This window comes from Myotis daubentonii, chromosome 11 (assembly GCF_963259705.1).
Source record: "Myotis daubentonii chromosome 11, mMyoDau2.1, whole genome shotgun sequence".
Lineage (NCBI taxonomy): Eukaryota > Metazoa > Chordata > Mammalia > Chiroptera > Vespertilionidae > Myotis > Myotis daubentonii.
This window is the reverse complement of record NC_081850.1, coordinates 33,609,831-34,186,546: the sequence shown is the minus strand read 5'-3', so window position 1 is coordinate 34,186,546 and position 576,716 is coordinate 33,609,831. Positions and strand designations below refer to the sequence as shown.

The 576,716-nt window shown below is 40.4% G+C and overlaps 1 protein-coding gene across 2 annotated transcripts; it reads right to left on the bottom strand.

The window, feature by feature from the left end:
• Positions 1-102,801: 102,801 nt before the first annotated feature.
• GLIS3 (GLIS family zinc finger 3) lies at positions 102,802-554,859 on the bottom strand. 2 transcript variants are annotated; one of them, XM_059656775.1, is made up of 11 exons: positions 554,571-554,710; positions 541,350-541,836; positions 405,232-405,439; positions 394,743-395,844; positions 205,885-206,046; positions 202,751-202,861; positions 168,881-169,025; positions 148,182-148,350; positions 131,455-131,630; positions 106,895-107,077; positions 102,802-105,774 (listed from the first exon to the last, which is right to left on the bottom strand). In XM_059656775.1, the coding sequence occupies exons 2-11, from the start codon at positions 541,735-541,737 to the stop codon at positions 105,638-105,640; spliced, it is 2,781 nt and encodes a 926-aa protein (XP_059512758.1). In that variant the 5' UTR covers positions 541,738-541,836; positions 554,571-554,710; the 3' UTR covers positions 102,802-105,637. The 2 variants fall into 2 exon arrangements, with proteins under 2 accessions (XP_059512758.1, XP_059512759.1); XM_059656776.1 differs by lacking the exon at positions 541,350-541,836 and having other exon boundaries at positions 554,571-554,859.
• Positions 554,860-576,716: the final 21,857 nt, after the last annotated feature.

The following is a 576,716-nucleotide window of genomic DNA, read 5'->3' as shown; positions in this document are numbered from 1 at the left end:
AATAAAAAGATTAGAAATGGAGGATGAGGAATGAAGAATAAAAAAATAAAAAGAGAAAATTACATGGATCAACCATGATCATATGGCACAAACTGGAAAATCTGATCATTGTGAAGCATTTGGTCATATTTCAATTTTTAAAACCCAGCTACACAGAAATATCCTCTCAAGGTCATGATGAAGCCATAATATACCTCAAACTTAATTTTTATATCTGTAAAATGGGAATAATTAGAGCCTACTTTATGAAGTGGCTGAAAGAATTTTGTGAGAGTTTTATAAGTTGCAAAGAGCTATATAATGGTAAAGTATTATGAGTTAGTATCCATTTAAAAATAATTCTCATGAAGTGAAAGCTGCAAGGCATGTAGTTAAAAGGCAGTTTTCCTTGCAATATCACAATCAAGAGACGACACAAAAATAAACCTTGCTCCTAATTGAAAAAACACTTCCCTAAGTTAACATATGTCAATAATCAGGTCAGTAGCACACTAAGGCAGCGGCTGCCAACCAGTGGTCCACTGGTTGTCAGTGAGGTCTAAAAGGCTGGCGACTGCTGGTTTAAGGAAACCTTTGGAGCAGTGGTCGCCAACCGGTGGTCCATGGACCACGAGTGGTTCGTGAGTCTGAAAGGTTGGCGACCGCTGCACTAAGGCACTATGGTGGAATCTTTGCATACCAATTTTGCCCTTTTCAAGCACCTGTATTTTTTGTGATAAGGTTATTGATACCTAGAGGCCCAGTGCATGAAATTCATGTACAGGTAGGGTCCCTAGATCTGATCAGCAATCAGGGGATATCTGTGGGGTGATTGGCGGGGTGATCGGGGCCCCTGCTTGCACCCACTTTGGCCTGGTGCCGCCGGCCAGCCCCACTCTCCACTGCCAGTCGCCTCCCTCTGTGGGGCGACCAGCGGGGTGATCAGGGGGCCCCCGCTTGCACCTGGCCCCCACTCGCACCTGCCTTGGCTGGACTGGTGCTGCCCGCTCATGGACCCGGGCCAGAGGTCTGGGGGAAGAACCTGCATTGAGTGTTTGCCCCCTGGTGGTCAGTGTGTGTCATAGTGACTGATCGACTGGTCGTTCGGTTGTAACAGTCGCTTAGGCTTTTAGATAGATGTTATATTAGCTTATACATATTTATATTGCCTGGCCCTATGTTCTGCTTTTCCCACATTCAACAACGTTTGGCTCTCAAAATTGCATGACTGGTGAGGAAGAAAGATACTCTAAAAGTCTCAAGTATTATTAGGCATAAAATCAAGCCTAACTAAAAATCAGCAGTCATAAATTTTCAGTCTTCATTACTCTCCTCCTCTACACTTTTTTTTTTTTTTTGGTGGTGGTGGTAGGGGGGTAACTTAAATTATTTGCATGGTGTCAACCACCACCTCTATGCTGATGATCCACAAATTCACATCTCTTGTCCACGCCTCTTTTCAGATCTTAAATCTACATGTCTAACAGGTTTGTAAACATCTTTGAGTCTCAGGGTTCGATCAAACTCAATATATCTAATACATACCCATTCACCTGCCTTCCACACCCCTGTTACCCCAGTTTTATTGTTTTTATAACATTACTTTTCTCCCAAATGGCAATGCCAAAAGCTTCTGACTCCTCTAGACTCACCAGTTGTGATATTATTTCCATTCTATCTTTAAAATGTTATTTGAATATAATCCCTCTTAATGCCTATAGTCTCTTTTTAATTAGGACTTTATTATATTTTTCTAGACAATTGCTACAGCTTACTTTTTTACTTGACTTCAATATCTTCCTACCTTATTTATTCTGCCAGAAAATCTCTATAATAAGTAACATTCTTTGAGTATTTGCTACTTACCAATTACTGCTCTGAGCACTTTCCATGCATTTCTCTAATCCTCATACAATACATATATTAATATATCATTTCCTTCCTTTACTCTAAAACCTTCAGCATCTCCCCATTACATCTCCCAAAAAATCCAAGGTTTTCATATTGTTCCCAATATAGGTCTTCAGAAAACTCTCCTACCATTCATTCTCATATTCACTATTACAACCAGACTGCTATTCATTTCCCTAACACATCATGTTTTCATGGCTCTGATTGTACAAATGCTACTGTTCAGCCTTTCCAATCATTACAAATTGAAGGCAAGAACTGCTCACCTTTTAAACTCCAGCTTAAATACTACCTCCTCCACCAAACTATTTCTGTGTTTTAAAATAACTCTGTCATCATCATTCTTTTTATCCCTTTGTTATTCATTCAATAAATAGTTATTCCCTTAATCATTCTCTTAACAATAACTATACTGTTAGGCACACATGCTCCTATGGTACTTCTATCTCTAGTACATTCCTTAGAAATCTCATATAGTAGAGGTAAGATTAGAATGTCTATTTCTTCCCTATGATTATAATCCCCTTGAGAATAAACACCATTTCTTCATTTTGTAGCTCAATCAACCACTCCTTTAACACAGCATTGGAATGTATACATGCATGTGTTCATTCATTTTTTTAAAAATTCCTTAAAAACTAATGATAGTCTAGGAACTAGCAATGAATGATTAATAACACAGTATTGCCCTTTGGAGTTTATAGTCTGAATAGTTTTAAAAACCTGTTCACCAATAATTTGAATGCAATGTGGCATATGCAGGAAAAAGTTATTAATTAAGCCTCAGGGCAAAGACAGGTGACAAAGGGCATTTGAACTGGGTCTTTAAGAATGAGTAGGAGTTCACTAGGGGAGGAAGACAATCCAGAATAAACAGTATGTCAAAAGAACAGAAGTATGAAACAGAATGTTGTGTTGAAGTAAAGGTAAATAATTCTGAAATAGGAGAACTCAAGTGGCCAGTGGAAGGCAATACAGCAGACAGGTAGATGTCAGATTATGGAAGGCCTTTAATAGCAGGACAAGTGAACACCACTGTAGGAAACTTAAGGTAACATTGAATAAATATTTGTTGAACACTTGAAGAATCTTTCCTCCCCATTTGTGTGGTTCTGTAATCTTATACCACATCATAAATTAATTCCTTTTATCTATCTGAAGCCAAGATTAGCAAAACCTGGCATGACAGTAAGACGTCATTCTAAGAGAGGAAAGGGATATGAGATATATATGCTTGGAATAGGAAAAAGCAGCCTCCTCCCAGCCCAGGAGAGTCTGACACAGTGTAACTCATGTCACCTTTCTATGTGTTTGGGTGTTTGATTTAGTGTGGGAAGTGTTTGTTTTCAAAATTGGTTGAATTTTCAGTACACATATTAATTTTCCTTAGCAGTACAATTACGCAAGAAATCTAAGCTTCAGGTTAAACTTCTCGGGCCAGTGTTATTTTTCAAATCAACTGTTTGACCCCCCCAAACCTGCCCTATAAGGAAGAAAATCTAGGATCAATCACTTGACGCACACTCACTTCCATTCCCCCACCACACACCCATAAAGTGTCCAAGGCATCTCGAAGATTTATTTAAACAAAGAGGAGGCTTGAAAGTTCTTCAGACTATAGGCATCACCTTTAGCCAGTGCTACACAGTGTGACCAGTGAACCTTGACCTACACAGTTCAGGGATGCCTGGTCACTCCTGTGGAGATGCTCTTGCCTGGACCTACAGTGGACTCCACAATTAGGTCTAGGCCACACTCTTGAGCTGTTGCTCTCTAAATCATTACTCTAAATCTTTACCCTATAGCCAGTCAGGAGAATTTCAGGTTGTAGCCACATATTACGACAGAACCAATCTTCCCTATGTTGAGCTGATTGGACTGAAAAAAATCTGTCCATGGTTACACAGCTGAAGAGAACACAATTTGGATGCAAAGTTAAGTCTTCAGGTTCCCAGTGCTTTCCTTATTAAGTTCTGCTACCTCCAACAAGAAACTTGTCTTAGAGGGAGAACCAAGATGGTGGCATAGGTAAACACCTATACTTGCTGCCTCTCACAACCACATCAAAACTACAACTAAAAGACAAAACAACTACCACCCAGAGCCAAGGGAAAGCTGGCTGAGTGGAAGTTCTACAACTAGAAGGAAAGAAAAAAGTGCATTGAGACTGGTAGGAGGTGCAGAGGTATGGAGCTGCAGAGGCTCGTGCGAAACGGGCTGGCAACTGGGTGCACTGCTGTTGTTTTTTTCAATCGGGAGGGAGATACCAAGCTCCCGCTTGCTCTGAACTCCAGTTCCGGGAGAGACTATGGGGAGAAACTGGACTGTCTGGAATTGGGACAGGAATACAACGGCGGCTTTCTCTCAGAGGTGCTCACAGTGATCATTGTTCCTGCATGGGGGTGTGGGATGTGGAGATACAGGGACCTCCCCAGTGCAAGGCTGATTGGCAGCCATTGCTGTTTGCTCCGCCCTGGTGATTCCCTGAGATGCCGCCCCACCCAATTTACAACCCCACCCAAACTGTGCGGAGTGGCTTTTGCATATGAATGGCCTGTCCTTTTGCAGCTTAAAACCTAACAAACTACAGCTGGGTCAGAGAGTTCCAAAGCTTCCAAAAGAAGGCCCAAGGCCCGGCAGCAGCCTTCCTTCACAGCTGGGCCTCATCAGGGCACTTCTAAACCCCAAATAAAGAGGAGGAATCTGCAGATCTCTCTGTAGCTCCTGCTGGGTGGCCTCAGGCAATGGCTGACATTGCATCTCCTTGGAGATTCAAGAGCCAGTGTACCCAGTGGTCAGAGTGAGACCATACCAGATTACAACTCTTCACATCCATAAGTGACACACTCAAGGGGCAGACTCAGTGAGCACCAAAGCCCCACTGAAGCAAGTCCTGCCCCATAAGGGTGTCTCCAGCACAGCAGTTCTTCCACTGTAGACACAGCTGGTCCTCACAGCCAATTGGCCTGGAGGTCAATTCCTCCCAGTGATACCAACAGCAATCAAGGCTCAACTACAAGACTGTGCACACAGCCCACAACTGAGTGCACCAAGAGTGTCCACCTCAGGTGATTGGGGAGGCTGAGCCACTGGGCCCTATAGAACACTTACCACACAAGACCACTCTATCAAAACTGGGAAACAGCCAAAATGTGGAGACAAAGAAACATATCACAAATGAAAGAAATGGAGGAGACCACACTTTCCCTTTCCACCAAAGACCATTGACGGTCTCCTTGCTGGAGCTGAAGCAGAAACACTAAAGATGAAACACCACCAGACGTGTCCCAGGTCGTGTCCTGGAGCAAATGGAGCGAGCAGCTGAAGCTAGTAACACTCACACCGAATTGGCGAAATTGCTCAGCTGGTGAGAGGGTTTGCAGCCGGGAAGAGCAGAACTCCCCTGGAAAGGTAAAAAAAAAACCAGGGATTTGGGCAGGAAAGTTTGCCAGACCTCTGAGCCCAGAGAGTCAGAGGGAGACCGCGTGGCAGACAGCCGCGTCCCTTGGGACAGGCACAGCCCCTGACGGGGGGAAAGGAGAACCGCGGGATTCCTGGCGCCGCCAGGGAAATTGAGAGCTGGGTTCTGTGACCGCGGAGGACTGAGCCTAAAGGGGGCAGCCTGAAGAGCTGACCTGACCATGCAGTCCCAGTAAGAGAAGAAGCTTACAGAAACCAAGCCTTCCCCTTTTCCGCGGCCGGCATTTGTTTGTTTGTTTTCACTGAATCCTGTTCATGGGACATTTTGGATACAGACACTCACCTGTGCTGAAGAGAGGGAGAGTGTGCTGAGGAGTGGAATCTGGGGAGAGACTGGGGAAAGAGGGGGAGCCGGGAGAGGTGGTAGTGAATTGAGTGCTGAGACACCCCTGAGCCCAGGACTGGGGCGGCCACCCGCTCCTGAGAGTGAGTCTCCTCCTCCCAGCCCCCAGGCAAGGAGCACAGCCACACCCAGATTCCACCCTGTACGAGATCAAGGATTAAGATAACCTGATCAGTCCCTGGGAGTTAACAGGGTCTGGCCTATAGGGGGATTTTCAATACCAGCAACAACATAGCACCAGTAACTAACTATTACGCAGTCAGCTCTGGGCAGTGAACTTCCACTGGACAGAGAGGCCCTATAGCCTCAGAGGCCAACCCCAGAACACTGCCACCCAGAGGCTGACCCACAAACTGACTCTTTGCTAAACACAAAATAAGGCAGTCTGGGAAATAAATGCGGCATGCTTTAAAATAAGGACTGTGGTTTACAACACAGAGGAACAGTATATCGCAGGGAAACTCAACACTCTCCTGAATACCTGGAAGGTCTAAGGCGAGCCACACTGAAGAATAGAAGAAACGAAGGACCTCCACTACTGCAATTTTTTTTCTTTTTTCACTTTTCAACTAAGAAACCAATTTTTTTTCATTCTTTTTTTTCTGTTCTTTTTTTTTTTCTTCTTTTTTTTTCTTTTTTTTTTCTTCTTTCTTTTCTTCTTTTTCCATCACCTGATTTTACCCTTTTAATTACTACCTTCTTATTTTTAACCAGTATTATTACTGCTACCATTTTACCATTTTTTAAAGTGCCATTTTATTTTTTCTTTATTTTATTTTGGGATTAGTGTTCACCATTCTATTTTCATCGTTATATTATTGGTTGTTTCTAGTTTGCATTCATATCCAGGGAGCTGTTGCTGGAATTTGTTGGGATTAATGGCTGTTCTGTAGGAGTATTCTCCTCATATAATAAGTCTCTCCCCTCTTCCACTTCATTCTCTCTTTTTGCTCTTTTTTTTTTTCTTTTCTTTTCTCGCTTTTATTTTCCCCCTTCCTTTTTCCCAATTTCATTTTTGCACTCCCTTTTTTTGGTCCCTACTTTTCTTTTCCTTTTTCTCTTTGATCTTTTTCTCTTCCTTCTTCCTTATCCCCTAATTTTCTTAATTCAGGTGGTCACCTTTAATTGGGATTATTAATATCGTGAATATATCTGTGTATAGTGCCTGGTACGTGGTGCCTTGTTGTGTTGTATTTTGTGCCTTTAAATCAACGCAGCAGATCCAAGCAACACCAACCTCCTGAGCACCTCATCCTCTGCTGAGAAACAGCAGCTGTATGTGAAATCTCGCCCCACCAGCCGGAAGAGCCACCACAGCTGTGAACAGCACCCACCAGAGGAGCTGCTGACAACTGAAGAGCAGCTGCTACCGCAACCGCCCGAAGAGCAACCACAGACCAAGGAGTCACTGCCACCAAGGGAGCAACCACTGAACAACTCAACGTCTAGATATGTCTGTGAGATCAAACATGGGTAGACAAAGAAACCCCCAAAGGAAAGAGAAGGAGGACTCTCCAGAAAAGCAGCTAAGTAATACAGAGGCATGCAACATGACAGATAAAGAATTCAGAATAAGGATCCTAGAGTGCATAAACCGGATGGAGGAAAAAATTGACAACCTCTGCAAGAAGCAAGAAGAAACAGATGAAAAAATCGATAACATATGGAAGAAGCTAGAAGAAACAGATGAAAAAATCGATAACATATGGAAGAAGCTAGAAGAACCAGATGAAAAAATCAACAACCTAAGTAAGACCCAAGAAGAAATGAAGAGTGATATAGCTGCAATGAAAAACTCCATTGAAAGTATCAACAGTAGACTAGGAGAAGCGGAGGACCGAATAAGTGAATTAGAAGACAAGGAAGCAAAACACACCCAAAATGTACTGCAATTGGAGAAAAAAATTAAAAGACAGGAGGAGAGCCTAAGGGAGCTTTGGGACAACATGAAACGAAACAACATACGAATAATAGGAGTACCAGAACAACAGAAGGATGAACAAGGATTAGAAAACCTACTCGAAGAAATAATATCAGAAAACTTTCCTGAGGTGGGGAAGAAAAAAGTCACACAAGCCCAGAGAGTCCCAAACAAGGTGAACCCGAAAAGACCCACACCAAGACACATCATAATCACCATGGCAAATGTTCAGAACAAAGAGAGAATCTTACAGGCTGCAAGAGAGAGACGGAAAGTTACATACAAGGGATCTCCCATTAGATCGTCAAATGACTTCTCAACAGAAACACATCAGGCCAGAAAAGAATGGACTGAAATTTACAAAGTGATGCAAAGCAAAGGACTGAATCCAAGAATACTCTATCCAGCAAGGCTATCATTCAAACTTGAAGGGGAAATAAGAAGCTTCACAGACAAAAAAAGACTAAGGGAGTTTGTCACCACCAAGCCAGCAATGCAAGGAATGTTAAAGGGACTGGTATAAAAATAAGAAATAAAAAGCTCAGAAAGAAAACAGCCACACAAAAAAAGAAATGGCTACAAACAAGTACCTTTCAATAATAACTTTAAACGTAAACGGACTAAATGCTCCAACCAAAAGACATCGAGTGGCTGAATGGATAAAAAAAACATGACCCATACATCTGCTGTCTACAAGAAACCCACCTCATTAGAAGGGACTCACACAGACTGAAAGTGAAAGGATGGAAAAATATCTTTCAGGCAAATGGAAAGGAAAAGAAAGCTGGGGTAGCAATACTTATATCGGACAAAATAGACCTCAAAGTGAAGGCCTTAACAAGAGATAAGGAAGGCCACTTCATAATACTAAAGGGATCAATACAACAAGAAGATATAACCCTGGTAAACATATATGCACCCAATGTAGGAGCACCCAAATTCATAAAAAAACTCCTGGAAAATATCAAAGGAGAGATCGACAACAATACAATCATAGTAGGGGACTTTAATACACCATTGACAGCACTGGATAAGTCCTATAGACAAACAACCAGCAAAGATACAGCAATCCTAAATGACTCACTAGATCAGATGGACTTAATAGACATCTTCAGAACACTTCACCCCAAAGCCAGAGAATATACGTTCTTCTCAGGTGCTCATGGGACATATTCAAAAATAGACCACATATTGGGTCACAAGCAAAGTATCCCCAAATTCAAGAAGATTGAAATCATAAAAAGCGTCTTCGCAGACCACGATGGCATAATATTAGAAATAAACTACAATAAAAACAACCCAAAATACTCAAACACCTGGAAGCTGAATAGCATGCTACTAAATATTGATTGGGTTACCAATGAGATCAAAGAAGAAATGAAAAACATCCTGGAAACTAATGACAATGAAAACACAACAATCCAAAACCTATGGGACACATTGAAAGCAGTCCTGAGAGGGAAGTTTATAGCTCTACAGGCCTATCTCAAAAAACAAGAAAAAATGGTAGTAAATCATCTAACGCTACAACTCAAAGAATTAGAAAGAGAGCAACAAGAAAACCCCAGAGTGAGCAGAAGGAAGGAGATAATAAAGATTAGAGCAGAAATAAATGACATAGAGACCAAAAAAACAATACAGAAAATCAATGAAACCAAGAGCTGGTTCTTTGAAAGGATAAACAAGATTGATAAACCTCTAGCCAGACTCACCAAGAAGCAGAGAGAGAGGACCCAAATAAATAAAATCAGAAACGATAGAGGCGAAATAACAACAGACCCCACAGAAATACAAATGATTGTTAAAAAATACTATGGACAGCTTTACTCCAACAAACTAGACAACCTGGAGGAAATGGACAAATTCCTAGAAAAATACAGCATTCCAAAACTCAATCAGGAAGAATCTAAAAATCTCAACAGGCCAATAACTATGGAAGAAATTGAAGCAGTCATCAAAAAGCTTCCATCAAACAAAAGCCCAGGACCAGACGGCTTCACAGGGGAGTTTTACCAAACATTCAAGGAAGAACTAAAACCTATCCTCCTCAGACTACTACAAAAAATTCAAGAGGAAGGAACACTTCCAAGCTCATTCTATGAAGCCAGCATCACCCTAATACCAAAACCAGGTAAAGACAACACAATGAAAGAGAATTACAGGCCAATATCCCTCATGAACATAGATGCCAAAATCCTCAACAAAATCTTAGCAAATCGGATCCAGCAGTACATCAGAAAGATCATACACCATGACCAAGTAGGATTTATCCCAGGGATGCAAGGATGGTACAATATCCGCAAATCAATAAACGTGATACATCACATAAACAAATTGAAAGAAAAAAACCACATGGTCATATCAATTAATGCAGAAAAAGCATTTGACAAAATTCAACACCCATTTTTGATAAAAACTCTCAGCAAGGTGGGAGTAGAAGGATCATACCTCAACATAATAAAAGCCATATATGACAGGCCCACAGCCAACATCATACTCAACGGACAAAAACTAACACCATTTCCCCTAAGAACAGGAACAAGACAGGGATGCCCCCTCTCACCACTCCTGTTCAACATAGTACTGGAAGTGTTAGCCATTGCAATTCGGCAAGAAGAAGAAATAAAAGGCATCCAAATTGGAAAAGAGGAAGTAAAACTGTCCTTATTTGCAGACGACATATTATACATACAAAACCCTAGAGATTCCATCAAAAAGCTACTAGACTTAATACATGAATTTGGCAATGTAGCAGGATACAAAATTAACCCCAAGAAATCTGAGGCATTTCTATACACCAATAGTGAACTTTCAGAAAGAGAGATTATAAAAACAATCCCGTTTACCATTGCACCGAAAAAACTAAGCTACCTAGGAATAAACTTAACTAAAGAGGTAAAAGACCTCTACTCAGAAAACTACAGGACGTTGAAAAAAGACATAGAGGAAGACATAAACAGATGGAAGAACATACCGTGTTCATGGATTGGTAGAATCAACATCATTAAAATGTCCATACTACCCAAAGCAATCTATAAATTCAACGCACTCCCCATTAAAGTATCAACAGCATACTTCAGAGATCTAGAACGAACTTTCCAAAAATTCATCTGGAATAAAAAAAGACCCCGAATAGCTGCAGCAATCCTGAAAAAGAACAAAGTAGGTGGGATCTCAATACCAGATATCAAGTTGTATTACAAAGCCACTGTTCTCAAAACTGCCTGGTACTGGCACAAGAATAGGCATATAGATCAATGGAATAGAATAGAGAGCCCAGAAATCGGCCCGAACCAATATGCTCAATTAATATTTGACAAAGGAGGCAAGAACATACAATGGAGCCAAGATAGTCTCTTCAATAAATGGTGTTGGGAAAATTGGACAGATATATGCAAGAAAATGAAACTAGACCACCAACTTACACCATACACAAAAATAAACTCAAAATGGATAAAGGACTTAAATGTACGACAGGAAACCATAAAAATTCTAGAAGAAATCCAAAGGCAACAAAATCTCAGACATATGCCGAAGCAATTTCTTCACTGATACAGCTCCTAGGGCACTTGAAACTAAAGAAAAAATGAACAAATGGGACTACATCAAAATAAAAAGCTTCTGCACAGCAAAAGAAACCATCAACAAAACAATGAGAAAACCCACTGTGTGGGAAAACATATTTGCCAATGACATATCTGATAAGGGCCTAATCTCCAAAATTTATAGGGAACTCATACAACTTAACAAAAGGAAGATAAACAATCCAATCAAAAAATGGGCAAAGGACCTAAATAGACACCTTTCAAAAGAGGACATCCAGAAAGCCAAGAGACATATGAAAACATGCTCAAAGTCACTAATCATCCGAGAGATGCAAATCAAAACAGCAATGAGGTACCATCTCACACCTGTCAGACTGGCTATCATCAATAAATCAACAAACGACAAGTGCTGGAGAGGATGTGGAGAAAAAGGAACACTTGTGCACTGCTGGTGGGAATGCAGACTGGTGCAGCCACTATGGAAGACAGTATGGAGTTTCCTTAAAAAACTGAAAATGGAACTCCCATTTGACCCTGTGATCCCACTTCTAGGAATATATCCCAAGAAACCAGAAACACCAATCAGAAAGGATATATGCACCCCTACGTTCATAGCAGCACAATTCACCATAGCTAAGATCTGGAAACAGCCTAAGTGCCCATCAGTAGATGAATGGATTAGAAAACTGTGGTACATCTACACGATGGAATACTATGCTGCTGTAAAAAGGAAGGAACTCTTACCATTTGCAACGTCATGGATGGAACTGGAGAGCATTATGCTAAGTGAAATAAGCCAGTCAATAAAGGAAAAATACCACATGATCTCACTCATTCATGGATAATAGAGACCATTATAAACTTTTGAACAATAATAGATACAGAGGCAGAGCTGCCTCAAACAGATTGTCAAACTGCAGTGGGAAGGCCGGGGAGGGTTGGGGGGCAGGAGGTAGGGGGGTAAGAGATCAACTAAAGGACTTGTATGCATGCATATAAGCATAACCAATGGACATAAGACACTGGGTGATAGGGGAGGCTAGGGGACTGTCTAGGGCGGGGGGATAAAATGGATACATATGTAATACCCTTTGTAATACTTTAAGCAATAAAAAAAAAAGAAAGAAATGGAGGAAAGCGAACTTCTGGATACAGAGTTCAAAACCACAGTTATAAGGTTATTCAAAAATCTTCTAGAAACCTCCGAGGAACTTAGTGAGACCTTCAAGGATCTTAGTGAGAATGCCAAAAAAATGGAAAAGGACCAGTCAGAAATTAAGCATACACTGACTGAAATAAAGAATAATATACAGAAATTCAACAGCAGACTAGAGGATCGCAAGAATCAAGTCAAAGATTTGAAATACGAGAAAGCAAAAAGCACCCAACTAGAAGAGCAAAAAGAAAAAAGAATAAAAAAATATGAAGATAATGTAAGGAGCCTCTGGGACAACTTCAAGCGTACCAACATCTGAATTATGGGGGTGCCAGAAGAAGAGAGAGAGCAAGATATTGAAAACCTATTTGAAGAAATAATGACAGAAAACTTCCTCTACCTGGTGAAAGAAATAGACTTACAAGACCAGGAAGCGCAGAAAACCCCAAACAAGAGGAATCCAAAGAGGATCACACCAAGACACATCACAACTGAAGTGCCAAGGGCAAAAAGACAAAGAGAGAATCTTAAAAGCAGCAAGAGAAAAACAGTTAGTTACCTACAAGGGAGTACCCATAACAATGGTCAGCTGATTTCTCAACAGAAACTATGCAGGCCAGAAGGGAGTGGCAAGAAATGTTCAAGGTGATGAATACCAAGAACCTACAACCAAGATTGCCCAGCAAAGCTATCATTTAGAACTGAAGGTCAGATAAAGGGCTTCACAGATAAGAAAAAGCTAAAGGAGTTCATCACCACCAAACCAGTATTATATGAAATGATGAAGGGTATTCTTTAAGAAGAGGAAGAAGAAGAAAAAAGTAAAGATAAAAATTATGAACAAAGGGACAACAAATATGTATCTATCAACAAGTGAATTTAAAAATCAAGTGAATAAAGGTCTGATGAACAGAATAAACTGGTGAATAGAATAGAATCAGGGGCATAGAAAGAGAGTGGACTGACAATTCTCAGGGGGAAGGGGGTGAGGGGGGTGCAGGAAGAGATTGGAAAAAAATCTTATACCTATGGACTAGGACAGTGGGGGGTGTAAGGGCATGGGGTGGGGTGGGAACTGGGTAGAGGGGAGGTATGGGGGGGGGAAAAGAGAAACATCTGTAATCATCTGAACAATAAAGATTTATTAAATCCCCCCCCCAAAAAAATAAACCAAAACTTGTCTTAGTCCTAGAGACTAAGAACTAGGAAACAAGCTTTGACAGCTACTAGTACAGGCATACCTATAAGATATTCTAAGTTCAGTTACTGACCACCCTGATGGAAGTTCTTGCCTTCAGTTTGTAAAAGATGCAATGTGATGTGCAATGAAACGAAGCACAATAAAAGAAGGTCTGCCTGTATAGGGGTTTTATGAGATGCCTGAGCCTCAGGATTATTAACATCTGGATTATAACACCTGGATCAAGTTACTAAAATCTTACCAAGCTGATCTTCTTTTGAAAGGAAGGATTCCTTGAGTGTAAGGTGGATAGGCTCATGCTGTATTTGGTGGCTTAGAGCACATGACCTTTAGTTTAAAGGCATTTTGGACATGTCTTCCAACACTTTATGCAAAGCTACATTTCTGTGGGCTGTTGGCATTATACTAGGAGAATCTTTTTAATGTTATGTTTGCTCAACTGAAATAGGTACTTCACATAGACATGAGGGGTAAGCAAACGTCAAGCATGATGTAAAGATTTCCGAATGCATCACATTTGGGTAAAAAGTCTCAGAAAATGCTTTCAACAATTGAGACTACAGTATATAAAACCTTAGCAATTCATTTGTCTTTTAGCCACCCAGTAGAACATACATGCCCAACCACAGCCATAATAGTATGATGACAAATTTTTATACAACAAACCAAATTATAATGTTCTACATACAGTATAATTCTTTATTAAAACATATAATGAAATAATAAACATAGATGGATTCTCTGGTTAGAATCAAAACAAACTTTCTCTTAATTTGCAAAAAAAAAAATAAAATTTAAAAATGATAAAATAAATGTACTTCCAAACTGAGCTATTTCTCAAATTCTTGTCAGTGTTTTATTGTATCTCCTCTCCTACCTTGCTTTTCCTTCAGTAGTTTACCTGGTATTCCCAAGAGAAATGTGGTCCCTTCCACAAAAATGGGGCATATTCAAATGCCACAGGAAGGCAAGGGGACGCAAAGGATAGAAAACCAGGAGGCAGCAGATCCTGCTTTAGATACACCACCCCATTCTAGGTTTCAGTGGACTCATTTGCAATTGGAGCAGGTGGATGAACTGTATTAGACATTCTAAAATTTTTTCGACATTTGAAATTTTAGATGGCTAGAAACATGGTATCTAGTTCATTTTGATTAAATTATCTGAATGCCAGCCTCCTCATCCAGAAGGTGAGGACTACGTCACAGGGCTGTACTGATGATCCCATAATGTTCTTATGTGACTGTTCATGTCTATATGAGCCTGGCGATCCCAGTGAAGAGACCACAAAGCTGAAACAAACATTTGGAACATATAATGTAACTCATGAAAACATTTTAATTCAGTTGATTTTTTAGAAATAAAAACATTCCTTAGTTTGTGGTGATTAAAACTGGGGAGGGGAAAGGGAATATTTCCAATTCAGGCAACAAAGACTTAAAAGCTAGTGCCACGGTATACAAATAACTGATAGGTTAACTTGTATTAATAGTATAAACTTTAACATCTCACCCTACGATAATACTACCAGTAGGTTCCCTTCTGGGTAATTACAAATAGGCACTTGGAATTATCACCTTTATAATAGGATCCTGGGTGTACACCAAAAATGCCTATATTCCCCTTCCCACCCCCATCTGTTACACAGTAACGAGTTTCTTTCTTCTCCTGCAGACTACAATACAGCCTGCTTTATGGCTCACATGTACCACATGCTGGTCATACACAGCTGTTTACAAAAATCCAGACTTTTGCTGCGTAAAAAGTTGTTTCAGCTGGTATTTAGGAGTTACAGATAAGTGATTACTTTTAAATTCTGATTTTAAATTTGGATTACATAAGAAGGTTGACTTATTCCTCACAACTCTTCCATAACACAATACTAAATATATACCTAATCTGCAAGAAAGTTACAGACCTTACTTTATGAATTTTAAGTGTTCCACAAACAACACTGTTTGTGTCTAAGGGGTCATAGCACAGATAGAAAACAGTGTATGCACACCCACTGTTTATTCTACCGAAAGAGATCGCTCAAATCAGATTTGTTTAGAGGGACACAGATGCCTCAAGTCTGTAATGCATGTCTCTCATGCAAATGAACCAGGCACTTGGGGGGGAGTGGGGCTTTGCCTTACTTGAGAGAGAGGAGAGAAACGGATTGCCTGCAAGGGCTGTCTGAGGCTCCAGCTGCATTTCAATGCAGTGCTTAGTTTATTCACCAGGGGTCATCAAAGGTCTGGATTTTCTTTGTCTACTTGTTGACTCATATGTAGTGTACACTCAGGAACCACTGAATTCTTTAAAATTGTGCATCAAAAAATGTGGCTTGCTGTTCATTTTCTCCACCACCCCAGGCCTACCCCCACTACTTCGCATTGAACTATTACCCTTGATAGAACTCTACCAACACACTGCAGCATGAAAATTGGTTAGATGCATGACAAAAGGTCTTTTCTAATTAAACCAACTTAATAAAGATGAGAAAGAGAAAACAGGGTATCTAGTTAGTTGTGTGTTTTTTTTTAAATAATCATGCTTATTTTTTCAAAGTTGGAAAATGGAAGGCTTATCAAACTATTGTTTTCTATAGCCATGAACTGAATTGCATTATGGGAAAGCAATGAGTCACAACGACTTCTCATCAGATTTCAGTCAGTAACTGGGTCCCTAGAGGCCAGAACAAGTCAACAAAAGAAGTGAACATTATTCCACCAGACTTTTTCGGCCCCATTGAACAAAACAGCAAGGGAAGTTATTGTGGTGGTGGTGTTTTTTTGTTGTTGTTGTTTTCTTAAGTAATGGAAGTTTTAAAAGAAGATTTTGGCACTAGCATGAAGAACAAGGATCTCATAACTCTTGGTGATCTTGATAATGTCTTGATTGAATATCTCATTTTGAGCAGCTCAAAGTACTTTTTTCAGTCTTTATATGACAACACTCTGAAATGTCTTTAGCGTGAACCTATTGGAGCCAATTAGATACTTTTTTTAACTGTACCCTCTCAATAAACCAAATTGCATCATTTAAAAGCTCAGAAGTGAGACATGCTTCAGTCACAATGAGGAGTGGATTCAGCCTATAGAATTCTTTCCTGGGCTGCAGAGCTCCTATTTAAGAATCAGAGGTGGTTTCGTACACCCTTCCTCCTGCCCCCAAATAAGGAGGAAAACCACATTGTTATTCAAGTGGAAGTGTTTCAGCTTTATTTCTTTTATGTTCTATTTTGAAATGGGATATTAGAGTCAAAAGTCACCTGATTGTAGAATGTGCGAGTTGGAATTGACCTCAAAATCTAATTCAAACATCCTCTCTCAGATGTTTGCAAACTGAGCCTCAGAGAAGGTAAGTACTACTTCAAGCCATTTGGTGACAAAAATGGACTTACTCACTTTATCCTATTTCAGCCTGCCTCTTTCCAAATAAAATGTGGAGAAGACATACAATACAAAAGATATAAAGTAACGGTGTGAAAAAGGTAATGAAGGCCATGGGGGGAAGAAGGGAGTCAGTTATGACTGATGAACAGTTGACAGTGTAGCTCTGAGCACTCTGACAGAACCCAGGACACAATGTCTCACTCAGGACTCCCAGCCCCCAGGACTGCTGGTCATTTTCTTATGGGCCTGTCAGTGATGAAATAAAAATACTATAGGACACACGGGAAACAGAACTGTGTCAACAAAACAAGATGGTTTGTTTATTAGAAATCTCCACTCCACTCCAGTCTGGAACAAACATTTGGCAAAATGTACAACAGTGAAGTACCTGATTTTTAAGTTAAGAAAACACTGACTATAATCTATTAACTATGACTATTAACCTTCTGATAGAACATGGATTTAGAATCATGAAAAAAGAGTGGGTGTGCAAGGCAAGGTCAGTTGCTTTTCATTTTCTCTTGGTACAAACTTTCTCAAAAGATGAACTAAAAAAACCAAAAAAAAACACAAACAAAGAACAAACCCTAGAAGCAGGACTTGTCCACTGACCTTATGCTGTTTTATGTGAAATCATATAATACAACACTGACTCCTGTCAAAGTACTACTTTTCAAGCATCCTCAAACTAAATAGCAGGCACAGTTATTTCAAATGACTTTACACTGTCAAAGGGGAACTGAACGGCTGAAGGGTAAGACAGTGATCAAGAGAAGATTTAATCCCAGGACTAAGAGAAGGCAGATATCTGTGAAAACAGTAAGAGACCCTGGAGCTGCAATTGCTGTGTTTCCCAATTGTTTAAATTGGGTTGCCAAAGGTCGTGTGTGTGTGTGTGTGTGTGTGTGTGTGTGTGTGTGTTCAGAAGGAAAAAGAAACTATTGACTTGGTCCAATATTTGTGTTTCCTCATTATTGCCTCTGATGATGGCTGATTTTCTTATCCTCAGATGCATCAGTTTTTGCCCCCTTCTCCCCACACCCACATTATGTCAGTAAATGAGTATTTCATTGAGCCCACTATGGATAATGTGATCTATTTTTAAAACCCATATGTCTTATCTCATTTTAGTTTTGGGGATTTAAACACTTGGGAATATATTTGAAAAGTCTGCCTTCTTTCTTCTATTGTTTACTTGCTTGTTTGTTTTTGTTGGGAGGGTGTTTCCATTACTCCTATTTCAGAGGTTCTCAACCTGTGGGTCGCGACCCCTTTGGCGGTTGAACAACCCTTTCACAGGGGTCACCTAAGACCATCCTGCATATCAGATATTTACATTCTGATTCATAACAGTAGCAACATTACAGTTATGAAGTAGCAACGAAAATAATTTTATGGTTGGGTCACAACATGAGGAACTGTATTTAAAGGGCCAGAAGGTTGAGAACCACTGTCCTATTTGATAGAGAGTAAACATTTTTAAGGGGCTTTAAGGAAAGATGAGGAAAAAATGGTAAGCTTCTGTTTTGTGAAGAGAAGGCTGCAGAGTGCACTCACTGTAACCATCAACTATAAAAAGTATAATTACAGCAGATGATGACCTCTGTTTCCAGTAAGGCACAGCATGATAAATGGGGTTTTGCAAAGAAGACTGCTGACAAGTCAGAATGCATCAATGAGCAATCAGGAGGCTGAGAGGACCAGGAACTACCTCAAAAGAGAAATAATTTGAAAGAACTTGGGGCATTTGGCCTAAAACTGAGATGATGCTAAGGCAACATATTAACTTTCTTTAATAACCAAAAGAGGAAATGCACCTCTATAGAACCATAACCAAATAGGTAGAAGTTTTGAATAGGCAGGTTCAAAATTAACACAGGTAAGTTCTTCCCATTAACTGAACAGGCTGCCTTATACCTTCAGTACTTTCTACCAGAGTTTTTGCAGAGGCTGTATGATCATCTTACAGGGGATGTTGGACAGCAGATTCCTGAAATGGACAGATGTTGCATTAGATCGTCCGTCACAAAGGCCTTCCTGCCCAAACACATACAGACTCAACATAACATCAGATAATGTAACAACAAAACTCTTCATAAGAACCTACTGAGAACATTAATACTCACAGTTAAAACAGATATGAAAAAACTAAACATGACTATTTTGCTTCTTGTAATATTACTTGATATTAAAACTTTTTCTCGCTGCCCTACTCCCATATTGCTGATCCACTTCCCATATTGTCATAGTCCAAAGCAATGAGTAAAAATGCATTTCAAGCAAGAATCAGTAATAGATTTTCAGCAAATATTAGACAGTATAGTAGACAGAATTATGCTGTACATACCAGGAAATACCCAAATAAAATAGTTTTAATTGGATAATTATTTGTCTGTCACATAAGAAAATTTAAAAGTAGACATTTTGAAACTGGAATGAGAGCTCCCTGGTCATATCAAGGACCATGTCTAGGGTTCTTTTCCACTCATCCTCAGTAGTATGTGATTTTCACCTCATGGTCCAAAATGGCTGCAGGAGCTCCTGCCCACTCCTGGACAACAGGACAGAGGAAGAAGAGAAAGAGGCATACTTCCCTCCCTTTTAAGCAGCTGCATATACAGATTCAAAGAAGGCTAGAAAACAGCACTAGTCCAGCTAAAACCAGGCTTCTGTTACTATGGGAGAAGAATAGATATTGGGAGGCAGCTGGCAGTTTCTCCTGAAGAGAGTTTAGATATTGTATAAAACAATGTAATACTTTTATCTTGATTTCTGTTTTCCTCAATGTTTTAAAGTGAATCCTCTTCAAGAAGAGACTAAATTTTTATGGGACCAGTATACAGTGGGGGAAAAGTTTCAAGTGCAATTTTACCTTGAAAAGTGATACTAAAATTCTGAAAATATATTTTTTATTTAACAAGATTCAGGTTATAATATTAATTTTTAAAGAGTAGGTTAAGTGTTGATTCTTTAATTTGATGTCATTTTAATGAAAACATAATTTGATCTAACGGTAGAGTATTCTTTGTCTTTTGCTACATGATCATGGAGATAATCTCTATGTGAAAATATACGTCACTTTTAGCAAGAGGGTCTTTTAGGCCTTTGATGGTCAAATCATTCTCTTAAAGAGTCTATTCTACTATTAAAATTCCATATGTTTTACTTCAAAATTTTCACCATGCTTCTGCCAGACCCTTATTTGTCAGGAACTTTGAGTGTGATATGAATTTATCAACATCACTATAATTCACTTCATAAAATCTTGTATCAGTTGCAAGATTTCCACCCTCAATTTACAATTGATTTTTTTTTTACCAGATGTTCATACTTTATAATCTGGTAGAGGTTCATATATGAATATTAACATGAATAGGTGAAAATATACACTACTCTTCATAGGAGGAATGTCTAAATGACTGCTATTATTATAAGTGGACAGTTCATTGGTAAATATTTTTGTATTATGAAAACTTGTTTTTATAGACAATCTTATAAATAAGGATTTTAGATAACAAAGTTTCAGATGAGGACTTTCTAATATATATAGACATATCTATGTGTAGATATATAGATATATAAAGAGAGAGAGGAGTCTACATTATATCAGGTGCCAAGCTAAAAGCATTTTGCATGCTATTTCATGTAATCCTCACAACAAGCCTATAAAGTCTTAATTTCCATTTTTAAATCAGAAAACTTAGAAAATCTAATCTAAAAATGCAGACAATATTGTGGAGCTTTAATTTAAGCCAAGAACTGTCTGCTTCCAAGGCCTGTGCTCTTTACTCCAGAAATAGGTTATGTTTTAAGATTTTGATCAACTTGTTTTTATTGATTATCACTGTTAATAGAAAGGATGAGCAGGATAGAATCTTTCTCTCTGGTTAGTTTAACATAAATCAGGCTTGAAAAGTCTTGGAGTTTCAATTACTTGCAGCTGAAAGCATTTTAATTCCTATGGGCATATGCTGAGAAACACATTAAGACTTAAAGGCCTTCTTTTCTCAAAAGCCAGTGCAATAATAGTACTGGCTCCTATGTGCATCAGGCAACGAGTCCTTGATTGGTAATAATTTTGAGGAATGCTAAACCTTGAGAACTAGCCTATGTAATAAAACCCTAATATGCAAATCGACCTAACAGCAGAACGACCAGCAGAACTACTGGTCACTATGGTGTGCACTGACCACCAGGGGGCAAGCGCTCAACACAGGAGCTGCCCCCTGGTGGTCAGTGTGCTCCCACAGGGGGAGTACGGCTCAGCCAGAAACCGGGCTCATGGCTGGCGAGTGCAGCGGCAGTGGCAGGAGCCTCTCCTGCCTCCGCTAGAGGCAGGCAGTTGGAGTAAGGGGTCCCAGACTGCAAGAGCCCCAGACTGCAAGAGAGATGTCTGATTGCCAGCAGATGGACATCCCCTGAGGGGTCCCGGTCTGTGAGGGGGCACAGGCCAGGCTGAGGGACCCTACAGCTGCCCCCCCCCCCCAGTGCACGAATTTCATGCACCGGGCCTCTAGTTGTTTTAGAAGTTCATAAAGAAGTTCATTTTTCCAGGTATCTCTGGGTGCAGAGGATCAGGGCCAGGTTCTACTTCTCTATGATTCCCTTCTGTCCTCCTCAGGTAAACTCCACATAGCCACAGCCACAACACCCAGAGGCACACAACCAGTCATCTCTTCCTTTGTATTTTTTAATACCTTATCCAAAAGTCCTTCTAATAGGCTTACCCTCATGTTTCTAAGGCCAGAACTCTGTCAACTGACCATGTTTTCAGCCAATTATTAGCAAGTTGAATAGGATCAACATAACTGGCTAAAATCAATCAAGACCCACCATCTGCCATATAGCTATACTAAGGCAGAAGCATACATGAATAAAAATGAGATTTTTGTTGGAAGAGGAAAGCAGGCTAAGGATGTAGTATATGGGAACTGGTGCCCCATAGGCTACCAAGAGTGCTACCTACAGTCATTAACATGATTGATTCACAGGACAGCAAAGCAACCTGGAATCTATAAATTTGTTTCAATGATCTGATTACTCTAATTTGTTAGCCTTTAAAATTTTTAGGTCAAAAGCAGCAATCTAGAAATTATATTTTTTTATTTTAGTAATTATAGTCTTAGAATCAGGCATCCTATCTAATAAAGACAGAATATGCAAATTGACCATCACTTCCCAACAAAGATGGCGGCAGCCAGGCCAGGAGGCATGGCAACTATGCAGGTGTTTCACCCCGCCCTGGCCGCTCCAGGGCTCTGGGCAGCATGCGCGCATGCAGGCGCGGAGCAGCCGGGGTGGGGTGGGATGCTTGCTGTGAGGGGGGGAACAGGAGGTGGAGGGAGCTATAGGAGGGTGGCAGGGCCGGAGCGAAGGCAGAAGGCGGCGGCCAGAGCGAAGGCCTGGGTCCCGGAGGGACGCCAGTGCCGGCAGCCAGGGGAAGGAAGGCCTATTCTTGCACAAATCTTTGTGTATCGGGCCTCTAGTACTAATATATTAAATTAGAGTCCTTTAGTAGCATCATTTAGCGATGTTTCATCTATTTTAGCTAAATGTTCTATATTTTTATACCAGAGCTCTGAGATAATTATAATTAGAATGACACAAAATTGTAATTACAATATGTATTTTCCTTCTACAGTCTGAGCTTCTTTCAAATGACAGGTGTTTCTTAGGAAAGGAAATTCTACTCATGCTATTTTTTCTGTAAATGAATTTTAAATAATGACTTTTGAAAAGATAAAATCTGAAATGATGAGCAGATTGCTCTGATCACCACTTTGCTGAACAACAGAGAGAGGTATATGGAGCCAGGTAGGAATACAACAAACATTTACTTTTACTTGATTCACACATGAAACTATTAGTTGGGAAGATTAGTAATTACCAAATCCTCAACTCAATCAAACATGAATGCCGCATAGCTCTGGGATTAGTTAGCTGTTATATGGAACTGATCTCAGCAGATATAATAAGCTAGTTCATAGCCATAACAACTTTAAAATTTCACATACCCTGCATTTTCATTGTTGCTGTGGACAACAGCCCTACCATTTCTTGAGATTTTCAATTAGGTGCTTTACTCATTTATATTCTACATCTGATCAAATATCAAAAAACGTGGATTAGTTACATTCCTACATAAATTTGAACATTATGTAACAAGTGTCCTTGCAATTGGAGAAGGAACCTCAAGGTGGCATATTAGAAAGAACCCCAGCCTGGAGATCTCCGGCTTCCAACCCCAACCATGTTACCAACCTGTTGTGTGACTTAGGATCATTCAGTAATACTGCTGAGCCTAGATTTCAGCAGACAAGTAGATTAGCACTCATCCTTAGAAATTTCCTGCCAGTCCTACTGTCTTTGATGGGAGAAACATCAGAGGAGAGGTAAACTGGGCATAATGTAAAAAATCCTAGGTTCAAATCTCAGCTCAGCTACTTATTAACTATGTGACCTTGGGCAATTTATTTAAAGTCTTTAACAGTGTTTTTCTCTTGGATAGAATAGAGATAATATCAACCTACCTCTCAGGTTGCTATAAGACTTTAAGAAAAATACACTAGAAATGGCTGGCATTGTTGATGTCCTCATCATTATTATAATTTAAATGAAGAGGCAGAATTCCACCTTATTTTTTACCCCTATTCTTCACTACTAAAATTCTTGGGGCAAACAAAAACCGGGTGGAGCCAATATGTTCTGTCTCCACTTTCTTGCCACCCATTCATTCATTAACCCTTTACTGTCAAGAAATTGACACCTTGGATTAATACAATGTTATCTGTCAGTTATACCTCAATAACACTGAGGACAAAAAGAAAAGTCGGGTTATTTCAGAGCATACCTCAACATGCTCTATATGACTAATGACCTCCTGCCCTGACATTGACCCAGCTGTGGAGACCACAGCCCTACAAGAGCACGCCTAGAAAATTGATGAATATTCTGCTGAAACTCTTCCATGAGAACGCCCCTAAGATTCCTGCCTGGGAGAAAGAGATAAGGCTTCAAAACAAAGGACCCAGTGCATGCTCTCCTCTGGGGAACAGCCCACACCATTCCTTTTCCCCTCTCCTCCCCTCATTTCTTCCCCCATAGCCATGAATCTCCTAAGCCCTAAAGGACTCCAGAAGGCTTGCATCTGGGGGAGCAATGGGCAGCGGCAGCTTGTCCCAGGCTTATCCACTGAACCTGATCTCCAAGGCTCTCTTTTCTCTGACTTCTCAGTGAGCCAAAGCAGCCCAGCTTAGGCTCTCCTGTTGCTTCTTATATACTAAGCCCTTTCTTGGTTTCCTGTCCCCAGTTTTAATAAACATTCCCTCATAGTCACCTGAACTCCTGTTGGGAAAATTTTCCTGCACAAAGTCAAGAACCCACACACTACCTGCTGGCCCTAGGCAGACCCACCAAGGGCCAGGTCCCCTTTCTAGTAACAAGATCTGAGAGTCTGGATTTCTTATAGTCATCTGTGCTGATGGTCTGAAGACAATGCTCTGAGAACCTCTGAACTGGTCCACATGAGCCAGATCATCAGATTTTCTTGGAGAAGTTTACAAAACAATACATTTCCACACCCTCCCTTGGAGGTTCAGATTCAGTGAGGCTGGGTTGGGTCCTAGGAATCTATTTGTTAAAGCTCCCAGATGATTCTCACATGTAGTCAGTTCTAGCTCTTGCAAGTGTTTCCCAAAGCCACCTGGTGGTTTTGTTGATACTGCATTTTCCTCTTATGACTTGTCTTAATTCCTCTGGCCTCACCTCCAATTTTAATGCCAACTATTATTATTCAGAGCCACCACAACTTTTCTTGGTTTCCAGCTGCAGGTGATGTCTCCGTATTTTGATCCTGGCTATTACCGGAAGCTCTAATGCCTTATTATATTGTGTTCTGCCTCTGGAGACATTTACCTTTCTACATCTTTTATTTGTGTTGTTAATTCGTCCTCACCCCCTCCCTTCTCCCCAACAGGACTAATATAATCCTTCAGGGAAAGGACTGCATCCTACTCAAAGAATGCCTTAGTATAAAGCCTTGTAAGTAGTAGGTGCTCAAAACAAAGACTTTGAAATAAAATGCAAGAAAGCCACTCACTACCACCTCCATTATTATTATCATAAACCCATGTTTTCCCCCAGATGTTTCAGTAGTTGTAGCTAACATTTATTGAATTAACTTTATGGACTATCTGAGTGTGAGGCACTCTTCCAAGTGCTTAGTCTATAACAGTGATGGCGAACCTTTTGAGCTCGGCGTGTCAGCATTTTGAAAAACCCTAACTTAACTCTGGTGCCGTGTCACATATAGAAATTTTTTGATATTTGCAACCAGAGCAAAACAAAGACTTATATTTTTGATATTTATTTTATATATTTAAGTGCCATTTAACAAAGAAAAATCAACCAAAAAAATGAGTTCGCGTGTCACCTCTGACACGCGTGTCATAGGTTCACCATCACTGGTCTATATCAATTCATGTAATTAATTTAGTTAACCCAATGCATCCTGCAGTCATCAAGTCATTTTCTCCCCTTAAGCTACCCTTATAAAGTCAAGAGCCGCTGTTACCCTCTTTAGCAGGTAAGCAAAAAGAAGGGACTAGATGAAAGAAAATGGGGAAGAGTCAGGAGTCATAACTGGATAAAGAAGCTACATCTCTACTCTGTGAGTCAACAAATCCTCATTCTGCAATGCTGACTCAGCAGCCTTAATACAGTCTGACTGCCACACTGTTGGAAACAAATCTTCATTTTTGTATAAAGTATGCGGGCAAATACTAAACCAAATACAAGACATGGGTCAACACCACTAATTATGATATATGTGAGTCAGTTAACCTCTATGAGCCTTACTGGTAAAAAATGAAAAGAATAGTATCTGTCATTGTGATGACCCAATGAGACAAGATCACTGGAAAGAGCCATTTCGAGAACTTACTGCACAAAAATGGTGGTATTCAACAGTTGCAGCACTGCTATGGGTGGTTTTGGAAGTAGGTGGTGGCCTATTGATTTTGGAAGGCCTATGAATGAGGAGCATTTGGTTGGTGGGGATCAGAGAGGTGATATTCCCTGAAATGTTTAAATACTCCTGTACGATGAAGCACTTACTTCCTCCAGTGAATTTTCTAAAGTCACATGTTTTTTTGAGAAGCCATACATCTGTGTAAGCGAAACACTCGTTATAATAATTGGAGTATAGACACTTACTTGGATTAATATATAAACACTGAGTAGTTTTGCATGATTGTGATATGCACTGAATTTTCCAGATGAAAATTGCCATATAAATTATGAAAATACTGAATTTAGTTTTGTTCAGAACTTTTCCAAGTGTTGCTTGCCATTTTGAAATTCATATCACTGAAGTTGCTTGTTATACATGTGTTTCAGTTTGTGTAACTGTAGTATTCAGTGATTTATATATGCATACAAAAATATACACACATATGTGCATATACAGACATGTATTTATATACATACACATATGGATTACATAACCTTTAGTTTTTAAATGTGAAGAAAAGTTTAAACAGGAAGAGATTAGTTTAATATTATCTTAATGTCTAATGTATAAAATTTAAGTATGTCCAAGCATTTGACAACTTCATGATTCTCTTAAGTATAGTTGTATCTAAGTACTTACATATTGAAACATGTTACTTAATTATGAATTACTTTTCTCATCACTTCCCTTTTATATTACAAATAGAGCATTATGCTGATGTTTTTGAAATGATGCTTGTAGATAAGCTCTTTTACCTACAATTTAATTTCAGAATAGTAAAAGGGCAACATAAACTATATGCTGCATAAAAGAAGAGCTAGGGCTGAGAAGCCTGCAGACTACTACACTGAAAAAGTGTGAAGGATTGCTATGTGTCCTTGGTTTTACAGTAGAGATTGATGAATTAGAATTAGCTAGGGATAGATGGTTCTCTGTTCTTTATCATGTCAAGGCCATTATATTAAACATCTCCCTACTTGCTTCCTTTGTTTTCTGGTGTGTGTCCATTAGCTATGCTTTGCTAGGATAATCTCTGGACAGGTCATAGAAAGTTTTGTGAAGAAAAAAAAAAAGCCAGCTATGGGTGTGAGAGATAACCCTAAGGAACAATGGCTGCTGGCACAGCTGGACCCTGAATTTGATACCCACATGTGCACTTGTGCCTCAGGGCTTAATGAGAATGCGATAGTTTCTTTTGTCAGCACCTCTGCTAAGTGCCAATTACAGCATTTCTTCTCATGCAGTTATATCCTGGGCTGTGTTTAAAATATTATTCGACTTCTAACCACTTACTGATAAACCTTTTCCCCCTCAAATGTGTTAATATGTTAAAATGTGTCTGAACATTAGAGAGAGGAAAAGAGATGTAAACCAAAGGTCAAAAATGAGACACAGTTCCTAACCTTAGCCCAGGTGCTAGACACTTCCATAGACAATAACTTGTTCCCTTTATGGGCTGTGCATTATCACCACAATTATACTTGAGGAAACAGAAACAAAGAATGATGGGTACATTTAGAGCTCATAGATAAGTGCAAAATTTGGAAATCAAAGGCATGTCATCTGATTCCAAAGCCAGCAACCTCTCCAAGATATTTCCCTACTTTCTGTCTTCAGCCTACACAAATCTATCTGTTTATCCAAAGAGTCCAACTGTGGGAAGGACAATGTAATGGACATGAGCTTGGCTTTGCCTTTTGAGAAGCTCACAAAATCATATGGTAGGCAAATAATAAGAGATATTAGAACTAAGGGTATTACACAGCTACAAAAGACTATCTGTAAAGATGGCCCATCATCAATTCCTTCTCTTCTGTCTGAGCATGACAGTCCTTCCCTCAAGAAGTGAAAGTCCATCTCCTCTCTTCCAGAAACTAGACTGCCTTGTGTTATTTTTTTGGCCTATAGAATGGACCAGAAGTACCTCTATGTCAGTTCAATACCTAAGCCTTAAGGGACTAGAGCAGGGGTGGGCAACCTTTTTCTGAGTGCGTGCCAAAATCAGCAAAATCTCTGACTCAAAATTCTTCTGCGTGCCAACCCTAATCTTTTGAGAACATGTTATGCCTACTTGATATCTCTTAAGGTGTACATATGCAAAGAACCTTGAAGAAATAATAAAATTCATTTGAGCGACAAAAACACAGTATATGATGATGAAAAATACATTTATTTTTTAATGTATACATGTACACTGATAGTCCGACAAAAAACTTTATGACTCCGTTTGATATTATCAGTGGGACTTTTGCTGCTGCATCACTGATGACAGAGATTTTACATCAGGTTTATATTTCGTGACCTTCAGAGATATGCACGAGCTACTACTTTCATCCATCAGGCTACTCCTATTATGAGACTTAACAAAATTCATCACTGAGAACAAAGATTCACAAGCGTATGTGGATGAAACCAAAACACTGGTCGGATCTAGGAAGGCAGGGAGAGTTAAGGCAGAGGCATAGAAATTGCTCTTCCCCTCGCTCGTCAATCCATGTCTATGATCTTTAAGATAACTTGTCATGTAAAATTATTTATTTATCTAAGATGCACCTACACTGAACTTACCTGAAAAATAAAAAAGTCGATATTAAGGAAAAAATTGTAAATGGAAGATTATAAGAGAGGGTTTCGCGTGCCAGCAAAAGTTACTGGTGTGCCATGTTTGGCACGCGTGCCAGGGGTTGCCCACCCCTGGACTAGAGAGATCCCATTTTCATGTTGCTGAAGACAAGCCTCTCTAAAAAATAGTTCAACTATCCTTCTGGAAAGTGATACTTGACCATCCACCAGATATCCCAGCCACTCCAGCTGAGGTGCCCTGTATGGGATGAAGCCTTCTGGGATCCTCCCGCTCCAGTGGATCTGCCCCATCTAATACCACACAGAGCAGAGATGAACCATCCCTGGTGAGCCCTGCTAAAATTCCTCACACAAAAAATAATGAGCAATGACATGGTTACTTTAAATGATCAATTTTGAGATGGCCTATTACATGGCAACAGACATCAGAGATAGAACCACCATGGAACACCTTGATGTGTGTGTGTGTGTGTGTGTGTGTGTGTGTGTGTGTGTGAGAGAGAGAGAGAGAGAGAGAGAGAGAGAGAGAGAGAGAGAGAGAGAGAGAGAGAGAGAGACACTATTGGGGGACTCAGAGCGATTCACAGGAAAAGCAGAATTTGAGCTGCACCTTACAGGGCACAGATCCCATCTTAGTAGCAAAACACAAAAAATGACAATTTATTGAAAATACAAGAAAAAATCCAAATGACCAGAATTTTTGCATTTGAGATGAGGAAGAACGCTTCCCTCTGCATCAATCTGAAAGACAGCCCGGAGGAGTAAACAACCTTATTTCATAGATGGGTTGAAAGGAATCCTGCTGGTCTGCCCTCCAGCTCCAGTTGCATTTTCACACTTTCTCTACATTAAGGTCCATCCCACTTTGAAGAGTCCCCCTCACTCTTACCAAGTCACTTTATTTGCAGCCATCAAAACATTCTAAGAGGATTTCCCCCCTAGTGAGTTTCTTAATTTTTATGACTTACAAAGCAAGGGCTTCCCAGTGCTTCTTTCCTGGTAGGCACTCTTGAAATGGGTGTGGAATTACATGGTACCCAGTGTGCAATTAATTTGTCATGAAGAAAAGAAATTTTTTTGCAAAGGAAGCAGTAAAAGCCAATGACTTTTGCTAAATTTCTTCTCACAATTTCTAATGAGTCAACATGTGTAGAGAAGAAGAAATTAGTCAGAGAAGAATGTATCCTATTATACAGCTTCACTTTTGCAAGGGTGAGTCAGAGATTCCCCTGTTGTGGTGTTCTGGGCACCTGGCTGGAATGAGGGGGGCAGGGGGTGGTGAAAGAGAAACTCTTAAGAAACTTAAAAGGGAAACTGTAGTAGAGAATCTTTCAGAGTCTAATTGAGAAAAAGCTCACTGTAGCTAGACTTGGGTTCTAGGACTATGGAAAAATGTTTACCATTGTTTTCCCTATCCAGTAAATCATCTCCGTTTCTAATTGGTTTGGCAACCCACTGCCCTACTACACAAGACAAACTGAGGTAAGACTGGTATTCAGTGTGGTGACCCCTCAGAGACCTGACCAGATAAACAAGTGTTTTTCTGGCATGTTCCACAGGAGCTTGGTAAAACACTCAGCTAACAAAGCTCAGCCAGGCTCCTGAGGGGGTGATACTTCAATACAAGAGATAAACACACAGAAAATACAATAATGGGAGTGAGGGGGGACAGGGGCAGGAATTTGTGAAACGCAGTCTGAGAATGGAATTGCCAGCCTCTACTACTTCCAGACTGAAATGAAGAATTTTTGCTGCTGCTGTTGTTGTTGGAGACGCATTTCAAACTGACCTTAGGAATGTGACTTGAAGGCAGGAAAAATTAATGCAGGCTACCCTCTTACTAGTATACATGAACAAACACATCTATACTAACCATATTTCCAAAACTGGAACCTATTATCTAATACTAGAGGCCTGGTGCATAAATTTGTATACCAGTGGGGTCCCTCGGCCTGGCCTGCAGGATCGGGCTAAAACAGGCTCTCTGACATCCCCAGAGGGGTCCTGCATTGGGAGAGGGCTCAGGGCAGGCTGAGGAACCCCACTGGTGCACAATTGGGGCCGGGGAAGGATGCCGGAGGTTGACCAGCCAGGAAAGGACTGCGGGAGGGCTCCAGGGCATGTCCGGCCCATCTTACTCAGTCCTGATCAGCTGGACCCCAGCAGCAAGCTAACCTACCGGTTGGAATGTCTGCCCCCTGGTGGTTAGTGCACGTCATAGTGACTGTTTGTTCAACTGTCTGCCCCCTGGTGGTCAGTGCATGTCATAGTGAGCGGTTGAGCGGCCTTAGTGTACCATTAGCATATTATGCTTTGATTGGTTGAATGGCCAACGGGATGACGAGACACTTAGCATATTAGGCTTTTATTATATAGGATATTCTGAAAACAAAATAAAAATCTTTGAAGTATGTATTATGGACTGAATGTTTCTATTCCCCCAAAATTCATATTGAAATCCTAATCCTAATGGTGGTATTAGGAGGTGGGACCTCTGGGAGGTAACTGGATCATGAGGTGGAGCCCCCATGAATGGGCTTAGTGCCCTTAAGAGAAGAGCCAGAAAGCTCCCTGCTGTTAGGTCCCTGAAGGAGGAATGCACAAGGCCAGAATGATGAAGGATTATGAATTTATTCGATCATCCACACACCAGGTGGCTGAGCCTGGATGGCTCCAGCACCTAGTGATGGAGTCAGCGGCTTTTAAAGGACTTTTGGCAGGCTTTTTTCTAGGCAGAGACTTCTTTATGTATATGCAAGGGTAGATAATGGAATGTGGTCCACACAAGTGAAATGTGGTCTCAGCAAAGAGAATGTCCATAGTGAAATGACCTGAAAAGCCAGTTCCCAGGGGAGGGGTATCAATTCAATTACTCAGTCAAACCTAACACCTGCCATATGAGGATACAATGAGAAGACACAAGTCTGTCACTCAGAAGAGGGCTTTCACCAAAGCCCAACCATGCTGGCACCCAGATCTTGAACTTCTAAGCATCTACACTGTAAGAAACAAATTTCTGTTGTTTGTAGGCTACTCAACCTATAGCAATTTATTTTAATAGTCCGAGCTCACTAACAGTATGAGACCTAGGGTTATAGTAACCACAGCACAATGAAACAGGGTAAGGTGCTCACTTCAAGGCCAAGTTCAGGACCTATGTTGAAAATGCTTTTTATAAGTCCTCTCCTCCAGTAATTAAAAATGTTAGGGCAAGGATGACAGTGTGAATGGTGCTTTTTTATTTTCACAATCTTAATTTTTTAAAAAAGACACTTGTACTAATAACTGGAAGGAGAAGCATACGGGAGGTCACAGAAGTGGTAAGCAATTATTTTTAAGTTGGATGTATTCAAGCTTCACTTTGGCAAGGACCCAACCAGTAAATATCACTGTGGGAATGCTAACATGGAAACTGGTCTCATCTTTGTTTATTTTGTATTTAATAAACATTTACGGGGAAGCTGCGTGCAGGGTATTGTGCCTCTTACAGACCCGCTCTTCCATCTGCCTGGTCAACCTTTTCACAGAGATAGATTGCCAGGACTTCAAGCTCAGCAGATCCAAAACAAAACTTATCTGTCCCCCAAAACCTGTTCTTCCACCTGTGTTTCTTTATCTCATTAAATGACATCACCATCCTCCCAAATGTTCAGGCCCCCACCTTTGGAATCATCTTAGCCTTTTCCTCCCTCACTACTCCCCACATATCAAATTCGATCATATTTCCTATTCATCCCCTTCTTTTCATTTAATTGTTCTAGCAACTTCTTGTCTAATCTGTTCAGGCACCTCCTAAATGATTTCCCCATTACAAATGGACAACTCTTAGTTTTTTCCTCCCATCCTCTCCTCACTTTTCTGATAAACCAGCAGCAGTTGAGCTATGGAAGAGAGAGAAACTCTGTTCCTGTGGATCTCAGGAGAGCATGTAAGATCTAGAGCTGCTGCAATGGTCTTATGGCCTCAATGGAAGCCTTGTCTGAAAACGGAGGGAGCACAGAAGAGGTACACTTGGTCCTAATCCTCTGGTGAAGACTAAGATACAGCTTTATACCTACTTTGTTTCTCTTCTCTTTCCAATATGACCCATATATCACAGCTCATTATTCTATCATAAAGTTCTACTCACTCCTCTGATTAAAATCTGTAGTGACTCTCTATCAGATTATAAAATTCTAAATGTTTTAGCATTACCTAAATGTCCTTTTACTTTTACAATCTGACTTTAATCTAATTTTCTGCCACCCAACTCAAGTCCTCCAAATAGTCTCTTTACGCTCATGCTTCTGTAATTTTTCTCCTCAGACTTTCACCTCTATTTGGAACGTCCTATTTCCTATTCCCATATTTGTTTGCTGAACTCCTACTCAAACTATGAAGCCCCTCTCAACTGCTATTACTAATAGGAAGCCTTCTTTGCCCCAACTCCCCATTCTCAAGCCAAATTAATGGTTTCCTCCTCTGTGTACATTGACCATTATAAGATTTACCATGTTGTGCTTAGTATTGCTTGTTTGGGTACCCACTTTTCCCCTTAAAGACTCATTAGATTAAAATGTACAAGATTGTTTATACCAGCATTATTTGGAATAGGCCAAACATCACAGATAGCCTTTAGCAGTAGAATGAATGAATATATTGTATTTTATTCATACAATGGAATGCTAATAGCAATGTAATGAAATGAACTACAATTTCGCTCAACCTCACGGATAAAATGCTGAGCGAGAGAAGTCAGTTACAAATGAACACATACTATAGGATTTCATTTAGATAAAATTCACAAATTGGCAAAACAAAACTATACTGTTTATAAATTCATCTTTGAGTGATAAAATTAGCAAAACAGTAATTACTAAAGGCTAATAGTTATCCTTACTGAAGAGAGAGCTGCAATAAAGAAGGGATATAACAGGAACTTCTGGGTGTTGGCAAAGGAGTATTTCTTGACTGGGATGGTGGCTACTTTTAATTAACATTAAACTTTAAATATAGCACTTCTATGCATATCAATGAAATGTCACTATAAATAATGATTTTTCTTAAAAAAGAAGATACACAAAAGAGGACACACACATAGAGAGAGGATAAGAGCAGAGGAACTGGGATTGGGGACATTAGATAAATCTTGCGCCCTTGTGTTTGGGTCATATTCAAGATACAAAGTCCCAGGAGAGAGCACCTATTGGGTCAGCCTAGCTATGTCTGAAGCTGCCAAAGCAGGAACAGAAGGAATTTGGCCTATAGTGTGGGACCCCCACCTCCCAGAAGACATACTAGGTATTGAAGAGAAGGGGCACTTGAATTCCAGAAGGTCTCCAAACCAATTAATTATACCCTGTACAAGTTCTAGAGTCTTCAGAATTTTATTTTATTTTTTTCATATCCTCATCTCATCTTAGTGAGCTAGAATTCCACCTAAAATTACTCAGATAATCCCAAAGCTGTGTTATATTTTTATGGTAAACCCTTGAGAGGGCTAACCCACTTCTAGGAACAAGGGTAGGTTGTGGCCAAGTCGGATGAATACCCTGACTAGAAAACAGCTGTGAAAACAAGCAAAGAAATTAAAAACAAAACAAACAAACAAACAACCCCCCCAACCCCCCACCCGCCAATTTTATTCTTTCTGTTTCTCTTTAGCAAAGAACAATGAAGCCACAGGCTGGTGAGTTTTGGCAACTTTGCCACAGAACAAACCACAGGAGCATACTGCCTTATAACACATGTTTATGGTGGCAGTTGTTTGGAAAGTTGGAACCTGCTGTAACATTCATTTTGAAAAGCTCTGAGGGCTTTTGCTTGTTTTGTTCTCCCTTTCAACAACAAAATCAAGGAACAACAAAATTCCACAAATTCTTTCATATAAATTATTGACTAGCTTTTAGGGTAACCTTTGCTACCCTGGAATTACCTGGTACAAATGCACTTCCTGGAAGCCAAACAGAAAGAAATGTACTCACAGCTCTAGTATAGGCATAGTCCACAGTCCTCTGAGGGTGGTGGGGGGTGAGAGATGGGAAGCTTCTCCTTCCACACATTCTATTAAAAGGAAAATATCATTGACTAATTGCCCTCAAGTGCGATTAAGATTTGTTTGTGATCTTTTAAACGTTTTTTAATTGTTTCACGTTTTCTTCATTGCCTCTACTCATTTGTTTCTCCTGTCTTGAGCAAATCCAGCAACCTGACAGTATGAAAGAATTCACACCAAGGCAAAAAGGTCATTACCCTATTTAGAAGGAATGCAACGAGGGACAACGTATAAGGTTGGGAGTTCAGGAGGCTTATGTTTTTCAGATTGTATCCCAGAATAGACACAACAACTTTCCAATAATTCATACCCATCACTGAACAAATCAGGACAATGTAACAGTCTTTAAATGACAAATATTATTATGGGAAAATATAGATGCATTTCAGTGCTGTGGATTAGTTAGCATTTAAAATGTTTTTTACTTGCTTTTATTATCCTACTAGAGGCCCGGTGCACAAAAATTTGTGCACTCGGGGGTAGGGGGTCCCTCAGCCCGGCCTGTGCCCTTTCACAGTCTGGGACCCCTCAGGGGATGACCACTTGCTGGCTTAGGCCTGCTACCTGGGGGGTGGGCCTAAGATGGCAATCAGACATCCCTCTGGCAGCCCAGCAGCCCTCGGGGAATGTTCACTTGCCAGCGGGGAGCAGACCTAAGCTGTAGTCAGACATCCTTAGCGCTGCTGAGAAGGCAGGAGAGGCTCCCACCACCACTGCTGTACTGGCAGCCGTCAGCCTGGCTTGTGGCTGAGCAGAGCTCCCCCGTGAGAGCGCACTGACCACCAGAGGGCAGCCTCTGCATTGAGCATCTGCCCCCTGGTGGTCAGTGTTTGTCATAGTGACCAGTCATTCCCAGTCTTTCTGCTGTTAGGGTCAGTTTGCATATTACCCTTTTACTATAAGGATAGAGGCCTGGTGCATGGGAGGGGGCCAGCTGGTTTACTCTGAAGGGTGTCCCGGATCAGGGTGGGGGTCCCGCTTGGGTGCCTGGCCAGCCTGGGTATGGGGCTGATGGCTGTTTGCAGCTGGTCACACCCCCTTAGGGCGGGGGTCCCCACTGGGGTGCCTGGCCAGCCTGGATGAGGGGCTGAGGGCTGTTTTCAGGCTGGTCAAGCCCCCCAGTGGGGACCCTCACCCCATGGGAGTGTGGCCAGCCTGGAAGAGGGGCTGAGGTCCGTTTTCAGGCTTCCCACAGCCCCTTCAGGGTGCGGAGGGTGGGGGGGTCCCGCTGGGGTGCCTGGCCAGCCTGGGTGAGGAGCTGATGGCTGTTTTCAGGCTGGCCATGCCCCCCGACAACCTAAGCTCCCAACCTCTCTTTTTTTTTTTTTCAGCACCTCCTTGAGCAGAGGCCAGGGCAGGCTGGAAGCAGGTATCTGGGATTTAATTATCTTCTCTAATTGAAACTTTGTAGCCTTGAACGAAGCCCAGGGCCTGCCAGGGCAGGAGCAAAACTTGGCTTCCTCCATCGCCAGGGGCAATCCAAGCCTCCTGCTTGCTCCAGCTCCGTGGTCACTGCCATCTTAGTTGGGTTAATTTGCATACTCGCTCCTGATTGGCTGGTGGGCGTGGCTTGTGGGTGTAGCGGAGTGGCAGTTAATTTGCATCTTTCTTTTATTAGCGTAGATATGCACATTGAGGAATTTGAAAAATGTTTTTAAAAAGCACCTATAATAAAAAATCACTCATAACCCTACTATCCAGATAACTACATATCCTATATAATTAAAGTCTAATATGCAAATCAAGTGAGCGGTGGAACAACTGGTTGGCAAGGGGCGGGGCCAGCAAGCAGGTGGCACCAGACCAGCCAAGGCGGGTGCCAGCGGGCAGAGGGAGGAAACAGAGATTGGGAACAGGGACCAGCGGCAGCAAAGGGGTGATTAGGGGGCGGGACTAGCCACTCGCCATTCCCCGAATGGCCCACCAGTTGCCTCCCACAGAGGGTGGCCTGACTGTGGCTTAGGCACACTCCCTGTGGATTGTGAGAGGGCACAGACTGGGCTGAGGGACCTTTCCCCACAACCCGAGTGCACAAATTTTTGTGCACTGGGCCTCTAGTTATAATATACTTCTCTTTGATAGTATTTATTCTTTTCTATTTTATTTTTTAAATATATTTTATTGATCTTTTTTACAGAGAGGAAGGGAGAAGGATAGAGTTAGAAATATCGATGAGAGAAAATCATTGATCAGATGCTTCCTATACACCCCCAACTGGGGATGTGCCTCCAACCAAGGTACATACATGCCTTTGACCAAAATCGAACCTGGGACCCTTCAGTCTGCAGGCCGACGCTCTATCCAGTGAACCAAATCGGTTAGGGCTTCTTTTCTATTTTAAAATTATATTTACTTACCTTGTCCAACATCTCTCATTGGAAATTTCAAAATATGCCTAAGTGAAAATTGAAGAAGTCCCAAAATGTGAACACATTAACTCATCCCATTATAAAATTCAGTTTCAAAAATGATGTCTACAACTTAGTTTGTATGAATAACAAATCAACTAAACTACAATATTCCTCTCCTCCATTTCTCATTCTGCTCTGTCTCAGCTAGTGAGTTCTCATTGAGGGTCCAGGAGATTAGAACTCCATCAGCCTATATCCTGATTTGTCTTCCACTGAAAGGGCGAAACCTCCATCAGTATCTCCTAATTTTCAAAGCCCTGGATGCATGTATTCATAAAATTCAGCTTAATCCTCAATTATTCCAGCAATTAGCCTAAATAAAATGACCACCAGCATCACTGTGGTCAGTCTAGATTGTAGCGGACACTACTACTGGTTTGGAGAGGAGGGAGGTAGAGTTGTTCCAAATATTTCTTCTATTATATTGTTTACTTTTTAATCTGGCGTATTCTGTTCTATTCTTGAAACAGAATCTGGGTGGTTTGTTTTTTTAGATATATACAATTAAATCTATAGATATTTTGTTCTGTGATTTTATTCCATTGCTTAAGGTTTTTCTTCTTTAACTGGAGGCCTGGTGCAAGAAATTTGTGCACTGGTAGGATCAGGGCCTTCCGGATGCTGGCTGGGGCCTTCTTTCCCCAATTGCCAGCCAGGGCCTTCCTTTGTTCCATGCCGGCCCCTTATGGTCAGCAGATGTCTCAGCAAATGATAGAACTCCCAGTCTCTCAATCGAACTCCCGGGGGACACTTTGCATATTAGCCTTTTATATATATGCTAGAGGCCCGGTGCACAAAAATTTGTGCACTGGGGGGGGGGGAGGGGGGTCCCTCAGCCCGGCCTGTGCTCTCTCACAGTCTGGGACCCCTCAGGAGATAATGACCTGCTGGCTTAGGCCTACTCCCGGGTGGCAGAGGGCAGGCCCAATCCCTAGGTGCAGCCCCTTGTTGGGCTCAGAGCAGGGCCAATTGGGGAGTTGGGGCGCCGCCCCCTGTCATGCACAGAGCAGGGCAGATCAGAAGGTTGCGATGCCACCCTCAGTCACGCTCAGGGTAGGGCCAATTAGGGGGTTGGGGCACCACCCCCTGTCACACTCAAGGCAGGGTCGATGGGGAGGTTGCGGCGCCAACCCCTGTCACGTACAAAGCAGGGCCCAACAGGGGGTTAGGGAGCTCCCCCCTGTCACACACAGTTCAGGGCCCATCAGGGGGGTTGGGGCTCCGTACCCTGTCACACACAGAGCAGGGCCCATCAGGGGGGTTGGGGCTCCGTACCCTGTCACGCACAGAGCAGGGTCAATCAGGGGGTTGGAGAGCTCCCCCCGTCATGCACAGAGCAGGGCCCATCAGGAGGTTGGGGAGCTCCCCCGTCACACACAGAGAAGGGCCCATCAGGGGGGTTGGGGCTCCATACCCTGTCAGGCACAGAGCAGGGCCCATCAGGGGGGTTGGGGCGCTGCCCCCTGTCACGCACAGAGCAGGGCCCATCAGGGGGTTGAGGAGCTCCCTCCTGTCAATCACAGAGTAGGGCTGATAGGGGAGTTGGGGCACCGCCCCGTCACACACAGAGCAGGGCGGATCAGGGGGTTGGGTCGCCGCCCTCTATCACCCACAGAGCAGGGCCGATCAGGGGGTTGGGGCGCCGCCACTGTCACACTCAGGGCAGGGCCGATGGAGAGGTTATGGCTCTACCCCATCACACAGAGCAGGGCCCGTGGGGCGGGGGGGGAGGGGTTGGGTCACTGCACCCTGTCACACACAGAGCTGCAGGGCGATCAGGGGGTTGGGGAGCTCCCCCCTATCAGGCACAGAGCAGGGCTGATCAGGGGGTTGGAGCGCCTTCCCCTGTTATGAACAGAGCAGAGCGGATAGGGAGGCTGTGGCCCCGCCCCCTGTCACACACAGAGCCGCAGGGCGATCAGGGGGTTTGGGCGCTGCCCCCGTCACACTGATCCCGGTGCCGGGAGGCCTCGTGGCTCCGCTGATCCCGGTGCTGGGAGGCATATTACCCTTTTACTATATAGGATAGAGGCCTGGTACATGGGTGGGGGTCGGCTGGTTTGCCTTGAAGGGTGTCCCCACTGGGGTGCCTGGCCAGCCTGGGTGAGGGGATGATGGCTGTTTGCAGCTGGTCACACACCCTTCAGGGTGGGGGTCCCCACTGGGGTGCCTGGCCAGTATGGGTGAGGGGCTGACAGCTGTTTTCAGACTGGCAGGTGACTGTAGCTCCCAACTGCTCCTCTTTTTCTTTTTTTTTTATTCTGGGCCAGCTTTAGCTCTGGCTCCAGCTCTGAGGCCTCTGCTGCTGAAAGCAGGTATCTAGTTTGTTTGGGTTCTACAATCAAAACACTGTATCAACTCCAGCTCTGAGATCCTGGCTGGCTGAAAGCAGGTTTCTGGGGTTTTGTTTAGCTTCTATATTTGTAACAATGTTTCAAACTGCAGGCTCAGAGGCCGGCAGCAGCAGGCGGGGAACGTTGGAGTCTTCCGCCACTGAAGCAAGCAAGCCTCATGTTCGCTTCCAGCTGCCTGGCTGCCGGCCGCCATCTTGGCTGGCGGTTAATTTGCATATCGCCCTGATTAGCCAATGGGAAGGGTAGTGGACGTACGGCTAATTACCATGTTTCTCTTTTATTAGATAGGACTAAAGACCTGGTGCATGAATTCGTGCACAAGTGGGGTCCCTCGGCCTGGCCGGCGATCAGGCTGATCGAGGCCATCTCGCCCAGTCCCGATAGAGGACTGCCAACCAAGGGGAGTGTCCGTGGGAGGTTGTCCTGCCACAGGAGGTTGGCTGTGGGAGCACACTGACCACCAGGGGGCAGCTCCTATATTGAGCATCTGCCCCCTGGTGGTCAGTGTGCATCATAGCGACCAGTCATTCGGTTGACTGGTTGAAATGATCACTAAGGCTTTTATATATAGAGAGAGGCTCAGTGCACAGCATTCATGCACTGGGGAGTGTGGGGGTCCCTCAGCCCAACATGCACCCTCTCCAATCTGGCAGCCCTCAGGGGAACCCTCTCCAATCTGGGACTTTCTGTCTGTCTTTGCAATCATATGAGCGAATTGTCTGAGACCCCCCTGACTCAGTTTGGTTTGCTGCTCACAGAATAATAGAGGCATATTTTTTTCTTTGCTTCATTGGTGGAGATTTCCTGGATGTTTTAGGATATCTTCTCTTTAATTTTTCCTAGACACTCTGATTTTATGTCTCTCATCTTTGCTTTCCCTCCATCCCCCACTGGAACAGTAACTTGCTCCAGGCTCACTTTGCTCTAGTGTCTAGGACAGTGATGGTGAACCTATGACACACGTCAGAGGTGACACGCGAACTCATTTTTTTGGTTGATTTTTCTTTGTTAAATGGCATTTAAATGTATAAAATAAATATCAAAAATATAAGTCTTTGTTTTACTATGGTTGCAAATATCAAAAAATTTCTACATGTGACATGGCACCAAAGTTGGGGTTTTTCAAAATGTTGACATGCTGAGCTCAAAAGGTTCACCATCACTGGTCTAGGAGATCTGTCTGCCAACAGAACTACAATTCCCAGCATTCCTGGTGCTCCCCGCACTCTGGGCTTCTGCTTCTGGTCCTGGGGCTGCCACCAGAACGACTATTCTCAGAATTCCTGGAGCTCCCTGTGCTCTTGGTTTTCCCTTCCTGCTTTGTCTCCATCCCACGGCTTCCCACTCTGCCAAGTCCTCCAAGCGCCAGCTCTCCCTCTCTGCTCTCTGTCTGGTGGCTTGGGGAGCCAAGTTCCCCAAGCTTCTCCACTCTCCACTGGCTCTCCCACTCTGCTCTCCGCCTGGTGCCTGTGTATGCAAATTAACCCACCATCTTTGTTGGGTTAATTTGCATACTCTTCTGATTGGCTGGTGGGCATAGCGAAGGTACGATCAATTAGCATCTTTGTCTTTTATTAGTGTATTCTTTCTCCACTATTTGAAATGGCCCTTATATTATAGAATATTCTATTCTTAGAGTTTTATGACATTCCACATATCTATTTGTATACCAGATCACACTGTTTTAATTATCAGCACTTTATAATACACTAGAGGCCTGGTGCATGAAATTTGTGCATGGGTAGGGTCCCTAGACCTGGCAGGTGATCAGGGCTGATTGGGCAGCTGGGGCCTTCCTTACCCCAGCTGCTGGCTGCCAGCTGGAGCCTTCCTTTGTTTTGTGCTGCCCCCTAGTGGTCAGCGCACATCATAGTGAGCAGGCGAACTCCTGGTAGGTGGAACTCCTGAGAAGACAATTTGCATATTAGCCTTTTATTATATAGGATTATATTATCTAGAAAGTATATTATTTTTCCTGTAAAAATATTTGCTTTCCTAGGTTGTAAGCTTCTTTTTCTTTTTTATTGATTAAGTTATTACGTAAGTGTCCTTATCCCCACGTTACCCCCTATCCCCCCACTCAATGCCCTCACCCCCCTGTTGTCTGTGTCCATTGGTTAGGCCTATATGCTTGCATATAAGTCCTTTGGTTAATCTCTCCCCCTTACCCCCACCATCCCCTACCTTCCCTCTGAGGTTTGACGGTCTTAAAAACAAGGACTACATCATTTCAATACTATGATTATGGAGCCTTTACATGGGCCCAACACTGTTAGGCAATAAAAATACCTTTTATATGTAGATTATTTTGGTTTTCAAAGCTTTCTTTATATAATTTTCATATGAGTTCTTTCACATCCTCATTTTCTTACCAGTATGACAAAGGTTAGACCAAATTGTCAAAAGTTCCTTATGCCTCAAATATGGGAAAATAGTAGGTACTCAGAGAATTCTTATTGGTTGGTCGGCATTGGCTCTTCTCCTACTCAAGAAGGACAAGCTGAAAAAATGGGAACCACAATTTAGAGCCAGAGACTTGACATTTTCATGGAGTGAAGTATAAAAAAAAATCAGTCCTTAACAAAATTAAATTAGAAACCTCCTAAGACCCTGCTAGATTGCTGTCTTAAACTGCAGCTGCCCTGAACAGAGGACACTGTAAGTATGATGTCTATGAAGAAAATCACAAAGACACCATGCAAGTATATTAGTTTCCTATGGTTACTATAACAAATTACCCCCACATTGGCGGCTTAAAAGAACACACATTTATCCTCTCTAGTTCTGGACATCATCAGAAGTCTGAAGTCAGTGTCACTGGGCTGAAATCAAGGGCCATGCCCACTCCTGAAACTCTAGGAAAAAATCAATTTCCTTGCTTTCTTCCTTTCTCTAGAGCTGCATTCTTTGCATTTCTTAGCACCTGGCCTCTTCCTCCACCTTCAAAGCCAGCTGAGCAGCATCTTGCTTCCATGATCATATTGGCTTCCTCTGCCATTAAATCTCCCTCTACTCCCTCTTTTAAGGACACCTGATATTATATTCAGGGGTATATCAGATAATCCGAACTACTCTCATTTTTTTTAAAATATATTTTTATTGATTTTTTACAGAGAGGAAGGGAGAAGGATAGAGAGTTAGAAACATCGATCAGAGAGAAACATCGATCAGCTGTCTCCTGCACACCCCCTACTGAGTAGAGATGTGCCCACAACCAAGGTACATGCCCTTGACCGGAATTGAACCTGGGACCCTCAGTCCATAGGCCGATGCTCTGTCCACTGAGCCAAACCAGTTAGGGCAACTACTCTCATTTTTTAAAATCCTTAATTTACATCTGCAAAGGCTCTTTTGCCATGTAAGGTACTCTACAGACATTTCAGAGATTAGGACCTTTATATCATGTAGGACAGTTATAACCTACCACAGTGAGTGATCCAAACCTTTGTGACCAAGAGGATGTATTTTTAATTATAGGCCAAGAGGATATATTATTAATGGGCCAAGCGGATGTATTATTCTTCCAAGGTGGTAACTCCACCCAGAGAGATTCTTCTTTATTCACTCATAGAATAAGATATGAGCAGATACGGAGGTCATAAAAAATTGACATAGTCCCTGCTTTAAAGGGATCCACAGTTGTTCTTGATTTATTTTTGTTGTTGTTTTTAAATACAGAACCTATATCCTTGGCAGTGGAATCCATTGGTGGTTATTATTTATGCTGCAGGGGAGGGAAAACAACTTTCCTTCTACCCTTTTAGGTTCAGGTGCTAGGGTATATAAATTAAATTGATGAAAGACAGATTAACAAGAGAAAATATTTATTTCATATGCCAGCCATTTTCAACCATTTTCATCTCACGGTATACATAAACTAATTACTAAAATTCTGCAGAACACCAAAAATGTAATTTTTGCCAATCAACCCCCTCCCCGCAAAGAGATATAATTTTGATTCATTCACATCAGAGGGCTATTGCTGTGTTGGCTGTTGTCATTTTTTATTAGACAATGCAGCGGTTCTCAACCTGTGGGTCACAAACAATGAAAATACATCCTGCATATCAGATATTTACATTACGATTCATAACAATTACAGTTATGAAGTAGCAACGAAAATGATTTTATGGTTGGGGGTCACCACAACATGAGGAACTGTATTAAAGGGGCGTGGCATCAGGAAGGTTGAGAACCACTGAAGGGAAAGAGGTCAGTGACCCAGACTAGTCAGATGTTGCATGTTTTAAAAATTCTTGCAGCACAACAGTGTGCTTACCATGGCACACTGATTGAAATCATTGTCATATGCAATGAGGGGGCCTCACAGTAAGAAGTAAAAACCCCCAAAAGCAGTTATAACAGCTTGGGAGCTTATATACAATTTTAACAAAAGGTGATGAATTTTGGGTAGCAATTTGGGGAAGGTAAATAAATATATGGGGAAAACCAATGGAAGACCAGGGTTATTTTAGTAAGGTTTGCTTTTTCAGATCCATTTGGTGCTGACGTTCTGTGTCCAGTGATAAGGGTTGCTCTCCTTGTAGTATGGGGGAGTAGAGGAAGAAACTCCTTCACAAAGAGAAATTTATGTCCTGCTTTTCAGCAGATAGGAGGAAGGCAAAGAGCTCTTAATGCATTTGCTGCTTCTTAATTGCCTTAGTTCAAAACAATACTTATGCCAAAGCAGCATATTTTGGGTGGCATATTTTGATCTTCTTCAATTCAGATGTCCCCAAGTCTTCTAACCATTACAAATTTTGCCTATTATTCTGGTCTATTGGAGTCCTGTTTTCCTATAACCTCCATTTTAGTTGCCAGAGAATAACACACACACACACTCTCTCTCAGCTAAATAAATATGCATATAAAATAATAATTAATAACAGTTATTTTTTAAATTAAAGTAAGGGAGATAGAAAGTGACAGGGAAGTGTTGGTGACACTACATTATGTAGGTAGTCAGAAAAGATCTCTCTGATGTGATTTCATTTGGCAAAGGCCAAAAGGAAATATAAAGAATAAAGTCAGATAATCGCTAAGGGGAAAGAAACTACAGTCCAAAGAACTAGCTCACTATGTTCCTGTATTTTAGATATAGTAAAGAGGCCACTGCAATATCAGCCCCATCCCAATATCTCACAACTTCTCTCTCTTCCAACCTCTCTACCTTTCTCTTCTTATTCCAGCCAACTCAGCCCTTTCCATGCCACTATTCCTGTTTTTCTGAGTTAATTTCTACTGATTGTCTATTGTGTGTTAAGTAACATTCTAACCACAATAACAAATTTAATTTCCTTTAACAAATGGGAGAACTGAAGCAGAAAGAGGTTAAACAAGTTGCCCAAAGCCATACAGCCAGTATCTGGCTAAGCTGGAATTTGAACCCAGGCCATTGTTTTGGGAGTCTGACCATCTACATCATTATCATTTTCAGACACCAAAGCTTTTGTCTTTCCCTAGTATGCTCTCCTCCAACCATGGGACTATCCTTAACACTCAGTTTTTATTGTTCCTCTAAATCACTCCCATGAGATTTTCTTCCACCACTCCCATCATGGTATTTAGCCCTGTCCATTGTGTTTAGGTGGCTGTATGTCCTTTAGTTCTATGTGTGATAGTCCCACTTACTCCCAAGGGACCACAGGTTCCCCTGATCCAGAACCATGTCCCACCCTTCAGCCATAGCATCTGAAGGTGTGGGCATATGGAGTGCTCAGGGAAGAATTGTGGACTAATGACTACATTTTATCAACTTGAAGACGCATGCTTTTGTTACATTTAACATCTCTGAAATCAGTCATCCAATTGATGGTGTGTCAGTGTTAATCGCCAGGTTTCTTTCTTAGCAGCCTTGTAGATGTGATAAAATGCAGTCATTAAAAATCTTGACCTTCACCTTCATTAGGTGACAGTATTATGAGAATTTACTCTGCATGGTGGAATGAAGAGGAAGTAACCTTGCTCTTTTCTAACCACACCAGAGAAAAGCTCTTTGATACCATTCAACATACATCAGTAAAATTCCATTAATTAGGTTATTTATGTGACTTCTGAAGTGAAGGAAAAAAATCACATGTAGAAAACGGTAGTGAAAGGCTCGGGACTTTTGTTAAATATTCAAGGCCCCCGTGACAGACATTACAAAAAGAAGCCTACCACCCAACAGAGAAAGTTTTTGAAGTACACACGTAACGTCTTCTACAATTTATTTTCTCTGCTGAAAAAAGAAACTCATGCAGGAAACATTTTAAAACCAAGTAAATAAAAGAGATGCCCACAATTTCCTGTGAGTCTGATTAAAAATAGGAACTCTGCAATCATGAAAGTCGCTCATCTGGCAGCTGCAAGGCCATACCTTGGGAAGCTGCAATCGCTGGCAGCTGCAGAAAGCAGAGCGTGGCAGGTGTTCACATATGCCCTTTGGGGGTGGGGAGGAGAGAAGGCTACATTTCAGAGGCTTATATGGAAAAATATATAAATGGCTTCTTAAGAATAAAAGACAGGTGTCAAAACATTATTTGCTTTACCTCTTTCTTATTTCCATTTCCACCCTAGTCCTCTAATTTTGCCCCATTCATGTTCTCCAAAGTGAATTCTAATTAGTTGCACCTAATGGATAGACTGAAATTCCCCCTAAAGGAGGGGCTGCTCTCCCCTCCTTTACCATACCAAAAATATTGCAAAGCAATGCAGACCTTAGCTCCGTTACAAATATTTACGGCTGCCTTTTTTCTGTTTTGCTCCTGAATTACAGGCACATGGATTGGATCTTCAAAGCAATATACAAGCTTTAAGCTAAGAGATTCTCATCAAGTCTGTGGGAGGCACACAGCAAGAATCCTGTAATATCTCAGAGGATTTATTCCTTTTAAAGTTCTTTTATAAGAAGCTTTTGCTAAGGGATTTACAAGAACTAAAGATTATTTAGTGATAATGGATGAGAAATGTTGCTGGAAGTATAAAAGGCAGCCACATTCCCACCAAAAGAATTCCTTATAAATAATGTCATTATGGAACAAAGAATACCAAATGAATTTAATCATTAGCTTCTAATGGAAGGGCTCTGCCAAATTTGCTTCTCCTCGCTAAGTTAGCTATTCTCTGTTCAGTGGGGCTCTGTTAGATATAAACAAAGAGTAGGTGAAGGAGCATGATTATCACAAAGCTGGTGAGACAAGCCTGGGCCAATGGATTGGTGGTGGGAATTGGATATTGCATCTTTTCTTTCTCTCATGACCTTACACTTCCCCATTAATTCCCAGATGAGCCTTCTAATCGATGGATTTTGGCCAGTGGAAATCAAATAGTGGCTTATTAAAGGATGCCAGGGCAAGAGTCTCTTAAACAAAACAAGGGCCAAATAATGCTTCCAGACTGAAACAGAACACTGTCTTAAAATGAGTGTTTTCACTGAAAGAAAGAATAAAAGTAACTTGGTTACATGCCACATTTTTAAGTAAAGGACTTTACAGTTAAATAAACATTTCTAGGAATTCTTAAGGAGGGAATGTATATACACAGCTTTATAGATGAATCCTCATAAAGTCTCAATTGAGAAAGTTGCTTTCCCAAATTAATTGAATTGTGTAATTAATTAAACAACCAAAATATTTCTCAATGAAAATTTTGAAAAAAGTCACTAATAAGGTTTTACAAATGCATTAATCCTCTTCTATGTTTTACTTTGTATAGTGGTAGAGAGACCACGCTTGAACCTTGCTTTTGAAAACTGGGCTTTTCTAGTTACTTTGGGTCATCATTTTTACTATCAGTTCTATTTCTACAGATACAAAATCTAGAAGGCAAAGTAATCCCAAGAAATGTTCTGGAGATTGTTTTAAGATCCTTGATATGAGTTCTTAAAATTTCATCCTCTCTCCTGAAAGAGGGAAATTACTTCAGGATATTCAAGTAGACTGCATTCCCTTAACCACAAAAGGGTTCCTTGATAACTAAATCACTTAAAAATTTTTTTAATTAAATCTTTATTGTTCAGATTATTACATTTGTTCCTCTTTTTTCCCCACATAACTCCCCTCCACCCAGTTCCCACCCCACCCTCCGCCCCCACTCCCCACCCACTGTCCTCATCCATAGGTGCACTATTTTTGTCCAGTCTCTTCCTGAATCATCCACACCCCTTTCCACCCCAAGAATAGTCCGTCCATTCCCTTTCTATGTCCCTGATTCTATTATAATCACCAGTTCATTCTGTTCATCAGATTATTTATTCACTTGATTTTTAGATTCACTTGATAGATGCGTATTTGTTGTTCATAATTTGTATCTTTACCTTTTTCTTATTCTTCCTGTTCTTAAAGGATACCTTTCAGCATTTCATATAATACTGGTTTGGTGGTGATGAACTCCTTTAGCTTTTCCTTATCTGTGAAGCTCTTTATCTGACCTTCAATTCTGAATGATAGCTTTGCTGGATAAAGTAATCTTGGTTGTAGGTTCTTGGCATTCATCACTTTGAATATTTCTTGCCACTCCCTCTGGCCTGCAAAGTTTCTGTTGAGAAATCAGCTGACAGCCGTATGGGTACTCCCTTGTAGGTAACTGAGTTTCTTTCTCTTGCTGCTTTTAAGATTCTCTCTTTGTCTTTTGCTCTTGGCATTTTAATTATGATGTGTCTTGGTGTGGTCCTCTTTGGATTCCTTTTGTTTGGGGTTCTCTGTGCTTCCTGGACTTGTAAGTCTATTTCTTTCATCAGGTAGGGGAAGTTTTCTGTCATTATTTCTTCAAATAGGTTTTCAATATCTTGCTCTCTCTCTTTTTCTGGCACCCCTATAATTCAGATGTTGGTACGCTTGAAGCTCTCCCAGATGCTCCTTACACTATCTTCGTATTTTCGGATTCTTTTTTCATTTTGCTTTTCCGGTTGGGTGTTTTTTGCTTCTTCGCATTTCAAATCTTTGACTTGATTCTTGTGCTCCTCTTGTCTGCTGTTGGGAGTCTGTATAATATTCTTTATTTCAGTCAGTGTATGCTTAATTTCTAGTTGGTCCTTTATCACAACATCGAGGGTCTCATTAGATTTCTTGAGGATCTCAATATATTTATCGGCGGTCTCACCAGTCTTTTCGAGGGTCTTACTAAATTTATCGGCGGCTTCTAGACAGTTCTTGAAAGACCTTAAAAGTGTGGTTTTGAACTCTATATCCCGCAGTTTGCTTTCCTCCATTTCTGTCATTTGTGTCCTGTTTCTTTGTCTCAGCATTTTTTATACTTTCTTGGTGCACCCCCTAGTGGTCTTTGTGGGAAGTCTTGTTGTAGTTAAGCCTTGATTGTTGTAGGTAACACTGGGGGGAATTTGACCTCCAGGCTAACTGGCTGTGAGAATCAGCTGTGTCTGCAGTGGGAGAACTTCTGTCCTGGGTCTCTAAGGAGGTGCTAATCTAGCCTCTGCCTGAGGCTATCCAGCAAATGCCTCCCTGCAAGGCTTGGGCAGGGTGGGTCCCAGGGGATCAACAGAGCGGGTGGAGCGGAGTGAGCAGTTATGGATGCTCTCAGTCCTGTCCTCAAAGGCTCTGCTTCTCAGTGTCCCAGCAACCGGTGGAAGTACCTCAGAGAGAAAGCTGCCCTCAAGTTCCGACCGATGCCAGATAGTCCCGCTTCTCCTGTTTGAGTCTGGGTCCCCAGAGACTCGCCCGGAACTGGAGCTCAGAGCTTGAGGCTCCCTCCCGATTGAAAAAGACAAACGCGCCCTCAGCCGCCAGCTCGCTCCGCATCTTTGTATTTTACTTCTGCACTGCACCTCCTCTGAGTCTCGGTATGCATTTCTCTTTCCTTCTAGTTATAGAATTTCCACTCGGCCAGCCTTCCTGTGGTTCTGGATGATGTCCGTTCTGTCTCTTAGTTGTATTTTTGAAGTGGTTGTGCGAGCAGAAATCTCCAGTGTTTACCTATGACGCCATCTTGGTTTCTCCCACTTAAATTTTTGATCTATCTTTTTAGAGAGAGTTGAAGGGAGGGAGGGAGGAGAGGGAGAGAGAGAAACATCAATGTGAGAGAGGCCCATTGACTGGTTGCCTCCAGCATATGCCCTGACCAGGGCAGGGGATTGAACCTGCAACCCAGATATGTGCCCTTGACCAGGAATCAAATCCAAGATCCCTCTGTGCTCAGGCACACACTCTAACCATTGAGCACACTGTACAGAATATCAATTTTGTTTAAGATAAAATTGACATAAAATTTACCATTTTAAAGTATATAATTCTGTGATTTTTTTTCAGTGTATCATTTGTTTCATAGTATTTCTGTCACCCCAAAAAGAAATTCTGTAACTTAGCAATACTGACTCTCTCATTCCCTGACAACCACTAATCTACTTTCTTTCTCTACAGATTTATTTGCCCATTCACGTCACTTTCCTTGTGTCTGACTTCTTTTATTTAACATAATGTTTTCAAGTGTCATCTATGCTATAACATGTATCAGTACTCCATCCCTCTTTTTTAAAAATATATTTTATTGATTTTCCACAGAGAAGAAGGGAGAGGGATAGAGAGTTAGAAACATCAATGAGAGAGATCGATCAGCTGCCTCCTGCTCACCCCCCACTGGGGATGAACCTGCAACCAGGGTACATGCCCTTGACCGGAATCGAACCGGGACCCTTCAGTCCGCAGAACGATGCGGTTCGGCGCGTCCCTCTGAGCCAAACTGGTTCGGTGCCATCCCTCTTTTTGACTGAATAATATTTCATTTTATGGATATACCACTTTTTATTTACCCACATTTTCATTTATTCAGTTGATGAACATTTGGGATGTTTCCACTTTTTGGCTATTATAAATGTTGCTGGTGTGAACACTTCATGTACAGATTTTTCTGACAGCATTTGTTTTCAATTCTCTTGGATATATATGTTGAAGTCTGGGCAGTCAATAATGTTTCCCCATTAAAGAGAGTACTAGCTTTAGGTGTACATATTTTACTATGTTGAGAAGATGCCCCTCAATTACTAGTTCCTTGAGTATTTTTATGAAGAATGGGTGATGAATTTGGTCAAAGGCTGTCCCAGCATCTATAGAAATTGTGTACATTCTTTGAATATATTTTACTTCATATTATATTATTATATTTAATGTGGTGTTGGATTATATTTGCTAAAATGGTGTTTGTTGGTTGTCTTAACTGTTCCCATCCTATCTAATAATAGGCAAACATGGTAATTAACCGTACCTCCGACACGCTTCCCATTGGCTAATCAGGGCGATATGAAATTAACTGCAAACCAAGATGGTGGCCGGCAGCCAGGCAGCTGAAGTGAACAGGAGGCTTGCTTGCTCCAGCAATGGAGGAAGCCAAGATTCCCCACCTGCTGCGCCGGGCTCTGAGCTGTACTCTAAGCAACTATGTTGCAATTATAGAACCTAAACAAACCCCAGATACCTGCTTTCAGCCAGCCAGACCTCAGAGCTGGAGCTGCAACAGTATTTCAATTATAGAAGCTAAACAAACCTCAGGTACCTGCTTTCAGCAGCCGAGGCCTCAAGCTGGAGCCAGCTCTCAGCTCCAGTGACAGCCATAGAAGGTAAATAAATCCCAGAATAAAAAAAAGAAAAAGAAAAAAAGGAGAGGTTGGGAGCTTCAGTCACCCACCAGCCTGAAAACGGCCCTCAGCCCCTCACCCAGACTGGCCAGGCACCCCAGTGGGTACCCCCACCCTGAAGGGGGTGCGACCAGCTGCAAACAGCCATCATCCCCTCATCCAGGCTGGCTGGGCACCCAAGCGGGACCCCCACCCTGATCTGGGACACCCTTCAGGGCAAACCAGCCGGCCCCCATCCCTGCACCAGGCCTCTATCCTATATAGTAAAAGGGTAATATGCAAAATGACCCTAACAGCAGAAAGACTGGGAATGACTGGTCACTATGACACACACTGACCACCAGGGGGCAGACGCTTAATGCAGGAGCTGCCCTCTGATGGTCAGGGCACTCTCACATGGGGAGCTCTGCTCAGCCATAAGCCAGGCTGATGGCTACCAGTATAGCAGTGGTGATGGGAGCCTCTCCTGCCTCCTCAGCAGCACTAAGGATGTCAGACTGCTGCTTAGGCCTGCTCCCCACTGGCAAGTGGACATCCCCCGAGTGCTGCCGGGCTGCCAGAGGGATGTCTGATTGCCATCTTAGGGCCCAATCCCCTGGGGAGCAGACCTAAGCCAGCAAGTGGTCATCCCCTGAGGGGTCCTAGACTGCGAGAGGGCACAGGCCAGGCTGAGGGACCTCCCCCACCCCGCCCCCCCGTGCACAAATTTTTGTGCACCGGGCCTCTAGTACCTTTATAAAGACTCATTCAATACATTTTCTTCAATCCCAGGCTGGGTTGAAAATTTTTTCTTTAGAATTTTTGCATTAATATTGGTTAGTGCTATTGGTTTGTAGGTTTCTTTCTTTGTATAGTCTATCTAGTTCATGTATAGTGTTATAATTGCTTTACAAAAGGAATTGGACATTGTTTCTTTCTTTTCAATGTTCTAGAATAACTTACAGAACATTGAAATAATTTGGTTTGGACGATTTGGTATAAATCACTTATGAACTCAACTGGACATGGTAAATTTTTGGTGTGGGTTAGTTTCTTATTCATGCACTCTGTCTCTTTTGTATAAAGTTATCTGTTTAAACTTTTAAATTTACTGGTATAAAATTTGGTAATCTAAATTTCCCTAAGAAATTACCCATTTCATCTATGTTTTCAGATTTATTTGCAAAAAGTTTCTTATAATTATTTTCAATTTATTTTGCTTCATTCCCCTTGTTATTTTAATTTGTATGTTTGTTCTTATTCTTTCTTTTCTCGATGAAGCTAACTCGGGGTTTGTCTATTTTGTTAAATTTTTATTATAATTTTGATTTGTTAATTAGATCTGCATTTTTCTCTTCCTTGAGTATTCCATCTCAGACCCAGGGTCTGTGGCTATTCCTATATTCTTTAGAGGTCTTGCTTCTTACTAAGTAATAATTTTTTATATTAAACTTTTTCCATTCAAATTACTCTGTTGTTTCTGTCTTCTGATTAGACCTTGACTGAGGCATTTGCCAATCTTGGATTTGTTCTCTTTTTCTACTCACTCAGCTACCAGCTTCCTCCAGCCTTATCATGTCTAGATAAATGAAATATTCTTACAATATATGCTGATCTTCAAGTCTTTAGACAGGGCCCCCTATAATCTATCTTTCATGATGACATCAGATTAATATCCCTGAAATGCTATTAATCTAATCATGCCAGTGCTCAATTTAAAAGTTCTCAATGGAGAAACTACCTTAAATATGAAGTCTAAACTCCTAAGCATTGACCACCAGCCTTCTATGTTCTCACCCCTTCTGAAATCTTGTTAACAAAATCTCATCTCCTTTCTCTCTCCTTTTCATTTGCACTTCAAGCACAATGAAAAATTTGAAGTGCCTTGAATAACTGGATTATTTCTGTCTCCTTTTTCAATCAGTTACATTGGTCCCTGTTCATATAATTCTTTCTCTGATTCCTGCCTATTTGGTGAATATGTACTAATCACTCAAGACCCAATTCAAGGATCCAACCTCATCTGTTTAGGTATACCTTTATCTGTTAGAATGAAAAATTTTCTCAAAGAAGGAAGCATGTCTTACTTGTCTTGAATTTCCAAATTCTTTCCCAAAGTTGGCACTAAATACGTGTATGTTGAATGTTAAGTAAATGGATGGATTTTTATAAATGTAATTAGTCTTGGTATATGCTATGAGGTTGAGTTACTTTCAGATATCTAAAAAACAGCTAAGGATACAAGAGAGCATTATTATTCTAATACATTTTCAATTCTCCATGAGATGACATGAGGAGGGTATAGGGTTAAGTCTTGAGGTCATTTCCTGACTCCTCTACATTTTAAGTCGGGTGTTCCTATATAATCCATTCTGAACATGATACTTTAATATCAAAATTAGAATCCCAAAGAGAAACAGAAAGTATCCTAGGCTTGGATTATTAATTAAAAATTAATTAATAGAATCGTTATACAGATATGGGAAGGATTAAGGAAACCAACAGGGGGGGTGGGGGCATTTGCCACCTAGTCCTGAAAGGGCAAGTGGAAAAAACCGTGTTCTTGAGTCTGATGTGAACTAGAGCTATAAAGAGAGGCTTCCTGAGAGCAGCTGTAGACTTAGAGGAACAGTTACTGCCAGAACAGAGCAGCAAGGTAGCAGGGGAAGAAGTACCTGGCTTCTCTCTCTTTCTGCCCTCCAAGCTCTTGTGGGCACTTTCCTTGGCTCAGCCCATCTAGGAGCTAGAGCCAAGGTCCCCTGAGTTATTCAGTCTGGACAGTCAGCCCCATCCTCCTCCAAGCACAGAGCTGGGTGGGTTAAAGCAGATAACAGACGAGAGAGTGCAAGTGAACAATGAGCAAACCTTGTGTTTTATGGGGGGTAAAATACATATGAAAGTGATAGATAAGTTATAACCTTTATGCCAGAGAGAGTATTTCCCAAAGTCAGCATCATCAGAAAATACCAAATAATGAACAGTTTATTTTCTTCAAGAAGGGGTTCTGGGAACAAACATGGGAACTGATTATGTATCTTCAGTCTCTCCCTTGGTTATAGCATGCTGTGGAAGAGGCCAAATTAAGAGATTAAGTAATGTGAGCACCAGTGTTATATGGTCATGGGCTACAGTCCAAGCTTTGGCCTGGTGTCCTGCCACTATCACAAGGAGCCCTGCGCACATCCATCCATCATTACTATTCCTCACATAATTTGTAGTGGTATGAGTCCAACTGTAGGTATATGTTAGCTATGAGATACTCCGGCATTAGAAACAAGCTTTATGCAATGTTTTAAAAAGCTCATTTACCAGTCCTAGTAATTACCCAAAACCGTCCAACCACCCATTTATTATACTTCCTATAATAAAGGCAAAGAACAATTGCTGACACAGAATGTCAAAGTGTAATTCCAGGTTGTGATTTAAGGAACACACAAAGAAACCTTTCCTAAAAGGATTTACCCTATTCCTTGTCCCCACATTCTAATGTGAGAACCTCCACAATTATCAATCCTCCTTTGGGTTATTTGCAATTGCTTCAGAAGTCCCATCTAATACATTCATAAAGGTATTTAGGATTGGTGAAAAATTTGCATGACGTCTACGGTTTCATGCTAGATCACTTGTTCACTCATTCAAGAAGTATTTGCTGAGAGCTTACGCTGTGCCGGTCCCTGTACTAGGTCGTTTACATAAACCAAGAACAGCACAATGGCAGAGGTTATTTGGGGGCAGGAAAACGGTGGAAAGAGATCACAAAATGTCTAGAACTAGGGGCCTTATCAGAGAGAAGACATGTGTTCCTGGTTAGCCTAATTAGGGACCAAAGGGAGAAAGCTATGGGATTGGACTAGAGATAAATAATGTGAGCTCAGTGTGGCAAAGAGACATGTCTGAGGATATTGCGTAAATTATGACACAATTATGTGAGCACTTACTGCGTTCCCAACAGAATGTTATTGTGTTAGATACTTCTTCAATCCTTCTCTTAGATTGTGGGTATTGTGATGCCCATTTTTTTTTTAATGAGAATTAAGATTCAGAAAGGATGTGATTCACCATATCCAAGCAGCTAGCTGTAAGATGGTCAAGTGAGGAATCCAATCTAATTCTGTCTTCAGAGTCTGCACTCTTTCCACTCTGTAACCTCCGCATCCTGTGGGTTTGAATTAGTAAAACATCTTCACCTCATATTTGGACATTTTTTAAAACTGCGTGGACTTCAGTGGTCTTTTGGAAAGAACAAATACTAAAGGGATCTCTCATTCTTACATAAGGCTTGTCATTGTTTTGCCCTCTTCAGTTTTGTTTCTCGGGAAAAACTAAGAAGACACTAACAGATTACTCAACAAATGTTTGGTGAGTGAACAGCACTATAATTAAGCAGTTAGAAGTCACGCAACATTTTATAATGTGCAAAACACAAGAAGATGTCTCAATTCCTCCCTCTAAGACTCATTTCCCATTAAATTCCAATTTTCCACTTGATGAACTGCAGACCCTCCCTGTATCAACAAACATTAGGCAGTATTTCCTTGCTAGACCAATGTTGTTAAGAAGCAAACTGTAACAAATTAGGGCTGGACCAAATAAAGGACCAATGAATGAGTAACTTTTCTCAATGCCCTAGCTTTGATTCCTGTGGATGGCGGGTCTCTCTCTCAATCACACATTGGCTGGCTCAGAGCCATGAGGTTCCATGGGATGAGCGGGCCTACTGACAAATGTTTGTCCCTTCAACTGGCTAAATGAAAATCACCAGGACCATCTCTACCCACACCACAACAGGAGAACAACAAAAACCTGTGTCAGTTGCTTCTGGAGATGTGGCTGCTCCTAACACCCACTGTTTGTTTCTAGGGTATTGCTGATGTAACTCAGTAGCAAGTGTCCACACAGTGTAAAAGTGATAGAAAGAGATTAATTTTCCCAAACAAAAAATAGCAACGCCTGAAGAAGTCTGCAAATCCTGGAGAAGAACCTTGTACTTCTCTGGCCTGGCTGCAAACCAATTTGTATTTCAACCCCATAAAGAGCAGCAAACAGATCTAGGCCTTCATAATATCCCCACCTGTGTATTCCTACCTATGATACATCTTCGTGAACATAGTTTGGGTCTTGCTGGATTGAAGATGGGAAAAAGAGAGAAGCCAGGGTTTTCCCACTTCCCTGACTTGTCTTCATGATTCCAGGGTAGCTGAGTCTCCTCCTTGTCTCTAATTCCCACCAGACAGACCTACTGTATTTCTAGCTTCCACCAGGTAACTTAGTTGATGGACTCCTGTATTATCACCTCCTGTTTTTGTCCTTCCAGACTTAGGGATGGCCATTGCTTCCTGCTGTTGCTAATCTCTGGTTTTTGCTGCCATCACATTTGTCTTCTCAGCTCCTCCATCACCTGGGTGACCAGTTCCCTGAATAAGTCCACTCTGTTGGCAACCCTTGCAGTGGTTGCCTGATTAGACCTTGCTGTTTTCCTGATTAGAACTTGGCTGATACATCTGTATTCTTCCCACTGCTGTGATGGCAAGACGTCAAACACAGTCTCAACTTGTTGACCTCCAAAGCAGGAAACCTACTCTCTACTTTCCTTTCCTGATATGGGTTCCTATCAAGGGTGTAAGAAGTAATTTCCCTTAGAGGCTTCTCAAAGAATATCTGCTGAGCAAATAAGTCTCTCTGGTATGTGGTGACACCCGGGGTTTCTTGCATCCTTGTGGCCAGCTTTTGGCCAGGAGGGAGGTGATGCCATTCTGGGATTAGGGAATATGGCTCCATTCACCTCTGTGATCTGGGGTAATGGAAAGGTATTGGTATACTAAAAAAAATTCTCTGTAAATAAAAGTTACTTGAGAACATGTGTTAGGAGGTTGCACAAGCTTTATACATGGCTGGTCCCAGGATCAAACAATGTTTGGAGGAATATGCTTCATCTCTCTCCATTGCTGACTTTGTGTGTGTGTGTGTGTGTGTGTGTGTGTTTCATTTTCAGACAAACTCTTGATTGCAACAGGGCCTCCTATAACTCCAAGTTACAAGGAATTTTAATGCCCTCAGTCTCAGGACAGACATTTTCTCTTGCTCTCCGTGTTGCTACCATTCTTAAGAAAGGACTGATAGGCCTGCTTGGATTTTGTACCCAGCTCTGGAACTATCACTCTTTCCTCAAGGATCAGAGGCCCCAGGAGTACCCCACCCCTCAGACACCTGTAACAGGGGAGGCAGAGTTGCTTGACCAAAGAAATAAGGAAAAGAATACCAGGCAAGTGACCAATGAATGAGTAACTTTGCTCAATGACCTTCTGGCTTTCTTGGTTCCCATGGGTGGCTGCTCTCTCTCTTAATTACACATTGGCTGTGTGATACTGTGAGGCAGCCAGGTACTGAGGGAAAAGTATCAAAAGTATTAGACTTGAAACTGAGTTCTGACTCCATCATCAATTTGCTCTGGGAGCCCCTGTGAGTGTTACCCCTCTCTCATCCATGATTCCTAATTTGTAGTACACGTGGACTGGGCTTGGAATAGCCCTTGTAAGTACTTTTAATCACAAAACTCTCTAAGTAAACTGCTATGCAAAAGGTAGAGAACTTCAGCGAAGCTGGTTGGAGCAGTGATGGGGGCCTGGACTTCTCCTTATGCCCCCTTGACAGGGTGCTGGAAATTCCCAGGGCTCCTCAGAACAGTTTGCAAAACTCTGAGGTAGCTGATCTCCAGGGCCTTGTCCAGCTTGAACTTTGTGGAATTCTATGTAAATTGTCCAACCCTCTTTAATCTAATTTTTCTCTTTCCCTCTATTATTTTTTGGCTAAAATTATGGATATTGGCTATGTTTGAGAGGCCACTTAGGAAAAATAATCATTTATTCGAATGCTCAGCCAATTTACTTTGGCCTATTTGGAGCTTGTTTTTCCTGATGAGGAGGGAATAAATTTTTAAAACCCACTTTCAAGTTTGGGCTAGAAAAGGTGAGTGTACGAGTGAGGAAAAGTGGGCAACAGAAGTTGCCAAAACTGAGTTGAGCTGGAAGCAGTAAATTCAAACAACCTCCATCTGCCCCATACATGTGTCCCACTGGGCATCCGACGCCAAATGTACTCTCTGGAACAGATGGCAGAGGAGGATGTTGTGGGTTTTGGCTTTGCCATTTGTGAAAACTTGCTTTGGGGGAGACACCTTCAGCTCCAATGAGTGTTTCTGATTGAAATAGAACATCAGGCAAGAGGAAGGAGAGAGACCAGGAAGTTGGCCTTCCTAGAGCCAGAGGCAAGGTGGGAGGAGGGGTTCTTTGATCCAGGAATGAAATCACTGAGGCAATTTCAAAGGAAGCAAGGGCATTTGCTTCTCTTTTTCATGTGGGTGTTTATTCAGAAAATATCTAAAGAGAGATTAGTAGATGTCAGACACTCTTTGGAGTATGGAGATAAATAAGTGGTGGTGTCTGCCTGTGGGACTTTAGAATCAAGAGAGGAGGCCTGCCCGGCCAGTGTAGCTCAGTGGTTGAGCATCAACCTATGAACCAGGTCACGGTTCAATTCTCAGTGAGAGCACTTACAAGTTGTGGGGTACTTCAGTGTGAATGATTTGGGCTAGTCCTCCCACTTCCTATTCCTGCAGCTTCATTAAAGGCCTATTGAATCTTTGCAAACCCTGCCCTGATCATGTCACTGAGCTGCTCATATTCAGTGGCTCCCAACTGCTGAGACGATCAAGGCCAGTCTTGTAAGCAGAGTTTACAGGTCCATCAACGTCCCCAGTGTGGGGTGTGCAGGAGGCAACTGATCAATGATTCCCTCTCATTGGTGATGTTTCTATCTCTCTCTCCCTTCCTCTCTGAAATCAATAAAAATATTTCAAAGAGCGAGAGGGAGGGAGGGAGGAAGCTGTCATTGCATGACATGTATGGGAAGGCTGATATTCAACTGTCACCCACAGGCTGGTGTCTAATCTGATAGGTCGATGTCCAGGCTATACTAACTATTAAATATTTAATATCATTTCTGCTCTGTGATGTGCAAGAAGTACTACCAAATACATGTGTACACTCCACAGGAGGAGCTCAGAAGGAAAATGACTCTGGTTGAGTTGAAGCAAGTTTGACAGAGATGGTGGCATTTGCTCTGTGTCCTACAGGAGAGTAGGTCATCCCTGAGAGGTGGGAGAGGACAGAGGGAGTGGGACCGTGTTCTGTGGCCTGAACATGCATACAGAGGTTGGGCAGAAAAACATGTGCTCTGATATGAATTGAGCATAAGTTAATGAGGCTGGAGTGGACAATGATGGGCCTGTAAACTCTGCTTACAAGACTGGCCTTGATCGTGTCAGTGGTTGGAAGTCAGTGAATATGAGCAGCTGAGTGACGTGATCAGGCCAGTGTTTTCGAAGATTCATTAGGCCTTTAATGAAGCTGCAGGAATAGGAAGTGGGAGGGCCAGCCAAAATCACTCACACTGAAGCACCCCACAACTTGCTAAGTGTTTCCTTCTGTTTAATGAAAGCTGACATTTGTTCAGCATTTACTCTGCTCCATGCCCTTGTAAAATGCTTCCTTCCTCTCCTGTAATCCTCAGCTCATTCCTGGCTCTACTGGCCCCAAGTTAAAGATGTGGAGACTAAAGCTGAAAAAAGCCATGTTGGCCCACTGGGAAGCAATGGGAGGAAGGAGGAACAGAGTGACTCAGAGGTTGTTAGAAAGAAAAGGAATATTTAGTGAGTGCCTACTGTGTGTCAGGCTCCTGGGATGTGTTTTCCATTTAACTCTCACAAAACAGTGGCACCTCAGTTGCATTCTTCCAACTGCTCAGGTCAAAAGTTTTGAAGTCATCCTCTTTCACATCCACATCCTATCCATCAAGAAAGCATGTTAGTGCCCCACCTTCAAAATATATCCGTATCCAACTACTTCTCTCCTTTCACCCTGCCAACCTGGCCCAGCCCATCCTCCTCTCGCTCCTGGATTCTGGCTGCTGCCAACTGTTCTCCTTACAGCAGCCTGGGTGATTCATCTAGAAGCCAGGTCAAATCACCTAAAGCCTCTGCCTAAAATCCTAAAACAGCTCCCATATAACTAAAGTAAAACCAGTGTCCTCACATTTGTTTCTAGTGACCAAGCTAATCCCACCCTTCTGTTACCTCTTCTCTCTCCATTGTTTATTCCACCCTACCACTCCAGCTTCCTTCCTCTTCCTCAAACTCACTAGGCATACTTCAGCCTCAAGACTTCTGTGTTAGCCATGCTCTATGCCTGGAAGACTCTGCCTCCAGGTACCCCCCCTCGGCTAAGCCTTTTATAACCAGATCATTGCTCTTAAAGGTAGTGCTAACTACCCTACTGACTTCTGTAACCTGATCCCCCATCATATTTGAATCTACCCTCTTTGACTTGATCTATGGCTTTTTAAAATATATATAGCAATTACCACTTTCTAACAGAGTATGCATTTTCTCATTCATTATGTTTATTGTTTATCTTTTCTTGCTAGAATGTAAGCTCCATGAGGACAGATAACCTTGTCTGTTTCACTGACAAATTACAAGTGATGAGATCAGGGCCAGCATTTAGTAGGTGCTCAATAAATACTTGTCAAATGGTAGGGCCAGCAGATTATTCAAATAAGTGGTAAAGCCAACATTTGGACTCAGGTCTGCCCCAAGGGCAATACTCTGGGCTCTCGCTGCCACACCTGCGTGGGAATGGAAAGCCAGCTGAAGTCTTGATGGACAATAGTGTTGGAAGGCAGCTTGATTTTACTGTAGACATGCTGACATGAGACAATGCTGCGCAAAGAAGGAAGCTTCTCTTAACTCAATTTTGTTGCTGTAGGTATTTAAAAAAAATAAAACTCATGGCTGAGAAAACATCGTGTGTGTGTGTGTGTGTGTGTGTGTGTGTGTGTGTGTAAAGGCATTGGCTTTCATCCTAGAGTCTTACTTCATTCACCAAGCATTTAACAAAGGCAACATTATTGAATACCAACTAATGATCTGGCAACGGAGGGAGAGATGGATGGATGGGGACAGAACGCACCTGACAGGATGAAATGTTCAGTCATTCACAGATGTCTTTCAGAAGGAGGACTAGCTAGTTTGGGAGAGAATGCTCCCCACAGCAACCCTATCTAGAAAGAGGGCTGGATTGGGAGGAGGTAGGGCAGCCCTGGCCAAGGGAGTTATATTCCTCGTTCGACTTCATGCTCCCTCTAAATATTAAGGCTGGGATGATTTATGCTAGGGGAGGAGTGTTTTGCTAAAATACATGGGCTCTCTTGAATGTTTGCTCAGAAATTTGAGCACGGCTAGATCCTTCCACTGTGGTGATACATGACGCGACAAAGGCCATCAAGCATGCCTGATCAAAAGAGATAAGGCGTTTCTTCCTGGTTTCTCAGAAGTCATAGGCAGCAGTGTGAGATAGGATGCTGTTGGGTACATTACTGCTACAATACAAACTAAATTTGTTTTGCCCAGCAATCAAATGATTACTCTCCAAACTGTCAAAATTACTGGACTGAAACCACCAAAGCTGGTGTCAAATAAAATATGATTGTCTGGGAAATTTATTTTCTTATGAAATAGATGCTTTACAACTGTTTTTTTCCACAGGGAAAAAAAATCTAAATCTCCCCTTCTTCCTTACTTTCTCCCTGCAGCTTACTTGTATTGATGTGTAGAAAAAAATACAAGGTTCCATTAAGTCCTAACCCTGTTTTGGTCTTTGTGTTCTAATACATTCCTGATAATATACCATCCTGGTTTTACTATTGCCTTTTCAAACTCCCTCATAATAAATGTTTATTGTGTCTGCTCCATAGTCTACAATGACTGTGCACAGCCTCAAGCTTCAGCTTGTATCTGAATCTTCTGGAGACCTGGCTAGAAACCATATCTCTGGGGCCCACCCCAAGAGTTTCTGACTCAAGAGGGTGAGGGGGGAGGCTTGAAAGTTTACATTTCTGACAAGTTCTCATACAATGCTGATGCTGCTGGCTCTGGATCACACACTTTAAGAGCCTCTATTCTATGCTTTCTACTTTAATTACTCCTTGAAGAAAATGGAGCAAACAGTTGTTTAAGAACAAACCCAAGGAGAAACCAAGATGGTGGCATAGGTAAACACGGGAGATTGCTGCCTCGCACAACCACTTCAAAAATACAACTAAAAGATGGAACAGACATCACCCAGAACCACAGGAAGGCTGGCTGAGTGGAAATTCTACAACTAGAAGGAAAGAGAAAAGCATACCGAGACTCAGAGGAGGTACAGTGCGGAAGTAAAATACAAAGGTGTGGAGGTGCATGCAGGGCGGGCTGGCGGCTGAGGGCGAGGTTGTCTTTTTCAATAGGGAGGAAGTCTCAGGCTCTGAGCTCCAGTTCTGGGCAAGACTCTGGGGACCCAGACTCATACGGGAGAAACGGGACTGTCTGGCATCAGTCGGAACTCGAGGGCAGCTTTCTCTCAGACACTCGCAGCAACTGCCGGTGCCTCTGAGGGCAGGACTGAGAGCAGCCATACTGTTCGCTCTGCCCGCCCTGTTGATCCCCTGGGACCCAGCCCCGCCCAAGCTGTGCATGGAGGCTTTTGCATATGAAAGGCCCGGCCCTTTGTAATCTGAAAATTACTTAACAAACTGCAGCTGCCCCAAGGCCCCAGGCAACTTGCATTGCTTTACAGCAGGCTTCTGCTGGGTAGCCTTAGGCAGAGGCTAGATTAGCACCTCCTTACATCCAAGAGCCAGTGTACCCAGTGGTCAGAGTGGGACCATCCAATTACAACTCCTCAGATCCATAAGGGACACACTCAGGGGGCAGACTCAGTGAGCACCAAAGCACCACTGAAGCAAGTCTTTCCCCATAAGGGGTGTCTTCAGCACAGAAGTTCTCCCACCGTAGCTACAGCTGATTCTCACAGCCAATTGGCCTGGAGGTCAAATCCTCCCAGTGTTACCTACAACAATCAAGGCTTAACTACAACAAGACTGTGCACAAAGCCCACAAGGGGGTGCACCAAGAGTGTCTACCTCAGGTAATTGGGGAGGCTAAGCCACCAGGCCCTATAGGACACATAGCACAGAAAGCCACTCTATCGACACAGCAAAGCATAAAAAATGCCGAGACAAAGAAACAGGACACAAATGACAGAAATGGAGGAAAGCAAACTACTGGATATAGAGTTAAAAACCACACTTTTAAGGTTTTTCAAGAATTTTCTAGAAACCGCCAATAAACTTAATGAGACCCTCAAGAAATCTAGTGAGACCCTCGATGTTGTGATAAAGGACCAACTAGAAATTAAGCATACACTGACTGAAATAAAGAATATTATACAGACTTCCAACAGCAGACTAGAGGATCGCAAGAATCAAGTCAAAGATTTGAAATATGAAGAAGCAAAAAACACCCAACCGGAAAAGCAAAATGAAAAAAGAATCCAAAAATACGAAGATAGTCTAAGGAGCCTCTGGGAGAGCTTCAAGCGTACCAACATCCGAATTATAGGGGTACCAGAAGAAGAGAGAGAGCAAGGTATTAAAAACCTATTTGAAGAAATAATGACAGAAAACTTCCCCCACCTGGTGAAAGAAATAGACTTACAAGTCCAGGAAGCACGGAGAACCCCAAACAAAAGGAATCCAAAGAGGACCACACCAAGACACATCATAATTAAAATGCCAAGAGCAAAAGACAAAGAGAGAATCTTAAAAGCAGCAAGAGAAAGAAACTCAGTTACCTACAAGGGAGTACCCATACGACTGTCAGCTGATTTCTCAACAGAAACTCTGCCGGCCAGAAGGGAGTGGCAAGAAATATTCAAAGTGATGAATAGCAAGAACCTACAACCAAGATTACTTTACCCAGCAAAGCTATCATTCAGAACTGAAGGCCAGATAAAGAGCTTCACAGATAAGAAAAAGCTAAAGGAGTTCATCACCACCAAAACAGTATTATATGAAATGCTGAAAGGTATCCTTTAAGAGGAAGAAGAAGAAAAAGGTAAAGATACAAATTATGAACAACAAATATGCATCTATCAACAAGTGAATCTAAGAATCAAGTGAATAAATAATCTGATGAACAGAATGAACTGTTGATTATAATAGAATCAGGGACATAGAAAGGGAATGGACTGACTATTCTTGGGGGGGAAAGGGGTGTGGAAGATGTGGGAAGAGACTGGACAAAAATCGTGCACCTATGGATGAGGACAGTGGGTGGGGAGTGAGGGCGGAGGGTGGGGCGGGAACTGGGAGGAGGGGAGTTATGGGGGGGAAAAAAAAAGGAACAAATGTAATAATCTGAACAATAAAGATTTAATTAAAAAAAAAAAGAAAAAAAAGAGAAAAAAATAAATAAATAAAAGAAAGGAAGATAAACAATCCAAAAAAAAAAAAAAAAAAGAACAAACTCAAGTGGATTTAGCACAGTTAGCACAGATGTGAGGCCAACAACAGTAGAAGCAGGAGCTAGGAAATGAGAGGTCTGGGCATGGAGGTGAAGGTGGATGTAGTTTATGTTCCTCAAGGTTTTTTGAAAGACCCTTTTTAATAGAGGAAGAACACAAACAGTGACACGATCAGCATCAATTTGGATTCTTTCAGTTGCAAGTGACACATACAAAAATAGAGGCCATTTATTGGTTCATATAAAGGAAAAGCCAAGCTGTTTGGGCATGATTAGATCCAGAACTCAATGAGTTTTTCCCTATACCTCTGTTCTCTGCTTCCTCTCTGTCTGGTCCATTCTCTAATGGACTCTTAGATCCTGGTAACAATATGAACAAGAACCAGTCCCTTCCAACAGCCAAACTCTTTAGGAAGCCTACTGTCAGCACAGTTGCTCATGAAACAACTGTCAGCGATCACATCCTCACTGTTTTCCAGAATAAAGAAGGGCTAAGAGTGGATCAATCCACCGTACAAGGTGGGGCAAAAGTCGGTTTACAGTTGTTCAGATGGAGAGTATAATAATTAATACATAATACAAGAATAAATTGTGTTTCGCATACTTACAACTGTAAACCTACTTTTGCCCCACCCTGAATATTAACCATAATGGCCATTATTTCTTGAACTCTGAGAAAAGTTTGTGACAATATAAAAATACCACAGTACTATCATCAAACCCAACTCCATTCAACTAAGAACATCATCTTTACTGTGCTTTTATCTCCTTTGCCACCATCAAGTAGGAAGTGTTTTACCAGTAGGCTTCATGATGGAAACCTGTCATTTTAATGAGAAAATTTGCCAGAGGGCGTGAAATTGTAGCCATCATTTCCCCCAGAGCCATGATAACTTTTTTTTTTTAATCTTCCCTTCTGCTGAAAAACACCTGCCTAACTACAGAATCAAATAGGAGACTCTGAGGGGATGTAATGCTATTTTAAGTGCTATTTTCAGTACTGTAGAGTTTTCATTTAGTTATTCATGTAATAGGCACATGTACAAAAGCAATTAAACTGGAACAAAGCAGAAAATAACAGCAGGCAACTTTCTGCCTTCAGTTACAGTGTTCCAATTGGGAACACTGTCAGTCATTGGTGGGGCCTGCAGAATCAAATTAGTTTGGGGGGGGGGTAGATTTTCTTTTGGCTGAGTCAGCATCCAAATATAGGAATCCTTCTGAAGGATTGCAGGTTTCTCAGAGGGCTATGCTGAAGGCAAGGAGTAGACTGATTTTTTAAAATCTATCTAAGAACAAAGAATGATTGCAAAATGTGCTAGTTTCCTCAGCTGTGGTCTGGAAAACATTTCTGGGCCCTGGAATCTTGCCACCCTGTTTAAGATCCTGGACTTTGTCTTAATTTCATTATGCTAAGCCATTATTATAATCATGTTCCTAGGATGATATGAGATAAAGGATGGGTTGGAGTTCTGTTTTAATATAGTGAGGCTGCAATTAATTGGAATTTCAACAACTTACTATGAATGAGGTATGTTAGAAAGACACAGAGTTAAAGAATCCAAGGGAATGTAATTGCTGGACTTGAGGACTTGCTACTGTCAAGGTCCTCTCATGGGTCTGCTCTCTCTCACCTTCTCTCTCCACTCCATGTGCCTCTGTGCCTGGCTTCATTCTCTCTTGCTGAAAACACATTTCCACAGATGATGGAAGACAGCCACCACAGGCTTCTGATTCATCTCCTCCAATTTCCACAACCCAACAGGCAAGGCACTCTCTCCCTCTCTACTTGAGGACAAATCCCAGAGGGGGAAAAAGCTCACAAAAGGAGATGAGAAAGGGGTGACCTGAGAGTGGCGGATGACCCAGCTCAAAGCTCTATCACAGAAACTGGAGCAAGATGGAGTTTCGAGGAGGAGGCAATGGTCAAAAATTCAACCTCAGGGGGATCAAGTAGAATGCTATGGACTAGTTCCTGACAAGGTTTGTAACACAAAAATGTCAGTCACATATATCTATGCACATATACCAGTATGTGGATGTATAAGCATGAGTATCACCATCCTTTTCTTGAATGTTCATACTCTAGTGCTATCACTGGACACATTCACATGGGGGACTGCCCATAAATGTTTGGCTCCATGTAACAGTGTTTTTACATGGTTTAAATCAGTGGTCGCAAACCTTTCAGACCTCATGGACCACCAGTGGTCCGTGGACTACCGGTTGGCGACCGCTGGTTTAAATGATTAATTATTATAAAAAACAAATTTTGATAAAGAACTCATGAACAATAGAGAAGAACCATAATGAGCCTAACTTGTGTCACATGCCCCCCTCCCCTATCTTAGCATGGGGAATGGAGGATAATAAAACCTTCAGTCAGCCAGGCTGAGTCACATCACAGCTACTCCTTCTGGGAAGGGGCCGAGTACTATCACTGGCATTCCCATCAGGATTACATAATTGGAGTTGGGGAGAAGCTGTTTCCCAAGGAAGAAAAGGAAGAAAGATGTGGATGACCAACAAAAATGGATACAGGAGCACAGCTAAGTGTAAACATATCCCCCAGTCAACCAACAACAATTAGTAGTCATCCATATCAACAATTATGTTGCACCTATATTAGTCGGTCATACCTGTATTTGGTCATGCATATACAAAGATAGTGAGACAAGATGCCACGGTTTCAAAGTTTAAGTTGTTGCTGGTAGACATATGTGAAAATAAGTTGGTGCTATAAGATGAGTATTCTAGTAGAATAATTTGAAAAGTAAGTGTAGAAGAGAAAGGGATGAATTCTCTTGGAGAGGATGGATCAGGACGAGCTTCATAGGGAATCAGCATTTAGAGGAGGGCTTTGAAGGAGGCATAGGAGATTTCCAGGTGGACAAGCTGGATTCCTAAAAAAGTTGCTCAACTTAATAGATCACTGATCCCAATGTTATTTGTAGGTTTGCATTGCATTGAACAACAATTGGGAAATACAGATCTAGTCCCAATTTCAAATACAGGAACTAAAGTTTTTCGAAATGAAGTGGTTTGATTATAATAACACAGGTCAGATGTGGCAGGACTAGGACCAGAACACAGGCTCATGACACCTGAAGAATGCTTTTTCCCTTCCTCCCCATAAGATTCTGAGTATTGAGGATCAAGGGGAAGGCTGCACCTTGTCCTGGCTTTTGCTAAATACAGTCTAACTCTAGAGGGCCGGATCCAACTGCAATTATGGTATAAGCCCAGCACATTAGCAACTCATTAGCCTTGAAGAATTCTAAGTAGCAAATGCGCACAGTTATTTGTAAATTCACAAACAAGTTTTTGGAACAAATCTATTTCAGTAAAACACAACTATCACAGACCTGTAAATGACCCCATATGTTACATACATAAAGCACATTGAATTGCTTTTTAATTAACTTGATGAGAGCTGACTTTTAAGACAGGCTATATCCTTACTGGAGCTGTGACTCATGCTGAGGGTGGGGCCTCATGGTTTCCAATGAAAAATGAAAACATTAGGCTGAAATGTTCTCTTTTACTCACATGAACTGGTAGGGCAGGCTGGCAGAACTCACAGATAACCGGCACTGGAGAGATGACTGCTTGGAAGTCACTGAGCTGAGTCAGCTGTGGCAGCTTTAGCATTTTCCTATGGAAGGCTGAGCTAAAGACTCTTTCAATTTCCTGAGCAGAAGTACAGAAACCTGTGCTGAGCCAGCACAGAACTGAGCGGGGCTGGGCTGTTGGTCCAGATGAGTAAGACCTGCAATCTGGAAGGCAGTAACTAAAGAGGCTGCTGCACAAGCCAGGCCAGGTAGAGCAGGCGTGGGTATCACTGCCCCTTTCTAAGCTGCCTGCTTACAACAAGCAGCTCCAACTCCACAAACATAATTCATAACCAGAAACTAACAGAGGGCAGCAGGCGGGCCCTATTTTTTAGTTAGGCAAAGGTCTGGTCTCATCTCCAGGGTATATGGGCTGAGAAAAAGCATAAGGAATTGAATAGGCATCATCTTTCAAAAGGAAGAGGCTCTTAGATTAGTGAGAGAGTAACCCAGACAAAGCATTGTGCATTTGTGGAGGGTTGGTGAGAGGGAACATAAGCCTCCCCAAAGTCTCAGTGTACTAGTCTGTCATTCTAAAGGAAAGAGCAATACTTACAATTGTCAAGAATGGGGTGGAGGGAACTGTCAAAAGCACAATAAATCAGCCATAGGAAACATGAAATGAACCACCACTCCCAGAAGCGGGGTAAAAACTCCAAATTGTGATCACAATGGAAAATGAAAACAAAGCCTGTGAGTGCCACCTCATGGAGAGACCTGATCCACTCAAGCCCAAGGTTTCTGCCCACCTCTGCTACTCACCCATTTGACAACATATACATTTTTCATGCTACAATTATGTTATTAGTCTGTCTGCAACAGGTTGGAGAACTTGGAGTCATTCCCTGCAAGGGACTGGGCTACCTAGTAATATTTATTGGGTTATTTTTTGTGGTTTGATAGACTCTCCAGGGTATGAATCCTGGCTTTGTCACTTGCTGGTTGAGTGACCTTTGGCAAGTTACTTAACCTTTATGAAGCACAGCTCAAGAGTTTTGGAAAATAATGATTACATGAGATAATATCGACAAAGTGCTGAACACAGTGCTGGAACATAGCAGGTGCTTAAAATGGTAGCTGTTAATGTAGTCTTTATTATTAAAACGTAGTCCTTACCTTTGAACAGCTCACAGTCTAATGGGAAAGGCAGACCTGGTGTGACTCATGCATGCTATAACAGAACAGCTTTGTAAGTGTAGGTTGTGGTTATTTCTAGGTTTAAGATCACTTTTGTATAATCGGTTCCCTCTGGAGGTTTCCGTTCTGATTGTAGTGACAGCTCTTACAAAAACTCCAGCGAATAATCACAAAGATTATCATCAGGCTAGGAAAATGTTCTGGATTTTGGAACAAAGCTGGATCAGAGCTTTGTCTAAAGGCAGAATGGAAGCGCAAAAGAAACCAGGGGAACTTTCAAAATTCCAGTATCCATTCAACAAAGCTGTTAAGACAATTCAATGAAAAAAGGATATTCTCTTCAACAAACGGTGTTCAAACAATTAGATATCCATATGCAAAACCTCACAACATACCAAAAAAACAACTCAAAATTGATCATAGACCTGAATGTAAGAGCTATGCTATAATAATTCTAGAAGAAAACATAGGAGAAAGCTTTCATGACTTTAGGTTGAGCTAAGAGTTTTTAGATATGATTCAAAAGTACAATCCATAAGATGAAAAATTATTACTTTGTACAAAAAATTTGTAATTCTTTTTACATTTTATTTTTTTCTAAATTAAATTTATTGGGGTGATATTGGTTAATAAGGTCATATAGGTTTCAAGTATACATTTCTATGACATATGATCTGTGTACTGCATTGTGTGCCCACCACCCAAAGTTAAAAGGGGTCACCATATATTTGATCCCCTTTATCCTTTACTATCCCCACCATTCCCTCTGCTAACCACCATACTATTGTCTGTATCTGAGTTTCAATTTTATATCCCACATATGAGTGAAATCATATGGTTCTTAGCTTTCGCTGGCTTTCACTTAGCATAATATTCTCAAGGTCTATCCATGTGTCGCAAATGGCAGTATTTCATCCTTTCTTACGGCTGAGTAGTATTCCACTGTTTATTTGTGCAGTGCTTATGCAATCTTCTATTGAAAGACACTTGGGTTGTCTCCATGTCTTGACCACTGCAAATAATGCTACAATAAACATAGGGGTGTATATATTTTTGCAAATAAATGTTTTCAAGTGTTTTTTGGTAGATAGCCAGAGAGGGATTGTAGGGTTATATGGTAACTCTAATCTTAATAATTCTGAGAAACTGCCATACTCTTTCCCATAGTGGCTGTATTAGCTTATATTCACACCAGCAATTAATGAGGGTTCCTTTTTCTCCACAATCTCTCCAACACTTGTTATTACCTGTCTTGTTGATAACAGCCATTTCTAACAGGTGTGAAGTGGTATCATTTTAGTTTTGATTTGCATTTTCTAATGTTGAGTATTTTTTCATATATCTGTTGGCCATTTGTACTAGGTATACCGGTTAATAGCAGATTTTGTAATCAAAGGAAACATAATTTCAAGAGAAACATCAAAAGTGCTTTATTAAAAGTAATGTCCATTGCTAGCTACACATTTCCCCATCTTTTAGATAATTTGTGGATACCATCCCAATAGAATTTTTCCTGTCTTGAGGCAAACCATGCAGAGACCAAATTTTCCACTTCTTTGTACATTTTGAAGTGCTGCTCAGAAAGTACGTGTGCCATCAATCAGAACAAGTGGTAATCTGAAGGAGCAAAGTCTGGTGAATATGGCAAATGGGTTAATACTTCCCAGGCAATATCTTTTAACATGTCTTTAATTGGTTTTGAAGTGTGCAATGGTGCGTCATCATGAAGAAAAATTACTTTGCTGTGTCTTTTGGAACATTCTGGTCGTTTAACCATCAAAGCATGGTTCAAATTGATTATTTGTTGTCAGTAGTGATCAGTATTAACGGTTTCACCTGGTTTTAGAAGTTCATAATACACCACACCTTCGTGATCCCACCAAACACAGAGCATTGTCTTCTTTCCAAAGCAATTTGGCCTTACAAGTCGATGTTGATGGTTGACCTGGATCAACCCATGATTTTGTGCATTTGGGATTCTCAAAATAAAACCACTTTTCATTGCCAGTCACAATTCAATGCAAAAATGACTTTTGTGCCGTTGAAGCAACATTTTACTGATGACTTTTTGGTTTTCCATTGTCTTTCATTCAGTTGATGTGGTACCCATTTTCCTTCCTTTAAAATCTTTCCCATTACTTGCAAATGATTGGAAATTGTTTGCTGAACAACGTTTAATCTTTCTGCAAGTGTTTTTGAGTTTGACACACATCTTCATCCAATAATGCTTGTAATTGTTGGTCTTCAAACTTTTTCAGTTGACCTGGATGTCTTTGTCTTTCACATCGAAATCATCACTTTTAAAGCGTTTAAACCAGCGTTCACAAGTATCTTGAGATGGAGCATGTTCACCATAAACTTCTCGAAGTATTCAGCAGCACTTTTCTTCAAAATAAAGTAATGAATTAAAAGTTCCCGCAAATGCTCTGTCAAATTTGGCACAAAATTCGACATTTTTAAGTGTAAAAATAACTATGTTAACACCTTCAGCAAATTTGACAGAGTTTTGAAGCTTGCTGTCAATACAACAAAACAGCATACATATCAAATCACATATATATCAACATATGTGTAACTCCATCTATTGAAAAAATCCACATTATTAAGCAGTACACCTAATATGTCTTCTTGGGAGAAGTATCTGTTCAGGTCCTCTGCCCATGTTTTAATTGGACTGTTTGTGTGCTTAGTGTTAAGCTGTATGAGTTCTTCATATATTTTGGATTTTAACCCCTTGTCAGAACTGTTGTTTGCAAATATCATCTCACATTTGGTTGGTTGCCTTTTTGTTTTGTTGTTAGTTTCTTTTGCTGTGCAGAAGCTTTTGGTTTGATAGAGTCCCATGCATTTATTTTTGCCTTTACTTCCCTTACCTTTGGGGTCAAATTCATAAAATGTTCTCTACAACCAAGGTACATAAGTTTACCAGTAGAATCTGTGATTTCTTCTATGTAGTTAATTGTTTCAGATCTCTTATATTTAGGTCTTTGAACTTATTAATTTATTCTATTTTGAATTAATTTTTAGACATAGGGACAAACTGTAATCTAGTTTCCTTTTGCATGGGGCTTTGCAATTTTCCTAGCACCATTTATTGATGGGGCTTTCTTTTCTCCATTGCGTGGTTTTGGCTCCTTTGTCAAAAATTATTTGCCCATATACACGTGGTTTTATTTATGGGCTCTCAATTCTGTTCCATTGGTCTATGTGTCTGTTTTTCTGCCAATACTATGCTGTTTTGTAAAAAAACACTAAGTAAATGAAAAGGAAAGTCAAAACTAGGAGAAAATATTTGCAAATCATATATCTGATATAAAACTTGTTTCTAGAATATATAAAGAACTCTTACAAATCCTTAATAAGATAATCCAAGGAAAAAGTGGGCAAAAAATTGAGTAGATATTTCAACAAAGAAGATATACAAACAGTTGATAAGCACTTGAAAAGATATTAAATATCATTAGTCACTAGGTAAATACAAATTAATAATTTAAAACACTGACAATACTGTTGGCAAAGTTACAGAAAAAATGGAGTCCTCAATCATTGCTGTCAGGAATGTGAAATAGAACACATTGGAATACAGTTTGGCAGCTTCTTAAAATGTTAAATATAAACTTACCATATAACCCAGCAATTCTGCTCCTAGAAATAGACCTAATATGAATGTAGACATATTTCTATATAATAGTATGTATGCAAATGTTCCTGCAGCATTATTCATAATAGCCTCAAACTGGAAACAACCCAAATGCTCATCAAATGCTGAAGAGATAAATATGTTATATTCATACATGGGAGTATTGTTCATTAATAAAAAAATGCTATAAAATGGATAACCCTCTACAATATTATGTGAAGTGAGAGAAACCAGATGCAAAAGACTACACATGGTTTGAATCTGTTTATATGGATTTCCATGAAGAAAAAATTGATAGCGATATAAAACAGGTAGGTAACTCAGTTGGTTGGAGCATCATCCTATACACCCAAAATGTTATGAGTTTGATTTCCAGTCAGGGCATAAACTTAGGTTGTGGGTTTGATCCTCTATTGGGGTGCCCCATACTGGAGGCAACCAGTTGATGTTTCTTTCTCACATAGATGTTTCTCTCTCTCTCCCTCCCTTCATCTCTCTCTAAAATCAATAAACATAGCCTCTGGCAAGGATTTAAAAAAAATTAGTGGCTCTTTGGGGCCAGAGGTAGGAGCAAGGATTTGACAGCAAACTGGTAAGAGGGAACTTTTGAAGATGACAAATATTCTAAAACTAGACTGTGGTGATGGCTGCACAATACTATAAGTATATTTTTAAATAATTAAATTTACAATTATAATGGGTAAATTTATGTTATGTAAATTAGACTTCAAAAGAACTATTTTAAAAATCCCAGTGTCCAAGCTTCCCTTCAGATCCATTACATCAGAATCTTTCTGGATGGGATCCAGGCATCAGAATTTTTTAAAGCTCCCTGGGATATTCTGATGGGCAGCTATGATAATCACTGAGGTAGAGGAAAAAGCATTGATTTAAATCGCTTTTCCACAACTCACCATCTGTGCCTTTGAGCATATTATTTAATCTCTTTGAACATTATTTTCCTTGTTTGTAAAATGAAGAAATAATACCTACCTCATCAAGCTTTTTGAGACTAAAATGAGACAATGAATGCAAAATAATGCAGAATAATTTCAAGTGGCACAATTGTTACATCTTGTATATTCCCTGGGATCAGCAGAGTCTAGAGTAGAGATGACAGACATATGATGTGAGCACAAGATCTGGAAGTCAGCCATGGGTTTGTTAAGAGACCCTGAGTACCAGAAATTCTGAGTACCGAGGAGTTCTATTTGGCTAACACTTCAGCGTTTGTTTATAGGGTTACTTTGATCTATGCCTATTGGGATGATTTAATCTTCTCCCAAAGAGTACTTCAATGGGACCAGGCTTCTCACACTAGCAAACTGAACTATCCATAAGTTTTCTATGGATAAAAAATATCTAGATGTCATTAACACTTTGGGAGAGTTTTACAACTGGAGATAGGATCTGATAGTTGAGTTCCTGAAACATCAAAATCCTCAGCCTAGCCTCTCAAAGCTGCTATACTGATAAAGATACCAAAATATCTTGAATTATGGTGTATTCAGCTGCAAGTAGTGGAATACCTGATTTTTAATGTCTTAAATCATTATTATTTTTTATCTATCAGATAGTCTGGAAGTAGGCAACTCAAGTCCATTTTGGAAATTCAGTGGTGTCATCAAGGACCAAGGCTCTTTACATTCTTGAGCTTTGTAATTAATCCCCAATGGGTGGGCAACATCTCCCATAGCTGAAAAAATGGCTGCCAGATCTCCAAGCACCTCATTTTCACATGACAGCATCCCAAGGAAAAAGCTGGGGAACACTGACCAAAAACTATTGTCTTCCCATACCTCTCTCTTATTAGGTAGGAATGAAAACTCTTTCCCAGAAGCCCCAAGAACATATCCTTTATATCACCTTAGCTGAAACTGGGTTATGTCCATGCTGTTAGCAAGGAAAAGCAATGATCTGCTCTATCACTTACTTCACATTTTACAGCTATGCATTTGTAGTAGACACTTCCTAATTATGAGCAACACAAAATGTTCCTGCCTAATTTAACCAGGAAGTGACTTTATTCATAGGATTTTGCATAATTCTGAATTGTCGAGATATCTAAAGAATGAAGTTTGAGGTTAAAAGTTGCCAGAAACAATGTCTAAAACCATGCTGGAGAGCTATTCTACTGAAGAAGCCTCATATGCACTCAATCTATAGTTTGCAACCTAGCTGATTCTCTGATGAGAACTTGCTTTTACTGTAACCACCAGGGCTAGTAAAAGAGAGAGTGTGCTCCATGACCTGGGCTGTTTTTGCAGTAGCTCCCAAGTGAAAGTTTACTGTGAATGTATCTGATTGGTGGAATCTAGTTCATATGATTTTGCCTGGCTGCAAAGAAGTCTGGGAAGGTGAGTGCCTGGCATTTGGGGTACTTCTAATGGAAGGAAGTCTTTGTGCTCAACCAAGATTTATAGACCAAGAGTCATAAAATGAAGAATCCTCAATGTAGATACTAGAGCAATGATGGCGAACCTATGACACACGTGTCAGAGGTGACACACGAACTCATTTTTTTTGGTTGATTTTTCTTTGTTAAATGGCATTTAAATATATAAAATAAATATCAAAAATATAACTCTTTGTTTTACTATGGTTGCAAATATCAATGAAGTTCTATTTGTGACACGGCACCAGAGTTAAGTTAGGGTTTTTCAAAATGCTGACACACCGGGCTCAAAAGGTTTGCCATCACTGTACTAGAGAGCTAGAATGATACATGCACCACATAATTTAGCTCATCTAATTCTCACAATCTTCTAGTTATGCTCATTTTATAGAATAGAAATTGAGGCGCCTCACTATGTCCAAAAATCTAAGCTCTAAAGAAATACTCACACAAGTAAGCAATGCTTAATGCCCAAGAGTTTTCACTGTCCATTGTTATAACAAATTAACTGCAAACAAACGTTTGTCATTAGAAATTTGTTAATTGTACATTTATACAAGAAAACACTTTGTAACACTTTTTAAAATGAGGTAGATTCCTATGTGCCAATAGGAAAAGATGTTTAGGATGTGTTATTAAGTGGGAAAAAAAGGTTCTAAAATGATATGTACACTATAACTCCACTAGTTTCAAGAAACAAATTATGTATATAAAAAATGTTATATATAGGGATATATACACATATACCAAATTATTAATAGTGGTTGTCTCATGGGGATATGAATAAGAACATCCTCATATATTTTTTCAAATTTTACAGTAAGTATGTATTATTTTTAGGCACCAAAATGTTCAATAAATGCATTTTTTAAATAAATCTTTATTGTTCAGATTATTACAGTTGTTCCTCTTTTTCCTCCCCATAGCTCCCCTCCACCTGGTTCCCACCCCACCCCATGCCCTTACCCCCCTCACTGTCCTTGTCCATAGGTGTAAGATTTTTGTTCAATCTCTTCCCGTACCCCCCTCACCCCCTTCCTCCCGAAAATTGTCAGTCCACTCCCTTTCTATGCCCCTGATTCTATTATATTCACCAGTTTATTCTGTTCATCAGATTTTTTATTCACTTTATTTTTAGATTCACTTGTTGATATGTATTTGTTGTCCCTTTGTTGTTCATAATTTTTATCTTTACCTTTTCCTTCTTCCTCTTCTTAAAGAATATCCTTAAGCATTTCATATAATACTGGTTCAGTGGTGATGAACTCCTTTAGCTTTTTCTTATCTGTGAAGCTCTTTGTCTGACCTTCAATTCTAAATGATAGCTTGGCTGGGTAAAGTAATCTTGGTTGTAGGTTCTTGCTATTCATCACTTTGAATATTTCTTGCCACTCCCTTCTGGCCTGCATAGTTTCTGTTGAGAAATCAGCTGACCGTTGTTATGGGTACTCCCTTGTAGATAACTGTTTTTCTCTTGCTTTTAATATTCTCTTTGTCTTTTGCCCTTGGCATTTTAATTATGATGTGTCTTGGTGTGGTCCTCTTTGGATTCCTCTTGTTTGGGGTTCCCTGTGCTTCCTGGACTTGTAAGTCTATTTCTTTCACCAGGTAGGGGAAGTTTTCTGTCATTATTCTTCAAATAGGTTTTCAATATCTTGCTCTCTCTCTCTTCTTCTGGCACCCCCATAATTCAGATGTTGGTATGCTTGAGGTTGTCCCAGAGGCTGCTTAGACTATGTTCATATTTTTGGATTCTTTTTTCTTTTCCAGTGGATGTTTTTTGCTTCTTTGTATTTCATATCTTTGACTTGATTCTTGGGATCCTCTAGTTTGCTGTTGGATCTCTGCACATTATTCTTTATTTCAGTCAGTGTATGCTTAATTTCTGATTAGTCCTTTTCATATCCTTGAGGGTGTCAATAAATCTCTCAGAGGTTTCTAGAAGATTCTTGAGTAACCTTATAGCCGTGGTGTTGAACTCTATATTCAGTATTTTGCTTTCATCCATGTCTTTCATTTATGACGTGTTTCTTTGTCTCTGCATTTTGGCTGCTTCCCTGTATTTGTTTCTATGTACTGGGTAGCTGCTAAGTCTCCTTGAGTTGATAGAGTGGCTTTGTGTGGCTGGTGTCCTATAGGGCTCAGTGGCTCAGCCTCCCTGGTCACCTGAGGTAGACACTTTTGGTGCACTCCTTTGTGGGCTGTTTGCACAGTCCTGTTGTAGGTAACCCTTTTCTGCTGTTGGTATCACTGGGAGGAATTAACCTCTAGGTCAATTGGCTGTGATGACCAGCTGTGTCTATACTGGAAGATCTGTTGCGCAGGAGACACCCTTATGGGGCAGAACTTGCTTTAGTAGGGCTTTGGTGTTCATTGAGTCTGCCCCTTGAGTGTGTTGCTTATGGATGTGAGGAGCTGTAATCTGGTATGGTCTCACACTAACCACTGGGTATACTGGCTCTTGGGTCTCCAGGGAGGTGCAAGGTCAGCCACTGTCTGGAGCCGCCCAGCAGGAGCTACAGAGACATCTGCAGATTCCTCCTCTTTATATGGGGTTTCGAAGTACCCAGATGAGACCCAGCTGAAGCAAGGCTGGCAGGGCTTTGGGCTTTTCTTTTGGAAGCTCTGGGGCTTTCTGACCCAGCTGCAGTTTGACAGGTTTTAGGAGAAAGGACAGGCCATTCATATGCAAAAGCAGATGCTCATAGCTTGGGTGGGGATGTAAATTGGGTGGGGTGGGGTCTCTGGGTATCACCAGAGTGGAGCAAACAGCAATAGCTGCTAGTCAGCACTGAACCGGAGGAGAAGTCCCTGCTTCTCCGAGTTCTGCACCCCACCCCCACCCCCTCCCCCCCTGCAAAACAATGATCGCTGTGAGCCCCTCTAAGAGAAAGCTGACATCGCATTCCTGTCCCAATGCCAGACAGTCCAGTTTCTCCCTGTATGTGCCTGGGTCCCCCAGAGTCTCGCCCGGAACTGGAGTTCAGAGCAAGTGGAAGCTTGTATCTCCCTCCTGATGAAAAGAGGAGCACATCCAGGTGCCAGCACTTTCCGTGCCTCCACACGCCCTACCAGTCTCATTGCACCTTCTTCACGTCTAGTTGTGGAAGTTCCACTCAGCCAGCCTTCCTGCGGTTCTGGGTGGTAGTTGTTCTGCCATTCAGTTGTGGTATTGATGTGGTTGTGAGAGGCAGCAAGTAAAGGTGCTTACCTATGCCACCATCTTGGCTCTCCTCTCAATGAATGCATTTTTGAGCCCCACAGATTAGCTGCTAAATCAGCCATAGAGGTAAGGGTCCCAGCTGTTTAGAGGAGGGGGAAGGGCTTGTCCCTGTTACTTAAGGGAGTTTTTAAAAAATATATATTTGTTACTGATTCCAAAGAGGAAAAGAGAGGGAAAGAGATAGAAACATCAATGATGAGAGAGCATCATTGATTGGCTGCCTCCTGCACGCCCCCCACTGGGGACCAAGTCTGCAACCTGGGCATGTGCCCTTGACTGGAATCAAACCTGGGACCCTTCAGTCCGCAGGCTGACACTCTATCCATTGAGCCAAACCAGCCAGGGCTTAAGTGAGTTTTTGCCTCTAGTACTGAGAGGTTGAAGTGAAAATTAATGAGTCACTCCAAAAGTGTAGTCAATGGGAGAAAAAAAAGGCAGAGAGCCTCACATTTCCCAAGAGTCTGGGTCAGCAGCAGCTAGAGGTGGAAGGATCACTGGCAGCTAAAGTGGAGGGAGGTCACCAAATAACAAGATTCCGGGCAGCCACAGAGTCAGGAACAAGGGTTTGGTCACAGATTAGGAAGATCCAGCAGGCTGAGGTGTGGTCAGGCAGAGGGATCAAGACCAGCTCAATGTGTCAAAGAGGCTGGACTCTAACTAGAGATCAGGGTGAGAGAGGCCTGTGAAGCAGAAACTGGGGCCAAGCTCCAGGCAGTGCCAGGCTTTATTCTCAGGTGCAGCTGCTCAGAAAGGAAGTAAGTTACCTTGTGGAATGTCTTCTTTCTAGTTCACTATTTATTATTTATGAAAGCAGATTCTAGTTATAGAAATCCTACGTTCCAATACCACAAAGGGTACGATTAAATGTACAGACACTAAAAGAGAGACATAGTGGAAAAGAGTGTGCACTGGGATTTGGTGATGTCTCAGGCAGTATTAGACAAAATCTTGACCCTGGGTGACTCTAGTAGAGAGTCTCTAATTGATTGGTTTGGTTTTTGTCAAGTTCCCTTCAGAGAAATGACTTTAGTGTTGAAGGGGATATCCCAACTCAGGCTCACCATGATTTGCGTACGGTCTGGGCTTCAGTTATGAGAGCTGTGTTGGTGGGAATCCATCATGCTCTAACTCTAAATTCATAGATGCTCCTGCTTTAGCTATAGAAAATCAAAAAAAGAATGGGCACAAACAACTAGACTTCAGTTTGTGCTATAAATCCTGTTGATATGCCTGAATGGAGAAAGAGTAAAAAGCATTGCCTACTAGCAAGTTAGGTTGCCTGACATACAGTGAACACAGGACAGCTGAGGAAGGACATCCTGGCTGAAGGGTCCACCATGATGTCCTCTTTCCTTTTGTTTGTGGCTTGACATGCAGTCCTCACAACGTGTGCTATCCATCAATGAAAGTATCATAAAGAGTTGGTGAGGAGTTCTGAGTGCTGAGGCAGAAGTCTAGAAAGATAAACTGATTAAAGAGGAGCGTTTGCCCTAGAATAATCCTTTAACATCCATGTGGATTTCTGGCTCAGTCTCCTTGGTCAGTTCCCACGCTGTAGACATGACTTTGGGACAGTTTGCAGAACCACCTGGCATGTACCACATGTGTTGGGTGTTTTTTTTTCCTTTCCCGTCTGTTTTGCTTTGTTTTCAAATCAAAGCAACACTAAGCCACTAGACATATGACTTCAGATGAACAATTTCCAGATGTGTTTTTATAGTCTTTCCAAAATATAACAGTTGTAGGCAAAGATGTAAATGTCATCAAACCCTGGAGGCACTGTAGCATAACACTTTAGAGGGCAAGCTCGGGAGTCAGACGGCCTGGGATTGAATCCTGCCTCTATCACTTGGGCAAGCGTTTTAACTTCTTTGTGCCTCAGTTTTCACATCTGTTAAATGGTGTTATAGTATGTACCTCTTAGGAATGTTGTGAGGATTAAATTCATTAATTTTCCCTTTTACAAAAGGTTATGTAGAATAGTGCCTGTCATATAGGAAGTACTCACTAAATGGTATTGTAATTAGTCAAGAATCCTGTCAGCTACTTCCACAGGACCTCCTGGGGCAGGGAGGAGAGTGAGTGGATGAATGGGCTCTGAGCCTCATGGTTGGATGCCCAGCATTACAGATTTGGAAATGTGATCGCCTCAGTGCAATCATAGCGAAGTGGGCCCAGATCAAAGGGTTATTGCCCTTAGACCAATCAATAGGTTTTTTATAACATAATTTAGAACCGGGAAGGGGTTACCCAGACATTCATGTCAGCATGTCTGTGTATCCTTCCCTAGAATGTACATCTGGGTGGAAAATCAAGATTTAATTTGAAGGTTACTTGGTGAGCAAGGAAGTGTAAGTGGTAATGTCAAGCTGTGCAGATTTAATGTGGCTATCCCCACTCTGCAAAGAGAATATTCTGTGTTCACCTCCAAAAGGGAATGAATCTTCCATCCTCTGGTCAGGAAACTCCCGCTTGTGAACAAGGCTGACACATTTTGACTTATTTTCTTTTCCTCTGGTGTCACATAGAAACTCCCATTGTGAGAACATACTTTCTTTGGGTTGTGGAGAAAATCAAGAAGCCTGGTCAGAAGCTTTAGATATGCTAATATAGCACTTCTGGAACTATATCTGAGTCAGACCATGGATATATCTGAAACTTTTTAGACATTTTGGCTCCAGATGAGTTTCCTTCAACTAAACCAGGGCAGAGTGAAATTTCCAGCCCACTGAATGAGGAGCTGAAGCTTTTGATGTATAGTAGGATGGAGAAATTTGTATTTACTAGAACTCTTCTAAAGGACAGCTCTTCATAGAGTTGAAGACTTTTTCAAAGGCACCTGATATCTGTGTGTGGAGGGGTGTATACTCAGGCAGCAATAGATGATCTGTAAACTGCATTCTATGGCGTATGGTTCTATTCACCATGGGGCTTTCGTTTTACAAAGCTGGAAGCAAAATTTACCCAAGTGAGCTCTGTGTGAGGGTCAGAAAAAGGAGGAGCTCATACTGGAGAGAGAGCCAGGAAAAGAGGACTTGTCAGGTGTTTGAGGTGGTTTCCCCAATGCGGGGTGGGGACCTAAAGTGAAAACGTTCTCATCTGTTTCACATGTGCAATCTTCCATGAAGCCTGACCTTCAGAAAATCAAAAGTGGGTGTGATTTCGGAAAGGGACAAAGAGTTTGAGGTTTGCCAAGCCATGCCAGAGCCCACACAGATCAGAGGACTGCCATGTAGCTGGTCTTCTTATGGAAGAAGCACTGGAGTTGAAAGTGCTCTCTTCCTTGTAGCTTCCACAGAACTCTTGCTCTCTTTTGGACTGGTTCTTCTCTTTTGCTTCCCCTCCCTTCCTTTATTATCCCCTTCCTTTCCTTATCTTTCCTTTCCTTTCCCTTCTTCTCCTCTCCCTCCCTCCAGGAGTATCTTACTCCACTACTGTTCCTGGGCATGGGCCTGCCCGTAGTGCCCATAGCCCAGCATCTCTGGGTTACTGAATGCCAAACTTCCCAATAATTTTGTGTGATAATAGCCTTCCCCACGAATTCTGTTTTAAATTAATTTATGGTAAAACTAATTAGAGGTGCTTTCTATTATTTGCAACCAAAAGTCTTGAATGATACTTTCTTGTTTTAAAATCTCGCTCTCATTCTGGCCTGTGTGGCTCAGTTGGTTGGAGAATCATTCCACACCAAAAGGTGGTAGGTTTGATTCCTGATCAGGGCACATACCTAGGTTTAGGGTCTGATTCTAAGTCGGGGTGCATGGAGTAGCCAACTGATGTTTTTCTCTCACATGGATGTTTTTCTCTCTCTGGCTCTGGCTATCTCTTTCTCCCTTCCTCTCTATAAAACCAATTAAAAGATAAAAATTTTAAAAAGTATTTCTCTGATTTACACAAACACACAATGGCAAGGAGGGAAAAGTGAGAATATCATGGAAAAGAGGAAATTATGGTAGGAAGCATAGGACAAAGTCAGAGGAGAGTTTAATACACAAAATTCAGGTTTTATATTTCCAGGCCTTTTGTTATAGATGAGAAACAAATTTGAATCTAAGCTTCCTGTTAGTCAAAGCAATGATAGGAACACAACTTACACCATACACAAAAATAAACTCAAAATGGATAAAGGACTTAAATGTAAGTTGGAAAATCATAAAAATCTTAGAAGAGTCCATAGGCAGCAAAATATCAGACATATGTCATAGCAATATCTTTACCGATACAACTCCTAGGGCAGCGGTTCTCAACCTGTGGGTCACGACCTCTTTGGGGGTCAAACAACCCTTTCACAGGGGTCGCACGACCCTTTCACAGGGGTGGCCTAAGACCATCAGAAAACACGTATATAATTACATATTGTTTTTGTGATTAATAACTATGCTTTAATTATGTTCAATTTGTAACAATAAAATAGGGGGTCACCACAACATGAGGAACTGTATTAAAGGGTTGCGGCATTAAGAAGGTTGAGAACCACTGTCCTAGGGCAATGGAAACTTAGGAGAAAATAAACAAATGAGACATCAAAATAAAAAGCTTCTGCACAGCAAAAGAAACCATCAACAAAACAAGAAAGCCATGCATGGGAGAACATATTTTCCAATATTATTTCCGACTAAAGGCCTGGTGCACAAAATTCGTGCACAGGTCAGGCGGTCCTCTTAGCCCAGCCTGCACCCGATCCAATCCAGGATCCGTTGGGGGATGTCCCACTGCCGGTTTAGGCCTGATCCCAGAGATCGGGCCTTAAACGGACAGTTGGACATCCCTTTCACGATCCTGGACTGCTGGTTCCTAATCGCTCACCTGCCTGCCTGCCTGTTCACCCGTCACCCCCACCCTCCCGCTGGCCTGATCACCCCTAACTGCTCCCCTGCCAGCCTGGTCGCCCCTCACTGCCCCCCGCTGCTGGCCAGGTCACCCACAACTGCCCCCTTCCTGCAGGCATGGTTGCTCCTAACTGCTCCTTCCCCTGATGGCCTGATCACCCCTTACTGCTCCCCTTGCCAACCTGGTCACCCCTAACTGCCCCCCCTTGCCGGCCAGGTTTCCCCCACTGCCCTCCCTGCCAGCCTAGTCACCCCTCACTGCCCCCCTGCCAGCCTAATCACCCCCAACTGCTCCGCTGCCAACCTGGTCACCCCCAATTGTACCTCCACCCCGCCTGCCTGGTCGCCTCTTACTGCTCCCCCCTGCCAGCCTGGTTGCTCCCAATTGCCCCCCTCTACTGGCTTGGCCGATGCAAATCAATACGACAATGAGATAGCATCTCACACCTCTCAGAATGGCTATCATCAACAAATTAACAAATGACAAGTGCTGGTGAGGATGTAGAGAAAAAGGAACCCTCGTTCACTGCTGGCAGGAAGGAAGAATGGTGCAGACACTGTGGAAAACAGTATGGAGTTTCCTCAAAAAATTAAAAATGGAATTCCCATTTTACCCAGTAATCCCACTTCTAGGAATATACCCCAAGAAACCAGAAATACCAATCAGAAAGGACATATGCACCCTTATGTTCATAGCAGCACAATTTACAATAGCTAAGATTTGAAAACAACCTAAGTGCCCATCAGTAGATGAGTGGATTAGAAAACTGTGGTACATCTACACGATGAAATACTATGCTGCTATAAAAAAGAAAGAACTCTTACCATTCTCAATAGCATGGATGGACCTGGAGAGCATTATGCTAAGCAAAATAAGCCAGTCAGAGAAAGATAAATATCACATGATCTCACTCATTTGTGGAATATAATGAACAACATAAACTGATGAACAAAAATAGATCCAGAGACAGAGAAACATTGAAGAGACTGTCAAACTTCAGTGGGAAGGCCGGGGGTGGGAGGAAGAGGGGTAAGAGATCAACCAAAGGACTTAGATGCATGCATATAGGCATATCCAATGGACACAGACATTAGAAGGGTGAGGGCATGTGCCAGGGGGTGTGGGTGGCAGGGGGAGTTCAATGGGGGAAAAAGGAAACATGTAATACTATATGTAATACTTTAAACAATTAAAAAAAAAAAAGAAAGTAGAATGATATTGGCAGGGGCTGAGGAGGGGGGAATGAGAGCTATTGTTTAAATGTCACAGTGGTTCAGTTGGGGAGATGAAAAGTTCAGGTGATGGATAGTGGTGATGGTTGCACAACAATGTGCATGTGCTTAATGCCACAGAACTACACACTTCGAAATGGTTAAAATGGTAACTTTTATAATACAGTATGTGTATTTTACTACAATTAAGAAAAAATGGGAAAGATCTAAATTAGGAATATTCCAAAATATGGGTGCATAGCCTCAAAGTTTGACACCACAGAGCAGGGGTCCTCAAACTTTTTAAACAGGGGGTCAGTTCACTGTCCCTCACACTGTTGGAGGGCCAGACTATAGTTTTAAAAAAAACTATGAACAAATTCCTATGCACACAGCGGGGGCAAAAACATCCGGCGGGCCAGATAAATGTTTTTGGTGGGCCACATGTGAGGACCCCTGCCACAGAGCCTAGCCACAATAATCTTAACTCAAAAATCTTTAAAACTGGGCATTGCCAAATGCCCACCTTGGCTGTAAAAAAAAAATCCCAATAAATCTTCCAGGTTTAGGATGTCTAATTTTGAGCACTAAAGTGTTCTGGTAGTCTTCCCAGGTTAAATGATTCCAAAACACACATTTGGGTAAATTAATGTATTAGCGGGCTGCTTCAGATTTTTCACTATAGCCTATTGGGGATACACTCTTATTAATTCCTACAACAACCTGTATTAAGTCAGGCTTTATAGATCAAATAGCTTTGTTAAGGTTACACAGCTAGGAAGTAGTGAATCTTGGATTTGAACTAACCCTCTCCAATACAAATCTTGCCCACATCGGCTATGGAGGTCTGAGACCTATATAGCTCCATTATCTTTTCCTCAAGCAATGGAAATACCTTGGTTTCCCTTTGCTGGGTTTAATGGGTTCTTTGGGGCTAGTGCAAGACAACAAAAGGGCCTTATCTGTAAAGGTAGCCTGATCTACTTCTGCCAATACCCTTACAGCTCATATGTATAGGTGATGAAGACTGACAAGAAATACATAAATTTCCTTCACCATTTCATTTTACTTTATTTCCTTATTAGTAAACATTATTGAAAAAAAATGTACTATGTATCAGGCCGGCTTAAAAACCAAAGCTTTGAAACAGTTTACAGGGAAAAGATTTGGTACATTTTACTAAGAAAACCCCTTTTAATTTTCCAATCTCTGTCCTCAAGTGTTTGAGCAGAAGCCATGGTAAAATCAGTTGAGAACAGCCCTCAGCAGCCACCTCCCACAATTCTCTAGGGAAGTATCACCCAATCAAACCTGGTCCCTGTTCTATCAGACTCCCCTCTAGCCCTTGCTAATTGCTCCTAATTATGTATCTCAGGAATTCTTCTCTCCCTGGGGTGTGTCCGGAAGACATTGTGCTCTGTCTTCTAGTGGCTAATTAGAATTTGCTGAAGGCTTCCTTTGGAGAGCTTGGAGTTCTCTGATCTTACAGAAAGGCCCCACCCTCATTTGTCTTCCTCACTGAATTTCCTCCACTCTGTCTTTCTCTTATTTAGATACTTCAGCTTCACCAGGAGCTAGGGATGGCCATCCTGCACTAGGATGAAAAGGGTCTTCTGTATTTGTTCAGGTAACTTGTACCTTGGTAACGTAAAGAGTGTTTGCTGAGGGTGCTAGAGGCTCAGTTTATGTCGCTTTTCCCTTTTTACCTTGCTTCAGTACATTAAGTTTCAGTGGCATTTTTCAGAGTGGAAAGTTAGAGGTCTCTCTCTATATATTCTTTATATGTGTAATCTGAGCACCTCTTAATTTTTCACAATGTCTTCTGTCACACTGGAACATCCATTAATATCCTTAGAAAGTTGTTTTCCTTCCCTGCACTTCAGGTGTGCCACCTCTAAAATGAACATATTTTACCAGATGACATCCAGTTACTCTGTTTTCCTTTTATTTAATCCACTGTTTGTTCATGTTGAGTTAGAGTTTTTGATGAGTTTTCTTGACATAAAAATTGAAGAAAGCAAGTGTTTATCTTTATTTAGTCTTATTCTCCACAACAACCCCCAACCCCCAACAAATTTTGGCCTGGAAGACCCTACTTCTACTCAGCCAATTTGTTTTTATTGACCACGAATGAAAAGTCCTTTCTGCTCCACCTGAATTTGTGACTTCCCTTCTCCATCCTCCACCTCAGAGACTCTCCTGGCTCTGGATCACTGCCCTCTCTCGGAAGACATGTTCTCTGCTCTTTCTCTGATGGCAATTCATCTATTCCTTCTTCAAGGTTAATTTTACCCAACAGCAAAAAACAAACAAAAAAACCCCCTCATATTTCGCTGAAAGATCTTTAAAAGTCAGGGAGCAGTATATGAAAAAGTAAAATTCTTATGAGCATGTGTTATTAATTTGATATTAATCACACAAACCCTGAAATAGACTCTCTTTTTAGAAAAGAAGTACCTGCCTTGGCTTGGAGGTTGCCATTTTGGACAGCAATGTGAGTTTCCTTACTTCGTTTTTTCCAGCTTTGGTGAATAAGGAAATGCCAGAGACCTTCCCACCCCCTCAGCCAACCCAGAACTCTCTGTTCAGGTGCTTCTGCCAACTAATTAACACCTCCTTCACAAGCTGTGAATTGGACAGCAGATGCACATGAATGCAGAACCCAGTGGGGAGTCTCATACTTTCTCTATACATATATTTCATGAAAGGCAGGAAGTGAAATCAAACAGGCTGATGGGGAATTCACCTTGCCAAAATGACCACCCCCAAAATCTTAAATAAACTTACGGGCTTTTAATGCAAAACAAATTTCTCATATCTTTGGAGGAGAGACCCATTTTTATTGTTTTTCAAATATAATCCAATGTGTTCTCAAATTCCAGAAAAATTACTGAACATCTTTGGACAGCCTTCAGATGGTACCAGAAACTCAGGTACATTTGCCCACCTGCCCTGAGTCCAACAACCCTTCAAGGACTACTAAATTCCTGCCTGTTTCAATCTAATCTACCCTTTATTTTGCTGCCAATGTTCTGTCTATAACCCAAACAGGATCATATTTTTATGCATCTCCAGATCTCATAGGATGTATTAGAAACTATTTAGTCTGAGGTTAGGGGGAGTTCCATAGGCCCTGAGGATCTGTCTCCTGGCTTTCCTGATACCCACTCACATTGTACACACCAGTCCCCTGTATAAGTGACCTTCTCTCACAGCTCTGTATTCAAGAACTGTCCCTGCCCCATCCTTACTCTAGAAGCCATGATTCCCACTTTCTCCAAAGAGTTTGGAAATATTTTTTTTCATTAACTTGAAATTTAATTCAACAAAGTCTACTGAGTACCTATTCTGTATCAAATACTCTGACATACTCAGAAGATATAGCAATAAGTCATAAACTCTCTCTGAGGAGCTTATAAGATAGTGGAGACATCATTAGATAACTATAATAAGCGTTGATGTGTCCTCCTCAAGGAACTGCCCCTAGGCCTGTGGCAGCTTAATCTATTGTTTGGAAATAGTAGCCAGATTTAGGAAGGCAAATGTGTTGGGGCAAACTTCAGAGAAAGACAAACACTGGAATGGGTCTCTTGTACCTCACTTATCTCTTTGCTTTGGTTTCATGCTTTGGTGAAGGGCACCTCTTTGTATAAACCAAAAAGAAAACAATACAGACATGGATAAACTAAGTCAATGGAATGGGTGCAGACTGCTAAGGATATTGAGTATCGTGGATATTGGAAGATGTTAAGAAATAAACTCTGCAATATGTCAGAAACTGGCTAACTTCCCATTAAGTAGAATTTATAGTCCCTTCTGAGGGGGGAAATGTCCATCTATTTTCACATCTATAGCAAATTGCTAAACAAATTTTGTTGTGTATGCAAGCAAAAATGAAGAGATTTGTAATCTACTGCTAAAACAGTTTCAACCAAAATTTCAGAAAATTTTGAATTTCTAGGTAGTATGTGCAATAATGAAATAGGCAGGTGGCAAGAAATATAAAGGGGGTGAATTGAAGCCTCCATTTGCCTCTTCTAAGAAGCGAGTGATGACCTTTACCAGGGTGTGCAAGGGAACAGCCTGCATGTGGGTTTGGTCAGTGTCTTTACAACTAATCAGGTTGGTCTGTATGGCAATGTCCACTTCTTGATTCAGGTGCGTTTGCTTCTCAAAGTGTGGTCCCACAGCAGCAGCATCACATCACTGGGAGTTTGTTAGAAATGCAGAATCTCAGGCCCTTCTTCAGACCTACTGGATCAGAATGTGTGTTTTATCAAGATCCTTCCATAATTCAAATGCACATTCACACTTGACAACATCTCATTCCAACTTTAGGACATCCCTCCGGGGTTCTGACTACTTGGAACTGCTTGATCAAAACCCTTGTAGTATGTGCCTGCATTTGTGTAAAGTATAATGGTTCATAGAAATACCCCAGATTGTATTTACTTGTATTTCCTCCCCCATCACATATGTGCACCACACACATTTTGAGAAGTAAATCAATAAGAAACGTTTTCCCCATTAAAACCTCTCCCCTGAGTCCCCACCAACACACACACACACACACACATAACTTGTTACCAACTTTTAAATAGCAATTATAAAGCTAGTGAATGGAGAGGAGAACATTTGTCAAAGGGTTACCTGATTTGTATTGGAGGAATAAAGAAAAACTTAAATTACTCTGTACAAATTACAGTGAGAAGGGAAGCCTAGTGAGCCCCCACTCTATTGTTTGTGTTTTTTTCTTTTGAATGTTACCCAATCAGTGGAATGGAATTGCCACACCATCTCTAATCCCACTGAGGGAAAGGGAACACCAGCAAAACCTAATACTTCATCCTTAAGTCCAATGATACAACCATTCTAAACTATATTTTGACAGAAAACATAATAGAGAATGTAAACAGGCCAATCAACCAGCACCAAATTTCACTTCTTCTCTTTCTCAAAACCTGTCTCCCTAATCTTTTTTCTTAAAGCAGTTCTATTTATTTTTGAGGGGGAGAACTAAGTACTGAGGAACCATTGGGAGAAGCAGGTCTGCCTGGCAGAACTCAGTCAAGTCCAGTTTTGATAAGCATACTCTTGGCTCTGGTTGAAGATAGAGGTGGAGTACTGAGGTATGAAGAACACTGAGGTTTGCTACTATCCCTTTGCTACTGGTCGATGGTAATCCTAGAACTATTGAGCTCTTCTTGGTGCTAAGATCCTGGCTTTCAGAGTCACCCAACTTGTTAGGCTGCCATGCACACCTTTTCGAGTATATGCCAGGATCATAGAAATTCCCCTTTAACCCTGTGCCCTCATGTAGGACTGTCCCAGTTAAATAATGTACAAAGTGACAGGAGTAATTGATAAGACCAGGGATGGGTAACTTAGGTACCATGGGTACCTCAGAATCTCTTGAGAATCTGAAATCTAGATTGATAAGACAGAATTACCTATGTCTGCATCTAGATCTATGTATACATTTCTATCCATCTATTTATCTATGTGCAGAGAGAGAAAGGCTGTTTTCTCTATGCTGGTAAATCATGTGGGATGGGCATCATTTGCCAGTTTTATGAATCAGAGACAGTAGGTGTGCAGAGATGGAAGAATAGAACAGCCAGGCCAAAATGAGCAGAAATGAAAGAGTGAGAGCTGGGTTAGCATTTCAGTTCCATTCCTGATATATCCTTACATTTGTCCCAGGTCTTTTCAATAACTTTCTCTTCACTATTTTAGCACACCCAGGTTGGCTTTTGTTGCTTACAAACAAGGGAGTTGCTGCTTTCCAGCTGGCTATGCAGAACTGTCCTTTCACCATATGACAGGTTGACTTCACCCCCAGTCCTCTCCTCTCTGTACCAGTCCTGACCTTGCAGCCCAGGGGTAGTAAAGCAGAGAAAGGTGCCTAGTGAAGGCTCCCCTGCCTGTGTGATCTCTGTTGTCCCACTGGCTTCAGAGCTTTCCTGGAAGCTCTCTCAGGCAGCAGAGAAGGTGATCTTGTAATGGGTCTCTTCCAAGATCCATCTTCTCAGTGAATCATTAAGAGCACCAATGGCCAAGTGGGCTGACTCTGGCTGCAAATCCCTTCCTAGCTGGGAAGGTGAGGGACAACAGTTTCATAGCAAACTTTACAGAGAACACAGCGGGGCTGAGGAGGGAATGACCCAAGAGGGGTATCATTTATGGCTCCTGGAGAAAATGTTGGGGTAGGAAGCCAAATGACGGCACAAAAGCATGTCAGAGCTGCACAGATCATCTGCTTCAACAACTTGATTTGATAGGTGGGGAAGGGAAACAGACATTTATTATGGGCCAGCCATGTGACAAACGAATCCCCAAGAACACTGTCATTTAGTATGATCCTCATTGAATAGATGGAAGAAACTGAGTGGTCAACTAATTTGATTAAGTGGTGAAGACAGGGTGGATTATGAGGCCATCTTACTTTGGAGGGCAAGGCCATAGTCACCCAGCTGGAAGAGACTGAGGACTGTTTCAAAATTCTCAGACCAGTGCTCTTCAAACCTCAGTACTCCACCTCCATCATATGTGTTTTTACACAGCTGGAATAGTATTGATTTCAGGTAAGGTAGGTAAGAGCCCAGCAAGGCAGCCTGAAATCTACTGCAGACAGGAAAACAAAGCAAGAGCCTAGGATTTCCATGGCAACTTTGGCTCCAGCATGGGCTGTGAGCAAGTCGACCTACTAATAACTCAGCACAGTCCAACTTAGGTTTTGATAGGGATTAAGACCCTAGAAGATGTGGGGATAAAGAAAAAGAAGTAATTGAAGAGGAAATAGAAGTTCCCAGACTTCTTGTTCTGGTTGTCTCACTTCCTAGCTGTTACCTTGGAGAAGGCAGTGATTCTGCATCTTCAGTTCCTCTGTAGTATCAAGGCAGGCACCCAGATGGGATAGTGGTCAGTGATGAGAGTCCTCAGGCAGCCATAGGGGCTAGATCACAAATGGGCCTCTTCCATCATGGGCCCTTGGCCTCAGGCAGTAATGCTTTCTGGGGAGAGGATAATGGACTTTTGAAAGTCTAAGCATAAGTGAGCACAGGGTACATGCCAGGGAGAAGAAAGAAGATGATTTGGGGTTGATGACAGGAGACCCAGCTGTGTGGTTCAGCTACACAGATGTGCCCACAGTTCCCTGGGGAGACTGTTAGCTTAATGTGCCATGCAGATGTAAGGGGCATTCCATAAAGCAGTTCTGTAGTAAATGGGTCACGCTATACACTCATGCAACACAAAAGACCTGAGTTGTACAGATGTTCCCTGTACCGAGGACATGGTCTACAGATGTTCACTGTGGACTGAAGAGCACAGACAAATCAGGAAGCTCTTAAGATTAGAAATAACAATGCATTATTTTGTTTTGAAAAGTATCAGAGTACAACAAATGTTTGCATTGTACACCATTTGCTGTCTGGCAACTGTCAAGGTGTTTGTTGAGTCCTGATGTTGTAACACACCTGCAAGAGCTTTCATGGACTTTAGGATCTCCCCTGCACACCTCTCTGGTACTTTGGGGGTCTACCGATTCCAGGCTCTAAGAATCCACTGGGGACTGCCTGTAACAGAGCCTGGGGCAAGATTACACAAGATGGTCCACAAACTCAGAGATCTAAATATTTAAATATTCCAAAGGAAGCTGAGAAAACTGTTACATAAGCTATTTTCTCTCCCCTTTTCTTAACAAATATACTTTCATAACAGCCTGGGAGGCCACTGTTGATTTAGGATGATCAGAGGTTCCTTGGATTTCTTGGCCAGAACATGGTGACAACAGGAGAGCCAGTCCCTGGTCTCTGCCTATGACCCACTCCCATTCCCTTCAAGTCCCTGGTTCCATCTTCAGCCATGTAGAGGCTTCATGTTCACATGTGAGGAGCTCAGTCTCTATCCACAATCCCACAAATAGCCACTGCTTGGCCACCCTCAGGCCCAGGAGGAGACCTGACCCACTATTGGAAGAATGGGCTTGAGGGGCCTGTGCTGGCCCTGGAAGCAGCATAGGGCCCTTTGGACACGAAGCTGAGGTTCCAGATACCTGGACTGTGTCTGCAAATAGGAGCACAGGTTTTGGGTAAAGACATGTCTTTGGTCACATGAGCTCCTTGCTCTGTGGGGAGAGACATGACTGGAAGGTAGTCAGAGTAGATGCTGGTCAGAGTGGAGCCTTTGCAGCAGAGGGCCCAGCAAGGAGGTAGGTCCTCTCATTTGCCTCTAAAGGTGATTTTACCTTTTCTGACAGTTCCAAGCAGATGCCAAAGAGGCATACAGGTTGCTCTGAGCTTAAGATAAAGACAGGCCTTTGCAGGCACCATCCTATAGAAGATTTTGCGACTTTCTTGCATTCCAGGATATCTCATTTTCTTCCTGCTTCCATGTGATTTCAGAACCATGATTCTTGCTGTGGTCACCTCACAAATGATCATGCCACTCTGGTGCAGGATCAGTCACTTTAAAAATATGATAGCTGCCCTAGCCGGTTTGGCTCAGTGGATAGAGCATCGGCCTGTGGACTGAAGGGTCCCAGGTTTGATTCCAGCCAAGGACACATGCCTGGGTTGCGGGCTCAATCACCAGAATGGGACGTGCAGGAGGCAGCCAATCAATTAATCTCTCTCATCATTGATGTTTCACTCTCTCTCTCTATCCCTCTCCCTTCCTCTCTAAAATCAATAAAAATATTTTTTAAAAATATGAAAGCTACTCATTAACAAGTACTTTACACATGCCAAGGACTGTGCCAGATAATCTATGTACTTATCTTCCCGCTGGAAGAAGAAATGGGCTCAGAGCAGCATTGTTTAGGAACTTACTTCTGATGCCAAAGTGTGTAAGTGGCAAAGAACAAGGTTTACCTGACCCTAAAGCCTGTGACCTTCCTCCATGTCTCCCAGGATGAGAGGAACCACAACAGGTCCTTTGTCAAAAGTGTGAGTGTATGTGCCCAGTATACTCTTTATTGCATCCCAGGAAACATAACAATGGGGGCCCTAGGCCGTTCCCAATACCCAATGTAGCAGGTAGGTGGAGATGCACTGTTCAGATTCCCAGGTACACTGTGTGGGCTTTAGCTGATAGCATTAACTTCTCCAGAGTCCTCCAAAGCATAAGCTCTTTCCAGCTCCCTGGAAGAACCTCAACCAATGAATGACCACAAACAACAGTGATAGCTAAGACACATCCTTCTTAGGGTGGGCTTCAGCAAAAGATGGTATAATGGAACTCTTTTGCTGGGTAACAGCAATCTTTGATCCAGAACACAGAACTTCCATCCTGTTGGCATCACAGTCTAATGGCAACCCCTGCCCCATCCTGCTTCTGTCTCTTTCCTATCACATGTCACTCTCCAATATTCTTTTTGTACTCCCAACTGTCTCAGCATCTGCTTCCTGGAAAACCCAACCCTCAATGTCCTCCTGGAGCTCAAAGTTTCCAGACAACCAAAGCAAACAATTTACAATGCCAGTCAGCTGGAACAGAATGTCCCAAGGACAGGGGTAATAGTGTGCTTTTCTTTTTTGCATTAGCCCTCGCACCCAAAAGAGTAAAGGCACACAGTGTTGGGTATAGAGTTCAGCAAATAATTGTTGAAAAAATGAATGGAATCCAAATCTCTGCATTTGTTTCCACTGGGATTGGCTGGGCCTACACTAATGCTTCTTGTATTTCCTTCATTACCTTTTCCTTCCCCCAAACCAACATCCTTTCCCTCTCTTTCTCTCCCTTCCTCAATTACTGAGAATTCATGCCAGGCACAATGCTCCATGCTCAGAGCCACCTTCTGCAGTGGCTCCAAACCACCTTGCCATCTCCCTTTAGCTCCTCTTCCTCCTCAGCTTTCTCAACAAGCCAGGCTCCATTTTCAGCACCATTTCCACTTGTCAGGGGTAAATACTGATGCCCTTGGGGATCTACTTCTCATCTGTCCCCAGAGCAGGGATTTCCAAAGAGTGGCCTAAGGAACACTTGCCTAACGAGGTGTGTGTTTGTTTGTTTGTTTTGTCTTCTAGGTGGCAGATACCCTATTTGGTGCTCTGTTTATATTATCTTTACTTTTTTAAACCCTCTCCCAAGGATATTTTTTAATTGATTTTAGAGAGAGAGGGAGAGAGGGAGGGAGAGATAAACATAGATGTGAGAAAGAAACATTAATTGGTTGCCTCCTGTATATGCATCAATCTTGGATCAAACCTGCAACCTAGGTATGTGCTCTGGCTGGGTGTACGGGATGATGTTCCCATACAGGATTACACTCAAACTAACTGAGCATCTGTCTAGGGCTATATTATCCTTATTTTTTTGAGGTAAAATGTACATAACAAAAAACTTACTATTTTAACCATTTTAAAAAAATATATTTTTATTGATTCCATAGAGGAAGGAAGAGGGAGAGATAGAAACTTCAATGATGAGAAAGAATCACTGACTGGATACTTCCTGCATGCCCCCTACTAGGGATCAAGTCCACAAGCTGGACATGTGACCTGACTGGGAACTGAGCCATGACCTCCTGATTCATAGGTCAACGCTCAACCACTGAGCAACACCAGCCAGGCTATTTTAACCATTTTTTAAAAAAATCTTTATTGTTCAAATTATTATAGTTGTTCCTCTTTGTACCCCCCATAGCTCCCCTCCACCCGGTTCCCACCCCACCCTCTGCCCTAAACCTCCTACCACTGTCTTCATCCTTAGGTGTATGATTTTTGTCCAGTCTCTTCCTGCACCCCCCACACGCCTTTCCCCCCAGAGAATAGTCATTCAACTCCCTTTCTATGCCCCTGATTCTATTATATTCACCAGTTTATTCTGTTCATCAGATATTTTATTCATTTGATTTTTAGATTCACTTGTTGATAGATGTGTATTTGTTGATCATAATTTGTATCTTTACCTTTTTCTTATTCTTCCTGTTCTTAAAGGATACCTTTCAGCATTTCATATAATACTGATTTGGTGGTGATGAACTCCTTTAGCTTTTTCTTATCTGTGAAGCTCTTTATCTGACCTTCTATTCTGAATGATAGCTTTGCTGGATAAAGTAATCTTGGTTGCAGGTTCTTGCTATTCATCACTTTGAATATTTCTTGCCACTCTCTTCTGGCCTGCATGGTTTCTGTTGAGAAATCAGCTGACAGTCGTATGGGTACTCCCTTGTAGGTAACTGACTGTCTTTCTCTTGCCGCTTTTAAGATCCTCTCTTTGTCTTTTGCTCTTGGCATTTTAATTATGATGTGTCTTGGTGTGGTCCTCTTTATATTCCTTTTGTTTGGGGTTCTCTGTGCTTCCTGGACTTGTAAGTCTATTTCATTCACCAGTGGGGGAAGTTTTCTGTCATTATTTCTTCAAATAGGTTTTCAATATCTTGCTCTCTCTCTCTCTCTTCTTCTGGCACCCCCATAATTTGGATGTTGGTACGCTTGCAGTTGTCCCAGAGGCTCCTTACATTATCTTCATATTTTTGGATTCTTTCTGCTTTTCCGGTTGGGTGTTTTTTGCTTCTTCATATTTCAAATCTTTGACTTGATTCTTGTGATCCTCTAGTCTGCTGTTGGAAGTCTGTATAATATTCTTTATTTCAGTCAGTGTATGCTTAATTTCTAGTTGGTCCTTTTTCATAACCTCGAGGGTCTCACTAGATTTCTTGAAGGTCTCACAAAATTTATCGGCGGTTTCTAGAAAATTCTTGAAAAACCTTATAACTGTGGTTTTGAACTCTATATCCAGTAGTTTGCTTTCCTCCATTTCTGTCATTTGTGACCTGTTTCTTTGTCTCCACATTTTTTATGCTTCCCTGTGTTGATAGAGTGGCTTTCTGTGCTAGGTGTCCTATAGGGCCCAGTGGCTCAGCCTTCCCAGTTACCTGAGGTGAACACTCTTGGTGCACCGTTTTGTGGGCTTTGTGCACAGTCTTGTTGTAGTTAAGCATTGATTGTTGTAGGTATCACTGGGAGGAACTGACCTCCAGGCCAATTGGCTGTGAGAATCAGCTGTGTCTGCAGTAGGAGAACTTCTGTGCTGGAGACACCCTTCTGGGGCAAAACTTGCTTCAGTGGTGCTTTGGTGCTCACTGAGTCTGCCCCCTGAGTGTGTGTCCCTTATGGATCGGAGGAGTTGTAATCTGGAAGGTCCCACTCTGACCACTTGGTACAATGGCTCTTGGATCTCTAAGGAGGTGCTAATTTAGCCTCTTCCTGAGGCTACCCAGCAGGAGCTATGGAGAGATCTGCAGATTCCTCTTCTTTGTTTGGGGTGGAGGTGCCCAGATGAGGCCCAGCTATGAAGCAATGCAAGCTGCTGTGGGGCCTTGGGCCTTCTTTTGGAAGTTCTGGGTCTCTCTGACCCAGCTGCAGTTTGTTAGGTAATTTTCAGATTGCAAAGGGCCAGGCCTTTCATATGCAAAAGCCTCTGCACACAGCTTGGGTGGGGCGGGGTCTCAGGGAATCAACAGGGCGGAGCAAGCAGCTATGGCTGCTCCTCAGTCCTACCCTAAGAGGCCCCGAGTCTCAGTGTCCGGGTAATCGTTGCAATCACATCTAAAAGAAAGCTGCCCTTGAGTTCCGGCCAATGCCAGACAGTCCAGTTTCTCCCCATATGAATCTGGGTCCCCAGAGACTCGCCCAGAATTGGAGTTCAGAGCAGTCGGGAGCTTGAGACTCCCTCCCAATTGAAAAAGACCACTTTGTCCTCAGTTGCCAGCCCTTTCCACGTGCGCCTCCATACCTCTGCACTTTACTTCCACACCTCCTCTGAGTCTCAGTGTGCTTTTCTCTTTCCTTCTAGTTGTAGAATTTCCACTCAGCCAGCCTTCCTGTGGTTCTGGATGATGTCCTTTTTGTTGTATTTTTGAAGTGGCTGTGTGAGGCAGCAATTTCCGGTGTTTACCTATGCCGCCATCTTGGTTTCCCTATTTTAACCATTTTTAATTGTATAGTTTAGTGACATTACTTAAGTACATTCACAATGTTATACAACCATTACTAGTATCCATCCACAGAATTAGCTCATCATCCCAAAAAGAAACTCTGTATCCATTAATCAATAACTTCCCATTCCCTCCTCCCTCAGGCCTTGGTAGCCTCTATTTTACTTTCTGTCTCCATGACTTGGCCTATTTTAGGTAGCATGTGGAAGTGGAATCATACAATATTTGTCTTTTTGTGTCTGGCTTATTTCACTTAATATTTTAAAGATCCATCCATGTTGCTGCATGTGTCAGAATTTCCTTCCTAAGGCTGAATAATATCCAATGTATGTGTAAACCATACTTTGTTTATCCATTCATTAGTTGATGAATATTTGGGTTGTTTTATAGTTTGGCTATTGTGGATAATGCTGTTAGGAATACTGTTGTACATCTTTTTTTAGTCCTTGTTTCCATTCTTTTGAGTAATATACCTAAGAGAGGATATGCTGGATCACATGATAATTATATTTTTAATTTTTTGTGGACATGCCAAATTCTCTTCTGCAGAGCTAACATAGCATTTTTTGGAAAAAGGGTTCCATAGTCAAGAGACTTCATCTTGGAACTCCTTCTCAGAGAGTCTTAATATACCTTAGAAAACATAGTAAAGGCTTTGACAAGTCCTGAAGTAAAGAATCTATGTAACTTTGACCCATCATTCTCTAATTAATTTGACAGTGGAACCCTGTATTTACAGAGTAACTGGTAACATGACATCCGTTGCTGGACTGGGAAACAATGTCCTCAGCTCTCAGGCAGATGCAGGAAGGACTGGGGATTAGGAGAGAGAACCACTATTCAGGGCCCAGAGACAGGACCACGTCTAACTCTCCAACCAGTCTATTGCGCTTTCTCCTGATGGCCCATCCTTTCTGTACTTCTTTGCTTCTTAAAGATTATTTTAACTGTCAGGACTAGCTCAGGCATCCAACCTACCCTCAAGAAACTCTGACGCTGCGCTTGTCTCCCCAGGCAGGGAGTGAGTGGAAACACCTCTTCCGCTTAGGCTTAGCTTTTATTATACTGCGTTGCCCTATTAAATGGTTGGCCTCCTCCACTATATAGGTGCTGGGGGGAGGAATACTGGTGGTGTCAAGTTTAGTTTGTATAAACAACCATCTGGAGAGCTTATTAAAAATGCAGATGCCTCTGTGTTACTCCTAAAAATTCCAGCTTAGTTGCTCTGAGGTGTACATTCAATAGCTCTAGAATGTGCATTTTTAAGAAGTACCTGAGGCAATATTCTCAGGCACTTGATATTCGCAATCTCCCAGTTGTTAGCTCTGTGAGGATAAGAATGACTTCTACCTGTCTATTTTACACAGTAAATGTTGAAGGAGTAAATGAATGAACAAATGAATGAATGAAATTATGCCAGTTTCCTCCTCTGTAAAATGATGAGATTGGATATTCTCTAAGCTTTCTGTTGGTGAAACTGCTCTTTATAAAGTTCAGGTTATTTGACCCAAGCCACTGTGTTCCCAGCCACTTTAAGATTAGAACCATACACAATACACAAACAGATGCACATGAAACCACAAGGGAGACCACGGAAGAGGATTTAGTCCATGCTATGACTTAGCAAGTCTCTCAGAGCTTGTGAATAACCATATTTTGAAACTGTCACTGTTATCACAAGGCAGGCATACAAAGAGAGGCATACACTTGTGCCCCATGTGAATTCAGTCTCATTCTCTGAGTAGCTGAAAGGCAGCACTGTCAGGGCTGACAAACCAAGTTAGGGAATTGGGAACTAGGCATTATGGGAAGGAAACCAGGGTCCAGAGAAGATGCGGGAGTGTGAAGCAGCTCTCCTGCTGGGTGGAAGGGGTACAAACTCGGTCCACGTCCCTTGACTCTGCTCCATTTCTCAGTGGAGTCTTTGAACATAAAACCCTGAATCTCGGTGCCCTGAGAACACTGCAGGTTTTGAGGGGAAGCTCTGGCTTTTCACAAGAGCTATGGCCTGAGAAAAATGAAGTCTCCCACTACTTACAACCCCTCAGGATTTCAGAAGCAAAGGTTGGCTATGGCTGCCAAGATCTAGCAAATATTTGGTTAGCTTGGAAAGAATGGGCGCTCATTTTCCAATTCTCACAGATTTTCTCTAAGCCCAGCTCCTTTTATTAAAAACCTCAAATCCAGAGATACAATCGAATGGCACTTGAGGCTCTGAGCGTTCATCTGTATCCCGGGAAGCAGAACCCAGCATCTACACAAAGAAAAGCTTAATCAACAGAACTCACGCATTCCCTCTAGGAGCAGGGCCCAGCGGAGCAGAAGAATCATCAGAGGAGCTCCTGACTGCATTTTCCTTGGGTGGATGTTTATGGGAAAGACCTGGGGTTGCTCCTTCCCTTGACTAGGCTCAGCCCACTGCGGCCCATGGGATAAATCCCACCCGCTGCCTTTTTGGTTTGTTCCTGCCCAGAATGTGAATTAAGGTTTTTTTTGTGTGTGTGTTTTTAAATAGAAAAATAGCGAAATAAGAAAAATATTTCAAGAAATCTGAAAATTATGGTTAATTCACATGTGTGTCCATAAAGGAAGTTTGGACAGAAGATGAAGTAAGGTGTTTGTGCAGTGGTTCTCAACCTTGGCCGCACATTAGAATCACCTGGGAATCTTTCTAAAATCCTGATTTCTGGGCCTCATCCTCCAGAAATTCTGTTTCTTTGTTACTAATGTTGTGGCCCCACCCCATAACAAAGAAACAGAATTTCCGGAGGATGAGGCCCAGATATCAGGATTTTAGAAAGATTCCCAGGTGATTCTAATGTGCAGCCAAGGTTGAGAACCACTGTGTGTGTGTGTTTCCGCTGTGAGCCGCGATGGCCGAGCTGAGCAGCTGAGACAGACCACGTGGCCCTCCAGGCCTGGCATCTGTCCTCCCTGGCCCTCAGCAGGGAAAGTCTGTAGCCCCTGGAGTAGGGGATGTAAGATTTATTCGTCACCGATATTTGCACAAAAAAGTATCAAACACATACACAGTCACAGTTAAATCGTTATAAAGCAAACACCAGTATAACGCATCGTGGGGGTCAAGAAATGAGAGACTGCTGGCCATCACCCCGAGTCCTCCACGTGTCCTTCCTTCCTGAACACAGTTCCTCAGTGTCCCCACCCCCACCCCCCGCCCCCGGACCTTTTGATAATGTCTTCCCTGTGGTTCTTTATACTTTCCCACCTAAACACCATGCAGCAAGGCCGCTTTACCCACAGGAAACAGGTTGCAAGACCCCCAGACCATGCCTGAAACCACGGCTCAGACCACATACGCTGCTTTTTCCTACACATCCGTGCCTGTGATCGAGTTTCATTTGTAAATTAAGCACAGTAAGGTAGTAGCTACTACCAATAAAATGGGACAGTCGTAACGAAATCCTGCAGGAAGAGCTCTGTGATGTGCTCGCTCTCCCTAAACGTCGTGTTTAGACTCACCTTCCCATGATGATCTGAGATCATACGCCGGGGGTTCAAGACCTGAGGACGCCCATCCCTCACCGCGCGCTTCTCTGCCGCACATCCCGCCACCAGCATCGCGACCCACGGGCTTTGGCGCCATTTCTGAGTAAAGTGCCGGTTACCTGAACGCCAACACGGCGGTGCCTGGAGTGTCTGGTCAGTAAGAGGGAGACTCTTGCCTGCCGTGAGGCGTGAGGGCGCGTAAGGGACGTAATCACGTCAGAGCGAGACATCGCGAGATTTCCGCACGCTGCTCAGAACAGCGTGCAACTTAAACCGCGAACCGTCCCCCCTCCACCACCCCGCCTCCCCCCCCCCCCCCCCCCCCCCCGCCGCCCACATCCCAGGGATGGGAGCTGAGGGAGGAAGGTCATCACAGCAGGTGGGGCAGGTGGCCTTCCAAAGCTTGCAAAGTGAACAGGGAAATGGTCATTGCCCCTTTCTCTTTCAGAAAAACCAGGGGACTTCAAAGGTCAGTTGAAGCTGATGCCTGTGTCTTTCTCTACAGGGCTTTAGAAAAACTGGACAGAAAACGCCCACCCCACCAATGGCCAGCACGCTGAAACCCCATCACCTGGAGGTCCACGCACTTGAGGCATTTCTGAAGCATGATGTAGCACTACACCGAAAAGACACAAATAAACCCCAAACCCTGGCGCACATTTATCCAGTTTGTGAAGTGGATTAATAGAATAACCAATAAAACATGTATAAAAGCTTTAATTAAATCTGATGAAATAAAACTTCATGTTTTATTTATGGACACTCCCAACATGTAAAGGATTCAGGGACACATTCATTTTTACTGCCATTCCGTCCTCATATCTATAATTAAATCCAGGCTGCAGCTCTGGCCCAGAGCAATGCAGCATTTTAAAGCTGGCCTTGGACACGCCCTCTCTCACCAGCTGCTTTTAATTATAATTACCATCTCAATATAAAGGAGGCTGATGGTAAAACAAAACAAAATAATAAAACAAACAAACAAAAAGCAGTTGTTGCCATTGTTTTTGGAATGACATGCTGAGGGAGGGTTTCAAGCGGTGGGCATAGCCTCCATTTCCAGTTTTATTCGGTACCAAGTGCACAAAACCTTCATTTTACTTTTGACATAAAAAAGGACTTCATGAAACAAGACAAAATAACTTATGATTATATGAAACATAACTGTGACAAATCACAAAACTATACATATTAATAGAAAAAAAGTGTACCTAATTCTTTAAAAGATTTATGACAATAAGCACCAGATGTGCCCTTAGAGTAAGATCGGCCCCATATCCAGTATGATATATGCAGTTCATTTCTCTATGTGAGTGTATATAACTATATACAAGAGTCTGTGTGATTTATGGAAAACAGATTTCCACTTTTTCCCCCCAAAGTGCTGTATGTCAGCAACATTACACAGGATGCTCTGCTGTCCGTACAAAATAAATCTCTTCTTTTTTACACTCACTATTTCTCCAATGAGTGGTGTGACGTTTTTGCTTTATCTGTTGCAAAAAAAAAAAAAGTAACCGCAGAAATTCCACACCACCAACAAAAAGTGCCATTAAAAAACGCTGCTATAAAATGACATGGTCAAACAGTCCAATAAAACACCAAATAATTAAATTGTTTACAATCACTATTCCCAATACTTTGAGGCAACTGAACAGTCGAGGTTCCTGGATAGGGAGATGAACATTTACCTCCATTCTGGTGCATGAATGTGCTTAACAGCTGGAAATGTGAAAGCTCCAGAACAAACCAACACTCAGTTCCACCAGTGGACACTGCTGAGAGCCACTGAAGACCTACTATCCGTTTTAAAATAGCCTGTGTAATTTGGGGGAGACATGGGAAAAGGACCCCACCGGATAGTAAATATTTAAATAATACTTAACAGCTGATCCGAGGCTGAATTACAACTGACACTTTGATGCAGTCCCTTTAGGGAATGAAGACAATGCAGCAAATTAAATGACTCTAGGCATACTGATTTCTTTTTATGTAAGAGGGTAATTAGCTTTGGGCTGCATGTATTTTCCTAGGCACCGGTTTTTACTTAAAAAAAAAAAAAAAGGGTAATGACAATCTCTGTTTGGATGTTAATGAAAATGGTTACATGTCAAGACTAAAAAGGTCAAGAAGTGGAAGGTAATAAATTTTTGAACATTCCATTTTTACTGCTACGAACATTATAATGAAAGCATATATAAATCCTGTGCAATGTGAAAGCAAGCAAGAAACACATTTTAAGGTCAGATGTGATTCTGGGATCTAAGGACAGAATGCGGAGTCTAGCCAGAACCTGAGTGTCCTATCCTGAGGCCATAAGCTCAGACCTGCACCATCAGGAAACACAGAGGGTCCTGGAAGGGTTCTCAGCACTGCAGGCAGCCTGGGCCTGCTTACTGCATGCCCTCTGCTAACAGGAATGCCTCCCGAAGGGCCGGCCCAATTTCTACTGAGGAAGGAGGCCCTACAGGTGCTACTGCGGCCTGGCTCGCCCTGGCTCCATCCAGCCACAGTGAAGCATGAGAGGGGCAGGACCACCCTGAAGCCACAGTGAGACAGGCTGGCATAGGGGCATCCCCTCCAGCCAAAGAAGATGGCATCCATGGTTTCTGAGGCTCAGCTTCCGGCTTTGTCTTCCTTCCCCCTTTCAACTTTAACTTATATAAAGCCACAGGCAGGGGTGACATCATCAGCTGCAATAAACACCTTGCCTTTCAATCTTTTTCCTCCTCATCACAAAAATAATATGTATTTTGAGTTCCTCATAAAGGCTTCAATATTAAGAATGAATAGACTGTCTCTCTAAGAAACTTCCCTTTCTTTCCAGAGTGTGACAAAGGACACAGGAGGGATGCCAGTGTTAGGATGCGAGTGTCCTTGCTTCGGCCAAGGGACACAACCCACCAAGTCTGCAAGGAGGAGGATACTTGCCCTGCAGTCTGAGGGCTCACCTGGAAAGGGAGCCAACAGGCATTCTCTCATAAAGTAGAACAGGCATTTCTCAAGTGAATAACCCGTTTGCAGAGTTAGGCATCTGCACGATGGCTTTTCTCAGATCAGAGCTCATTGGTCAGAGAACTAGACTGACCAGGTGCACTGTGAAAACAGACCCGTGCTTGGTGCTGTACTCAGCTCATCCTACCACATGTTTGAATGAAGTCCAACAGCAGGCCAAATACTATTGACTGCGCAGCTGCACTGGGAGGACCCACCTGTCAGGATACACCTGTCCCCAGGTCCCAAGTCTGACACCACACTGTGTACTTATCTCACTGAAGATTGTAATTATTTCTGTTTGACAAACAGCATTGTTTCTTTGTTGTTCAGAAAACATTTTTTTAAAAGAGAAAAAAGAAAGCATGAAATGTGACAGTACTGGAATGTCCAAATTTACTGGGTATCTGGGGCTGGACTCATGATTATAGCCTAGGCCATCAGACTCAGGATCTTTGTAAAGCTTTGTAAAGGTGCCACAGGAAATGGCTTCCTCTTCAGGCTTGATATCAAATGGCCAAGTGCCCTCAAACCAGAGTTTCAGAAAAAAAGGTTGCCTTCTTCTGCCCACCTTTCCAGAACTGTCTCCTTAACCTTCCTGTGGCCAGACCTTGCTAACAGTTGATGGTCAGATAATGATGGTGGTGGGCATGTCTGAACCACAGTCAGGGAGAGGGTGAGAACAATGCAAATAGAGAGAGAGAAGCACAGGGGAGAGACAGACAGATGGCAGATATCCTGAGGGAGGTGAGCCAAGGCTGTACCAAATAACGACATAGGGCATCTCTAGTTTGGTTTTCTGAGAAAACCTAGGAACATAACTCAGTGAGTCCCTGTGCTCACATCTAGCATGTCTCTGGGCAGAGCACCAGAGTAGAAGCAATGGGTGAACCAGTCGTGTGACCTTTTACTTTGAACAAGGTCTCTGAGGTGGAGCTGGGTTGCCGAACAGCTAACCTGCTAGGGTTCCTGCTACAGCACTGGGAAGAGGGTGTGCTCACCCTGTTTCCCTCAGGTAGCCTTTGCTATATACAAAACTAACATTCCAGGAGTGCTCACAGGTGCTGTGAGGTGTGGTCAGGCAGAGCCACATAGCTGTGGCAAAATGTATGTAGTTGGGGTGATTAAAATAGTTTGCATCCAAAGAACAGACTTCTAAATATCTATTTTCCTTTTAAAGTAGATGTAAATTACAAGTCTTTAAAATGAAGGAACTAAGGTTTTTGGAATATAAAACAAGTTGTAGTGCCTTTCAAGGGCCTTTACTTAACAGAACCTCCACACTTTGCTTTTGAAGAAACACTGAAAAGCAATTGGTTAGCATGGGGATATCAAAGAGGAGAGGAAGAGAGGCAGCCAGCTCACTGGAAGGCTGGCTGATGCTGAACCCTGGGGATCCCCCTGTGCTGCAAGTCTGGGGTTCCTGTGTGCCTGGCTAAGCGTTGGCCAGCAGTGAGTAAGAGGAGCACGGGGGTGGTGGGCACTTCTCTGTGCTTCTGGCAATTTGCATTGTCCTTCTCTATTTAGGGTTTTCAGAGAGGGCAGTCCCCAAACTACATTTTCACATGCACATCACTTCATCTGTGTCCTCTGGGGGTTGACAGCCAGGAGAAAACAGGTATCTGGGAGAGAAAGAGTCTAAATTCCCTTTGAAAAGACAATCCTGCTGGTCACCAGCAAACCCAGAGAGAACAAGGAGCAAATAAAAACATTTCCATAAAGCCCAGCTCTGACCATCAGCCCTGCCTTCCAGGACACATCTGTGGCTTCGCAGACACCACTGACTCGGTCGCCACCCTTTCCATGCAGTCTGTGAGGGTATGAACACAATAGGTGGCAAGCAACAAAAGGTTCCGGATGCCAGTGGTAGTGGAGGCCAGTGGAGCGGTAGCTGTTACCCTTCAGTGTAGACAGAGGAGAGCTGGCTAGGACAGCGGTCCACAGCACTGATCTGCAAGAACGTGGTGTCTTCAGGCCCACTGCGAAGAGATTCTCCGAAGAGGCTTGAGGAACCCGAAGGCAAATCGTACACTGGAAGATAAGAAACGCAAGAGTCAACACCTGCCTCACCTCGCCACGCCCACCGGGGTCCAATGAGCGACCGTGCTGACCTAGCCCCATTAGCAGGTCTCTGTCCTCAGGCACCTAGGTGGAAGAGAAGTCTGGGGTGCAGACAGATGGCCAATATAAGTCTTGGCACAAAGTATGAGCTGAGTATTAGTAAAAGTGAAGTGTTCTGGGGAAGGGTGAGGATGGTCTCAAAAAAAGGTAATCTTAAAGTTGAATCAAGGATGGGATTCTTACAGGAGGGGAGGTTTTAAAAAAATAACATTCCAGAAGGAGGAAACAGGAAGCAAAGAGAGAGAGGGAGGGAAATGTGGGGCCAAGTGTGGTGGCAAAGCTGAGGTGCAGAACATGTCAGGAGACATATGTGAGGGAGTTCTGGAGAGTCTAATCAGGCCTAACTCATGGGCACTTTGAATGGCATGCTGAGAGATCTCACTCATATGAGGAATCTAATGAACAAAATAAACTGATGAACGAAATAGACCCAGAGACACAGAAACATGGAACAGACTGATAAATCTCAGAGGGAAGGCAGGGAGTGGGGAGGTGGGGGTAGGGTGAAATTAACCAAAGAACTTGTATGCATATATGCATAACCCATGGACATACAATAGTGTGGTGAAGGCCTGGGAAGGGGGCAGGGCTTGGCTGGAGGAGATCAAGGGGGGGGAAAGGGGGACATCAGTAATACTTTCAACAATAAAGATAAATTTTTAAAAAAAGAGTGGACATTATTCTCTAGGCAACTGGGAATGAATGCATTTGAGCAGAAAAACTATATATTTTATCCTTCATTTTGGGAAGTATATGGAAGCATGAAGGCAGAATGGTAAAGACAGGAGTTGATGCAGGGAGATTCATTGGAAGGCTGTCTGCGTTGTCTTGGAGAGACACAAAGTACCTGGACTAGAGTAGTGGAAGTGGGGCCAGAGAGGATGGTGAAGAGGAGAGACATTTCAGAGGTGGATTCAACAGGATTTGATGCAGCCATGTGCAGTGTAAAGTCTAGCCCAGCCAGTCACAGGAAACCCAACTGGTCTCTCCTGCCAGTCTGCCCAAGTTCTGAAGTCAGACTCCAACACACCTGTAATGCCCGAGTGAGTTGAGAAGGCTCTGTGGAAAACATCAAAACCAGCCTGGCCCATGGACGTAGGGACCAAGTAGTCCTCGAAGGAAGGCACCACACTGCAGGAGCTGCTGGGTGGCATGGTCCTCTGGGAGTCAGGGTAGTGTGGGGGGCAGAATGTCTGCAGCTGCCCATAAAATCCTGAAATACAAGCACAGCATTGAGCTACTGTCAGGCACAACTTCCAAAGATCATTCCAACCCAGCTAGACCCTCACTCAGCCTAGATTCATATGACAAAATGCTTTGAACTTTTAAGCTCACCTGTAAAACTTTCTAAGTAAGCATCTGGAATGTACCATTTGGACAGAAGCTCTTCCACCTTCAAGGGCTTTCAAAGTTTGTTGGCTTATGAACTTTTTATTGCTGCTCTGGTACCTGAAACTAGAAGGCATCTTACTTTCTCTAGACTATCCAAAGAGTCCTGGACTCTGAAGGCCTGACCTTCAGAAGACATTCCTTCCCAGGCTAGAGTTTGAGCGCATCTTCCTAACCTTCCTTTATCCTACACTCTGATTTTCACACTTAGTAAAAATCTGAAGAATGTTTTTTTAAAGGCAACAGAGATCTAGTTATTCACTTGTCCTTGTAACAGATAAATTCATACATGTTTATATCTTCCTCATTATTTTGAATAGGTACATGGCATTCCACAGTTAGATTACTGCAATTTACTCAGCTATTATTGTTGTTGATCTTTGCAACAAATGGGAAAACTGAACAAATAGTATAATGAAGAAATGTGTGGAAATATTTCTTAATATTTTAAAATAATCATCAACATTTTGCTAATCACGTTTCACTTCTCTTAATTTTTTTGGTCACTTAATGGAGTTTTCCTTGGGATCCTATGTGGTCCTTTTCTATAATCTTCCACACCTTCCTTTTCCTTTTTCCTCTTTGCTTCCTTTTAGGCTAATGGATTACTTTCTTGGATTACAGTATGCTTTAAAAAATAAGTAATGAAATCATCATTCGATACTTTACTGAAGGGAGAGTTGCAGTTCTGTTATAAACTCCATGTCATTGTCTCCTTAAAAATAAAACATGAATGTCACTGTCTATGTCAGTGGGCTATTGTGAAAATTAAGCAAGTCATTAGATAAGGAAGCCCATCTATAACATTTAACAGTGCTTTATAGATGTCAGTTATTATTAATACCATTACTCTGTTTTTGGTGGGAAAAAATGAGGGATTAGTAGAGGAAGTGCCTCAGGGTCCCTACCACAAACATTAAATGTTAGAGAACACAGAACTAACCCTTACCCTAACCCTAACCCTAACCCTAACCCATGAACTTTGGGCCCAAGCCCTGTGTGCCTTCCTTTATTAGAACTGCCTCTTCTTAGGATGGAAAGACTTTATGTTTGGTTAAAGAAAACTTTGATGAGCTCCTATCATCAAGTAGGGGAGGTGCTATTTGGGTTCTTTTTGGCTCTCTTTAAATACAACCAGGGTGCACTGACATATCCAGCCTATTATGCTCACAACTCTTCTCATTTCTGATTGTTCATACTACCCTTGGCTGGGAGGTCTGTTCTATGGTTACTAGGAGCATTACCAAAGAATATGAGCAGAACTGCTCGTAAGACATAGGCTGGCCCTCTAGGAGCTTATGATCCAAGACACAAGGATAGAGCAGTTTTATGCACAGGGTACACTCATAGAAGAAAACAAAATACTAGTAATAATATCCTTTATAAGCAGACAATTGTATACTTTATATAGAATCAAGAAAAAATCCACGTAAGGTTTGGGGTAACATTAAATGTATGTTAGCAGTATAGACTAGGAAAATACCTAAAGAAATTCCATGTCAGGACAGGAGAAGAATGGAAAATTATTGGCTCTTCTCTTTATTTATTTTTTCTTTATTGATTAAGTTATTACATATATGTTCTTATCCCCACATTGCCCCCCCCCTGCACTCCCATGATCAGATAGTCAAACCTCAGAGGGACAGTAGAGGAGGGTAGGGGTAAGGGGGAGAGATCAACCAAAGGACTTGTATGCATGCATATAAGCCTAACCAATGGACACAGACAACAGGGGTGGGAGTGAGGGCATGAGGCTCTTCTCTTTTTGATATTCAAAGGTTCCATTTGCTTTCAACAGACAGACACAGGCAAACCACCTGAACAGACCTCTCAAATACCCACATAATTGGATCAGCCAACATGGACAAACTGTCAGTCCTCTAGCCATCAAAGAAATAAAAATCAAGGCAATGATAAAATACTATATTCCACCTATCACATTAGTAAAGATTCCTAAATATTCTTGGTGCCAGAGTGAGACTGGTGAAGAAGTCACTTCTGCATAGTGTTGCAGACATGGCAAAAGAGTATAAACCTTTTGGAAAGCAATTTGACAACCTGTATCAAGAACCTGAAAAGTGTTCATACTCTTGGATATGACAATTTTACTTCTGAGAATGTATCCTAAAAGTATAGTCCAAAGGAGAAAAGAAATTCTGCACAGATGGTCATCACAGTGCTAGTTGTCATTTTAGAAAGTAAGATAATGTTTAAGCAAATAGTGGTACATCTACATGATGGGCATATTAAGTAGCCATTAAAATAATAGTTATAAGGAAATTTTAATAATGTGAAAAGACTATTATAAGGTTCAGCTCGAAAAAAATCCAAGATACAAAGTTGAATAGAGAGACTAGGCTCCATGATGTGGAAGTCTATGTATAGGAAAGACTACAAGGCAGCATATGTATAGTTGTCCTTTTATTTTCTTTATATTTTTTCTGAATTTTAATAGTGATGAAAAGCAAGTACTTTGGAGCCAGATTTCCTGGGTTCAAATCCTAGCTCAATTGCTTACTAATTGTATAGGCCTGGTGAAGTAGCCTGTCAGTGTTTTAGTTTTCCAATTTGTAAAATGGAAATAAACATAGTATCTACACCTCACTGAATGATTATGAAAATTAAATGAATATTTACATATTATATAACAACCTAATATTATAATTACATGATTGATATTTATATAATATATATTTAATAACAATTTATGCAATGTATGTTTACTAAATAAGGAAAATAAAAATGTAAAATTATTCCACAATAATATAGTTCTTAAAAATAAAAAAAAAAGTGTTGAGAAATAAAGTTTTAAAAAGGCAATAAGGCCTCCAGCAATAACAAAATGTAAGAATGAGCACAGAAGTGAGCATTCAGCTCATGTACAGTTCCCAGGCAGACTTCTCCGGACCATTCTTAGCCCTCTGAGGACTTGAGCCGTATACCTCATCCTGAAGTTGGTTCCCAGATCCTGCACTAGTTGACACACATCCTGATTTCTTCACTTACCAAGTGTGGGCTCAAAATAGCAACAAGTCTGAATGGTCTGAAAAACCTGGGATGTGCAGCTTTGTGGTATGGGAGTTCCTTAAACTGACCATGACTTTGGGTGCCTGGTGGCCAAGCACATGCAATCATGGCATGCCCATCAGGAGGAAAACATGACCAGGAACCACCATGGTTGGTTTCTTAGAATGTCATAACTCCTCATTGAGCAAAATAGATAGTATTTGCTATTTATCCCTATGCTTGCTCTGCTTAAATTCGTCACCCATAAATTCCCTGATAGCATTCCTCAGTGTAATATTACTCTTCCAAGAAGAGATGACATTTTTTCACTGAACTCCCTCATTTCCCCAAATTGGGAAATAATTCATTCAGGTGTGTCAGGTCATGATAGAGACTTTCACCTGTCTTTTGTGAAAACCAATTCATCCTCTCTTGCCAGTCTTCTCTCATGCCTCTATGAAACAGCAGAAATGGCATATGGCTTCAATCTAATTGGAGGGTTCTGATGTGTAAGAGTATAAAAGGTTTGGGATACAGTGAAATATACCCGACAAAGTTAAATAGTAAGCCCAACATTCTGGGCTCCGCTTCCTAGTTTCCCCTGTCCATCTGGACCTGAGTGAGAGGGCAGAGTGGACTGTAATTCCTGCATGTGGGTGTCTTGGCTGACACAAGAAATATTCAAAACCAGAATGGCCCCACAAGCATGTTTTATCACTCTCACAGCCAACTCAGGGAAAGAAAATCCTCTTTTATTAAATCCCTCCCTCCAAGAAGCCAGTTACTAGGGATGCCAAAAACACTGGTGTGGATGACTGTGGTCACTCAAATCAAAGAGCTTTAACATATCCTCTCCCCAGTGCTATTTCCATAAAACTAATGAAATTTTAAAAAATTCTATTAGGGTCTTGCCACACACACAAACTGAGAAAAATCCTAACTCTTTTTTTTTTTTTTTTTTTTTATGAATGGCTCCTGTATTCCAGCTGCTGGATTTCACATAGTACACTTGGAAGAAACACTGCCTCTCGGACCCAAAGCAAAATGAGGAAAGATGTTAACACATTCTCTGAGCATAAAACCTAAGAGCAGTGGCAAGGTCAGCCAATCTGTCAGTCAGTAGGTCAATTGTAGTTATCAAATGCTGATCAAGGTACTGTTGGACAGACCAATGAAACGTAAGAAAATACCTTGTCTTTGTGGATGGGTAATGCAGTTGGAGTGAGAAAACACACATTTATGATAGCGTTAAGAATGCGCCTATGCATCTATGTTGGTAATAAATGTTAGGTGTCCTATTTAGTTATAAAAACCACCCCTCCCCCATTTCAGAGGTATGTTACCTCCAAGAATGGAGGGGATGGGACGGCGTGGGGGTGAGGAGGAATGTGCACATAAACTGATTTTACCCAAGCTGCAGCTCCTAAGGGTCAAGGGGAATCATTCCTCCTCTTGTAAATTTTGGGAAGTGTGTTTTTCCTTCTAAAAACTAACCTGTTTCTCTAACAATAAAAATATTTGGAATTAATTGTACCAACTAGAAAATGTAGAATAGTATAAACAAATATAGGAAAAATTATCTTTATTTTTACAATTCAGATATAGCCAGATATATACACACAAAACTGGAATATTATACATATTGTTTTGTATACTGTTTTGTCCCCTAACATTATCTATGAGCTTCACATATTATTAAATTTCATTCTTAAAATCCCTTCCTCTTTGTCACTGGTCATTGATGATAGATTAGATCAGGAGTTCATGGTCATTCCTTCTGCTAATGATGATAGAGCAGCCCCATGAATCTGGGTGTGGATTTCCTTCGCAAAGTGGAAGTGGGAAAATTACAGGAGAAATGAGTGTGTTACTAACTATGATAACAGAAGGGAATTCTCCAGGTAGCATTGTCCAATAGAACTTTCTGTGATGATGAAAATGATCTATCTATCTCATTGTCCAATACAGTAGCTGCATGTGGTTACCCAGCACTGGAGACATGGCTAGCGGGACTGAGGAACTGACATTTACATTTTATTTAATTTTAATTAATTCAAATTTAAATAGCCACATGTGGTTCTTGGCTACTGTACTGGACAGCACAGCAAAGATTTAGGGCAATCTTTATTCCCAGGGTTAGCAGACTTTGTTTTAGGAATGTTTCTGATTAAATTCCTGAAGGAAGAATGCATGACCCACCAAGTGTTAAAATGAAAACCATATAATGATTCTTAGACTCCTGGCCTTAAAGAGAGGAAGTATATTAGACTCTTTATTATATTGGTCTTTTCCTTACAAGTTTAGCACTCCAATCTTTGGTAAGTACTACAGTAAAGATATATCAATAAGTAAATAATGGTCACCCAACTCTCAACCCCTCAAGAGGGCTGATGAACATTGTTTAAGCTAAACTCCCAGGGCATTTCAGCTCTCCTGGAGAAACCACTTTTGCTTCTGTAAATAGGAGAAGCAAAAGGGAACGTGTCACCCACATCCCTGCAGATTGGGAGCTAGGTCACCACACCCACTGCTATGAGGAGTGCATGAGCTGTGATGTTCAAAACAGAGGTTCTACCCAACTGCATACTCACATGGATGGAGTGAAATACCGTCAGCCTGGACCTTGTCAAGTGCTATGTTAGGAGCTGTGTTTTCAGTGGGTTTGTTTATGTAGCAGATGGCTTTGCAAAACAAAAAAAAATTTTCCTTTATGGTGAGGCTGGGAAACACCACCAAATTCTGAGTACCAGAACAGTGCTGGATGGACAACATCCAGAACCAAGGCTGATCCTTTCTTGAGGTAGACATTGCCTGGACCGTAATGACCACATATAGATGCAGAAAGCCCATGTGTGGAACATCAGGAAGGTTGCCCCTAGCTACTTCCACAACTAGACCATAGCCCAATCAGGCTGACAAGATCCTTTGTGAAGGTTCTCAGAAACAACGCTAAGAGCACTCGCTTCCCAAGACGCCTTGATATCTTCGGATGGAAAATCCCTCAATCCCTGTGGGATCAGAGTGCATTGTTTCTGGGTTCTGGCCAAGCACTGTAATGTTCAGCCCAAATCTCAGGAGTCACCATTCCCTTGATCTTTCAGAAGAAACACTGACTAAGGTGTGTTACCTGACTTTGCTGTTGTATTTTTAGAACATGGGGTATTCACAGTATCTACTTCACGGTGTAACTGTGAAGATTAAAGAGGATTATAAGAGACTAGAGGCCAGGCACACAAAATTCGTGCACAAGTAGGGCCTCTAGGCCTGGCCAGCGATCAGGGCCAATCAGGGCCTTTTGGCGGCTGGCCAGGGCCTCCCTTTCCTGGTTGCTGGCCAGGGCCTCCCTTCATTCTGCACTACCCCCTGGAGGTCAGTGCACATCATAGCAAGCTATCAAACTCCCAGTCTCCCAGTCGAACTCCCGAGAGGACACTTTGCACATTAGCCTTTTATATATAGAGACTAGGGGCCCAGTGCAGGAAATTCGTGCACTGGGTGTGTGTGGGGAGGGGAGTGTCCCTCAGCCCAGCCTGCCCCCTCTCACATACTGGGAGCCCTCAGGCGTTGACCCCCATCACCCTCCAATCGCAGGATCGGCCCCTTGCCCAGGCCTGACGCCTCCGCCAGAGGCATAGACCCCCATCACCCTCCGATCGCCTGATCGGCCCCTTGCCCAGGCCTGACGCCTCCGCCAGAGGTGTCAGGCTTGGACAGGGGACCCCCATCTCCCCCTGATCACTGGCTCTGGCCCCCGCCCAGGCCTGAGGCCTCTGGCCCAGGAATCATGCCTGGGCAGGGGACCCCCATCTCCCTCTGATAGCTTGCTCCACCCCCCGCCCAAGCCTGACGCCTCTGACCCAGGCTTCAGGCCTGGGCAAGGGGACCATCATATCCCCCCAATCCCCGGCTCAGCCCCCCACCCAGGCCTGATGCCTCGGCCAGAGGAGTTGACCCTCATCACCCTCCGATCACCAATCACCGGATCGGCCCCTTGACCAGGCCTGAGGCCTCTGGCTGAGGCGTCCGACCCGGGCAGCGGGGACCCGCAGCTGCAGCGGCCCTGCGATCATGGGCTCCGCTTTAGGCCCAGGCAAGGGACCCCTAGCTCCCGGGACTGCCAGCTTCGACCGTGCCCAGCTCCCATCGCTGGCTCCACCCCTACTTCCTGCTATCACTGGCCAGGGTGGCAAAGGCACCTGATTCTCCGATCATGGCTGGGGGGCAGGGCAAAGGCGGCCCCAGGGCCGCCTTTGCCCTGCCCCCCAGATCTTAGCTCCCCCCTGGGTTTCCGATCACTGTCAGTGGCAGGGGGCTTCTTCCTGCTTTCCCTTTCGCCTCCCTGCATTGTGCCTACATATGCAAATTAACCGCCATCTTGTTGGCAGTTAACTGCCAATCATAGTTGGCAGTTAATTTGCATATAGCCCTGATTAGCCAATGAAAAGGGTATCGTCGTACGCCAATTACCATTTTTCTCTTTTATTAGATAGGATGATGCATGTAAATGCCCAGCATGAGCCTGGCACAGAGTTAGCACTTTGTAAATGATACTCTTCACTTTTCTTTTCCCCTATTCTTCTAATCACACAAGCATTCCAATGTTTATGCTTTCATTCACTCAACAACAGTTTACTAAGGATTTACTCAAGTGCTGGAGACACAATGATGAATAAAACATGATACATGTCTTGTTGGAGTGTATGTTTTAGGTGAGAAAGAAAGATAAGCATATAAATGAGAAACCAAATAACAATTTCATACTGTATATGACAATAAAAAGGAAATTTTCTTTAAGGAATCTATAGAGATGCAACTTTTTTCTTTCCAGAATATATTCAAGGTAGGAAGAGGGGGGAAAAAAAACAATGAAACAGAAACAAGTTTGGGTGTTCTGAAAACTTTTTAAGAAGTGTTGGCCATGGCTCCTTTTGTTTGGCCCTGCCTCATGATAGCAGGGATAATTAGGAGGCCACCTCACAGCTCTGCTGAGGACCAGCCTTGGCTGAGGGGTGCACACCTAGTTTGTGCCTGGGTAGCAGAGACCAGTGGCAGAGGCAGAGCTGACAGAGCCTAAGCTTCTTGGTAGTACACTTGTTTTCTAGCCAAGTGGAAGGAAGAATGTATATTTACAAGCTTCATGACTATTTTTCAGCAGAGACTATAATTTTGTCGGTTACTTTGGAAAGTGTAGAGTTTTTGGCCTCAGCCACATGACGGCTGCATGTGCAGGGGCATGGATAAGCCCAAGGGATGAGCAGAAGGACTCAAATCAGAGAGCTCCGGGGATTGGGATTTATAGAAAAAGACATGTGAACCTACTTCCCTTGACTCACAAATTTCTTCTTCTCCTACCCTCTGGCTCTTTGTGACTCCCCGTACTCTCTTTGAGCCAACCCCTCTGAATACCTTCTGAAAGCCACGACATAAACCAATGAGATGAAAGAGAACAACACAGGTAAATCTGTTGGTAAACCTCCTAAAGGCCCTAAGAATAGGGTCTCTGGGGTTACATCTTTTTAGCCTTATTAACTGCATTCAAATATACTCAGAGAAAGTCCCTGGAATCACACACCTCGTACTCACATGGTACCTTAGTATTAGAAAACACTTAAGATTCCTTCTTAGGTAGCCATCTGACATTCCTGTCTTTTATGTAGGTGACTAACATAAATGTTTTCTTTTTATAGACAAAGAGATGGAAGCAGAGGGAACTTTTGAATCCCTTGCCATTATAGCCAATACTTTGTTTATATAATACCATGCAAATAAGAGAAAAGTGGAAAATTCATACAACCATTTTAATACTTACAAACATCTAGAATTTGAAATGACTCATGGATCTAGTGTTTATCTTAAAACAAATGGCAGAACTAGAACAGTCATCATTTACCATCCAACTGAGTTCAGACCTCTCTCAGTTGCAGTCCCCTTGCTCTAGCATTTTAAAAGAATGTTTTCATTAGTGTTATTATACCAATCATTAAGAAAATTCTATCAGAAGGAAAAAAACTAATACTAATTTGCTCTGAGAAGGGACTGTATTTTACATAGAAAATCATCCTTACACCAGTTTTTGAGATAAGTAGTATTGTCCCCAATTTATATACAAAGAAACAAAAAGTTAAAATAACTTCCCCAAATCCTCACAGCTACCAAGTTTCAGAACTAGGAGCCAAACCCTGGTCTGTTTAGTGACATAGTTCACATAGATGATTAGGGCTTAATAAGCTCATGGACCAAATCAACATAAACAAAATCTTGCCATTTTTGTTGAGGTCCCTCACTGCCAAATCACAGGCCAGATTCATAAAGGACAAACATTTTCCTTAGGGAAGAAAGCACTGAATTAATTAGTACAATTGATGAAATCACCTAATCACTGAAAAATTCTAAAAACCCTCAAGAATAGAAACAGGGACATTTCAGAATTTTTTATGTGTGCCAATTTTCTGATTTCATTACTATTTTATTTCTATCCATTGCATGAATAACTTGAATCTAGGTTTGAATCCTGGGTGATTCACTGACCAACTGTGTGTTCCTTCTTGAGCCTCATTTTCTTTTAAAATATCTATTTCATAGCGTGTGAAAAACATCATGAGAGTGTTTATAAAAGCATCTAGTGCATTCCCTGGTATGTAGTAGGTCCTCAATAAATGGCAACAATCATTATTACCATGAAAAGCTTGGAAGTATTTATAGATTCTGTATAGTGCACAAGCCATTTTTTATTTTTATTTTACTTTAGTGAGAGAGGGAGAGTGAGAGAAACATTGATGTGAGAGAGAAACATCAATCAATCTGTTACCTCTTGTATGCTCCTGACCAGGACTGAACTACAATCTAGGTATGTGCCTGGACCAGGAATCAAACCCACAACCTTCAGTGCACAGGACCATGCTCCAACCAACTGAGACACACTGGCCAGGGCATAAGCCATTCTTAAGCAATTTCTCTCTCATAATACACCGCCCTTAAATATAAAATGATGTGTGAAATTGCCACAATTTGTCTTGGTTCCTGGTCTTGGCCATAAACATCATCCAGGTCTTATCTAGCTAGAACTCCTCTCTGCTTCCTCCCTATTAGCAGTGGAGAAACTGTCTCCTCATTTTAATACAGAGTCTATAAATGGGGAAGCTGCAGGAACAGCTCACAGACTGTGTAAAGAAGACAGATTTTTCTTTGGGCTCAGAACTGAACCAGCTTGCAAAGCACTAGAGCTATTTACAACTGACATTTAAGCAGCTACTGTACTGAGGAAGAGGAAAATAATGGAAATAATAACCCTTAAAATTCCACTTGGGCGCATTCCTACTGAAGGCACCTCATGATAGTGGCTCAGAAGCTGACCCCTGGAACAAGTGCCTGGTCCCCTTGCCCTCAGATGGGCTGCAGCATGAGGACTTCCAGTTAGAAAAGTCCACTTGCTTCCAAGAAGCAAGGCCATTTTCACCTAGAGCTTCTGCTGCCAGCCCACAGGCCACACAGAGATGCATTCTGAATACCCTGGGTGCTCTCCTTCTCTTGTGCCCCCACATGTACCACTGTGAGCCACATTCTCACCCTGGGAGCTATACACTCATTTCCAGGGTGTGGGGTACTGAAAGGGGGAGACGGTCTGCTATGGATGTCTGTACAGGTTTGAGTAAAGAGATGGGAGTGGGCAGAGCGTGTGCAGAAATGGAGCATAAGGAAATGGGAAAAGGCCGCATGAGAAGAAAGGCATGTGAAAAATACTTTTGGTTAAGAGATGTAATTGATTTTCATTTAAATATCTCCAACCCACAGAAAACTCTAATGCGTGGTGGCCTATGGCTTCCAAATTCTCAAAATGATAAGCTGCCAAAGTAAACTAATTGCAATGTGTCTCAGTAATTGTCATGTGTGGGTACATACAGTTATAGTAAAATGGTTCAGTGAATCCTGAGAGCGATAATGCACATTTTGAGATTACATAAAATAGAGATTCTCAAAACCAAGAGATGCATGTTTAACAAGGTATTCCTTATATGAAAGATTGAAAGGCTCTAAGGACACCTTCAGATGATTTTTAATCATCTAAAAGTTTTCTAAATAAAATCCTGATAGAAAAAAAAAACAGAAAAACTTTTATTTCATTTGAAATGGGGGAGAAGAGGTCTTCCGATGGGCATCTCTTCCCCATGGGCTGGTCCACAGCCCTTTCTGGGTCTCTTGGAGATAAAGTTTTAATAAAGTGATCATAAATTATACTCTCAACAGGTATGGATCAAGATGATTTCCCTTCCTAACACAGTGCCTTTCTCTTACAAGTTAAGTTCTAGGTCAAGGTGAAATTATGGGGCCTTACTGGAGTGACTTAGAAGTATTGGTCTTACTTTGACCCCATGCTGATCTTGTGGCCTAGACTTCTGTTGTCTAGCTGTAACCAAACTCTCACATTATATCCACTGCACGGTGACTTCTTGCTTCTCTGAATCCAAGTCTATGGTTATACAATCTTCGTACTCGAATCTCTCAAAGAGTGGGCCCCAATAGCTTGATTACTTCTCCCACTGAACCTCTGCCTCATAGTTAAGTCCCTGTTACATACTGTCATGCCTTTTTAAAATCCACAGTCTGGAATATTATACTGAGATAAAACTGGGTTTGAAGTAAAAGAGTACAGAAATCTATATAAGTGGATTTGAGGTACCAGAGTGGACATTGCATTGGTGTAACCTAAAGAATGTCACTGGATCCCAGGATCCCTGTCACCTCCTTTCATCTGGCTTCCAGGAAACTTGACAACTTTTTTTAAATCTTGTTAGGCCTTGTGAACACTGACCACTAATCTGGACAATCCAATTTATGACCTTCTGTTTCTGCTCCACCCTTCCAGCTAGGCGGACTTCTTCCCACTGCCACTGGAGGGTCATGTTCTGGTGGTTGTGATTGGACTACAGGGTCTTTCCTTTCCTTTCTTGCTTACTCTTATTCCATTGCACACCAAACTCTTGATTTTTTAAGTTTATATTATGCATCTCAAAAATGTGGTAATGTGCTGCAGGAAATAAACAGATCAAATGATTCCCTGCCCACATATGGAACAAGAGGAATACTCTCTCACTGTTCAGTTCAAAGGCTTGGCTTGGCAAGAATTATCCCTTATATATAAGCTCAGAACAGGCAGGGACTTTTATCTGTACTCTCTACTGGTGTAGAGTTAGCATCCAATTGGAGCTGAACATGGAGTATGAAAAAATGAATGACAAGCACAGCTAGATGCTTTGGTGACAACAGTGATGGTGAGGGAGCCACAGCTGAGCTCAGAGATTCTGATCTATGAACCTTATACACAACAGTCCATCAGAGTTTCAGAAAAGTAAAGTGACTTCCCTTTCTATCACTGACTTTATTTTAATGGAAGAAGAATCAAAGACGATGAAAACATGATTGGGCCCGTCCAGTTGACCTGGAGGGTTTTGCTGCTCCAAGTCACCCTTTTCTGCTCAATGCTAGTGAGGCCACTGAGGAAAAAGAGTGGGCAGGAGAATTAAGCAACTCATCTCATCCACAGAACACCTTGTGTTCTTTCAGGAAACCATCCCAAGGTCAGGGAACTTAATCAACTACTCTGAGTCTCATCTCTAAATAGGGGCAGAAATATATTTCCTTCTTTCTTCACAAAGTTATAATAAGGATTCAGGTATTTATCCAACAAATATTTTACTATGAAGTTTTTTTTTATAGTTAACCAAGAACTGATGAAAATTTTGTCCTTAAGAGTAAATGATAAAACATATCTCATAATAAAAATGTAGGTATTATTAGTGGTTTTGATAAAAACACTGCATTAACATATATCCACAATGCAAAAGACCTTGGGTAACTGCTTGACTAATTCAGGTCCTATGAATCATTATTCAGATCCCATTATTTTGTCATAATGATGAGGAAATTTAAGAACTTGAAGGAAAGGTTTTTACTTTGGGATGTGATATGAGATAGGTTTTGGTGGTGAAATGAGGGAAGGGAGGGGTTGGTTGTTACACTCAAATGATCTAGAAAAATGCCTGAAGTTTTCACCTCAATAGACTTGCGTCTTATAAGGTCTGGGTCTCAAAGACCTGGGAGAAGAATGAAATGGAAAGCTTAGTCAGAACAATCTGGTTAGAGAAGGAAAACTCCTGTCATCAGAGAGAGCACTTACAATTGTAAGTAAACCAACTAGAAATTCTAAGAAACTGGGATTGTTTAGCAACATAGTCTAAGCCCAGATGATCTGAATGGGCACAGATCAAACCAGGTCTAGTGTTTACTGTTGTTCTGTTTTGTTAACACAGTGGCCTTGTAACCAGTAACCCAGATGTTCCTGATGTGTGGGGTATTTTTCCCTTTATTTTAGGAAACTCCACCCACAGCTATTCACATTTTTTTCTTCTAAACCATCAATTGCTTATTGTATTTATAAGGAAAGTTCCAGCTAAAACTACAATAATTACAAGACACAGACTGCCATTAATATGTTCATCCTTGAAGAGTACAATGGGACAGTCACTAAAATAAAATTTTAAGAAATATTTAACTTGATTTTAAGAGCTGCATTCACTAGAGGCTAAACTTTATAAGTTTCAGATATCACAGAGAACATTTGCTTCTGGCAGAAACATCATTACTTCCCCCAAAAGAATGAAAAAGCACTAAATCCGTAATAATGTTCATTAAACATTCTGTTTTTAAGTAAACTGACAGAGAAGTCACAATAGTCAATGAAAGAGAAATTTTCTGGATATCTTCCTTCTCTTCAATAAGTTTTTTATTTCCAATTAAGAAAACATTCACAAGTCGCACATGACACAACTTGACTGGCAGGGTGAAAGAACAGGTAAACTACTTAATCAATAATATAAATACCCAAGTAATAGTTCCTGTTACTTAATCCCTTTTATGACTAAACTACCTTTAGTGCTCTTAATAAAAATATGAAAAGATGCTCAATCATGTTATTAACCAAAGGAAAAATAAAAACAACTCTGCTGTACAAATTGGCAGGAATTAAAATGATGACAATATCCAATGTGGGGAAATGGGAACTCCAATGCTCTGTTGGTAAGAGTCTGAACTGGTATTGCCTTTGGGAAAGAATATATGCCAGTACCTATCCAACTTTAAAATGTGCATACCTATTGCCTGGCTGGTGTGGCTCAGTGGTTGAGCGTTGACCTATGTCCCAGGAGGTCACGGTTCAATTCCTGGTCAGGGCACATGCCCGGATTGCGGGCTTGATCCCCAGTGTGGGGTGTGCAGGAGGCAGCTGATCAATGATTCTCTCTCATCATTGATGTTTCTACCTCTCCCCCCTCTCCCTTACTCTCTGAAACCAATAAAAACATATTTTTAAAATGTGCATACCTATTAATTGAGCAGTATCTCTTTCAGAAATATTTCCTAGAGAAAGTAGGCAAAGCACATATATGTGTGAGAGTATTTGTGTAAAAACACATACACACATACATCCTATATAATGAAAGCCTAATACTCTAAGTGTCCAACCATACCACTGTTTGACCAGTCGCTATGATGTGTACTGACCACCATAGGGCAGACACTCAGACTGGTAGAGTAGCTTGCTGCTAGGGTCTGGACTGGGCGAGACAGGCCGGACATATTCTGGAGCCCTCCTATGGTCCCTCCCCACCCGGCAAACCTCCCCGGGCCGCTCCCTGGTTGGCCTGATCGGGACTGGGTGAGATGGGCCGGACACACCCTGGATAAATCTGTGCACCAGGCTGATTTGGGCTGGAACCCAAGAGGCCAGGCCGAGGGACGCCACCAGTGCATGAATCCATGCACCAGGCCTCTAGTACATACATAAGGACATTTAACATAGCATTGTTAGTAAAAGCAAAAAATAAAGATATACATGTCTATCAATGTGGAAATGATTACGTTCCTATAAGTACTATACAATTTTTTTAAAAAGGAGTTGATCTATATACATTGACCTATAAAACAAAAGCATGCATCTTATTAAGTTAAAAAAATATAAGTCATAAAATACAGAACGTGAGGCCATTTTTATAACAGGGCATGTAGGTATGTACATATATACATACAAGTATATGTAAGGACATACACACACACATTTCATTTCTGTAAGCATTTGAAGAGATCTGCAAAAGTACTCACTATCTTAATAACCATTACCTTTGGGCAGTGATATTGAGGTTAGCATAAGGCTGGGAGGTAACCTAAACTCTTTGTATTCAAGTACCCTAAGCACTTAAAAACAAACAGAAAAAATATTTAATTTAAAAAGTAAAAAATAAATTTTAAACTATACATAAGTGTGGTGCTGAGAGCATGGTAACCCTGGCCAGCTCCCCCCACGCTTGTGCTTCAGTAAACATAGCACATGAGAGGATGAACACACAGACACACACCCACTGGGGACTCCCACTGGGGACTCCCACAGGGGACAGTTAGAGAGTGGTCACTGCCTCCCCTAAAGAGACAGTGGCAGCACAGCCACTGGCGAAGAGCACAGATTCTGTTGCCAGGTGGCCTGGGTACAGTTTCCAGCTCCATCATTTGAAGATGAAGAAATTTGGGGCACGTTGCTTAATGTTCTAGTGTTTCAGATTCCTCATCTGTAAAATGGGAGTAAATAATGCCTTCTTTATAATGCTGTTGTGAGGATTAATGAGAAATCCCATGATAAGCATTCACCACACTTGCTGACACAGACAAAAAAACAACAACACAAAGACTTTCAGCAATTTGTGTGCCAAGACACGAGATCAAGCAGTTGGTGGGAAATTGTGAATCATAGTACTTGTATTGCTAGCAACATTTAGTCCTGTAAGAAACCCCATCTTTAATGGTTCCACACTTAACCTCAAAAATAATTCCCAAGTAACAAAAAAAACTTCCACAGGACTGTGTCTACAGGCACAATCATGGAGGAGAATGAGTATGGGCTTTGGGGTCAGCCGGTGCTCATAAAGCCAGTTCTGATACTTTTATTAATGGTTTTGCAAGGGTTAAACAACGTAAGTGGTTGTAGGCAGAACATACAGTATCTAGTACACAGTAGAAAAATAACAACACTAAATAGCTGTAGTGAACTTAGCATCTACGTGGACCAGGCACTTTTCCTCATTCTCATACCAACTCTGAAGGAGAAGCACTACTACCCCTATTAGATTCAGGAAACTCAGGACATTGCATGACTTGCTCATGGGACTCCAGGCATATGTGCCTGACCCCAAAGTCTTCTTTATTTTGTACAGCTCGCTGTTTGTCTTCCTGCATCACCTTGGGCAAGTCACAATTTCCTCTTCTGGGAACAGCCTCTTCTGAGATAATATGACCAATGTGAGAGTACATCAGCTAGTGGCTGGGAAAGCTCTGAAAACTTCAAAGTGCTTTTGGGAACAGGGGAATGCCTTAAAAATGCCTCTTGCGCAGAGCTGCTACTGCACAGAGCTTCACTACCAGACATTCAACACTAGGTGTATTTCATGTATCCCCTTAAAATGCAAATACGCATCAGAAGGTATCCTACAGAATCATTAGATCATCCTATTTCTTCTAGAGAGAAGTCTCAAGTAGTTTTTAAGAACTGGACATCTAAAGCGAAGGGTTAGAAATTGGAGGAAGTGCCCAGAAAAGAGGGGGCATGGAAATCTGGTTCTAGGTCATAGCTTTGCAGAGGGCTGGCTCCACCAGTCCGACTAAGAAGCCATGAGGGAAAATGTCTCTTTTTCTCCTCCCCTTCTTTCTATTCATTCATGTGTATTCAATAAACATTTATTAAGCACTTACTATGTGCAAAGCATTAAAGGAGGATCCAGTCCCTGCCCTGAGGAAATGTATAATTTAGTTATGGTCAGTTGAGTCAGTCATCTTTAATATCCTTACTGATACATGGGTTTGATCTCTGTGTGTGCGCGCTTGCGTGTGCAAATGCTTAACTACATATGTAGATTATTCATAGTTCAGTCATTCCAAAATCAATCACTGAATCAGCCTTTCTGGTTATGACCATCTTATACCTCTCCCACAACACCCAGCTTGTTGAGATGCTGACTGGAACCAGCACACATACCTAAACTTAACTTTTGCTTTGATATAAGTAGCAAACTGTCAGAATTTTTTAAGTACTAGTTCTATAAAACTGTTCTTGGGGTAATTTTTTAGTAATTAAGTGTACAAGAGTAATTAAGAATTTCTCTGGATTTAATCATCAATCCTTACTACTATATAAGCATTAATAACACCGTGGCTGATACCAAAAATCATTCCTGACTGTGACTGCTGATGATAACATCGGAATCACATGAAGCACATTCATTGGCTCATTCCTCTTATGAATATGTCACAAATTTCTCAGTGGAGAATATTACACTGTGGATTTACAATCAATCTCATTTGTTTTCCTGAGTTTCGAGGGGAAATTGTGGCACATGCTTCAGTTTTAAGCAATGCCATTTCTAGGCTTACTGCTTCACCATTTCTCAACCTCACATATGCAGATATGACTAAGTTTCCTGTGAAGGGAGAGTATGTTTATTGTCTCTACAATTTGCCTTTTAAAAAATAACCTTTCCACAGTTAACACTATAAACTCCCAGAAATGAGATCAGCTGTGGCTATGACCCATAGGACTCTTTCTGGAAAGTACCATTGCACAATCACTGTAAGCAAACAGCACACAACCCAGGAAGAAGTTACACTTGTACCTGCCACCCCCTTCCACTTAAGTATCAATGCTCAGAGATTTCTTCAGCCTGAAAGGTGGTTTGGCTGGTGGGTAGGACAAACCATTTACATGGTTTGTTCTTAGAGGCCTGTTGGTGGCTGGAAACCTTTTGTTTCCAGATGCAGTTAATTTGAACTTGGCTGACAGGCTTACTGAGCTCCACACTGAAGTGGGAAAATGCCACCATTGTCTGGGAGTGAACTGGCCTGCTTCTTTGGGGCCTGCAGGCAGGGCATGCTTTAAATCATGAGACAGACAGCTCATGAACCACAGGAGCCAGGACCAACAGAGAAGGCTCCCGCTTCCCACTGCTGCTGCCTTGATATCAAATGGCCCGGGCTGGGGAGGCAGCCTCATGGTGTTTTCCTAATGAAATCTAATGACTGGACCATGGATGATGGAAATCTTTATGTTGGCAGCCTGCAAGTCCAGAGGGGTGAAAACAAGAGTAGGCAATGGAAAGTATAAAAACCTAAGAGAATGGGGTCTAAGGATATAAAATGGGGCAGAACCCTCAGAAAGATACCTCTAAGCTTTACCACTGATTTCTAAGAGGTAATCAGTGTGAATGGATGCATGAGATGGTTCCATTTTACAGATTAGAAAACCATCCCAGAGAACATCTGGCAGACCCTGCAGTGTGCCTATCCAGTAAACATTATGAACAGAACTTCAATTTTGTTAAGCATGGCAAATGCACTAAAACATCTCTCTTCTCAGATTCCCTTGCCTATGAGGGCAGCCATGGGACCGAGCTCAGAGTACACCTGTCCTTCCCTCTTCTCCCCCATTTCTGCCTGAAACTGGGACAAGATATGTAGAGTATCAGCATCCCTACTGTGAAAGGGAGATGGAAGCCACTCTTAGGGATGGCAGAGCAGAAAGTTGGGAGGAGGCTGGCACACTGCTGGCTTTGTGGGCCTGCTTCTCCACCCTGCACTGTTTACTGTTAGATATCTTCCATGCTGCTATACCGGGGTAAACAAATCCCGAAGTCTTGTGCTCTGTACAAATGCATATCCTATATGATAAAAGGCTAATATCCTATATAATAAACGGCTAATATGCAAATTGTTCCCTCGACCAGGAGTTCAGCCAGAGGGCGGGGCCGGCCAGCCAACTTCCCATGGCCCCTCCCCCTTAATCTGTCCCACCCCCAGTCGCCCCCCTCATCAGGGGAGGGGCCAGCCAGCCAACTGCCCAAATCCCCTCCCCACGGCCAGCTGCAGCCCCTCCCCCTGGCCGGTCCACCCGATAGCCCTGATTGGGGCAAGCCAGCCGACCACCTGTGCATGAATTCATGCACTGGGCCTCTAGTTACAAATAACAGGCTCTTTTGGAAAACTAGGATTGGGTCAGACCACTCAAAATCTTTAAAATCTTCTAACTTACAACAGTGACAAAATAATCAAGAGAGAATTTGGGCAGCCAATTCTGTGGGGCTAGAAGCAACTCAGTGGTTATTAAAAATGCACAGAAATGCCAACTGGAAATGCTGGCAGTGACTAAGACAACAGGTGAGAGACCAGCACTTAGGAAGGACTGTGATCTGCCACTGGCTGAGGACTGTGCAAGGCCAGGTGTGCAACTCTCTGAGGAGAGAGCCCCTGGGGTCATGCCCTTCAAATTTTATTAAAAGAGAGCTGACAGGGCTCCTTTCTATGCAGCAGCTAGGCTGAGGGCTTTTCATTTTCTTCTCTTGCTATTCCGGCTTGTCTTGCGTAGGAAAGAATGCGTGCACAAACATAATTCTACATCATTCTGACATCATTTATTTCTCTATTTACCAGTTGTGTCTGAGTGAGCTGAACTATTGTTTGGGTGTTCTATACATGCAGTCCAATAAAATCTCAACAGTCAGGATGTAATGTTCCCACCTCTTCCATTCTATTCCCTACACAATACCCTCGCTGACTCTCCTAAAATACCAGGCTAGCTTCTTCACTCAGTAGCATTACACTTAGCATGGCCCCAAATCCCTCTGTGAGCTGGCATTGCTGGTTCCCCAGCCTCCTGCCCCTCTGCTCCACAGCTTAACCTGTGCATTCCAGGCAGACACAAACTTCCCTTGGCTCTTCTCTTTACGCATGCACAATGCTGTCGTTTGTGTCCTTGCCTGTGCACTTTGCTACCCCCTGCCTGGAATGCCTCTCTACACTTGGCCTACCCAATGAACTATTTATCTTTGGAACCCTATTCAAGAGAACCCTTCTCTGGTACCTTCCTCTGATACCTTCTGTTAGTGCATGTATCACAGTGCACTGATTAAATTACATTCATGTTTGCTTGGCATAAAGTGGGTGACCAATACACACTTGCTGAATTGAACTTGGCCTCTCCTTGATGAGTCCAGAAGCAGGAAGGTTGTGAAAATGCTGCTCTAGACATCCCCATGGCATTCTCACAGCCTGGAGTGAATAGGGCACTTACAAAGAAATTATCCATTAGCACCACAACAAAATGTACAAATATCAACTCTCAGGCAACTAATCCCAGCAAGATTCTAAAGCTTGCCCAGACAAGAGAACAGTCCTAAAGAGAAAGAAAAGGCTGAAGAACAAGCTTACATGATTGGAAAGAGTTGTTCTTGTGTTTACATCTAAAATAAAAGACTAAGATGTACCAAGAAGTTGCCTTGGAGATACTACCCAAACAGAGACCCATGGATGCTATCAAAGGGCAAACATTAAAAACAGTGACACCTCATCCACCTTGCTAATGAAAGCAATATGTATGAATAAAGTGGATGCACAACCAACAAAACGGTGCCCTGGTCCTGGGTCACTCACAAGGTGAGGAAACTTGAAAAAGCGGTGCTATTAATATTTTCAAATTATGCCTTTTACAAAACATGTCTCAATAAAAATATACATTGAACACACAACATCTAAGCTCTGTATAAATTAGTCTGGCATGAAGAAAACTCAATGGACCTCATTCTCTTATCTGTAAGAACAAAGGCCCTCTGAGTTCTCACCTTTCATGGATCTATGTAATGCAACAGCATCTACATACGGGGATATTTCCCCATGGAAAGATATAAATATATATGTATTTTTTTTCTTTTGACTTAGAAACACATAGATTAAGAACATGGCTTGAAAATGTGGACCTCTTATTAAAGATGCCTGTGTTTTGCCCAGGCAGCAGTGCCTAGACATTTCATATTTTTATGTATCAGTTCCCATCTCTAAAAATACAGTGATGACATTTTTCTCTTACCTCTACCTACTGCATTTTTCTCTGAGTACAGAGAGGATGGAGGTGATGATTCTCATTAAAGCCATAAACTTCATAAAAGAGACAATAAAAACTCACTATAGCTATCATGTTACCAACCCTGGCACTGCTCGGGGCTTTAAAAATCTAGTTATATTAGGGGCTGAAGTTCCTTGTTACTAAGATTCTGTATAATGCTAGCCAGCCCACTAGTCCAACCAAAGCTGAAAGGCATGGCCAACAAAGGCAACTCATTTAGAAGTCTCTCTTCTCCTCTTATCCCTAGCACTGATTCACCCACTTGAAAACTATTTGATCAATTTGGTCTTTACCCTGAGGAGGAGTTGATAGGAAATACCTGTGCCTAGGAAGTTCCAGAAAAACACTTCCAGAAAAATACTTTAAGGAGGAAGTACATGTGCATCTGGATCCTTATCCCTTAAATTCCTAGCAGTGGCCCAGGAGATAATGGATACTCGCTTTGCAAACTCAGCCACTTGCTGGTTTCCTGAGAGGAAGTCAAGATTTCCCAATTTGCATAACTATATTCTGATCTTTTCTATAAAGGCTTGTCATATGTGTTTCTTTTTAGGGCTTCTGTGAGCAGTTTCTCATTGGCCATGGGAATTTAACAATGAAAAAGTTAAAGTTAAAAAACATTCAAGTTGACAACTAAATAGAGAAATGTGGGGGAAGAGCCTTTTGCCAAGCTGCAGGGCAAAATAATAAGTTAGATCCATTCTCTATGTCCCCTTGTTTCATTATTCATTTGTGTCATTCACTTATTTGGTAAATATTTACTAAATGCCTACTTTGCACCAAGCATTATGCCTGCCCCATGGCTACAAAATTATCCCTATGCTCAAAGAGTCTAATAAAGAAAATAAGAGATTAAAGGAAGAAGATTAAATTTCTTTTCTTGTGTAATCCTCATAACAACTGATAAGAGAAGGTAGATAAGGCTCTTCTCATCTAATGAATGTAAACTGAGGCTCAATAATTTGTCCAGAGTCACACAGTTGAGTAGACTGGTATTTGCATTCAAACTGGTTTAATCCCCAAATCCCTTTTAAAATTTCTGTAGAAAGCAATAATAATAATAATAATAATAATAATAGTACAAAAAAATACAACAACAACAACAACAAAAAAACAGAGAGGGAAAAAATCACCTATTATCCTACCATTGTGATAAAAAGAACTGTTAATGTTTTGGAGAATTTCCTTCCAATTTTTCTTCTACACATAGGTTAAATTTTGAATTTTTAAAATGTGCTTCACAGTTGTAATCAAAGTGTGTTTTGCTGCACGTCACTGGAACCCTGACACCACTGACTGTGAAAGGCTCCATAATTCTACATAGCACAAGAAAGAAAAATCATTGCCTACTATATTATGCCACATGATTGAAACCTGTTCAGGTTTCATTGATGTTAAAGTGAAGGTAAAAATTGTCTTAGGAAAAATGACCTATTCTGTATCCCACAAAGCCCATATTCATGCTATCCACCTCCAGCCTGCAGGTGAGGTTGGCTTCACAGCACAGGGGACCTGGATCTCCCCTATTAGACAAGCTCCTCATCTGGGCTGGGAGGCCACTCCAAAAAGGAAGGAGAGTGCTCCGTATTTCTCACACACATTGCTTTGCACCTAGTAGGCACTCAAGGAATATTTCTTGCCTGGACGGTGTGGCTCAATCTCCAGTAGGGGGTGTGCAGGAGGCAGTGATCAATGATTCTCTCTCATCATTAATGTTTCTATCTCATCTCTCCCTCTCCCTTCCTCTCTGAAATCAATAAAAAATGTATTTTTTAAAAAAGAAATATTTCTTGTTGAATAAATACATAACTAAAGTTTCGGAAGAACTTTACCAACAGAAGAAGGAAAAAATTACCACAGGCCCAAAGAATGATGGAAGCCCAAGTTTTGTTGGTGAATAGTGGATTTGTGTGACTATATTCGGAGAGAGGGGAGAAGAAATGGATGGAGTGCTGAGCCAGAGGCAGTGACCCTGGGCTTTTCAAGCTCATTCCCTCCATACAGCCTGCCACTGTCTCTACACTGACTCCTCTTCAGCTGTCCCTTCCCTTACATAGAAGTTCTTGCCCAAACCTAGCTCCTTAGTGCTGCTTTATTCTGCTATCTTGGGAAATCACTAACAATCACACTCAATTTGAACATTGCTTTAGGTTTGCTTAGGGACACCACCCATTAATTTCAAATAATAATTCATATGAAACAAATTCAGAAATCAGCAAGAGATAGATGAAGAAGACCTTATTTTTTAGAAGCTAAAACACTCAGTCTAAATGGACAGTATCTCTTTTGCTTATATAAGAAGGTCCGAATGTCCACAGGAAGTAAAAAACTATGTATAGTGCGAGTTTATATGATTTAGTAATTCACATTTCTATGGATATTCATTTAAGATATCTGCTTGAGTCAGCAAAATGGGTTTAAACAGAGAAAAGAAATTCAGGGAGACTTAGTTCTCATGTATGTTTTGAGTTAAACATAAGACCTGCCCATTTTGTAAACCATTGTGATTTCTCTTGCCTTCCTTCCCTCCTCTTCTTCCTTCATCCACTTATCCAGTATCTGTGTGTGTTTATGACATGTACTAAGTTCTCTAAGAGAAATAACAATTGGCCAGAAAATTCTGACCTCAGAAGGAAGTTTCCACAGTAATAGTGAAGACATCTTTTACTCACAGAGAAGTAAATCACAAGGGAGAGAGAGACTAAGTACTGTTCGAGATACAGGTGATATGTAAACAGGGTTTAGAACCAGGAGACATGAAGTTCAGCTAGGAGATCAGGGAAGGCTTCAGAGAGGAGGTGTCATTTCACCTGGGTCCTGCAGGATGGAGAGGATCTAGGCATATGGGAATGGGGCAAAGACTTGTGCATGGGCAAAAAGACTCCATTTTAAATGACTGTTTATTGTTTAGAAAAAAAGATGTCATTGTTAAGGCCTATCCATGAGGTGTTAAAGTGCTGGGTCCATAAATGGACCATCACCTTGGGCTGACCACTCTGGGGTGTCGTAAGTCATACCTTCTTAGGGCCAAAGCCAAGAAAATCCTATAAGATTTCAAGCTGATTAAGTGTGAAATTTTAGAGGGCATTCCTAAAAGCCAAAGCCTGGTGTAGGACAGAACATTTAAAACCCACAACTGGTAACCAAGACACCTGATTAAAAGCAACATCACTTTTCAAAACTCAAGGGACTGACTGTTCCTCACTTACCATGGACGTGGATTCCATTTGGTTGAAAAGAAGAGTTTGTTTCCGGCTGGTAAGACTTCAGGTGTGATCCTGAGGACTGCTGGGTATGGGGAGGCTGTGTCCTCTGCATAATGGAAGAAGGAGCTGGAACTCGCCGGGGACTGATGTGGTGAGGAGATGGAGCAGACGGTGCGAACCTGAGAAAACAATTATAAAGGGAAGCATGAGAGACGTAAAATCACAGGGGCAGAGGCACTCTTCGAAGCCACATTCTAATTCCCCATTCTGGTTACAGAACAGCATGACACAAAGCACTTTTAAAAAATAAACCTTAAGACTTCTGTCTTCCATTTTTAACCACTGACCTCTCAATTGAGATGTTGAGGAATAAAAGAGACCAGCAAAAGGGAAATCTAGTCACGGTTTGGGTTTGTCAAGTTTCTTAAAATGCATTTCAAAAAATCTGGGTTCAGTGAAATTCAAAGCACACCTTTTGTCAGACCACTTTTCTGCTAATTTTCAGTCCTTTTGCATTTTAAGGGAAATTTGATCCATATGTTTCTGATTCATTTACACATAGCTCATAAACATTTTGTTCTATAAGACATATCTGAGGTCCAAGAAGTGTTACAAGTCTTTATTATAAGCCTCTCTAATCCTATTCTCTTTAACAATACATTTCATTTTCTTTTGCCAATAATACATTAACTTAGATCTCAAAGGTCAAATGTAGTTTGAAATCCAGAACCCAAGAGACTGGTGTGGGTTCTGTGCATGACAAAGAACACCGCCGAGGGTGTGATAGAAACACGATGTGGGACGCCTGTTGCAGTCATATCTACCAATCACAATAAAACTATTGGTAGTTTCTGAGGAGAAAATTACAGGTGTTTAAATATAGTAACATCAACAACTAACCTGAGTTAAAACAGATAACTGACCGTAGATTTTCTAATGGTAAGGAAGAATTGGCAGGATCTAATTCACTAGGAGTAAAATGACAGTGTATACTTCCCAACACTGAAGGGAGGGTGTACTTGTTAAACAATGTTAAAGTTCAATAATGTCCATGAAAATGGTACTGGATTTCCCAGTTCAGCAGGGGCTGGCACAGTCTGGTACATAAGGAATCTGTCAGTCAGTGAAAGGAAGCAGCAACATCTTGGGAAAACTATGTTAGCAATGAATTGTTTAGTTTCCCTCCCAAAGATCCAGGAAGTTAAAAACTTTCAATTGGCTGTTTCTTACATTGTGTAGAAAGATAGGCTTTGTTTTATACTAACGTGTAAGCTTGTCATGTGTGCACACCCTTTGTTTCACAGAAACAAACCACTTCACTCTGCTGGGCTTTTTGTGTAAGGCCATAGATGATAAAAAAGGGATGAACCAGTCCTGTTTGTAAAGTAATTTCCAATGTTCTGAACAAGAATATGTAATAAGGCAGAGCTTCTACATTTGTGTTATAGCTGTAAGAAACCATGAGATGAAACCCCATGCTCTTTTTGGCATTCTCCTTGTGGAGGTATGAAGGGCTATGTAAGAACGTGATGTAGAAACCCAGACCGGGTAGCTCAGTTGGTTAGAGCATCATCCCAATACGCCAAGATTGTGGGTAAGGCCCCGGTCAGGGCATAGACAAGAATCAATCAATGAATGCATAGATAAGTGGAACAACAAATTAATGTTTTTTTTCTCTTTCTCAGAATCAATAAAAATTAAATTATTTAAAAAAGAAGGCGATGTAGAAACCAAGTAGGGAGAATCTGGACCAGTTACCCCGTGGACAAGAGAAGTCAGAGAACACTTAGGCAAACAGCTGGGTTAGGATAAGAGAACGGACACTGAGTGTCTTGTGCAGTAAATGTGTATTTCCCAAGCACATCATCTTACTGGGAACTAGCCTAAGATGTCTGAGTGGCCTTCACAGACAAGAAGCAGAAGAACTCTGGCACTGACCCAAGAACAACTAATGAAAACACAGAGCCAGGACTTCTCAAGCGGAGGTTATTTCCTTGGAGAACATGTCCTAAATGTGTCTTGAAAGCTACCGTGAGGTTGTGGGATGGGGATGAAATTATGGGATCATGGCCTTTAGGGATAGGAGTTCTATGGACGGGAGGTCCCCCAAGACAGAGAGCATGCCTGGGGCGCATGTGAATCAGAAGGCAACCTATGTCACTGCAAAAACAGCCGTCACTGGGCATCTCAATTTTGGTTTTTGGGGGCAAAATGGCAAGATCCTTTGACCGGTTTCTTAATTATATTTCTTCAATTGGGGATGCGATATGTTCTAGAAGATTTTCCAATTTTTCTTCTGGTACTTCTGCCACCTTTCCTTTATTTTGAGGACTGATGCAAAAGAAATGTATGTTTGGGGTGAGTTCCCATATTTAGAAGTATGACCCTAATGTCATGGGCTTGATGGAGGAGGCCCATTCTGTTTCAGAGCTCCCCAGCCTCACAGCAAAGTAAGTCCGACTCATAAACAAGGGTTTGATTAATAAAGAATAGAAAAGGTGGATGGGGAAGGGGAAAGAAGCAAAGATTGTCAGCAATAAAAAGTTTATATTTTTATAATTTGGGATGATGTGGCCATAGGGTGAATTATGATTAACTATGAAAAAGGGGGAGTATTCAACCAACTAAAAGAATAGAATTTAGTTGAGCATTTCATGAGTCATCGAGAAGGTAATTCTATATAATAGACTCTATACTATATACAGAGTGCATATCTACATAAAGTTATATATTTATCTATCTATAGCATATATGATTATATGCTAATTATAAATCATTCTTATCTTATTCATTCACACAAGCTCCAAAACCAGACTATGCTGTCTTTGCTATCACATATTACTTAATGTAATAATACTGATGAGGGGAAAAAATGTGGTAGTAAAAACACCAAGGTTTTAGCATTGCTTATCTCAGAGACCCAAGGGGAATAAAATATCTACCTACTCTTTACTCTTCAAATGATTCTATATTTTGCTTTTTGCTAATTCAGATTGGATTTTTCTCCATGTTATTCAAATAAGTAAGATTATATGGCATAACGTTAATATAATTTTAAAATTATCATTCCATATAAATTATTAAAAAATTAAATATAAACCACCTTAAGTAAATAAATGTATGCCTAAGTAGTATTTGATTTAAAAAGAAAGGAATTGGTATAAAAATTTTAACTTTTATATGTACAAAGAAAAAATGAAAAGCGATAAGATGTGATCTCAATTATCCGGGCAATTGCCAGGAACAAGGAAATAAATAAGAATTTAGCACTAGAAAACCCAGCATAAGAAGTGAGTGTGTAAATGTGACTAACTTTCAAGTACGATACATAGAATCAATTTTGTTACTGTTTTAAAACACTACACAGTACTTTATTGAAAAAATCTTTTTAAAATCTAATTAATCCCTCTATTAATTAATTTAATGTTTATAAATGTAGTTACTTGTTAACCAGCTCATAGTAGGTAGAAATAGCTAATTAAAGTCAGGGTGCAGGGCAGAAGAGGAGTAAATACTGTGGAAGAGAAGCCTACTATTAGAGTCAAGGCTCAGCAGCATCCAAAAACAACCGCTGACAACTCATAGCAAGAGAGATGCCAGAAACATTATTTCAAAAGCCAAAAGGACGCAAGAAACTTGACTAGTTTGAGGCCATCTAACCCCAGAAGCAAGCAAACAAAAAACGTACACACTTAAACAAACGCTTACTGAGGGACACATAAAATGTTCCTATTGTTACTGCTGGAAGGATGAATCCTGTTTTCTTAGTGTCCTCGACTATTTTCCAAAATTGTTAACACACACATGCACCTATCAAAATGAAAATGGTCAATATTCTGCCCCAAACAGATTTTTTTTTAATTCAAAGAAGGTAATTTTTAAAAAATAATGCTAAAACAAACAAACAAACAAACATATTGATGCTGAATACAAATTGTAAGGATTTACATCTTTTCTTCTATGGACTATCTCATTCCCCCTATTGCATCAGGAGAGATGACGTCACTCCCATTCATCCTCAATGACAGCAGTGTCTGAAATGTTTCTGGGTCCAACCCTGCCCCCCAGCTGCTGATGTGTACTTGACATTTCACAGGTTGTATTCCTCATGGCTTTCCAGTCTCTTCTCTGGCCTTTTGTACTTTTATAAAACAACAGAAGACTGTTATGTAAATATGCACACAACAGACTAGAATTAAAAGAAAAAAAATCACTGCTTACCAGAAACAGATCACACAAAAGCAAATCACAGAATTGAGTCAACCACTTCCACTCATTTAGTGGAGGAGTTTATACAACCTTAACATGAGCCACGGTTCACTGGCTTGCCAAAAAAAAAAAAAAAAAGGACGAGAGGAAACAGGTTTTAAAGGGCTCATAAAAAAATTTTCTGAAAAAAACAACAACAACCAACACTGAATATTTATCTATACACACCTTCACAAAAGTCTGATACTTGGGGTATTCACTTGGTTATGGTGGCCTGCTCCCAACCTTGCAGAGAGGTGGGCCAGAAACACAGAGGTCATTTCCCCTGCAGAGGTAGTATTCAATCTGTGTCATAGAACAATAGGTCCCGTTCAAGACACACAGAACTGATGAGGATCACATGCAGAAACACTGCTAACGGCAGGAGAAGCAGATGGATGCCATGGAAGACAGATGTACTGGAAGCCCTGGGCTTGAATCCTGCCGCTGTCCCTTACTAGCTGGGCAATCTTGAATAAATTACATGATTTCTCCCAGCCTCAGTTTCAAGTATAAAATAAAGATAATCTCAACTCTCACTGGGGAATGTGAAATCTGAGATAACATTTTTATTTGTTTATTCAAGAGATGGTTACTGAGCACTGACCAAGTGTGTGAAACTGTTTTAAGCACCAGGAATAAAGCAACACATGACACACATCTTTGTCGTTGTGAAACTTACATTTAGGTGAGGGGAGGCAGGAAATGAACTATGTACTGAGCTAAAGGAACTGATTACTGTGAAGAAAGTGAGGGATGGGGTGGATTATGAACAAATTTAAATTGGGAAGTACTTTAGTCAAAGTACTTTAGGCAATGAGATCCTGACACCTTTCAGATGATCAATGCATGGCTGCTCTGAACAGAATATAAATTGAAGGAATTCAGACATAAACATGTACCCAGTGCTTGAGAGCTATATTAGACTGAGGTTCAAGCACTGTATTTGAATATCTATGGAGTTCTTAAAATAAGAAATATTAGAACTCTTTTCTCCGTAACTATTCAGATATGGAATCTAAGGCTCAAAGAAAGTGAGGTATTTACTTGTCTGGCTAATTTTCAGGTTCTAGGAGCAGTTAGTTGTGGACTTATGTAAGAGTCTCATTTCATGGTACAGGATTTTCCAAAGGAGTGTCCTGAGTTCACAAATCCATAGGATCATAGAGTGTTCTAGCTGAAGGCACTAGAGCACCACCTTATTTGAATGAGATAAAGTAGGCCCAGAGCCATGAAAGATTCTGGCAGTCCCACCCTAGTTCTCAGATACCACTTGACTACAATAAAGCAAGATACTCTCAAGTGGGAACGGGAAGCAAGGCCAAGGAGTGGTGTGAGGGAGGCCGGAGAGGACTCCTGTGGGCATTGGAGATTTCAATCCTGATCACCAGTTGATGGGGATGTATCAGCAACCTCCTCCCTATAAGAAATGTGACAATGGAGGGAGGTTTCTCAGTTCGCTTTGGGGAACCTGCTCAATGTTGAACTGGGGTCCTTCATGCCCAAGCTGGACTTATACCTTTAGCTTTCCAAATGGATAACTCCTTTCCGGCAGCACTCTTTCCCTGTCTTTAAGTCCAAAGTATTCCTATGTCAACTAAGGATTGTATTTCTTCAAACATAACTCACTAAAAACGGTGTTACAAGTCAAGCACATGCCATAGCTAACTATGCCTTACTTTCTTTATTTATGCTGCATAAGTGAGCAGTTCTGGCAAGCCATGTGGGACTGTGTGCTTTAGCACTGCTTCGAGGGATAACACTTTGAAAAAAAGGTACTTACATGATCCACTGGATTAAATGCTGGTTGATATGTACTTTATAGTCTCCCCCCGCCCCCCACCGCACCTCCCTTCCATAGGGGTTACAGACCTCCCAGAAAAGAGAGAATGCATCAGAACAGCTTATTTCATTGTATTCGCATGAAAAATATTATTGATTTGCTGCCAGGGAGTAGAAATAATGGATACAAACTGGTCTATGGTGGATTTGGGGAGGTATTTTTTTATTCCCCCAAAGAATTGTGGGGCATCATCTGTGGTGGTTTTAAAGTTCATCTGTGAAAACTAATCAATGAAAAATGGCTTTAGCAGTTGGCCCAACTGCAGAGGGGAAAAAAGGAATCCTTTTCAAACCTAAAAAGAAAAGCACAGTTTTAAGAATTTCACATCTGATTTAACATCTAAAAAAAAACCCCAATGATAATACCCCACTTTGTATGGCCAGACAGCACTTCGTTTTAGTAGATTTTAGTGGTCTTTATAACGATTTATGAATCACTTCATGAATTCCTGGCTGACTCATCTGGGTGACTATAGTATCTACTTATACTTCCCTTCTGTCTCACAAAAGAGACAGTTGGACTCAGTTCAATCCAGATTTGTCCCCGAATGAATCACAGCACGTTACTGGGGGAACTGCAAATTGAATTCTGCTTCTGAGACAATCAAGACCAGCTTTCAGAAATGAAGAAATGGCCACTGGGAAGTGTGGGTAATTGCAACACTGTCCATCTGGGCAGAACTAAAGCAGGCCAGAAGCTGTATACATCCGTCCGAGGACTCTAGTCAAAGAGCAGAATCTGTCCACTGGAAGGGCTCAGTGTTTCCTTCTTACAAGAGGCTGGGTCAATATTAACTGCAAATAATTTATCACATCGGACCAGACCATGACTCAAAAATAACTGCTGGAACCTCTGCAGAGCATGACAAATTGAGGGCTGTGAAGCTGGCGGTGGGTAAAAGGATCACCAAGGCTTTTAAAAGAAGACTCACGTATATACTATAGTGAATGTTTGTGAGAAATAGAAAGGATAGAGTGTTCTGGATAAATTTTTCTCCATGTGGGCACAGAGTCAGCTGTAAGTAAAAAAAAACAAAACAAAAAACAACCCAAAAACAAATTTACAATGCCCAAGGCAGAGAAGTGTACTTTTGTTCTGATAAATACCAAAATAGGGCATCACAATATCCCCCGCCCCCGTGGAAATAAAAAGGGAAGAGGAGAGGACATCCAGGATATGTTAGAGGATCGAACTATGCAGGACACACTGAACCAGCACCTGCGGTATTTTTGGAATATATTGCCTGCAGAATTGGCCATAACTTAGTTGTTTGTCTATTTCAGAATCTATGTGATAAAGAGGGAGGGAGGAAAAGTCAGGTTCTGCCAAATTCTCTCTACAGAAAAGCACCAGCCAGAGGAAAATTTACCAGAGTGGACTGAGACATTTGATGTCAAAAATAATGCTATGAAAAAAATTCTGCAACGATAGCATCCCTTCAGCAGTTCTAAGTAGGTCAAAGCAAGGGGGATTGACTATGGCCCACCAGGTGGCAAAGGGAAGAATCTCTTGTCCAGCATGGTGTGAGGCGTAAAGTTTAGTTGGACTTGCAGTGGAATACATTAGATTAAAAACAAAATCATTCAGAGGGGAGTGTGAGAATGCCACATGAGAAATGGGGGGAAAGAACTGTTATTTTCAACTAAACACAAGAAAGGGAGGAGTAGGTAGATTTAAAAAATGGCCTCTTCCATGCCTTTTTCATAATCTCAAACTCTATAGACCAGTTTCTTGACAATTTCCAAAGAACTTTTAGAACTAACATCAAAATGCAGGACTCCTGCCCAGTATGGCCAGGGGCCTTTGAAAGCCACTGCAACGTGAGACCTCAAAAGTCAATATAATCCATAAATTTGAAAAGAAACTAGTGGGTGGTGGTCTGGTCAGTACTAACATGTGCTGCTATTTGGCTAGAGAAATGCATTAGAGGAAAGCATATACTAACAAATTCACAATTAGAGACGGGCTCTTGGCTGCTATAGAAGAAAAGAGCATCAGATCCTCAGATGTTTACTGCCATCCTGTCTCTCCAGGCCCTCATCCAGGATTATGCAAAGGTAAGTATTTGAGAAATGTTGCTTGTTGCCGGTGAAGAACTACTATGTTGAACAGACCACTGGTTCCACAGACTTGGCTCCCGACTCGGTGCCAGTTCCTGTGTCCAGGTAGATGGTACCTTGCCCAAGTGGTCCAAACATCCAGCTGAATATTGTTTTTCCCAAACACCACCATTTCTGTTTCTAAGGGGGAACATCTTATTCAAGAGAATAACCTCCTTTACTCTGAAAAGATGATTAAAACAGAGAAAAGTTTTTATCCTTGCAATTAAACAATAACAACAACAAAACAACAACCAAAGACAATTTCTCAGAAAATTAAGCAAAAAGACTAATCCAAAGAACTTTGTCTTTTGATTTCTGCTTACCTCAATAGTCTTCCTCATCATAACTAAACACACAGTCCTTTACTTGCAAAAAGATACATAGCCTTTTAGCAGCCAAGTCCCCCACTGTCCCCACTCAAGAGGAGAAAAGACAAAGTTAATTTCCAGATCACACTATAAAAACATTAAGCAGAGGCTTTCCTTTGAACAGCCATTTCTACGTCAGAGACGAGAGGCGCTTGGTAATGTGTGGAAGCCTTGACTCAGGTTAGAATAACTTGTGGGCTTTCGCTTGGGGAAATCTGGCTGCATAGGACTTGCTATTTCAGAGAAAGCATATGAACAGAACACCCTGACACATTTGAATAATATAATGGCTTAGTTTGAACTGTATGTTGCTTCATGCTAATGCCCTAAAGTAGAGGTTGCAAGAAAAGGAATTCTATTTTACCTCAAGCCTCCCTTGTTACTGTCATGACTCACTTTCCTGACTGAAAATCCAAGGGGACTAAACAAACATCATCATGGGCTTCACATGACGTAGATTTGTTTGGAATGTGGGAACAAAATAAAGATGGCTGATTTGGCATTCAGAGGTGAAACAACTTTCTTGGCACTTAAAAAATATGGTTCCTATTACAGACATTCTAATGGTTGCTTTGTGATGTGTGCTTGTAATTAATTTAAAATGAAGAATCAGTGTACTTTGCAATTAAAAATACATGGAAAACAGCCCGATGTGAATGAATGTTTGGGCCACGTTTGTCTGGTAGACTGCCACACGTATGCACACATCAGAGTCTCTTCCATTGCCATGAAGTGGCCCAGAGGAGAGTGTGGAGATGGAAAAACAGCAATCATCTGCTCAGGGTGACTATACCTTTCCCAGAAATAATGAAGGGATCACTGTCATCGTTTTGCCTTCCATCAACAGTCATTCATTCCACACAATTTTTAGATGCTACCCTCTAAGCCTTAAGGGGAAGGATTGTGAACAAGGTTCTTATAAGTACAACACAGTCCAGTTCTCAGAGAACAACCATTCCAGTGGAACACAAGCAGATCATTAAACAGTGTCATTTCAGGGAATGTTAAATCTATGAAGAAAAATAGAGCAGAGTTAAGGAGTAGAGTGAGATTGGAGGGGGAGTAGATGGTGTGGTCAAGAAAGTACTCCTTTCTGAAGGAGTAACATTTGAGCAGCCACCAGAAATGAAGACACAGTCATGTGATGTTCTGGTGAAGGTCATGACTTTCAGGTTTCAGGAACAGCAAGTATGAGGGCCCTGAGGTTAGATGAGCTGTGTTCCAGGAGCAGGAAGGACAGTGTGGCTGGAGCATACTGGGCGAGACGGGCAGTGGTAAATGACTGTGATGAAAAACAGACCATAGAGGGCCATGCAGACTTCAAAAGGACCTGGACTTTATTCCAAGTATGGCTGGGGGTAGGGGTGTGAGCAGGAAATCCTCAATGGCCCCATTTACATTTTAAAGGGTATGTCTTGCAGTGGAGCAAAGGCCTGTGTGCCCTGATGGGTTGAGAGTGGAAGGCTGTGGGTAGGCAAGATTAGATGTGGGAGACCATTTAAGGGGATGTTGTAGTGAAATGGGAGGGGATGGTGGTGAACTACCCTTGAAGCAGTGAGGTTGAATGGGCTTAAAAGTATTTGAGCTAATAGGACACATACATTAATCAGATGTGAGAGTATTGGGGAAAAAAGAGCAATCAAAGTTGACTTCTAGGCTTTTTGGGTTTTAATTTATGTGTGTGTGTGTGTGTGTGTGTGTGTGTGTGTGTGTGTTTTTCCCCACTGGAGCCACTCACAATCACTAGAAAGATAAGAAGAAAGTAACAGCATCACCATTTCCCCATATGTGTGACTACTAGGAGTAAATCAGCGTGACATATTTAAGAAGCTATTGGTAAGGTGAATATTTCTCTGAGGAGAAAGTTCATTCCAAAGGCAAATACCCCAACTATTGTTTTCCATAGAGAATGAAGCATGGCTGTGTTCATGGATCAAAATTTAAGAAGTTAATGACTGGTGGGCTATTCTGCCCTGGAATAAACATGGAAAAGTACCAGGAACTTCTGATAGATTTAAAGAAAATAAAATAGGAAAAGAACACTAAGAGTTTCTAATCTAAAACCCAAAGATCTAATCTCCATTTTCAAGGCTAGGGTATTGGAATTTTCTGCCTTTCCACTGCTCTCAGCATTGACATCAGAAGCAACATTCAGTGATTCTCAAGTAGAATGTGTGTGTGTGTGTGTGTTTTGTTTGGGAGGTTGGATTGTGAACCCCACCTCTCTTAATCTTGAATATATATGGAGCTGACTCCCTTATGGGATACCCAATGAGGATAACTGTTTTCAGAATAGAAGGTACTGTGACCCAAAGAAAGGATGGTGTTCATGCTCACCTGGTATTAGGTGACCACCACCATATCCACAGACTTTTAATAGGGGATGAAGTAGATGCCAACATGCAGGCTGATAAAAATGGCTATTGGAGGCTTATGTTTGTGTTTCAGCTATGGCTTTTTTCAATGATTTCAACAATTAAGGCGGACAAGCTTTATTTTTAAGATTGATAAGCAGTGTTTTGTTGTTTGTTTGTTTGTCACCCTATGAGTTTGATATCTTACTACACATGTGGGAATGTGTCTGTCACACATGTTAGGGAGCCTCTCAGAGCAGCGCTCACTGTGTAAATGGCAACTGAAGTATGACACCAGCAACATGGAGACCTCTTAACAATATCCAAGTCTTCTCTGACACAGTGAGACAAGTGAGGCCAAGTTATTGCTGGCATTAGAGCTCTAACATTCACATGTTCTCTAACATAAAGGGTTGTGTGTGCTTTTTGACACTCAGTGACTCTTCAAAACACCGATATGTCATGAATATGTAAAATACAAACTTTAAATTGCAAAAGACAAAACTGTCTTTTCAAATTATATTAAAAAGGAAAATAACATCAGCCCCACTGTGCTGCCTCATCAGTCTAGGATATACAAAGAACAGCCTGTCTGCTTGAGCACTAGAACCATTTGTCCATTCTTCTTCATTTCTTCTTCTGTTGGGCAGAGATTATCTTCTGAACTCTTGGTAGTAGGATAACATGACAGGGAGGTTTTCTGAATATGTGCCAGAGTCACCAGGGCACCCTATTGGCCAAATACACAAATCCTTGTCCTCAAAAGAAAGCTAAGACTCCTTAATGCAGTGAATGAGGCTCATCCCAAGTTATACCTGAAGCCCCATCCCTGCTCTCTCCCTCCTCTGAGTTTCTGTATACACCCAGGTTGCCTGGCCAGGTCCTATAGATGGTCAGCTATCAGGAAGACATTGCTTCCTCTATTCCTCCCTCCTTAATTCTGGGTTAGGTGATCTTCCTGTGCGTCTCCACAATCTCCTGCAGCACCCTTTCATAACATCCTACATTATAGTTGCCTGTTTATCTGGTTGTCCCTCATTAGACTGGACACTTTTTGAGGACAGAGTCCTCTCAGCCTTATGACCACTGTGTCCTCAGTGTCCAGCATACTGCCTAGTACACAAACACCAGCTGAGTGAATGACTCAATAAATCAATGAAGCCAATGCTGAGATAGACTTTAATAAGCTTTAATATTTTATATGATGCTTATAATTTTTAGTCATTTTTTGCATAAGAAGAGAAAGATTATGTGGAATATGTGTTTGTGTGTGTAAGGCTATGAACAAGCTGAGTGTGTGAAGACACCAATGTCCCTGTTTTCTCAGAAAGTCCAAGGAAAGGGAAGGACAGCAAAGCAGCTGTTCAAATGCTACATGTGCAAATAAGAGAGAATGATGCCTGTAATGCTTCTAATCTTGAAGACCACAGGAGAGTAATGTAGAGAACCCCAGCAGTGGATGATGGCAAGGGACTCTAGGCAATGTGTATGTGTGCATGAATGTATGTATTTTATTAGAGCAACTACTTATTATGTCAATATATGCAGATTACACGAGATGGTGGGAACTTTGAGAATTAGGATCACCACATCTAGACCAATGAATAAAGGGAAACAATCTTGGGAACCTCCACCTGCACAGTGGGAATTGACAATAACCTCCTGTTTCCTAGGCATTCCCCCCACTGAGCTGTTTCCCTTGTGAAACCCTCCTTAGCACCTACCACTGGTGCAGTCCATGGAACTTTAGAGGGTATAAGGACACTTAAGGTCCTGCCCTCAAATAACTAATAATCCAGCTAGCAAAGTGACATCTGGGAAATGGTAAACAAATTAAAAAGATAAAAAGATCCCAGGAAGATAACAGGGTGACTTGTCTCTGTGGCCTGCAAGAGACAAGAAGCCTTTTTGGGGTGAGAACTATCCCAAGTTCCAAAGGATAAGTAACATTTAGTCAAAATTATGATAATAAGGGAAGTCTTAAGTAAAGAAAGACTCCGAATTAAGATGCAGAAACAGTCAGTTTCTTCTGACTAGAGCAGAAGAACTTGCTAGAACTGCAAAGATGTTAGATAGAAAACAATTGCTATCCTTGACCCCTTAGCATCCAGGAAAGCTGCACTATGTTCTCAAAGCTGTATCAGAACATACCATTTCTGAAGACCAGCCCTTATTCAAAGGCACAGAAAGAGCATACATACATCAAAGTACCAAGAATTCTAGCAACTTCACATCTGATATGAATGAGAAACAGTAAGGCTTTCCAAGACTCAATTCAGACTCAATAAATAGGCATGCCTTATTTGGTTAAGGTGTTTTGAATACTTTCTCAAAAACACCCATTCCTAACGTTCTCTGCTGTTGATTCCTGTACTGGATTGTATACTCCTCGAGGAGACCACAGCTTTGCTTTCAGTCCTCTCTGGCTCAGAGGTGGAGCTCATAGGAAGCCCTCCACTGGGTCAATCCGCCAAGCCTCTTAAGCCCTGCTGCTTGTACTGCAGAGCTCACCATGTCTGTGGCCTTCAGAATGCAGAGATGCAGCTGGCACGCAGAAAAGATGAATGACACAAATCCAGCCAACTCATGATTGGGACTGCAAGGTTTCTCCATCTCAAGAAGGGGCTCCCATCAGTGTGTGTGTGTGTGTGTGTGTGTGTGTGTGTTTTCTGGTCTAGAAGATATACTATGAAATCCAAAGAGTTAACATTACCTACGACACTGGGTTCCTCTTATGGGAAGTCCCTGTTATAAAGTGCCATTGGCCTATTCAGGATGACGTAGTAAAACGCCACTTCCCATAATAAGTTTAAACCAACATTAGGTGGTGTGGTGTGATTCTGCTTCAATCACTGAAATGATGTGATTCAGGTAATATTTCAAAATAAAAATGAAACTTGGCCAAACTGGCAGAACTTGCTTTTATTTTATTTTATGATGGTTGAAGAATCAAAGAACCTGACGCTAACTGGCTGGATGTGGTGGACCTTTCCTGACTTCTGACAGTGAGTCAGCTCATTTTATTAACAAGTAAAAGCTAAGTAAATCATGAATCAATGCCCACAAAGCAGGAAAAAATGCCCGTTTCCCACTAAAAATCGCAAAGTGTGATAAACCTATTTCCGTTCAGCAAACTTCTGGAGTTTTTACTGGGGGATTTCCCAGGCAAACAGAGGCAAAGATACATAAACCAAAAGCGGAAGGTAAGCACATTTCCTCTTAGTGTTTTTAGGCTGGACACTAATGCAAACACAGTGAATGATTCAGGGCTGTTTCATGTCATCCTCCTCTCCGGACCTGATCCGGAGAGATAACCTTCCTTCCACACACTTGCCCATTCCAGGCGGGCTGGCACAGGGATGGGGCATACATCCTGTGGGAAGAGCAGAGCAGGAAGGCAAAGCCACAAAATGAAACGTCCACTTCGTTCACCCAGTCATATATATAAAGAACCATCGCCTTCCCCTTCCTCTCAATTTTTCCTTCCCAGATTAGTTACATTATCAACCACTGTAACTGGTTCATATCCTCCGGCTTCTAAATCTGAATCTCTCAGCCAGGTCAAGGTTGCTGTTCTCTGTTAGCAGCAAGAGCTACTCGTGTCTGCTTCATGCCATGTCATATGCTACGTGCTTTACTTGCTTTGGTTCATTTATTCCTAATCCCTATGAGGTGCAAACTGAGGTTCAGAGGAGCCAAGGGACACTACAACACCTATGTATGTTCCTGCCAAAAATGTGTACATCTGTTAAGTAAGAAACAATCATACAAATCCAGACTGTAAAACATCCTGCAAAAGAAATGTTCCAAGTTCTTAAAAACCTGTAAATATTATGAAATATAATAATAATAATTTTTAAAAGCTAGGGAACTTCATTAGATTCAAGAAGACCAAGAAGAAATGAGAATTGTGATCCTTGTTAGATCCTGGATCATAAAAAGGAGGAAAAAAAACCCCTGCCTGTATAAAACATTATTTCCATAATTGAGGAAATTTAAATATTGATTGTATATTAGATAATAATACTATATCAATGCTAAGTTTCCTGAGTGTGATAATTATATTGTGATTATGTGGGAGAATGTCCTTCTTGGGAGATCTCTTCTGAAGTAATTAGGGTTAAATTAGCACAATGATGTTTGCAACAACCTCACAGATCATGCAGAAATAACAGGCAAACAAACTAACAAACAAAGGATCTGCCAAGTTAGAAAAACAAAGACAAAAAGAGAAAGAGAGAAGGTAGCAAAATATTAACAGTGGGTGAATATGGGTATAGAGTGTATGGGTGTTCATTATACTATTCTTGCAGTTTTTTTAATATGTTATAAATTTTCAAAATGGGAAAAAAACAATATAAAATAAAATGTTTTTTTAAAAAACCAACCCAAGCATCTGGAGCATCTAAGGAACACATTCAAACCATAGGTAACTGTGGAAGCTGCATTCAGATATCAGGTTTTTGACTTGTTACTGTTGCTCTTGCTTCCATCAATAGCTAAAATCTTTTTCTACATTTATTCTTTTAATGGCTGTGTACAGAAAGAAGATACGTGGATTTTTTTCTCACATTCATGTAAAGAGTTGTTGTGACTACTAATAAGATGAGATGAAAAAGAGAAGATCTCACTGGATAGTTTCTTAGTTTTACCACTGTGAAAAATTAATAAACAGAAACCTCATTTAAAATGGAGTCAGGAGACTAGAAGAGAGAACTCGCATGCACATGTCACTTAACCCACACTACTGACCCCAAAGAAGAGATGTACTTTGCATCTCCAGCAGGAAGTAATATTACTTTACTACCTTAGCTGGAAGAAGAAAAGATCCCTTCTTGCCCAGTAACAAGTCAGCCAATGGGGAGACTGCGATAACTCAACCAATGAAAAGTCGCTATACTCTGAACTATCCCTTTCCTCCAATGGACTCTTCTTTACAAGAGCCCCTCCCAAGTCCATTAAGAGTACTCCTCTCCTTTATTTCTTTGGACTTGCACATGGTTTGCCATTAGCCTGAATGTCCTGAATTACAATTATTTCTTCTTCTGGAATAAACCTATTTTGCTGCAGACATAGTGGCTATTTGTTTCAAGTCAACACTACCTGTAGAGCATGATTTTCAGCCAGGCAGAATGCAATGAGATGATGGAGAGCCCATGACTAGTATCATTCAAAACCCTACCTTCTCCACCCTGTGGATGTCTGAGAGGAACATCTAGGTAACTCAAATCAAGGCAGATGATAAGTGGAGAGGAGACAAGAAGGGTGGCACGCTGTCCGCATCATTGGAGGGCCAGGCAGTCCAAAGTGTCAAGGTTTCAAAATTTTCTCCCAGAAACTCTTTATGAGGGTGTTATCAACATAAAGTATTCCGCAAATAACGCCTTCCTTGTCACCCATATAGAATCCTGTGCCCTTTTATGCTATACTCTCAACCTAATACTGCTGACCTATGTGCTGAAAGGCACCACCTTACATTTGAAAAGCATTTCCACTGGTAGGGACATTACCTTAAAATTGAGTCCCTGAAACAAGCTAAGGAAAGGTGGGAAAGACAGAAACATTTTGATGTGTTTTCCCAGCATCAGACACTTCAGTTGGCAGCCAATATCTTTTCATTTTTTCCCATGGAAAATAAAACAGACGAGATATTTGATCCACATGTTTTGTGTATGTACTTTTTAAAATGTCACCTTTGGGTAACTCAACCCACCAATGGATTATTAATAAAATTCAGCAACTGTCAGAGCCCTTCTCCATGTGGAAGGAGGTCTGGCCGCAACACCTATTAGAAGAGAGAGACAGATGGCCTTACCTCTCAGCTCCCGCGTCCACAGCTGTGAGTGGAGGTAACTGGGAGGAGGGGTTGTGGGGGCTCCCCTGTACGTTATGTCCCGGAGAAGGGTGACTGACAGGATGTGGGGGTGGCACAGCCCCAGCAGCTGTTCCGCTTCGGCTTGAATGATTGCTGGAGAAAATGGAAGCTGAAATCAAGGGAGAACAAGCATCAGACTGTGCCCCAAGTGAAGCCCACATTTTTTAAACGCCAAAGACGGACAGCAAGCATATTTTAGGGGCTTGTTTTCCTCTTGGTGGTTTTCAGGGAACACTTCTCCTCTTATTGGAGATACACAGCAATGTTTTCACGGTGAAACAGGTTTCCCAGCTGATGCACCTGTAGGGCTGCCTGAGGAGCTCATGCGAGGCTGACTCCAGGCTGATGGTCACGGTTTCCCATAGCAGCGCCTTGCCCCACCAGCCTCCTGTCTGACACAGTATAATTAGTCAATCTTCTAATGTCTGCATCTGGGCGAAGGTCTCTACATTAACACACTTCCATCAGGAGGGACGGGAGTCAGGTAGCAGAAGATCCACTCTGCTGACCTATAAGGTTACAACAGGGGCCTTAGTCCACTCCTCATCACTGATGCCAGCACTGTGGGTCAGGCTGGGGTCTCTCTCTGTCATTGTTAAATCAATGTAATGAGAAGGGAGCTTCCCCTGATCCTAGCACACATGCAGTGCCCTGCACTCTTTTAACTTCAGAGCCTAACTGACCCCAGGCATTTCCCCGACCGTGTGATGGATGCATGTACTTGGTCTTCATGGAGGATGAGTCTCCTCCTAACACTGCAGAGTATGAAAAGGTGGTCTCACAGGCATCTCTGGGATCATCCCCCTTGTTGTCTATGATGACACAGAGAGTGAGTTACAGCCTCATTCGTAGGGGCAGCCCAGCCTCTGAGAATGGTACATGACCTCTAATTTAAATGTGTGCCCATTTAGATGGGCTAATTGGTAGGATGTCACAAGAGAAGCTGGGCTTGTCACTTGCAGAGTCTGTCACTAGCAGAGAGGCTCTGGCAGTGTCTGGGACATACTCAGCAGACATCTCATTAGAGTGCCATCACACCAGCATCCCTACACGGACTCTCTTTAACTTCCTTCTCTGTACAGAGCTATGCTGAGCTTTATGCCCGACCCTGCTCTTTTTGAACGTACTCTACTGATATCAAAGAATAAATGGATTAAAAAAATAAATCAGGCTAAGGATCAAGACAAAGAAGCCACATAATCAAAGAGATTGGAAGGTTTAAAAGTTCAGGGAGCTGTATTTTTAGACCAGCACCACATTTCTCCAACCCCTTCTGGATAGAATTAATACCTCAGATGACCCAGCCCCCAAAAGCTTAATCCAATGGGATAAGAGTTCAAGGACTTAAAGGAACATGTGAAAAGGCAGAATTACCATCTTCCCGCTTAAAAAGCGACTGACAGGGGTGTGATCTGATTTGAAGGGTTTATTTCTGGTAAGTCAGCATTGTGTCAGGTTAACTCTTGTCCTCAGAAGCCTGCATCCTGCACATCTTCAAGAGGTAGTGTAACCAGAAAATGCTTACTGGCTCAAAAAGGCCATGTGGAGTGTCTGCAGTGCATCCGCCTCCAAAAAAGTTGCACATTTGCAAACACGCTGCAGTCACCTCATGAATCACTGCCCTCATTCATGCTCATCTCGCACAGGCGACCACAGTTCTGCTTGTATTCCAAATAATAATTTTACCCAAGAGAGAAGGCTGTTGTTTGGATTCACTGTGGCAATAGTTTTAGGACTGGTGTTTGTCGGCATAGAGTGCAGTGTTTTATATACTATTCCAAAAACTAATGGAATAATAAGAGATCGCAGAGACACTGTGGAAACACAGCTAATTTTTTTCCTGCCTTCGTGTAGTAATGTGAGCACTCTTACTTGTTTTGTTGCAATTGCTGAATGCATCCATCACTTACTATCCTCTGGAGGTGGTGTTGTGTGTGTGTGTGTGTGTGTGTGTGTGTGTGTGTGTGTGTATGTGTGTTTGTCACAAGGGAAGCACTGCCTCTGCTGCTTGTAACTCGATGGGCAACAGGGAAGCTTGGTGTGCACACTGTATGCTCTACTCCATGGTTCGATAGAAAATGGGCTGCTTCCCAGAGGTCTACTTTAGTACATTAGCGATGTTTTTGCTTTAGCTGCAATGAAATAGGCTGGGGAATTTTGTGGGTTTTTTGTGTTTTTTTTGCACCTTGTTGTACACTATAAGCTAGGCCTGGTTAAGTACCTTTCCTTCATCCCACTTAATAGCTAGCACCAACCGTCCATTATCCATCTATCCATCATCCATTCATCCATCTATCCACCAAACATTATGTTTACAATTTATTTATTTTAATCCTCACTAAGGATATGTTGTTATTTATTTTTGGATTGAGAGAGGAAGGGTGAGAAAGATGGGGGAGAAAGAGAGAGAAGGAGAGAGAAAGAGAGAGAGAGAGAGAGAGAGAGAGAGAGAGAGAGAGAGAGAGAGAGAGATCAGTTGCTTCGTGTATGCAGCCTGACTGGTGATCAAACATGCAATCTAGATATGTGCCCTGACCTGGAATCAAACCTGCAACCTTTTGGTGCATGGAATGATGCTCCAAACAGCTGGCCAGGGCCCAAACATTATTTTAAACTCAGTATGTATTAAGTGCTACATGCTACCTAATTTTCTAGATGTGGGTCCTTATCCTTGCAGAGGTTGCAGTTTAGTGAGGGAAAGAGACTTCTGTACATCAATTCTACCAAAATACAAGACTTACTAGTGTACAGCATCAAACAGTGTTCAAAGCACTTACCACATTACCTTATTTGTGGCCCCATAATGTGCCCCAAGCTCTGGTCAAAGAAGAAAACTGACCACACCTCAAATATGTCATGACAATTTATGCTACTTGCGTTTGCCTAGAATGTTCTCTAACTTTGTCCACTTGTTTTAATACTTTTGTTCTGTGTGCAGAGTTACTTGTGTTCTTTTCATTCCTCTCTCAACAGCCGATTTATGAAGTAACTACTGTATGGCAGACGCTGAGCTAGGTCCTGGAACAAGGAATCCTTGGTGTCTAGTATCTCTAACAGCATCATTCATGTTTGTTTGTTGAACAAGCAAAAATGAGCACCATCTTAATACCAGACAATGCAGTCCATCTTGGGATTCAGCGAGTAGGACAAGGTCAGAAAGAAACAGTTACCTATTCCCCACTAGTCAAGGGATGCCCCCAGGGTGCACTTCTCTCACACTTCCAAGTAGGCACATGAACCAGAGTGGCTAAACCTTCTCAGAGATACTCAATACCTGGGCATCAGAGAAGCTAGAGGGCAGAAAGCCAGAGGAACATGGTGTAGTTGAGGAGAGGAGCTACCAAGTAATACTGGTAGAGATGGCTTCCATAGCAACAAAATAGGTAGAATGGTGGAGAGGATACAAGGGTGGACATAAGAGGTATCTGGAACAGGGTCAAAGACTTCGAAACATGCTCTCCAGTTCTGCTGAGGTCAAGTGTTGACTGAGCAACAAACACACAATGACAGCTCTTCCATCCCCTGCTACAGCCAAGGAGTGGTACTGGGGCAGGCAGTGGCCTTTTGAATGCAGAAGAAAGAGAAAGGGGAGGCTTTAGGGTGCAATTTAAAGTCTGTATTTGGCAAGTATGCCAGGAAGTTTCTTACATAGGGCGTAAGTAATGATCTCTTGGTAAAATGAGGCCCATGACATGCTTCTATTTTCTACCAGATAGGATGAGAAGTCTAGGACAAACTCTCTTCTGGTGAGATGACTTAGCAGAAGCTTATAATTCAGTGTCTGCACAGAATAGTTTGCATGCAGGGCCCAGGGCAAGACTGATGGTTGTGGATGTTGCCTATGACTGACATAATGACCAGAGAAGTAATAGGAGACACAGCATGTCTTCCCAATGTATACTCCACCTCCATTTCATGTACCTTTTCAATAAGATGGACAAAACTCTGGAGTCAGAGAGCTGTAGCGTCGGGAGGATTGCCCTGGGCCTCTACCGAAGACCCATATTTCTCAGAGATTTCCACTAGGGCACACACAGAAAACACCTCTCCTACTAATACCGACTTCTAGGAATTTCCAACCATATCACAGTCATACATCCAGGATTCCAACATACTTGATCCAGTCCAAGAATATTCATTCATTCATTCATTCAAACACAATCTTCCAGCCCCTACTCTGTACCAGGCAGGTGCTAGTCTCTCTTAACGTCCAGAGTCTGAATACCTGCCAACTCTACCTAGACCTGCCCACCACAACACACACTTCCAGACAAATGCTCTGGCTTTTTTAAGTGATTTTTTTAACTCCAGGGAGCAAACCTCCATGTTAGAGTGTTCTAAGGTCATTCACAAAAGGAAAAATTTCCTTCCTTACACACTCAAAATGATTTCCAACCTCAACAATGGGGCATCTGAGGCCTCCTGATCCAAGCATAAAGAAGAAAACAGATTCCTCCAGAATCCAGGGCAATATTAACAAAACTCCTGTGATCAAATCAACCGGCACACACAGGCTGCCCACAGGGCGGCCTTCATTGTCTGAGTCACCTCAGGGGTCAGCGCTGCATTCAGGGGTGGAAGAGGGCGTTTAGGTGACCCTCCAGACGGGGCTGGTGACTGGCAGCCGGAACAACGGATTAGGCATGGCAGAGGAACATACTGGAAAGTCTCATTGCTTTTGTGATTAAGAGATGGTGAACTCCCCAAGGAAATAAAAGCCTGGTCTTGAGATGAATGCATAGGCTAGCAGAGGATGGGGAGCTGGCCTCCCTGCTGTTTGGGGCTTTCTCTCTCTCTAGGGCTTGGCTTACTGCCCTCCCCAGCCCCACACTGTCTCCTGCAGAGGTAGGTGGAGGGGACCCAGTGGGGCTTTATAACGTTGACAAAGCAGCATCTGTTGATCTATGGGGTACCCAGATTCCATGTGGCTGGTGATGGGGTCCAGGGTATTCTGGCGCTTTAACTGGCTCAGGATAATTTGAGTTAACAGGCAGCTCTCTCTCTATCCAAATGAAAACAATTAATCTCTATTTCTGATGAGTACAGACAGGGTGCCCTTGGGGACACTTTAGCTGTCACGTATTCACTGTGTGAATGAAGGGAGAAAAGGTGTGTTATTTGCTACTCAAAATGAAGCCTACTTCTCTCGGGCCTAACCCCAGAGCCAGGGAAGGCCACCACAGACACTGCCTCATTTAGAGGCAGGGAAGACCTCCCTGGCCAGGCTGAGGTATATTAAAGAACAGCCAATTGGAGGGCATATTGCTGTGGAAAACTGTATGGATAGCTACAGTCCTGCTTCTCAAGCTTTAATGTGCCAACAAATCACCAGAGTAAAATGCTGACTGTGGTTCACTGGGTCTTAGAGGCAGGGATGCTGAGATCCTGAGTTTGTATCAAACTCCCCAAGTTCCTGGCAATGTTGAGACTGCCAGTCCAGGGACTGCACTTTGAACAGTGAGTGCTGGACCACATCTGAGCTGGGTTTCACCTTACTGTTCCACACCTCAGAGTCAACAGTGAACATTTATTGAGCACTTTGCAAACCTTTCCCCAGTTTACTGACAAGGAACGTGAGACCTGACTGGGTTACTGAGTAGGTCACCTGATTAGGTTACCTCAGTTAGTGGGCTAGAATTTAAACCCAGGAAGCCTGATTTCAGATCACAGGCCCCTCACTGCCATACCATAATGCCTCTCAAACTCAGGATGAATTCAAGAAAAGGCATAAGAGCATTGCTATTGTATCAGAACCCCTAGGTGCTCCATTTGCCAAGGCTGCTTGGAGTCACTTGGCACTCTTCCCCCACCATGGATAGCTTTCTCCACCAAAGTGCTGGTTCGGATACAAGAAGTATGTTCCCATTTCTGTTTTACCCATTCTCAAGCACCTCAGTGACCTCAGCATGGATGAGAGATTTGCCAGTGTTGCAAATGCATTCAGGCAAGAAATTAAATGAATTATTTGGTTTGGAAAACAAACAGCTGGTAGGAAATGCGTATTTTTTCCCAAATAAAGATTTCAGATGCTTGTCAGAGGTCTATCGATCCACTGGTAGGAAAGATGGCAGGCAAAGAGGGGTAATTTGTGAGCAATCAGATATACGTCCTTGTTACCACAAGCGAGTACAATGTTGTTGCCTGCAAGGCCACCACCTCTGTCAATAATGCATGAAGAGGAGATTTGCTGGGCAGGTCTGCTGCTACTGAGCTGCTACAGTAAATATGCATTTGGAGTCATTTGTAATTACGTAAAAGCCATAGTGCTGCTCTAACGCTGGGACCTTGAGAAATGACATTTAATGCTTGATGGCTAGTACACAGGGAGAGGTATGGGCTCACCGTTCATTTCCTGGGCAATATTTTCAGGGTCAGGGCACAAAGGATAAGCTAATCCATGACACCAGGCTAGTTGACTTTCACAGATATATTAAAAAGAATTACAGGCCCCATTCAAATGATGAGTTCAATCTTGTCTGTCTCTTCCCTGCATTCTCCCAGGAGAAATGTGAACCCGGGACGGATTCAGGAAGCAGATGAACTTTGATGAAAACTTTGGCTCCTTTGGCCTCACCAGAAATTGGGTACTAGAAGAAAATCATGTGTCAGGGTGGTTATTAAGAGAACAAAACACACCCATTGGCAGTCAAATGGACTTGGGTTTGAATCTGAGCTTTACCAGTTACTAGCAATGTGTCTCAGGCAAGTCACATAATCAAAGCTCAGTTTCTGCATCTTAAATAAGGACAATGCCTCACAGGATGGTGAGGAGGATTATATAATGTATACAAAATACTTCACACAATGCCTGGGCCATGGTTAAGTGCTCACTAAACCACTGTTGCTATTCTTTGGTCATATGGGTTATGATAATGATTACTATTACTAATAGGATAGGGAAGAGAAAAACATAGTGGCTCCAAAATGGTTAATTTAGTGTATGGCAGTGATTTTCAACCAGTGTGCCACAAGAATTTTTAAAACATGCAATACCTGATTATTTAGTCAGGGGCACTGACATCTTTTTCCTTAGGTTGTCAAATAAAAATATGATGATAGCTAACACCCAAATAGCTGTATGGTGTGAATGCCCTGTCTGAAACCATAAATATATAGGTCATATAATAAAGTTGCATCTTATTGGTCACATGACATAAGAAGGTTGTGTCTGATTGGTTAATTCTTGGTACTAGAAACCCTTATATACAAGCATAGGCACCTGATTTTTTAAATGGTCACTTTGGAGCAAAAAAGGTACGTAATTAGTATTTTTTCAATCAAAATGATACCTATTTTTTTTGTCAGATTGGCAAAAATATATACTTTTTGGTGTGCCACAGAATTTTAGTAATTAGTATATATGTGCCATGAGATGAAAAAGGTTGAAAATCGCTGGGGTATGGTCTCTTGAAGATGCATCTACATATAAACTGTGGATGAGGGTCATTTTAAAATGCAAACCAGTATATAACATATCCTTGAATAGTAAGAATTTTTTGTTCAAATTTTCTAATGCAAGTTGCTATAAAGAGTTCAGAGCCTGAGAAAGAATCCTCACAGGGTTAAAATGTTGTACTTCATTTTACATGAGTAATACACACCTTGAGTTACAATCCATAATGCGCTTCAGTTTAAAAGATAGCAAGTCATTTTCATGCATGACTGCACTTCGTTAAGGAGTGAAAATGGGCTGTTACTAAAATGTCAACACAATTGTCCCTCTTGAAGCTTAGTTTATCTTGGAGTAGTTTTACATTTTCAGCACTTCTTTTTGTTTGTTTCTCCAAGAGCATGAAAGTCCAGCCACGGTTAATTTTCTGAATTCAAAAGCGACATCCCTTCAGTCATTCTGAAGAAAATGACAAGTATTGGGGGTGACTGGAGTTTTGCTCCCCAAGAGTGAAAATTTGGGCCCCAATGCCTTCTGCAGTTCTTTGCATTTCACCCTGGAGCACTTTAATTGCACTGCCTTTCAGTGGAAAATGCTCTCACGACCTAAATTCACAAACCAGAGAGAGTTTTCTAACAAGGAAAGGGCCTCAGAGTCACTGGGAAGGCTGCGTTTGATATTGAGGTTAATTGGAGAATGGAGGGATGCCACTGCTAATCCTTGCCTTGTTGCCTATCAGCAAAAGGGGCTAGTTTTCCTCTTTCTTTCTTCCTTATGCCTGGGCATTTCCCCTTCCCCCATCCCCATCTGGAAGGGCATCATTCCACATTCCACCTGTATTAGGAAAAAGTAGCTTCTTAAGGGTTTGCACAGTCATTTCTCTAATCTTTCCCTTCTCCTTGAGGCATGAATAATTTTAATACTGCCAATCCCTAAAAATCTATTCTTTCTGCCTGTCTTTTCCCTCCTCCTACTATGCAGTGTAGAGTATCATTATCCAGCAGCCCTGATAAGAGGATAATGAAACAATCCCTTCTCAACCAGATCGTGTGGCTGTCAGACTAAAATGACACCACCCATACATCCTTGACATGCTACCCCAAGCTAATTGATGGCAAACAATGGCAACTGTCACCACTGCCCTAAGACAAAGAAAACATACTTGTGTCACCTGATGGGAGAGCTACCTAGCAACTGATAAACAAATCTGTTAGGGAGATGTTCTATTAAGGTAAGAGAGCGTACATCTCTGAAGAACATGCCTATTAACTTTGAGCTTAAGAGCAGTGCTGTTCACTGGGGAACAGAAATAAGTAAGGTAAAATGAGAATGTATTGATGTCTGCACAGTTACATGAATATTCAGGTTCTCTTACAAATAGATATTCCCACATGAGCTCCAAACTCCTCTGTAGTCTGTCCAATTACATTTCCACATCGGGCACCTGGATTTATAGCCAGGGAGGAAGTTATTAGTGTTTGAGGGGGGATACAGGCTTATATGCCTTTCTGGAATACACCTCCATATAACTAGAAGATAATGGCTGACGATATTCACATAGATGCCAAAGGTTACCATCAAACATTCTGAAATACCAGGTGTAATTAACTTGTGTTAGGAAAAGCTCCTGAAACATCTGCATTTCAGAACAAAGACATTTTGTTACAATTCGAATGGCTTCCTCTGGCAGCTCTTTCAACTTCTCTGGGACCAACATTTCATGCAACCCTCATGGGTCTTTTTCCAGACAATGCATGCCAATCTAACCTCAAATCTCACACCTATTTTTCTTCCCTTTGCCTCTCAACCTAATCACTCCCAGAGAGTTATTAACACAGAATGTTAATGAAATAATTTGAACAGGCAAACAACTCAGACTACCCTGTGAGAAAGTCAGTACTGCCTCTGTCTGTTACTTTATCTTCCATATGGGGCAGAGTAGGAGAACATAATGAAGAAGATGAAGCAGGCAGGGCCAACAACTCCTGGAAGCTCTTATAGGAATCAGTCTCATCTCCTTCTTTAGAAATAAAGTCCAATTTGGTAACAAAACCAAAAATTTTAGTAAAAAGTATTCAGTTCTCTAGCTCCTTATTATTCACCCCTTTGCTATCTCCCACCTGTGCCATGTTGACTGAAAAAGTTGTTTCCTCCCTTGCAGATACTATGGAGGTAACCCCAACCACACCACTTCCACGTGACTTCTGAAAACATTCCACAGGGAAGGCTTCTTGGAAACAGATTTTTAGCACAGCTAGTCACTCCAATGTTCATTGCAATATTCTCGTAGCCAACTCAAAGGCTCATGTACCAACACCGAACTCTGCTGAGGAATCTCTGCCTTTCCTAGCTCTGTAGAATCAGCTAGCAACAGCCCTTCTGGGGAACCAAAGTCTGGAATGACCACCAGCCCTGGGCAAAATTGGATAGCTGATGAAGTTGGTTTTGTGAATCCAGAGAACCCCCTTTTCTCTTTTTTCACACTTTGCCCACAAAGTGGACACTCTTTCCATTTTGCCTTTAGGTGCTCTGTGTTAGTTACCTCCTAGTTTATTCTCAAGGTTAACTCTAATAAATCATTCATGTGTTATCAAGAATTCATGCCCCTACATAGCCTTTCTCAAGGAATTCTTATTTGAAAACTTTCTTTACCTTGGAATGGAAGGTTCAGCCTTCAGTTATGTAAATTTCAAGCATCCTTGTTGCTGGCAGAACATGTATTTTGAGGAAGTAAGCATCTTTCCTGCTGGAATGTGACCAGATGGGTTCCTAAAGTTTGATATTTCAACTTTTTGCATTTCTCCTGGGCATCAATTTATGTCAACAAGAGGCCTGGCTTTTAGAAAACATATTCATTGATATTTAAGGCTTTGAATATCAAAGCTCTTTTTAGGAAAAATAGACCTGGGTAAAATAAAACAAGGCCTGTTCCCTCTGATATCTCTGCAAGCCCTGGCTTCATCATAACTGAACCAAGTCATGCCAGCCTCCGGGCAGCTTCTTCCTACGGGGGAATCACATTATCAGGACATACACCCATCCTACCATGGGCCTGGGCTGCTTCTGTAGATAACTGTTTGCAGTGTGACAATTCTACCCATAATTCCATTTCAGAGCCACTACATTTGGGGTTCCATAGAAGGCCCCAGAGAGGAGTAGGAGTGCTAGATAATGGTCATGATTCACCTGCTTTAAATATTGGGCCTTAGAGAAAAATCTCCAAAAACCCCAGGACTAGTAGACTACTACAGTATCTGATAAATCTGAATTATTAAGGGACTAAACAAACCTATATGTATTGATAGACTTTTAAAACAAAATTTGATCAAACACATGGGAGCCACAAGCTTCCTTGATTTCACTTAGTCACTGACAAATGTCCCAGATGTAATTATAAAACAGTGCTGAGGAAACAAATATTTTAGGCTTTGCAGGCAAGAGGCAATGTTCTCAATTCTTTGACCAACTGTTCTCACCTAAAGGCTAGTAGTCTTTTTTACATTAAAAAATCTTAAAACCATCCTCTCAGGCCATGCAAAAACAAAGGCAGGCAGGCTCGAGGGGCAATACATTGTCTGCTGTGTATTAACTACTAAGAACCATCATGAAAAGACTAGGGGGCCGTTTCTAAAATTTGGCAACTAAATTTGAAGTAAGTAAAAAGTCAAGAATAGTTTCTTGACACCTTAGCATGTACTTTGAGGTAAACAACATGACCTGGAAGAGTCAATGACATCAGGAGGGACACTAAGGCCTCAGCAAGGCCAGGACAATGACTGGACAACTAACCATATTGGTCAAGGCCATTCACCCTATTTTTTCATTCCTCCATCTACCTCACGCTCATGGATTCATCACTGTTGAATAAGTTCAGCCTGGCATGCTGGTACTCTGTTTGACCAGCCTGAGTATACTTCAACTCTTCCTGACAACAGAAAAACTGTCGAATTTATAGATCTGAAGATAGGTCTTGAATATGGCAGCTCTGAGTCCTCATCTTGACTTGAATTCTCATGGAAAGGAATGCTGTATCTCAGGACAGCTACTTCTGAACTCCAAGTACTGGCACTCAGTGCTGAGAGGAAGGAGTAGAAGGGGCTCTAGTCCCTGTCTTAGGCATCCACTTGGTTCATGAGTAATTCTCTAAGCTTTTAAGCAGAGAGGAAGGAAAAAAAGAAAAGAGCATTGATTGAGCATCTCCCAGCTTGCAGGGGTGTACAGGATTCTTATATGTGATGCCACTTAATCCTTACAGCAGTGCAAAGGAATCAATATTCTTACCACTGTTTAATAGATGAGGAAAAGTAACCTCCCTACACTAAACATCTAGTGAGTGAAAAGGATTGGAGCTAATGACTGTATGCTGTCTCTATAAAATAAAACCATAGAAACCATACCAATCTTTAAATATGGAAAACCTAGCCCTGGCCGGTTTGGCTCAGTGTAGAGAGCATCAGCCTGTGAACTGAAGGGTCCTAGGTTTGATTCCAGTCAAGGGCATGTACCTTGGTTGTGGGCACATCCCCAGTAGGGAGTGTGCAGGAGTGAGCTGATCGATGTTTCTAACTCTCTAGTCCTCTCCCTTCTGCTCTGTAAAAAATCAATAAAATATATTTAAAAAGTAATAATAAATAAATATGGAAACCCTAATATCTATCTAAAGCTAATACATACTTTGTGAATTTGGAGGCATTGCCACCAAGTGATGTTGTGGTTGTTTTTCTTTAGAGACCTACATATTTCCTTAATTTAAAATTGCTAAATGAACTACTGGGTAAATTACTGAAATAAAAAACACGAAGAACTATATTTTAGTTCTAATTTATTCACTCAATGATGTCAATTAAATTCCCAATTTCTTCATGCTTCCATTTTCCTCCCATTTTTTTTTTAAATGGTAGTAGTGGGTAGGGTACTATTATCTAACCCCTCTTATCCATGGGTGATATGCTCCAAAAACCCCAAATGGATTCCTGAGACCACTTAGAGTAGCGGTTCTCAACCTGTGGGTTGCGACCCCTTTGGGGGTCAAACGACCCTTTCACAGGGGTCACCTAAGACTATCGGAAAACACATATATAATTACATATTGTTTTTGTGATTAATCAGTATGCTTTAATTATGTTCAATTTGTCACAATGAAATTGGGAGTCACCACAACATGAGGAACTGTATTAAAGGGTCCGCGGCATTAGGAAGGTTGAGAACCACTGACTTAGAGTATCAAACCCTATGCATACTATGTTTTATCATACGCATACATATCTATTAAAAATTTTAATTTATAAATTACATAAAGTAAGAGGTTAACAGTAACTAATAGAACAATTACAACAATATAGTGTAATAAAAATTACATTAATGTCTCTCTCAAAATATCTTATTGTGCTGTATTCAGCTTTTCATTTAAAGGAAGCACTTTGAGGCTTCTGTTGGCAAATCTGAATTGCAAACATCACTAGTCTTTGCTTTGGGGCATTATGTAAAATAAAGGTAACTTGAACACAAACACTGGAATACATGGCTACTAAGTGACGAGTGGGTGGGGAGTGTATACAGTGTGGATATCCTGGGAAAAGGGATGATTCACGTCCTGAGTGGGAGCCAGACAGCGTGAGATTTCATCACTCTACTCGGAATGGCATGCCCTTTAAAACTTACGAATTGTTTCTGAAATTTTTCATTTAATATTTTCGGACTGCCATTGAACACAGGTAACTGAAATGGCGGAAAACAAAACTGCAGATAATGTAACTTGTGGTACCTGTTCCCTATCTGCTTTACAGAGCTATAATATGTATTTTTCTAGAGTTTGGATAAAAGCAACAATGATAATAGCTAACAAGTACTGGACAGTTACTATGTTCTAAGCAGTGTTCTAAGCATTCTGTGTGTCATTCAATCAGACAAGCAATCTTATTGAGAGGAAAATAAATTTGAGTGAAAGAAGTACCATTTCTATTTGTAAATATTCCATTTAAATACAGGTTGGATATGCAGATAGTCAGAGGGATGGCATAAAGCATGGCCAATATATGACTTAAGAACAGAGACATTAAATGCTGCCCACCCTTACTTTTTTATATACTGTAGTACCTTAGTACACTTCACAACTATGGACCCTAGATCACTCCTTTGCCAATGGCAGGGGCAGGTGTTGCACTGCATTGTTCCTGAAGTGCATCCACCTCTCACAAAACTTGCAAAGCACACGGTGCCTTTTCCTATGCATGCTGATAAGCATTTATCCCCCTTTCTTTTCAATAGTGAATAGGTTCCCTTTCTGCCATCTCTCCTACAAGACACAGATAGGACTTTTACTAAATCCCCAGGGAAAGGTTCCAAGGGAGATGATAAATCCCTGACTTAGGACATAGTTACGTGTCAACAGACCTCTAGGGTGAGCTGGTGGGTAGTCAGAGCAGAGGCCAGACCTGAGCAGTTACCTTCCCTGGGAGAACAGGACCGGAGCCCAGAAGCAAAGCCCAGGTGGCAACTAGAAATGGTGGCACGAAAGTGATGCCAGAGCAGCCTTGAAATTCAGGCAGGAAAACTCAGATAAGACACCAAGGAGGCAGTTATAACTGCTGATGAATCAGTGTCTGCTGTCCAAGCAGCCTTAATTGTTCCAGGCACTCAGGGCACCGGAACAGGCCAGTCATTCTTTGACAATATGAGGAAGACACTGTAAGAGCCAGTGATCAGAAACAGTGCTCTGGTCCCCTGGAATGAGTCAATCCCACAATAACCCTCTCTTCAGCGCCTGCAATGTGCTCTCTTATTACCATTAATAGTAAAACATAAAAAATCTAATTCAGTAACGTCCTTCATTTTAACGTTTTATACTCTCCTTCTCATTTATTTTCAGCACTCACACATGTGTAAAAAATAAATTTTGCTATGATTAAAAACACCCTGAAAATACCTACTTTCTATGTTCTTTACTCTTCACCTGAAAGAGACATAATTACTTATCTCTCTTTCCTTGGAAGGTAATTCAGTTGAAGCAGAAAGTCAGAACTTTGGGCCCAGAAGTTTGGTCCATGACTTCCTAATCACAGAAGGTTTTAGTTCCTCATTTGAGAAATTCTGTCCTGATTCTCTGTCTTGCCACCCATCTTTTTCCTAAAACCTGCTTGGGGTCCATACACAACAAAGTAGATCCAACCTTTCCTTTTCACACCCCATTTTAGTGCCTGCAGAATAACATAAAATGAGGGAAAGGAGAAATAATAGTAAAAAGACAACCCTAACTTTGCCCTAAGGAAATAAAACTACAGTTGCCCAGTGTCACTATTTTCCTCTCCTCCTCAAAAGTTGTGGAATTGGTTTTACTCACCCACAAAAATATTTTTACAGCAAAAACTTGTACATATTGTAAAACTGAATAACTCAGCTTAATCTTGTATGAAAACTAACATGAATATAAAGGAATATGTAGAAAATTGAAGCACCAAATTAAGCAGCTTTCAAACATAAAAAGTCATTAACATTAGCAGCATACATACAAAAGTGCCCCGTGCTGGCTGGGAATAGGAATTTTAATTTTCTTCAGTTGGGTGGTTATAAGATTTCACTCTTAATCAAAATATGTGCAGTGCCACTAGAGTACTGGTGGGAAGACATGCTTAATATCCATCTATAGGTTTTCTATAGTGAGGAATAGAAATATATCTTATAGGGAAACTCTTCTTTGCTTTTTCACTACTTGATTTAGTTTTATTATCTTTGTAATTATTTATTTTAAGTACCAGAATGGTGTTATTCCATTTATCATTGTATATACATACAGCAGATCAACCACAGCCTTAAATTGTCTTGTGGACAGATTTCCATCACATTGTTTTTAGATAAAAATTTTGCTCCAATTTGTAAATTCTTTTAAATTTTAATTTTATTGAAGTATGAAAGACATTTGAAGTATAAAATTGTGAGACATTTAAAATGTACATCATGGTGATGTGACATACATATCCACTGTGAAAGGACTCCCCCCTCCCAAAATCTGGTTAATTAGGGGTAATTCTTATTGTAACTCCTATCAGTCAAAATTAAGATCATGTTTTGCTAGAAGTCACATTCCTACATTTTATGATCCGGAGCAATGGTTTTCAAAGTGTGGTCCATTGATTGGCAGCACCCCGTGACATCTGAGAACTTGCTAGAAACATGTAGCAGTAATGCAAATTCTTCGGACTCACTCAGACCTACTGACTCAGAAACTCTGGGGGTGAGGAACAGCAATCTGTATTTTCACGGGTTTGCCAGGTGAGTTAATACACACTAAAGGACTGGCTCAGGATCAGGGAGGGCCGAATCTGTAGATTTAACTATCAGTTTCTACAAAAGTGAAAAATGAGGCTTGTTCCTATGCTCACTGATTCTGCAATCCAACTACAGTAGGTGGATAAACCACAGATGCAAGAGATGTTACATGAACAATACAGGATTCTGACAGCAGTTCAAGGCAACATCAGAAAGATGTTGTTGCCAAACGTTTCCCTATAAATCGCTTCTATTGCCCCATTCTACCACCTTCTGTCCACCACCAATTTCAAGCTGTTCTGTCCCTTTTTCACCCCTGGTAAATTTCAAACAAAGCCAAAATTTTGAAGTAATAACTATTGCATGTTTTATAATGCTCTATGACCATTTATATAGATTATGGACATTTATATAGATTATGTTATTTGATCTTCAACAATTCTCCTATAAAGCTTAACCAATTGGGAAATTTGTGTGCCAATTAAGAACATTCTAATGAAGCCCCTAAATTAATAACCACTTTTTGAGAGTAGATTATATGAGGCAGTTTTATAGAAAATTATTTCTAACCCCTACAACTCTGCAAGTTGTCCCAAGATAGCAAATATATTAACTTAAGAATGTAGAAAATGTTTTAAAACATATCCCATAAAATTACATTAAAATGAAACATTAACTATTTCAAAAAGTACGTTAAATCCTGTATAAATTTAATATGGTAATATTTATGACAAAAAGTGATGCTATTGTAATAGAGAAGCCTTCATTTCTCAGTAATGAGGGGGAGGGAAGGGAATGACAATATATGACTTCAAAAGTTCCTGCTCTAAAAATGTATTTATTTTCATTCTACAATTCCCTATAATATATGAATATAACACTTTTCCCCCCTGATAGATCTAAAGTTACATTCAGAATTGGGATAATTCAATAGCTCTAAAAACATGGTAATTATTTAAAAACCCAATAGAAGTGGTACCAATAAAATTCCCTCATTCTTGCAGGTCTCCTTGTTCCAGCTGCATTAGCTCCTCACTTGATGATGGTGTTCTGTGAATCTCAAACATCTCAACCACACTGGTCTCTACGATGTCTTCATGGCTAAGACCATTTGCAAAGCTTATGTTGTACTGAGCCTCTAGCACAGTTTTGATCTGGAGGGAACCGTAACTTTTGTGATCACTCACCAGACAGGTCTTCCATACAGTGTTCTTTGATAGTGATCGGACTCTCTGTCAGGACCAGGCACTGGCCCAGGCTGTCCATGATATTACAGACTAACTGTAGGCTCATCTGCTTCATCCCTTCATCCAGGGAGCTGATGAGAATATCTACACAGGCATAAACCTTAAAAGTGGTATTCACACCTCGATCTACTGGCTATGATATTTCTCCCTTGGATGATCAGACAATCACCTGAATTTACAGGCTGGCCAAGACAGTACTATCTGAGGTACAGCACTTTTGAACAAAAGGACAGACAATATAAGTGAGTCCTCATTGAGAACTGTCCAGACTTCCTGTCAGATCACTAAATTGCTCTCGGGTTAGCCGAGGAGCCGGCCTGGGGAGCCCCGGGATTTCCAAGTAGAGAAATAAACACCTCGCTTTTAAAATCACCTTCAGTAGGGCCTCAAGTGATATTTGGCTGCTTTAGCCTAGGGTACTATTTTCTCCCACAGAAATAAAAGTCTTTTCAGGCATTCCTTTCCAGTCAAACTCCAACTTATCAACTGAAAGGTTTGTTTCAATAAGGGAAGCCAACATGTTAGGAGACTTGCAAGAGCTGTACGTGTCAGAACTGCCATCTTCCCTGTTCATCTTCATGCTCTGCCAACTATCCCTCTCCCAGAGTCTCACAAATCCTTTTCTGCTACACACTAAAAGTTTCCATTTCAAAATCATGACTTCTACAAAACATGAGTCCTCAATGGTAGTTTCTAAAAAATCATGGTGCTCCTTGCTAAACTACTTCTGATCCTATGCCCATATATACTGAACAGGTGTCCATCAAAATATTTTTATTGTAAATCAATTTGCTAGCACTTAAAAGTCTAAGAGCTTGACAATCATTAAACAAATATTTTCTCAATTTTGTATAACAGAATGTAAAGGGAATGACTCCAAGTACTTTTGCCACTAAGCCAAGTCTTAATCTTTGTCAAATTGCCCTAACACTTCAGATTTTACATGTAACTAATTGATAAACAGTTTCCTTTTCCTTTGGCATCTCTCACTGTTTGGCTTCTTTCCACAGATCTTTAGCACAGGTTTGAAACTGGTGTGAACACGTGCTCCTGGCAAGTGGATTTTTAGAACTTTAAAAGGAAGAAGAAAGGCTTAAAATTATTGTGTTGTTTTTTTTTTAGTTTTTCTTCCTGCCTTGTTTTGTTCTGTTTGTTGCCTACATAGGAAAACAGAAGGCATAACCAGTTTTTTAAAAGAAAAGGCAAGAAAGAAAGAAAGTAAAATAGAACCTGAGGGAAGCAGGAATAAAAAAAGAAGTAGGGAAGATAAACTTTCACAGCTATAAGCTTACTCAAGGAGTACAATTCCAGGATAAAGGAAGATGGCCACATGCCTGTTTCAAATGTCCCCATAGTTGCAGAAAATTCAAATCAATCTGAAGATACTCTGTTGATACTGTGGTAACTAAGACTCTTTGCCCATTATGGCACCTCGCCCACATGAGCTGGAGGCTCAAAATTAAGAGCTCAAAATCTTTTTTGAGGCCCAAAGGAGAAACAGACTCATGTACACAGAGGAGACTGGTGGTTGCTGGGGAGGCGGGTAGGGAGGGGGGACTGGGAGTAAGAGGTGAAGGGACTAAGAAGTACAAATTGGCAGTTACAAAACAGTCACAGGGATGTAAAGTACAGCAGAGGGAGTATAGTCAATAGTATTGTGATAACTATGCTTGGTGCAGGTTGAGTACTGGAAATATCAGGGGACCGTTTTTGCAAAGTATATGATTGTCTAACTACTATGCTATATACCTGAAATCAATACAAAATAATATTGAAAGTAAACTGCAATTGTAAAATAACTATAATAATTTTTTAAATGTATCATGTGCAAAGAGAGGAATTATTTGGAATGACAAAGCCATTTCAAACTAAATCTCTTAAAAATTTTAAAAACACTACCAGAAATATAAAAATACACACCAAGACAAAGGTGACTCCCAAGTTTTGAAAATGAGCCACACAGATGTATGCTACACACAGCAAAGACAGAGATCTCATTGCTTTCCAAATCCATTTCCAAGAGATTTAAATGAACAAGACTATCCCATCACCAGAAAATATATTAGATGTTGGGCCATTTTGCAATTGGTTTGGGTTAGATTTGACTCTTAACTGTTGTGTTCCAGGTCTTTAGTAAAATCATGAATTTACAGACTATAGAATTAGAGGGCCCTGGCCAATAGCTCAGTTGGTTGGAATCCCGTACACCAAAAGGTTGCAGGTTTGATTCCCGGTCTTGGCTCATATGGGAGGCAACTGATAGATGATTCTCTCTCTCTTTTCCCCTCTCTCTAAAAAAAAAATCAATAAAAACATATCTTTGGGTGAGGATTAAAAAAAAGGAGTGCTATATTGGCTGTTTTAAACTGATTGTTAACTTAATGTACTAAAATAAATGTTCATATATCAAATATGTGGTAAATCAAACAGACATATGTACAAACAAAAGCTAGTCAAGCTAGTCACGCTTTTTTCATGTATATATCTAATAAAAAATATTTATGTGTGCTGAAAACATTGTACATTGACATATTTCATGTGTATATATGTACCTGTACCACAAACCTCTGTAAGATTTGTTCAGCCCTTCAGATAAGGTTTAATCCCATGTCCCAGGTTCTCAAAACGCAGCTGTGTTGGTCTCCAAGAGTAAGTAGCCAAAATAACTGATAAAGGGCCACTGATTCTTGGTGTCTTGATGACTGACCTTCTTGAAACACTGTATTTGCTTAATGCCCTTTCCCCTGCCTTTGGACCAACTGAGAACTGTAGAGTTTATCAAGTTACACAAGCATGTCTTTCTCTTATTCCACTGTTATGCATCAGTAAATTCTTAATTCTTTATGGCTTATTAGAACATTTAAAAAGAAAAAAAAGTCTGCTGCCAAAACCTGGCCCTGGAATCAGATGGGGGTGGGAGTGGGATTTGTAATCCACAGACAATAGAAAATTCTCATTGCCTGAAATGTGGAGCTGGTGGGACATTTACTATCAGAGTCACAGCATGACAATAAGGGCTTTCCAAACATGAGGATGCTAATCAGTTATGTTTGCAGGGGTACATCATCACTATGAGAGTGAAAGATGCATAAAAATCCAAGTAAGAAAGTAAATGGGGGAAAAAAAGCTTTCTTATTGCAAATTAATCCTTTCTTATTTTTCACTACACACATGACATTTTCCAAATATGGAGTCATCTATTATTCAAACCCAGGCAGAAGGATATGGGTCTGGGGGTCTGGGAATGCCATTCTATCTCCCCCTACCCCTGCAATGGTTAACAAACAATAATGGACATTCTTATAAGTTGGTATACTGGTATGCTATTTTTCTTAGAAACCTGGGGCTTCCCTTTAAAATGCAAAGAAGACAATGACTGTTCCATTAAGAAATCTGTTATCTGCTTAAGGGGGAAGCATTTCCTTTGAGTCTATATCAGTTAATACATTTGAGATACTTGGGAAGGTTGGGTGCATTGAACTTTTGGCAGAAACCCAGAACTAAAAGAGTTAATGCATTATTTTACTTTGTTTATTAATGAGAAAAAAGTCTGCTGCCAAACTGTGCTCAGAATTCAGACGGGACAGTATGGAGGGTGATAATTTGTAGTCCACTGATAAAGCAAAATACTGATGATATTAGAAGAATTTCTTTCATGTGAGCATTCCCTTTAACCAGAGTGAAGGTGCCTAGAGAAAATCAGTTGATGTGGATGGGTCTGCCTTTGCTGTCATTACCTGGATAGAGTTCGGGCCCAGGCCCCGGGGAGCATCCCACTGCCCCATCAGTGGCAGCATCTTGTGGGGATGTGGCTGACTGCAGGGGTTGCACGGTGAGGCAATCCGTGAGCAAGTCAGGATGGAGCTCTGCACTGGACCGCAACTAAGAAAAGAAGAAAACAGAAGACAGATGGAAAGGAAAGCTGTTACTTGGGATACTGTCCTGGAATGGCATCATGCCCTAAGGTTCAATGCAATTCAATCCACAAATATTTATCAAGCAACAACTATGGGCTTAAGAGAGTCAATAAAAGGGTCAGTTTTCTAATCCTCATAACACCTGGCAGGTGCTTCAGGAAAAATAGTGTGGCTAGAAGCAGATTTGACTTTAGTCCTGATATTTTGACTTCTGAGAACTCAACTGCCTATTATATTTCCTTGTATTTGCTCTGTATCTTATCAGAACTTGTAGCGATAACAGAACAAACTCAAGTATATTTAGTCCAGATTGGAAAGTGCTTTTAAAATACAGAGATATCACTATGAAAATATCTTGGAGATAATTCAGAAATGTCCATTGAGATTTGGTGCCTATAGATATTACATGACAGGAAAATACACAAGTTAAATTTTAAAATATTATGGAGCATGGTTACAAGAAAACCAATGTCATTAACAGAAACAGAATCCCAACAGTAAGTTACATAACAAAACACATTTAGATGGTAATTTTATCACAATAACAAAATAAAGTCTTTATTTATTAGAGTACAAAAAAAATCAAATCATAAGAATGTTAGAATAAAATCTAGGTGAAAAGTTACCTGATCTCTTTATGAAAAAGAATTCTGTAAATATAATTTGAATAGGAAAAAATCACAACGTGAGATTGTTACATAAAAATCTATCTTCTGCTTATATAAAAATACAATATCTTAAAAATCTAGCAATGTATTTGTTACAGATATTGTGAGCAATATAGTTACCATCTCCAGTGTTGAAAGGAAATACATAAGTTAATATTGTCTTTATCAAGACAAAACTAAACCTTCAGACCCAGGCTGGAGTATACTTATTCATCCAACAAATATTGTCAGACACACCTCTAGACTCTAGGAATCCCATGTAAGGGAAAGTATACTCCAGAGCGGAAAAATAGTGCAGATAAGAAAGACAGTGAGGATGGAGGAGGGATGGCAATTTTAGAAAGGAAATCAGGGAAAACCTCTTGGACATGACACTTGCAAAAAGCTTTGAAAGAAGCGAGGGAGTGAGCCATACAGACATAAAAGGAGGAAGAACCTGTCTGCCTTGTGGTGTGCCTGGATTATCTGAGGAACAGTAAGGCTGGAGTGGTGTGAGCCTGGGGCCTAGAGAAGAGAAACAGAAGATGAACCAGAGATGTAGTGGGGAGAGGGAGTATGTTTAGTGTCCCTCTCATCCTCCTTCCCAGATTAGACAACCAGGAAAGGTCCTTCCAGATCAGTTAAAGCTCTTAAGTCATCTCTGGTCTAGGAATTATCTAATGATTAAGGTGGGAGGCACACAGCAGAATCTCCTGGGTGGGGACTGCCTCACCACGCAGCCTTGGCATAAACATAAGACTTTAAAAAGGCAAAACAGAATGACAATAAACATTAAAAAAACATACAGCACACTTAAAAGAAATGCAATATTAAAGTTTTTTAACTTATTAAGTTAATAAAACCTTTAAAAAAGTAGTGGTAGCTAAGGTACAGTGAGAGAGGCATTCTTTTTTAAAATTTGTTTATTATTAAAAGTATTTCAGATGTCCCTTCTTCCCCTCTCCCCCCCACTGACCTTCTCCATCTTAAACAATGTAGAAGTGTACATTGGTACAAACTTTCTAGATGGTATCTCACAATATTTTTCCCAAACCCATAATTTAAACCATTTGATCATAAAATTTGACTTAAGGATATACCGAGAAGAAAGGTGAAGGAAGATTTATACCCAATATTCCAATGATATAGAGTGTTATTTATAGCAATAAAAAATTTAGATAATGTTACTTAAATGTCCACAATTAGGGCCAATAAATGAACTTATTATCAATTTGATGGGATATTATGTAACCACTAAAATAATGCTCATGATGATAAAAGCAAAATACAAAATTATATAGACAAAATAACAATGACATAAAAACACATAGACAAAAAAACACTGTAAGAAAATGTAATCCAATATTAAAACTGATGTTTGCTCCTACTGTCATTATCATGAATTTATTTCCTCTGTTTTGTTTTGTTTTTAAAAACTTTCCTCTGCTTCCAAATTCTCTGCATTCCAACGACTTGTTGGAGGCTGGTTTTAAACCAATTCAGGAGTGTCAATCGGGTGTATCTTTTCCAAACTTTCCATGTAATGATGTCAGATTGATAGCTTGAAATTGATCATGGTAAGAATATATACACCGTAGAAACTGGCAAATGCTAGAAACTGTGGCTTTTTTTATATAGAGAGCTGGTTAAACATTTCCATCATGCCAGCAACAATGACTCTGATCAGAAAAAAACACACACACACAGAACATCAGCAAAGTTACTATTTAGAGAGCAATATTTCTTGGATCTCAAAAGCTTCATAAAGAGACAAACATATGCCCAGGTCTTAGTCCAAGAATATGACCCTAAGTATAGGGGAGAAGCATTTAACACACGGAGTGAATGAGACATAATTCTATTATCATTTCCTCAGCTTTGCCTCACTGGAATCTCTGACCAAGACTGTCTGAGTTTATGCCTAGCCCTCTCAGGGCCTTTGGAAAGTATGTTTGTTATTTTGGTACTAACCTAACACATGCTGTGTAAGGAACACTGGAAAAAAATCAAGGCTAAGAATGAGTTCTGGTGATCACTTTTAATTTATCTTCCTTTGTTAACATGTGATCTGGGGCCCACATGTTCTGCTAAGCACATACGTGATGTCTCTCTGCTTTCTATTACCAGCTACTCTAGGGTTTTGTAGTTATCAGTATGGATGAGGTCTTTCCAAGGAATTTCTTGGCCAGGGTTCCTCCTGGAGTCAAAGGCAGGCACTTCTTCCTCAGTTTCAACAAGTATTCTTGTTTTCCAAGAGTGTGATTCCATTTGACTCTGTGGTGAGAGTTAATTTGGTTTTCTCTGGGATTAGGCATGGTTCTAGAAACTGCTTCTTAAATTGAACAAGCCGTGAGGACCTTGTGCAAAATTGCCAAGGGAGAGCACTATGCATAGAAATGCAGTAATGAAATGATACGTAAGTCTACGGTCCTTCTTGCCCTCCCTCCCAGATTAGAAGACCAGCAAAGGCCCTTCCAGATCATTTCGGGCTCTTAAACATTCCAGGAATGCCTCATGGGTGAGGCAGGAGGCACACAGCAGAATCTTCTGGGAGGGATGTCTTTCAATAAAATATGGTTTCATCTTTGGAGTAAGAAACTCAACTATGGATATGAAACAAATTATAAACACATCTCCTTAGCTGCTAGGAATATTAAAAAAAGACAAAGGAAAATTTTTCAATGGGAGATGGTCTCTCACTGCCGTTCTCAGACCTGGGCATGCACCTGCAGGCCCCGTGGAGTTGCTGACTCAGGGGGCCTGGGGTGGACTTCAAACAAGTTCTCAGGCCACGATGAGGCTGCTTGTCGAGGGACTGCACTTACAGAAACATTAGGCTCTAAGAATCCTGAGGAGAGCTAAATTTTTTTTTTTTGTTATAAAGAGAGAAAACAAATTATGAAAATAGGAAATTATAAAAAACCAACTGTCTTTAACACATGAACTTTATGTAACCGTTTCTTATTACGTCTCTCTTCAGACTTCAAAATAATAAATGGTTCCATGAGATGCATGTCTTAAAATCAATTTGGATATTTTCTTTCACAGGGATAAGAAGGGTTAAAAAATTCAATCCAGTTTAATACATGATCTTGGAGAGACACTTTTTTTTATGGAACCTTTACTGCTCTTTATGGAAAGAAGTGAAAGTGGAGCCCACTGATTATCTAGTTTAAAGGGCTGCTGTGTTGGACAACACCAGGGACCTTTATTTGCGTTGTAATCCATGTGAATGGTGCCCCTGGAGTTCCAACTCGGCTGCCCTAACCATACCCAATTCATTCCAGAGTAGCACTGTCCTTCCTTATCTTTCTCATTCATTCATCAAAAAAATCTTTCTTGTGCCTCAACCATATGCCTGGCATATGCCGGGCACTGTTCCAGAAGGTTCAAATATATCAGCAATCAAAACAAAGATACTGAGTATATGTTCTGAAGGACGGAGTAAACAGTAACAAATTAACTAAACAAGTAAATTGTATAGAAGTTGGTAAGTGCTATGGGGAAAAAAAAAGAAAAAATAGAGAAGAACTAGGTGGGATTGGAAATGTTGGGGAGAGTGGAGGCCTAGCTAAGAAAATATATTCAAGCAAAGACTTGAAGGAGTTGAGGAAATTAAGTGCATATCAAGGAGGAACTGCAAGGAGGCCCGGGTGGCTGAAGTGGGGTGTGAGAAAGAGAAACACAGGAAATGAGGTCTGAAAGGTGGGGTGGGGGTCATGCAGGACCCCACAGCCTTCAATTAGCACTTTGACTTTAGTGTTAGTGCAGCAGGGAACTCTTTCTTGTAAGGTCTCCACCATTTGCTTCTTGGGAGACTCATCTCATCCCCTGTTACTATCCACAGCCATAGAGGCACTTTGCCTCCCCTTCTCTGAGAGCCCACAATGAGCTGTGAGGTATGGACACACTGAGGTTAGTCCTGTGTCAACTTGGCTGGACTGCAGTACCCGGTGTTTGATTGGGTAATTGGGTAGTTACTGTGAAGAAATTCTGTAGATGGAGTTGACATCCAGAGCCAGTTGACTTTAAGTAAAGGAGATTATCTTCTAGAATCTGGGAGGGACTCATCCAACCTGTGAAAGGCCTCAAGAGCAAAAAACCTGCAGTTTCCCTCAAAATGAAATTCCTCCTCTGGACTGCAGCATCAGCTCCTGCCAGAGTTCCCTCCCTACAGATTTCTTACTGTCCCCCACAGTCACATAAGCCAATTTCTTCCTTTGAAATCAATTAATTTATCTCTCTTTCCCTCTCCCCCAAGCTGGTTCTCTGGAAAATCCTGATACAGGATGCACTTTGAAAGGCAATATCATAGGATGAGTATTTCAGGTCAGGAAAAAAAGACCATCATGCACATAAATCCCACAGCAAAGGGCTGGATGTGCACAGTCACCACGACACACACTTAAAGACTGCATTTCAATTCAGTAACCATGTACAAAATCCCTACCGTGTGCTCAATACCAGGTGTCTCATAACAGCAACCCTAGGAGGTGCATACTGTTGTGGTTTCCAACGTAGAGATGAAAAGCTAGAATGACGCAGCCAGCAAAGGTCAGGCTTGGATTTGGGTGTGTCAACCCAAAGTCACACTCCCTGAGTGTGTTATACTGGCTAAAGAAAGAACCCATCCCAATATTCTCCTTTCCCAACACACACACACACACACACACACACACACACACACACACACACACACACACATCCTTTCCTCTTAGGACTTTTTTGTATTTTAGCCGTAAACCCATCGGTTGATCTTGGTCTAATTGGAAAAAGAGCAAAGGCCCCCCACATCCTCTGGAAATGTTCCCAGTATATCTCATTACCACTGTGCAGGCCCTGACACCATGTCCTTTAGGGGAAGGGGTATCTGTAGGAGCAAAGAGGGAGAAACAGAATGGACCACTGCTGTTTGGTGGCCACTGTTCCTCCTCTCCCCACTCCCAGGGCTTTGTCAGCTGGTTTGGTCCTGGGCCAATAACATGAATACCAGCAGTTGAGAAAAATAAAGCATGGCACACATTGTTCCTTAACATCTACATATAACCACAAACACAGGTGGCCCCAGGACACCTGACATGATATGATCTTGACTCAGAGGCATCTCTGACTGCAGCATCCCTCCCCAAGAGGGGATACGTCACTTTATCTCTTCTGATTCTCTAATTCTCTGCTCTTCCCTTGGATCTTCCTCCTCCTCCCACCCCCATCTCTGGAAGCTGAGCCAGACCGAGTGGGATGGCACACTTCTCTGTGCTCCCCCATGGGTTTGATGTGGGGTCAGCAAGGGCCTCTGTGAGGAGAGGATATGATGGGCTGAGACCTGAATGAAGAGAGAGAACAAGCCATGCAGCCAGAGCATTTTATGCAGATGGAGCACAAAAGGGGAACTCTAAGGCAGGAACAAGCTGGTGGCTTCTAAGAACAGTTACCTGAGAGGGTGAGCAAGGCAGCAAAGAGAAGGGTGTGAGGATGGGATCAGAGCAATAGCCAGAAGGCAGGCCGTGTCCAGCCTCCAGCACAGGAAGATTTAGTATTTGATTTCATTGCAGCAGCAAGCGAATGGGAGGGTGTGAGCAGAAAGTTACTGTTTTGTCTTATATTTTAAATAAAAATAAAATAGCTCTGTTTATTGTGTGGGGAACAGGTGGGAGGAGGTCAGGAAGGCCCAGTAGAGAGTTACTTCAATAATCTAGATGATACATGCCAACGGCTTGAAGTCAGAGGTGGTGAGAGGCCGTCAGTCTGCGTTTTGAAGGTGGAGCTGAATGAGATGTGGAATCTGAGAGAAACTGGGGAATCAAGGATGGCCCCAGCTTTGGGCAAGAGGAACAGCAAAGGAGAAGAGAGGAGTAGGTTGGAGGTATATTAGCAGGTTAGTCCGGGGTGTGTTAAGTTTCGGATGATCCAAAGACATCCAGGTGGCAGCTGGAGATCAGAGGGCAGGGTCAGGGACAAGGATGGGGCTGGACCACTAATAGTAACCTGTCTACTATAAAGGCTATCTACCCTTACCAATCCATCTTGGGATTTCAGAAAGTCTCTCCTAAAATGGAGTTTATTATGCCATCCTCAAGAAAGAAATATTCTCTCCTTCTGTTTGGCATACCAGTCCCAAAAGACTAGGACAAGAGCCTCTGTGTTGTGATTTCCCCACATACCAGGGACAGACATTTCCTCCAGGCCTCCACAAAGGCCCCTGCTCCTTTCAAGAGCACTGCTCTGCTTTTTGCAAGCATTGCTTTATTTTGTGGTTCACCCCTCCTGCCTGGAGTGGCTGCCTCCTCTCAGTGGACCTCCTGTTCACCCCCTGAATGGAACCCCTTCTGACCAGGCCAGTCCACATGGGGTACAGGGAGAGCTGCAGTCTATATTCAACAATCCTGCATCTGGACACATGCATTGGTTTTATTTCCTGTTAGGATTTTCTTCTGTACAGCAGTGTTGTAAAGTCCACAGGACCTGGCTGGCTGACTGCCTTTTACGTCCACAGCACCTGGCAGGATGGGATGAATGTCTGGGCAAACTGTTCGGTGCCAATTGGATTTGTAAGAATGAGACACATGTCTTCATCTGAAGGAGGTGACAATCGCTAGTGGTATGCAGATGTGTCTAAGAAATACAATGAGGTCCTGACTGAATTACCCTCCGAATGGAGAATTTTTAAAGATAACAGTAACTACAGCAGAGAGGCTGCTGATGCTCCGCCCAGATCCGCTCTGGCCACTTAGCATAGCTCTGTGCTGGCCCCTCCCCAGCTTTGGTGTGCCCATCCCCAGTTCTGTGCACTTAGCCACAGCTAGCACTTCCTACACACACACACACACACACACACACACAGTGACTACCCGGTGCTCCTTTGCCTTGAAGTACAATAAACTCGGAGCTTTAAGTTATGCTCCAGGGCTCCCACTCCCACCTAATGTCCTCCCTTACCCTCATTCCTTATCAGATTCTCCAGGGAGCACTTCTTTAATAACTCACGCACACCTGAATCTTTTGTTCACAGTCTGCTCCAGGAGTACCTGACTTGGTGAGCCAATCAGCATCTCTTCCAGGATGCTCAGATGCACACTCCCCCTGCTTTTCAGTCCCTGATGTGCCCACATTCAAGGGGTACATTAATCAGGTGTTTGATGGAAGTGGGGTGTTCTGACATATTATGCATAACACTAAAAGCATAATTGTGGAAGATACATAAAAAACAAAACCATCATTTACAAGAATAGTCAGCATTCAAAGGGGCTTCAGATATCACCAGAACTAAACCTTTAACTTATGTAAGACTTTCCAACAGGAACCCCAGTCAGTAGCTCTCAGACTTTGCTTGATTCCCTGCAGTCATGGACCACTTCTTCATCTTGGCAGTTAACTTTAATTTTATACAGTTCTAGTTGTCGGGAAGTTTTTATGCATGCGGAGTCTTGATCTAGCTCTCAGCAACTATGAGAACTGTATGCATCTGTCTAAGCATAAACCTGCATTAAGGCTCATGGACATACCGGGAAGAAATGGGACAGCTCTGAGTCTCAGAAACCAAGCTATGAGTCTTTGAGTGTTAATGATCCTGATCTTCAATGACCCATTATAGGGCTTAATTTTTATCCAGGTACAAGAGGACAAATTGGCTCCTTAGCTTCTGTACAATCTCCCATTATGAAATATTTGTTCCAAATGATAGTTTTTCAACGTTGATAATGAAATCACCCATCAGGGCTTGACAAGACTCCTTCATTTGGAAATTTGAGCTGTTCCCCTAACAATGGAGGAATTTTTCCTAATATATAAAAACAAGGCACCGTCAATTGTGATTTTTATTTGTTGTTTTGTTCAAGACTATTCTGTTAATGTTTATAAGCTCTTGAAACAAGAGACGGAAATTCTACTCCCATCATTTTCTCATTTCAGATATGACTGAATAATCGTCCAAGATTAAATGAGTCAAGTGGAAATAATTAGGAGAGGGAAAGGGGCCCAGATTCTTCCATGTTCAGTGCTATTACATTCTATTCCAAGAGCAAAGGCACTCTGTGAGCCTGCAGTGAGACACACTTCCAAAGAAAATGAGGCACAAAGGCCTTTTGTTTTCCCTTTCTCCAATGAGTATAGTCTATCTGGACATAAACATTTATGCATCACCTTGCAGCGATTTTCCTTTGTTCTCCAGAAATCAAATGCCACCAAAATATATTTCTGGAGAAACTCAGCCAGAAGGAGAGACTAGTAGGCTTTCTCCCCAGAGGGTTAGGTTTAGCACCAGAACATTCTCATCAAGCGTTCTCTATGACACATGGAGCAATGTGGCTCTCAGAGAATTAACTCATTGCCCAAAGGCTTAAAAATAATTACAATGAGTTAACCTATTATATTAATTGCAATTAATTTCCAGTTGAATTTTAAATTTCTCCCTGTAGGAGATTCTTTAGCACTGACATTTATGAACTGGCATTGGCCTATCATAGGTAATTAATTTCCCACAATCTGCTATCAAATTCATTTCCTTTGTGAATAACCAATTGGCAAAGAGGAAAAAATACAAGGGTGAAAAACAGCATTAGGAGAAACCTTTTTGGGAACTGGAGATACTGTCCAATCAGGCACCCTGAACTTCTATCTAGGGGATACCTATATGGTTAGCAGGGACTCCATAGGCCAAAATTTTTATCCAGAGCTGATTAATGAACTTACCAAAATAATTGCATTGGTATATATACTGGGGTACATCTCAATAAGAGACATGAAATATCAGTACTAGTGTAGAGACTACAAAACTAGTGTTTATTTATGGGAAATGTTTACAGAAACAATTTCAAAGTAGAAAGGAACTAGAATCTAATAATCTCATGTGCCAACTCTATAGCAGTGCTATCCAACAGAGCCTCCTTCAATGATGGAAAAGGGCAGTGATGTACTATTGGTAGCCACTAATAAATGCTTGAAATGTGGGTAGTGCAATTAGATAAAATTAAAAATTACTTTATCGAATTTCAATTAATTTAAACTTAAATGTATGGTATTGAACTGTGCCACATTAACCACGTAACATGGTGGCAACTTAGCCTTTGTCCAAATCCCTTGATGGCAAGGAATTCACTCCCTTACAACTCATTTCCCTCCATTGCTAAATAGGTCTAATCATTAGACAGTTTGCTTCAAGTTGAATTGCAATCTGCTGACCCATCATTTCCACCCACTAGGGTGTATTCCGCCCCTCTTCTATTAGACCACATGGAATAACTTTGCTCACACTGTACTTTATAGTGTTTTTAAATATTTGAGAAGCCTCAAAATACTATAGAATTTCAGCCCTGAAAGGGTACATGAATTAGTTTCTTTGTCAGCCCTCCTTCAGTAGTTTTTTCTCTCTAGGTTGAACACCTTTAGTTTTTTTATATCTAAGAGGTACTTTAGTAGAAGGAGCTTGAGACTTTTAGTTTGACAAACTCTGATTCAACTACTGTGCGATCCTGGAGATACAGTCACCTGCTTGAATCTAGTTTCCCTTCTGTAAAATGAGGATAACACAATTGCGCTATTTTGGTCACTTTCAGAACTAAATGAGGTAGGATTCACAAAGCAGTTGGCACACAGAGGACACTCACTAATGTGTCAGTCCCTTCTCTCCCATGTAGCTTATTATTCCATTCACCACCCCAGTTTCTCTCAGCACTGGACCTCAATGGCCAATGATCAAATGATATCTCAATCCTAATGCAGTGAACCAGCTGTCTGACCAGGACAAAGTATAACAGAGCAAACACATCCCTTGTTCCAGACTTTCTACCTCTACTGATGCAGCCTAAAGAGTCTATCAGAACCCTCTGGGTTCTTATGGATAGCTTCACAAACAGAGTCTGGGGCCAAAACAGTATCCTAATCAAGATATTAGCAGAGTTTTGGAAGATAAATATTACCTTAAAAAAGACTATAGCTAGCTTTGGACTTTTGGAAAAGTCCAAAATATATTGGATATCAATACCAACAACAAAACATTTTCAGAACACTTTGGGGATATCTCTAGATGGCCTACTTACCAAAATCTGTACTACTATCTAGCTATCCTGGACAGAGTTGGGGAGCTGAGATTCACAAGTATGTTGAAATCGGAGAGGCATTCAGCATGGACTCTTTGTATTGTTATGTTTGTGAAAACATGGTTTCCTCCTAAGTCAATATTACTCTAAAACTGACACTAAAAAATATTTACTTATTTTTTTTCTCCTGACTGGAATATGATACATAAATGAACATAGTCAGAGGTAGATTCAAACTTCATCTGGAGGAACATCTCAAAAGCAGAATATTAAATTAAAGGATGATGTTTTTAGACAAGTAGAGAATTATTAATATGGAATTTCACAGGGCTATGAGAAACATCCTCACTTCACCCTTTGGGGCCTGGTGAAGGGGTTGTGAGTTCCCAAAGCAAGAAGAGGGTTTACCTCTATCGTAACTTCATAAATCCCTCCTAACACTGGCTCACTGCACTAATGTGACCACACACAGTCCATCCCACCCAGTCAAGTGTGCATTTCCTTTCTATTCAAGTATCTCAAGGATTAATTAGAGCAGCCAGCTGTCTAGTAATTACTCCCCCTGTATCTTACCAGCTCCTTATTGTTTGCCTTTGAATTGATTTCTGACTGCAGCCCCGCCTGTGCTATAGTTTAGGAAGAGTGGGAAGAGACTAACTGCAGAAGTCATTTTTTCCTTCCTTTCATTTAATTAAAATGAATTGTCTGCAAAAAGGTTTAAGGCTGATTTTAGTGTGCCTGAGTGCTTGGACAATTTTTTAAATGCCTACTTCTAAAAGTTGAAGGCTGTCATTTCAATGAAGAGCACTGCTCTCAGCTCTCCCATCCATCCTACACCCAACAATCAGTTTAATTTTCCTCAAGTACATAGATGGCAACATCACTCCCCCTTTAGTGACTCTCTCTACCAAGCATTACCAACAGCCCAAACTCACAGGCTTTAACAGGTTGGCTCTCACCTAGCTGTGTGACTTCATGTCCCATGTCATTCACGTCTCACGCCATCCTTCTGGCCACAAGCCTCCCTCATCTGGAGTCCCCTTTGCTCCAGCCTGCATGTCTGCCACACATTCTGCACCTTCTCCAGGCTCCAATTCAATGTCACCTCTTCATTGAAGTTTTCCCAGGTCCTTCCATTCCAAAGTCATTTCTTGCTTTTTGAACATTCCAAGAGCAACTTCTTTGTATCATTCTGATGCTACTTCTGGTTTTCTACATTGTATTATACTTATTTATAAATTATGTGTGTGTGTGTGTGTGTGTGTGTGTGTGTGATAGAAGATAAAAAAAGCTCCTTATAAATAGAAACCATGTCTATTTGATCGTGCAAGCTAAAACAACACTTCTTTCCCCACCAAAGGTACTCTATAAATGTTTGGGGAAATGTGTGAACAAATACATGAATAACAAATGACTCAATAGCTGCTAAGAATTCATTAATCCATGCTTATTCTCTAGGGTAGCCCCTAAATGCAGATAATACCCTGGGGAAAAAAGAGTGAGGTAATTTAAGCATGCCAAAATTATCAACTAAGAATAAAATTGGAATTAGCCAAGTGAAACCTTAACAGAAGTTTTGTGTTTTGTTTTTTTTAAAAAAGAAGACATTTGGGAAGTTTATTTCCTTATAATATTCAGTCCCCACTGATGCCAAGTTTTACTAGATAATACTATTCACAATTATATATCGCCGTTTGGAATGTGCAAATGAGCAATCCTTCCAATAGGAAATGCTAATTCATTACATTTATACTTCGTATCTCTCATTCATCTGGAAGGGCTGGGAACAAATCCAATTTTCTACCATGCTTTTAAAGATTCAATGTCTAGCATATATTTTTGATAAGCAGAGCACAGAAATATCAGACTGAGTGGGCCCGGAATGACATACTCAGGCCCTCCTTTTGACAATCTACCTACCTAAGATGAGAACCTCCATCCTCTGAGTAAATGAGCAGCTGTGGCCCCGGTCTCCCTGGTCGCTACCTCACATACAGCCTTCAATACCATGCCAGAGCCATTTCCCAAGTCCTCAGGTAATGCCACTAATGCAAGAGCTAGCCTGTGGTGTTATTTTTGTCAATGCACAGAAGCATTTTACTGAAGGTATGTCCACTCTCTCATCTGAGAACAGTACATCTTAGTGATGCATGAACCACATGTGCTCTCAATGCTTTGGTGCAATGGAGCTCTTCTCTTAGGACTCTGGCAAGAAGACCTGGTTCAGAGAAGCTCTGCGGGGTGAAGCCCAAGACAGGACCTGGACTCCTCCCATCTATGGATTCCTGCAGTCTATGCAGCCTCTGCCAAAGCCATTTTCATGTTTAGAATCTGCTGTTCCTCCTCTGGACACTGACTTTATTTTGTCTTCCTTATTACCATCCACCCCCTGCAATGAGCAAAATCCAATCTCAATAATAATAATAATAAACCCTGCCCCAAAAATCTAGACTAGAACACCAGAAACCCAAGGGCAGTGTGGAAGGATGATGAGGACTGCTGGCAGCCACTCTTGATACCAGGATTGTATCTCAGAAGCTCTGTCCTAGACTACACGGGTCTTGCTGGCTCTGACAGAATGAGGAGAAAGGAGACCAGGCCAAGATGTGGAAGCAGAAACAGGTGCTGTCTGCGCAGCACAATGTCCTCTATGCTAGAGAACATGGTGCTATTTTTCTTCCCTGTGTCCTGCCACAAATGCTTTTATTCTCAAGTCCACAAGGAACTCCAAACACATCGTTCTGCTGTGTCTGACTCCACTCTCAAATGCTCTAGGCTAGGGCCTCATGTTGTTTTCTCTGTCATTATTATTAGCTCCCTTGGGAAGATGTTATTATTGGAAGTAGTTTCACATTCTGACACTAGAGGAAACCAGTACCAGTTGTAGCTACTCCAGATCTTTACAAAGAGCCCTGTCCACTAGAAATACACTTATCAAAGAAATACTCTCTCTATATATGTACACACTGAGGGAAAGTACCATAAAATGATATGTCTCCCTTTCATCCCCAATAATTCTCCAAAATAGAACTAGAGAAAATAGATGTGTATAATCAAACAACCAACATTTTAAGGCAGTGTGTGTGTGTGTGTGTGTGTGTGTGTGTGTGTGTGTGTGTAGGGGGGGCATATTTTTGACATGACTTTAAAGAAAGAAAATTAGATATTTTTAATTTGAAATTAACAAGTCAGCACTATTTCACGTAAAAGAAAATCTTAGAAACAAAAAGTAGAGACACTAAGGAATAATAATAATCTATCCTTCTGAAAATTCTGCTTTATTATCCAGACACTGAAGCCTGTGCTTCTTAGCAGAAACCCAAGATCTGTTGAAGTGGAAAGCACACGTCTGTGTGAGACTCCCATAGTAATCAAACATCAAGGAAAGGTAGCATGTGAAACACAGGTGACTTGATTTTTCCCTCGTATTTTGAAGATCAAAGGAATATCTCTATTCTACCAACCAGACACCCCCACCCCCTAGTCTCCTACCTCCCTACTGGGGAATGAAGCAAATTCCTTGGTTTCTCATGTCATTACCACAGGCTGAAATGATGTAACAATAACAGCAAAGAGGGGTGTCCCCCTGCGCCAACTCTCTAATCAGTTTCAAAGTATGTTTTGTTGGTTCTCATTGACGCCACTCAAAGGAACTGGTCACTCATGGTCTCAAAAGTTTTACAACAAATTGTGTGAATAAATTCTTTAAACACGTCTGTCCATTACTAATCCTCTTTTGCCAACATCCCATTCAGGCAAAAATTGCAGCGCTCCACGGTCCCTGATTTATATTTCATTTTGAGAACCGGAAGTAAAGGGATTAAAGTTAAGGATTAAAACACTCTTTACTGCATTTTTTTTTCCTTCCCAAATGGCTTCTTGGTTGCCATGCCTACTGTTCACTGGTCCTTAGCCTTGAATGTAAGTCTTTTTACCTTAATAAAATATTTTAAATGAGATTTCATGGAAAACAACAGACAAAATATCTTTAAGTTCAACAATTGCTCCTGAAAGGAGCTAGAATTATTTTCAAAAATCTGTTTTTTTCATCCTTTTGTTGGTATCCTCAAGGGTAAAATTTAAACTAAAAGATTAGTACAGAAACTATCTAAAGATATACAAGGCAAACTCAGAATGATGTAGCAGGGGCACGAGGAGATTACTCTGAGATAGTGAGTGGGTCATTAGCTTATAAATCCGTGTTTGCAGGAAGATTAAGGATCCTTGGGAATTTCTCAAATGTTGCAACACCACAGAACATTTTAAAGGCAAAAATGCACGTAAATGCAGTGTTGCAATTCCACATTGCAAATACCAGGCAGGAAATGAAAAACTGAGGCTTTCACCACCACAGAGTTAACTTAACCATATCAATGTAAATATCACTGGCTTGTATGCAAGTAATTAGTCTTTTGTGGTGGCAGCATCTGCACAGGAATGTGGTCAAAGAAGCAACGGCCATGGACAGCATGTACTGTCAGGGCTCAAGATTCTGCATGTACAGTGCACACAGCTGAGGCTGAGTTGGGCATTGAAAAGGAAGAGAGGCATTGACAAGTGAGCAAATACAACTGTGTTTGAGTAGTTCCTTTAAAATCACTCCCCTGACATCCATTTTAAAATATACTGCCTACATTTCTGTAAAAATCCAAGGAAATTGAATAGTAAAGCTCCATTTTAAAACCTATTCTTAAACGCCAATACTAGGATGGGCTCCAGGATAAATTGTGCAGTGACTTCTAAAGTACCACCTCATTCATTTTTCTTATTGCTCCCTGATGCTGTGTTTTTCTCAGCCTTGTTATCCAATGGTTTTAAACTATTCCTTTATCTCCCAGCGACCCTATTGAAACTACCTTCCCCAGATCCAAGTATACTCATCACTTTTCACTTCTTCTGAACCCATATCCCCATTAAAAAGACCTTCCCTGCATAATATACACAGAGAACAGACACAGATGCTATCCTATATAATAAAGAGGCAATATGCAAATTGACCATCATGCCCTCGCACAAGATGGCCACCCTCATGTGGTCACAAGATGGCCACCAAAAGATGGCCAGCAGGGGAGGGCAGTTGTGGGCAATCAGGCCAGCAGAGGAGGGCAGTTAGGGGTGATCAGGCTAGCAAGGAAGGGCAGGTGCGGGGGACCAGGCCTGCAGGGGAGTGGTTAGGGGTGATCAGGCTGGCAGGCAGAAGCGGTTAGGGGCAATCAGGCAGGCAGGCAGGTGAGTGGTTGGGATCCAGCAGTCCCGGATTATGAGAGGGATGTCCCAGATTGGAGAGGGTGCAAGCTGGGCTGAGGGACACCCCCCTTCAGTGCAAGAATTTTTTGCACCAGGCCTCTAGTATTGATATATTGATGGGTGTGAAGGGACTGCTGCATTGTCTTTGCCTAAAAAACCCCCACAATTATGCAGGGCTCTTCTGGAGACAATCCCATAACTGGAAAATGATTGTAATGGTGGTGGTTCTCAGCATTGTAACCGGCTAGTGGAATAGATAATTGTAGGTACAGGAGTGGAATTCCCAAATCAAATCATGAGATAACTGGCACAGTCCATAGGCAGGACTGTAGAATCTGAAACAAACAGGCAGGGCATGGTTAGAATTATATACAGACCCACAAGGCAAGCAACCATGTTTTCCAAACATCCATGGTCCTTCTTCCTGGCTTCAGTCTTTTCACTGAGAAGCCACTTTTATTTCAGGGGGACAATTTAGGGCCATTCCCAGGCAGGCTGGGGTTAGTGTTGGGCTGTTCTTGTACATCTGCCATCAAGGGGAGCAAAAGGGATCTACTGTTGAGAGGCACTCTCCATGGGTCTCTCAAATTTCTCCATGTCTTGGGGGCCGAGGTACTGACTGACTTTCTGGACTATCCTTTTAAGAATGTTTTATAACAAACAGCTTTAGAAAACTGACTGCATAGTGTCTTCCTCCTAAGTAACATGCTTACATCCATTATGAAAGATTCAGGTTCCCTAAGCTCAGGATTTCCCTCTTGTAACACAATCCACTGAGTATGCAAGTATCACCTGGCCCTTTTTGCATCACCTTGTGGGAATAGGGACTTAAGAAGCTGGCATAAGAAAATGAAGATACTTGAGCTAGAGCTAGAGCTGTCTCTAACCCATGAGTTTCATGTCTTCTGCCTGTATCTTTGAAACTGTGGCATACTAACATAGTAATAGTAGTCTACTCCTAGGGTAGAGATCTTAGACCAGGTGTGGGCAATCCCTGGCATGCGTGCCAAACATGGCATGCCAGTAACTCTTGCTGGCACGCAAAACCCTCTCTTATAATCTTCCATTTACAATTTTTTTCTTAATATCGACTTTTTTATTTTTCAGATAAATTCAGTGTAGGTGCATCTTAGATAAATAAATAATTTTACATAACTTGTATACATTAAAAAATACATGTATTTTTCATCATTACATACTGTGTTTTTGTCGCTCGAATGAATTTTATTATTTCTTCAAGGTTCTTCACATATGTACACCTTAAGAGTTATCAAGTAGGCATAACATGTTCTCAAAAAATTAGGGTTGGCACGCAGAAGAATTTTGAGTCAGAGATTTTGCTGGTTTTGGCATGCACTCACAAAAAGGTTGCACACCCCTGTCTTAGACCCTTTGCAATTCCTGCCACCTTTAGGATCATCCCCTAGGATATACAGAGCACTGGGCAAAAGTTTCTTTATGCAGGGTTCCTGTCTATATGACTAATTGGAGTCACCAAAATCAGTATGTCACATTACACCAGAGGTCCAATCCCAAGTGATTCAGCTAAAAAATGCCACACTGGCCAGCAGGAGTAGTCAGTTCCCAGTCCACATTCTTGGAATTACCTACGTACCAGGCCCCAAGATAACCCTATGACATGCATCATCCCAGAGATTGTCAGGGCCCCTAATGACCCAACATACAGGGTGAGAGAGTGCCTCAAAGGACAGAAATGGGGGCCTGTACCCTTGTTGGTACCAGTCTGGGTTCAGGGTTCCTGACTTGGATAGGGTACTATTGGCCCAACTACCAAAAAGGGGCTTTAGAGAATTTTGAGGAAGAAACTCCAGAGCAGTGGTTCTCAACCTTCCTAATGCCGCGACCCTTTAATACAGTTCCTCATGTTCTGGTGAACCCCAACCATAAAATTATTTTCCTTGCTACTTCATAACTGTAATTTTGCTACTGTTATGAATCGTAATGTAAATATCTGATATGCAGGATGTATTTTCATTGTTACAAATTGAACATAATTAAAGCATAGTGATTAATCACAAAAACAATATGTAATTATATATGTGTTTTCTGATGGTCTTAGGCGACCCCTGTGAAAGGGTCATTCAACCCCCAAAGGGGTCGCGACCCACAGGTTGAGAACCGCTGCTCTAGAGCGTGAGGGCCCTGCCACCATCTTCTAACAGAGGGCCACTGCAGAGCTTCTGGGAATGACCCTCACACCAAGAACTTGACCAGTTACAAAATATCCCACATTGGAAAATCAGACAGCCCCATAGCAAGAATGGTAGAGCCAAAGGAGGACCAAATGTAGAGTCAGAAAAACTCAGCTGGAGTACAGCTCTACTACTGACTGAGTGTGTCTTGTAAACTCATTGAGATTCTCTGAACCTTAGGCTTTCCATCTTCAAAACAGAATTACAATAATAATTGTAACGCTAACTGTGCAGAGTGATTGTGAAGGTGAAAGAGGTTAACAGACATGAAACTGCCTGGGACACTGTGCTCTACACAGGTATTGAGTGGTTATTCTTCTTCTTCCCATTTCCTTTAACCTATTTCATGAGGGACGAGAATAAAATGGGTAATCGCACACATAATGTTATTTCAGGGTGTTTTAAATGCCAATTCACCCCTTCCTGCGATCACTGATGGTGGGAGAAATATAGTTGGTACTGTGTGAATGCTCTGCTGTGTAGAACTCTCTGATTGATTTCAAGCTTACCTTCTGGGGTGGGGAGGAGGCTCACCATCAGGGTGGAGATGGGAGGTAGGGAAAACATTATGAAGCATTAGGTTCCTCTGCTCCTTTAGGCCATGATTTAGTGCCCCCTGATGTGTCTGAGCTTTTAAGACCTGGAAATTGGAGAACTTGTTCTGGACACATTTTTTCATACAGACGAGTAAGTTGTTTTTTGTGTTGTTTTTTTTTTTACAAAGGAGGAGGGGATGGATCATCCTTGGCTGCTATTTTGAGACACAGAAATGAAACTGAGTTCTGTACTTGCTTATGTACAAATGAAGACATGTCAAGGATGTCCTTGGCACTGTCATCTCAAAATACAATTTGTATTCAAAGTCCAGAGTGAGTAGATATTACCCAAATCCTATAGCTGGTGCTTGTAGGCTAGGCTGGCCCAAAGCAATGCAGTGAACTGTAGCTTCTTGTTTATTGTCCTCTGCCACTTCTTTATCTGTTTTCCCCCTTTGAAGCTCCTTTTTCAGAGTCCAGCAATGTCCTTGCAAATACTGAGTGAGGAGAACTAATCATGACAGTGATTGTGATTTTTACTATATTCTACAGAGTAAAAAGAATCAAAGGAGCCCTGAATGGGTAGTTTGGTTGATTAGCGCGCCATCCCCATATAATAAGGTTGCAGGTTTGATCCCCAGTCAGGGCATATACAAGAATCAGCCAATGAGTGCATAAGTGGAATAACAAAATGATGGGTCTCTCTGTCTCTCTCTCTCTCTCTCTCTCTCTCTCTCTCTCTCTCTCTGTCTCTCTCTTCCCCCTTCCTCCCTCTTCCTCTCTTTCTAAAATCAATAAATAAAAACTTTTACAAAATAATCAAAACAGAGGAGCCCCATGATATGTTTACATATGGTAGAAAAATATATGGCAAGATATGCACCAATGTTAAGCAACTATGATAAAGTATATCACAACTCTGCTTCTACCTGGCTTCTATATTTCCCACAGGTGACAGTGCTGAGTGGGAAATGTGAGAAAAATAATCACTGGAAGTAGGGTGGGATAGAGGAGTAACACCTAGCATTGGAGAAAAATAGCAAGGTTCTAAGGCTACACAAACTGTGCTACAAAAATACACACATGTAAATATGATTATAAAGGTATGTTTTGAGAAAGTACAAAGAAAATAAGGCCCAGAAAATGGAGAAAGGGAAATCCATACCTCAAATTTCAACAAGGCAAAAAAGATAAAGCCTAGAAATGCTTCTATTGCCAGAAAGCTTAACTTCAAGCTTGGAAAGATGCTAGAAAGAATCATAAGTTGGTGAGCAGTTCAGAATGAAGACAGTCAACAGGAGTTAGCATCGGGTTGTTGAGAACAACAGAGAATCCTCATTTCCTTTTTAAATACCATTAAGTGAAAGCTGCACATATAATAAGCCTTCAATTCATCAAGATATTTAGCAAAGACTCTCATGATAGCATCCTGGACAAGACTGAGAAACCTGAAATTGATGACAACCTAGATGGATATAGTCATATTTGGATGTGTCACTATATCTAAAGAACATGGATAAATAGAAATTTGCCACCTAATTCTCTTATCTCCTTTCACCTAAAATTCCTAATTCATCCCCCATGTTACCACCTTAATTATCTTTCTAAATCATAGATCTGACCATGGTCTATGTTTAAACATCTTAGCATGATATGTAAGGCCCTTAAACTTTGGTTCTCTTGTCAGCCTTTTCAATCTCAATGCTTGCCTCAATAGCCAATAAATGACATTGCAGGTCTCACATGACCCTAGTTGAAACTGTGCTATGGAATGAAGGAAATAGAATAGAAAGGAATGCAATCCATATGTTAAAAAAAACTGGAAGCTTGGTAATAAGAAAAAATTGCAGGGAACTGAGGGTATTAATGCAGAATTTCTATATACAACAGCAAGTTCATTAATGCCAAAGAATAAGCAATAATGGAAGACAGGACTAGAGTCCATGTGCCTGCTGGTGCTCCAGAAGGTAGATTTTGGACCTAATAATATAAAGAATGTTTGCACATATTAGACTTGCTAAATAACAACAATAAAAGATTTTCTTAAAAGTTAGAAAGCTTAAGAGTTCACCAAGAGGCTTTATGAATATCTTTTGGGACTTCCTACATGTGATTCCACATTCTGGTCTGCAGGGAGGATGAGATTACATTTAAAGATTCCAATAATTCGGATGGAAGAATTCTTTTAATTCTGATGGACTACAGCTGTGCCCACAGCTGGCCCTGTGAGTGGCCATGCAGCAGGCACCCATCCCAAAAAGCCACTCGGGAAAAACATCTTTCCATTCCAGTTTAAAAAGCAGCCCTACGGAGAGAGGCAGCAACTATCTCTGGTCCTTTAACAGTTAACTCAAGAGAATTAGTCCATACTCAACAAACAGAGGAAACAGTGAGTATTGGAGATGTCATATGACACTTTGCTACAGTTTATAAGGAGGGCTCTGGATTTGTTAAGTGGGAGGATAATCTTTTGCCAAAATGTTCTGTGGAATGCCAAGATTGCAAACAGTATGTCAAGATTTAATGGACGGCTATTCATTAAGGCAGTGTTAACTAATTCTGGCACACATTCTGTTAAGTCTTTCGGCTTGTAGGAAAACAGCATACCACCTTTGGCATCATACTTAGCTCCCTTTCCATTTACGAACTTTTCTCAGAAACAATCTACAGAGAGTAGAATTAGTCATAAAAAATCCATTCTGACTCCAAAGGCCAAAAGAATAAAGTAAGATAATGTATACAAAATGGTTCTAAAATGTTAAAGCATCAGACAAAGATGAAATAGGACCCTTTCTTTATCTCTATTACCATGGTCACTATGGAAACATCTGAATGACAGAGAGAGGATTCCACTTGTACAACTCCAGTGGTGCCTGGAAGATCTGTTTGTCAATTCTCCTCAAGCAAGAATCCAACTAAACCAACTGGGGCAAGAAAAAAATCTCTTCTTCCTATAGAAAATTCTTGCTATTATCTCACTACCTCTTTAAACCACTAATTAAAGTCAGTTTCCTCAGCAGAAATGGAGGACAACAAGCCATTTCCCTCTGTATCATAACACCTTCTCATAACTCCCACTCCTGTGGGCACAGCCACTCCCTATCCAAGGACTGCATTCTGTCTAAGGCGGGACTGCAGTGAGCACTGTGCACGGTTTCTCAATAGAAGCTACAGCCAACCTATGGGATTGCTGACACTCTCCAGATTTCACAAATGAGAGCCTGAAGTTCAGAGATATTAAATAACTCATCCAAGGTTATATCATTAAAACTGGTGGTGTAGGGATTAGAATCCAGGTGCATGGCTCAGAAGTCCATATGCAGAAGAAATAAGCAGATAATTTACACTAGAGGAAATAAAATACCAAATAATGTTAATAACAAAGAAATAAGGAGAGGTCTCCTGCCAATCTAGAAAAGGCAAAATCAGGAAACAACCAACGTCTAAAATGGGCACAGAAATAAACTCTTTTGTATGAAATCAATACCACCCACCTCTCATTCACAAAACGGTATCTAGGGGAGAACTGACAAATGGCAGTGGTTTCCAACCCAGCCACGTGGATTCTCTGGATGGACACAGGCATCAGGATGGTCAGTTTGTCGGGGTGAGATTTTAAAACCTATATACATGACTACAAATGTGTTTCTTATATTTACAAAAACACAAAGTGATTATACGAACAAGTCATAATTATGCCACAATCTCAGTTTCCATTAATTGTTTTCAAACAGCTAAAATCTCAGTTAAATTAATGGAAGAATCTGGAGTAGAGAAAACCAACTTACTAAATTTTCAACAATCACTTGTCTTCTCTCTTAGAAACACTTAATAGACAACATGAGTTAATTTTAGCCATAGTTGCTAACATTTATTGGGCAAGAATAATGTGTCAGGTACCATGCTAAGTGTCTTACTGTCATTATTTCATTTAATATGATATAAACACTGTATTAACAAATGTATGATATAAACTTATGACAAAAATGACTCATTTAAAAATTAACATTATGATGAACTTACATGATTCTATAAATTCTCTGACATACAACACAAAATGTAGTTAAAAAAGTATCCACTTATTTGCTTAAAGTATAAACTTCTTTTACATTCTTTGTACAGTGTCTTTAAATTAATTGGCATGGGTACATTTACACAATGGAATAATGCTTAGCTGATTAAAAGAAGGAAATCTTACCCTTTGTGAGAGCATGGATAAACCTGCACAGCATTATGCTAAGTGAAATAATCCAGTCAGAGAAAGACAAGTATCATATTACCTCACTCATATAAGGAATCTAATGAAGTAACAAGCAGAATAGTGACAGACTCATAGAGAACAGGCTGACAGCTGTCTGGGCAATGGTGGTGGTGGGTGGTGGGGGAGGGGGGGAGGGCGGCTGGGAGGGGTAGAAGGATTGAACACACAAAAAAAAAAAACAAAGAGAAAAAAACTCATGGACACTAAAACCATGTGGTGATTGCTGGGGGGAGGGGGAGTGGGGAGGGGTGGAGGAGGGTATATATAGAGGGAGATAAATGGTGATGGAAGGAGACTTGACTTGGAGTGGTGAACACACAACACAATATACAGATGATGTATTATAGAATTATATACCTGAAACCTGTACAATTTGTTAACCAGTGTCACCCTAATAAACCCAATAAAAAGGAAAAAATATATTGGGGAAAAATTAATTGGCATAAACAAATTTCCTTTGAACTGTCAATGGTATAGTGAAAGGGAGTGCTACTGGGTATATCCAATAATTAATTTCCTTCTGTTTTCCTAATGAATAATCAATTTGCACTAATATAAATTATACTCTGAGGTTCAACATGCTCCATTTTCATTTGGCTAGTGTCACCTTCAAATAAAGTAACTCAGTTAAATTTTAACATAATGGGTTTGAATTTATGGGTGTGATGGTCAGTTTTATGTGTCCACTTGGCTAGTTTCTAGTCCCCAGTTACACAATAAACCACTAATCTACGTTTGCTGTAAAGGTATTTTTTTTAGATGTGATTAACATCTACAATCAGTTGATTTTTAATCCAATCAGTTGAAAGGCCTTAACAACAGACGTGAGGTTTCCTGAAGGAAGAAATTCCACCTGCGGACTGCTCACCCAATCCTGGGAGCTAGAAACGTGGGCACCATCTTGAATCTTCTCTTCTCCTCACTCCTGGATTTCAATTCATCAACGCTCCCTGTCCACTCATATTTACCCCAAATGCTACTAACCTCTTTCAGACCTCCATTGAATCTTACAAAAGTACTTACTGTCCTAACCAGTACACTCTCCACTCTCCACTTCAACATACTATCTGTATAATCAGCCCACCCCTTGTCAAAATCCAATTTTAATACCTCAGATTGTCTCAAGAAAAAAGGGTGCATCTTACCATTTTTTGCACACCCAGGGGCTTAGCAAAATAACACACTGAGGGTAAATGCTGAGTAAGCCGCAGTCAATCCTCTGGGGCAGTAAATCTTACTAGCTGGGCAGAGTCTTTATGAGTGTGAGATCTATGGGGAAAGTCACTAGGAGTCCTGCACTGCTTGGGCTCACATGGTTTTATGTTTGTTTATTTTAGACAGCTCTAGTGAGGTATAATTCATATACAAAAAGACTCTATATATTTAGTGCACAATTTGATGACTTTGCACATAATGTTAACACCTGTGATACCATCACTACAATCAAGGTGACAGACATATTCACCACCTCCCAGAATTTATCTGTGTCCCTTTGTGGCAGTTCTTTTGTCTCTTTTTGGGGAGTGGGGGAAATCACCAGAGTGCTTTAATTTTGGAAAATCGGTGAACTCTATGGAGCCTTTCCCTAGGGGGGAAAAACATTTTCCCCATAATTTCTGGGATTTCATGAGCTTCCTAAAACCTATTCATCCATTCATGGACCCCCTCCCCACCCCCCCACCCCCCCACCCCCCGCCATGGATCCCTGAATAGAACCAAATATCATTGGTTAAAATTTGATTTTAATTCCCTCCAGTTTGGGTCTCAGCTTCATTTCCCTTGTTTGCATCTTTTTACTACCCATTGCTATCGAGCATCTATATAACCGAGGAAGACTGGCTATAGTACTCGCTGAAAAATGATTCCACCTAAAAGAATAGTTCTCAGGAAGGAAAATATTTCCAAGTACACTGTTGTTCTGTTGTCAGTCACAATACACTGCCCTGGATTGCAGGTATGTGATACAACAATGCGTTCGACTGAAATAGCTACCCTTTTACCTCTGAGGCCCTGTGTTTGCCTTTCAAGCTAGCTGTAAAGATGGGGAAATAGAAAAACCAGGGGAATGTAACTTAAGCTCAGTCACGAAGCAATTCATGGCAAAGCTTAAAAGAAGCCCATACCTCCTGACGTCCAATTCAAGACACAGCCACCTGCCTAGTATCCACCATGAGAAGTTTTTACATTAGACTTATCCAAGCCTGCGTGTGAAGTCACCCTGAAAATAAATCTTCACAGCTCCGAGAGCCAAGATGCTAACAAATGGGAAAAGAGTGTCCATGGATATCAAAGACAAAACGCAACTAAAGCTGAAAAGGGAAGACAAATGAGAACTAGCAGAACCAGCATAACTGCACACAGGAAACAGCATTTCAGACGTGGAGATGAGGAGTGAACGCCCCAGAAGGCAATAGTGAGCTATGTCATGATATTTCAGGACATTGTATTTAGGCAGCAGAGAGTCTGAGTTAAATACTTTTATTCCAAAATCATTTTCATAGAGAATCCACAAAATCTAGCAAGAGAAAGGGAATGAGAAGCTTGAAAGGCTTCTGTCCGACAGTCCATCAATCAAAAAAGCAATTATGTAGGAACTATTTCCATAAGGTAGCTGTGCTAGGCACTGTACAGCTTCCACTGCTCATTAAAGCACTTGTCACAGGGTCCTCATCCCTTGCATAGTTGGCCAGAGCTGTGCCAAACACCCCTACTTTTTTTGTCCCAATTAAGAATTTTGAGGGGGAAGAGAAATAAAACTACTTTACCATTCAAGACAAAGTGTTATAATGTAATCGAGAGCAATGTAAAAACCCAAAGATATCCCCCTTGCTTTCAAACAACAGAGCCTACGACTTAAGAATCTCCATCATTTCCAAAGGAACTCTCAGAAACCATGTTCCTAAGCATTTTTTATGCAAATGGATCACAGCATTTCTTCTACTGCACTGAAAGCAAGTGTCTCCACGTGTCTCCTGTTGGAATGAAATCTCCAGGAGGGCAAGCTCAGGTCTTGTTTCTAAATCCTCAGAGCTGGTGAACGGCCTCACTTGTGAACCACAAATACTAACCATCCAAGCCCTTTTCTTAGGTGGGAGATGTAAGCTACCCATTTTGCTCTCTAGCATCCAGTCCCTTCGATGCAACCATGATTGAGGACAGGCTGCAGAAAAGTGCGATTATAACAAGCTACAGTGATCCTGAATACTACTGTGCTCAGGTTTTTAAAAATTACATCTTATTAATAATTTTAAAAATACATTTTCATTGATTTCAAAGAGAAAGGGAGAGGGAAAAAGAGATAGAAAAATCAATGATGAGAGAGGATCATTGATCAGCTGCCTCCTACATGCCCCCTACTGGGGATCAAGTCCGCAATCCAGGCATATGCCGGGACCAGGAATTGAACTGTGACCTCCTGGCCGACGCTCAACCACTGATGCACATGGGCCGGACAGTACCAGGTTCTTTTAAAAGAAGCTCAAACAGGAAGGTATAGAATTTTGACTTAGGTAGTGCTTTTAAAAATTTTGCAACTAATACATTCTTCTCCTTTCCAAAGTGGTCATTTCAATGAGTTCCTGACCATCTCACCTCAGTAGGTCCCCCTCTGTAATCTCAATTTCAATGCCCTTGCTGTTACCTTGCTTGCACTTATGTTACTGCTAGAGGCCCGGTACATGAAATTCATGCACGGGGGGGGGAGGGGGTGTCCCTCAGCCCGGCCTGCACCCTTTCACAATCTGAGACCCCTCAGGGGAAGTCCGACTGCAGGATGTCCTAAACCGGCAAACAGACATCCCTCTCATAATCTGGGACTGCTGGCTCCTAACTGCTCACCTGCTTCCCTGCCTGATCCCCCCTAACCACCTCTGCCTACCTACCTGATTACCCCTAACTGCTCCCCTGCTGCCTGTTCGCCCCTAGCCACTTGCCTGCCTGCCTTATCGCCCCTAACCACTTGCCTGCCTGCCTGATCGCCCCTAACTGCCTGATCACCCCTAATCACTCTGCATGATGATCCCTAACTGCTCACCTGCCCGCCTGATTACCCCTAAGAGCCTCTGCTTTGGCCCCTGCTGCTGCAGCTTCATCTGGAAGGTCATCCAGAAGGTCATTTGGCTGTCCAGTCTAATTAGCATATTACGCTTTTATTATTATAGATTTTCTGTTTACCTTTCTATTGTTGTTGGACTTCACCAAGGCAAGGTGGCTTTTTGAGGACAGAGAATGTATGTGTCTGTCATATATACACTCGCATCTATGGGTCTAATGCAGTGCCTGACACATAGTACCTACTTAATATATATTTGTTGAATGGAATAAATAAAAGCACTTGAGACTATATTCCTCAAGTAATTTACTAGAAGAGCAACTTGATGAGAAGCTCAAGAGGAAAAAGAAGATTGTTGGCCAAGTAATTTTGAGCAATGCTTACTGTTATCTTCCCCCTGGAGTATTGGTATATCCAAGGGTCTGAGAACTCTTGCAAGAAGGAAACCATTAAATATTATTTAACTCAGCATTTCTCAGATTAATAGGACAGCAAAAAATTTTTAAAGGTAAATATTGAATAACATCCTGTGGAATGTGTTCCAAAGAACACACTTTGGGAAACATTCGTTTAAGAGCTAAAAAAATGCACTGGGCCACTAGGCCCAGAGATGATGGCATTTATTTTTCTGTATTTATAAGGCTGAAGCCAGCTTCTCCAATCTCTTCAGAAAAGAACATAAGCCTTTTCTCACTACTTACTCTCATGGACAACTGCTCCTGCCCACCACTTTCCCACCCCCAAATGTGAGTTCTCAATTCCTTTTAAACAACTCCAACCACCATGTGCCATCAAAATGCTCTCGAAAGCATAGCTGGTTATACATTGGATCTGCTTAAAACAGAAGCCGCCAGACAACTGGTTTAAAATCCAAATCAGTATTGTAGGCCTAGGATTAACTTGACCTTTTTTTCTCCTTTAAATTTAATTATTAGTTAGCATCACTATTTTGAACCAAAAAAATATTTGTTTTACAAAAGCATACCCAGAGCCTTCCTTGAAATCGGTTATCCTTAACTGAGGCACCAAGACATTCAGGCAGGCAGTATCTCTTACCATTGTTTAGAGGTGTGATACCAATAATTTGTTACCGGCAATTGTTAACAAGCATAGACGTTAGTGACTTGCTTAAAAAAAAACAAACATATTAGTGCTGTTTTAACATCAGTCCTGTAATAGCATCTCTCTCACTCCAATTCCAATATGATTTCTTAAATGTGAGAGGAAGGGAAGGGAGTTAGCTCATCTTGAAATTATATGTCCATGATATGTGCCCATTATTGACATTCCATTAGGAGCTGGAGTGATTTAGTTTATTCCTGAGCAGAGAAGGAAGAAAGGGAAGGAGGGAGGGAGGGGATTGCCACAATCTGGGAAGGCCTCTGATTATGGATCACTGTGCATGCCATCCCCCATGTAGATGGTAACAGTAAACAACCGACAGAAAAGTGAGCCTCTTGGCTCTTCTAACACAAGCTTCCATTTAGGGAAAACTATTTTTTCACATTAGTTTTTAAGATTCCAACAACTGCACAGAGCAAAGTTAACCTACATGGTGCTTAATGAAATTGTTTACAGTTTTGAATGTATATGGCTCTGAACAGATTCCAAAGAATTGCCAATTCCATGTGAACAGCGTTGCATTAAATAAGCTGCTCTATTCTAGCCAGGAAGCTATTTAGTAGTAGAGCTGTTCTCTAAGTAGGAAATATAATACATGCTGCATTCACACACGTTTCAAAAGCTGTGCTTGGTTTAAAACAGCTTGCATTGAGATCCCCGAAGTGAAAGTCATCAACCACGGTGGGCCGAAGGTGAACGTGTAACAAACATTTAACAGATCACACTGAAAGTCTGGAATGGAGGAAGAGTGAAATGGACAGAAGAGTCATGTCATCTCTGTTGGCCCAGCATTCTTTGCATTCACTTTTAAAAAGTCCATTTTGATAATGGGCCAGAGTTGAAGGAAACTCCCCTGCTTATGGCACTTCCAAGGTGAAAATGAAAAATTCTGATAAAGCTCACAGCCTTGAGGAAAATTCCAAGTGGCTCATTGCCTTAATTTTCTCTCATTTCACCACCCATTGTCAGCCAGGGCTGGAGGATAGACTCTACCTTCAGCTCAGCAGGCTAGATTCTACTCTCACTAGAGACCTTCACTGGTGATTTGAGTATTTCCCTACTCATTTATCTGTGTAGCCCTCTATTTAATAAACTCGAGATCTGCAAAGCACATTCCACGGAAGAAGCCTGCACATAGCTGATGGGATGTGTGGGTGTGCACGCATTAGACAAAGAGAAAAGTTACTCCCTGAATGCAATGAGACAAATTATCCCAATTCCTTTGTAGAGAGGTGTTTTCCCCCTTCTTCTTCTTTCTTTTTTTCTGCATAAATAATATTTAGCTGAGATTTCACGTTCTTGGTTTTTAGTAGGATCCAACAGGTATGGGAAAGGGCCACATGACAATGGCCAGGGCATAGCTTAAAAGATCTCTGCCCTTCCTTATAAACATTTGTCTTAAAGCTCAAGGTGCCTTGTCACTGGCCCTGATTTCAGAGTCGGACCTCATAAAGCCAGCAACGTTAAGACCAAAATAATGTCATTTAGTGTCTGGGGTGGAGAGGGGTTAAAAAAAAGGATTAGAGGCAGACAGGCCAGGGATATTAAATGAGTCCATGACTAACAGGGTGTGACAGAAAGGGTTTTATTCTTTTCAACAAAACAATTCCCTAGGGCTGGGACCATTACTCCACTGTGCCTTTATCACCTTGGAATTTTTATGGTTATTTTTGATGAATTCACATTTTTGTAAAGGCTTTTTTGAAATGATGCCAGTTTTCAATTTTAATTAAAGTCGTAAATAATCTTAATTCTGCCTTAAAAGGTTTATTGTTTCTTACTTTTTTTATTATTGCTGCCAGGAAATATTTCAAATACCAAGCCCTGATGTGAGTTAGCAATTAGAATCTCTCCAAGGTCTAGTAACAACACTGTACCATGTAAATATTATACACTAGTACACCAGCACAAGGTTCGAACATGCGGATTGACTGATTTCAGGTTTATTAGCACTGTTTCTCCTGGGAGTGACATTTCCTCTTTTTATTGGGTGAAACAATTTTTTTCATTTTAATTTCCATAAATTAATCCATCATAGATCTATAAAGGATTTTTAAATCTTCAGATTAAAAAGACAGGTTAGAATTCAGAAAGTAAACACAGTAAACTTGTCACTAAAGACCAGGCAATGAAAGTCAACCAAATCCAACTCAACCATCTGCACAAAACTGAGTGAGCATCAAAAGCTAAATCATCGGAGAGACAAAAAGTTATTTTACTTAAGATAAAATTATGACAATACTGAAATACTTGACATCCTATATAATAAAAGCCTAATATGCAAATTGACCAAACAGTGGAATGACCAGTGGAACAAACAGTTGCTACAATGCGCACTGACCACCAGGGGGGCAGATGCTCAACGCAGGAGCTGCCCTCAGCCCACAGGCCTAGGCCAGCCAAGGCAGGTGCCAGCGGGGGCCCCTGACTGTCCCATGGTTGCCCTACAAATCAACCCTGATTGCCAGCCAGGCCTAGGGACCTTACCCATGTACTAATTTCTGCACCAGGCCTCTAGTTAGATTATAATACTGTTCCTTGTTAACTAGATTGCCTGTTGAAGGTTTGTCTGCAAATTGTCTATAAATTTATAATGTGTAATCTTAAAGTCTGATTTTATTTTTTAAATTAGTGCTCTGAGGATCTTTCACATAAACTACTCTTCCTTTATAGAGGCTGAAATGTACCATATTTGAACAATAGAAACCATTAACAATTCCTGAAAATGTACATTATGTTTCCATACCTACTGTCACTACATATTGTAGCTTATTTTTCTCGATATGGGACTTGTATTCTGTCATGTCCATGACAACTGTTACTATCTATGAAGGTGCTCTCCAATTTCAGGTCAGATTTGCCATTACAGTAAAACCTAATTATGATCTGGAGAATGGTCATATTCAGGGGGAAAACACTCTCAGCAAGAGGTTTTTGTTTGTTTGTTTTTAACAAACACAACTTATCTCTTCAAGTTTATAAGATATACACAGACAAAGACAAAAACCATTAGGCAGTAGTCCTGCTAAACGTTAATGTATGCAACAATGATGTATTATTTTAACAATATTGCTCTGGCTGTTTGCTCAGTAGTTAGAGCATCCATCTGCAGACCAAAGGGTCAAGGATTTGATTCCTGAACAAGGGCATTGTATCTCAGTTGCAGGTTCTCCAGCCCCAGTAGGGGCATGTATGGGAGGTAACCAATAAATGTTTCTCTCTCTCCTCTCCTTCTCCCTCTCTTCCATTCTCTCCAGAAATCAGTGGAAAAAATATCCTTGGTGAGGATTTAAAAAAAAAAGAATATTAAACATCTCCTTACAACTTTATCTATATTATAATATTACTACTCATTTAGCAGCTCCATTGCTCTTTTAAAATAAAAGAATATATCTAATCCACACCAAATGATCATCTATTATTGTTGATTCTATTATATGTTGATAATAATCATCTATTATCAATTTATTGGGATTCTAATTAAAGAGACCTAACTATATTTATAGAGAAAAAAATGATTTTAACAATTGATTTACTAGAGTGGGTTTGTATATAATTAAGAATATCCTAATTATGCTAACCAAAATAAGCCAGTCAGAGGAAGATATGATCTCACTCATATTTGGAATCTAATGAATAAAATAAACTGATGAACAAAACAGATCCAGATACATAGAAGCATAGAGCAGACTGTTGACCCTCAGAGGGAAGATGGGGAAGAGTGGGTGGGTGGGAAGAGATCAACCAAAGAACTTCTATGCATATATGCATAACCCATGGACACAGATAATAGGGTGGTGAAGGCCTGGGGTGGGGACAGGCTAGAAGAGGTCAATTTGGGGGGGGGGGAGGAAGGGACATATGTAAGACTTACAACAATAACGATTTAAAAAAAATAATATCTATCACATCCTTCTAACAGGCATATTTCTAATAGGGAAGAGGTTAAATTATTCCATATATAAGCCCTCAACTAACTGGCTTTGTGCTAATACCCAAGGAAGAATAACAAAAAGACTACAGAGCATTTTTTAACATAAAAAGGTTATATCCCTATAAACCATGAAAGAATACAAGATTCTAGGTAGCTAGAAGTCATGGTTGCTTGAAAACCATGGCCAAGAGGTTCAATCACTTGAAATAAGTTGAGTCTTAAACTTCCCTTAAGTGTGTTATGAAGGGCCCTTAAATGAATCAGGCACCCACCTGAACACAAATGAAATATTAAAAAAGCCACAGTCAAGTCAACATATTTTCTGCCATGGTCAGAGGATACCTGTTGGTCCCAAAGTTTACAAACTCAATTATTAGGAAATGCCTTGTGAGGTGGTAAGCTCCTCATCTCTTGAGGCATTGAAGCACAGCACAGCCAACCACTTGCTGGAGGTCTTATGGGGTCAGGAGAACAAGCCAGGTGGGTTGGCTGGCTGATCTTTAGCATTGCTTCTAAACCTGAGATACTATGACTTCTATAAACTTTGAAAGATATATTGATCCCTCATTGATGTCTATGTAATTTTAGGCTCAATTCCTTTCCCAGATTTTCATATGCAGTACCTATTAAGGAACATTTCTTTTAAATCCTCACCCAAGGATATTTTTTTTTCATTGATTTCTAGAAAGAGTGGAAGGGAGGGAGTAGGGGGAGAGAGAAACATCGATGCAAGAGAGACACATCAATTGATTGCCTCCCATACATGCCCTGAGGGCGGGGAACCTGCAACCCAGATACATGCCCTTGACCCCAGAATCAAACCCGGATGGACCCTTTCATCCAAGACCTGATGCTCTAGCCACAGAGCAAAATTGGCCAGGACAATAAATATTATTTTTCTAAGCATGGAGGAATGCTTCTATTCTTACTCATCCTAGAGATTAACCTACCTTCTTCATCATCGGAGTTAAAATTATTCTAGCCTATCGATATTTTATGAAAAAGCACTTATCTCCAGACAGGATTTCTGTTGTGCTGTTTTTTCTAATTCAATATTCTTGTTATTTGAACTTAATTTCCATAAAAGCCTTTTATTACTTTCCAATTTAGGAGACTTACACTTAATTTTCTCTGATTCCTATTCTACAAGCTCTCCCCAGAAATTCATATCTGGCTATATCAACTATACACATCACAACCTTGCTATTTTAGGCATTCTTCAGAAACATTTCAGGTTTGGTTCCAGAGCCCTGCAATAAAGCAAGCCACAGGTATTTTTTGGTTTCCCGATACATATAGTAAGTATAGTCTTATAAGTGTGCAGTAGCATTATGTCTAAAAAGAAATGTACGTACTTTAATTGAAAATATTTTATTGCTAAAAAACGCTAACCATCATTTGAGCCTTCAGGGAGTCAATCTTTTGGCTGGTGGATGGTCTTATGAAAAACAATACCTGGGAAGAGCAATAAACAGAGCCCAATAAAATGAAGTATGCCTGTTATTTCATGGAAGATTTCTCTCTGCAGAGTTTAACACATATCACACCTTGAGACGTATACGAATTTCCAACGTCCTGCAGAAGCTCCCAGTTTTCAAGAATTTAACTGCTTTTTCTGACTGAGTAACTTCTTTTTTAAAATTACCTTTTTCCTCGCTTGTTGTTCTTTGGAAGAATGAGCCTTCACATGCTTTCTTAGGGAACTTGGGTCTGTGTAGCGTTTGGTGCATCCTGGAATCTGACAAGCATAAGGTTTCTAAATAAGAAAGACAAAAAGAAATGGCTGTGGTTAAATCCTAAAAGTAACTGGGGAAGGTCTACTCAAAGACTTATTTATTGGCTTCAGAGCATGAGCGATTACCAACCGACTGATATGAAATGTTGGGTAATACTTGGACATTTTAATGAGAAAGCCCAGTAAGTTTGCATCAAGGCAGAAAGGAGAGTAAACTTTCAAGAAACAGAGAGACTGCCTATCTTTGATGATTTTTAAGAGATTGCCATAGAGTGCACTTTTACAGGAATCTCTTGTGGCATTTTTTAAACATGGAAATTATTATTAAACATCTCTGGTCATACTTACAGTTATGTTCCCCTGAAAACAGTCATTGGGACTGTCAGAAACTAGGAAACACATATTCTTTAAGAGTTCAGGTATAAAGAAGCTGTAGAAAAGTCCAGAAAAGACTGGGAATGTTTCAGAAGAAACCTGATTCAGAAAGAGAGAGGGAGAGAATTAAAAGGGAAAATTAGTAGAAAATGAGTAGGAGACAGGTTTCAAACAACAGACACATGAAAAATCAGCCAGAGGGACATTAATGGTATTAGTTGTAGAGAAGTCATGGTACTAAGCCTTGGGTATATGAATAAGCCCTTGGTTGAGTGTGATGAGAACAGAAGTTTTGCTACTCCAATCCCCCCTGCTCCTGAGCAATGTGAAGTGTGGAGCTTAAGGCTAACTCTGGAATCCTTTTTATTTTTGTACTGTAAAATTACTTCCGTTTGGGTATTAATATGCTAACAAAAAACTGAATTAAAACTATTCAAGGTTAGAATTATGAACTCAGTAATCTTTATGGGAAAACCATTTTCCTGTAAGTAAAGAATTCACTTAGTGAAGAAAGGTATTTTATCCAAAATTCTGACAGCATTTAGCATAAGGAGTACTTACTGAAAGAGAACGAACACCTAAATTTAAATAACAAATTCTTTCAGCAACTACAGTTTGCTCTTTAAAACAAATGTTTCATTTCTCTATGATTTTAAGAGAGCACATCAATTTGTTAAACACAATAAAAATTTAAACCATAGTAGTTTGGATCTTAAAAGTAAAAATGATGACTTCAACAAAATAAGACCCAAAGCACGGAGGTATGGAACAGGCTGACATACCTCAATGTGAAGAGGTATGAGGGATGAGAAGAGATAAACCAAAGAACTTATATACTTATATGCATAGCCCATGCACATGGCAATAGAGTAGTGAAGACCTAGGGGGAGTGGGTAAGGGCTGGGAGGAGGGGGGGAAAAGAGAGAAAATGGGAGATATCTGTAATACTATCAACAATAGAAAATACATTTTAAAAATATTTAATAAAGAAGTGATTTTTAAAAAATAAAAATAGCTGAGTTTTAAAAGCTATTGCATTGAACTGAATCATAAAATCATTATCTTAGGTAGCTTTCCTCAAAAGTTTTAAAAAAGGATATTTTTTAAAATTCCAAAATGATTTTAGAAAATGCTCTGAAGTTTGGTTAGCTAAAATTAGCTCCAAGCAAAGAAGGGTATAGTAGAACCCTAACACTTAGCCTCACAATAGTTCTTTCAAACTACAGATAACTAGCTAGAGTAGAAGCAATTTCTCAAGACAATCTTGTCTCATGAATGTTCATTCTTCCATGATAATGTTTAATGATAAATTGAAAAATTTATTGGATTCTACCCAGACCATTTTAGACATACAAAATAGGGCATTTTTTTTAACATAATATATTCTTTTTTCCTATTTCTACCTTTAAAAACATACTGCTATTCACCAAATTTATTCATTTAATATTCTATTCTGTTGGTCCTAAAATCACTTAATTCAATTCAGCTGGAGGAGGAAGGGTCAATCTTATATCCATATTACTGTAATTATATTTCAGATATTTACTAGGCAAACCATCACATTTATGTATATCAGGAGATATTTCTGTTTAGAAAGGTTATGTGACATAGTTAAAATGACTTTTATCAATATGACTAATAGAGGCTAATATAAAATTTAATAAATATGTCAACTATAACGTCAGAAGAATATTAAATATGTATGAGAAGGTGTGTAGAAATCACAGTATCTTTTCGAAATTCAAATTCCGGTGTAGTTTAATAATAGACATCAGAATGTTAACACTGAAAAAGTACTGTCATGAATACATTATTTGCAAGAGTGTGGGATAAGAGATCTGTGATGTGTATAATGCATTTATCCTGATGGTTTTAAGTGAAGTGAAATTACATACAGTCTACCTGGCCTCATATAAGGAAAATGGCATCAAAACCTGAGACATTCGAAGAAGAACATTCAACATAATTGAGAATATAAAAGCGAGTGTGGAGTCTAGAAAAAACATCTGTAAATGCTCTAAGAAGGTGTGATAATGAAAATCATAAAACTGAGCCCTAGGGAAAGAGTTGCTGATTCTTTTTAGATTACTTAAAGGTGAAAATACCAGCGGGTTTCTAAAGCAAAAGGCCACATTCACTCTCAAAACCCATGCCAGCCTCCACATGTTTATGTCAAGAAGAAAAGAACCAGAATAAGAAAAAAAAAGGTACAGTTCTTGGTATGGAAAATAATAATACAATAATTATTAAGTAACAATACAAGAATAAATTGTTTCGTGTGCTCATGACTGTAAATCTGTATATTGTGTGTCTTAGTACATTTTGATATCTGAATACTTAATTTAATGCCCAAACTGTAGTGATCATTCGCTGTACTAAAATCTACTCTATGACAGCCCTTAAACTGCCTCTGCTTTGGACACAGAGGTTACCAAAGAACCCCTTAGTCCCAGGCAGCTGTAATATTTAGGATACTCATGACTACAGAAAAATGAGGGAAGAGCCAAACAAGGCCCCTCTGGCTCTTTACCAGGTTCCGTTGCTGCCCTTGGCATTATCCCTGTAACCTGCAGGCCATAAAGCAAACACCTTCACCACCCCACTATCTAAAGGGCACTTCCTCACACCGGGCTTCGGGCTGAAAGGTGGAAAGCTTCTGCCATTCTTACAGTGTCCAGATGCGTCCTCTGGTGCTTGGCACGGTCGCTGGAGTTACTGAACGCCTTCTGACAGCCCGGATGCTGGCACAAGTAAGGCTTCTCGCCCGTGTGACTCCGCAAGTGAATCTTGAGATTTTCGAGCCTTGAAAAGGCCTTCTTGCAACCTTCAAACTGCAGAGAGAAAACAATTTGAGGTTGTTGAGAAGGACTTTGAGAGCCTGAGTTTGAGGGACAGAAAAAAGTGTTCCTAGTTTGTACTTAGCCTAAAACAAAAAATAAAATCCAAACAGTAACAAATATTACTTCTAAATATATCTATATGTTTATGTAAACTGCACTTTTCCACTCAGTATACATGCCACTTTCTGTATCAGACTTGGGTCCCAAACTGAATCCTGTGATTACTAATGTCATAGAGAATTCACTGTGAGCCATCTGGCTCAGTTAATAAAAATACAGTAATGCGTGTCTTAAAGACTTATTAAAAAATTAACATACTTTTCCATTTCCAAATTGGTTTAAATTGAAGGAACCAGGAAGGAAGAAACTTTTTACAACTAATAAACTAACAAGAAAAATTAGAGTGATGTATGAGAAAAAAAGTGAACTGAAGATCCAAGAGTTCAAGATGAAAAAGGTATGTGTCATTGAGTTATTATGATCATAAACTTGCTTAACTCTATTTTAAGGGGTCTTCCAACTCCCAAAAGATTGAACTTGTTAAGGGTAATGCCAAGCCTAATGAGATACAGTTTTTAAGCATGCTTTCAAAATGGTTCTAAAAGACATTTAATGCTAAATAATTTTCCTAATAAAGTAATGGTTTTATTTATTTTTATTTTTTAAAAAGAAATTTGGTTACCTAGTTCAAGAAGAGAAGAACTAAAAATGAAAGACTGGCAAGTTCAAGAAATGCTTCATTGGTTTATCAATAATATTTACTAATAGTAATTTTTACATAATGCCTTCTGTGGGCAAAATGGCAGCCACCACTAGCTGGTCAAAGTGATTCCAATCCTTGAAATGACAATCTAATAAAGAAGATGTGTTAGAGCAAGCCTATAAAGAAAGCATAAAGGTGAGATGGGCATTTTTATCCTTTAACTCTCTTATTGGTGCTAAGCCAAAATATCTGTCACTTTGACAATTTTAATAGCTTTAGAATTTCCACTGAGAAACTTATGAATATGGGAAAAATTAATCAGAACAAAGCATAATATGTTTATAGCAATTAAGAAACCACACTTCTTAGAGAGGAATGCTTGTGTGAGGAGGGGTATAGGGAGCACAGAATATAAGCTAAAGTAAATACTAGATGGTTTCCATTCAAAATTAGTAGGTATTACCTAACCTTACTTCAAGATCTTTCATGAAACTCTTTGGTTCTCTTGCTTATTACATTAGATGATGGAGTACATTGTTCATGAAGGGGTGATCCAGAGCTGGCCAGGTTTTAGTTATTTGAATTTTCATTTTTAATGAAGGACGAACTAATGAGAAAAGATACTTAAACATGTCATAACTCCATCCTTTTAAGTTGTCCAAATTTTGTATGCTGAAGTATTTTAAGAAATATATGAAAGTTGCACGTATTTTTTGATTGAGAGTTATACATGTTTCATAGACATATGTTGGTTTATTTCAATTTTTATATTTTGCTTAAAATAATTTTGGTGTTTTCCTGATTTTTATAACTTTAGCCTGAACAGAAAATGATTGCTGACGAAGTCAACTACTTTTACAACAGAGTGAAAGATAGAATGCTATGTCGCTAGGGAAAGGAGTTAAATGGCTTATTTCCACAGATTTTCAATTAGGTCACAAGTTTGAGAATAAAGGTGCTCAAAGTTAACCCCAATTCATAGCTAAGAGGCCTCTTTTGACCAAACCTCTGTTTTTAAGGTTCTCTCTGAATGACAACTTACAGCAAACTCTTGGAGCTCAGATTATTTTACTTGGAATCACTTGATGGACCACACTTAGGTCTAAAATGAGCCTGTGGTTTTGAACACATCAAGCCTGTAGCATATTTCATACCAAGGCTCTTTTGTAGGTGGACACCATTCTGGGGCCAGTTCCAGGGGTGCATACCCAGACGTGGGAAGGCCCCAGCATCCACTCCCTTCTGCAGTCCCCAGATCTTGGTAAAAGAACAGGCTGCACTGTTTCAGCACCAACATGGGAGTGGAGAGCCACTTGAGAATAGATTAATGAGGTTTTTGTGAGTATTGGACAACTAAGACCCCTGGATCTACCGTGAAGTGATTAGAGTAGTGATGGTGAACTTGTGACACGCGAACTCATTTTTTTTGGTTGATTTTTCTTTGTTAAATGGCATTTAAATATATAAAATAAAAATCACAAATATAAATCTTTGTTTTACTATGGTTGCAAATATCAAATGTTTTCTTATCAAGGTCCCTAAAGTGCAAGGTCCCTCCTGAGATTTAAGGTTAAAATCATCACTTGACTGCTCATGTTACTGTCACCAACCAACACTGACACAAAAATTGACCAATATCCTAGTATTAGGTCCTTTCTTACTGGACTGGCTATGGAAGCCAGAACTGAGGGCCCAGTGACACACAACTAGATGAACAGGCCTGAGGTTGCCTGTAGTTCAAACACAGACCCTATATGAGAAGACAACAAATAGATTCTCAGCGTCCAGCAAGATAGCAGGAGGTGGTAACATGGGAGGGGAGTGATGGTGGGCAAGCATCTGGTATACATTAGTAATTTCATCTAAATAGCATTACTCTCCCTCCTTCCCCCAACTAATACTGAGTAAGCCCTATGAGTGTGGCACTATGTGTTAGGTATTGGGGGGATCAAGATGAATACAATGCAAACATCGCTCATGGAAGATGGAAGCAAAGCCTGGGCAGGGCACATACTGGTGAACCTTGAGCAGCGATTCTCAAAGCTGGTGCACCTACGTCTGCCTCATCCGCATGCCCTGGGAACTTGTCGGAAATACAAATTCTCTTGTCCCGCCCCAGAATTATAGAACAAAACCCCGGTTCTGGGGCCCAACATCTGAGTGTTAACAAGCCCTCCAAAAGATTCTGATGCAACAGTGTGCCAGTGAGTTAGGAATGCCATTTATTGTAATCACTGTCACTTTTCTTATGAAAATCTCCTGACAGCAGTGAGTGTCACTCAGGATTTACCCATTTCTAATTGGGACAAGAGTCCATGGACTAGCAGCAGCGCTGGACTGGAAAGGAACATCTCCAGTCCAGGGTTGGGCAAGGTTATCTCCTCCTGCACTGCCAATGGGACAAAATCTCAGAATGCCAGTCTCATACTAGGAATTCTTTAAACTGCCCACACTCTTTAATCTGCTGCCAGGCAGATGTCGGGTTCTGAAATAGGTAGGGCTCTAAGTTCCCTCTGTGGCATCCTTACCACAGAACATCTCACGTTTCCACAGCCCACTGCAGTCCCCCGATTGAGAAAAAGCACTGAGGGGAGCCATCATTTTCCATTTGCACATTTCAGTGGCTCTACAGACACCTAAGAGAATAAAACATAAGACTGGAAGTGACAGAACTTTAAATCTCACTGGGTCTGAAAATACTGCGTTGCATGAAGCCTCGCTCTAAGAAATATCTCGTTAAGTCTATGGCTGTTTTCAAGTAACCAACTTTAATTAATAAGTATAAGTTGCTTTAAACCTAGAGAACCCGAGCTTGCATCACTTTGCTAATTCAGGAGATTATTTCATATTTAAAGGATCACAACGGAACTGTAATCACCATCTCTATATATTGGCTTGATTACAGATTGTTGACATTAGGTGGCATTACGATGACCTTTGAAATATTACTTTCCCTTTCTATTAGATGCTTTTGTGTAAAATTCTGAAACTGAAAGGCTCATTAGACACCATTAAAATAGGATTTATTCCATATGTGTAACCAATAATCAAGGAGAATATTACTCCCTCCCCTAATCAGCTACTTAGAGTGCTGAGGAGCACAAGTTCATATTCAAAGTAGTAATAATAGCAAACCTTTCCTGATCAGGTTTCTATACCACTAAAGTCAACAAAATCCAAACAGAAAGGAGTCTATGATGCTGGACATGCTTTTAAAAATATACATTTGATTTCAATGGAGGCTCAGTGTTTATAACCCTTGGAAGTATAAGTTTTACAATTTAGTCAGTCAAGACCAATTAATCCCATTAGTGATGGCTGATACCATGATATGCTGGGCAGTGCCTGGAAGTGGGTGATGAATTATATGTTAATTTACATCTTCCACTTAAATAGCCCAAAGACAACAGCGATGAAAGGCACTGGTGGAAAGGTCAGCAAATATTTCTAATGCAGTGGATAGAGCCAAGGCGACTTCCACAATAAGCCCAAGAATTCAAGTCCACTTAAATCATGGACGTACCTGCAAAAGGTGAAAACAAATGATGGCCTCTCCTGTGACTCAGAGAGGCCAAAGGAATAGCTAAGGACCAAGGGCCACCTCACAGACCTGAGAAGAGGTGAGAAATCTGACTCACGTATTCAGCTGAGGTTTAGCAGTGCCCTTCTGGGAGGGCGCCTCCCAGCATTATGTACTCATGAATACCCTGGAATCTTGTTAAAATGCAGATTCTGATTCATAGGTGTGCCCTAGGGCCTGAGATTCTGTGTTTCTAACAATCTCCTAGGTCCGTGGTCGGCAAACTGCGGCTTGCGAGCCACGTGCAGCTCTTTGGCCCCTTGAGTGTGGCTCTTCCTAAGCCTTAGGAGTACCCTAATTAAGTTAATAACAATGTACCTACCTATATAGTTTAAGTTTAAAAAATTTGGCTCTCAAAAGAAATTTCAATCGTTGTACTGTTGATATTTGGCTCTGTTGACTAATGAGTTTGCCGACCACTGTCCTAGGTAATTCTCTAAATGTTGAATGTTTGAAGTTACACTTTGAGAAGTAAGGTTCCAGGGATCATTAACTCTCCTCAGGTCGAAAATGTACAGTTTAATGAGGTTTTTTAAAAATATGCTTTTATTGATTTCAGAGAGGAAGGGAGAGGGAGAGAGAGATAGAAACATCAATGATGAGAGAGAATTATTGATTGGCTGCTTCCAGCATGCCCCTCACTGGGGATTGAGCCCAAAACCTGGGTATATGCCCTGATCAGGAATCGAACCATGACTTCCTGGTTCATAGATTGATGCTCAACCACTGAGCCATGCCGGCTGGGCAGTTTAATGAGTTCTGTGGGTTTTTTGTTTTTTTTTAAAGAAAGCAATAAAATAAATAAAAGTACTAGAGCAAGAATAAAAGAATAAAGAAAGCGCTTGCTTTTGATGAGCCAAACTATGGCAGTTTCGTTCTTAAAAGTGTGGAAGAGTAAAATCTAATTTTAAAATTTAAGTTGGGAAGATAACAGAAAGTGTTGTCTGGGGGGAAAAAAAGCAGAAGAAAAACCAGGGGGGAAAAGAGACAAAGAATCAAAATAGAAAGACTGCAGAAGCACATGGGGCCATCTGATTTTGTTTCTTCTTCAGTCTTGTTCGCATTTGGACATATGGTTTGCCTTGTGCCACCCTGTGGTTTCTGTTCCCAGTGCATCCTTATTAGATGCCCCAGCAAATCTTAATATTTACCACAGCAGCCTGTAGAAATTGTTACACATAAAAGGAGAGAAAGAAAATAATGCAAATGTTTTGAAGCTTTCAAAAAGTATCTGTTTCCTGGGTTGATTACACTGAGGAATGCGGAATTCCTTCCTCACCCTGTCTCATTCACAATGCTCAGCAGCAGGATGGAGATGCTGCAGTCTTCTCGCTTTGTGACCTTACTCATGTTTCCAGTCTAATCTGCCCCCCATGCCAGGTCCATCACAGAACAACATACCCACAGAAAAGGAGTTTTTATGTTTCCTTTTGCTTGCTGAAAGGTAATAACTGATTTTTTAATATTTCAAAGATTCTACCCAGAAGAATAGTGGCCTCATTGGAAAATTATTTAACATCATGGCAGGGTTAACCCCAGTTAACTTGAGAGTTCTCTTTACATCAAGGAAATTGGTGCACCCCAAACTGATTTTCCAAAGGTTCCAAGTATCTAAATAGACTTGCAGTGCATTTCTGATGACAGCCTTCAAAGTTGTCTGGCCCTTCAGTTTGGCTGGGATCGCTGGAGGGGGAAGAGACTGACACTTGGGCCTCAATGAGTCAGTCAACCACTTCAGGGCCTGCCACTCATCTGGCGTTCTGAAGTGACCTACAGGACTCATTTATCCAGATTTTCTGGAACTATTAAAAATTTTGTAGAATTAATATAAAACCCTTTCTGTAATGTTTTCCTAAGCCATAATAAAGAGATCCCAGTTACTATGTTTTTCCTTCTTATTTTAGTGTACAAAATGAATCTATTAACGAGCTCATAAATACAAGTCCTTGGCCTGTTGTGCTTCTTGTTTTTGATTAAGAAATCTGTATGAAACAAAGGTTACCTGAATGCAGTATGCGTGTGTTTCTTATTCATTTATGGCAATTTGTTGCTTTTTAGCATTTTGGGTCATGAGTAGCAACTGTTCCTTAAAAGGGTGTGCTAAATGAGGTGACAAAATAAGTGAGGGTGAACTTAAGAAATGAAAATGGGAAAAATGTTTTCAAGAAGCCACAATGTAGAGCAAAATAGATTATTTCTGTGCCAACATTTGAACCATATTAAATTTTTATGGAAATTATGAAGTATCTGGTTTATAACAATTGCAAGGGGCGGGGGACAAATGGAACCTCATCATGGGCATTATAGTCACAGCTGGGAAAAGAATACTCCACAGAGCAACACTGGTATTTAAGACAGACTGTACGGCCCTCTCCAGTTACTCAACAAATATAAAGTGCCATATACTATTCATGTTGTGTCAATACAACACCAGAAAGCTACAATTTCAAGCAAATAATTATTTCTGTGCGTGGATAAATCATAAAACTGGTCGTCTGGGATTGTTTAAACATAACAATAAGTTAGTTGCCTGATATTTTGTTGTTGCTGTTTATTAGCATTGATTTCCTGCAACTCCAAAGATATATCCACCAAAGGGTATACATTTCAGAGATTCATAGTCACACCTCTATAAATGCACTTTGATTATATGTCAGTAGAACAAATATATTTAAGACTATGTGACTGGCCCTGCATAAATGTGTAAAAGCAACCAAATCATTTCATCCCTATACCTGTGTTTCTGACCACCACACAGCTAGACATATTTCTACATACATGTATCTACACCAGCACAATACATCTAGGAAGTATACATATACACCTACATATAGAAGCTCCTGGACATGTTTGTTACTCAGTATTAATGAAAACACTTTTTCAAACTCTTAAAGTCAAGTCTACATACCAGGTATTGAGTTTCTTGCACATTCAGCACTTTATTAGGCTCTGTGGATGTACAAAGGAAACAACACACTCAAACTTACATTTTCTGCATTCCTAGAACATTCCAGGAGATAGGTATATACCCAGAATGAGGTTTTGAATCTGACCCAGCCTGCTCCAACACCCCCAAATTATTCGCTATTTACTAAAGGTAAAGAAACAGAGAAAATGGAGGAAATGTCTTTGGATTTTGTGCATTATTTGGGGCATTTAAAAAAATGTCAGAAACATTCTCTAAAACTCGGTTTTTCTAAAAGATCTCTCCAATTTCAGAAGACAGGTAGGGATAGATGACGCAAGAGAACTAAGTAAGCGAAATGAAAGGAGAAGTGAGGAAACAGAGATGGTGTGCCGTGTATGTGGTCAGGCCTGTCCTCCCTCTGCCCTCCCACCCTCCCACGCTGGCTCAGGGCCAGTCCAGCTGCGGCTCCTTAATTAAGCAGTGTGCTCCTCTCAGCCCCTGTGCCACTGCACGTGCTACTCCCTGTGCCTGGCGACATCCTCCCGACCCTTCTTTAGCTGGGTGTCATCGCCTCTGTGATGCTTTCCTTTGTGCTTTCACCAGGGCACAAGGGATCACTCCTCACTTACCCGCTACACCTTGCCCACTGACTTGCTAAAACATGGAGCTACACTAATTGGATTGTTTGTCTCCGCCACTAGGCTTTGAGATTTATGAGGACAAGGGACTGAGTCTTATTAATCTTTTTATTGCCGGCACTGGGTACAGTGCTTGGCATATATTCAAGTGACCACAGAGCACTTGCTAAATAAATGCTAAACAAAATAGCCAGAATGAACTCTTTGTAAAATAGCATATTGATTTCCTAGACTTCCTTGTGTAGTAAGCTCATTAAGACCTTTTAATTAGGTAGGGCCAGTTGCCGCTCATGATGACATCAAATGGTCAACATCGCAAAAGCTATAAAATGCATTTATGGGTTTTGCTGGAGTTTAATGTTCTATGGAACAACTGTAAAACATGATTTAATTATCTTAAATCTAATTATGCGAGGAAACAATACTAATAACAACATATGGTTGTATATTTTGCATGTGGATGAGATGCATGAAATTCTTTATTGACGTGCTGAGAAATGTGTAGTAATGCTGCTGAAGTGAGTGAACTGTTTTCATACCACACCCTTTTCCAAACTTGAGCTAAACATACACAGGCCCATTTAGGAACATGTTATGTTATTAGCAATAATTCAAGGCACATAAATGTGTGCCTTCTTCATGCATAAAGGAAAAGAAACTTTTAAATTGCCCTTTAAAAGCTGAGTGAATACGCTCCCAAATATGCCAGGAAAGAGCCTTTCATCAGAGCTTCTCATGCAAAGAAAAAAAAAACCCACAAAAAAACCTTTGGGATCTTGCCCTTAATTGCCCTGAGTCAAATAACCCCAAAGAGCAGGTCAAGAAATTCCCCATGAGGCCATGCCTCTGTGCATCCTATAGCCAAGCTCTCTGAATGGGAGGCAGACACCACAGTCCCCTGTAATCCCAAGTTATCATTATGCCCAGCTCCAGCGCTTTCTGTGTTGAGAGCACAGGGGGTACAGCAAGGCCTGGGCCCCACCTTTCCTGTTGGCAGTGGATTGGCTCCCCTGTAATTGTCTTTGACGGCAAAGATGAGAAATGCCACTGCTTGCCTTCAGTTTTATTAAGGATTGGCATGCTTGGTTTAACAGAACTAAGCAATATATTTATTTACTGTGGTGTTTCCCAAAATGATTGCTGAATTCTGTCATCTCTTGACTGAAAAACTGTTTGCTGGTTGCAACAGAATGTATGCTAACATACGTACAGCAACACAAACCTCTGAGACAAACTGTTTAAGTCAATTTGCTATCAGACAGGCACATAGGTGCAAATATGTGCATATGCACTTGTGGGTACAGCCACGGGCACACACTTTAACACTCGCACACATATCCCACACAGATTCTGTAATAAATGTATGTGTTTGAGATCTGTGTGCAGGGGTGTAGAGGCAAACATGAATTTGCCAAGAGAGAAAAGGAAATTCACACATGAAGAGAATAATTTACCATAAATTGGCCCACACTGAGTTTATTCCAAAAAACAGAGTGCAAGATGCCAAACTTTTAATGGCTCTTACTATTCCAGATTTGGCCCTGACAAGCTTTGGAAGAGATGCAAGTGGGCAGGAAAGATGGGATTAAAAAATTATATCTTAAGCCTTTTCACTTTCAAATGTAAAATTTCCACCACTGTGACAGGAGGAAAGAGGATGGCAGGGATATTTTCCTGACACTGTGCTTTTCTCAACAAAAAGCCATCGATTTTCATTATGCATCGCTTAAATATGAATTCTGTACTTGCTAAAAGTCATCTGCAACTGGCTGCTTAAAAAAAGAAACAGATATGAAAATAATGGAACCCAGACCTTGCATTAGCTCTGGCAGCCATAGCAAAGGTGTGAGCTCAGAGTGATGCCTCCCGGCAGCCCCACAGTCCCAGGATTGACAATCTTTTGTGACAACCCACTCTGGTGCATCAAAACCACTCACTCGCTTGCTTCCAGAATGCATCACTTCCAGTTTCCTTCCTTTCACAGCTGAGCTTTTCCACATGGCTTTCCTGTCACATGCCTGACAGGCACACAGCAGATTCATAGAAAGCCTTCCATTTCTTCCACTTACTCTTCTTCCCTGTTCTGTTTTTAACACCTCCCCCCCCCCGCCCCCACCCAATCCTATCTCTGAGCCCTTCTCCTTCCTGGTTCTTGAGAGAATCGCTCCTATACCTTTGCCCCTTCTTCCTATATGCCCACGGTTTCCCCCTGGGCAAAAAACTGTCATTAAATCCATTGACCCTTTCCAGTAGTGGCCTTTTAGGTTTTGAGATCAACAGGATATTTAATCACCCTATGCATGCATTGAGTTCAACTCCCAAAATTATTAGGAAAAAACCTTGGCTGAGAATTATAATCTCAATCCTCTTGACTGTTCTACTTAACGCTACTCCAACCCCTTTCTCTGCAACTTAATTCCAGTCATCCCAAGAATGATAGGTTTACATGAAATTCTACCTACAAATGTCAAGGTCCAACCAGTAGATCACCTAAGATGTTTTAATTTGATGAGAATATTGCTCTATTATTTAGAGTACTTGGCTTTTTCATTGAGTTTAAACTGTGATTGTTATTCTTCAAAGAAATAAAAAGTGAGTAAAATGTGTTTTTTCTAAGCTGTGTTTCTTCTTTTATTTTATCTCCTCAGCCATCCTACAGAGCCAATAATCCTGATATGAAAGTACTTGGCACACAATTTCTCAATGAAAGTTAGCCATTATTATCATCCTTTATGTATTCAAATTATCTAGTATTATCGTCTCCATTTTTACAGTGAAGAGGATTGAGGCCTAGAGAGGTGAAACGACCTGCCAAAGTCACCCAAGTGGCAGAGAAGTAATGAGAATCATGGCCTTCTGGCTCAAATATTTAACCAAGTATTTCCTCCACACAACTCTAAGGGAATACTATTTCTCAAGAGTTCAAACAGATAAAGAAAGAAATGTGTAATGGAAGGAATCCAAATGTACTTTTTCTTCTGTTTCTTTATAAAGTGAAAAATATTAGTTTAAATTCACTGTAGCCAATAGGGTCAATGTCCTAAATTATATAAATCATTTTTACTAAGTCTGAGCATTGAAAGAAGTCATTAGTAATGACTATTGTGAGCATTATATTCTTGACATAATCTTTCTAACTGTAATTCTATTTTTTTAAAAAATCTGGTATGCATCTGTAAGCCTCTCTGATGCTTGGGATGCTTAGAATCAAATGCAAAGTGAGACCTGGAATGAAACAGTCCACCTGAGTATTTTAGATGGACCTCAAGGCTGCATATTCAGCAAATGAAATACCTTACTCATTGCATTAAATAAAGGGATTCCTGAATTTACTACCAATTTACCAATGGTGACAAAACTTGGTCCTTCTTAGATGTGTACTTGGCTAAGCCTTTCTTCAAAGTAATTTTACGTATAGCGAAAAGAGATGTCTTGGAAGTTCCCATAATCTAATAGGTGCCTAATATATATTAGGTACTCGGTGCATGTTTTTTTAAAATGTTTAATTGATTGAATGTTTGCCTAAATATTTGTTGTAGCACTTTTAATTCCATGTGAAGCAAATTCTCCCAAGAAAGAAAAAACGGTTCATTTCACTATTTTCCTTTGTTGGATATAAGAATCCAATCTGCAGCACATCAAAGGCATATAATTACAATTTGTTAAACTTGGCCTACACCTCTCCTCTGAGCCCCAGACCCGACTATGTATTCAGTATCTCTATACTGATGGTTCACAGGCACAAGTAAATATTCCAACACGTTGCAAGTAAATATTCCAACAAGTAACAATGACATTTTCCCCAAAACGGAGTCTTCACTCCCTGTTCTCTATTCACCCAGAAGTGTAAACCCAATCGGGAATTAATCCTTGACATCTCCCTCTCCCATACATCCATTCCTAATTTTCAAGTCCTCAAAAGTACCCCCCAAAATGTTCACTTCTCTCCATCAAATTTAACCTCCCCTACTCTATCTAAGCTGCTGTCCCTTAACTGGTCTATTTCAATAATCTCCTCACAGGTCTCCCCCATCCACACTTGCCCCCACCCACCACCTAGTCTCCACACTGCTGCCACAGTTCTCTTTTGAAAACTAGTAATCTGACCGTATCACTCTCCTGTGTCAAGTTCTTCAAAGGTTTCCCACTGGTTTTAAATAAAGACCAAAGCCTACTCATGGCTTAGAAGCTCTTGTGTGATTTGGCTCCTGCCCACTCTTCAACCTCCTCTTTACCTCACCCTTGTTCCCTCTTGCTCCCTCCCTTATCTTATTAAGCTACACTGGTCTTTCAGTTCCTCAAAGGTGCCATGCCTTTCTCACCCCAGGGCATTTGTACATGCTATTTCCTTTGTCTGGAAAAATGTTTTCCTCCTATTTGCCTGGTAAAATCCTACTCATCATTTAGAGATTAGCTGAAATATCCCTTTTTTAGGAAACCATTTTCTGTCCCCAGGCTTAGGTTTAATCTCTCATGAATGTGCTCTCATAACATCCCCAAGGAATGTGAGCTCCTTTAGGACAAGAACCAGGCTGGTCTTTTTCGTGATGCACTAGTGTTAGTCCCAATGCAGCTTTGTTAAATAATTGAAAAATGAGGTATTATATATTAAAATGCAATTTACTTATTTTAAAATGCTTTCTTTTCCTCCCTCCCTCTCTTTCTTTCTCTTTTTAAAACTTTGTTTCTAGGGCTAAAGATCTACTCAGAACAACTGTATACTCATAGGAACAGTGCTTGTTCTAACAAACAATGGAGGATAATGAAAGATGAGTAGAACTTAAAAAACAGACCCTCAGGTCTAGAGGAAAAAAGACAACACTTGTGAAGCCCTCTATAATTTCTAAGTGCTGTATGAAATGCAAATGTTTTCTAGATCCCAACTGCACACACAGAAATATCTCAACTCATTTTGACAAAGTTATCCACAAGGGAGATGAATAAATAGCTTCACTAAATACATATGGTGCAATTATACCCAGCAATAAGTGACAATAGGTCTTGCTTTATAGTAATCTAAAAATCCAAAGCTCAATTATTTCAGCAGCTCAGTAAATAATACTGAAAGGATGTGATGGTAAAGCAACTTAAGAACAGACTGTATTAGTAAATGTTAATGATCTCTTTATGATCCACAGAGCCATTTCTTTTTCTTCTGAAAGGAAGCTTTTTGTAAATTAAGAAAAGAAAAAAAATAGACATCCATGAGCTACAGCCAAGAACAAAATGAAAGCAGGGAGTACTCCTTTTGATCTTTCAAGGGTAGTATTTAGTTAAAGAATGTATGCTGGACTACAGAAAAACATGACCAGAAACATGAGTGTTTGGGACCTGGAAGATACAGTTGCTGGCAGCTGGCCTTTAAAAAATATATTTGTAAGGAAAAATTTTGTAAAAAGGGACCTGTCTCCATAGCTCCAAATTTCAGGGCAAACTGACATAGACTTTAATGAAAGGGGTCAGTTTCAGACTTCTTTTTAGAACGCAGAAGCACTGCAAGTAATTGGTATAATTAGCAGTTCAGATATGCAAATCAAATTCAAACTTAAAATGACTTAGGTGGAAAGGAAAAAGAGAAGGAGAAAGAGAAGCAGGAAAAATCAACCTTGGCCCTTCTGGGTGATGGGTCAGCTCTCGTGTGGCTAGAGCTGCAGGGAGATAGATGGGGACTGCTGATCACTTCGTGACCTCCACGCTGAGGATCCTAGCCACAGGGTCCATCCATGAAGCTGCCTAGCCACAGGTCCACCCAGAGCAAGAGAACTTGGAGACTGACAACAAGGCAGATCTGCAACTACTGCCCTATTTAGAGCTCTTGTTTGCATGCTCTCTGGATTTGTGGTGTTTATTATTTTTCTAATTTGAGCAAACCATGTAAGTTTTTGGCGCCTCAAAAAATAAAATCATATGGCCAGTAAAAAATGTTTACTTAAGGGAAAAAGTTAGCTGAAGGGCAATGGTTTCCTTCTTGCCTCAGCAACCTTACTACTGGGAAGTGATGATCTACCTTACTGCTCTTCTGCCTGTTTGCGATCCACCCACTCAAGGCCCATTAGAGCAGCCACAGGGGATGCCAGGGCACGCTCCGATCCTTTGGACATGACCAGGCTCACTCAATTTCTACTTTCTTTGCAGACTTTACTTTTCCTGCATAATTCTTTAATTCTCTGCCATTAAATAAAATTTTCAGCCACTGTCTGCCTAAGGTCTGCATCTGTCTTGTCCATCCCTTTGTTTCCAAAACCTAGCAGAGTGTCTGGAACCTGTCAGGTGCTCAATGAATAAAAATGACAAAATCTGGGGATGATGGGTAATATTAGGTCAGATCATCCAAATATCAATCATCATTTACTCAGTGATCAAAGGCCAATTACCAAAAGTTTATCAAGGATTATTTGTATGGAGACCTGAAACAATCATAGACCAAGCAGCATCCTAGAGTTCAATGTGCGCACAGATTTCCCGAGGAAGTCATTACAGGGCCAGCTCTGATTCAGCAGGTCTGGAGTGACGCTCGAGAATCTGTATTTCTAAAAAAACTCACAAGAGATGCTGATGGGTCCCAGGCCACACTTTATATTGTAAGGTCCTAGAGGACAAATTGACAACCCAAACAGCTTTTCTCCATTGTGATCTTACTTATTTTGCATTTAAAAAAATCACATGGCAATTATTAAGTAGGTGGTTCCTGGTTTACATATTCACACAGATGTCTGGTTGAGGGGTGAGAGTCACCATTTCTTGGTTTTCTTTGGAATTTGGGGTCTGCTCTACATACATTCTTTCTGGTAAACGTATGTTGCCAGGAAATTTAGCCATTTCCTTACATTATCCCAATGAAAGATTTACTTACATCAAGAGATTTTGGCCAGGAAAAAAAAAAGATCTTGGATTTTTCTATAGGACATCCTTTTTATATTAAAATCTTTTGAGAATATTTGTCTTTTTCTAGTTCTTTGGAAAAATTAGTGCATATGCAGAACTCAGCTGTTTATAGCACATAGAAGCTCCTCTTCATGAGGATATCATTCCATTTCTGTGATCGATGCTGCATAAATCTTTCTTTCCAGCAGTTTCCAAGCCATTTTGGGAAGCCTGAAAGAGGCTGATGGGTAATGACATTTTGATCTTTTACACCAACTTCCACATCTATTAATATTCAATTATTCCTTTGTGAAGTGACAGGGTTTAGATTGTCTCCTTAAACAAATGACACAATAAAACAGATGTTTCTTGTGGGCAATAGCTGAACGTCTCTTTGTACACAAAGTCTTGTGCCTCACACCACAATGCAAAGAGCGGATCCATGCTTAATGATTTTCCTTTGGACTAAAGGTAAAGAGTTTTCAATATCTTTTTGATAACAATCCTTTTGCTAGTACTTGATGCAGCTATGCCAGAGAAGTCCTGCCAATGGTAATTAGACTTGCTTATCATGTAAATATCTCTTCTACCTCCAACACACACACACACACACACACACACACACACACACACACACACACATTTCTTGAAAAAGTCAACATGTGGCTTTGTGTCTCTTGTACACCAAGCAACATATCAAAATCCAAATTTAGAATCCTAATTCACAATACCACTTCTTTCCCTTTTTTTTCCTCTTCACTTGGAGTAAATTAAATTCAGTCTTTGTTGGAATGAAATGTAAAATGTGTTTCACACATACATTTAACACTAATCTGTTCTCCCTACCTTAATTATGCTTTAAATTTCTGTTCCAGGGACTCAATTTACTTTCATAAATATTCATTGATTCTCCCCCCATCTCCATTAGTGCTAAGCATTCCCTCCATTTTGCATTTGGAGAAACTGAGGCACCAAGAAGGAATCTAAGGGTTGTCACTTATTACAATGGTAGAGCTGAAAAATGTGACTTAGAGGCTCAGTCTGATGAAGAGGCACCCCTCCACCCAGGCTCAGAAATAATGGTACAGTGTTCTGGGGATTAAATCAGAGATACCCTGCTCATATTCTAGGCACAGCTATGCTCAGTATTTTCTTTCCCTAGTACAAAGTGCACTAACAGAATAGCTGCCCTGTAGTTAAAGAGAAATGATTACAGAAAAGAACAGTTGGAGAAAACAAGCAAAAGTACTTGGATTTTAGTCAGTGGGAGTCCATCACACTAACTAATGGGCTGAGAATGTTTCTATTTTTTTTCACGAAGTAATCCATATGCAAATTTCCTGCAGTATTCAATATGCACTTCCAAGCTCAGTAAATGTTTTCTATTCTTTGCTGCTTAGCTCTCTCAGCTTTTTCCAATTAGGCCCTGTTTATTTAGAAAAAAAGAGAAAATGTCTAAAGAAAGGATTAAGCTCTGTATCTTATAGCGAAAGAACGAATATTAGAAATTCTTTCAGGATCTAGAGGATGCATTTTTTACTCATCCTCCCCGCTGGGATGGGTAATGAGAATAAAGTAAAGGGGGGCGGGGAGGGATGAAGCTTTTTACTTCATTTGGTTTGTTCAGCTGAAAACATGCCTTTGACATTCTGGAACTAAATCCAAAATTCATGACAATTCAGACAATGGTGCACACGGAATAAGCCTGTGGGTAAAAATAAATAAAAAAGAGAGAGATGTGAAAGCTCAAAAGGACCCACCTGGTGAGCAGAAGTTCTGCAAAAGCAAGAGAATTCATATCATGAAGGGGACAAGGGGACAGGCTGGGGGTGTGTGTGTGGGGGGGGGAAGCATACATGGCTATATCTGCATCAAGTGAGGAGGACCCAGGAAGCAAAGCTGTAAATCAGAGAGATGTCTCAAAATCATGGCTTCTCAGGGGAGAACAGAGGGAAGATCATGAGTGAGAGTCAGGTCTTTCCATTTTCAATCACTACATCCATGAAGATATGTGGTGTTCTGTCTGTCTCTTTTAAGATTTAAATGGAAATGTGAAGGTCATGTCATTTTGTGCTTTTTCTTTTTCTTTTTTAAAGGAAGGTAGTTTAATCCAGGTTTCTCAATAATCCCTCCCTCCCCCGCACTTGAATTCCATGCAAGACATAGAGACAAAGGTGTAAGGATGCCTGAGAAGGAATTTCTGCTACTAAGAATGGCCTACTTCAAAAGGCTGTTGTGAAGTTCAAAGATTTTATATATACATAATAATTTACAAAACTTAAATCATTGGATCAATGAAAGAAGAGTCCTGAGCAGTGGTTATAGCTGGCCAAAGATTAAAGAACAGGACATATCCAAGATGCTTCTCCGAATGCATTCTGACTAAATAGGGCTGTGAAGGGTTAAGCATGAAAAAATACCAAAATGTCAGATTAATTTTTCTCTCCCAGCATTTACAGACTCACAAGTAATATGGCAAAACTAATGGTAAATTATATTTAAGGGCAGAATGTTCACCTGGTGATTGAATAATATATTGGGTTCTTCAGAAATCCCCCTATTGAATATGGTTGTCTCAGAGATAGAGCAGAAAGAAGCAAAATCTAGGGAAAGTAGGTGTCAACATATCAACAGGGAAGAGTTTCCCTTTAATGGCAGTATGGAAAGAGGAAGGAACATGAGTGAGTAATGTAAATGCACAAGCCAGTGGCTAGGATGATACCAGCCTGCTTCCTTCAAAAATTTATTTTACTACATTCTCTGGATTTAGCAAAAGAAGAAGAAGAAATAAAACAACAACAGAAGATTTCTTCAATTTTTCTCAAACCACCTGCTTACACTGTGCATTAAAAAAGCACACAGCCTGACTGGCTTGGTTCAGTGGATTGGATCCTGGGTTCGATTCTGCACAAGGGTGTGTATCCAGGTTGTGGGCTTGATCCTGACTAGGGGGCATGCAGGAGGCAGCTGATCAATGATTCTCTGTCATCATTGATGTTTCTATCTCTCTCTCCCTCTCCCTTCCTTTCTGAAATCAATAAAAATACTATATTTACACACACACACACACACACACACACACACACACACAATGTTGTGGTAAAGTTACCCAATGATCATTTATAAAAGTTAAATTCTATTCCTCGGTGTGGCAGTTGAAAGAAAAAAAAAAAACTACCTTCCACAGTTTTTTAAAATTTTTTTAAAGTTTCAAGACAAAGCAAATGCTCTTAAATTTCAATTGTTTAAGTCTCAAGCTTAGAGAAAAATAAACTAAACAAAAGGCTGCCAAAAATCTAGGTTGACTATGAAAATGTTACAACCAGTACCCTGATCCTGTGACTATAGCTGGTATCCAAATCAACAGAAATTTTCTGAACAGAAGCCTTCAGATCACCATGAAACAGGGTTTGATGCCCTTTGTCTAATTCTGTAGAGACACAACCCTCAAGCAAAATTTCTGGCCTGTCAAATAAAGGCCTTTCCCAGAAGGCCAAAGGGCTTGGAGACATCAAACTGAATCCCGGCCCACTCTTAAGTAATGCAACACACTGGGTCTAACCTCTGGTTTTAGGGTGTACCAAAATACAGTAGATGGAGTTTTATTCTTTTGATTCCATGGGTCAGTTATATTTTTTTCTGCTTTCATTACTAAAGTGGCTTCTTCCTTGAACCAACTTTGAATAACCGCAAGCAGTAATCCCATTACAGAAACAGCTTTGTACATGAGAGGGCTGATCATGCTTTAACAAGTTTGCATACTGTCTTTAACTTTTTCTTCTGCAGCTTAGATGACAATGAGAGCGCCCCCAACAGGGCAGGTTTCTGCCGCACTCTCAGGTGCATCAATAACAAGAACAATCTACACCTGCAGTCACACGCTGATTAAGCCCTCAAATCTTTCCTGGCAGATGTCTCAGAACGCCAACCTTGAGAACTTGCCCTGCAACTCACAGCGTGGTATAAGCACCTGGAGCTAAAACCAGGCCTCGAAGCCTCCTGCCTCCCACAGTGCCATGGAAGGGGAAGAAAATCTCCAAGCGGCTTCATATCTATATATCTGTTCTTTCTTTGAAGCTATGGCCTAGGGGTCTCAAGTATGGAAAAGTAGGATAAAATCATCATCAAGCCGTGGGTTTGGAGTCCCTGCCTGAGAATGTTTTACACAGCCTACACATCAAACCTGCTCCTGTTTATGCAGTAATCAATGTATTTGGACTGAATAACACTTCTCCAGTTTGCCTGCCTTGCCAATTAATGACTGCTTTCACTTTTATAATTAGCACATTTAAAAGAAGACTGTACAAAAGTTGCTATCAGGGTGGCAGTGAGGAGAAGGCATTGAGACTGAATGTGCCTAAGGAACAAAGACCTAAAATACAGGGAGTTCAAGATGAACCACGAGATGGAATTTACATATTGCGAATATGTCAACTAAGGGACTTACTGAGCAGCCCTAAGGATATACCACCAGGGCAGTCCGGACATAGAAAATTAGGTCTCACACTAGCGGCAACATAAGAGAACACTGATTTTAAATAGAAGCCATATTTAAAACCTTGCTATTAGGCATATCCATATACCACTACTCTGAAAATCAGACAAAGAAATTTGCACTGACAAACTTCTTGCTGAGGTTTCTTTATTTCTCATTCCCAGTCTGGCTCGGATGCATAAAGGAAAGAACTTCTTAATGTTTTCCCTTTTGTATTCAAAATTAAGTATTTACATCATCTGCTCAGGTCCAACAAAGACTCACACCGAGATGTTGCAAGACTGGGCAAAATGTTCTGCCTGAAATACCCATGTTGCAAATCAGGCAGCCTCTTGGGAATGAGAAATAAGGCTCCAAACAAAGGGATTATCATGGTTAATGAATCAGAATTCTGTGGTAGTAAATCTATGTGATTCTTCCACTCCTTCAAATCACCCATTTTCCCCCAGAATGTTGCAACATTGCCTTCCACTAAACTCCCTGAAAACATGTTTTGGAGGTAAATGTCTACCATATACAACTACATAACCCTTAACTTAGGAACTGCCCAATTTAGAGTTTTCATGAATCTTCATATGCTTTTCCCCACGTGTAATAAACATAAGGCTGTTTGAATATGAGGAGAAGAGAAAGAAAGCACCATTTTATTGAGCACCTAATTTGTGCCAGGCCATGGGTCAGTTGCATACACAAAAGTTTCCTAAATTAATTCTATTTTTTTTTTAAGGTATGAATCATTACACTCAGTTTATTAGTGAAGGAACAGAGACTCCAAGAAATTAAGCAACAATGCCCAGAAGGAAATCTTGTTGGGAACTGGCATCAGGCTGATGGCAAAGTGCCCATGAAGCCCCTCGTTCTTTCCACCCTACCAGGCTAGACCACGAGTTCCTCATGGCTTCTCTTTTCAAGGGCAGGGCCCTGTCCTATACATCACTGAGTCATTCATTTCATAAACAGCTGTTGGGCTCTGACTCTAGGCTGGATGCTGTGTTAGGCTCCCAGCACACAAAGATAAACAGGGTTGGGGCCCTTGCCCTCAGGGAGCTCATCCAGCATTTGGTTAGGTGGGCATGCAAACAAACAATGCCATACAATGGGATATCATAAAGACATAAGCAAAGACAGAGATGATGAACTGTGAATCTGGGATGATACCATATAGGAAGTAACTTTTGAGAGGGTGTCAAAGTATGAATAGGAAGGAGTTCAATGTGCAGAGCAGGCTCTTAGGGAAACCCAGACAGAAGAAATATCACTGGCAAAGTCCTGGAGGTGGGAAAACAGATAGCATGCTGTGGAGTAGGCCGCAAGAGAACAGCAAAACATCCCCGGTGGTTAAATGCAGGGTAAGAGGTCAGGGTTTGGCTGTGGTAAAGAGCCCCATTCTGCACAGGACACATTGCATTGTTTTTAGCAGGCACTCTATAAATACAAGCCTAAAAATGAAAAGCAGAACACACAGCTCCTCTGACTAAAATGCTCTGTTGCTTCCTACTGTATTCACAATAAGATCTGTTCCCCTTTGCAATTGGCCAACAAGACCCATGTGATCCACTCCCTGCCACATCTCTGACCTAAGGCCCTCCCTTGTCCTCACAAGCACTCCAGCTACACTTCCTAACACACAGGAAGCCCTTCTTTCCACCTCAGGGCCTTTTACAAGTGCCCTGCCTCTGCCTGTGATTTCTTCTCAGGGCTTAATGGCATTATGACTCCCTCCAAGATGTGTTCTTTAACCACTTTCTCTTAGGTGGCTTAGCAGCTCTCTTTGGTTGAATTGTGACCCCTCAAAATTCATATGTTTGAGTCCTAACCCCCAATACCTCAGAATGTGACCTTATTTGAAGACAGGGTGTCTTTATAGACCTAATAAAGATAACATGAAGTTTCTGGGGGAGGAGGCTAATATCATATGGCTGGAGTCCTTACAGAAAGAGGAAATTTGAACACAGACTGACACAGAAGGAAGACAATGTGAAGAAAAAGGGAGACCACCATGTGACTATGAAAATACCCATCTACAAGTAACGGCGAGAAGCCTGGTACAAATCCCAGCAGTAATCACAGCCCTCAGAAGTAAGCAACCCTGCTGATGCCTTGATTTCAGGCTTATAGTCCCCATAACTGTGGGACAATAAATTTCTGTCATTGAAGCCACCCAGCCTGCGGTTCTTTGTTACAGCAGCTCCTGCAAATTAATACAACTGTGACATACCCCGTGTGTTTTCCTCTATGGCACTTACCACCATCTGGAATCATCTGGATTGTTTCTTATTTCTCTATTAACTGTCTCCATGGAGATAGTTATCCTATCCTTTTCTTGCTTTGTCCACCTTATTCCCTGACTCCCAGAATGGCCCTGGCACATATTAGGTTCACAATAAATTCTTGTTGAATAAGAATAATGAAAAGATTATGTTTGGGTAGGCTGATAATTGATCATCATTTATTTACCATGCATCCTAATGAAGCTATGCTTGTTCACAGGGCCTCCCCTTTCTCTCCCCCATCCTCCGCCCCACCCCAGGCAGAGGAGGGAGAGCTAGCCCACAGTGCACCAGCAGAACCTGCCAACAGTGAGATCAGCATTATCCACTGGTGCCTTACAAACATTCTTGTTTTGCTCTTTGCCCAAGTTTTTCGTACGCACATAGTTTGAAAGATCCAGTTGTTTCTTTCAGTGTCCTGATGTCCTGCCAAACCAAATTCAATTGATTGAAATATGGCTGTTGATGCTTTTGTGAGGCTAAAGAAGTGGATGGCAACCTTCCACCCCTATGCTGAATGGTGTAACTGGCCTGCCATAAAGAATTGGGGAATTTTAACACTTTCCCCATTTGGCCAACCTCACCAATTATTCCCCAGTTGCTATCAGAGCCACAGACTTCTCTTCTTTGGGGTCATTAAGCTTGTCAAAACTAATTTGTCACCACAACTGCTGACCCTCATTGCTCTGACAGCAGCACAAGGATCACCCTATATAAACTCTTGCATTATAGGAAAGTAAATGGTTCGTCAGAATCCACCGGGCTCTGCTGTATGGCTGGTACTGGCCTTCTGACCCCAGAAAATGTGGAAACAGTATCCCAGCAGCTACACAGGTCTCTGAACCTATGTACTAATCACACTGATGTTACAAAATACATATAAATAAACAAGTAAAACGGGTAAATGCTTGGAATGCAGCTTGAATCTGATATGTGATAAAAACATGCTATTCTTGGGCTTTGACAAAATCTGAATATATTTCATGTTCTCTCCACGCAACCCAATGGAAGTCTGGTGGAATTAAACATGCCATAAATCACAGGCCCCTAATAAGCCAGTCAGAATTACATTCTATGAAAGTTTCTTGATGGTAAATGTAAAAACATTCCAAAATCAAAGTTGCCAACATTGAATAGGAAGAAGGAAACTTGCTGTGAGGAAATAGTGTTCCATTCTGAAGCGGCTCTAGGTGGGCTCACCCATATTGAGAGCAGTTACCAACCATTGGCTAGAGTTGACAGGTTTAGTGGGTCTACATGCAAATCTCTGCACAATCAGGCAAAGGTAAGAACAGTCCATTAATTTCAAACTAATGAGGAGATCTTTGGAGACTACAAAGCACACAGCACGAAAAGTTGCATTAACTCTTTTGGGTTCAAGGGGACCATTTAATTCATAAACTAGTAAAACCTTCTCAAATAAATTTGGACCTCAATGTAGCTTCATATAAACATGTAATATCAAATTAGCATTATCGAAGAACTTCTGTTCTTTTCTTCCTAAAGACATTCAACCTTAAATATAACTGAGTTTAGAGTAATGGGCTGCTACTAAATTTCCCTGGTTGCACTATGGATTAGACATGATAGCTTTCATAAATAAAAAAGGAAAGCTGGAAACAGTTGGTGCTTGTGCTCAGGCCTCATTATTTTCTTCCCCAGAAATACTGATTGTCTCCCTTTAAAAGGGGCACCAGTTCCCTAATGAAAATTAACACCGTTAAATATACAACTGGCAAAAGGATTAAATCTCCTGAAAAAGGCCAAGTTTTTGGTTGTTTACTTACATTTATTCAAACAAATCTGATAGGCTCATAGTTGGTCACTGATGTCATGCCTCTGAGCAGTTTTTTGTTTGCTTTTAGTTTAAGAACTTACTTGTAGGTTGGGTTGAGGGGCAGTGAGGAGGGGAGAAACCAAAAGAGGGGTAGGGGGGATGTGAAGGCCAGGATTCCATGGGAGCCACCAATTTAGTTGAGTCTGCGTGATGTCACTCAGGTTTTACTCTAACTACAGGAATCCCCCACCCCCAAGCTGCACTTAAGCAAGGAGTGAGCTAGGAACTTGGCAAATCTCAAAGTAACAAAGTTCTGAATTGGCAGCCAAGATCTGGGATGTGAATTTTAAGTTGTTTTCTCCCCAAATGTCCAACAAGATCTGCTGTGATTTAAGAAGGGGAAAAGGAAAGATTTATGATGCATAAAAAGCCACATTTCAGAGTTGCCAGTGCTAATCAATAACTGGAATTTCACAAAAGACCATGTTAGGCTCTGTAATGAAAAGGACACACATATAAAGGCAAGTATAATTACATGGTATAAATACGGAGAGGTTGCCAGAGTCTGCGTGTTGCCAAATGCCTCAAATATTCATGTTCTTTGAAAGACTTATTTTTGCATCTATGGAGGACGAAGAAACCTCGCTAAAAAAATAAAATAAATAAATAAGGCTCTTCCCAAACCTTTGCTCATTTCGGGGATGGAACCCTTTTGCAGGTTCTGAAATGTTTAGCTGTGTTTTTCATTAATGTGACATGTTCGCACATCCCCTGCACTTCTGGAGCTCTGAACAAAACTGGCAGCAAAAGTGCTGGGAGCGTCAGGCAAGGGCTGCTCCCGCGGTATTTCTGGCCCTGCTGGGGATGTGCTTGTTCCCATAGGACGTGAGGTCAAACTCCTCACCCCTGTGAAGTCTGACTTATCGCTGGAAACTGGAGACTTTTGGGTGCTTGGCTAAGTGGGATTCCCATTGCTGAGTCCTTGGTGACTCAGCCAGCATTCAAGTCAGCTGTGTGCTCCTCGGGACTATCCTTTAGCACAGACATCATTGTGAGAACACTGCTGACTAAAGGAGGCTTCCTCCTTAATCCTAGGTTTCATAGCCATGAAGCCACAACTTCTGCTTTGTGGCTCAGCTTCAGAAAGGCAAGTAATACAGAGGGTGACATCTTTACCAACCCAGATAGACAGTGTTGTGGGGCCTCGGTAGGTGGGGTGGGGGTCTGTCCCTTGGGGAGACAACCAAGGTCAAGGTCAATGTTTGCAGTAAAGAAAGACAAGCCCCTCAGAGATGGAGCATGAAAGGCCCTTAAGTCAGTTATCAGTTTTATTTCTGAATTTGACTGCGATGAAGCTGGATAAACCAAACACAATATCCCACTGTAAACTGGGTGCTGTTTTCCAATCTGTGATGGTCCATGAACTGCTTCAGGATGCCATTCATGTTTTTGCTTTGTTTTGTTAAACCTCACCTGAGACTTTTAGAGAGAGTGGAAGAAAGGGAGGGAGGGAAAAAGGGAGGAGAGTGGGGGGAGGGGTAGAAACATCTATGTGAAAGAGAAACATATATAGACTACCTCCTGCATGCGTCCTAACTGGGGTTGGGTAGCAAACCTGTAACCCAGAATGTGCCTTTGACGGGTACTCAAATTAGAGACCCTTCAGTGCAGGAGCCAATGCTCTAACCTCTGAACCACACCACCCAGGGCTGCTATCCATGTTTTAAATAAACCCCTGCACTGGTGCACTAGCTGGGAGGAGTTCTGGTAGCTGGAGGTATTTGCACATAGAGGACGAAGAAAGTACTGGGCTGTGGAGTCACTGCTGGCCCCAGCCATTAGCTTCAAGGAGAGGATGTGTTGTGTTTACAGAAGATGGATGGAACTAATTTATAGAATCATCAGTAAGAACTATGTATCTCCTCAGACTCTCACATAGCCTTTTGTAGACAGAAAGATAAATCTGAAGCTCAGAGCGGGTTCATTTAATTTTCATCTGACAGCCAGTAATAACAGAAGCATCATAGAAAGGTTATGTTTCAATGGGAAAATCTATTACTGGGCGTGCAAAACACCCTTGCATTAATTACATTTTCTTTGCACTGCATTTGACAAAAGGTCAAGACATTACCAGAAGAGGGAAGCATATGAAGAGAATTCTACTTATTATTTGAAATTTTCTAATTTCCCAGGAATTCAATCACACATCTTTACTTTAATTAGCAACTACATTTAATTAAATCTGATGTTCTGAAGATGACTAGCCAAAAAATATTATCAGGCATATAACAAGAATCAGTTATTCCCCAACAGATGATGTTTCCCAATTTCTAAAGTCGCCTGTGTCTAGGACATACCTTGCCTGTCATGCTGGAATATTTGAAAAGAACAAGAGACAGGAACAGAATCTTTTCATATTTTGTCTTCGCAAAAGGTTATCGGGTGAAATGATTTATAACAGACAAGGTCAAGGCCCATGTATTTTCAGAATTTCTGGATGGTAGTGAGGCATGAGGGTAAAGTAATATTTTAAAGGAAATTATGGAGCTTTAACTTCAAAAGTTGGGAAAATTGAGGGAGATCGTAAGAGACAGGAATTTTTCTTTAACTAAGAATGCTCCAGCAGGGTAAGAGGCTAGGGTGTCGTTGCCTCTTAGAAGTCAGATACAAAAAATTCTATTCTTATCTTAGTTCTGCTAACTACCCATTGTGTGATCTTGGACAAACTGGAGGGGAGGGTGATCAGCAAAAGATGCTGAGGGCCACAGTTTTCATTCTTGAAAATGAAAAAAAAAAATCCCTCCTAAGATTTAAGCATCACAGGATGCTTACATGTACACACCATGCACTCAAAATTATTAGTTTTCTTTTTTACCTCAATCACTATAATCCACTGGTTAGTAACTTTTAGTCACATCCTGTGTTTTAATCATCAAGTGTATATAGAAGAGTAAGAAAAATTCAAGCTACTTAACCTCTGGATCAAACGTGTGGATGGGAAGGCCAGCACAGTGGAAGGAGGAGCCAGCCATGCTCCTACTCTTTGCAGTGGACAGCACATCTCTCACCCAGCAAAGACATGCTGACGAGGTAGCAGGTGATGACCAAGAACTATTGGGCACCAACTCTCCCACTCCCATCTGTGATGTTTATTTGGATCCCAGGAAATGGAGGGATTTGGGGAGAACACAGGGCATGAAATACACCGCAACCATGTTACCATGATCACTGTGTACATGCATGTCATTGTATGTTACAACCTTGCTCTTCAAAGTATGGTCTTCAGCCCTAGCCAGTTTTGCTCAGTGGATAGCGCATCGGCCTGCTGACTGAAGGGTCCCAGTTTGATTCCAGTTAAGGGCACATGCATGGGTTGCAGGCTCGGTCCAACATGCAGGAGGCAGCCAAGCAACGATTCCCTCTCATCACTGATATTTCTAACTCTCTCTTCCTCCCCCTTCCTTTCTCTCTGAAATCAATAAAAATATATTTAAAAAAAACACCAACAAAGTATGGTCTTCAGACCAGCAGCATCAGCATTACCTGACTCCTTGATATAAAACCGGAATTCCTGACCCCATCCCTACTGAACCAGAATCTAAATTTTGAAAAGAAACCCAGGCAACTGGTTTGGAAAAATCCTTCTTCACAACACGAAGAGTTGGCTTCTCTCCTTTCTTAGAATTTAAACTAGAGTATAAGCTCCAAGAGGGCAGGGATCTTTGACTTTCTTAAACACTAGTATATCCCAAATTACCAGAATAGTGCCTGGCACACACTCTGTGCTCACTATATAACTGTGGAATAATGACTAAACAGGATTGATAAAATTCATCATCAATGTCTAAGTAAGATTATGGCTTTCTTCAATGCCATCTTGGAAAATGACTATTGCCATCAGCAGGAGCAAAAAAGTTTACTCAATTAAATGCTGAAAATATTTATTGAGCAAATTCCAAGAATTCTGACTGTAATAAATCAAACAGATGTTGGTGGGCTGAAATTGACTTTATTGAAGCAAAGCTTTTTCTCAGTTAACACTAATTGATGATATAAAAAAAGATGCCCCATGAAGTGCTTTAAAATTGTACCTCTTAAACAGCTTTATTGAGGTATAATTTACATACCATAAAAACTCACCCAATTTAAAAGCATAATTCAATGACTTTTAGTAAAATCACTGAGTTGTGCAACTCTCACCATAATCTAATCAGAGCATTCTCATAATTCCAAGGAGATTCCAGATGCCCATTTACAGTTAATCTTTGTTCCCACAACAGCCCCAGGCAACCTGTAATCTATGTTCAGCAAAGAACTGACATTTAAAGACTCGTCAGTCAGGTACAGGACTGATGCAGTATGTGCAATCCTTCTTGGGCATTTAGCAAAGAAGCCCGGTAAGGATCTCTGTCTGCCAGCACCTGGCGAACTCATTTTCAATTATTATATGCACATAATAGTTTCTAAAACCGACTTTTCTTTCAAAGTTTTCTATCCTCCTGAAATACCAACATTAGCATATGAGAATTAATGTTGTAGTGTATTTATTGCAGAAAATCAGACACAGCCTGAATCCTCAGTTATAATACATCAATAGTATAGGCTGTGATGTGGCTATTAAGAAGAATGTATTAGGGGTACATAAACAGACTTAGAGAAATGTCCTATTATATTGCTGAAAGGGAAAAGCAATATGCTAAGAAATATGCCTGGTACGATCCAGTTTTTGTAAGGAAAAACACACATATGTTTGTATGTTTCTATAACCATCAAGATTGTACAGACAGGCATGCACCAAACTGTTCAGACTTTTTATTTTTAAAGGGAGGATAATGGGGGCAGGAGGTGAGGAAAATACTTTGGACATTGTTGTGAGCAAATATTGCTTTGCTGTTTGAAAAGAAAAATCCCATTAATTATATCTTTAAAAGTTTAATTACATTTTCCATTAACTCAGGTTAGCTTTCTTATTCCTCCCTCTTCATCTTAAGTCTAAATTCATATGGTTTTACCAAATGCGTGGGCTAAAATATTGTGGATTGTGGAGTTCTCTGGGTTTTAACTTAAGGGGTTTTAAAATTGGATTTCAAATTTACAGTGCAGGTGTAGGGAATGAAGACCTTGACAATGTGCTTTTATCATGCAGTAGGAGTAGCAGGATATTCAAGACAAAACCCCATCTTTCATTGGCTCTCAAAGTTTTTCTGACTGAAAGGAATAGTGGAGATATGGTAAATGCTCAGACTCACGGTGATGCTGAGAAAATGATAGAGCCCAAGAGCATTATTCTCAATATCCAGTGAAGTCTAAATAAATATGACAGAAGACTTATCAGGAAAGCAACAATAAAGGACTCAGAAAAACAGTATTTCAGCAGCATAAAATGAAATTGTGACTATATGCATATATAAAAAACATATTTTGTGATAAGCCTCCTATAAAAAATGCTTAATGGAGGTACATTTGCAAAGATGCTTGATTCAACTACACAATGGCTATCTGGAAGCTCACTAAGGTGCTAAGTTTCTCCTGTCCTTTTCTTCCCATGAGTAAGATTTCCCCCCTTTTATAAACTTTCGTTACTCTTGTTGATTTCATCATTATTCTTTTTTAAATCAACCTTTTAATTTAAGCATTACATCCAGGAAACCACACAAGTGATATGCATATAGCTCAATTAATTATTGCAAATTGAACACATTTGTGTAACCATCATATAGATCAAGAAATAGAACATTTCATCATTATTCCTAAAAAAATTCAATCTTTAATTCCAGGGAAGAATGTTTGAAATACCAAATACATTTGGTATATTTAGGCAGTTATTCCATCCACTGGGATTGAGACTGGGCTGTCTGGGCAAAATTTAAGTATGAGTGAGTGAGCAAATTTAAATATGACTCCACAGAGTCTAAAGATGAAATACCCCTTGGAAAATGTTTTGGCCTCTATCCACATGGCTTGCCACAGGTCTTTTCCATTGTGTCACAGGACAGACTGTCAGGACCAATGACTTGCCAGTGTTTGAGTCACAGAACTCAAGCCAAACCCTTGACTCATCTTTGCATTCATTTTTACCCCAAAGCTTCCTTTTGTTTCCAAGGTGTAGTGTAATGAAATGCATGTGACCCAGCACACTGAACAGAGCCTCACTGTTCAAAGAAGGTAAAACAGACAATTAATTTGTCAGCACAAAGTGAAGGCACAGAAGGCTGGAACATCAATCTCACTTCCAATGTTATTCTCTCTTTGAAAAAAAAAAAAGGTTACTGAGAATCCACATTCAGGTTAGAAATGCAGAAGTTCAAAAGTGAGTAAGGCCTGCATATTCCCTGTACCTGATAGAAAATATCTCCAAAGAGAAGGTCCAAGAAAAGAACTTATTGATGCCCAATGTTTCCACCCAAAAGAGATCCTCTTTAGGTCTTTGACATACCAAATGCACAGCCATTTATTGACTTGATCAAAACCGAGATAAGGTCATCAGAATCAATTCCATGAAGACGGGGATCTCAAGAGCTATGGACCAGTCTGATTGTTGCTTATGCCTAATGATGCTTTTTTTTCGCTTTTTTTTCCTGTACCAAAGCTTCTGAAAGCCCAGAATAACTCTTTGGTTCTTCCCAACCAAACAGAACGCCTGTGAAGGACTCAGCTTGCTGTGTGTGAATTAACCAAAATCACTTGGGCCCTTCCTTTCTAACTTGCATGCCTGCTTTGTTAGAAGCCCAAATGGTTGCTTTCATAGTCACTCCTGACGACTGGAAACTTAGGCAATCAGCACCTCTGTCCAGAAATTGAGTGAAGTTCAAAAAGGGACATTTTCAGAGTATACTTTCAGGAAAGGAAGTAAGATGAGGGGCTTAAAATTGATCCTGCCATTTCCTGTTTGGGCATATGTCTTGCAACTTGGTGGATAAATGCTACCTAAGATAAAGTATCATATTTAGAAGTGTACAGTCATTTTGTATTCCAAATGAATAACACACACTTCATTCACACACCCTCACTCTTAACCAGGAAGTCAGTGATTTTGTTTTAGCTTTCGTCTGCGCTTACGTGCAAAAAGCTGGCAATAAGTAATTTGAAAACAATTAGTAGGGGTGGTTTTTTGAGCTGGTCTACATATTTAACCACCAAATATCTGGCACAGATCCTCTGCATAAGCTCTGCTTTTTCCTAAAGCAGACAGTCAACAAGGCCCTGGCTGTTTCACGGATACTGGTAAAGACTGGGAAATAAAGTGGTCATAAATAAGGTATTCTAATGGTGAAAAAATGCAAAAGTAATTTGATCTTACAGTCCTTATATTATAAGACGATAAATAGTTCTGATTCTTCTTTGACAGAAAATTCTAGTAATTTATGGAACACAGAGTCCAAAATGCAAATTTTCCTCTTTTCTAGTCAACTTGGGAAAACAAATACATTATTTGGAGATGGAGAAATCACACTTTATCAATCTGAAAGTCTGCGATAGCCATCTTCTTAAAAAGTATAGAAATAAGAGATCACCACTGCTACATCCAGTGATTCTCAACTAGGGGGATTTTGCCTCTCCAGGAACATTTGTAAACATCTGGAGACATTTTTAACTTGTCACAGCTGTGTGTGTGTGTGTGTGGGGGGTAATCTAGCATTTAGTCGTAGAGGCCAGGGATGCTGCTAAACACCCTTCAATGCACAGGACAACCACCAGTAAAGGATTATCTGACCCAACATATCATAGAACATGGTAATACAAGATTATTTGTGGGAGCAGAAACTGAGATTGCTTTGATTGCTAAAATAAACATCATCCTCACCCCAGTTCAACTTCTTCTAAACTTCTGAGAACATTTACCAAGTAACCACCCTAGTGCAAAGCTGGCAATTAAAGAATGAAGGATATGATGAATATTCCCCAAGTCAAAGTAGGCTCAGAGGTTCAAAGTTGACTTTATTTGCTCTGCAATATGACCTTGGTCTTCTGGGATAAAATTTTTAAAAAGAATGGAAAGAAAGAAATAAGAAAAGCAGGGGAGGGGAGGAGGAGGGAGGGGAAGATTTCATCAACAAAAAACAGAGCCATGGTGAGGTCTGATGTCAGCTACATCAGGAGTTTGAAGCTGAATTCTATTTTGTGTTTTAATGGGGCCACTGACACAAAGATTGGGTCATGGTAAAACTTACCCAGCATAAGAAAAGGAGTCATTATCTGATGTCTATGCAGTTATCATTTACACCTAAAAATAGCACTTTTCAGAAATGAGAAAATTAGAAATAAGTGATTTTGGGCAACTAATAATAGGGTTGTGAGAAGCAGAGAGAAAGGGAAATGAAAAGAGATCTTTTATAAAATTAAGACACTGAAGCAACTGATATGCTCAGGCCTGTGGCACTAGGACCACCTGGATGCAAAGTTGAGTCTAAACACAATGAATTAATCTGCAGTACACACAGTAGCATGACAGGCAAGAGGTTATCTGATGGGAACACTGTAACTACTCTACTTTTTGTATTCACACTTAAGCCTTTAAAAAGAGTTATTTCAAATGGGACACCAAAGCTCAAGTAACCTTCCCTGGATGATGGTGATACTTCATGCGGATTGTCTCATATCACATTGTTGTATACCTGAAATTAACATAATATTGTATGTCAACTGTAATTAAAAAATAAAAAATTATTTTAAAAAATCAATCAAGGGAAAGGCATATAGGAAAGAATCCGAGAGGGTTCCAAATGGGAAAACTTCCTTGTCCTCAGAATACATTACCCCCCTGCACTGACTTTGAGACAATTGAGAACATTTAATTTTGAAAATTTAATTTTAAAAATTTGAGTGTGTATTAGAAAACCCAAGGGCAATTTTTCGAAATCTGATAATAGCATTGTGGTTATGTAACAAAATACCTATATATGGTTAAGATGGACACTGAATTATATAGGAATGAAATGGCATTCTAGATGGGATTTACTTTAAAATATATTAAAAATAAAAGAAAAAAGGAAGTATCTGTAGGAAATGTTAATAAGTTGAATCTTGGTGAGAAGCAAATTAGGCCCAAGAAATAAATAAGTATCTCTAATAACCTAAAACCAAGAATATCAAAACAAGAAGGCAACCTCCACATAATAGTTAAAAATAAAATGACAGTCATGGAAGAACAGCCTGAAAAATATACACCATTTCCAAGTAAATAATTAAGAAGGGGAAAACATGAAAGTCTTCACTATTTCATTTTTGTAAGCTTTTACATGTTTACTTTGCTGTTGAAAGCCAAACATCTTTTATATTGTAATCCATCTCAAGCCTCACACACCTGGATGGGATTTCTTAACAGAAAAGAAACTTCTTATAAAAATCAAGATTTTTATAAGCTCAGATCCCTTGTGATTCCTGTCAGTGTGAAAAAATAAGTAGACATATGGTACAAATTCTCACTCATTTCTACTTTATTTAGCAAGTGAGAAGTGTAAAGCTCTCCAAGACCTTCCCCACCGTACATGAAAACAGAGTAGAGAGTTCTGGATTTGCAGCTTTTTTTTTTCTTTCTCAATATGAAATTTTATGAATTACGTATAGTGGCAGGTCAGGAAGTGGGTTTGAATAAATTAATGAATGGTTTCTACTGCTCTCAACAAGTAAATGAATATAAAAGGACCATGGTTAATTTCACCATTTTTCTTCTTCACTAATTAATTTCTGGATCTGGAACCTCCCTCGGATGCACAGCTAACTGTGGAGTTGTGCTTCTGTTCGAGGAAAGCTTCTGGATTACCTTGTCCACACATGTAAGAAGTAGTTCCATAAGGAGTCTAATTTGAAATTTTTGTTTCTTGGTGATTTTGATGCTGTTAAGGCACTGAGTAGGGATGGAAAACTCCCCTACAGACAGACACATGTGGCCTCTCCTGTTCTCTAAAAGTCAATCTGCTCCAATTGTGCCTTGAGAGAAAGCAATCACTCACTATTACAGAGGGCAGGGCACATGGGGAATTTACAGTGAAACTATTAGGAGTTTAAAAAGAACAGCAGTCATATGTTTTTGCCACCTTGGAAGTGTTAAAGACTATAGATTGCAGCTGAGGGAAAATTAAAGTCCCTATTTACACATTTCCCTATGCCTGTGAAGTTGAAAAAGAAATGAACTCACTTGCAAAAGTATGCAGTTTGCTCAGGCAATTCCATTGTCTTAGTGTAAGGGAAAATGTCCTTTAATGTCATCAGCTAGAGAAAGATGAATATTCAGGAATCAAAAAGCAGCCAGAAATGCTAACATGAAACAGAAAAGAAAAGGTGATGGGCTTAGAAAGCATAATAATGCACATGGAGGATGAGAAAGAAGCAGGAGAGGGGAGAGAAGCCTCCTAAATTAGTGTTTCTCAGCTGGGGTGGCAGAAGATGACAATTTCCTGGGGTTGCAGTGTAATTTGAAAAAGGGCATTCAATATTATAATCTCATATTCTGAACACAGAAATATAACTTTCATTTCTGTAACGCAACCCTTGGCGAGTCCAGCTCTGTAAAATCTTCTTGGCTGGTGGAGATAAGTCAGTTCTAACCCAGCAGCCAAGAAGATTCTCAACTCTAGAGGAAGTGAGAAGTCAGAGGAGGGAAGTGCAAGACATGGACACCCAACCTAAGAGCACAGAAAGGGAGGGGCAGGCTGGGGTTGTGTTTAACTTTTTTAAAAGAGGGCATTCTCTTTTCAAGACTGAAAAGCATGGTCCCTAAGCTAACTGAAAAATATTACTAACACTTTTAGAACCCTGTTGAGCAATAACCTGCTGCAATGTCAAGATAACCTTGGGGGTGCCCTTGGGGGCACTTGACTTTCTGGAATATAGTGGACTCCCGGTACTTTCTGGAACATAGCTGCCCTCTGGATGGACATGCCATTTTGTTTTTGTACTTACATGGCATCTCTTTTTTGAGAAACTCAAAGCACCTTATAGGTGCCTATTTTTTAAACTTCTCCAAGGGCCTAAAATAGATTAGACAGCAGTAACAATTAAGGTTTGACCTGCACTCTTCCAAATCAACACATTTGTCTCTCTTATGTTTCTGGCTGTTGTTCATCTTGACAAGTCTCACGGATTCATCAGGAAAAATGCTATCATCATGTAATGACCTCACCAACAACATCAAGACATATAATGACCCCAACTTTGCTTCCACAGCCTGCATTAACAAATTGCACCTGTCAATAAGCACAGATAAATTAGGTGAAAACTGCTAAGGTAAATCGGTAACTTAAAACCCACACACACAATGACTACATTCCATGTAGGTGATACATCATAATCCCGTCTCTGGCTCATCAGTAGCCAATCAGACCCTGGCGAGCCATATGTGTATTTATAAATATAGCTGTTAATGTAAAGGTTGTGCTGCTCACTACTCAGGGAAATCAGGCACATTTGGAACCATCCTTAGAAGATTTTGGTTTCTTAAAAAATATTTTGACAATTTGTGACAAATGCAATTCTGCCCCCATATGCTTTGTACTATTTATAGGGAAATGACATCCAGTTGCCTTCACACCAACACGTAAATCTTTCCTTTTAATAATGAAGTTAGAAGATGGAAAGACATGGAGGTTACCTTCCACACATATTTTTAAAAGATAAATATATTTTCAAACTTTTCATTTCCATTCTTGCCCAAGAGGATAGAGCTTCCAAAATCTGTTACTGTTCATGACACAGGAAGTAACAGAAACTTTTCTTCTGAATTTGAGGAGGAAAGTGAAAAAGTAACAAATGACACAAAAGTGATGGGAGAGTCTTTCTACGAAATGCAGTCTTCTGCCCCCTTGCTCAGTTTTTCTGCTCAATAATTCCTCCACCTTCCTGGGCATGAGGGGATAAAGGCTCTGTTTAAATGTCACCCTCTGCCATCTTTGCAGAAATCGCTTATAGATCTATTTAGAATATCCAGGCAGCTCCATGAGGACTGAGAACTACAGTATAAGGCTGTGAGACCCAGAAGTCCAGAATAAACTTCATACACTACACACTCGTCTGCTGTGTCCCACTCCATTCTTCAGTACCAACAAAATAACAAAGTTTCCCCATGGCAAGGAAGACAGAAACTTAAAAAAACAAAACTTGGATGACATCTTTGTGGGGTGGGGAGGGAACAAAATAAAACGTTGACAAGAGGAAAAGAAAGGTATGAAAATATTTTGAGAGAACGTGTTTAATCGCCTTCCATTCAAGTTAGCCCTTGAATCTGAATAACCATGACAGATGGCTCCAGCTAGTTAAAAAAAAATAGCTAAATTTTCAGATAACACAGCCTTCTGTCATGTTCTCCTACTCCGAGGTTTACGGAGTTAGTTTAGCAGGCTCTGAACTGCGGGCTGCTCGTTGGTGACCAGCTTTCATATCTGCAGGATTCACACCACTTGATACCGTGTGCTCAGAGCTCCAAGTGGGGGGAAATGCTGTTGGCTCAGACGACCAAAGACCCTGATAGGCCACCCCTCCCCAGCCCAGATATTAGATCCACATTTTATGCACATGCAATGTCTGAAATGTAAGGGCCGAGAGGAGTGCTCTTGGCTCTTATCTGCCTTGCCATCTCTTTGTAGCAGAATAAACTCATATCTGATGCTATAATTACAACCCTAATGGACACACTTAATTTATTTTGAAGAACTGAAGTTGATATTCACTAGTGCTATTATTAAAAAGACTAATGAGGGCTGCTCAGTAAGAAAAGAAAAGATTTATTGAATTCCTGTTGGCACCCGGCACAGCTTAGCAATTTTGAGAGCCCATCAAAACAGCAGATATATACCCTGCTCAGATGTGCTGTGCGGGATGTGAGCTGGGTTTCAGATTTTCAATAACAAATCTGTCACTCTGATTTTAATTAGACGGCTTAAAGCAGCTACATCAATAATGGCAGAATGGCGGCTTAGTTCAAAGATCATAGAGATGTTACTCTACTTTAATAGTTCTTTTACACAAGTACATATTTCAGAAGTTTGTGAGGCATTTCATCTCAACTACCCCTTTCACCAAAGAGGAGGAAAACATATTCCTAATTGAATTGAACCACGAACACTAGCAGTCATCACCATTTCTACGCCGGGCTGTTGCATCCAGCTGGTTAGGAGGTCTGATTTCACACCGCACGGCAATGAAATGCTGCTAACTTTTATTTGTGAGTATAAAACAGTAATATTTCGTGACAGAAAAAGGCCAGTTCACGCTGCTGGGTGCATCCTCCACTGCTCTAAACCTAAGACAAATGGCAGTCTGGGTTGAGTGCTGACAGACGGGCTTTTCTTGTAAAAAGCTCACAGGAGCACGGAGGGAAGACCTGACCTGGGCGGGAGGTAGATGCCTTCTGGAGAAGTTCACTCTCAGCTGCGAACACTCAGGGAAAACTGTTGCCAAAGGTCTAGATGTTTCTTTGGGGGAGGGAGGGGGCGAGGGGAGGAGGGGGAGAGGAAGACAGCGTCTATATTTATTATTGTATTTCTTTCCACTGAATTTTGTTGTTGTTAATCCTCACCCGGGGATATTTTTCCCATTGGTTTTTAGACAGAGGGGAAGGAAGAGAGGGAGTAGGGTGGGGGGAGAGAAAGACAGAGATATATAGAGAGAGATAGAGAGAAACATCAATATGAGAGACACATGGATTGGTTGCCTCCCATACTCACCCCAGGTACGAGCCATTGACCAGGAATTGAACCCAAGACCCTTCAGTCTGTGGGCTGACGCTCTAACCACTGGAAACACCAGCCAGGGCAGTTTCTACTGATTTTTATTACATTAATAAAAATGTATTGACTGCATAAAAACATTATGAAATGTTGGATAACATATACACACATTTCTTTACAAAATAAAATCATGCTATATATGTTGTAAGGTTTTTGGCTTAATATTTTATGGTTGTTATCTTTGTGAACAATGGACACATATACTGCAGTGGTCCCATAAGATTATAATGCAGCTGAGAAATTCCTATTGCCTAGTGATATCATAGCCATCTAACATATTACTCACGTGTTTGTGGCAATGCTGGTATAAACAAACCTGCTGTGCCCCTAGTCGTATAAAAGTATAGCACATGCATTTATGTACAATACATAATACTTGATGATAATAATAAATGAGTATGCTACTGGTTTATGTATTTATTATGTATACTTTTTATCATTATTTTAAAGTGTACTCTTTCTACTTATTAATAACAATTTTCTGGAAAATGGTAGGCTATATTATGCCAGCAGTAGCCCCATATCTCATGTTTATCTTTCTCTTGATTGCATCATTTCCTCTGGTGCTTGACTTAATTTTGTGCTGTACGTGCTGTACACGTTTATAGATTCAGAGCTATAGATTATACCATAGAGCTTACTTGTGTAGTAGTTGTACCATCTAGGTTTGTGTAAGTACATCCTGTGGTGTTCACACAACACAGTAAGGATGCATTTCTCAGAACATATCCCCAATATTAAGCAGCACATACTATATATCTCAAAATCACTGTTTTTAACAACTGCATAATATTCCACTGGTTGGCTTATCCATATTATTTACTCAACTCTCTTGTTGGACATTCAGTCCAGTTATTTTGCTATGATATGTGTATATTTATATACATATTAATCCTAATATAGAGTATATATACTCTGTATCCATAAAAATATACTACACACACAAAATGATTACTATGTTAAAACTAGAGGCCTGGTGCACAAAAATTTGTGCATTCAGGGGCATGGGTCCCCCTCAGCCCAGCCTGCACCCTCTTGCAGTCCAGGAGCCCTCAGAGGATACCTGACTGACAACCAGGGAGTGGGCCTAAGCCGCAGTCTGGCCTCCCTCTCCGGGAGGTAACTGGGTGGGCCAATCAGGGGACAGCACAGGCCGGCGAGCAGCCGGCTCCCCGCCCCCCATCACCCTTGGCCACCACTGGTCACCGCCACCCCCCGCAACATCACCATCCCCTCCCTCTGCCCATTGGCATGCACCTTGGCTGGCCTGACGCTGCCTGCTCACCGGCCCTGCCCCCCCATTGACCATTCTGTCAATCGGTCAATTTACATATAATGCTTTTATTATATAGGATAAATTATCTTGGCCCTGGCTGGGTGGCTCAGTTGGTTGAAGCATCATCCAGTACACCAAAACATTGTGGTTCAATTCCTAGTCAAGGCACATACCTAAGTTGTGGGTTCGATCCCCAATCAGGGCAATCAATATGTTTCTTTCTCATAGTGACGTTTCTCTCTCTCTCTCTCTCAACAGAAAAAGAATGAAAAATAAATTATCTTAGAAAAAATTATTAGAACTGGAACTCCTAGATCAAAGTATCTGTATTTTAAAAGTATTTTTGCATATAGGACAGCCACTGTGTTAATACCTGAGTATGGAATGTTTCTTTTAGAAGCACCTTCTCCTGGATCAGATCCTGAAAAAACCTCAAACCTGCTGCTATCACTTTCCCAGCATCCTACAGATGCGTAATTTTATCTCCACTTCCTCCACAGTCTATCACTCTCCAGAATAATGTGAACATTCCCTGGACCTAATCCCTGGAAGTCCTGTTCTGTTCTGGTCAGTGCTCAGTGATGTAGCCACCATTGTACTGACTTCCCACTGGCATAACTGACACTGGTTTCTGCAATATCCAAATATCACCTGTTTAGAACAGAGATCAAGGCCTTTGTGTCAGGGCCATTTTATTGCTCTGAATACACTTTCCAGTGTTTCTGACTTTGGGACAGTGACTTAACTTCTATGTGCCTCCGTTTATTAAGTGCACAGGTTTCCTATCCCAGGAAGTCTTCCTGGATCTACCATGTCTGGGTTACAGGCCTTCCCTTGTGTTCCCACAATATCCCATACTTCACCCAGCAAAACACCACAAAGTTCAGTAGTTTCCTGATTTCCTGTCTTTCTGGCAAGACTAGACAATGAAAGCAGGGACCATATGTGTCAATACTGGTCATTACTTTAGCATCACTCATTGAAAAAGGTAATTATTGAGTGCCTACTTTGCTTCAGGTACTACGTATACCTCTTTGCTAGGGGAAGAGTGAAGAACAACAGATCAAGTCCCTGCCTTCATGTGGCATATATTCCAGTGGTGGGCGGAGGGAGTAGGGCCGACCAATACCAAAGAGATGAACATACAGAGTGGCAGATAACAGTGACTACTATGAAGAAAAACAGGACAGAGTACAAGGGGATAGGGATGCCAGAGGTTGGGGTTGGGGTGGGGAGGGCTTGCTGCTTAGGTTGGGGGGATCAGAGGAGGTCGCCCTGAAAAGGTGGCACGTGAAGAAAGACTTGCAGGTGTCTAGAGTTGGGAGGGGCCAACTGCACTCCTTGGAGCAGCCAGCTCCTTCCTGTTGGTTTCAGACACAAGTGCCCTGTATAATATTTTAATAAAAGGGATCTGCTGCTTTAAAAAAACAAAACATTTTCAAACCTATCCCCTAACTGTACATAGCTGTATGCTAGGCATTAAATAAAGTGACTTTTAGGCCAGCACAGTATCTCACTCAATGAAAGCTTCTGCAAGGACTTACATGGTGATAGGCAGAGACGCCCGAGTTCATGCTGAAAGTGGCAGAGTTGGGATTAAAATCTTTGCTACCTTGAGAGCCCACGTCTCTCTGCTCTGCCCGACCAACAGGCTGCCAAGTCGTTTTAATTCAAATCTGCCGGAGCTCCCACAGGACCAGCATTGTTTTGTTCTAATTTCCCTTATGACTTCACTGTGTGTTTTGACACCTTTGACAGCCCACATTGAACATAGCCTAAAATTATCTTCATTTTAAGAGTTCATTGATTGTGCTCTATGTGGCCAGAGTGACGATTTTTTCCCCTAAATATCAGAAGGCATTTTAATTGAAATTTCTTCTCAAAAACTGTAAGTAATTCTAGGTCAATACAAAGTAGGTGTTTTTTTTAAGGATGTGCCTAGAAAGTATTGCTCCTGGCCGGCTGTCTGCATCAGATCACTGTCCAGTTCTGCCTTCTGCTCTTCACCGCCTTTCTTCTTTTTTTCCTGCTTGCTTCCCTACTTCCAGCTGCCAGCAAGTCAGATAATTAAATGCCAAAGCAGTGACACTTGGCATTTCAATGAGCGCTCTGTATTTACTACACGGTCTCTCTCGACAGCCCTCCTGCTCAGCATGCGTGCAAGATGCTGCTCTGCTGAACTGAAGCCCTTCTTTGTTGCAGAGCTGGACGAACTGAAGAAAGATGGACTTGGGCAGCAGCCCAGAACTGAGAGGAGGGAGGCAGCAGATTCCCCAATGTCTCTCCTGGCCACCTTTTGAAGTTTACGTCTTCAATTCAATTAAACAAGCATTTGTTAAGACCTTAGCCCTCTGTTCTCAGCCCTCCGCTGGGATACCTTTTTAATGCATTCGGTATTAAAGGGAACAGAACTTTAGGTGTTTTCATTTCAACCAGGTACTGCCAGAATATTGCACTACACATAATTGGAAGGTGATTTCACATTTACAGCTCACTCAGTTTTATATGGAAGCTGTCAGAACAGTAGACACTGAAAATGAAAGTGACACTACCTTTCTAAGCTGTAGTTTAGGTCTTGGGAGAACTAGAAACATTCAAAATCTGCCTCTTCACCAAAGGTATCATGTGTTCAGGCTGCACTTAGCCATCACCTTCTCCTGGAAGCCCTCCCTGACCCAATGTGAATGTGTTGAGTAAAGTACTCTTTTAGCTGCTCTGATACAGCCAGCACTTTGCACAATTCTAGATCATAAGCTAGAGGCTAGAAACCATGTCTCACTTGCTGCCATGGCCCCAATGCCAAACATAGTACCTGGAGCACATCGATGGTACAATATATAGTTCCAAATAAACTGCTTTGCAAGTTAGATGGTGAAGTATTTTCAATCCTTTCAAGCCATGTTGAGCTAAATAGGGTCCTAAAATCATCAATATAATTATTAAATTTGCAGTAACTTTTACTCATTCATTCATCCATTCAAATAACACATGTTTATTGAGAACATACTATTTCTCCACACATTGCTCAAAAGAATTGCTATTCAAATGCTCTCTGTTTTTCCCATTCAAGAAGGCAGCTCATGGGCTACATGCAAAAAATTGGCTCATGAGTGCTTTGGGGGAATTTTAGTCAATAATCACATTATGGTGAGTGTAGCGAAGGAACCATTGCATCACCCTTTATATTACTAGTGCCTTGCCAAGTATATGGCATTTAGTAGATGCTCAGCAATTATTTGTGAAAAAAGTGAATAAATCAGCATTCCCAAACATGCTGGCCATTACTGCATTAAAAAGAAGAGAAAGGGAGGAAGGGAGGAAGGGAGGAAGGGAGGAAGGGAGGAAGGGAGGAAGGGAGGGAGGGAGGGAGGGAAGGAGGAAGGAAGGAAGGAAGGAAGGAAGGAAGGAAGGAAGGAAGGAAGGAAGGAAGGAAGGAAGGAAGGGAGGGAGGGAGGGAGGGAGGGAGGGAGGGAGGGAGGGAGGGAGGGAGGGAGGGAGGGGAACTAACCTATATGAAAATAATTTACTCTGGGAATTTTATTTTTGAGTGAAATCAGTAACTAATATGCAAGGAGAATACAAAATCTTTGAATGGTACCACCCTCAACATATGCCTCATTTCCCATTATTATACTTTTGTTTCTAGATCAAGATAGAAAAACAGGGACCAGATTTACTCTCTGATCGGAAACTCCGTGTCTCTCTCTCTCTCTCTCTCTCTCTCTCTCTCACACACACACACACACACACACACACACACACACACACACACACACCAGACAAAGTACATAAAACAACACAACACTTTTTAAGACACCTGAGCATCAGGCAATGAAAGGCAGAGATCCCTAAGAGAACTAACATATGAAGAGAGGCCCCCACTTTACTGCCTGGAGAGAATTCCCAGGCAGCAACCCAGACAAGAAGGACCCAGGCAGAATGCAGTTGACGCCCTAAAGTGAGGAAATAGAACCAGGGCAATACCAAGACAGCTAAGTTCATAGGACAGAGCAGAGAACAAAAAATCCCAGGAAGAGATTTGCAGAAGGCCCCCCCTCAAGTACTCAGCAAAGGACTGATGAGTCAAGTAAATGCATGTGGGTAACCAACCTGAGTGTGAAGAAAGTACCAAAGGCTTAGCAGCGGTTCTCAACCTGTGGGTCGCAACCCCTTTGGGGATCGAACGACCCTTTCACAGGGGTCGCCTAAGACCATCGGAAAACACATATATAATTACATATTGTTTTGTGATTAATCACTATGCTTTAATTATGTTTGATTTGTAACAATGAAATTGGGGGTCACCACAACATGAGGAACTGTATTAAAGGGTCGCAGCGTTGGGAAGGGTGAGAACCATTGGCTTAGAGGGAACAGGGCTGGCATGCACACAGGGTCCCTGGTACTCCCAGTAGCCAGACTGTAGAAACTCATAGATCACAGGATACTGGGTAGAGTGTCAGGACAGGCATGCCTCAGTATGGGGGCATAATTAACCCAATTAACTGAGCACTGCTCCAGAGCTGCCTAAAAAAAAAAAAAAAAATCATAAAGGCAGGAACTGAAAGGATCAAACTACATCCTAGAGAAGAGCTCAGAATATTTATAGGAATGCAAAAATATCAAGCAACTGACACTAAACAATTCACATTGCTTACATCTAACCAAAAGCTACCAGGCTTGCAAAGGAGCAGGAGAATGTGATCTGCAACGTGGAGAAAAATCCACTGGCTTTGATGGGCTGATAACTGACACCGCTGTTAGAGTTAGCAATCAACGTCATTAGAACAGTTGTTCTAATTGTGTTCCTTATATTAAAAAAAAAATAGTTGAGAGCCATGGAAGATATAAAAAAAATCAAACTTCTAGAGATGAAAACTGTAATGTCTGGTTAAGAAAATTAGACTGGAAGGGATTAATTGCAGATCTGACACTGCAGAAACAGATCAGTGAGGTTGAAGTCAGAGTGATAGAAAATACCCAAAATAAAACACAGAGAAAAGAGAATTTCTAAGAAATGAACAGAGGTTTTGACTGGATGCCAGACATGTCTGGCCTCAGGAGCTGTGTTCTTGCTACCCTGTCATGCTACTTCTAGTCCCACATGATTAGGGACACCCTAACTGCTGTGATCTGGCTGCGTAGCTGAGGTGGCTATTCAGGATGGTGTTGACTGTGAAACCCTAAAAGGGGAAAAAGTGTGTGGGAGTGTGTATGTATGTGGGGCATTCTGTATTCATGACTTTCCCTGGACAAGCATCAGATCTGAAATGAAAACATGAATATATATGGAGGTGTGTCCCGAGTGAAAACTCAGTACTGTGTGTGTGTGTGTGGCTATAGCTAAAGTACCTGTACTAGGAAAAACTACAGTGGAGCAAAGAGCTGCTTTTACACAGAAACTCCCTGTAAAAACCCAACAAGTTCCGAATTTTCTCTTTACATATTAGTGTGGCCCATAGGCATCTGGAAAGCCAACAGCTAATTAAAAATAAAATGAAGTTTTTACTATGGCCCACCACCCCACACATAAAATTCTTTTCCCATGAAAATAGCTTACATTAATATGGCAGTTAACTTAACCATTTTTTAAAGGGAAAACAGGCTTTGCTTCCTGTCTCCTTTCCCAGAGCATGTGGTGGGCTCCTGGGGCCCAGGGTGTGGACCCAGCAGCATCAGTTCCAGCTGCTGGCACTGAACCTTTGGCATGGACTAATGGTGATGGTTAATCACCATTAATCCATTCAATTGCTCAACCAAGGGATGGCACAGAATCACTGAGTCACAAAACCCCAGGATTGGAAGAGATATTAACACATCATCAGTCCATTTGTCATTTTTAGCTGTCGATTATTTAATCTTCCTTCCTAATTCACCCCAACTTCTTTGGGAAAATTAGTTCTTCATGAAGTATTGTATGAGTACAAAGATAAATCCAGGAGTTGGCCACTCTCTATAGAAACCACAGAGACCAGTTCTACCAGGGGTTGGGCATGTTATCTATTAAAAGCTGGGCCAATATTGGATAGTCTCTCTTGGGCTCTGCATTTTGTGTTAACAATTCAAATGTTAAATTGGTTAGATTGTTCCTCATAGGGAAACTGTGCTGACCAAAGTGAAGACTCATTTGCAAATTAGGAATAATGCCTTGGATTCCACTCAATCCCATGCATGGTTCTCAAGCCCCCATTGATTCTGTGAGCCCCCCCACTATCCTGCCTTAGTTTGCACACCTTTGAACTAGAGTTAATAATAGAGTTAAATGTCCTATCTCAAAAAGACGTTTTAAAGGGGAGTTAACACATGTAAGCTATTTAAAACAGCTCCTGGCACCCAACAAATAATAACTGTTAGCACTAAAAAAAAATGTTATTGCTATTGTTATTTTCTGTTATTTTACATCTATGTAGTGGGGGAAATTACCTACCACATGAGTTTATTCAGGATCAAATGCTCTTTCAAAAGTGTCATTAACCATTTAGTGCTACACAAATTTAGGCAGTAATCACTGTAAGTTGAACTTTCTAGTTAGAGAGACTGATTCTTGCACAGAGAAACCACAGATCCACGAAGCCCCCAAAATAGTGTGCAAAGCTGTGTAAATGTGTGTGTGTGCACATGCAGCTCTATATTTGAAGCTGGGTGAGAGGAGTGGTCCATAGCCTTCATCAGAGTCCCAAAATCATCTATACTCCCAAACATGCACACTGTTGTTTTAGAGCTTCTGAAGGGAAACATAAAGTCCCTTTTAACCTTACTAGTACTCATCCAAAATTCTTGGACAGAGCCTACACCAGAAGCATCCAGGGCAACATTGTTCACAGCCAATTCCTTGAGCTTGCTCAACATTTCAAGAACTTGCAAGTTCCCAAGGTCAGCCTGGGGGCCAGTGTAAGGGCTTGGTGGCTCAACTAAGAGCTTGTTGGCAGAAGGAGGTAGCCAGCTCTCATTATAGGCTGCACCATCATCTATGAAGAGAGGGGACTACCCAGATTTCTCCTCTCTTTCCATTCTAGTGCAAGTGGCCACTTCAGCGTTCTCTATGAAGAAAAGCAGTGTGAGAGGATGCATTTCTAGTACAGTGAAGGTTTCAAAAATGATTTCTGGACTGATGTCAAGCCCTGCTGGCTTGTAAGAATGTAAGGAGAACTTCACTGTTAGAACAATGTGAGATAGGGTAGGAGGTAAGATGATGAATAAGAAAGCCTTGCTTGCATCACTGTGGGGTTTGAAGAGAGAACTATTTAGGAGTTTTTTTTGAAGTTATCTATTTTGCACATGGTATCATGAGAATTTAAAGGCAGAGGAGCAGGATTTTGCCACTCTCAAGTATTATTTTACCCTCTGTATCTTGGTTTCCTCATCTGTCAATAGGGCATCGGTGACAAACTCTTACATTTCCTTCACCTCTACCATTCTGGAAATTAGTGGGAAAAGGACAATCTTACATATAAAAGCCAAACATTTTACTCAATATAGTCACAGCCACCTAAATTATCACCAATCTAAAGCAACAGAATCCAAATTAATGAGTTTTTTTCAGCATGAAAAATCTCCAGGGTAGGCTCATACCCTGGTCACAGTTCTAATGACTGAACAGATCATTAGTCCCACCAACAAACACTAAAGTAGGAGTTTTCAAAAATGACAGGGAAGGCAAAATGAAGATCATGTGATGGCAGATTTAAAATGATCACTAAATATAGGAGAGAATAGTTGAGAAAATTAAAATCTCATTTGTTAATAAAATGGGGCTATTTCGTTATGAAAATGTCTGCAAATTTTAAAGAAATTTAATATGAAATTCACTTCCCCTTTTAATTAAAAACCCAGACTATGTCACATTGGCTTCATGTGCTGCATAGGCAAAGTGGAGGGAAAATGTAAGAGGGAAAAAAGAGAAGAGATCCTCTTCCTGAGGAATGGCTGGTAATCCCACCTATGTCACATGAAGTTGGTTCTTTGCATTCCTGTCTATGGGGGAGGTAGTTGGTTGGTTTTGGAGGTTAGCACCACTTCATACTGCCCACTGGGTCTTGAAACTTCCTAAGACCTAACTCATGTATAAAATCTTCAAGACCTTCCTGCAGAAATCTGCCCTTTTGAAGAGATCTGAAAACCAATTCTTGACTCTGTCCAACCCATTGATTTCATCTGTTGTTCTCTAGTTAGAACTCAGATAAAATCTGCCAGCTATTCTGCAGCACACACATCCCTAACTACATTCCCAATTTAGGTTAATGCAAAAATAAGTGAATAGTAAAACACAATTAATGTTTCATTATATAGTTAAAGGCTCTCTTGACTGACTCAATTAGTAAATAATTTTATGCTTCTACTATTACTAAGACACAGTGACTACTAGAGGCCATTAAGGCATACAAAAATGTATGAAACACAGCCCCTACCTTTAAGGAATTTACAATCCAATGGAGAAGGTAAGAGAGACAGTAATTCATAGAAGTTGCAAAGTACTTATAAGGAATAGGGGGCTTGAGAGGCAGGGCTGGTTCACAGTGAAAAAACAGCTCAGAGTAGGGTAGTATTTAGGAGGAAGAATAGTTCTGGGATAGTGACTAGCATGATGATGGAGCGGGAGAAGGAGTCAGGAACTTTCACATTTTCTAGTTTTAGTAACTAAAAAAGAGGATATTGTCATTAGTAAGATAGAGGAATAAAGGACAAGGGAGAGATGCAACCAGACAGTACTTCTTATGTACCTACTAGAGGCCTATTGCACGAAATTCATGCACGGGGGGCGGGGGGGGGGGGTCATTAGCCCAGCCTGCACCCTCTCACAGTTTGGGACCCCATTGGGGGATGTCTGCTTAACATCCCTCTCACAGGCCAGGGCTCTCGCAGTCCAGGACCCCTCGCTCCTTACCTCCCGCCACTGCCGCTGGGCTTGCCAGCCATGAGCCCAGCTTCTGGCTGAGTGGAGCCCCCCCTGTGGGAGCACACTGACCACCAGGGGGCAGCTCCTGTATTGAGCATCTGCCCCCTGGTGGTCAGTGCGCATCATAGCAACCAGTCATTCTGCTGTTCAGTTGATTTGCATATTATGCTTTTATTATATAGGATGGGGAAACCAAGAAATCTTTCTATTGGGCAGTGGTTGTGCAGTGGTTCTCAACCTTCCTAATGCCGCAACCCTTTAATATAGTTCCTCATGTTGTGGTGACTCCCAACCATAAAATTATTTTCGTTGCTACTTCATAGCTGTAATTTTGCTATTGTTATGAATTGTAATGTAAGTATCTGATATGCAGGATGTATTTTCATTGTTCACGACCCACAGGTTGAGAACCACTGGTAGAGATAATCAGGATAAACTCTAGATCTGACATCCAAGCTTGAAATCCTGGGAAAATTATCTATCTTCTTAGGCCTTAATTTCCTCATTTACAAAATGGAGATAATATTAATACTTACATTACATGATTGCACTGCAATCAGGATTCAATGAGAGAGCAACAGTAGAATGCTTATAGTGCCAATGGTATAATAAAACTTAAATCATTCCTCTCACCATCAGCTCTGGGGCTCAAGAGAACAATCTGTAGATTACAGGTCCCAAGATCTGGAAGGGCATGCAAACAACTGCTGACTACACCTTCTGCAGTCACTCTGAGATTCTGGCTCCTGCAATGGACATGCTCTATCTCCCTGAATCTTTGGTTCCTCTGCTAAATGATGGTTCTGACCAACAGGTCTCCTAAGTACCTCTTTAGTCACTTCCCACCTCTATTCCCCACCACTATACAAGGACTTGGGTTTTTAGCACCGCCACATTGGGTTCATCACATCTCTTAATGTCTTTGGTTTCTTCCTTGCCACCAGAATTCTCTAAAAAAAATGTAATTCTAACACCTAACTACTTAAGAAAAAAAACTACTTTTTAATCTTCATTACTTTCAGGAGAAAGTCCTGAGGTAAGCACTTGAAACTGTCACAACCCCTGGTCCATCCCTCCCCACCATAACCTTACCTGGAGGCACCCCTTAGTATTAGCTGTTTCCCACATATGCTGCACCTCTGTGCTTTAGCACATATGCTCCCTCTGCAAAGGAATTACTGTGTCTACCTCTGTGCTATGGGCCTAATACGCACATCCTCAAAGATACAGATTAAATATCACCTCCTCATCAGAGCCTTTCCAACTCAATGAGAAGGTTACTCTCTCCTAACTCCAGGTCTCACCTAGGTCATGATTTAGAGTGCTAGTCCACTGAAAAGCAATGATGCTGGATCCAGATTTCAGATACCCATTGAGGAAAGCCCATTCCTCTGAACACAAGTCTGAGATGGCTAACACACTGCTGCATGAATACAGTTCCCTATCTGCACAGAGAAAACTGGGATCAGGCTAACGAACAGGCTAATGGCTACTGTGATTCTTCATAAAGAGCATGATATCACTTCTTACCCTGAGCTTTCCTGCGTAGAATTGTGCACACCATCAAATAGCCTTGATTGCTACTGGGAGCTCATTCAAGCTACTCAATGGTTGAATGTTGTTTGGCTGGACTCCTAAGTCCCGTTAGCTTAGGAGGCTCACTTTTTGTTGATCTTTTCTTCATAATCTTCATCTTAATATTCTGTTTGAGGTTTCATTTGTGAATAATGTCATTCTTTTGCAGCACAATACATCTTAATTCTCTTTTTATGCACACGTTTGTGTAACATGCAGCATCCCAATAACATTAAACATCACTGCACTCCTGTGGGTTATGTCTGATGTGCTATTCAACAAAAATTCTAACAATCTACTTGTGGAAGTATATTAAGAGTCTAAAAAATTACATGTCACTGTCACCATTCGAAAAACACAAATGAGACCATAGAATTAAGCCTCTCAATGAGTTACTAACATCTAGTTCCACTATCTGGCAGAGAAGCAAATCCAGACTCTAGGGAATCAGAGCTGCTATTGGATTTGGTCATATGAAGGGAGGGCTCTGCAGCCGGCAGGCGTGTGAAGGAAAAATGGCCCCTGTCCTAGAACCACATAACTCAGTCTGTCCCAGATTCTGCCAGGAGCCCGATCTCAGCAGGACTGGGACACCAGGAGTCAGAAGGATGGGGCTACTAGATTTCCTATGAGAGGGGAAGTGCCAGCCAGGCTTGAGGGAAGGTGGGAGGAGTAGCCACCATTCCAGAGCCATACAACTCAGTCTGTCCTAGATTCTGCCCAGATTGCAGCAGGACGGAGCTACCAGGAGCTCAGAGAGTGGGGCTAGGGGATCTCCTGTGAGAGGTTATGGGAAAATGGGGGAATGGCTCCCACCCCGGAGCCATATCTCTCAGTCACTGACACCTCCTGAGTCTGCCCAGACCTCTACAACCTGGCCAGGCAGGTGACTCCTCAGCAGGGCACAACCTCTGCCGCGTGGGGCCCCAGGGAGTCCAGAGGGTAGAGCTATTGCATTCCTCAGGCTAATGCTGGGTGGAGGAGAGTGTTCCACCTATGAGAGATGACTGCAGGTAATCAGAGCTGCTACTGTCTTCTGGCTCACTTGGGACACTTGTGCTAACAGTATGCTATGAGTAGACTAACTCCCAGCATCCCTGCTATGCTGAAATGGAGACTACAGAATGTCTGGCTTCAATGCTGCCACAGCCTGCAACAAGCATGAGATGCTTCTAGGGAGCAGACTGTGTTAAAGATGCTGCTTGACAAGTTGACGTAAAGGAGGCTATAAATATGCCATTGGTTCCTGGTGCTGGAAAATCTTCCTGACATGAAAATGCTGTTTCTCACTGACGCTGAGTAAAAGCATTTCAGAGGAGTTTCAGGCCAGCTTAATCTTGATGAATCTCTCAGTGAAACTCTTGGGTAGAAGCCCCCCTCCAATTAAATACCCTCAGAGCACCCTGTTACTTTTATTTTGGGACTTAACCCATTTTAAGTAACTCATTCTAAATTATTAGTCTCTCTCATAGGGCAGCAAGCTCCATGGGGGCAGAGATCTTGTGTAAGTTGGTTGTAGTTGTAGTACTCCCAGTTCCTAACAGAGATCCTAACACATAGTAGGCACTCAATAACTATGGGATAAAAAAAAATCTGTAATATACTCTTGTTTTCCATTCTTCAAACTCCTTCTACTACTGCTGTCCTCACCTTCTCTCTATCCTGCCCCATGGATGGAATATCATTAGCTCCAGGCACCTACTCTTGGTCCCAAAGTTGAGAAATGCTATTTGAACACTTATCTTGCTAGCGTACTGCATAAAAAATCAGCAGAGTTAGTGACACTCAGACTCACTACTCTGAATTCCTGCCATCACAGAAGACCAGCATAGTATTAGGGAAAATGTACAATAGAAAGGCACGGCCATTACTCTCACATAATTTGGTAGGAAAGATGAATCTGAAAAATTATAATCAGTAGCTATGGGCACATAGAGAAAGCACTTAGATGATGCAGAAAGAAGGAATATCTCAAGAAAATGGAGATATAAGATGTATCACAATTATTGTTCTAGGTGTATCTTGTTAAAAGTTGTCCAGCTTAAGGCTATTTTACATTAGAAATTTTCATGCTTTAATGGGATCAAAATTGATTCTGATGAGTGAGGCACAATCCCACTGCTAATCCTAAATCTTTTGAATTTCAAGTGGGGTCCAATAATTTTTATCTCTTCATTATTTCATAAAACCAACTTTCCTTATTTCTCTACAGAGCCACCAGAGAGATTAGGAAGACCGGACCAAATTACCATTATGATTATTCTTCCTTTTCAATGCAGGCTCTTTGAAGGCATTAACTGAGTCTCACAGCCATGGAGTCAGCATTCCAGTCAATTAGTACCAACTGAGAGCCTGCTACCAGGCACAGCCTTGTGTGCCACCACTTGAGTTTTCTCAAAGAAGAACCTCCTTCCTACCTCAAACAGCTTACAATGTTGTTGGGGACACAAAATTAAATCATATGACACATGGACAGAATAATTAAATGTTAAGAATTTGGAGAAATTAAGGTTAAGACAGTGGAAGTGGAGAGAATGGAAATGATTGGACATCGGAAGAGTCACAGAGGGGTTAGGATTGAGGAGGCCTTGAGTAATTTGTTAGGGTAGGGAATAAAGGAGACAGTTCATCACCACTGAGGCAAAGTGGGGGCTGGGCAGGCATTTGGAGTGCCCCTGGGCTGGGGGAGGTGAGACGTGGCCTAGCTGCAGAGGAGGAATAGGGGACATAAGTGAAACTTATAGAGTAGGAAGTCAAATCCACGTTCAGAATCTTCAACAGGGAGTATAAAATTACAGAGCAATTATTTCTAGAAAGAAGCCTCCTCCCTTCCAATGTAATTCAGGCCTTGACTTTCATTCATACTTGAAAGAGATTAAAATGTTAGCAGGAGGGGCCACATGGAAACCTATGCATAGTAAATATTCCTCAGTCAAGGAGGCCAAAAAGTTGGTGCCAGAGGCACTTGTTAGGGAACTGGAAAGGGGCAAAGGAAAGGAATGGCTGGAGGTAACTAAAGGGAGGAAGGAGCAGCAGGCCAGGCATAGCATGGAATCCCTGAGGTAAAATGCAACGAAAAGGAGGGGCAAGGAATCAGCAAGCAAACTCCTGAGAATTGATTATCTTGCCCAGGCTCACCTTCAAGTGGCCGAGACAAAGCAGAATGAAGCCAGGGGACTTTGTCATTTTGCCTGGGTGCAGCTCTGCTTCCCAAGATATTCAAAGAGCTATGTGCTCATTTTAGGGCTGGCCTGAAGTCAGATGACTTATCATTTTGTCAATTTCCCAGAAAGTTTATTATTCTGGAAATCAGGAGGTATGTAAAACTCACTTTACATGCTGTTTCGAAAATGTTTCTTACTGACAGATATAATAGTTATGTGGAGCACTTTCAGGGGAAGGGTTGAACTCTTTACTGGGTCATTAACACAGCACTGTGACAGAGGTGACACAACTCTAAAGTTCAAGGCTGCATGTAGCCCCTTGATGGCTTCTTAAAGTTGGCGCAACTCCCAACTCTCTGAACAAATAAGGAGCTCAAAGCCCATGGGATGACGGTTGAGCAGACCTGCGGACGGACAGATGGATGAATGCTAGCATATTCACACTTTGGGAAGTTTTTAAAAAATATATTTTATTGATTTCAGAGAGGAAGAGAGAACTAGAAACATCAATGATGAGAGAATCATTGATCAGTTGCTTCCTGCACACCCCCCTCAGGATAGAGGCTGCAACCCAGGCATGGGCCCTGACCAGGAATGGAACCTGGAATAGAACCATGCTGGCTGGGCTCAATTTGGGAAGGCTTTCAAAAAAGAGACTCCATACAAGAGTTGTGCTATCCATAGTTTATGACAAACCTAGGTCCAATCCCAAAATACTGACTTGCTTGGGACTGTAATGTGGCTGTTAGGTTTTCTGGGGCTGTGGAAAGGATCACACATAGCTAGTACTTGTCAGGAAACATCTTCTATCATATCACCCTACCAGGAAGATCCAGAAGACTGTAATCTTCCTAGATGGATGCCTAGCTACTTGCTGGCAAATTTATTTCACAGAAGAACATTCAAAACCCTGAGAGATATTTCAAAAGTTTCTAGAGAGCTTTGCCAGGCTCCAAGTTCTGTATATTTGCCACAGAGGGATGGAGGGAATCATAGAACAGCTTTAATCTTATTCCATCTGCAAAGTAATTGCTTACACTTAAAAAAAAATCCTGGATTGGCCTGTTTGATTTTATCATGTCTTTACAGAATAGCACATTTTAATTCCTTTGTTGTTTCCATGTAGTGCTATTGTACTTACTTGCTAATGCAGAGAACAGGAAAGAACATGACATGCCAAAATGTAATCTTCCCCATGATTTGCCCTTCCTCTACCAGCATGGGGTACCTTCATCTTTTTTTTTCCTACACAGCTGCATAAATTAAAAGAGAAATCATCTAACTATAATACCCCTTTTTGTCTCCTTTTTCCCTCTTTCATATTAAATACATCTCCTATCCAGGGTGATCGGGGAATGGAGAGTCCATCTCTCCCCTAGATCCCTCCCCTAAAAAGGGCATGCTTACTGGTGCCAGTCAGGCTCCGCATGGCTTGTTACATAGTCATTCTGACTTGTAAAGATCAAATGTTCTGCTATATACTACAATGTTTATATGTCTGCCTGCATTCATTTTTAACAAGTGACTCATGAAGGAAAACAAAGAAGTTTCTTTTTTTTTTCTTGTTAATAACAGCTGGGGCCCTTTATGAATGCGGGAAAAAGATACTCTATAAATTTAATATCTAAAGAAACACAAACTAATAAATATAGAAGGTCCTTTTAGTTTCTGGTCAGGCAGAAGGGCCACGCCTAGCAAAGATAATATATATCCAGTGACATATTTAGCCATGGATAGTTTCAAACTCTTTTCTTCACCACAACTTTACTAAGAAACAGAAAGGAAATTGGTTTGTATCTGAACTTCCTGAATGTTTTCTGTCATCTATAGAAATCTGCAGGCAGCTAGCCAGAAGGGAGGTAGGGCAATCAAGGCCTAAGTCATCATAGGGTCACTGGTTCTTAACTACTCACAGGAATAACACAGATCCCAAATTTTTCTGAATTAGAAGAAATAGAGTCAAAATCAAGGTGTAGGGCCATGACTGAGGCTCTCTTGGCCAGTAAACAACATTTTCCTATCCTTGGCACATTCCCCACACACAGAGCTTAATGCACCAACAAAGCTCTTCTTCACCATTCCAGTCAAAAATAGACATAATTCTTCTGTCAGAAAGGAAAGCCCACAAATAAAAGATCACTGGTTCCTGGAACATGGATATGTGGAGCCAGAAGATAGATATAAGTTCTTCCCTAGAATATCATCTTCTCCCACAGACTATATGGATCCACACCAGCCAATACTAAGTTCACTTATATTATTGCGGTATTCTTTAGTTAGTACAAACCAGAGGTTATTTTTTTCATTGCTTATCAAAGCGAGTGGAAGGGAGGGAGGGAGGAAAAGAGGGGAGGAAAGAGAGAGTAAAAAACATTGATGTGAGAAAGACACATCGATTGGTTGCCTCCTGCAAAAGCTCCAACCAGGGGTGGGGAACAAACCTAGAACCCAGATAAGTGCCCTAGACTAGGAATCAAACCCAGGACACTTTGGTGTGAGAGCCAGTGCTCTAACCACTTAGAACACCAATTACTTTTTTTAAATAAAACATATCAACAATAGGCAGAAATTTTTCAAATAATAAAAAGTTTTAGCAAAAAAACAAGACTTGATTTCATGTAAGAAATCTAAAACTATTCTAGAAGTTACAGGGTTTATTGATATGCAACAATCAACAGAAGCAGACATCATCTCTGGTGGAGGAATTATGTACAAACCCAAATGAAAATGATGCAACAGTAGGTCTATAAAAATTTTTTCTTAATTTTTCCTTCTAGTTTTTGGCAATCCCATTTAACATTAAAACTTTATAATGTATTAAACTATAAACTGCATAATTTGTTATATATATATATATATATATATATATATATATATATATATTATAAATTCACTTGTAGATGGGGAAAAAAAGAGAAATAAATCAGTCATGCCAATTAAAAAAAAATTTAAGTGACAAACTGTCAAGAACAACTCCCCTAAAGACAAATAAAAAGCCTTCTTTACTTATGGAATAATTTATAGAAATTAAAAATGACCAATACCTCAGAGCCACTGGGGCCAATGAGCAGGGGTGTTCTGCATTTCTATATTCAGGCTTCTGCTCCACTTCATGTGAGCAAAGCAGAGCTAAAGGTGTTTGCTCAGCATGTGAGGAACCCAGGAAGACTGGGAAATGGAGCCTGTGAAGGCTGCTTCTGATAATTTGCTCTGGGGCTTTGATAATTACTGTGAACCAAACTTTAATTATGGACTGAAACTTCCTTGTGTGATAATAAACTATTCACAGAATTCCACCCCCCTCATTCTGATCTTTCAAACAGATTTACTGGAAACTGTATAGTTAGGAATATATCACTATTAATTCCACCATCTGATCTTCCCTAGTGCCATATGTGCCACTGAGTTTCCAATTACCGTAAGCTACTCCTCGGAGCTAGCTGTATTTTGAGCCATGACACTGGTCTCCCAGTGAGATATTAAGTAAGTCTTGAGATCAGGGCCAATGTTCAATAATGTGATAACTGGTCGACAAGGTCATGTCCCTTGCATAGACTAGGAAGGAGCTTCAAATCGGTTGGTTACTTGCTCACATGAGGCCACCCAAGTAGACAGGCCCTGTTTCTTATTTCAGCCACACTGTGGCCTAGGAGAGGGGGGAACAGAGGAAATGGAAGGTTGTGGCGGGGAGCACTCAGGATCAGATCCAATAACTCACACAATCAAAAGCACGGGGGCCTGAGTAAGCAATTATTATGTCAACCTGGGTAAGGTCCCGTAGGTCTAATAGCACTTACTCATCCCGACATAACACTGCTCCAATAAGGGAGGCTGCAATGAGAGCCAGAAGAGCATAAAGAATTGTAATACAAGCACTTATACTAAAGGGGGAAAGAGTAAAAATCACTAAGAAACTGATTATACACTTTAAACTGGATACTCAGGGTGAGCAAGTAGAACCAGCAAGAACAATCCAGATGTTGCAAGTGATCCAATCTGAGAATTCTTTATTCCCATGAACATGCTCCTCCCCAACACTGGGACACTGATTGGGGAAACCCTCCTCCCACTTGAAAGACAGCCAGTGGTAAAACCCCTTCTGTCACCAACAAGACCAGTGGGAGCCTGGTGGCACCAGATAAACTGAGCCAATTAAACCAGCAACACAACAGCTCTGAAGATTAAACTGCCATTGCAACCATATCCCACAAAAATAGGCAAGACCCTACATGGCCAAACCTAAATAGGGTGACTGCTGCTAAAGTAAAAGACTGATCTAGAACCCAGATTTCCCAAGCAAAATAGACCAAATGTCCAGAATATACTCGAAGATCACACATCAAACAAGAACTAAAAAAAAAAAAAAAATTTTTAATCACAACTTGAATAATAAAAAAAGAGATAATCAACTAACGTCAACACCAAAATGAATATGATGAATCAGATGTTGGAATTACCTGAAAAGGATTTTAAAGCAACTATTATAAAAATGCTTCCACAGTCAATTACAAATTTTCTTTAAAGAAATAGAAGCTATAGAAAAGAATCAAATGAAAATTATAAAACTGAAAAATAAAGTTAAGAGGAATGTTAAAACTCACTAGATTGGCTCAATAGTAAAGACAACAGAAGACAGAATCAGTGAACTTTAGGACAAAACAAGAGACTTCATCCAATTTCAACAAAAAGAGAAAACATACTGAAAAAAATTAATTAACAGAGCCTCTGGGACCTGTGGGAAAGTAACAAAAGAGCCAACATTCCTATCATCAGAGTTTCAGGAGGAGAGAAGAAAGAAAGTGGGGCTGAAAGAGCATGTGAAAAAATAATAGCTAAGAACTTCAAATTTTGGCAAAAGATACAAACCCACAAATTCAAGAAACTTAAGTGATTTTAAACAGAAAAATCTGCACTAGGACACATCATACACAATTAAAATTTTGCAAACTAAAGATAAAGGGAAAAATTTTGAAAGCAGCCAGAGAGAAAGCATATACTACTTACACGGGAACAATAATTCAAATGATAGTGGATTTTTTATGCGTAACCATAGACGCTAGAACAAAGTAATTTCAAGCTGAACTGAAAGAACTGTCAACTATGAATTCTATATCCAGAGAAACTATCCTTTAAGAATGAAGAGGAAATGAAAACATTCTCAGATAAAGAAAAACAAAGATTTTGATGATAGCAGACCTAAAGACAGTTCTTTAAACAAAAAGGAAAAAAAAGGAATCCTTGGGGTATCAGGAAGGAAGAAGATGCAATGGGAAAAGTAGAAATATCACCATACACAATAAATTTTCATTTCTTCACAAGTTTTACAAATCACATTTGATGAGTGGAGCAAAAATTGTAACACCATCTGACATGACACTCAGTGGGGAAGGTGCTCTAGCAGGGTTACTCGATTGGTTGGAGCATCATCTTGTACACCAGCATGTGGCAGGTTCAACCGGGCCAGGGCACATACCCAGGTTTCGGGTTCAACCCCCAGTCTTCTGTGCAAATGGGAGGCAACCAATTGATGTTTCTTATTGAAGTTTCTCTACCTATCTCCTTTCTTCTCTCTAAAATCAATAAATTTACTCTTAAAAAATATATATGTAAGTGGAGAAAAGGGACCTAAAGGGAAGTGAGGTTTCCATAATGTACCCAACATTGATAAAAAAGGCATAGGCCCTAGAATAGCTAAAACAGTCATAACAAAGAATAATAAAGTTGGAAGAGCTACTCTATTTGATATTAAGGTTTATTGTATATCTATCATAACCAAGACAGTGTGACACTGATGAAGGGAAAGAAAATTATATATATATCAATGGTATGGACTAGAGAACCCAGAAATCAGCCCATAAATATGTTCAACCGATATTTGACAAAGATCCAAAAGTAATTCAGTTAAGGAAGGATAGCCGTCCCAACAAATGGTGCTGGAACACCAGAGACAAATGAGGACCCACAGACAAAAAATGAATCTCAATATAACTTCATAATTTATATAAAATTAACTCAAACCAAATCATACACCTAAGTGTAAAACATAAAACTTTTTTAAAAATAGGAAAAAATCGTTGGTATCTAGAATTGGGCAAAGATTTCCTAGACTTAACAAAAGCATAATCCATAAAAAAAATCTTGATAAATTTGTTGTCATTAAAATTAAAAACTTTTGTTTTGCAAAACCTCTTGGGAAGAGGATAAAAAGACATGCCATAGACTGGGAGAAAATATTTGCAAACCACATAGCCAACAAAGGACTGGTGTACAGATTATATATATATATTTTAAAACTCTCAAAATAAAACATAATAAAACAAACTAATTAGAAAATGAAAAAGACATTTCATGAAAGAGAATATATAGGTAGCAAAGAAGTACATGGAAAGATTTCAACATCATTAGCCATCAGGAATATGCAAACTAAAACCACAATGAAATATCATTGCATGCTTATTAAGAAAGGTTAAAAATAAAAAATAGTGACAATACCAAATGCTGGCAAAGATGTCGAGAAATTGGATCACCTGTACTAGTACATTGCTGGTAGGAATGTAAAATGTTACTGCCAATATGGAAAATAGTTTTGTAGTTTCTTATCAAACTAAACATAAAATTATCCTATGACCCAGTAATTATACTACTAGATATTTACACCCGCCCAAATGAAAACTTAAGTTTATACAAAAACCTGTACACAAGTGTTAATAGTGGCTTTATTTATAATAGCCAAAAATTGGAATCAGCCCAGATATCCTTCATCTGACAAATGGTTAAACAAAATCTGAAGTACTGTGTATAATAAACATACCATGCAATATTAGCAATAAAAAGAAATGTTGATCCATTCAACAACTTGGATGCATTTCCAGTGAATTATGCGGAGTTGAAAAAGCCACTCCAAAGAGGTTATATACTGTATGATTACATGTATGTGAAATTTTGAAGAGAAAAGCAATTAGCAATAGAGGACAGATTAATGGTTATCAGAAAAGTAAGGGTTGGAGGCATGGGAATCAAGTGGGTGATAATTATGAAAAGGAAACTGGAGAGATCCTTCTGATGTTAGAAATACCTCAGCTGTGGTGGTGACTATAATCAGAACCTGCACAGCTGTTATAATTGTATAAAACTTCATACACACATGTACAAGTACATTTCTGTATTATTTCTTACAAGTGCATGTGAATCTACATTAATCTCAATAAACATTTCCATGTAAAAAAACTGAATACTGTCACAATGTGAGTCATGAAATCAGGTAATAATTCCACTATGAAGTCAATTTTCAAACATGGTGTGTGTCAACCAAGTGTACAGCATGGAAAGGGCCCTCAGCAAACTATGTTGTGTGTAGTTTTTCATCATACAGTTAATTATTGAAAAGCTATAAAAGAAAGGGGAAGGGAATGTTACATCCACAAAGGACTAAAACCCCGCAGGAGAAAGACAGATTCTGGCAACGTTCTATCAACCATTTAGCAATTAGCAATTACTGACACTCATAGGGCTCAAGTTCCAGACGGCAATGACACAACTGCTTTAGTCACCAAAGGTTGATGGGCACCTGGCATAGTCCCTGACTCACGATGAGCGCTCAGGGGAGGTGATCAGTGACCGAGAAACAAATGCACACCTAAAACTGTGGCTCAAAAGAAGTTCCTGCCAGCTAGGAATTTACATGTTTTGGTTCTGTACGTCAGGTAGGAACTTCCTGCCACCCTGGCCGCTGCCTAAGCCTGAGCTTCTTAAAGGCTGCATCCAAACTAGCTATTGCTTTCTGCTGCACAGAAGAGTGAAGGAATACTTGATTCCCAGAGAGCCCAGAATGGAACTAACCTGAAGCTGTCCAGACGAAAGATCAAAATTAATTTTCAAATCTCCAAACTATCCATGTTTGTTTTAATATTTAAAAATAGGTTAAATTTTATACAAATTAAATTTCAAATAACCTGATGAGGGAACTGAACTTAACCTCCACCCGTTAAAAAATGGTTCATATTGGGCAGTAAGCATGCCCCAAATTTCAAAATTAGACCTCACCAATTAAATCTTTGAAGTGTGGAATATCAAACTTTGAAACAGTGTATTTAGCAGAGAACCAGATTGATGTTTACTGATGTAGAAAATGAGGGCAATGGAACTGGAGAAGAGTCTGAAAGTGCCTTTGCCCCAAGGAGTTGTCAAGCAGAAGTAGCTCCCCACATCTCAGAGGAAGCACCCAGCTCCTGCAACCACTTGTATGGAGAAGGCGTTAATGGCAACAAGGAGTGGCACATCCTACATCTTGCAGAAGGAAGTTGTATCAGTTTTTAACATTGGAGGGCATTTTATTGAGATTCCTTGGAGGTAAGTGTACAAATTGGTACATCAGTAGCCATTTTATACAACGTCCCTCCATTCTAATTTTTTACTTTGACCTTCCCCAAGCCTCTTTAGTGAAGATGCAAAAGAGTGTCAGCAGATGCCACTGGGCTCAAATCTGCAGGAAGATTGGATTTAATTTCTGCTCACAACTGCAAGGGATAACAGAAGTAAAATAACGTCAATCAGGTAATTTAGAAACCTGAATGTAACAGCTGAAGCTATAATTTTATTTGAAGGTTTAATATGCTAGGGACACTTAGAAAAATTATACATGTCCTGGAGTCTGTTAACTCCACCTACCATATCTTCCATGTGCCATACCTCACATGTTGATGAATGGAATGATTGATACTTTTATTTTTGTTTTAATTTCACTTTATTTTTTTATTTTAACTGTGGCTTAACCTGGAAGTTGGCAATCTGTTATTATTAGGTAGTTTCTCATTACTTTAAGGGGTTAAATTTTTAAATGAAATTTTATTGTATCTTAAGGCCAATTACTTGAGAGGAACTGAAACCAGATTTCATAGTGTAAAGTCAATGAGAAAATAGGACTCCCCTTTGAAAACCTTGCTTCAGGGCAGCTTTGTCTGTTCATGTCACAGCCACAACTAATGATGTTAGAATGAGGACAAGAATAGTGGCATTCACTTTAATCTTATACTGTGCCTAGACTAATGCTTAGTGTAAAAACCATGTTTTCCAAAGTAATTTTAGATGGGGAGAGGGCGAGTCATTTTTGTTTTTAGTTCTTCAAAATGTAAAAATACAAACAAAAGAAAAAGGATTAGTCACAGTCATCTGTGTATTTGTATATCTTAATGTTGGTTGCTTCGTTGAGAAAAGGGGCTACAGAGAAATGCTTTTCCTTGTTAAAGGTTCTGCCAAGACAATGTCAAGGAAACTGCACTGCCCTCTGCCCTTCCCATGGGTGAGTGAGGAATGTATACATGTTCTAAGCCAAACCCACCTCAAAGAAAAGGGGGAGATGCTCATCTATGGGATAGACTTGGTAAGAATATTAACCTAGATTCAATATGAACAGATGTTTTCATTATTAAGGAGTAAATAATATTAAAGCTCGGTGATGAGCACATTCATAACTTCTTTTGATTCTTTGACAATTTTTGTGAATTTTCATAAAAGTAAAAAATAAGTTAAAAGTGGATTTACATTCTTTGTAAATGTATAAATGTATCCCCTGCTCTCTGAATATTATTCCAGGTTTAATTCAGCTGATGTAAATCAAAAGAGCAGACAGTGTGATATCCAATAATTTCTACGTGCACTAATTCTGATAAGGTCAAACACTTTTATTCCCTAGGAAGTGCCAGACAAAAATTGTCTTTAGTTTAGTTTGATGTGTATGAAGAGTTTCCACTTGGGAATAACATCCTCAGCAAATCCTTGTAGAGTGTTTGCCTGTGTGACATGGAGCCAGCGGGTTAAGGCTCTCTGTAAGGCTGGCTGCCAGTGTAAATCGCATCTTTCCTGGCTTCACAGGTGAGCCAGATGTTGGGGATTTTCTGAGCAACAGGATCATGGCAAAGAAGGTTTTTGCATTTCCTGTGTTCCCACTCCAGCTCTCAACCTTCAAGATTTATGGCCAGTCAACAGTGTCATGAACTGGCCTGAAAATATCCCCAGAGTAAAACCCATTGACAAATGCATCACTCTGCCATGGTTTCATATCATCTGTCACATGAGTATTTCTTAGGACTGCTTCCTCCTTCAACTGTTGTGCAGAATGGCATTAAGGCAGGTGTAATCTTTAATCTTCTGAAACCTGAAATCCAATTAAATTTTGCTACAATTTAAAAAATAGTTTATTTTCTTATATTTTATGAAATTAATATTTTTCTATCACAATTTAGAAACACATAAAATATGAATGTATATGTATATTACAGGCATATGTAAAAATATCTTATCATTTCACTATCCATGGAGAACAGACATCATTTTCATGTATTTCCAAGGACAAGTAAGAAATTACCCGTGATCCCAATCAATGTCTATCTATGCCATCATAAGCATGTATGTTTATGTGTATGCAAACATTCAAACATTCTATTATAAGCACGTTCCTCACTATTAAATAGTCTTTTTTAAAATCCTCAACTGAGGATATTTTTTCCATTTATTTTTAGAGAGAGGGGAAGGGACGGAGGGAGGGGAAGAGAGAGAGAGAGAGAGAGAGAGAGAGAGAGAGAGAGAGAGAGAGAGAAAGAGAAACATGGATATGAGAGAGACACATCAATTAGTTGTCTTCCACATGTGCCCTGCCCAATTGGGGCCAGGGATCAAACCTGCAACCCAGATACGTGCCCTTGACCAGGAATTGAACCCTTGACCCTTTGGTGCACTGGCCAACACTATAACCACTGAACAACACTGGTCAGGGCCTTGGATGGCAGCATAATTTCATCAAAAGGTTACACCATAATTAATAATACTAGTCAGAGACTGCTGGACACTTAGATTGCTGCCAAATTTTTTGTCTGTTATAATATGCTTTGCCACATTTTAGAAGTATTTTGACAACATAAATACTGGCTTAGTTTTTCTGAACAATCACTTCCTTTCTGTTTCAACTCAGCCTTCTCAGGAGCAGTTTTCAAATTCTAGCATGCATAAGAATCATCCAGAAGGCTTTTCAGAAGATTTCTGGACGCTCCCCCTCCATCTTCTGCCCTTCCCCCAAATTTCTGATTGAAAAGTTCTTAGGTTGGACCGGAGAATCTGCATTTCTGACAAGTTCCATGCTGTGGACCACACTTTGAGAAACACTGTTCTACAAAAGCACCTGCTGGATGGAATGTAGCATGTGGTTTCTCCTCATGGTCTCATTTTTTACTCTCCCATCGACAAATAAAAGTTGCTTCAATTGTCATTTCACAGCACAGTCCATGGCCTGGCTCAGGTGCCCTCTGTATGTTGAAAAAATGTTTGGCAAATAATTAATGCTGGCAGGAGAGACTGCAATTTTGACACCAACACCTCGATTTGGGATTCATTTTTCTCACTCAAGACTTGGCAAGTGTACGTCTTCCTTAAGGTCAGACTGAAAATATACTCTGACTCACAAACCTAGTTTAAAATACCACAAGGGATAGACAACGATTTCCATAACTAATGAGCATTACATATCTTCATTCTGGTTTGTTATACACACTTTGCCTATACAGTTATATCTAAGTATTTACACAGAATTTGTGCACTATAGTGCGATTAAATCATCAGGACCAAAAACTGTCTATTTGCCTCTAGCTTCTCCCTGATGTCTGCCTATGCTCAACACTTCCATCTATATTATCGTCTTAAAATATCAAAACCGATTCTCTATTTACTTCCATAGAAATATAGGAAATGAACTGTTTAGAGAATTCACATCTGATGCAGCACATCTAAAAACGTTGGTTATCATTTTTTTAAAAATATATTTTTTAATTGTACTGCATGCCTGACCTGGCAATAGAGTAAGTGAATGCTTTAGAAACCAGAAACACACAAATAAAAACACCCAGCAAGCAAGAGTAACTGTGAGCTGGGGATATTCTACTAATCCGTACACCCTAGATCTTGGCTTGGTGTGTGTGTGTGTGTCTGGGGAGGGGGGAGAGCATGAGTCCAGATTTGGCTTTGAGTTCAAAGAGATAGAGAGAGATCCATTCATGGCAACACAGTCATTAACTGGGGGGGGGGGGATTTTAGATAATAGGCAAAGATGTCTTGGCTCTTGATAAAGGGTCCATCAGTAGATGCGTGGATAAAAAAAAATCTGTGGTACATTTATAGAATGGAATACTACTTGAACATAAAAAGGAAGGAATCTTATCTTTTTGACAGTATGTATTGACCTGGAGAGTATTATACTAAGTAAAATAAGCTAGCCAGAGAAAGACAATTACCATCTGATCTCACTTATATGTGGAATCTAATGAACAAAATAAACAAACAAGATAGAACAGACTTGTAGATAGAGAAAACAGACTGATAGCTGTTAGAGGGGAGAAGGGTTGAGAGGCTGGGTGAGGAAGACTGCATTCTGAAGGCTGCACAAAAAAAACTCATAGACAAAGACAACACTATGGTGATTACCAGAGGGAAAGTGGGGTAGAGAGGGTAAAGGAAGATAAATGACGATGAAAGGTAAATTTTTAGAAGTGGGACTGTTAGGTCAAAGGATACATAAATATGTAGGTTTGTTAGATATCATGAAATTCCCCAGCATTTTGCATCCTCACTCCAATGAATGATGCTTGTCCTTCTAGACTCTCTGATGAAGTTTTTTTTTAAATATATTTTTATTGATTTCAGAGAGGAAGGGAGAGGGAGAGAGAGATAGAAACATCAATGATGAGAGAATCATAGATCAGCTGTCTCTTGCACACCTCCTACTGGGGATGGAACCCCCAACCTGGGCATGTCCCCTGACTGAGAATCGAACCGTGACTTCTTGGTTCATAGGTCAACGTTCAACCACTGAGCCATGCAGGCCTGGCTGGAGTGCTTTTTTAGGAAGGCTGAATTCAGATGCATAAGCAAACAAGAATTTAAAGTGTAAATTTTTAAAAATTATAAAAGTAACAACAAAAATATACAACATTCCATACAGGTGTGTTAATAAGAGTTGTGTGAGATTTTTAGATTAAAAAGTATAAAACTTTATTGAAAGAACTTAAATAATATATAAATAAAGATATAAGGTGTGTGAATATATATACACACCTTCATATATATATGAAGATTCACTATTGTAAACATGTCAATGATCCCATTATTGAGCTACATGTTCAGTAAGATTTTAATAAAATTTCAATAGGATTTTTCAAGGAACTTGGTGAACTTACTCTAAAATGTATACTGATGAGCAAACAGCTAAGAAAGAGAGGCCAAGAAGGCTTAAAGAAGAACTAGGCTGGAGGATTTGCTCTATCAAATAACAAGACTTAGTTATTATGTAATTTTATATTTAAGTATAGAGACAGAAAAATTGACCAATGGAAAAGATTAGAGAGCCCATAAACAGGTACATATATGGAAACCTGACATATGACAGAACTGGCATTGCAGAGCTGTAGGGAAAGTGTGGATTATTTTTAAATGCTGCTAGAACAACTGATCATCCAGAGGAGAAAAATGAAAATAGATTCCAACCCCCATCATTAATTTTTTTTTCAAATCAAAAACTTGAAAGTGAAAGACAGCAGGTTAACATACATAAGTAAAAAGTATAGGATAATATTTTGAAGATCATGGGTAGTAAGGTATTTTAGATAAAGCATAAAAAACACAAACCATAATGAAAAAAAAATAATGTTTAACTTAAAATTAAAAATGCTCTTCAAAAGATGCTAAAGAGAATAAAAAACCCAAAGGATAGAATCCAGAATAAATAGAGGACTCCTGCAAATCATCAAGTGAAAGAAAAACAATTATCTTTAAATTAGGAAGAAAGACTTGTATTTCACAGAAAAAGAAATACAAACAGCCAATGAACATATGAAAAGAGCTCAGCCTCACTAGCATGTAGAAAAACAGAAATTAGCCCTACCCTGTTTGGCTCAGTGGGTAGAGCATTGGCCTGTGGACTGAAGGGTCCCTGGTTTGATTCCGGTCAAAGGCATATGCCGGGGTTGCGGGTTCGATCGGGGTAGGGGGCATGCAGGAGGCAGCCAATCAATGATTCTCTCTCATCACTGATGTTTCTATCTCTCCCTCCCTCTCCCTTCCTCTCTGAAATCAATAAAAATATATTTTAAAAAAAGAAAAACAGAAATTAAAATTCTAGTGAGATAATATTTTATATCCAACAAAGGCCAAAGATGAAAAAGTCAATTAAAAAATTGAACATGCACGCATACTATGATCCCATAATTTCTCTTCCAGAAAAGCTCTCAAAAACATGTCTCCAGTAAACAAGCATAAGAATAATTAAAATAGTGCTATTCATAATAATAATAATGATGATGAACTTGAAATAACTCAAATATTCATGATGTTAAAATGGATAATTAAATTTGGTATAATTACTTAATAACTATTACATGGCTATAAAAATAAATTATCTCCAAGTCCACAGATCAACATGGATGAATCTTTTAAACAATGCAGAGCAATAAAAAAAAATCACAGAAAAAAATTGCCTTCATTATGATTACATTACAAACTAGAGGCCCAATGCACAAAATTTGTACAAAGGGCTCGGCCCTTGCAGCCACAGAGGGCCTTGTTTAGGCGAAAGAGGCTGTAGGGACATGAGTTCCACAGGCCCAGCTGGGACGGGTGCTGCAATGCTTGGTGGCTGCGAGTGGAGTGTCCAAGGTCGCCTCCCGCAGTGGCTTGCCTTGGCCCTCACAGCCCCAGCTTCGTCCAGAAGGTGTTTCTGGAAGGAGGTCTGGTCTAATTAGCCTATTACGCTTTTATTATTATAGATACTTCAAAAGCAGGCAAAACTGAATAGTATACTTTTAGGGATATCTACACATGTGATGAAACTTTAAAGAAAAACAAGAAAATTATTGCTATAATGTTAAAGTGGTATTGCCCCCCTGATAGGAAGAGAAAGTGAAAGAGACTCAGGCAGATTCTAAGAGATTTATAATAATGTCCCCTACACTGAATGATGTTCAATTCATCAGTGTTATTTTCTTAACATTTTCATATAAAATATATATATATATGCTATATTCACTCTATGGTAGAGAAAATAAATTTCAAAAAGTTTATTAAAAAGAAAGAAAAGATGATTTACTTAGTCCTTTACCTAAAAGCTTCTAGTGGCTTCCTGTTGCCTACAAGATAAAATCCACCTTCCTACCAAGGAAAACTGCAGGCTCTTCCCCATTAGGCCTCCAACTACCTTTGCAGCCTCATCTCCTACCATCTACCCCACACCCTCAACTCACCTGTATTCTAGTGACTACCTGTATTATCGGATCCCCAGGCACAGACTTGAGCTATACACCTGCAGTTCCCTAAAGCCTCCTGTCTCAACTTAACCAATTCCTGTACTTTCAAAACTCTAGCAAATTCCAGCTTCTTAGTTGAGCATTCCCTGTAAATTCTAATGGATATTTTCTTCTGTGTGTTCACAAAACTGTATTTCAATTTATCTACTTATATGTCCCTCCTCGCTTCCCTGTTAAATCTTCATAGGCAGGAACTATACTTCCAATTCAGTTGAACCAACATTTCCTGTGTTTTCATTTTATGTCATAACCCTGCTTAGACATTGAATGTATCTGGATTAGGCCCTGTTGCTACCCTCAAGGAGCTTGCAACTTAGTTATCCTCATGTCTGAATTCTTTATGCTTACTGTAGTGCCTGGCATATTGCACATTATTCAATTATGTCTGATGAATCCAAGAGTGAACAAACTAAGGGACAAATAAGAACTATTCTTTTCCTATTTAAAACAAACAAAGAAGCCTTTTGGCAATGACTCATGCCTTTATTCACAACTTTTTAAGGCTGTAAATGGTATCTGTCAAAAACTAAAGTTTATCCAAGGAAAAACACCAAATGTGTATTTTCATTAAGAGATGTTTTAATTATTCTTATGTAATTTCCAGATAAGAGTAAACTCAGCCAACTGATTAAAACTCAGGTTCATTATATAACACAATAATAAGCAACAACACAAGTTGAGTGTGGAACTGGAAAATATTAATAAAAGTATTCCTTTGTGGTCGCTCCCATGTGAAGTTCTGTCTATAACATGTATGATTGATTTTCACTTTCTTTAAAAGGAAAAGATATCCCACAAAATTTCAAATTAAGCATTATTTTAAATTTTTAAATAGCTTCAGGCATCCAAATAAGCAGTCAGGCTTCAGATCTGAATATTCCATGCCAAGGAATATTTAAAATGGTGTGTTTCTCAGATCCTAGCTTACTATAAGCCAAACACAGAAAAATGAGTAAGGATCATCTGTATAATACAGCTATACCATTTGAACGCAACACCATTCTCCCCACATTGGTCTTTATTCTTTGTTGGACAAATGTACTCGTGTTCTCCCATAGACACCTTATTCTGGCCCTCCTGGGTGATTCTTGCTAATACCAGTGTGGTAGGCTGAAAAATGGCCCCTCCAGCATTGTCCATGCCCTATTCCCAGAACATGTGATACCTTACATTACATGGTAAAAGGGGCTTGGTAGATTGGTTCAATTAAGGGTCTTGAGATGGAAAGATTATGCTGGATTCTCTGCACAGGCTTAAAGTAATCACAAGGATCCTTATAAGAGGAAAGCAGGAGAATCCTAAGTAGTACCAGGAGATGGGGCAATAGAATCAACAGGTTAGAATAACATGAGGAAGGAATCATGAGCCACACAGTGCAGGTGACCTCTTCCAGCTGAAAAAAAAGCAAAGAAACAGATTCTCTCTTCGGAGCCTCCAGAAGAAAGCAGCCCTGCTGACTTTCACCAAATAATTCCACTAAGACTCATTTTGGACTGCTGATCTCCAGAAATGTAAGATAATAAGTATGTATGGTTAGAAGCCACTAAGTTTGTGATACATGTACTAGCAACAATAGAACACTAACACACTCATTGATTAGACTTTATTCCTCCATGCGGTATCTTGCCCCAACATTGTTCTGCACCCTGAATAATATTCAATTCTCTCATCTCTGAAATGATTTTAATGCCTCACTGGTTATCCCTCTGGTATGATCTGTATTAACCTAATATTTGTTTATTATCTGTGGCAGACACTGTTGACTACTTACCCCAAATTCATTCCAACTCATTCTCCCTTGCTGCCTCATACTGCAGTGGCTAGAAAGTCAAATACACTTTCCCAGCCTTTTTTTCAGTGAGGGATGGCCGCCTGCCCCAGTTCTAGAAAATGAGGCATAGACAATGTCTGCTGGGTGAAAGAGAAAATTTGAGGGACACTTGCTTTCCTGACAAAAAGGGAAGATATAACCAGTGTGAACTTTTCCCTTTCTTCCTACCTTGAACATGAGTGTGATAGTTAGAGCTGCAGTGGCTGTCACACTAGCAGAAGCAAAAGGTCAAGAGAATCACAAAGACATGGGCTCTGATATTGCTGAGCCATGGAACCAAAGCCAATAGTTGCCCACCTCTGGAAACTTCTGATTTTGTGAGAGCCATAGCTCTAATTTGTTTGAGCAACTATAGTATGATTTGGTGCTACTTGCATCTGAAAGCATTCCTAACTAATATATTAATTTTCTATGGTAATCTCCATTGGAACAAAAGCAATCAGACCTCCGACGCCTCAGAAAGTATAACAAAATCCACCTTAGCACATAGCTTTATGCATTGCTATGTATGAAAAGAAAGGGAGGGAGGAAGAAAGGAAGGGAGAGGAATGAGACAGAAGAGGAAGAGAAGGAAAAAAAAAAGTGACTCAAACCCAAAATTTAGTCATTGCTATCAAACTACAAAACAAAACGCTGAAGAACAGATGCATCCACCTTCACTGCCTCAGTCTTACACAGTTACATGATATAAATACACACTAAAGAACTTGCAATGACAATCAAATTGAGACTTTTGAGTTCCCAATCAGTTATCCTAACATCAATGCAATGAGTGTCTCTCTAAGTCTCTTCGTCCCCATTCTGCAAACCCAAATACCAAATTAACTCAAAGCATTACTAAGGAGTCTCCATTTGCCAGTTCCCAATAAAGTGCTCCACTGCACTGCAGACTACGCAGAGCAATAATCTGGGTCACAGTGAACTATCTAGAGAAAAATCAATGTCAAGGATTTAGAAGCTTATTCTGGGAATAAAACTAACAACTTTCTAAAATTCTCTCTTTGGTGCTTATATGGTGTACTATTTTGTAAGTTTTGAGATTTTTTTAATGTTTGATAAACATTTGTGGCTAATCAGAGATCTAAAATGGGCTCTTTCACTAGAACATTCTATTTATAATGAGTAGTACTAGGGCAGCTCTGTGCACCAAAACATTCAGAGGCTAAGGTCGACAATCTATGTGGAGAAACTACTCAATGGCAGACACAATGCTGGAAATAGAAATAAAGAGAAGTCACAGTTCTTGTCCTTATAAAGCTTAGATTCTTATTACTTAATGGACATTAACAAATAAATATATGTTACATGTTTGAAAGAGAATTGTTAGTTCTTTTGGGGGAGTGAGGGAATGGATAAAAAACATGAACAAAAACCCTTCTTTTTATTAATTGATTGGTTGAAGACCAGACCAAGGGTGGTAAACAAGAAAAAGACTCCTTGACATTTGACAGGTCAACAAAGCAGAGCTGTTTCAAGTAAAGAAAATATTAGGCTGGATGGAAGTGATGGGTCAGTGGGGGGACTTTAGTGCATGAATTACTCAAATTTCTCCACAAATACCAAAAATGTCTTTGGAGAAAGGATGGAGAATAAGTTAACAGCTAGTAACAAAGTCATCCAAAAGATAAAGAATTAAAGGAGGATCCAGCCAGACCCTATTGTGTGAATACAACTTGGAAGAGCTGGAAAGAGGCTGAGAGTGTTGCTCTACCACAAAAGCACAGTTTGAGGAAGTTCAGTGTCATTGAGCACGTCTTTAGCACATCCAGGGCAGCTGTCCATTGTGCAGCTCTCTTGGATTAGGGAATACTGGGAAGGTGGGCACTGTTGATAGCAATATGCTTTCAGAGAACGCTGAAAGAAATGGAGACTAACATTTATTAAGATGATACACTGTGATCCTTACATGTTAACCCACTTAATCCTTGCAATGACCCTGTGAAATACCAGTTAGTAAACCTCATTCTATTCAATTTAGGAAATGGATTTTTAAATACACTTAGATTTGAGTCTGGCTCTATCACATATTATATCTACGATGGCATAAATTTAAAATGTGACTGAATTAAGCAATAAAGAAAGCAAAGTAACCTTCCCAAAGCATCACAGCAAAGTCAAAGTAGGATTAAAATTCACATCTCTTCAATTTACAGGAAGTAGTTTAACCTCTTAAATCACAATGCTTCCAGTGGTGAATTCTCTAGTCTATTCTGAACTTTCATCAGAAACATTCAAATTTCAGCTCCTACCTTCACACATTTTTGTATCATTTCTGTATTTGGTATTCTCAGTGGCACCTAGCACTGCAAAATATGTCTTGAAATAACTGTTGTAAGAGAATAGATTGGTGCATTCTATTTTTGGGGGGTGGGAGTAGAGCAGACAATTTGGTGATACTTATCAGAATTTCTAATGTATATGCCCTTTACATAACAATCCCAACAATCCCACTGCGAAGAATTTAATCTACTTCTATGTAACTATGTAATAAAAGTATGTTTGGTGTCCTGCCATATATATATATATATATATATATATATATATATATATATATATACACACACACACACACATATATATATATATATGCATCCACAAATACACACATACTCATATACACAAAACACTAACGGGAGACAGTAGTGTAGTGGGTAAGAGAATGGTCTCAGGAACTAAACAGCATGAGTTCAAATCTTGATTCTACTATTTTCTATTTGTAATCTTGGGCCTCTTAGATCTCTATTCCTCAGTTTGTTCATCAATGAAGTGGGACAAAGAATAGTTCCTATTTCTTATGATTAAATTAACTATAGATGTAAAAGGCTTGGGCCAGCAAGTATTAAGGATTGTATAAATGTTAGCTGTTACTATAATTTTTAGTCAAGCACTATAATAGCAAAAGAATCTGAAAATAACCTAAACATCAGCAAGAATAGAATGGCTGATTCATGAGGGTACATCTATGCAACAGAAAACGATACGCCACTAAAGATACTGAACTACAGCTGCATGACTGCTTGTCCAGAAGAGACAGAACATACCTGTGTCAGGCAGAGCTTCTACCTGAGGCTCTGTGGGGATTTTCTCCCTTTATCACCTGTTAGCCATTTGTTGAATTAGTAGAGTACTACTGTGGTCTCGAGAGCTTTAGGAGGAGCGGAAATGTGAGACAATACAAAGATTAAAGGCATGTGTACTAGTATTTGCACATGGGCATAACATCTTTATAGACCCACACAGGTCCTTCCTACCTGCTGCCTCACTTCTCAGTTTGCAGCTATTATAGGAAGAAAACATGTGAGCCACCCTCCTCTCTTGCCTGCTTTCAACAGACTTTCTACACAAGCTGCCAAAATAATTTGGGAGAATGTGTGTTCTTCTGCCTGGATCCACAGTGTTGGGCCTTTTGCTGTAAATTCTCTTTTCACACTCTTTGCCTGACAGGTAAACAGCAGGAAGGTGTGTTTTACAGATTATTCTTAGCTCTCATTTTAACTAAAGTTAGTCATAGTCAAGAAAACTGGAGTATTTCTAAATCACATTTAACCATCCATATGAAAATAGAGAAAAGGGGAAAACCAGTCGATGAGAATATAACTTAGTTGTAGGCCATATTATAAAAAAATGATCATTCAATTCAACTAATACCTGGAGCATATCACTGAGATGAGGATCGCTGAGTAACCTAAAATAAACTGTGAGTGAAGGGTTGTTGGGAAGGATGGGAACCAAGGCATGTGAGTGACTTGACTGCCAAATGCCTGGCACTTGACATGCATCAAACACTCAGACCAAGCCTATGAACTCAGAATCATCATCTCTAGCTAGAGATGAAAACACTGAGGCATAGGGTGCTTAAAAGACCTGCCCAAATTTATTTAGCAGGAAAGTGATAGAGCTTAGATTTTAAACCCAGGTTGGCTAGTTCTAAAACATACGTTCTTCCTTCTAAAGCCCAAGATTTTCAGGGAAGAGTCTGTGATTAGATTTCAGTAATGGTAAAGGCTAAAGGGAGGGACAAGGGAACAGACTGAAGGTCTACCAAAAACCCCTAATGGTGCTCTTTTTCCCAGAGAAACACTTCGAGGTGACAGATGTTTTATAAAGTCTCTGTGGATCAAAGCTGCCAGGAGAAGAGACAAAGGTTAGAGCCAAGTCTCAATGTAATTAAGGTACTTTGTTGTTGACCGAGGTGAAACAATGATACATCGGTAACCCAAAGCATTCCTGGGACTCACTTGGAGATTCTTGTTTATGGGGAAGAAGCCTTGGGACCATGAATCTGACTCATCTTCCTAGGGGAAAAACCACTGGGACAAAAGCTCAGGAAACCAGGTGCACATCCTGACACCCAACAGGTCTAGAAATACTTGGGTCAGCCCTGCTTGAGTCTGGTGGGCACTGCCCTGCCCAGGAGCTCCTAAAAGAGGGAGCTTCCAGGATCAAAGAGAGCAGTAGCAAAAGCCCTAGTTGTCTTCCTTCTGATTGGACAGCAAAACAGCCAAGATGTGGGAGAAGTAAAAACCAAAGCTCTCTATGCCCCTCTCTCTCTTCCTGGTTCAAGAACTCCTCCCTCACCGGGCGCCAGCTGCACCCCACTCCTTGGATGTCATCCCCTGCCACAGCCAAGAGATACATCCATCCAGGCCGAGATGTCAGTTAAAAGAGAAACATGATGGTAACAATCCCAGGAACAGTTGAAATTTCAATGGGGATCCATCAACAATTTAAGAAAAAAAGCCTAAAGAAATTAATGAAATTAATATCTAGTGATAGACTTTCTGGTACTATAAAAAATGATGATATATACAAATCCTTATATGTGTAACATGGGCACATAAGAAAAGCATAAAAGAAAGATAACATACACATTAAGTTTTTAAAAAGTATATCCAAGCATATAATTCAAAAAATATGTATGCACTCATGATTTGTGGGATCAGGACTTGGGTAAGCAATCACAGATATACTTTTTTTTTCAATTACAGGTTTCATTCAATATTACTTTGTATTAGTTTCAGGTGTACAGCATAGTGATTAGATAATCATATGATCTACAAATATTTCAAGTACCCACATGGCATCCTTTCTTTAAAAAATATATTTCATTGATTTTTTTACAGAGGAAGAGAGAGGGATAGAGAGTTAGAAATACTGATGGAAGAGAAACATCAGCTGGCTGCCTCCTGCACACCTACCACTGGGGATGTGCCTGCAACCAAGGTACATGCCCTTGACCGGAATCGAACCTGGGACCTTTCAGTCCTTGTCCGCATGCCAATGCTCTATCCACTGAGCAAAACCAGTTAGGACCCCACCTGGCATCCTTAATGTGACATCTTTTAACACAGGGGAAAGGACTGATGTAGGTGACCTGGGGTGACTCTCAGGGGACACCATGCTCATCTCTCCAACTAGACTGTGAGCAATTCATGGAGTATGTGCTCCACATGTGTGCTTATGTGAATTACGTGACAGTCAAAAAAGTCATGTGCTGGCCAGAAGCTTCTGACCTTGTTCTAAATGCTATGGACTGAACTCTAACACTGACACTTAGGATTGGAATAAACTTTACAGGTGATAATGTTCCAATATCCACATTTACTGGTGAGGAAATGGAGATGAGAACTAGTGAGAGGACCCAATCATGGTCATGCACTTGACCCAACAGAGCCATAAATTACAGTGCTCTTGCCACCGCAGTCTAGAGTTCTGGATGGGTTAGGTTAACATACTATGATATACAAGGAGTGTCTAAGTCACTCACAAAAGGATGAGTACATAGATGAATCTCATGGAATCTAAGTTAAAACACTGAGTCTCTCTCTCCTTCCAGAGCTGTTCCAGAACACTATGTGTGAGAGAAAACAACAGAATGGAAACTGCTCATATGGAGCACGAGGAGGCTACCCACCTCCCTCACACAGCCCGTGTGCAAAGACAGCCCCTCAGCTGCGCCACAGAAACAAGGTGGCTCATGCTCATTGTTTATTGTGACAGCTGACAAGCCAGCTGGCACAAATCACTCCTCACTTCCAACAGAGACACCACCAGGACACGTGTGACAGGCGCCAGCTGCCGCTCAAGAAGATGGGTGGTGTGGCCCATGGCCCAGGCCCTGGCTTCCACAGTCCTCCATGGAGCTTCCTAGCACAGAGCAGTCGTGTGGGCATTTGTGGGGAGGGGTGGCAGCACACAGCTGCTGGCTGTGTTCTTAGGGCTACAGCTGGAGCAAAAGTTCATTCTAATGCTCCCTGAAGGGCTGTGTTATATTTGGCAGAGGATTGGCATTTCTGGTCAGAGCAAGGAGTTGAAGGAAGAGGAAAAGTATTACATCTGAAAAACATTTCAGGTACCACTAGAGGTATGGGCATAATACTAAGGGATCTGCCAGTGTTAGGTTCAAGAGGGGCCTTCTGTCCTCTGACTTTGGCCAGATCCACCTGAATTCACTGCAAATGGATAAGCAGTCCATGGCAGAGCTGGGGAAGTGGTGAATGAAAGGGTCTGGATGCCCTGGCCTCGGGCATAGGACACAAAGGAGGCTCTCAAGTGGTATACTTCAAAGAATATGAGCAGTCCCTTCTGCACCCAACTTTTTCTCCACCATCATGCTCAGCAGAGTGTCCAGAAGGGGCTTGTGGCCTCAGCATGTTTGGGTTGGATAATTCTTTTTGTAGAGGGCTGTCCTATATGCTGTAGAATGTTCAGCAGCATCACTGGTCTCTCCCCATTAGACTCCAGTAGCAACCCCTGAATTATGGCAATCAAAAATACCTCCAAACATGAACCTTGTCCCTTATTAGCATAGCTTCCAATTAAGAACCACTGATGTTGGGGTCAAGAGCATAGACTCAGGCCCCAGACTACCTGGGCTCTTGATTCCAACTTTGCCCCTTTTGACAGGTAATTTTGTCCAATCTTTGTGCTCAATGTTCTCAGTTGTAAAATGAGAGAATAATAACAATCCACCTTATAATGTGGTTCCAAATGTTGACTTATTTAATACATGGTGAACCTTCAGAATGGAGTCTGGCCCCCAATGAGCATTTCTCTCCCCCAAAGAGCCCAGGAAATAGTCCATTCCTCCAGAATACCAACCTGCAGGGCTCCAGCTTAAAGTCTACCACTGAGGGCATAGGTAAGCAGTCAGGAAAGCAAAGAGGAGAAGCCACTACTCTCCTCTAGCAGTGGCAAACAGGGACATGTGCAAAGACAGATAGGAAATTTCCCTCAGCTTCTAGACTTTCTCCTACAAATCATCTGCCTTGGTGGCATAAACACCTGAGGTCATATTTGGCTATTTCTTTTGATTTCTGCAGCCTTCTAATCTTTGGAAAGCCAGACCAGTTCTCCCTCATTCTCCCTCCACCAGCCTGTCCAAAAGTTCTATAGGACATAATTTCCTGTATAAAGTTCCTTCCTGCTTAAAATGTCTACAGTGGGTCCTGTTTTCCAGACTGTCTTAACTTGACTCAAATACCAAAATCTTACTATCAGGGAAATGTTCCTGGGAGTAGTGATGAACTGGTATGTAGGTATTGACAATAGAACCTTCACTTCCAGAGGAAATCCCCAAATATGAAACAGGTAAAAGTGGAGCTAGTCAACTGGGTAACTGTTGGTGGAAGGAGGGGTGCCCAGATGGTTTACCACTTGCTCACATTTCTTCCCCACACATGTAGAATCTTAAGGCTCTGACAAACCATGTTTTCAAATCCCTATAGCAAGAGAAGAGCCCTAAAATATATATCGGTTCCATGCATACAAAGTGCTGATGCAGAAGTTTGTGAAAAGTGTCCCCAGGGCCAGAAAAGACAGCGAGCAACTGCTGACTGAGTATGGATTTTAAGATGCACTGTGACTGGCCCTGGAGAGAGAAGGACCTGTGTAAGGAGTAGGTCTCTGTCATCAAGGAGCTCAGAGTCAAACAGCCGATGAAAACAGAAGCCAGGCCCACAGACAAGGAAAACAGGGTAACACGTCTTGGTGAGAGGCATGTGGCATTCAGTCGCCTATGAGGGTCAATCCTAGAGCAAGGCCTCAGAGAGCAGATGCTGGGCTGTGCAGCACAGAGTTCTCCCTGAATCCCAGGTGTGAGAGTAGCCCACTCTCAGAGGGTCTCCATTATAAAGCTGCCCAAACAGGAAAGGAAGTGAAGGCCTGGCATGCCATCTACCTAGTGAATAACCTGCTGAACCGCTCACTGCCTGCTGTCTCTGGTCCAGCCAACTTTACCAAGTAAAAGGCATTGCCGTGTGATCATTATTTTCTAGTAATTCTAGGTAAATTGCTTTCATCTAGTGAGTTTGGTTTGGAGGGGCCAAGTACCTTGTTCCCATACTTCATTTTTGTTTGCTATGACTTTCATGAAACTCTAGGTATTCATAGGAAACTGGGCATATCTGCTCTTAACATGCTTTTTTTTTTTTTCATTGTTTTGACACACCCGCCAAGGGATTGGTCTCTCTTTCCAGCAGTGCTTTCAAAAGTCAGATTTTTATGGTTGGGAATTCTCATTAAAAATGATTACTTATGGCAGCAGAAGTCGGAAGGGTGACAGGAAGAAGGAAGTATTAAAGACACTGAGATTTTTTTCTTCCACTTGTAGAAAGCCTGTCTGTAAAAAAACATCATGCAGAAAATGAAGAAAAAAAATGTAAACGTACCACAAAACCCTTCTAACCTTTATATGTGTGTGTCATTCAAAGCAATTTCATAAGCATAGGTGCTAAACCACTGTCCCTATTACCTGTTCATACCTACTCATTAGACTTTAAGCGTAGGGCAGTGTTTTTCACATCTCTGATCTCTCGGCAGCAGTCACCACCATGCCTGGCTCATAGTAGTATTGATAACTGCTTCACGAATAGAAAAATAATGAATTACTAATAATTATTAGGAGAGTGTAGATAAAAATAGCATATCATGGATACCAATGTAAGAGCTAGAAATTTAAGCAAACTACTTTTTGTATTTATTCTTTCTCGTATCATTGGCAAAAAAAAAAAAAAAAAAAGGTTGATAACTACTCTCCAATAATTCTCTAAAGAAATGGAGCATATAAACCTTTCGTGATGCTTCTAGTTAGATATACAATCTCTGAGGGCACTGAGATTCATATTTTTAAAACTATTTTTGTAAAACTAGTTTTTTTTACATTTTTTTGGAAACGACTACAATCAAGCACCTCTTAACCATGTTTCGGTTAATGACACATCACACATACAATGGTGGTATACCGTAAAGCCTAGGTGTGTAAAAGCTATACCATCTAGGTTTGTGTGAATACACTCCATGATGTTCACACAGTGACAAAAATCACCTAAGGCAGCGGTTCTCAACCTGTGGGTCGCGACCCCTTTGGGGGTTGAATGACCCTTAGGGGTCGCCTAAGACCATCAGAAAGCACATATATAATTACATCTTGTTTTTGTGATTAATCACTATGCTTTAATTATGTTCAACTTGTAAGAATGAAATGGGGGGGTCACCACAACATGAAGAACTGTATTAAAGGGTCGCGGCATTAGGAAGGTTGAGAACCACTGACATAAGGATTTCATCAAGACTGTATCCCATTCATTTATGAGCTGTCAGAAAATGTGGGGACCTGGTGGATCCCAGCCTCCATTGCTCTTGACTTTGTCTTCTTCCAATACTTATTCAGATGTTGGAACTTTACCTCTCTCTGATTTCTTGCACAGAAATACAGCAAAAATGTGGCTGCCCTTTGAGAATCTTCAGTTCTCTGTGACAGTTTAGACCAAGTGTGATGACGCCTATGAACTATTTTGGGTCCTTTGGTGGCCCATGATGTCCCACATCCACAACTATCCGAATGCCAGTGCACATACTTCTTATAGGATGAGCCAGTAGAGACTCTAAGTGGCAGACTTTAATAAGATAGCCTACAGATTTAAAACCCACTTCCATAGTAGATTTCATTTCTTGCTTGTAAATTTTCCCTTTTAATGATTGTTGTGACTTTTATTTTCAATATCCAAGGAAGCAGTAACAATTATGTTATGATTCAAAGTACACTTACTCATTATATAACCCATTTTCCGTCCTTGGAAATTCATTGTTTCTTTCTATATGACTGATGTACTTAAATATGTTAATAGGAGTAAGATCCCTACTCCACGTACATATTTATAATCTGTACACAGTGCCTGGCACATAGCAGGACCTCAATAACTGTTCATTTGGCTTCTCTAGCAAATGTAGTGCACACATAAGCTCAAGAGCTATTAGTCACAGTTTGTTTTTTATGGGTATAAAGTATTAGGCCACCTTTTCCTTCATATCTCTAGTCAGTACTTGATCTCTTGGTGGTAAACGGAAAGTCTTGAATTAGAATAAAAGATTCTGGGATCAGAAGTACTCAAAGGACTAGTATAGTCATAGACAGGCCAGGCAGGTAATGCAAACCTGGATGATTCAAGTGTAAAGGGACAAGGCAATGCAAATGAACAAGAAGTCCAGGCGGGCACCGTCAGGAATTTGGAGAGGCCAGGGCCTCAGCATACACCCGGGCAGGTTGTACTCAGCACAGGAGGACCACTAAAGGAATGATGGGAGCTGAAAACCCAGAGGGAGTGCCTTTTACTTCTTCATGTTCAAGTACCATATGGGCTCGCTGAGGTGCTGAGAGTGCCAAGGGCAATGAAAGAAAAATTTGAGGAGCAAATTGACATGGGCCCCGGAATCAAGAAGAATGCCATTCAGTCTGAACATTTTCTCCCAGCCGGTGAACTCTGATATACTAGTATGCCCTGCTGGGGGCAAAAATGAACGCCTGGATTTGGCTTCAACTGAATCTACTGTGTTTTTGAGACCAGTATGAGGAGAACAGAGCTGTGCCTATGGGAGGATGGAATCATAGGAGACTAGATCACAGAGTCAGAAAACTGAGAGGTAGCTGACAAATTGTACTGAGTTGAATAGTGTCTCCCCAAAATACAAGTCCACCAGCAACCTCAGAATGTGATCTTATTTAGAAACAGGATCTTTACAGATGTAATTAGCTAAGATGCAGTCATACTGGAGTAGGGTAGGCGCTAAATCCAATATGACTGGTGTCCTTATAAGAAAAGGAGTGACACAGACACAAAGGGAAGAATGCCATGTGAAAGCAGAGGTAGAAGTCAAAATGATGTGGGGACAAGTGAAAGCAAGAAATGATTTTTCCCTAGAACCATCAAAGTGAGCCTGGCCTTACTAATGCCTTGATTTCTGACTTCCAGCCTCCAAAACTGTGAGAGAGTAATTTTCTGGTTTTTTAAAACCACCCAGTCTGTGACACTTTCTTTCTTTTCTTTCCTTTTTTTTTTTTTAATTCTCACCCCCATGGAAGAGAAGGAGGGAAAGATAGAGATAGAGAGATATATATAGAGAAAGAGAGAAACATTGATATCAGAGAGACACATCTATGGGTTGTTTCCTGCATGCCCCCCAACCAGGCCAGGGATTGAACCTATAACCCAGGTACATGCCCTTAACCAGGAACTCAACCCAAGACCCACAGGCACGGGCTGATGCTTTAACCTTGAGCAACATCAGCCAGGGCTGTGATACTTTCTTATGGCACACAGAAAATTAATACAGAAACCATCTAGTCCAGGGCCTTTAGAGTACAGGTGTACACACTGAGACTTAGAGAGACTTGGGTGACTGGCCCAATATCACAGGGCTGAATTCAGCAGAGCAGGAACAATCATTCACTCACTTGTTCTCTAATTCCTTCAACAAATATTCACCAAGCACTTTCACTGGACAACACAAATACAGACCTCTTCTTCGTGGAACTTTCATTTCTAATGGACAGAACAGATAATAAATAGTTAACTGCTCAGGCAATGACTTAATTACAAGAGGGGTAACAGATCCAGAGAGGAACACAGTGGCAAATGATGAGAGCCCATGGTGAGTATTTGGACCTAACCTGGAAATTTGACAAAGGTTTCCTAGAAGGGACATTTGAGGGGAAATCCAAAGGACACATCAGCATTCGTTTTCCATGCCACAGAAGGGTGTGAATGCAGGCATGTGATGAAAGAAGTTTTTAAGGGTAAAAAGGTAGAATCAGAGGAGAATAATCCAGATAAAGATAATGACCTTCTTTCTCATCAATCCTCTTTCCATCACACTGTCTTTCCTGGAAACTCATACAAAAGCAAGATAGTGTCACAATCCCATCAAGCTATATTAATGACCTGTTAACCACAGAATGCTTACAGCCTGTAAAAGACAAAGGAAATTCTCATTTGCAGTATGCACTGGACTACACATGTCTACCCTAGAAATGCTGTGATTTTTCTACCCAAAATATTTCACCTTTTGTAAAGCTAGAAGTACCCACTCTCCAATCCCCCCACCTCATAAATGAAGTTACATTTTTCCTGTCTACAAAAAGTTCAGCAACAATAACAAAGACTATATACTTCCCCAATGACAGGCATAACCAGTCTGGCCCTGATACGTAGGAATTCGGTAAATAACGCACAGCTGATTAACTTCTGTCCCAATTCTGCAAGCAAATCTAATTCAAAGGTTGTTGTGCATTAGGCTATCAAATGCATGGTTCTATTACAACCTTCCTACACATAACATTTCTTCTCTGGTTAAGACATCAAATGTGAATTCAAAGATGGGTCATATTTTCCACTTGAAGTTCATGACATTCAAAGTGAACTGAATAAAGTGAATGACTGGCTGACACCAATCGCCCCTCACCCATAAAGTCCATGGCCACACAGCACTGTCATCCAATAAAAAGCCTCACATATTTTATTTCAACCATGAAGTTAGAAAAAAAAAAAAACACAGAAAAAAAAAAAACCACCCAGAAACTACTAAAATTCCCACTGCTTTCGAGAAAGACTCCTGGCCAAATGGTCCCATTTTCTTTCCACAGTGGGATCTCAAATTCTGTGATTCTTTTATTTTCTCATTCCCACTTCACACCAAATAACGAAGAATTACACATTCTTAAACAGAACAAAGGGGCTGAATGAGCTGTGCATTACACATTCGGCAGAAATGCCAAGGGGACATCTGAGAAGGTTCCACGTAACATGAAAGTGAGGTTCCCCAGCACTATAACAACGCGACTCCCCTGCCTCAAGATTTCTGGGCTTGTTTGCAACAACTGCCTTTGCCCACCCAACCCATCTCACTCCCGGAAGGCTCTGACGTTTTCCTGCAACTGCTGGGCTCTGATGCTGGCGTGAAAACACTCCTCCACATGGATGCACTCAATCACCCAGCATTAAATGAGACATCTAAGGATTCTGCCACTCACCAGCGCTGTCATGTTTTCCCAGCCCTCTGACGACTGCATGATTGTGCAAAGCCACTACAGTCCCATTACCAGCTGGCATATGATCAGATGATAACTAAGTGAACACAAACACTTTAACAGCACAAGGAACTGCCGAGGTCTCCCTCTTGGGCAATGCAGCCCAAGAGATTTTCTGACACTCGATCCACAAGCCCAATAATCATGTTGCAAATGCTTTTCAATGTCAAGGAACAACCATTCAGTTGGGCCTCATGTGCCTGTCATCTGGACATGAGTGCTTCTGAAAAAGACAGCTTGGCCTTTATTCTTCTCTGAAAACCTTTTCTCTTTCAGAAACCACTAAGTCATTCCAGTTTTCTTCCCATCGTACCACTACTCAGATGTTTGCAAAGACCAGCTCTTATTAGGGGTTGGCCTTCAGTTTGACTCTGTATAGCGGCTAGATGTTTGCTTGGAAAGATGAAAAAAGATGCTGGTTTAGTTTTAGGGAAGTAACTCTAACCAGTTCAAAGAGTTGTTTATTCTTTGATGAATCTTCACTCTGCAGCAGGAAGTAGCAGAAGACAGATGATGTGATTTGAGTTCTAGATGCTATGACATAGACAGAAGATACATTGTCCCTACCTTCAAAAAGTTGGCAATCTATTTGTGGACACACGCAAACACACACACACACACATACACACACACACACACCTAGTAATACATGGCAATATGTAAATAAGGCAATATATAAATGTTAAAATGAGGCATAGAAACAGAGCAAGTGAAGCATTTGGAGAAGGAGAAATATCCGTGGCCAGAGATGATCCCAAAAGTCTTCCCAGAGTAGCAATGATCACAAGGAGGCTTTGAAAGGTGGCTTTGATTCAGATACACATGAAGTTCATAGGGATCCCTAGTAGAGGAAGTATCACAAGCAAAGACAGAATTCTTAGACTGAAAGCCTAGTAACAGAGTGAGTCTGAGAAGGAGCAGGGAATAGAGGACTATTCCCTCTGCACAATACATGCTCTTGAAGCGGTGTCCTCTCATCAATATCTAAGGATAAGTACTAGGACTTATTCAGTAGAAATGGAGTGACTGTGAAGGTCAATTGGTTAAATATGCGATTGTGACACCAGTAGTAAGACTGTGAGATATACTGACCAAACTGACTGAAACCTGTATCTTTTTTAACATGGTTGTTCCTCTACCAACTAATGGGACAGGCCTAGTTACTGAGCTTTGCCCCACCCCCAAGGAGTCTACTTCTAATATTAAAACATAGCTTTTCATCTCAGAGTTTCACAAACACATGCGTTTTGAATGTGTGGATTGATAGAGAAGCAAAATTCTTCCTATAAAGTAATCAGAATTTTCAGGTGTATCCTGAAGGGAAGGAAGGAAAGAAGGGAGGGAGGGAGGGGCAGAAGACACTGAAATAAACTTGGCTACTTGCTAGTGGCCTCTGCCTTCACTTGATAGAAGGGATGTTGGAGATAAAATGGGAAAAATTGGATTTGGGTTAGCGGTAAGTTCTAGATTGTACTTCTTCATCCTCTTTCCTAGATTACATAAGAGTTGGCTCTGAGCCCAGGTGGTTCACAGACCTGTCCCCAGAACCCAGGGCCAAAAGAAAAGTCACTGAGGAAGGAAGATGAATCACCTTATATGGGTTGTTTATCATGCATTAAAGAAACATGGGATGTTCCTTCTAAGTCATACTTTATCATCTTTGAACTAAACTAAGCCTGTAAAACAGACTAAAATCAGAGGGCTTCACAGGTTCTTTACTGTAATTGGAATCTTGCCTGGGATTAGGGAGTTTAGAGAAGGGAAAACTAGACGTGGGAGATTTAAAGAGCTGTTTCCAAATCATAAGTGTAATAGCTCTCAAATTATTTTTTACCTAAACTCTGGGATCTGACAGGCCCCTTGGTAACAGCCATGGCAATGAGCCCAATCCCCTGGGATGCAGGTCTATGCAGGTGGAGAAGACCTCCCTAATGAGGCAGCTGCATTCTCCTTGCTGTGACAGAGGGACAGAATACAAATGGGGGTAAGCCAATGAGTTCAATAGTCCATGACTAGGAAAGAAAGATCACATATTCTTGGCATAGAGGAACAGGCATGACGAATCTTTGAATGGCACAGGCTGAGCATCAAATGCCAGCTGTCCCACACACTGGGTGTGCCCCTCTGGGTCTCAATTCCCTATCACAGAGTGAGGTGATAGCAGTGACATCACGTTGTGGTCAGGAGGAGCAATTGAGGTGACCTGAGAAAAGGACCTAGCATAGGGTCCTTTATTTTATTTTTTACTTTTTCCAAGTTATGTATACATTTTCTTTTCTTTCTTCTTTTAATTTATTTTTATTGTTGAAAGTATTACAGATGCCCTCTTTTTCCCCCACTGACCCTTTCTAGCCCACCCCTGCCTTTCCAGGCCTTTACTACACTACTGTCTGTGACCATGGGCATATACAGTATGCATAGCACAGCATCCCTTAGCTAGCAGCTGATAAAGGCTAATTCAAATCCTATAATGCATTATGTGTATGGAGGTTAAGAATTAGATGAAAACATAATTTTGGATTTTGAACCAGTAAACTCAATAACAAAGGATCAAAGTTTATACAGATGTTTAAACAGTCCCTTCCTAGTTGTGACTTCTTTGTCCTTCACCAGCATCCTCAGGGATAATGAGGAAGCAATGATGGTCCAGAAGGTTCATTCATTTGCCTAAAATCATGCATCTAGCAAAGAAATAGAGGTAGGGATAGATCCTTCATGTGGATTTCTGAGACTACATCAGACAGCCTCTGTCTGGCAACCGTACCACCCAGTATATAGTTTTTTTCAGTGCTCACACCATAAATTTATTCACTTAGCAGCTATTCATTGAGTGCCTGTTATGTGCCACTTGGATCCATCAGTAAACAATACAGCAAAGAACTCTGTCCTCAGGGAGGAGCCTGGAGAGGAAAGGCCAACACTAAGCAGAAGACATGATAAAAAAGTAATAAATGAGTACATTTTACAGCGTGCTGTAAATTGGTAAGTGCTGTGGAAGAGATGAAAAATTAGAGCAGGGTAAGGGACATTGGTGGAGGGGGGATCAGGGCAGGGTGTGGGCTGCCATTTTTAATAAGGCGGTAAGAGTAGGTCTCCTGGAGAGGGTAACATCTGAGCAAAGCCGTGAAGGAAGTGAGAGTCGGTAGATAATGGGAAAACAAAATGCAAGGTATAGGGAACAGCCAGTGCAACAGGAGCAACTCGTGTGCCAGAGGTGTTCAGCTAGGGGCCTTGGTGGCCAGGGTGGGGACAGGGCGAGGGTAACAGATGGGAAGATTTGTTTGTTTTTAAGACCTGCATAACAGAGGCTCATGTGCTGTGAGTGCACTGCAATTCTTCCCTCCAGGAACTTGCTTTATCAAGGCCCCTCTCAACCCAACATGCCATTGTCTATTTACAATCACATCAAACCCAAACACCTTGTCAATTCGAGGGAAATTTCACCAACCACTCTGTTTGTTTAGTACTAGAGAACCCTGATTTTTTAAAAAGTCTCTGGGACTGGATTTTTCACCCTTGAAACCAACTAAGTTGGCTTTATGTTTAGGCTGAGATCTTTAGGAATTCACACCCCAAATACTTACTTAGTGACGTGGATTCTGCCCCCAGGCCTTTCACCTTGGTTTTAATCTGAGACCTAATAACTTTCCCAATAAACCTGAGCTATGAGATGCTTTTTACATTTTTCCCCAGTCGTTTACATGGCGCCAGATTATAAATGTCTGATATTGGGAGAATTAGTCCCGAGCTGCACTGAACAAAGCAAATAATTAGCAGCAGCATACATGGTAGATTTATTTCAAATTCTCTCCTGCTGTCACCCTGATATAAGCAAATGATACTAGTCACCCGTCTCCTGATCACAGCCACAGCAACACTCACCACAAATCAACTTCCACCTGCTCTCAGGGCTAAAAATAGAGCAGCCCAGAGATTTCTGTGTGCCAGGGAGAGTAGTGTGTCTTCGAGACTGAAAAAACATATCTGATGCAGAGCTTATTGAAGAATAACAGGAACCGAGCATCTGCAATTCTTGAGCACATCCCTGAAAGGATTCAGAAGCCTCTGAATTTGTTACCTGAGCATTTTCTATATTATATACACCATATGTGTTATACTAGAATATGGATCCTATACTATACTATGCTCAGAATAAAGATCAAGTTTGGAGACTGGTTCAAAGTAGATAATATAGACTATCAAAGAACAAACCTGACTTACTAAGTCATATTCATTTTTTAGTGATTTATACCATTTTTTAATATTTTTTGTGTTGATTTCAGAGAGGAAGGGAGAGGGAGAGATAAAAACATCAATGATGAGAGAGAATTATTGATCGGCTGCCTCCTGCACACCCCCCACCAGGGATTGAGCCTGTAATCCAGGCATGTGCCCTGACCTGGAATCAAATCATGACCTCCAGGTCCATAGGTCAACGCTCAACTGCTGAGCCACACCAGCTGGGCTATACCATTTTATGTGTGACTTTGATGCAACTAGATAAAAAATATCTCTCTGTTCTTTGAAAACCTCTTCTGGTCAAATAAGATTTTATCCTATATCAGGACACTTCACAGAATGCAGCGGCTTTGGCAATTTGTGGCTTCAAATCTGCCTATCTCAGGAGGTTACTTCAAGCCTTGGGTAATCTCCCATTTTTCTGTATGCTTTGCAAATGCAACTATCCACTGTACCCTAGTCAAATTTCCTGTTAACAATTTAACACAGTTAGAAACTCATTTTTAATTAATATAATGTAGCATTGCATTTACCATAAAGAGGCTATTTCCATGCTCCTAAAATTATACTCAAGGGCTTAGCTAGCTGTGAGAAGCCTCTGGTTCTCTATTAGAAACAAGCTGTGGAAGCACTTGCCAAGCTGTCTGTACTTTTTCCTGAACTAAGCATGTAACAGCTGGGCTTCCCTTGGGTAATTCACAAGGCAACTCTTGAATCTTTTCAGTTTATCTGGAGCAACATGGCTCCACAAGGCAGTGACTTTTATGTACTGCTTAGCCAGAGTAGGGATAGAATACGTACAATCACAAACAAAACATGTTGAACAGCAGTTCCATCTTTTTTTTTTTAAGCACTTTTTAGAGAGTTAACTTAAGACTCCTCCTTAAATACAACAAAGATACAATACAATAATGACAACTTACTGTCTGAAGACTTGCAATACCTAGGCATTGTAGTAAGATCATTAGATGACATTTACCATTTAATTCCTACAGCACCCCTCTAAAATGTCATCCCACTACTACCATCCCCATTTCATAGATAATAGAGAGTCTGACCAACTGACCCACACCATACAGCCAGGAAGTAGCTGAGCTCAAGTGCTTGGTTTGACACCTAAATGACCAAAATTCGTTGCATCACATCTCAGATTTTCTCTCTGTTATGAGTCTATTTTTTATTAGCCCATTCCAGCAGGATTTTTTACAAAAAATCCTCACTCCCCCACAACATGGTTCTACCATTTATGTAGAAAAATTAAATTTTCCAACATGTAAAGGTGCATGCATTGCTTGGTGGCTGGATTTAGCAAAAATGCCCTGTCCTGATTTCTGAAAACGTTAAAAATGTATGACCCAGTTTATTCCTAGGTATTTGTCCAAGAGAAATGCAAACGTATGTCCACGCTGAGAATTGTACACAAATATTTATGGTTGTTTTATTCACAAATAAAACAGTAAATAACTGGTAACACTCCAGCAGGGAAGTGGATAAACAAAATGTGCTGACCCATAGAATGAAATACGATTCAGCATTGTAAAGGAATAAACTACTGATAGACACAACATAGATGAATCTTAAGGTAATTACAGTAGTGAAAGAAGCCAGGCACAAAAGAGTACATATGGCAAGATACCATTTAGCTAAGATTCCAGAAAATGTAAACTAGTCTGCAGTGACAAAATCCAGAGCAGTGGTTGCCTGGGATCACAGGCTGAGAAGAATAAATCACAAGGGGCATGAGGAAACCTTTGGGGGTGATAAAAATGCTCTCTGTATCTTGTTCGGGGCAGTGACTTCATGGGTATATACATCTGCGAAACACCTTTACTTCTCTCTTTAAAAAGATATGATGTGCCCTTGCCAGTGTTTCTCAATGGTTAGAGTTGTTGGCTAGTACACTGAAGGGTCTCGGATTTAATTCCTGGTCAAGGGCAGGTACCTAGGTTGAGGGTGCAGGAGGCAACCTGTCAATGTGTCTCTCTCACATCAATGTTTCTCTCTCTCTCTCTCTCTCTCTCCCCCTCCACTCTCTGAAAAGCAATGGAAAAAATATCCTCAGGTAAGGATTAATAACAACAAAGAAAGATATGCATACCTCAATGAACTTGAAAATAAATTATATAGGCTTATAAAGAAAATAGTTAATATATATTGAACTTCAGTTATCAAACATTTTTAAAAAATACTAAAATTTTATTTCATTTATTGTGGTGACATTGGTTATTAAAAGTATATAGGTTCTGGTGTACAATTCTATAATACATCATATGTATATGTATTGTGTGTTCCCCACCCCAAATCAAGTCTCCTTCCATCACCATTTATGCCCCTCTACCATTTTTGCTATAAGTGCCCAGTCCTCATTCATTACAACATGTAGTTTAAGCTAACCACATTATTTTAGATTCTAATATCCTACTAGTCCAGGACAAGTTTTTATTTTGCTTAAGTTTTGTGCAGCATTGGACAAAACACAGCATTGGACATTGCAACTACTCAGAACACTGTATCTAAACCTAACTCCACTCTGCTATTTTTCATTGCTTTCCAAAAAGATCTTAGAAGAAAAATCTAGAGTGAATCTGCTGGGTTGGCCATGATACCCTATGAGATTGACACCAAGGAAATGTTTGCATTTCTTCCTAAACATATAATGACTACCAAAACCTCAGGACTCGGTGAAGTATCACCTGAAAGTCTCAGGACTCCTCCAAAACCCTCTTTATGTTAAAACACATGTTGGATTGTTGGACCATACAAGTAGTATTGGCTCTGAAAAGTCATGTGTGATCCTGAGCTTGAACTTCAGGTTTTCTACAAGGCAAGGGATAAGGGGAAAGAAGGAGATGAAACAGAGTTTAGCTCAAAAGAGTTTAGAGTTAGAAAGTATTCTCTGCTGGATGTGCTCCTACCTGTTTCCTGTCTCAAGAAGACAGAAGCCTTTAGGACTACTAGTGCTGGATCACAAACCCCTTGCTACCTGACCCTCAAAGAGACAAGTACAGAAATGTATACTGTTTAGAAACTCAGATAGTGATTTGACATTGCTGTGATCTGTAGATTCAATTCTCACGGGGCAGGGTATAGACCAGTTCCGGTGTTGTCAAACACATGTGGTGAATCTCGTCATGGACCGTAGAATCATGCTTCACTTACAATGGCTTAAAGTGTAAAAGGAAAAAAACTGAGTCTTCCTCCACACACGGTTTGAGAAGCATGGTTTAATAGCAATGGCTTACTCAGTGAAAGTTAATTTTTCCAACAGTGATGATGGCAAGAGCCAGAAAGAGGCTCCTCTATTATCCAGTCAAATCCATGCAACCCCCATCCTGTCTGTAGGTGTTCAGACTGAGATTGCAAAGTGAAATGACATAAACCTTCTCAAAGTGGAAGGTTATCAAAAGTGTTGTTCCATTCTAATTAGTATCGTGGCCGTACAAGCTGCAAATATGGTTGTCGTCACATGAAGAGTCAAAATGAAGGTTATGATCGTGACTGTATGGATAGAATTAATTAATTTTCTTTATATCCTTTTTTCCTCTTTTTTTTTCTCAATCTGTGGGAGCAAACTTATTCTGGAATCAGCCCCATTGTTTTTAGAGCTGCTCCTTGTGGCCACCGCTTCCATCTAACCAGGGTAGAACTAAGTGAAGTTCAGCAAACTGTTTTTCCATTTCTCATGTTTTTCACAAAGATTAGTTAGTGGGGAAGCTCATGTGTGTGACAGGCTGTTTCATGCTGCCCAGGAAGGCATGGGGGCGGCATGTTCATCGCTGCCCCTGAAACTGGACAGACTCAAATTGGCAACATGGAGGCCAGAACTTTTGAGTTTATAGGCAAGATTACTTTATGTTTATGCTTTCTTCATATCTCAGCTCAACCCTCAGACAGCCTTCCCCAACTTTCCTGATTAGATTGCTTCCTCTTGTTTATCACATAAATTTGGCCCTGTGATTCTTTGGTGTCCACCTTCCGCACTGTTTGCTCATTTCCAGAGGGCAGTGGCTGTACCTGTCCTGCTCAGCCTAGGTCCCTAGCACTAAGCACAGTGATGAGCAATAGAGTACACTAGACACATATCCGCTGAAGAAGAGATAAATAAAGTAATGGATGAACAAATGAAGTCTCTAGATATTAGCATCTGTACAATGTTTTAGCTCATTTTTAGGTAAAAAATTAAATTAATCATGAGTATCACATAATTATTAAAAAATTTAAGAAGACCAGGTAGCCCATGGGAGGCCTTATTATCAACACAAAAGAAAATAAAAATTCCTAAGAATTCAGGGGTGAGAAATATACTGAGAGCATATGAAGCATGATTCTTGCCCAAGGGGAGTTTAAAAATGAAACTGCTCTATTTGGGAATAATCAACAGAGAAAGAGATTTGTATTATTCTGTTTTGCAATTAGAATAAAATGTTGCAAATAATGTTTGAAAACAAAAGTCATATTAGATTAGAACAAATTTTATGACATACCTTTGTTTATGCTTTGGGTCAAATCCTGGTCCCAAGAACATTATCAATTGCAGATCATAAAAACCTGAGAAAATAGGGTTAGTCCATGCTATATAAGACTGAATGTTTGTGTCCTCCCAAAATTCATTCCTTGAAACCTAATTCCCAGTGTGATAGTATTGGAAAGTGGGACCCTTGGAAAGTGATTAGGTCATGAGGGTGCACCATTCACAGTGGTATCAGTGCCCTTAGAAAGAGACCCCAGTGTGCCCCCTGTCCTTTCTGTACTGTGAAGACACAACAAGAAGATCTCTGCTAACAAATCAGGAATTAGGCTCTCAGCAGACACCAAATCTTGGTCTTGGTCTTCACAGCCTCCAGAACTGTGCAAAATCAATTTCTATTGTTTATAAACCACCCTGTCTCTGGCAGCCTATATAATAAAAGCCTAATACGCAACTTGTCCCCTCGGGCAGTCGTTCCACTGGGAATTCGACTGCTCGCTATGACATGCGCTGACCACCAGGGTCAGCATGGAACATGGAGGGCATCGGCGATGCAGCCCTGGCAGCACGTGGCAGTGGAGGCACTGCCAGGCCCAATGGGCCCCAATGAGAGCAGGACCACAGTGGGATGGTGGTGCAGGTAAGCAGGCAGTGCCAGGTCAAGGCGGGTGTGAGTGGGGGTCCAATTGCCCCACCAATCGCCCGCACAGACAGCGACCAGCAGAGGCAGTGGAGGACAGGGCCACTGCCCGGCTCCCAGGCGCTGAGGAAGCTGGGCGGGGAGCCCGGCCCCAACCATTGCCCCGCAGGTGGGATGGTGGAGCAGGTGAGGATGCAGTGCCAGGCCAAGATGAGGTGCCAGGTGGGCCTATGGGGCAAGCTGGGGCCTGATCTCCACAGGCCACCCTGAGGGACCCCACCTGTGCACGAATTTGTGCACGCAGGCAAGCCTCGGATGTTGGCTTCCCAGCCGATGCCCGAGGCACAGGCAAGCCTCAGATGTCAGCTTCCTAGGGCCGGCCCAAGGTGCAGGCAAGCCTTGGATGGCAGCTGCCCAGCTGCCCAGGGCTGCCTGAGGCTCAGGTAACCAGGGCTGGCCGAGGCTTGCGCTGCCGGCAGTGGCAGCAGCAGAGGTGTGATGGGGGCGTCGCCTTCTAAGCACAAGATTATAAAGGTACAGTACTTTTTATGAAAGAGGCTCTCCACATCCCTGGAGATAGGATATTTCCATTTTAGTTAAGAGAGTGGATTTACTGATTTAGTATTTACTGAGAAACAGTAAGTCATTAGATTTGCTACTGAACAGTCTCAATTATTAAGCTCCATAAACATAGGTCCATTAAGTTTTACAGAACAAATACATAATTGCTTTCATCATTTTGTAACTGAATAATAATGCTTTTCTGTTAACAGGAAGAATGATTATAGTTAGTTTTATTAATATGCATTTAAGTATGAAGCTCAAAAGAAGTATAAAGATCTATGTATTTTAAATTTCTTCATTGACTTCCATTTTCCCAAAACACCTGAGGTGACCCCCCAAAAGTGTGTGTGTATGTATATATATAAATCTTTATATATGTATATTTATATGTATATGAAAATATCTGTATATGTAATATAGTGCAAGTAAAATAATACAATAAAATATAAATCCTTTTGTAATAAATAATATACTTACAAACCTAGGAGTTCCCCAACTAGAATTATTTTAACATGTTTTCCTTAAGGTTACTTAGACTGTTTTTAAAATATGAGTTAAACACATTCAAATTACCGGTGGGGGGGGGGGGAAGAGATGAGTGACATAATTAACATTTATTGATAAGGCACTATAAATATTATCTAATTTAATTCTCACAATATCCCTTTAAGACAGGACTTGTCACTCTCTTATAGATGAGAGGAGAGAGAAAACAGAGAAAAATTAAAAGTCACACAGCTGGTCATAGGTGGGGTGGAATTCAAAGCTGAGTGTAACTCCAAACTCTGTGGGTCCCAGGAATTTTCAGCCTGGGGCTTGCAGGGTATGAGGAGGGCTCAGCAGTGAGGCTCCTTCATATCTCAACCCTGCCCCACCTTTCTCTGAGCAAGAAAAAGCAAGCCAAACCTTTGCACATAAACACCCATTCCCTCTGCCACACTGTAATCAGTTCCACAGTATGGTAGGAAACAGTCTACTAGGATACAATTTTAGTAACCTGACCAAAGGAACATCTATTTAATGGACAACCCTCAGTCCTTTCAGAGTTGCTAAAAGATTTCAGAAGATCTGAAAGATCTTCCGAAACAGATCTTTAAGCCGCAAGAAAACAATGTAATTCAGCAGTTGTTCATAGCAGTTTTGCTAAAATAGTTCACAATTGGATAGATGCATTAGAATGCCTTTCTCATTCCCACGTTAGTAAAGGACAACCAGTTGATCTGAGGATTGAAACATTTTCAAAATGCACCGTAAAATCATAATATTAATAAATATATAAATATAATATATCAAATATCAATCTGCACCTCTCTCTCTCTCCCTCTTCCTCTCCCTCTCACTCTCTCTATTCCACCCACCCACCCCTATATTTGAGAATTTGAATTTGAGGCTCTTGCTTGTCTTTCAAATCTATTGTTCAGTTAATCTGTGCATGCCAGAATATTCTAATTTAAATATGAGCCAGGGACATGCTATATTTTGTTTCTAGCTACAAGAGTGTGAATGCCATAAATAACATGTACTGTGCTTGTTCTCTGTTCCTAAACAGTCTGATAAGTTCATATTGAAACTATTTCAGCAATCACATTTGACAGCTCACTAGGATCCTGTTCAATCCAGCCTACCAAACAGTCCATTATTCCTGCCAGTTTTCTTGCGGAGAACACCAGGTTCGAAATGAGAACAGCCCTGGCGCAACCCTCGCAGGAGAGGTATTCTCTGGCTAGCAGGCCATCAATCTGTCAGTAGCTCTTAAGATTCCTCAGCCTTGTCCAATTCAAGGCCAGCTCAGTGCTGAGAGGAAAGAGGAACTCAACGGGTGGGTATGCTGTCAAGTCCATTTCCAGGGACCCATCTGCAAACTTCTATAAACTTCTATACTACATACACCAAACCAGTACAAACCAAGTCTCCTAGAGCAGCAGCATAGCAATTAGAAATTAGAAATAAATAGCAGTCAAACGTTGACTAGGTAACAAAGATACCAGGTACTGTAGAGAACTTTAAAACCAGACCACTCTAGGGAAAGTTCCTAACTTCATTACATATAGCAATATAAGCTCTATACATTAAAAAAAATATCCTGGGCTTCTGTTTCTCAATCTGCAAGACAGGGATAACATTTCACAGGATTGCTGTGAAGATCAAATGGGATAATATATTCTGTAGCATAAAGCTTGACTCCATAAGAAATATTTAATAAAAAATCAATTTCTTTGCTTCCTTCTCCCCGGATCAAGACTAAAGATTTTCCAATTTACTCATCAAGCCTTTATATTAAAATCAAGAGCATATAGGGTGTTGAGAAAGAAGCGGGGATTTTCGCTCTTCTTATTTTTCAGTAAAATGTGTATAAAAGTATAATATAAATACAGAAAGAATATAAATCATAAGGATACAGTTCCCTGAATTTAAATAGTGACACACCCATGTACCCCATATCAGGAAGGAATATAACCGGCCCTCCAGGAGCCCCCACATGCCTAATTCCAGCCATTTCTTCCCCAACCAAACCTTTTTCCTGAATCCTAACGCCATAGATTGCCTTTGTCTGCTTTTAAATCAAGTAACATTTCAATAATGTTGACACATTCAAATGGCAAATAGAAATGCAGGATATTTTATATGGCTTTGCAGCTAATGAGAGAAGTCAAATGAAGAGAAAGTGATAAAAATAAAAATATACATTGGCAGCATGAAGATAAAGATAATTTGTTGCTAAGATTGGGCTCTCTATTCTCTTAATTTTTTATATAAACATCGTAGAACAAAAATGAGAAAAATTTCACACATACAGGTGTTAATATATTTTATCTGCTTTCTAGTGTAGTACTAGGTTGAGAAGACAGGTCACTATAAAACAATGGAGAAGAAAGTGTATTTTATAGAAATAAGAAATATTACTTAATTCTTAAAGTAATTGCCACTTTAAAAACTTTAGAAAATCTGCCAAGACCGGTTTGGCTCAGTGGATAGAGCATCGGCCTGTGGACTGAAAGGTCCCAGGTTCGATTCCGGTCAAGGGCATGTACCTGGGTTGCAGGCACATCCCCAGTAGGAGATGTGCAGGAGGCAGCTGATCGATGTTTCTCTCTCATCGATGTTTCTAACTCTCTATCTCTCTCCCTTCCTCTTTAAAAAATCAATAAAATATATTTTTTTAAAAAAAACTTTAAAAAATCAGTAATTTTCCAAAAATAAACCTATAATGCTTTTCTCAGGGGAACCTATGGTATCCTCCTCAGAACTTAAAAAACTATCTTTAAAACCATTGGATCCTTGGCAAATAAAATTTTAAAATTCTCATCTAGTCAACTATAACACCATTTGTCCCTCATAATTAGAAATTAGAAATGAACAACTGATTTTTTTTCTTCCCCCTAGACCAGTGATGGCGAACCTTTTGAGCTCGGCGTGTCAGCATTTTGAAAAACCCTAACTTAACTCTGGAGCCATGTCACATATAGAAATTTTTTTTATATTTGCAACCATAGTAAAACAAAGATATTTTTTATATTTATTTTATATAGTTAAATGCCATTTAACAAAGAAAAATCAACCAAAAAATTAGTTCACGTGTCACCTCTGACACGCGTGTCATAGGTTCACCCTGGTTGCCCTAGACTAAAGCGGTGTTCCCTACCATTCTTGATGGCATAACAGTGAGAGTTCATGTAACTCAGACTCAGCAAGAGGTTAACAGCACATAAAAAAAAACTAGATAAGGCAAGAAATGCCATGTTGTCTGTTTCATTCAAAAATTCCATTACAAAATGTATCTTAGTCACTGACATCATAGCACCCATCATGTACTGACTTATTAAGAAACTGCTCATAAAGATGTTCAATGTCATTTGTCATTAGGGAAATGAAAATCAAAACCATAAGATACCACGTCAACCAGTATGGCTGTAATAAAAATGGAAAATAATAAGTGTTGGCGAGAATATGGAGGAACTGGAACACTCATGTATTGCTGGTGGGAATGTAAAATAGTGAAGCTACTGTGGAAAATGGCTTCTCAAAAAGTTAAAAATAGAATTACTATATAACGCAGCAATCCCACTCCTGGGTATACACACTAAAGAACTGAAAACATGTACGCAAACAAATACTTGTACACATACATTCACAGCAGCACTACTCACAAAACCAAAAGGTGGAAACAACCCAAATATCCATCAACAGATGAATGGATAAATAAAATGTGATATATACACACAATGGAGTATAATTCAGCCATAAAAAGCAATGAAGTACTGATACATGCTAAGTTTAGATGAACAACAAAAACATGTTAAGTCAAAGAAGTCACACACAAAAGATCACAAATGATATGCTTTCATTTATATGAAATGTTCAGGATAGGCAAATGTACTACATGCCACTGAATGGTTAACTTTATGATATGTAATTTCACTTCAATTTTTTAAGTAAAAAAGAGAGAGACTAAAAGAAAGAAAAGAAAAACAAATGGAAAAGAGAGAAAAAGCACATGAAACTGCTCACAGGTGCAAACACAATAAATGCCCCAGAGGTATAAAGGTGATAAAAAACAACAACCAAGCAATTTAACTAAGAAGTCAGTTAGAAATTGCTCCAGTCCCTTTCTTTTTGGCGATACAATGAAGGTTTGCCACTATTCTTTTCAGCCTTCATTTTTCATGCCAATATATAGGTGGCAAGAAGCCTAGACCTTGGCTAGTCAGGAAAGGCCTGGTAGACAGAGAATCTAGACTGACAGGAAGTTCAGCAAATCCAAAGAACCCACCATGTCCTCTCTACCTTGGCAGGAAGCATGGGGTGTCTGGGAGGTCAGACAGAGGCACCACAGGAGCACGAGGAGCTGAGAATACCTAGGGAAATCTCCATCCTAAGTGTCAGATTTTAAGTGCCTTGAGTCCTGCCAAGACTGCCTGCTATTCTGGGCAGGAATGAGGGTCCTAAAACGCAGGCATTCACTGCATACAGAAGGAGGTTTCCCAAGTGCAGGTGAACACTTAAAGCACAGCAAGAGGTGCTGAGTTCAGCAGAAGACCCTTCACTCCTTTCACTCAGCATCAGCCCTAAAATCTGCATCCAACTGGGAACTTTGTTCCTCACAAAACTAACCACCGAGAACCAAATTCTACTGAAATCCATGAAAATGATAAAATGTAAAAGCATTTCATCTTATTTTCTTCCTCACAGGATAATTTTTTTAATTTTATATTCTTTTATATATTTTTGTCTTATTTTTAAAAGAAATGTTGAGCTGATAAACACTACTTAACAATGGCAGAATGGCCCAGATGACAAACTAAAGATGTAGAACTATATACCATGCAGCAATTTAATAAATTTGAATATTTCTAATGTGTAACATATCAAATGATGATGGGATAAAAGGTCTCAATCTGCTGAGGTCATAAGGCATCTTCCAGTTAGACCTACCCTAACATTTGAAGACCAGGGCAAGAGTACAAAGGGAAGCCATATGACATATGCTCACTACCACCCCAATTCAAGATAGGCAACTTCTGCCTACAAGATACCCCAGTCCTACTGACAATGGCAATCTCCTTTTATGTTTCTCAAAGAACCTGAGGAAACTGGGTTGAATTCTTGAACTCCTCAGGGTTCTGTGCTAGAATGGAAGAGTGCCAGGAGAGCTGCCACACCCTGACTTGCCCGCTTCTTTACACCACAGTTGTATCTTACACCACCAGGGGCCTTCAACAGATAACCATTAGTGACAGCTATTCCTTAACCAACCCTGGACCCATTTGGGGTGAATGAACCTGAAGAGAATGCCAGAGAAGACCCTAGGAGAAGGCATTAGCCCATTTAGAAAGGGAATTCTAGGACCCCCAAGTATCTACTGCAAGGTCTAAAAAGAGGGGGCACTTCCCCATGGATGTTTTTTTTTTTCTTGTCCCACGGGAAAGGGAGAAGATGGAGAAGGGCCAGAGTGGAGCACAGCTCAAAATGTGCTCCATGAATGGAGTGTGGACACTGCCTGGGAGCCTGTTAGAAATGGGGAGTCCCAGGCCCCACCTTGAACCTTCTCAATCAAAATCTCTAGGCAATTCCTATGCACATTCAAGTATGGTGACTAGCACAGGTGGCCCCTTTTGTCTAAATGGAAGGGGGATGCTGTGTCTGGCGACTGTCAAATCCTTGAATATACTACTTAAGCAACTTCAAAAATGAATGCCAGCTATTTCATATAAAATAGCATTCCATTAATCTGTGTGACAACATAAGAACTTAATTCCCCCAACAACTCAAAGGATCCAAGAAAACTGGAATGACATGGGTCATGTCTAGATTTCTGGGTTCAGACTGAGTCACAGAGTTTTTTTAAAATTTGTAACAGATTCCCAGAAACTTTATTAATTCTGTCAGGGCATAATATCATCAGAAAATGAATTAGATACCGGGAAAAATCTGGCTCTATAATTAACAGCAGGATTCCACAAACTAATTATTATATTTTCAATTAAAGCTGAGCTCCTGGTATGTTCTTTTCCACTCTTTATGGATTTAGAAGAAACCTGAGAGCATGTTCAGAGTGGAAACATGTTAATTAGAGAGAGAATTCCCCAACAAGAAGCTCAGCCCAAAACACCTGATAATTAGGAATGCTATAACCATTCTCTGACCCTGTAGACAGAGATCCTTTCCTAGCGTCAGCTTCCCTTAGGGATCCACAGAAGGCCACATCACAACTTCTCCCACTTGTCATTTTTGCTGCTGCTTTTGAAGACTGTCACATTTACAAATCTTCAAGAAGTAGTTTGGGAAGCCAAGGGGCGCTGGAACTGCTGGCACTCCCTTTTGCAAAAGTCTCTGACTTTCTATCCTTAGGGGCACTTTAACTTCAACAGGAGAATTTCACCCTTGAAGCGTTTAGCTCCTCACACCCCAGAGTGCAGAATCTTGTCTTCAAAACTTGAATGTCACCTGGTATCCTAACAGTGCCCCTCCTCTTCTCCTGGTGGTGACTAGGGCCAAAACACACATGTTGGGGGAGGGAGAATCATCTTCAGTACTTCAGATTTTCTTGCAGTAGCAAGACGGTGCTTGACTTCACTATTCTGCTGTGTGTACTATTATTGCTAGGTAAGCCAGGACACTGAGGTTCTCTGAATATGCTTTGAGAAATCCATGTTTCCAACAGAATTGCAGATGACACAAAAAAACAGAAATACAAATAGAAAAAAGAGCAAGACCAGTCTAAAAGTACTAAGAGTAGAAAGAATCCCAACCAGACTGTGTAGTTCAGCTGCACAGTATGTTAAGCACTTTCCAAATGAGCATGCTTTCCTCCAATCTTTATAACAACTGGTAATGGTAGATGTTATCCCCATTTTACAGATGGAAAAATGAAGGCTTGTATTGCTTATTCAAGGTCACATAGCTAGTGAGCCATAATGCAAAATCAGGTCTAAGTCAACTAAAGTCAAAGTTCTTGACCAGTGTATTATACTGCAGCAAATCCAGAAGAGACTCCAGAAGATCCAATCAGCATAAGGATAACCACAGCATATGCCAAACCTACCTCCTAACTTTCTCCTGTTCCTCTTCCTATCTGTCTCCTAGTTAAACCTCTACATCTGGCCAAATCTTTTTAACTTTAGCTTCCATAGATTCTCCGTCTCCTACTTCTTATTTCCACTGCCACCAGCCTAGCTGAGGCTTGGTCACTTCTCTTGTTATTGCAATGGTGCCTTCACTGACGCCCCATTTAGACCTTTGCTTCTGTGACACACACATGCTTCACCCAAGTGCCAGAATGAGCTTCCTCAAGCAAGGTCAGGGCATGGTCCTTCCTCAGAAATCATCCAACTTCCTACAAGGCTTAGTCTCATACTAGCCTCCCTTTTTATCTTGCCTTCCATTTCAGTTTTCACATACTTGACCCAAATGACTATCTCCCTGTTCCACCCCCAAGCACAAGCTCATAACTTTGACCATGGCTCATTCCATTCTCTAGGGCTGGCATGCCCATCTCTTTGTTGTCTCCACTCAAAATTAAATCCTTCCTTCAAGGCTCAATCAGGTGGAATCTCTTGCCACCTTCCCAGATCCCTCTGTCAGAGTAAGTCTTTCTTTCCTAGGCACTCCCATACTGACTTGTCCTTGAACTGTATTTATTTTACTCCATAGATTTTAATTTACCTGACTTGCCTGCTAGCCTGAAAGATTCAAGGTCACATTTATAACCACAGTGCCTACAATGCTTTTCTCAGGGAATTACCCTCAGAAAGAAATTTCAAGGGAGATTCCTTTAGAGTTACAGGCTTTTTTCCTCTTCATCATCAACAAGAAATATGAAATACTGTATTTCACATTTTGTTATTTTTTTAAAATATATTTTATTGATTTTTCACAGAGAGGAAGGGAGAGAGATAGAGAGTTAGAAATATCGATGAAAGAGAAACATCGATCAGCTGCCTCCCTCACATCTCCCACTGGGGATGTGCCCGCAACCCAGGTACATGCCCTTGACCAGAATCGAACCTGGGACCTCTCAGTCCACAGGCCGTTGCTCTATCCACTGAGCCAAACCGGTTTCGGCCACATTTTGTTATTTTTTTTTTCTGGGCTAAGACCAAGAAGTCAAATCTCTATCCTCAGGCTTTGCCAAATTCTAATTTCTATCTTCTCCGATCTTTATTTTCTACTTTCTACTTGTATTTTACTATTTTATGTTTCCTTTAATTTACCTCAACTTCTGTGAAACAAGATGGGATATAAGTAAATAGATGTATAAATAAAGGACTAGGTTTTTTAAAAATAATTGACTACGTAGATCAAAAGTAAAATTTATATTGGGAAAGAAGTAGGGAACTCAGCCCAAATTCATTACAGTTTCTGTCAAAAGTCAAAGGGGATAAAAGCAGAGTATATAGGACTGAAACAGGAAAGTGGTTTGCTCCCTGAGGCTCAGAGGTGTTATGATGGAAAACCGGAATAGACTACTCTGAAGACCAACAGCCATGAGCACTGAGGCGCAGATACTAAACAGGTGCCCAGTTAAAAGAGCATTACCTGATAACTTTACTTAATGTTGACTTCCCCAATCCATTCCCATAAGTGATTACTAGCTGAACAGGAGTTAGAGAAAAACTATGGGTGATACACCAGGAGGAACTGCAAAAAAAGCTGGTATTTAGAGGAACCCTCCTTGAGGCAAAGATCCCTCTTCACTCCTTACATGGGAACATGCCTACTGACTTCAGGAGAAATGGAAGTGGAGGGAGCTGGAAATAGAAGGGGCAGACTGCAGTGAGTTCTTGTCCATAGCAGAGTTACTACCCCAATGCAGCTAAGGCAGAAAAAAGGCCAGAGCTGAAGTCAGGGGGCTCCAGGTGCCAACCACTTGTCCCCATACTAGATAGGTGACTTTGGGAAAATCTTTCACCTGTTTGAGACTCAGGAGACTCAGTTTTCTCCATCCTAAAACAGGAATAGTTATAGCTTCCTTACTGGGTACTTTAAGGATCAAATTAAATGACATGTGAATTTGTTTTATAAGCTTTTCATAGACAAGTCTGTTATTTTCATTTCAACAAATACTAATAGAGAAAAACAACACAACACAGGGTGTAGATCATGGACTCCAAACCCATATGGCCTAGGATTTAAATTCCAGTTCTGTCATTTCCTGGTTTTGTGACCTTAAACAGTTATTAACCTCTCTAAAGGTCAGGAATTTTCTCATTTGTAAAATGAGATAAGAGAGACTGTTTGAGAGGGTTACATAGGATTAAATGAGTTGATTTTTTTTTAATCCTAAAGAAGTACCTGGCATATAATAAATGTTATACACATATAATAAATGTGTATAATAAATATGTCAATTCTGAATATCCTATAAGCCAGATGCTGAGTGCTGCAGAGACAGACAGTCAGACAGACATAGATAGATGGAAAGAAAGAAAGGAAGGAAGGAAGGAAGGAAGGGAGGGAGGGAGGGAGGGAGGGAGGGAGGGAGGGAGGGAGAGAGAGAGAGAGAGAGAGAGAGAGAGAGAGAGAGAGAGAGAGAGAGAGAAAGAAAGAAAGAAAGAAAGAAAGAAAGAAAGAAAGAAAGAAAGAAAGAAAGAAAGAAAATAAATAAATAAATCCTGGCAGAACTTTCACAGGGGTAGGCATTATCTTAACCTCTGACCCAAGCAATAATAGATAAACAATAAACTTTTCAGGAGCAGAAAAATAGGTGACAACCAACCTTGACAATGGACTCATAGCTGGAATTCTCCTAAATTTCAGATTTCAGAATTTCATCCTGCCCTTGTGGTTGCTTAATTAATTTGCAGTATCTTTCCAAGAGCTGCTGTGATTCATTTATTCTTATGAAATGCTCAAGCAGGTTTTTTTAATAGCATTTATTTATGAACTATTATTATGACAGCTGTGGAAAATTTTTCACTTTGATATTCAGGAATATTTTATACACACCTTTCAGCTGCCCACATTCAGGGAAGACACAAAATGCAGGAAGGGCAAAAAAAAAAAATCACTTCATTGGATGAAATTTTTACAAGATCCCCCATCCGTCCTTATGGGCACTGTAGCTTTTTGTTTCTGTTTGTGTGTTTGTTTCAAGTGGAGCATTAATGAAGGGGAACATCATTTCCCTCTTCCTGTTCACCTGGCATGAGGAGTAACCTAATAAAACTTCAATGAGATCCAGGTAAACTTTGTCACCCTTGGGTAATTTATTTTGTAATTAATCAAGAATTTTATTTGAGGATGATTAGCAGCTGGTCATATTCCAGTTCTGACATTCTAAAATATATCCCATGATTTGACTACTTCTTTTGAAGTTTGTCAGAAAAGTTGCCCAACTCTTTACCAAGCTCCAAATATCCTCTCTGTTGACATAGAGAGAAACCTCTAATTACATGAATCACTGTAGTTTTACAACTGACTAAACTGTTAGCTAAATTGGAAAAATTGTCATCTAGATGATAAAGGCCATTCTGGAACTCAATGCCAAGCACTCCTGACTGGTACCTTTCAGAGAATGACCACTTGTAAAGAGACTGACGTCTGAGAGATTAAAGGTGAAATCCAATATGCTTACCCAGGTCTCAATACAATGATTTATCCTGATTAAAAGGAAAAGGAATTTCCTGGGCTTGTCCCTTTATTGCTTTTATCCTAGGGGTGAGCATGAGAATCCCCTCTGTAAACCGCCGTGCTAGCATGTTGTAGAGACAACCAGCCCATTGCCTTGTAACATAGTTTGGCCATATGTATTCAACTCTCTAATTTTCTTTGGTCCTTTCTTTTTCTTCAAAGTTAACATTTGTATAGCTTCCTTACTCCTGATTTCTTACAGAGATGGACCCAACCTTCCTATACACTAAACTCTATGCATACAACTATTCCTTTCTGTAGAAACATGAAGATGGCACACTAGACTCCCTCACAGCTCTCACCACCTGCTTTTTTTCACCACAGATCTACAAGGCAGCATACTTAACACAAGTTAGGAACTGCCTCATAACCCCATGTCTTCTTTCACTGTCAGCCTTCAGTAAAGCTGCAGCTCCAGCCACAACATTAGGAACCATCAATCTCATACAAGCCCGGGGGGCGGGAGCGGGAGAGGGAAGACAACTGACGAAACAAGTTTGAGAACCAGACTTTACTCTCATCCTGACTTTCGGGGACATTTTAAGAAGGAACATCTTAAAGGAACTTTTTCACACCTGGGGTGCTCTACCTGCTTAATACAGAATTTAATAGGCCACCTACTTACCTTTGGAGAAGGTCCAACATACTCATTCACTAAGATATTTTTGCTTATTTTAAAATTGGTTGTGAGGACTAAAATTCAAGGGCTCAATTGAAAAACAATTTTTTTTCCTAGTTTCCCAATACAGTATTATTTAGCTACTGAGGGGCAAAACAGAAAAGCTGGCAGACATTCTCCATTGGTGTCCAAACACTTATCTTTCCCTTCTCCAAACTCAGCACCCTGAGTTACTGACTAGAGTGTAGCCCATTCTTCACTGAAGCAGTTCTGCTCCCATGGGTCCTTAGCCTGAGAATACAAAGCTTTGCACTGGAGAGGGCCTACAGACAGACTGCTTGTTTAACTTCCTCAATTTTCCAGACCAGAAAGATGAAGGCAGGATAAGTGAAGTGACTTGTCCAAGGTCACACCACTCATTAGTGCCAGAGCCTGAACTGGGGCCCAGTTCTGGCTTCCCAGTCCAGTACTCATTCCCACCGTATTTACACTAAGTCAGTGGTTCTCAACCTTGGCTGCACATTAGAATCACCTGGGAATCTTTTTAAAATCCTGATTTCTGGGCCTCATCCTCCGGAAATTCTGTTTCTTTGTTACTAACGTTGTGGCCCCACCCCATAACAAAGAAACAGAATTTCTGGAGGATGAGGCCCAGAAATCAGGATTTTAAAAAGATTCCCAGGTGATTCTAATGTGCAGCCAAGGTTGAGAACCCCTGCACTAAGTCATATTTGTTTTCTTCCAAAATCGGTCCAAATAGCTGCTACGGGGGTTGCAGAAATGTCTATGAGAAGTTGGCTCTGCAAATCCAATGGGCAAATACCAAACACTGGGCCAGTCCATCTCAAAGTGGGAAAATCCAAGTGTTAATACCTAAGACAAGAGCAGGCAGTCCTGCTTCAAAGGATCCCAAGCAGTAGCAGCGGGCAACTAAGACATCCTGCTCAATTCACTGACATCCTCTGGTCTCCCGCAGAAAAGCCCCTTGCATAGTCCTGGTACTTAACTGGCCAAATATTTACCCATTAATACCTTCTATATTTCTGGATGGATAGTCATTTTAAAAGATATACTTTTATTGATTTTTTTGAGCGAGAGAGAGAGAGAGAGAAACACTGATGTGAGAGGGAAACATCTATCAACTGCTTCCTGCATGCTCCCCACCAGGGATCAAGCCCATAACCCGGACACGTGCCTGACTGGGAATCAAACCAACAGCCCTTCAGTGCAGGGGATGACACCTAACCAACTGAGCCACACCAGTGAGGGCTGGATATTCATTTTAATGGGAGATATAAACAGGAACATGTTAGTCATAGCCTTGGTCTTCAAAGTTTGGAACTTCCAAAGCAATCATGTTTTAAATACGGAGACTTGTATCTCACAGGTTAAAAAACAACAAGAAAAAACCCTGCTACATTAAATATACATATAGTCTCCTGATTCCAAAGATTTTCTGTCAAAAATTAATTCATTGTTTGAAAATGGTTGTTAGAGTTCTAAGTTAACCCCCAAAGTTTATTTAAATAACAAAGTATTGCAACATACTACATTTACAGTGAGAATGGAAGAAATCCCCACTGATAGTATATCACCAAATAAGGGCAATCTAAAAACAATTAAAATAGTAAGAGGTCTTTTCCTAAAATCTTTAATGCTAGTAAATGAAGAAAAACAGATTTAATAAATAAAGATATGGAAGGCACTTAAAATCTGTGAGTAGAAGTTCTGAGCACTTCCAAAGACTATTAAGGCTGGTAACAATGACAGAGAGCTTTCAATAGGACCAAGTACGCTGTGAATTTAGGAAAGATGGAGAAAGGAAATAGTATGAGAAGATGAAAAGGTGAGAAAATAGGCATGTTTGGTAGATAGTTTTATATCTGTCATTGTGTGTTGCTGTCCACTTGGGATGGTTGGCCCACTACTCCTTAGGTAACAGGGCTGAAATGATGGTCATCAACAGTAGTTTTCAAAGGTGGTCCCTGGTCCAGCAGCATCAACACCACTTGGGAACTCTAGAAATGCAAAACACCGGCCCCATCCCAATCTAACATATCAGAAAGATTTCTTCCTCAATGTATAGCTCTCTACATACGTGATTCTGATGCATGCTGAAGTCTGAGGACTACTGGCAGTCAATTGCACAGAATAGACAGCAGCAAGCTGTTCATTACATAGGATATCTGCAAGTCAGGCCATGTATTACTAGGACTGTACTTAAAGCACTGGTTATCAAATTCAGCTGCACATTGGAATCCCTGGGAAGCTCTTTTTAAAAAAACCTTGAGCCCTGACTTGTGTGGCTCAGTTGGCTGGGCATTGTCCTGTGCACCAAAAGGTCCCTGGTTAATTCCCAGTCAGGGAACATACCCAGGTTTCAGGTTTAATGTTTTTCTCTCACATCTCTGTTTCTCTCTCTCTCTCTCTCTCTCTCTCTCTCTCTCTCAAATCAATATTAAAAAAAAAAAATTTATGGTCCAGTTCCACATGCCCCCAGAGATTCTGATATAATTAGCAATGGGGTGTGCCTAGGGCATCAGGATTTTTAAAAGCTCCCCTGATATATCTAATATGTAACATTTGGAAAGCAATGTTTGAAAGAGCTTCAATCACAATCTGCACTCTATTTTTAAAATCTTATTCTAGAGACCCTCTCCCATGAGTCTATGACTAAGCTTTTGTTTCATAACATAAGTATCAGTAGGATCCCAGACCAGTTGGGGTCTGTTTCCCATAGGCCAGTAGTTCTCAACTGGAGACAATTTTGCCACCCACTCCATGGGATGTTTGGCAGTGCCTGAAGATATTTTTGGTTGTTAGAACAAAGGCAGAGGATATTTCCTAGGGAAATCTAGTGAGGAGAGGCCAGGAAGATTGCCAATCATCCTACAATGCACAAGACAGCCCCCACGACAATGAATTACCTAACCCAAAATGTCACTAGTGCTGCTTTTTAGAAACACTGCTATGGGAAAACCAACTAGCTCAATCCATTTTAGCTCTTGCACCTTAGCCAGGGTGGAATTAAAGATGGTCCACTCCACAGGCACAGCCGCTGTGACTCATTTCAGCCTATCACCACACCCTTCTTGCACAGGTGTCTGTGTGAGGTCATCAGGTGACTGCTCAATTGTTAATAAATTGGTGCTTCATTTTCTACTTGACTATAGTTCTTTTTGCACATGCTTTTTTGATCAGAATACCCCAGATGGAAGAAAGGATGAGTGGAAGGGTTTGGGTTCCAACTCTCACTGGACACCCTAGCAATTCCCATGACCAATCTTGACTCTTCATTTGAAACTATCCAAGCTTTTAAAATGATCAAGTCCAAAAGTAGGCAGAATAGAGAAGCAAAAAGGGAACAGGGTCAAATGTAGACTAGACCTAAGTTATCTGCACTCAAACAGATGCTGGGAGCTACTGCTGGTTAGCCAATGAGTCCATGAAGCGTGTCTGCTGGTGAGAATAAATTCTGATGAAGAGTCTGACACATACTCATCTGTTTTTATTTTTGCCAGAAAAAAAAATGAGTAGAGCATGAAGCTTCTCACCATCTACTGTCTGTTTTACCCCAAATTGACATCCACAGTTACAAAGATTTGCACTCTGATTGAGAGCAGTGTGCCAGCCCAGGTGTTTTAAAGTTCCAGGTTGAAACATTTGCTTAATTAACAGCACGCTGAAAACATTCAAAATCACTTCAGCTGCCACTAGAATAGAACAAAACTCCAAAAAAACAAAAACTGTAGGGAAATACAAACAAATGGCAGTACTCTGTGAAAAACAATCTATGATTTAGCGACAATAAAAACAGCAAGAGCTTTCTGGGATTAATCCCATGTTCCTAAAAAAATGCTTTTCTAAAAGAAATTATGTTGAGTTTGAGTAAAGACTTGAAAACACACACATTTACAAGGAGAATGCAGCTATGAGCCAGGATGCCAAATCATTAGCACGTTCTCAAAAGGGAAAAGGTGCCTTGAAAAAGCAATGCAAACCCCGAGAGCAGCAATTTTGGAAATAGCAAAAGAAATGGCTATTCTTCTATTGAGAACCAGAAATGGTTTTTCTCACCCAGTTTCAGAGCCACAATACTCTCAACTGTGGCTCCCTCTGCACTTAAATCCTCCAGCCCCTTCCCTCTCCCCACAGCCCCACTCAAGGTCCCAGTTTAACTCCTGCATTTTAATTCCTTTAAACATCCATTTGTGCCTTTCTTTCCAATCACTTTCAGTAAAATTTCACTTCTTTGTAAAGGAGCCTGAGGTGGTTCAGTCAAAATTAATTTTTTAAAAGTATGAACTACAGAGTGTTGAGAACAAAATGCACTTTTTTTAGTTTTAAGGCAGGGGTCAGGGTTGGGTACATTGCGTTTTTTTAATGTATTTTTGTCTATTCTAAGTGTTAAGGAGGGTGGAGAGAGGGCGGGGAGCAGCTCTGGCTTGAGCCTTGACTGGACTCCCAGGCAGTGTTCTGGTGTGAATGGTCTGAGGCTACTGACAGGCTGACGGCTCTGCCACAGTCCATGTGCAAGCAGGGCTGGGGAGAGGCTATCACATAAGATCCTAAGGAAGCAGATGGTCAAACCCACAAGCCTTGTCCCACAAATGCCTAGTTGTTGGAGGACTAGGAAGACAAGGTTTTGAGTGCAGTACTTTGTCTATTACTCAGGTTGCTACCAGACAAACCTTTTCACCCCACAAGTCCTGGCGGTCCCGGACTTGTGAACGAAGCCTGAAGAAATAAATAGAGAAGCCTGTCTTCTTACCATGTTTGAGCTATTGGGAACTGACACAGTACAGCTTTAGCAAATATAACTGAGTCACAAAAGGGAGAAGAAGATTTCACAGCAAGAACAAGATGCAGCCGCAAATCATTTGTGATTCCAGAAACACGATACAAATTTGGTGGATTTGGGGGCTGGCAAAGACTCTTTGACACAGGTTTCTCTGAGCACTCTTTTCAACATCTTTGGGTCCTGCCTTTGTAGCAAGAATCCTGCTAAATTATTTTAGCAAGAATCCCCCCATCCATTGACCCCTTGCCCTACTCTTTGACAATGAATTACCATGTGTTCTTGTATTAGGAATTGAGTCCAGCTCTATACTGGAGTCTCTTCCTCTACTGCAACAGCTATTAAATAAAGCCTATCTTCACCACTTTATCCAGCGTCTGGCTCTGGTACTCAGGACTCCCAGTTATGGCTGCTGCAGGAGCAGTACAACCCAGCACCTAGTGCACGGGCTAGCACCCACAGCCTGCTGGTGTCCCAACACTGGAGGCAGCACACTGGACACTGTAAAAACCACAGGGAAGGACCAAGAGGCAAAGTCAGAAAACAACACCAAGAGGGGCCAGACTGAATAGGAAACTGGTAGGCACCCTGCAGTATCCCGGAAAGACCCCCTAGATATGCCCAACAGAAGAGAGATGAAGGAAGGACATGCTCAAGAGGAGAATGGAGCTGCTTCTACAGAATAAAGAATACCATTTTTGAAACAGTGTATGGCTCTAACTCTTCATGAAAAACCTCCCACTCTCCATTCCCCAGAACCTTGAATTTTAGAAAATAGGCATGAAATATATATAAAACCCTAATGTGCAAACAGACCGAATGGCAGAACAACTGAACAACCAGTCGCTATGACATGCACTGACCACCAGGGGGCGCACACGGAACATGGCAGTCATTGGCAGCAGGTGGCAGAGCGCAGAACATGGCGGGCACTGGCTGTGGCAGAATGGTGGAGCAGGTGAGCGGAGGCACGAGACCAAGGCAGGGCACCAGTCGTGGTCATCGGGGCAAGCCTCTTGTGCTTACTGAAAATTCTTTGCTCCTGCATGCAGCAGTTCCATTGGGCGCTTGCACCTGCTGCCAGCACAGCCCTGCTCACACCTGATGCTGATTCCTGAGCTGCCGCACACACTCACAGCCCGTGCCGGCCCTGCTTGCACCCACAGCCAGCGCTGGAACTGCCGCTTGCACCTGCTGCCGGCACCTGGCACCAGTCCTGATCGCTTGGCGCCATCAGCGGATGCAAACGGCAGCTGCCGACCCTGATCACCCCTGAGGGCTTTTCCACCTCCCACTGCTCCTGAGGGGTGATTGGGGCAGCAGCTGCCACTTGCACCCACTGACAGCGCCAGCCCCGCTTGCATTCACTTCTGGTGCCAGCCCCAATCAGGTCTGCCGGCAGACAGGGGACTGGGGGACCACGGTAGGAGGGGCCAGGCAGGGGTGCGGAGGATTGGCCGAGACCCACTGCAGCCTCACGGCCCACAGTTCCTTTCAAGGTGCACGAATTTGTGCACTGGACCCCTAGTTTCTATATATGATTATATAGAGCTGCCCAAAGACTGTGGGAGACATTAGATAATCTTTGCACCTTTGCCTTAGGAAAATAGCCCTAGTCTCTCTCTGGCCTCTCATGGTCTCTCTCTAGGGTTTCATCTTCTGCTCCTGTTTGCCTGTTCCTATTCCCATTTTCCAGTTAAGATCCTTCCAAGAGAAAGAATCCAATTGGGCCCATTTCACCTTGTGTGAGAAGAGCTTCTTGCTGGCCAGTCCACAGAATTGCTGTCTTTGGGTCAGGTGCACGTCAGTAACCCTGTCGGCTGTGTATGAGTCAGTCAGGTAGAACAGACCATGTGGTCCAGAGGTCAGCAGTTTTCCTCAACAAGAGACTGAGTGACACAGTGTTTGCTCACAATACCATCAGACAGATAGATAAAGATATTAGCAAGTTCCTTATATCTGTTTGAAAAGAAAAGCCAAAACCTGAGCAAAATTCAGTTCTACTAAGACAAATAACACAGATTATTTAATTTCTTGAAGTATTTGGGCAGATCCATTCTTTAATTATTCCAAACACCATCATAAAGGTCCTCCTGGACAAAAGAATGGGTAAGAAATAGACCACAAAATGCCATGGGTGAGGCAAAGTTTTGACTGAGTCAAAAATATGGGTAAATGTAAATTCTGAGGTAGAGAAATATATTATTAAATGGTTTAGTAGAGCAGGAATAAAAGACAAGGCATATATAGAAGTTGAGGGAAGAAAAATAAATAAACTAAGCCTAGGTCAATTCTAGGGGCAGGAAAACATTAAAGAAAAGGAAAGGAGTTGAGCCCATTCTTGGCTTAGGGCTACATGGAATTACTGCTGCTATAGCAATGGCCACAGATGATCCCAATCATTGTCATAGATTGGCCAATACCACATCTTGGACATTTCTTGATTCATTTTTCCATTTTCAAAGGGCCATTTTTGCTATTCTTGCCAACTGTATCCTTGGAATAAGCTTTTATTACTTGAAGAGGCCCAGTTGCAAATGAAAGAACCCAACACACACACTGGGCCTTGTGCATTTAACGTAACTAGAAAGCTGTATGACGATGAAGTGCTCTGTATTTTTTTTCCTATATATTTTTTTCTTTTGTATATGCAGTGTAACAAGTTGGAAAAATATAAGTTCTTGTCCCAACAGCCATGGTCTAGAAAAAATCAGACAAGAGGCTTAAGGTAAAAATAAATATAGCCTCCAGATCACAGTCTCAATATTATGAGTCCTTGCAATAGAGATCACTAATGCTACAGCTCCGTCAGAAATCTCTGAGTGTAACAGTGGAAAATGGAAGATGTGCCAAAAGCTGGGGTACTGGCAAATGTCATTCATGTTTGAAACTGAAAAAGAAGGTCCATTTAAAAAGTTGTACAGAGGTCACCTTGGGAGATCCTGGGAAAAATCAAAACTGGTTTATTAAAGGAATTGTTCATGAGAAGCCAGGAAAAATATACTGCCATCGCCAGAAGGCAGCAAAATTTTACTAAGAATTGGCCGTATCTGCCTAACCTCATTTTTCCTTTTGATTATACCAACATACAGACTTCAACAATGCATTTTATAAGGATTCTTATAAAATTCTTAAAAATCATGGGAGCAGGAGATGTAACACTTAAAATATAAACCATTTTCAAAACTGACATCTATCTCAACAGAGGTTGCTAGCAGCTTGTCACAGAATTCTACCCTTGGCCTGCCCAGCTCAACATTTCCATATGAACTTGGATGAAGACAGTAACAGTAAGGGTATCCCCATAAAATATATAGAGGTCACATTGCTGAGAAAGGTAGCAAATGCATCAAATGACACAGTATGGAGCCAGAGAGGTTTGGCAGGTGTGAGCGATGGATTAGTTCTATAGGATGTAACAGTCTCTACCTGGGTCCAAATACACAACTACCTAAGTAAAGGTTAAGGGATATCTGGCTTAAACAACAGCATAGGAGAATGCTGTTTTCATCAACAGAAAGTTAAGCATGACTCAGAGATGGGACAAAATCCACAATAAAGCTAATAAGGTAAGTTGCATTTAATGTGAATATGGTTTCCATGATTAGAAAGGTAAACCTTTTCTACTCTGGACCATATCTGGAACATCCCCTTCAGTTATAGTGATGCATTTTTTTTTTAGGAATATACATTTACAGCAACATATTTAGAGGATAGCTCCCAGGATAATGCTAGAACTCCAAATTGTATTGTATGAGGAATAGTTGAATGAACTGGGTATGTTAACTTGGCAAGTATGGGTGGGAGGACATGGAAATTTTTTTTTAAATAAATGGAAGTTTATCATGTGGAAGAGAGACAACGCTTTATCTAGGTATCTCCAAGGGACAAATTTAGGGATAAAGCTATAGAGATTATTTTAGCTCATTGTCAAAAAAAAAAAAAAATAGGCTGACTTCGCAAGTGTTCAAAGGCCCAATGACCACTAAAGAAAGTTATAGAGGAGTGTTAGCTTTAAAATGGGTAGGTGGACAGGGCAATTTTTAAATTCTTTTTAAACCTTAAGTCTATGCTTTTTTCAAAAAATATTTTTAATATTTAAATATTACTTTTTAAAACATATACGCTGGTTGTAATCATGTCATTTCACTAAAACTAAATCTCACCCAGGAAGGGATTTCCAAGGCCCTTCTTAGGAGAGAGCTTTTCCATGCAAGGCTTTGGCTAGCCTCTCCCTGGGGAAGGAGAGAAACTAATCCTAAGTAGACTGACATCCACTGACCCAGTTAACCAAGCAGTTGGGTATACCCTCCATAGTCAGCTGCTAGCTGACAGACCCAGGAAGATCTTTGCTCTCCAACTTCTGCAGCAGTCTCTAGGTGGGAAATCTGGGTAAGACTCAAGATTTGGGCAGTGAGGGAAAAGGCCCAAGTCTTCTCCATTATAACCCATGATCAGAGAACTCTACATAAAACTGACACTTTCTCCCATTTTCTGTGGTTCTGTGTGTTCATACTGAATTCAGCCAAACCCTGAACAGAGGTTCTGTGAGTAGTAACACTTGAGCATCAAATCGTACTCTGACACTCTAGCAAACTCTGTCATAAGGGCATGTTAAACATAATGCAACATTTAAACCAAACCATGGAAAGAAAACAGGATTCTTAAATTTAGAATAGGGTGTGTGAGGATCAAGAGAAGAAAACATATTTAGCACAAGATGTGAAGGTATATATCAAGCTGTGAGATGGTTCATGCACTGTAAGGGATCCTGCTGAAAACTTATTTCCTTGTGAATCTATTTAAATAGTCCACCCTAAGTGCTCATATTATATGGAGCTATCATACAGTCATGCCATGGCTCAGTATATGCATAATACAATGTAAGCCACTCTCATAAATAGAAACATAATTTAGCTTGCAGTCAGGAACAGCTTGCTTAACTACATTAAGGTATTCAACTGTGTGCTTATTTTTAAATTGCATTAAATTGCTCTCAAGGCAACGACCTAATGAAGAGAGAAGCATCTCTTCTGGAGCACATGAAAGCCCCGTTTAAGGCCAGGATGGAAAGGTGGCAGCGTCACTGCCAGCAATGAAGTCCCCTTGGTGGCCATCAGATGTCCCAGCTGCAAACTTTCTCAGCAATTTTCACCTCTCTCAAATGCTGTCCTTCCAGCCAGCCATCAGGCACTTAGGCCTGGCTTATACACCTCTCAGGAGTCCTACACAAACATCTAGCCAACAACTTCTTTGTTACTTCCAACATTTCAGTCTTTTTCTGAAAATAGGTAATATAGTCCTCCTAAAAAATAAAATCTCTGGAGGCCAGTGACTTTACTGCATTCCTTCAATTTGGAACAGTCACCAAGAAGAGGTAAAATGAGCTCAGAGCAGATGAGGACGAAAATAGTTCCGGGGTCCTGATATAGTCAGCAGGTATATCGTAGGTATAGAGATTATTGAGGACAAATGATTGGATACTAACCAGGTAGCAATCGAGATGAACACTGAAAACATAGGAGCAAATAATCACACAAGCATACTAGTCAATAAATAAATATCTACCTCTTGATAGAAAATGGTTTACAAGTCTGGGATACAGAGAGATTCTCAGAGCTGCAGTTCCTATACTGGCGGTTGAAACATTCAAATGCATCCATACCGATTGGTAAATAACCACAGCCCTGATACCTAAACTCCCCCTACTACCAGAGATAGCACTGCTTATTTCTAACATTGAGTGTGGTAGGAAAAGCAGACAAAACTCCTCCTGTAGGATCCCTCCCACCACCTTCCCCCACAATATGACTGCTAAAGAATAAAAACCTTGTCTGACCAGTGTGGCTCTGTGGTTGAGCATTGACCCAGGAACCAGGAGGTGATGGTTCGATTCCTGGTCAGAGCACATGTCCGGGTTGCGGGCTCAATCCCCAGTGGGGGGGGGGGGGGCATACAGGAGGCAGTTGATCAATGATGTTTCCTCTCTCATCGATGTTTCTCTCTATCCCTCTCCCTTCCTCTCTCTAAAATCAATAAAAACATATTTAAAAAATAAATGAAAGCTGGACACAAAACGGGCTGTGCAAGACTCCGCTTGAACAATGTGGTTGGCATCCATTCTGATTGGTCAGTTCCCAAGTCAGGCCAGCTATTAAAGACTGTGACTATCACCAATGCCCACACCCCAGGGATGCTAGCAGGAGTGGCGTGTGCCGAGTCCTGGATATTCTGATTCTCTCCCTCATTCTCTTTCACACAAACCTCCCTACTTACACATGTATGCACACATAGGAATAAATTCTCTGCATAAGAAGCCTCTGAGGAATGTCTTAAGAGCATGAAGTATATCTATATATATAAAAGGCTAAGTGACTGTCCAACCGGCCTGTACATATGACACGCACTGACCACCAGGGGGCAGGCACTCAACTCAGAAGCTGCCAAGCTGCAGTGACTTGGCAGTGGTGGTTCTCGGGTGATGCAACCCGGAACCAGAGAGAAGGGAGCCCAATTCCTTGCGGGGCTGTGCAATTTCACCTTTAGCCATGGGTTATGTTGTTGCTGGGGCACTGTCGGCCCAATCAGTTTACTGCACACTTGAGTTTGTGTTCCACACCCTGTACGACAGCAACTTTGCAGAGTGTCCTCTCGCACTCCGAGACCCCTATCTATCTATATATATAAAAGGCTAAGTTGGTCCAGCCATCCAACCGACCAACCAACCAGCTGGTACATATGATGCACACTGGCAATTTAAAAATAAGTGCTGACTCGCGCATGCGTGATACATATAAAGCTCCCGCTGGTGCCAATCGCACACATGTGTTTTGACGCTGGCCTCCCATTTAAATTAATTCGAAGACAGTTTCCCGTGATGCCAGCATTTGTGGTGACGATTAATAAATCGCAAGGACAAACTCTAGACAGAGTAGGATATTCCTACCTGAACCCATTTTCGGTCATAGTCAGTTATATGTTGCTTTCTCTCGAGTTTGAAAGAGTGTGTGATGTTAAAGTTGTAAATACTTCATCACAAGGGAAATTAGATGTTTTTATTCTTAATGTGGTATACAGGGAGATATTAGAATAAGTTTAATGAATTTATCAGTCATTGTTTTTATCGTTGTTTTTATATCATGTTTTTGTTTTTATATCATGTCTGTTGTTATATCATGTTGTTATTGTTTATTTATTAATCAATTTGTATATTGTTTTCATATACATTTTACTAATTTTCTTTCATCTCTGACACTTCTATTACAGAGAAAGGGTGAATAGCGATATTAAAATATTTCTTCTAATTAATTTCCTTTCAATGTGCATGAATCCGTGCACTGGGCCACTAGAGTCTCTATATAGGAGTCAGAAGTATTTATTGTTTTCAGTCCTTGTATAATTCAAATCTTATAGCGGTCAGTTTTTTTTCAATCTTCTAGGGTCCATAGAAAGTCACTGGCATCACTTTAATTAGCCTGGCTAGGCTCTATCTCCCCACTTCTTATTAGAGATAGGCCTCCAGGTAAGAGGGGATAAAGAAAGTAAGCCTTAACACTTGCAGGTGAGACTCTAAACCTGCTGCTGGGGTCCTTGTAGTTGGGGAAGGCTGAAGGTTTCACAATCAACTACAAAGATTTATTTTTCCTCCTGTTTGAGAACAAATAACTGCCTGGTGAATATAGGATCCTAGGCAAGTAATTACTATTCAGGCAAATGTCGCAGAGAACTGCCTGAAAGCATCAATGGATAATCTCCTGTGATGCCTAAATTTTCCCTCTACTCCCAGACCCAAAAGAAACTGGGTCAAAATGAAAGCAGACAACTGGCCTCAAATATACAGAGCAGACTTCACTTCTTTGTGTGTTTATGAGGGAATTCAAGCATTGCTTAAACAAGAGATAGCACTGCTTATTTCTAATATTGAGTGTGATAGGAAAAGCAGATGGAAAAAAAGAAAAGGTGTATGTATGGGGTGGGGGTGGGATGGGAAGCTACCACTGACAAGTGGTTTAGTAGACAGAACCAGTACAGATCATTCTGGATTGTTGGTAATTGTGAGAGTCCAACATTTTCTAAACCAGACTAGTAGAGAGCTTTAGGCCTTTATACCTAAGCCTAAATATATCAAAATCCACCTCTTCAAAAATATATCTAAATATACCTGCACCTCCTAATAACTGTGTAGATCAAAGGAATTGGTAGGGGGGAAAGAGGCCTAGCTAACATTTTATTCCTGCCACTCAAAGGAGAATAGAGCTGTAACAACTCGAGACACTAAATGAATACTACTTGAGACATAATTTTTAAAAATAAGAACATAGCAATCATGTATGCCAGAGGTTTGAAAACTCTTTAGATGTTATCAATATTTGTTTTTGGTTTGCCAATTTTCACCAATTTTTCCCACTCTAAGAAATGTCAGATGGATGACATATCAAACTCAAAGATACCAGTATAAGGGATTACTGCTATGGCTAAAATGTTAAAGCTTAATCAAAGCTGCTTCTTTTCCCCTGTTTGTATTTCTTTCAGATGCTAGGCTTGGGGAAGTTACTAATTTTTATAGGTAATACATATATACGTGAATTAAAATGATGGCACAAGGCAGCTTAGTGGCAGGCAGAGCCAAGACTAAAACCAGGTCTTCTGAATGCCAGGTCAGTGTTCTTGCCCTTCCCTCTGTCTACAGGCACATCTTCAGCTTAGTCTTGGAAAATCTATCTAAACCTTTCCCACCTGTTTTAATTCCAAGGCTGTCGATGTTGATAAGAACTATCACCCCCTCCTACTTCTCATTCCCAGAGCTTTTTCATTTTACTAAGACCCCAGAGATAGTCAGCAAGCTCTTAGGTGAGAGTGTTCCTTACATAATAAAAACAATTTGAGATTAGAGTGCATCAGTGGAGGCCCCATGTATAAAACACATCCTGTTCACTTCTAAGTAGTTTAGGGCTTTAAACATCAGAGAGATGTGCACACCTGTATATTTTCACGCCTATATTGGTGTTCAATTCTCTTTTGATAAGTCCCTGAAAGCCTCCTTTCAGAGGGTGTGGACCTAAATAAATACCAATTACAACTTTTCCTCCCTGAAATAAAGGGCTAAGCCAGAAAGTCTATGATTATTGTTCAGGATATTTTCCAAGGGTATATAAATGTCTCTTGGTATGGACTGGTGTCAAGTATTACACTTGGGTTTAATTTTTTAAATTGTGGTAAAATATACCTACCATTTTAACCATTTTAAAGTGTAGAATTCCTTAATATTAAGCAAATTCACAGTGTTGTACACTCATTACCACTATCTAGTTCCAGAATATTTTCATTACCCTGAAAGGAAACCCCATTGCCATTAGCAGTCATTCCCCATTCCCTACTTCCCCAAGCCCCTAGTCATCCACTATTGTACTCTCTGTCTCTGTAGGTTTACCTATTCTGGCCATGTCATATAAGTTGAGTCATGTAATATGTGGCCTTTGTGTCTGGCTTCTTTCACTTAGCATAATGTTTTCAAGATTCATCCATGTTATAGCAGCTATCAGTGTTTCATTCTTTTTTATTGGCTGAGTAATATTCCATTGTATGGATATGATGCATTTTGTTTATCCATTCATCCACTGATAGACAACTGGAGTTTTTCTACCTTTTGGCTATTGTGAATGGTGCTACTTTGAACATTCATGTATAAGTTTTTGTTTAAACATCTGTGTTCAATAATTTTTACTATATACCTAGGAGTGTACCGGAAGCTGGTCCATCCTTGCTGCTTGACACAGTCGCTGCAGGAAAGAAACATCTGCACAGCATATGTTTCAAGGGACCTGGCGTATATGGCATACTGTTCTTAATATGTTTGCTCCCCTTAGCGCTATGTGTTTTAACCAAGGTCACCTCTCCGAGAAAGGTTGTTTCCCCAGGTAGGGATTTTTCCCTGAAGTTAGGGAGGGGATAAAACCCCTTAACTAAGTGCCAGGTGGGTAGTTAATCACTTTAACTACAAACAATCACACTTAAGCTACATAATCTTTAGTCCCTGGAATGGAGATAAGAAATGCCTTAACCTTTGGAATAGAAATTGATAGGATTAAAATCAACTGGTATAAATACAGATGTAACAAGACAATAAAAAACAGAACCTAGAGACAGAACCTAGTGAGAGAACATGGCAAGAGAACCTAGACACAGAACCTGGTGACCGAACCTGGCTGGAGAACCTGGAGAACCTGGCTGGAGAACCTAGCGAGAGAACATGGCAAGAGAACCCAGACAGAACCTGGCTACACAGAACTTGGCTGGAGATGCTGGCAACAGAACCTGGCTGGAGAACCTAGCTACAGAACCTGGCTATGATGATCACCTGAACGCTGCCTCCATGTCATTCCTTCTTCACCGACTCCATCTGCACTTTTGGGAACCCCTGGACCTGCTGGGGCTGGACCCCAGCAGGAGTGGAATTGTTGGGTCATATGGTAATTCTATGTTTAATTTATTCAGGAACCACCAAACTGTTTATCAAGGGTTATCCCATTTTACATTTATGTTTAATTTTATAACTATCCTATCTAATAAAGAGGTAATATGCAAATTGACCATCACTCCAACACACAAGATGGCCGCCCCCATGTGGACATAAGATGGCCACCACAAGATGGCCAGCGGAGGAGGGCAGCTGTAGGCAATCAGGCCTGTAGGGAAGGACCCAGGCCTGCAGGGGAGGGCAGCTTGGGCGGACCAGCCCTGCAGGGAAGGGCAGTTGGGGGGTATCAGGCCTGCAGGAGAGGGCAGTTAGGGGTGACCAGGTCAACAGGAGAGGGCAGTTAGGGGCAATCTGGCAAGCAGGGGAGCAGTTAGGCATCTATCAGGCTGGCAGGGGAGTGGTTAGGGGGCAATCAGGCAGGCAGGCAGGTGAGCAGTTGGGAGCCAGCAGTCCCAGATTGTGGAAGGAATGTCCAACTGCCCATTTAGGCCTTGATCCCATCAGGTTCGAGCCTAGACGGGCAGTCAGACATCCCTCGAGGGGTCCCAGATTGGAGAGGGTATAAGCTGGGTTGAGTGGCACACGCCCCCCGTGCATGAATTTCATGCACCAGACCTCGAGTTATTAAATAATGTGAGTGGCCAATGAAGGAACAAGCAATTATGGCTGGTATCTCCATATTGTCCAGGTTCAGCCCCCTGGACACCTCCTCAGACAAGACCTTTAGGTAACCCAAACTGAAACAGCTCCTCTCTCCGTGCCCAGGCACTTTTAGGTACCCATCTGTTTTACTCTCTTAACAGCACTTTCAGATTCTATGAAATTATTTATGTATTCATTTAATTGCCTACTTTTCCTTTCTAGAATATAAGCTTCATGAGAGCAGGATTCTTCCTGTCTTGTTGAGCACTATATCCCCAGTGCCTCAGGCCCACAGTAGGTGTTTCTGAGTATTGCACAATTATCTGAATAGTGCACAAGGCTAAAAAGAATTCTTACAAGACAAAGGAAGAGCCAGACTCAGTACCTATTCATTTTCTTTCTTTATAAAGAAAAAACAATTATTCTAAAGCCCCCTCAAAATAAAGGAGTATGGCCCCAAAGGCCACCTGATTAATGACATCATAGACCAACTACAAACTGCTTAGATTTCAATTGTGCATTTAAGGCTCTGCCTTTCTTTATGACACAGACAGACTGGCAATATTGCAAATGTTTGTTCCTAAGGTAAAGACAAAGGAGTTTCCAAAAGGTCCTTCAGGTAAGTTTGCTTCAGGCTTTGATTTTGTTTTGTGCTGATCGGACTATCAACTAGAAGTCTCCAAGTACTTAAAGGTCAAAGCAAAAAGTCAAGTTACTCTACAGGATCCTTCAAAGTGTGCGGTTCTTACCCACACTTGGGTCTTTTTCACAATGATCAGATTCTTGCTATTTAAATTAGAGAGAAAGATGAACAAAGAGAAAATATTTGGGTTGAGCTCAAAGCCTTCCAAAGGTCTGACTTTCTTTTAGGAAATGAAGACACTGTAGCTCAGAGAGGGTAAATTGCTCACTCAAAGAGCTCTCTGGGGTCAGGAATTCCATCTATACTGGCCAGCAGAACATCACCTCACAAGGGCAAAGCCCTCTCCTTTCGTGGTCACTGCTGATTTCAGAACAGACCAGGGCCTGCAGTGCACTCAACAGATGTTCCCACAGCTCCCAGGAGCTGCACATTAACAAGCTTTCAAAGGCACAGAAATAAATATATCTTCCCGGGCTCAGAGGAACCACCTGAATTTAAGGGTTGGCAATAAACACCTTGGCTACAGTCGCATGAGGATGTGCTCTAGAGTGAATTCAACAGGCAGGCCCCATGGGTTTGCAGGTACAGAAATGGCTGACTGTGGACGGAGGAGGCAAATGCAGGCCTGATCAGGGGCTTGAGTGGAATCAGGTCACAGGTCACATCAGTGACAAAGTTGCCTCCACGGCAATTCCGGTAGAAAAGACTTAATAATCATTGTTCCTGGCCTTGGCTTTTAAGTCACTCCTTTTACACACTAGTATAATTTCTCGGCTTAAAAAGGTTACTTATGTCTAGCTAACCTAGGACATTTTGAAATGAGAGTGGGTTTTAAAAAAATGTGTGTGTGTTTTCTTCAACAAATCATCTGAAAAGCCAGCAGTTTTCAACATCTTGCTCCTTGATACACTTGTAGTTAGAAAATTCCATTTTTAAAAATTAAGATATTAGTCCAAATAATGGACTCACAAGACTTTTCTCACAGGAGCTACTAACTGACCTTACTGGGATTTATTAAAGATCAGCCTAGCATTGATATCTAGGGCTTTTAAAAATCACTGTGATGCTACCTCGATTTTATAAATTCTATTTTCTTCTCTTACTGGTCTGGTGGGGAAAGGAGAAAAAACAGCGATGATAAATATGCTTCATCTCTCTCCCACCCTTTACTTCCACGTCCTGGCCAAGAATGAACAGTGCAAATGAGGCTTTCTGCTTCTCAGCATATGGAGTTGCGTCCTTGACATCAATAGAATTGGCAAGAGCCTCTGTTTTCTCGCTCCTGGGCTATTCTGAGAAAAGCAGCTACAGATGTCAAGTTTGACTAAGCAGAATTTGGCCTCAGATTACTCTAAATTCCAGGTAGAGCTATATCAGTGGTGCCTCTGCCTCCCCGCTCCTGATCCTATGTTTCTCAGCATCACCAACAAGCTCCCATATGGAGCTCCTTCAAATGCCAAAATCAGGGCCAGGCAATGGGGTTTCCAAAATGATTAAGACAGAGTAGCTGCCTCTCAGGGGCATATAATCTTGAAATACAAGTAAGTTTAAAACGTGTAATTACAAGATGGAGAATTTGTGATGTTATACCTTATTTAAAAAGCGTGAAGGATCTTCCCACAAAGATTCAACTCAGAATTCTAAGCAAATGAGTTGCTATGTGGCATGTTTGGAGGCCTGCTAAAGAAACAAGGAATGGTGGTGCTATCATTTTTATTGACAGATCTCGATGATGAGGCTTGAGGCAAGACAAGCTTTCATTGTCCGTGGATCAAAGTAAGCCCACTCCTTTTCAAAGCACTGAGAGGTTTTTTAAACAATAGCCAGTTTGCAACTTTGTTGGGGGTGAGGGTTATAAAGGAGCCCTACAAATAGTCTAGCTTTCATAATAGGACTCCTCTTCCTGACATTTCATTTACAGGTAAAATCAGGTTAAAATGAAGGAAAGGAGTTTATATCCTGCAAAGGGCAAGCAGGCAAACACAACCCTCTCTCCCCCTTTGTCAAGAAGATGAGGAGGGTGGTGAAGGGTTAATCAGATAATTGTGTGCAATGGACACTAGGTCCAGTTTAGTTTCATATGTCAGCTACATCCTCCCCTATCACCATTACCATCCAGCCCCATGTTTGGCCCTGATTCTTTGTGTGTGTGTGCGTGTGGTGGCGGGGGCGGGTTGCCCTACTAAATTGACCCAGTGGGGCACTAGAGCGTTGGAATGGCTACCGATGCAGTTCACAGTAGTAATTCTAATAGCACGGGGCCCTGCAAAGTAAAACCTCTAATTTATCTCTAAGATCCCCTCCAGCTCAGAGAACCTGTATATGCAGACTAACCTTGAAGGCCGGGAAATCAGACTATGTTCTCTGGGATTTTACTCCTACCTATTTCACTGTCACAGTGTAAACTCCCTATGGATGCAGCTTCAAATACAGTGCTCCTTTTTAAGCTACTAGTTTTAAGGATGGCTGAGATAGGTACCATCTGCTCACAGGGTTTCCTTTAAGTTGCTAAAATCTTCCTTTTACTATTTAAAACTGAAGGTTTAAAATGGAATACTCCCTGGAAGAGGGGACAAACTGAATGAAATTCAACCTAAGATTCAAATGACAGTTTCTCAGGGGAATATCTATGGAGCCAGCCTTTGGGACCAAAGTGAAGGCTGGAAAGAGAAGACAGAAAAATACAAATGGAAAAAAAAAAAGAGAAGAGAGAGAAGAAAGAAAGAATGACAGACAGTCATAGACACACATACTGGGAGGTCAGGTGGGCACTTAGAGTCACAAGGAGAAATTAGATCTATAAAGGAAAGAGTAAAGATGAAAGGTTAGGGGAAAAGGGTTGTCAAAGCAGCTACTCTTGTCCAAATAGCATCTTTGTGTGTTAGGAAAAGCCACTCTTCTTCCTCAAGACACTTTTTTTAATGCATGCCAGGAAAAAAGGCCACAATCATCTCAATCTCTGTGATTACGAATGTGAGTGGTGCTCCCTAGAACTGTGCAGTGCATAGCTGACAGCTTTACATCCTGGCCATGCATCCCTCATGACAGCTAGGCTCCTAAATTTCATCTCATTCAAGACCATGATTCTAAAACATCTGAAAGAACAGATTCGTGAAAAATCAACAGTGTCCTAAGGAACCAGGGGCTGAGGTCATCCTAATTCCAGGACTGACTTCCTGGACATGCAAGCTGTGCAGTCACAACAGAGCTTCAACCCAAGGGCTCCACACTTGTTTTAATGCTCTTCTATCACCATCTAAAAATTCTTAATTTTTAAACAAGGAGCTCCATATTTTCATTTTTCACTGGGCTCTGGAAATGTTGGGGCTGGCCCTGCCTAATTTCAAATTGAATTTTCACTAGTTGGGTCCATCCTCAAGAAAAATATCTAATAAAGATAAAATACTTTTTTCCTAAAGAGCTGAACAGGAAAGCACAGAAATAGGTGACAAAGAACAATTGTACAATGGATAATCACAGATAAATAAAAAGAAGCACTTTTTTCAAATCCAAGAAGAGGCTTAAGTTCAGCAGGTATTTGGGGTTTGTTTCAAATTCATTATTTTCCTTGACTGAAAGGCACAATGTAAAGTCACATTTTGTGTAAAACAGTTCACTCCTCTTCACATGAAAGAAAATTGAAAATGAAATAAAAGAAGAAAAAAAAGGTCAAACTGACTTCCTAGGTAACAGAAGAATGCAGTTTGAAAAAAATATATAGTTTACTCAGCTTTTTCAATGATACCACAAGGACCCTTTGACACTTTTAGAATATGACAAAACTGTTAATTCTATAAGAATAAATGGTCTTCACTGAGAAAAGTTCAGAGAAGAGGCTTTGATGATGGGCTTATGCAAAAAAGCACACACCCCTTGCTATGAAACTTGGTCTCCTTTCCATGTAGAAAATAAAATAAAATTTAACTGTAAAGAAAATATAATATTCTAAAAATATCTATAGCTGTTTATCTCTGTTCTGAACTTTGAAACTTGGTTTTTTTTCTGGTGCTTCTCCAAGTAAAGCTAAGAAAAAAAAGACAAAGAATATCACCTAATGTGAGGACTGTACAAAATCACAAATGTATCTGGAGCTCAAGCCTATTCCCTGAGAAAAGGAAAAGGAAGTGAATCCAGTTTTTTTAAGCTATGAGTCTAGCTTCTTGAAACACTCATTTCTCTAGCCCAGGCATTATCTCTAGGGCTTTGCTTTTTTTCTTTGTTTCTACTTTTTGTTTGATTTTGTTTTCCCATAACTAACAATTATGAGCCACACATACACAACAGGGGGCACAAGGGAATTGCAGAATAGACACAAATCACACCCCTATTCAATAATCTTCTTGGCTTACTGATCCATTTGACTTTCCAGACTCCCCTGCCCCTATTTTTTTTTAATAAAAGTTCCCATCTATTGCTGAAATTCCACATCTGTTTCTGCATGCCATCCATTTTTTCCCACTAGATATATACTTAGCATAATCATTAAAAATCCTGCCTGGTAACTCCAAAACAGGGCATCTCTGGGTCTACTTCTATTGTCTATTTCCTCTTTTAGACAAGAGTCATAGTCACTTGTCTTTTCATATGTTTCATCATTTATTTTGTGCTGAATATTTTGTGTAAAAGAACAATAGGAACTGAGTTAACAACATTTACCCACAGAAAAGGCCTCACCCTTTCTTTCTAAGGTCACTGTTGGGGAAAAGGTCACTGAGTCATCTAACCTATAGTTGATCTGGGTCTAGGATTTACTACAGCCTCAGTTAGATTCAATTCATCACTGGCTTCAATATCTTGAGGAAAGGATCAGGACTCTTTTTTAGCAGGATTTGACATCTGAGCACTCACAAGATTCCAGTGATCTCTCTATGGTTTACAGCCAAACCAGCAGTTTTCCAAACTGGTGGATATCTCACTCACCTTTAAAGCCCAGCAGGAATCTTTTGGGACCCTTAAGAAATTCTCTTTATTTTCCATGAAGAGCTCCTGGCTGTCTGTACCTGTGGAGATCTCTCTCTGCCCTGCCTCTGGATGCCTTCAACCTTTGATGTAACTATGGAGCACTAGGGACTAGTCCTTGCATGCTTCAGATTCAGTTTATACCCTAGTCTCCTGATTCTGTTAGACTTGCACACCACTCTCTATTTGTTGGCTCATTTATGATGGCTACTGCTCAATTGTTAATGTTACATTGCAATATATATGGAAAAAAAGGAGGACTTTCATTCTAGACTTAGAGCCTCATGTAAATAGCTACAGAATGGTTTAATTGGACACTTGTAAAGACTGAACTACACAAAGTATGTATTTGAATAGTTTAGTGTAAAAAATGAGATGCCAACAAGTCTTCTAAAGGTCTCATGTTTGCATGACAGTCCAGTAAAATACTGTAATTATCAAAGCATCATGAAGAATAGTATCATGATATCCTGAAATATTTCTAGAAAAAAAAAAGCAACATGCTAGTCTTTCTATAATCTTGTACTGGGTATATTCCATGGAGAATCAGGCTTAATTGCCATAAGTGAAATTATTTCTCATACTAAAAATTTTGTTCTGCTCCTCAGGTTCATCAATGATTGGATATCCTTAGACAGCTTTAAAATCAGGTGGTTAAAAGGGCACAGGAGGTAGAGAGGACTGCCTTGGCCCTCCCCGTCTTCACTTCATTTGCTCCACGATTTCTCGCTGTCATAGTTCCTCTTGTGTCATGATTTCATTACTGGAACATGTAGATTAAATTACTTCTGTGCCTACCCACATTCAGTAGCCAGGTTTTGAAAGTTAATGTCTATAAAGGGATGTGCAGTCTTTGAACCAGAGGAAGTCAATAAATGCAGAGTCATATTAAAATGATACATTGCCCAGTTACTCAGTGACTAATTTAGGAGACAGAAAAGGCAGCTCAAAATGAAAATCTTTACGATGTTGCAGAGGGTGTTCTTTGAGAATTCCTTGCTACTTTCCTCATAGTGAAATCACTGTTAGAGTGGGAGCGAGGTGAAAGGGAAAGAATGGGTTCGTAACTTTCTTTGCTTCTGTGCTAGTTTCTGTCACATTGAGAACCTAGTTTTCATCATACAAAACACCCAAAGCCAAATTGAAATTAATATTGGCTTAGAATTAAGTCTTGGGGATCTAGTATAAACTATATCACTTATTTGACATGTGACCTAGGTTAAGCCTAGATTAAGCCTAGGTTAAGCCTAGGTCACATGACAAATGTGACCTCTGAACCTCAATTTCATATAAATGGGGTGATGATAACTCTTCTGCCTTCCCTCATCATGACTGTGAAGATTAACTTAGCATATGTAAGAATGTGACGCATACAGAAAATAGAGTGTACAAGTGACGCAAATGCTTACTGCTGTTTTGTTGACTAAGCACATGAAATAAACTCATTTACATCACTTAGTTCCTTATCTCACCAGATTAACATACTGATGATTAATAAACTGAGTTTCATTTCTGCCAAGAACAACACACAAAGAAAAAAACTATTTCTGAGCCAAGACTATCTTGGGTCCATCTAGGGATGCAATCTGCATATTTTACAATATTCTCAGAAGCAAAATATATGAGACTTGTACTTTCCTACTGCTTACTTAAACTTCTTTTTTATTCCCTATTATGGAAGTTTTAACTCTTATAAAACATCCTATATAATAAAGCCCTAATATGCAAATTGACCAAACAGTGGAATGGTCACTATGAACTCACCACCAGGGGGCTGATGCTCAATGTAGGAGCTGCCCCCTGGTGGTCAGTGCACTCCCACAGGGTGAGCGCCACTCAACCAGAAGCCAGGCTTAAGGCTGGCAAGTGCAACAGTGGTGGTGGCAAGAGTCCCTGCAGCAGCACTAGGCTGAGGGACCCCTCACCTCCAACCCAAGTGCACGAATTTCATGCACTGAGCCTCTAGTGTAATATAATGGACAACTCAGACAGTGTGAAAGAAATTTTTAGAGATATATAACAAACTATATTGAAAGAAGGATGGTATATTTGGCCTATTGGTACAAGAAAGCATAGTATTATTAAAAACCAAATCCTACCACCATGAATGATTTACTCCAGGAATGAATGATGGTTAAACATCTGGAAATCTATTCATGGAATTCAGTACATTAACAGAATCAGAAATCCTAACCAGATGATTGTCTCAAAAGAACTCTTGGTAAAATTCAACCCAAATTCATGATTTTTAAAAATTTTCTAAAATTAATGTTGTATTAGAAGCATAGTAAGTAAAATGAAAAGCAAGATAAACATGTCTGCTATCACCTCACCACCAAGAATTCAACCATGTATCAATGGTCCTAAATAAGGCAACTAAGTAAGAAAACAAATGAGGTGTAAATATTAGAAAAGAATGCCTAGAAAAATCTAGGAAAATTAATTGAAAAGAAATATTAGTGCAAATAAGAGTTTAATAGGTTGGTCAGACATGTTCATCATAGAAAAAATAACTTTTCTACAAACAACCAGTCATTAAAAAAGTGAAGTTGTCTTCTTGACAATCAAAGTGAAATACATGAGTGAAGAAAATCATAAAACTCTACTGCAGGGTATAAAGGAAAACATAAACAAACAGGGAAAATATCAGAAACTGAATGGTGAGATTCAATAATTACCTGTGAATTGAATGCAATTCTAATCAAAATCACAAGATATTTTATGAAACTTATCAGGCTGATTCTGAGGCTCATTAAAATTAAAAATAAAATCTGTAAGATCAACAAAATTTGAAGAAGACTAATAATGAGAGGATCAACATCGTGTCCAGATGTCAAAACATATTTTCAAGCTATAAGACATTTTTTGTAAACTCTGAAATGTAGAGACTATATAATTGTCTCTACAATAATTGTCAAATAGACCACTGAACTAGAAGAGAGAACCAATAATAGAATAAGGCAAAAATTAGAATACAGTTTATGCTAAAGGTAACATATTATCTCAGTAGGAAAAGTGTAGGCTTTAATGATGAGCAAAAAACTGACATTTATTGAAGTAAAAAAAAAACTCTAGTACCTTGTAGTATACTAGTATATATAAATAAATTCTACAAAGAGTAGAGACAAAAATTGGGGTGGGGGAGATTTACAAAAGTATCAGAATAAAACACCTGAGATTCTTTAAAAATTAGGATGAAGAAGATCTTCTTAAATAGGATAAAAATCTACAATTAATAGCAGTGATTGAAGGATGTTACTATCAAAAATTTAAAGCTTTTATGTAGCAAGGCATAGAGAGATATTACTTACACAAAATTTACACATTAGTTAAAGATTTTCATTGACTGTCATATTTTCTGCCCTACTAATTTTTAGTTCAGAAAATACATCTATTGGATTTATAATATGAATTATGCAAGAGCCACATCCCCATTTACCTCATCCACTTCCTACAAGTACTCAATTCAGAACCCTTGACTCAGTGAAGAAGTATAAAATTAACCAATGTCAGAGAGAAAACTGTGTAACTTCCATTTTCTCCTGTAGGGATATGGACTTCAAACTGTGAAACTGAAGACTAATGTAGAAGGAAAAAAATAAGCAAGAGAGCATATAAACATGTTAACTGGGTGTCAATGTCTTGGTACAAATGGGTCCTGATGCCCAGGGAGCTGTGACTATTTGTAGATGTGACTGGTACACCATTATCCATTGTCTGGGAGCAGAACAGAGATGCCTAAAGACTAAAATTAACACTGATCCTAATTTTTTAGAAATGGAAAAAACTCATATTCTGGAAATTACAAAAGGATGTTATATAATCCCATTCTCCGTTAAGAGTATAGAATTGGCTATTTTTTCTTCTGTAGGTCTGTATTTCTGGGTTTTTCCCCACAGAACCCACCAGCCTGTGGTTTGCAAAACAGCCCTTCCCAGGTACAAAGGCAACTGTGAATCCCTTCCCAGGTTTTCCCTAACTCAGAACCACTCCTCCACAGGGCCCCACTGTACCAGGAACATATAGCCCAGACAGAAAAAGGAGCACAGAGAGACAATGACCGAAGGATGAGTCAAGGTCAAGTGGAATGACTTATTTTTTCAGTACTATAATATTTGTTTTATTTTCACATGCTATATAAAGCCCTTGATATTTTCTTTTGAATCTTTTCTAAGCAATGCTATGCAACAAAGTGAGAAATTTTCTGTCATTTTCAAAATTTAATGTAAAATGTATTTCTTTTATACAAATTCCCAACTCTTCTGACTTAATGCATTAAGTACCACAAATGTCCATGTTCTACCAATTAGTAAACAGGCTTACTAAAATAGAACTCTCTGCATTAACCTTATGAAGTTCCTACTGGCCAGAAAAAAATTAAGTAGCAAAACCCAAATGTTTCTAAATCCACAAATCAGTGTGATGTTAATTAACTAAACTATAAGCATAGGATATTTCAGGTGAAGAGGTCTGTTTAAAATGCTAGCGTTTGACTACACTGCATGTATAGATGATACTCATAAAAATTAAATAGTTAAAGCATACAGTATATTTTTAGCCCTGAGATGGCATTACAGAGTTCTAAATTCAATTAGCTAGCACACAGGAAATACAGACTAAGAATAATAAACTTTTTAATATAAGGTTAAAACAAGTATACTGGTAGATAAGCAGATTTGTGGCACATTTAAAGATATGATGCCGAAACCGGTTTGGCTCAGTGGATAGAGCGTCGGCCTGCGGACTGAAAGGTCCCAGGTTCGATTCCGGTCAAGGGCATGTACCTGGGTTGCGGGCACATCCCCAGTGGGAGATGTGCAGGAGGCAGCTGATCGATGTTTCTCTCTCATCGATGTTTCTAGCTCTCTATCTCTCTCCCTTCCTCTCTGTAAAAAATCAATAAAAATATATTTTAAAAAAAAATATGAGACTTCCCAGTGTATACTAGTATGTAACACTGCCTCCTTTCATAATCTCATGAAAATTACCCAAAGAATATTTAAAAACAAAACAGGGAAATACAACTTTCAAGAAATTTAGTGCCTTCTGGGTATCTACCCCAAAAATGTAAAAACGTTTACTTACAAAGATATATGCACCCCTATGTTCATTGCAGCATTATCTACAGTGGCCAAGACATGGAGACAACCAGTGTCTTTTGATAGAGGATTGCATAAGAAAGATGCACATATATATAATGGAATACAACTCATCCATAAGAAAAGATAAAATACTGACATTTGCAACAACATGAATGTGTTAGGGGCAAAAAGAATATCGGGGACTATTTATGGTTATGGGAAATATTAATCATGCTCTATTAACCATGATTGCCTTGTTCTGGTTAAAGAAAAGACATTCTAACTTGGCTGGAAGTTGTATATCATCTGGACCTGGGAGTCAACCTTGGACCTGGGAGTCAACCTTGGAATGTGGTCCATTCTCATTCAAGACCTACCTATTATCATGGAAAGATTAACAACCTTATTGCCCAAACAAGGGAGTCCCACCCCAGCCTGCATAGCCTACTTCCCCATGTGATCTTTGTCCTACCCTATATAAGCAGCTGGTTTATGTGGGGCTGCAAAGCAGATTTTTGTGGAAGACCTGCTGCTCTCCCATACTGCCAGCGGTATTGGAATAAACGCTCATATATGATTCAACCCTACCTCTGCTTAATTGGCTCAAGTAGTGACAGGCAGCACGGACCCATTGATTGTCTGGTTATAGATGGACCTTGAGAATATTATGTTAGTGAAATAAGTGAGTCAGAAAAAGCTAAGAATCATATGAATTCACTCACATGTAGGATATAAAACTAAAACTCATAGATACAGACAACAGTAGGGAAGGAGGTTAGGGGGATAATAAAGGGCAAAGGGGGGCAAGTACATGGTAATGGAAGATTGACTTTGGGTGGTGGACACACAATGAAGTATACAGATCATGAATCAGAGAAATGTATACTTGAAACCTATAAAAATATATTAACTAATGTCACACCAATAAACTCAATTTTAAAAATTTAGGAAGGGTAACATTCATACACCATAAATTTCAAGGTACAGGTAGTCCTCGGGTTACATCAGACTTGACATATGTCACTATCTCCCATTTACAGTATTTATAAAAAAAAAATTCCATCATTTCGACATATGCACATATGTGTTTTATGTTTTTTATTATTTATTTGCCACAAGTAAAGGTCAGGAATTGTTATCTTTCTTTCACATTTTTTTTTTACTGTTTCACTTCATTATTGCTGTGTATGTGCTGCATGTGAGTGACGTAGGTGCTTATGTAGGTGGGTTCCGACTTACAATTAAAATCGCATTATGTCGCGCCGTAGGAATAGAGCTCCAATGTAACCTGAGGACCTACTGTACTTCTATTTAATAAAAGAGCAAATGGCACTTGTCTCTGGGGAAAGCTGACCCTACATGCAAAGCTCTGACACAGCATGGAGCATGGAAGGAAGGGGCTTCAGCAGAAGCTCATTAACACCCATTACTGTAGGTCAATTGGGAACTGATCTAAACCCCAAATGGATTTTAGAAGCATCCAGGCTCCAGGGAGGCTCCCTGGGTGGAAAACCTCTGAGTGCATGCTCCCAGCTTGTCATTGATGCTGATGTCTGCACCATTTACAGAGCAAGTGCACTGTCCCAGACACCTCTTGGTTGTCAATCAAGAATGAAAAGGAAAGGAATCAGCACAAGCTAAAGCTCCTTGCCACCAGTGCTATGGCTCTAGGCCTCTCCCTGCTTTTCCAGGCTGCTGGACTTCTGACCAGGCAATATAAACACAATACTAAGACTATTCCTGCCTTCTTCCATCTGAGCCTCAGAAAGCCCATCTGTGCCAATTATCAATGTATTGACTGTAAGCTCCAAAATCCACCCTGCTTTGCTTTGTGATGCTCGAGTTGGACCCTGTAAACATTTCCTCCGCGCCAGCTGGTGTAATATTAGACATCAGTAGAAGAAGCCGGAGGGCCAGTACAAGGCGGAGTGGAAGACAGAGCTTTTCTTCCTAGCTCTGGCATACTTCTTGCTTCTATTGCATTGCTGCAGCAGTGTGTGTGACGACAGACCAAACCAAAAAGACTTACTTTCCAGCGAGTTTCTCCAATATGTCATTGGCTGCATATTGTCCAAAAGCTATTGTTAGCTGGTGTGCCAGCAGGGACTTCGCATGAAACAGTTTTCACTGGCCAGCACCCCCTGAATTGTCCACCACAGTTAGCTGCAAACACACCCTTTCTAATAAGGTCTAATTCTCAACCTTGGTTGGGCAAGAAAAAGATCCCTCTTCAAAATTTTTAGCTCCTTCCTTGCATGGTTTTCCTCGGCCATAGAGGAAGCAATTGCCCCCTGCATTTGCCATTCCTTAGGTTCTTCTGTTATCCATTGTTGTACTTAACACCTTTGACTGGTTAATAATACTTTACATTAAATTGTCTCTCTTCAAATTACTGTTGAGGTTTGTTTCCTGACTGGACCCGCCTGATGTACTGTCTCAGCACATTCTTTTGCATAAAGAGAAGTTCCTTTATAGACCTGAACAAGAGAGAAAACGCATAGGACACAGGAAAGGGTGTGGTAAAAAGATATTGTCAAAAAAAGGAAATAGCCACACAGATCAGAGTAAAAACATTCCTATGAAATGGTTTTACTTAAAAAACCAAGAGAATATTTTTGAGAATTTCCAGTTTGTCTTTTCCACAAGATTCAAGGAGACTCCTTATGTACAAAACTAGAGCAAACCCTCATGGAAAGGAAACTTTGAGGACAGTATAGGATGAGAAACTGACTTGCCAAATTTAAAACCACAGTCAGGACAGGTGATAGAAGATTAGATTCTAGGAGAGAAAACAAATTAATAATGTCTCATTTCAAGAAAGAAAAACCCTAAGCGCATCAAAGCAAAAAGCAAAATGTTACCAATATAAGAGGTTGATCACAAACTTCTCTTCTACAATAATAAAAAATAAAAATAAAACAACCACTGAGTTTTGAAAGAAAAATATTAGAATACAATTGCTCAATATCCAGTAGAGACATCATTCTTGGGTAAAGATAACACAAAATCCCCAGAGTGTATGAAGTCAGAAAGCATTACACTGTGTGTGTGCATGTGTGTGTGTGTGTGTGTATAACTATACAACTACACACACACACACACACACACACACACACATCCTTCCTGAAAAAAAATTATTAAAATACCTCCAACTGGTAGAGAAAGTACTCAAGATTAACAGCTCAAAAATGGAGAAGTATTAGTATTAAAGGGTTGGAATCTAAGTATGAGTTTAGAAACTAAATGTTCTAATTAAAATTAAGTGTCATTTTTAAGATATAAAAAATTAAGGCAAATTATTAAACTTGTTTTTAAGTTAAAATGCAAAATGTAATAATGATGATTTTTAAATCATCATCATAATAATCTAATTCTAAAGTTCCAGTGCAGGAAAGTTGTTGAAAGATGCTCTATTTCTTATCTTACACAAGTGGAGAATCAATAGAATATTTCATCATTTTGATAACTGGGTAAAAAGTTGTACGCTGTTTGGTTACAAAATTAATCTTAACCTAAAAACAGGATTTATAACTTCCAAATCACAAAGGAGAAAAAGGGAAAAGAAATATAAAGAAAAAAGACTAACATGGAATCCAAAAAATGTTAAGCATTTGAGTGATTAATTTCTTATTTTTCTATTCTTTCCAATTTGTTTACAATGATGAAGTGTAGTCTGTATAATCAGAAACAAAATAATAAACATTAGAGAAAATATTGGTGCTCGAAGAGCAAGAATTCCAGAGGAGACATTCCATCTGTATCAGTCTCCAGGTTCCTCCATGACCTTCATTAGAACGCAGAAGGAGACAGACCAGTCATACAGTGGGGGCATCGAAGGAGAGTTTTTCCCTTCTTGACTAGAGGTATTGTTTTGTTTTGGTTTTTTTGCTCTGTGTGTGGGTGTATGTCTGTGTGTTTATCCCACTTCCCAATGCAGACTTGACCAACAAATCCAACTGATTAAAGAATATCAGAAACATAAGGGATTTAGAAATCATCTATAATCCAACTCGCTTGTCTCATTCATGGAGAAGTAAGACCCAGAAAAGTAAGTGGCTTATTCATGTCCAGACAATAGAGCTAGTTCCAATAAATGTTGGGATTAGCAAAAATACTATAAAACTTGTAGTTTTATGAAGCCTTGAGGGCCTGGATAAGGCTCCATAAAACTGCCCTGTTGAATATGTGGGAACTTGCTGAGCAGAGATTTCTAAGATACCAGCCAGCTCTAAAACTTTATGATTGAAGAATTAATTGGCTACCTTGTCTTCCAGATTTTGAGACTTGCAGGTTGCTCCTTTGGGTTTCCTTAAACCTCTGGGCCAAAACCATTGAATAGGCTGCCCAGCTGGTAGCTAAGCTTTTGGATCTGCTCCTTAGCTATTCCAAACCCCAGGCTCATAAACTTTCCAACTGTGATGCCCAGGAGAGAGCAGGATTAGAGATAAAATATTTACATACAAAATTCGCTGATAAATTGAAATGTATATGGTCCTACAAGCATACCAAAGGCCCCTTCGCTTAGTTTGTAACAGCTCACAGCAGCTTTCACAGATATTTACAATCTGAACAGCCCAGTTTCCTTTAAATCTATCTGTTAAACACTAAGCTATCCGCCCCCACCCTCCCCGCCCAAAACATCACATTTATTTTTCAACAGCATGCCTACCTCCAGATTGAGGCAGAAAGTACCTTGAAATGAAAGTGTGTGTGGCGGGGTGCTTTTTGGTCTACAGCACATACTTACAGGGGAATTAAACCATTAAATTTAGTCAAGAGGCTTTTACAGCTGCTTTGCTATTTTGCCAAAGCACTTTTATGAAAGATTTGGGAATTATTCGCAAACACCATAGTGAATTTTTAAAGAAAACCAACCTCAATGACTCTCTGCCTTCTCCAGCTTGAAGTGAAACTCTGAAAATTTCCACTTGGGAAAGGAAGTCTATGGGTGACAGGAAGAGAAACTCCGGGCATGATCTAGCCATTTGAGACATCAGTGTCGGATCCAGGCAGAGACCTGGGAATGTGGTACCAATTCACACAGCCATTTTACCTACAATCCACTTGGTTCAGTCTGCATTCATCTGTAATCAAATACTCGAATGATTCTGTCTGACTCAAAATGTTATACATGTGCATGCATACACACACGTGCACTCACATAAAATACATGTGTTGTATTGTGTACATACAATAGTCCCTTCCTTATATATAGTTTCACTTTCTGCATTTTCAGTTACCCTCAGTCAACTGTGGTCTGAAAATAGTAAATAGAAAAGTCCAGAAATAAACAATTCATAAATTTTAAATTGCATGCCTTTCTAAGTAGTGTGATAAAATTGTGCACCATCTAGCTCCATCCCACCTGGAACACAAATTATCCTTTTGCCCAGCATATGCTGCTCCACTTATAGTAGAATATGATATTTTGAGAGAGACCACATTCACATAGCTTTTATTGCAGTATACAAGGTGGGGCAAAAGTAGGTTTACAGCTGTGAGAACATGAAACAGTTTATTCTTGTATCATTATTTATTAAATACTAGAGGCCCGGTGCACAAAATTCATGCATGGGGGTAGGTCCTTCAGCCTGATCTGCACCCTTCTCCAATCTAGGAGCCCTCAAGGGAGCCCTCTCCAATCCGGGAGCCCTGTGGCTTAGGCCCACTCCCCATGGTTCTTTGCTCTCTGTGGGGCCTGGCCGCTCTGCGCCCACTGCCCAGAGGCTCTCCGTGGCTGGGAAGGAATGCTTGCCTCATCGCTGCTGCAAGCATCCCGCCCCAGCCGCTCCACACACGTGCTGCCCTGGAGGCCCTCTGCAGCTGGGGCAGGACGCTTGCCTCGTCACCGCGGCAATAACACAAACTGCCCAGAGGACCTCCGTAGCCGGGATGGGAAGCTTGCCTCGTCGCCACAGCGACGAAGCAAGCATTCTGCCAGGCTGCTCACGCTGCCCACTCTCAGCGGCTACACCCCCCCCCCACCTCAGGACTGGGGGACTCAGTAGGGCTGAGGAGACTGGGTACCGCCATCTTGTGGCTATGGGTGCTGCCATCTTTGTGACGGAGTGATGGTTAATTTGCATATTGCCTTTTTATTAGATAGGATTGTATTTTCCATATGAACAACTGTAAATCTATTTTGCCCCACCCTATATTGTTATAATTGTTCTCTTTTATTATTACTATTGTTAATCTCTTACTGTGTCTAATTTATAAAGTAAGCCTTATCATAAATATGTACGTATAGGAAAAAATAGGGTTGGTATTACCTGTAGGTTCAAGCATCCACTGGGTGCCTTGGAATGTATATCCCATGGATAAAGGGGACTACGGTATATATAATTTACATACTTGATTTTAATTCTGTCCTCACTATCTCTGCTAAAGTTGGGATTTCATAACTAAGCTGAGATTTCATAGTTGAGAAGCTTTATAGAAAAGTGCTTCAGATTCTTCAGATAGCAAACCTCGTAAGAAGTTTCCATATAATCCAATCTGTTCTGAATTCATCCCTCTTGAGCATATCCATTTAATGGATAATGATTTAAGATTAAATTCAGACTTGCACCAGGGAAGAATAATGAACAAATTGACGAAAACTATTTCCTGGTAAACTTTGTTAAATCAGATCTCTCAGATATTTAAGACTATGCTCCCAGATACAACCACTGTCTCTCAAACCCTCTTGGATCAAAAAAGACCCCAAAGGAAGTGGTAGTTGGTGGTAACTCTGTGTGTTTGTGTTTATGTGTAAACTATATATAATTCTCTCACACATATGCAGGTTAAAGAGTATGCCCCAAATATTCAAATTCTTATACCCCGAAGCAAGTAATCAGCAGTCAAATATTTAAATAATTAAATAGTCATTAATTAATCTGGTGCCAGTGAGTCTCCAATTATTCACTAGGATGTTTTTTTACAGTTCTTTTATGGGCCAGCCAGAGAAGTCCCGCTAAGAGAGAAAAGAGCTTCACAACATGGTAGCAAGGTTAAACCCTGCTTCACACATCTGTACTTTATCACTCAGAGATATGCACATGTACACCCACAGGAAACAGCTATCTTTGTCATTATTTTTTCCCTTCACCACTGGGATCCCTTTTCTTCCTTTAAAACTGGCTTATGATGCTTTGACCAATATTATGCAAAGAGATCTGTGAGGCCTTTCAATTTCAAAGCATGCTAATACACCAAAAGCTCCCACACAGGAATTAGGAATTGTCACAATGCATTCCTTGAATTTAAATAAGGAGACAATGCATCATTGGGAGGCATGTGCTTCAAATGCCTATGAACACATTTCAAAGGTACAATGTGATAGGAAATATTCACAGCAGATGTCTGTTATGTGACCACTGGACCAATGTGAATAAGAAAATAAAGTCACAAGTAGATGTCCTAAAGCAAAATCTTGCAGCAGACCCTGAACGGTGTTGCTAGGTGGTTAGAGCATCAGCCCATGTACCCAAGGGTCATGGGTTTAATTCCCAGTCAAAGACAAGTACCTGGGTTGCAGGTTCAATCCCACCCCAGTCAGGTGGGAGCAGGAGGCAACCAATCCATATGTTTCTCTCACATCGGTGTTTCTCTCTCTTTCTCCCCCTCCCTCACCATCTCCCTCCCACTCTCTCTAAAAATCAATAGAAAAATATCCACCAGTGAGGATTAACAAAATTTCTTGCATCAGTTTTGCTCTTTTTTTTTTCAAGGTACAGAGGAACCCCTTAAAGAATCTGGAAACTGAAAGTAGTATTAGTTAACTGTCTCTAAGCCAAACTTAATATTAACTTTGCCAATGGAGTATATGCTGGCGTTGAATTAGAATCAGGGTTCGAAATAAACTATTTCTAATTCATCCATAACCTGAAGTCTCCACCAATGTTTGCTTTTATATCCTGGATCTCACATTTTGAATTTTAAAAGGAGTACATAGCTATCTGCAAAGTGTTAAAGAACAGGTTACTACGCAAAAGCCTAAGTGATAGCTGCCAATATTGTTACCTTTTAGGAGATGGTAATACTACATATTTGCTCCTAAAACTGCTGGAACCAGAGGGAAAATGATAAAATTCAATTTTCCCTTTGCCATACTCCTTGGACCCTATAATTTCTAATTTGGTATCTTTATCCTTTGGGAGAAAAATTACTAAGGAGATGACAGAATTTTAAAGAACTTTCTTAACATATTTTTTAAAAGTCACTCTAAGAGTTTCATAAAAGTCATAAGAACTCGTCCATTGCTGGGGTCCTGCCCCAGCAGGTCCAGGGGTCCCCAAAGGTGTGGACGGAGTCGGCGAAGAAGGAATGACACAGAGACAGCGTTCAGTTGATCAGCAGCCTAGCCAGGATCTCTAGCCAGGTTCTGGTCAGGATTTCCAGCGAAGTTCTGTTCAGGATCTCCAGCGAAGTTCTGGTCAGGATCTCCAGCAAAGTTCTGGTCAGGATCTTCAGCCAGGTTCTGTGTCCATGTTCTCTTGCTAGGTTCTCCAGCCAGGTTCTCCAGGTTCTCCAGCCAGGTTCTGTAGCAATGTTCCCTCGCTAGGTTCTCCAGCCAGGTTCTGGCCAGGTTCTCCAGCCAGGTTCAGTCATCAGGTTCTAGTCAGGTTCTCTTGCCAATTTCTGTCCAGGTTCTGTAGCCAGTTTCTGTCTCTAGGTTCTGTGGCCAGTTTCTGTCCAGGATCTTTTGCCATGTTCTCTCGCTAGGTTCTGTCTCGAGGTTCTGTCTCCAGTTTCTGTCCAGGATCTTTTGCCATGTTCTCTCCAGCGAAGTTCTTCTGTCTCTAGGTTCTGTGTAGGTTCTGTGTCTAGGTTCTGTGTGTGTTGTCTTGTTACATCTGTATTTATACCAGTTGATTCCAATCCTATCAATCTCTATTCCAAAGGTTAGGGCGTTTCTTATCTCCATTCCAGGGAGTAAAGATTATGTAGCTTAAGCATGATTGTTTGTAGTTAAAGTGATTAATTACCCGCCTGGCACTTAGTTAAGGGGTTTTATTCCCTCCCTAACTTCAGGGGAAAATCCCTACCTGGGGAAACAACCTTTCTCAGAGAGGTGACCTTGGTTAAAACACATAGTGCCAAGAAGGTGAGCAAACATATTAAGAACAGTATGCCATATATGCCAGGTCCCTTGAAACAGCAAGGATGGACCAGCTCCCGGCAGTCCATCACAAAGAAAGAAGTAACCAACACAATATCAAGAAATATACCCAAAGAGGAAAATAGGTAGCAGATACTTGCCTTGGTAGCATCCCTTTGGCCAGACAATGAAGCCAACAGCTCTGTGCAACATAAAGGATAGAGCTCAAAATAAGCCTGCCTGCTATGTCATCCTATTGTCTCGGATACCAGAAAAGGCCAGAAAAAGCTGTTCAAGGATGCCTTCTCTAACCATGGAAATAGCCCTCTCATCCTTTATTTCCAGTTCTGAGCTTTTCTCTGTGGTTCTTTCCTCTCTGGACTGTTTTCAAGCTACCCGTCACCTTTATTTGAGTTCATCTTGATAATAATATTTAGGCTTGACCTTTTGCTTAACATGGGCTCACTTACAACTAAAATCCCTCAAAGATGGGCCCTCTGTGCTATCCAAAACCATTGGAAGGTTTGGACTACTGTGTGAAGGGCTGAGCTATGAAGCCCTTAGTTGACACGTGCACAAGGACAGCATACACTGTTCCCACATGGTGAGTGAGTACACTTGCACTACAGGTCCACTCTTCCATAAAAATAGAGTATCTTCAATCTATTAATTACATGTGGGCAGTAATGGGTTAATTTGGTGTTAGAGGCAGTTTTCTATAAAACTTCCAGGGACATTTTAAATAGCTATTATTGAGCTATCAAGATTTAGTTCTTATGTATGAAATGCATTCACTGTAAATAAACATGACATTTTTCCTCTTTACAATTTATTGAGAAGTCTAGCCAAGCATGAACTTTTTTATGACATCCTGCTTATTACAGAGATTTCTGCACATGACAGTAAATTGGCTTTCTAAACAGCACTGTGCGTTTTTGTTATATTATTGTGCTGCTGTTGTTATTGTTTAGTTTCTTTCTTCTATAAGAGTAAATTCAAAAGAAAACCTTGTGATATTCATGAGCAGCCTAACAAAGCTCCACTCATCACTTTATAGTTCACATATAGCCCCAAGTAGAACTGAAAGCCCAAATTAGTAATAAAAGAACTCTTAAATAAAAGCATATGCTTTAGCCATAAAGCATGATGCATGTATTTATAATCCTTTTTCACTTGGGTTTATTGCTTTGTTTATAAAATATTGACCCCTTAAGCATTTCTCTCTCTTTTTAAATGGCTGCCAATCTTAAATTGGAAACCAGCTTTTTTAACCTTGCAGCCACTACATTTGCGTTGCGCACCTGTTCCTCTAATGCCTACCACCTGACTGTGATAGTACAGTGGAGACAGATACATTTGCTTGTAATGATTTACAAGGATGATCACTACAGTTGTCTCAGAGCATTGTTGGGTAACATTCATCCAAGTGCAGGATGCTTAAAGCAATGGTTCTCAAACCTCAGCCTAGACCCAAACACCTGGGGATTTGTTACATCTTCCAATTTTTAGGCCTTACCTCCCAAGTTTTAGATTCAGAAGGTCTTGGGTAGGGCCCAGTATCCATATATATAAAAGGCTAATATGCTAAGTGTCCCTCTGCCCATCCAACTTGTCGCTATGATGCACACTTATCACCAGGGGGCAGACACTCAATGCAGGAGCTGCTGAGCTGCAATGGCTTGGCAGCGGCGGTCTCAGGTGATGCACCCCGAAACCAGAGAGGAGGAAGACCAATTCCTCATGGGGTCATGCAATTCCACCTTTGGCCGTGGGTTATATTGTTGCTGGGGCACTGTTGGCCCAAATCTGGTTTACTGAATACTTGCGTTTGCGTTCCACACCCTATACAACAGCAACTTTGCAGAGTGCCCTCTCACACTCTGTGACCCCTTGGGGGATGTCAGAGAGCCGGTTTCGGCCTGATTCCCACAGGCCAGGCCAAGGGACCCCACCTGCTAGGGGGACCCCGCTCACTCCGCAGACACAGAAGCTGGGGAGAGAGCACAGGAGGTTGGCTCCAGGGTGTGTCTGGCCCTTTTCACCCAGTCCTGCCCCGCCAGCCACCTTCTAATTAATTTTCTTTCAATGTGCAGAAATCCATGCACCAGGTCACTAGTTTTTAAATAAGCACCCAGCTCATTCTATCTTTTTTCAAATTTGTTTCAGAGAGAGGAAGGGAGAGGGAAAGAAGCATCAATGATGAGGGCAAAACATCAATGATGAGGGAGAATCATCTATCGGCTGCCTCCTGCACACCTCCTACGGGGGATGGAGCCTGCAACCCGGGGCATGTTCTCTGACTGAGACCTCTTGGTTCATGGGCTGATGCTCACACCCTGGGCCCAGCAAATTCTAAAACATACATGGCTACCACAGATTGGGATTCATTTATAAAAGGAATGTATGTCTCCACTCTCAGGCTTAAAGAGCTGATAGATATACTCTCAGAGGTGACACCATGAGCAAAGTTGACTGGGAAATACTCACAATGCACAGCCACAAAGCAGGAACACAGAACAGCTCCTATTGGGTAAGAGAGCACTCTTTCCCAACCCTGTCAGCAAAACACAGTCGCTGAGAATGTAAGTCCTGGAGACAAACTGAATTCAAACCCTCACTATACCAATGATTTCACTTCTCTCTACCTCAATTTCTTAATCTCTAATGTGGGAATAATAAAATGAACATCTATATTACAGAATTATTGGGAAGTTTAAGCATGTAAAGTACACAGAACAGCACCTAACATAGAGGAAGTACTCAATGATTGGTCTGTGCATATCTGGTGTGTATATGTACACAAACCCCTGCTTAAAACACAGAACACACAATGGTCACTGCTGAAGCAACTTGTAGCATCCCATCAAACAAACTGGGAGCCAAGGTGAAGGTTTCCAGTTTTATTCACTTAAGTTGGCACAAGAAGCATGTGCCCATTGTATCTCCTAACTCTGGCATTTCTATTTCTCCATTCCCCTTCCTGATGGCTGGTTCCTCCTTCCTCTCCAACCCAAGAGGCTAAAGAGTCTTCTTGCTAATTTACTGTCAAGCTGTCCCAGGCTGGGGATGATCAATGTCCTGAACCATGAGTCTCCAACAGAGCATGGTCATTTCAATGTGGGACCCCCAAACCGTGCTTTGGTTTCAGGTTGAAACAGTGCTCCTCCCTCCCCCCACCTAAGCCATGACTGGCAGCCTCATCACCTGGACTATGTCACAGAAATTCCAGGAATATAGGTCTCTTTTCTGAACACTATTTTTTAAGCCTTTTGTGATCATATACCTCTAAAGTTTAAACCACTCATCCATTCTCCTAATGCTTTCTAGAGGTTGATGTTGCCAAATCCAACAACCTAGAGAGATTCAGTCACAATTCCAATGCTGTTCTCCATCTCTCTTCAGCTGTCAATCGCTATACTTGTTTCCTCCTTTGTCACATAGGGAGGTTCTACACATTTGGATTTATTATCTTATGGCTCTGTGTGTTATAACTTGATCCCTAATTACATCATAGGGGATGTTTTTTCTAGTCCAATGATTTAGAAACACCATCACCAAGAAGAGCCATGATTCAGCCCCTACCTCTGTACCAAGACCTCTTCTTAGATGGCATTAGTTCACATCATCAAACTAGGACCTAGTTACATTTCAGTCACCTGGTCTCAGCCATTTGTGTCACCTACAAAGCAACCGTGATCTTGGTAAATAAGATTTTGCAGCCATTTTGTCACAGGCATTTTCAATGAACCACAGAATTCTAGAGCTGAAGCCAATCTGAGCATCTACTACCATCTTCTCAATTCTCCAGATACAAAAACAGAATCTTCTTGATTCTCTTGTCATATAGTCAGGGCAGCATACAGCTTCCTGACTGTTCCAACATTCTTTCCACCAATGTGATTTATTATGAAGACATATTAGGCATATCCATCATATAAGTAGTTGGCACACAAGGAAGAAGTTGACAAAACACTGGATGATAGAATTGAGCTTTTAAAAGGCTGAGATGAGCTAACATGATGGAAACAATAGACTGTTAACCTCAGAGGGAAGGCAGTGAAGGGTGTGTGGGAAGAGATCAGCCAATGAACTTGTATGCATATATGCATAACCCGTGGACACAGACAATGGGGTGGTGAAGGCCTGGGGGCGGGGGGTGGGAGTGGGCTTGAAGAAGTCAAGGGGGATAACAAGGGGGGCGGGGAGTAACTTATGTAATACTTTCAACAATAACGATTTTTTAAAAAATATATTTAATGAATTAATATATAGTCCTAGATATAGGTTTTAAAAATAGATCTTAGGATGTTCACAGAAGCTTATTCATAATAGTCCCAAACTGGAAACAACTGAAATGCCCATAAACAAGTGTATGCATAGACAAACTCTGATATAGTCATACACATGGAATGCTACTCAGCAATAGCAAGGAATAAACTACTTAAAAATGTGACAACAAATGAATCTCAAGATTATACTGCACAAAATAGCTAGGAACAAACTGTACAAAGTAGATGATTCCACTTATGTAAAATTCTAAAAAAGGCAAAATAATCTATAGCAACAGAAAGCAAAGAAGTGGTTGCCTTAGCCCAGAGCTGGCAGAGGGATTGGCAGCAAAATGAACAAGGAAACTGAGTGGGGTGATGGAAATACCCTACATATTGACTGAGAGGTGGTTTCACAGGTGTATATATTAGTCAAATTTCATACTTAAAATGTGTATATTCTACTGAATATAAATTAAAACCTATAAATTTTATTAAAATTACATTTTAAATCTGTACAGAGTGGGGAAAGCTTGAACTATACTCCCATGTGGGAAAAAAAAAAAGATGTAACTGCAAACAAGAAAAAAAAGAATGCAATCTTAGGCTGTCTTAATAGAACTATATTTTTCAGTTGAAGGGCAACTGTAATTCCATTATACTATGCATTAGTCAAAACATATCTATAGTGTTATACTCCATTCTGAGCACTAAATTAATTTTTGCCTTATTACAAAAGAAATATATTTTAAATATAAAATATGTTTAAAGTACAAATAAATGTTAAAAAGAAAATTAATACTGTCCATTATATCTCTACCTCAAAATCACCAATCATGTTGGACAAGTAGTACATATCTTCCTAATCTTTTTTTTTTTATGTGGATGTATGGTTGGAATACAAAAAATGTAATGATACTGTGTATACTATTTCATAGCCTGCCTTTTTCTGCTAAAAATATGATTTTCTTTTCCATATTGTCAACTTTTCTTCTTCATCATCTATATATATAAAGAGGTAATATGCCAATTGATCCTAACAGTGTCCCAGTCATGACCAGTCAACGGGCTGTGAGCGCACAGGAGCTGGTGGGTGGGGACGGGGACTTTTGCCCCCAGCAGAGGCACATGCAGGCCTGCTCAGTGTTAAGGTCACACTGCCTTAGAGGTGGAGGCCACTCCCGACGGAGGCATGAGCAGGCAGGAACTGGTGGGTGGAGACACAGACGGGGTGGGGGGCATATCTGAGCCACCGCGGCGCGGCTTGAGCAGGCCCAGAGCGGACACGGACATTTTTTTTCGTGGTGAAGGGACTCTAGTCCATGTTCATGAAAACACCTTAGCGGCTGTGCTGGCTGGCAGTGGCAGCAGCAGTGGGGTGATGGGGGTGGCAACTTCTCCTGATCAGCCCAGTCACCTCCCACAGAGAGAGACAACAACTGCGGCTCCCTGGGGGGAGCGGACCTAAGCCATCAGTAGGACATCCCCCGAGGGCTCCTGGACTGTGAGAGGGGGCAGGCTGGAATTTCGTGCACCGGGCCCCTAGTCATGTATAATACCTGCTGAGTATTCCACAGTATAACCCAATAGTCGGCAAACTCATTAGTCAACAGAGCCAAATATCGACAGTACAATGACTGAAATTTCTTTTGAGAGCCAAAGTTTTAAAACTTAAACTATATAGGTAGGTACATTGTTATTAACTTAATTAGGGTACTCCTATGCTGGCCTTTGCTAAAAACGTCCTCAATATGATTGAGGTACATTTGCTGAGGTTGACCCCTTCCAACTCTCCCATCCACACTCATCTTGTATACTTATTTCGTCTATCTCCTTTCGTTCATCCTCTCTATATGTCCAACCCATCTCAACATACCTTTCTCAATCCTCGACACTACATCTTATTTCACTCCACAACGTTCCCTAAAATTAACTTAATAAACTTTACTTAAAGTTTTAAGTCTTAGTTAAACTATAGGTACGTTGAATAAAACTTGATATCATACTTAATAACGATATTATTGATAAAATTCCTTACAATTTACCTTACAATATCCATAAAATTAAATCATGACACTAACACCACTTCTTCAAAATAGACTCGCCCAGGTCAAAAACTGACTTCTGCGCATGGGCCACGAAGTTTCAATCGCACTGTACGTGCGCGCCCGCACGTGGTATTTTGTGGAAGAGCCACACTCAAGGGGCCAAAGAGCTGCATGTGGCTCGCGAGCCACAGTTTGCCAACCACTGGTATAACTGATCCCCAATTCTTGAACATTTATGATTTTTCTAAGCTTTTCTTAATTATCAGCAACTTTAAAACTAATATCCTTATAGCTAAATTTCTATGCAGACCATGAAAAATTCATAATAAGTAGAATTACAAAGACAATATTATGCACATTCTCTAGGTTTTCAATAGGTAATGACAAACTTAGAACCATATTTAAGGGACACTGACAAACTGGGAGGTGTCTGGGGAATGACAAGCAAAATGTCTATACAACATGTCCTTGAGGCAGGGGGAATGGACTGGATATATTTGGCCTAGAGAAACGAAAACTTAGGAAGGAAAGGTAAGTTCCTCCAAAGCGAAAGAATTGTTATTTTCTTGTCTGCTGTCTTGTTCGTTTCTCATTTAAAGCTGGCTCAACAATATACCAGGATACGTTAGGAGAGTGTAAGTTGCGATGTTGGTTATTATCTCAGCTTCTAAACAGCCTTTTTGTGCCATGCTTTGTGATGGCAGGACTGGGAATCTACAACCACATTTCTCCTTAGCCAGGCAGTTCCAGAGGGTTCCCTGTTAGCTTCTACCAAAAGGAGTGCTCCAGGAACACTGGAAGAGGGAAAAAGGGCAGGCTCCTTCCATGTTTTTCTCTTCTTGTCAGAAAACTAAAGTCCTTCATCTTGGCAGCAGCAACTGATTCCAGTGTGGGTTTTCTAAACACACCCAGTTCCCTCCTCATCGGCACAGTTTCCTCCTTGGAGATTCGGTTCCCGAGCTCCTCAGGACCTTTCTCTGAGCTTGTAAGTTTTAATAACTCCAACCTCTTCCCTTTTTTCTCAAGGGGTGACAAATATTTCCTGAAGGTACGTCATCCCCCCCTTTACCTTTTTAATTTTCCCAGTATGTAGTTTGGAATTATTGAGTGATCCTTTATATTGCATTCTCTCGGTTAAAGTGACTAGGGTGATTCTGATCTCTTCAGTGGGCCCTGGAAATACAGTTCTCCATCACTAGCACTGGGTATATTGAGGAGGAATTACCTCGGGTCTAGGATACTGTAAAGGAAAATCCTGGACTAAGAGAGAACTATACCTGATAAGTGGTCTTAAAATTATTCCTATCAATGCAATCCTTTTTTGCAAATATAATCTCATGCAAAACCTAATATGTAAAGCATATAAAAGCAGAGGTGCTCTGGCTGAAATGGGGGAATGGGGCATGCTGGCTCTGTGTCACCCCTCTCCACCAGCAGCTTCTACAGAGTCCTGCTCCCACCTGCCCTGCCCTGTCCTTCTGTGGAACTACTGGTTCAGTAGAGCCAATCTGACAACCACTGATGTACACAATTTGCATTCCATTCCAAATCTTAAGGTTCTATAACTGTAATTCTTCTTGCATAACTCCAAGGCTCTCTGGAGATCTATATGTCCCCAATAAAAGCTCAAGCAGAATCCAAGGTCCCTGCCACAAGGTGCTTGACATACACTTTGCAGTCCCATCAACAACCCCCTCTTAGGATCACAAAAGAAAACCAAAAGATCCTTTCAGCCAGGCTGGATTACTGCAGTGTAGAAACCATTATTATGGTGCTGCCATTCCTACTGCTAAGAACAGGTCAGTGTTTTTCATTAATCCCCATTCTTTGGGAATTTCTTCTAACATGACTTTAAAAAATCTGCTCTAGCTTAAAGTTTGCATGAAAGTTCTTGACTCCAGGCTGCACTTTCACAGAAGGTACTCAGAATGTGTTTAGTCAGAGAGGGCATTAAAAGTCCTGAATAAGAGAAATCTGTGCTTTGAAATGCCCCCATTCCCACTCCCCAACCCCAAATGATTAAGCTACCTTTATTAAAAAAAAATTATTCCAGGCCATTTGCTGATAATCTAGCCTCCCTTCTTTAGGATATTATTAAATTTAACCAATACTTTGTAATATGCACACTCTTCAAATGTAAAACAGTTTACCGCAAATAAGATAGTTTACATTAAAAGTGGTTTCCCTGCACCATGTTCCATCATAGTTTGGTTTCAGTTAATGTCTATACCATCTTTTATCCCTCAAAATAGGGTCATATTGCTTTTACCACAAATTCCAAACACTTAAATTTTGCATAGATGATATTTATCATTTGCAAACACCATTTTCTTTATATCTTTTCAACAACTGTCAACAATGCTGTAAGTGATAGATACTGGAATTATTCTCTCTTCACAGAAGAAAAGACTGAAGCCCAGAGAGTTTGACTAGCTTAAAAGCCTAGAAAATGCCATACTAGGAAAAGACTGTCTGGATGCCTGCCCTGTACTTGCTCTGAAAGGTACGCTGCCTTCCTACACTCCTGCAATATCTGCAAACCACAGTGAAGACAGTTAAAAAGGGAAGCCACAGTCCAGAAATTTCTGCAAATCTGAACAGCCTGTTCCACTGATGGGATTTTCTCATTCACTCTCCAGAGAAGTTTCTCCAATCAGCAGAGGTCAGGACAGTTTCCAAGTCCTCACCCTGTTTCTCTGCCTTTGGGACACAGTTCAAGTCACAACCAGGGAAATGCTTTCATCCCCAAGAATGTCCTCAGTACTGGGAAGAGCATAGGCTATGGAGCTAGAAAAACCTGGACTGAAATCCTAGCTTTACCATTTTAAACCAAGATCAGCCTCCACTTCCATCTTTGAAAGACAAATGAATAAAAAACAAACACCCACTACCTCAAAGGGTTACTGTAATCATTAAAATACCCAACACACAAGAGAAATTCAATGATAAACAAACATCATTCTAAAAAAAAACATAAAGAGAAGAAAGAATAGTTAGGTATTTGACAGATATTTGTTGATAAAAGAGAGGACACATGAATACTCTCCAATCCATTTGGAAAATGTTTTGTAGAAGTGTCCATGCAGAAATCTGCCTGCTTGTCAGACATAAGGACTCGGAGTGTCCTGGGCCACTATGACACCTAACCTGGTAATGAAGCTGTGCACCATGACTCCAAAACCATCTCCCTTCCAATTCTGAGATGCCTCACCTGTTACTTTACCCCCCCCCCTTTACTTTTCTACCATTCCTGCATTCATAAGCATTTCTTCAGCATCTACCATATCTCAGATGTTGTTCTAGGTGTCAGGGATGCCAAAGCAAGTAAATCAGGGCATTCACTTCACATACACTGTTTAAGAAATCAAGATAAATAGCATTTTGATGACAAATTGTCAGTATTGAACAATAAAGAAATACACTATGGACAAAATATCAGAATTTTAAATAAATCCAAGATAATGAGCAATGCTATGCTGAGCCATACTGGAGCTGAGAGAGAAAAGGAAAACTTAGTAATACTGATTCTGTTTTATTTTAAATTTTGAACACCATGGATTTTGTTGTACTAATATTACTTAACATCTTATAGTAAAATTCTATTTATCATGACAAATGAGCTTTTGGCACCCTCTTGAGATTTCCTACTCTAAATCTGGTCCTGAATAGCTGGGTAAAAGCTAAAATCCTATATGTTCCCAATGGGAGAAATGTAAGGACATTATAGATACAGAGGCTCATAAAGATAAAGTGAGGGGGCAAATAGTGCAAGGGTGGTCAGTAGCAATATCTAAAAACATGCCTTCTGTTGGATCATCTTTATGCTATATCATACAACCTTCATAGCCCTATCACTTCTTAAGAAAACAGCATTTAAGGTAGCTGTGTTTGCCACCCACAATCCTTTTACACTCACAGCTGTACTGGGAAACCAGATTTTCATAGGCAGGGTTTCCCCTCTATGGGGCATTTTTTTGAGACTTGCCTGGCTGGCTCTTAGTCATGATGGTAGGGTCTGCTCCAATAATGACTGGACATTATGGATCCCTTAGCTGTTCTTGGGTTACACAATGGTCTGTAATGCAGACCAAGCAATCAAATTCCAAGATGTCACTGAGGATTACCATGCTGTGTTGGAACATGACTGCCAGACACAAACAGTACAAAAAGGACCAACTTGATTTCTTTTCAAAATTTTTGTAAGCATCAAGTTCCTCTCTTCCATGCTTCCCCATCCTGTCCTCACCACACTCAACCCTTTCTTCTCCTCTATTACACACACTTCTCTCTGGTAACAGAGGCTGTTTGCTGTTTAGCAAATCAGATTACATTTCCCTGCTTCCCTTGAACATACATTTGACCATGTACTTGAGTTCCAGTCAATGGGATGTGAACGGAAGATGCTAACCCATTTTCAGACCTCCCATGTATAATCCTCTTTTCCTTTCCTCCTCATCTGGCTAAATGGAGAGAACACTGTAGACCTCCAGGATAATAGAGCCAAAGCGGACAGAGCATGGGTCCCTGGATGGACACCTGGAAAGCCCCCAACTAGATGGAAATAAACTTTGATTGAAAATAAATAAGCTCTTGAAATTTGGGGGTCTGTATAGCAACTAGCCTCACCTGACTAGTATTACTTCCCCACCTATAATCTCCTTACTGGCGGGCTCTGTATCTGATGTATCTCGACACAGTAGGTGTGCAATACAACTCTATAGAAAATTGGCCACCTCTTTTTCCCTCATAAAGCTATTATTAACAAGCATCCCCACCACCATTACCTATAAATGACGAATGATAAATTGCTCTCTATTCTTATATATTCTCAAACTTAAAAACGAAGGCAAAACTATTCCCAGAAATCTGTTAATTATGATCACTGAATAGAATGACTCATGCTTCTTAAATGTCACTTTCTGTGCATAATCAGCTAATAATATAAATATAAACAAACATCCAATAACGAAAGATGAAGTTAGATTGAGAGCCCCAGACACATCCTTGAGTTTTCCTCCCAAAAGATTTATAATATTGTGTCTTAGGATATTTTTGTGCTCTGTGGGTATCGCAGTTGACATCTTGTCAACAACAAGGGAAATAATTGCATCCGCAAGTAAGAGCATCATGCAGGCAACAATTTAAATGTGGCAATGCTTATAAGCCCCAGTTTACTAACATCTTACTGTATATAACCAAGCATGGTAAGAGAAAAATTTATACATCCTTACCAAGATTCAGGCATAGAAAGGAAATCCATCATGCTTCCAATTCAATAAAAGATAGAACAAAGGGAAGGAGAATAAAATCAGAAGCTGTGTCTCTTCTTCTTGGAAATAAATATTTAAATAAATATAAGTTCTAAACTTTTCAACTTCATTTGAGATGGGGTGGGCAAGATATAAGCTGATTTTCTTGGGTCTTGAGGGAGAATTAAAAAAAAAAAAACCCTGTCTTAGGAGGTTATTAAGCTAACACCTCAGCAAGCTGTGGGCATGCTACTCTTTTATTACACAAAACTGAAATCCTCTGACAGTCCATAATTATGTGCTGAGAACTCTGATGAATAACTCCGCATCAGAAGGATTCACGAAACTTTGATCAGTGTTCCGAGAGGCAGTAGGTCAACATGAACCTTGAAATCTGATTAACATCACCTATTACCATCTAGCATTCTAAAAACAATGTTTTGTAGCCCTCAACTCTTCACTTGGATATTTTAAAAACATAATTTTGTCACACATCTTAGAGTAATTATAAAAAATATCAGCATTCATTTTTTTGAAACAGACGTAAGATGGAGTTTATATATTTTCCCAGACATATTTCTCTACACCTTTTTGTTCCTAGGTTTAGGGTCATAAAAAAGTCAAGTTTTAAGGCTCAATGATATACTATAATAGGTGGGTAACTGACTATAATTTAGTACCTTATCCTCTGCAAGTGGCCAAGTTTTTAAAAGAGCTGAGTGTGAGATGGTGATGTGTTTAATATGAGTCATTCACACACCCTTTTCTCCATTCTCCTTGGCTTTAAGATATATGAATCAGGGAACAGAATTTAAGAGACATCATTCAAAAAAGGGACAGAACCTATACCTGTGGTTTCATCAATAATCTGGTTTAAGTGGGGTGTATGTATGTGTGTATGTGAAAGGGGAGAGGGGGTAGCAGAATGAAAACACAATTGCCCTGTGGCCGCTCTTAGTAGGGCTAGAGCAGGAATAGCAAAAACACCCCCCCCCCATTACTGCAGTCAAAAGGCAGATATAACTAATCAATACCCCACTCTTTCCAATTGAGCCTGGCAGTGGTAAATAAGCCTTACCACAGCTCCCTAAACACATGGAATTGAAATCCAGTTTCCAGCCATGAATTTTTCCTATTATTAATGGATGTTTGAAATGAGCATTAGAGTTAATATCAACTCCACCACTCTACAGGTAAAGAAACTGAGAAATGGAGACCTTAATTGACTTTTCTAAGGTCACCCAGCCAATCCTCGGGGATTTTTAAATTAAAATTTTGGATCATCTATCTATATTATTTCTTGGTATTAGTTATACCACTAAAGATGTGCACAATACGGTTTAAGAATGAAGGAGTTTGAGAAAGATATTTCAGATGTGTTCTATATACCAAGCCAAACAGAGTGCCGGGAAAACTATAAAAATCACTCTCTACTTTGATATTCATGCAAGTCAAACTATGAAGCTTACCATAGACATTTGGTTTATGTAGAATTTGCTTACATCAACAATTTCTAATAGCACTTGCTACTCCATGCCAGGTTAAAAGGCAATACGTGTAAAAACTGTCTCTAGAGAAAGAAACTGCCTGTTTGACCATTCTGGGTTCACTGTCATTTATACCAATGTCACATCCAATTTCCCACTTCTTTCCATAGATCAGATTGAGTCACTGAAGGCTTGGTTACCAGGTTTTTAAGAATAAAATACAGTAACTTTGCCAGGTCCAGCTTAATAAAGCTTATTTTGTGTTTTTTGGCTTAGTAGCATGAAAAAGACAACAAAGAGTCCTCTGGGAAGAGAGAAAACAACTATAAAACCCTCAACACTTATTTATCCTCATTCCAACTTAGACAGTGAAGTGATTCGATACCAGAAATGCACAATTTCTTCCTCCCACACTCACCTCTCTTACACACACACACACACACACACACACACACACACACACACACACACTTCCCAGACTTCCCTTAAACCAAGAGGGGCCCTGGAATACCCTTTATTTGGGGATGCTCTAAATTTGAAGAACCCTTGCTGGAACTGTATATTCAAGGAGAGAGGAAAATAATGGCACACTGATAACGCTGTAAAGCCAAAAGCATCCAGCAGGTTCTCCGTAATGGGGGAGAAACAGGCACGGGGAAGGACTTAGCACAAGGAGATGAGGAGGAGCAGCTGGGGAGGAGGTGGAAGTGGGTGACAAAGACGGAGCCAGGAACAGAGCTGTGAAGAGGAAGGGGAAAAAAGGCTGAGCAACTGAAGGCTGGTGGTTAAAATAACTCGTGGTAACAGAGTGTTCTTTGTTACCACACACTGCTCTTTGTTATCACACATTACAGAAAGTTATAAACAACAGAAGCATGCCGAACACTAAAGCTGCGCTTCCAGCTCCGGGTTCTGCTGACCTAACAAACTCACTGGCTTCGCCCTTGTGGGGACTGACGTGGTTTCCAGAACACCACGTCAGGGCTGTGGCCAGTAATCTGTACATCTCAATCCAGGCACAGAACCTTCTATCACATTTGGCACCGTGCTCTTTTCAAAGGAGCTTTTTGCGTTCACTGATGCAGGTCAGAGAGATGCAGACAGCATTGGTCCCATCTGTGACGAAAAGTGACTATCAAATTTTATAAGCAAAATAATGAGAAACTTTTGGGGAAATATTTTTTAAAGCCCAGAGAAAATTATCTCATTTGGGTTTACACATAAAATGAGATTCTCAACAGAAATAAGGCAGCAGCTTACCAGTGAAGGCAGTGGACAGACCCGTGTCTCACTACTCCATGCTGGCTCTGCTGAACTTTCACACTCACCCTACCTTAATTAACATCTCTCATGCTTTCCCTCCTCCAGCTCCCACATTGGGCCTCCCATTCACCAACTACCCTGGGCAAAATTCACTGAGTAGATGACGTGAAAAGAGAGATGGTACACCCACCTCTACTTCTTTTCATGATGCCCACTTCATAGCCAATGGAGTCACAGTCAGTTCACCTCCTCTTCCTCCAAGGCCCTCTACTATGACTTCTCTTCACTTGCCAGACAAGTCATACTCTCCTTCCAAAGTCAACACTGACTTTCCAACTGCTCTCAACCTCTCTACTTGGCTTCTCAGTAGCAGTGGTCAGAGACCAAGGAAAACCTTTCTCCTTCCTCAATCTCCCACCACTGAACTCTTCTGGACTGTTTCTTTTTCTTCCTTTATAATCGATCACTTTGCTTCCATCACCAATATCCTTTTATTCAACCACTGTTTACATGTTCATGCTGCTCAGGGTTCCCATTTCTTAGTCTGCATCCTGTGAATGCTCTGTTTCTCACTAGAGTAGTAGATAAAATTTATGCCTAACTTGTCCATGAATGTCCCTTAGCAGCGACATGCCCAACACATTCCTATCACCAGAGCCTATGATTTCTCTTTCTGTAATGTCTTCAGATCTCTTTTCATCCTGGGCAGGTGACAGCCAGAGTTATAATCCTAACTGATCCCCACACTTATACTTTAAATTCTGTCCATTCCATCTTTCAAAGGACCACAAAAATATCCTCCTACAGACATATATGCCTCATAACACTACCATACTTACATTCCTTCAACCACTTCCCTTAACCCTTATAGGGGATGATATCCAAACTGCACAAGTTTAGAAATTCACCCAAATAAACAAAATCAGAAACGATAGAGGCGAAATAACAACAGACCCCACAGAAATACAAATGATTGTTAAAAAATACTGTGGACAGCTCTACTCCAACAAACTAGACAACATGGAGGAAATGGACAAATTCCTAGAAAAATACAACATTCCAAAACTCAATCAGGAAGAATCTAAAAATCTCAACAGGCCAATAACTATGGAAGAAATTGAAGCAGTCATCAAAAAGCTTCCATCAAACAAAAGCCCAGGACCAGACGGCTTCACAGGGGAGTTTTACCAAACATTCAAGGAAGAACTAAAACCTATCCTCCTCAGACTACTACAAAAAATTCAAGAGGAAGGAACACTTCCAAGCTCATTCTATGAAGCCAGCATCACCCTAATACCAAAACCAGGTAAAGACAACACAATGAAGGAGAATTACAGGCCAATATCCCTCATGAACATAGATGCCAAAATCCTCAACAAAATCTTAGCAAATCGGATCCAGCAGTACATCAGAAAGATCATACATCATGACCAAGTAGGATTTATCCCAGGGATGCAAGGATGGTACAATATCCGCAAATCAATAAACGTGATACATCACATAAACAAATTGAAAGAAAAAAACCACATGGTCATATCAATTGATGCAGAAAAAGCATTTGACAAAATTCAACACCCATTTTTGATAAAAACTCTCAGCAATGTGGGAGTAGAAGGATCATACCTCAACATAATAAAAGCCATATATGACAGGCCCACAGCCAACATCATACTCAATGGACAAAAACTAACACCATTTCCCCTAAGAACAGGAACAAGACAGGGATGCCCACTCTCTCCACTCCTGTTCAACATAGTACTGGAAGTGTTAGCCATTGCAATTCGGCAAGAAGAAGAAATAAAAGGCATCCAAATTGGAAAAGAGGAAGTAAAACTGTCCTTATTTGCAGACGACATGATATTATACATACAAAACCCTAGAGACTCCATCAAAAAGCTACTAGACTTAATACATGAATTTGGCAATGTAGCAGGATACAAAATTAACCCCAAGAAATCTGAGGCATTTCTATACACCAATAGAGAACTTTCAGAAAGAGAGATTATAAAAACAATCCCGTTTACCATCGCACCAAAAAAATTAAACTACCTAGGAATAAACTTAACTAAAGAGGTAAAAGACCTCTACTCAGAAAACTACAGGACGTTGAAAAAAGATGTAGAGGAAGACATAAACAGATGGAAGAACATACCGTGTTCATGGATTGGTAGAATCAACATCATTAAAATGTCCATACTACCCAAAGCAATCTATAAATCCAACGCACTTCCCATTAAAAACCCACGGCATACTTCAGAGATCTAGAATGAACTCTCCAAAAATTCATCTGGAATAAAAAAAAAGACCCCAAATAGCTGCAGCAATCCTGAAAAAGAACAAAGTAGGTGGGATCTCAATACCAGATATCAAGTTGTATTACAAAGCCACTGTTCTCAAAACTGCCTGGTACTGGCACAAGAATAGGCATATAGATCAATGGAATAGAATAGAGAGCCCAGAAATCAGCCCGAACCAATATGCTCAATTAATATTTGACAAAGGAGGCAAGAACATACAATGGAGCCAAGATAGTCTCTTCAATAAATGGTGTTGGGAAAATTGGACAGATATATGCAAGAAAATGAAACTAGACCACCAACTTACACCATACACAAAAATAAACTCAAAATGGATAAAGGACTTAAATGTACGACAGGAAACCATAAAAATTCTAGAACAATCCAAAGGCAACAAAATCTCAGACATATGCCGAAGCAATTTCTTCACTGATACAGCTCCTCGGGCACTTGAAACGAAAGAAAAAATGAACAAATGGGACTACATCAAAATAAAAAGCTTCTGCACAGCAAAAGAAACCATCAACAAAACGAGAAAACCCACTCTGTGGGAAAACATATTTGCCAATGTCATATCTGATAAGGGCCTAATCTCCAAAATTTATAGGGAACTCATACAACTTAACAAAAGGAAGATAAACAATCCAATCAAAAAATGGGCAAAGGACCTAAATAGACACCTTTCAAAAGAGGACATTCAGAAAGCCATGAGACGTATGAAAACATGCTCAAAGTCACTAATCATCCGAGAGATGCAAATCAAAACAACAATGAGGTACCATCTCACACCTGTCAGACTGGCTATCATCAACAAATCAACAAACGACAAGTGCTGGAGAGGATGTGGAGAAAAAGGAACACTTGTGCACTGCTGGTGGGAATGCAGACTGGTGCAGCCACTATGGAAGACAGTATGGAGTTTCCTTAAAAAACTGAAAATGGAACTCCCATTTGACCCTGTGATCCCACTTCTAGGAATATATCCCAAGAAACCAGAAACACCAATCAGAAAGGATATATGCACCCCTATGTTCATAGCAGCACAATTCACCATAGCTAAGATCTGGAAACAGCCTAAGTGCCCATCAGTAGATGAATGGATTAGAAAACTGTGGTACATCTACACGATGGAATACTATGCTGCTGTAAAAAGGAAGGAACTCTTACCATTTGCAACGTCATGGATGGAACTGGAGAGCATTATGCTAAGTGAAATAAGCCAGTCAATAAAGGAAAAATACCACATGATCTCACTCATTCATGGACAATAGAGACCATTATAAACTTTTGAACAATAATAGATACAGAGGCAGAGCTGCCTCAAACAGATTGTCAAACTGCAGCGGGAAGGCCGGGGAGGGTTGGGGGGCAGGAGGTAGGGGGATAAGAGATCAACTAAAGGACTTGTATGCATGCATATAAGCATAACCAATGGACATAAAACACTGGGGGATAGGGGAGGCTAGGGGACTGTCTGGGGCGGGGGGATAAAATGGACACATATGTAATACCCTTTGTAATACTTTAAGCAATAAATAAAAGAAAAAAAAAAGAAATTCAATGTCCCTGACCATCTGGCCTCACCTCCAGACATATCTCCTACTGCACATATCCTACAGTCTAAACTTACTGTTATATGCAACATGTATTTTCAGTCTTCTATTTCTTTGAACATGTGGTTCTTTTGGCCTAGGATTTACTTGCTTCTATTTCGGCCTAGTGAATCCTCATCCACAGTCCCAGCTGAAGGATTATGAACGCTATGAAACTGCCCCAACCCCACCTTAGGGCAATGAGTCATTCATTCCCTCCTCCAGTTGTGAGAACACTTATCCCATATCTCTATTATATCACTGAACATGTTTCAGTCCAAGTCGTATCATAATGTACATGATACTGCCAACTCTCAGAGATCAGAATCCTAGTTTTGTTATTCTTAGTACCTGACACAGCACCTAGCACATCTGCAGAATGTTTATTACATGGGGTAGAATTTAATAAAATTTTTAAAAGTATCTTTCAGGATCAAATCTTTAACAATTAATCAGACACATGAAATTGTGAAAAGTGGGTATCTCTAAAGAGGAAAGGTAATAGAATGTGTTAAGAAATAGACTTTCTTTCCACTGTATATACTTTTGTAGTATATTTCAGTCTTACCACATATGTGTACTGTTTTTTAAATAGTCTGCGCAGGTACTACAGTATGTGCCTAGCACTGTGTATGGTGGGGATTTTAGGCATCATGGAACAATGTCACTAAACAAAGAAATTTATGAACTTGGATACCTCTACAGATTATTCTTTTACCCCCTAACTTCTACAGAACTGTGTTGTCCTTCAGTTGTAGCATTCTTCACAGTCTTGGTCATTTATAGAGGTGTCCTCCATTCTGGATCATGAGCCCTTAAAGCACTGGTTCTCAACCTTGGCTGCACATTAGAATCACCTGGGAATCTTTTTAAAATCCTGATTTCTGGGCCTCATCCTCTGGAAATTCTGTTTCTTTGTTATGGGGTGGGACCACATTAGTAATGAATCTTTTTAAAATCCTGATTTCTGGGCCTCATCCTCCGGAAATTCTGTTTCTTTGTTACTAATGTTGTGGCCCCATCCCATAACAAAGAAACAGAATTTCCAGAGGATGAGGCCCAGAAATCAGGATTTTAAAAAGATTCCCAGGTGATTCTAATGTGCAGCCAAGGTTGAGAACCACTGTCTTAGAGGCAGTGTTCTCCATTCCTCACCCCTATGGCCTCCATAAGCTCCTAGTAGAGTGTCTATGTACACTTGTCATTTAACTTATAACTGTTTAATTGAATTGACCTGAACCTAAAAATATTGCAACGTTTCAAATGAAAAAAAAGTAATAATTGTATTTGTTTGCAGCCAATAACCCATGTTAAGTAGAGACAAGGAAGAGAAAACCTGAAATACTACTAATAGGTAATAGCAATAACTATTAGGTTTACTATGGTCAGATTGAATGCAGAAGTGAAAGAGCTGTAACAATGTATGAATGTTTTTTTATTTTTTATTTAGGTCATGGATAAAATATATTATTTCTTTTCCATTTATGTTGGAAAAAACACATATTTTATTTTTAAGTGAGAGCCTTGAATATATGCACAGCCAAAACTGTACAGAACCAGTACTGAGCAAAGATGAAAAAGTTTTGAGATGAAAGAGGGAAAGGAAAATGGATTCTGAAATGATATCCCTATAAACAAAATAGGAGAACAATCAGCAATTTCTACACAGACCTAATGCCTAACTCCTCTGGTAAAAATACCCCAACTAAATCCTTTAGTGCCTGACAAACAGTTTGAAAACCCCCTGCTATGAAGAAGAAAAAGTACGGAGGTTGTTAGTACGACTGTATTTTTAGCTCTTTCCTCACAGAGCTAAAAATATAGTCGTACTAACAACCACATTACTAGTAAAAGAAAATAATAGGATATTCAAGGAATAAAAGTACAAAAACATAGGATTCATATATGTGAGGTAAATTTTCACTCAACACCTACTATGCAAATATGCATATATAAAAATATTTTTTCCTCCTTCCCTTCCTTCTTCCCGCCCCCTCCACACACACAGAATTATTCTCTCTGGACCCTTAACACACTCAGTTCCTTTTGCCTTGTGTCAGAGATTTGACCATTCCTGCTTACCCCATTTACTATTGTCCATTCTGTATTATGGTTACTTACAACCATGTAATCGTACCAATGAAACCCCCTGACCTTTAAGAAAGACTCTGCATTTCATTCACGAATAAACTCTCAATGCATGCCACAATGGAACACAGCTGACTAGCTAGTCCGTCTTTGATCACAGTATGATAGATCCGAATTTGTCCTCTACCTCCATTCCTCCTATAAGATTTCTACTTCTCAAAGGGAGAGAGAATAAAGAGGGTAGAAGAAGAGAGGTTAGTACCATGTACATAAAATCCTCTTTATCAGGTCATTTGCAACAATTAATTTAATTTATTGACCTGTCTCCTTTTGGGCACAAGTATTAGATTTTGCTTATCTTTACATTCCCATAGTCTAACCCAGTGGTCGGCAAACTGCGGCTCGCGAGCCACATGCGGCTCTTTGGCCCCTTGAGTGTGGCTCTTCCACAAAATACCAACTTCTGCGCATGGGCTACGAAGTTTCAATCGCACTGTACATGCGCGCCCACATGTGGCATTTTGTGGAAGAGCCACACTCAAGGGGCCAAAGAGCCGCATGTGGCTTGCGAGCCGCAGTTTGCCGACCATTGGCCTAACCCAATCCTTGCTATAAAACATGTGTTTAATACATAATTGCTCAGTGAATCAATGAATTCATTAAAGGGGAGAAGAAGGTAAGAAAAAAATTTTACCCACTTAATTTGTACCCACTGAAATGAGAGACAAATAAGGGTCAATAAGAAGAAAAGGCAATCCTCCCTTATCTTCCCCATTATAAGTGTGTCCTAAAGTGATTTGATAAGGTATCTGTCCCTGAAACCAAATTTGAAAGGATAGTGTAAGTAAAAGTTCACAGTTATCTTCTTATTTCTTAAAACTAGCTACTCACCATTTTATACTGAATTCACTTCAATAAATATTTATTGAGCACCAACTATATACAGAGGGTGTTTCTGATGTAATGGACAAGTAATACCTTGTCCATTCTCTCAACAATCTTATAATCTTGTTCCTGTTCCTAATAAACTACATGCCTTTTACAATGATATCAAGAAAAATGATAAAATTTCATAATATTTATAAAGCCCTATTGTTTTAAGACCATGGCCCAAGTGGATATACTAATACTCCTTTTCAAAGAGCTCAAGGGCTTCACAGCCAAATCCTACATGGCAGACAGCCAATCCAAAGGGCCTCACCCCAAAGGCCTGTCTTCCTTCCTCAGAAAGAAAATGGAATAGACAGCTCTTCAGATAGAGTTACCAATGACTTAATTTTGACAGAAACATCTTCATCCCTGTGCTCATGTTAAAACAAAGATGGTAGAAAGCCTCTCCCCAGAGCTTCCTTTAAACAAGATGTAAATGTTTGTTTTACTTTTTTTTTTATGGACTAGTCCCAAATATTCCAAGCTAGTTTTTCATGTCTCCTAATAACCCAAATATTCATGTCTGCCACAACTGTGTGGCCCTTAAATCTCAGGTTCTATGGGGATGTATCACTCTATTATATAAAGAGGACAAGTATCACTTATGAAATAACTCAGTTTAATCATTTATTTCAAAAGTGAAAATGCCTGAGAAGTCTAATCTTGAATAGTGGATAATTACTTTTTCCCTTCACAAAAGGTTTAAGAAAAAAATCAAATATATGTGTGTGGTTGTATGAATATATATTTACATATGTAATATTAAATATAATTCAAAACTGTATTTACATATATGGCTTTAAAATTCAAGCAACATATGAACAAAAAAGAAAGAAAAACAGATTACTATTTCAAAATTATTTGGGAATTATTAAAGAACACTAATAATAATCCTATATAATAAAGAGCTAATAAGCAAATGGCTGTCACACCCTCACACTGTCAGCCATAACGGCTCAGACACTCAACACTGGGGAGAGAGAATGGGGACCAGCAAGGCTGCGGCCCGGGAGAGCGACAAGCCGCTCGCCCCGTGGTCCTGGGAGCCAGTAGCTGCGCCTGCGCCTGTGGCCCAGGAGAGGGACAAGCCACATGCTCAGTGGTCCTGGGCGCCAGTGGCTGGGCCTGCGCCTGTGGCCCAGGAGAGGGGCAAGCCACATGCCCAGTGGTCCTGGGCGCCAGTGGCTGGGCCTGCGCTGGCGACCCAAGAGGGGACAAGCCACCTGCCCCATGGTCCCGGGCACCTGCAGCTGCGGCCCGGGCAAAGCCGCCCACCCATGGTCCCCTGCAGCTGTGGCTGGCCTGGGCAAAGCCAGCCCGGGTCCTAGGTGCCTGCAGCCAGCCAGAGGGAAGGAAGCCCGGGTCCCGGGTGCCTGCGACTGGCCAGAGGAGGGAATCCTGGGTCCCCAGTGTGGGGCAAGGCAGAGGCAGTTAGGGGTGATCAGGCCAGCAGGGGAGCAGTTAGGGGTGATGAGGCAGGCAGGCAGAGGGGTTAGGGGCCATCAGGCAGGCAGGCAGGCAGGCAGGCAGGCAGGCAAGCAGTTAGGAGCCAGCAGTTCCAGATTGCGAGAGGCAGTCGGACATCCCCCAAGGGGTCCCGGATTGGAGAGGGTGCAAGTGGGGCTGAGGGAAACCCGCCCTCCCCCCCCGCCTGCACGAATTTCATGCACTGGGCCTCTAGTGTTATATAATATAATGTAACATAATATGATATAATATGTTAAAAACATAAAAATTAAACTCTCAGGTGTCTTCACCAATAGTGTAGTGAAGAGGGAAAAATCCACACTTCCATGTGACCAAAAAGAGGAGTACCATTTCCTTTTATTCAAACAAAGTGGTGTGCCTCCCTCTATACACGTTCTTGGCATAAGGGAGCTAGATCCAGGAAAGTTGCTCCTTGTTCAGTCCCACCTGCCCTGTATCAGTGAGAGCTATCTGGTCTGGGCCCTTAGGGACTTTAGGGGTATGTGTTTCCCATTCTTATCCCATCTACATCCAAGTGCTTATCTCAGAAATATGTAATACGCATAGCTGTGGTAAAGAAGACTTACACTACCTCTTCCCTTCTGCAAACATCAGTACCCTCATCATCTTCTAGAAAACACTAGACATTTTTGTGCTGGCTTCTTATCTGTAACTCCCAAAGGATTCAAAAAGCGGTCTTTTCTTACTCAGTATTTGATAGGAGCTTAATATAAACCCCCTGAATTCATTTATATTGAGGGTCTGAAACTGACTTACATTTGAAAACAAAACAAAAAAGAATTGATTACAGTTCCTGTAGCATGTCACAGGAAAATTTGTATTGTAACCTTCTTTGGGTCTTAAAAAATAGAGGCTTGCCTGGCTGGTGTGGTGCAGTGGTTGAGCGTTGACCTATGAATCAGGAGGTCACAGTTCGATTCCTGGTCAAGGCACATGCCAAAATTTTGTGGGATGGAGCCCACAACATGAGGTAGGGGCATGCAAGAGACAGCCAATTGACAATTTCCTCTCATCATTGATATTTCTTATCTTTCTCTTCCTCTCCCTCCCTCTCTAAAATCAATAAAAATCTATTTAGAAAGCCCTAGCTGGTTTGGCTCAGTGGATAGAGCATCAGCCTATGGACTGAAAGATCTTAGATTTGATTCTGGTCAAGGGCACATGGCCAGGTTGTAAGCTCAATCACCAGTAGGTGGTGTGCAGGAGGCAGCAGATCAATGATTCTCTCTCATATCATTGATGTTCCTATCTCTCTCTCCATCTCCCTTCTACTCTGAAATCAATAAAAATACATTCATATATATGTATATATATGAAAAATATATGTATATTTTCAAAAAAAACAACGAGGCTTCCCAGGCAGACTCAAATAAGCGAGGGCTTAGGGTAGAAAAAAAAAGGCAAGTTTCCCAGTGTGATGAACCCACACTGCTGTCCTACCTGATATACCCAGGCCACCTGGTCTAGGCATGCAGTCCCAACTGGAGGCACTCAGGGTGGCATTAAGGCTAAGGACACTGGAATCAAACAGGTTAAGGCTCAAAATATGGCTTGGCCACATGGGACCCACCTTTGGTAGCAGCTGTGTTTCTCAGATTCTTCATTTGCAGGAATTCTAATGGCACCTTCCTTACAAGGCACGTGAAGTGGTGGGCATGGCACCTGATATATAATGTGCCCTCTTACAGCCTCTCTGGTATTATTCCTGCTACTGCTATTGCAGGGGCTCACACTATTACTACTGCCAGCATGTATAGTCACTAGACTGCATGTTCTGTGAAGAGAAGTTTCATGCAAAGCACTCTTAGGTTCCATATATAAAAAGAGGATGATAATATCCATAGAGTTATTGTAAGTAAAGTTAATATGTGTAAAATGTTTGCAAGAGTTGTACACAGTAAATATTTTTTCCACTTATCCTTAATGTCTGAAATAAAAACAATCTTATTATTAATAATAAGCATACAGACCACTTAATATAACTTAGGCACTTCATTAAGTTACCCACCCACATATGTATGTATGTATGTATGTATGTATATATATATATATATATATATATATATATATATATATGTATGTATATATAATTATCCTCATTTACAGATCAGAAAACTGAGGGACAGAGTGTATAAGCAACATGCTAAGTGGCAGAGAGATAATTTAAACCCAGCTCATCCGGCTCAAAGTCCATGCTTTTAATCACTATGCTTTGCTGCCTAAAAAAAAAAAGTTAAAACAATGAATCAATGTTCCTACTGGAAAAATACTGAAAAGTCAATTACCTTGACCCTAATGTTTGCAATGAGCATTAACAGCTCTTGAAAAGTGCATAGGAAGGGAGGACAAAGGCATGTGGAGGGCAGAGAAGGACTAATTCAGTGTTCCCTACGCAGGCCTGGCAAGGGCTTTCCAAAGTTGGAACACCGGAGTGACTGAGACACACAAAGGAACACAGGGTTTTGGCCCTGAATTCAAAGTCACTTGTTTTTTAGCGCATTCTAAATTGACAAGGAACAAATGCTTATTACGAGCGTGGCCTTCTATGGTACCATGAGGAATGGTAAAATAAGAGAATGGATATTAGTCTTGAGGAAGCTTACAGGAGGCATCCTTAGCTCATTTCCTAACCCAGCAGTGAAGTTAACTTGGGACACCTACAAATCTCCTAGATTGTAATGGATGTGCTGGACTTGGTATTGCTAAACACCTTTGAATTTCAAGTCATATGAGGTCAAAGATATATTTATTGGTCACAATAGGATAAGTTGACCAGAAGGCCTTATCAATTCTTCAATATTCTTGAGGCCTCTCCTCTTAAAATCCCAATCTAGTGTAGATGGGAATTTATAGCTAATTTATGTTAACCCTAGGAATTTTAGGTCAACCATGTGTTGGATCCATATTTCATAATTAACTAATTTGGGGGAGTGATTCATCACTTTTACCATCCTCATTGAATGTCTCATATTTGGGTCCTTTTAGGTCATCTTTTAAGTCAGTGGTTCTCACCCTTCCTAATGCTGTGACCCTTTAATACAGTTCCTCATGTTGTGGTGACCCCCAACCATAAAATTATTTTTGTTGCTACTACATAACTGTAATTTTGCTACTGTTATGAATCGTAATGTAAATATCTGATATGCAGGATGTATTTTCATTGTTACAAATTGAACATAATTAAAGCATAGTGATTAATCACAAAAACAATATGTAATTATATATGTGTTTTCCGATGGTCTTAGGCGACCCCTGTGAAAGGGTTGTTTGACCCCCAAAGGGGTCGCAACCCACAGGTTGAGAACTGCTGTTTTAACTGGATGCTTCCCAGTAAAGGAATTTAAGCAATCTAAAATCTCAACCAAAAACACCAGATCATGGACAGAAAGAGATGGGGAAGGACCATGGCAGGAAGGATGGAGGAGCTTAAGAAAAAGGGAGAAAATCAAAATGGGTCACTGAATTCTTAAAAAGACAATCATTTGCAAATATTAAAGCATTTGCTGATATACTGTGTTGGTGAGGTGTGGGAGAAATTAGCACTCTCATGGTTAATGCAAATCAGTGCAACTGCCTATGGGGGTGAAATCTGCTAATAGCTGAACAATTGTAAGTGCACACACCCTTAGGACAATCTGTTCCCTGGTAATAAACTTTGTAACTGGGTGCCATCTCATGCATCTCAAGAAAACACCCAAATTCTAAACACTTAAATTTCAGGAGAGATACCAATGAGTTTCATGATAACCACAGACATACAAATTATACATAGTATAACTTTGTCTTAATTAACAAATTGTTAAAACTAATCTGATATCCAAGTAGATAGAGATCATATTTGCTCATATCTCTTTGGTGACTAGATTGGGAGGTTTGTTTAGGTGGATGCTATGTTTTATAGAATTCAAGGGTAAGGCTTATTGGATCAATGAATGAGAAAGGGGGACATATGGGTTCTAATCTCTCCTCTGCCAACAATTCTGTTCTCTTGAATACAACATTTCACTTCTGTGATTTTCCTCAGAGGGAATGAATGACAAACATAAATTTGCTATAAATTCATTTCACTTTGAATGAATCCATCTACACTTCAGCTAAACTGAGCTGAACCTCAATCTGCTCATACAAAAAGAAAAAGGAACTAACACATAAGAAGTGAGCCCCTACTAATTGCTTGGAGTTGTTGTTCTCCATTACTTCTCTTCACGCTCCCCAAAATTCATAAAGTCTTACTATCTTCCTTCTGCAAGCTAGGAAACTAAGGCTCAGAGGAGTTAAGTAGTTTTCTTGATTTCAGAATCAGCAAGTGACATCGCAAGGAATCAAACCTAATTGAATTTATCCCTATATCTGAGTTCTTTGCTTTTTGCTGTGTTTTCTTTATACATAGTAACCTGTACTTAAAGAAAAACAAATCTCTATTATGGATTTTATTATAACAGGAATATATTCAAATGCAAAGCAGAAGAGAAATATATTTTGAAGGGAAATTAAGAAAAAATAAAAAGGTAGGTTTATTTACCAAAAAAAAAAAAAAAATTAAATTGATAATTCTAAAAAAAACTTTCTTGAATCACCAAAAGTGACTTGAAATCTGTTTCTACATAGTGCTAAAATAACCAGACGATTTGTTAACTAACTGCTTTTAGACTAAGGTAAATATGGATGTTAGATTCTTTTTTTTCCCTACCAGTTGTGTTATAAAGACACAGACTGAATCATTACTACACCTAGTCCAGGAATAGTTTCCACTGAAAGGTCATTTGTATTGTTAACTCACACCAAAAACAAAACTAATGCATTCACTCTATGAATAACTCCAGAACTCTACGTCCTCAATGGCCCTTTCTTCAATTCAGTTACTTACCATTTATAATTTTTACAAAGTGGGTTGGGAAAGGGGTTTAGGGGGCTGAGTACTTACTTAAATCTATCTAGTGGCTAAAGGGATAAAATAAAAATTCCTTATTTTATCTTTAATAAAAGATATCTTTAATCTGAGTTTTCTTATACTGGAGACTACATCTCCCTGAGTTTAGGAGTTAATGTGAGATACGATCTAGCCTTCTAAACAAGGCTGGAGGGAGAAGGAGAGATGGAGTTGGGGGAAGACAGCTTATAAACTAATGGAGGAAAGGGAACAAAAGGTGGAAGAAGCTAAAATGAAGTCACTCCTCACTCACTGTGGAGGGTTCTGTTTGCAAGAGGAACCTACAGGTACGTTATTGGAATTTACAAGACATACAATATAACAAAAAGTATTGCGGTAAACCAAAAAGCAATTGTATCTCAAAGACTTTGTCAAAATTGTTTATACTGAAGATTCCTCAAATTGAATCAGCATAGATTCGATGTACGGATTTTCTATTTGTAAAGGATTATAAACTACACAAAATACATTATTTCTAAACTTGATCATGTAACTGGCTTCTAGTTTATGCTGTTACAAGTTCAATAAAATATTCTCTCTAAAAAAATAATATTCTTTGTCATCCAAAGCCACTTGGAATCAAGCTTGCCCCTACTGTAGATTAAGGGACAAATGGATAAAATCCTTCCAGGTTGAATAGAAAGGTATGTGTGAGCGTCTGCTTGAATGAAGACCTATAACATTAACAGGTTATTAACCCTGTAAAAATGAACAGGGACAAACATTGGCCTAAATGAAATCCTGGGCTTCAGGCTCACCTGCAAGCAGAAGGTGAGCTCACCTGATGCTTTTGTCATTTTCTCTTACAGATCAACTGTGCACCCTTCAGTGAGAAGAAAGATGGGGGCAGGGTCCCCCATAACCATCTCTGCTATTTTCTTCCTTCTTCTGGAATTTTTGACTAAAGACATCAAAAGTTACACTGACCAAAATACTTTGCCAGGATAAAATATTTTTGAATAAATATAACTATGGGTATTGTGCTGTGCTGTTATTGCAGGATGTAAAGCACTTTGCTCAATGTCAAAAATATCTCCCCATTATGTCCTCACTATAACCAATATGGGGAGTTTACTGGGATCATGTCCGAAGAACCCAATGGTACCAAGTTTGCATCATCCTCCAAAGTATTAGGAAGGCCCACAACCCAACTAAGGAAAAAGACAGAATTCTGAAATATGATTTTTCTATTTATTTATGAGTCATTTCTGAGCTCTATTCTGTTCCATTGGTCTATTTGAATATTTTCTATATCATTCTTATAGTTTTTTGCACATTAGAAATAGCTCGTAACTTTAAAAACAGGGTATCAGTATGACACCGAGGAGCCCACAGATTGTTCTACACAGCAGGATACCAGCTGATTAAAGAAGGGAGAGCTGATGCACTGAGAGATATGAAAATAAAAACAAATGAAGCAAAGGAAGGATCCACTTTCAACTCTGTAATATTTTACCTAAATGCTAATTCCCTCTTGCAGTTCTGAGTAATAAATTCTTTTAAAAATCCTGTAGCAACACACAGAGCCATGTCATTCACTAACCTTGGACTATTCCTAATGAGATATCCTTCTGTGATACAAGAATTACTGATGGGGGCTGGGAATCATGAATGGGGGAAGTGGAAGATGAATGATAGAGAAGGGACATGGTTAACATTTTCCATGAGCAAGATTGATATGCTGTGTAACTGAAACATAATAAATCGCTTCATCAACTAACCCTCACCCCTGAAGAAAGCAACTCATAGGTCTGGCAGCATAATCCAGTAAACAAATTACCCTGAGAGATTAATTGGATATGAACTAAGGCCCCTGCAGCATTTCTTTCTTCCAACTCTATATAGTACAAATGGGCCTTAAAACTATCGAGATGGCTCTAACTCAATCTAATTTCTAACTTATTGAAATCTTCTGTCTTATCACTTGCTATAAGATCATACTTCTTCACCTAGTAAAAACCATGATCAAAAGGAGACATAAAATACCAGGGATCATGAATCAAATATAGAGAGACTCCTAATTTAGTTTTTCCTAGAAGCTCACTCATTTGTCTCTCCAGGTTAGCTCTCACATACTGCTGCAAGACAGTAAACAAACCTGCATGCAGAACTCCAAGTGTGGGATGCCTGTGTCCTGGGCAGAATTTGATATTCCCCAAATTACTATGAGTTCTGCTTCAGAAAACATGTACTACAAGTATATTTGGAGTTCTGATGCATGTCACCAAGAGACATCTGGTCCACCCTGCCCTGGCACGCAGGCTAAGAGAGAATTTGGGTACATGAGGCTGTACTTATTCACATCTTGGAAACCTAAGGAGAATGATAAATTCAGTGCTTCGCCTTAGGTTGTGCACTCATCATCTCACGAATGGACCAGTATAAAATGTGGTCTTGCCCACACCATACTTTCCAAATCCATTCTCCACAGTGCAGCCAAAGTGAGCATTTAAAACGCAGGTTTGGCCTAACTGGTTTGGCTCAGTGGATAGAGCATTGGCCTGTGGACTGAAGGGTCCCAGGTTCAATTCTGGTCAAGGGCACATGCCTGGGTTGCGGCCTTGATCCCCAGTAGGCAGGAGGCAGCCGATCAATGATCCTCTCATCATTGATGTTTCAATCTCTCTCTTCCTCTCCTTTCCTCTCTGAAATCAATAAAAATATATATTTAAAAAACATGCAGTTTTGATCCTTTCCTCCTCCTCTTAATATATTCCAGTGGCTCTCCATTGCCTTCAAAATCAAGTCCAGTATCCCGCCGCATGGCGTATCATAGTTATGACAGCAGAAGGAACAGAGGCAGCGGCAGTGGCACACCTGCAGCAGCTTGTTGAAGGCCAGCACAGAGGGAAGTCTGTATCAGTTTCCTAGGGCTGCCGTAGCAAGTTACCACAAATTGGGTGGCTTAAAACAAACTGTCTCACAGTTCTGGAGATAGCAGGATGAGTTCCTTCTGAGGGCTGCGGGGAGGATCAGTTCTGTGAGCCTCAGTGCCAATCTCTGGCATGCAGGGGCGTCACTCCAACCTCTGACTTCATCTTCACATCTCCTTTTGTTCAAGGCTGTCTCTGGGTCCAACTTTTCCCTTTTTATGAGGATACCAGTCGTATTGTATTAGGGCCCACACTAATAACCTCATTTTAACATCATTACCTCTATAAAGACCCTATTCCAAGTAAGGTCACATTCTGAGCACTGGGGTTGATGAACTCAACATATCCTTTTTGGGGAGACACAATTCAACCCATAAAAAAGTCCTGTTCCAAGATTTGGTTTGACTCTCTAAGCCCCTTCCAAACCTAATTTCAATTGATTTCTGTTTTGTAGAACACAAAAAGTTGCATATTAAGTATGAACAGAACTATGTTTATAGTTATATGTTTTTAAAGGTTGATTGCATTTTATTTATATATCACCTCCTTCCACAAAGAATTTAATTTGCTTAAAATGTGTTTTTACCTTCAAATTCCTAATATTACTGCTGGTAAAAATAATAACATTTACATCACAATATAAAAACAATCTGTCATATAATTGATTAACTTGGGCAATTCTCTCACAAAAATCTCAGCCTCAGTTTCCTAGCCCATAAAATAAAAATAATAAGACCACTCATTCTGCCTTACATACTGGATTTTGCAACAACAAAATAATGCACACTATAGAGCAAGCACGTCAAACTCAAAGGCTAACACAGGACAAATAAATAAGGTTTAAGTTTATGTGGGCTGCAAAAAAACAAAAGCTTCAATTTTCATAGAAATGTAGGTTTATTTCGATAGAGATATGCTGAATACAAAGGGCTGAAATAAATGAGTAATCATTAACATAAAATAATAGAACATTTTAATAAAAATTAATTTTTCTTGAACATTAACTGACCAGACACTGAATGAAACTGCACAAATTAATACGCATAACACAAATAAACCTATTTTTCTTGTTCTCCAAAAGCAAAATATTTCCTGTTGCACACACCAAACAAGTCATTACAAAACTAATGACGTGGCAATCAGCTGCTAAAACATTCACTGCTAGGATTAGCAGAGAGAAATAGTGTGCCTGCACGTAAGGTGCGTAAGGGAAATGAATACAACATGATTATAGTAATCAGTCATTAGTGAACATTGTAGTTTGTTATTAATAATCTATACCAGTGGTCGGCAAACTGCGGCTGGCGAGCCACATGCGGCTCTTTGGTCCCTTGAGTGTGGCTCTTCCACAAAATACCACGTGTGGACACACATGTACAGTGCGAATGAAACTTCGTGGCCCATGCGCAGAAGTCGGTATTTTGTGGAAGAGCCACACTCAAGGGGCCAAAGAGCCGCATGTGGCTCGCGAGCCACAGTTTGCCGACCACTGATCTATACTAATAATAGAGGAATAGGCAAATTGTCTGGAACGCTATCACAGTAATAGTAACGACCAAACAGCAGGCTGCATGGGGTGACCAGGCCGGCAAGGAGGGAAGTTGGGGGTGACCAGGCTGGCGGGGGGGCAGTTGGGAACGACCAGGCCGGCAAGGGGGCAGGCAGTGAGGGGCGACCAGGGGAAGGGCAGTTGGGGGCAACCAGGCCAGCAGAGGGGGGCTGTTGGGGGCGACCAGGCCAGCAGCAGGGGCAGTTAGGGGCAACCAGGCTGGCAGGGGGGGCAGTTGGGGGCAACCAGGCCAGCGGGGGGGGGGGGGGGACCGCGGTTCGGGGCAATCAGGCAGGCAGGCAGGTGAGCAGTTAGGAGCCAGTGGTCCCTGATTGTGAGAGGGATGTCCAACTGCTGCTTTAGGGGATCAGGCCTAAACCAGCAGTTGGACATCCCCTGAGGGGTCCCGGATTGGAGAGGGTGCAGGCTGGGCTGAGGGGACCCCCCCTCCCGCATGAATTTCATGCACCAGGCCTCTAGTTATTGTAAAAATTAAGTTACAAACTTTTTATTAAACATCTCTTACACACCATTATATTGGCTGGGTCACAAAAAATATTTGTTGTGGCCACAGGTGTCCCACGGGCCGTGAGTTTGACATGCTTGCTATAGAGGAATGTTTTAAAAAGATGTAAAATTTAATTTAAAAAAATACATTGTGGTATTCTTACTCTTCCTTTGTTTCCTTTCTACTATATGTTGGTAATAAGAATCAAATTTCTTAACAAGAGAAAGCAGAACAAGTGAGGGAGTATAAAGGTACAAGGGTCATATTCCTTCTATCTTAACTGGCCTCACTCCATGACAGGGCTGACCTGTTAAACCACACACTATCCTCATCACTAAACTTATCTCCTTACGTGCAATTCTGGTCCCACAAAATCAATCACTCAAGAAAAGAGGACAAATAACTTCTGGAGAACATGAGAAAGTGTATTACTTTATTTTTAAAAGGGGAAGGATATACAACCAAATAGAATAAAAGACGCCTGACTAATTAGGAAAACAAATGATAAAAAACAAGCTCACTTCCATTGCTCCTTGATACCATGGTTCGGAGATATGTAGTTTTGTGTTAAGTAAAAATGTGCTTTTTCCAGAATAACCAAATTCAAAAGGGAAAAATTACATCATTTTTAACAAGTTGAAATGATTTGGTGTCAGATACCAGGGTCATTCTTTAATCAAAGAAATAAAACCAGTGTTGCCTTTTCTTTTAATTTAGCAGAACTTGAGCAGCCATTTTTGTAGTAGTATCATTGAGTTATATGATGTTTAAGTGATATAATACTGAGGAGGGAGAAGAAAAACTGGTTCTTATAAAGTTCCCAGGCATTGAGAGCCATTTTACTCATTGACTCTATCACTGTACAATTTTAACTAACACGGCAGAGAAACTGCCCATTGGATGAAATTCTACACGGTCTATGTACATAGTGCTCCTCCAGGGACTCTCTAGCTGTAAAATAAACAGAGTTATGCAATTTCACTGTCCTAGTGAGATGAAGGGAAAAATTAGGATGGAGAGCCCTGGAAAACAGCATAGTGTGGGATGGAGTAAACATAACTCCCAGTAACTTCATGGAAGGCTGTGGTAGAGTGGAAAAAAATGTTCTTATCCAGCAGTCCTGGTGTACAATCCAGTATTTACTGGTTATATAACCTTAGATAAAGACATGTGAACTGTTCCCTCATTTTAAACTGGAAATGAAAACTGTAACCACCTTTTCTACCTCAAAAGATTATTGTGAGACACCAATGAGGTTATGCATGGGATAGTGCTTTGTAAATCTGAAGCCCTGTCCTATGGAAGATGTTATTATCTTGGGTAGAGTTCAACTTCCTTACAGTCTACCTCAAATCACGAAAACTCTTTTATTCTCAGGGTCCAATAGTAAATGTCCAAATACAGCTTTTCCTACTTAATGTTCTTCCATCATGAGCATAGTGGGCTTCTTATGATTCTGTATAAACCAGATAAGGCTCCTTTCATTTGTCAGTGTCTATTATCATTGTCACTAATCATTCGACATAAAATATCTCCAAACCCCATCTTCACTCAAAAAGTCTTCTGAGTGGAACATATCAACTAAAAAATTAGTGTCTTACATTTTGGAAACTATTCTTCTGGGGTAGTAGAATACTGTAACTACTGATACCTTTCCTGATGAAGATCCAAAAATCTGTTTTTTAAACTGCTTCAAATTAGCTCTTTAAAAACAAAACAAAACAGGTAAATCTCAAAAGCCCTGAAAAACATATATATGTGGTAAAACTGAATACCGCTGTCTTGACACAGCTGTAGAGCTCAAGGTTCTTTTTGCTTTTCTTATCAAATTGGGTTGTGATGAAAAGAGAACTCCCTTTCCTGTTAATGAGTCATTATATTTAGTGCCATCTTGAGCACCAACAGTGCACCCTTTTGGTGACTTATTCTAAGTGGAAGAGTGAAATAGGATTCACTTTAGAATAAAGAGGCAGAGCACCTCAAGGACACATAGTGAAACTGCAAATTTGGACTTCTAAATTTCTGTGTATTTTCAACACTATAAATTCATGAGAATTTGAACACTGATAAGGATTATTCTCATCTAAGGCTAGAGTTCTGCCTTAGACTATCACAATTTCTAGTCTAGATGCTTCCCCCAGCAGAAAAGGATAAATTCTAAACACAACCATTGTATTAGGACAGGATACAAACCCCCCATTTACATGAATATTTTCATAAGAAAAGGAAATCACAGTGACAACTAGATACTTGGAATAATTTACTTCAGTTCCTACTATATTCCTAGACACATAAAGGATTACTTCTTCATCAACTACTCATCATAAGTTGCAAAGGTCATGGCCAGGGTCCTCAGTGAAGCCAGGGAAGAAGTAGAGGTCTCATAAGTTCTCACCTGGCAATGCCAAGTGAAGATTTTTGTCTTTGTTTTATTTTTAAGCCAAGTATTTGTATTTCAGACACTGGCTATACTCTCAAAATAACTACCCTGCCTCTACATGGATACAGCTGATAAATTCAGGGTCCCTTAACTCAGTGGTTCCCAACCAATATACATAGCAATACCTGGAGACATTTTGGTCACTACTGGGAGTAGAATGTGTGCTACTAGCATCTACTAGGTAGAAGCCATGGATGCAGCTAAACATCTACAATGCCCAAGAGAATACCTCATCAACAAAGAATTATCTGGTCCAAAATGTCAATACTGTAAAGTTGTGAAACCTGGTCCTAAGTGGTACAATAGTTCACCTTGCTAGAGAAAATAACAAGCCCCAAAACAGACATAACTCCCTAAGATATGGACTTAAATATTAAATGTTCACTATTTTGAAGCACTGAATATTCTTTCTTTCACTGTCACTGGGTAGAAACACACACACAGCTTTTAAGCTCTGTTAAAACCTCCATTATTGCTGTAGCCGGTTTGGCTCAGTGGATGGAGCGTTGGCCTGCGACTGAGGGGTCCCAGGTTCGATTCCGGTCAAGGGCATGTACCTTGGTTGTGGGCACATCCCCAGTAGGAGGTTGCAGGAGGCAGCTGATCGATGTTTCTCTCTCATCGATGTTTCTAACTCTCTATCTCTCTCCCTTCCTCTCTGTAAAAAATCAATAAAATATATTTTTAAAAAACCTCCATTATTTCTTTGTAGCTACCCTCAATAGCTTTGCATAGCAAGGAAAAAGCAAAAGGAATGAGTAGATGCTAGAAAGATAGGAAGAGTTGGGAAACAACAGAAGGAAGAAGTAAATCTAAAGAGGAAAAAAATGCCTAACCCTTCTCTGGATGGAGATATGCCATAACACTTCAGTCAAACAAAGAGACATCCTGTTGGAGCCAAAGAAGTTTTATTGCCACAGACATGAACACCATAAAATTTTCCAAAAGCCAAAATGTAAGGTTTTGTTCCCTAGATCTCATGGTCCACAGTAAACAAACCCAATACATGGAACACAAAGGTTTTTCATGAAGCTGTTCCTACAGTAAAAAGAAATATAATCGTGTAATCTTAAAATTAAAGTTATTCCCACACTCATTGGGCTTCAGTGACCATGAACAGAGCCTCTGAGCCTTTCACACAACTGATTGAGAATGTGAATCTGAGTACAACCCCTAAGAGCCTCCAAAGAGTTGCCATTTCACATTGTTCCTTATCAACACCACAGAGACATTCTTGGAGCAAGCTCTCTAAATAGAAGTCAGCCAAGCAATTGAAAAGATACATTCCAGAACACAAGATGCCTTCAAATTCACTGATAGATTAATTTATTAAAAGACAGAACTTCAGCATCTCACTGTTAAAAATTAAGGGGGGAAAACAAAAGCAAAACTACCTATTACTTTATAAATACCCTCAACACAGTGATGACCAAGAATTCATCCAGTCTGTTCCTAGACTCCTTGTCATCTCAATGTCACCCCACTGGTACAACTGACAATATTACTTTTCAGAGCGTGTCTTTATACACTGTTAAGTTCTGTCTGAACTAAGATATATAGATCCTGTTGTTAATATCAAGAATATAAGACCATGAGACTATGATGTTAGAAACATACTTATTATCTTGAAGTCTGTCCTCCTTGTTTCCCATTGCTTATCTTCTAGTCTGGAAACAAAAATACAGGTACTCCAATGGCAGGCCAACCTGGAACAACCTCCTCAACCTCTCCTTTTTTATCTTCAATGATCCCTTGAAATTCTCCTGGATACATGAAAGGCAGGTGGCATTGGGGCAAAGGAGATACACAGTGTTTGGTAAAGAGGACAAACATAACTTTTTTCATGACTCTACTTCTAATTTCACTTTAAATCAGGCCAGCCATTCTCATAACCTTAAATACTATTCATTCACAGGTAATCCCCCAAATTATATCAGTCTAGACTTTTCTGATCTCCAGAATCACCATTTGAGACTCAATCACAGGCGCCTCAAACTTAACAAGTCTAAAACCAAACTCTGCTTCCTCCCTAAACCTTCCACAATCACCCCATCTCAGTTAAAGGTAACTCCCATCCTTCCAGATATGCAAGCCAAACATTGGGGTCACCCCTGTCACCCCATATCCAATTCATTGGGAAATCTTGTCAGGCCTGTCTATGTTTATATAGCCAGAATCCAACTGTTTATCCCAACTTCCAACACTGAACATAAGAAGGAAGACCAAAGAGAAGACAACTGCAATAATCCCACTCATGGACGTTTGGTTTTCCTGCTTTACTCTCCAAATGGCACAGTGATTGTATTAAAACATAAATAAGATCTTATCACTCCTCTACTCAAAACCATCTTCTTTAGACAAGGCCCTGAACAATAAAACCCTCATTTTTTTTTTTAACTCCTCTTCTCTCTCTTCTTCCTTCACTCTACTCCAGCCACCCCCTTTTCGATGTTTCTAGAACATGCCAGGCCAACAATCCTGCACTTGCTGTCCTCTCTGCCTGAAACTTTCTTCCCCCTAATAGCCACATTATTTACTATCTCCCCCTAGAGAATATAAGCTCCAAAAGGACAGGGAGCATTGAGACTGATCTATTCACTGCTATATCCCCATGGCCTAGAAAAGAGGTTAACATGAAAGAGTTGTTCAATAAGTAGCTGTATGAGTCAAGTAGATATAGTCACCAGAGAACTTCCTTTCTGTTTGCACTGCAGGGTCACATTTAGAGATCAAAAAGAACATGCCAAAAAAAAAAAAAGAGCATGCACACATATAATTAGGTTAATGATGCATTAAAATGTAAATGTAAACCAAATATTTAAACATCTAAAATATATTTATGTGAAACAATTATACAAATAACCTTATAATTTTCTCCATATTAACACAATTTTTATTATTATTTTGATTTTTATATAGTATCTGAGTAAAATGAATGAAGAAACAAAATAAAGTGAATTAGAGACGGTCGGTATAATTTTTTAAAAAATGCATAAATCTGTATTTAAGAATTTTAAATTGTCCCCCATTGCAGACACCTTCAATTAAGCCTATTCTGATTTTGGTTAAGTGAGATCCCAACTTCAGTATTTCACTCTGAGGCACAGCTGTTTGACAAGTGCAGCAGGAGCCCATCAAGATACTTAGCAGCATTAGTTGTTCAGAACACAATGGGCTTTAAAATATTTATTTATTTTTGCCAAACCCTATTACTCACTGATAGTAATCAGCAAGCAATCTTTGAAGGAAATATACAATCAAGCAACTAAAAATGCCTTTTATGAAACTCTTCCTTGAAAATAAATCATTGACACTCCAAATGGTCAACATGTACTCTTAATTTTGAACTAAACTGTCCATTGATCTGCTAAGATCTATGTTCCTGACGCTGTGGTCTAGTAAAATTCATTTTTTCTGAAGTTCTGAGTTCCAGAAAGTGGCAGTAACACAGTTGTTCATTTTTATTTACTATCTCAATACAGTAAACAATTAGTTATTTCTCCATTATCTGTTCAGATTATACTACACATTCTTTCCTTAACTGGTTCCATCATAAAGGTCCCATTCCATGCACATAGCACAAAACCAGGGCTATCGTAGAAAGCTAGTCTTCCTGGGCACACAATGGAGCAGGATCAGGCTCATCCAGATAGCCTGAGCTGCTGGCGCCATTGCCAATGATGATGCTATTGAGAGAAAACACTTGCTACAGAGATAGCTAGAGGTAATTACAACTCAGTCCTTGTCTCAAGAACTTGCTACCTCGATTTCTGATGCAGTTTGGGACTTCCAGAAATAGAAAATGGCTCCTGTTTCATTGTCACACCTTTATAACAACTTGTATCCCAGCACACCTCCCACCAACGCCTGTGACAAGTTTGGACAAGCACAGCTGAATCACTTGAGATGGGCCAAAAGGTCAGGGCCCTGAAAGTTTGTCAGCCAGCATGATTATCTTAAGCCACTGGAAAGCACTCTGTGTTTCAGAGAACAGGTAGATTTTCCACTATACAAAAGCAGCTTTGTTTCTATATATGTGACGCTCCTAATTAGAATCAATGATTTTTTTTTTATTATCGCTCCTGATAAGCCTGTTTGCCCAGCTTCATTTTCCTAAAACACTTTAAATGTTTCTAGGAAGGGTGAGTGTCGGCAGAACACTGAAACAGACCTTGAACCGGCACGATGTTTACAATTTGTCATCCTTGGGGGTAATTTTACAAGCTCAAGCACACTAAAGGACATATTATAAAGAGCCAGGCAATTTCATTTTGTTTGAATATATTCACGAAAATGGACCAAAAGTGTCCAGAGAGGCACATTGTCATTTTTTCCTTGAGTGTGTGCCAGTTCATGACCAAAAGCAAGCATTCAGAGAATAGGAGAGCATTTATGACCACACTGTGTGTATCCAATAAGCTACTTCATAAACAAATGGGGAATATTGTTTTTCAGGGTCTGAGTAAAGTAGCCCTTCACACCAAATGTCTGCTCACAATGGTGGATCTCTCAGTGATTCATTGTGACCCTGCCCTTGATAATGAGCAGATTTCCCTCAAGGGTGAGTGTCTGTGGGACACAAAGACATCACACATCCTCATGACTTAGAAAGATGATGAGCAGTGGGGAATTATGCACCAAGAACATGTAATTTGGACAAGGTGGGAAAAGCTGAGTAATTCACTTGAGATAACAAGAGTTTTCCCAGCAGTGGTGACTGTATGGCAATGGAATCCTTGGAGAGTAAATTTTAAAAATGGTTGGGCTGGGAAAGATTTACTAAATTAAAATATAAGTTATAGGAGCCAAGACTGATAAGAAAAGAGTAACAAAACCACTTTGATGGAACAGGGACACCCCTCATGAAAAACTCAAAGATCAAGGCTGAAATGTTTCTTATTTTCAAGGGAATATAGAGAATGAAGGTAAGTCATTGGGGAATGAGGGTAAGTCAGGGGAGAATCAGAATACGTCAAGGGTGAAGTAGGAAGAGCACTTCTAGTTCTTCGTGACAGAAACAATATTGTACTCAATTTCCTCCTGCACACACAGAAACACCACATTTCCCAGACTCCCTTGCAATTAGCTGGGATCATGTGACTGAGTTCTGGCCAATGAGATGCAGGAAGTGAAGCGTGTAGCTTAATTTAGATCAGCTTCTAAAAACTTCTGCATGATCCTCAACAATCTGTTTTTCACCCTAGACTCAGGTAGTAGAGGCATTTAGATAGAAGGATCCTGATTACTATATGATCACAGGTAGAAAGCTGTATTAGAACATGAATAAGAAATAAACCTTCATCATACCAAGCCACTGAGATTTGGGCTGTCTGTTACAGAAGTTGGATTATCTTATTTCCAAAAATGCTTCCTTGTTACCATTTGTCTTTTCAAATATTATGTTATTATCTAAGAATATTTTAATCTCATTCTTAAGCAAAGGGATTTTAGAGATCTTCAAGAATAATGGGAAAAATTAGTTTGCTTTCAGATTATTAGAACACAGGTTACCTGAAAAAAAAAGTCTGGTATCATTTTCAGAGGTGTTGGAGGGAAAAAATTTTTGTTTATTTCATATAAGTTTAAAATATTTTATATACTTTTAACTTTTTATTATAGAAAATTTCAAATCATTACAGAAATAGAAGCAATAGAATAATGAACCTTATTGTATTCCCATCATTATCCATGTATGTGTGTATATTTGGAGTTACTGATTGATACATATATAGTCATATGCACATAGCTAGATAGGTAATAGGGTAAGTAAATAATAGGTAGGTAGGGAGATATATATATATATATATATATATATATATATATATATATATTATACATAATATATATATATATATTGGGGGGTCTAGTATAAATTAATCTAGTAATTGGGCCAGGTACTGTGGGAGGACTCAAAGGTGAATAATGACATTTGAGTATACAGTAGTAGAAAGATCAGAGTATGAATCTCAAACTCCACAATTACTTCACTCTGAAGGGTTATAGTAAGGATTAAAGTAATCCAGTAGCTCAGAATTTGTAAATTATTTTCTTTCCCCTCCCATTTCCCTGAAGGAGTTTTCATTCTAAGGGAGAGGTTTAATACTTCTTTCCTAGTCAAAATGTATCTACTCCTGGGAGGGCAAGAGCACTGAATCTTTCCTCAATCACTCACCATTCATATATATGAATTTTATCTCTGCTGACGTTCTTTTCCAAAAGCAAGCCTTGCATAGGTGGAGAGAAAAATAAGAAATTAAGCGAGGAACCCTGAGACACCACAGAAATTCTGAGGGAAGAAGACAGTAGGAGTTACTGCAAATGCAATGGAAGACAAATTTCTACTTCAGAATGTTGTTTAAGGTGGAGCTCCCAATTTTCCCTTCATTGCAACTGCTCCCCAGTCCCCAAATCCATTCTCCTGGCTAACAAAGCACCCTTTATTTGATCTTCTCACACTAGAAATTGTGACTGGGACTGGGAGGAGAGAGTGACAGAAGAGAGTTTAGTAGCAACAATATTTATCACCGAAGGATGGGCTTACCATGGCCAATATCCTTACACCAACTTAAAAATTAAAGCACTTTTAAATAACCATTCTAAAACAGAAATTATTCTGGAGTGACAAGGCTGAGATGCTGCATTGAAAGTTTCAAGAGCAAGACCAAGCAGATCACTCTGAACACCTAAGTCCACTGAGGTTGACTCTAGGCTGTGCTCTCAGGTCACACAGGCAAATGGCCTGACCTTGGGAGGCTCAAACCCCAGGTGAGTAGAGTGCTGCTGGAGCAGGAAGTTCAAGTAGCAAAGGAGCTCCTCTCATTGTGCCTTCTCCAGTCTAGACAGATTGAATCACCAGGAATGGGTGCATTTTGATAAGAACTGACTTAATTTGTACTCCTCTGTCCATCTCAAACATTTAGCTCTATTCTGCATTAATTCAGTCTGAGAAGAAAAAAAATCCAAAATAAATCTAAACAGTAGAGGGTGGGGGAGGAGATCTTTAAAAGGGTCTGACAGGCTTAGCATAATGAGTGCCAGTCCAAACCTTTGTTTAACAGTACTTTACTCTCTTTACAGATTATAAAAGGAAATATTTGACTAATGGAAGGCTACTCATACACGATAATGTATGCAGCCTCTGTCCACATTTTAATCATTTGACATCACTGATCAAATAGCTTTGGTCTCTAGTCTTCCCCAAGTTTTTAAATCTTTAAAGGAATAAACCTCAAAAGGTTTGAAATATATTCCCTTAATTAGATCATTTATGAAAAATATCTAGATAATTCTTTCTAATTTTAAAAACATTATTTCAGGGCATGGAAATTAGAGAAAAACCACAAAACAAATATGAGCTAAAAGGAACATTAACTGTCATGTAGTTAATGATTTTGCTCAATGAGGAGAAAGCCTCAAATATTTAACCTCTTAGGGTTTCTCTCATTATCTGTTGTTTTTTCCATTAATCCTAGAATTGCAGTGCAAAGAAACATAAACCATGATTTGCTTTAAAAGATTTGCCCAAATCTGCCACAGATGTATTTTCACAGACCAAAGTTCATGACAGGCCAGCTCCCCAGGTAACATGGATTAAATGTCGTCTAAAGGAAAATAAAATTAAGCCACTACTAATGGAAGGCTTCTAAACTGTGTTTGGGGATGTGAAATACGGCTTGACAGATGCCTAATAAACTGTGGTTAATACCCCTTCTGATGAGAATTTCTGCAGTTTTGCTTTTACCTATAAGAAGTTTGTAATTTAAGGTGACATGTATTGTCTACACAGTATAGCGAACATGTATATACACAGATAAATATGCCAGTATCTTTTTCTTATGTAAAATTGTGGGGGGAAGGGCGGAATCTTGTAATTTAGTTATAGTTTTTTTAATTATTGAGTTTGCATTAAATATTTGACAGACTGATGCCTTGTTGATACAATTTGGAAGCTACACTCTCTCTGATCTTTACCAGATGTTTCACTTGTGGTGTTTCAGCCTCAAGAGACAAAGAGGATATTAATGATAATTTTATTTATTTAATCACTTCAGGAAGATTTGATAAAAAGGAAAACTAAATATTTTGGTAACTTACTAATTCTCCAGAAATATCCAGAGTAGCAAAAATGTTTTGAAGATCACTTTATATTAAAAGCAGAAAGGCTGCATTATATTTGGAAGACAGAACACTCTCTCTTCTTACCTTTAAAAATGCGAGTGATGTGACAGATTTGTCAGTTCCACTTTTAACTCAGGGAGGCAAGGAGGTGGTGATGATAGACATTGCTCAGCACAGTTTCATCCCAACCTTAACTGACTATTAATTGTAGAGAAAGTGTACTCTGAATAGGAAATGGACACTCAGTTGAAAGCCTTCTGCCACTATCTGAGTCACTCTATTATCTTATCTCTTGTCCCTGAATTTTGTTCCAAGGGAACATGAAATTACCCTAATCACTATCAGGGCATGGATGATAATGAAGATGTACTCCTAAACACTGCCTCCCTACACCTTGATTAAAATGACAAGGTAGGCTTCCATTTATCTAGAGTTCAGTGTCAGGACATGAAAGCTTTGAGAGCACTGGTTCTCACCCTTGGCTGCCCATTAGAATCACCAGGGAAGCTGCAACCCAGAGTAATTACATCACAGACCCTGGGGGTGGGACCCAGGTATGCATATTTTATAAAGCTCTTTTAGGGATTCCAAAGTCATTCAAGGACCACTGCTCTAGAGACACTAAGTAGGCAACAGTCAAACAATTTACTAGTCTTAGAAAAATCACTTAAATCTCTAGGCTTTGTTCCCCTCATCTGAAAAAAAATGGTATGTGTGGACGGGAATTAGTGTTATACTTATTGATTTTCTTATACTTTTAAATAAAAATATATACTTATAGTTATGGAATATTTCAACACAGGCATCAAAGCATAGAAACTATTTTAAGATACTTGTGATGCCTATGCTACCACCACCAAGCTAAAAAGAAATTAATATATTGCTGTATTTGTTTCAGTTCTCTCACTTGTTGGGGGGGGAAAAAGATAAAACAAAATTCCCATATCCTATTTCTTCCTATTTCTTTGCTCTCTAGAAGTATCCATTATCTTAAGGTTACGGTTTATCCTGACCACACCAGTTTATTGTACATAAGCAATTATGTACCTACAATGACTATATAATACTGCTTAGTGTTTGTTTAAAGGTACATAAGTTGTATTACACTGTGTATATCCTTTGGCATTTAAGTTTTCATTCAACATGGTTTTTTGAGATATATCCATATTAGCATCTCTCCAATCTATATAGAGGTTTATATCTAGTTCATTAATTTTAAACTCCCTTATACTATTTCATTAGGAATAAACCACAGTTTATTGATTTACCTTGTCTATGGATACTTAGTTTATTTACCGTTTTAAAAGCAGAGGCACAATAAATACCTGTTTGTGTGTCTTCCTGCCACCATATGTAAGAGTTTCTCTAGGTAGGGGAGACACTCAGACATGGTTTTTTTGGATATCCTTACCTTCTTCTGTCCTAGATATTCCCAATTTTTTCCAAAGTAGTTACACCAATTTATTCTCGCCAGCAATATTAAAGCATTCCCCATTCTCTGTACTTTCATCAATACTTGACAATATGAGAACTTATTAATTGCACCAAAATGAAGCTTGTGGAGTGGTAACTAATAATTATGCTTAGATGGCATTTTCCTAAGGTCTCTTTTGGTCGTATTATTGTGGTCACCACATCAACACCAAGTCTTATCAAAGTAACAAAATAAAGGATGTGGAAAAAACCTTCCATGGTTTATACCGAATTTACTTTTCCCCAAGAAATGTCTTTCATGGCTAATGCTGGCCCATGAACCCATAAATCAGTCCATTAAAGAGGAATGGGGACATGGCCTAGCTCTGTATTTATTTTCTTGTACTCATAATCCAATGTTACTTAAAAAGCAAACTTGCCCAGTATACAAGCCAAAGCAAATACTCTGGATTTGGCCAGGCAAAATGCCTGTGGAGAAATGAGTCAATTCATACAAAATTCAAAGCTGTCTTTGGTCAGTGACATTTTCGTGAAAATCTGTGGGTGGGTAAAAGTTTTGCAAAATTCCTTTTTGCTATTGGATAAAATTCATCCAGGAAAAATAAGCAAAATTTAAGTGGTGACCCACATTTCCCCTTAATTCCCTTATTAACACTCCCTAACCTCCCAGCACAACTGCTTTCTATTGTGCACGAAGGAAGCCATCAGTGTTCCAAACCCTGGCAACAGGATCCTGTCCCTCTACTTACTCTGCTCCCATCAGATAGGCTTTCTCATGAGGCATACTAGCCGACTGAGCAAGCTTCAGCTCATTCAAGACATACCTTCCTGGGAATGCTACCCAGGCACTGCACACTCAACTTAATAGCAAAAAGACCTACAGTAAAAACATGCTCAGCATACACTCTGTTGGAACCATTACTATGGATACTGTTAGAGATGGTTAGTGTACATCTATAGTTTTGGGTTACACTTTTAGGAATCTGAAATTTAGGGGTTGAGGAACCTCAAGAGACTTGTTCTTACTTGAGAATTAGAAACCCTATCATCTCAGAAAAACAACAAAATTTAGCACAATTATACCCAGAAATGCTCAAAAGTTCTGTTAATTCTAAGATTCATCAGTGTTGAGGTTTGTCTAAATTCAGGACGGTTTAAATAGAATGATTTTGCACCTAGGAATTACTTGCGTTAGTAAACAGCAGTGAATGGACTCAGATATTTTTAAGATAATATTGCCCTATCTCAGTTTCTGATTTAACTGAGTTCTGCCTGTTTGCCTAAGAAGGCCTTTACTTCTCAAGGCCTTGGACATTGGCTGGGTTTATCTCTGTAATCCAGGCCAGGCCAGTGAAAAAAGCACCTGGTTTGACTTTCCATAGAAGCAATAGGATGAGATATATAGAAGGGTGGAGTTTCTTGGATGGGAAAGAGAAAAGAAACAATTTCTTCTTCCAGTAAGTTAACCGAATAATGCATTAACGATCCTACCCCCGTTCTGCCACCTAGAACCTTAAGTAGCTGGAATCCCAGAGTTCTGAGCTACAATCAGGGGTTCTGAGAATGCATCTCCCATGCATGACATGGAATTTGGCGTCAAAGGAGGATACAGTGGCAGCCTCTGACTGTAAGCAAGCTGTTGTTGAGTAGCCCTTTCACACACTCTCTTCATGACCCCAGATACTCACCGTGCTGCTTATAGCCATGGTCACCTACACAATTGGGTCACTACATCTTTCTAGGGTCAATAAGTAAGTGAAAATGATGACTAACTTTAACTATGACCCACAGAAAATTAATCACAGTTAAACATACATGAACCAATTTAAAGTGCTCCTAGCTTTTGCAGCATGTGACATGGCCACAAAAACCCAAAGATCACTGCATGTCTCCAAAAGGGGAATGTGGTCATTTTCCTTGGCAAGGATCTTGAGCTTTGAATCAACTACCATCAGATTTCAAAGCAGTAGGAGATGAAACATTTTGGTTTTAACAGTTCTTTGTGTCTGGATTCTAAGAGTGTAACAACTGGTTTTACCAAAAGCAGACAAATGCATCTGTTTCAGATGTGCATTCACATTAAGCACAATGTCTTCTATTAATAGACTACAACTTCAGAAGACTGCTAAATTTTCACAGAAAATTATTTGTTGCCAGTTAGCTTTGGCTTTACAAATCAGGCAAATGACATGTAGCAACATAACAGTTTTCAGAAGACATAATGTTCATGATATATATATGTGTTATATGAAAATGGATGTCTTCCTGATAAAAATACATAGTCCCAAGACTAGAACTGCAGTGTAAGTCAGCTCCTAAGAAATCCTGTTTTGTATAAATACATTTTCACTATAACATGTGTAAGTAAATGCTTTGTGGTTCTAAATTTGATATGGAATAAATCCCACAATCTGAATTTTGCAAAGATTCCATTTAGAAGTGGGAAGTGGGCAGCTTGGGGGAGAGAGAATTCACTTCTCATACCCAACCTGGACAATACAATGGAAAGCTTTGCAGAGGCATGCAAACATCCACCTCTTATTCTTCCACTTAAGTATTTCTATTTTTAATAGTCATCATGCACTTTAGCAAAAGTCAACTTGTGATATGCCTTTGCAAAGTTAAGAACAGTGGGAAAATGGGGAGTCCTACTGCACAAAAATTAATTTTGCAATGCAAAAAACATTTTTTGGATAATTTAAGCCTTTATGTGTTTTGGGTGTGTTGTTGTTGTTGTTGTTGTTGTGTTGTTTTCAGTAAAACCAAATTCAGCACACTATTTTCAGCCAGAATTAGTCATAACTAAAAGTTTGGACTGCTTTCGTTCAGAGACTAAATGTCTTTCCTGCTTGCAATAGGCCTCTATGTTCCAAGCAGAGTAAACGGAATTGCCTTCAATTGCTTGTCTCTTTCTGGCATTTTTAATGCAGAACCCTACTGAAAGAGGAACATTTTGCCACCTGGAATGTAATTATTCTTTTCACTCCTATAACCTGGCAGTCTCACCATGTATCAGCGTCAGGTTTTCCTTAAGAAAAATCACAACATGGGGCATAATGTAACAACAAGAAATGCAATTTCATTCTGCCAGAAATTCTTAAAACTCTTTCAAAAATACTGAATGGCGAAAAAGTGCATCTAATACTTGCATGATAGCTATCATCTGTTTGGTTTGCTTTTACATGAATGGGACAACTTGACCAATCTATAATCAACATACACATGGTCCAGATGATTTATCATCAAGATATACTACAGAAAGAAGGAATTCTGTCTAGGGGATCCTGGTCTAACTAAGTTCCTTTTCGAAATGATTTATATATTTCACACATTTAGTGACCTGTAGCATATCCAATATCCAGGGAGTACCTACGATTCTCAGATCTTAGCTCTGAACAAAATAATCCTGTCCATCTAAACTAATATAAAACGCATGCTCTTTTTTCCAAGAGTTAAGTGAGCTGTCTGAGATTGTGCAAAACTGTCTGTGATCCCAAGGGTGATGTCCTGCTTATAAACACGGAGGGTTTCTGTGAGGTGTGAGATGATTGTGAAATCATTTCAGAGCCATATTATTAAAAAAGAGTCAATTTTGCCAAGAAACAGAGATAGTTCCAGGATTGATGTTATGAAAGGGGGAGGCAGAGGAAAAAATAGACAACATGCTCACTTCCTTCAACGCCAAAGGGACATTTCCCTCTTGGTTCTTTCTCCTACACTACTTTACAAAATGCTCTCTCCTCAAAGTTCAGTGAGATTCTATGAGATTCTGCCCCTGTGGCATCCCCTGGGTGTTTTATGCCAGCTATAAATCATTAACTAGCCTCACAACCCTGGAGTGTGCAGTGTGGAGGCAGGCAAGAGGGTTCACACAGGCAAAGAGGTGTTTACTAGCCAAGTGGCTAAATGTGAGTTCCTTTCAAATATCAGAACCAGCCCGCCCACGACCCCATTACTAGCCCGGTCATTAGAGAGAAAGAAAAAATCACAAAATATTTGCTTTGAAAAAGATATAAAGCTTACTGGGGGTGCAGTGTGTGTTCCTCAGCCCTGCACATTTCAGCAACTTCACGTTGGTGCCTGGCAGGCATCTACTTTCCAACATTTTGGCTGTTGTGGCAGATCAATGTCCCCTGACATGGTAGATCATTTACATTTGCAGAAAAGAATCAAGAAGCGAAGGGATACCCAGCAGCTAATAATTAAAGAAACGTTCCCCTTCCTCACACTGAAGAGGAGTCAAATCTCGTGGATACCTAGACCCCCATGCACCATCCAAATCCCATAAAAACAGAAAATGTCCCCTGACTTGTGGGCCGACTGTGGAAAAACACATGCACTTTCCAGGGGCGCACAGGGGCTTTGGAAAACTCACCGTGCACTTGTTGGGCTTCTCTCCAGAGTGGACTCTCATGTGGATCAGCAGTTTGTAGCGGGCGTTGAATGGCTTGTACCTCCGAGGACACCCTGCCCAGAAGCAGGTGAAGTCTTCCCCTTTGCGCTGGTCTATGTGCACCTTCTCAATGTGCCGCACAAGTTCCTCCTGCTGGTCATACAAGGCGCTGCAGTCGATCCAGCGACAGCAGTGCTTGCCCCCCATGTCGTCCATGTCCCCATCCTCCTCCAGGGCCAGTGTCTGGGCATGGGGCACCAGCTCCTGGTGGTGCAGGTGCGGGTGGGCGTGGTAGGGGGGAGGGGGACCTTGGGGCTGGGGTGGCAGAGGAGGCAGAGGAGACGCGGAGGGCAGGTCTAGAGCCCCTCCCTGGAAGTCATCCAGTCGTTCTGTCTTCAGCAGGCCGGCTGGCTGGCCCTCGGGCCCAGGCAGGCCATGCTGCACCACCATGTTGTTGACCAGGGGCTGGAGGCCTCCATGCTCCAGCTGCTGCATGCGCTCATACTCCAGCGCGCAGTCATCCTCGTAAGCCGGTAGCACCAGGCCGCTGCCGGCCACCCGCACACCCTTCTGGCTGTTGGGCACTGCACATGGCTGGGGGATGCAGCTCCCGCGCACCCCCAGGAAATGCCCATAGACCTCGGGCTGCGGGGACATGTTGGCCGGGGAAGCCCTGGACCCATTGATGTAGGCGACCAAGGATGTGGGAGAGGTGCGAATGATGGTATTGAAGTCTATGCCAATGCCATCGGACAGCGGGGACAGGGACAGGGCTCTCTTCTTGGAGCGGGCCGAATGTGACCTGGCTGAAGAGTGGCGGGGACTAGAGTAAGGAGAGTGGCTATTTTCCATGCCAAAAAGGTAGGCTGGCAAAGAGTTAGAGACACTGTTGCTGGACATGGCTGTCCCCGGAGGAAGGCTAAAGAGATCCCCTAGGTCAGTGCCATTCTGAGAGCTGTGGTTGGCAGAGAGCGAAGGGGGAGCCCTGTAGCCTTGAGTCCACTCTTGTTTCACACTCAACGCTGATTGACTTTCCGTCAGACTCAAAGTCGTGGATGCCAAAGATTCACGTGAAATAAGGGACCTAGAACAGCAGCCAGAAGGGGGAGGGGGGGAAAGACAAACATTTTAGCAGGATATAAATTGCTTAAGAGCTAAAAGAACATTGACAATCCCTTAAGTAGTTCCCCTAATTACATTCCCAGCAAAACACACATTCTTTGGCTAAGATAACACCAAGGCTTTTAGTTCCAGGTAAATAACATTTTACCAAGAACAATAAAGGCTAATGCTCACCGGACTAATAAAACAAAAGATTGATTGTTATATGTAATCTTAATACTTTAATGATAATAAATAGTCCTTGCTTTATTTTTTAAACATTATTTAATGTACGGGAAAAATTTGAGACCTAGGAATGATTATTGATGCCTGTGTCACAGCAAACCAAATAAGCAAGTATTTATTAAGTACCTACTGTGTGCAACACACTACAAATAGGCACTGCAAGGAATACAAGTCCACACAAAGTCCCAGTCTTTGAGGAAGATCAATTTGGTGAGGTAAAACATAAACCCATGCTTGACTTGAAAAAAAGTAAATCCTGGAAGTCAAAATGTCATCCAGGATATATAATAATAATTTCTTCATTTTGCAACAGTCCCTCTCCTGTTCTTCTTACCCTTTTTCAAAGCATGCCTCATGTAACAGTATTTACCTGCATATCAAAATGGTTTCTAATGTAGCCTGGCCACCTTAAAATTCATTTTGCTTTACTATGGTATCATTGCCTTAAAAAATCACTAAAGAGAAAAACCTTTGTCCCTTGGATGGGAAATTTGTTACAAAAGCTAGAAATAACTCACTGTGTTTCTCAATCAGACATGATGAATATCAGAAAAACCTGGCTTACTTATATGTACCTACATTGGATCTTAGAGATTTTTTTCTGACAAAAAATTAATCAAAAACAAAGTTATATATATCTTCCCATATACTACTTCCAAAGGAACTGAGGGAAAAGAGAAGCATTCTCACCCCATCTAATCTTCTTGCTCCTTTTTATAAAATGGAAACCAGGAACACTGTTTCCTACAAGCTTGAGATATTAGCCAGAAAATATCTCAGCTCTGAAATGCATAGTATAAGGTGATAGATAACACCATTATGGATGTGATGTTTCCATCAGGTGAAGTAATGTTTACCAATGACAAACACAGCAGGAATGTACGTCCAGATGCCCTTGACACAAATTTTTTTTCTTGGTCTACATCCTTATATTCGGGCTGAAGTCCTTTTGCAATCCCAAAGTGGTTTCTGAACCATCTGTGTCTGAATTCCCCATGGACACTTTCAATTATTTTCCCAGCACACCTGCAGCGTGCAGCTCTCCCTGCAGAACTCAGGTGAAGGTTCCTGATGATTGAATGTCAAGGACCTTTTGGTCCCTTCCCCAGGGAGATTCAGGAATTGCTTTCTGACCCAAGAAAAATCAGTAGCTGTGTCATATATAGGGCAAAGACAACTGACTTTGCTTTATGCCCCAAGGTTGAGAGAGTTTACAGAACATTCTCAAATGTTGCATTTGCCTGGTCACTGTCACACTAACGCATTTCAGATTTTTAAGCAGCAAAGATCAGGCAGAAAGTATTTTATCCACTTGTATGTACTCTGCATATGTAATTATATTATTTGCTGGAAGGGCAGCCTACACTGAGACATGTTTATTTGTTCCATTGTCCAGAGATATTTCATACTTTTCTCAAATGATACTTAAATGATACTTAACTACGACTCAATTTAAATCTGAGCACAACCCCATGCAGGCATATTCCTTAACTCCTCAAACATCAATTTCTAAGACAATTACCATATACTTTTTTCAGAAGGCAAAGTCTATATTCTATTCACTAAGGCAATAATATACATAAGGAATTCTCTCTTCTATCTCAACATGTAATAAGAATAAAATTTACAACAAATGGCCTTTACCTATTGGCTCTCATCCCTCCTGTACAATTACCCATATCTTTTACCTTTCAGAGTTCTAACCCATAACCTCCCCCAAATACACTAGCTCTCAATCAGAGTCCTCTTTCCAAAGATGTTATACACTGGCTGCCTGTACTGTGCCTTAGACATAGCTAACTTCCTCAATAAAATTCAAAGCCTTTCCACAGAAAGTATCATTTTCATCTCCCCCAGCACCCACCAGAGTGTTAAGATACATAAGTTTCCAAAAAATGGTTGATTAAGAAAGTAAATAAATAGTCAGTAACTAAGTAAAATTTTCTTCTTAGCCTGGCCGGCGTGGCTCAGAGATTGAGCGTCGACCTACGAACCAGGAGGTCACGGTTTGATTCCTAGTGAGAGCACATACCTGGTTACAGGCTGGATCCCCAGTAAGGGGCATGCAGAAGGTGGCCAATCAATGATTCTCTCTCATCATTAATGTTTCTGTCTCTCTCTCCCTCTGCCGGGGTCCAGCCCCAGCGGGTCCAGGGGTCCCCAAAGGTGTAGACGGAGTCGGCGAAGAAGGAATGACACGGAGACAGCGTTCAGTTGATCAGCAGCCTAGCCAGGATCTCCAGCCAAGTTCTGGTCTCGATCTCCAGAGAGGCTCTGCTTCGGATTTCCAGTGAGGTTCTGTAGCCATGTTCCCTCGCTAGGTTCTCCAGCCAGGTTCTGTCCAGGCTCTCCAGTCAGGTTCAGTGTCCAGGTTCCAGTCAGGTTCTCCTGCCAATCTCTGTAGTCAGGTTCAGTCCAGGATCCCTTGCCATGTTCTCCCGCTAGGCTCTGTCTCTAGGCTCCGAGGCCAGTCCCTCTCCAGGATCCTCCGGCATGCTCTCTCCAGCGAAGTTCTTCTGTCTCTAGGCTCCGTGTAGGTTCTGTCTTCTTGATTCTGTTCTGAGTTCTGACTCTTTCTGTCTTGTTACAACTGTATTTATACCAGTTGATTCAATCCTATCAATCTCTATTACAAAGGTTAGGGCGTTTCTTATCTCCGTTCCAGGGAGAAAAGATTATGTAGTTTAAGCATGATTGTTCATAGTTAAAGGGATTAATTACCCGCCTGGCACTTAGTTGAGGGGTTTTATTCCCTCCCTAACTTCAGGGGAAAATCCCTACCTGGGGATTCAACCTTTCTCGGAGAGGTGACTTTGGTTAAAACACAGCGCCAAGAAGGTGAGCAAACATATTAAGAACCGTATGCCATATATGCCAGGTCCCTTGAAACAGCAAGGATGGACCGGCTCCCAGCAAATTCCCCCTTTTTTATTTTTTAAAAGCAGGCATTAAAAAGAAAAACCTGAAATGCTCTCTTGTATCCATTTTAAGAGTAGGATTGGCGCTTTCCGCTATTACCTGAGTCCTGATCTATCACCCCAGGGAGAGCTTGCCAATCCTGCACTTTCCCGGGGTGGAAAGGCTGCAGTGGGGTTAAGGATAAGGCTCCTTGGGCCTACCTTCTCCCATGCCTCTACATTTACCTTTCCGGCACCTTTCCTTCCTCAGAAAAGCATGGACATATTTCTTGTATAAAATGTTCTGTCTGACTGGGAGTAACCTTAATTCCTCTGCTAACAAGCATATATGTTAAAAGATCAATACGGAGTCTTTTTTCTTTAGACTCAGTATGGCACATCTTCTTAATCTAAAGATTAATACAGAGTCTTCTTTCTTTGGACTCAGTATGGCACATCTTCTCAATCTAAGAATCAATACAGAGTCTTCTTTCTTTGGACTCAGTATGGCACATCTTCTCAATCTAAGTTTTGTACTATCCACCTTCTTACCCTACTTATCCTCTATAGGGGGGTCTGTAGCACCCTGGTGGAGTCCTATCCGTCCCGAGTGTGGGGTTCTCAATGGGGGGGGCTTACCTAAGGGAATCCTGTTCCAGGGGTTCCCAAAGGTGTGGACGGATTCGGCGAAGACTATCCACCCTCTTCCTACGGTGGAGTCTGATCCGTCCCGAGTGTGGGGGTTCTCAATGGGGGAGGGGGGCTTACCTAGGGGAATCCTGTTCCAGGGGTTCCCAAAGGTGTGGACGGAGTCGGCGAAGACTATCCACCCTCTTCCTACGGTGGAGTCCGATCCGTCCCGAGTGTGGGGCGCTTACCTAGGGGTCCCTGTTCGGGCGCCAGATGCCGGGGTCCAGCCCCAGCGGGTCCAGGGGTCCCCAAAGGTGTAGACGGAGTCGGCGAAGAAGGAATGACACGGAGACAGCGTTCAGTTGATCAGCAGCCTAGCCAGGATCTCCAGCCAAGTTCTGGTCTCGATCTCCAGAGAGGCTCTGCTACGGATTTCCAGTGAGGTTCTGTAGCCATGTTCCCTCGCTAGGTTCTCCAGCCAGGTTCTGTCCAGGCTCTCCAGTCAGGTTCAGTGTCCAGGTTCCAGTCAGGTTCTCCTGCCAATCTCTGTAGTCAGGTTCAGTCCAGGATCCCTTGCCATGTTCTCCCGCTAGGCTCTGTCTCTAGGCTCCCAGGCCAGTCCCTCTCCAGGATCCTCCGGCATGCTCTCTCCAGCGAAGTTCTTCTGTCTCTAGGCTCCGTGTAGGCTCTGTCTTCTTGATTCTGTTCTAAGTTCTGACTCTTTCTGTCTTGTTACAACTGTATTTATACCAGTTGATTCAATCCTATCAATCTCTATTACAAAGGTTAGGGCGTTTCTTATCTCCGTTCCAGGGAGAAAAGATTATGTAGTTTAAGCATGATTGTTCATAGTTAAAGGGATTAATTACCCGCCTGGCACTTAGTTGAGGGGTTTTATTCCCTCCCTAACTTCAGGGGAAAATCCCTACCTGGGGATTCAACCTTTCTCGGAGAGGTGACTTTGGTTAAAACACAGCGCCAAGAAGGTGAGCAAACATATTAAGAACCGTATGCCATATATGCCAGGTCCCTTGAAACAGCAAGGATGGACCGGCTCCCAGCATCCCTCTTCCTTCCTCTCTGAAATCAATAAAAATATGTTTAAAAAATAAATAAAATAACTTCTTCTTAAGGACCAAATTCCTTATAGAAGCCCTGGCCAGTGGGTTACTCAGTGGTTAGAGAATCGGCCCTCACACCAAAGGGTTGCAGATTATATTCCAGTCCCCTGGTTGGGTTGAATGGTAAGCAACCAATCCATGAGTCTTTCTCACATATGTCTCTCTTTCTTCTACCCTCTCTTTTTCTCTCTCCCTCAGTCCTCTCTCCCTGCCACACTCTCTAAAGATCAATGGAAAAAATATCATCTAATGAGGATTAAAAACAAAAAAATTCCTTATAGAAGTACAAATGAAGCAGCATTTGATAGGCAATCACCTACCAGTTGGACCACATACATCCTCCATTGACTTCCCCACATCATATCCCACATGTGGTTAATAATGCTCTGCTTGATTAAAGGACCTGGTATAATAGGCTTAAAGTCACACAAGCTGTGATTGAAACCCACATTTTCTGTTCTCTTTCTGCAACAACATGCTGAGTGACTGTGAAAGGTTCCAAAGGACTCTCTCTTATAGCCCCTGCTGCTATGCACACCAGGCCTATGGGAAAGAAAGTGACAAAGAGCTGTGGTTCTGTCACCTTACTGAGAGCAATCTCCATTTCCATATGGTCATCTGATCCTTGGGATATTATTTCTGGTGACTGGTTAATTTGGAGCTTTATGTGAAAGAAAAGCAATATAGCTCAAACAAAATAAAACCAATATGAGAAATTCAGAAACTATCAGTGAAACACGTTAGGATGGCTAGTGAAGCAAGAATTCAGTAACTCTCATGGGGCCATAAGAGGAGTGATGGCCAAAGTGAATGGCTTGGTTCAAGGCCAAGATCAAAAGAAATACTAACTTATAGATCATGTGCAATTCCTCAAAGAGAGAGAGAGAGAGAGAGAGAGAGAGAGAGAGAGAGAGAGAGAGAGAGAGAGATCTCCCCTGGAAGAATTAGTACTGCATCTAAACACAGAATGGTTTTATAAAGTGTTAGAACTTACAGCCTAGACTCAATTCTCAGCCCCTTGGACTCCTCTGAGCTTTGTGGACACAGTCCAACCCAAAAGGAAACTCAAGAAAATTCCATCCCCAGAAATCAGCTCAGTAAGTTCCGGTTTAGGAGAGAAAAATGGGTGCCTTTTTGGATCTTGAATGACATTATTAGATTGGTGGTTCAACTTTGTAACTGAAAAACTAGTGATACAAAACAAAGTCTTTAGACTTCCTGTGTTTTGGGTCCATTATCTATAAAACAGGGATAATACTTGCGGGAAGTTTATAAATATTCAATCACAAAATATAGGATCACAATAGACGTGAAAGCACTCGCAAAACTAAACATATACAAAACCCAGGCAAGTAGCATGCAATCTCTTCTACTTCCCAACTTTTGCCAGATTTGTATATGAAGTGACTCTAATGAGGTTATTTACCAGCGCCTCAGCCTCAACACTTTAGGGAAAATATATACTCGGTCTTCGTTTTGCAGAGTGTTTGCAATGCCTAAATCGAGAATGGCTCCTGGATCTTTAGGAAGGTAAGGTATAGTTTGCATTTCTCATTAAGTAGGGCTAGTCAGAAATGGTTGGGAAATTAATGAAAGCAAATATACAGCATTCGGGTATGATTCTCATCACTGGAGTACACAGAATCCAACAAAGCTAAGGAAGAGTGCTTTTCCCAGGATGAGGCACTCCAGAAAAAAATACTCAAAGGGGTCAAAAGAAGAAATACAGTCAGCAAATCTATACTATCTACTCAATGTTATCAGTAATTAAGAAATGCAAATTTTAAAAAATGAAATTTTGCACATCAAATTGGCAAAGTAATAAAAACAGTAATTCCTATATTTGATAAGATATGAGGAAGCAGAAACTCTCAAGACTATTGGTGAGTTTATAAACGGGTAAGCCTTTTCTGTGGTACGTTGAAGAATACACATCAAAATGCTCAAAACTATACATTTCCAGCAAATCTTATTTCTAAGAAATTATTCTAATAACCAGAAATAAGCAACAAAATACTATTTATAGGATTGAACAAGTACAGTGTTACTTAAAGTATTTAAGTAAAGGGAAAACAAATGCCCAGTAACAAAAGACTAATAAAAAATTACAGTTGTATTTATATGCTTTTTAAATAAAATGGAATCTTAGGTAGGAAGAAGCCATTATATAATGCTGAATACTTTTGTTACAAAAGAAAGAGTTTATATTAACTAAACAAAGTAATTATAACACTACGTAGATTATTAGATCAATCTGATACAAAGAAAAACCTATGCTTATGTGTTTGCATATAATTAGAACAGTGGTTCTCAACCTTCCTAATGCCGCGACCCTTTAATACAGTTCCTCATGTTGTGGTGACCCCCAATTTCATTGTTACAAATTGAACATAATTAAAGCATAGTGATTAATCACAAAAACAATATGTAATTATATATGTGTTTTCCGATGATCTTAGGCGACCCCTGTGAAAGGGTCATTCGACCCCCAAAGGGGTCGCGGCTCCGCGGTTGAGAACCGCTGAATTAGAAGGTTGTATATTAAAATTCCACCCATGGTTGCCTGTGCATGGTCAGATGCAGAATGACTATCATTTATTGCCTTATGCTTTTCCATATTTTCTATAATAAGTAAGAATTACATAGATAATCAAGAAAAACATTAAAATTTACAGCTGTCTATAGGGTAGTCATCATTCAAACTGAACAGTTCCTGCCTCCACTCCACAACACTCTCCTCTTGGATAAAACACAAAGCTGATTCTCTCTCTATCCTTATTTCTAGGCAGCAAACACCTTCAAGTTGAACTGCTGCTTCCTGTCCTTTCTCTCTTCTGAAAGAACATACAAACCAAGCATTACAAATGTGACCTTTTCAAATTGCTAAAAGTAAGTTTCATACTTCACCAAGCCCCTTTCCAACACGTTTTTTGCCCATCCTGCAAAAAGAATTATTTCAATAGGAGGACTCACAGAATACATAGTCAAAAACCTAAGTCAGTGCATCTTTAAGATGTTGTCTTTTAAGGATATAAAATTATGCTAAGGAACCAAAGATGGCAGAAAACACTGACATAATAACACTTCCCTGGTCAAGAGACTGCCTTAGATAGATGGTTGCAGCAGTTCGTGCCAGGCCTACCCATCAGTTTCTCCATTAATTATGACTCTCTGCCTTCTAGGCATAGGCTGGACTTGCCACCGACAGAGAGCTGAAGGCTTCCCAATGACACCTACCCCAAGAGTACAGTTAATTTTACATGCAACATTCAGCAAGTCTGAGGAGGCCCTCAAGGCATTAATCATCAATGGGGAAATGACAGAAGCAGCTTCCCTTCACAAAAAAATCTCAGGTGAAAAACAAGTTTCCCTATCATGAAAAAAAATTGGCATAAAAAGTTATCCAGGAGCTATGATTTCTGAGTCTCAAACAGCAGGTAGGAGGAAAGTGCAGAGTTACAAGAAGGGGAAGGAGGGATAGAAGGAAAGGAAGGAGTAAGTAGAAGAAACAGGATTCCAGAACTGTAAGGCTTTTCAGATTTCCAGCCTCCTCCTCCCCAAGAAGAGGAAGCACAGGTTCAGTCCAGGAGTCAAATCCCTTTGCAAAATCAGTTACAACAGAGCCAGGACTAAGAGGCAAAAACTTTGGATTGAGCTTCTCCAAAAATGCACTTCTAGAAGATAAAATAATTCATTTCAAACAGAAATGAACCTTACACATTGCACAGCATTTTGTCTTCATGCCCCCTCTAATATCAACCTTAAGAGATATATTTGTCTGAGGAGGTCGTTTACCTTTTCCTATTTAATTTCCTCCTATGGAGAGATAGCAGCACTTATTAGACCTACTCATTCCAGCACCTAATTGGACACTGTGGTGAAATGTTATGTGACTTATACCTGAAAGTATGCCGTCCCAAACACATCATAAAGTCTTGAAATTCATGATTTCAATCTTCATTTTTTTTCTACTATCTTCCTAAGCTTTAACTATTACTAGTATACTATGCAGACATAAGGTTCTTGGGTAGATGGGTGGATAGGGGGATAGATTTATAGACAAAACAGTTACAAAGCAGCCTGGAGACACTGCAACATATGCACTGAAAATGAACAGGTAAGATGGATGCACATGAACATCTCAATTTTCTAGGCCTTGACACATAACTTGCCTCACCAGGAAGTGACAAATTAATTCACTGGAGTTTAGTCAATGAGGGAGGCCCAACATCTCAAGTTGGGCATTCATTTCACTCACACTACAAGACAGCAGGTGTTAAACCACCTAAACCATTCCTCCAAATTAAGATGACATGGCACATACTTAATTTTTATACACATCCCCCTAAAAAAGCTCAAATTAAAAGGGTAGCTTAAGCAAGTGAGCGTGTGTGGGTGTGTGTTCAAGAAGGGAAGGGAAAACACTCACAGGGTATGATTACACCATAAGAAGGGGAAATAAAAGTAACTTGAGACCTGGTATCTGAAGGAAGTATATTCAGGTTGGCTGCATTCATTGCCTTCTGTAAGCTAGGACTGATCTGGTTGCATGCTGTAGAGACCTGGCTTGCTGGAGGTGAAATGGGTCCCAGTCGCTGAACCATCATGGGGCTGCTGGTGACCACTAGATTGTTGCAGCTGCCTTTTCCAATGGACTTGCACTGAGGCCCAAAGCCAAGAACCCCTGAAAACAAACGAATCAGGTTAGCTTTCATGTCCCTTACATCAGAAATCAGTAAATACACACATGTGCACACTTCTATCAGGTCCCATCTTTAGAGACAGTCCTTGAATCTGTTTTTTAAGATTGGTATCACCAAAAAGCTTCCTCTAATTGCAATGAAAAAAACATAATGTTACAACTCATCTAGAATCACCACATACAAAACATGCTTACATTTTGCTCCTTCTGTATACAAATGCCCACTTACATTATTTTATCATCTCCTTACCTAAAGGGTTAAAGTGATAAGTAGATGGATGGGCTTACTCATATCAAACCAAGTTTATTCTAGAATAGCTAATATTTTAACTGGCTTACTTCATTCCAACTCTGACCTTCCAAAAAGCCTCTTTAAAAGGAGAGAGTCTGGCTCTTGTCTCTCCATTCTTGATTTCTTCTCTTCATCCCACTACATTGTCATTGGACATATAGCCAATTTTTAAAAAATCAGGATGAGAGCCATAAACAAAACACTCATTATAATTAGGTATAGCTTTTTCTTTTTATTGTAACAATCTTTGAATGTAGTAAAATTTGGTTAATACCCAAAAGAGAAAGAAAAAAAAGAAACCCACAAAAATCTGTGTCCTTAGGGAGATGGGAAAAGCAAAGACGAGAAAGGCAAACACTGTCATGACTCACTTACAAAAAAATAAAAATGGTTGAATCATTCTAGACATTCTTTTTACATGGATATACTTCTACAAACATTTTTTTTTTTTTTTGCAAACTACCTGGTCAAGTCTCAGTGACTGTACACTGTGTTCCCATTTCAAATGAACAAAAATAAGTATGACCTCAGTTTTTAACAGATCAGGCCCTAAATATTTCTCACCAAATTCCCCATGTTTCTCATTGATATACTTGGGATCAAAGTAGCTGGAAAACATCACTGTAACTTTCCCTAGTCCTAGAGGATACAATTTCTTATTTTGTTTTCCCCAAAATTGAATTCATAGCCCCAAAGATGACAGTCATCTTTTGTAATATTCTCTTCATAGAGCCCACAAAAGATAAACAAGACCTTACAGCAATGGCTATGCTCTCATCAATGAAACCAGACCTTAAAAGTGCTGGGAGAGTCCCAGCATCTTCAACTGGAAGAAGCCTGCTGGAGTCCAGCCCTCTGAAAACTAAAATCCAAGTGGTCACTGACTTGCCCAAGGCCACACAAGGCTTTTCTGATAGAGCAGAAACAGATTCCACTAGGGTATATTTTCATGGTACCTGGGTGGTTAGGTGTTGGATGCTTCTTTAACTCTAAATGAAAAATTCTCTCAATTATTTTTAAGATACACAAACCAGAACCTTCCCTCTACCTCTTTCACTGCAACTTATATCTGATGCATCTTATAGTGCCTTGAAAGATAAGTTATGGATAGTCTGTTTCCGTAACTCACCTAACACTGTACCATTAGGATTTCATCTCCTTATCAAGAAAAATGGATATACTTTTATGCAATGACCATGAACTTAGTATCTTTATAAATTCCATAAAACTACATGCCATTTGCTTTTCAAATCTCTTTTTACCTCAGAAAAAAATGGCTATGGTCCATAGCCTAGTCCAGTATAAAAGACACTCAAATTATCTCCCCAGGTCCCATCCCTACCAGTCATGACTATTAAAAGCTATACCATATGTCAGGTATTCTGTCAAATTTAATGTCATATATTTATCTAAGCCACTCACTCATTTCATGCCTGCTTCCACCTCAGTAAAAAGGTATTAATATCTACCTCTAAAACAAAGACATATTAGCCGTTAGAACAGCACACCCAAGAAATACTACTTGGAGGCAAAGCATATTCACACATTCTTTCATCAAATCTAAGATGCTGTATATTGCAAGGCCCACCATCATTTTATGCACCAGTAAGAACATGCACTATCAATTAAACTAGTGCATGGTGTTGCGATTTCAGAGATGTGCTGGTATGAAAATATGCGCACCTTAGAATAGGTAAATACCAATATGATGGCTGAGAAATGTATAATCTTGTCTTGTTCATGGTCTTCTCTGCCTGGAACATCCTTACCCTAACTTGTCTACCTAGTGAGCACCTCTGCACCTTCACGGTCTCAATTCAAAGGTCACATCTCTCTGACTCCCCACTCCAACTGCCAACTGGAAAGATATGACTAATTCTTCTTTTCATTCTCCTACAGTCTCTCATAAAAATCTACCCCTAAATCTTTAGGGAACTGAGATGTTTACATGCCTGTCACCCCCTCCTCATTTATACTTTAATGCTCTTTCAAGGTAAAGCCCTTGTTTAAGGAACCTCCACTTCCTCAGCACCTAGCCCAGGGCCTAAACTGACAGAACACAAACAATAACGTCGGTCAATGAAGCTGAAAAGAAATGAATAAATGAAAATAAAAGATAGTGATACACATGAATATTGAATACTGACAAATTATTTTCAAAAAACTTTCCTGGTTTTCTTTTTTAAAAGGCAGTGCCACTTTTCAAAAACAAGCTTCAATTAAGTCAGTCCTTTGACAGATTCCACAGCACTGCTAACTTCCCAGCGTCTCTGTGATATTTACTGCTATTACCTCCTACTCCCAAATACACTGGTCAAGTTGAACCTCATCTAACCACAGAGGAGTGACTGTTTCTGAAAAGTGTCACATATGGCATCCTTGAAGCCTCAGGCTAAATGGTAAATGTCTTGGGAACAGGTAATGTTTGTGGCACAGCTGTGAGAATGTTCTGGAAAATAGTATCTGTCTCAAAAGTATAGGCAAACAATTTGACCTGAGGTCACTGTGCTCAATCCAACAATTTTTTTCATAATTATAAACAAAATGAATACCTCTAGACTATTCAGAATTGGGCAGTGTTTGAAGTGTGGGCTCACCAGCCTACCTGGGATCTGCCCACCCCACCCTCACCCCAGCTAGTTATGCAACTTGGGCACATTACTTAAACATGCTTTATCTCCACGTCTGTGTCTTCTCATGTGTAAAATGGGAATAAAAATAATACCACCTCATAAGGTTGCTGTACATCTAGTATTAATTACACATGTAAAGGACTCTGCACATTGTCTAGCACACAGTAGGTACTCAATGGGTATTAGCTGCTATTGTTGTTGTTATTGTTGTTGTTCATGACTGCCATGGCATTTTTGCTCCATTCTCTTTCTTGAAGTAAACCAGTTCTAACTCCTTGAATAAAACAAGATAGTAATGATTCTATTTATTTCTTTACCCATTGCCAATGTTCTATATGCTTTCAGTCTGGAGCCAATTTTTTTAAAACCAGGTGTCACAGATAGAAAAAAACACACACATTTCAAGTGGCCAAGTTTGAATGTTCCTTGGCTTGTCATTTGCTGAAAACAAATCATACAACTTTTCTGACTACCAGATGTGCCAACTACTTGTGCACTAGTTTTCATTTTGAAATACCACTTTTTCCGCTTTTTAGCAACTGCACACTGTTTTTTAAAAATGTGTTTATGACTCAAATAAGGATCTGAGTGGATGGCATTCTGAGTACCACATACATTCTAGCCAAAATCACTGCATGCTGGTGGGGAGCATAAATGTTTTGTATTTTCCAATTTCTAAATAAGAGGTCATCTTAGCAGAGGTATGTTTTTAATTAACATCTTCATTAGTTTAAAGGGTTCTGGTGAAGTCAAATAGTTGATTATGTCACAATTATCCTTGCTGAGGCCACATCCTTCAGAACTGTTTATGTTTAACCACTGATTCCTCTAAAAATGACATAGACATTGGGGAAACAGAAAGGACATAAAATGGGAGGAGGGTAGGAAGAAATAACCAAAATGTCTTGGTTGTTATAGTTCATTCGACTGACACTTATCAAATTCCAACCACAAGACAGACAGCCCCTGGAGACAATGGTGAACAAGATGGACAGTCTCAGTCCCCACATATTCAGTACCCTGGTCATGAAGGCAAACACCAAATCAACCATCTATAATAATAAAAGGGTAATATGCTAATTAGACCAGACAGCCAAGTGACCTTCCAGACAGCATTCTGGACATCCTTCTAGACAAAGCCCCAGCAGCGAGGCCAAGGCAGAAGCAGTCAGGGGTGATTAGGCAGGCAGGCGGGGGCAATAAAGCAGGCAGGGGAGTGGTTAGGGGCAATCAGGCAGGCAGAAAAGTGGTTAGGGGTGATCAGGCAGGTAGGCAGAGGTGATTAGGGGTGATCAGGCAGGCAGGTGAGCAGTTAGGGGTGATCAGGCAGGCAGGCGAGTGGTTAGGGGCGATCAGGCAGGCAGGCAGGCAGAGGGGTTAGGAGTGATGAGGCAGGCATGCAGAGTGGTTAGAGGTGATGAGGCAGGTATGAAGAGTGGTTAGGGGAGATCAGGCATGCAGGCAGGCGAGCAGTCCCAGATTGTGAGAGGGTGCAGGCCGGGCTGAGGGACTCCCCCCTCTGTGCATGAATTTCATGCACCAGCCCTCTAGTCCTATCTAATAAAAGAGAAACATGGTAATTAGCCGTAGGTCCGCTACCCTTCCCATTGGCTAATCAGGGCGATATGCAAATTAACTGCCAGCCAAGATGGCGGCCGGCAGCCAGGCAGCTTGAAACTAACATGAGGCTTGCTTGCTTCAGTGACGGTGGACTCCAACGTTCCCCGCCTGCCTTGCCGGCCTCTGAGCTTGCAGTTTGGAACATTATTACAAATACAGAAGCTAAACAAAACCCCAGAAACATGCTTTCAGCCAGCCGGGATCTCAGAGCTGGAGTTGATACAGTGTTTCAATTACAGAACCCAAACAAACCAGATACCTGCTTTCAGCAGCCTCAGAGCTAAAGCTGGCCCAGAATAAAAGCAAAAAAAAAGAAAAAAAGGAGCAGTTGGGAGCTTCAGTCACCCGCCAGCCTGAAAACAGCCATCAGCCCCTCATCCAGGCTGGCCAGGCACCCCAGTGGGGACCCCCACCCTGATCCAGGACACCCTTCAGGGCAAACCAGCTGGCACCCACCCATGCATCAGGCCTCTATCCTATATAGTAAAAGGGTAATATGCCTCCAAGCACCGGGATCAGCGGAGCCGAGAGGCCTCCTGGCACCGGGATCAGCGTGACAGGGGGCAGCGCCCAAACCCCCTGATCGCCCTGTGGCTCTGTGTGTGACAGGGGACGGGGCCACAACCTCCCTATCCACCCTGCTCTGTTCGTGACAGGGGAAGGCTCCCCAACCCCCTGATCAGCCCTGCTCTGTGCCTGATAGGGGGGAGCTCCCCAACCCCCTGATCGCCCTGCGTCTCTGTGTGTGACAGGGTGTGGCGCCCCAACCCCCTGATCAGCCCTGCTCTGTGTGTGACAGGATGCGGCGCCCCAACCCCCACCCCCCATGGGCCCTGCTCTGCGTGTGATGGGGTAGAGCCATAACCTCCCCATCGGCCCTGTCCTGAGTGTGACAGTGGCGGCGCCCCAACCCCCTGATTGGCCCTGCTCTGTGAGTGATAGAGGGCAGCGCCCCAACACCGCCCCCCCACAGGCCCTGCTCTGTGTGTGACAGGGTAGAGCCATAACCTCCCCATCGGTCCTGCCCTGAGTGTGACAGTGATGGCGCCCCAACCCCCTGATCGGCCCTGCTCTGTGGGTGATAGAGGGCGGCGCCCCAACTCCCCTATCGGCCCTACTCTGTGATTGACAGGGGGGAGCTCCTCAACCCCCTGATCGACCCTGCTCTGTGCGTGACAGGGGGTGGCGCCGCAACTTCCCCATCGACCCTGCCTTGAGTGTGACAGGGGGCAGTGTCCCAACCCCCCAATCGGCCCTACCCTGAGCGTGACTGAGGGTGGCATCGCAACCTCCTGATCCGCCCTGCTCTGTGCATGACAGGTGCGGCGCCCCAACTCCCCAATCAGCCCTGCTCTGAGCCCGACCAGGAGCTGCACCTAGGGATTGGGCCTGCCCTCTGCCACCCGGGAGCAGGCCTAAGCCAGCAGGTCATTATCTCCCGAGGGGTCCCAGACTGCGAGAGGGCACAGGCTGGGCTGAGGGACCCCCCGTCCCCCACGAGTGCACAAATTTTTGTGCACGGGGTCTCTAGTTCATTATAAAAGAGGTGATCCCTGCTTCTAGTTTGGGTCATATAAAAGGCTTTCTCTATAGGTCAAACATGATTTAATGAGAGCAATTTCTATATGGTCCAGCCTAATATACAGAATCCTATATAATAAAAGGGTATTATGCAAATTGACCCTAAAGGCAATAGAACCAGAAGACTGCTGGACCAGTCACTATTGAGGTGCACTAACCACCTCTTGGTCCCTTTCCCCAGCTGGGCAGGCTCTGATCGCCTGATGGCAAATGGGAAATGGGGGTGGGTGGCGGGAGATGGGCGGGAGATGGGCGGCACCAGGCCAAGGCCTCCACCCCGAAGGTCACCCCACACACAGAGGGCAACCTGCAGTGGGGGCAGGGCCTGCGAGCGGGTGGGAACAGGCGACCTCTCAGGCCCTTCCCCCAGCTGTTAGGCACCGATCACCTGATAGCGAAAGGGGAACCGGGAGCAGATGGTGGCGGAGGGCGGGGCCAACTGTGGGCAGCCTGGAAAGATGGCCCTGATTGCAGATCAGGCCTAGGGACCATACCCGCGCATGAATTTCATGCACTGGGCCTCTAGTGTTATATAAACACAAATAATATCTATCAGGATTTGAGTCCCACCTCTCCTACTCACTGCTGTGTGACAGTGAACAAGGTCCTTAAAGTCTCTGCACCTCAATGTCCTGTTCCCTAAAAAGTGTTAGTAATAGTACCTAACTCATAGAGTCATTAATAGGATTGAAGTATTAGTATATATTAAGATACGTCTTACCATCTCTAAGGATCAATGTTTTCTTCCCAACCTTTCACTTTAAAACATTCAATATCTACAGAATAGTTATAAGAATAATGCAATTAAACTCTATCTTTACTTTATCTAGTAGTTAATTCATTGAGTTGTTTTGAGGATTAAAAATAACCTAATAGCCCAGCAGGTGTGACTCAGTGGTTGAGTGTCAACCTATAAACCAGGAGGATCACAGTTCTACTCCCAGTCGGGGCACATGCCCTGGTTGCAGGCTTGATCCCCATTTTAGAGATTGTAACAATGAGGCACAGAAAACTTAAGTAACCTGCCCAAGATCACATGGCCATTTAGTGGTATAACTAGGGTGCAAACCCATGCTCTTAACTACTGTGCTGTATACAATTAACACTTCCCAGTAGGGGGTGTGCAGGAGGCAGCCGAACCATGATTCTCTCTCATCATTGATGTATCCATCTCTCTCTCCCCCTCCCTTCCTCTCTGAAATCAATAAAAATATATTTTAAAATAATCTAATATATGTCATATACTTAGGGTTTGGCACTTAGTAAATGCATTTTAAATATTATTTTTATTTTATCAAACAATTTGTCTCTGCTGCCTTTCTGATGTTGTTTCTAGCACCTCTTTTCTCCTGAGTGACCAAGCACTACATGCTAATAACTCTCTGCCTAAGATCTTCCACCTCAATACATAGACTTGACCTCCCTCGCCCTCAATGGGTTTTAAGCTTCAAGCCTCTCTCTTTCCTCATCCCACCTTATCTTCCTGTTAGGTTCTCCCCAGCTTTCACTTATACTGTGCTCCCTAGAACTAGATATATTTCTTGCATACTTAGCATACAGGTTTGTTATGTAGTGTTTTATCAAATTTATAAAGTTTCACTGCTTAGATACCATAGTGACAACTTAATGAACAGAGTAGGGCAAAATTAGGTTTACAGTTATGAGTACATGAAACACAGGGTTTATTCTTGTGTTATTACTTATTAATTACTGTACTATTTTTCCATACAAACAACTATAAACCCACTTTTGTCCCAACCCATATGTGAATGTGTGGTGTGTTACTCTGAAATACAGTTAAGGCATGGGTAATTGTCTAAAAACACCACCAAAGGATGAGAATTAGAATAAAATAGCTGGCTTCTTATATTCAGAAGCAAAGAGTTCAATGTCACAAACATTGCAAATGCTCCAAACTGTGCAAAATCTATGGGAGATAAGAAATATTGGGTATATGAACCATACAATCTCTGTAGAGATAAGATATACTCACTTAGGAACAATCTGATAATGATACTGGACTGTATAGGATTATAAGCATGAGGATGAATCACAGAGACAGGAGTTCAGAAAATAAGGAAATTTCTATTTATAAGATTGTTCATTGAAGGAGTTTAATTACCAATTTTAATTCCCAAAGATCTTCAGGAAGTCCTAAATTGTTCAATGATAACAAATAAGGTAGGGTCATGGAGAGCTCCATAGTCAAATAGCTTTGGGAAACGCCTAATGGCAAAGTTAAATATTTATCTCTTTATTACTGACTTCTCAGAGCCTTTATACAAACTGCAAATGTATTATGAAAAGTCTTCCAGAGAAGCAAATAATATGCAAAATATATTTGTTTAGGTTGCTTTTTTTTCTCTCTTATGGACTCTCTCAAGACTGGCATCTAAAGGAACATACTTTGGAAACAGTAAGTTAAAACATGAAGTATGAGCACATGAATGAGAAGGATATGGTAGAGTGTAGACATGGAAACAGAAGGGAGGAGGCATGGTGCATACTGGGGAAAATGAAGAAAAGTCAGGACTGCCTGCAAGAGGGGGAAGGGCAAGCGGAAGAAAGGGAGAAAATAGAGCCTGAAGGACCTGGGCATTATGCATTCACCAACGGCTCACACCAGGCTGCACCATAGTATAACTAAGGAAGTTTTAAAAAATGCAAATTCATAGGTTCCACCTCAAATCAACTAAGCCAGATGAGGCTGATTCCACTGGCCTGGTGACATGCACCTAGGACCCTGTGCTATAGATAGTGGTGTGCCCCTATTGGAAACCAAGTTCACCCAAGATTAACCTGGTAGAGATGGAGAGAAAGGCTAGAGAAGGACATGAAACTGGACAAACAATGAGGAAAAGGCCACATGCTGGTGAATGACAGCATAAGACAGCCATGGTTAGGAAAGCAAGTTTAAGAAAGACTGATGATTTTATAATTGGCTGATAAAAATTTAGGAGATCAAGTAGCAAGAGGTCATATAAAGACAATTTTTGTGATTTCATTCCACAGTAAGTTACTTCGTCCCAGCCAATAACTAGGTCACATCGAATCCAAATTAATGAAGATTCCCATGAATCATGCAATATCCCACCACAATGAAGTTGGGCTTGACTCTACCACGTTTCTCCCACAAAGAATATAACTTTCACACCAACACTTTTCCAACCTAGTCAGCATTCAAGAATGTTGGCTACAAAGTATGAAATCACCAGCATTACTCATTTCATTTCACCCCTGCATTAAATGGAATTGTATTTATACCCTGAGAGATTAAAATATATCATATTCCTTTCTGTACCACTCAGTTCCCTGGGTTCCTGGACATGAAGCCTCATTCTTGTTCCCCACAACTTGGGCACTCCTGATAAGATGTTATTAAGAATACACAGCTCTGAACTACCTCATAAAGATGTAAAGATATATTAAACAGCATTCCCAAATTTATATTCTAAAGTCCCACCAGTCCACTATTGTACATCAATTACCAACTAATTAGTAGAGAGCGCTTATGCTGACCCTTCTGTTTTCTCTTGTAATGATTTGCCACGTTAACTGAAAGCTGCTCTGTTCCGTAGAGACTCTTAGTATATCAAGATGTTAAATAAAGTTCACCAACGATTAGCCTAGAAATCCAAAGAGGAAATGTAAGCACATTTTACTGCTTTTCCCTCAACAAATTTTCTAACCATCCCATGGGACTGGAGCAGATGTATTTGTTAAATAAGCAAGCCATTACTCTGAAAAACTGAAGTACCAGACCGGCAGTACAGGCCCAGTTTAGTGATTTACTGCTCACTGATGAGGTTTATTGAATCTCTGCTCTGTGTGATAGTATATACTCCAGGGAGTGCAGATACATAAATGAGTTCGGTAATTCTTGCTTACAATTTAATTTAATAGGCTTAAACCAGGACTTATCTGTGGGATTAATCTGTGAAAATAAGTTAATTCCTGGTGAAATTGTTTTACTACTTGCTCTATTAAGACTGGATGTCCATAAATATAAAAAAAAGGATGAGAAGGGTGGAGAGTGCATACTTTAATGGGAGAAAAGTGCCTCAGTTTCCTCAAGACCATGAACAGGCAACATTTATTAAGTACTATCTGTGAGCTTGGTGCTGCCCTGGATGAATGGAATCCTAGGCCTCTGGATTAGCTCTCAAAGTGCTTCCGCTGAGTTGGAGAGAGTTTTAATAAACATATGAAACAATTAGGACACACCCAATCTTAGAGTTTCCATAAGCCTGAGCACAGAAAGAGTTCAAACAAGAAATAGATCTGTATAAAGTGGAGGAGGTTTGTTGGAGGAGGTGAGACTTAATCCGAGCCCGTTAATAACTGGAAGGGAGACAGTGGTACAAACAGTAGGCTGGCCAAAGTGAAGTGAAGAGAATATGCTAGGAAAGTGGTATGGAGGTAGCATGGGGAAGTGGTGAAGAATGACGATGCTAAGGCCAGAATATCTTAACTTACCAGCTATGTGACCTTGGGCAAGTTCCTTAAACTCTCTGTGCCTCTGTTTCCTCATCTGGAAAATGGGGTTGATCACTGTACATACCTTCGTAAGTTTGTTTGGAAAACTAGTAAGTCAATGCATGTAAAGCACTTATAGTAGTGTCTAGTACACAAGTAATCATTCTATAAGCCCTAGGCATTCGTATTCTTATTAAAGTATTATCATATTATACAGGACTTCCAAGGCCAGGCCCCCAAAAGAGCTATAATAGGTTTTTAAGAATGGTTGTGATAGAATGAGGGACTATGAACAGAGCAGTCTAACTATTTCTAGTAATATGGAAGCAGAGCAAAGAGAGAAGGCAGGAAACCAAGCTAGAGAGATGTTGCTATGATTTCAGGATACAGTGATGAGGTCTGGACCAGGTCATATTGCAATCAACAGAGGGAACATAGTAACCCCCAAATAACCTTATAAAAAATAAATAAGGGGGCTGTTGAAGGACCTGTAAGAAATACTAGATTCCAAATCCTTCTCCATAAATTAAGCTCATGTTTTTTCTAAGCTGCTTGTTACCCCTAAGACAACCAGAAGAAGAAATTGGATGAAAAATGGCAAAGCTGCCTATTGGTGAGACTCCTTACCGTATGAAACAATGACTGGGAACCCCTCTGCCAGAGAGTAGGTGTTAACAAATATTTGCTGGATAAACAAATAATATGACTCTTAACAAAACTTATAAAGCAAGACAAGTATAGTTTAAGGCCACAAATGAGGCTGAGAAGTTCCCTCTTCAATATGCTGTGATGTAAAAGACAGACAGCGATGCCCAGTGAATACAAGTGTTAATATGTCCTTGTCACTAAATTACCTGAACAACCAGGAATATTACTACTTTTCCCCCATCCATACTCCTCTACTGTGACACACACACACACACACACACACACACACACACAAAGGCACACATACGCACACACACACACACTCAATATAAAGGGAATATGGCCTAAGTCATTCAATATAAGTAAATGAAAATTTTTCTCAGGATCTAAGATTTGATTCAGAGGCAAAATCCCATTTGATCCTTCACATTAGTGACAACTTCTTACTATCCAAAAAGCACAGCTTACACTGTTCTCATTAAAATCTGCTAGGCTACCTTTGTTTTCCCTCAAACAGTAATTCCTCAGAACTGTCTAAAGAGACAAATACTCTATCGTAAGTTTTTCTGCAACATAATCTACATGAGCTTACAAGTCTGGATGAGATGCCCAGAAGACTCAAACCTGAAGAAAAGGCAAATAGTTATGGAGATTATATTGTCTTACATTAAAAATTAAATCAACCATACTTCTAAGAACCAGAAAATACACAGTTTTTTGCAACCAGAAGTCCACCAGGGCTGTCTCATACCTTTGCCTCTGTAGGCTGTAGATTCTTTTTTTCTTTTTCTTTCTTTTTTTTTTTGTGGTGAATACATTTTATTCTTTTTTTTAATTGTCTAAAGTTTTACATATGTCTCCTTTTTCCCTGATTGACATCCCTCCCGCCATTCCCACCCCTGAGGGCAAGCCCCCACCATCCCAGTGTCTGTATCCATTGGTTATGCTAATATGTATGCATACAAGTCCTTTGGTTGATCTCTAACCCCCTTTTCCAAAGCCCATTCAGCAGACCACATACATATATGGGAAAAATATTTGTTGAGCTATTATTTGTAACTAGGGGCCCAGTGCACAAATTCGTGCACCTTAAAAGATAACTGGGCCTTGAGACTGCAGTAGGCACAGGGGCGGGTCTCAGCCCATTCTCCACACCCCCACCCAGCCCCGCCTGCCACAGCCCCTGGTCCCCACTTTGTCAGCAGCCCTGCTCCTGCTGCCACCACCACTCCCACATGCTGATGGCACCGGCCCCACTCACACCTGCTGACGGCGCAGAGAGATTGGGGCCGGTGCAGTCAGTGGGTGCAAGTGGTGGCTGCTGCCCTGATAGCTTCTCAGTAGCAGGGGGAAGTGGAGAAGCCCTCAGGGAAGATCAGGGCCAGCACTGGCAGTGGGTGGGAGTGCCAGGTGGGACCGTGGCACATGGGAGCAAAGAATTTTCAGTAACCACCAGAGGCTCGCCCCAATGACAGCAACTGGTGTCCCACCTTGGTCTGACGCCCCGGCTCACCTGCTCCACCATCCCACTGTGGCCAATGCCCGCCATGTTCCACATATGCCCCCTGTTGGTGAGCACACGTCATAGCGACCAGTTGTTCAGGTGTTCCGGCTGTTCTGCTGTTTGGTCTATTTGCATATTAGCCTTTTATTAAATAGGATTTGTGCTCCTTTGCCTCTGGGGCTTACAAGAGAGCTAGAAGTTGGCATTGATTGATTTCATCCTCTTTTCTAGTCCTGTGTAGACATCTAAATCCACTGAGATTACTCAGGTGCTCTGAGTTGCCTCAGAGGCAGAAGCCAGGAAAGGGAAGACTGCCCAAAATCTGGGAAGAACATCAGTTTGATGGTTCCCCAAATAGAGAGACAGTGTTCAGGGAGGGCAGCAAAGGTGGAGATCATGGTTACCTGTCAAATATACAAAGGCCAGACTCCAGGTTCCTGTGCCCAAGCAATGCACACAGCAACAGACTTCTAGAAATCATGTGGGCTTGGTCAGCAGTCACCTTAGCAACTACATAATGGACCAAGAACCAGAAAAGTACTTGGAATGTTCTCCTCTGTACAAGACCCCAGGATCTATCACACCTTGGCAAGATATTGGGTACCCCAACCAACAACGATTGAGATTAAATTTTCTGCTCATCAGTAAAATGAGGTCTTAAGAGTTTCATTGCTTTGATTTAAAGGAAATGATTTTGCCTTGGCTAGGTAGCTCAGTTAACTGGAGCATCATCATCCCAATATGCCAATTTACAGGTTCAATCCCTAATCAGGGCAGCATTTATTGTATACATGAGTTGGTAGAGTAAGTCATACCCATTACAGATTCTATTAAAATTGGAAAGATACAAAAACTGAAATATCTACCCTTTGGCTGAAGCAACTTGTTACTATATAAAATTACATAACAACAAAACTACCAAAATATAGAAACATGATTCTAGTCAAAAATCTCAACACACAGCAATCTAGTTAGTGTAACTTCCCTTATATTTCTTTTATTTAATGCTATTTTTGAACTTAAAAGAGAACCAGAGTAATCAAAGCATCTCTGTCAACATGATTGGAACATGAGTTAGCATTAAAGTAAATGTGAGTACTTAAGCTCTACACCCTACAGGTATGAATTCAGACACTATATCAGCAATAACTCTTAATTAATGATATCTACAATTAGGTTAAACAATGTGGAACAGCACCATTTCCAACTCAAATTTTCTCATCAAAACAAAAAGGCAATCAAAATACAGATTAATGCCAACGTGAAAAAAAATCTAAATTAAGAGTAATTCTTATGTTATGCCTAAACTTTTTAAAGGAGTGGTATTATTTATCTTAGTTGAATGTGAACATTGAGAATAAATGTGAATAAAAAGCTGAATACTAATTGAGTTGAAACTTATTTCCTGAATAATATACAAACTCTTGGACAAGAATTAACAACAAATCATAAGCAATGTTAAGATCCTGTAGCTTTGAAAATAAATGGAAAGAGAGAAATATAATCAATCCCTCCCTGATTCTCCAAGGATGAATTTAATTGAGGTCTTAATTTGGTAGTTAAAGTGCCGCCTCTTTTTACTGCTCCAGGTGAACCAAATTATAAACTCTGCCAGAATTTGCTTCCCACTTTTTTCTAAACATTCCATAACAAAACAAAACAAAACAAAACAAAACAAAGTAACAGGGAAAGGCAGAAGGCTCACTTTGATCTTCTTGCACAATAAGAGGAACATGAACCTTGATACAAATCTACAGCTTGGAAGAAAATGTTACAATAAATCCTTATGAATCACTGGGTAATACTAGTTCCTTACAATGAGCCTAAAAATTATGAAGGTTATCTCTAAAAATATTTTCAATAAGGAAGATTGTTTAGAAACTAATCTTAATGAGATCATTCTCTCAGTTCTCAAAGTGGAGTCAATATAATTTGCTTCCAAACAAATCTACCTCATCTAATAAGTGTATGAAATTTTAGCACTTAGAATATGCATGTTTCAGAGTCATAGTACTTGAAGAAACCAAATTATGTTTTACGGCTGAAGGACCCATGAAAAAATAAATCACTTTCACCAAATTTCACAGGTATCCCTTTCCCTTTCTTCTGTCTTGTGGCTATTAAATACTAGTAGACAAACCTACTCTCTAGGTACTCATCTTGTGACATATCAAAAATAATAATAATAAAGTACCTTTTCTTTTGCCTTCTGTCGATTATACTGAGCTAACCACAGCAAAACCATCTAACCAGTCAAAGGATTTTGCTCCTTGTTCAGAACTGTAGGACTAAGCCAATGAGTGAAAAAGGGAACGGGCAACCACCTTCCTGGTTAAGCACAGTAAGCACCTTTGTTTGAAAGGATTTTCCCACTATCTTCTTTCAAAAATGTGTCAATCAGAGTGGTTTGGGGAGGGTGGGAAGATATGGCAACTGGGATCATTGTTATTGTACCTCAGAGGAGAAGGTGAGGGGACAAAGATTGAGAAATCTTGGCCCTGATTGGCTGCTCTGTCACCTGACACCAGCAGCACAAGGAATTCTAGTAACACCTCTGTCCAGAGGAGGAAAGAATAGATGTGGAAAGAAATTTGTAAAGGAGAGGTATGCAGCTCAACTGACTTTTTTATGACATGTAGCCTTGAAAAGAACAATTTTAGCTCAGAAACTTGGCAAATGCCAACTGATTTTTTAAATAAGTTTTAACACTCATTTTACTAAATGCGTGAAGAGAGAGTGAGGGAGAGAAAGGCCAGGTATCCAAATACAGGGAGGTTGTCAGGTTTCTCTTTCTGTGTCATTTTTATTTAGTCGGTTAAATGAAAATTCAAAACCATATAATTAGGTGGTTGTTTATACATGATTAAGCATGAGCTCATTGGACTTTACTTGCCAAAAAGTCAGAGATGTGGTTAAGGGCAAGAAGGAACTATTAATAAAAGGAAATAAAGCTGTAATACATTTTTCACTTATGAATAAAAATAATTCAAAGGTCCCTAGATGGAAAAAGAGAGGGAAAAAATCAACGATGGTAGGGGCAAGAAACCAGATAATTTTATAAATGGTTAGAATCCAAGAGATATAAAACATAAGCCACTGGTATGAAGGCTTTTCCTCCTCTATGATTCTAATCCTATTTTTTTTTTTTTCGTAATCTTAACTCACAATGAGAACATGACAAAACTTACCTGTATTCTATTTCTTTGGAATCATTCTGGGAAATATTTAAGCAAGAACACGCTGTTCATTTAAAAGAGTTACTTGTTCTCTTCATAACTGCCTTCACCAGCAATCCTCTCGGGGGAAACCAATAGCTTTCAGCTCCCCTGAGAAAGGCAAGTGCCCTTTCATTTTCACAAATGCAGGATTTTTCTTCCCAGAATGAAGTGAGCCCATAAAAAGCAAGGTTCAACTGACCATAAACTTCATGAAAGTAAAGGCAGACTTTCCCAGATCCCCCAGAAAATCTGTGGCCTTAGGTAGTGGCTCTGAAAAATGATAAATCAACTACTCACAGAGATCAAACACAAGCTATGAATGGAGTCAGAGGGCAGTTCTTTCAGATGACAGAGAAGGGGCTGAGCTAGGATCAGCCTACTTAGCCCAACATAGGTAAGTTTTTCAAGTTACTACTACAACTGTATCCTACTGGGAAAATATAGCAGTGAAGGTCACCTCTGGAGGCCACTCAGGCAAATGCAAAATGAACCCCAGAGGTGGCTCAGCTGTGTGTACTATGTTCTACAACTAAACAAGTCTTGGAGTTGCCAATGTTGTGATTAGTACTTTAGCACGTGACCCCTATGATATTATATAGCCTACTGATCAGAACAACACAACCTAAAACTAAAAATGGGTAAAGTCCATAGAAACCCAATACATATTCCTTAAGACTGAGGTTAAAATGAATGTCATAACATTCAGAAAGCCTATAGTGTCTCAGAAGCATAACCACTGACTTTTACAGCCTGATTCAGGGCCTCTCTCTCTCTCTCTCTCTCTCTCTCTCTCTCTCTCTCTCTCTCTCTCCTTCCTCCCTCCCTCCCTCTCTTCCTCCCCTCATCCTCTCTCAAAATAAGCAATGGACAGTTCAGATTCCCAGAGAATCTTCAATGCTGTACATACCTGCCTACTGGAATTTAAACAGAATATGCTCCATTTAAACCTATATGATGAACTACAAAATATAGAAACGTGTAAAATGATCATTTTCAAGAAACTAAGATGATGCATTTCTAAGAAAAAGAAGACATTTTAGACAAAGCACCACACAACTAATTAGACAATTTTAACCTACAAAGCCTTATATGTTATCTATGTATATTTCATGAAATATATACGTTGTTCTAAAGATATTTTCTAATTATTGACAAAATAGTTTGGACAAATTCAATCCTTAATATATTCATTTAGTGTTAAAGTCCACCCAAAGGTGAGGGGAAAATACATTTTCACAAAACAAATTCTTTAAAAGCTGGAGATCCAGAAATTTTTCTCTTTAATGTTGAAGGAAGGGGAGGAATTGTTCTAAATTAATAAATATTGATTATTTAAAAGTTTAATAGCTACTATGGTCCCAGATAAGAAATGTGATCATTTATTCCTAAACAATGTGTGGCATGTAAGTCAAAACCGCTTTTCATCAATAATTAATATTAATAATTAACAAGTATAAACAACAAAAATACCTTTTGGAAATGTTTCAACCTGGCCCTTTCCTCATTCCACAGCCTGCCTATTTGCCCCCCTTAACCCTCTATGTGGGGTTAATAACTAAACTTCCCTCATCTCTGACATGCAACACTACCCAGCAGCAATCTTCCCAAGAATGCGCTCAAAAATACATACGACTGAAAAGAATAAAAGTCTTATCAAAGCCACCTGAATCTAGCCCACAGATTTCTCAATTAGCATCTGCAGTTACAGTCCACTCAACAGTAAATTCGGTTTTTCTCCAGTAAAGAGAGAACCCTGAAAAAAGTTCACCTCAAACACCTATTCTCCTACCTAGAGATACAATGTCCTGTCTGAAATTCAAGGAGTAGACTAGTAATAAAAATTAAACATAAACACAGCAGAAGGGGAGGATAATGCAAAAACTACTCATTTAACAGAAGCCAGAACCAATGTACCAGGGTTGTATTTGGCACTCATTCTAAAGAGCATTCAATTGACTTTTTAAAACTACATTGCTATTCTTTCTCCATGTTGACTGTCTGTAGAATAGCATCTTTCAGAGTGAAACACATTACCAAATTTAAGGCCTCTCGCTTTTCTAGACACTCCACCCTAGCACCTGACATCTGTACTGTAGGTAACAGTCTAAGAAGTTCCTAAAGTTCAGCACCATGCTATCTTAATTTCTTTCAGCAAATACAAATTGTGCAACCCCCCAATTCCCTTCCTTCAGGTACCTCCAGTCCATACATTACATTATACCTCCTGAAAAGTGATCAGAATCATCAGCAAAAGCACCTCATGCTTTAGTTATTCATGTTCCCAGGCCTGCTTGGTAACTGACATTTAAAAGGGTTAGAAGAAGCCCTCCCACTGGGGAGCTTCCAAGGACAGTGTCTCTATAAACCTACGGGGATGAAGGTGTTTACATCTTTTTCTCGGGTGGGGGCCTCAGACAGCTGGACAGAGTACTTTGCATACATTTCCAGAGCTATCTGCTTTTTGGTTATATAAAGTATAAGCAGTGGGAACATCCAGGACACCTAGGACATTCACCAAAGGTTGGCGTGCAGAGAGGAAAGCATCTGACGAATGCAACCTGAGAAACAATGTCTCCTTTCAAGTGAAACAGCTGGTGAAGTCAGCCAGTGCTGGCCTGTGCGAACAATGCTGGGCAGGTCATTAATTTGCCTGGTTCAGACGACGATGAGCTCACCCACCTTTCTGGAAGTGCTATTTTAGCTGCTGAGTTTATACAAATAAAACCCATAATTTTCTAATGGCTAAACTAGGAATGTGGTCGAAAATAACTAACTCTCTGAGAACCCTGCAGAAGCCACTCAGGGAACTCAGGAAGGTGATTCCGCAGTCTGTTCAAGTTTGCACATATCTTTACAATCACTACATATGTGTTAGCTTGAAAATAAGCAACCACATAAGCAAATCATGATTTTTTTAAAGTTAGGTGGTTATTGCCACATTGTGTTTTCTCCCTCTCTTTTTCCCTTTTGCATAGGAAAGAATAAGTTAGTCCTTAACTAAACAAAAGAGTTAACATTTAACTTGAACACTAAGCACACTGTAGCTCTCAAACCCTCCCCCCTCTCCCTTATTATAGTGAAAATGGGTTCAGGAAAACTCTCACTCATTATTGCTGATCCTGAATGAGATATAGCTACATCAGTTTCATTGCTGCAGTCCCAGGAGGCCCCAGTTTCTTCACCGACAATCTGTGCCAGGCAGCCAGAATCCCTGACCGCCTGCCTACACACACCCCTACATCCCCCTCCCCAACTCTCATAATCAAAGATAAGCTCAAATGCCAGCCATCCTTGAAATACATCCTCTAGATTCCTGCCTCATATCCCAATTTTATGGTGTTTCATCTATCCTCCAAGTTCGCATCTTTTGTGTATCTGATCACTTCTACCTGATGTGCTAGCTGTACCTATATCTTACCTTTCCCCTTAACTGGCAGTTCCAAGAGAATAGGGGATGTACTTTATCTTCCTTTCTCTCCACCCTTCGCTCCCAGAGTACTAGGCCTGCAAAGGGCAGACACTCACTAAGTCTACGGACAGGTAATGGCCACACCACAACTGTTTAGCACGTACAACTACAGCTTGTACAAGTAGGTGGGGGGAGGGCTAAAAGAAGAATAGTATTTTATTATTTAAAATAGGGAGATTGTTGAAAGGCTCTGAGTGGGAGTGGCAGCAGGAAGACTCTTCTGTTGTCCCTGACATTTCTAACCTGCTCTCCTCTCTCACTCCCCACCAGCTGGACTCTACGTCTCACTGCCTGCACAGCACACAGTTCCTCCCTATCAATGCAGCCCATTCCAAACTGTTTGACTTATAACCTTTTCTGTGAAGTCTTCCAAGGAAACAGAAGTATAACAAACCTCTCTCTCCTCTAACTCTTCTTAGCTATTCATAAGTAGCATAAAGGAGGTGTAGGGGTTACCTAGCTCTTGACATGATGATCATATTTCCTCACCAAAAACCTATACTATTATTACTGCTGCTGCTATCCTATATAATAAAAGGCTAATATGCAAATAGACCAAACTGTGGGAATAACCGAACAACCAGGGGGCACACGCAGAACATGGCAGGTGTTGGCTGCAGCAGGATGGTGGAGTAGGTGAGCAGGGGCACCAGACCAAGGCGGGGCGCCAGTTGCTGTCATTGGGGTGAACCTCTGGTGGTTACTGAAAATTCTTTGCTCCTCCATGCCGCGGTCCTACCCGGCGCTCATACCTGCTGCCTGTGCCGAGTGCCCGCCCCAATCTCTCAGCACCATCAGTGGGTACGAGCAGTGGCTGCCCACCCCGATTGCCCCTGAGGGCTTCTCCACCTCCCCCTACTCCTGAGGGGTGATCGGGGCAGCAGCCGCCTCTCATACCTGCTGATGGCGCCGGCCCTGATCATACCTGCTGCTGGCACCAGCCCCAATTGCTGTGTGCCATCAGCAGGTGCGAGTGGGAAGGGGCTGCTGGCAGACAGAGGACCAGGGGCCACGGTGGGAGGGGCCTGGCAGGGGCATGGAGGATGGGCCAAGACCCGCCCCTGTGCCCACCGCAGCCTTGCGGCCCACAGTTCCTTTCAAGGTGCACGGATTCGTGCACTGGGCCCCTAGTTAATAATAATAACAGTACACCTACACAAAATAAAATAAGAGCTAACATTAATAAAAGGCTTACTTGGTAACAGGGGATGCTGCCTGGCTCTATACCTGGATTAATCCATTCAGCTCACACAACAACTCTGATTATTAGCATCCCTTCACAAAGGAGGAAACCTGAGATTTGGAAAACATAGTAACTTGATAAGAATGAGCATTCAAACCCAGGTAGTCCCACTCCAAAAAACATGCAATGATGTCTATGGGTTCATACATACTTAACCACTACCCACCAAACAACTGGACGAATACTATTAAAAGCAGAGAAGATAGAACAATTGAAAACCTATTCTTCTCCCAAACTGGAACAAACACTCATCCACAGCCTCCAATATCTTGATTTCCATATATAAGCAATAGTCAGGAATGTTAACCTTAATTTGTTCTGTGTCGGTGCCATAAAAGGTATCATGCATGCAAGTATAAATAGATTACACTATTTAACCTTTATGTTAGTAGTTTAAATGTCTAGTATATTACCCCTCTCACGTTCAGGAAATTTTGATACATAACATCAACTTCATTTGTCATTCAGTAATTAAACTACATGGTAAGAGCAGGTAGAACAGAGATCAAGAGAATCACAGAACCAAGTGATGTCTGATAAAATAAGGTAACATCAAAAAGTTGTTGCAATACTGAGGAAATGATGATGATGATAATGATGAGGGTGATATTTAGGAATATAATATGAAAATACTGGTCTGCATAAGGCTTATCATAGAAGGAGTTTACTAATTTTCTATTCATTCAATAAACAATCTTGAGTGGGCAAAATTCACCAGGATATCGATTAGTGATGTAAGAACATGACATACACACAAACACACACAACACACTCACACACACGAGCAAAGAGACAGTTACACAATATGTCAGGTGCAATAAAGTAAATATGAGGTGCCTTGAAGGGGCAACTTTCCATGTAGGTCTGACATTTATAGGCCTCTTTCTATTGGAAATAAACCTAGCTTAAAACATTGCAAATAAAGCCTTAAAGGGTATCTTTTCTAGAATTCTGCTTCGGCAAACCAAGATTTCATCTTTCAAAATTGTACTAACCTAAAAGCAGAGTGTAACCAGCTAACAACTGTCTCCAGGCGTGTTGAGGAGAGAGAAATGGAAGTATGGGTAGGCAGGATCCATGGTATGAGGAAAACAGAGAGGTCTACCCCAAAGCCAAGTCCCTAATTCAGGATGCCAAATTTGCTCTGTGGCAATGCAACTGTGTGAACTTGACTAAATCATTTAGATTAAACCTCCCTGACAAGCAAAGCTTGGTGAGATCATATAACAAACTATACAGCACCAGCTTGGCACAAAGCAGATGCTCAATAAATGTTCATTTTACTTTCTACTTGCAGACCACATCTGAAAACCTTCTCTCCCATAATCTAAAAGACTACCTTTAAAAGCAGAATAAATGATAAAATCATTTCAAGGGGTTCTCCTCAGGATGAAAAAGATGTATGCCTCTCCCACCATGCTTTAAATTCATAGATGAATATGCCAAGGAGGAATAATAGAAGTCATATTCCCAACCTCCTTGTTTTATAGATGGTAAAATCAGGACAACAGATGTAAAATAACTCTCCCCAGGCCACACCATAAATGGCATAGTCAACACAAAAATCCAAGAAATCAGGTACCCAACTAACCCCACTCTCTGCGGTAGGCTATTACTCTTACTAGACTGTCAATTATAAATGCTGCTTAGTGGTGCAAGTACCTCTGAGGCAATTACAAATGTCTTTTGCCTTCAAAAGAGAATGAAGATGGCACATGGTGGACTCCTCCTACACAAGCATGGGGTTTGGGACAAGAGCATCCATGAAGAAACGAGCTGAAGGAGAAAAGGAACAAGCACAGAGGAGGGGATCAAGTATGAAAAGAAACAAAGAGAACCTTACTTTATAACTGTGCCTAAAGATTAACTCCACTCCTGCCCATTTCTCTCTCATTAACTCCACTCCTCTCTCTCTCTCTCTCTCTCTCTCTCTCTCTCTCTCTCTCTCTCTCTCTCTCTCTCATCTAAAAGCCTATGATACAAAAGCCATCATCCTCCCAGATCAGAGACAAAATGTTTAAATTTTCATGAAAAAAGAAAAATGAGATTGTTGACCTTCACCAGTTTAAAAAAGAGGTTCAGTTCAAATCTCCTTAAACCTTAAGTTTTGGTAGAACCACTGTTGAACCCCAGGTTTTAGTGGAACGAGGGCCTGCTTACTTATCTGCTAAATGTAAATGGGCCATGGAAACAAATGTTCAGGCTGCGCAGCAAGAGCAAACACCTCATTAAGAAAAGGGAAAAATCTAATAAGAATATCAAACTTGACAGCGTAACTTTTTAAAAGATTCCCATCTCAAAGAAAGTTTATAAGCAATGAGTGAAGCTATAGGGCAATTATTTCCTGGTATAATAATTGCCCAGAACAATTGTCCAATTAGCAGTTATGCACTGAGGGAATTCCTTTGCATTGTGGCCTTACTGTCTTTGTCTTTGCTTGGAAGAATAGAAATTTGCCTTCAAGAGTTCAAAATAATAAAAGAGTTCTTCATTATGTCAAGAAGTTTGGATGGAGTCCCCATGACACAGGGACCTGGCCTTGTAATAAAGTCTGGTAATGAAGCATAAGAATCATATGTTCCTACTTAAACTTGCTAATGCCCTCCACAGCCGGGGGAAACCCTGACTGAAGGCTCCAAGGAAAAAGAACCTTTGGAAGGTGACAGAACCAGAGTCATTTGGGATTAAGACCCTGAGTGCTCCTTGGGACAAACTCTCACCTGTTCGTAGGCCTCTCAAAAAATAAATGTAAAATAAAAGAACTAGGAAACATGAAAATAGCATTTAAAATTAAATTATGTTCAACAAGTACTTATGTGTCATCCAGTTCATGCAGGTCTTGTACACTTTGAAACTGGAACTTCAAACCCTCCCAACCCCATATCCCACCTAGTCAACCAACAAGTAACACCATTTTTCCCTATTCTTCAAACTTCTATTAAAAATCCTGCTACCGCCTGGCCTGCATGGCTCAATGGTTGAGCATCTACTATGAACCAGGAGGTCACAGTTCAATTCCGGTCAGGGCACATGCCTGAGGGGATGGGCAGGAAGAGATTAACCAAAGAATTTACATGCATATATGCATACTCATGGACACAGACAATAGTGTGGCGAAGGCCTGGGGAGGAGGTGAGTGTGGGGAAGAGGGGATAAATCGGAGGAGAAGAGGGGACATCTGTAATACTTTCAACAAAAAAGATAAATTAAAAATTAAAAGATATTTGTGATAATACAGTTTTAATAAAAATGAAAGCAAACTTGCCCTAGCCAGTTTGGCTCAAGTGGATAGAGTATCAGCCTGTGGACTGAAGGGTCCCAGGTTCAATTCTGGTCAAGGGCATATGCCTAGGTTGTGGGCTCGATCCCCAGTAGGGGGCATCCAGGAGGCAGCTAAACAATGATTCTCTCTCATCATTGATGTTTCTATCGCTCTCTCCCTCTCCCTTCCTCTCTGAAATCAATAAAAATTTGTTTTAAAAAAGAAAGGAAACTTGATTAAATATAGTACATTTTTCATGCATATAGAAAATCATATTATCAAAAAATACTGAAATACATGAAAGAAAGTTCATAACATAATGTGGAGAAAGAGAACACAAAACTTTATTTAGATACTAGAGGCCTGGTGCACAAATTTGTGCACAGGTGGGGTCCCTAGGCCTCGTCGGCGATTGGGGCTGATCGGCTGACCAGCTGAGGGGAGGGAGCGTGGGAGGTTGGCCAGCCGTAGGAGGTTGGCTCTGGGAGCACACTGACCACCAGGGGGCAGCTCCTGCATTGAATGTCTGCCCTCTGGTGGTCAGTGCACGTCATAGCTACTGGCCAGTCATCCAGTCGTCCGGTCGTCCAGTGTCCAGTCGTAACAGTCACTTAGGTTTTTATATATATAGAATTACTACCACTATTAACTGTCACAAGCTATTCACAAATATATATCTTCTAAAAAATTAGTAATGAATATCTCCGTGTCTGAGGAATACTGAGTAGTTGATTTTACTTTATTCTTTATTTCATAATTCAAAAATATATATTATTTTTATACTCAGAAAAACTAATGCTACTTAAAAATACTAATACTGATGGGTGAAAAACTAAAAAGGTCACGTTATTAAGTTACTACTGAAAGATTAAAAAAAAACATAACAGTTTAAAAGCAGGAGAATTAGTATGACTGTGCAGCCAGGGACATCAGGAGTGATTAGACCTGGAACCACTGACCCATTACCTGGCTCATTTGGTCCGAAGCCTGGTCCTCTCCCAGGCTATGACCCAGCCATGGCACAGATTCCCCTGTAGTTGTTCAGTGTGACTGCTATATAAACTTTTTTTCCTCTTTTCAATATTCAGCCCACATGTTTTCTTTGGTGACTTCAAAAAATTTCTGTTTCTGCCTTCAGAGGCTTTTCAAATTATGAAATATTCAGGAAAAATATGCACTCACACAAAGGAAGATGTTTGCCTCTGCTGCCCTTTAACCAAAAGCCTTTCTGAATTTCAGTGGGTCCTGGTCAGGTATAGCTGCTACTATTCCTTTAAATGGAGGAAACATGAGAACAGCAACTCCCTAGTCCCCTGGTTCTCAAACTTGAGCATGCATCAGAATCCCCTGGATGGCCAGTAAAAACACAGAATGCTAGGCCTCATCTCACAGTTTCTGACTCAGTAAGTATGGAACGGAGCCTGAAAATCTGCATTTCTGACAAGTTCCCAAATGATATGGATGCTGCTGTGTCCGCGGACCCTGCTTTGAGAACCGCCACTCAAGATTCAATAAACAAAGATTCAATCTCCCTACTGTGTGCTATAGCTATTTTGTATAACTCACAGTAAGAATATATTATTTGGTATTCCTTACTCAACACATTTAATCATCCATACCCAAATAAATCTCAGAACCCCTCATTCCTACTTCAGATGGAGTAATCCATTCAAAGAAACAAATTCTAGCAATGCCCTTCAGTATCCCCGAAGCCTCCCTTCATTCTCCCACTATCTCACATAAGGAAACAAACTCTCCCCGGCATTCCCACAGAAATAAGCTCCCCTCCCGCTTTCCTTTCTTCCACTATTCTCTTCCAATACAAATTCCTCTACTCCTATTTTTCTGTCTCCCCTTACTATTTAGTTTATTAAAAGCCATAGGCAGAGTGAGGTAAATGAGTAAATGCCTGATTTCCTTCTTTTCAGGTAGAACTACATATTCCTTAATGGGAAAGAGAAGAGAGAAGCACTCAAACACAGAAACATTAATTACTTTGTCCCTTTCACACATCAATCCATCAATCCCTCCATCCCTCCCTCCAATATCCCTATGCCAGATGTGTATTATATAACAGACCCTATGTTGGATACTAGAGAACTTGGAGCAAATTTTAAAGATGGGCTCATCTGAGAGGGTACCAGAGCAGAAGGACGCTTCATGGAAAAACATATTTGGCCTGAATGTTGTAAGTTCAGCCCTGAATCTTATGTCCCTTGAAACCCACAGGCAGATACCTGAAATGCCTTCTTCAGAGCTTCATTCTGTTGACTTTACCCACTAATCTGTACATGTCCTTGTTAAGAGTAGCCCTTTAAGTTTCCAAGGGTCACTTAAACCTAAGTGTGAACAAGTTTCAAGCTCTTGTCTGATGAGGAGAGCCCTGGATGTCTTGTAGAAAGAATAGAAATGCTGTTTAAGGAGGAAAGGGTATAGGATGGGAGTCTAAGGAGTAGCTGAAACAAATCACATCTTTTCTTGGTTGTAACTTCCTGGAAGGGTGGTCCTGAAATGTCCTCCCCACCCTCGCCTGCAGATGGTACTGCAATGGTTCCCAGAGTGGTGCCTGGACTAACAGCACCAGCATCACCCGGGAACTTGTTAATGAAATTCTCAGGCCCCACCCAATACCTAATGAATCAGAAATGTGGGGGGTGGAACCCACCCACTGGCATGTTCACAGGCCCTTTGGGGAATTCTGATGCTTAAACTCAAGTTTGAGAAGCACTGCTCTAACATCTGTTACAGTGGCTCCCTCTCCCGGGATGTACTATTTTACCATGGGACTTCATGATTTGTCAGACCCTTTATTAGTATAAGAACATCATTTTTAGAAAGGTGCATGAGGGAATTCTAAACTACTTATTGAGAACTAAACTCTGTGATAATAGGGCAGAGAGTAGGTGTCTGTGGCTAAAAAAGGGCGCCACTGACTAAAAAGGAAGATGGTCATTAATAAAGGTCAATATTAATAGCTCTGTGCAGGTAAATCATCTGCCTCCTAAACTGGTGTAACTCACAGTGTCCACCAAAGCAGGCATGGTTTTGCCTTTTTTAAATTCTCAGAGTTCTCAATAGGGCATGTTTTCATGTGCAGCTGAAAAAGGCCCACAGGAATCCCTGTTGCACAACGAAATGTTCACCTCATGTTATTTAGTATCCTTAGTCTCTCTTTGGAAGGGAACAAGGAGAGAGGAAGATGCCTATTTTTAGAACCAGGGAACGATTTATCATTCAATGAAACAGCATAGATAGCGGCTTAAATCAAGTGTGTGGAAATAATATGTTGTTATTACCAGTCTTAACTCTGTTAAATTATAACCTATAAACTCTGCAATGCTTGATTTAAATATCCTATCCATGTTTGCAGGAAATCTAAATGGTTATTTCCTCCTTTCTGGCATGCATTACAGGAAGATTTGATGTTGCTCCCACAAAGCATATGTGAGGAGCATGCTATCCAGGATGTCAGTGTAACCAGGCAGGATTGATAAGCACACAGCCCACATCAGGTATGTATTCTGGGAGCCTTTATGTGCAGTTAATTAGTTCAGCTATTGCTTTCATGGTTCATTTAGAAGCTTCATGCTTCATTAAGTATCAATAAACTTTATCCTCAAAAAACCTTTTCAGTAAAAATATGATTGTCTCTTCAAGTGATAATCTTGTTAATGGATGTGTATATTGCAAGCATGTCTATCAGGACCGACAAAACTGAATTGCCATGGTTGCAGTACCCTGAAGTAATATGCAAATTTTGTTCTATAGTTTAAAACACATGCCTCATCTACACATATTTTCTTACAGTGGGGGTGGGGGGGTGGGGAGAGGAATCATTTTTAACTTTCCCAAAACGATGCATCTTTTAAGCTTCTATTTTTACTTTGTCAAGAATGCCTACTTATGTTTCATAAGCTACATTTATCCATTATATCAATTCCAAGGCCTCTTTATTGGAAAGACAAGCTTTTAGCAACTTTTTGTAGCCTGAAAGTGAAGTTTTCAGGAAACATGTGTCATTCACCTCCTGGATACATGCTTATCCTATCAGGTACTGTGGTCAACTCTAACAGTGCGTAATCTGGGCTGTTCACTGAATGCCAGGAGCAGGTGAGTCAACTGGAGAGGGCCACAAGGAGGAAAGAAGAGCTTCATGCACCTAAGCAGAAATAGCACCTTCTGATACAGTTTCTCCTGCCTGCCAGGTCCAGCTTACATGCCTTCTCTACAAAGCCCCCTCCAACAGGCTCAGACAGAGAGGTTGTTACTTTTTTCCTCATTTCATATAGCCCTTTGTTAATGCTTTCATTACAGAATGTATTATAGTTATCCATTCATTCAAAAATGTACTTCTACGGATACAATGATAAACAAGACAAGATCCTCTTTTTCCTAAACTGTACATTCTAGTGGTGAGGAGGTACCCAATAAAACAAGTAAATGAATAAATTAACAAGATAATTTCAAACAATGATAAGTGCCACTGGAGAGAGAAAAGAGGTAGGTGTGATTGAGAATCATGGGGAGTTGGTTTACTTTGGACTGAGTGGCAGAAAGGTTTATGGAAGAGACAGCTCATATGCTGAGGTACAAATGGTGAGAAGAAACCAGCCATGTGACAACACGGGGCAGAGTCTCAAGCCGAGGAAGCTGAAAGTACAAAGATCTGAAGTCTGATCCAGTTTGGCATCCTGGAGGAAGGAGTAAAAAACAGGCTGGCTGGAATGTGCTCAGCCAAGGAGCATGGTACCAGATACATTTTGGAGATGACTTGCCAATCTTTTTACTTTACACTATCAGCTCCTAGGAAACAGGGTCCGTATCTTATTTGAGTTTGCATCTTTAATTCTTAGTCTCATATATGGCACATGGTCAACAAATATGTGTTGAATGACTAAACTGAATAAGCCATTTCCCAAAGTTATATATAAAACACTGGGGATTTTTTTTTTATATCCAATCTGCCTTCTTTCAGCCACCTATTTCAATATGGATGAACATGTTCTATCCTTTGTGGACCCTGAAAAAGAAGATAACTACTAGGAAGGGCTACTCGTGGCTTAACTGGGCTTAAAAATATATACATAAAACCAGAGCCTACCAGCCATTTCTAAACACAAGCCCCATTTCAGGGAGAAGCTTGCACTAAGCTGCTTTCCTCCTGTAGTGAACTGCCTTCCTACACCGTCTCTGCCTTTTGAGCCAACACTTAAGGAGGAGTTCCTGGAATCCTGTTTCAATCAATAGGACTGAGGTTTCCCATCCAATTAGAACTATGTGGCTATAACCCCATCAACATCTTCACCAACCAATCAGAGCAACTCCATTCTGACCAATAAGAACAGTGCTTTTTGAACCAATAAAACTGTATTTGGAGTTCTCATTTGCATGAAGACTGACCAATCAGGGACCATGGGCAGGAACTTCTGTCGATAGAGGTAGCTCCCCTTCAGCTCTGAGAACATACTTTCCCTTTCCACTGAAAAATGAAGACTGTTTCCCCAGCTGGAGCTGAAACATCAAAGACATTTCTTGGGGGTAGAGTGAGGCAGAGTGTAGCACAGCTGCCTAACTGTAGGGGGGCATTACCCCAGGGCAGCCTTGCCCCAGTGCCACTTCACAGCCCCTGTTTTTGCAGCCATGTTGTATAACAATTGAGCTGTTTTGTACTGAATAAAGGAGGTCTTTTTGGTTATTTTTCCTTCAGGTACAATAAATTTGTGCTTTGGGTTTTCACTGATAGCTCTTGTGACTATGAGTGAAACACATTCAGGAGGGGAGAATCAGGCGTTAAAAGGGAAACCCAATAGGGTTTCAAAAAGTAGCTCAGAAAAGCTCAGACTCATGTCCTGGGATCTGTTTATTTATGTAATACTTAAATTCAGCCAATAATAGACCAAGGAAGAATATCAATGTCATCACTGTCATCAACATCATTTCTTTAAACATGAAACAATATAAATGAACTTTTCCAGTGAACGTTAACATCATAATGGATGAGAAGAAAGAGGAAATGGAGACAACCTGCTAGGAATACTTTCACTTCCATTCTACAAAATATTTTCAGTCCTTCCAAAATTGGTTTATTTTGCTTCCTCTGTTTCTTCCTCATTAATGGGCATGGTAGATAGGAGACAATTTCTGAATAATGGATGAATGCATGCCTGATTTCATTTCTTCAGAATGACCTCTGGTGGTGATAAGGAACTGACCATGCTGGCACTGACCACCACAAATCCAGAAAGCCAAGTGTGACCCCATTGGTTATATGTGGGAAATGCAAACTTGCTGGGCTTACACACATCAGTAAAACTTCAGAAGGGGTCTGATGCCAGAGAAATGTCGTATTTTGTGAGAAAGTACATCTCTCACACAGCAGCAGGTCTGGCATAGCTTGAGCCACATGTTAAAAACAAAGCAAAGTGACATGTGATATGGGCCTCAATGCCTGATGACAGAATTCACAAGTTGTCTGTCTTCACTCTGAGCTTTTCTGGAACAAACGGAGTCCACATCGCCCGGCCTGTTTGATGGTTTTGTCTTATTAACATGTGGTTTGCTACAAAGTCCTTGCCCTTTAGGTAACTAAAATTTCTTTTTCTTATTACAAGTTCAAGATTATTTCCAAATTGCAAATGATAATCTAATTCTAAGAAACCCTGTATTTTCCAATCTATTTTATAACCAAGCTGGTGTTTCAGATATACTAACCCTTTTTCAACTTCTAAAAGCATATAGGTAACTTCAAAAAATATTCAAATGAATGGGTAAACCATGTAGTGGCACCTGTCTTAATATTCACTGTGTGGGTGACACTTCAGTATCTCCATTGGTAATTATTGTAGTCTATAGTATATTGGTTTTATGAAAGTCAAATTTGTAGAAGAGTTGGCCTACTAAAACTCTAATTTTTGTCAAGTTTTTTTTTATTTTGTCATTTCAATGACATCTGTTCTGACCCTGAATCGTAAGAGTAAAATTGCCAATTATAAAAATAGTCATAGGAATATAAAGTACAAGATAAAGAATATATTCAAGCTCTAACTGGTTTGGCTCAGTGGATAAAGCGTCGGCCTGCGGACTCAAGGGTCCCAGGTTCGATTCCGGTCAAGGGCATGTATCTTGGTTGCAGGCACATTCCCCAGTGGGGGGTGTGCAGGAGGCAGCTGATAGATGTTTCTCTCTCGTCAATGTTTCTAACTCTCTATCCCTCTCCCTTCCTCTCTGTAAAAAATTAGTAACATATATTTTTTAAAAAGAATACAGTCAATAACATTGTAATAACTATATGTGGTATGAGATAGGTTCTAGACTTATCAGGACGGTCACATTGTAAGGTACACAAATGCCTAATGTTGTATAGCTGAAACTAATATAATATTGTATGTTTGTCATTGGATAAAATTTTTAAAAATGAGTTTTTACTTACACCAGGCTGAGGAGCCATAATGACAATAAATGGCTTCCAAAACACTCCCTATGGATGCATTATGTTTTCTTTTCCCCCATAGTCAGTATCTATATTTTTCTCTTGCTCTCATCTAGGCCTGATTATCATGGTTTAGAAACAGGTACCTTACTTGCTGTATTAGTTTCCTAGGGCTGCTATAAAAAAGTACTATAGACTGGGTGGCTTTTAACAATAGAAATATATTAAGCCACAATTCTGGAAGCTAGAAGTCCTACATTAAAGTGTTAGCAGGGCCATGCTCTCTCTGAAGGTGCTAAGGCAGAATCTTCCCTTGCATTTTTCTAGCTTCTGATGGTTGCCAGCAATCTTTGGCATCCTTGGCGTGTAGGCACATTGCTCTAATCTCTACCTCTGTCATCACATGACATTCTTCCTCTGTGTCTTATGTGTTCATGTTCACATGGCATTTTCATTTCTGTAGCCACATTCTAATTTCCCTCTTTTTATAAGAAAGGAAGTCATTCTATTAGGTCCCACCTTAATCCAGTATGACATCATCTTTACAGATGATTACACCTACAAAACCCTATTTCCAAATAAGGTCACATTCTGAGATTCCAGGCAGACATGAATTGGGAGGGGGCACTATTCAGCCAGTATGATTTCTATGCAAGCACTGGTTCGATTCCCACCTGTTCCAAGGAGTCTGAAGAACAGGGCTATCTGAAGAACATTTGCAGACAAAATAATTGCTCATGGAAGATCAGTGAAAGGAAGGTGACAGAATTCAATGAAGAAGTACAACAGGAAAACTTCCACTAGCTTTGGCTGAACCAACATCTCTTCTGGACCCAGCTCTCTAAGTGGGGCATCTTCTACCCAACTCTCATACCATCTACATGAGGACAGACAATGTCTGGGCATCATGCCAGGCACTCTATACACATAAAACTATCACCTCCATAAGAGAAGGGAAGAAACTGAAGTTCACGGATATAAAGTAATCAGATCCATGTCATACAGGAGAGTTAAGACGTGAACACAGATCTGCCTGACTCCAAAGCTGATGACTCACTTTTTATTTCTCAGACCCAAGTGATGCAGAAGTATCCAAAGCTGATGCCTCATTTTTCTTTTTATCTTTGAACTCTTTCTCAAAAATTACCATTTCACTCATTCTGTATCTGAAACACATCATTTTCTTATTCCACAAAATATGAGAACTGGAAGATACCTTAGATACAACAATTACATTATGTATACACTAAAGACCAGAAATGATAACTGAATGACCTGTTCAAGATCAAAGGAATATCTTAGTGACCAAACTGGGAACAGATGCTCAGATTCTCTGGCTTCTTGTCCAACCTGGCAACATGTAGCCTCTCTAGCAGCATGTAGTAGTAGTCTATGTGGTGAGACCATATCTCACAGATAAATCAGCATGGTGGTTTGGAGTATTGGATGCTGCATGGTGGTTTGGAGTATTGGACACCCTTGGCTTGCCACTTATTTATGTGGGCCAGCCACGTAATATCTTAGTCTACTAGTAAGTGATCTGATCTATAACATGGAGGTAATAAAAGCATGAGTCACTTAGTATCTAGTATCTTAACAGGATTATCGAGAGGATTAAATGTGCTCAGAATAATAGTGCCTAGTATACAGTTAATGCTTAGTATAATTTAATTGTTGGTAGCAGTTTTGTTGTGGTTTATTACTACTCTATTATTATTATTGTCATTATTATCATCCAATAAAAAGCTACAAATGAGTGGATTCAGTGTTCTTAATAACCATACATTTTTAGCAGCCACACTGGTTGTCAGTCCTCATTCAAGGACACAATGATATAGTGTATAGTGATTTCCTAGTCCAGTGGTTCTCAACCTTCTGGCCCTTTAAATACAATTCCTCATGTTGTGACCCAACTATAAAATTATTTTCGTTGCTACTTCCTAACTGTAATGTTGCTACTGTTATGAATCATAATGCAAATATCTGATATGCAGGATGGTCTTAGGCGACCCCTGTGAAAGGGTCATTCGACCGCCAAAGAGGTCTCGACCCACAGGTTGAGAACCGCTGTCCTAGTCCTTCCTCGTAATTAACTTCAATCTAATTTCATAATCTACTTATGCTGGTCTGAATGCCATGTTTTCCTGTAAACACAAAATGTGAAAAGGGTCTATCTTCTGGTTTTAATTTCCCTGATTATGTGAGTGCACATTTAATGGCCTTCTTCCAGTGATGGTGGCTCATTTAGTATCCTGAAAGATTAGTACATCCTGGCTCTGACAAATCTTTGCTCTTGTCTCTCTCATCTAAGATCTGTGAGTCTCAGGAAGGCAAACCCTGGGAAAACTACACAAACAGCCCCAAATATTTGGAATTGGCATTGTCCTCACATGCCTCTCTGGAAGCTTAGAGCATTTCTCTTTCAGTTTTATTCTTTCATTAGCCCAAGGCTTGCTAATTAATTGGAATTTTCCAAGGCTTTTGTTGTTGTGACAAAAGCGAACAATGGCAAAGCTCATTCCTTCTTGTTAAAGAGGCCCATCCATCCTCCAAAGAGTAGCACAGAGACGGCAGGGATAAGAGGGAGGATTAAGTCGACTTTGAAAGGGTCAGACTTCGCGAGTTCCTGCACGCCCCTCCTCTGCCCACAGCTGCCTTCATCTTCACCAAAACTGATTTATGGGAAGTGACATCTTAACCATGGCTTTTATCCTTCCAAAGGAAAGGCTGCTTAGGATCTAAAATTAGATGGTAGAGAACATTCTATAAACAGGGAACAAGTAATTCTGGGGAAGCAAAAGATATTGTATTAGGTGAGAAGGCTATTAGAGAACAAAAGTTTGTGGATCAGGGAGGAAGGGAGTAAAACCCAGATGAGCACTTCCAAGCGAGACACAGACCAGACTGAACAGAAACAAAAATATGATTAATCTTGGCAAAAACAGTTCTGCTTAAACCAAAGATAGCTGAGCAGCTGGAGGCTAGGAGTGGGAAGGGGAGTGGAGAGAGAGAGATTAATTCTGAATTCTGATCTCAGTTTCCCTTTCAAGTGCTCATGCTATGATTTGACACACTAGGTTACTTGGAATCTGTGGAAACCCTCATGGGCTGTGATTCATCCCACAGTGAGAGATTCTGAAGCCCCTCTGCCTTTGAGATTCCATGGATGCAAAATAACGCAGACTGGAGGGGTCCTCAAACATGGTGATGTGGCCACTCCCAACGTCATCCCTGCAGAGTTCACCTTCATGTAAACATCTACTGGAATATTCAAGGCCAAAAAAAAATCAGTCTATACTTTTTAAACCACATTATTCTCCATAGGAAAAAAGGTCTTCTAATTTATTTGATTATAGCAAATCAGTCTAGTCACCTAAGGTGCCACATGATTTTAATAAGTTCTTGCACAGATATCCAGATAGAAATTATATATATACTGGAGGCCCGGCGCACAAAATTTGTCCATGGGTATGGTCCCTAGGCCTGGCCTGCGATCAGGGCCATCTTCCTCGGCTGCCAGCAACTGTCTCCACCCCCGACATCACCCACCCCCGGTTCCCCATTCGCCATTGGGTGATCGAAGCCTGCCAGCCAGGGGGAGGGACCGAGATGTTGGCCATTTCTGCCCACTCACCAGCCCGGTCCCCTGACGCCGGTCACTCTCTGTGTGTGGGGCAACCGGAGGGGCAGGGGCCTTGGCCTGGTGCTGCCTGTGTCCGCCACCACCCACCCCCGGTTCCCTGTTCCCCATCTGGCGATCGAGGCCTGTGGGCTAAGGGCAGCTCCTGCATTGAGTGTCTGGCCCCTGGTGGTCAGTGTGCATCATAGCAACCGGTCGTTCCACCGTTCAGTAGATTTGCATATTACCCTTTTATTGTATAGGAACTAGAAACCCAGTACACGAAATTTGTGCACTCGAGCGGGGGGAGTCCCTAAGCCCGGATTGTGAGAGGGCATCAGCCAGGCCAAGGGACCCCACTGGTGCACGATTGAGGCCTGGGAGGGATGCAGGAGGTTGGCCAGTCAGGGAGGGACTGCTGAAGGGCTCCAGGGCGTGTCTGGCCCATCTTGCTCAGTCGCAACTGGCCGGACCCCAGCAGCAAGCTAACCTGCTGGTCGAAGCGTCCGCCCCCTGGTGGTCAGTGCACGTCATAGCAACTGGTTGAATGGCCAACTGTCTGCCCCTGGTAGTCAGTGTACATCATAGCGAGCAGTTGAGTGGCCTTAGCATATCATTAACATATTATGCTTTGATTGGTTGAACAGACTACCAGATGACCGGACACTTAGCATATTAGGCTTTTATTATATAGGACTAGAGGCCCAGTGCACAAAAATTTGTGCACTCGGGGGGGGAGGGATGTCCCTCAGCCCGGCCTGTGCCCTCTTACAGTCTGGGACCCCTCGGGGGATAACCACCTGCTGGCTTAGGCCCACTCCCCGGGGGATCGGGCCTAAGCTGGCAGTCAGACATCCCTCTGGCAAACCGGGAGCCCTCAGGGAATGTCCACTTGCCAGCAGGGAGCAGGCCTAAGCTGCAGTCAGACATCCTTAGCGCTGCTGAGGAGGTGGGAAAGGCTCCCACCACCACCGCTGTACTGGCAGCCATCAGCCTGGCTTGTGGCTGAGCAGAGCTCTCCCTGTGGGAGCGCACTGACCACCAGGGGACAGCTACTGCATTGAGCGTCTGCCCCCTGGTGGTCAGTGTGTGTCATAGTGACCAGTCATTCCCAGTTGTTCTGCTGTTGGGGTCAATTTGCATATTACCCTTTTATTATATAGGATAGAGGCCTGGTGCATGGGTGGGGGCCGGCTGGTTTGCCCTGAAGCGTGTCCCAGATCAGGGTGGGGGGTCTTGGTGGGGTGCCTGGCCAGTCTGGGTGAGGGGCTGATGGCTGTTTGCAGGCTGGCCACAGCCCCTTCAGGGTGGGGGTCCCCCCTCGGGTGCCTGGCCATCCTGGGTGAGGGGCTGAGGGCCGTTTTCAGGCTGGCCACAGCCCCTTCAGGGTGGGGGGTCCTGCTGGGGTGCCTGGCCAGTCTGGGTGAAAGGCTGATGGCTGTTTACAGACTGGCCAAGCCCCCCAGCGGGACCCTCACCCCATGAGGGTGTGGCCATCCTGGGTGAGGGGCTGATGGCTGTTTGCAGGCTGGCCACGGCCACCAGCCATCCAAGCTCCCAGTGGAGGCTGGCTGGAAGCAGGTATCTGGGGTTTATTTATCTTCTATAATTGAAACATTGTTGCCTTCAGCAGAGGCCAGAGCCAGCCAGGGCAGGTGGGAAGCTTGGCTTCCTCCATTGCTGGGGCAACCAAGCCTCCTGCTTGCTCCAGTTCCATGGCTGCCGGCCACCATCTTGGTTGGGTTAATTTGCATATAGTCGATCTGATTGGCTGGTGGGCGTGGCTTGGGCGTAGTGAAGGTACAGTCAATTTGCATGTTTCTCTTTTATTGCATTAGATGGCAGTTGGAAGGGAGAGCCTGGAAATGGGCTAGAACCAGGTTCTGGGGGTATCAATAAGTATAAAGTCTTTATAATCCCTATAAAACATATTTTCTCATATCTGGATACACATTTTGTAACATGAAGCTACACCCAGCCTTTCATTACAGCAGAACCTGGAGGGGCTCCAAAATACCTCTCCCTCCACACTATGAAGGGCAAGTCAGTCGTCACCTAAGGTGATACATGATTTTGAACAAGTTCCTGCAGAGATATCCAGATAGAAATATATATATATGGCAGTTGGAAGGGAGAGCCTGGAAATGGGATAGAACCAGGTTCTGAGGATATCAATAAGTACAAAGTCTTTAATTCGGGTAAGATTGTTTAAGGATCATATATATAAGGGATGCAGAAAGGGCAAGGATGTAACTCCAAGAATCTTCAATACTTAGGGCTGCAGACAAAAAAGAATCTACAGAAGAAGAGAAAGTGTGTTTTGGATGGGGTGGGGTGAGAAGGAGGAAGTAAGGTGGGAGGGGAAAACACCACAATATTTAAAGCCACAGACTCTGAAGTGAGACCACTTTTAAAAACTGTTACCCATGATTGATATGTTTAGTAAGAAGCAACCAGGAATAGGATATATAAGGTATAGGTGACTAGGAACATCTCAGAGCTTTTCCTAGAACTACTCTAAATACACTAAAGGGTAGAAAGGAAAACCTCAGCTCATGAGACATCGGGGGAAACCCCCATAATTCAGAGAGACCACAGGGTGAGAAAGATGGGGTCCCCAAGATAACCTTTACCAACAAAAGAAGCACATGATGTTTGGTTGCCTATGAGGTGATGAGATTAAACCATAGAAATAACCACTCTCCCAGCTGTAGCAGAGTGAAAGAGAGCTATACTAGAGATGTGAGTTCAAGTTCTGGCCTGACTGCCAACCAGCTGCACATCCTTGGAAAGGTTCCTTCTCCTTCCAGAACTTTGAGCTTAATACATGCACAATGGTCACTAAGGCCCCTGCCAGTTTTCACCACTTGGGATTTTGGGAATTCTGTAAATTAGCCTAAGGCTACAACTTGAAGCATAACACTGGTGAAGACTTAGAGACCAGTGGAACTTCAGCCTTTTGTTTTGTTAGCATGAAACAAAGAACCCAAGAGTCACCTGAAGTTTAATTAAAGGGAATGGTAAGATGTGGAGACAGCCATTTTGTCCCTCCTCTTCTTTTTCCTCCTCTGTTTTCCCCCAAACCAGAGATGAGAGGAAGGAAAAGGATAACATCAACTGAATCAAGGTTGAAACCAAAGCAGTGTTTATGTTCCTATTCACCAGCAACTCCAACAAAGCTGGGGGGGAGAGCGGGGGGGGGGGCAGGGGGAGGAGGTGGATATCAGATAAACATGCACATAATATTGATTCAAGTGGAGAATCAGAAGTAAGCTCAATTAATGTTGGATCCCAAATAATAAAGACCATGCCTAAGTAATCCACAGCCCTCATTTTACCATTGAGAGAAATGACTCCCAAGGTGTAATGAATCACCCAAGAGCAAACAGTGATACACAGCTGGAACAGAGGCTCATGTTCACTGATTCAATTCAATTCAGTACTGATTTCACAGAAGGATGCATCTAACTGGTCAAATTCCAAATAATGACATTTCCAAATAGGAGATTTTGTGGGGGAATACTTGACTACAATTGCTAAATTCTTAGGAAATCTTTGGATTTCTCCATTTTCATGGGAAGCTGAGAGAATAAGCAGAAAAGAAAAGTAAAATACATTAAGCCCCTTCTACATGCCAGACATTCCACTGACTGTCTTCACGTAAGTTCTCACCTAAGTCTTACCACAGTGAGTCTCACAGGCTCTGAGCTCGCTGAGGAGAGGAGCAGTGTCTTATTCATCCATGAACCCTCAGTGCCTAACAGAGTTCTGGTACACAGTAGGGGCTCAATATGTGCTTGCTGAATGTGTAAAATTTTCCTGGTGCATAAAGTGAAGATCAAAGAGACTAAGTAATGTATTCAAGGCGGTCGTGTTGCTAGTAGAAAGTGGCAGCATGGGAATTCACATTTGGCATTGTCTGACCCCACAGTGCTCTCATGTTTCTTTCACTGCAAGGGCTAACTGCTATGTGTTTTACAACCCCAACATCACTTCTTTTATAATGGGTGGACTGGCTGATTTATATCATGCTTCTGGTTATTACATCCTCTTCTTTAAACCTTAGGTTGTTATCAAAGTGTTTTTCCAATATGCTATTTTGGGTCTGCTTACTCCTATCCACTGGCCAAGCATGATCAGGATCTTTAAGGACACTGATGAGAACACACTCATAAGGGCCAGCAGCAAGGAGGCACAGAACACAGGAGGGACACGGTGGCTAAATGCAATCTTTCCTTCCCTCCTTGATAGCAAAGCTTTCAACAAATAAGCCAGACCAATTTCTCTCTCTCTCTCTCTCTCCCTCTCTCTCTCTCTCTCTCTCTCTCTCTCTCTCTCCCTTCCCCCACAAAGCTTCAGACTAGCTCTCTGTTGTAAATGATTGCCTAAAGTATATCCAAAAATTGGTTTCTCCCTCCCTAATACTATATATATATATATATATATATATATATATATATATATATATATATATATATATTTCCCAAAATTCATGCAAGATTTGAATTTTGCGTGAGCATTAACAACAACAACAAAAAAAATAAAAGCCTAATTTTACTTGGTTTATTGAATTAGATTCTAATATCTGTTGCCCTTTGATTTCAATCCCTTCAATTTGATAAGCATTACCAAGTACCAATTATGGCCCAGGAGCAGGGACAATGAAGACCAATGAAGACCATGGCTTTGCGTATGTGCCAGAAAAGCCGTGGAGGCCATTTACCCGATGTGATATTCCATACATAACCCTATGCTGTATACTTTATGAATCAATAAAAAAGTTACAATTTTTAATTATAAACCTGTGTTTTCTATCAAAATTACTTCTTGCGTGAATTTTGGGAAAATATATATATATATATATATATATATATATATGACAGAATTCATGTCTTTCAGATATATTTTTTTTTTACTTAAGGCTGTTAACTGGACTCTATTTGTCCCATCCAAGCAAGCCCAGAGAAATGGATAATGATACAAAACAGATTACATTTAAACAGTTCTGTATATTATATGCAAAGAAATGTTCCCACAACAAAGTCACTAAATGAATGTTACTGCTTGAATAGAGGGATAAAATTGAATTGTGATAAAAGCGAGTTGTTTAAAGAATCTTTGGTTCATGCCTACCAAATTATCCTGAACATCATGTGCTGAACAAAGGCTCTGATACTCATAGTATTAAGTAACAAAAACGTTTGAGGAATAAGCCAACATTTTCACTTTATAAATAATTTATGTATCATTTTCTGGTTTTACTGTGTTGTAACTGTCCTCCAAACCTTTGAAGTGTCATATTCTTGCTGCTGTACCCTGTTTTCTTTAATGCTGGAAGCCATGTTGGGACACTGTATGGTAAATTAAACAAGAAACTCTGTAAAAATAGACATAAGCCTTGGCCCCTGGTTAGGCCTAATCACTGAAACATCCTTCTGTTTAATACACATTCTCTAACTGGCATTTAACCAGATCTGGTTAATAAAAATCACAGTAGCAAAGTTAGAAACTATGTGTTATTTAACTTATAAATGATGAGCTATTTAAATTAAGCTTCACAGAACATTCTCATGATTTTTTTCCCCCTATGGGGTTAAAGATCATCACCACCATCTTCAGTGAGGAAGAAGGAGAGAACTGATTGTCCTGTCTCTACATTTCAGGCGTCTCCAATCCTAGTTAATTCTTGGCCAAAGCTCTGCTGCTGTCGGACATTGTCTCCTGGTAGTTCTCTGAATTTTAATCTCATAAATGAGACCTTTCTGCTTGTCATACACAAGGAGAGCATGAAGAATGACATCAAAATTTCTACTTTTCATTCACTGACCTTTAAAAAACTAACATCATTACTAGCTCCAGATTCTGGAAGTTACTGAACAGCTTTGAAAGCCCTAAAGAAGTTTACCAAGTTTTCCAGATAACTCCATGGTGTTGTCTGAGGTGAGGTTTACAGATGTTTTAGTGTCGAGAGGCAGAAAGAAGATGAGAGAATGAGCTGAAAGATCGAGGTGCTAATCTTACAGCTGCCATTTATGTGGGATCCAGGATTTTTCTTTGCTATAAAGGACACTGGGACAACTGGTGAAATCACTATGGTCTATATATTATGTAATAGTATGTATCAATATTAATTTCCTAATTTTTTTTTAGGAACTACACATTAAAGAACTTAGGAATAAAGAGGGACAATGTTTGCAACTTAGTCTAAATAGTTCAGGAAAAAAGAGAGGGGAAATAATGAAGCAAATAGGATAAAAGTTAGCATTTGGGAAATCTGAATAAAGAGCATAAGGAAATTCTTTGTACTTTTTTTGCAACTTTTCTGCTAGTCTGAAATTGCATCAAAATGAAAACTTAAAATAAATCCTAGGTATAAAATTGGCAATTGGTAAATATTGTAAATATTCACAGAATGCCACTTTAACTTCTTGTGGACATAGTATCCTCACGTGTAAAACAAGAGGGAGTTGAACTAGAAGATTTTTTATACATCTAGCCATGCCCTAGTGCCTCTGATTCCACTGTTATCTAAATAATTTATTACCTAAGTTTAGGTAATAAATTATTTAGATAATAATTTTCTTGTAACATATGGAGAAAACAGTAATAGTAGTAAACATGATTCCTGCCTTCAAGAAGGCTAAAGTGATAACACAGGGGTAAGTGTTCAGGATGAATTTAAAGTAATTGGAGAAACTTTCTAGAAGATATGAGTTTCAAATGAAATCTTAAATGCAATAAAGATATAAATTAGCAATTAAGCTAGAGAAGAGTTTTTAAGGGGGCCACTCATTTGAACAGAGGCATAGAAGCAGGCCTGAGAGAGGGAGTCTTTTGCCTGGAAGACCAAACAACTTTGTGTAGGATGAGTGAAGCTTGGCTAGTCAACAGGTCTGCACCATTCCATCAGTTTTATAAAACCACACATGAGAATGCAGCCAAGGCATGGGAGCCAGTGACAGAGTATTCTCCCAGCCTGGTAGGAAACCTCTAATTCAACAGGCCACATGCAGTGTATTAAAATCTTTGAGATAGTCATCTAGGAGCACAGATCTCCTCCTCCAAGTACATACCCAATACAACATCCAAAAGGTCAAGCACTGGATGCAGTAGACACATTGTTCTGACCGCAAAGTAGGCAAGTCTCATTCAGAGCTAACATATATAGGGGAACTCTTTTCCCCATTCTGCAAAGTCTTCAGAAAGGTTTCATGTTCTATACAGCATGTGTATGTTCAGGAGGGAGGGGGTAGTTTTTAGTAACTACCTAAACTCACATAAGCAGCAGCAATTCCAAATACTAAGTAAAACGTTTTTATGAACTCCTCATTACTAAGGATGACACACAGAGTTGGGCAGGAAACACAAATGAGATTTTTAAAAAATTTGGTCAATTAACAATTATTTAATTAGAAAATCATGTACCTACAACTGTGCTCGTGATACTTAACACATACAGATCCCACAAAGGGAGTCATAGGACAAGTTTATAAGGATGGGATTTATCACCATCCCCATACATGGTGAATGTACTTTTATTAGTATTACCTATAAATCATATTTGGAATACTAGGCATTCCTCCTGAAATGCTCTGAGTTTCCACCATGGAAGGGGTATTTATTACAATTCAATTCTCCAGGGATTGACATAACAATATTCATATAAGTACAATATTCACCAAAATAGTATGGAGTTAAAAGAGTTATTTTTATTCACTAAAACAGTCTGGGGAATAGCTTAAGTTAAGCCTTCAAAAATAAAATGTACTGTACCCAATCCTAGCAATAAAGATTCCATAGAAGCTGCTTAGAGAAAGATTAGATTAAAATTTAACCTATCACATTCTGTTCTTCACTTTAAAAAAATGATAAACTCTGTCTTTAGGCTTCCATTTTTAGTGTTAAAAAAAGAATACTGATGAAATAAACTTCATTCACTTAATTTGAAAATCAGATACAGACTTCAAAATTTGAAATTTGTAAGGAAAGATACTTGCTGGTTGATTTCTTTAAAGAACTTAGCTATCTGAGAGAACTGCTTACATCATCAATGAGACCTTTACTGGAGTGGTAAGTTATCACATGATATAAAACTTTATAACAAAAGCAGTCATATGGAAGGAATCTGACTGTGATGATTTGAAATCTTTTTCTTAATCTACAGTGTTTATACTTTTCAGGTTTTCAATGAGTATAATTTGGAACTACAGTACCACACACAGAAAAAATGCTCAAATGCCAATTGGCTGAAGGATTGAATGACTTAAAAAGGCTGGCTCCTAAGGAATAAAATTTTAAAAGTCATTTAAAGGGAAACCAACAACCAAAGGTTGAGAAATCTTTTAATTTTATTTGTATTTAAAGTAATAATAACAAAAAGAGTTTTTGTTGCTATTGTTTTTAATTCCAACAATTAATAGATTTGGTAGATACTTCTTTTTGTGTAAAACACTTCTTTTATACCAGACTAGAGGCCTGATGCACAAAATGTGTGCAAGGGGGTCGGCCCTTGCAGCCCTGGCTTCATCCAGAAGGTTGTCTGGAAGGATGTCTGGAAGGTCATTTGGCTATCTGGTCTAATTAGCATATTATGCTTTTATTATTATAGATACCTTATATTTAAATGTATGTGAAAACTTAAGTTTTAGGTCTGTGTCCAAATGCTAGGATCAGAAAAAAAGAATGTGCCCCAAATAAATCAAATTGAAGCTAAGAATAAATCCATATGTATATTTTCTTATTTCCTTGAAAAGTATTGCACTTGCATCTGTCTTACTATCAGTGAGCTTTCTTTTCTGGAGTAATGGCTCAGCTCCACTCAATATGTACAAACTCTTAACTATTCCATTCCTAAGAGCAAGCTGGGCCCTGACAGAGCTGTAGGAGCTTCTAGTCACTTGGTGCCCGTACTGAGTGAACTGAGTCACTGCAAGTAGTTTCTCCCCGCTAGAATCTAGAGTTGATTCAAAACATCTAAGAGTTTCCCTAATCTCGATGTACAGCATTTTTAAAGTGCCCTTTTATACAGGCTATTTAGCACTTTATAAAATATCAACTGTAGACAAGGTTATCTAGACCTGATTTTTGGTAGTAAACATGATATAAACTTTTTGGAATGAATGAATGAGAATGAATATTGAGTGAGGATATATCATCTGAGATGTACTAGGGTATAAAGGGCTTTGTGTTCTCCACAGGAAAGGGTGAGGGAAGTCTATAACAAGGAAAAAGCATAAGGAAATCACTAGGAAACAAGTTCAAGCTATGCAATACTTATTCCCTCTCACCATTAGAAAGAATGCAAGCTCTCTGCAAATAGTGTTGTCAGAGGCCTTACTCACAAGTGCCCTACTCAAGGCCAGGTAAATGGAAGGAGCAGAAACTCCGGCTAAAGAGAGTGAGGCTGCTTGCTATCATGGATGAAAATAAGTTGATGGTTGTTGCTCTTTCAATTTTCTGAGAGAAGCCAAAAGTCTGAATTTTTATGCACAACCCTCTTGGTTCTAAGTGTTAGCTCTGTAATTTTTTTTTTAACACTATGAGGACTTAACAAAACACAACTATGGGTCACACTCTGCCGAGAACGGTACTTTCATAACCTCCAATCTAAATCTTTCTACATATCAACAAGAACTCACTGCTTATTTTACCTAATCTTCAAGTCTGGTAAAAGATGGAAGGTGAGAGTAACAAAGCAGTATCTAAAAAAATAAGTTAAAACAGGAATACAAATGGGAAAACCAAGTATAACTTTAAGTGGCTAAATTCCAGTAAGGGCTCATATAATATTAAGTCCTTGATACCCTCAATCTCTGTAATTATGCTCAAACTTCAGTTGGCAATTTGTTTCCTCCTATGTTATCACCCATATTCTCACTCCCTAATTTGCCCCTAACTCTTCCTATTTATTAACCGTGCCATATATGTCTTCTTTTCTTTTTGTAAATAGCTACAAATTCTTTTGGAGAGAGGTGGGACATAAATAAATTTCAGAAAATAAAGTCTTCAGATATTCATGATATTCTAATTACAGGCAACTATATTACTATATTTAGCAGCTATATATTTTTAACTCAAGAAGTGATCTCTGAGGGGTGAGATTTTTCTGAAGCAATAAATGTTATTATTGAACAAAATCTATATCAAAATTTATCATTGGAAAGTACTGGAAGATCTTATTTCAAGTAATTTCTATTCTTGAGACTTTAGCAAAATTAGACAAGAATCCTAATTTGAGCACCCCATTAAAACACACGTACACACACACCCATTAATTTCCATGTAGAAAAATAACCTAAACGTTCCTATAAATTTTTATAAAACCACTTAAACTTCTACATCTCTACCTCAATTTTAATCCTCATATTTCAGTATATTTAGAACTCTCTTAAAAATTCTACATAAGTAGGTGAAACCATAAATTCTTTTGGAGCAGGGACATCTCTCTAGAGAAAAAAGCAATTAAAATAATAGTTTGCCCTATAAAGTAAAGGTAAATACAAATATGCAAAGGATAAAGCAATGGCATGCGAATTTCTTCATATTACAATAAGATGCATTTAAGTTCTTGTCATTAGCAAATTAAACAGGCCTCCTATATTACATCTACCTACAAAAACAACATAACCTGTGAACTTCAGTGCAAAAAGACTGCTTGGACATCCAAGAAAAACACACAAATATATTATTTTCAATGCACTGACAAAATGGTATAATATACATATTTACATATATATTTATATATTTACATATATATGTATTTATATATGCATATAAATTCTTTCAACTTTGAATATCTAAATCATATATATGTAAGTACCATATTCTGTTCTAAAATAATGTCTCAGTGAGGATCATGAGAGGGAAAACAGAACTGGATATGCAAAAATGATTAGTACATATATAAGTTGTCTAACTGACATTTTTATAAATCTACCACTACTTTGCTTTTTATTACACATGCTAAACAAGCAGATGATAAGTCTGTAAACTGTGAGTTAAACTCCTTTTTCATTTAATTGTCCCTTTGGAATTACTGGCTTTTAAATCCCATACTGTAGTTGCTTCATCTTAGAAACATGTGCCAGTCTCTCATTCAGGTTCCCGGGCTATGTTCCAGTAGGCAGTAAACATTGATTCCTTTAAAAAAATTATTTAATTAGTCATTTGCATTTTATTTATACAATGTCATATGACCTGGTTTAATTTTAGATTCTTCTAACATGAGCCCTTAGGTCTACAAGAATCTAGATCTGACCATCTTCAAAACAAATATGGCTGGTGATGTTCAGAGATGTGAAATGACTTAGAAAGAGGCCAAGGACACAAAAGAAAGGGAACCAGAGAATAATTCACCTACAATGGCAGCCCTCCCTAGGCACTGAGATCAGGACCCCTTCCTTCTTCTAAAGAGCAAATGGTCCAAAAAGGAGGTTTCCTCAGGAGTTATTTCATGGTCTTTCTAGATGGTCTCCTTGCATCCAAAATTTTCTCTTGCTAAATGAACCTTAGAATTCCTCCATTTGTACCCCATCCTCTTAGCTCCAAGCCTTCTTTTTCATTAAAAACAAGCCCATCTAAAACAGGTAACATCAAAATCTGTTAAGGGTGTCATTCTTTCCAAAATGAAGGATGAGGATTTGAAGGCAGTTTTCTGAAAGGGCAAAGACAGAGCTAGAGATTTAGGGCACTGGGTAGATGGAGGGAGACTAAGAAGACTGAAAAGAAATGTCTCCTGCACAGTTCTGGAACTTTTCTTGTGCAGGGCATCTCTTCCTAGTCAGGAATTCATAATAAAAGGCTGACCTCCAGCTACTGAAGACAAATGACTGTGATTTTTATATATCCTCTGAGACACACACATAAACACACAAAAAGTTCTTAACCAAGGCACTCCACACAGCACATGACAACCACGAACTGCCATTTGTTGCTCTCTAAGAACTGCCAGGATAATTGACCCACCTTCCGATTCTTAGGATTATATCTGTTCAAGTCCCCACTGTATTGGACATGGAATACATTTTCAAATCCCAAGTACTCCCCCCTTAAATAAATTCCACAATAAAGGGAGGCAGCCGAGGAAGTGAAACAAAGTTAAACAGGGATCAAAGGTTTCTTTTCCGTCAACATCATGCAACAGAGCGTGCTGGCTGACAGGCTGAATGCATCAAATATTTTTCAAGCTCTCTATATAAATATGGCCCCCAAAGTTTACACCCCAATAAAACACATGCTGAAAACACCAATCTCACTGTGTTCTGCTTATCCACTGAGTATTATCATCTTTGCCAGTTTGATAGGCAAAAACTAACTAAATAAATAAATCGCCATTTAATTTATATTCCCGAATTCAGTGAGGTCAAGCATTTTCTTAAAAGGCTTATTTCTACTTTAAAAGTGGTCTCTTCATGAGTGTCTATGTATTAGCAGCTTATGGCCTTGGTTCCATTTTCATAAGGTGCAGCATTAATACAGCAAGACAGGGGTCCACAGGATCAAGAGACATATTTTAGACCTACACCTTGCCATTAACTGGCTGGATCACTTGGGACTAATCACTTCAAATAGATCAAAAGCTTTCAAATTTTGGTTGACATAGTCAAGAGAATTTTACCCAGAGTCCAATGTATAAAATAGTTAAAAGTGAAGGTGCTAGGACTAAAGCAGGGACCTTACCTGTACGCACCTGACCCCCACAGCCTCTGAGCCCCTTGGAGGAATCTTAGGGTTCTGAAGAATAAAACAGAACACTGCCAAGCTTGATGATTTCTAAGATCTCTTTCAGATTCTATGAAATGAATCTTTCCCAGGGTTGGTTTAAAAGGAAGCTTTAAAAGGCACCCTTAAGATGTGGTGAGTTCAGAAAACCAGCGTCCTAGAGGCACGGTAAGAAGCCTTCATATGGAAAGTATTCCTAGTGAGTCTGAAGGGTGTTTTTTTCTGTCTCTGAAAACGTAGTTGGTGCAGAGAAAAAAAAGCAATACTGAATAGGCGGTGTGACAGGAAGACAGGAGTATGCTAATGCGGAATGTTTCCAGCGGATGCAGCAGCTATTCTTCAGAATTCACTAACTCCCATCACAGCCTGGATCCTGGATGAGACGAATCAATGTGAAATATTTCCTCTTCGACTCTTCCAGCTGAAGCTGAGAGCCAAAGCACATTGATTATCACTACCTTCAGGGAAATATAGTGATTTATGGAGCAAAGCCAGCAATTATTACATCCTTTATACATAACAGTTTCTTATTCTTAAAGATATGTTATTTCCATTCAATATTATTTTGTAAATTATGATTGAAAAATAAAATTTAAAGTTCTTTTTAAAAAAGGTGTTATTTCCAAGTGAACTAGAATGACTCTGGTCAGTTGCATAATAAAGGATGGTTAGATGGGCTAGGTATTTCTACACGGAGATCTGAGGAATGCTGGAAAAGACACCCTGTCCACACAACGGACTCTGCTTGAGCTATCAACTCACTCTTCTAAGTCACTTCTCTGAAAAACAAGTTACAAAGGAAAAAAAAAAGATGGCATAAGAGATAATGTAAACCATAATCACCTATTAGGTTGAGTAGAGATCAGAAACTCCAGGCTAAGAGAAGGTTAAGAAAGAGTTGGGGACCAGAGGGGAGATACGTAGAAAAATGTGGAGCTAGGAGCATCCAGTGCCTATATTGTTGAAAACAAACAAATAGCTATTGAATGCTACTGAAATTTGCCTGTTTTGTGGTTTTGCCTAGGGCTTTTCCTACATCTATCTTAGATATTCCAAACTTGTAAGTGCACATATGCATGTCAAATGAATCAGTTTAACTCTGATATAAAACAGGAAAATATAAATCCAAATTTCCTGAAGAAATTTGAAAAGTCTGATATACCATTTTCGAGTGGGTAGTCTCATTTTTGATGTACTAGTATATCAATTTATCACATCTTTCACTAAAGACATTTTTAGTTAACTAACCTCCATCCATTATCCATTAATCATATTTCTTTAAAATCACTAAGAAAAAAAACAAAATCTTTAAGGGTATCTAGCATAAACACTAGTTAGTTAAATAAACGTAAGAATCTGAAGATTTGGTTTTACTATTGGGGTTTTTAATTTTACAGTTCCTAACAACTTAAAAGTAGATGTTTAAAGACAATATGAATTTTTTAGGGCTGTAATTACCAGGGTTTTTGTTATACAACTTGGCAAACAGCCATTTTGCAAACACAAAAAGTCACACTTCAGTATGAATTACGGATGGTGCAATAATTCACACCTTGGACATTGTTTCGCCTCAATATCTTACTGCTTCATTAAAGATGTTTATATATGGATAGTGTGCAAATGTTCAGCATAAAAGACAGAATCCAAATGTGGGAACCAGGCAAGAGAAACTTACTGGTAATTTGAAAGCACTGGGGCTATTAATAAGGAGCAAGCTAAAGAGTTCCTCTTTCTTTCACTGTTTAGAAGTATGCCCCAGAGATATGCATGCGTTTTCTTTTAAACTATTATGACATTACCTAAAACAACTTATCATCAAATTATAAAGTATGTGCAAGTAATCTCCAGCTTTCAAAGATGCTCTATCCTAAAATTCCCTTATGTAGGTTAGCAATACATCCCTGTTTATCTGGGATAGTCCTGGGGTGTTATTAATAGCTCCCCCGTCTATTTTTGAAAGTGCTCAGTTTAAATGATAAATTATTTGGAATCCCTATTTATTAAGTATCTCTAGTTTTTAACCCAGGATACAAACTCCCAATGAGAGAAAAGAAATATAAGCCATTTTAAAACCATCTTCTAAAATTAATTTCTAGCAACAGAAATGAAATACCCATGTAATAGTGTTTCTATGAGGAAGTTGACTTGAAATTTTTGATACTTGATACTTCTCCATGTCCCTATGTCATCTTCTTGGACCTGCAACAACATTCTTTTTGCCACTTGATAGATACCTGATTTAGAGATTCCTCCAAGTTACCAATGGTTACCATTTCAAGGCTGAGCTAAAGAGGGTTAGAGAGGGGCAGAGACAGAGATCCTGGGAGCAGGGCCATACTTGATGAAGAGAGGGCTACGGGCAAAGAGTATGGGCTGAGTCTCCTATCTACATAATCATCAAAGCTACTTCCTTCCTAACTCAATGGCAGCCCTGCCCCATCCTGATGCCTCTACCCCACTCAGCCATGTAGTTGCAGGAAGCAGTATGGCACCACAGAGCACAAGACACATCCTCTTCCTAGCTCAAAGGGCTGCTCATAGTATTTAGCTGCTCTGGGCCTCAGTTTCCTCATCAAACTGTGGAAACCCTCAAATAAATTTTTAGGGTTATTTGGGGATCCAATTAAACACTTTTTGTAACATATTGCCCAGTACTGCATATAGCTGAAACCTCTTTTGTGATTTTAATAAGGGGATTCTATCCTTCTTGCCCCACCAGAGAACAGAACCCACTCCTGTAACTTTTTCCTACTCTTCCTTCTCTAAGCAAGAGTAGGCCTATTTTTTTTAAAAAAAGGCCATAAATTCCTCCTATCTTATATGCAAGGCCTTGGGGTGGCAGAATGGCAGGAGTGAAACAGTAAGTAAGATCTCAAACTGGTTTTGTTCAGATTTATCCAAGTATGAGTGTTGGGTGGGTGGCATCTTTTCCGTTCAATGACTGCCACTGTCTCCCTGGCTGTTGAGAATGCCACTCTATTTTGGAGGTAAAGGATAAGGGGACTTTCAAGTGCCTTTGGATGTTGAAGTGGGGTGGATACCCCACTTCATGTAGATAAGATGAACTGATGCCTGGAGGTCAGCCATCCTGGGGATGCTTTCTCCTGGTGGTAATGAAGAGGACTTCAAGCATAGCTCCTCTCCACAGGCATCATTCAGAGATGCTCTCTCAAGAATCTGTGGGTGTTGTTCATGCTCCATTTATTTCCTAGACAGACAATAAAACTGACCATGGACAGCACTCTTGAATGCAGACAACCCTTTTTCCTTTGGTCCTCCATGATCAAAGAGGCCCACAGGAACTTCAGGCCTGCTCTAGCCATTTGGCTGCTCTGCCTGCTCCTACCAGTCGCTCTGAGAAAAGCCAGGTACTCTATGACTGTGCTCCATGGCATCTAAGCTGCTACTGCCACACTATGCCAAAGACACTACACCATCTGAATCTCCTTCCTATATTTAGAAAATATCCCACCTAGCAGAGCCCTCTTTCCCTAGATAAATGAAGAGTACCATAGAGCTTCTCTGGCTGAATTCTGAAAACAACAAGTTTTACTGAACATAGAGTAATAAAAGTTTTTTTGGAATGTGATTTGCTCAAGACGGGGCATGTACTCTTCAGTTAGGCCACAGTTCTCATTATTTTATAGTATTATAGTCCACACCTTCTTCAACATATTTAACTTACCTGCCTGGATTCCAGGGACATTTGACTTCCCCCCAATTTTGGTCATTTACAATGATACATTATGGGTCATGGGGTATAGAAAACCTAAACCTCCTCTACACTGTTAGGGTATTTTATCATCACATAGGACAAAACAGAGACATGAATGGAAACGTGGACAAAACCTGGTGCAGGGGATAAGAAGGCACAGAGATTTGGGGGGACCACCACTGTCTTGAAGAATGTTCACAATCTACACGAGCTTACCCTCCATCTTCCTCTTCTACATAAACAAGTTCTCCAAGAGCCACAGTTCCCCCAGTGAAGAAATTAAAAACCAAAACAATATATTGAATTAGTTATCTATTCCTACATGACAAAGTATTCCAAAAAATTAGTGGCTTAAAACAACAAACATGTGTTATATCTCACAGTTTCTGTGGGTCAGGAATTTTGGAGCTGCTTGGGTAGACAGTTCCAGCACAGGATCTCTCGTGAGGCTGCAGTCGAATGTCACTGAGCCTACAGTCTCTGGAAAAGGGCTTGTGTGAGCTTGGATGTGCTTCTAAGGTGACCCATTCACACGGCTGGCAAGTTGGCACTGCTGTTAGCAAGAGGTCACAGTTTGCTACATGAGATTCTCCATAGGAATGTCCTCACAATGTGAGTGATTCAAGCATAAGTTTCTTGGTCTTTTTTTTATTAACTAATTTCAAAAGTCACACAAGATCCACAATATTCAAGAATTGGTCCCAAATGCCAGCCCCAATTCAATACAGAAAGGGCCTATACTGGGTATACTGACTGGGAGGTAAGGGACTATGTTGGAGAGAAAAAGGAAGAGTAAAGCAAAAACAAAAGAGAGAAAAAACATTTCTAAAGCAAGAGAAAATACTAAGATAAGAGGAAATTTTGCTGAAGGAGGTTAGGTGTAAATGGGTAAGGGTTTTTTTTGGTATGTTTTGTTTTGCTTCTAAGATTTGTGTCTATGTATCATTTACATTTGAGCCAAAATGGACATAATCCTTGCTGATGAGTCCAAAAGATATTCTAATGGTAAAAATTTATCATGGCAAAGAAAAGCATAAATTTGGAATAATGAAAAGAATAAAGAACTGATGCTCCTGAAAAAATTCAGTTTCCCATAGAATTTTTCAGAATTTCTCCATCTGTCTTCTTTATCCATGCTAAGCCTTTATCAGCATTCAGCTTTGTTTTATTTATACTATTATAAAATGCCAAGAAACACCAGTTTCTTGAAATGAATTGTGGGCTTACAATATTTTAATAAAATTTAAAAGATGACACCACAGTTATCATTTTTTTTAATTTTTCAAAATTTCAACAATTCTATAGTATTTCAGTGCTATGATACATCAAATAATCTTTTGTGGACTAGAGTGAGCATAATTTATAGTATCACTTATATGGAAAAATGTGTTCCAAGTTCTGAACTACCAACTTATAAACAAACTTTTAGAACCCAACCCATTTCTATGTAAGAACTACATGTACTGGGTGTCAACCTGTGAACTCACTAACAATAGAAAAATTAGCTCACTTAACTATTTCATTCCACTTATTCATTTGTCCATTTATCCACACATGTGTGATGCATGCATGCATGCATTCAGCAAATATTTATTGAGTGCCAACTTTAGCCGGACACTGGGCTGGAAGTGAGATGATGGGAACACTGAGAGTCGATCAATACATGAACTGGCCAGCAGGCAGCCTCTCAGTGGAGCAAACAAACCAATAATTCTAACATTATGTGGCAAATGAAAAAGAATGGGGGACGGAGAAAGGAAGGAAGGAAGGAAGGAAGGAAGGAAGGAAGGGAGGGAGGGAGGGAGGGAGGGAGGGAGGGAGGGAGGGAGGGAGGGAGGAAATGGTCATGAGAAAGGGGAAGACATTTCAAGAAGAGAGGTCAAGGCCTTAGAAAGAAATAGCTCAGTGTGAACAGGGAACTTGCAAGATCAGTATTCTGAAGAGTGAAGTGCAAAATTTGAGTTAGGTAGATATGAAGCTGGAGATCTGCTCATGCAAGAATTAATAGACCATTTCAAGGAAGATAAACCTTAATCTTTCAGCCCCTGTTGGCAAACTTTGATGATGGGTTTAAACATGCAAATGAAATGTTCAGACATATTTTGGTTAGCTCATTCTGGTAACCCTGTAGAACTTGGGTCAGTAAATTACAGCTTGTGGGACTTTGTGTAGCCTGTGAGCTAAGAATAGTTTTAACTTTTCTTAGATGGATTTTAAATCATCAAAAGAAGAGTAATATTTTATAACACATTAAATTATGTGAAATACCAATTTTGTTGTGCATAAAGTTTTATAGGAGCACAGCTACATCCATCCGTTTGCATAGTGTCCGTGACACAATCACAAAGGCAGAGTTGAGCAGTTGCAATAGAGACCATATGACTGGCAAAGCATATAGTGTTTACTACATGGCCCTTTACATTCTGCTGACCTCTGGAACAGAAGATGTATTTTAAAAAGGGAAATCTATAAGACGGCTTCTGCGAATGAATATACCAATTGAAAAATGACAGGGCTGAACTATGATAAGTGGTAATAGGCCTAGAGAGGACAGGGCAGTTTCATGACACGGGGTATCAAATAAGCAAGGTATGTATGAGATGAGAGGTCTCAAGGTATAATTTCAAGTTTCTATTTTTAACAACTAGGAGCCAGAGGATGCAGAAGGGATGCTAGAAGAATGAGGTGTCCTTTAAGACATTTTGTGGAGATGCCTCAGAGGCTAATGGATATGCATGGGCTAGAAATGTAATGAGCCCTCATCCATTTCACCTCTGTACACTAAAATCCATAAATCACTTTTCATATGTCAAATACAAACTTTGTTTCTCAGCAAATGAATATATTGAGCAATCACGTGGTGACAGTGCTTACCAGACACATGTTTAGTTCTGGCTGCAAGAGCAACATCTTCACCCAACAATATTTGTGTAACTGTTTGGCTACTGGTATGTATTACATTTTAATCTTACTTTTTGTTAACAAAAGAAAAAAAAACAGGTGAAAATACAAAGAAAATTAAAGTGTTAACATTAATGATAAGAAATACAAGCATCATAAAAGTCAGAAATTATTAAGCATGTCCAGATCATCACTGGATTTAAGCTGATGAAAGCATGATCCATTATGAAGGAAAATTAATAAATTAAATAAAAAAGTTACACGTTTTGAAAGTATCTCTGGTTGAAGATAATGTCTAAAAGGAGAGGTATAATTAGGGGATTTATAATCATTTTTTCACACACATCCCAATGCCTTCTAGAATATATTTGACTGTTGTACGTGCAACCATCTGACACATTTTCAGGAACTGTCTAAGAGTAGGAGACCCCCTTGAATTAACTAGGGAGTTAAAGTTGAGAGGATACATAAGATAAGAGTAACCAAAGAAAACAAAAGGAAGGGCTGCTGCATCCCGAGGAAACCAAAGCTAACTGATGAGCAGAATAAACGGAGCCCACAAGGAAAATTGAAGTAAGATGGCTTGAGAAATACACAGAGAACCAGAACATTACACTAGTAGATACCATGACAGAAGGGAATTGGTATCAAGGGAGTCGAGTTTTAAGAAGGAAAATGTTTTGACTGTTTCAAAGATAGCAGCCACTGTTGCCATTGCCAAGGCCCTCTTCTCTCTCTTCGTTAATAACACCCCAACTTTGCCATGGGAACCACTCTTTCTCCACTTTTTATCACGTGATCTGGATTTATTGATCCTTCCCATAGCTCCAAAGATGGGCTATGCCTGGCTTCAGGCAATCCCCATATTCAGCCAGAGTGAATGATTGGCTCAGTGATGGGCAGAAACCCACGGAGAGAGAATTGGAGGGAAGGAGATTTTGCTGGGACTTTTGAGAGAAAAAAATACATTTTCCCTGTCTTTCCTTGAGGGTTTACTGTGTGGATGTAATGTCTGGAATGGCCTGCAGAGCTGGGGAGTGGAAAGGTGAATAAGTGGCTCTGAGGAGCCTAAGGATAAAGCCAAAACATGGAAGGCAAAGCAAGGACATGGAAAGAAGCCAGGTTCTTGGTGAATCATTTCAGGTACTGGATTAAGCCTTACCTAAGGCCAGCACTCACTTCAGGATTTTCAATTACATGAGTCAAGAATTCTCCACTATGTTCAAGCCACTTGGATTTGGGTTCAATCAGACAAGACAAAGATTCCCAACTGATATAGGGGGTTGCTAATGATGGGAAGGAGAGCAGTTTCAATGTATTTGTAGACATATTAAATGTGGATGATCTCTCTTCGAAGAAATTTGAATGAATGAAAGAAATTAGGCAGTACCCAAAGGAACAGGTATGGTCAAAAGAGGATTGTTTTTAGTTTGCATTGTTGTTGCTGTTGTTCATTATTTGTTTGCTTGCTTATTTATTTGTTTCAAAGTGTAAGATACCTGAGTCTAATTTGAAAACTGACAGAATCTAGAAGAGAGGAGAGCTGAAGGTATAGAAGGGAAAGTGACTAACTGGTACAAGATCCTTCCACTTTCAAATCCTGGAAGAGAAGACTCCATGCTTTTTGTTCACCAAACTTGAAGAAATCTTTAATAGAACTGTCCAAAAAGGGGATCTTAAAAGTTTTCAAGGTGATTTTCAAATAAATTAGTTTTATTTCCTATACTTTTACTGAATACATTTTTTTAAGATCAAAGTCTTTATTCTGGAAAGAAGGTTAAAATGAGGGCCTTCCAAAACCTTACAAAAAAGAATGGCTTAACCAAGAGCTTGTTCACCAAATTTCAGTACACAAAGACTGGCTGGTATCCCCTAGCCTTGAAAGAGGTTTGTTTTCTACAAATAAAAATTACTGCTTCCAATAAAAAGTTATGATCATATAAAACTGAGAATGCCTACCAATAAAAAATGCAGGCATAACTTTATGAACTGCTTAGGAAAATCGCTAATAGTATAAATGCAGTGGACAATTTAAGAAACCACCATATTCCCAGACCTTTGAGGTCAACGAAATAAGAAAATACTGTATAATCTCTCCCACAGTCCTGTGCTGGGCTGGACGAACTATGAGCCTCAAATTATCAGGTCTAATGGGGAGTTTGAACCATCCATAAATGAAATAATATATCTGTGGAAAATACAGAATTGTGCTAACTGCCTGACTAAAGATCTTTGATAGATATGAACTCTGGGTCAATTTACGCCAAAGCTGAAATGTTGAACCGTTCACTGAAATGTGACCTGTCAAATCTGGGTACAATTGAAAGATTAACATAGTTTTCACATTTTAATGTGGATACTTGGCATATTGCACTGGGAGGAAGATGGGAGGGACTAAATCCTTGATACTGACAAACAACAACTGTTTAATACCTTTATTTGGACCTTCACATTCCCAGAAAGCAAATACATTCTTTGTGTATGCATCCAAAGGGGCTGCAAGCCTATGGAGACAACTTGCCCTTTGAAAATTACAGAATCTTAGACAGGTTGGCATCTACAAAGTCATCACTTTCATTCTCTACCTCTGGGTCACACTTACCAATTCATAATGATTGTGGAGAATAAACCATAAACCTCTTTCTGTAACCCAGTTCAATTTTATGGTCTAACCCAAATCCCCTCCTCACACAGAGCAACCGCATGCTGCAGCTGCCTCCCAGAGTCCCCCCCACTGTGGGGTGGGGAAGTGGTCTCTGCCAGCTTTATCTAAACTCTCAGAATGCAAAAGAAACATTTGCAGGTTTAAAATGGGCTTTTTTTCCCATTATGCCTTTACCTCAAAACAATCCTTGCAGAGTAATTGAGTGACAAGTTAACAAATCTGGGAGGATTAATGATTATTCTTGTTTAAAGTTAATAGTAACGGCTAATAACAGCCAATATATATCATGTGCCTTCAACATAGTAAAACCTTTACGAATATTATTCTATTTAATCATCACAGTAATGCTGTACCATAAGTTTTTTTTTTTTTCATTGTGCCTGCACTGCAAATGAAGAAACAGAAACACAAGAGGGGATAAACGGATTGCCCAAGGCCATATAGTTAAGGAGTGGCAGAGAGCCACTCAGAGCGGGCAGCCTGGCCAGGGGCCCATGCCTTTTAACCACTGTACTACACTGTATCTGAGAAGGGCAAGAGACAAGGAAGCAAATGGAATGATTTCTTAAGATCACTTTTAGGTCAGTGACCTATGATTCCAACTTTGCTTTATCTGGCTCAAGTAAAGTACTTCTACCTCAACTGCCACAGAAATACTATATGTCCCCTGAGCAAAGCTGGGGGCAATGAGAGGGTGCTTAAAACAGCACAGTTAGTGTGTATGACTCAATAAGCATTTTGTTTACCAATAGTAAAATTGCTTCTATTCTACTAACGTCACATTAGCTTCTTTGCCTGCCAAGTGCAGGCCTAACCAGGCCTGCAGTTTTCATTTTAGCTCAACCCCCAGGGGGAAAAGCTTGTATTTGTCAAAGCACATTTCTGCCGCACATAAGTCATCTAAGAAACCAGTAGATTTCTAAAATATAGCTTCTTTGTATGACTATCAGTATACACTCCCCCAAAGGGAAGCTGACAGTGAAGGGGCTTGGGAGTGGGGGGATGGAGAGAATTTCTATTCTAAATCTTAAGACTGCAATGGCTGTGGACAAGTTCTGGTCTTCAATACCCATGTCACTCTGCAGCTCAACATGACGTCAATGGAAAGGGGACTGAGCGAGAACTATGCCTCCAAGCAGCTTCCAAAGAGTTGTCTTAAGAATATAAAGTCTACTAAGTTGCTCAATGTGGTGTAGCATGAGTGTTTGAAAACAAGTGTGCTATTCTCCTCGTGCTGAAGTGGGCAACATTGGAAAAGACCGTTTCTACTCAGGGCCCTCTTGTGAGCGGTGATTATGCAATTCAACCATGTCCTCATGCTCTTTATAAAGTGTGAATCAAATTTTCTGTCAGGGAATAGTATTTTCCACACTCATGTAGAGAATAATTTGAAAAACCCTGGTGGCTTGCCAGTTTTAAAATAGTCTAACTCTATGTCACCAGGGAATATGTCATTGTTTCGCCCAAAGCCCAAATCTCCACAGGCCGGGAGACGGGGCGCTGTGGGGGCTGATTCTCAATGACACTGACATCCGTCACCTTGTATGTCCTTCAGCAGACGTGAACCTGTGGCTAGAAAGCCTCTGGCTTCCATGACATTCCTTCCCATAACTTAGGCCAGGGGTCCTCAAACTACGGCCCGCGGGCCACATGCAAATACAAATATTGTATTTGTTCCCGCTTTGTTTTTTACTTCAAAATAAGATATGTGCAGTGTGCATAGGAATTTGTTCATAGTTTTTTTTTTAAACTATAATCCAGCCCTCCAACGGTCTGAGGGACAGTGAACTGGCCCCCTGTTTAAAAAGTTTGAAGACCCCTGACTTAGGCTGTCAGAATGGGAAAAGGTCTGAGTATCCAACTTCTCTGATAGTGCAGTCCTTCAAGTAAAACACTACTGAGCATGCCTGGTACTCATGCTACTGTCCTTGCTAGGTATGCTAGGAAACACACATAAAAGTGCCTTTTTTAAAAATAACAAGAAATAGACAATAATTACAGAAGTTCTAAGATGTTCTTCCTCCACTAAAATGGATGCCAATGCTCTACTTTGAATACCTCTGAACTAAACCCCATCCCTTGTTTTTATAGATGCATTCAACTCAAAAAGATAAAATTACTTCCAATAGGAATTACCAAGTTCACCTAGAGCCCACATCTCCGGACACTTGATCTACGCTCCTTCCTAAGGTTCTCAACAATGGCTTGTGCCACCCTTCAGGGCATTTAGAAGCACAGGCAGTATCTGGCTTTGTCATAATGTCCGGGATGTGTTGCAGGCATTAGTGTGTGCCAGGGAATACCTAACATCCTGCAGAACAGTCCTCCACATAAAGAATCCTCTACTCTAAAGAGTAATACAGCCCCCATTGGGATCAATCCTATAAAGATGGGCTTCCTTTCCCCAAAAGAAACGTCATCATGACAAGTCTGTTATACTCATCACACCAGCCATGCACTTAGATTCTTATAAGTCACATTCATTTCCATTTCACATTTCTCCACCACATTGATCATGATATTTGTCAAGAGAGACTCATTGCTAGAGCCAGTCCCTGCCATTTTATGTTCCTCTCTGCTAGGGTTTTTTAATCTCGATACTATTGACATTGTGGGCTGAATAATTCTTTGTTGTGAGGGCTGTCCTGTTTGTTGCAGATGTTCAGCAACATCCCTGACCTCTATCTATCAGAATCCAGTAGCATCCCTCCAGCTATGACAATCAAATATCTCCAGGCATTACCAAAATCACCCACAATTGAGACTCACTGGTCTAGGCTAAGGCTGCAACTACACAGGCATAAATGAGATGGGACATCCCATCACCTCATCTTTTTTGTGTGTGCGTCACTATCAGGCTATGGTTTGGCATGAAGACAGAGTACATAATTCACAGGACATAGAGATGATGTTTTGTTCAGCTTGGTATTTCCAGTCCAATATAATGCCTGGCACGTAGCAGGCACACGTAAGTATTTACTGAAAGAAAGAAGCCTTCTTCAGAACAATACACACCTTAGTTTACTCAAGTCTTAATAAATGAGCCTAATTCCAGTAACAGAAGCCCCAAAGACCTTCCTGAGAAAACATTAGAAAGTGCCTATCAGAATAGCTTTGCAATAGGTAAAGGATTTGTGATGTGGTTAATCACTCCATCTCTGAATAACCCAACCAGAAAGTAACCATCAGATTATCATGCCTCTCGTTATCAGTGCAGTCCGGCATCCAATTGCCTTCCCTTGTTTGCGGTGGCCTTAGTTTATCTTAATGTCCTTCTGTATTATCTGGGAAAGCATTTGAATTGCCAATCTGAAAACAAGGCTGTACAACATGCTTTGAATTAGAATAAAATTTCAAATTTGGTCTGCTTAAATTCATATCCAGCAAGCTATTTATGACTGCTCAGCATGATTTTTTTTTTAGAGCAAGCTTTACCGAATCACCCTGGGGATTTTTTTTCTTATGTTGAGATTCTACACTCCAGAAAACCTAAGTTTTAAGTTTAAAAATAAGCAAGATTCCCTGGAAAATGACAGACCTTCAAACTGTAGAAAGAAACATAATACTTATCCTGCTAGTCCAAGGAAAAAGGGCACCTGCAGGCCCCACCAGGCTCCACATCCTGACGCTGCCTCACTTGCCCAATCGTATTTCCCACAGCTGTGGCCAAGCCAGTCTCCTCATGGTCTCACCAATAAGCCATATCACCTTTGGGCTTTCTCTTGTGTTGGCCTCCAACCTGGAATGTCCCCATTTTCCCTCTCCCAAAGTAAACACCATACAATCATACTTACCTTCCCTCATCCAGGAAGCTGTCTCAGACACCTCCAGCTCTCAGACACAATCCTCTCCTCCAAGTGGCTACTTGTAATCTGTAGCACACCCTTCCCCACTTAATTAAACCCTATCTTACAGGGTGAGGCTGCGGCTGCCTATAGATTAAATCGGTCTCCCAAGAAGACTACATTCCCTGGGCATCTATGCCACCCATGTCCCACCTGAATCTATCTCAATCCTGGTCACATGGTAAGTGCTCAGTAAAAATTTGTTCCCTGAGCTATTCCAGACTGTGCTAAAGGTATGAGTGTGTACACTGTTATTTATGTACATTTCTTTTTTATTCCATGTCATCTGTGTAAATTCAAAGTCTACTGGGCCCCACTCTAACAAAACTCACAAAATGGGCTCTCACTGGGATGGCTTAGGGGCAGTGGTTTTTCACACACACTCACAGCGCAGAAACAGTCCCACCAATCTTTTTCACTATCCAGCCCATCCCTTGTGCTGTGAGGAAAGAGACACTGTTACTAACTGCCAGTTCACAACATCAGGCAGTGGGATTAAAGCCTTGGTTAAAGTCAGCCCTTAAGAACAAGGGTCATACAAGATCCACTGCTAGTAGGAATGTCAAATGGTATAAAAACTTTGAAAAAACAGTTTGACAATTACCTAAAAAGTTAAACATCACACCCATTCATTTTTTTAACTTAACAGAAAATAACAAGTGTTGGAGAGGATGTGGAGAAATTGGAACTCTGGTGCAGCCACTATGAATAACCATATAGAGCAGTGGTTCCCAATCTTATTTTGGCCATTCCCACCTAAGCATCTCTAAAACCCTGATGCCCCCCCCCCCCGCGCGCACACACACACACACACACACACACACACACACACACACTGTGACATATAATTCTTATTATTAAAAAACTCTTATTTACGTAGAGGAAGCCTAAAAGGCCATTAACTTAGTCTAAACAAGCTTCCAAAGAACATGGCATCCATTAAAGAGAAAAATAAAAGAACAAAAGGACAGTTGAAGTACCGAGGAAGAAAGCACCAAGAAACTATTAAAAAAATAATAATATGAAGTGATATGAAAAAATAGCAAATAAAGTTTCAAAACATATGATAAAGAACTGAAGTGCATAAATGTCACAATATATATTTATATACTGTATATGAGGCCCCCAGAACCATAATAAATGCAAAAATATTACTGTTAATAACTCATTCTCGAATTGCCCCCCTTAAAAATCAAATTGCCCCCCTGAAGGGCGTGTGACCCACATTGGAACCACTGGTATAGAGATTCCTCAAAAAAAATTAACAAAGAACTACCATATGACCCAGAAATTCCATTTCTGGGTATATACACAAACAAATGAAGGCAGGGTGTCGAAGAGATATTTGTACACCCATGTTCATAGCAGCATTAGTCACAATAGCTAAAAGGTGGAAGCAACTGAAATATCCATCTACCTATGAACGGGTAAACAAAATGTGTCATATACATACAATGGAATACTGTTGAGCCTTAAAAAGGAAGGAAATTCTGACATATAATACAACATAGATCAGTGGTTCTCAACCTTCTGGCCCTTTAAATACAGTTCCTCATGTTGTGCCTCAACCATAAAATTACTTTCGTTGCTACTTCATAACTGTAATGTTGCTACTGTTATAAATCGTAATGTAAATATCTGATATGCAGGATGGTCTTAGGCGACCCCTGTGAAAGGGTCGTTCGACCGCCAAAGGGGTCGCAACCCACAGGTTGAGAACCACTGACATAGATGAACCTGAAGACAAATATTGTATAATTCCACTAGAGTAGTCAAATTCATAGATAGAAAGTAGAATGGTGGTTTTCAGAGGTTGAGAGGAAGGAAGAATGGGAAGTTGTTATTTAATTGGTATAGAGTTTTACTTTTGTAAGAAGAAAACAGTTTTGGATATTAGTTGCATAACAATGCGAACATATTTAGCACAACTAAACTGTATGCTTAAAAATGGTTAAGATGGGCCCTGGTCAGTGCGGCTCAGTTGGTTGGAACAACATCCCATAACACCAAAAGGTGGTGGGTTCTACTTCTCGTCAGAGCACATACCCAGGTTGCGGGGTTGGGGCACATTTGGAAGGCAACTGGTCAGTGTTCGTGTGTCTGTCTGTCTGTTTGTCTCTCCCCCCCTCCCTCTCTCTAAAATCAATTTTTAAAAATTTATAATGGTTAAGATGGTAAATTTTATGTTCTGTACATGGTGAAATTAAAATTAAAACGGTGAAACAATTAAAATTTTTTAAATGTATAGTTAAACATATATTTCCCCTGTAATCTCACTCTTAGATATCTACCTGTGATTAATGAAAATATATATCAACAGAAAGAACTGTACATGAATTTATATAGCAGCATCCTATCTAATAAAAGAGAAACATGGTAATTGGCGTATGACCGCTACCCTTCCCACTGGCTAATCAGCGAGATATGCAAATTAACTGCCAGCCAAGATGGCGGCCGGCAGCCAGCCAGCTTGAAACTAACATGAGGCTTGCTTGCTTCAGTGACGGAGGACTCCAACGTTCCCCGCTTGCCTTGCCGGCCTCTGAGCTTGCAGTTTAGGAAACATTGTAACAAACATAGAAGCTAAACAAAACCCCAGAAACCAGCTATCAGCGAGCCGGGATTTCAGAGCTGGAGTTATACATTGTTTCGATTATAGAACCGAAACAAACCAGATACCTGCTTTCAGGAGTGGAGGCCTAAGAGCTGGAGCCTCGGAGCTAAAGCTGGCCCAGAATAAAAAGAAAAAAAGAAAAAAAGGAGCGGTTGGGAGCTTCCGTCACCCGCCAGCCTGAAAACAGCCCTCAGCCCTCACCCAGACTGGCCAGGCACCCCAGTGGGGACCCCCACCCTGAAGGGTGTGTGACCAGCTGAAAACAGTCATCATCCCCTCACCTAGGCTGGCCAGGCATCCCAGTGGGGACCCCCACCCTGATCCAGGACACCCTTCAGGGCAAACCAGACAGCCCCACCCGTGCACCAGGCCTCTATCCTATATAGTAAAAGGGTAATATGCCTCCCAGCACCGGGATCAGCAGAGCTGAGAGGCCTCCCAGCACCGGGATCAGCGTGACAGGGGGGAGCTCCCCAACCCCCTGATCGCCCTGCGGCTGTTTGTGTGACAGGGGGCGGGCCACAACCTCCCTATCCGCCCTGCTCTGTTCCTGATACGGGGAGCTCCCCAACCCCCTGATCGCCCTGCTCTGTGTGTGACAGGGTGCGGCGCCCCAACCCCCCCACCTCCCATGGGCCATGCTCTGTGTGTGACAGGGTAGAGCCATAACCTCGCCATCGGCCCTACCCTGAGTGTGAGAGTGGCAGCGCCCCAACCCTCTGATCAGCCCTGCTCTGTGGGTGATAGAGGGCGGTGCCCCAACCCCCCGTCCCCCACAGGCCCTGCTCTGTGTGTGATGGGGTAGAGCCATAACCTCCCCATCAGCCCTGCCCTGAGCGTGACAGTGTTTCTCTCTCTCTTTCCTCTCTTTTCCACTCTCTTTATAAATCAATGGGAAAATATCCTCGGGTGAGGATTTAAAAAAAATCCATACAATGGAATGTGATCAAATATAAAGGAAGTACTGATACTTCCTACAACATTAATGTTTAAAAAAATTTTGCTACATGAACAAGTCAGACAGAAAAGACCACATATTATATGATCCCACTTGCATAAAATACCCAGAAGAGGCAAATTCATATAGACAGAAAGTAAATTAATGGTTGCCTGGGACTGGGGGTGGGAGCAGGGATTAACTGTAAATGCACATGGGGAATCTTATTGCCCCACAACATGTTCTAAATGAGTACATTACAAACAACAGGATTTTAGTCATAGTTGTCCAATCCTATAAATTTACCAGAAGTCATTGGACTGTGCCTCAAATGAGTGAGTTGCATATAAAATTATACCTCCATAAAAGTTATAAAAACAACAAGGGTCACTGATATGCTTTCTTCACATTTCTTTTCCCCCAATGGTGGGGTTTGAGAAGCTTCCTATTATGGGCCACAGCTTAATTTCAGAACCATACTTGATTGATCACACTTTGGAAATGGGGATGGATCATCAAATTCACTCAGTCATTTAATAAGCAAATACTTACAGAGGCCCTGTGCTGAGCACTTGGAGAAAAACAGGAAACAAGGCAAATGTGCTCTCTTGCAGGCCCAGGACTGAGAGTTACAAACACATAAGCAGGCCAAATAAGGCAGTGTAATATGTTCTACAACAGGAGGACACATAGGCATGACAGTGCACATAAGTGGGGCACCTCACCTTGACTATGATATCAGGTATGATATCAGGGGTCCTGGAGAAACTAACTTTAAGCTGAGGTCTGAAAAGGAAGTTTAGAAACTAAGATGGGGCAGGGGTGAGGAATAGTTATCCATGCAGAGGGAACAGCAGGCCTAGAGGCAGGAGAGATGGAAGATTTGGAGAACTGATGCTACTCAATCACAATGTGAGGGTGGAGAGTGGAAAGAGAAAATTTAGAAAAATAAACAGGGGTCTGATCACAAAGAGCCTCACAGGCATATTAAAGAATTTGGGCTTTATCCTAAGTGGCATGAAGCAATAAAATGTTTTCAGCAAGTGAATTAACATGATCAAATTTGGAGTTTGATGGAGAGATAAAATGGGAGTAGTCAAAACTAGAAGCGAGAAGATCCATTAGGAGGCTGTTACAAATTGATAGTGGGCAGGGCCTAAGAAGAGACAAAAGCTGCCATGACACGGGAAGTGGCTTATTCCTGCGTGCCTTCCATCCATTCACATGGAGACCAGGTTCTCCTATTGCTAACCAGATTAAGGCATTTATTCCAGCCCCTTCTCCAACTGTTTCTTTTGACTCAGACGCTCCCCATGCTTTGTCCTTAGCCTGTCTAATCCTTATGAATTTTTTCCCACTTACAGTTTTCTTTCAATATTATTTTGTATTTGTTTCCTTATGCATTATTGATGTCTTTAGAAGCCCTTCCTCCAGAAAACCATCCTGACAACCCAGCCACACCCTAGGCTAGAGCCTCTCCAGTATGCTACCTTTGAAACATGTGCTCATTCTCTACACAGCATACATTATACAAGTGTACATATATTGATCTGTTTTAACACTAGATGAGTGCTATCCAATAAAACTTCCTATAAAAACAAAGATATTTTATATATGCCCTGCCTAATATAGCAGCCACCAGCTTTTAAGCACTTGAAATGTGGCTAGTGTGACTAAGGAACTAAATTTTTAATTGTATTTAATGTTAATTAATTTACATTTAGATTTACATAACCACATGTGGCTACCATATTAAACAACACATTATTAGGCTTTATAATCTGTAAACACAGACACTGTGTTACCTTGCTTATCACTGAAACTCAGGCATATAGAATAGAATAGCACTGGGTATATAAGAGGAACTTGATAAACATTTGTGAGTGAATTAATGATATACAGAGGCTCAGAGTACTAATAATATTCATTCATTCATTCATTCATTCATTCAACAAACACTATCAAACATCTATAAGGTGCCCAGTACTGTACTTGATGCCAGGGTTACAGATCAAGTCCCCTGCTTTTGTGATACTTATACCTTAATGGGGAAGGCAGAAAATAAATTTAAGCAACACAAAAACAGTTTCTGAGTCAGAGATGCCAAAAAAATAATGCATGGTAAAGGGATAGAGAGTGATGGAGGGAGTGTGCTGGTTTTCATGAGACTTTACCTCACTGATAGAATCTGCCAGCGCCTCTGCTGCCCCAGCATATGGCATTCTAGCATATATCAAATAAACTCATGACTAAAGTTAATGGAACAAACTTCAACAGAAGGTAAGATAATTGCTCAGAAATAAATTTCGCTTTCTGATCATCTTGTCATAAAAGCTTTTAAGTATGCATTTTTGTGGAAAGAAGGCAGTGGCAAAATTGACCCATATTCTGTTCTAAAGCTATTAATGTGTCAGATAGCCCCTGAAGGCAGAGAATTTCTACAAACTTTGGGAGAAAACACCTTCTAAATTACTTAGTGTTACAACATGTACTACTGTCTGTAATATTTTAAACAATAAAATAAAATTTTAAAAAAAAACATATTGAAATTAAAAAAAAAAATCTCCACCTACAACATGTATCTTCTGTTTTACAATTAAATTCACCCCACATTTACTGAGCATCTCCCTAAGTGTGAGGGCTGCTCTAGGCCCCAGGACAGAAACCCAGTGGTGCCTGGCTTCCAAGAGAAACCACACAGTTAACAAAATTTTAATTTAAAAAAAACCCACCACAATGTGGTCAGAGCATGTCACACCATTTTCGTTCTTTTAGTTTTCATTTGGCTTCCTGTATGTTCTTTATCCCTGGTCAAAAAAATCTCCAAAGATGCTGTATTCTTTCCTAAGACCAAGATTATTTCATAATTTCTCGTCTTGCATAAAAGGAAATTTTCCTTAGCTACTGCATCAACTAACACCACTGAGATGACAAATCATGTAGCTGGGAAACATGACAAAATCTAAAGTGCATTTTGCAGGCTGGGGAAAAAAACTGTAAGGCTAATCATTTAACCAAGAGGAGATTCCCCAATCGAATCATCTGGACTTTAAAAATATTTGCTCACCTTTCCTGGTTGTAAAAGTTAAGTGCAACTGGGCAGGACAGCACTTCTGTAGGCTAAAAGTCCTGCATAGATGGTCATAGAATTAAAATGATGACTCTGCACTAGTTGACTGGTGCACAGGTTAAGCCAATATTAAAAAAGCAGAGAAGAGAGCTGGAAAGCTTAACCTCATGAAGACAGACAAAACTGCGCTGAGATCATTTCTAGCCTGCTCCTTGGAAAAGAAGATTAATATGCAAGCAAATAAATGCAGGTTCAAAGCCTCTCACATCACCTCTGAAAGCCTCCAATTAGAACTCGTCTAAACTTTAGCATCCACAGTCACTGGTCACATGCTTGACTGAGGAGTCCTGGAAGAGACATGCATATGTATGTATGCATGTGTGTGCACATGTGTGTACATATAAATATGTGTGCATTTATATACACCGTCAGATAGAAAGAAAGTTCACCTCTTATGTTAATTTAGGATGGTAAGTTTTTATGCAGAATAACATATGGCTTATCGTTTACAGTGAAGGAAAAAATCTATTTGGCTGTATTGCCACTCTATTAAGAAAAGATTTCTGGATTTTCCAATGTTCTGCTTTCATCTCCCAAGTGTCAAAAACCCTGCAGTTTCACCATAATGCCATCGCCTGGGTCTATGCCATGGAATCATCTTTCTATGATTCAATTTCAACGCAGCGAATGTTCCCATCATCAGCTTGTATTTATTCCCAATACCCACTGAAAGCTCTAGACTCTGAAAATTTGTCTGTGTAATTGAACCAGTTCAAAATGTCCTCGTGATATTGTGTTACTACAAAGTCATGTTCCAGCTTTCAATGTTGTTTTTTCTTCAATAGTACAACAATACTTGGTTGGCATTTGCCTGCCTTTGAAAGAAAGGCAAACTCTGTTGTTTTCAAAATCCCTTTCTTAAAATGGTTCTGCAATACAGGGACAGGCGTAGGAGAATTTAAAAAGCAAAAGTCTGGTTCAAATGCAAATCTAAATTCAAATGTAACTCTCACTTTGTGCTGGGCTCCGTATTGTTTGGTGTGATGGTCCCATTGTGGCCTTCCTAATGTTTGAGAAAATCATGTCCACGTAAATTCATTACATGTGCTCAGTGAAGATGGTTTAAAAATGTATTGAACTTTTCTTTCTATTTAAATAGACAGATGCCAGGGCAGTTTTTCTTCTTTAGTTCTAAATTAATTCCATGCAAGGAAAAAATGTGGATTGAATTGGCAAACTCAATGGACTTAGAGAATGCCACCAGGGTTCTGAAGGAAGGGTGGAGAGAGCCACGTTCACCCATGACGCATACCTGGTTGTTTTTCTGTAAGTCGTATCCCAACATTTCTACGGTTTCCAGTACACCCAAAGTCCAATGTAGTCTAAGATCAAGTTTCAAAACTCCTCACATTTCCCCAGTAAGTTTATTCTTACCATAGCTATGGATCTGTAAATATTCATTCTCTATCTAACAAACAAGATCTGGGGGAGGGTGCTGTCACAATAAAAAGAGAAATGAAGCAGATGAAGAATGTAATATGCATTATATTAAAAATCGAAACTCCTCCTGTCTTGAACAGCAAATTAGAATCTATGTGATTTGCACAACAGCATAAGAGAATGGAGACCTCCGTGCATTAGAGAGTGAACATTATTGCAAAGGGAACAGCCACCCGAAGGGGCCTGCCACTGCAGGACATGTGGTGCTGGAAAATGTGCAAGGGAGGCAAAAAAGGAGAAGGTAACATTTCTAATGTTCACTCGAGTTTGCTTTTCTCAGCCCGTCTGTGATCCCTCCCACTCCCACGAAATAACTAAACATGGTCTGGAAAACATGAAGCAGGACACCAGGGTTACTGGTTTGCAAGCACAAAAAGGGGTCAACCTAAAACCCAGCAGCCAAAGAGGACTTTCATGCTTCAGAAGCATGTGTGCAGGGAAGCACACAGAACATGGATGTGACTCATTCACTTGGGTCAGACCCCACACCTGTTTGTAGGCCATTAGCCATAAAAGCACCATGACATTTTAAAAAGAAAAAAGAAAGAAAAAATCTTGTTCAGCTTTCTCCTTCCCCTCCATTAACAACTGTCAATATTAGACCCCTCACACTATACACACACAGGCAAATGTCTCCTTCCCCAAAAGGGGCAATATTAGTTCTAACAGTGAAAAACTTCAAGTGCAAGTATTCACACACAGTGCACATCATGGACTGTCCTTTGTGTCTGAAAGTATCACTCAAGAAATGTCACTTGTTTCTAAGGCAGACTACTTGCAATGCCCTCATTCCCCATAGCTCAATACATGGCTTGCTAATATGTTTTAAAGTGTTAAGCTCCAAAAAGATAACGCTAGTATGTATAGTGCAATTTACCTGTCAGAGGCCCAAGCTAGGGTCCCATACCTATGGTCTCTTAATATAACTCTTCAGCCAAGAATCAAAAGCAAACTCCCCATTTTCTGGTCACTTTCAGTTGGTATCCAAAATCATAATTCAAGCAAAATTAAAATAAATAAAGGGATTTCTGTGGAATTAAATTTTGTAGCAGCATGAAATAGCATTTAATAAAACAGCCAACAGACAACAATGGCCTCTTTAAAATTAAAGCAAGATGACAACTTACAAACATGTGGGACTTATTTAGCATCTGTTATGAGATTGAAAAGCTCATCAAAATAGACTTTTCCCTCTCCCTCTACCTCCATTAGGATTTGTTTAGATTCTGCTCTACAAGAGACAGCACAATATGCCGAAAGCAGAACTCGCTTCATACACCCAATCCTATTTCTTTTCAATCTTTCCATCTACCCTAATTGCTCAAGCAGAAAGCTACACATTATCCATAATTTATTACTTCCCTTCTACCACCTTATCCATCAATTAGCAAGTCCTACTGATTATACTTCCCCAATGCATCCCCAATCCATCTACCTCTCCCACCTCCATTATAATCACATTGGTCTAAACCAGACCTGTCTGATAGGACTTTTTACAATAATGGAAATGTGCTATCTCTGTACTGTCCAACCTGATAGACACCAGTCACATGTTTTTATTCATTCTAGTCAGCACTTGAAATTTCGCTAGGGCAATTGAAAACATTTTTAATTTTTATGTTCATTAATTTGGGGGGCAAAAAACTTTTTTTTATTATTGTCTAAAGTTTTACGTATGTCTCCTTTTTCCCCGCTTGAACCACCCACCAACCATTCCCACCCCAGGCAAGCCCCCACCTCCCCAGTGTCTGTGTCCATTGGTTATGCTAATATGCATGCATACAAGTCCTTTGGTTACTCTCTAACTCCTTCTCCCCTGCCATTTGTCTCTGCATCTATTCTTGTTCATCAAATTATGTTGATCATTATATCCCACATATGAGTAAGGTCATGTGATATTTATCTGCCGCCAACTGGCTTATTTCACTTAGCATAATGCACTCCAGTTCCATCCATGCTGTTGCAAATAGTTAAAGTTCCTTCTTTTTTATAGCGGCATAGTTTTCCATTGTGTAGAGATACCAAAGTTTTTTAATCCATTCATCTGCTGATGGGCACTTAGATTGTTTCCAAATCTTAGCTATTGTAAATTGTGCTGCTATGAACGTAGGGGTGCATATATCCTTTCTGATTAGTATTTCTGGTATCTAGGGATACAGTCCTAGAGGTGGGATTACTGGGTAAAATGGGAGTTCCATTTTTAATTTTTTGAGGAAACTCCATACTGCCTTCCAGAGTGGCTGCACCAGTCTACATTCCCACCAGCAGTGCAGGAGGGTTCCTCTTTCTCCACATCTTCGCCAGCACTAGTCCTTTGTTGATTTGTTGATAATAGCCATTCTGACAGGTGTGAGATGGTATTTCATTGTTGTTTTGATTTGCATCTATCAGATGATTAGTGACTTTGAGCATGTTTTCATATGTCTCCCAGCCTTCTGTATGTCCTCTTTCGAAAAGTGTCTAATTAGGTCCTTTGCCCATTTTTTGACTGGATCATTTATCTTCCTTTTGTTAAATTGTATGAGTTCTCTGTAAATTTTGGAGATTAAACCCTTATCTGAAATAGCATTGGCAAATATGTTTTCCCATGCTGTGGGCTTTCTTGTTGTTTTGCTGATGGTTTCTTTTGCTGTGCAGAAGCTTTTATTTTGATGTAGTCCTATTTGTTTATTTTCTCCTTAGTCTCCATTGCCCTAGGAGCTGTGTCTGTAAAGATATTGCTGCAACATATGTCTGCTATTTTGCTGCCTATAGAGTCTTGTAGAATTTTTATGGTTTCCCGTCTTTTATTTAAGTCCTTTAGTCATTTTGAGTTTGTTTTTGTGTGTGACGTAAGTTGGTGATCTAGTTTTATCTTTTTGCATGTATCTGACCAAATTTCCCAACACCATTTATTGAAGAAACTGTCTTGACTCCATTGTATACTCTAGCCTCCTTTGTCAAATATTAATTGAGCATAATGGCTTGGGTCAATTTCTGGGTTCTCTGTTCTGTTCCATTGGTCTATATATCTGTTCTTATGCCAGTATCAGGCAGTTTTGAGAACAGTGGTTTTGTAGTATAGCTTGATATCTGGTATTGTGATCCCTCCAACTTTGTTCTTCTTTCTCAAGATTGCTGTGTCTATTTGGGGTCTTTTCTTTATTCCAGATGAATCTTTGGAGAGTTTGTTCTAGATTTTTGTAGCATGCCATTGGTATTTTAATGGGGATTGCATTGAATCTATAGATTGTTTTGGGTAGTATGGACATTTTACTGATGTTGATTCTACCAATCCATGAACATGGTGTGTTCTTCCATTTGTTTATGTCTTCCTCTATCTTTTTTTCCAACATGCTGTCATTTTTCAAGTACAGGTCTTTTACCTCCTTAGTTAAGTTTATTCCTAGGTATCTTAATATTTTTGGTGCAATGGTAAATGAGATTTTTTTTTCATTTCTCTTTCTGTGAGTTCATTATTGGTATATAAAAAGGCCTTGGAGCTCCAGTGGCGCAATCGGTTAGCGTGCGGTACTTATAAAAAGGCCATAGATTTCTGGGTGTTAATTTCCTATCCTGCTACATTGCCAAATTCATTTATTAGGTCTTATAGTTTTTTGATGGAGTCTTTGGGGTTTTCTATGTATAGCATCATGTCATCTGCAAATACGGACAGTTTTATTTCTTCTTTTCCAATTTGGATGCCTTTTATTTCTTCTTCTCTGATTGCTATGGCTAGCACTTCCAGTACTATATCGAACAGGAGTGGTGAAAGTGGACATCCCTATCTTGTTCCTATTCTCAGGGGAAATGAGTTTAGGTTTTGTCCATTGAGTATGATGTTGGCTATAGGTTTGTCTTATAAGGCTTTTATTATGTTGAAGTATGATCCCTCTATTCCCACTTTGCTGAGAGTTATCAAGAAAGGATGTTGGATTTTGTCAAATGCTTTTTCTGCATCGACTGATATTATGTGATGTTTGTCTCTCAATTTATGTGATGTATCACATTTATTGATTTGCGGATATTGTATCATCCTTGCATCCCTGGAATAAATCCTACTTGGTCCTGGTGTATGATCTTCCTAATGTAATGCTGAATCTGATTTGCTAGAATTTTTTTGAGGATTTTAGCATCTATGTTCATCAAGGATATTGGCCTGTAGTTCTCTTTCTTTGTGATGTCTTTATCTGGTTTTGGAATTAGGGTAATGCTGGCTTCATAGAAAGAGTGGAAGTGTTGTTTCCTCTTGAATTTTTTGGAATAGTCTGAGGATAGGTTTTAGTCCTTCCTTGAATGGTTGGTAAAACTCCCCTATAAAGCCATCCAAACCAGGGCTTTTATTTGCTGGAAGATTTTTTATTGCTGCTTCAATTTCTTCGGTAGTTACCAGCCTATTCAGGTTTTTTGATTCTTCCTGATTTAGTTTTGGGTACTTGTATTTTCCTAAGAACACATCCATTTCATGTAGGTTGTCCATTTTTTTGGAAAAGAGTTGTTCATAGTATTTTTTCATAATCCTTTTTATTTCTGTGGGATCAGTTGTTACTTAACCTCTTTCATTTATGATTTTGCTTATTTGGGTCCTCTCTCTTTGCTTCTTGGTGAGCCTGGCTACAGGTTCATCACTCTTGTTTATCCTTTCAAAGAACCAGCTCTTCTTTTTGTTGATCTTTTGTTTTGTTTTTTGTTTGTTGTTTTGTGGTCACTATGTCATTCATTTCTGCTGTTCTTTATTATTTCCTTCCTTCTGCTTATGCTGGGCTTTTCTTGTTGCTCTCTTTCTAATTCTTTGAGTTGTAGGGTTAGATAATTTATTACCATTCTTTCCTGTTTTTTGAGGTAGGCCTGTAGAGCTATGAACTTCCCTCTCAAGACTGCTTTCACTGTGTCCCATAGATTTTGGATTGTTGTGTTTTCATTGTCATTTGTTGCCAGGATGCTTTTTATTTCTTCTTTGATCTCTTTGGTAACCCAATCATTGTTTACTAGTAATAGCATGATATTTAGCCTCCAGGTGTTTGATTTTTTTCATTGTTTTTAATTATAGTTGATTTCTAATTTTATGCCATTGTGATCTGAGAAGATGCTCGATATGATTTCTATCTTCTTAAATTTGAAGAGACTTTGCCAGTGTCCCAATATGTGGTCTATCTTTGAAAATGACCCATGTGCACTTGAGAAGAATGTATATTTTGTGGCTTTGGGGTGAAATGTTCTGAAGATGTCAATTAATCCCATCTGATCTAGTGAGTCATTTAGGATTGATGTTTCTTTGCTGATTTTTTTGTTTAGAGGATTTATCCAGTGGTGTTAGTGCGGTATTAAAGTCCCCTACTATGACTGTATTGCTGTCACTCTCTCCCTTGATATCCTCCAGAAATTTTTTTATGTATTTGGGTGCTCCTGTATTGGGTGCATATATGTTTACCAGAGTTATATCTTCTTGTTGAATTGCTCCCTTTAGTATTATGAAGTTGACTTCCTTATCTCTTGTTATTGCCTTCACTTTGAGGCCTAATTTTTCCAATATAAGTATTGCTACCCCAGCTTCTTTTTCATTTCCATTCGCCTAAAAAACCGTTTTCCATCCCTTCACCATCAGTCTGTGTGAGTCCTTTGTTCTGAGGTGGGTCTCCTGTAGACAGCAGATATATAGGTCATGTTTCCTTATCCACTCAGCTACCCTATGTCTTTTGATTAGGGCATTTAATCCATTTACATTTACAGTTATTATTGATAGATACTTGTTTGTTGCCATTTTAATTCTTTATGCCTGTGTTCCTTCTTCCCTTCCTATTTCTTCTTTTTACAGCAGTCCCTTTAGCATTTCTTGCATGGCTGGTTTGGTGGTAATAAAGTCCCTTAGTCATTTTTTGTCTGTGAAGCTCCTGATTTCACCCTCAACATTGATTGATAGCCATGCTGGGTACAGTATTCTTGGATTCAGACCCTTGCTTTGCATGATTTTGTATATTTCATTCCATGGCCTGATGTGTTTCTATTAAGAAATCAGTCAACAGTCTGATGGGAGCACCCTTGTAGGTAACTTTCTGTCTCTCTCTGGCAGCCTTTAAGATTCTTACTTTGTTGGTGGTGTTTGCCAATTTAATTAAATGTGTCTTGGTGTCGATCTTTTGGGATTCATCTTGTTTGGGACTCTGTGAGCTTCTTGGACTTGTGTGAGTTTTTTCTTCTTCCCAATATCAGGGAAGTTTTCTGTCATTATTTCTTCAAACAGGTTTTCTATTACTTGTTCAGTTTCCTCTCCTTCTGGTACCCCTATTATGTGGATGTTGTTTCATTTCATGGTGTCCCAAAGTTCCCTTAGACCAGCTGTGGGCAAACTACGGCCCACAGCCCGTTTCAAATGAATAAAACTAAAAAAACAAACAAAAAAAAAGACCGTACCCTTTTATGTAATGATGTTTACTTTGAATTTATATAAGTTCACACAAACACTCCATCCACGCTTTTGTTCCGGCCCTCCGGTCCAGTTTAAGAATCCATTGTGGCCCTCGAGTCAAAAAGTTTGCCCATCCCTGCCTTAGGCTCTCTCCTCCTGATTTTTAAGTGTTTTGTTGTTTTTTCCCAGGTGCTGCTCTGCTTGGGTATTTTTTCCTACTTTGTCTTCTAGCTCACTGATGCTTGGGTATTTTTTCCTACTTTGTCTTCTAGCTCACTGATGCGGTACTCCACTTTTTCTAGTCTACTATTGATGCTTTCTATTGTGTTCTTTATTGCAGCTATGTCACTTTTCATTTCTTTTTGGTTCTTCATTTCCTCCTGATTCTTACACATATTGTTGAATTTGTCTTCCATCCTTTTCAGCATCCTTATGACCATTGCACTGAATTCTTTCTCTGGCATATTGCTTGCCTCCATTTCGTTTACTACTTTTTCCAGTGATACCTCCTTTTCTTCTGTTTGGGGGCTGTTTCTTTGTCTCCCCATGTGCACTCCTCTCATGGTGTCTAGTTATGTAGCTCTCTCTCTCCCGCATTGACTTAAAGGCACAAAATACAATACAACAAGACACAGTGCACAGAGCACCAAACACAAATGTTTTCACAATACCAATAACCCCAAATAAAGGTGACCACCAGAGAAAAGAGAATTAGGGGAGAGAAAGAGTGGAAAAATGATATTGAGAAAAGAAAGAAATTTAAGAGAGAAAAGAGATGAAAAAAGAAGGGGGAAAAATATATGTATATGGGGAGAAAACTCTAAAAAACCAACAGCTAATCCAAAAAATGCAAACAACAAACACTATGAGATGAATGCAAACAACAAACAAGTAATCCAAAATATGTAAACTGCAAACACCCAAACAACAAACACCCAGCTGAATCTGAGGAGGCAGAGCTCTTTCTAGGCGATCTCTGACCTTTCCATCCACAGATTGATTGCCTCACAGAATGTGCTTAATTCACCAATTCCGGTGGATCTTGTTTGATTCAGCTGTTCCTTCTATCTGCTCTGTGAGAAGGTGCAGAGCCCATCTGAGTATTCAGCACCACTTTGTCTCCCCTGGACAAACTTTGTAGGTGCCTGCAGCCGAGGAGGCTGGAGTCTGTTTCACGGCTTCGCAGCTGAGGCAGCTGATCCCTGGGCAATGTGGTTGTAGGGTCCCAGGAGGTACCCAAGGTCTCCCCAGTTGAAGATAAGGCTGGGCTTCTGATCACAGCCGCTCTCCCCTTCAAGATGGTGCGGTCTCTGCGACAGAGCTGGCCACTCCAGGAGAGATTTCAGCAGTAGTAGAGGCTGCCCAGCCAGGGGAACCTGGTCCGCCAGTCCCCAACAGTCCTGTGGAATATAGCTATCCCTCACTCACAAATGCAGACACTCCCTGCATGTCCACGCAATCTCCTTTAGCTCTCTCACTCATACACTATCTTTCAGCCTGCCATCCCGTCGGCTGCCATCTTGGATCCTTGGGCATAAAACTTTTTAATTACCCTTCCATATCCTATTTCTTGGGATATGCTGGGTTGGTATTTCCCCCCACTTTCCACCCTAGCCATATGCCATCTTGCTGCTCTTTTCTTGCCTTTTTCTCTTCTCGTCCTCCTCTTACTCTATAAACTACTGCTTACCTTTCAGGTTCTCATGTAGAAATTTTTAGCTAGCTCCGTTTAAAACACTTTTTTTAAAATTGTGGCAAAATACACATATAATATGTATCATTTTAATCATTTTAAGTGTACAGTTCATAATAAATTCACAATGTTATGCAACCAACTCCCAGAACTCTTCATCTTGCAAAACTGAAACTCTATACCCATTAAACAACTTACCATTCCCACCACCCCCAGACACTGGCAACCACCATTCTACTTTCTCTCTCTATGAATTTAACTATTCTAGGTACTTCATAGAAATGGAATCATAGAGTACTTACTTTTTTGTGACTGTTATTTCAGTTAGCATAATGTCCTCCAGGTCCATCAATGTTATAGCATGTGTCAGATATGTTAACTCTGAATTAAAATTGAATGGCCATTTAATGGTAGTGGTTGCCCTGTTAGACAACCAACTCTAAATTATCACCACCTTTCTCCTAGTCTCCCACACCTGAACTTTTTGCCCCTAAAATCTATGGCCAACAAATCAGCCAAAATGATCTTTCAAAATATGAATCACAATATGCCCCATTAGTCCACCACCCCAACACACACACACCTTAAAACGCTTCCATGGCTTTTTTGTTGTTGTTGTTATATAGCACTTATAGCTATCTGAAATAAACCTCCCTTAGTATTTGTTTCTTCATTATCTGTTTTCTCCTCTAAAATATGAGCCCCATGGGAGCCAAAATTAAACATAACTGTATCCTGATTAACTCAAACAGTACCTGGCACATAAATAACAACTCAATAAATAATTATTTATTGAATAAATAAATGAATTTGGAACAGACATTTGTCTTTGTGTTTCATTTTACCTTCTTTTTTCATTGAGATATAATTGACGTATATCTCTGTTTTAGGTGTACAACATAATGATTAAATATATGTTCACCACAATAAGTCTAGTTAACATCCATCACCCTGCAGTTATGATTTTTTCTTGTGACGACATCTCTCTTAGCAACTTTCAAATACACAATACAGTATTATTAACTATAGTCACCATGCTATCCATTACATCCCCAGAACTTATTTTCCTTATAACTATAAGTTTGTACCTTTTGGCCTATGTACATATCTTCTATTATTTTTGTTTTATAGCAATCCTCTAATAGAGGTGATTAGTGAAGTCTTTACTAATATGGCCAAGTAAATTCTTTGAGTTTATGTAGCTAACATGCCAAAGGGTTGCTGTGAGACATCCATGCCCACTTACATGGTCCCTGTGACCACTGAAAAAATCTGACAAGGAACTGGCCAACATTAGAAACACAGACTACAGGCACTAGAACAGGTTCTCAAATTATCTTAGAAGCTTAGGAGTGTCATACTCTAAATTAGACCTTTCAAAACAGTGTGTCCTTATTAAGTGACAGGTGTAACAAGGGTAATCTAGACATCCACATCCTGTGGTCTGTTGACTGCATTCTCTATAAATCTTATCCATTTAACTTTGTGTTCATATAAATATCCCAATTTTCTATGTATTTCAAGGTATAAAAATGGTTGAGAAACACTGCTAACCCACTAAGCCTACCCCTCAATAAATGGGATCAAATCCAGAAATCTCAAAATATCAGTCAAATATTTTGAAATCAGTTGCTTGTCTCAAACCACAGTGCACAGGGAGAAAGACAAAAGAATGCCAGTTACAAATTTGACCTTAGTAATTTAAAGCAATCACTATTTCAAGCATCTTTCAGTGTAAAACATTAATTTTTTTTAACCCCACAAATAGTACAGCTGAGCTGAGGGAAGGAAAGGCCTTGGCTGGAGTAGTCAGCCTGTGCAGCATGCTATTGGTGGGCAGACAGGGACAGGGGCTTGTCCCATATGACTGTTCTGTTGGAGAGGTAAAGGCCAGGAGGCAGCCCACATGGCCAGGAAAGTGAGAGAATAAGTAAATATACGAAGGAATATAAGGACATCTCAAAAGGAGTCAGGAAGCAGTTGGAAGGGGCTGGCCAAATCTGGGACATTTTTGAACATCAAAATAAATATTGATAGCAATGGATTATAACATATCAAAAAAATCTATGACATAATGTATAAATAAATAATCGCTCACCTTTTTTTACTGTTGAATGAAACTAGTAAAGTTAGCAATGATGGAGTTAGAAGATAAGGTAACTAAAAGCAGAAGGTAAAAGTTTGATGAGGAAAGGAAAATTAATAATCTCAAAGTCTTTCCATATCAAAACATAGCTGTCACTTATAAATTCCTGGATACAAAGTATTTATTAATTAATTTACAGTGGAGAAACCATACACACACCATATCGATGCCCCAATTGGACGCCTTGAGAAGAACACAGCATTGCATCTGAGGTGTTCCAGCACAAAGTACACTGCCTCATCCTTATCAACATGGACAATGGAAATGGGGGGAGCTCTTTAAAAATGTCAACTAATCAAAGTAAAAAAAAATAAAAATAACAACAACAAAAAAACACACAGAGGAACAATTCCTGACTAAAGGAGGTTAAAGAGACATGACATGACAAACACAATGCATGTGTCTATGTTGAATACTAAAACCAAAAAGGAAGGAGGGAAATAGAGAAGAATCGCTTTTTTTTTTTTTTTTTAGGCTATCTGCACTGAAGTATTTCAAGGTATTGGAACATATGTTCAAGTTATTCTAAAATGGTTCAGGGAAAAACATACATTTATGTAGAGATATAGATATATGTCAAAACTTGACATTTCTGAAGAACAGCGAGAATAAGGTAAATACAAAGTAAAATATTAAAATTTGGGGAATCTGAGTGAAGGACATATGGGAATTCTTTATATATCTTACAACTTTTCTGTCAGTTCGAAATTGTTTTAAATGTTTTAAGTTAAACCAAAAATATATAGGTAACAAATGAAAAAGAAAATAAATTACTTTTTATTTCGCATGTTCTTAGAACCCTCAAGTATATGCAAAACACATGTATAATACAGGGTTCATGAATTAGTTGGAAAAAATTTTTCTCCTATTCTCCTTAGATGAATGAGTATATAAAGACCAATTAGTGATGTAAGAAGTTTTGAAACTTCTCTAGATTTCATTGAGGCACCTGTCCTGATTTTTTTTCATAACCCTCCTTTGATATTAAAGATTGTCTGAATGACAAACTAACCACGCACAGAATGGAAAATCTAAGTCTTGCCTTTGGCTAACAAGGCATTACACTGTGAGGGAAATGTGCAAATGTAACATATGGAAATACCAAGAGACAAAAATGGTGGAGAAAAGCACTGCATTATATCGAAATGACAGGAAAAAAGAGGCCAAGGCAAACGTGCTAATAGGTACCAAACAATCTGAAAAGGATGTATCATCTGTCCTTAAACAGGAGAAGTTCTAGTGCTCAGAACCATCTCTAAGAGCTCTTGAAAGGACCCTAGAGGCAAATTTTACAAGGTAAAGCAGAGGTCACTGATTGTCCCTAGTTTCAAGAATTAGATAAAAATCCAGAGTTCCTGCATCTCAGGCCATCATATATCCAGTTTCCATGCAAAATAATTCTTTGGAGGCAAAGGTGATCCATCTGTATGGCAAACCCAAGAGGACTTTATGCCACATATTTGGGAGTCCGGGCTCCATCCTACATACTACTCTGAGAAGAATGTTGGAACCAGATCAGCTGCTTTTGGAAAGAACCAAAAAGGGAAAGAAGCAGCAGCAGTTTGGCTCTTCAGAGGATGGAGCTGGAGTTTTGCCACAGGCCCAAAGAACCTCTAGATCAGTGGTTCTCAACCTTCCTAATGCCGTGACCCTTTAATACAGTTCCTCATGTTGTGGTGACTCCCAACCATAAAATTATTTCCGTTGGTACTTCATAACTGTAATTTTGCTACTGTTATGAATCATAATGTAAATATCTGATATGCAGGATGTATTTTCATTGTTACAAATTGAACATAATTAAAGCATAGTGATTAATCACAAAAACAATATGTAATTATATATGTGTTTTCCAATGGTCTTAGGTGACCCCTGTGAAAGGGTCATTCGACCCCCAAAGGGGTTGTGACCCACAGGTTTAGAACCGCTGCTCTAGATGTTTCTGTGTTTGACCATTCATGTTGCCTGTGCCACCTGCAGCCTTCTCTCCCTCTGTCCCTTTTCTTTACTCAGTCAGTGAGATGAGGTGTGTGTCATTACTTTGCAAGCTCTAAGCTTTGTACAAAAACATAAACTATTATGGCTGAAAATTTCTCTAGACACTGCAGCAAAGTACAACTTTCTCCTTCTCTTCTTTGGTTAAAACTCCCAAACATAATATAACTAGAGGCCTGATGCATGAAAACTCGTGCACTTGGGGAGGGGGGGGTCCCTCAGCCTGGACTGCGCCCTCTCACAGTCCAGGACCCCTCGGGGAATGTCCAACTGCTGGCTTAGGTCCGATCCCCCAGGGAGTGTGCCTAAGCCACAGTTGGACATCCTTAGTTCTGCTGAGGAGGCCAGAGAGGCTCCCGCCACTGCTGCTGTGCTTGCAGCCGCAGCCGTCAGCCCGGCTTGTGGCTGAGCAGAGCTCCCCCTGTGGGAGTGCACTGACCACCAGGGGAAGCTCCTGCATTAAGCATCTGCCTCCTGGTGGTCAGTGCACCTCATAGAGACTGGCCATTAGGGTCAATTTGCATATTACCCTTTTATTATATAGGATTCCATCTACCCTGCTTCTCCCACTATTCATTTATCTAAAAGATAAACTCTCTTTACATCAGATCCCTCACTGCTCAGTCATCCTGGAAAGCCTTATGCTAACTACCTTGGGACCTGGAAAATGGACAGACAGACATGAGATGCTTAGAATGGCCCCTCCCTTTCCCTTTGTTTTAACCTTTTCTTTTGTGAATCACTTACCACTCATCACTTACAACAAACATAAACAAACCCAGCCAAGACTTTGCATAACCCCACCTACTGGAGTTTGCCAAAGGTTTCAAGGCACAGTGTCTCTGTCTAATAATGTAAAGTACTTGCACAGATCACCAAAATTCAGTAAGCAAGTTTTTGGGCGTGAGGGTAAAAGAACAGTGTTACTTTAAAAGAACAGAAGCAACACCTGGGCAAGATCTGGGCAGCACCAAGTCCAGGGAATGGACTGGCAATTGAGTTTTAAAAATGAAGCATATGTTTTGTATCTTAACACATTGGCATAGCGAGTGCATAAGTTTGAGGCAAAAGACATCTAATTCACTTTGCTGTCAGTAACAGGAAAATGATGCAGCGTTCCATTTCTCAGACCAATGCATTCATTCACAAGGCAATACTAAGTAGAAGGGGAATAACAGATGATGCCTCCACTCTGTTTATCTCAGGAGCCTTCAGGTTTACTCCTTTAACTGCTGCTCCTTAGAGATCTAGGGAAAAGACACTTTTTAGGTAGGCTGAGCTTTTAAAAAGAAGAGAGAGAGATTACTTTTTAAGAACTTAACATCTCTCACACCCACTCGTCACAAGAGGAATCCTTTTGAGATTTATGAAATTACTTTGAGATAACCTAGCCCCAATTTTTAATTTTAAAAATTAGGAAACCAAAAGATAAAAGGAAGAAAGAATTTAACATCTGTGCTGCCTCTTCTTCCTCTCCACTCCAGCACATGCCCACATACCAAAGTTGGAGTGAGATGACTCAAGTTGTAATCTTCTACATTGTGACTTGGTCACGTGGACCTCATGGGTGAGACAGATCACTATCATGGCTTCCAATGTTTACATTCTACAACTCACCCAGGTTAAAAGTCCATATGCATGCCTCTCTCAAAGATACGACAAATCCCCCCAAAAAAAAACAAAAAAGTCAATTTCTATAGTATCCCTCAAGCCTAATTAATGACTGATCCTTTTGGAGACAACCCTTAATTTCCTCTAGAACTTGGGCCCCATATTTGTCTCATGGCTGATCTCCTGGTTCCTTGATGAAAGAAGTTTGTTTTAATCAGCCTCTAGCACACTGCAGGAATCTCTTGAACAACAACTACTCACATGAGAAATCACTTTCCATGAATCTGAGCAAATAAGTTGGCTAGAGAAACCAACCTAAAATTCCCTCAGGCTTTGGTCAATATTTTAAAACTCCATCTATGTTTTAAAGTTAAGGTTCTTGGTATTTTTAAATTTGCTTAAAATGTTGCTGATCTTCTATATTTTCTGGTTATGTTTTTTACAATAGTGTTAAGGATACTTTATGAGGAGGGGCATTCCAGGTAGTACAATTACAAATTTGGGAAACGTTGCATATTGAGACCTATTCTCTATAAATTTCAGTTCTAATTTCGCATGCTTATCAATGAACTTCTACAGTGAACATCAATAGCTTATACACTTCTACAACAAACAGCCAGGAAAAGCCACCACAGTGAACTGCTAAAATCACAATTAGAAACACTCTGAAAGTGCCAAATGGCATTTATATTGAAACAAGGAAAGCTCCCATGATCATGCAGAATGAGCTCAGAGCAAACTGTTTTCACTTAGTATCTTGTGCTCTGATATAAGCCCACCACCTTGAGCTTTCACTCAACTCCTATAGGCCTCAACTCCCTAATCTGTAAAACAAAAGGATGGACCAAGGTGATCTCAGAGATTATTTCTAGTCCTAACCTATATGTTATCATGATTATTACATCAAGTAATTACAAGCTTGCTAACAAACAATGAATATGTTAATAATTTTTCATCTGGTAATCATACCAATAACAACCTCAAAAAATGTATGAAAGTTTCTTATCAAGATGTTTTGTAGGATGTTGTACATCATGCACTGTTCTCTTTATAAGGATTCTGTGGGAAAATCATTGTCTTATGTCTCATTATTAGGAACAGCCCTGCTTCATTATTTAACCTTAAGGGGACTATGATTCACACAACTGATTATATTTCCTTCCCTGCACTGACTGCAAGAAATCTCAGAATCCAGGCTCTTACTCATTTCTAATAAATGGTACAGGGTCTTATGATGTGCATTTTGGGTCCTAACTTAACCTTTTGTTTCATTCTACTTTCCCTTCTCTTTATTACTTCACTTAGTTTTTTTCATCCTTTCCTATTATTTATATCTTTGAAAACTGCTTTTAATTCTTTTGAAATAAAGGAGGTATTTCAAGCTATTTTCATTTACTGGACTCAATGTTGAACAGCAAAACTGTTCCTTTGGTGACTTGCATTTTTCAAACACTGTCACTATACCAACACATAAGTGCATCCAAGTAACCATGTAATGCTCTCTTATACATAATTCTATGCCAAGATTTATATCACAATTGTCATTTTGAGTATCATTATCATTACTACAATGTTTTTTTAATCCTTATACTCCCATAGATTTTCAAAGTACAATTGTCCCTCAGTGTCCACAGACAGTTGATTCCAGGACCCCTGTGGATACCAAAATCTGCAGATGCTCAAGTCCCTTATATAAAATGGCTTAAAACAATATATATGGCCTGTGCTCCACATCCGCAAATTCAAAGTACTGTTTTCAATCCGCAGTTGGTTAGATTTGCAGATAGGAAACCTATAGCTAAAGAAGGCTGACTATTTTTTTTAGTAAAGCCTTCACATTTGTTATCTCCTTTGATTTTCTCAACAATCACACAAGACAGCTACAGCAGGTATTATTATGACTATCTTCCCATTTACAGATGAGAAAAATAAGGCTCAGAGAAGTTAAACAGCTTGCCTACATTGATGTAAATTAATAAGAAGGCATTGTTTTTCTCCAAGTTAGCATCTTTTCTTATAACTGTAAAATTTTGTCTCTCATATAGTTTACTCTTTAAAATTTTGTCCTAGGATCTTAGATGTTTTATTTAGTTGGTTTTCTAAGTAGTGTCAGCCTGCTAGTCAAAACCTATCAATTACTCTTTGGTAATGAACCTCAGCATGATGAGAACTAGACAGCCAAGACTCTGGAAAATTTTTTAACCATTAGAAAATGCATGAGTAACTTAGTTCCTCCATTGGAATTCAGTGATGGCATTTAAGAAAACTCATTCCTACAACCTAACAAGAAACATAAATGCTTTAATGTGGTCTGCTAAAGTAGTCACACAGAGTAAAGCTACCTCTTGAGTCACTAGGAACTACTTAAACCATTGAGAAGTAGAAGATGAACTTTAGACAAGGCAGGCTGAAGAGAAGATCTAACTAACTGCTTCTTGATGAGCTCATACTACGTCAACCACATCTGAGGGAAAGAATCATGAAGTTCAAATCATATTAATTTCCAAGTCACTGACATTGCTAATGTATGAGAGGGTGAAATGCTGACAACTTGAACTCTTGAGACCTTGAATAAACCAGAGTCTATTCATCCTAGAGTCATGAATTTGGGAAGTAAGGGGAATATTGCATATACAATTTCTCTCAGCTTTAATTTCTTCAGGAAAAAATGAGGAAGGAGAAGGTCAAACAACATTTCTAGCTCAGCATTCTATGATAGCATGAATACTTATTAGCACCATCTACCTAAAACATTATTTTAATAACTGGCCAGAATTTTAAAATATATTTCTATTATGTGTGGGTAATGGGTAATGTCCCAACACATTTAAATCATTATTCAGGAATGTGGACTATTTTCCTTTAATCAACTTCAAACATATACTGGTTTGAATTACTAATTCCTTCCCAAGAGACAATGTATTCATATAAGTGTCTTTTCTCAATAGATTAGACATCGAATGTTCAAGTTAATTCTGTTTCCCAATATCATGACAATAACAATGAACAGAAATAAATTGGTCTCTTATTTGGTTGTGTGTTTTTTCTTATTTACATATATATAGCCTGCATTCTCCCCACCTAATCTATTAACTATATGAAGATAGGACCATATATGCCTTTCCAACAACTATATGGTCAGTGCTTGGCATGTCATCATTAGAATGAATACAGGTTGAATAAATAAATAAAAATACCAACAGAAACAACTTACAAAACTCAGAGAAATATAAGCTCTTCCTTGGAAAAGGTTAAATGATGCTATGCCTGGGCTCAAATTCTGCGTCACAGAACAGCCCTTTATATCTAAGGGGGAGAGGTACTAAATAGCTAAGCAAGGAAAAGAAACTGCATAAATTCCTGCTTCTTTCAACTTTATAGAATTGCTTCAAAGTAGTGAGGGTATTACGTGGAGAGCCAGGTCCCCTTTTTTGCTTCTCCTTATCTGTATGAATGTAGGCGGGTTCACTTTCCTGAACCTTGATTTCTTCCACTGTAAAATGGGGCAGAAGTGAAAGTATTTTCCTCATCAAGTTGTTGAAGAGGACTAAAAAGGAAATAGGTGCAAAGGGTCTGGTTTATCACATGACCTCAATTAAGAGTGATTATTATCAATTCATTAGTTTGAAGTAAATTTCTAGAATATGTTTATATCTTAGTTTTAAAGGTAATCAGAATTAAGAGTACATTGATCTTGGAGACAGATAAGATGGATGAAATCTGGTGAGAGTGAGCATTAGGAGCATCTTTGAAAGAAAGAAAAAAAAGTCCTACCACACAAGTAGAAAGCTTGAGGTGGGGAGAGGTCTGCAGAAGGCAAACGCAGCAGTTCTGCCTCTCTGCTCTGCGGATGGGGAGTGCTACAGAGGGGGCAGTAGCTCTGCAGCAGCTGGCAACCTTACCAAGCACCTGTTTTTCTCTTTATCCTTCTCTCTGGTATTCCTCTCTGAGGAAGGTGATCTTTCCTAGTTCCAGAAAGATAGGGCTGAGTGTGCCAGACTCCCCAAGATGTTTCTGGGTCATTTTACATTACAAACAAAAGAAGAAGTTAGGCCCACATAGTAATGGTCTTGAGTGGCAAGTTGGGAAGAGCTTTTGAAGGTTTTAAAGTAGGACTTGTGGAGAAGGCAGAGACTCCAGGATTGATTGGCCCCTTTGGTATTGGGTCCCTGTTCTAACACAATGGCAAAATATGGGGCAGATCAATTGAAGCTTTGGGCACAGAGAAGATCATCATCCTCTGTGAGTATCTTACTATTGACTAAAAGAGTGACTTGAATAAACCACTGAAATACCTGTAAAAGCCAGTATCTCTAAGAATTAAGTACTTACTTACAGAAGACAAAAGTGATTTAAGAACTCTGAAATTTATAAGATCTTGGCATAAAGATATGCAACTGATCTATCTGGGACTTCTACAACATCAAATGGCTCTATGAAGACAGACACCCACACCTACCATCATGGGATGAAACCAAAGCATGATGCCAGGTGAAGGCCAATGAGCCTGAACCTCCTTTAAGAAGGAAAATAAAAGAGAAGTGACACTAATTCCATTGAAAGCCAACACTGTCCAGGGCCATAGAACTTCCCTTCATTTCCTAATTTCTGAGGGTTGCCCATGAACCTGAGGGTTACCATGAACTTGAAGAACACAGGCTAAGTGATGGTGACATCAGAATGTGTGTAAGTCACACCTGAATTAGATAATATAACTTAGAAAACCTTATGGACCCCTCTATCAATTTTCCATCCTCAAGCAAGGAGGATTATTCTCCCTGTGTTTAACAAGAAAAAAAGAGCAATGAGCAGAAAAATTACAATTATAAAGTGACCAAAGCCTTACATTATTAGGGAACATAAATAAAACAAATTTTTGGAAAGACAAAAGGGTACATGAGAAAGTAGTAAAGAGAAATCTAAGGTGGCAAGAAAAGAAAACGGTTCTCTGGGAATAATAATGAATTTAATTTTTTATATGCTGTGTTTTAAATCCCATGGGGACATTCTAGGCACAGATGACAGCGAGCATTGGGTAGCAGGAAGGGCTGAGACAGAGATGAGAACTGTCAATGCAGCTGTGACACACTAAGCTATGAAGAGCACATGATTCCTCAGTGCAGCACTAAATTCTTATGTGTGTGGCCAAGGACCAAATTGCCACCAAAATAAATCTCAAAATATTCACCTGTGAAGATCTATTTTGCATATATAAGACTGTATTCATAATTAATAAAATGTAATGTGTTACCTAAATGTCTGGTCTCACTAGATGACTACGGGCATGGAAAGTAATGTAGCAACGAATCCCAGGTATCTTTCTACAAAGTGCTGCTTAATCCCCATGTATGTGTGCATGCTTGTGCAAGCCTCTCGGCCTTCAGTCAAACACATCTTTGCTCTAAATAATCTGTGAACACAACAATATGAAGTGAAAAATAATCAAAATGATGATGCTTCCCATCTACATATAGCCCAAATACAGAAATTGCTGGTGCCACCTATTGTTGAAAACACAGAACTGAACGGCTGGCTTAAGAGCTGACTTCCATACAGTGAAACCCTGCTCTGTTATTTACTAAACTACATAGTTCAAAATCTACCCACCAGAAGACCTGAATAAACAGAGTCCATTCTACTTTAAAATAAAACAAATCTGCCGGAGACATTAACAGCTCCTACATAATGAATGCTTTATAGAGTACAAAAATTTCTAGCAAGTTAACACTTTTAGTATAAAAAAGCCATCAGGCAGTTGTTTTTTACCTACTGATAGAGAATGAGCTCCAGAGTAAATCGTAAGGTGTGAAAAACAAGAATCAGAACAGTGTATAGCATGTGTTACCATTTATTTTAAAAAGGGACTATGCCCATATATGCACAGAAGTTCTAAGGAAGGACACTGAGAACAGCAACCCTGGCCTGAGGAAATGAGATAGAATTGAAGAATTGCTTTTACTGAACACTTTGTGTGGAAAATTTTACCATGTGCATATATCTTTCAAAAGATTTTTAAGAATCATTTTAACTAAGTAAATAATTTCTAAAACAACAGTTGACACTAAACTATTGTAGCATAAAGAAAAATTTTAAGATACCTAACTGAGGTTGGTTACCATGACCAGTTACCAGAGTTCAGGATCTGAGCATAAGAGCACAAGCTACTGGAATGGCAGGAAAGTTAATGGGTCTTTAACATACTTTAAAGGAAGACTGGAGAAGCTGCTTATAGCACAATGATAACCTTAAACCTAAAGTACTCAAGGTACATTTAAAAGTACCCTGAAGCATGGACAATTTCTGGTTGTTCAGAATTTATTAAGATGTGAAAAAAAGAAAACATTTGCAGTTTTATTAACATTTGCTTTTTATAAAGCTCCAATATAACACCTTTACTACAATATGATTTCATATTTAAAAGAAAAAGAAGGGAAACTCTAAGAACTCATGAAGCTTTCTCAGCTATTTCATAACAAGGCACATGAAAGCCAAATGGAAGTTTATGCTTGAGTACACATCATATCAAATGTCACATCTCCTGAAAATTGGTTCTGGAGAATAATTTCTGTAAACTTACTTATTTCTTAATATCATTGTCCTTAACTTGAGATAATACTGACATTTGCACTGAAAGGGCAGTCTTGAAATTTATTCTAAATATTGCCTAACCCAAGTAACACCAGGAAGAAAGTAAATCCCTTAATTTTTTTTAAGCAATCTTGCAAAAGAAGGAAGAAAAGACAGGCAGACAGAAATTCAATAGTACCTCAGCATTTCTGGAGGGATGACTTTAAAACAGGAAAACTAGCAAAGTAATGGTATAATTAAAATCATGTTAGCCCTGTAAGTCCGAGCTCCTAAACAGTTTCTCTGATCCAAATACATATTTTACACTTTAAAATTTAATTTTAAAAAGAAAATTGGTAAGATATTGTCAGTCTCTAAGGCAAGATAAATTTCCATTGATCAGAACAAACACAGAGATAAAGTAGACATGATCAAAGAAACACAGAACTCCCAAGCCAGAAACTAGCAGTGGCTGCAGAGAACTAGACTTTTGAAGAGTATGAGAGCTGGAACTGTCACATGCAAGATGGAGGTGGAACTTGGCTTACTGCTAGAAGCCAGGGACTGAGAGAGGCTTCCTCGCTTCTCTATAAACATCCAAGTACCCACATCTATGAAAGGAAACTGGAAAAAATAACAGATGCACGAGGCTCCTGCTTTATGAGCTGCTATGGGCATAGAAGAGGAAAGAAGTCTTAGAAGAGAAACTGAGTCAGATTGCCTGCTTGCTCCATGAATCTCTGATATCCCCAACTTATCACAGAGCAGTAATATATTAAATACTATTATAATATTCAATTATAGACCGGGCCAGAGGCACCAGGTGAAGACAACAGAAAAACCACAAAAGCATTAGTCAAGAAGGTAGAATGAGAAAGAAACAATACAAAAAAGTGAATATCCCTCACATTCAAACGAATGCTCAAGTTAAAATTCCAAACATATAAAAGGATCTACTTCTAAGAAAGTCAAATCAACCATCAAGTTATAAACTTAGCCCAAATGAAATTAATTTCATAAAACAGTCAGACAAAGAGTTTAAAATAAATAGGTTTAGGATGATTAGTAAGATGAATGAAGGAGCAACATCCATTAAAAATAATAAGGTATTTTTAATATCCATTAAAAATAAATGTAATGGGGGAATCACTGAGTGGGAAACGTTGGGGAGAGTCTCCTAAAATATGTATACAGGGAAGACACTCACATGTGTACCACTGTTTATTTATTTATGAAAGTTTAAAAAGCAGAATAAGAACAGGTATATATAAAAAAGAAACAATTAAAAATCTTGGAAGTAAAAGTATATTCACTGAACTGGGAAAATTCAACAGATGATATAAAATCTATATTTGGCACATCCAAAGAAAATGGTGACTTAGAATGCTAAGGAGGTATTATTTTATTTCAGCTAGAAGGAAGCACAAGAGGGGGAAAAGATTTTTCTTCAAAATAAGTTAAATTAAGAGAGTCAGAAGATAGATTGAGAGATTCCTTTACATGTCTAATAACAATTTCAGAAAAATAATAACAAAAGGAATTACAAATATGGACTATTTGTAGAGTTCTCCCATAATTGGAGAAAGAACTAAGCCCTTAGATATGAGCAGGATAAATAAAGATAAATCCACACTACATAACTTGAGATAAAAAACATAATAAAGAAAAATTCTTAAAAGAGCTACAGTTAGATGGTCAGCAAAGTCTAAAAAGCAATATTGAGGCCAACACTGCTAAATTCTTCAAAATTCAAAGGGAAGTTACTGTCCATCTAGAAAGTTATGCCCAACTAAAATCAGTCAGACAAAATAAAGACATTTTCAGACATTCAAAGATCAAGATTTTATCACTCAGAGACACTCATAGGAAGTACTATTCAATGGTATTCCCATTCACAGACCCTCATTGGAAATACTATTAAAATATATACTGCAAGTGAACCTAATGGAAGCCATGGGATTTAAACATGAAATCTACAAAGCTGATGAAGCCTTTATGGTTGTCAACATGTTCCTGTTAAAGCCCTTTCCTCTGTTGTGCAATAGTTAGTTTTCACAAACAATACTTTCTTTGAGTTATCAAAAATCAAGTGAAACAATTTCTATAAGCCATTAGTTTTTTTAAAAAGTGAGATGTGTATGAACTTTAATTCACTGTTTTACAATGCAAAAATTTGTTTAAAAAATCAAACAAAAGAGTGCTAACTTTAGCACTATACTAGGTTCCTGTACTCACTCTTACACTGTGTGACTTTGACTGATTAGATAATTCTCTGAGTCCCAATGTGTTAAATAATTAAAATATAAATAATAATTTCTAACTTACTCATTTTTTGGGAGGGTTAACATACAAGAAATTTTCTAACCATTATATTAAGACTAACAACAGGTACCACTATAACACAATAGCTATCACCATCATCATCATCTTCATCAATAGGGGTTGCTAGAAGTACCCTAATAAAGATGAAGTTGAAAGACCCAGAAAAGTCATCTAAAATTAAGAGACTATGTTATCCCTATTGTCTTTCTCTCTCCTAACATTTCTATTTACTAAGTCATTTGGCACTAAAATTTTAAAAAGTGTTGAGAAACCAAGATGGCGGCATAGGTTAACACCGGAGATTGCTGCCTCGAACAACCAATTCAAGGGTACACCTAAAAGACGGAATGAACATCATCCAGAACCACAGGAAGGCTGGCTGAGTGGAAATTCTACAACTAGGAGTAAAGAGAATATCATACCCAGACTCAGAGGAGGTGCAGTGCTGAAGTAAAATGCTCAGGTGCGGAGTGCGCACTCGGAGCAGGCTGGCGGCGGAGGGCACGGTTGTTGTTTTCAATCGGGAGGGAGTTTCAGACTATGAGCTCCAGATCCGGGAGAGTCTCTAGGGACCCAGACTCAAACGGGAGAGGCGGGACTGTCTGGCTTCGGTCGGAACTTGAAGGCAGCTTTCTCTCCGAGGTTTGCAGCGGTTGCTGGGACTCTGTGAGGCAGAGCACCTAGGGACGGAACTGAGAGCAGCCATAACTGCTCACTCCGCCCGCCCTGTTTGATCCAGTGCGACCCGCCCCACCCAAGCCCTGCACAGAGCCATTTGCCAGATAGCCTCAGGCAAACGCTAGATTAGCACCGCCCTAGAGATCCAGCACAGAAGCTCTCCCACTGCAGACACAGCGGACTCTCATAGCCAGTTGGCCTGGAGGTCAAATCCCCCCAGTATTAACTACAACAATCAAGGCTTAACTACAACAAGACGGTGCACAAAGACCACTAGGGGGTGCACCAAGAAAGCATAAAAAAAAATGCAGAGACAAAGAAACAGGACAAAATTGTCAATGGAAGATATAGAGTTCAGAACTACACTTTTAAGGTCTCTCAAGAACTGTCTAGAAGCTGCCGATAAACTTATTGAGATCTACAAGAAATCTAATGAGACCCTCGATGTTATGATAAAGAACCAACTAGAAATTAAGCATACACTGACTGAAATAAAGAATACTATACAGACTCCCAACAGCAGACCAGAGGAGCGCAAGAATCAAGTCAAAGATTTGAAATGCGAAGAAGCAAAAAACACCCAACTGGAAAAGCAAAATGAAAAAAGAATCCGAAAATACGAAGATAGTGTAAGGAGCCTCTGGGACAACTTCAAGCATACCAACATCAGAATTATAGGGGTGCCAGAAGATGAGAGAGAGCAAGATATTGAAAACCTATTTGAAGAAATAATGACAGAAAACTTCCCCCACCTGGCAAAAGAAATAGCCTTTCAAGTCCAGGAAGCACAGAGAACCCCAAACAAAAGGAATCCAAAGAGGACCACACCAAGACACATCATAATTAAAATGCCAAGAGCAAAAGACAAAGAGAGAATCTTAAAAGCAGCAAGAGAAAGAAACTCAGTTACCTACAAGGGAATACCCATACGACTGTCAGCTGATTTCTCAACAGAAACTTTGCAGGCCAGAAGGGAGTGGCAAGAAATATTCAAAGTGATGAATACCAAGAACCTATAACCAAGATTACTTTATCCAGCAAAGCTATCATTCAGAATTGAAGGTCAGACAAAGAGCTCCACAGATAAGGAAAAGCTAAAGGAGTTCATCACCACCAAACCAGTATTATATGAAATGCTGAAAGGTATCCTTTAAGAAGAGGAAGAAGAAGAAAAAGGTAAAGATACAAATTATGAACAACAAACATGCATCTATCAACAAGTGAATCTAAGAATCAAGTGAACAAATAATCTGGTGATCATAATAGAATCAGGGACATAGAAAGGGAATGGACTGACTATTCTTGGGGGGGAAAGGGGTGTGGGAGATGCGGGAAGAGACTGGACAAAAATCGTGCACCTATGGATGAGGACAAGGTGGGGAGTGAGGTGGGGAGTGAGGGCGGAGGGTGGGGCGGGAACTGGGAGGAGGGGAGTTATGGGGGGGAAAAAGAGGAACAAATGTAATAATCTGAACAATAAATATTTAATTAAAAAAAAAGAAAAAATAAATAAATAAGTAAATAAAATTTTAAAAAGTGTTAGGTTAAAATTACCCACGAAACTTTGGCCATCCCAGTAGACTGTTAATCCTAATATACCACCAGTAGAATCAGTGTATAGACAAAATGTTTGTGTATTTGGGCCAGTTTTTTTTTCTACTCTAGAAAATCATCAACAACTCTGTTCTCGAGACTACTACATGAAAGTAATACCTATATGAACAAAGAGGAAGAGCTCCAATGACCAACTGCCCAATTTGGTACCAATGATATGAATATACTGGTGAACCCTTTTTCAGAGATAAGAGTATTACCACATTATTTTCATTCTTTAAAACTGGCAGATGAGGTGATTCCCTGATGCTCTTAGTTACCTACTGCTTCTCTGTAAAAATCTCCATTCAGACATCCAGAAATTGCAGTTGTCCAAGCTGTTAGGCAAACACAGAAGCCCGATCTAGATATTAGCCAGTTCCCCTCAAAAAAGACAAGTACTTTATAGCAGGGCGGACCTGTCCTGCTAAGGTACTATATCTCAGGCTTGCCAATCTTGAGGAGTCCAGAATTTCCTTCAACTTCCTCCAGCTTTGGCTAAGGGAAGCTCTGTTCAAGGATAATGAAGTCTACTCAGTTTATGAGATATTTCAAGGAGTAGTTCCAAAGACTTCCATTCCAAGACTTGGTATAACTGCTGTGGTCTAGCTATACAAATCCTCATACCCTCAACTCTAAGACTTAAAGACTTTTGACTGAAGTGACTCATTAGACCAGCGGTTCTCAACCTGTGGGTCACGACCCCTTTGGGGGTCGAATGACCCTTTCACAGGGGTCGCCTAAGACCATCGGAAAACACATATATAATTACATATTGTTTTGTGATTAATCACTATGCTTTAACTATGTTCAATTTGTAACAAAGAAAATACATCCTGCATATCAGATATTACGATTCCTAACAGTAGCAAAATTACAGTTATGAAGTAGCAACGAAAATAATTTTATGGTTGGGGGTCACCACAACATGAGGAACTGTATTAAAGGGTCGCGGCATTAGGAAGGTTGAGAACCACTGCACTGGACCCTCACATGGGTTTTCCTGCATTGTCAAACGGTATTATTACTTCATGAGCCCTCCCAAAAGAAGTCTTGTCTATAGGTTGCCTCCACCTTTTGTATTCCTCTCACTTCTCACTAACCTAAACTACTTGCAGGAAACCACTTTGACCAGAGATGAGTTAGAATATTAGTTCTCACAGGTCTAGCTCCCTCTCCAACCCGTTTTCCAACCATTAGAAGGTAGTAGCACAAGTTTAGAGTCTTGTCAACCATTAGAAGGTAGTAGCACAAATGCAGAATCTGTGGAGAGCCTTGGTCAACCTTTTCTCCCTATCTCATCTATGCAGAAGCAGGGATTCTGGTACATAAGACATCACACCAGGGCATCTGGGCAGAGCCAGGATGATACATAGTGGAATGAATATGGTTCAAGAGATGCAGTCATTCTACCCCTTCATATTAGCTGTATCACCTACAACAAGATTTTAACCTCTCTGGGTCTCAATTTCCTTGTTTGTCAAATCAAAATGTAACAGGATATACTTCAATGCATTGTCATGCAGATTAAATGGCGATACATGTAACATGACCCAGCACAGTGCTCAGTGAATGCTAAATTAGTTTTAAACTATTATGTTAATTATTTATGTTTATTCTTCATATTGAGAGGTTAAGTGACTTGCTCAAGGTCACATGGCTATCCAGAGACAAGAGACAGTGTCAGGATTAGAACATACCGGTAGATGTATCTGATATTAGAACTCCTTGTCCAAACTGTTAGGCACTACACATTTTGCCCCCTCACAAATACTCTCTAAAATTGGAAAAACTCAAAAACTTGCCACTCCATACATTCCCTGGCATCAGTTTCACCTGCTTCAGTCAGGCATGGAAAGCTGCCCAACACTGAACTTAAAAAAAAAATTTAATTGGGGGAAGGGGGTCACTGAGTAGGAAAAGTTAGGGAGAGTCTCCTGAAATATGTGTACAGGGAGAAGATTCACATGTGTACCACTGCTTAGGACTCAAAATGAAACTTTTATCAGCTTCAGATTTCTAACAACTTGATCTTAGTGATTCAACCAGGCTGGAATTAAGCTTAGAATGTTTCTTGTAATGATTCAGTCCTTTTGGTAAGTGCCAAATAGAGCAGAATTATTCATTCACCCCCAGTTACTCGTACTAGCTTTAGACTAGCACCCTTTTTAATAGTCAACATTGTCCTTTCTGTACTTCTTGGAATCAAGATCCTCTGTGAGTGTGAAGTGTGTGAGTGTATATGTGTGTGTGAATGCATGTGTGAGTGTGTAAAAAATGCACTCCATCCAAGGCACTGAAGTATTCCCAAAGCTAGAAAAATCTGTCATCTTGGATGGAAACCAAGATCATTATCATTTAATCACTTTGCTGTACTTAAACATCAATAGTATCAGGGCTGTGTGCTGGTGAAAACTGATTAAAGAGAACCAGAAGAAAAGAAACAGAGGACTGGAGTCAAGCTTTCTTGGCAGAGAGCATCCCAGCATACTGATGAACTTCTTTTTCACATGGTGCCAATTGACAGAGACAACAATCACCTCTAAAGAGCAAAATAACTATGTAAAAGAGATTTTGAGTGTGGCTCAAGCTGCTTACTGATTAACGCTTCTGCACACAACACTCCGCGCAAACCTGCGTAGTCATTGTTCCTAGTAAAACAAGCCTTTGTTGACAACTGCAGACAAATGATCCTTGCTGACCAAGTTCACTGTTCTCACACAGCTTAATAGTTGGAGCGCTGCTCCCAGCCACCGCCAGGAAAACTTGACGCAGTTGTCAAAAAAAAAAAAAAAAAAGGAAAAGAAAAAGAAAAAGAAAAAAAAAAGAAAAAGCCAGAAGAGGAAAAACCTTTTGTTATGAAGGTGAGGAGTCTGAATGATCTCATGCACTAAACATGTTTGTGGTTTACATCAGTATGTCTCCTTCACTTATTAAAGTTGTGAGTTTTTAAATAGTTCCTGCTCCAACCAAACAATTTATAACATTAAAAATTCCCACTTTTTAAAAAAGTATTTCCCTTTCCCACATGGTTTGGGATGTGAAAGACTGAATATTTGTTTGAACAGTTTTTTGTTACAGTATTTGCAAATATTGGCTGTAACAGTGAATTGTAGACACATAGCTCATTTTAAGAAAACCTGGGTGGAAAAATATCTGAAATTTCAAGCAGAACAGTCTAATTTCCACCACACGATAAAAAAAAAATCCATTTCAGGGTTTCTCTCAGTGACAAGTTTCCCACATCATTTCATTTACTCACAAATATTACTGAGCCCCACTACACATGAGAGATTTTTAGATGCCATCATTTATAAGCCTATTTCAATGTATTAAATTGTATTTACTCCCCAATTTTTAGGCTCCAAAACTTTTACATAAAACAATGTAAACCTTAAGAAAAAAAGCCTTCCATCAGAGGCTATCTAAAATTTCCCACTGACAGGTACTTTTCTTTTTTCTGTCCATAGCAATTCATTAAAAATATTTTTTGAGACCAGGATTCCATTGGGAGGTGATTCAGCAACAGCTCAGGTGAGAATCTCTTCCAGTTGCATTAAATTCAGGGAATCCGTCACACAATGTAACCTCATTAGGCACACTCTTACTTCACCAGGTATAATTAGGGAAATGTTTTTAAAAAGCAGTTTTGCAAGGATAAAAAGTCATCAGATGCTCATTTCTTTCACTCATCCTATTTAAAAATAATCCAAAATAATGGGGAAAGGAGTACTATGCACAAGGATGTTCATAGAAGGTTATTTATAATAGCATAAATGTCCTTTGAAATAACGTAACTATCTAACACAAAGCATAGTTAAATAAGTACAGTCTCTAGGCAGAATATTATATAGTCATAAAAATTATAATAACATGAACTAACCACTCATGGCAACTTTAGATTAACTGAGAAAAAAACAATACAAATTAGGTCTATACTATGAAAATATTTTTACATAAATATGCAAAAAACAAAACCTCAAGTCAGAGTCAGAAGAAATCTCCACTTCAGGCTCAGTAGTGAACCTCAAGGAATGGCTAATAACCTAGAAGGGGGATCTTTATCATTCTAGATTCATTACTCTTTTAAACCATGATCCAGCTATTTTACTGCAGCAATTTAATTACCAATTTTTACCTGAGATTTCATAAATGTAAATTTTTCAACATAATTTACAAAACTGTTGATTCTCACGACCTTGATTAACCCTCTCGTACATAAGACATGCCTGTTGTTTTGTAATACTTTTTCCACTGTTTCACTTGAGATTAAGTTTAAATTGAGAGAATAACAACTGACAGGTTCATTTCTCTCTTCCTGTTTTTGGAAACACTGGAAACATACTTTCTTTTTTCCAGGCCTCTGCTACTTTAGTGCTTTATCCAGTTAGTGTGGTTTTAAATAATTTTTCCTTCCCAGAAGGTTTCCATGGGCAGGCTAAATCCCTCACATGTTCACTTTATTCTACATTTGGCCAGTGACTGTCCAGATCTCATTCCTCAGAATTTCTACCTAAGAATGCTCCAGAACAAAAATTTTCCCCAGGAGTTTCCTGTTGTCACCCTTTTTCCAATGAGCACAATGTCAGGACTACGCTTTTAAGACCACTGGCTGAGAAAGTCACTGAGACTTAGCCTGTTTCATGTGAAGTTGATTCCCCACAGAGCTTCCTAAGAGACAACATGGAACAATGTGGCTAAAAGGAAAACAAAAAGGAGGGGGGTGTTCTCTTAGTAGACCCTCAAGTATTTACCTTCCCCCATCCCCAACATCTGCCCAGGATAGAATTGACACAGAAGGACAGGGAATTGTTACTTTGCTGGTAAACAGTAATATAAATGTAAATACACTTGTTTTGGTTTGAAAACAAGAGAGCCTATTCCCCCCGTCCCCCCATGAGAGACATTAATCACCACCCAACATTCTAACTTCCTTCCTGAAATATACCTAGACCTACAAGTTTACAATTTTACAAAAAAGCAAAGCAAGTACCAAACAGTACCCCACCCTGCAGTGCTAAAACCACTGTGGCTACCTGAACTCAGAAGGCCTCTATTTAGCTTCCAAAGAAACCTTCACTATTTATGGGCAGAATAAAAGTGCTACCAATGTTCTCTCAGTTACTGATAACAGGAAAATGAACGATTTTCTGAACAAGTGTTCTCCCTGTATGTTGCTCCTCGTGAGTCAGACACCACCTATCCACTGTACTGTGTGCCCCTTGACATCTTTCTACCAGAGTTGGCTTTCCTTAATTAAACCTGTAAGCACTCATGTCCCAAAGCATTGTGAGTCAGACGTTCCCTGGGGTTCAGACTTTTTAAAAGACCAGCAGAGAGATGGACTATTACTACTGTAACTACTGTAGCGCAGCTCCTACTACTGTGAAGTCTTCTCCATGAGGAAGCCAGTTCAAAACAAATTACTAGATAGTTGTTCTCTCTAGCCACAGTAGGCACAGCTTTTACTATGTGACTGGGAGAGATGAAGTTCCCAATATTCCCGTATTCCCTTGAGCAGACCCAGTTTGTGGGCTATCAGCTCTGTGCCATTCCTAGATACCTGGGAGCCAACTCTAGTACTTTGATCATTAATGAGAAAACATTTGTGCCAGCCCTACAAATGGCAGTCATTGAGATCTTGGTATCAAGGTTGGGAACCACTACACTAGTGTTCTCTCTCTTTCCTTAAATTCAATATATCAGAATGGCTGGGCTTTGGGAGCTATAGAGGATCTGATAATGATTACACCCCATTCCTTCTTTTTCAGACAGCTTTACTAAAAGTGAGCCATAGATTTTATCCATGGCTTTCTATTGGCTACTTCTCTTCTCTTTTTAGATTATATCTAGGATATTAAATAAGTTTCCACTTGACTATAACAACAGCTCATTTAAAAGCATATGAGGCTATGCCAAAGTGCAGTAGAAAGAACCTCGGGCAATGAGCATTGTTTACCATGATTGCTAGATTTCAGGAAGGTTAGCAGTGGGCACCACGTATTTCCTAACTCTGAATCTTTAGCTCTTTTACAATAAAAGGTGCTATCCCCTGTCTCATCCATATGCATTATGCTATTCACTGTTTATTTTTGTTGTTGTTGTTGTTAATCCTCACCCGAGGGTATTTTCCCATTGATTTATAGAGAGTGGAAGAGAGAGGGAAAGACAGAGAGAAACATCTGTGTGAGAAAAACACATGGATTGGTTGCCTCCTGCATGCCCCTGGCCAGGTCCTGGGCCGGAGAAGAGCATACAACCAAGGTATGTGCCCTTGGCCGGAATCAAACCCAGGGCCCTTTGGTCTGCAGGCCAATGCTCTATCCATTGAGCTAAACTGGCTAGGCCACTGTTTATTTTCCTTAACTTAGTTTTTTCCATGCTGAACCATTTAACTTCTGCAACCATCTAACTTGATCTTTTTTCAACTGCAATTGCCATTGATAGATAAAATAATAATATATAAATGGGGGGCATGTCTTTTATATTTCTTATGATTATTTCATCAACTAAACCATAATGTCAACCCTCTGTTCCTAAGATTTTTCCTTTAGAAAATACTTTAAAGCAGCAATAATCATAAAAAAGATTATTATAAGGTTGAAGTTATGCTTTAAGTTATGGTCAAGGTTTTCCCTCCAGAAAAAAAGTTTTAAAAAGAAATAATCACAAACAAGATAGTACTAATATCACATTAGTAGATACCTTTTATCTTCTTCATATAGTCAGTATGTATTAGTCTTATAATCAGAGTAAAGTAAAAATGTTAGAAAATATTTAAAATACAAGTTGAAACCCTAAAGGGAATACAACAACTATCTAAATAAATAACGAACCCTATTCATAAAATTTCACTAAAAGAAATATTCAAATAAAAATAATGACACTGGGGGAAAAAGAGAACCTTGGCTACCCTGAGGAAAAGATATGTATGTGTGTATATGTATATGTACTTATTTTTTTAAACTAAGTTTTTAGTAAGATTAATCTTAATAAGCATTTGTTGTCCTTTTCTCTCAAAATACCTGATTTAAAATGAATTCTCCTCCACCACTGGAAAATCCACTTTATAAGGATGACCATACCAGTTTCCTTGCCTTTCTGTGCATACTCTGGAACTTGAGGGTGCACTAAACTCAAGAAAAGGCAGTGTTTCTACAACTATTCCTAACAAGCAAAGGAGAATGAGCTCCAAACCCAAGACAAAAGATGGTGTGTCCTGAAGCAACTCAGTATCTTTTTATTTACTGATGTTTTAAAATGCAAGTAAATTCTGTATTATACTCATAATATTCCCCCATTTGCTTTCATACAAAAATACTGCTTTTCTTTTCCTAAATCTTACAGTAAGATTGTACCATATTTATCTGTGGCTTTGGGTCCCTCAGCAATGAAAAGGAACTCACAGGAGTGCCCCAGGGGTCTGAATAGTAGGGGAAAATCTGTTGGCTGCTATGGACACATGTTCCCAGTCCATTCTGAATCCCTGGAAACAATTTCCAACCTGGTCAGCTTCAGGAACATGGTGCCTTTTATAGTCCTCACTGTAACACATGGCTGTTTTTCCACCTTCTAATTCTAGGGCATCTCCAGGAAGTGGAAAAAATGTGTGCTAAACAATCTATAGAAAACCTACTCAGGCTTGGCTATTGTCCAGGTAATCCTATACTTATTGCTCAACAATCCTTTTTCTGAGGAACAATTCTCTTTATTCAGAGCTCTTTAAGAATCAAGCTGCTCCCTCTGAGGTGAAATCAAGCACACAGTGACATTCCAAAGCCCCATGCTCGACAAAACACTGATTCCAGTTACTTACTGGGCATGACCAACACATACCATGGAACTGTCCTGGCTGATGGAGGTTGTCTAATAACAGGCTCCCTATCTAGTGGGATCCAACACTTAGAGATGATGTGCTCCTTGTCCTTACTTTGGGGCACTCTCTAAGCCTGCATTATCCAATAGACTAGCCTCTGGCCACATGTGGCCAGTGAGTAGTTAAAATGTGGCCACTCTGACTAGAAACATACTACACAAAATGCTATATTCAGAAGACTTAGTACACAAAGCAGTACAATATGTCCTTAATAAGTTTATTACATGTTAAAATAATATTTTAGATATAATGGTGTTAAATACAATCTATTAAAATGAATTTCACTTCTTTTCACCTTTTTAATGTGACTACTAAAAAATGTTTAATTAACATATGTAGCTCATGTGTGTGGTTTACATTACTGTATACAGGGTGGGGGGAAAAGACGGTTTACAGTTATTCCTATGGAAAATAATACAATAATCCTATATAATAAAAAGCTAATAAGCAAATTGTCCCCTCAGGAGTTCAACCAACTGGGAGTTCGACCACTCGCTATGACGTGTGCTGACCACCAGGATGCAGCACGGAACTAAGCAAGGCCCTGGCCAGCAGCCGGCGGCCGGCAGCAGGGGGAAGGAAGGCCCCGATCGGCCCTGATCACCGGCCAGGCCTAGGGACCCTACCCGTGCACGAATTTCATGCAACAGCCCTCTAGTTAATAAATAATAATATAAGAATAAATTCTGCTTTGCATACTCACAACTGTAAACCTACTTTTGCCCCATCCTGTATTTCTATTGGACAGCATTACTCTATAAGCCATGCAGACATAAAGCCTAGCTTTGAAAGTATACCAATAAAATTTCACTGTATCCCAGACAAACTATCACGATTAACCCTGTAACCACTTGGTCCACATTAAAGATTCAGGGGCTAGGGTTTTCAAGACCTTCTGTCTTCAAGGCCTTTCATCTCTAAGAATCCTCTTAAGATACAACCCAAAGGAGACTGATACTTTAATCCATTTTGGTAGCAAACCCACTTAATAATCAGGGGGAGCTTAGCAAACTGATATGAGGGTCAGATCTTGTTTAACCTGTGATAGTACAGGAACAGTAAGGGGAGGAAATAACCAGAAAGGATGAGCCAGAAGTGATAGAGGTGAAAGGGTATCAATCAACTTTCCCTTTTTTTTGCTGTCAAGTCATCTCAGCAGACAGAACCTCAACATTCTTTCAAGTTATACCTGTGAGACTGACTGCCTTTGGCACCTTCATCTGATAAATTTCTCTATTTTGGTTTCCAAAAGTTATGGCACACGTGTGTGTGTGTGTATTTGTGTATATATATATTATATGTACACACTATGTTTTAGACACATATTTATGTTCGTATTTATGTACATAGTTATGTACACACACATCTACATAGTAATGTAGATATACACACATAGTAGTAAGACCCTTCATGGATGATTTGAAATTGCAGATGGGAAAATCTAAGCTTTGTGATTTCTCTTCTTTTCTACTTAGTAAATTAAAAATACAGCCCTGGCCAGGTAACTCAGTTAGTTAGAGCATCGTCCTGATACACCAAGGTTGAGAGTTCGATCTCCAGATAGGGCACATACAAGAAGCAACCAATAAATGTAGAAATAAGTGGAACAACAAATCAATGTTTCTCTCTCTCACCCTTCTTCTCTCTCTAAAATTAATCGATAAATTTAAAAAAATAGATAAAATGATGGTTCTATCACTTTGGGATACTTCAGCCTAGACACTGGAAGATTTAATAATCATTTTTGAATATGTGAAGTGTTATTACAGGGGGCCAGAACATCAAAGTGGATCACAAAAAGAAATTATAAATGCCTCCCTGGCAGTTTTCTTAAAATATAGGAGCCCTTCATCTGTCTGGGACAGATTAGGTATTGAAGACGGGAGACTAAATGACTAAGTTTGTAACTCCCACAATGATTTTATTTACATTAGGAGTAAATCAAAATCCTCACCAAACCCACCTGTAATGGGAGATTTCCTTCTTGTGGAATTTAGAAGAGGATTTTGAATATCTTCTATTTTGTGCATCAAAGAAATGAGTTTCTTTTGCTAAGCACCTAGCCATTCCTTGCTTTCTCTCTCTATGTCTCTCTGTTTCTCTGTCTCTGTCTCTCTCTCTCTCTCTCTCTCTCTCTCTCTCTCTCTCTCTCTCACACACACACACACACACACACACACACACACAGCTGGCAAGCACAAACATGCAACTAGAACTCCCCTTCCTAAATTCCCCCCATCTTTCCAGCCCCAACTACCTTTCCAAAGCTGTCCATTATCTTGTTTCTGGACTACTTCAACCCACCCACACTCTGAACTTATTCAGTGGTATATACTGACTGCTGCAGGTTAAACTGCGGCTGAAGCTCTCTTCATTAACTTACCGGAATGGCTGATGTCTTCCATTCCCTCTGTGAAACATACTGACTGCTGCCCGTGGCACAGTGAATGCTCTTGGCTAGGAGGCACATTCTGATATGCCAGTGTACACCAACAGAAGTGGATATTTACCAACGATCATTGTGTTCGTTTAGACAGACATGTTTATGACAGCTGTATGCTGTTATATTTACATAATTTAAGATTACATCAAATGAGTAGAAAAAGGAAGGCAGGTTTTCTATGAGAACTACATAAGACACAGCCAAAAACAAGGTGAAAAACTGTTGTTAAATTAGATATGGGGTAGATATCTGTAAAAGATCTTAGGGGGAATTTTAAAATCGAAAATGATTCTATACTCAAGATCACAACTGTTTTTAAGTTCTCACTCTACATTAAAGAAATCAATATTTTTAAATTATGGGAAAGTTATGCAAGACAGATATTGAAGTGCACTCCAAGAAGAAGAACCTTAATCTAAGACCTTGGTCCCACATCAAAAGACTGGTTAATAAATAGGTATTTAAATGTTTTAAGTTGCTGTAACATGTTTAAGAATGTATATATAGCAGCTTTATAATTTTACACTTTAACCAATTTCTGATTAATTATCTAAACAGTTTACTACCAGTCCAGATGATTCTGGTTAATAGGGATTCTACTGCTCAGCAGGCATGTGACCTCAGACCCCCAAAAAGTGTCACCTGTCTCAGAGAAGAGATCATTATGGCCTACGGTCCTTAGCATTCCACACAGGATTAAGTGTTGTACAAAAGGAAGAAGTCACATTTATTTAAGGGATTAGTAGACCCAAATTATGATCCAAATTCACCACTTTCCAGCTTTTTGACTCTGAGCAATTTTCAGGCTCTCTATAACATAACCATAATATCCGCCCTACTAACTTCATAGTGTTTTTTACACAATATAAGACAGCCAATATTATAAAGACACTCTGAAAAGTGCAAGGAGCTACATGGTAAAGATGTAATAGTAGATGCTGAGCATTTTTCCCTAAGTAAGTGAAGAAAAAGATGACATGGACAAATAAGGATGGAAATAAAGGAGCAACTCTCTAGAACCCTGATGATGTGGAGAAAGGGTTGTTTTAGAATTTGGTATAATGTTTAAATGCAACTCAAATCAACGCTGTTCATTCCTTAAATGTATGGTCATTTTCTGCCTAAATGGACTTCTTAAAACATGATCCAAATCTTTCATTTCTTTCCTCAACACCTCTCAATAACCTACCTCTGCCAACACAGTAAAGACTGCATTGAAGGACATCATAGGATTGCTCATCAGTCCCATCTCCCTCATCATGAGATCAGGACAGATTGCAAGCTCTTCCTGAACACTGCCACATGCCCAGGCTTTGCCCTGAGATTACTCTGGCCTGGAATGGACTACTTCCAGAAATCCATCTCTGGATTGAAAGGCTCAAAAACCCTTCAACCTTTCCCATTCCTCTAGCTCAGGGGTGGGCAAACTTTTTGACTCAAGGGCCACAGTGGATTCTTAAACTGGACCGGAGGGCCGGAACAAAAGCATGGATGGAGTGTCTGTGTGAACTAATATAAATTTAAAGTAAACATCATTGCATAAAAGGATACGGTCTTTTTTTTTTTTTTTTTTTAGTTTTATTCATTTCAAACGGGCCGGATCCGGCCTATGGGCCGTAGTTTGCCCACGGCTGCTCTAGCTCCTCTGGGCTCCTACAATACTTTACATTTTTATTAAAACCCGAATTTTGCCTTATATTATAGTAAAGTGTTCCCTGCTTATTAAATGCCTCTCAGATGGAGGCCTCCCTTTCCATCTCTATGTCACTACAGAGTATGTCAAACAGCCCTGTACCAAGCAGGAGAGACCAAAATGCAAAATTCTAATTGACTATCAAAATAGTTAAAGCTCACAGGTTTTGTTCACTCTCATATCTTTTATTCCTTACTCTGGCATTTAATTTTCCTTTTCCAGTTTGATTTAGCAAACTACATAAAGAATAATCAGGGAAAAGTAATTCTTGGCTGTGTTTCCACCTCCCTTATCTACTAAAACAGGAAACACCCCGTTGTAAGTAGGGGCCATTTCATTCATGAGTTTAAGAAGTAATAAACCCTCAAAATACTTCTTTCATTTTAAATGGTCAATAATGCTCTTGCTGACCAGCATTTGAAATGCTTTTGCACACACAAACCAATGTATGTGAAGTTAGTCACTGCCTCCAGGAATAGGCCTCGCTGTGTTTGCAAGATAGGCAGACGGGAAGAGAGTGTTCCAAGGTCTTGTTTAAGGTAAAATATTTCTACAGCTCCATAGGGGATCCTGTATGACTATAATTTACATTCATTCTCTCTGGTGACACTTTTGGTTGGTTGTTGCAGAATTTCTAATGGCTCCCACTCTCACTTGAGTTTTGAGTAGTTGCTCAGGAAGCCACAGCCACCACTGCAATAATGTAGTTTCCAACCTGAGACTACTGTGGGATCCCTGCTAACTGCTGCTAAGGGCTACCTGACAGGAAAGTTGCTAAGGTAAAAGGTAAGAAATAGTCTCATCCTTTTCCTCCTGTCATTTCCTAAAACAAAACTGTGTGGAGTCCACTGTAAAGCCCACTTGGAGTTCCTAAACAGGTTCTTCAAGTTCTGTTCCTTTTAACTCCTGACATAACTCTAAATTACATTTCATTTGTTTTAGTGAATACTGTCCAATGAGATAGTCTCTGTCATTTTCCTCAGGCTCTTTCACATCCTTCACACAAACATGGACACCAACGGAAGTGAAAGCAGTTTTACCTTAAATAAACTAGCTCACATTTAGTTTTGTTTAAGCATAAGATAATACATTTGTGAGAAGTTGTTAAATTCTCTAGTCAATGTTTTATTTGTTACTAAACAGCTGAGATTTTAAGACACCTTGGATTTTAAAAAATACTTTATCTTCCAGCCAGCATAGCTCAGTGGTTGAGCCCCAACCTAGAACCAGGAGATTATAGTTCGATTCCTGGTCAGAGCACATGCTTCGTTTACAGCTCGATCCACGGGGGGGGGGGGGGGGGGGGGCGTGTCGGAGGCAGCCGGTCAATGATCCGCTATCATCATTGATGTTCTTGTCTCACTCTCCCTCTCCCTTCCTCTATGAAATAAATAAAATATATTTAAATAAATCAATGAATTAAATAAAAAACACCTTGTCAGTGCTCCTTGCCTTAGTTTCATGAACCCAATGTGTATCAAAATACCATGAAAATAACTTCTCTCTGCCATGTGTATCTCTAGTCTCCCAGTTTAAATCTCTCAACTGCCTGGATTCTCTCAATAGCTGTTTTCCCCTCTGCTAACAGTATCATCAGTCAAAGCCAACTATTTCAAGGGATATATCCTTAAAGCTCAAAGGACAGGTTGTGTAATTTGTAAATAAATAAAAGGAAAGATGAACTCAAAAAAAGAATAATAATCTCATGGTAAAAAGAAGTCAAAGAATAAAGGGATATATTATTTACATGATAAAAATTATAAATCTAAGTATAAATATATAATTTTACAATATATAAGAATAGATCTATAAATCTAAATACTATCATAATTTCTCTCATCAAATCAAATTTGCATATACATTCTGTGAGTTAGCATTATTATTTGGGGAGATATATGCAACTCAATAAGATATGAAACAAAACATTTAAATATTAAAGGAATTAATAAAGCTAGCATTACTTATAGAATATGATAGTATACATAGTATACTGAGAAAATCCAAGTTTTTCCAAGAACTGAAAAATTTATTAAAAGAATTTAAGTGACTGGATAACAAGGCAAATGAAAACTCAATTATTCATTTCAACAAATGCTAATTTAATATTTACTGCATGTCAGGTAATATACTAGGCACATTACAGAGGTTCAAGCCATAGGTAATAACCTCTACCTTCTGAATAAAAACCATTCAGAAGATATGTGGGACAAAGATTCTATTCACAACAACAAAATATAAGGTAACATGAGCACTGGCCAGTGTTGCTCAGTGGTTAGAGTGTCAACCAGGGCACCAAAGGGTCACAGGTTCCATTTCTGGTCAAAGGCACATACTTGGCTTACAGGTATGATCCTAACCAATCGATGTTTTTCTCAGCTGAAGATTAACAATAAGTATGAACAAGAAGTGTGTTGGATCTATCTGAAGATAATGAGAAATCACCTTGAAAAACACAATGTTCTTAAAAGACTTGAATAGAGAAACATGCCATGTTACTGAGAAGAGTAGCAATTCTAATGCAATTTCAATGAAACTGAACAGTATATACTCCTCTTTGGCAATTGAAAAAATGTTCCAAAGTTCATCTGAAACAGTGGGAAGAGCTAAAACATTTTCTGTATAAAAAGATAAAGAATTTTTCAAGCCCTTAATGGAAGGGTTCTAAAGGTAAAATAATAATGATACTGGCCAAAGATACAGAGAAGTCAGTGGAACCAATGAGTGATCCCAGGTAGAGACACTCCCATAAAAAAGAACATCACAGTTTAGTGTGAACAGGAGAGGCAATATTCAATTATAGTTTTGGGGAACACTGACCATGTAGAAGTCTTTTATATGTAAATTTAGATATGTAAATGTAAAGTTAATTAGTGATGATTTAAAACATTAAGTGTAATATGTCCATTTATATAAGCTAAGAAAATATAGGAGAATATTTATCTGGTCAAACTTTAGTAATAGAGGAATGTAAGTTAAAATAATAAAGATATCCACCCTTTCACCTACCAAATTATGAGAGACTAAAAATTATGATGTGCAATGCTGGTAAGGTAAGGTGAGTATCTCAAAGGATACTTTGGAATATATATTGGTACCATATTTCTAGATGGTAACTTGGCAGCATACATCAAGGCAGACCCTCTGATCCAGTAATTCCAGTCTAAGAAATTTACCCTGAAATCATCATCAAAGAAGTGGTAAACAATATATGTAATACAATTCACATAAAATAAAATTTATACTCACCAAAATTAGAAAGAGCTTAAGGGCTGTTTATCAATAAGTAAATGAGTAATTACGCAATGAACTATAGCTTTTTAGCTATAGTTTTATTTGAAGATTTTTAAGTAAATAACTTTTCTCCTATAGTAATAGTGTATGAAAAACATGCAACTCAAAATTATACTGTAGATAAAATGAAATTCATTGCATACATATTTACATATAACACAAAATTAGAACAGAAATGGGGTTGCAATTAATTTTATTTTATTATTTATATGTTTCAGTATTTTCCTAATTTGTCATGAAAAATATACTTTTTGTTTTCATGGGGGGGGGAGCATTATTTAAATAAATAAAATAGTATCAAAAATAATATCCAACTTCATAGATAAGAAATCCACAATGGACTCAAGAAATCTGAATACAGTCTAGAGCAGTGGTGGGCAAACTTTTTGACTCGAGGGCCACAATGGGTTCTTAAACTGGACCAAGGGCCGGAACAAAAGCATGGATGGAGTGTTTGTGTGAACTAATATAAATTCAAAGTAAACATTACATAAAAGGGTACGGTCTTTTTTTTTTTTTAGTTTTATTCATTTCAAACGGGCCGGATCCGGCCCGCAGGCCATAGTTTGCCCACGGCTGGTCTAGAGTTTAGTTAATAGTAGTAATATACCAATGCTGCTTTCTTAGTTTTCACAAATGTAAGGTGATTTAAATAATATTGGCCAGTGAGATGCGATTGGAAAATACAAAGTTCTGCTGGGGTGCAGGGGACAGGGGGGGGGGGGGCGGGGGGAGTAGGGGTTTGTCCTTGTCTCTGATTATCTTTGCAATTTTTCTGTAAATCTAAAGTTAGTAAAAAATAACAAGTTTACTTTAAGAAAAGAAGATTCATAATAGGCTTTTGCTTTTTGAGGACATTATCACCAAGGGAGTCCATGTTTACTTATAAACCACTCCAGAAAACACAGAAAACTAGACCAGTCAAGTTTAAATGGCAGAATTGGGGGTGTTTTATGTCTCATTTGTTGATTTTTTAAAAATTGCTATAATAGTAAATGTAAATATATTTTAAAATTTGAAGCCACTTGAAGACAAAATACTGGGCTACCCTAGTATAACATTATTTGGATTCTTTTCTTTCTTTTCTCTTTTATCCTAGCAACCTTCCACATTCCTAACACATGGTAACAATTCAACCTCTGTACTTCTTCAACCCTATTTCTAAACATAGTTCTTCAGGTTACCATCAGGAAGCTCCAGTTGTCATTCAGCAAACAAATTTACTCTAGCAAACACCAATGAACCCTTGTGGGTGTACCGTCTTCTACCTATAACCTGCTTCCCTCCCCCAAACACTCCAAGTACTTCTATGTCTATCATTATTGGAGACCCACTACCCAGAACCTACCTCTTTATTGCAATAGTATAGATGAGCAACACTGCAAGTAACCTACAAAAGCCTAGAAACTGAGACTACCAGAGGATCTTAGATTTCCTTATGGCCAAGGGTCTCCAGTTGCTCATTTCTGAGAGAAGCCAATCAACTGCAGAACCAGGAGTCCCCAGTCCACTACCAGTGCAGTCAGCACTCCTCTATCTTCCCTTTTGCACATGGGAAATGGAAACTAGACCTTCTTCATGAAAAACACTGACAATTCCTCATCTCATAAAAATCCTCATTTCATAGGGAAGAAAACAGATGGAAGTTAGGAGGGGGATTTAGGTGGAAGGAGTTAAAGTCGACCATATTTCCATTTTATTTCCCTAGTTACTGACAACTCACCAATTCCTCACCCACACAACACTATCCCTTCGTCCTCAGGGCTGACTCAGACTAAAGTTAAATAGGGGTTCTTTCAGTTTATGCTTTGTGATGGTGTTATGCAAGAGTAACCCAAAGAACACAAGATAATGCTTAACCAAGGTGAAAGAAGCAGGGCCTGTTCAAACTTGTCTCTATTCACAGATTGGGGGCGGGGGGGGGATAGGCAGTTCCTTCCTGTCACAGTGACATGCAAACCATGCAAACATATTACTTAGATTTTCAACTTTTGAGCCTTTCTGAATAAGATAGCACAGGCAATTTAAAAGAAAAAGGTAAATCTCCACCTTTACCATATGAACTAAGGTATAAAAAGAAAGAGAATGTGTTTCAGGATTTAAACTTGAGCTCTTATCTACTAAGTTATTTTCACCAGCAGAACTAGTCTTTTTTGTTTGTTTGTTTGTTTGTTTAAGTTCTAGACTTCCAAGAAGTGGAAAAATTTAAGGGTGGAACGCAGATAGAGAGGGATGGGGCTGTTGTATAGAAACCCCTGGCCTTCTGTCTCTTCTATCCCTTCAGGTCAATTTCCCATACTCCCAGCCAACCAGCTACCTGATTAAAGTAATTAAAAGACCAATATTGAATTTGAAGCCCATCTTATTAGCCAACACCTACTGCATTCATTTAGCATTCTGGAAGCATAAGCTCAAGAAATACATTTGGTTCATTAATTGCCTAAGACTTCCCTTTCTCGTCTTACTACATGGAGCTGCACAGTCCAATACAATGCCCACTAGCAAATGTAGCTCTTGAGCAATTGAAATGCTGCTCATCCAAATTACACTTTAAGTATAAAATACATACTGGATTTCAAAGACTTAGTAGGAAAAAAAGAAGATAAAATATATTAGTAATCTCTTTTGTGTTGATTATATGTTGGGATATTAATATTTTTAATGTATTTGTTTAAATAAAATATTAAAATTAATTTCACCACTTGATTCTTTATTTTTTAACATGCCTACAAAAAAATTTTAAATTGTGTCTGTGGTTCACATTTGTAGCTACCATAATATTTCCATAGGGCAATGCTGCTCTGGAGATAATGTGGTACTAGAATTAGAGGTGTTTTAACGAAACAGCAAGCACAGACTAATCTCTCTGATATTTATGGAATTCTGGAAAACTGGTGGGGGAACTAAGTCCTAATTAACTCATCTCAAGATAAAAGTCATTCATAGTGATCATCTGAGTCCCATCCATGAGTTCAACATAAAATATCATAAAGCTCTGATGCCTAAATTCAGGTGCTGGGTAAACACCTCTTTCCTTTGGGGATACTTGAAAGTGAGACATGAAGCTTGAGGACTCTGCTGTGATGAAAGCAAGGAAGAGGAAATATGAGGATGGAGGAGGAAGGAAAGGGGGGAGAGAAGGGAAGGCACAGTTGAGATGGAAAAAGAAGAGAGATTAACCAAAGAATTTATATGCATATATGCTTAACCCATGGACAGAGATAATAGTGGTGAAGGCCTGGGGCGGGGTGGGGGGGGGAGAGAATGGAGTGGAGGGGGTAAATGTGGGGAAAAGGAGACATATGTAATACTTTCAACAAAAAAAGATACTTTTTTAAAAAAAAAGAAAGAACAGAAGATGGTGAAAGTATGGATTAAAAATGGAGATTAGGAAGAAACAGACAGAGGTAGAAAAGACTATCTCTATGGTGGAAAAAAACTAAACACCCTTCCCCCATTGCTTACAGCAATTCTGAAGGCTAAGGCTGAAAGGCCAACATCAAGAACAAAGTGACAACACCCAGGGAGATAACTCAAGAGGGTCACTCCACTCTGCAAAGTGAAGGTAAAGGAACTACCTTAGAATACCCCTGAGTAAAATGAACAAAGCCACAGCTACATCTGTAAATCACTCTTCTGCCTTTCATCTTTGTCAATGGTCATAAACCCACAATTTCACTAAACACAATTCCCATTTCAGAGTCTTCAAGTATGCGGCACTGCCTCATGAAGCCATGAAAATTATCTTTTTCATCTCTTCTCTTAAATCTCAAAAAAGAAAAAAAATTCCTGCTATGAAAAGCTACAGGTTTGAGTTTTCAAGGGACAAATATGGTACATCATAACTAGTGTAGCCTCTAATACTGTCTTCAGAGAGGGTTCTCCACAGGTCCAGCTAGTCCCCGAATTATAAAGGGCTGTGTTCTGAAAGTTCACATGTAAGATAGTTGTCTAGTACTCAGAACACATTGTCACGAAGAGGAAAATAAAACAGAAATGAATGCGTAGAGAAAGACTCAGGCTATTTGAAAAAGTCTCTTTAGCCTGGCCAGAGTGGCTCAATGGTTGAGGGTTGACCCATGAACCAGGAGTTCACTGTTCGATTCCCAGTCAGGGCACATGCCCAGGTTGAGAGTTCAATCCCCACGTGGGGCATGCAGAAGGCAGCCTATCAATGATTCTCTCTCATCATTGATGTTTCTATCTCTCTCTCCCTCTTCCTTCCTCTCTAAAATCAATAAAAATATATATTTTAAAAAAATAAAAAGTCTTTTTAACCATAAATCTACATGACTAAGAGTAGTCTGGTTCTAGGAGCGCTGGTGCAGTTCTCAAACAGGAGAAAGAGGAAAAGGAGACAGAAAATCTCACTCTTTCCTAAGTAGGGGCCACTGGTACAGCTGTAACGTAAGAATGCTCATCAATACCTGTAAATTATGCAAATTCACCCAGTCACTCACAGATATATTGAAAAGGGTACTAGGTGGCATGGACTTAGGTAGATGCAGGTGGCAAACAAGCCAAGCTGGAAATGGCAGCAGGATGGCTCTCTCCCCTCCCATTTCCTTCTTGCCAGATGCCTAGGAGGCTCAACCAGAGGTTTTCAAACTTTCTCTGTTCATGACCCCCTGGTGTCTTAGTAAATTTTTCATGGCACCAAGAGAAATAGGCCAAGAGAAATAGCTAACAGTTCCATCTGTTAAATAGATAGATTCAAACAATTTAGCAAGTATTTGTCCTAACAACTTAGTGGTCATTCAAAAACATAACAGACATAAATTGGTAAGAGAGTATGTTTTTATTTCATTCTCAACTAACCATAATTATTAATGGGATGTGTATGGTGCTGGCACTACACAGCTTCTCAAACTTTGAAATCAGTTTGAACTCTGCCACCCCATTTCCTGTTCCACGATAATTTTTACACAGTACTGTCTTTTTAAGGACAGCAATCCTCAAAAGCCCAGCTTTGCAAAGATATGACATCAACAGAAAGGAATGCAGTGATCTAATATTGAAACTATTATTACCTTGAGCCAGTAGTTCACAGGGTAGCCAACAGATGTTGATTATTTGTTTTCCTCAAAAAAATAAATAAATAAAATAAAATATCCCATAGCCTCCGTGTGAATTAACTGCAGCACCCAAGGTACCTCAGAGAAGTTTGGAAAACTACAAGGCTAGACATCCCACTGCAAGCAATCAAGAGTATCCTTGTTAGTTTCCTTCTCAAAAATAAGGGGGGAAAGATCTATGCGGCCCAGACTAAAATAGCCTGAAGTAACCTCTGATCTGTTTTATTGAGAGTGTTCTACACTCAAGCCACAGCAGCCTTTGGGTAACTGATAAACCCCAGGGTGACTCAGAGAGACTGCAGACTCAAGACAGAGAGGACAGGGGGGACAGTGTTAAATAAACCGGTCACTTTTCTTTAACTACTTTACTCTACAGTATAATGTAGGACATTGTCTAGAACTATAGTAGCTTATATATTGTTCACTAATTAATATGTGAGGTAAATACTGAGTCAATATTATGGACGACTGAGAGAAGGTAGGTGCCATGTGTATGTTTTATTATAATCGCATGATTTTTCTCCCTGATAAGACTAAAAAATAAAGTCTAAAACAAGCAAAGATTGCACTGAGACTAAAAGAAAGAAGGAAAGTTGGGCTTGTCATTCATTAATTCATTCATCCAACATTCTACAGATGTTTTTTAAGTTTCTATCCTGTTCCAGACACTGACTGCATTTCGCAGGGAACATAGCAGTGACTGAGCCAGACACAAGGTAGCCTTTGCCCTCTTGTCAAGGGCAACAGTGGCCTCCATCTTCCCCAATTCAACAGAGAATTTTCCAGCCTCATCTTACCTGACATCTTAGCAACATCTGACCAAGTTGATCACTCCTTTCCTGAGACACTTTGTTCATCTGGCTTCCAAGTTGCCTTCTATCCTGGTTTTCCTTTTACATCGTTGGTTGCATCTTCTCAGTTTCTTCTTCTCAGGCTCCAATGTTGACTTCCCTCCTGGCTCAGTTTTTTGGCACTTTATCCATCCTCACTCTTTCCCTATAGCCCCATAATATCAAACATCCTCTATGCTATTAACTCCCACACTTCTATCTCTAGTTCTCCAAAGTTCAAGACTTGTATATCCAACTACATACTTGACACCCTCACTTGGAGGATTGTTAGGTACCCCAACTGTAATATGTTCGAAACAAAATCCTGATCTCTTACCCCTAAACCCAGATTTCTCCAGCTCCGGAAACGAGGCTGCCATTCACTACATGTTCAAGCCAAACAGCTTGATTTCTCCCTTGATTCTTCTGTCTTTTATCACCATATCCAAACCTTCAAGCAAATCCTATTGGCTCTACCTTCAAAACCTACCCTGGATCTAAACCCTCCACACCATCTGGCTCACCAGGGCTGCTGGAATCACCCACCTGGTTTTCCTGTTTCCATGCTTACCTACCACTCAGTCTATTCTCAACACAGTAGCCAGAACTTCCTTTATAAAATGTAAGCGAGATCATATCAACCCTTTACTTAAAACCCTTCAGGAGTTCCCATCACACTTGAAATCTTTGAACTCCCTACTTCAGTCTCTCAGGACCTAAATGATCTGGCTGTACCAGAATCACATCCAGACCTATGCATTTGCTTTTATCACTTCTAGGCAAACTTTTCCTTAGATCTACATATGGCTAACCCCTCACTTAAATCAGAGAAGTGTTCTCTATATGCCCTTGCTAAAATACCTGAAACACCCTCTGAACCTCATTATTTTGCTTTGTCTCCTTCGATAGCACTTATTACCCCATGAAATTACATCTTAGGTATTTGTTGATTGCTGCTCCCATTAGATTATAAAGTGAGTGCAGTCACTGTGTCTTGCTCATGCGGGCACACAGCAGGTTCTCAAATACTTAGTAAAATAACAATCCTCTGACTTCACAGAGTTTACATCTGGTGAATGATGACAGGGAAAAGACCTTGGGCTCAAAAGACCTGGTATTCCATTTAAAGTCTGTTGTTTATTTTGCTTAATCTCACAATATGCTACTTTACATGTTAGCCTTTCTTATGTACCAAGCATTGTACTAAATTCTGGGTATATAATATCATATATAAAGTTTCTAAGAGGATAGTATGAATATTTCCCTCAGAGAAGGTAAGGCCCTTCCTCAAGATTCCATAGGTGATCACAGGAAAAATCTGGATTTAGTCTCTGATCCATCACACTTCAATTCTACGTGATTAACCACTATGCTATGCTTCGTACTGCCTCTGTATGCCATTCTCTGGAAAATGGAGGAATTGAGCTAAAATGACCTCTAATGCTCCAATTCTACCTATCAAAATGGTTGTCACTTACAGTGCTAGAAATTTAATTTCTATACTAAATCATAAGAACTCTTTCACCTAAATTCAATTCAATGATAACTGGCCACAGACCTATGCAGAATATGTGCATACTGAGACCAGGTGCCATGTTAGGGAGGTGAGGCATGAAATGAGACATTCCACATGCCATTTCATCACCCACAGTACCCACATTATGAATTCCCCCCTCTAACAATTATAATTTAAATAAGAACTATGAGAGGTGACACATTTACAACCTGGAATTCTACCAAAGCAGAATACTTCAGTAAAACTCATTCACCCTGGATCTTCCTCTATCACCAGAAAAACCAGGGACCTGGCTTAGGCAGAAAGAACCAACTCCTTGCCTCAAACTTCCAATAACTGATTGTGCAGGATGGAGTGCCTCAGGTGGACTCCTCTTACAGTTTGACACAACTCTAAGAAAATGTTCTGAGACCCTCCAGCTAAATTCTGGAAAAGTATAAGAACTAAGAACAGGCACTAAAAGGTCAGAGTTGAAGGAAAGTGACTTTGTTTTTTTCTTCTATTAGGAACTGCCCATCTGTGAATCCCATACCATGGTTCTCACTGCCCATGCTACCTAACATATACAGCTTCAGGCCTACATTTTTTACACACACACACACACACACACACACACACACACACACACACACACATCCTCCTTATTAACCTCATGGTTCTTGATTATGTAAAGGATAGATATCCACTATGAGAATTATGTATAGTTATTTCACTGAAAACTATTATAAATAGTAAAAATATCCTGATACAATTCAAAGATTATAAAGAGTTATTTGGAAAACAAACTATGTATCTGTATACAACTTTACTACTGAATGAGCCAAAATTATTCCTTTGTTCTAAATTTAACCAAAATAACATCAATTGTGGTATTTAGCAACACTCAGAACCCAATTCAAAATCACTTTTGACTCTAAATACATACATTTTATAAACCTGCTGGTAAGTGCTACATATTACAATACAACCCACATATGTAAAAGTTTCAAGGACTCTAAAAGTATCAAGGCTTTGGAAAATGTGGGTGAGAGAGGAGGAAAAGGAAAAAAGGAGATTGTCTGAAGGCAAAAGAGAGTGTCACTGCTCAGAGAATAAGAGTAAAGGCTTTCCCCTTACACATACACCTACCCATGCTCCCTCCTTAACCTTACAATGAGGTTAAGCCAACACAGCACATCTTCCATCTTCTAAGCTGGAAGCATTTTTGCTAGACTTTTCCAGTTCCTGGGTATTTTCTGCTCTCTAGACTCCAGGGCTCCAGTATTTAGATCAACCATGAGTCTACAGATCAACTATCTATCAACTGGGAAAGTAGATAACCCTTAGGAGCAAGGGAAGCTAAGAGAAGGGGCTATCCTCTCTGGCTAAATCCCCAGAGATGAAATGACTTGTAAGTAGTGTTTTGCAAGTAGTCCTGGCAAGACTGACTTCTGGATGCAGAAAAATAAAAATTCAGCCAAAAATGTAAATTAAGACTACAGCAAGCCCCACAGTGCCTTAAGGTCTGAAGAAAGTGAATCTTTAATCTCTGTTCCTTGACACTCCAGGCTACTTAGCTATCAACAGCATCAATAGCACTACCACTTCCAAATCTGTGTCTGACACATGGTAGGAAACAGACGGCTAATTCATTCTGCAAGTCAGGCTTCAATTCTAGCTCACGGTTCCTAAAAGGTGACCAGGCTCCTAACAAATCATAAAACAATGATCAAAATCATTTCAGTCAACTTCCTCATTTTACAAAGAGCCCAGATTGATAAAGTGACTCTCCTAGAAATCTCTAAAGAAGTTAGTGGAAGACCTGGGTTTTGAACTTCATTCTCTTAATCCCTAAGCAAGTATTTCTGATATAGCATTGCACTGCTGAAGAAATGAATTGATTTGCTATCCATCCATAGGTAAATAAGAACACAGGCTTAAAATTATTTACACACACACACACACACACACACACACACACACAATTTGGCTTACTGGTTAAAAGCATATACTTTGGAGACAAACTGGCTAGTTTATATCCCTGCTATGTCACTTACTAGCTATAGTACCTTGGGCAAGTAATTCAAACACAGCTGTTTCCTCATCTATAAAATGGAAGGAACAATAACAAAAACTATCTTGATGGTATACACTTCCTTGGGTTTTGAGGCAACTTAAATGAGATATGTCTTATTAATGTGTTAAAATGGGATATCAAGCACTTAAATTGGCTACCACTTCCAAAGTGCTATGCATTAGTTATCATTATTTTGTAAAATTTGATTAAAACTAAAGAAATCATGAAAAGGAGGTAATAGTCTCGCATTGCTTTATTTCTCTGGGTTTGTTCTGAATACTTTTCAAAGATGCAAGCTTCATTTGATACACACATTTTGAAAGGAATTCAATAGTATGGTTTAGTATACTTTGCCTAGTAATTAGTGTAATTATTCTAGGCAATTTGGCAAGAATAAAAAGGGGAAAGGTCCTATTGGTTTTTAGACCTAGTCCAAGACTTTTGTTCTGATAACTGTTATTGATTTGACATCTGTCTAGAGTTCTCCCAGGTCTGTAATAATGCTTCACAGAGAGCAGGAGGTCATACTTGTTGGTTTGATTCTGGAGGAGCCACTGGAAGGACAATTTTTCCAGCTCTCAAAGGTACCAGTACCAACTGAGTAGCAAGTCCTCAGAGGTCTGGATCCCAGATCTGTGGGCTCCTCCTCCAAGCTTCTAGGTTCTGGTAACTTCCAAGAACTTCTTCCTTTTGATCTTCCAGCTCCAAGGCAATAGATGCTCCCGCAATTATTATTTGCATTACCTCAGCATTCTCTTATTTCATCTTTTTCAGTCCTTCAATACCTGCTTCACAAATTTCTGTTATTAGATGATCTCTGTTAAAATAACTGAAGTGGATTCTCTTTTCCTGACTCCATCTTAGCTGATACACCAGTGGATGGACATTTAGTCCCTACTTTTTCACACTATACAAAATCACCCCTTATCATTAAAATTGGCAGATACATGCCCTAGAGCCCTCCCAGTGTTCCTCCCCGGCCCCAATCATGCGTTGGTGGGATCCCTCGGCCTGGCCTGCGCCCTCTCAAAATCCGGGACCCATCAGGAGGTGTCAGAGAGCTGGCTTTGGCCCAATCCCACAGGCCAGGCCGAGGGACCCCACTGGTGCATGAATTCGTGCACCAGGCCTCTAGTTAATTTATAATGACAGAGAGCCGATTAGTGATTGCCTGGGAATGAGGGAAGGAAATAGCAGCACTACTCCTTCACCTGAAACATGTTAAAACGCCCTTATGTCCTTCAAAGGAAGTTCTTCTTAATGTCTATTCCCACTTGAGATAGGAAATCTTCTCTTAGTTTGCTGTCAATATAAGTGAAAGATGTACTCCACACTGCCCATACATATTCTATGCCATCTGCACCTACTGTGTGACAAGACCTGTCCATCAGTTTTGATATGAAATTTCTTATAATACCTACTACCCATTTTTTCTCTTTCCTTTTGATATGCAAAATGAGTTTCCAACTATAAAAGACACCATCAAAAAGTATCTGTGTATGAAGATATATCTCTCTAGTGCAGCGGTTCTCAACCTGTGGGTCGCGACCCCTTTGGTGGTCGAACGACCCTTTCACAGGGGTCGCCTAAGACCATCCTTTATATCAGATATTTACATTGTGATTCATAACAGTAGCAACATTACAATTATGAGGTAGCAATGAAAATAATTTTATGGTGGGTCACAACATGAGGAACTGTATTTAAAGGGCCAGAAGGTTGAGAACCACTGCTCTAGTGTATAAAAAAACAGGGGGAAAGTTGCCTCTGGGCACTTTTGCTTATCTATCTATATAATAAAAGCCTAAGAGACCATTACGGTGGAATGACCAGAACAACCAGAATGACCGGTCGCTATGATGCACACTGACCACTAGGGGGCAGATGCTCAATACAGGAGCTGCCCCCTGGTGGTCAGTAAGCTCCCACAGGGGGCGCCCCGCTCAGCCAAAGGCCAAGCTCATGGCTGGTGAGTACAGTGCCAGTGGTAGGAACCTCCATGACAGCACTAAGGAGCAGCAGGCTGAGCAGTGAAAGCAGCAAGCAGGCAGGCAGGAAGGAGTGAGGGATCCTGAATTGCGAGAGGGATGTCCAACTGCCAGCTTAGGCCCGATCAGGGGAATCAGGCCTATGCCGGGAGTCAGACATCCCCCAAGGGGTCCTGGACAATGAGAGGGTGCAGGCCGGGCTGAGGGACACCCCCCGCCCCAGTACACGAATTTCATGCACTGGGCCTCTAGTTGATTTAATAAAAGCTTTTTTTATATATAAATTGTAATATATTATAAATAATATATAGCTGTATATAGAATATATAGCATTCATGGTACATTATATAGCATCTATAATATATATAATTTCACAGGCTTTATATACTTACTAGAGGCCCGGTGCATGAATTCATGCACCTGACATACAGGATGGGGCCAAAACCAGCTCTCCAACATCCCCCAAGGGATCCTGGATTGTGAGAGAGTACAGGCCAGGCCAAGGGACCCCACGGTGCATGATCAGGGCTGGGGCAGGATACAGGAGGTTGGCCAGCAGGGAGGGACTGCAGGAGGGCTCCAGGGCGTGTCTGGCCCATCACGCTCAGTCCCAATAGGCCAAACCCCAGCAGCAAGCTAACCTACCAGTCAGAGTGTCTGCCCCTTGGTGGTCAGTGCACGTCATAGTGAGCGGTTGAGTGGTTTTAGCATATCATTAGCATATTACATTTTGATTGGTTGAATGGCCGACCAGAGGACCAGACACTGAGCATTATTAGACTTTTATTATATAGGTTTTTATTAGACTTTTTATTATATAGGATAGGTTACTAATTACATACCATATACTAAATATAATTACAAAAATTCATTTATTGTTGTCAATAAACCATTATGTATATAAGTTACTGCTTTTTAAAGTTTCTTTCTCTCTTCATATTTAATTATGAGCTCCCTAAAGGAGCTCATAGATATATGTGTGTGGGTGTGTACTATATATACAGTGGGGCTCTGACTTACAAGTTTAATTCATTCCGTGATGGAGCTCATAACTCAAATGACTCGTATGTCAAATCTTAAAGTGAACGAGTGAGACACGTGATGCTGGGCTGATGTTGTGGCGTTCACTGTGACGTTCGCTGCGCCAACTAGCGGTGGGGTATCTGAAGCTGGCTCGTAACCCAAATTTTAGCTCGCAACTCAAAGCAAAAAATCGGCCGAGAGACGGCTCGTATCTCGAAAAACTCATTAGTCGGGATACTCTTAAGTCAAGGCCCCACTGTATGTATATATATATCCCTATCAGCTGATTGTTTTACATAGAGAAGTTCTTAAAATACAATCAGAAAAGAAAAAAGAATTTGACTTACAAAACACATCTAATTTATCGTGTAAAATAAATGTATATGAAGCCTAAGGTATATAAGAACAAAGACTAGAATCAAAAATATAAAGAGTACACCTGTGCTATGTAGTTTAAGAGCTGAAGAAAGGGGACCATCTTCATCTTTCATTTTGCCACTTCCCTACCCCCCAAAAAAATTCCACCAAGAACAACACCTTTCTTTGTCTTAAGGTTCTGACCCAATTATAACACGAACACCTCTGGAAATTGTAATACTTTAATCAGTTGATCAGCTCTTACTGAAAGCAGATTTAGATTTAGATCAGTGGATTTGGAGGATGCTGCCCCCTAAGAGACATTTGGAGATTCTAGGGGTCTTCTGGGTTGTCAGCATTATTGGCATTCAGTTGTGAAAGCAAGATGAAACACAGTCCTACCCACAAATAATTATTTCACATCCCACATGATTTTTAAGTCCCACGAGAAATTCATGTAGGTAAAAATCTGTTTATAATTATAAGTTTAAAACGCAAGTCCATTTTATTTTCATGATTCGTATTTACACTAATGAAGTTACAGTACAAATCAAAGGAAGACTGATCAACGTTTTGGCAGAAATATTATAAAATATTGTCCATCATTTCAAAAAATATCACTCAAAGCAAAACAACTAGATATCTGAGTGATCAGTATAAACAACAAATACAATTCTGAATCATCAGAATTTTAGCTAATTCCACACTTAGGTGCCAGCTTATCCAACTACTTCATTATGTCTTCCGGCATAGTGTGCTGGAACATTTTCATATTTAAATGCATATTATTTTTACTATAAATTATGTTCCTTTTTACTCCCTTATATTGCAGTTATGAGAATATATTGATTTTTAAAAATTATGTGCATAGATAGATAACACTGTCTATGAATATTGTTTGAGAATAATAAAAAGGGCAATAAAGAACAGGGCCGTGAAACAGAGGTTTAGATAAAGGGCAGGAAAAGAGCAGAAAAGAATATCTGGTGGGAACAAACCACTGAGAAGAAAAAAGGGGGTGGGGGAGTGATGCCTGGCAACAAGCCCACAGAAGGTAGTTGATGAATGCTTAAAGATGAATTGTCTTTGTTTAACTCTTTTAGGCATAAAGTGCCACACCAGTGTTTGTCATGGCTCATAGGAGTTAGCCTGGTGCATGGAAGGAACAGGGGCAGTGGGATAAGATATACCTGCACCCAAACCCTGTTTTTTTCTCTTAGGAGTCATATAAACTTGGGAAAATAATTTAATTTCACTTCTCTGAATGTTGATTTCCACATGTGTAAATGGATGTCATTTTAAAAACCTTACAAGTTGGCTCTCCTGAATCTTTAAGCCTATCACCATGTCTGGCATATCACAGGTCCTCAATAGAGGTTAATTTCTGCCCTTCTGCTCCTAGATATTGCCTAGACAATAATTGTACTAGTTATCTATTACTACATAACAAATTACCACCAATTTAGTGGCTTAAAACAACACATTGTGAGCTCCCTGCAGATATACATATACACACATATATCATACATATATTATATATATTATGTATATTATATATATATATATATGTATATATCCATATCAGTTGATTGTCTGACATAGAGAAGTTCTTAAAATACAATCAGAAAAGAAAAATAACTGAAGTGGATTCTTATCTCAGTTTCTGGGTCAGAAATCTGAGCATGGCTGAGGTGGGTCCTCTGTTTCAGGGTCTCTCATAAGGCCACAATCAAGTTGTCAGCTACAGCTAAAGTCTCATCTGAAGGTTCAACTGGGGAAAGATTTGCTTTGAAGCTCACATGGCTGTTGGCAGAATACAATTTCCAGAAGATTGTTGGCCAGAGGCCTCCCTCAGTTACTTGCCACATGGGCCTTTCCAACATGGCAAACAAACCGAGAAGTCTGACAGCAAGACAGGAGGTCAAATCTTTTGCAATCTAATAATGGAAGTGACATTTCATCATCTTCATCATGGTTAGAAGCAAGTCACCCTATCCAGCCCACACTCAAAGGGTGGGGCTACTACACAAGGGCATGAATTTCAGGAGAGGGGAATGGTGGAGGGGCATCTTAGAGTCTGACTGTCACAATAATAAATGGATGGTTGTACAGAATTTCCTTCTATATAAGTGGAAAACTTACCGGAGCCAAATATGTAGAGAAAATATGTTTTCAACACCCAATCCATGTATCCCAAATTTTAAAAATTTAACTCACTGATTAAGTGTATATGGTTTATATCTGATAGATTCTTATTAAAACCATTCCTAAAAGCCAGTATTAAAATCCTAAGTGGATTATCTTTAATTATATGACCCAAGGCAATAAGAAACAACTATGCTGAAAACTTTCAAATCTGACAGCCAAATTATTTCAAATTACTGTTGTTCAACATGACATCAAACAGAAATCATTGGTCTGCATATTTAAACCCTAGAAATCCTCCCCTTTACTAAACTGTAAACACAAAATACAACTAACATTTTAATGGATCACCCATTAAATGCTTTTTTTATCCTTTTATTGAATCCCATATCTAAGAACAAAAATCTGGATTACCTTTTTAAATGTGTTACCTTATAAAACACAGTGGCCATTACTGTATCCTTCTCTTTTCTGTCACATACCCTACGGGACTTCCACCAAAACCACTATCTTAAGCAAGTAAGGAGGGACACATCCTATATAATAAAGAACCAATATGCTAATTAGACTGAACAGCAGAATGACCGTCTGGACAACCTTCCAGACGAAGCCAGGCTGTGAGGGCTGGCTGAGGCTGCAAGGGGCTGCGAGGGCCAAGTCCCTTGCAAGAATTTCGTGCATCAGGCCTCAAGTTTTACATAAATCAACACAGACACCTGCAACAATTTATCTGGCAGTGTTTTGTTGTTGTTTGCTTCAGCTCATTGCTCTTTACAAAATAAATATGTACCAGATTAGAGGCCTGGTGCACGAATTCATGCATGGGTGGGGTCTGGCCAGCCTGCCCTGATGGGGGCCCATCGGGCTGGGCCGGTGGGGGTGAGGGGCCATGGGCAGTTGGCCGGCCAGCCCTGCACCCAATCAGGGTGTTGGGGGACAATTGGGGGTGGAGACGGCCAGGGACGGGGGGCTAATTGGGGCCCGGATCAGGCTGGTTGGCTGCCACCAGTCATTCTGGTCGTTCTGCTGTTCAGATCGCTGGGCTTTTATATATATAGATACTACACCACCACACATAGGAGAAATTATGGTAGACATACTGGCTTTTTCAGGAAATTATCCTCACTTGCCAAGAACCTAGCCTTTTGAGGCAAATCCTGTGCCCAAAACAAAACAATAACCTATAGAAGTATTTAGGGCTCTGAAGTCAGAGAGACATGGGTTAAAATCCCCTTGCATTCTTGGTCAAGTTTCTTAATCTTTCTAAGCCTCTTTTTTCTCATGTTTTCAATGGGGATACTTCATAGGGCTAGGAGGGATTAAGATATGAAAAGCTAACAACAGTAGAAAATAGAAAGTGCTAAATAATTGCTAGCTGCTTATTTTCAACCCCAGAAACTAATGCATTTTTACTTAATGATATAGGAATAATCACTCAAGGGTCCCAATAAATAATTTTGCTATTAACGTCTATGGGGCTAATCCTTCCTGAAAAGTACATTGAACTACTTTACCTTAAAGCAGTTGGGTAATATTCTGAATCTAAATACAATTAAACTTTCTTCTAAATATAAGGGTGACCCTGCATTCCAGTTCATCCAGGATAATCCCATCATAATTATAATGGGGCTCCATTTCATTCTTGAAAAGTATACTGATTTGGGTAATAAATTATAAGTTCTCCCTACCTAAATAAAGTAAAATCTTTAGATGGAAGATAAACTTTTTAAATATGCTATTTCAGCTCAATGTTTGTTTAGTTTGGTTTACATTTTTTCCTCTCTAGCTTTTGAAGCAAACTATAAAAATAGAGAGCATTTAGGGTTCTATATTCACCTATCAAATAGCTTTTCATACAGCCTATACTGCGGAGTTATGACTAAGCTATAGGTTTTTATGTAAAAGGACAAATAAATAATATAAAGAAATAGGGTAGTGTGTTGGGGCCATCTCACTCAGCAGCAGTTGCAGTGGTTTATGGAGATCCATACTGCCCAACATGGATTTGTAATCAAGGAATAATACTTTACATGCTCTGGCAGTTTGTATTATAAAATGAACTTTCACACTTACCATCTAATTTAACTTTCAAAAGCAAACACCATTTTCTGTTGCACCATCTCATGTGCACCAAGACTACCACAGAAGTGGGTGACTACCTAGAAAGCCAACGTGTTGGCTCACAAGTCCTCTGATGTTCACCGTCTCCCTACCCAAGATCCCCAGTCCCTGCTAAAGCTGCTGGCCTCAGACTATTCTTAAGTAGCAAGATCCTACACCATAAATCACATTTTCAACTTGTTTCTTATGTCAGAGCCAATTACAGACCTTCTATTTCTTTCATTATTCAAGTAAGGCAGCCATGAAAATAGTTATTAAATACAAGTCACCACCAATTTAGCCTTAAAATTTTATGGGTCAGAAGTAGAAAATCTATTCATATGCATGATATCCGCCTGCCTGGGTTTAAACAGAGACAGAGGCAAGGAAAGAAACTTGTGCATCTACTGGTGTCACTCTGGTTGCCATCACACAAAGACCGCCTGGCTCCTGCCTGGGTAGACAATGTCATACTGTCAAGCACAATTTTCCAAAACAGGAGCAAGGACCCATTTCCTCAGGTCATGGATGAAAATGGCAGCTGAATAGGTTTAAATTTTTAAAGATACACTCTTTCACCCAACCATTGTGGCTCAGTGGTTGAGCATCGACCTAAGAACCAGGAGGTCATGGTTCAATTCCCAGTCAGGGTTGTGGGCTTGATCCCCAGTGGGGTGGGGTGGGGGTGTGCAGGAGGCAGCCAATCAATGATCTCTCTCTCTCTCTCTCTCATCATTGGTGTCTTATCTCTCTCTCCTTCTGCCTTCCTCTCTGAAATCGATAAAAATATATTTTAAAAAAATAAAGGTATACTCTTTCAGGAATGTTAGAAACCATAACTCTAATGGGTAGAAAGGGCAAGACTTTTCAGCAAACTGAGCCTCAGCCTGTTCATGCCTAAAATGGAGCCAATTTACACTTGCCCTCCCTCCCAGGATGGTGCCTTTAATTAAATCATATGAGACCGTCAATATGCAAGTTTGTAAGCTAAAAAGTACCATATAGGTCCCAAAGCCATTGCTATTTTACAGTGTTAATATGCCATATGTAACTAACAACTATTACATTTCAGCTTCATGTCCGAAAGCTTTTGAGGTGTATATAGGGAGCAGGGTGTGTTAATGGAATATATTCTTTTAAACATGGAATGTTATGAGATTGACAAATTGCTTTTATAACTGGAACAAATCATGCCTGCCATTCAGTAATACTTGGAAATCCATCATCAATTTGATTTACACCCAGCATCAATAAATCACACAAAGTGTACCCTGTGTAGCCCACAGAGTAAACAAAAGTAAACATTGTGTTTCACCTGCCTTGCTGGCTAGACGAAATGAAAACTCTGGCTACCTCAACTGGAATAATGCCTTTGGTCTCTGACTGGTTTGGTTATTTTTGGAACTTTTTACGAAATATTAACTTTATTTGCTCTAATTCTGCAGGAAGCCACATTGGAAGTGCAAGGAAATATAAATGATTAAAAGCAGAAGTAGGGAAAAAAGTAACCAAGTATTTTGCCTCAACTTTCTTTACCTAATATATCAACTGCATCTCTTCAAAAAAGTGGAACCCCGATTGCTATTCTTATCCCACTTCTAACGTGACAACATTCAACACAGTTCATTCATGGGTGTTAGCAGGTTTTTTCATTACCTGTTTTCCCAGGGAGAAGCATAAGGAAGAAATGGTATAGAAAAGTAAAAATCAGTGGCAGTAGTTTAAAATTTATGTTGTGGCAGTAGGGGAGGGGAGAGGTGGGCAATACGAAGCTAGCTGACCCACTAAAGAATAAAACTCTAACCTTTTGAATTAGCAAACCATAAGCAGTAAAAAATAAAAATGAAACTTGATGTACCATTTAAAGTACATCAGTTTTTAGAGCTCCCAGGTTCACACAACACATTATTTTTCTTAAACCAGGTCTTTACAAGACACACCAGTCTTAAGTGACAACAGAATTTTTTAATCCCAATTAGTTTGGTGTCCTTTGTTGATATTCTGCTTTTTCTGACTAACAATAATGAATAACCCACAAAGTGCTAATGAATAACTAACTCCCTTTGTCTCCAAGGACAGCAGAGCCCAACAAGAAATGTCAGAGGCCCTGAAGTAAAAGAAAAAACCTTTACAATGAAAATCTTCCCAATTATGTAGGCCTACAGGTACTGCGAATGTGGGATTGTCTTAAATATTTAAATAGCTATGTCAAATGTGCTTAAAGTAGAGATCATAAAACTGATTTCCCACATGCTTTGAAAAAATGCATATCTGCCAGTCTAATCACAATTCATAACTGCTGAGCGGAAAGTAGGAAGGAATGTCATTATTGGTACAATATAACTGGAACTCTGTACTCACCAATCCTAGCAGGGCCAGGAAGTTGCCAACTGCAGAACGTCCTCCATGCTCACTCAGTGGCTCATAGAAATACAAACATTCTCATCTCAGCACACTACAATTTTCTATGTAGTAAGAAACCATTTTTAAAACTAATTTCTACTATCTTAAAAATGTAAAGCTAAAAAGTAACTTTTTCTCTATCGTAGGGAAGAGCAAATAAATACACTGACATTGCTGAGAACCAGGGATCGTACTGAGGAAGTGTGAGGTAGAACTCTGTAATGTTGTATTTTAACTAGAACTCATTATCTTGTTCTGACATATTTCCTAACACTGTCCATGCACAGGGCCCAAAAGCAATGACACTCCTAAGTCAATACGAATAACCTTTCACTCAGTTTTCCAAATATCATTTCTCACTAAAAGGGACCTGGGCTGGTTCTGGGTCTGGGGCAGGAAGTGCAAATGGGCCTAGAATATTTGTTAATGTGTGAAAGCAAGGAAGTGTTTCCTAGGAACATATCAAAAAGAACATAGGAACTGACTTGAAGGGGCTCCCATGGCTAAATCTGGGACAACATGAGCATCAGAAAGAACAGTGACGATAATAAGTTACAGTGCAATAAAGTTTTCGTTAAGTCCACAGTGACTCTCAATAAGAGAAGGGAAAGAAACTCCTCTTTACAATAATAAGAATACCCACTAATACACAGAGAAAATGCCAGAATCGGAAAACAAGGCAATAACTTATTCAAACAAGGATTATCAATGGATGCTATGAAAGCATATTGGAGAACAAGATTATTGATTAATTTTGAAAGGTAAAGTGTCTTTGGCAGTGCAGAGATCTGGTGACACCACCTTTGCCAGGTGATTAAAAGCAACATCACAAATAGTAGGACAAATGAGCATTCAGTGCTTCCTGGTGTAATGCAATGAGTGGTACACAAAACACCTATGTAGTACTCCTGCCAAAACTGTTTAACCTGAGCCCAATCATGATGAAATATTCAAACAAAGCAGATTGTATAACAAAACAACTGACATGAACTCTAAAAATATCAACAAATTTGTCAGGAAATATGAAGAAAAGGCAAGGTTAGAGGGCTACTCTAGATTTAAGGAGACTGAAGAGACATCACCAAATGTAGTGCACGATCTTTGCTTAGATCCTGGATCAAAAGAAAAAAATGGCTACAAAAATCATGTGATTATAAATGGGGGAAGAAAATAATAACTTATATTATAAGTAATGATAAATAAAATAAAATATAAAATAACAATATAAGATGAATTTTTTTAATCATTTTTTTTATTGCTTAAAGTATTACAAAGGGTATTACATATGTATCCATTTTATCCCCCCGCCCTAGACAGTCCCCTAGCCTCCCCCATCCCCCAGTGTCTTATGTCCATTGGTTATGCTTACACGCATGCATACAAGTCCTTCAGTTGATCCCCTACCCCCCTACCTCCTGCCCCCCAACCCTCCCCGGCCTTCCCGCCGCAGTTTGACAATCTGTTTGAGGCAGCCCTGCCTCTGCATCTAATTTGATTATGACCTGCATTTTAATATATAACTATACAGGGTGTCTCAAAATATATATATACACTCTTGAATAGCTGACAGCTCAATTTTGAGAATGAAATGTATTTTAACAAACACTGCCTTTATAATTATTCAACGTGTGTGTATACATTTTTGGGATACCCTATATATAAATAATACTATTGTAGAAAAGTTAAATTCTTTGGTTATTATTAATGGATTTTTATTATATAGCATGCAAGTTACCAACTTAGAAATTTGGGGATGAAGTGTCATAATGTCTGCAACCTATTTAAAAGTGGTTCAACTTACTTGCAAGAAAAAGAGATATTAAAAGTGGCAAATGCAACATAATTTGATGAACAAGAATAGATCCAGAGATAAATGGTAGGGGAGGGGGAGGGGTTAGAGAGCAAACAAAGGACTTGTATGCATGCATATTAGCATAACCAATGGACACAGACACTGGGGTGGTGGGGGCTTGCCCAGGGTGGGAATGGTTGGGAGGATCAATTGGGGGAAAAGGAGACATATGTAAAACTTTAGACAATAAAAAAAATTTTAAAAAGTGGCAAATGCTAAAAAGTAAAATACAGTATAACAATACAGAATAATGTAAGATAAAATCTAACTTTTTAAAACAAGAAGATTCAAGAACAAAGAATGGGTTTTATTTAATACTAGAGGCCTGGTGCACAAAAATTTGTGCACACGGGGGGCGGGGGTTCCCTCAGCCCAGCCTGTGCCCTCTAGCAGTCTGGGACCACTCAGGGGCTGTCCACCTGCTGGCTTAAACCCACTCCCCGGGGGATCGGGCCTAAGCTGGCAGTCAGACATCCCTCTGGCAGCCAGGGAGTCCTCGGGGGATGTCCACTTGCCAGCGGGGAGCAGGCCTAAGCTGCAGTCGGACATCCTTAGTGCTGCTGAGGAGGCGGGAGAAGCTACCACCACCACCACTGTACTGGCAGCCATCAGCCTGGCTTGTGGCTGAGCAGAGCTCCCCCTGTGGGAGCGCACTGACCACCAGGGGGCAGCTCCTGCATTGAGCATCTGCCCCCAGGTGGTCAGTGTGTGTCATAGTGACCAGTCATTCCCAGTAGTTCTGCTGTTAGGGTCAATTTGCATATTACCCTTTTATTATATACGATAAGTTATGTATGATTGGCTACAGGGAACAGTTGGGTGGGACTCCTGGGAAATTCGATTAAAGGGACTATTTGGGGGGAATTTCCACTGTTGTCTTTTTTGCACTTTGTCCTTCTTCCTTCCTCCTTCACCATTCTCAGAAGACAGACTTCAGCCCAGACAGTGTGGCTCAATGGTTAAGCATCAACCTATGAACCAGGAGGTCACGGATCAATTCCCAGTCAGGGCACATGCCCAGGCTACAGGCTCGATTCTCAGTGTGAGGCGTGCAGGAGGCAGCCAATCAATGATTCTCTCTCATTATTGATGCTTCTATCTCTCTCTCCCTCTCTGAAATCAATAAAAAAATTATTCTTTTTAAAAAAAGAAGGCAGACTTCATAGCAGGAGCTAGAGTGAGGCAGTTATTGTACAAGCAAGAGAGAAAGACTAAGAGAAGCTCCATGATCTTGGGCATGACATCCCTGACCTTCCAACCACTAGCAGCATCACCTGCTCTGGCCTACTCTCTGTGTGAAAAAAATAAACTCCTGTGACAGAGGTTCCCAAATGTTCTCAGTTCATGGCATTCTTAATGTCTGTGATTTTTTTCATGGTGCCCCTAGGCCAAAAGGAACACCCAACACCTATTTATTAAGTAGTTAGTCAACAACTTAATAGTATTTGTGTGCTCACAACTTGTTAACTGTTTGGAAAAAAATATTACACATAAATTAAAAATAAAAGTATTTTTATTTCATTGTTAACCACAATTATAATGAGATGTGTTCTAATTGTGCTCCCTACTACTTCTCAAGTCTTATAATCAGATTGGATTCCACCACCTTCATCTCCTATTCCAGATTGTCCTTCCTAAAATGAGTGGGCCTCATCCAATCAGTTGAAGGACTGAACAGAACAAAAGCTTGACCCTACACCAAGTATGAGAGAATTCTTTCCTGAATAACTAGCTGTGAACTGGAGCATTGGCTTTTTCCTGCCTTTGGGTTGAAATTGAAACATCATTAATGGATCTCAAGTCTGCTGGCCTTCTGGAGGGAACTACTTCATTACCTCTCCTAGTTCTAGCCCTTCAGAGTTGGACTACAACTAAACCTTCAGCTCTCCCGAGCCTCCAGCTGGCAGACTCATCCTGTAGATCTTGGGACCAGTCAGCCTCTATAATCACATGAGCAAGTATATCTTGTTAAATAAATCATGTGAGCAAGTATATCTTTTTATATGTCATTTTAGATGGATAGATAATACATATATTCTATTTCAGACATATAGTTATACCACCTATTGGTTCTGTTTCTCTAGAGAACCCTAACTAATACACCCCACAAAGTAACAGGTTATTTGGTACTTATTCCTCTGGGTCATGGCATCCTATCTAATAAAAGGGTAATATGCAAATTAACCATCACTCTGTCACAAAGATGGCGGCGCCTAGTCCTCTAAGCCCCACCTACCCCTGGAGTCCCTCAGTCCCGGGGGTCGGGGGACAGCCACTGAGAGCAGGCCAGCACAGCGTGAGCGGCCTGGTGGAATGCTTGCTTCGTCACCGCACCCAACTTGGGCCAGCCTCCCAGAGCCAGAGCGGACACAGACAGGGTCAGGGGGCCAGCCCACAGCCTCCGTGGCCAAGCGCAGACCTGGAGAGGAGACAGCAGGCCCGCCTCCTGCAGAAGCAGCACGGGTCCCTCCCGCCTCCCATGGAATCTGTGCAGATCCCTCCCAGCTCCCATGGAATGAACGCGGGTCCCTCCCACCTCCTGTGGAAGCAGCACAAAAGCAGCAGGCAGCCTACTGCACATGATATCTCGCGATGAGCTACTAGTAGTTAATAATCCATGAAAAGGCAACAACAAAGCCAGGGAGACATGTTAACCTCAAGCTTATTACCTTACTCCCAAGGTTAAAACCCTTCCACAGCTCATCAGTGTCCTCAAGACACATCTAACTTCATTCGTGTATCAACCATGACCCATCATCTGGCTTCTGCTTATTTTTCTCAGTCTTATCTCTTATCATAGTCTTTGTCCCCTCCAATGTGGATCCAAGTGAAAGTCCATAAAATGCACATGATCCCTCCCCTCCAGGTTTTGAGTATGCTTTTCTCCCTACCCAGAATAACTTCCAGACAGCCCTCTCACATGCACACGTGCACACACATACTTACAGTTATAGGACATACACATTGCAAGACTAGCTCCTTATCCTTCAAGTGTCTGACTAGATATCTTACTCTCCTCCCAGATCCACTTATCAAGCACTAGCTAGGAACTCTTCCAAATATTATCATACAACCCTGAGTGTATCCCTGTCAGAGCCCTAAATGTGCTTTAACTGTCCATTCATTTGTCTGAAATCAACTCCTTGAAGGCCATAACTATGTATTACTGGCTATTGTATCCCCTAAACAGTGGCTCACCTATAATATATGCTCAAAAATTATTTGTTGAGTAAGTGATTAGATGAAGTTTAAATAGTCTCAGATCACCATTCTCACCCTGTTATTGGTTTAGTTTAGGAACTGTCAACCAAGATCTGAAAATAGACACATTCAGCCACTCCTGGCACCATCCAGACCACTGGTCGTATCCAACCTGCAAGGCCAGGGGGGATAATAAAATGTTTTTTCCTGACCCTTTATCCATGCCCATGCATGCCCCAATCATGAAGATCCAGAACAAGCACTATAAGCTTGGAAGCTGAGCAAGGAGCCAGAAAATTGAAAAGAGAAGAATCTGAAAACTTGAAGCACTTTTTTATTTTATTTTATTTTATTTGAAGCACTTTTTAAAAACTGTTATAACTACTCTGGTCACCATCAACATAATATTCCCAAACTCTTTACTGACTGGCAATGAAGTTACTTATTCTTTCTAGACTTTAGTTCCCTAATCAGTTGAGCATAAAACTCAAGGTTGTTATAAGGAATAACTCAAATGTATTGGCAAGCACTAACACAGTGCCTGACATAGATGAGTTATAATATAATAAATGCAAGTTATTAATATTATCACCATTATTACTGCCAGTCAGAATTTCAAACATAAGTACATATAAAAGCAAGCTACAGTTCACTAGTCAAGCATGAGCTGAAAGACTTTACTGGTACTGGGCCTCAGTCCCTAAAAATACAAACACACGAGCTTGACATTGAAGAACTTCACTTGCCTTGCCATGAACATAGCAACCTGACAATGACAGAGCTATTTTGGATGTAGCCCCCAGGGAAAGTTTATCCTATATTTACACTTAAATCAGTATCTCTAAGAAATAAAACCACCAAACCTAAACCTAAATAGATAAAAAAAAAGAAAAAAGTTATACATATATGAAGTGTTGTTGTTTTTTAAATCTATCCATTTATACCAACTTCTCCATACACAGAAATACATAGACACTAAAACAAGCAACCTTGTGGTTACTTGCCTGATATAAATAATTATTCACCATTACTGGGTGAATTATGAGTTAACTTGGTGAATGGCTATTCACACGCTGCTAGTAATTTTATTTGGAGGTATAAACATTTAAAACTGAATGCTAAAAATACCTAAAGTAATATATAATTGTGCTAACTTATATAACAAAGCTATATTTTACATGGGGCACATACTCTTTCTATACTAGCCCAAACACACATATCATGTGCAATATAATCTTGTTAAATATCAGTTTCTACAGACAGCATGTCATTCAAATAATTTGCCAATCTACAACAATTATTCTTTAATTTAAAACATGGTAATTAGGGAGCATTTGAGATCTTGCTTCCTGGAAATTATCATCAGTTTTGGCCCAAATAAACTCATAAAAATTCAAAAAAAATTAAATAGATAATATAAAATATAAAACATTATTGAACTAAATAATTCTCTCTGAATTTCAAATTAACCAGGCTTTCTAGTTCTCCACAAGCACAAAAAATACATCTTTTCATTATTTCTCCTAGCTTCCTTCTCTCTTAATAACTGTATTAGAAAAATTACAGGTTTTGCTCTTGAATAATTTTTTTTCATTTCTATGTATTAACTCCTCATTTTATAAAATGTCTCCTTTTTATCTTTTTTCCTTCCAAGTACCACCTTTCTGCTAGCACCCAACTAGCATAATGATAGTTCCAGCCATCCTTAGCTCTCCGCCATGGCCTGCAGAATCTAGCCCTTGGGGAGCCAGAGCAGAGCTTTATATATCCAGAGGGTAGGATCTTGCTAAACTTTGCCCTTTCCCTTTCTCCTCTGTCACCATCCCACCTCCCAGTTTCTGAACTTTCTATCTTGCCTTCCACTCTGTTTCACAGTTCCATGAGATTTCACACTTACTCCTGTGGCCTCCTAGTCCTCACATACATGTATATATCCTCCCTCTTCCCAAGCGAGTCACATATCATTATAAGACCATCAACTTTGGCCCTGACATTGAGTCGTGTATTTTTCCATAGAATTTTCTGGGAGAAGGGACTAGGGGGAGAAAAAAATACTTTCCACTTTTAAAAGATCCCAGAAAGACAATCCTACCTTTCCCAGGATTTGGAGGAAAAGGACTTCCAAACTCCTTCTGCTTTGGCATTAAAGTGTGTGGCCCTGACATGCCTCCGGCCTGGGTGACCTGGAATCGTGACTTCCCATTGGTGAGCACTTGTCTCCTGGGGCTCAAGGCGGGCAGATGGATGGGACTCTCAGCCATGTTGCTCTGAGGAACCATCCCTCCTCCCAAGGGCATCTTGAGATGGAGACTGTTAGCAAGGCTTCCAATACCAGGGCTTGGTGCGCTGCCACAGGACGAGGGGCCAGGAGTCCCCGAGTGGGCTCGGATGGGAGGAATGTGTTGGCCACTGACCATCCCAGGCCCCTGTGGGGTTCCTGATATCCGGTGGAGATTCATGCTGCATGACCTTCCATTCATTCTGAAAAAACCTGTGGCCAAGATGGTCAAATATCCAATGGCACTAATGACTCCTTTCAGGCAAAGTCCAATAAGTTATCCATGGTGTGGGTTTTTAGCCTGTTTAAAAAAATAAATGCAGGCATTTTTAAAAGTAAAATGGAAAATAAGTTACAGTGAGTTTTCAACCTGTGTAGCTTTCATCTCAGGAAGAAAAGAAGCACTCTTAGCAAAACGGCCTTTTATGTAGAGCAGGGTCATCAAATACATGGTTCACTGGCAGGCACTTTCCCCTCCTGCATTCACGGTAGGCATGGATTATGGATCACTGCATTGTTTTGTTTGCCATTGAGCCCTTCTCAATATAGTGCTCTTGGCAACTACAACCAACCTACTGGTGCCAGCTTGCAAAATGAAACTTATTTTGCTCCCTAGAGGATCTGTCTGTACTAGTTCACTTCTGCAACAGTGAGTCTTGGAAAACCCAAAAGGCATCACCTTCATGAGCTGTAAGAGCATTGCTTCAGTGACTCCAGTAAACAAACTAATGGCAGATCTGGCCTCTAAATGAGATTATGAGGACATTAAACCACCTCTGATTTTCACTCATAGAGCAAGTATTTCATAGTCCCTAGATTCACAAAAGATAAAAATATGGGTCTGGGACTCTCACAAAGGCCTCATACATCCACATACCCAATATTCAGAGCAGCATTAGAATTTTGGTTCCATATTGATCCTGAGTTATAGAAATGGAAATAGGACAATACTCTCACCTTCCATTAATGTCCTAGAAAAGGAAAAGGCTGTGAAATATGCTTTATAGAAAGTGTAAGGAAAGAACAGCCCTTTAAAAGATATGTTCATCGTGCACCAAACATGGTAAATCAACCATAGTTCCATAAAGCTTCCATCTGCAATCCCACTACCCCCTTTCTCAAGTACCAGAGGAGAACCAAAAGTACTGACATGATCACAGAACATCATCATCCATCTGTATGCAATAATGTCAGTATTCCCTGGTTATATTGTTAGGAAAAGCCCTTCTTCCTTGATCAATGGCTCCCCAAAATGTACGTACAATCAATGAGGTGACTAAGTACCACCACTCCTAATGAATGCAGTCTGTTTTCTTTTACATAGACATGACAGTCTTGGAAAAAAGCCACCGTTGAACAAACAGAGGAAATATGGACGGAGTATAAGGAATAGTGGCCAAATATCCCCAACTGAATGATTTCTACTCTTTCTGAAGGACCCACTCAATGTCATAGACAAATATTTCCAACTCAACTCCCAAATGAATGGCCCCACCAATCATCAAAGACAGAATATCAAGAAAGGCAAACTTTTCATGAAAAAATTTTTTTCTTTTATCATTTTAGAAAATCAAAAATATTTCATTTTCAAGTCAAGCACTCACTGTGCCTTCTGCAAAGTTGACTATGTGTGTCCATATGTTAAAGAACTTCAAAAATTACTAACAATATAAAATTGGAAAGGTTCCCCTCATCTCTGCTAATTCTCTATTTTATTAACAATTCTAGCCTTGGTCCATGTAGTTCAATTCCTGGTCAAGGGCATGTACCTGGGTTGCAGGTTCAATCCCCAGCCCTGGTCTGGGCAGGTGCAGGAGGCAATCAATTGATGTGTCTCTCTTACATCAATGTTTCTCTTCCCCCACCCCACGCAACTCTCTCTAAAAAGCAATGGGAAAAGTATCCTTAGAAGAAGAATGAAGAACAAAGAATTCTATCAGTCTGTCACATTTAATACTTCCATGCCATGTAGTCCTCAGAGACACTTCTAGGTCTTGTTCCTGCCCTTCCCTTCACTACAGTTTTCGAGAATGAACAAATATGTCCAGGCTTATCCAAACCTGTATCATTTAAGTTCATTATGAATAATAAGAAATGAACCCTGGTATCAGGCCAGTTGTAAGATTTTTTTTTTTTACATTGGAAAAATTCCAATGCCTTTTTTGCTATATCTATTTATAAAAATTCAAATGTATTACCAGCTGCTCTATTGATTTATTGGTTGATTGTGAACAAGAATCATTTCATTTCTCTATGCTTTGCCAGGCTATAGTAGCCATCTATTCTCCACTCATTGATAAAAACTATTTTCTGAGCACTCTGAATCCTGCATAAGAAAGCACTTATTCACACACACACACACACACACACACACACATACACACACAAAAGGCAAGATAAATACATTGTATTGGCAACTTGTTAAAAATGATGAATTATACAACATGACTGGAAATATGAGTCACTAAGGCTATGGTCCAAGTGACCAATGTCTGAAGATTTGCAGACTATGCCCATTTCCAAGTTTTTAAAAATAAGGGAGTAATTTTTGGCAGCAAGATCACAACAAGCAGAAATTATCATCAAAAAATATGGATAAAACACGTAAGTAGGTACTTGGCATTAGACTTGATCATTAATAAGGTTAAGTTTGTGAAAAGTAAGAATAATTAAAACACCGAAAACTTAATTATCAGACACTCATTCCTGCCTGTCAGATTGGATATTTATTTTATTCTTTTATATACTATACTCCTGTTTTAAATCGCTTTAGGTTGAAAGTAAAAACAACAAAACTACTTAAATTTTGTAACTAAAAAAGTAACAGCCTAAAAGTAATGTGATTAATACCATAAAGGACAACCAAGAAGTCAATGGCATGTGACCTGAAAAAAAGAGTCTCAAGACAAAAATAAAATAAATTGTATGTGAAAATATGCCTATTGTTTTCACATTAATCATACCAACTGATTTGTCAAGCATTAAATTTAAAAATCAATTTTGTCTATTCATATTCTAATATTTTATATACTTTTTAGCTAGGCCATATGATCATGTACAATTCTAAGTCCACTTGGTAACAAAAAAAAGGAATAAACTTCTAACTTTTAAGAAAGACACATCCTCATTGACTCAAAGTGAAAAGAGCATTCAACCAGAAGTCAGGTCACCTGAGTTCTACTACTGGCAAATCATTTATGACTTCCCTGGACTTATAGTTTTCATCCATAAAAATGAGGAAGTTGATGATAATCATTATAGTCTCTAGAAATACTGTTCTCCCAGATAATTAAGATAAGGAAGATTATAAAAAAAATACCCATTTATTATGATCAGAAATAAATATGTAGATTTTATCATGGCACTTAAATTGGGAGACATGGAAGCAAAAATAGTACCTACCCGCTCCATCAAAGTAAGAGTTGATAGGAGGCTCTCATGCCATCAATGTGCTGAAAGACAACACTTACCATAAAAAGATGGATATTAGGATTAAATTTTCCTACATTTTGCCAACTAGTAAGTATCAAAACCTAACTGGTAGGAAGATTCCATTGAAAGAGTACCTTTCTATTTAAAAACTTAACAAGTTCTCCAACATTACTTTTCTTCTGGCCTCCCTTCAACTACACAACCCCAAGGTATCAACAGAAAAAAAAATAAGAAAAAAGCAAAATTAATGTACTGAAAATCAGATATATTGATACATCCATTGGTTCAAACAATAAAAACATTCATTCAGCTACAGGAGTCAACATGAGTTAATAGATCTTCACTTTTGACCACTGTCAAACTCAAAAACACTACTGTAAGTCAAGTCAGAGAAAAGAAGTACTTTGCTTCTAAGGAAAATAAGACACAAAACCATTTAATAATTTCTCTAGTTTTCTGGGAAACTTCTGACTTGAATCAAATCACAAAAATCATTTCTCTATCTTCTAAAACCAGGGCTTAGGCACTTTCTCATGGATTAAAAGATTAAACAAACAAAAAGCAATGTTAACTCATCCATTCAAGAAAATTCTCAAAACATGAGCTCTATACTGCCTATTTACAGCCAAAAGCCCTTTCTTAGTAAATATCATTAATAAACTCATCTAGACTCATAATTCATCTGATGAGCCAGTTAATTATTAATTTTCATACATCATTTCATTTCCTTAGGCTACATTTAGCCTTTGTTATATTTTCCATTCCTTATGCTACAAGCATTTCTTACCCTGCCTGGAAAACGTGATATTGAGGCACAAAATACTGGTAAGCACACAAACTGCTCCTGCGCTGGTTTCTTATACATATGTCTAAGTCATCTAAAGTAGAGTTTTTATTGATTCTTTTTATTTTTCCCCCTTTGGGTTAATGATTGTATAATTTCATTAACATTGCCTTTTCAACATCACTGCCTTGATCATTAATAGGCCCATGCTATTCCCATGGGCTTCTCTAGTTACAGCTTTTGTAGCCAGAAGAATATAGAAATGAAAAGCCTATTGATAGATAATATAAGTTATTCTCATGCACGGCTGCCGTGTGAAGCACATTTTGCAATTCAATCAAGGACAGATAGAGCTGAATGTTCTTAGATCCCAGGAGTTCATTTTAATAAGCAGAATGTACCTTGTCCTAACACAGGTGACTGACTCCTCAGAAAAGATTGTATAAACAAAAGCCAATCGTGTTAGTCATTTTATTGGCAACAATATAAACACAGCTATATTAGATGTCACCAATAAATCAAAATTATTCTTGTCTGCAATTTTAACAAGAGGAAAGTGCAAACATGAGCCTGTGAAGCTGGAGGATATTATAGAGGAAATGCATTGGATAGGTACAATATCTTTTCTCAATATTGAAAGAGAGGGTACTATATTATGATTAACCCACAACAAAGTATAGTTGATCATTTCTGTGGTTTCATAACTTTATTCAGTGAAACTGACAGATTCACAGACTTTAGAACAGAAGTTACACAGAAACAGGGCTGGGATAATTCCACATCACTGGGATAATTCCACATTATTGAGCAAAAATTTAGGGAGGTTATACCTGATAACTAGTACATATAGACCATAGATATTTGGACATTCCCATGGTCTAATGTTGGTAATTCTAAGGTTATTAACATATTTATTTTGAATAATAAGATGTACAGATGTTACTCAAACAACATAATCACTAATATGATGAAATAAAAAAAGAGAAAGTACGTTTTCTAAAGCAGGCTTAGCTCTTAGTTATACCAATTAAAAAATATAAAGAAAAATTATAGTGTTCCCTTCAGAGATTCAAGACCATTCTTCCAAAGACCACTTGAAAAGATAATATAATGAACATTATGGATCCCATCTAATAGAATCCCTGACTTTGTTTTATCTGTGGATTCCAAACCCTTAGCTATCTACTTAGGGATACATACATCTTAACTTTTAAAACAATTTTATATTTCATAGAATTTTCTCAAAAATGAAAACAATATTCCCTATATTTATAGAGTAAAATATCTGGCAGTGCCCTTTTAAATTTAAATCAGTGGCCATGATATTCAAAATACAGGCAGTAAATAAGGACAGGACATAGAGGTAAGGAAGAACAGAAGGGAAAAGAGGGACAGAAAGAATGGGAGAGGGGGGAGAGGAAGAGAAAAGGAAGAGAGTAGAAAAAAAGGGATGACCAAATGCAATGCAGGAATTAATTCTCTAACTTAAAAATCAGAAGTGGCACTGAGAACCTTATACACAATTCTATAGTAATTTTGGAATTCTAGAAGAAATTCCAAACCTTCAGGTTAATACTGCTTTAGGGCAATATTAAAAGTTCAGTAAACTCTCTTACAATCCACTTTCCACAGTTCAATGCATCTATACAACTCTTTTATCCCACAAGCTTACTCAATGTTACTACTTTTAGTAGTAATTACCTACAAATATTTCATTTACTTTACCTCAGTCATTAACTCATCAATGAGTACAGAAAGTTCTAGAAAACTGTGGCCCTACCGAAAATAGCAAGGGAGAGAGGGATTTCCTTGGTCAGCTTTAAGAAATCACACATAAAGAAAATTACTTGGAACCAAAAATATTTTTAAGACAAACACAGATAGGTCCTGACCATGTAGCACAGCTGGTTGGAGTGCAGTCCCAATACACCAAGGTTGTGGGTTCGATCCCTGGTCAGATCACATATAAGAATCAACTAATGAATGCACTGGCCAAGGTTGAATATGGGCCATAAGTTCCTAGATCTATGTTTAACAAAATATTCTCTCTAGTGTTTTCAAAATAGTTTCAATCTATTGGTGTACCCCGGAATGAATTATTCAATAGTGAAAGAAGTTTTACAACAGACTGGAATAAAATATTAGCTATCAATGTGCACTAAATGTATTAATGATTAAGTATCGTTTTGTTTCTATTATTGATGGGTACACATGGCTGCATACTGCGAATTACAGTAAAAAAAAAAAAAAAGCATTAAAGCCAGTTATACAAGCATTTGGACTATGTGCCTGCCCAGGTACCTATCAAGAACAGCTGCTGATATAGACAGAGTTGAACTGCCAAACTAAAACAACTACCAAAACATAGCTGTAATGAAGAAGAGATCTAAATGTTCAACATTTTTAGCTTTCTGGAAAATAAGGACTAAATAATACAAGGCTGCACTCCTACCACTGTTATCTTTCACTTTGTCTCTTACATATTATACATCAATTGATGAATTGTGCTCTATAAATATCACTTAACCAAATAACAGAATCAGGATCAAAATGACTGACAATTTTAGATCTTCCCCTTCGCAGAGGACAGATGACTCTTCCCTGGAATAAAACTTCATTCTTACAATGCTAACGGGGGAGAAGTTTAAATTAACACATAACTGCCTTTGAGTTTTTAAAATGTGTTCTTATTATGACTTAACCATCAGATACTATGAAGAGGAATTTGAAATGGAAAAACGAACACATTCCCTATGATGTCACTGCTGAATTAATTACCTGAATTGCAAAGAGTGAATACCACATGGCCATGGTTTGAGACACAAAACTTCTTCAGAAATATAAAAGAAAAGTAACTGGCTGAGGATTTTTCTTAAAAACAAAAATCCTCACACAAGGAGATAAATAGGTAGCAAAATATGGCAAATGAAAAGCACATTCTTTGTCATTTAGTGTGTCATTTAGTGTACTCAGCCCATGTGAATAGCTATTTGCAAAGCTAAAAAGTATAGTCCTCTCAAAAAGGTAATAAAGAGTTACCTATGAAAGATTCTAAAAATAAATTGAATTTATCATTCATTAAACCAAATATCCAAGTATAATAAAGTATCCATATCATATGTGTAACTGAGTGATTTCTTTCCTTCAGTGTAATTGGTGACCAATGTAACTATTTTTAGCTGTTGGTAGACAGAAGTTTTATACAAGTTAAATAATGTTAAGTGACATCACTGAAGAAATATGAATGTCCACAACAATGACTAGGCCCTTAACCAACATGACAACATATTTATTAAAAAAAAAAAAAACCTAAATGAATGACTCAGTCAAGTTACAGACAGAAGTGGAATCTATTGGTCATGCTGAAAAGGTTGGGAAAACATTAATCCATTTCTTCACACACAAGAATAACAAGAATTTATACACAGCCCTGGCATCTGGTTAGTTTTTTGTGTACAGTGTTCAGCAGGCCTAGAAATGAAACTTCACAGGTCTGGCTCAGAATCTCAAGAATAACTGATATTCAGAAAGTCTAATCACTGTATCAAGAAGCCTGGGACAGGGTCTGACCTGGTGCTGTAACCCTATCCATCCATCTCCAGGTGGGCAAGACTGGAGGTGCACCTGAAGGAATGTGTAGTTGTTCCTGTCCTTGGCCTTGAAAAGATAACATCAGACAAAAATGGCCCACCAGCTTTCTTCAAGTCTGCTCTCAAGTACTTAGAGCCTTCTCAATTCCAGTTTACAGACAAATTCCCTGATTTTGTTCCCAAAGTGAAACATGGTTGGATCCTTATTTCTGTTCATCCTATCAAACTGCCTCAGAGTCCCACCTAAGTGTTCTTTCTCCTCCTCTCTTTTTGCCCTCTTTTTCCCCAAATCCAGATCCCACTTAGCCTCCACGCCCACCCCAAATGCTCACCTTATACCTTACCCAATCCTCTCTTAATTTATATGTCTCTGATCTGTAAAATGGTGAGAATTACACTATCATACCTAATTCATAGCATTATATAATATTAAATGAGATAATGCATGTTAGTTGCTTAGCACAGTGCCTGGTACATAGAAGGACCCAATAAATGCTAACTGTTTTACTTTACATACCTCTCTTAATATTCTTAACTTTCTACATAGCCTCATTTGTCTGTGTTTTATCTTCCTGTCTAAATTCTAAATTCATTAAGCTTTGGTGCTATGTATAATTTACCTTTCAACATTCCCCAGCCATTATATATACATAGTCTCATATTAGGCTTACCTATTTATATTTTTCACACTACATGTTACATATAGATTTTTCATACATTTATATTTTCACATTTATATTTTAAACTATTCTGAAAAGATTGTATAGATAAAATGTGTAACTATATATTTATATTTTTGTATCCTATATTTACCATTTGTTGCCTGAATAAATACAGTATAAGTAAGTTGTGACCACACAATCATGAATCCTACACTGTGTGTCCTGTTGAATCAGTTTAACTACAGTTGCATATTTCCTAGTCTATTCCTCCTAACCTATTCTTTTCTCTATTAGGAAAGAGCTGCATAAAAACTCTGTTCCACTCTTCTGAGCAGGCACATTACTCTTGCTTGGCATACTCATGAACAATGAAAAATCCTAGCTAAAAGCCTGAGACCAGGCACTTCTTTTGCTGTGGGGGCTGTCGGTCCTAACAGAGGGACTGCCAAAAGCATTTTGGGTTGTCATGGTGGAAGCTGTTCCTCAGCATTCTCCTTGCTCACCCTCAGCTGACTTCACACTACACGTTTCACTCATGTTATATGTACATAGATTGTTCAGTCCCCCTAATCAGACCATCACGGGTTAGAATATAGGGCTTCTGTCTCATTATTGTCCCAATTTCCTGACCTACTAAAAGTTTATGTCAGAGAAAGAAGCCAGACCCAGGGGTGCATGCTGAATTATTCTGTTTACATACAGTATTATCAAAACAGGTAAAAATTAATATATCTGTTTGAAGTCAAGGCAGTGGTTACTCTGGGGAAAACATAGTGGCTGAAAGGAACTAATAAAAACATTTCTGGATGTTGGTAATGTTCTATTTCTTGATCTGTGTGCTAGTTATTTAGTTGTGTTCAGGTTGTGAAAATTCATCAAGCTTAAGATATACTCACTTTTCTGTATCATTATTTTACTTTATTTCAATAAAAAAAATGGGTTTTGTGTCAGTTCTGTCTGAAGTAAATGGAAAACTTGGATCTTGAGCATCTTTTAACCAAAGTTCTTTTTAGTGTCATTTTAAAGATTTTGTTATATGTCTCAACCTCCTGGAATGAGTCAGACAGCATGTTTTTATTGCACAGATTTCTTATGTGCCCTTCATTTATTTTTTAAATTTATTTTCAATCCTGGTGGATTCTATCAGCCAACCACACTTATGTCAGAAGTTAGAGTTAAGTCCTGTATTTCCACCTTCTTTAGAATATCCTCTACAGAAAATGACTTTTACAGGGAAGAGAATGTGCCTGGGATGCCACTCTGAATTGTCTCCTTCTTCCATATTATGAAAGAATTACAAATTAACATTCCAACTCCAGAGATCAATAACTACAATATGATAGAGACAACAGTGGAAAGAATGTCCTCAGATTTAATTTACTAGCGGGAAAGAGCACTCAGAGAAAAAAAGACTAAGAACACTGAGCTCTCTTCTACAACAATGGAAAGGCCACTTGCTGTCATATAAATGAAGGCGGGCTAGTACAAAACATTTATTTGCTACTGTTTAACCTCCCCACCCTGGCTATTTTGGCCCAACAGGAATTTTATCCACTAGTTGAGGTGGACCCTGGAGTCCATCAAAAAAAGTTGCTTTTCCTATTTGGAATAATAATCATTCCTTCTGAGGAAACTAACTGACCCCAGGTATTGAATCACTGACAAACAGGTTACTATTATGAAACTTGAATTTAATCAGCGGTCAAAGGAAAGATGCTCCCTCAAAATTGGGCCAATGTGAACCAAGGAGAGAGACCGTTATAGCAGCAATTAGATTTCACTACTCATCCTCAAGGATTGCTGAGTCCTCTGACCAACAAAGGAAAAGAATTCAACTATCAATAATGAAAGGCATTTTGAAAGTAACTGGAAAAGAAATGGCCCCCACTCTTCCTTTCAAGGGTATATAGTGTTAGGGCTAGTCTAGCAGCAAAAACAATTAGTGAAAACATGTAACAACTGTAATGCACTTAAAGGTGATCCTTAAACTTCAGCATGTTCCCAATTGCCAAAATAACATAATTTCACAGACTCCTGTCTCTAAATAGCTTTAAACTTTCCCCTAACAACCTTCATTGCAGCCTTTTTCTGCAAACCTTTGCAGGCTGCACCTGTTTCAAACAGCACCTCTGGAAGCAAACTTGGAGAAGAAAAGAGAAGGAATATGGATATTTAAAGTAACACAGTCCATTTTATATCCCCCCAAAAAAGTTTACCAGTTTAGTGTAAAAATGGAGGTCTAGTTGGGAACTCAGAGAAGGGGAAACAGACATCTGGCTAACTCCCAAGGCAGAAATCATGACTCATCAAGGCTTTCAGAGGGGACAGGAGACTGCATTTGTCTTGAGTTCACCTTCAGGCCAATAAAATGCTCTCTGAACTGAGACTGGGAAACTTGAGTGTTTGTCCTGTGTCTGACAACGGGCTGTGAGGCCTTCTGCAAAACCCTAAAACCCTCTGGATCCGTTTCCTCATCCGCGGATGATCTCTGAGAAAGGTCCCATTTGGCTTGAACAGACTATACAGTACTTGAAATTTCCAGTTCCCATAACCTACAAAGGGCTGGCCCACTGGGGGGAGCTGCAGACCATCCCTCTCCTCACAAACTCCAAGGCCCATGGGCCCAAATTCCGGGAGCTGCTGATGTCCTGCAAGTAGGTGGGGAGAGGTTTCAAAGCCCACCTCTCTATAAAAGGGGCTGCAATTGCAGAGTCCAGTACCTACAGACCCTGAACCCCGCTATTCCAGAAGTATCCTCCACATCTCCACCCCCTGCCCCAGGGTTTAGAATCTAAACCTAAATCTAAACTTTAGATGCTCCAGGGATGAGGGTCTGGGAAGCCTGGAGAGGGGGCGGGGCGGGAGAAGGGAACAAGAATACAGAGCAGAGGTGCAGGGTGCCTCTCTTCCAGGAGAGGTGGAGAGATCCAGAGAGGTACTGGGAACACGCCAGGCGAGGGAGAGGTGCGTATGGCAGGGAAGGAGGAGAGCAGCCCTCATCTGTTCCTGACTCCCGTAGCTTTGCCCGCGGGGGTCCGAGGCCAGGGCCCCCTAGTCTCTCTGGTATGGAGCAAGGGGCGTGCCTGGGAGCCGAGGCAACACAGCCCGGCCCCGGGCGCCTAGCGACTGGTCAGTGCCAAACCGCTTGGGCCCCAAACCTTCAACCCCGTCCGCTAGCGCTAGCGAGCTCAGCAAGACAAAACAAACTGGTGCGGGCTTCCTGTTGTGCAACCCAGCCCTGAGTAAGTCAGGCCGAAAGAGCGCCAACGCTGGCCCACCGCTGGGAAGCCCTGGCTACCCGGACCGAAGACCGCCCAGCCTGAGCCGGAATCCAGAGGGAACCACGTTCCGCTCGCGACTCCGGGAGCGCACGGCCCCGCAGGGCCAGTGTCCTCACCCTCAGGTGTCCTTTCACTTCTTGCCTCCCAAATACCCCCAACAAGTCGAGGGCGCGACCCGTGAAGCCAGAAACAACCTTTCCCAAAGTTTCTCCCTCCAGGTACCTAATTGAATCATCCATAGGATGACCAATCTGTCAGGGCCAAGTTTTCCAGACACTTGGGTGACTTCCTCATCCCTGAGGTGACTTGTCAGCTCCAGTGAGTAACTTGGAAGTGTCGCTCCGGGCAAGGTGTGTGTCTAGGAGGGAGCCGGCTGCTCACTCACGCTTTCCAGAGCGCAGCTCTCAGTCGACTTCAAAATACACACAGGGTCATTTATAGGGGCTGGAGCCATACGCGGGACAAAGTCCTGAAACTGAGACATTTTCCAAACAGTGCTGACATTTTGTCGGGCCCCATAAAAATGTAAACGGGAGGTGATGAACCCCGGGTAGGGAGTGTGCGCGTCTGCATGTGTCTGCGCATTTTGCAGCGTGGGAGGTTATAGTTATGACCAGGAGGATATGGGTCACCAGAGGGTCCCCGCCATGAGTTAGGGTACCCCCAATCCCAGGACCTGTTGGAGCAATGGGGACTTCGACATGAGCAAAGGCACAAGCGTGGAAAACAACCTTCTTGAAGCTCCACAAACACGTGGAACTGGCAGAGACAGCTACAGCCCCGTGTTCACGAGAGACCTCAGGTCACCCCATCAATTCCCACTTTTCTAAAGTTTCCCTTCAGTGAAGACTCATGAGTGGCATGCACAACCATGCCTACGCGCCCTGTACTGTAACTTTCCCTGATTATGGAGCCCTCTGGCCCCTGTAGTTGAAAAAAAGAAACACAAAAAATAAAAATAAAAACTCCCTAATTAGAGAAACTTTAAAGCCTTGTTGATTTCCTTTCCTTCCGTTCTCTACACTGGACGCTCTTGGGCAACTGACAAGAACACAGCTTGATTCTGTCTTGAGGGTCGCTATCTGAGTAAACAGATCTCTTAATTAGAGAATCTGGGGGGTGGGGATGCGCGTATCTTTAAAACCGCGCAAACAACACCAGTTCAGCCTGGAAAACTATTTCTAATCCTTAGTTTGTGTCTCCCAGCGTTAACTCCCCCACACTCTCAAGCGCCGGTTTCATCCCCTCTGTCGCCAGCGAGCAAAGTTCCTATGGCATCCACTTACCAGGTAACCGGGATTTCCAAAACAAAGCCGGTGTGCGGGTCCCTTCCCCGGGCCAGCCTGCGCGAGTGACAGCGGACGGCCAGCGCTGGCGAGGAGAAACTTGGGGCTCCAGCCCTTCAGCACGCTCCGTGGGTTCTGCCTCCTTCTGAAATGAAAACTCCCATCCCAGCCTGGGGACGGAGCGCGGAAACCCGGCCCAAGTGCCCTGTGTGCGCGCGCGTGTGCGAGGGCAGCAGCCGCGGGGGGGAAGGGGGAGGCGAGGAGGGAGAAGGGGGTGGCTGGACCCTCGGCATCAGCTCATTCCGCCCCCCCCCCCCCGCTACACACCCACCCACACACACACGCAAACAGTGTTTTTACAAAGTTGAGTTTCGACTTTGTGTCTCGCCTGTCCAGCTCATCCTCGCCCTGGGCCGGGGGATGCGTCTGGGGCCGGCCTGGGATACTGGCTAATTGGTTTCGTCGGGTTCCATCGGGGAAGTGCTGGTGCGAGCCTGGACGGCTACGGCTACGGTCAGCGCGGGGAGGGGCAGCGCTGGTGCCCGTGCGCGCCGCGCTCTGGGCTGCCGGAGCGGCGCAGTGTGGACGCGGCCACTGGGATAGGGGAAGGGGGAGGAAGGGAGGGAGGCGGCCCTGGGAGGCGTGTGGATGTTAGTGCGGCTGCGAGGGCCGGCCTGCAGCCAGCTGCTTCCTGAGTGTGAGCCGAAGGGGGAGGGGTTAGAGGTGGGGGCGGGCTCGCTGGTCACCAGGCTGGCCAATTCGAAGGCTGAGCTTGTGTCTCCCTCTCAGCGCATTTAACACACTCACTCCTAGCCTTGCACCAAAGAGTCCAGAACTCCAGAACAGGGTAGCAAGAGCAGGGAGACACTTTGCCTTCTTCTTGGGCCTTATTTGATGAACTGGCTTTTTTCTTTAACATGAAAAAGCGTGAACATTCATATTGTATTTGATGTCAAGTCCCAAAGAACAAGAGAAAAAACAAACAAACAGAAATTAAACGGAAAGAGTAAAAATTAATAAGTGAAAAATGGCAAAAGTGTCTTTCTAATATACAGGATTGGATGCACATAAACGGAAATGGATAGGTGAAGCACACAGGATGCTTTTGGCATATTACTAAAATAAGGCATAGGCAGAGGAGAGAGGAAGGTAATGGAAGTGTTACAAGGCTGTAAAATTCTAAACAGGCTGCTAGGATTGGAGGCACATTCCCTGCATATGTTGCATCTATTAGCAGTACTTTCTCCTTAAGAATTCAACATCCTCAGCTTCATCATGCCCCCACTTAAGCTGTGACCCCAGCCCTTCTACTTGATTTAACCAGAGCCCTGAAGAGGGTGGTCAACTGTTAGTGGTCCCCCACATGCACTGCCACAGATGCACAGACTTCCATGTTGGGAATCAATATATGTAAAGTATACATATAAAGCACAATGTATATAAAACAAGTATCCTTGTTAGGCCTTTCTGCAGTGAGAGAATTACTCACTCTCATGAATGAAATGAATAAAGATATCTCAAGACACTTCGAATTTCACCAGTCTTTATATTCTATTCTAGGGTGCTCAAATATAAATTAGCATTTGGGTAGTAGATGCTATGATCAATGTAGAAGCCCTCAAGTACACATGTGACCCACCCCAGAAAAGCAAACCAAAAAGACTGACCATTTTATCTTATTTCAGAAAGAATATTATTAAATTTTGTCTGCATCCATGATATTGACCCAAAGGGCCAATTTCACAGAACTTCTTATGTCTTATTATGACCTACTTTTCAAGACTCCCTTTAGGGAAGGTGTGTTTTTTTCCCCTTTCCTAAAGACAAACTCACCAGAATATCTGTCGGCAGAAGAAGAGGGAGGGAAATAAATTAAAAAGTGCTTAGGATACATCATTCTGTCAATTTTCCAGTTTCTCCCTCTCTTTTTCATCTCCTTTTAAATGCAAGTATCCAAGCCCAAGATGGCAATCAATGAATTCAACCACACACAAGAAAAGAAAATACTAATAAAATGAAGCATGCAGCAAAATCACAAAAACAAAGAAACGAAGTACTGGAAATGGCCATGATTATTCCATTGTGGCTAGTTATTGCAACATGCATGACATTCAAATAAAAACTCTTCCTCATTAACTCCAGCCTTCAGGAGCAGAGCAAGATGGGAACACTGACCCTTCAGTGCATTATGGGAAATTCTCTTCATCCAGATTCTCGTGCTGTATGAACTGCTCCCCAGGAATAAGACAAGGCTGGGTGGAGACTGCGAAAAATCTTTCCAATGTCCTTGAAATTTCATTTCAAATACAATGATGTTGATGCCTGAAATGATATCCTAGTGGCTTGCAGAAGCTTCTAAAACTTTCAACTTGGTCAGAAGAGCTTAGCTGGAAGAGAAAAATATAGTGCTACTCCCTACCTTAATCAATGGTTCATGGAAATAAAACACTGGAAAAGTTATTAGTCATCAACCTGGAGATCCCCAAAATTATCTTCACTTATAAGAGCCTAAAGGTGGAAATGTCATTTTTTTACTGAGGTGGAATTTTCATGAGCCTCTAACATTCCTAAGACATTTACCACTAAATAGGTACAGTGCTGTGGTTGACTTTTTTTTTTTTTTTTTTTTTTTTTGGCCAGGAATGTAGATATGCAATGTCCTTACATTCCATGGGATACAGTAAAAATGCAGTGCTTCCAATACAACCCTGGAGTGACTCAGAATAAGATCTGCACCTCTTCTGGACTGAATCCTTTAACATGGACTTGGGGAGGGGGGAATAATGAGAGATGGTGGGAAAGGAAATGGTGTAATTCAGCAAAGACATTCTCCCTTCCCCATGAGCTCTCTATCGTGCTTAGGAATCATACACAACCAGACACACACACACACACACACACACACACACACAATCTTCCCACTCTGGAGCCTTCAGTTGTATGTATCTCAACTACTGAGTCAGATAGGCTGGTTCCATAGACAGGGCCCTGCTGCCAGCTTGAGTCCAGTTCTCATTCATTTGAGAAACATTCAGTGAGTACTTATTCTGTCACAGGATTAGGGGTTAAGGAATTAACACTTGTGGGCACTTTGCATGGAAGGATGTTACATAAAGTATTTTGCCCGATTCCTGGGATATAGTAAACACTCAAGAAATGGTGGCTTTTTGCAGACATTATCTCATCTATTCCTCAAAGCAATCTTATGCGATGGCCACTGGTAGTCTCCTATTTTTAAGCAAGAAAGCTGGAGCTCAATAAACAGTTAAAAGGAGTGAAACGTAGAGCTAGATTTGCCAGTCTAGAAACCCCAAGTTCTTTCAACATTGGTGTCCTACAAAATAACTGCCTGCTCTTTAAATGTATAGAAAGTACACTAAACCTATATAAAGTACAAGGCATCTTATGATTAATGTCAGGTGAGTACCACCAAGTGCGGAAGAGGCGGGAATACTTTTCTACAACAGTACAGGGAATAGTTCAGCTGTTTGAGCTGGACTTCAAACAATGGGTAGGAAACTGATAAACAAAGACCATTCCAAGTAGAGGAATCTGTATCAAAAAGAGCATAAAAGACATGGATCCTGTGGATCTGCTCACAAAGCTGGAGTACAAAATCAGGACATTCACAATCTCATAGCTGTAGCCCTGAAACACAGTAGACTCCCAGTGGGAGCATCCTAACAGCAGACTTTCAGAACTGTTATTTGTGTCTATTTGAGTGATTTGACAGCAAACTATTTACACACTTACAAGGAACTATGATTAGATTCTCCTGTAACGTGTCTACACAGAGAGGTTTTTAACCCCAAAATGAGGATAAGTTGAGCTAACAGCACCAGTGATCGTATGCCCAGCTATAAAAACACACACCCACACAGACATGCACACACACACACACGCACACAAAAGCTGGCAAGATTCCAGTTATATAGAAATGCAGTGGAAAAAGTCAGTATTTGCCAACTTAAAGAAAGCAACTAAATGTGTAAAATGGAAAATCTCCATTTTACCTTCCTGAGTAGTACAGTGGAATGTTATCAGTGCTTCATACCCTAATAAAACTTTTAAGTAAATCTTTTTACTAATTTTACCACAAGTACAGTCGGCCCAGATTCTCCTGCTTACACATCAGTGATGCAATTTTTTAAAATTATGATTGACATCCATTATATTCATAGCATCATACCTCTTTTCCTTTCTAAGGTCAAACTGTAAATCAGAATCTAAACTGAAATGTGAAATATTTTACTCCATAGAATGTCTCCACAACTTTTTTGATTGGTAAAAGTCTTCTTCCTATTTTATACAAATCCAAATGAGATGCATCTAATAGTCTACAAAAGTTGATTTTATATTCCTTGACATATTACGAAGGTATATGTACAAAAAGTTGATTAAAATAAAAATAAATTCATAATATACACAATATTCCACAGGCAGTTTCCTACTCTTTTACCACTTAGCATCTATGCTGGCCATTTATATATGGTGTTGAAATTATTTACCTGATCATTATGCTATCTTACCCAGAACTGCCTTCTCTAAGAACCTTCTAATATCAAAATTTATATTTCTTCATAAGCCTTCCATGGCCTCACAACATTACTGGGCACTAATAAGTATTTAATACTAATTGAATGAATTAATGAATGAATGAGGAAATAAAAGAATGGTTTCCCCACTCTCAGATATTATAAATAGCACTAACAATTGTCCTTGTGTGTATATATGTGATCATTTCAATACTACAAATAAGTCTAAACACCTGTCATTCTCGTTCTGTGCCCCCAAGCTCATCACTGTAAACTGAAGATTAAAATACTACTTCCTATTTCTTAGGGAATACAATTCAGTCTATTCAATACTTAGAGTTAGGAGGGTGAGCCTCCCCCTCCATTGCCCTGTGATCCTTCACTATCTGACACCCCACTACCTCCTTAACACCATAGCACACCAGGTCATTTGCACCATATCTTGAATTCTACCAAAAAGAAATATATGTACTAAATTATGGGGAGAGAAAGGGAAATATGGAATGAGGTTGCACCGAGGAAGATGATTATTTTTAATGAGAAGAAATAAAGAAGGAAGGATAGCATTAGGACACTATTGGGATGATTGAATAAACAAACAAGTTTTGGGTAGAATTAAGCTCTGGAGGAAAAAAGTGATTCTGTGAACTTTCAGACTCCTGACTCCCTTCAGATTCTAAATACACATGCAAGGAGTCTGAATACATTTAGAAACTTTCTACAAATTCTAAATCCCCATGATGCTAAAGCACTTGGGGAATGGGGGGTGGGGGGTTCACATATATAAACATTTCTATCCCCTTTTAACTATGTTGAGCAGACGCAAGTGTAATTTTACTTCCATTGGACAATTGCCCCCAAGTAAGACCTGTCCTGAATAAAAGTGTTGGCTCCTTTCAGGCTGGGGACACTGTTCCAAGTTCTTTATCTGCATTATCTCACTTACTAGTAATTCTCACAACATCCTAATGGGTAAGATCTAGCACAACTTTCATGGCAGAGAGAAGTGGAATAGCTTCCTAGTGTCACTCAACAGATGGGGAAATGGCCAGGCTTCAAATAGAAAGAGTTTCCCACATTAACCATTACTCTATTATTCTTACAGGGCAGGGAGCCATCCTTCCACTGGACATTTATTTGTTCATTCTCTCAGGCCAGGTGGTGTGTTGGAAGGAAGGTGGACTTTGGAATCAGAAAACCTAGAAATCCAGATTGCACCACTTACTGGAAAATCTTGGGCTGATTCCTGAACTACTGGGGTACTCAGTTCCAATACCTGAGCTATTGCAAAGATTGAATGGGAATCGTAACACTGGGTAGCACACATGCACCACTAGGGGTTTCCTTTATTGATAAACACAGCCCAAGTGCTTAAAGGAAAATTAACCCCAGCCCCAGCTCCAGGAATTGCTGATGGCTGTGAGAGAATCCCCCTCCCCTGGTCAAAGTAAATGGTTCATAAATAAGGACCTAAACCAATCAGTGAATGGCATTCTCCTGGCCACAGGGATTGATTCAATGGTTCATGTGACCCAATTTGAGCCAATGAGATGTTCTCATGACTGGTGGTTTCTAAGGAAAAATAGCTTCTCTTTCTAGGGAACCACTGAAAGAGTGGCCTTTTCTCTTCTGTGTGTTATCTTCCTCTCAGCCTGCAGAGAATGTAGACATCAGGAGCTGGAGCCCTTATGGAACCATACATGATCTCAGTCCATCCCACCTCTAGATTTCTTCCTTTTTGGCAGCCAGTAGATCACTTTAAAAAAAAAAAAAAAAGCTGACAACAACTTATATAGGTATCTAAAGTGTTCAGGACAACATGGAGAGTGGTGATAATCAAGACAAACTTAAAGGGGGTTGCCATCTAATAAATACTTAAATCATTTTTGTGACATCATTTCAGCCTGGTTATTTTTTAAATTAAGTATGGTTCATACTCTTTTCAAGATCCTCCTACCATTTGGTCAATATAATATTAAGCAAGAGATGTTCCACTTCCCCACTAATTACACAATGCTTTCAGACCAGGTGGTCAACCTTTTAGGGGGTCAAATAGATTAGCTGATGCATTTGGTTGTCAGACAACTGCCTTGAAAAGTCAGGTCATTTCTACATGTCCTCAGGTACTAGTTAACAAATGTAGCCACAAAACTCAGCGCCTAATCCTATATAATAAAAGGGTAATATGCAAATTGACCCTAACAGCAGAACAACTGGGAATGATTGGTCACTATGACACACACTGACCACCAGGGGGCAGACGCTCAATGCAGGAGCTGCCCCCTGGTGGTCAGTGTGCTCCCACAGGGAGAGCTCTGCTCAGCCACAAACCAGACTGACAGCTGCCAACACAGCGGTGGTGGCGGGAGCTTCTCCCACCTCCTCAGCAGCACTAAGGATGTCCGACTGCAGCTTAGGCCTGCTCCCCGCTGGCATGTGGACATCCCCCGAGGGCTCCCTGGCTGCCAGAGGGATGTCTGACTGCCAGCTTAGGCCTGACCCCCCCGGGGAGCGGGCTTAAGCCAGCAGGTGGACATCCCCCGAGGGGTCCCAGACTGCAGGAGGGCACAGGCCGGGCTGAGGGACACCCCCCCCCACAAGTGCACAAATTTTTGTGCACCAGGCCTCTAGTAGGAAATATATGCCTTCCCAAATTCCTATTGAAATTGGACTTTATCTCATTCCCAGATAAAACAAAGTCAAGATTTTCCTGGTATGACAATTAGAAATAAAAAAGATTTGTATAGAAGTACCTTCCCAGGCATCTCTGAGTCCCACTCATTTTTCTTGTTGTTACTGCTGTTACTAATTCTACCTTAGAAATTTCAGTTCAACTTTGAACATTCTTGCCGGGAGCCAGTCCATCCTTACTGTTTCAAGGGACCTGGCATATATGGCATACGGTTCTTAATATGTTTGCTCACCTTCTTGGCACTGTGTTTTAACCAAGGTCACCTCTCCGAGAAAGGTTGAATCCCCAGGTAGGGATTTTCCCCTGAAGTTAGGGAGGGAATAAAACCCCTCAACTAAGTGCCAGGCGGGTAATTAATCACTTTAACTATGAACAATCATGCTTAAGCTACATAATCTTTACTCCCTGGAATGGAGATAAGAAACGCCCTAACCTTTGTAATAGAGATTGATAGGATTGAATCAACTGGTATAAATACAGATGTAACAAGACAGCAAGACACACAGAACTTAGAACAGAATCAAGAAGACAGAACCTACACGGAGCCTAGAGACAGAAGAACTTCGCTGGAGAGAACATGGCAAAAGATCCTGGACTGAACCTGACTATAGAACATGGCAAGAGAACCTGAGTAGAACCTGGTGACTGAACCTGGCTAGAGAACCTGGAAAGAACCTGGCTGGAGATCCTAACCAGAACCTCGCTGGAGATCCAGACCAGAACTTGGCTGGAGATCCTGGCTAGAGATCCTGGCTAGAGATCCTGGCTAGGCTGCTGATCAACTGAACGCTATCTCTGTGTCATTCCTTCTTCGCCGACTCCGTCTACGCCTTTGGGAACCCCTGGACCTGCTGGGGTTGGACCCCGGCACATTCTTTCCCCATTCCCATGTCTTCTGCCTTCCATTTTATCTAACCAGATGTCATTTAAATCTTAGGTATAGATACTATTTGGGGCTGTTGGAGTAAGAGGCAGGGACAGCCCTGGCTGGATGTCTCAGTAGATTGGCATGTCATCCATACACCAAAGAAAGGTTGAGGGTTTGATTCCTGGTCAGGGCACATAACTAGGCTGTAGGTTTGATACCCCAGTAGGGGCATCTATGGGAGGCAAGTGATCAATGTTTCTCTCTCACATTGATCTCTCTCTCTCTCTCTCTCTCTCTCCCCCCTCTCTGCTTAATTTAGGACCCAATTAGCTTAAGCTCCTTAATTTAGGACCCAACAGTTAGATAATTTGAACTTTATGATAGTGATGTCATCTGAGCAGGTTGCATAGATCAGAAATGTTCTTCCTGCCACTGTTTTCTTTTTACTTCCAGCAAGAAGTGGACATTAAGGAGAAAGTGAGGGTGGTAAGCTGTAAGCCATAAGCTTAAGACAGTTTAATTATAGCAATAAAAACAGCTCACATTTATTTGGGATTTATTATATGTGAGGAGCTCAGCAAAGTACTTGACATTCTTGATCTCATTTAATCCTCACAGGTATCAATCTAATAAGTGGTAGAGGTAGGACTAGAACCCACTCCCTGTGGCTCTAGGGCCCATGCTCCTAGCTATAACACTGGACCACCCCACAGAATACTGCTTATTGTAAGACATTTTGATAAAATATGTAGTAAACATAATTGTATGTAAAATTTAAGAACAAAATATACTATTTAAATGGTACATGTAATGACCTATTATATGACACTACCAAGTAATATTGAACTACTGTAGTTCTTCCAAACCTACCTCAAACACTCTCCAAAGCCCCCAGGCCTTTACATCTGCTGTTCTGTCTGCCTTCCTTTACTGTCCATTTCTCCTCCTACTCTGTGAGCCATTCATTCTGTTGTAAGGAGAATAATGCCCTTTCCCTTCCCTTTCCCCTCCCCACCCCCACCAATGTCCCTATCCTAATCCCTAGACCCTGTGAATACCATTAGATTACATGACAAAAGGAAATTAAGGTACAGGTGGAACTAAGGGTGCTAATAAAATGATCTTAAGATCAGGAGATTATCCTGGATTGTCCGGGTGGGCCCAGTGTAGTTACAAGAGTCCTTAAAAGTAGGAGAGGGTGGCAGAAGAGAGACAGAGAAAGCAATGCGACAACCATGAAAGCAGGCCAGAGAGATGCTATGTGCATGGCTTTGAAGATGGAGGAATAGGCCAGGAGCCAGGGAATGTGGACAGTCTCTAGAAGCTGGAAAAGGTTATGAAACAGAACCTCCAGAAAGGAATGCAGCCCTGCTGACACCTTGAACTTAGCCCAGTGATACCCAGGTCCAACTTCTATAGTACTGTAAAATATAAATTTGGGTTATTTAAGCCACTATGTGGAGGGTAATTTGTTATAGCAACTATAGAAAACTAATACACCCTCCAAGCTCTCCTGGCACCATATGTTCTGGGTCCCCACAAAATATAGTCCTTACCAGTATTGAACACTCATTATACTACTATTTGAGAACCAGGTCTATACATTGCAGGCCTTCCCTTAATTCCTTCAGGAGCACTATGAATGGGCCTCAAATTGATCTGAGGGCCTCAACTCTGCCTCTGCTCACTTTCTGCGGGGAGGAGGGGCAATGTTAAGTGAAGTGACTAAAAGGCTGGAAGAGGTCAGGCAGCAGGAGGATGTAGGGAGGAAGAGGGTACAGGGGTTGACAGGAGATGAGCAGAGCAAAGGAAAAGGGAGACAATGAGGTCAGAAAAGAAAAAGAAGGAAAGGGAGATGGAGGAAGATCTGGAAGCCTGATGGTGGGAGACAAGGGAAAGAGAGAAGCAAGAGAAAGGAGCTTGCTCTCTGCTTTCCCATTTCCCACTAACCACCCTCTCCGCCTGCTTCCTGAGCTCTAGCCCGCTCTTGGGATTCAGCTGTAGTGTGTCCTCCCTGACATTTCATGGTTCTCATGATGGCTACCCTTTAGAATACCTGGAGAAGCTCTTCATACAACTTGACAGGCCTCACCCAGAGATTCTGATTTAATTGCCCTGGATGTGATCTGTACATGGGACATTTTTAACCTTCCAGGTGGCTCTAATGGGCAGCCAGATGCAGACCCACTGTCATAGAGCCCTCTCTGACCTCTCCTCCACTCACCCAGAATGGGTCCTGCCTTCAAATTCAGAGCACTTGTCTGTGTCCCACACTTGGCACTCATCGCCTAAAGCTGGAGAGGCTGCATCAAGATGATTTAAAGATCCAGACCCTACAGCCAAACTGCTGGGATTAGGCCATGGCTCCACACTAACAGCTGAGCAACCCTGGGGAAGTCACTTAACCTTTCTGTGCCTGTCTCTCCATCTGCAGAACAGGAATAAATATAGCAATAGCATTAGAGTGTTGTTTTGAAGGCTAAATGAGTTAATATTTTTGAAGCACTTAGAAGAGTGTCTGTCATACCAAATGTACAAAATAAGCATTTGTTAGATAAAATAAATTCAGCATGTCAGTCACCTGCGTTACTCTGTCTTGCCATGCTGTTTAGCCTTTTGTGTATATGACTCCTCCCTGCCCCACAGTTAACAACTGGGCTTGCCTGTAATTCCTGCTACACCAAAGCCATTGTGCTTTCACAACTGACATCAATAAAGTCTGTTAAAAACAAAGCAAAATCAGGAAACAATTTAAAAAACATAATCTGTTCATTAAAACCAAGAACTGGCTATGAGTTAAGAATTAAGAATGTTTTTAAAGAGCAGTGGTTTAAATAATTCTCACTTATCCCTGGAGCTGCTCCTTGACAAGCAAGACCCACAGAAAAGGGGCACAAGATACATGCACTTGAAGAAGGAATAGAGAAGTAAAAGGAAATCCATGGTACTGAGGAATCCTGAAGTAGGTACTGAAACCAAGCAATTTTGATTCTCTAACTGAGGTTCAGAAGGAACAGGAAATAGACTAAGAAAGAAGGGTGGAGGAGGTGGGGAAATGTGCAGGTAAGGGGAATAAAAGGCCGTGGAAAGCAAACTTTGATCCATAATTATGCCAAAGGTTGGCAGAGCCTACATTTCTATCTGGATGATGATTTACATATACACACATATACATTTTTAACTCTGAAAGTAAACGCTCCATATGTGTTTTATTTACTTTCATTTCTTTTTTATCTTTACCAGTTGGCCTTTTTTTTTTTTTTTTTTTTTTTTTTTTGCTTCACATTACATCAGAAGACCCTCACTGCAATGAATAACTCCGCTTGGGGATGGTAGAATAACTCTGAAAAAGACATTTGAGACAAAATGTAAAACTTTGTATTAGGGTACAATAACATTTACAAGGCACAAATTTGACAGCCAAAAGATTTCTCTCGAAGGTATAAAAAAATGTCTGTGCTCCATTTTCAAAGAAACCAAATAAGACATGGTCCCTGAATCACTGTCTGAATGCAAACAGCATTTGGCTTTGATCTGAGTTGTTGAAAACTATGACCAATTTATCCTGCAATGCCAAACCATCAGAGAATGTTTTTAAGTCTGGATTTCCATATCGGAATTCAGCTACACACTTTTTCTCTTCATTTCACATTACATGGGGCCAACACAAAATAGTACTTCCAACAGTGTATGTAGTTGGGATGATGATTTCAATTTTAGGTATAGGCAAAGAGTAGAAAAGCTCTTTTCCTATAGACATATTCCTGTGGCCTGGGGAGAAATATAAAAACACAACTGAGCACTAAATGAGATTATTTGAGTAAACCCTCTACTGTATTAATAATGACCTCATGACAGGCACCGCTGGTTTCCAATGAAATACGTGATCAGGAAAATATCAGTTGTCTCAATGAATCCACTCTGGACCATGGCTGCTACCAGCCTTCCTGCTCCCCACCACCTGGTCCAAGAAGTCACTGGTCATTTTCTGAATTTTATTTGCGAATTTAAACCCCATATATGCCCATATGAATGAGGGGGAATGGGTTCAACCTCACAGGGAAGCCCATCAGCCAATCTTCCAAGCATGTGAAACATACCAACAACCTCCTATAATAAGTCAATAACCCAGGACTACCCACCTCTGGGTTTTGGTGGATTTTTTCCCCATATTTCTTTGGTGGACTTTTTTTTAATACCAAGAGGATTTGATCAGCACATAAAGTCCCCAAAGCACTTCCCACTCTGTCACCATCCCTCTGAAAGTAGAGTAAGTAGAGGTGGTCATATTGATGTTTAACACAACCTTTCTCTGTTTTAGGGTGTCCAAATCACCTGAAGACAGGTTCTTGTCTGAAATCAGGTTGGACCTAGAGATTTGGACACGTTCTGCATTCTGATGGCATCTCTGAGTTTCTATACAGACACAGTTTAGAGAAATCGGAGGGCAACATGCAGCTTCTAAGAATGGAGACCACAAAGGTACCTAATCTTAAAGCTGGAAGTATCCTTAGAGGAGTTCTGAATTCCAAGGGGTACGTGGATAGAAGCAATTACCTTTTGTAATCTCATGTCTTTTTATTTGAGGTACCTTCTTCTGAGCAGAGGTCTCTAAGCTTCATCAGACTCTCAAAGCACTAAAAAATTTCCTACCCCCAGCCCTAGCTGGTTTGCCTCAGTGGATAGAGCATCAGCCTGCGGACTGAAGGGTCCCAGGTTCGATTCTGGTCAGGGGCATGTACCTGGGTTGCGGGCACATCCCCAGTAGGAGATGTGCAGGAGGCAGCTGATTGATGTTTCTCCCTCATTGATGTTTCTAGCTCTCTATCTCTCTCCCTTCCTCTCTGTAAAAAATCAATAAAATATATTTAAAAAAATAATAATAAAAAAATAAAAAATAAATAAAAACAGAAAATGTGTTGTTGTTTTATAAGTTCTGTGTTCCTATTCTTCCTGCTAATTTCTCCTTGTGCCTTCTCTTATTCCTCTTCCTCCTTCGGCCACCTGAATGTGCTGTTCCCCAAGTCATCTTTGCTTCTTTTCTCATTTCTGTTAGAATCTGCTCTCACTCCAACGTGGCACAGTGAAACTTAAGGAGGCAAGGCTTTGGAGCTTGTGAGCCTGGGTTTGAATCCTAACTCTGCTAGCTACGCATCCTCAGCCAATGATTTCATTAGTTTACTCATCAACAGTAATAGCCAACAATTCCTATGTGCTTACCCAGGCCAGGCATTTTACATATATTAATTCATTTTATCCTCACAACAACCTTAAGAGATAGATATATCCCCATTTTATACTCCAAGGCACAGAAAGATTACATTTCTTGCCCAGAATACTCAACTAGTCAGTAGCTCCTCTCCTTATTCTAGTCTTCTGGCTTCTGAGTCTGTCCTGTTTAGCACTATGCTATGCTGCCTCTTTGGGAAAGGGAAAAAAAAAAAAAACACTCTAAAATGAAAGCCACATACCAGTATAGCAGCACTCTTCTGTTGATTAGAGATAATGTGGAGGCGGGGGAAGGTGGAGGTATGAATGCCTGGCACATAATTGTCATTATCATATTCCTCTGAAGATCATTACTCTAAGCTTCAGCCATACAAATCCAATGACTATGGCCAAGCGTGTCTGCCTACAGAGTCCACAGGAATTCAAGCTCAAAGAAGTCAGCAACTGAACTGTCCTCCTTTGCAAGAAGTTGTTACCTTCTCACTTAGCTATTCTGCTCACTATACTGCATACCACCTCCCGTATCCCTTCTCACCCTCCCCATCCTGCTTTCCTAATGTTTCTGAACAATCTTCACTGTTCAGTGCCCCTCCCCCACCCAACTTTAGGACCTCAGTTCTCTCAGCCAGACCATTTCTCTGGCCTCCTCACTGGTCTTCCTGCCTCCAGCCTGTTCCTACACAAATTGACTTACACACTACTTCAGGCATTAATGGTCCTGGATATGACACTTTAACCTAGGACCTCGCTGTACCCCTCTGGCAGTGTCCTCTGTCCAATACCCTGTTCTTCAGTCAAAATGGACAAGTTACTAGAGTTACCAAACTTACCTTGAGCTTTGCCTCTACCTGGAGTGTCCTTTCTGGACTAGTGTCCACCTTTAAGATCAAGTCCAGCCCTAGCCAGATTGGCTCAGTGGATAGAGCATTGGCCTGCGGACTTGAGGGTCCCGGGTTCGATTCCGGTCAAGGGCATGTACCTTGGTTGCGGGCACATGCCCAGTAGGGAGTGTGCAGGAGGCAGCTGATCGATGTTTCTCTCTCACCGATGTTTCTAGCTCTCTATCCCTCTCCCTTCCTCTCTGTAAAAAATCAATAAAATGTATTTTAAAAAAAAAAAGATCAAGTCCAAAGCCAGCTTCTTCTGCAGCCTTTCCTGGTGCTACTAACTGCATGTAGACCCCCCTCTCGTTTGCATTTTTGCACCATGTGTGTATTAGGGGGAAGGCATCCGTGTGCATGATCTTTTCCATCTCTAGCTGATCTGTAAGGTTGAACACAAGCTTGGAATTCATTATTAGCTAAAAATATTAATTTATATGTGGGAAAAACTGAGGCTCAGAAAGGGTAACTGACACAATTTACAAATTGGTTAGCCAAGAAACAGTATCTATAATAATAAAAGCATAATATGCTAATTTGACTGGACAGCCAAACAACCTTCCGGACATCCTTCCAGATAACCTTCCGGATGAAGCCAGGGCTGTGAGGGCCAAGCCCCTTGCACGAATTTCGTGCATTGAGCCTCTACTTGTATAATAATTACTGTAGTAAGCCAGACAGCCTGAGTTTAAACCAACTTTCAACCAATGATTAGCTGGAATGACCTTATCCAAGTACCTTTACTGCTGTGGACCTCAATTTTCTCATCAGTAAAATGGTGATAATAATAGTACTTACCCATAGAACAGTCATGAGGATTAAATGAATTAATATGAATAAAATGTTTGGAATGGAGCTTGACATACTGTAAGCACTCAAATATTAGCTGCTGTTATTGTAAATGGCTGAGCCAGAATTAAAATTGAGGACTTTTGAATCCTTGCCCAGTGCTCTTTATACCATTTCTTCAGTATCCCTGCTCTTGGTTCAAACCCCCACTCCATGCAAAAAAGATGCATGCATATGCATGTATACACCTACACACACACACACACACACACACACACACACACGTTCAAGTCACCGGGTAAATATTGCTTCTCCATTTAAGGTAATCTAGAACTTTGATGAAGCTACATGCTTTTCTATAAAAAAAAAAAAAAAAAAAAAAGAGCCCTGACCGTTTTGGCTCAGTGGATAGAGCGTCAGCCTAGAACTGAAGGATCCTAGGTTCGATTCCAGTCAAGGGCATGTACCTTGGTTGCGGGCACATCTCCAGTAGCGGGTGTACAGGAGGCAGCTGATTGATGTTTCTCTCATCGATGTTTCTAACTCTCTATCACTCTCCCTTCCTCTCTGTAAAAAAAAAAAAAAAAAAAAAAAAAAAATCAATAAAATATATTTTTAAAAAAATAAAAAGAAAAGAAAAAGGTAGGGGATTCTCTGTCAATCACAGCACAGGATAGCCCCTTAAATCTAAGAAAGATGTGAGCCCTGAGGTTCTTCATAGCTTCTCTAGCTCCAAGATAATTCCACTACCAATTCTTGAAATAACATTAGAGGTTCAGAATGTCACACAGATAAGAGTATTGATTCTGGAGCTAGGCAGAACTGGACTCAGGTCTCAGCCCTCTCACTCACTGGCTGTGGAACACTGGACAAGTTCCTTAATCTCCCTCCCTGAGCCTATGCTAATCCTACTTCATTGGGCTGTACGGAGCATACAAAGACTGATCTGTGGAAGTCTTTTAGCACAGAGCCTAGTACATGGTAAGCACTGTCTATTAGTACTATGCCTTTGAACCAAGCAGCACTCCCTCTTATTCTAGTTTAGGTATAACCCTCTTGAGACTGCATCTTAATGTTAGGTTAAGTTTAATGTGACTTTATCAGGATCTAGAGGGCTGGAATTCCCCAGGGATTCGATGCTGCTGAAGGTGGAAATGGGAAGCCCCCAAAAGCCAATTTACCAAGGTGCAGCTTGTGAAGACATTGGCTGCTAAAAGAACATTTACTTCTCCTCCTTCCACTCTCCCATTCCTTTGTGTACTGCCGCAATGAAAGTGTCTTTTTTTTTCCTTTTTTAAGATACCACTGTCTCCAAAGAATTGAAAGAGATTAACTTTGGATCTCAGTTGATTGAGGAAGTGGCCTTTTTCCCAACTGCAATCATGTGTCCCGGATGCATTTTCCAGGGGAGGAAATAAATCCCATCCACCCATCTTGTCAACCTCTAATGCACTTTACAAATTGACCTGACAGGTTGCTGAGAGGACAAGCAATTATGACTATTTCCTAGATGAGGAGCTTGAAGCTGCATGGCTTATAAGGAGACAACAGTGCCCTTTATGTCCATCAGTGTCTCCTCACTTCAGGCAACATTCTAAAACTACTGGATATGTCACAACACTTTTCTAATGTAAACTTCCCATTTACTAATGTGTTATCTTTAAATAAAAATGGATTTCTATTTTTAAAACCTTTAAAGAGATAAAACCCCTCTGAAACAGAGCTACATCTTAAACTTAACCTCTGCCCTCTGCACTCTTTAACAACACAGCTGTCCTTGCAATTTGGGACACCTGAAGCCCAAACAGCAGGAAAAAGTGTGACTATGGCTTGTCAGTAGGTGGCACTCTATCCCCAGTGTTGGCTACTACCCTAGCTCAGAGGTACCTGGACATTTTCCTCCAGGTCTGGGCTTTTGGAATGCAGAGCTTTCAGACAGGAATCTCGTGTTACCTCTTAGGATGCTGTCTGGTGTCCCACGACACTATGTTACCCTAACATCTGGAATGGAACCGGAATAGACATTACCCACTACATTTTTTTAAAGAAAATACATTATCATCTAAAATGATGATCACAATGGAAAAAATTCCCCTTTACAAAACATACATCACACCCCACCTCTCTCCCAATGCCACTGTCATTCCATTCCCTCCAAAAAAAAATATTTCCCCACTTTTTCCTGGGTTTGGAAAAAAAAAAGTAGGAGTTACAAATACTAAAGAATAATCATTAAGCCCTAACTGGTTTGGCTCAGGGGATAGAGTCAGCTTGCAGACCAGGGGGTCCCAGGCACATCCTGGGGTTACGAGCTCAATCCCCAGTAGGGGCATGCAGGAGGCAGTTGATCAATGACTCTCTCTCGTCATTGATGTTTCTATTTCTCTCTCCCTCTCCCTTACTCTCTGAATTCAATAAAAAAATATTTTTAAAGAATAATTATTACATTCATTGACCCTTGCAAACTTAATTTCTCTCTCCCTCTCCCTTCCTCTCTGAATTCAATTAAAAATTTTTTTTTAAAAGAATAATTATTACATTCATTGACCCTTGCAAACCCAATGATTGCTCATGGGATAGTCAGTGCAATCTTTTCAGAGATTCTTCCAAAAACTCCCACAACTTATCTTTCTTGCTTTTATAGTTGATTTCATTTTCTGTGGATCTTTAAGTGAATTGACTTTATTGCAGGTCAACAGATGTTTTAGCAGCTCCTACTACTTATCCGGGGACAGATGGCACCTTTAAGGAGCTTGATCTAGGTGTAGTTTAAAACACTTAAGCAGGGCACTCCATTTTGGGGACCAAACAGAGGGTCCATGCCAAGAGCTTCACGGTAAATACTAGAAGGGAGAGCTCATGGAGGCCCTGTGGTCAGGGGAGGCTTCACAGAAGAAACTAGACTGAAATAGAGTCTTGAGGCATGGCTGAGTTTTTAATTGTCATAGAAGAGGAAGGACAGTCCTTTTAGGGGGACAAGTAAGGGAAGAATAAGTAGCCTGGACGAAAAGACAACAGACAGATCTCATCAGTAAAGGTGTAATAAGTGCAACAGTAAAGGCAGGAGTGAACAAAGGGAGATCAAGGAAGAGGAGTAAAAGCGCCTTGTTGCAGGGAACCATTCATGTGAGGAACACTGGGGAAGAAAGTCTGCAAAAGTATGTTGAGATTACAGATGACAGTTCTTAAATGCTGAACCAAGGAATGACTCCCAGAAAGTATTTATCTACATGGCTGTACTGCATTATAACAACAAGCTCCCTGTGACCCAGCCCACTGTCAATAAAAGTTGGCACAGCCTTTCTTTAGTCAATAGTGGCTGATCAATAGAACCTTCTCGACAGCTTCAAAAAGTACTGATGCTTACCCTAAAGATTCTGATTTAATGGATAAGTGCAGCCCCCTTTCCCATCTCCCCAAGCCATTCCATGTGCAGCCACATTTGAGAACCATTGCTTTAGAGGTATTTGTAATTTGGTGTATCTTTAGGAAGCAGACATCTTTTCAAAACATCAATCTAAGGAAGACACAAAATTCCTACAAGATAACAATGACAAAAATGCCAAGGAAACAATGCCAACATGAATATAAAAAGTTTTAGATTATCTGTTGCTGAGAGTATTTCAGGCTTTTACATGATATCTGTGTTCATCAATCATAGATTCTCAATACATCTTTTTAAAAATCAGCAGTTGTTATCTGAGTTGTACTATGTCAAACATTCACAAAGCTCTGGGTTTATCTGTTATTCATTTTGTCTGGGACCTACGGAATTCAAACCATTATGAATGAAGTAGTACTTGTACAGAAGTAAAGACGTACTTTGTAAACTGTAAACTGCCAAGCAGATGGAAATTATTATCAACAGTCCCTATTCCAGCCTCACTCAAACAAAATGAATTATTCTTTGTATGATTTATGATAAATAATATTAATGTAGTACTTCTACATTGTGAACTCTCTGTAGATATGCTTAGAGAGAGAAACCTTGACATGCTCATAATGTCAGTAAATTAACTACAAAACTATAGAAATTGAGGAATGTCAAAATAAATTATCTCAGCAGCTGGGAATGGAGGGATGAAAGGAGGAACACTCATCTGCTTTAAAATTCATGCTTTAAAATTCATGCTTTAAATGGACAAATACATTGATGCTGTTAGGAGCCAGGTACTCACTGTGGGAGAAGGAAGATACACCTATGGAATAGGAGAAGGCAGGGGAGGCTGTCTGGTACTTGACTGAACTCATGAAATTTAAAAAAATATATGCCTTCTAGTTCTGTCCACTGAAAGCACCTAGAATCAGTGACATTTCAGTAGTGATGAGTGTACCTGTACCCAGATTTTCATTTCTAAATACATTCCCCACTAAAAGGAAGCAGTGCTCCTTGGGCAAATGACTGATTCCAGGGAAAGTACAAAGTGAACCATAAGCATCTTGTGACAGAAAATAAATCCTTGGCCTGGCCGCTTTGGCTCAGTGGATAGCGCATCGGTCCAAGGACTGAAGGGCCCTGGGTTTCATTCCAGTCAAGGGTATGTACTCAGTTGCAGGAAGCAACCAATTGATGTGTCTCTCTCCACTTAACCTCCACTTTCTCTAAAAATCAAAGGAAAAATACCCTGAGGTGCGGACTAACAACAAAAAAAGAAAGTAAATCCTCAAAAATTGATGAGAACATGTCAGAGAACATAAGAGCCAGCTTGAAAAAGCTCTCATTGCCCTGGCCAATGTGGCTCAGTTGGTTGTTGAGCATTGTCCCATGCACAGAGAGGTCATTGCTGGTTTTGATTCCTGGTCAGAGCACATGGCCACGTTGTGGGCTCAATCCCCAGTAGAGAGCATGCAGGAGGCAGCCGATCAATGTTTCTTTCTCTATCTCTCCTTTCCCCTCTCTCTAAAACCAATAAAAACATATTTTTAAAAAGAAAAAGAGCCCTAACCGGTTTGGCTCAATGGATACAGCGTCGGCCTGTGGACTCAAGGGTCCCAGGTTTGATTCCGGTCAAGGGCATGTACCTTGGTTGCAGGCACATACCGAGTAGGGAGTGTGCAGGAGGCAGCTGATCGATGTTTCTCTCTCATCGATGTTTCTAGCTCTCTATCCCTCTCCCTTCCTCTCTGTAAAAAATCAATAAAATATATTTTTAAAAAAAAAAAAAAAGAAAGAAAGAAAGCTCCCACTGGCCAAATGTGGGCAATATTAGCATCAAAACAACAATAATAAATGAGAAAACATTGGATAAAAAAGGATCTGGGTATCCATGAGGATACAAAAAGATTTAACAGGAAATAAATAAGGAAAGAAAGCTCTTCTTTATTATAGAATGCTAACAAATATAGAAGAAATGTTAGTTTTTAAAAATCACAAATTTGCAACCTCTATAGTAATAGATTTATATGGGAATTTCCAATGAGTGCTAAAATTACTGGGTGAAAGTTTGTTGGTAAATAGGATATTTGCAGAGTCTCAAATTATCTCCCCACAGATTACTGCTGATTACAAAGAGGATACTTTCCTGCAAGTGGGGAAATCTGGCAGACACAAGCCTCCCTAAATGATCAAAGTGACATCATGTGCCTCCCGATGTGATACACTGAGGACACAGCAATCTATATATATAAACCTGACACCAGTTAGAGTGGCCACTATCAACAAGACAAGCAAAAACAAGTGTCAGAGAGGTTGTAGAAAAAAGGGAACCCTCATTCAATGCTGGTGGGAATGTAGACTGGTACAACCACTATGGAAAGCAGTCTGGCAATTCCTCAAAAAATTAAAAATAGAGCTACAATATGACCCAACAATCCCACTCCTGGGTATATACCCAAAAAACTCGAAATCATTTATACACAAAGATATATACACCCCTATGTTCATTGCAGCATTATTCAAGGTGGCCAAGAGTTAGAAACAGCCAAAGTGCCCTACAATAGAGGACTGGATAAAGAAGATGTGGTATATATACACAATGGAGTATTACACGTCCATAAGAAAGGATGAAATAGCATCATTTACAACAACATGGATGGACCTTGAGAACATTATGCAAGGTGAAATAAGTCAAACTGAGAAAGCTAAGAACTATATGATTTAACTCATATGTGGAATATAAAACTGAAACTTATGTACACAAACAGCATTGTGGTGGTTGCCAGAGATAGGAGAGTAGGGGAAGAAAGGGGTCCTAATATAAGGTGACAGGAGAAGATTTGACTTTGGGTGGTGGGCACATTGTTTTATATACAGATTTTGTAAATTAGTAATCCACACATGTAACCTACATGTTCATGTTGACTGACACCCCAATAAATTTTTTTTCAAAAAGGGCTAAGCGACTGTCTGATCATCCAACCGGTAGCTATGATGCCCACTGACCACCACGGGGCAGACTCTCAATGCAGGAGCTGCCTAGCTGCAGTGACTTGGCAGTGGCGGCAGTTCTTGGGTGATGCACCCGAAACCAGAAAAGAGGGAGCCTGATTCCGGGGTGCGTCACCCGAGAACCATCCTCTTGCAATCTGAGATCCCTCGGGGGATGTCAGAGAGCAGGTTTCAGCCTGATCCCCGCAGGCCAGGCTGAGGGACCCCACCTGCCAGAAGGACTCTGCTCACTCAGCAGATGACCTTCAAGCTGCACCGCTGCCCCAGGTGCAGCAGCTGGGGAGAGACCTAGGGAGGTTGGCTCCAGGGTGTGTCCAGCCATCTTGCCCAGTCCCACCCCACCAGCCACCTTCTAATTAATTTACTTTCAATGTACACAAATCCATGCACCAGGGCACTAGTACTTACATAATATTCCTGCCAAAACAACAACAAACAAACAAACAATAACCTGAATCTAATCATGAGGAAACAATCAAGCAAACTCAAATTGAGGGGCATTCTATAAAACAACTGGCCTATACTATTCAAAAATATCAATGTCATAAGAGACAATGAGGAACTATTCCCAATTTAAGGAGACACTAAATATACATGACAACCAAATACACTGGGTGATCCAGCCTAGATTCTGGATCAGAAAAATATTACAAAATTGAATATTAACTGTATATTAGATAATAGCATTGTATCAATCCTGCATTTGATCACTATATGGTGGTTATGTAAGAGACTATCATACTTAGGGGATACATGCTGCAGTA

Coding starts and splice junctions, on each gene's coding strand:
- GLIS3 (XM_059656775.1), bottom strand. CDS start 541,737: ATGAATGGAAGGTCATGCAGCATGAATCTCCACCGGATATCAGGAACC. Junction 202,862..205,884: donor AGAGGACGCATCTGGACACT/GTAAGAATGGCA, acceptor TTTCTTATTTAG/AAACCTTATGCTTGTCAGAT. Junction 107,078..131,454: donor AAATGGAATCCACGTCCATG/GTAAGTGAGGAA, acceptor CTTGTATTTCAG/GATTTTATGGGCAGCTGCAG.